General features: G+C 54.7%; 20 protein-coding genes, 3 long non-coding RNA genes and 1 other non-coding gene across 51 annotated transcripts in view; 16 read left to right on the top strand and 8 right to left on the bottom strand.

Annotated features, from left to right (window-relative positions):
• The window catches only part of ZNF710 (zinc finger protein 710), a 22,854-nt gene extending 3,256 nt beyond the window's left edge, over nucleotides 1-19,598 (bottom strand). The window contains exons 1-4 of one of the 7 annotated variants that reach the window (XM_064669381.1): nucleotides 18,027-19,303; nucleotides 17,280-17,321; nucleotides 13,415-13,539; nucleotides 1-556 (exon numbers count right to left, since the gene is read on the bottom strand). The exon at nucleotides 1-556 is cut by the window's left edge and continues 870 nt beyond it. In XM_064669381.1, the coding sequence (XP_064525451.1) occupies nucleotides 1-556; nucleotides 13,415-13,539; nucleotides 17,280-17,321; nucleotides 18,027-18,266 (963 nt within the window). In that variant the 5' untranslated portion in view covers nucleotides 18,267-19,303. The other 6 variants (XM_064669382.1, XM_064669388.1, XM_064669384.1 and 3 more) reach the window with 6 other exon arrangements.
• Nucleotides 19,599-19,733: 135 nt separating this feature from the next.
• Nucleotides 19,734-26,225, top strand: AP3S2 (adaptor related protein complex 3 subunit sigma 2). Of its 2 annotated transcripts, XM_064669391.1 has the most exons (6): nucleotides 19,734-20,206; nucleotides 20,484-20,575; nucleotides 20,662-20,773; nucleotides 21,797-21,868; nucleotides 25,052-25,159; nucleotides 25,486-26,225. In XM_064669391.1, the coding sequence occupies exons 1-6, from the start codon at nucleotides 20,138-20,140 to the stop codon at nucleotides 25,612-25,614; spliced, it is 582 nt and encodes a 193-aa protein (XP_064525461.1). In that variant the 5' UTR covers nucleotides 19,734-20,137; the 3' UTR covers nucleotides 25,615-26,225. The 2 variants fall into 2 exon arrangements, with proteins under 2 accessions (XP_064525461.1, XP_064525462.1); XM_064669392.1 differs by lacking the exons at nucleotides 20,484-20,575; nucleotides 20,662-20,773.
• A 3,677-nt stretch (nucleotides 26,226-29,902) lies between these two features.
• ANPEP (alanyl aminopeptidase, membrane) lies at nucleotides 29,903-36,036 on the top strand. Its single transcript, XM_064669377.1, has 20 exons — nucleotides 29,903-30,849; nucleotides 31,072-31,217; nucleotides 31,294-31,430; nucleotides 31,511-31,637; nucleotides 31,741-31,895; nucleotides 31,979-32,092; nucleotides 32,209-32,352; nucleotides 32,429-32,494; nucleotides 32,637-32,702; nucleotides 32,864-33,036; nucleotides 33,128-33,207; nucleotides 33,375-33,508; nucleotides 33,616-33,671; nucleotides 33,788-33,935; nucleotides 34,045-34,136; nucleotides 34,280-34,390; nucleotides 34,480-34,647; nucleotides 34,756-34,896; nucleotides 35,014-35,095; nucleotides 35,671-36,036. Exons 1-20 carry the CDS (start codon nucleotides 30,254-30,256, stop codon nucleotides 35,821-35,823), a joined length of 2,889 nt encoding a protein of 962 aa, XP_064525447.1. The 5' UTR covers nucleotides 29,903-30,253; the 3' UTR covers nucleotides 35,824-36,036.
• A 3,704-nt stretch (nucleotides 36,037-39,740) lies between these two features.
• Nucleotides 39,741-41,623, top strand: MESP2 (mesoderm posterior bHLH transcription factor 2). The gene is made up of 2 exons (XM_064668266.1): nucleotides 39,741-40,993; nucleotides 41,381-41,623. Exons 1-2 carry the CDS (start codon nucleotides 40,010-40,012, stop codon nucleotides 41,441-41,443), a joined length of 1,047 nt encoding a protein of 348 aa, XP_064524336.1. The 5' UTR covers nucleotides 39,741-40,009; the 3' UTR covers nucleotides 41,444-41,623.
• Nucleotides 41,624-42,630: 1,007 nt separating this feature from the next.
• On the top strand, nucleotides 42,631-45,199 carry LOC135421116 (gonadotropin-releasing hormone II receptor-like). Of its 3 annotated transcripts, none has more exons than XM_064669373.1 (4): nucleotides 42,631-42,868; nucleotides 43,259-43,809; nucleotides 44,216-44,420; nucleotides 44,546-45,199. In XM_064669373.1, the coding sequence occupies exons 1-4, from the start codon at nucleotides 42,826-42,828 to the stop codon at nucleotides 44,995-44,997; spliced, it is 1,251 nt and encodes a 416-aa protein (XP_064525443.1). In that variant the 5' UTR covers nucleotides 42,631-42,825; the 3' UTR covers nucleotides 44,998-45,199. The 3 variants fall into 3 exon arrangements, with proteins under 3 accessions (XP_064525443.1, XP_064525446.1, XP_064525445.1); XM_064669376.1 differs by having other exon boundaries at nucleotides 42,660-42,868; nucleotides 44,561-45,199; XM_064669375.1 differs by having other exon boundaries at nucleotides 42,661-42,868; nucleotides 43,255-43,809.
• Nucleotides 45,200-46,030: 831 nt separating this feature from the next.
• On the bottom strand, nucleotides 46,031-48,899 carry TMED3 (transmembrane p24 trafficking protein 3). The gene is made up of 3 exons (XM_064669372.1): nucleotides 48,525-48,899; nucleotides 47,623-47,871; nucleotides 46,031-47,181 (listed from the first exon to the last, which is right to left on the bottom strand). Exons 1-3 carry the CDS (start codon nucleotides 48,687-48,689, stop codon nucleotides 46,945-46,947), a joined length of 651 nt encoding a protein of 216 aa, XP_064525442.1. The 5' UTR covers nucleotides 48,690-48,899; the 3' UTR covers nucleotides 46,031-46,944.
• A 120-nt stretch (nucleotides 48,900-49,019) lies between these two features.
• On the bottom strand, nucleotides 49,020-52,827 carry ANKRD34C (ankyrin repeat domain 34C). Of its 3 annotated transcripts, XM_064669371.1 has the most exons (3): nucleotides 52,420-52,821; nucleotides 51,690-51,858; nucleotides 49,020-51,575 (listed from the first exon to the last, which is right to left on the bottom strand). In XM_064669371.1, exon 3 carries the CDS (start codon nucleotides 51,525-51,527, stop codon nucleotides 49,989-49,991), a length of 1,539 nt encoding a protein of 512 aa, XP_064525441.1. In that variant the 5' UTR covers nucleotides 51,528-51,575; nucleotides 51,690-51,858; nucleotides 52,420-52,821; the 3' UTR covers nucleotides 49,020-49,988. The 3 variants fall into 3 exon arrangements, with proteins under 3 accessions (XP_064525441.1, XP_064525439.1, XP_064525440.1); XM_064669369.1 differs by having other exon boundaries at nucleotides 49,020-51,858; nucleotides 52,420-52,827; XM_064669370.1 differs by having other exon boundaries at nucleotides 49,020-51,861; nucleotides 52,420-52,460.
• Nucleotides 52,828-87,036: 34,209 nt separating this feature from the next.
• RASGRF1 (Ras protein specific guanine nucleotide releasing factor 1) lies at nucleotides 87,037-119,504 on the top strand. 3 transcript variants are annotated; one of them, XM_064669359.1, is made up of 27 exons: nucleotides 87,037-87,636; nucleotides 96,268-96,374; nucleotides 97,232-97,379; nucleotides 101,149-101,241; nucleotides 102,320-102,573; nucleotides 102,842-102,921; nucleotides 103,299-103,492; nucleotides 103,902-104,011; nucleotides 104,209-104,327; nucleotides 104,755-104,915; nucleotides 105,747-105,810; nucleotides 106,558-106,694; nucleotides 107,718-107,800; nucleotides 108,475-108,684; nucleotides 109,185-109,555; nucleotides 109,873-109,998; nucleotides 110,123-110,293; nucleotides 110,663-110,775; nucleotides 111,385-111,497; nucleotides 112,113-112,173; nucleotides 113,948-114,051; nucleotides 114,388-114,472; nucleotides 114,744-114,941; nucleotides 115,996-116,075; nucleotides 116,713-116,830; nucleotides 117,104-117,172; nucleotides 118,482-119,504. In XM_064669359.1, exons 1-27 carry the CDS (start codon nucleotides 87,361-87,363, stop codon nucleotides 118,572-118,574), a joined length of 3,738 nt encoding a protein of 1,245 aa, XP_064525429.1. In that variant the 5' UTR covers nucleotides 87,037-87,360; the 3' UTR covers nucleotides 118,575-119,504. The 3 variants fall into 3 exon arrangements, with proteins under 3 accessions (XP_064525429.1, XP_064525427.1, XP_064525426.1); XM_064669357.1 differs by having other exon boundaries at nucleotides 108,436-108,684; nucleotides 110,669-110,775; XM_064669356.1 differs by having other exon boundaries at nucleotides 108,436-108,684.
• Nucleotides 119,505-119,574: 70 nt separating this feature from the next.
• CTSH (cathepsin H) lies at nucleotides 119,575-127,801 on the top strand. Its single transcript, XM_064669368.1, has 12 exons — nucleotides 119,575-119,772; nucleotides 119,906-119,937; nucleotides 120,027-120,132; nucleotides 120,226-120,296; nucleotides 121,277-121,381; nucleotides 121,689-121,775; nucleotides 123,103-123,158; nucleotides 124,165-124,246; nucleotides 124,332-124,400; nucleotides 124,787-124,893; nucleotides 126,138-126,263; nucleotides 127,048-127,801. Exons 1-12 carry the CDS (start codon nucleotides 119,682-119,684, stop codon nucleotides 127,121-127,123), a joined length of 1,008 nt encoding a protein of 335 aa, XP_064525438.1. The 5' UTR covers nucleotides 119,575-119,681; the 3' UTR covers nucleotides 127,124-127,801.
• Nucleotides 127,802-128,140: 339 nt separating this feature from the next.
• Nucleotides 128,141-142,648, top strand: BLM (BLM RecQ like helicase). Of its 2 annotated transcripts, none has more exons than XM_064669355.1 (21): nucleotides 128,141-128,275; nucleotides 128,351-128,913; nucleotides 129,329-129,509; nucleotides 129,933-130,051; nucleotides 130,422-130,554; nucleotides 131,490-132,208; nucleotides 132,905-133,081; nucleotides 133,462-133,580; nucleotides 134,098-134,211; nucleotides 134,948-135,046; nucleotides 135,134-135,282; nucleotides 135,566-135,672; nucleotides 136,412-136,572; nucleotides 137,053-137,248; nucleotides 137,920-138,110; nucleotides 139,066-139,210; nucleotides 139,551-139,750; nucleotides 140,485-140,677; nucleotides 140,814-140,936; nucleotides 141,287-141,494; nucleotides 142,330-142,648. In XM_064669355.1, the coding sequence occupies exons 1-21, from the start codon at nucleotides 128,169-128,171 to the stop codon at nucleotides 142,511-142,513; spliced, it is 4,188 nt and encodes a 1,395-aa protein (XP_064525425.1). In that variant the 5' UTR covers nucleotides 128,141-128,168; the 3' UTR covers nucleotides 142,514-142,648. The 2 variants fall into 2 exon arrangements, with proteins under 2 accessions (XP_064525425.1, XP_064525424.1); XM_064669354.1 differs by having other exon boundaries at nucleotides 129,930-130,051.
• A 637-nt stretch (nucleotides 142,649-143,285) lies between these two features.
• On the bottom strand, nucleotides 143,286-285,131 carry LOC135421112 (uncharacterized). Its single transcript, XR_010433866.1, has 3 exons — nucleotides 284,964-285,131; nucleotides 282,433-284,492; nucleotides 143,286-143,413 (listed from the first exon to the last, which is right to left on the bottom strand). It is a non-coding gene; the product is annotated as an uncharacterized LOC135421112 (long non-coding RNA).
• WDR76 (WD repeat domain 76) lies at nucleotides 143,511-151,416 on the top strand. Its single transcript, XM_064669360.1, has 13 exons — nucleotides 143,511-143,616; nucleotides 143,962-144,234; nucleotides 144,806-144,898; nucleotides 145,312-145,367; nucleotides 145,895-146,015; nucleotides 146,726-146,827; nucleotides 146,914-146,957; nucleotides 147,054-147,207; nucleotides 147,406-147,558; nucleotides 148,869-149,083; nucleotides 149,516-149,668; nucleotides 150,464-150,517; nucleotides 151,014-151,416. Exons 1-13 carry the CDS (start codon nucleotides 143,548-143,550, stop codon nucleotides 151,267-151,269), a joined length of 1,743 nt encoding a protein of 580 aa, XP_064525430.1. The 5' UTR covers nucleotides 143,511-143,547; the 3' UTR covers nucleotides 151,270-151,416.
• On the bottom strand, nucleotides 152,460-226,156 carry FRMD5 (FERM domain containing 5). 2 transcript variants are annotated; one of them, XM_064669362.1, is made up of 15 exons: nucleotides 225,972-226,156; nucleotides 169,665-169,769; nucleotides 168,489-168,531; nucleotides 167,879-167,957; nucleotides 165,482-165,579; nucleotides 164,926-165,049; nucleotides 164,422-164,509; nucleotides 162,140-162,228; nucleotides 161,498-161,561; nucleotides 160,766-160,857; nucleotides 159,494-159,568; nucleotides 158,725-158,793; nucleotides 158,503-158,609; nucleotides 155,017-155,357; nucleotides 152,460-154,837 (listed from the first exon to the last, which is right to left on the bottom strand). In XM_064669362.1, the coding sequence occupies exons 1-15, from the start codon at nucleotides 226,071-226,073 to the stop codon at nucleotides 154,790-154,792; spliced, it is 1,524 nt and encodes a 507-aa protein (XP_064525432.1). In that variant the 5' UTR covers nucleotides 226,074-226,156; the 3' UTR covers nucleotides 152,460-154,789. The 2 variants fall into 2 exon arrangements, with proteins under 2 accessions (XP_064525432.1, XP_064525431.1); XM_064669361.1 differs by having other exon boundaries at nucleotides 152,460-155,357; nucleotides 225,972-226,152.
• LOC135421113 (uncharacterized) lies at nucleotides 201,610-204,079 on the top strand. 2 transcript variants are annotated; one of them, XR_010433867.1, is made up of 2 exons: nucleotides 201,610-201,825; nucleotides 203,740-204,079. It is a non-coding gene; the product is annotated as an uncharacterized LOC135421113 (long non-coding RNA). The 2 variants fall into 2 exon arrangements; XR_010433868.1 differs by having other exon boundaries at nucleotides 201,610-201,882.
• LOC135421104 (uncharacterized) lies at nucleotides 237,442-239,482 on the bottom strand. Its single transcript, XR_010433865.1, has 2 exons — nucleotides 239,376-239,482; nucleotides 237,442-237,864 (listed from the first exon to the last, which is right to left on the bottom strand). It is a non-coding gene; the product is annotated as an uncharacterized LOC135421104 (long non-coding RNA).
• On the top strand, nucleotides 259,284-279,170 carry GOLM2 (golgi membrane protein 2). Of its 2 annotated transcripts, XM_064669366.1 has the most exons (10): nucleotides 259,289-259,897; nucleotides 265,481-265,535; nucleotides 266,533-266,635; nucleotides 267,701-267,791; nucleotides 268,666-268,810; nucleotides 269,036-269,116; nucleotides 269,472-269,570; nucleotides 270,658-270,831; nucleotides 273,518-273,685; nucleotides 277,939-279,170. In XM_064669366.1, the coding sequence occupies exons 1-10, from the start codon at nucleotides 259,571-259,573 to the stop codon at nucleotides 278,007-278,009; spliced, it is 1,314 nt and encodes a 437-aa protein (XP_064525436.1). In that variant the 5' UTR covers nucleotides 259,289-259,570; the 3' UTR covers nucleotides 278,010-279,170. The 2 variants fall into 2 exon arrangements, with proteins under 2 accessions (XP_064525435.1, XP_064525436.1); XM_064669365.1 differs by lacking the exon at nucleotides 273,518-273,685 and having other exon boundaries at nucleotides 259,284-259,897.
• A 110-nt stretch (nucleotides 285,132-285,241) lies between the features above and the next one.
• CTDSPL2 (CTD small phosphatase like 2) lies at nucleotides 285,242-314,367 on the top strand. 2 transcript variants are annotated; one of them, XM_064669363.1, is made up of 14 exons: nucleotides 285,242-285,349; nucleotides 301,787-301,995; nucleotides 303,187-303,325; nucleotides 303,974-304,039; nucleotides 305,285-305,434; nucleotides 305,879-306,088; nucleotides 307,034-307,112; nucleotides 307,386-307,497; nucleotides 307,791-307,877; nucleotides 309,172-309,234; nucleotides 309,329-309,408; nucleotides 311,303-311,429; nucleotides 311,747-311,842; nucleotides 312,347-314,367. In XM_064669363.1, exons 2-14 carry the CDS (start codon nucleotides 301,804-301,806, stop codon nucleotides 312,410-312,412), a joined length of 1,467 nt encoding a protein of 488 aa, XP_064525433.1. In that variant the 5' UTR covers nucleotides 285,242-285,349; nucleotides 301,787-301,803; the 3' UTR covers nucleotides 312,413-314,367. The 2 variants fall into 2 exon arrangements, with proteins under 2 accessions (XP_064525433.1, XP_064525434.1); XM_064669364.1 differs by lacking the exon at nucleotides 303,974-304,039 and having other exon boundaries at nucleotides 285,246-285,349.
• Nucleotides 314,368-317,298: 2,931 nt separating this feature from the next.
• Nucleotides 317,299-325,872, top strand: EIF3J (eukaryotic translation initiation factor 3 subunit J). The gene is made up of 8 exons (XM_064669352.1): nucleotides 317,299-317,407; nucleotides 317,490-317,590; nucleotides 321,536-321,593; nucleotides 321,833-321,924; nucleotides 322,335-322,449; nucleotides 323,254-323,412; nucleotides 324,445-324,518; nucleotides 324,874-325,872. Exons 1-8 carry the CDS (start codon nucleotides 317,380-317,382, stop codon nucleotides 325,000-325,002), a joined length of 756 nt encoding a protein of 251 aa, XP_064525422.1. The 5' UTR covers nucleotides 317,299-317,379; the 3' UTR covers nucleotides 325,003-325,872.
• A 480-nt stretch (nucleotides 325,873-326,352) lies between these two features.
• SPG11 (SPG11 vesicle trafficking associated, spatacsin) lies at nucleotides 326,353-354,585 on the bottom strand. The gene is made up of 40 exons (XM_064669353.1): nucleotides 354,323-354,585; nucleotides 353,294-353,478; nucleotides 352,298-352,525; nucleotides 351,936-352,134; nucleotides 351,227-351,364; nucleotides 350,063-350,526; nucleotides 349,690-349,835; nucleotides 349,080-349,212; nucleotides 348,827-348,982; nucleotides 348,189-348,367; nucleotides 347,873-348,049; nucleotides 347,369-347,440; nucleotides 346,822-346,949; nucleotides 346,004-346,182; nucleotides 345,069-345,276; nucleotides 344,368-344,571; nucleotides 343,575-343,681; nucleotides 342,646-342,791; nucleotides 342,193-342,354; nucleotides 341,817-341,883; nucleotides 341,209-341,374; nucleotides 340,241-340,446; nucleotides 339,561-339,669; nucleotides 339,112-339,271; nucleotides 337,775-338,005; nucleotides 337,372-337,572; nucleotides 336,969-337,076; nucleotides 335,768-335,930; nucleotides 335,434-335,648; nucleotides 334,265-335,006; nucleotides 333,421-333,563; nucleotides 332,344-332,536; nucleotides 331,717-331,854; nucleotides 330,963-331,096; nucleotides 330,048-330,155; nucleotides 329,367-329,535; nucleotides 328,598-328,686; nucleotides 327,983-328,138; nucleotides 327,206-327,357; nucleotides 326,353-326,741 (listed from the first exon to the last, which is right to left on the bottom strand). Exons 1-40 carry the CDS (start codon nucleotides 354,538-354,540, stop codon nucleotides 326,561-326,563), a joined length of 7,260 nt encoding a protein of 2,419 aa, XP_064525423.1. The 5' UTR covers nucleotides 354,541-354,585; the 3' UTR covers nucleotides 326,353-326,560.
• A 690-nt stretch (nucleotides 354,586-355,275) lies between these two features.
• CIAO2A (cytosolic iron-sulfur assembly component 2A) lies at nucleotides 355,276-360,301 on the top strand. Its single transcript, XM_064669351.1, has 5 exons — nucleotides 355,276-355,458; nucleotides 356,670-356,834; nucleotides 358,030-358,079; nucleotides 359,126-359,171; nucleotides 359,864-360,301. Exons 1-5 carry the CDS (start codon nucleotides 355,323-355,325, stop codon nucleotides 359,959-359,961), a joined length of 495 nt encoding a protein of 164 aa, XP_064525421.1. The 5' UTR covers nucleotides 355,276-355,322; the 3' UTR covers nucleotides 359,962-360,301.
• A 5,825-nt stretch (nucleotides 360,302-366,126) lies between these two features.
• Nucleotides 366,127-401,326, bottom strand: ADAMTS7 (ADAM metallopeptidase with thrombospondin type 1 motif 7). 5 transcript variants are annotated; one of them, XM_064669346.1, is made up of 25 exons: nucleotides 401,213-401,326; nucleotides 400,099-400,448; nucleotides 398,902-399,073; nucleotides 396,779-396,975; nucleotides 395,599-395,682; nucleotides 394,815-394,939; nucleotides 393,621-393,770; nucleotides 392,795-392,938; nucleotides 388,965-389,109; nucleotides 388,726-388,818; nucleotides 387,997-388,142; nucleotides 385,965-386,134; nucleotides 385,656-385,789; nucleotides 384,847-384,967; nucleotides 384,226-384,470; nucleotides 382,874-383,015; nucleotides 381,309-381,435; nucleotides 380,591-380,804; nucleotides 378,094-378,233; nucleotides 376,344-378,027; nucleotides 375,913-376,065; nucleotides 375,457-375,630; nucleotides 374,887-375,033; nucleotides 374,536-374,695; nucleotides 366,127-367,654 (listed from the first exon to the last, which is right to left on the bottom strand). In XM_064669346.1, exons 1-25 carry the CDS (start codon nucleotides 401,310-401,312, stop codon nucleotides 367,500-367,502), a joined length of 5,472 nt encoding a protein of 1,823 aa, XP_064525416.1. In that variant the 5' UTR covers nucleotides 401,313-401,326; the 3' UTR covers nucleotides 366,127-367,499. The 5 variants fall into 5 exon arrangements, with proteins under 5 accessions (XP_064525416.1, XP_064525417.1, XP_064525415.1 ...); XM_064669347.1 differs by having other exon boundaries at nucleotides 376,344-378,012; XM_064669345.1 differs by having other exon boundaries at nucleotides 376,344-378,233.
• A 619-nt stretch (nucleotides 401,327-401,945) lies between these two features.
• On the top strand, nucleotides 401,946-402,018 carry TRNAK-CUU (transfer RNA lysine (anticodon CUU)). The gene has a single exon. It is a non-coding gene; the product is annotated as a tRNA-Lys (tRNA).
• Nucleotides 402,019-402,185: 167 nt separating this feature from the next.
• On the top strand, nucleotides 402,186-418,931 carry MORF4L1 (mortality factor 4 like 1). 3 transcript variants are annotated; one of them, XM_064669343.1, is made up of 14 exons: nucleotides 402,186-402,313; nucleotides 404,539-404,585; nucleotides 406,889-406,956; nucleotides 408,680-408,706; nucleotides 409,113-409,199; nucleotides 409,353-409,433; nucleotides 411,500-411,562; nucleotides 413,706-413,731; nucleotides 414,281-414,369; nucleotides 414,472-414,573; nucleotides 415,042-415,130; nucleotides 416,229-416,401; nucleotides 416,708-416,792; nucleotides 418,281-418,931. In XM_064669343.1, the coding sequence occupies exons 1-14, from the start codon at nucleotides 402,274-402,276 to the stop codon at nucleotides 418,363-418,365; spliced, it is 1,062 nt and encodes a 353-aa protein (XP_064525413.1). In that variant the 5' UTR covers nucleotides 402,186-402,273; the 3' UTR covers nucleotides 418,366-418,931. The 3 variants fall into 3 exon arrangements, with proteins under 3 accessions (XP_064525413.1, XP_064525412.1, XP_064525414.1); XM_064669342.1 differs by having other exon boundaries at nucleotides 408,641-408,706; XM_064669344.1 differs by lacking the exon at nucleotides 408,680-408,706 and having other exon boundaries at nucleotides 402,187-402,313.
• A 2,188-nt stretch (nucleotides 418,932-421,119) lies between these two features.
• Nucleotides 421,120-463,921, top strand: UACA (uveal autoantigen with coiled-coil domains and ankyrin repeats). Of its 4 annotated transcripts, none has more exons than XM_064669340.1 (19): nucleotides 421,120-421,149; nucleotides 447,229-447,362; nucleotides 447,854-447,942; nucleotides 448,389-448,453; nucleotides 448,830-448,887; nucleotides 449,383-449,453; nucleotides 449,559-449,665; nucleotides 450,511-450,692; nucleotides 451,137-451,174; nucleotides 451,516-451,602; nucleotides 452,698-452,805; nucleotides 453,850-453,882; nucleotides 454,369-454,467; nucleotides 454,669-454,705; nucleotides 455,610-455,662; nucleotides 456,770-459,448; nucleotides 460,056-460,205; nucleotides 461,264-461,329; nucleotides 462,159-463,921. In XM_064669340.1, the coding sequence occupies exons 1-19, from the start codon at nucleotides 421,135-421,137 to the stop codon at nucleotides 462,228-462,230; spliced, it is 4,143 nt and encodes a 1,380-aa protein (XP_064525410.1). In that variant the 5' UTR covers nucleotides 421,120-421,134; the 3' UTR covers nucleotides 462,231-463,921. The 4 variants fall into 4 exon arrangements, with proteins under 4 accessions (XP_064525410.1, XP_064525407.1, XP_064525409.1 ...); XM_064669337.1 differs by lacking the exon at nucleotides 421,120-421,149 and adding an exon at nucleotides 435,599-435,719; XM_064669338.1 differs by lacking the exon at nucleotides 421,120-421,149 and adding an exon at nucleotides 443,929-444,721.
• Nucleotides 463,922-549,729: the final 85,808 nt, after the last annotated feature.

Below are 549,729 nucleotides of genomic sequence, written 5' to 3'. Positions count from 1 at the left end.
GGTGCCCTCCAGCTCCCGGTGCCGCCGCAGGTGCCGCAGGCGCCGGGGCTTCCTGCTGAAGGTGCCCAGGTCAATCATCTTCATGGCACCGCTGTGCACTGCCGGCTCCTGGCCGGGCTCTGGGGGCTGGGGCGGGTGGCCTCGCTGCCCCTCGCCTTCGTCGTCCCCAGGGACGGGCGTGTCGTATGACGTTTCTGCCTCCACCTCTGCCTTCTCACTCTTGACCTTGGGCACCAGCCTCACAGGTGGCCGCTTCCTCCTCCGGGCGTGCTTCTCCAGGGAGAACTCTGCTTCCAGGGTGTCCTCATCCTGCCCATCCCCGAGCACCTGCTCCTCGCCCTCGGGCTCCCCAGGCTCTGCCGCGGTGTTGTCCGGCAGCTCCCCGGCCAGCCCCGGGAAGAAGCCAGCAGGGGTGATGGTGGCCCCAAGCAGTTCATTATCGGACACCAGGCCCAGGACTGCAGCCTGTGCCAGGGACAGCACCACCACCGCATCCGTCTGCGTCCCGCACTCGCTGAACCGGTTCATCTCTCGCCACTGGCCTACGCCGTCATGGCTGGGGAGGGAGAGACACGGCCGTGAGCCCCAGCACCCCACACACAGACACTGTGCTGTGAGGGGCTCATTCCAGCCATCACCACTTTCCTTAGCACCATCCCCAGTGAACCCCAGACCAAAGTGGGTGATGCCAGTGCAGGTGCCCAGCACCACATGTCCTCTCTGGCCAGGCTATCAGTCACCGAGGCTGGGGTCTGGCTCCTTGCACACCCTCAAGCTCCTGGCAGTGACTCCCAGGGACAGGTGCCCACACAATTTGGGGACCAATCACAGCTGAGCGTGGCTCTGTGCTCTGGCAGAAGTGAGCAGGAGCAGCAGCAGCACAGTAAGCATGAGGGATGGAGCCCAGACCCACTGGGACCACCAGGACATGGTCAGCCCGCCCAGCAGCAGGCAAGAGGCTCGCTGGGCTCATCACTGGTGCCTGGCACACTCACCCCAGGGGTGCCAGCACCACCACAGCATGGTGGGCAGCACAGGGCCCACAGGGTCCCCCGACCCCCTCAGCAGTCAGCAAGGACAGGCAGGGTTGTGCCTGGAGAGCTGCCGCTTCCTCCCACTGAAGAGCATTCTCCTAAATACAATTATTTCTGCAGCTACAACAAAGAGAAATTCTGCGGGGGAGGTAAAACAGGGATAGAACTCTGAGCCAGATCCTGTCGCAGTCCCAGGAGGACCTGCCCGGTGTGAGGGAATCCTGGGATGAACAGCTCTGGAGTGGGGAAACCCTGCTGTGCCCGGATATCATCCCCACAGCCAGGTCAGCTGCAGGGACACCGAGTGTGGCCAGGGACATCGGCCTCTCTGCTGTCAGGCAGCTGTCTGCTCCTGCCAGTCCCTTCATGGCCCTGGGAGATGCCCACCTGAACAGCAGCCACAGCGCACAGGATGGGATGGGGATGGGATGATGACGGGGAAGGGGAAAAACCAGCGAGAGAACAGGAAGAGACAGAGAAAGGGAGCGATGCCAACGGCGGGGGTCTGCTGCCCATGGACACCAGGGTAGGGGGTCCCTCCTCAGTCCCCTCTTGTCTTCTGGGCCACCATGGCACCGGCACTGGGCACAGCGCCAGCGACTCTCGGCCCACGGTCAGACACACCCAGTGAGAGGACCCTGCCCAGGCCTGAGCTGCCAGGGGGATACTGGGGGGAGGTGGGAGGAAGGTCTCAGCCAAGCACCTCTGTCTGCCCGGGCACCCTGGAGAGGCAGCCGGGAGGGATCAGGGGCGGGGGGCAGGAATGGAGGGGAGGGGCGGCTTCGGTCTGCAGGGAGGAGATGGAGAGGAAGAGGATGGGGGGGAGGATGAGTGCGGAGGCAGCGAAACAAAGCAAGGAGCGGGGGAGGGCGGTGGCAGGAAGAAGAGGAGGGGTGGGAGGAAGAAGAGGGAGCAGCCAGGGAGAGCATGCACAGTACAGCCCTGGGGCCCCACCCCGCCAGACGGGACCCCCTTTCCCATGGGGCTCCATGGGGGACCTGCACTGCCCATTGCAGGCAGGGGAGAAGGGACACGGGAGAGGGGTCTCAGCTGCTCTCCCCATGCCCCTGGCACGGTGGAGGGACACTGGGCTCCCAGCACAGTGCCAGGTCTTTGTCCCCCAAAACGAGCACCACGAGATGAGGGAGCTGCAAGACTGACACACTCACATGTCCCACAGACCAGTACCAGGGGGTCTTACCACCCCAAGCCAGGGGCTTTAGGGGAAAGTAAATGCGGATTCTTTCCAAAGGGGATGAGCTCTGCTTCTCAGCAGGAAAACCAGAGCCTTGTGCTGCACAAACCTCATGCACTTGTCTCCATTGGACACAGGAGCCCTGGGACACGGGATAGAAGCTCTGCTGTCTGAGGCCACAGCGCTCCAGAGCTGCAGCTGCACAAACACCACACGGGGAAGCGGGAACAGGGCAGAGGCAGCTGTTTCACTTCCCGCTCTCACTTCCCTGTTCATGCCTCGGGACTTGCCGAGCCGGCTGGAAACACTGTTTCCCAATACACTGGCAAGTGAGGTGGGGTCACATACTTCAGCTCCCCCAGGAAACCCTCAAGGCTCCAGAGTGCAGAGCACTGCTGGCACCTCTGTGCTTCAAGGGAGCTACTTCCAGCCTTGCTCAAGCTGCTAAAGGAGAAGTGCTGGGTCCTCTGCTGTGACAGAGCACAGTCCTGTCCTGCCATGGCCGGTCCCCCTAGAGCAGTCGGTTCAGTGAAGCAGGACGATGCCTGGGGCTGGAGCATGCAGAGCTCCTGGACACTGCACAGACTCCTGTCCCAGTGCTGACCCCAGCAGTGACGTGAGCAACTTCTCCAACTCCTCTTCCTCCCCAGCCCAGACCTCCAGACCCTTCCTGGGGCTGGACCTGCAGGCTTTCACCCACTGAACTTGGGGTCCCTGCCCAGTGCCACCGCTGGGAACCAAACCCTCCTTCAGGCTTAATAACTTTTAGTTTCCAAGTCCAGCCCTTTGGTCCAGGCTCAGGTCCCTCCAGCTCATTTCCCAAGGCAGACCCTTGCCCATCCATCCCTTTCCCACATGGGGTCACACAGATACACTTGCCAGAGTCCCCTCCACCAGTGGTGAGTGCCGAGCTCTCAGTCCCCTCGTCCTCCTCTCCTGGCTCTCTGCTCTCTGACACCACGGGACAGATGCTCCCTGGACCAGCAGCAGTGGCTGCTGTCCCTGATCCTTTGGGGTTGTGAAATTTGGGTTTCTTTCACCATGTCTCCTCCCACTGTGAGGTTTAGTCTCAGTGCAATCTCCTCTCTCCTCCCATCTTTCCCAACACATCTGGGAAGAGCCGTGTTCTGCCCTGGCACATCTGTAGTCCCTGCCCTCCCTGACCCTGGCTGCCCCCCTCAGAGCCTCCACCAGCTCCTCACTCACCTCCTAGTCAGTTAGGGTTTTTTCATGGCTTTCACTTCCTTGTGTTAGTTTATTTTCCTCCCTTGCTGCATCATCAACCCCCCAAATATTCACCCAGGTCCCTCTGGCAGTAAAGTCTGCCCAACAGGCTCCTCACCCCCAGCACATTCCTTGCTGGATTCCAGATTCTCCAGCCACCAGACTAAGAGTTGTCTGTCCCTGGACACTTTTCCCTTCCCTTTGCTGTTTTACTTCTCTCAGTTTCACCCACCTGCCCCATCACCTGTGCCACTGTCCCATCCAGCCCCTCTGCCAGCACTACTGCTCCAGAGATGAGACCCTGATAAATCCTAAACTGAGCAGCCTAAAAACATTACATCTGATCCATGGAAGCCTCACCTGTGCACCCACGGGTTTACCTGCAACACCTGAGACCCATCAGGTCCCCAACAGGGCACCCTGAGCTAAAGGACCACCCACTCCCATGGAGCTGTTCCCTGGCCCTGGCTGCCCCCAACAGCCTCCACTGAGGCATTAGTGACTAAAGATCTCTGTTTTCTACCTGGCTCCATTCCCTGCCTCCCCCACCAGCCCAGAGGCCAGCAGCACTCACCTCCTCACCCAGCCATTCCAGCAGGGAAGGGAGTCCCAGGTACCCAAAATACAAAGGATTTGGGGAATTTACCTCTCACAGCTGTCCCAAGAAGCAGTAACCCCCACCAGTGATGCAGGAGCCCTCCCTGCTGCCACTGCTCCCTCTTATCTCAGTTCCATCAGGGTAAGCACAGGCACTGCAGCAGGTGCCAGAGCCCAGCTGGTACCAGCAGCAGCTTATCCCACCTGGCTCCCTGCATGGGCTCAAGGGCTGCCTGACAAACCCGGGGTCATGTGAGGAGGACATCTGGGGCTTGTTCCTGGCTGTCCCCTTCGCAGGACCCCCATTGTGGGACAGGTATTGCAGGACCCCTTTGCAGGAATCCTCACTACAGCACCCCCTTCGCAGGAATCCTTTGTGGGAACCCCATCGTAGGTCCCCCATGTGGGATCCTTTGCAGGACCCATTGTGGGGACCCCATTGCAGGACATCCTTTGCAGGATTCCTATTTCAGGTCCCCAGTGTGGGACCTCCATTTCAGGACCCTTTGCAGAACTCCCATTACAAGACCCTCTGCAGGACCCCTCTGTAGACCCCCTGCTGCTGGTGCCTGGGGGTCCTGAGAGGTTCCCAGGGGGCAGATGCAGCAGTGCAAGCCCCAGGTGAAGCTCCTGGGGCACTGGGGTTGAGCCCCAGCCAAACTGGGGCTCAGAGTGAGGAGGGACCCTGGGCATGGGGGGTCTCCTTGGAGGAGGGGGCGCTAAAACTTTTCAACATTTTTACCAGAAAATAGCTCATCTGATATTTGTGAGAACACCTTTGATTTTATTTTCCTTCCTTTCTCAAAAGCAGCTTTCATTTAAATTTAATAAAGGGGAAAGCAGGCTTTCATCTTGCCTGTGGATTTCACATAAAGCTGCTCAAACCCTCACAATTCCAAACAGAATAATGTTGTTTTCCTGAAAATCACAACAACTAAAATTATTCCTAAACCTGACCCAGCGTGTCTGTCCTGCACCAGCCTGAGGATTTGGGGTTCACCTTGGCTTCACTGCCCAGCCCTGGCTCTGTGCTGGTGGCATGTGCAGAGCAGCTCTGGCTGCCATGGCAGATGTGACACCAGCACTTCTTGCCCCAGAACTGACCCCCAGCACGGAGGAACTGCTGTAAAAACGAGTCAAAGCTCAGTGAAACAGGCAGGAGCTGTGCAGGGCCAGGCACTGCTGCCACAGAAAGCAAACACGTGTTTAAATTCAGTTGGTGTGTCCAGATAGATACGGTCAAACTACATTTTAAAAGGAAAACTTTCGTTTTAAGGAAAGCTTCTCTAGAAAAAAGAAACCTCTACTGACTGCCAGTGGATCAGAGAGCAGTGGACACGACATCACGTGTGTCACTGAAGGGTTCTGGGGGGAGGAAGCATCGTCTTTAGAGGCTTTGGCTTCACAAAACAAGGGACATAACCTGGGATTTGCAGCGGGATGTTGATAATGTTTCTAGTAAGAGCAGGTGGAAAACCAAGTGAGGCAAAGTGAGGACCTGGGGTCCATGGGACAGATGAAAGCTTGGGGAGGAGTGGCCCCATGTTGTCAGAGCATGTCAAACCCTCCAGAGCTGCTCCACGGGGGCTTCCTCTGAACATATTCCATGGAACTGGAGGATTCTCACCCAGACCACTCGTGTCCATCAGTCAGAAGCAAATATTTACCCCTTTGAAGCCACCTGGTTATTGGCAAACTCTGACTGAGAGGGAAAAGGGAATGGCTTTCAAATAACCAGAGGTTACCAGTGCTGCAGAACAAAGGTGTGTGGAGCATGAAGCTGCCTGTTCCCCCATCCCCAGCCAGGGATGTGGGATCCACCCATGGGAGCTGGGGTGAGAGGGTCAGGCTGGGGGCAGCAGCAGGTGCTGTGGCTGCTCACTGTAGAGGGACAGAGCTGCCATCCCAAATGCTCTTCCCAGCACAAAGACTCCTATGCTGAGCTGGGACATCCCTTTCCTGCTTCCCATTCTGCTGGGAATCCATTTTTTTCTCCTCAGACTGAGACTCCATCTCTCTGCTCCTCCAGCCAGCCAGCCTCCATCCCTCTTTTCCTCCAGCTTTCGCTCCTCCAGCCCTCCAGCCTCCAACTCTCCATCCCTCACTCCTCCATTCCTCTGTTCCTCTATTCCTCTGCTCTTTCATCCCTCCACCCCTCCCTCCTGCGAACCTCCATCCCTCTGCTCCTCAATCCCTTGTTCCCCACCCCCAGCATCCTCTGCTCCTCCATCCCTCCATTGCTCCCTCATTCTTCTCGTTTCCCTGGCAACACCCATCTCGAGCCGAGATCTGTCCCCTCTCTCCCTCTTATCTTTCTCCTCTCTCTTTCATCTCTCTCCTAATCTCCCTCTCCATTTCGAACCTCTGTCCTTTGCTTCCTTTCTCTCTCTCTCCCTTTTCATCTCCTCTGATGCCTTCTCTATCTCAGGTTTACAATTATTTGAATCTCACGTTAAATAAATGATCTATTTAATTAACCACTGGGCCCTGGCCCCGCTCCTGCCCAGCACGGGACCCCCGTCTGCACCATGAAGTGCCCCTTGGCTGAGGACAACACAGTGACTGTGCCCTGCCACCCCTCCTCCAGCTCCTGTCTGACAGCAGGGAGCAGAATTCAGGATCAGGCACCTGCACCCTCCCACCACATCCTGCCCTGGAGGGCAGGCGAGGGGTCCCTGCTTGGCGGGGTCATTGCACCCCCAGAGCTGTGGTTTTAAGACAGAGGAGCACCCCAGGCATGCCCTGCACTGCCTCCACTGCAGGACACGGCTGCTGAGCCCCAACCTCCAGCCCCCTCTTGTTCAGACCAGGCTTTTCCCAAAAGAAGTTGGGCCAGGTGATCCTTGAGGTCCCTCCAAACCTGGGATTCCAATGACTCTCTGATCCTAACACAGCCAGCACAGAAGCTGGCGGCTCCTGTGCCATAGATCAGCCTCAATGTCTATGTCCTTTCAAAACAACCAGAGGAGACTAAAATTCACAGGGAAAAGTTGTTTCCTGAAAACCAGAGTCCTGCCTGCATCTGTTTGGTCATGGGGGTGATGGAAAGATGGATGGAGGACAGCCAAAAGCGCATCAAAACTGCACCAAAGGTGCACCAAAACCACACCAAAGCCACTGAGGGTTCATGCCTGGAGCAGCACCCAGGCTGGGAACATTCTGGGAGGAGGATTCTCCTCGCCCCCACCACTGCCTTCCTGAGGAGCTCCTGTTGCTGTGCCACATGGCACAACATCTCCTCTCCATCAGACCAAACCCATCCTGCTTCAGCCCTGATTTTCCAGCCCTTTTGCCCTCACAGCCTTTCCCAGAACACCGTGCTGGGCTGCCAGGACAACTGTGACAGCAAGCTGAGCTGCTGGTAGCACCTGGAGCAGTGATGTGGGGACCAGCCCCATGCTGCTGAGCGAGGGGTTTCCTTAGACCCACTGGAATTACTGTGGCTTTATGGACATGGATGAGACCCTTCCTGCCATTCCTCTGTGGAAAGGACCAAACCTCAGCCCCTTGTGTCCCTCAGACCCGAGTGCAGGGAGTGTCCATGGGCAATGTCCACCCTGGGCACCCAGCACCGTTCTGTCCCGGCACATCCCACGTTTCCCCATGGACTCCTTGTGTGAGCCCCTTGTTCCCCTCTGGAACAAACACGGCCTGTCCATCCCCATCCATGTGCTGTGCAGGTATGTGCTGCAGTGGAGAGCTCCAGGATCTGCCTTTAGAGCTTATGGTCACGTCATCCCTAAAAATGCTGCCACCCAGGAGCCCCAGCAGCAGGAAGAGCCTTTAAATCAGGTAACTGGTGTGGGGGGAGCCGAGGGAGAGGGGCTGCTCTTGTCCAGACCCCCTCTGGCAGCAGGAGCACCCACAGCCCAGCCAAGGCAGCACCGACCTCTGACCCCCTGGTGCTCTGGGGGCTTTGTCAGCAGTTTGGGGCCAGCAGTGTGTGTGGCACAGCGAGGAGCAGGGAGGACTCCCAGCCCTGCTGCTGTCCCAGCCTGGCTTCAAAGGCTTCACACAGAACCCTCGCTCTGCCTTGGAAAACAATTTTTGCTTTTAAGTGAAATAAACAGGGAAAGAAAAGACTTTCAAGTTCCTCCTTGCTGCAACGGCTTCTCCCCAGCACAGTTCCTTTCCTCTCCGAAAATAGCCAAGCTATTCAAAAGAGATGCAAGAAAAAAGGAACTGAATAGAGGAAAAGGGAAAGAAAAAATGGAGCCCCAAGGGGGTGGAGAAAAACAGAATGAAAAGACAGCAAAAGTAAAGAAAAGGGATGAAAAATAAAGGAGGGGGAAGAGAGAGACAGACAGAGGAGCTTTGAAAAGAAAGAATGCTGACAGCCTGAATACAGGGAGCAGGAAAAAAGGGCCCTGAAAAGAAAGAGCCGGCTGGAATGACCTCTCATTCAGGGCTGTGCCAATCACCACCGCGATGGAAATCCTTTCTTCTTCCCTGCATTCTCTCTCTTTCCAGCGGGGGCAGAGGGAAGAGGAAGAAAAGGGAGTTAATTCTCAGCATAGCAGAAAATAAATCTGCTCTTTGCGAAGTCCCTGAAAGGCGCTGAGGCGCTGACAAACCTGCTCCCAGCACTCACACATGCAGATGGGGACAGAAAGGAAACGGGACTGAGCGGTGCTGGGCAGGACTGTCTTCACCACCTCCTCATCCCTCTGGAAAAACTGGGGAGGAAACACCCAGGGGAAACAAATCTGCAGGAAAAAGTGTGGGTTCATGTCAACCCCCAAACCTTGCAGGGAAAGATGAGGGATGGTTGTGGCAGATGCAAAACTGGGGGCCTGGTCCTGGGCTGAGCCCTGAAGGGAGCGCGGGGAGAAGGGTGGGTGCAGCCCCCTCACCCTGCAAATCCCAAAGCCCCCAGTGCCCACCCCTGCCCAGAGAGGGCCAACAGGGCTTGTACTGGGGTCTGCAAGCCCCAGCACCACCCCAGCTGTGGGTGGGAGCCACAGGGGCAGGGAGTGATGTCCTGAGCTCATGTGGGATCGCTCCTGCTTGGCACTGCTCGCACTCAGCACCCCTTGGAGCTGGGGTTAATCACAAACTGCCAGGACCTCGGGGCAGAGCCATAAACATGGCCAGAGGTCCCAGGAGACAACACAGAGGAGCTCAGGCACCCTGGTGTGTGTGAGGCAGCTGGCTGCAAAGGGGAAAACCAACACAGAAGAGTACAAATAGGAGATGTGTGTCACCTTGAAGGGAACAGGTGGGATGTGAAACAGCTGCTCGTATGTGAGGGCTGAGGGAAGATCCCCACAGAGGGAAGGGTCTCAAGAGTCTCACTTTCAAGAGCATTGCTGCTCTTATCCTTGTGAACAATTTTAGTCCAGTTTTGATATTGCCATGTGTGGAGCCTGTCCATGCTGCGGGACAGTGGCTCCTAGGCCCGACTGTCCCTGTCTCCCTGGGCTCCATCTTGCACTGAGCTGCGAGGATGGAGTAACAGGGACACAGTTGTTTAATTAACCACTGGCCCAGATCCAGTCATGGCACCAGGGATGTCCAACTAGAGTTAAAGGCCAGGAAGAAGGTGAACACCTCGGACTGCACGTGAGTCTGTGGACAGGTTCAATCGTCCCATGTGCCGAGCACCAGGATGCACCCCTGTGCCCCCACACCCCTGCAGATATTGCCCCTCACACCATGACCCCTGCAGACATTGCCCCTCACACCATGACCCCTGCAGACATTGCCCCTCACACCATGACCCCTGCAGACATTGCCCCTCACACCATGACCAGTGCAGACATTACCCCTCACACTATGACCAGTGCAGACATTGCCCCTCACACTATGACCCCTGCAGACATTGCCCCTCACACTATGACCGCCAGCCCTGAGGCCAACAGGGGCAGGAATCTCAGCACAGCCCAGCATGGGCACGCTCAGCTCCTCGCTGCTCTCCTACAGCTTGTCCTGAGCAGGGGCAAGGGAGTCCCAGAGCCTTGCAGGGCTGGGGGCTGCCTGCTCCCCTCAGGGATGCTGTGCCCACCCGTGGCCAGGCATTACTGAGCTCTGCCACCAGCACCGCATCTGCTGTCTCCACTGCCAGGCCAGCTAATAAGTTAATCATAATCAAGGGGTTCTAATTTGAGTGTGATAATTAATACTCAGCTGGATAATCTTCCATGTGTAAATCTTCCAGTCCTGCAGCCGCTCCCAGCAGAGTTGGCTCCAGCAGCCGGGCGGGGGCTGCATGGGGACAGGCGAGGGGACACTTCATGCTGTGTCTGCTCTCCCAACTCCAGATTTTGGGGCTGTTTTGCCTCCCAGAACGTCCCTGAGCACAGCGCCAGTGACTGCGGTTTGCCTTGGCAAAGGGAGAGGTGCCGGTGAGCCTGTGCATGGCAAAGCACAGCCGGGAGACACCGACCTCCAGCTCCACAGCTTGGGAATCACCTCCAGCACGGACCCTGCTGCGGAACTCAGCCCACACAGCCCAGTCCCAAACACAGACAGTGCCACTTCCTACAGCCCAGAGCTGAAGGAGGAGTGGTAATTGGAGCTTTCCACTGTGGGCAGGCAGAGGTACAGGCAGGAACTGGGGAGCACTGGACCCCTTTCACCTGGACCAGGCACTGGACCAGATCTCCCAGAATGTCCCACTCCCAATCTTCTGATAACAAGGCTCTTGGACATGTCACACTATTTCAGGAACTAACCAGCTGCACAGCTGCCAACACCACTTCTTACTTTCAAATCCCCAAGGTGGGAAACATTTCGGATCCCTTTCTGTGCAGCTGAGCAGGTCAGGGACGAGTGTTTGGGAGGCTGGGTCGGACAGAATGGAGCAGGAGGCACCAAACAAAGGTTCTCACTGGGGGCAGTTTATGAATTCCCAGTTCAGGACTGACCCAAGGGAGTGACTATGCTGAGCCAGATGTGGAAGACACAGTATTCCTGTATGTCCCAAAGCCAGCTGTTCTCCTCCAGTCCCCACAGCCCCAGCCTGCCTGTATGGCCAATGTCTTTGAGATCCACGGCTGAGATCCAGCAGAGTACCCTGTTGCTTTTCCCAGGGGGAAGGCAGAGGTGTCTGCTGGGGCTGCTGTGGTGGCTGCACAGCGCTGCCGGGTCACAGGGCCAGGGCAGGACACGACTCCGCTCCCAGCACACGTGTCCGTGTGTGTTACCACGCCCTGGGAGCTCCCACCACACTCCCAACTCTGGGCAGAGGGATTTTACACAGAAACACACGTATTTATCTTTTGAAATGGACTTCAAAGGACAGGGTCTGGCACCGCTGTCCGGAGTGTGTCACACCAGCTGGACTGTTGGCAAGGACACAGCCCAGCACAGCAGGAGCTGTGCCCAGGGAGTGATGCCTGGGGACCTGCAGCTCGTTGCTGCCCCTCTCCTGAAAATGGAGTCGGTGTCGGGTGAATCTGGGCCAGGGGCTGCCAGGGGCACTGGGGGATGGATCACCTGCCCAGAGAGGGCTCATCAGACGATACGGGGAGATGCAGTGGGCAAATCCTGGCTGTGAGCTGGAGGGTGGGGATATCTGCACTATTTACTCATCCTAATTAATATTTCCCAAGGTCTCAGGGAGGCTGGGCTGTCTCTGCCTTGGCTCCAGCAGCCCTGGCTAGCCCTGAGGTCTGTGCCACCCTCCGTCCCCGTTTTCATCCCAGTCTGCACAATCCCTGTACTTTGTGCCCTTTCTTATCTCAGCCAGAAAGTCCTACAAACACACACAATATTCAGCTGTTGAAATAATTTCTTTCTATGTGTCTCTTGTTGATAATCACAAAACCAAACCAAATCATTGGAGCCCCCATAAATCAGGGCTTGCTCTCCCCAGGTGATGGCCCAGTGAGGCCCTGCCGGCACATGTGGAGCAGCCAAGGTATGGACGGGAATGGATGAGGATGGATTCAGCACAGAGGAGACTCAGCACTCTGATGGAGGAGACTTGTCCAGCTCTGCCTACAGTTCTGCCGCTGAGAAAGTGTTTTCTCTCCAGAGGGCACCCCGGCCCGGGTCAGAGCTCCTCCAAATGGCAGTATTAGCCCCCAGTGAGCTGGTGTCCCCCAAGCCATGGGGACACATGAGGCAGGGCTGGAATCATGGAATCACTACGGTTGGAAAAGTCCTCTAAGACCATTGAGTCCAACTGTTCCCCAGCACTGCCAAGGCCACCACTAACCCACGTCCCCAAAGTGCCACATCCACGCAGCTTTTGAACACTTGTGGGGCTGGTGATTTTGTGCACAGTGAGCACAGAACGGTCATGGCAATGACAAACTGATGGCTCTGGAGAGGAGCCAAGGGCAGAGACAGGAGGGCAGGTCAATCTGTGCCTGGGAATGGCAACTCTCATCCAGCTCAATAAATGAACAAAGACTGGATTGGCAAGGAGCAGGAAGGTGTTTGAGTTGGGAGTTTACAGTGCCCCCATTGCAGATGGCAGAGGAGTCAGGACTTGAGAGTGGAAAATCCTCTCTGAGGAGGGAAAGCCTCACAATCCTTGTGGATTGGCTGGAAAGGGGAGCAGCTCCTAGGAAAATTCATCCTTACTGCACAACAACTCTTCCCAACAGCAGCCACCAGCCGGGTCAGTCCTGGGCATCCCTGATCTGTCTGGGTGGTCCAGGATGTCCCTGATCTGCCCAGCCATGTGCAGTATCTCCCAGGAAGGCTGGGACGAGCAGGGCCAGGCTACCCTGGGAATTCTGTGATTTCAAAGGTCCTTTCCAACCAAAACGATTCCATGGTTCCAAGGGGAGAGAGAAGTTCTCCCCTGAGAGCAGCCCAACATGGGTTGGACAAAGGGCTCATCAAGGGAAACCTCACAACCCATTCTCCAGCTTGCTCCTGGATTCCCAGTCCCGAGCCCACAGGCACTGAGACACCCCCAACCCCCAGTTTAACCCCCCACAGCCAGGGGCTGCTGTGCAGGGTTGTGGGGAGGGCCCCAGGATGGTGGGTGTGAGAACAGACTGGAGGTGAGGGAAGGGAACACCAGCCAGGGAGTATGTCAGAGTTAAACACATGAAAGCAAAAGCAGGGGAGGGACAGAGTTGGTTAACTGGGATAACACGGCGAGGGACGGGATGTCAGAAGAGAGGCAGAGGGGGGAGAATGGCCTGACACCACAGAGAATGGGTACGAGACAATGCTGCTGCCGAGAAACAGGAAAGATAAATTTAGAGGCAGTGGTGAATGCTCTTCCTCCAGCAGCTCTGCCTGTCCTTCCTCCCCCTCCTCTCCCTCACCGGGCCACCCACCAGCACGGGCAGGACACGGGCTCCAGCCTGGCATGGCTCTGCTGGCCAGAGAGGGACCACAGCCCTGCCATGGGGCCATCTGTACAGCAAAGACTCCGGAAAAAGCAGAAGCAGCCCCTCACCATCCCAGCGCTGTTCGTGGCTCCCACCTGCGATCCCCAGGAAATTCCCGTTCCCACAGCAGCTCCCACGCTGCCCAGCGCAGCGTGTCGAGGTGCACAGTGCATAGGCAGGAACACAGGTCCCCCTGGATGAGATGTGGAAGTAAAACAATGAGCACGTCCGTGTGCTGCTTCCTCCTCCCAGCCTGCTCTTCCCAAATGGATGTGGCAAGATACTGCCCAGAATGGCCTGGCTGGGTTTGCCCTCTGCCAAGACCAAGGCTGTGTCGGTGTCTGGAGAAGAGAAGGCTCCAGGGAGACCTGAGAGCCCCTTCCAGTGCCTAAAGGGGCTCCAGGAGAGCTGGAGAGAGACTTTGGACAATGGCCTGGAGGGACAGGACAAGGGGGAATATCTTCCCACTGCCAGAGGGCAGGGATAGATGGGATAGTGGGAAGGAATTCTTCCCCGTGTGGGTGGGGAGGCCTTGGCACAGGTTGCCCAGAGAAGCTGTGGCTGCCTCATTTCTGGAAGTGTTCAAGGCCAGGTTGGATGGCCAACCTGGTCTTAAAGCTCAGGGGCTGCAAGAGGTACCTTGTCCTGCCACAGCTCCCTGCTCTGCACAGCCATGGTGCTTCCCAGCACCCCCGTCATCCCTGGGCTATCCTCAGATCCAATCTGGAGAAGATTCTTGCGAACTTTCTTCAGGTTTATCTTTGCCCTGTACGACAGAACACTTGGGCACTTCTTTACTAAAAACGGTGACATTTTGCAGGGAACATTGACCACACACTCCGAGAACCAGGAGGTGACAGCACAGGGACACTGTGGAGCCACCTGCTTCACCACGAGTTTCATGCAGGTGCTGACATGTTGTTCCTGTTAATTTGTGGTAGAAACACTTGACTGTCACTGAAATGACAGAGGGACAGCTGTGATGGAAGGCCAGGAAAAGTAAAAATTATGTTTCTCTCCCTTAATTTAAAGTTTTGGAAAGAAAGTTCATGACTGCTTGTTCTCTCAGTGAGGAGAGCCCTGTTCCTCCGTCGAAGCTGGGTGAGCAGCCTCCCTGGTGTCAAAATACAGACCCCCCAAATAAAGAAATACAGACCCTCCTCCATGGCTCACCCCAGCAGGAGCACCTCCTTCCAGGCTGACATCTCACATTTCACTTGCTTTGGATAGAAACTGGGATTTAGGGAAAGCTGTGCTAGGCAGGGGCTGTGCTGGAGCCTCTCCCGCCCCACCCCACTGCGACCCACAGCTGCTTGCCAGGACAAGGGAGTGAGAGAAGGAAGGTGTTCACAGGGATGAGAAGGAAAATGTGGGACAGAGGGACAAAGGGAAAACATTTGTCACCGATCACAGTCCCTGTCCCCAAGGTCAAGCCCTGCAAGAAGAGCTTAGCAGGGACCATGAGTCATCCAGAGGGCTCTGGCCATGGGCAACACAAAGGATGGGACTGCGGCGCTGCTGGCACATCCCATCCCAGCCACCCTGCAGTGTTCTTCCAGTCCTCCCAGCCCACCCCATCCCAGCCATCCTGCAGTGTTCTTCCAGTCCTCCCAGCCCACCCCATCCCAGCCATCCCACAGTGTTCTTCCAGTCCTCCCAGCCCACCCCATCCCAGCCATCCTGCAGTGTTCTTCCAGTCCTCCCAGCCCACCCCATCCCAGCCATCCCACAGTGTTCTTCCCACCCCACCGTGCCACCTCCATGGCACGTGTGCCCTGAGCAGGTGTTTGGGCCATTCCAGATGCTGCCACCTGTGCCCAGGCAGGTGAGCTCTGCGGGTCAGGGATGTGATGGGGCTTGGGAAACTAAAGCTGGGAGTGAATGGCGGAGGGAAGAGGCAGCAGTGGCAACAAATTTGGCAGGAAGCCCCCAGCCTGTCAGGGCAGCACTTGGCTCCCCGTCATCCCCTCACTGGCCCTGGCCTGGCAGACCCCAGAGACAGGGCTCTGGGAGAGCTGGACCTGACTTCCCCAGAAGGAATAACTAAAATAAAGGAGTGCAGGCAGCCCCTCTCCCACGGGATGTGACGCTGGCATGTTCCTGGCAGACAAACCCACCACTTTGCCGATTCCTCAGCATTCTCAGATGTGGAGCAGAGCAGGACAGGGCCTGTGCTCGTCCCTCTCCACACCCTGATTTCCAAACTAGTTGATAAACTAAAACAGCCCAATAAAACTATCTGAAACAAACCCTTTCTCAGGGATTAAACCAAACCCAAAATGTCAACATGATGAGCCGTGACCCAGCACCACAGGAGATGTTCCACTCCCGCTGCTGCAGAGCCCCACGTCCAACCCTCCGAGTCACCCCCCAAGTTTGGGTGGGAATGTGTCCTGGGGTGTAGCAAAGCTTCAGCTCCCGTTTCTCATCTTGGAGAAATACAGTGCGACCCATAAGGAGGGCACTGATGGAAGGAAGGCTGCTCACAGAAGAGGAGCTGGGCCCAGCTGAGGGGGATGTGACTGGCTCCACAGCTGCTCCTGCAGTGAGGACACTGTCACCTGGGGTGGGAGCAGGGAATGGTAACAGCCCAGCCAGTGCTGCCCCAGCTGCTCTTCTCCATGGCCAGCCAGAGGCTGGGCATCCCCTGGGGCTCCAGAGGGAATGCTGAGGCCAGTTCCCCCCCGTGACTCTTCGGGGTCCCCGGGGAGAACTGTGCTTGGACTCTCTCTCCAAACCAAGCTGTGTTTGTTCAATCCTGTGGCTGGCCCTGATCACCCACATGATCCAGCTGCACCATGCAGGAGCCGCTCGGATCCACGGCTTGGCAGGGCCGGTTCAAACCTGGGGTACAGGAGCTGCCGAGGTGAGGCTGGGAACATGGTGTGGGGAGTGGAGGTGTGGGGTGCAGGATCATGGTCTGGGGTGCAGGAGCACAGCGTGGGACGTTTGAGGCTGACGGAGCTGCTGGCTTTGGACCTGGGGGGAGGCTTCAGGCTCTGGACTCAGGGAGGCTCTGTAGCTGGGGGAGGGGGGTCAGGCTCCCTGTCACAATGCGGGTCAAGCTTGGACTGCTCCCATCCCCTCCCATCACCCCCCTCCTCTGCCTACATGGCGGGTCACAAGGAAACTCCTAATGCTTGATGGATTAATTAATTATAACTAATTTATCTGCCGCACTCGGTTGATGACCAGAGGGCTTGCAGGCGGCTCCCTGCGGTCCCTCGCCAGGGCACAGCACACAAAGCCCCCCAGCCCCCACGCAGCTCCCACGGAACACTGGGGGGTCCCACACTGGGAAATCCTGGGGTGCTCCAGGGAGAGAGGCGAAGCGAGACCTGCCTGGTATGGGACTGGCCCATGGAGTCACACCCCCCCTCCCCACTGCACTTCACCCCCGCGGGGCACTTTGCCTCTGTGAACACGGGAGGCCCTACCCCGGCCCCCCACCTCTGGCTGGTCCGTGAAACTGTCCCCAAACTTCGGGCGCGGCCCGCGGGGACCACCCGGCTGCCGCCCTGACCCCCCAAACCCCAGGGTGCTGCCCGACCCCGACCCCCCGAGCATCTCTCCCACACGCGATTCTGCCGGGAGGTCCCCACCGCGCTGCTTACCCCGTCCCGCAACAGGTCAGGCCCCCCCTCCGCGCCCTCCCCGCAACTTTCCCGGAGGAGAAAGTTTGCGAGCAGCCACGGGGAAAGTTCTCGGGGGGGGGGGGGGGGGGTCCATGTGGAGGGGCGGCCCCACGCGCGGAGCGAGGAACCCCCTCGTCCTCCCCGCTCCTCCCGGTACCTCCCGCCGCCATCGCTCTCGTCTCCGTCGCGCGGGGGAGGAAGGCGGCCACATCCCGGTGTCCCCGCTGTTGTCCCCCCCGCTGTTGTCCCCCTCGTTGGGGGAGTTTAAGGGGCACGGGGTGGTCCGGTGAAGACTCACCGGCGGCTCCACGGGGCGGCGGCGGCGGCTCCGGGCCCGGCGCTGGGTGCGCAGGAAGGAAGAAGGAGGGAATGAGGCAGGGCTGACGTGAAGGGATGCAAAGCAGCTCCTCCTAACTCGCCCGCCCTTCATCTTCCTCCCCCTCCTCAACTTGCCCGACCACCGCGAACGCCCCCCCGTGCAGCAGCATCCTCCACCGGAGCCGGGGCCGCCCTCGGTACCAGTCTGGGGGGACAAAGCCGGGGGGAATGGTGGTGGGGGTGGTCGATGGGGACCCCCATGCCCTAACCCTAACCCCTCCAGCACCCCAGGGATCATTTTCTACTTCCCCCTTCTTTTCTTTTTGGGAGGTTATCACCCATAGAGTGATAGCGGGAGCGGGGAACGCCCTTCCCAAGGGACCCATATCCTGGTTGGGCATTGCTCTCCTCTGCTGTGATGGTGGGAAAGATCATGTACACCCCAAAAAGCTTGTAGGGTTGATGGTAAGGACCTCCTTCCCCCAAAAAATGGGATTAATGGAATTGGGGATGTTACAGGAATTGCAGGGTTTTGGGAGGGGTGCTGTTCACCCCCACAAGGAGGTGGAGGGAGAGGCCAGGGTCTGCAGAGGTGGGGTGACAGGAGATGACCGGTCTCCAAAGGGAGGGAAGGGGACGGGATGTGGTGCGGGAAGGGAAGCTGGTGGTCCAAGAATCGGTCGTCCTGTTGGTTCCCCCAAGAAGGTGGAGAGAGATGTTGACCTACATGCCCGTGGGGATGTGATAGCAGCGGGCAGCCGGTCCCCAAAGGGAGGGATGGGATGTGGCGTAGGAAGGAGAGTGGGTGGCAACGGCCAAGGGTGTGCGGGCTGCAGGCTCCGGCTCCTATCGGGAGGAGGAGGAGGAGGAGGAGGAAGAGAAGGAGGAAGGTCTCCTCCCCATGGAGGAAGGAGCACGCGGAGGCAGCCGGGATTCGACTGGTGCGTCGGGAGATTCTCATCTCCATGGAAGCAGGTGGCGCCGGCCAGACTAATCGCAGCAGAGTTTGTCTCCACACGCAGCCCTTTGTCTGGGCGCACTTCTGCTTTTCTGATTTTTTGTAGTCTCGGTGAAAACCGAGCTCCCCGCTCCGTCCCCGCTGCCGGTGCTCACATCCCCCGCGCCTGGCGGGGTCTGCCCAGCACCCCTTCACGTCCCTGCCGGGGCCTTTCGGAGCCCGGACCCGGAGGCGTCACCGGTCCCCAAACCGCCACTTCCCTGCCCAAGTTCCCAGCCCGGCCTCGCCCCGCGCGGCCCGAGAACGGCTCTGCCTGCGTAAATACATGCAAATACGGATGGGAAGAGACGCGGCACAGGGAGATTCGCTCCTCTGAATTCCCGCGGGGGCCTCAGCAGGGGGTGCGCCCGGACCTGGCACCTGGCGGGGCACGGAGCGGGACATGGAGCAGGATAGAGATCGGGGCATGGAGCAGGGCACAGGGCAGGACACAGGGTGGGACACGGAGCGGGCGCGGGCAGAGCCAGACGGGGAGCGGGCGGAGCGGGAGCCCGGTCGGGGCTCAGGGACCGGGGCTCAGGGCTCGGGGCTCAGACACCGGGGCTCAGAGATCAGGGCTCGGGGCTCAGACACCGGGGCTCAGAGATCAGGGCTCGGAGCTCAGGGACTGGGGCTCAGAGATCAGGGCTCGGGGCTCAGGGACTGGGGCTCAGAGATCAGGGCTCGGAGCTCAGGGACTGGGGCTCAGAGATCAGGGCTCGGGGCTCAGGGACTGGGGCTCGGGCTCGGCCGGACCGGCCCCGGCCCCGCCGGCTGTCAGGGAGCAGCTGCGCGTCCGCCCCAGCCAATCAGGAATCGGATTCAGGAGCCTCCAGCCGCCCCAGCCAATCAGAGAGCGGATTCAGAATGCTCCAGACATCTCAGCCAATCAGATTGCGGATCCAGCTGCCTCAGCTAATCAGACCGTGGAGGTTGGAGGCTGAGCGGCCCCAGCCAATCAGGACGCGCGATGCGCTGCCCCGTTCGCTCCACAGCCCTTCCCGGTCCCTCTCCCGGTTCGCCCGCGCCCACCGGGGCGCGCACTGACCTGTCTCTCCCTGCCCGCGCTGTCCCTGGCTCTCTCCCTCCCCGTGCCGGTTCCGCGAAGCCGTGTCCGTGCCCCCGCGGGTCAGGGCCCGTGGGCAGCCCCCGGTGCTGTGAGAGATTGTCCCGCCCTTTTCTCATACTCCCCAGCACAGGGGACGTTAATGCGGGCTCTGGCCGGTGCGTGCCCGCGCCGGACCCGAGCGGGACCGGGCAGGGGCCGGTGAGCTCTGCCCCGCCGGTGCCCCGGGCACGCCCCCTCCGGGCAGGCAGGGCTGCTGGTCCTTTAAGCGGGGGCGTGGCCTAACGCCTAGCCCCGCCCCCGGCGCCGCTCAGGTGGCGGCGGGACTGGTGCGCCCCCTGGCGGCGCGTCCTGGCGGTCCCGGCGGTCCCGGCTGTCCCGGTGGTCCCGGCGGTCCCGGTGGTCCCGCCGCGGGCAGCAGTGGCCGCATCCCGGCTCCAAACCTGCCCATCCTGCCCCGCCGCGGGCCGCGAGGAACCGCCCGTCCCGCCCGGCGGCAGGCCCCGGTGCAGCCGCGCCGTCCCGGGGAGCCCCCTCCCAGGAGCGGCTCTGAGCATCCCCCCGAGCCCGACCCCGCACCCCGGGCCGGTCCCGAGCCCCGGCGGCTTCGCAGGGTCCCCGCGGGGCTCAGCCCACCGGGCCGGGCCGCAGCGCCGCCGCCGCCGCCGCGCTTCCGGGGCGGGCGAGGGGCTTCCTGCGGGGCGGCCGCGGTCCCGGGACTGCTCCCGGTGCTGCTCCCGGGCCTCCTCCCGGCCCGGCCCGACTCGCCGCCGGGATGATCAACGCCATCCTGGTGTTCAACAACCACGGGAAGCCGCGGCTCGTCCGCTTCTACCAACACCTGGTGCGGGACCGGGGCCGGGATCGGTGCGGGGCTGGAGGTGTGGGGGGGCTCGGCGGGGCTCGGCGGGGCTGGGGGGGCCGGGACCGGGGCGGTCGCTGCGGGGTGGCGGAGCCCTGCCGGTGCCCTGGCCGTGTCCTTCGGGATGCCCCGGGCTGGCTCCGGGACCGGCCTGTCGCCCGGAGCCGCCGGCTCACGGTGTCCCAGGGGCAGCGGGGGTCGCGGGTCCCACGGGTGGGACGTGCCCCCACGGGTGCCCTCGGCTGTGTCCTGCCGGCAGGCGGAGGAGGCCCAGCAGCAGATCATCCGCGACACCTTCCACCTGGTGCTGAAGCGGGATGACCACATCTGCAACTTCCTCGAGTGCGGCAGGTACCGGCCGGGGAGGGGCTGTGCCGGGCTGCGCCTCGCCCAGATGGCCCCCCCAGAGCCCTTCAGCTCTCCTCGTGTCCCCACAGCCTGTTCGGCGGCTCGGACTACAAACTGATCTACCGGCACTATGCCACGCTGTACTTTGTTTTCTGCGTGGACTCCTCGGAGAGCGAGCTGGGCATCCTGGACCTCATCCAGGTGTGTCCCTGCAGGGTCCCATCCCTGGGCACAGCCCCGCCCCGACACCTTTCAGGTACATTTCATGCCCGTGGCATCCCTGTGCCAGCCCTGGGAGGCCTGAAGAGCCACTCGGGGGCCGCAGGGGGAAGGGGGGCTGCACGTGCCCTCTGAGCCCATTCGTGGCTGCTCCGCCACGGGCAGAGGGGGAGAAGCCAACCCAAATGAATGGCTTTAAAAAATAGAACCATAGAATCATTTCAGGGTGGAAAAGACCCTTAAGAGCATCAAGTCCAAAAGTTAATCCTAGAATCATAGAATCCCAGGTTGGCAGGGACTCGGGGATTGTCTGGTCCAACCTTTCAGTTCAAAGCACGGCCTAGACAAGGCCCAGCACCTTGGCCAGATGCACCTGAAGGTGTCCAGCGTCGGGGAATCCAATTACTTCCTCTGTAAGATTATTCCAATGGCTGAGTGTTTTGTTTGGGAAAAATTTTCCTTTTGTGTCTAACTGGAATCTCCCCAAGAGGAACTTGTATCCATCACCCTGTGACTTTCCATATGACTCCTTGTATGAAGGGAGTTTCCAGCATTTTAGCCACCCTTTAAACACCGGGACATGGGGAGAAGATCCCCCCTGAGCCTCCTTTTCTCCAGGCTGAGCCCCTCCAGCTCCCTCAGTTGCTCCTGCTGCTCCAGCCCCTTCCCCAGCTCTGTTCCCTTCCCTGGACAAGCTCCAGCCCCTCAATGTGTCTCTTGTCTGAGGGGCCCAGAACTGGATACAGCCCTCGAGGTCTCAGCAGTGCCAGCAAAGGGACAGGCACTGCCCTGGCCTTGCTGCCACAGCAGTGCTGGCAAAGCCCAGGGGCCATTGGCCTCCTTGCCCACCTGGGCACACTTGGGCTCATGTTCAGCTTCTGTCACCAGCAGCCCCAGGGCCTTTTCCATCTTTCCAGCTGCTCTGCCCCATGCCTGGAGCGTTCCATGGGACTGTGTGACCATCTTGCCTGGTCTCTGTGCTGACTGTCCTTTCTGCTTCCCCAGGTGTTTGTGGAGACACTGGACAAATGCTTTGAGAACGTCTGTGAGCTGGACCTCATCTTCCACATGGACAAGGTGGGTGATGGGCTCCTTGCTGCTCCAGAGCCTGCGCTCCCACAGGCAGGAGCTGGCCAGGAAAGTGTGGAGGCATCAGGGGTCACTGTGTGGCCAGGGGTTGCGATCCTGGGTGCAAAGATATTCAGCCAGGGGTCTTAGGAAGCTGCATCGTGTTCTCTTGACAAGAGATCCAAGTGCTAGGCTGCTCTGAGCCCAGGGGTGAGCTGTGCCCAGCCATGGCTCCAGGGACTGGTGCCAGGTGACCGCAGCCAAGTGACAGGGATCTGTGCTCCAGGGCTGTGCTGGTGGAACTGGGCAGGCTCTGGTGTGGTGCTGGGGCGTTCTGCCTCTGCCCCAGCTGTGACACTCCTTGGGAGTCCTTAACATTTTACTACAGCTGCAGGGGAAAAAAAGGGAAGGAACAATGGCTGCAGGAAAAAAAGTGAACAAACAATGGAGGTATTTGGAATTCAAAGTGCTGGGTAAACTTTGGTTTGAGCCACAGCCTGTAATGCTTCCTCTTGAGCTGGACTGAGTTTCTGGGCGGAAACCTGTCCCCTTTGATCATCTCCTGGGTCATGAGGCTGAAGATAGCCAGGAGTAGATAGCCAGGAATAGGCTTGGAGCAGGGAGAGGCTTGGCTGACGGTGCTGTGCTTGCGTTGCTGTTAATCAAGATTTTCTTGCTTTGCTGAAGACAAAAACATGTCAACAAAAAAGAGCAGTGGAAAAGAAAAATGTCCCCTTTCTGTTGGTGATTCCAACTTGGGAACTGGCAGGGAAGGGGAGTGAGCAGGTCTGGGGGGTCTCTGTGTTCCCAGCTGCTTATATCAAGCTTTGGTTTTACCGTTTACCCAGCTGTAACCTTTCTGAAATGCCACATGATTATGTTGTCAGCAAAAGCACTTATCAAGGGTTTATCAAAGGAGGAATGAGGGAGGAGCAGCCGTGGGAGAAGCGGTGGCAGTTGCCCAGATCACCCCTGCCCGCAGTGGGGGGAGGATGTGCTCATGGGGTCTGACCCTGTGGATGACCAGGACCTGGCAGCTTTTCACTCAGCCTTACTCTGGGTTTACACTGAGCCCTACAGCCAGCCTGCAGCCCTGGGGCAGGGCACCTCACCCCATAGCCTGTCAGCTCTGCCAGCAAGAGCGGGGTCACCCTTCCTCTGACCTCTCCTGCCTGGAAGAATGTTCAGGAGACAGGAATCAGGGGGTTCTGATAGGGGAGACCCTACAGCTCAGTCATCCCAGACCCTCCCAGCCTTGTTTACTTCGCGTCCTGTGCTCCTGCTGCTTCCAAGCTTTGACTTGAGTCTTGGCCCCTGTCAGTTGGTCCTCCCATCTCTTTCTATATTTGGCACGTGTTTATTTCTCGGATGTGCTCATGTTCCTGTGCTTCCAGGAGCTTGGTCACAGAGGGACAGTGTTTGGGGCGCTGGGAATGTGCCAGTGCGTCCTGCTGGGCTCTGGTTTGCACCCCTTGGATGCCCTGGCAGGGTTGTGAGTGTCTCCCCAGGCAGGGGCTGACAGGAGTTCAGGTGCAGATTTGGCTGCATCCTGTGATTTCTCTCTTTGCCTCAAGATTCACCTTGCACTACCTGCAGCACAGGGGTTGTGGGACCAGAACTGCTGCAGATCTGGAGCCCTGTGCCTGCCGTGGGCAGATGAAGGGGGACATTGGTTGGGCACCAGTGACACCAGTGCTTTTATCTGAGCTTTGGGTTCCCCAGCCTCAGAGCTGTGGGGCCCCCCTGTCACATGGGGAGGCTCAGGGGGGAGCTGTGCCCACCTCCTCCCGGTCGTGCTTCCCACTTTGGAGAGGAGCACGAGCTGCACTCAGCAGCTGTGGGGTCCTGCAGGGGACACGGATTGCTCAGGAAGTGCTGTGCTTCAGCTTGGAAAACAAAGCTTGCTCAGGATTTCTGCCCCGTTGGTGTTGGGCCAACTTGGGCTGAAGCCAGACCTTGAAGGAACATTTCCTGATGTTCCCAGATGCTGTCGGGCTGTGGGGGCTGCTCGCTCTGGCCGGCGCGGTGTGTGCCGGGGCTGGGCTGTGGGAGGGGGGTCCCAGGGCTCTGGGAGTCCCAGGAGCTGCCATGGTACCTGTGGCTCACCCCGTGCTGTGCTGATCCCGCACACCTCGCTGCTCCAGGCACTGTCGGAGCAGGATGGAACTCATGGGGAGCCCTGGGATGGACCACCTCACCGTTGGCACAGAGCTTGGTTTCCCCCTTGGAGCAGGTTTTCTCATTGTCTTTATTCTCCCCAGCATTGCCCTGGCAGTGTTTGCCATGTGATGTTGACAAGTGCAGCCTGGCCCTGTGAGGCCATTAAACAATCTCGTAACCTGACCATGCTCCTGCACAGCCTCTTTCGTGGAAGTAACTGGGACCCATAAATCCATTATCTGTGCTGGGAACTCAGCAGGAGCTGCTGATTGTGCAGGGAATGCCTGGCTGAGCTGGATCCTGGAGTTGAGGGTAGTTGCAGCCACCAGCACAGCCTGGCTGCCACCCTGGGGCTGGTTGGGATTTCTGAGATTGCAAACCACGAGTGGCCCTTTCCCTGCCGTGGCTGTATGATTCCACCAGCCTCCCTTGGCTGTTCATCCTTGGACCTAAGGAACCCCAGGGAAGGAAGGAGTAGACTCCCTTGGCAGTTTTGTGCTTTTTCTGTGCCTGTATCACAGTCCTGTCTTTCCTAAGAGACAGTGGAGAAGCCAGGCTCTGGCCTGGCTTTCTGGGGAGAAGGAGCTGCTCCTGGGGAGAAGTGTCCTGCCCGGTGGGGTCCCTGCTGCTCACTGGGGTCCTCTCTAGCACACATTCCTGCTGTGACCTGGTTTCTGGCCCAGGGAGGGATCAGACTTCACTGGCTGTGTCAGAAGTGGTGCAGCCAGGCTGTGCCAGCAGGATGGGTTGGATCTGGCCTCTGAGGGCTGCCCTGTGCCCGGTGGTCTGTTCGCTCTGGCTTCTGGAGTGGGTGTTTTCTAGAGCAGGGGTGGTAAATAGGACCGTGGGACTTCCCATGCCAAGGACCATGGCCATCTTCTCATTCTCTGGGCAGCTGAGGAGGGGATGGAGCTGGATTTATCTCCTTAGGGGAGATGCTGGCCCCTGACATGCTTCCATGCCAGCGCTGTGGCCGCTGCCAGGCCAGGGCTGGGCTCTCAACCTTCCCTTCCCTTCTTCCCTCCCTGTTAGGTTCACCACATCCTGCAGGAGATGGTGATCGGTGGGATGGTGCTGGAGACCAACATGAATGAGATCGTGGCACAGGTGGAGGCCCAGGGCAAGCTGGAGAAGGCGGAGGTGAGCATTGATGCTGTGGCTTTGCCCCATGGGGCTGACGGACCCTGGGCTGCGAGGGGAGCTGGCCTGTGAGGTCTGGGGTGGGCATGTGGGGGAGACATCTGGGCTATCCCCAGTTTCTGCCTGCCCGAGCCCTCGGGGTGGGGCTGGGGACATCAGCAGTTCAGGAGCACGGGGGAGCTGCCCAAGCATGGGAGTGGCTTTTCCCATCAGGATAATGACCCGAGGCAATAAAAGGTTTATTGCCCTATTTGCACTGTCACTGGTAAGATGCAGCCCGCGTGCTGTGGGGCGGGGGCCAGTGGTCACAGTCTCTCTGTCCCCAGGGAGGCCTCTCGGCCGCTCCTTCCCGCGCTGTGTCAGCCGTGAAGAACATCAACCTGCCCGAGATCCCCCGCAACATCAACATCGGGGACATCAACATCAAAGTGCCCAACCTGTCCCAGTTCATGTGAGCGGCCCATGGCAGGGGCCAAGCAGAGCTGGGGTCCCCGGCTCCTCTCAAGGACTGCCTGTGTGGTACCCAGGGGCCAGTGTTGCCAGGATGCCTGGGCTGACCGAGGGCAGGGAGCAGTGGCAGGGCTCAGAGAATGGGATGGAGGGTGTCTCACCCTGGACCTGGGCTCAGTTCTGCTCTCTGGTCCCTCAAGAAGGCGAGTGCCCTTCCTTCCCCTCCCTCCCCATGGAAGTGCAACCTCTCCTCGATGTGGGGAAGAGCCGGTTCCTGCCTCTCCCAGGATTCTTGGGATTCCCAGTGGTAAATGCATGCCTGTAGTGACAGCTTCATCAGGAGCTGCAGGTTGTCTCCTCCATCCTCCTGGCCATGGCTGTCCCCTGCCCTGGTCCTGCTCACTGGGGTGGACCCCAGCTGGGTGGGGGTCACTCCTGGGAGCTGCTGCAAACCCTGGGCACAGTGCGGGGGGGACCTGCGGGAGTGGGGACATGGCAGCGAGAGGGATGGGAGCTGAGTGAGCTGGGGGATGAGCAGGTGGCAGCTCACAGGGTCAGGCCAGGCTGGGGCTGCTTGAGTGTGTTCCTGTGTCCCAATAAACTGCCCTTGAACCCGTGTCTGTGTCTGCTGTGGGTGCCGCTGGCCAGGCCCCGGTGGGAGCACCAGGAGTGGGCCAGGGCAGCTCTCCTGGGGTGGCTGCAGCCCTGGGGGGCTTTGGGCTGGTGGAGGCCCAGGAGGTGGATAAGGGGGCCCAGGAGGAGGGTGGGGGGCTTAGGGCAGTGTTGCTGGCTGCAATCTCCACTTCTGGAGCAGGTGGAGGGAGGGTGATGGCCCAGTTCAGGCTGTGACAGTGGCATCCCCGGCTTTGAGCCTTTGGCATGTCACCCCCTGCCAGCGTTCCTGCCCTCTCCCTGCTGCAGAACATCTGGGCAGAGCAGCCATGAGCCCTGACGGCTTGGTGGGTGTGTGGGGGCTGTGGGACTGGGGTCCCCTGAGGCCAGGGGCGAGTGTGGCTGGTCCTGGGGGCCACAGTGACCTCCAGGCTCCTCCAGCCATGTGCCCCACGCCCCTGGCTCCACCGCAGCTTCATCTGGCCACCAGCCCCTGGGGCTGGCCGAGGGCCCTTCCTCTGCTCCCCAGCTGTGCTCCGGGCTCTGCATCCACTTCCCCTGGCAGGGAAACCGTGACTCTGCCTGGAAGGAATTTTCCTGTCGTTTCCCCTCCCTACAGCTTAACCCCTCCCCAGCTGGCCACTAGCCACACCAGTGCTCCTGGAGGTCAAGGAGCCAGGCAACCTGCTGAGTGCTCTTCTCTGCTGGCTCTCCTCCTCCTCCTCCTCCTGCCAGGACAGGCAGCGAAGGGTGCAGGTGAGCGATGTGTGGGCCATGTCCTGGGGCTGGGACTCGGGGTCTGGCAGCACTGGGATGGTTGGAGGGGAAAGCTCTGGCTTGCCCCAGGGCGAGGTGCTGGTATCCCATTCTGTGCCAGGCCGGGGGCTCGGTGGGCCAGGGGGTCGGCTGCCGTGGGTCATGTCTTTGGTCCCGCACCGCAGTACCCCAGTGCCGGTGGGAGATGTGTCCGGCCACACGTGCTTCCTCCACGGCTCCGGTAGCGGCTTCTTTCCCTGTCCTGCGTCTGGCCGGCGCCTCAGCCCCGAGGCTCTCCGGGAGGCTGGAGACCGGGGACCGTGCTGGGGGCAGGGGATCCCCTCTACCGCCCCCGGGTGCTCCCTCTCCTCGAGCCTGCCATGGGGTGGTTCACCAAGGATGCGCTGGGCTGAACCCCTGGCCCCCTATTTCCCCGCCCGTGGGGCTGCAGCCCCGACCTCGGTGGCGGTGGGTCGTGCGGGAGCTGTGAGAGCCCGGCGCTGGCAGCGACCTGGCGTCGTGCCCGGAGGGGCTGCGTGGGGTTACCGGACCCCTCCCACACCCCAGAGCGAGCGGGGGGCCGCAGCGTGTGCAGGGCAGGGCCTGCCCGGAGTCTCAGCGCTCCCTCTCCGAGCTGCCTGCGTGGTCCGGAGATGGGAGACGGGGCTGGATCCTGGGGATGACTCCCGCGGGTCCCGGCCCCAAGCCCACTGCCCGCCCCAGTCGGGCTGTGCTGTGACACTCAGGGGTGCCGGGCTTTGCTGAGCTCAGTCGGGGTTTGCCTGCTACAGCATGTTCCCAAATCCAGGCCTCCTCCCCAGCACCTGGGAGTGCTGCACCCCGAGCACAGCGCCGTGACTGCCCGCAGGGAGCATTGCTGAACCCCCGCTGCCAGGGCAGGGGGTGCCAGCTGTGGCTGGGGTACAGGGGGCTGGGCTGGGGAGATGAGCGGGGACACCCGAGCACGGACATCGTTCCTGGGGTGCCGGGGTGCTGCAAGGGCTGTGAGGAGGGGACACAGCCCGGCTCGGTGACTGCCGGGTGATGGTTTGTCCCCTTCTAGCCACTCCCGTGCTGACTGTCCTGGCCAGGGCTGGTGTGAGGGAGAGGACCCCCAGCAGGACCCCGGCGAGCTCCGGGCTGTAGGGGCTGGTTGGGTGGGGCTGGTTCAACGCAGCAGGGGCACGGGACGAGCACACCCGGCTAACGCCTCCGAGCTGGGGCGGTGGGGGTCCCACAGCCCCGGGAGTCCCGAGGGTGGTCCCGGGAGTCTCGCAGCCCCGGGGGTCGCTTTCTGCTCAGGGCGGAGGCACCTTCTCCCCACTCAGAGCTGCCTCCTCAGCCTGTTCCAGTGCGGGGGGAGCCCAAGCCCATGTCTGCCCCGAGCCGTGCCCCCGCCCCGCCGGCCAGCAGCCACGGGGCTAAGGGGACGGGAGCTCGGTGTTCCTGCCCTGGAGCTCTGGAGGAAACTTTCCTCCTCCCGGCGCTGAAAGCACGGAGCTGAGACGGACAGAGCCGCGTGCAGGCAGGGGGACAGGAGGGGTGCAGGCAGAGTGCAGGAAGCGGGGCAGGGTGGGCAGGACCCCGTTGCTCCTCGCTGCCCACGGCTGAGCACGGGAAGGTGAGTGGGGTTTCTGCCGCGGGAAGGGGGTGGGGACAGACCCCGAGCCGAGGGTCCGGGGGGTGGGTTGGAGCGGGCCGAGTCAGGGAGGGGGCTGTGGAGGTGCATAGGGGCCGGCGGGGGCTGTGGGGTGTGGGGTGAGCAGTGGGATTCACATATATGGAGGTTATGGAGCCTGTATTCAATGGGGAGGGTTGGGGGGTCTGCGAGGGTGCATGAAGGTGTGGGGGACTCTGGGGGGTGTCAGGCTTTGGGGCGTGTGGGGCCAAATCTCAAGGGACCCATGTGCCCGTGTGGGTGATGCCCAACATCTGTGCCACGTATGGGACATGGGACATGTGTGTGTGCTGCTGTGGACTCCATGGAGGGGGCTTCTGGGGGGGCAGGATCCTGTAGGCACTGGGGGAGTGGGTGTGGATGCCGTGGGGCAGTGCAGAAGCCTGAGGAGGGGTCTGGCTGGAGTTAACAGGGATCAGCATTGGGGTGAGCGGGGGTGGGTGCCTGAGTGCCATGCCTGAGGGGCTGTGGGGAGGGCCACTGTGCCCATCAGTGCAGGATGGAGGGTGTGCAGGGTGCCTGGCACACTCCCAGCCAGCTGTAGCCCCTGGTCCTGGGGGCCTGTCCCCAGATCTGTAGCCTTTGGCCAAAGCCAGGGCAGGGATCGGGCTGAGCAAACCAGCAGTGGCCACTGGGCCAGGGGATGGCCTGGCTGTGCCAACCAGGGGGTGCCAGGGATGATGCAGCATCTAGAGTGATTTGTGCCAGGCACAGTGATCCCCATGGATGCGGCTGGGTGCTGTCAGGGACAGGGCAGGGCTCCCTGAGGACACCCCTTGCCCTGTCCCAGTTTGCCCTTTGCCTCAGCTGTGGCTCCTGGCAGCACCTGCCCATGTCTCCCTATCGCCTGGATCTTGGGAACAAGAGTTTCTGTTCCCACTGTGTGACAGGATGTGTCACCTCCCCACCCTGCCCTGAGTGGGGACCTTGCACGTGCCCACTGGGGCTGGGCTCACCAGGATGGAATTTGACCCCAGTGCCACCAGATTCATGACCCTGGACTTTGAGAGGGCTGTGGGCAGGGTGGGCTCCTCCCGGCCTCCTTGTGTGCTGCCAGACCTCTGCGCTGACCCCCACCCCCCCACTTTCTCTGGTGGGGGGGCAGCCTGTCAGCTGTGCCCCTTGCTGGTAGGGGGTCATCTGGGACTCCCCAACAGCAGTTTGCACCCTGTCACTCGAGAGCAAACGGGGTGACACTGAGCCTGTGTCTGGGCTCGACTGATGGTGACACCCACTGTGCCCTGCATCATGGTGGGGATGTGGCCACGGGCTGTGACCACCCTCTCTGTGCTCCTATTGCAGAGCCAGGCGAGTGCTAGGGAGGCACCCTGGGGGTCCTGGCTGGCAGCTCACACCGACAGTGTGACCCCCTCCGCTGGCTCTGCCCCTGCTTGCAGCGGCGCTGGGTGTTGGTGCTCCTGCCAGGCTGGGGGGTGGGCAGGTGGAAAGATCATGCCAGGGGCTGCCGCCGCCCTGAGCTCCGTGGCCATTTAATCCTTCACCCATTAACTTGGACTAATAAACCTTGTGGGAGCAAGAGGCTAAAAGCCGCACCCGTGCCAGTGTTGCCTCCACCAGCTCTGCTCCCACTGCCCACCATGGCAGCCGGCTTCTTCATCAGCAAGAGTGTGGGCATTGTGGCCATCGTGCTGGGCCTGGGGGCCGTGGCCACCATCATCGCGCTCTCGGTGGTGTATGCCCAGGAGAAGAACAAGGGGACGTCGCATCCAGACACCACCAGCACAGCTGGCCCTGGCACCACCACCACCACCGCTGCCCCCAACAACCCCTGGAACCGGTGGAGGCTGCCAACCACGCTGCAGCCGGAGATCTACGAGGTGTCCCTGCAGCCCTTCCTGACGCCCGATGCCAACAACATGTACATCTTCAAGGGCAACAGCAGTGTGGTCTTTGTCTGTGTGGAAGCCACCAACCTCATCCTCATCCACAGCAACAAGCTGAACTACACCATGCAGGGCTCCTTCCATGCCACGCTGCAGGCGGAGGGCGGTGGCACAGCCCCATCCATCTCCCGCACCTGGTTGGAGACCCTCACCCAGTACCTGGTGGTGGAGCTCACTGCTCCCCTGCAGCAGGGCCAGAGGTACCGGCTGTCCAGCAGCTTCACTGGGGAGCTGGCCGACGACCTGGCTGGCTTCTACCGCAGCGAGTACACTGACGAGTCGGGCACCAAGTAGGTGGAGGGCAGGGGACAGCGTGAAGGGCACAGGGCTGGCCCGGGGTGGCAGTGGGAAGGGGAATGGGGGGCACAGGGTGGGGGGACACAGAGTGGGAGGGCATGGGCTGGCTTTGGGGCTCCTCTTATCCCCATGCTGCCCCAGCAGGGATGGGAGCAGGGGAACTGGGGGGTGTAGCTTCTGCAGGGCCCCCTGGGCCTGACAGGGTTGGCTTGCAGGCACGTGGTGGCCACCACACAGATGGAGGCGACCGACGCGCGCAAAGCCTTCCCCTGCTTCGACGAGCCGGCCATGAAAGCCAACTTCACAGTGACACTGATCCACCCCTCCAACTACACGGCCATTTCCAACATGCCCGTCAAGAGTGAGTGGGGTGGTGGGATCCCGCGGGGGGGCTGGGGGCCTGGCAGGGCTGCAGGGTGACCCTCTGCTCCCTGCAGGCAGCCGGCAGGAGATGATGGGCGAGCAGAGCTGGAATGTCACAGAGTTTGAAACCACTCCCAGGATGTCCACATACCTGCTGGCCTTCATTGTCAGCCAGTTCAGCTCCGTGACGACCGAATCGGGGAATGTAACGGTAGGCTGGGGTGTGGGGCACCCCCTTCCCACCTGGGCTGAGCCCGGGCTGCTGCTGAGCCCTGCATCTCTCTTCTCCAGATTAGCATCTGGGGCCGCCCCGAAGCCATTGACGAGGGCCAGGGCAGCTATGCGCTCAGCGTCACCGGCAGCATCCTCAACTTCTTTGAGGGACATTACGACACGCCGTACCCGCTCCCAAAGTCTGGTGGGTCCTGCGGGGCATCTGGGGCGCTGGGTCGAGGTGCCTGCGGCGGGGGGGCAGATGGCACCTCGTCAGCGAGGCAGTGATGGGACCCCTTTGTCCCCAGACCAGGTCGGCCTCCCCGACTTCAATGCAGGCGCAATGGAGAACTGGGGGCTGGTGACCTACCGGGAGAACTCGCTGCTCTTCGACGACAGGTACTCCTCCATCAGCAACAAGGAGCGGGTGGTGACCGTCATCGCCCACGAGCTGGCACACCAGGTACCCACTGCGACCCCTGCCCACCCCCTGCCCACCCCCAGGGCTGATGGCTGGTGGCTGATGGGGTGTTGTGCCCCCCACAGTGGTTTGGGAACCTGGTGACGCTGCGGTGGTGGAACGACCTGTGGCTGAACGAGGGCTTTGCCTCGTACGTGGAGTACCTGGGTGCTGACTGGGCCGAACGCTCCTGGAGCATTGTGAGTGCTGGGGACAGCGGGCAGGGGCGTGGGCAGGGGGAGCAGGCTCCTCGGGGGCTGCCCTGGTGCCAGGGGGTGCACGCAGGGCTGAGGCAGGTGCTGTCACTCCCCTGCAGAAAGATCTGATGGTGCTGAATGAGGTGCATGTGGTGATGGCGACAGATGCCCTGGCCACCTCCCACCCGCTCTCCTCCCGCGAGGATGAGATCAACACCCCGGCCCAGATCAGCGAGGTCTTTGACAGCATCAGCTACAGCAAGGTGGGAACGGAGGCACCCTGGGGTGGGGGGTGGGCTGCAGGGTGTCCCTGGGGTCTCTGACCTGCTGTCCCTGCAGGGAGCGGCAGTGCTGCGTATGCTCTCGGACTTCCTCACCGAGGACGTCTTCAAGGAGGGGCTGCAGGTGAGACACTGCTGGTGCCAGGGGGCAGCAAGACCAGTGCAGGGTGGGCATCCCATGGTAGGGGCCTCCCTGGGTACTCTGGGGGTGTCCCACACCCCAGACCTGCCCCTGCCCACCCATCTCTCCTGGTGCTTTCCCACAGTCCTACCTCCACACCTTCGCCTACAACAACACCGTCTACACTGACCTCTGGGTCCATCTGCAACAGGTAGGAGGGGGCTGGTGTTCCAGCTGTTCCCCCAGACCCAGCTCTGGGGGGCTGCCTGGTGGGACAGGGCCCCCTGTGCTGGGTGAGGGGTGCAGCACTGGCTTAGCCCTGTGGCCCTGTGCCCCTGGCCCCGGTGACCAGCGGTGTTGCCATCCCCTCAGGCTGTGGAGAACAACAGGGTCCCACTGCCTGACACCATCAGCAACATCATGGACCGCTGGACGCTGCAGATGGGCTTCCCTGTGGTAACTGCCAACACCCTGGACGGCACCATCAGCCAGACCCACTTCCTGCTGGACCCCAATTCCCAAGTGGACAGACCCTCTGTCTTCAAGTGAGTGGAACAGGGTCCAGCAGCAGGGGACCTGGGACTGGGGGGTCGTGGGGTATGGGCCAGTCCCATCACCTGTCTGTCCCCGGCACAGCTACACCTGGATCGTCCCCATCACCTGGATGACACGTAGTGGCACTGTGAATGACAGGTACTGGCTGACCAAAGCCACAGGTACGGTGTGTCCTGGCTGTGAATGGTGGTTTTGCTGCCAATTTCCCTGCTCTGGCACAGTTTGGGGTCCCTTGGGGGGTACCTCAACCACCTGGGTGGTGGGGGCTGAGCTTTCCCCCCCGCAGCGGGTGGGGTCAGCTCCAGCAGAGCCTGCTGTCCCCTTCCAGACACCAACAACACGTTCAAGGTTGACAGTCCCAACTGGCTCCTGCTGAACCTCAATGTCAGTGGATACTTCCGTGTCAACTACAACCAGGAGAACTGGGACCAGCTCCTCAACCAGCTCAGCACTGACCACACGGTATGCAGGGTGGTCGGGGCTGCAGTGTGGGACCCCACCCCACATCCCCCATGCACCCCACACCCCGCTCCAGGCTGCCCTGAGATGCTGCCTTTGTCCTCTTCCAGGTCTTCCCTGTGATCAACCGTGCCCAGATCATCGATGACGCCTTTAACCTGGCCAGGTGAGCTCTGCTGGGTGCTCTGAGTGCCACAAGGGCGAGGGGCCAGGTGGGGTGGGCACCCTGAGGTGGGCAGTGGTGGTGGGGCCGGGGAGCTGACGCTGCCCTCACCCCGACAGAGCCAAGTACGTCAACGTGACCTTGGCCCTGAGCACGACACGGTTCCTGAGCCAGGAGACAGAGTACATGCCCTGGGAGGCAGCGCTCAACAACCTCCAGTACTTCCAGCTGATGTTCGACCGCAGCGAGGTCTTTGGGGCCATGACGGTGAGCGGTGCCACCCCACGTGCCGGGGGTGAGGGGCCGGGGCTGCCCCTGCAGGGGAGTGGGGGCTGCTGCCAGTGCCACCAGGTGCTGACCTGCTCCTGCCCCCTAGAAATACATGCAGAAGCAGGTGACTCCTCTCTTCAACTACTACAAGACCATCACCAGCAACTGGACCACGATCCCCAGTGACCTGATGGACCAGTGAGTGCTGTGGCCCCGGGGCTGGGCTGGATCTCCAGAGTCTCCCCGACTACACTGGGGAGAGGGCACGGCCCCGCCTGCAGCTGTGCCGGCCGGTGGGTGCCCCATGCTGGACTCCAGCCTCATGGCCCCTCTGTCCCCAGGTACAACGAGATCAATGCCATCAGCACCGCCTGTACATACGGCATCACCGAGTGCCAGGAGTTGGCCACCCAATACTTGAGCCAGTGGCAGCAAAACAGCAGCAACAACCCGTGAGTGCCCAGGGAGCCCCGGCACTGTGTGTGTGGCTGGGCTGGGCACGGCAGGGGGGTCCCGGCACTGACGGCTCTTACTCCAACAGAGTTCCCCCGAACCTGCGCTCGGCCATCTACTGCAGCATGGTGGCCACGGGCGGGGAGGACGCGTGGGATTTCCTCTGGGCAAGGTTCAAGGAGGCCGTCGTGGTGTCCGAGGCTGACAAGCTCCGCACAGCCCTCGCCTGCAGCCCCCACTCCTGGATCCTCAGCCGGTGGGTGCAGGGTCCATTGGACATCATGGGGGTGCCCCCACCAGCCCCTCACCCCACATCATGCCTGCTGCCCCTGCCAGCCCCTCACCCAACGTTGTGTCCTCCCAGGTACTTGGAGTACACCGTTGACCCCACAAAGATCAGGAAGCAGGATGCCACCTCCACCATCAACAGCATTGCCAGCAACGTGGTAGGGCAGCCCCTGGCCTGGGACTTCATCCGCGGCAACTGGAGGACTCTCTTCAGCCAGTGAGAACTGCAGGGGGCTGGGGGCATCCCTGTCTGCCCACACCCACTGTTCCTTCCTTTGTCCGCTCCGCTGTGGCTCAGCGGGACCCCCAACTCAGCACCCCTCTGCTTTCCCAGGTATGGGGGTGGCTCCTTCTCCTTCTCCCGCCTGATTTTATCTGTGACCCAGCGTTTTTCCTCTGAGTTTGAGCTGCAGCAGGTGAGGCTGGACCCTGATGGGGGGACCCTGGGCATGGGGACCCCAGCTCCAGCAGAGAGGGGGATTCCTGCCCCTCATGTGCCCAGGGCTGCAGGCAGCTTCTGTCCCCACCATGGGGCTGCTGGAAGGCTGCTGGGGTGGTGCTGGGGGCTCCCAAGGGTTTTTGAAGTGCTCCTGGAGGCTGTTGGGTGCTGCCATGGGGTGCTGGGGGCTGCTGGAGTGCTCCTGGAGGCTGCTGAGGTGGTGCTGGGGGCCTCCCAAGGGCTGTCAGGATGCTACTGGGGCTCTCAGGATGATGTTGAGTAATGCTGGGGGCTCCTGGGGTGGTGCTGGGTGCTGTCAGGCTGCTCCTAGGGGCTGTTGGGGTTCTGCCAGGGAGCTGCTGAGAGCTGCTGGGGTGGCGCTGGGGTGCTCACAGGGGTTTTCAGGGGCTATTGGGGTACTCCTGGTGGGGTGGTGTTGGGGTGGTGCTGGGGGGTGCTGGGGGCTGCCGGGGTCTGCCAGGGGCTGCCGGGGGCTGCCAGGGGCTGCCAGGCCTGCCCCCACCCTGCTCCAGCCCCGTCTCTGCCTGGCAGCTGGAGCAGTTCAAGGAAGACAACCAGGACATCGGGTTCGGGTCGGGGACGCGGGCGCTGGAGCAGGCGCTGGAACGGACCCGCACCAACATCGACTGGGTGAAGGAGAACCGGGAGACGGTGCTGAACTGGTTCGAGGGCGAGATCAGATAACGGTGCCTGCCCTCCCCCTGCCACCCGGACAGACCCTCACCCACTCCAACCTCCGTTCATCATGGCCCTGAGCCCCCTGTGCCCCAGTCCCCCACTGCCAGTGGGGGGCCTGACGCCTGGTTAATGGGCAGCAGGGTCATGGGGGACTCAGGGTGGGAGGGATGTTGTGCTGGTGCAGCCATGGGAGTGTGTAAATAAAAGGCTTGTCCAGTTTCCTGGACTGGGTGCTGGGGGGCTGCGCTGCAGGGACTTCGAGGGGCTGGGCAGGAAGTGCCAGGGACCCTGCGGCAGACACGGGGCCATAAGCCCCCCGGGCCATTAGGAGCCTGGTGCTAAGTGGCTCTGGGGGCTTCACTGACGCCAGCCCCCGGGCCCCCCGTCTGACGGTTGTGTGTGAGCTCTCCTGCTGGGCCCTGCTCGGGGGGCTGCATGCCCACTCCCCCCGGGCTGGCGCCGGGACCCCTCTGCCTGTCCCCTGCTCTGGGCAGGTGCTGCGGGGTCAGGGCAGGGGGCACCGGGGTGGCTGTGACAGTCAGGAGGGACTATCCCCTGTGGGCTACCCTGGACCCCAAAGGGTCAGAGCTGTCTTTGGGCACAGGGAAGGGACAGGACCCCCGGGGAGCTGGAAGCTCAGTGGGGCTGGAGACACCCTGGGTGGTGGGTCCCTCTGCTGCTCCAGCCCTGGGAGACATTCGGACTGGGGGTGGCCTGGGAGGGGACACTGAGCCCCCAGCCCAGGGGAGCACCTGGCTGTGTGTGTGGGGTACCAGGCTGAGGGGTGCCCCCAACCCTGCCCATGCTGGGGTGCAGGCAGTGGGTCCAGCAGTAACGGGTGGGGTGCAGTGGTGCATGGCAGCTTTAATGAGGACCCTGGTGTCTGTCCTGTCCTGCACAGCTCCGTGGCATGGCTGTGCCACCAACCCATGGCCAAGCCACTGTCCCACTTCCATGCCTCCGTCCCTGTGTGGTCACTGCCCTGGGGTACAGGGTCATCTGTGCTGTGCTGGGGTGCAGTTGGGCAGGAGAAGGGCTGTAGGGGGGGCTGGGGAAACGAGCCTGTCCAGGGCTGAGGGGCTGCTGAGCTGTGTGGGAAGAGCTGTGTGAGGTGCATGGCTGTGGGATACCCCGTGCCCCCTGCCTCGCACTCCATGAGGACTGTCCCCCACCCCAACCCGGGCTGCGGTAGCAGGGGCTGGGCTGGGGAGGGGCTGTGGGTACCTCGTGGTGTGCAGGCAGCTGGGAGCCAGGTGCAGGGGTCCTGGGGTGCCCCGTGTCCATCAGTCCTGTCCTGTGAAGCTCCAAGCAGCAGGAGGAAGCCATCCTGGTCCCCATGGCTGTGGCACGTTGCTGGCGATGCTCCAGGGGGATCACTGCTCCAAGGCTGCACAGGATGACCAGGTGATGACCAGGACACTGATGTAGCTGAGTGTTCTCTGCAACTCTGGGGGGATCTCTGCAGCAGAGATGTAGGGTGACGATCCCCAGGTCTCTAACCCTGTATCTGGACCCCCAAACACCTCTGGGGGAGTCCCCGCAGCAGAGCCAAAGGGGGCGACCCCCAGGGCTCCCCCAGGCCATGCTGGGGGATGAAGCATCACGGGGGTCCGTGTCCTGGCAGCACCCCAGGCCCCGGGGACAGAGGGGTCAGTGTCGGGGGGCCGGCGCCCCCCGGCTGATTCCCAGCAGGGTGGAGAGGTGGGTGATGTAGTGGGTGGTGAGGTGCAGGGTCTCGATCTCGGTGAGGGTCTGCCCGGTGGGTGCCAGCACGGGCGGCAGGTACTGCCCGTACCCCGGGCCTTATTTGGGTCGGGGGTAGGGGCGATGCCTCTGCGCCCACAGGGAGGTGTCGAACCCCCCGCCCCCCGCGCCGGGCGGGCTGCGGCGGGAGCCTGGGAATGCCGGGCCCATTTGCAGAAGTGTCAGATCTGACTCCTTTGGTCCTTAATTGGCGCTGCCGGCGCTGGGAAGTGTGTGTGGACCCATTCACACGGCCGTGAGAGATGCTAACGTGCCGCCAGCCCCGCACTGCACCGCATCATTGCACCGCGTAACCCGCACCGCGTCACCCCGCCGGCCGCAGCGGGTACCCGGGACTTGACCTTCCAGGGCCGGGACCCCAAGCCACCAGCCCTAGCACCCAGCGGGGTCCCCACAGCTCCCTGCCCTCTGCCCAGCTCCCAGTCCCGGGTCAGGGGGTACTGCATGGGCTCTGGCTTAGACGGAGGGCCCGAAGGGGCAGAGGGTGTGAGGAGTGCAGGGTGTTTGAGCAGAGGGGCCGAGGTGCTCGCTTTTCAGAGATATCCCTGCTCTGCCATTCTGCTTCTGTCTCCCCAGTCCCACGGGATGCAGCCCCAGACGTCTCCAGAGAAGCTGAGGCACCTGGGGACCCACAGGGCTGTGCCCCCTGCTTGGAGCTGGGGGTCCCTGTGCTGCTCCGGGTCGGGGTCCCCGAGGCAGCGGGGGGCACCGCGGGGGGTACCAAGCTCTTGAGGGTGCTGGGAGCAGTGCCCACCCCCCCCATGCAGGTGGGCTGGGTGGAGGGGACTATTTGCTCGGTGCTTTGCAGCACTGCCCCCCGTGCCGGGCACGGCCCTGGGCACTGTCAGTGTCAGGTGTTTCCATCCCAGGTGGAGGGACAAGCGTGGCCACCGGGAGCCACACAAGTGTCTGACCCGGGAGGTGTTGGAGCCGGGATGGCGGGTCCCAGGTGGGCAGTGACATGTCCTGGGAGGGTCCCAGAAGGGCCGGATATCCCTCAGCAGGGCGGCTGGAGGCCCCTGGAGGTGCAGTCCAAGCTGGGCACTGGCCGAGCTCAGTCCCGGTGCCCTCGCCACGTTGCCCCAATAGCCCTGTGCGCCTCTCCATTGATACGGACTGGAGGGATGTGGAGACCCCACCTGCCCCACGGGGCAAGGGGCTGCGGAGTGTCCCTCGGGGGCTCTGACCCCGCGGCCGACGCTGCCCCCGCCCAGCCGCGCTCCAGCACTTGTCCAAACAGGGAGGTGGGAAGCGGCTGCGGCGGGTGCAGAACTCATTATCTGGGAGCTCATCAGCTAATGAGACCCAGGAGGGGGCCGGGGGGGCGCGGGGGAAAGCGAGGCCGGGTAGCGGGAAGGGGCCGTGCCAAGGCTGAGCCGTGGGGTGCAGAGCTCCTCCAGAGCCCCTTCCACGCTCCAGGGTCAGGCTGCTCCGGACCCCCGCTGCACCTCCACCCCCGGGACGGGTGTTGGATGGGGTAGGCACGGGCTGTCTCACACCGCATTGGGGCAGCGCTGGGCACTCCTCAGCCGTGTCCCCCCGGTTTGGGGAGTGGGTGTCTCCTGCCCCCACCGAACCCCCGAGCTGTGCACACCGGGTCTGGGGGTCCTGTGCCCCTAGCTGTACCGCCAGGCAGTGCACACCCGCTCTGGGGTCCCGTGCCGTGCCGGTGTTCCCTCGCCCCTGATGGATTTTCCGTCCCTCGATGGGGCCGTTTCCCGGGAAACCTTCGCACCCGCCGGCCGCGACACCTGTGGGGCCTGGGAACGCGGCGGGGGGGCCCCTCCCAGCCCCGGCCCCGGCCCTCGGCCCTCGCCGCCCGTGGGGGTTCCCCTGCCACTGCCAGGACGGGGCAGCCCCGCGGGGTCCTGGCTCATGGGGGCCGTGGAGGACCAGGACCCCCAACGCGGGTACAGGGGAGTCCCACAAAGCCACGGGGACAGCAGAGATGCCCGGCTGGGGTCATGCTGTGGGGGGACATAGGGACACCCCACTGCAGAGCCACTGCAAACCCAATTGCAGTCCCAGCAGAGCCCCACAGCAGAGCCCCAGAACACCCCACTGCACCCCCACTGCAGATCCTGCTGCCACCCCACTGCAGCTGCTCCCAGCAGACCCACTGACACCCTGCTGCAGCCCTGCTGTGGCCCTCGTGCAGAACCACACTGCAGGACCCGCGTGGGTCCCAGCCCCATCCCCAGCCCAGCACCGGGGGTGCTGGGTGCCAAGGGTGGGCAGCACCGAGCGGCCTCACACCTCTGGGGTGAAATTTGTCACCCCGCGTTCACAGCCGCGTCCCTCGGCCCCCTGGCCCCCCGGTCCCCCGGCCTTTGAAGTGCTGCAGCCACGAAGGTGCCACTTCACACCTCTGGCCCGGCATAAAGCCGGGGCAGCCGGGAGCCACCGGCACACAGCTCCCGGCCCCGCCATGGCCCACTCCGCAGCGCCCGGCCACACGCTGCCCGCTACGGCCCCACTGCAGGACTGGGGCTGCCGCGGACCCCCGGACACCCTGGGCTACAGCAGCAGCTCGCCCGCAGCATCGCCCGACTCCTGCGGCCTCGCGTCCCCCGCCGCCGGCCGGGGACCCTGCCGTGGGCACGCCGCCCCCCGCCCGCGGGGCAGGAAGGGGGCTCGGGGCGGCGGGGGGCCGGGGGCCCCGCGGCAGAGCGCCAGCGAGCGGGAGAAGCTGCGGATGCGGCGGCTGGCGCAGGCCCTGCTGCGGCTGCGGCACTACCTGCCGCCCGCGCTGGCACCCGCCGGGCAGACCCTCACCAAGATCGAGACCCTGCGCCTCGCCACCCGCTACATCGCCCACCTCTCCACCCTGCTGGGACTTGGTCGGGGGGCGCCGGCCCCCCGACACTGCCCCCTCTGCCCCCGAGGCCTGGGGTGCTGCCAGGACACGGACCCCCGTGATGCTTCATCCCCCGGCACTGTGGGCTGGGGGTCCCCTCCCATGGCGGGCCCCCCGACGGAGCCCTGGGGGTCGCCCCCATTTGGCTCTGCTGTGGGGACTCCCCCAGAGGTGTTTGGGGGTCCAGATACAGGATTAGAGACCTGGGAGTCACCCTCCTATATTCCTATGACAGGGACCCTCCCAGAGGTATTTGAGGGTCCCAGCATAGGGATGGAGACCTGGGGGTCTCCTCCCTACACCCCAGCAACAGGGACTCCCCCAGAGGTGCTCGGGGTCTCTTACATCGCGATGGATACCTGGGGGTCGCCCCCCTACATCCCTGCAGTGGAGACCTCCCTGGAGTTGCATGGGGCTGTTGCCTCCATCGAGTCCCCCTGGCTGACCCCTCCCCACCGCGCAGGGGCTGGGGCCCCCCCGGATCTACCTGGTGATCCACTCCTGGACTCAGGGCTGGTGCTGCCGGAGTTCATGGGCGCAGGGACAGTCACCCAGGTATGTGCTGGCAGGAGTTGGGGTGACTCTGGAATGGGGCTGGTATGTGGCAGAGATGGACACCCCTTGGGGTGGCCTTAGATTCTTCTTGGTGTGAGGCAGTGCAGGAGCTGGTTTTGGGGTAACAACAGCCTTGTCCGGAGTAGGGAACAGAGAGGTGACTCCTGCTCCCTGCGGTGGGTTAAGTGGGCCCCCAGCCTGCCCCATCCTTCCTGGTGCCTCCCTCCCTTACGCTTGTGGGGTCCCATCAGTCGAGACAGACCAGAGGTTGTGGTCCTACTTGTCCCTGGCAGGGAGGCCTTCCAGGGGGTGGGCTGTCCCCCCTACACCTCTAGCCCTGCCTGGACCCCTGTCCGGCCTTTCACCCTCTCCCCATCTGCTCCCCAGGACCTCTCCGCAGACCTGCTCTCGCTGCTGGAGGCTCTGCTCCCACCACAGCCCCGACACTGACCTGGACGCACCCTGAGGGTGGAGCACCTGCTGCCCCACAACGCCTGTCCAGACACTGGCAGCTTGGAGGACGTGTGATCTCTCGGACAGCTGCGGGGACGAACTGCCCGCGCTGGAGCCAGAGCTGTGCTGGACACGCTGGGCAGCCACGGCTGGATGTGAATAAATCTTTGTGCCCTACCCGTGTGTGTCCGTGTGCATGTTCCCTGGAGCTGGGCATGGGATGGGGTTTGGTGTGCCCAGGGATGCCGTGTGCCCAGGGTGCCCTGGTTGGGCTGCAGGGCTGGTGGCCGTGGGGCAGCCAGGCACCATCTGGGAGAGCAATTGGGGGGGGTATCAAGGCAGACCCACCCTGCCCTGGGGTCTGACCCCTGGCCAGGGAGGGGTGAGGGTCCCCAACACCCTCTAGATCCAGCCCTCTCACCTGGTGGTTCTTGGCCTGTGGGAGCCCTCCATCGCAGAGTAAAATGGGGAGATTTGGGGTCCAGCTTGGTGTGGGGGAATGTGGGGGGCTGCAGCAGGGCCCCTCTGTCCCCAGCCCCTTGATGGCTACCCGAGGTCTGGGGTCCCCATTAGCAGGAGGGTGGTGGGACCTGGCAGCTGGGTGCTAATGTGTCGGGGGGGGCCTCTCCTCCCACGCCGGGGTCTGGGGTGGGGGACGGGGTATTAATGAGCCCCACAGAGTGTGAAAGGACTCGATAATGAAGTTAAATGCCTCTGCCAAGGGGAGGAGGGTGCAGGGGCAAGCCTTTGAGGTGCAAAGCAGGCCCGCCACCCTCTCCCAGGCTGCATATCCCCTCCCACCTCGCTCCGGCTGGGGCTGAAGGGACTTTGGGACACGCTCCAGCCATGGAGATGGCCACAGCCGGGGGGAGCAGCTGGCAGTGGCAGGGTTGGGAGGAGGGACCTGTGGGTGTCTGGGCATCTGGGCCACCCCCAAATGCTGCACCTCAACACGAGGAGCCCTTGTGCACCCCAATGCCCGGCCCTGGCAGCAGCAGTGCCAGACCTGGGGGGCACCGGCAGCACCCCTCAGACTGGGGTGTGGAGCGGGTCCCCCCTTGGGCTGGGGGTCTCCCTCCCACAGATGTGGGGCACGTCCTCTCTGTCCCTGTGTGTGAGCACCGTGCACACTTACACGTCCGTGTACCGTGGGCGGCAGGGGAAGGACCGTGCTGTTCCGAGCTGCCGGCCTCGTCAAGGACCATTCCGAGCTGCCAAGGGCACTCACGGCACCTGCGGCAGTAGCTGCGGGCACCAGCGCTCGGCAGTACCTGCCCCAGTACCCGCTCTGGTGCCCACCCCGCTCCCCCTCGGGCCCCAGGGCAGATGTGGGAGCCTTTGGCACGGAGCCCCAGCAGCGTGTGAGCACCGTCCCTGCCATGGCCTGGCTGGGGGATGCTGGACGGGACACCCCAGATGAAGGTGAGGTGGGGGGAACGGCATGTCTGGTCCCCCAGGGGTCAGCATGGGGGGGGTCTTCATCCTGGGCAGGACTGTACTCTGGGCAGGGGATGGGGGGACAGCAGGAATGGCCCGGGGTGGGTGGTGTGTTGGGGTCAGCTGCGGCTGCCTCCCTCTGCCCTGCTTGGTGCCAGGGACCCCTGTACTCTGGAGATGTGGGGGGCCTCTGGAAGAGCAGCAGGATGCAGTGAACAGCTACGGATTGCACATGGAGCTGGGCTCAGAAATGTGGTGCTGGCACTGTGGCCCTTTGTCAGGGGCTCTGGGGGACGGGACTCCCAGTGCTGAGTGTGGCCTGTCCCTTGGAGCTCCCACCTCAGGGCTGCCACTGCCCCTTTGCTGTTGAGGCAGGAAGGGGCCACGCAGACCCAGACGCCACAGTGGGAAATGCCAGCGCAGAGCCCCCCAGCATCGTGCCCTCCGAGCGGGGCTGTGCCTGGAGCCCCCCTGACGAGAGCGGCGAGGAGCCCCTGCGCCTGCCCACCTTCTCCCCCGCCGCCCAGGTGCGCGTGGCGGTCACCTTCGCCCTCTTTGCCCTCTCTGCCGGCTGCAACCTGGCCGTGCTGCGGGTGGCGGGGGGCCGGGGGGGCAGCCGGCGCCCCCACATCCGCCTGCTGCTGCGGCACCTGGCTGCTGCCGACCTGCTGGTGACGGTGGCGGTGATGCCGCTGGACGCCATCTGGAACATCACGCTGCAGTGGCGGGCGGGCGACCTGGCCTGCCGCCTGCTCATGTACCTGCGGCTGCTGGCCATGTACGCCTCCGCCTTCGTCACCGTGGTCATCAGCCTGGACCGGCAGGCCGCCATCCTGCGCCCGCTGGCCATCGCCCGCGCCCGCGCCCGCAACCGCGCCATGCTGCGCGTCGCCTGGATCCTCAGCGCGGGGCTGGCGGTGCCACAGGTACCGACCCCGGGGTCCCCAGCCCCTGCGCTGCCTCCCGGGGGTCTGGTGACACCAGCCAGGGGCAGTGCCTCGGTTCCACTGTGTGACCTGCAGGGTGGGGATAGAGAGGGGCTGGAGAGCCTGTGGGAGGGGGATGGAGAGGGGTTGGAGAGCTCTCTGCGATGGGGATGGAGGGGTGTCGACAGAGGGGCTGTGGCAGTGACCCCTCAGGTCTGCCCACTCCCTGGGGTGCCCTCTGGACCACCAGCAGTGGGGAGCAGAGCCAGTGCAAAGGTGATGGTGGGTCCCACCCCACAGGCCGAGTCTGTCCGTCAGGTTCTGGGGTGCCAGCCTTGGCCTCTGATGCCCTTCCTTGGGGAGGTGCAGACCCCCATCATCCCCGTCCCACTTCTCTCATCTCCAGCTGTTCCTGTTCCGCACAGTCACCCTGCGCCCCCCCCACAACTTCACCCAGTGCACCACACGTGGCAGCTTCCCCCAGCCCTGGCACGAGACCCTCTACAACATGGTGGGCTTCGTCTGCCTCTTCCTGCTGCCGCTGCTCATCATGGTCTGCTGCTACATCCGCATCCTGCTGGAGATCTCCCGCCGGATGGGCTCCGGCCTTTGTGAGTTCTGGGCACCACAGGATGCGGCCCCATGCCCGAGGAAGCACTGGCTGGGGCTCTGTAGGGATACCCCCACCCTCTCCCAGGCATGGGGTCCCTGTCCCAGCCACATTTCCCCCTCACAGGCTGTGCCCCCCCAGTCTCCTCACGGGACGCGTCACTGCGGTGCTCCAGGAACAACATCCCACGGGCCCGGCTGCGGATGCTGCGGATGAGCCTGGTCATCGTCTCCTCCTTCATCCTCTGCTGGACACCCTACTACCTGCTGGGGCTCTGGCACTGGTTCTGTCCCCATGCTGTGGAGAAAAGGGTCTCGTCTGCCCTCACACACATCCTCTTCATCTTTGGCCTCTTCAATGCGTGCCTGGACCCCATCACCTACGGGCTCTTCACCATCCCCCTCCGGGGAGGCTGGGGCTGCCCCTGTGGGCGCAGCCCCCCGACCCAGCCCCCCTCTCCAGCCACCGGCTCCTTCCACTGCTCAGCCTCCTCCCTGCCACCCAAGCGGGGAGTCCCGGGGGCGCGGGGGTCCCGGGGGGCTGCCGGGGATGCCACCTGCCACAGCAGCTCCCTGTGAGACCAACACAACCCCTGGGGTGCTCAGGGCAGGGGGCCCAGCAGCAGGATGGCCAGGCCAGCACGGGTCCAGCAGGGATGGGGTCGCTGCCACTCTCTTCCTGCATCCCAAAGCATCTCTGCAGGCTCAAGGCTAGCAGGGGTGCCCCCCATCCCCTCTCCCCTCTCTGTGCTCTGCACAGCAATAAAGTGTCCCATGGCCACCTCTTGTCCTTCCTGTGTTTCTTGTCCGGGACCTGAGTTGAGGTCCCCAAAGCCTTGTCCCACTGGGGTCACAGGTGCTCCTGACCCCACCACGGGGGGCTCAAGGGTCCCCAGGAAGGGGCAGATCCAAGGGTACCCGCAGGCTGGCCTGGGGACTGCCCTCCCTGTTCACCCCTGCAGGGCTCTCGGTCCCCATGGGTGGGGGGCCTGGTCCTTGTGAGTGACACGGAGCTGGTGGCAGTCTCAGAGTGCTGCTGCCATTGGCTCTGTTCCAAACAGGAGCTCCTGGCTCCTGCCCAAGGCCACTGGGAGGCACACAGGGCTGGTGCTCCTGCCTGTGGCAGCTGCCCCAAGGCCAGCGCTGACAGTGGAGGTGGCACAGCTCCTGGGGTGGGAGGGGGCTGTGGATGCCTGGGCAGGGGTGGGAGGGGGCTGTGGGTGCCTGGGCCCCTTACTCCTTCCTGCATCCTGAGCTGAGCCCTTCCCACAGCACCAGGAGTGATGCCTGGGTGAGGGACAGACCATGAAAACTGCCCTGGCATCCCCCTGCCCTTGAGGAAGGGACCACAGTTGGGCTCTGCCTGGGGGGTCCCCACTCTGTTGCAGTGGGTCACTGGGTTCCCTCAGCCCCTCGGTCCCCACTGCCCAGTGGGATACTGATTCCAAACCACTGACAGGGTGGCCTCATGCTGGGATAGTGCTTGGGGGGCTGCTCCTGCCAAGGGATCTCTCTAGCTCCTTCTCCTATGCCAGGAGCAGGTTTGGCTGGTGCAGACAGGGGGCAGGCAGGAGGGCAGGCAGGAGTGGTGCCCAATAACAGAGGTGCCAGCCATGCTTGCAGGGATTTATTTGGAAGTGGCAAAGGCCAGTGGAGTTGCTCAAGCTCTGGGAAGGGATCTCACGCCTGCCTGAGGGCTTGAGGCCACCAGGGGTCTTGCACAGACCAGGGGTCTTGCACAGGGGGCTCACCCCAGGGCTCTCCTGGGGGTGTCCATTTTGTGGGGCTCCAGGGAATGGGGGGCTGCAGTCCCAAGCACGTGGGGTACTCAATGCTGCTGGGGCAGGGATGGGGCTTCCCTGGCACGTATCTGCAGGGGGGTGCATGGTGGGCTGACTCTCAGGCGTGGACCCATGTGAGTATGAAAATACCACCTGGTAGGGGCAAATCAAACACTGCTGGCCTGAGAAATGCTTCGAGGGGAGGGGCTAGTAGAGCCACAGGACCACCCAGCAAAAAACCTGCCCTCATGGGATGCTGCTGTGGCTCTGCTGCTGAGAGTGCCCTGGGACAATCGGGGTGCAGACAGAGACCCCCAGCCCATGGGCAGCTCTCCTCGGGCTGATGGCACTGGGTGGGCACCAGGTGGGCCAGAGCTGCCCCATCCGCTCGCTGGCCGTGCAGGGCTCCGAGGGGCAGCTCGTGGCCATTGCAGTCATGTCGGGCTCTGAGGGTCCCCCAGTGTCGATGCTGATACTGGTCCAGGGCACCCGCCCGCTTCTCAGAGGAGCCAGAGAGTGTGGACAGGGTGGCCAGGCAGGGGGACAGGGCAGCGAGGTGGGCGATGGCGAGTGGGAGGCGATGCGGGGGGATGCCTGTACTTGGGTGTCCACGTCCACCCTGTCCACCCCGCTCAGCAGCGTCACGTCACCCCCTGCTCCCGCCTCCGGCACGGGTCAGAGGGAAAGCACAACCCCAGAGCTGCCATCCCGCTCCCCGCTCTGCTCGGGCACCGACACATCGGCTCTAGGTGCTGGTCCCACTGCTGCCGGGTCTCTTCTCGGTGAAGAAGCTCTTGAGCAGCATCACCTGTCCGATGCTGACCACGAAGAGGATGAGGGTTTCCCCCACCGACCAGTATGAGACACGGCCATTGAGCTCCTCGGCTCTGCTCCGGTCCTGCGCCTCCCGCAGCCGGTAATGGGTCTGGGAGTCAATCACCGAGTTCAGCATCTCATGGATGGTGACGCAGGCGGATTCCATCTGGGGGACAAGGACAAAGGTGCCCCGTTGCTCCTGACACAGAACGACTGAGGGAGCAGGACACAGTCCCAAGAGCAGGACAGCAGTGCCTGTGGTGTCAGTTCCCCGCTGGACCCCACCCAGAGTGGTTCTGCACCAGGGCAGAGCCGAGAGCCCCGCTGGGGCACCAGGGTGCCCAGCCCAGGGGCTCACACCCAGGGATGGAATGGCTGATGCAATTCCCTCTTGCAGGATGGACACCGGGTGCTGCAGCTGGGGGAGCCCAGACTCAGCAGAGCACCCCTGTCCGGGCAGAGGATGTGGTGGGGCTGTTGGCTGGCGGTTGGCACTTCTGCATCTGGTGGAGGGGAAGGGGGATGAGCCTCCAACTGCCGTTCTGTGAGGCCCTTTGAGGGCTGCAGCAGGACCTTTCTCTGTCCCTCCCTCCCTCCCGGGACCTACCTGTGTCAGGGCAGTGACGCGGTTGTTCATGTCGGGCAGGATGGGTGGCTCGTCGCCCACCTGGAAGTCGAAGTAGACGATTTTGTGGGAGAAGGTGGAAAACTCATTGCTGAAGCAGAAGGTGTAGACACCCTTGACCTCGGTGCGGTGTGGGAAGCTGTCGTACTGCTTCTTGGTCTCCTGGTAGATGGTCTTGCCGTTGGGGTCCTCCACGTAGCAGTCTACGTCATAGTGTCCCCCACTGATCACCTGCGTGGGGAGACAGAGGTGGCACCTGCCCAGTGACGTGGCGAGGGCCCCCTGCCCCTGCCCGGCCCCACAGCTGTTTGAGAGGCCAGCGGGCACCATGCCCATGGGATGGGGCCAGGCCAGGGGAGCCCTGGGGAAGCTGTGCCCCACAGTGCCAGCAGCTCAGGTAGCGTGGCTGAATACAGGGACAGCCCCCAGGGCCAAGGTCAGGGGCTCTCATGGCTGCTGTGGGCACACCCCAGCCCTGGCTCCCAGGTGGACACTGCTGGTCACAGGGCTGGGGCTGGGAACAGCTCCTGGTGCAGCACGAGGGGAACTGAGGTACGCATGGGAGGGGGGAACTGCAGCCCTGCATGAGGCTCTGTAGGGCTCGGGGCAGGGGCATGGGCAGGGGCATAGGCAGGGGCAATAGGCACACACATGGGCAGGGGCGTGGGCAGGAGGGCACGGGCAAGGAGGCACAGGCATTGGCATCGACAAGACAAAGGCAAGGGCATTGGGATGGGGCACAAGGGGGGTGCAGGCAGGGATGTGCACGAAGGTGCTGGCAGGGGCATGGGCAGGGGCTACAGGCAGGGCGCATGCAGGGCTGCAAGCAGGTACGGGCAGGTACACGGCCAGGGGTTATCAGCAGGGCACGGTCAGGGCAGTACCTGGTAGTCGAGGGTGAACTTGATGCCGCTCTCCAGCTCCTGGTGGAAGCAGCGCCGGTCGCTGTCGGGCAGCTCCAGCGTCAGTTCCGTCCCGCCGGCCCCCAGAGCGCCCAGGAGCGCGGCCAGGCACAGTGCCCGCACCGCCACACGCACCGCGCCCGGCATCGCGACACGCACCGCGACACGCACCGCGACACGCACCGCGACACGCACCGCGACACGCACCGCGACACGCACCGCGACACGCACCGGCACCGCCACCGGGACCCGCCCCCCTGACGTGGCGCTTCCGCTGCGGGCGGGGCGGGGCGGGGCGGGGGCGGCACCTCCGGCACTGGGGCGGGCACCCACCGGTACCCCGGGAACCCCCCGGCACCCTGGGAACCACCCGGCGTCTCTGTGCCGGGCACTCCGGAATCCCGCGGGGATCCCCTCGGCACTCCCCGGACCCCCCGGGCCGGCCGGTGCCGGATCCCCGCACCACGAGTCTGTCCATCCAACGGCGAGCGCTTTATTAACGCAGCGATCGTGAAAAAGTCCCCGCAGGGACACGGCGTCACCCCGGCACCTGCCCCTGCACCACTACACACACGGACTCCTGTAAATAAATGCATTAATGGAATCTGTGGGCAGCCACGGCCCACGGCCGGCCCACGGCACACGGAGCGTGGGATGAGGCGCGGGGTGAGGAGTGCTGCCTGCGCAGGGCGGGCAGCAGAGCGGGGTCCCGGCTGTGTCGCGGTGCCTGCGACTTTCCCGGTGGATGAACCCCTTGGGTAGGCCCGTGCCATCCTCGGTTACTTGGCATCCCGGCTCCCACACCGCCGGCAGAGGCTTCCCATGCAGCCAGGCTGGGACCTGAATCCTGCCCGGGGATTCAGCGCTTAGAGCTATTCGGAGTGGTGGCGAATGAACGCCCTGAACCTCAGGCGCTTCAGGAGACGAGACAAGCCCATCCTGGTCCAGAACCGCGGTGCCGGGTGAGCTCAGCTGCCGGAGCTCCGAAGCTCTCGGGAATCTCGGAGGTGGAGGATTGTCTCCCTCTCCCGCTCCGAGAGGGCACCGACACGGTCCGTTGCCGGGGGGAGTGTTCCCGCTTCTCCAGCCCCCGCAGCACTGAGCCCCTTCCCCTCCTGGAAGGCACTTCATGAACGCTCGGCCCCAAGGATCACTGCTGGGGCTCCGGGGGGAATTCGGTATCAGAACGAGCGCGATGGATGAAAAGTGGATTGTGACTAGTGAGGAATAAGGGAACTGCAGGCAGGATCGGATCCTTGGCACGGAGCCTGGCGATCTCGGACAGTCTGGGATTGGCCTCCCAGGTGGTCGTTCCTGATTCAGCCTCTGGGCTCAGGTCTGACCCCCGCGGCCATCAGTGTGTCCCTGGAGAGGGTGACCACTCCATCTGGGACTGTCCCGTTTCTGCAGGGACAGCGTGGCTTTGGGAAGAAAATGGTGACACAGCTACTGGGCCACGACCTCCTCAAAATCAGAGAGGTGCCGCATCTGCTCGGCCTGCATGGAGTGTCTGCGGAGGAGCTTCCTGCGGGCTCTCAGGTCGCCCCGCCTGGGCGAGCCGGGTGCGAGGGGCACCAGGGGCTTCAGCCCAGCAGCCAGCGGGGAGGGAGCTTTGCTGGAGCCGATGTCAGGGATCGGGGGGTTGGGGTTCACATTCAGCGGGGGCAGATATCCCGGCCTCGTGTGGGAGATGTGGTCGAGCAGCAGGGTCCCGGATCCTCGCCTCTCCAGCAAGCCAGGTGGTCGGCGCCGGACAGTGCTGGGCGATGTGCTCGCACTGCCAGAGGGAGACTCTCGTGAGCCATCCAGCAAGGCCAGGTGGGACCCACTCAGCTTCCTCCTCTCCGATGGCCCCTTCCCCATCTCGGTGAGGTGGGAGTCTCCGTTGTGCTCCATGCCTGGCCTCCACCAGTGCAGAGTGTCCATCCCCGCGGCTGAGCCGGCGGCTGAGCCGGTGCTCTCTGGCTCCTCCGGCACTGTGCTGCTGTGGTGCAGGCACGGGTGGGCAGCCGGGCTCTTCTCCTGGGTGGCTTTCCATGCCAGCGGCCCCAGTGCCTGCTCGTCCACCATAGGAAAGAGAGCGGGGTCCCTGCCCTTGCTGCTGCTGCTCCGATTGAGGGGGGTCTTTTTGGAGAGCGAGAGGTCTCCAATGCCCATGATGACATCCTCGTCAGCACAGATGTGCGTGTCATCACGGTGTGCCGAGGCTGCCAGCACTGAGGGTGCCACCAGACCCCACGGCTCCGACCGCAGCCGCTTCAGCCGTGGCAGATGGGCTTTCCGGGCAGTACCAGCTCTCTGGCCTGGGGAGGGTGGCTCAGTGTCCCCAGTGTCTCCAGGGTGTGAAGCGTGTGGGGTGAGAATGCTGCTCTCCTTCTCTTCAGGGGAAGGTGCTGAGATGGAAGTTTTCAGGTGGGCATGGGAGGGTGCTGTGCCCACCTCGGGGGGGGCTCTCTCTTTGAACTCCAGAGCAGGGGGAACATTCAGGTACTGCTTGGTGGTCTTAGTGCCAGAGGCTGATATGTCCATGGTGATGATGATCACTTCCTTCCCCTTGGCTCTGCAGGCATCCAGGAGGTGCTGCAGCACAGCCTTGTCATCGGCATTGATGGCGTGGACCAGCGCCGAGGCTCCTGAGCGGTCCTCCAGGCTGGGGTCTGCCCCATTCTCCAGCAGCAGGGACACCACCTCCCCCCCAGCCCCACGGATGCAGGCATGCATGAGGGCAGTTTTCCCAGACTTGTCCTGGATGTTGGGGTCAGCTCTGTTGTCCAGCAAGTACTTCACCATCTTGGCCTTGTGGATGCTCTGCTGGTCGACGTGTGTGGTGATGCAGGCCACCATCAGGGCTGTCTCCCCCTTCTCGTTGCTCTCGTTGATGTAAGCCCCCCCTTCCAGCAGCAGCCGGGTCAGCCGGAGCCGGCCGAGCCACACGGCCTTCAGGAGGGAGTTGCTCCCCAGCTCTAGCTCCGTCACCTCATCCATGGCACTGGCTGCTGCTCGGTGCTGGGTGATGGCAGCAGTGGCTGGTGGCTGCAGGAGGAACCGTGGAGAGGTGAGCCCTGCTCCTTCATCCCTGCCTTCCCGGGATGCCATGCTCCGGGCACTGCTCTGCACCCCACTGCCCCTCTAGCCACATCCACCCACCTCCTGCAGGCAGCTGCCCAGATGCACTGGTTTCCTGAAGAGATCAGAGTGTTCTTGATGGTCTCCACTGGCCTGCTAGGTCTGGGGGGCCACAGCATGAAGCTCACTGGAGACAGTGTGAGCATCCCACATGGCTTCTTGGGCAGGAGCTGGGGTCTCTGCTTCCCCTCTGCTGGAGGGAAGGAGAAGCAGCCACAGTCATGCTTTCTACTGTGTTTCTACTGCCCCCGGCTTCTACTGCCCCCACTGCCCCCTGCTCCTGCTACCCCCGCCCCCTGCTCTCAGTGGCCCCCACTCCTGCTGCCCCCGACTCCTCGCTCCTGCTGCTCCCCATTCTCTGCTCCTTCCCTCTGCTCCCTGTCCCAGTCCTCAGGCCGTTCCTGGAGCCCTGGGCAGCCGGTGCCCCCAGAATCCACCCGGGGTGGGCACAAGCCGCCCAGCCCTTCCCCACGCCCCCGTGGCCTCTGTGGGTGTCCTGCAGCCCCTGGACCTGCGGTCAGTGCTCGCACCGGGGCAACGCCAGCGGTGCAGCCCCGTCCGAGAGCTCCCCACGGCCCCTTCTCGTGGGGACCCCTCGAGCCCGGGGAGACCCGGGCGTCGGTTCTTCCCCACCCCCGCCAGGCCGGTGCCTCCCGGCGCCCCTCCACCCCGGGGCCATCCCGGTCCCGCTCCCGCCGCCGCCCCCGGCTGGTGGGGATGGTGGGAGCGCCCGCCACCCCCGGCCCGCTACCTGCTGCCCGGCGCCGGTGTCGGTGCCGCTGCCCTGTGCCCCTGCCGGGGCTGGTGTCGGTGTCGGTGCCGGTGCCCGGTTGCCGGTGTCGACGCCCGGTGTCGGTGTCGCTGCCCTGTGCCCCTGCCGGGGCTGGTGTCGGTGCCGGTGCCCGGTTGCCGGTGCCGGTGCCCGGTGCCGCTGCCCGGCGCTGCGCGAGGAGGAGGGCGCGGGGGGGCGGCGCGTCCGCCCGGGGGTGGGTGCGGGGAGCGGCGGGGCGGGGGTGTCCGCGTGCCGGGGGGCTGGAGGGGTCTGTGTCCCTGCCTCCGGGTGCGGGGGAGCGTGTTCGTGTGCGGGGGTCCGTGAGCGCGGGGGTGTGCGGGTGTCCGTGTGCGGGAGTGTGAGGGGGGAGTGTCCGCGCCCCCCCGTGCGGGGGTGTCTGTGTGCGGGGGTGGGATGTGAGTGTTCCTGCCCTCGGGGATCTCCAGATGGAGATGGTGGGACCCTGCCGTGGGCAAACCGGTCTGAGCCCACAGCCGGCCCCACTTGGAGCCGGGGGAGGTTAGGAGCGCCCTGAGCCCCCTCTGGCGTTAGTAACCCTGTGGTCTGAGCGCACATCTGGGGAACCCGAGCACACAACTGGGGCACCTGAGAGCACGCCTGGGGCACTGGAATGCTCTGTGCCGTGCAGGGGAAGCCGGGGTCCCTGCATCTGCTCCTCGGGCAGAGCTCCCTGTGCCAGTGCGATGCACCAGGACTAGCACCAGCCTGCTGTCCCTCCGGACCTCCTTTGTCTCCAGATCTCGTTTGTCTCCAGATCTTCTTTGTCCCCAGATCTCTCATCCGTGCAGGAACCTGCTTCCCAGCAACCTCCTCCACTTTCCTCGGTGGCTCTTTTGGAGCAGTCCCAACAGGAAGAGGGAACTGGGGGGAAGGTGGCTCTGTACTTCCACAGGCCGTTGCAGCTGTGAGGGTGTTTGTCATTGCACCCTCTGGATCATGTTAACATTAGGGGGAATTTCTCTTGCGATTAATAAAATATAATCTAGTATTTCAGTGTTCTTTAGTCAGAGATGAGGATGACAATGAGAATCAGAGCCAGCAGAGATATTAAGTCAGTCTTATCACATTAGGGAGCATTTGGAAAACCTTATGGCAGCTTTGTCCTGACTCTGTTAATGCAGAGTTAATGCAGTACCTGCCTAAACTGGCCACAAAAGCCCCAAAAATGTGTCTGTCTGTCCATTTGCTGTGCATGAGCACACCAAGTTACTTGTAGAAAATAAACACCTTAACTTTTAAAAACACAATAATATAAAGACCTTAATAAAATAAACACCTTAAAAAAACCTCCTGAAACCCACAAGTTTAGAAGACAAGCTGTGGTGGCAGGAAGAGCACAGGCTGCCCGGGATTGGGGTTGCTACTCCAGCACCAGAGGAAGCCACCGCAGCCCCTGAGTCAAGGAGGGTCTACCCCACTCCCAAGGCACCTCAGGGTGGGTCAGGGGTGGTCCAGGAGGGCCAGAAGGAGGGAGGGGGTGGTGGAAGTTCTGGGGCCTCAGCAATTGCAAGTAGGAGATTGTTGGAAGGAAGTGTTGGGGAGCTGACATCCCCCACAAACACTCCTTCCTCCTCTGCCACCCTCGCTGCTCCCATGAGTTGTCACTCCTGTGCCAGGCTGGCTGTCCTGGCTGGAGAGCAGGAATGACCTGTCCTTGCAGATGTTCAAACGTGAGAGTTCCTTTTCCTGCTCCACCAGCCTAGACTCCCCAGCTTTAAGGTGTCTGTGGGGAGGGAGATGCCCCAGCAGGGAGGGCCGAGCATGGTGACACCAGCTCCGTTATGCCAGTCATCCCGGGCAGCTGGGACCTCCATGGAGGGGAGCAGGAACAGCCCCTGTCTGCTGCCAGGGGGCCTCAGATCTGCCCCAGCCCTGTCCCGGCTTTGCAGAGCCAATGTGTCCACCTATCTTCATCCTCCTTGTCCTCCTTGCCAGTATCCCTGCCATCCCTGAGGATGCCATGGCAACGGGGCCGCAGGGATGGCTGCTGGAGAAGCTGCAGCTCCACGCAGGACTCTGAGCCCTGGGTTTGATCTCAGCAGTGCCTGCACAGCCTCGGGGGCAGTGAGATGGGATCTGCACATGGTCAGTTTGGGACAAGACTGGGATGAGGTGGCTTTGAGGTGCCCAAGTGTCACCCCGAGGTGCTCTGCCCGCACAGAACAGCCCTGGCAGGATGTGGAGATGTGGAGGGCTGGGCAGTGACTGGAGGTGCTGCTGGTGATACCAGTACCCTGTGGCATGGGTGGTACTGGTACCCGGAATCCTCACCTGGGCAGGAGGCTCTTTCCCCCTGGCAGGGCAGAGAGAGGCAGAGGGGACACAACTGTGACACTGATGAGAACATCAGAGATGCCAAGTGCTTCGTGGGGCCACCTCAGCACCATCCCACCTGGATAAGCCAGGCAGTTCCCATCCCTTCATTAGCCTGCTGAGGTTATGATTAGAGTCTGGCCCAGCTCAAAGGAGGGGGAGCTGCTTTCTGGGACTGTAATGGGGCTCTCTGGTCTGTGGGGTGAATGTCCCCAGGGCATTCAAGGGCGCTGCAGTGATGCCTCGGGGGGCTGAGGCCATGGGAGCAGGGACAGGATGGCAAGGGGCTGTTGGCTCCCTGTGCTCTACAGCTCCAGAGGAGCTGCAGCCCCCGGCTGGGCAGAGCCGGGTCTGTCTCTCAGGGAAGGGGTTTGTCCCAAAGCCTGTGTCCCGGCACCTTTGGACCCCCAGCTCAGGCACAGGTGGGATGCCAGTGCAGCCTTGGCAAGGGCTGAGCCGGCACCGTCTCCCCGGGGACACCCGGCGCTGGCGAGTTCTATTTTGGGCTCTTTGCCGAGGGCTGTGTGAGCTATTCCTGCCAGCTCATCCCCACACGGCGCCGTTTCGCCGTTTATAGCCGTGCTCCCCGAGCCCAGCACAGGGGTAGGGGAGCTCAGCATTCTGAGGGGGACCACCGGCTCTGCTGCCAACGCTCCTATTGCCTGGGGCACAGCCCAGGTTCCCCGACCTGTGGGGCACAGTGGGGCACAGAGGGGCTGCCCTGGGCATGGGGGGTCCCAGCCCAGGCCATGCCCCTCCATGGGGTTTCATGGACAAAAGTATCCAACCGTGCCCACAGCACCTCGCTTTCCCCTCAGACCCGAGCAGGGCTGGAGCCTGGGGCAGGTTTGCCCCTGCTTTGATTGGGACCCTGATTTCTCCTGCTGGAGTACCGACTTCCCACAGTGTGCTGGAGGTTAATCAGCTAAAATCTGGGATGTCAGTGACGTTCCTGCCACTGTCACCTCCTGTGGCCATGCAGCACTGCTGTTTTTGTCCCCTCTGGTCCCTGGCTTTGGCCAGAGGCTTGAGCTGCAGCAGCACCTTGGCCAGGCTGGTGGAGCAGCAGCTCATCCCAAGCCGGCGCCCCAGGAGCGATGGATGGAACAGGCTGTGTGACCCTACGTCCCATGGCATTGCCATGGGCACGGGGATCTGGCACTCTGGGACTCTGGGACTGAAGGGTGTGTCCAGAGGGACCTGAAGTGGATGATGCAGGGGGTGATGATGGAGTGGGTGATGCAGCAGATGATGCAGTGGGTAGTACAATGGGTGATGCAGTGGGTGATGCAGCAGGTGGTGCAGTGGGTGGTGATGATGATGCAGTGAGTGATGCAGTGGGTGATGCAGTGGGTGATGAGGCAGCAGGTGATGCAGTGGGTGATGCAGTGCTTCCGGAAGAGGCTGCATCGCCCGAAAGCAGCTGCATCACCCAAAGCAGCTGCATCATCACAGCGAGAGGCTCTGATGTCTCTATAGCAACCATGGGGTAAAAATAGTGCAGCAGCTTTAGGGAGCCATCAGGGCCCGGCAGGGATTGCTGCTGGGATGGGTGCGTGGGGAGCAGGGGCTCAGAGGGGAGCAGGGGCTCAGAGGGGAGCAGGGGCTCAGAGGGGAACAGGGGCTCAGAGGGGAGCAGGGGCTCAGAGGGGAGCAGGGGCTCAGAGGGGAGCAGGGCTCCCTGTGCTGCCAGGAGCTGCTGCTCTGTCAGGATGCTCCAGGGCCTTCGGCAGCTGAGGGGAGGAGGGAATGGGGTGTGGGGCTCAGGGTGTGGGGCTCAGAACGTAGGGTTCAGGAGGTGAGCACAGCAGTGCAGAGCCTCCAGCTGCTTCTGCACCTCTCCCCTGCCTGTCCTCTCTCTCTGTCCTGGCTCTGGGCTGAGGGGATGGTGATGGGCATTTGCATACCAGGGTTTGTAGGTGCCTTGTGCCCTGATCACGCCTGCATCCTCACTGCCATGGTGGTGAACTTGGATCCAGGGCTGGATCCATGTCAGATTGGCAGCTCTGCAGCTGCACTGGCTATGACAGACCTCGCAGGTGGCTGTGCCTGCTGTCCCCTCCCTGAGCTGAGGAATTCAGTACCTATCTCCTTCTGATCCACGTCTGAGGCATGAACAGTTACAACCTTTTCTCTAAGTAGGAGGGTTTGGAGCTGGGTGGGATCAGGGTCTCTCCAGCCTCTGCTCCACAGTATGGGGTGTCAGTTTGACTTGGACTCTAATAAGTTGTGGAAAGGTCTGAAAATAGGAATGTGCTGCTCTGTGAGCCAGAGCTGCTCCCCTTTGAGACACCACAACTAGTGCAGTGTGCTGGGCCTTGGAGAATGGCAGCTTCCATCCCTTGGACCCTGAGCACCAGTCTCCAGGGAGCTGGACTGTGGGACTGGGCAGGATGCAGGTGATGGGCTCTGGGGATGCTGTGGGGCCCAAAATTATCCTCTTTCACTAGGAGCAGGATTGGGAGCTGTCCTGGTGTGCTGAGGAGTGTGGGGTATCTCACCTCCTCCTGCTCTCGCTCTCAGCTTCCCGTACCACTGTGTCCATCACCAGAGCCCTGGGTACCCCACTCCTCTGTCCTTCCCTCTCCCAGTCCTGCAGACACTGTGGTCTTGACAACACATCCATCTCCCTGCACTTCTCCATGCTTTTCCCTTCGTAATCTCCACATTCTTCCACCTTCAAGGTGGGTTTTTCACCTGGATGTGCTCCAGAGGGGAAGTGGATAACCCCTTGGATTGAAAGACAGGAAATGGCCTTGATGCCAGGCTGGAAATCACCAGATCCTGGCAGGAGGGAATATCTGCAGAATGTCTGTGGGCCACGGTGGAAGATGAGGCCGGTTGTGCTACAGTGGGTGAATCACTGAATCTCAAAATGGTTTGGGTTAAAGCTCATCTTGTTCCATCCCCCTGCCTTGGGCAGGGACACCTTCCACTAGACCATGTTGCTCCAAACTCTGTCCAACCTGGCTTTGAACACTTCCAGGGAAGGACCAGCCACATTCCTGGGCAGGCATAGGGGGAGTGGAGTGACAATACAATTCATGTCATTAATTGCCAATTAAGATGAGAGCAAGTGGTCTGGGGCAGACAGAAAAGATGCTTGGCCTCCCTGTGTTTATTGCTTGTGGCAATGGACAATAAACTCCTTGGGGTTTTGTGAGTCTTTCTGGGGATTTTCTGGTTTCTGGATGGGTGATTCCCTGCTCTGAGCTCTTGGAAGCAATGCTGCAGCTCAGATCCTGGCAGACCACAGTCACTGAGGTCTGACGTGTGCCTTGCCATGGGAAGGGGTTGCAGGCTACAGTGCCCATCCAGTGCTTTTCTGTATTTTGCTTAATATTATTAAACTAAGTTTTATAAATATTCATGACAAGGAAATCAATGTAAAAATATTCCATTCTCTCAATTTGCTTATTTAATTTTAGCAACTTGTTTTCTCTCAAGAAGCTGTTATGTTGCTCTTTGGGTTGTGTTTCACTTCTAACCCTGACAGATCCCCACAGGGAACAGTGATAGGGAAACATCAGGGCCTGGGCCTCAGGACTGGCAGAGCCTCAGGGCTCTGAATTGAATTGAAAGCCCAGGATCTGGGTAGTTGGATTCTGACTTTGTCAAAGCTGAGGGATGAAATGTCTTCAGCCTGGAGAAGAGAAGGCTCTGAGGAGACAGACCTTAGAGCCCCTTCCAGTCCCTAAAGGGGCTCCAGGAGAGCTGGAGAGGGACTTGGGACTTGGGACTTGGGACTTGGGACAAGCACCTGGAGTGACAGGACATAGGGAATGGCTTCCCACTGCCAGAGGGCAGGGTTAGGTGGGATATTGGGAAGCAATTCTTCCCAGTGCTGAGGCCCTGGCACAGGTTGCCCAGAGAAGCTGTGGCTGCCCCATCCCTGGAAGTGTCCAAGGCCAGGTCAGATGGGGCTTCGAGCAATGTGGTCTGGTGGAAGGTGTCCCTGCCCATGGCAGGGGGTGGAATGAGATGAGCTTTGAGGTCCCTGTGGTTCTACTGCCGAGCACACCTTACACCCTCTGCCACCGCTGTGCCAGGCTGCTGGCAGGTGAGGAAAGTGCTGAGCGGGGGCAGGAGATCTGAGTTTGCACTCCTCGGAGCGTGTGTCGGAAGCGAACTGATCCGTATTTAACGACAGAGCAGAACAATAACCTGCAATTACCTCCGTGCTGTGCCTGCGGGGGCGGGCGCTCCCCGGCAGCACCGGGGGTGGGCGATGTCGCGCCGCGCCCCGGGATGGGTGGGTGACCCTCCCCGTTCGTGGGGGGGACAGGCCACCCCCACCCAGCGCAGCCCCCCGTGGGACCCTGGCCTGCCGTGTGCCCTGACAGGGGCTTGGCTGCTGCCCCCTGTGTGTTTCATGCCTGTGGGGTCCCCCCGAGTCCCTCACCCTTGCATCCCTGCTGCCGCAGCGGTGCCGGTGCTGCCACAACCATTGCTGTCTCTCTCCTTCAAGGAGCTTTCCAAGGGGGTCACTGGCCTCTTGGTGATCAAAGGGACATGTTGTGTCCAGTGGGTGGGCAAAGGACCCCACAGTGAACCCCTGTGAGGCTCTGCCTCTCCCCAGAGCTCCCAACTCCACGTGCTCCATGTGGGATGGAGCATGGAGCGAACCCCTGAGTCCACAGGCACAGACATGCTGCCTCAGCAGTGCCGGGCTTTTTCCAGTCGTGTCTCCCCCTGCTCCCACAATATATGCGGATGTGCTTCCATGCCAGATAGTCCAGGCAATTGTCCCAGTTCCCCATCCCGTCTCCCTCCTGGGAGAAAGCAAGTTGTACCAGTGGGCTTTGCTGGGAAAGCATTGTGGGGGGATGAGGGCATCGGTGCCAGATTGGTTGTGTTGGGAAAAGACACTTGGCACTTTGGTCCCTGCCCTTGCTGACAGTTACCTCTGTTACCGAGGCCCAGGTGGGCAGCGAGGGTGCAGCTCACGTTACCCACAGCAGGCTCAGTGCTGTCACTCTGGCAGCGCCAGGGCTGTGCCCTCAAAGGAGGGGGCTTTGCTTTCCCACTGGGAATGCTGTAGGTGGGAGAGGTGCTCTCTTGTGGGGGCTCTGCTAGACCTGGGGTTACCTCTTGCAGAACAAGCAGCGGCTGTGGCGGGGCTGGCAGGGACAGGGCCAGGGACGGTGGGATGTGCTGGGGCCGCGGCACTCGCGTGTCCCCGCAGCCGTCTCTCTCGTGTGCCAGGCCCCGGGAGCTTGGCCCCGGCTGCCCAAGGGCTACGGCAACTTTAATATCTCTGCTGAGTGAAATTTCCTGGTGTGGCTTTCATGTCCGATGGGACACTTATGAAATATCCGGATTCTGTTTTTTTCTGAAGAAGAGGAATTTCCTCTTCATGGCTTTAATATCAGGGCTACGTGCTCAGGGCGGGAAGAGGTTGCGCGGCAGCGGCACCGGTGCTGGCTCAGCCCTGGCCCCCCCTCGGCCCCGACACCCCCGGCCGCGCTGTCCTGGCCCGGCTCCCCACGGCTGGGGCTCGGCTGGGGCCGGCGCGGGGAATTTGGCTGCCTCAGGAGTTTTCCGGTGGTGCTAAGCCGCCTTTTCATGGCTGATCACCCCACCTGCCGCGGGGGAAAGCCAAATGCACACTGACAATCCGCCGGCGGCTGTTTGCAGAGGGATCAGATGAGGTCCTGGCCCCCTGCTGAACCCCTCATGCAGAAGAGGCTGTGAGAACGCAGGCACTTGCTTTTGGGGCTCCTGGAGACTCCAGGTGCTCACCCCACACATTTTGGGGTTCCCAGATGTTCCAGCCACTCATCCCAGCTGATCTGGGGCTCCTGGCACATCCAGGTGCTCCCCAGGGAAGATCCCCCAGTGCTGCTGGCAGCTGAGCCAGGCCGAGGGATGCCATAAGCATCCCAGTTTGGTCCCTGGACCAGCTAATGACAGGATGCTAAGGAGGACCCTCCTCTTCCCTTGTTTCATTTTGTGGGTCCCCAACCACCTCCCTGGAACGAGAGCAGCCAGAGGGACTGGAAGGCCTCTGTGTAGAGCAGTGTTCTGCCTCCCTGGCTCCTGAGGAATAGATGGGCTGGGGGGACATCCTGGGATCCCCAAATGCTCTGAACCCACTGATGCCAGCCTGTTGGATTGTCTGCCCAGAGCTGTGGGATTGAGGGGTCCATCCTGTGCAAAAGCCATTGGTGAGGGGTCCCTATCTAAGGGGTCCCTGACAGAGCCTGGCCCAAATGCTGACATGTCCTTCTCTGCTCCAAGAGGATGCTCAGGTTTCATGGGGAGGGCTGCCTGTGGCAGAGCCCCAGACCCCCAGCTGTGGTGGGAGCTGCTGTTGGGCTACCTGTGGATGGGGGGAGCACCCAGGGCACGGTGCAGCTCTCCCCAAACAGCTGCAGCAGGAGCAGGCAGCCGTGCCCTGCACAAGGCAGCGTGGTCACCAGATGAGCCCGGGGGGGACAAGACCCCCACACTGGGGCCGTGCCTCGCACTCAGCGTCTGGGGACAGACCAGGGTGTCAGGATGGGGCCCAGGCTTGGGAATGGGAGGCTCTGGGATTGGGTGTGTATCCCCTCCCCAGGCCAGCCTGTGCATGCAGTGCCTGATGTGGAGCTGCTCCTCCACCTCGGTCCCTGCCCTGTCACCTGCGCCTGGAAATGGAGGTGATTTGGGGCACCCAGCCCTGGGAGGCTCTGGGATCCCCCTCTAGTCTCTGTCAAGCCAGGGGGCGGGCAGGGAACCTCTGGGTGCCCATGGGGATGGCAATGTGTTGGGGAGCCCTGTGGGGCTGCAGCGGTCGGTGGCTGTGGAGGGGCCAGGGCAGCCCTGGGGCACGGACCGTGTGGCCAACAGGTTTTGGCCAGGCCATGCTGTGTTTCCCATGGGAAAAAAACCTCCTCCCAGTGCTGGTGCTGGCTCTTTCCTCTCCATCGAGCCCCACATCCATGGGCAAGCACCCCGGAACACCAGTCTGCTGGCATAGGCCCTGCAAAACACTTCTGTGAAGACAGGGAAAATCTGACTGATGGGAATAGCTGGAAAATTGGGAAGAAGAGGTTGGACATGTGAAGGGATTCCCGGGTCTTTTAGAAGAGTGGTTTGTGATGCAGGAGCAGCCCCCATGGGACCCCTGGTGTCCCTGGGCTCAGCAGGACATGGGCAGGGTGGGAGTGGGGGGCTTTGCCAAGTGGACACTCCCTTACCTGGGGTTTGCTGTCCTAAATCCCTTGTCCCTTCGGTGTGCTAGTCATTCCCTTCATCTGGTGCGGCTGGAGACAGCTGGTGAGCGCTCACCTTGAAAATCAAGGAAACATTGGGAATAAATCACATTTGATGAAACAATTTGTTTTTTTTTTTTTTTTGATTTTTTTCAATTCCCGGCACCAGCACAGGAAAGCACAGCAGTTTTACACTCATTTCTTACTTTACTCTTTACACCAATTCCAAAGAATCCAAGCTAAGTCCGCTGAAACACAGGCAAACAATAATGTATTAAATAGCATCTCAAGACCTTTTCCAAAAAGATGCGTTTTCCTGCTGGAGACCTGCTGCAGATGCTGAAAGGGAAAATCCCGGAATGACGGGACCCACCCGCTCTTAATGAAAAAAGATGTTTCTTTATCCCTTGCATTTGCTTTGTGGTCAGTTTATCCAGAGCCAACATCTGGAGCTGCAGAGGCACGGATGCCTGGTGCAGCTGGAGCTGGGGTAGCCCAGGGGCCATCAGGGGCCGGTGTCGGAACGGTCGCTCAGTCGCTCGGTCGCTCGTGTCACTCCCATACCCTTATCAGTTCTCCGTCCAACAGTTACAGTGAAGAAGCTGGGCTGGAAAAGTGATAAGGACACGAGAGTGGCCTCAGGAGACGTTCACCCCTGGAACTGTGGGATATAAACTGTAGGAAGCCAGCCAGAGCGGTAACAGGGAACAGAGTTTGGGGTATCACCAGATGTCTCTTCTCCCGGTCGGCGCCGTCTGCGGGGATGGTGGAGGGAGGCATCGTGGGGACCTCGGGGTGCCGCAGCCCAGCCTGCCCGTGCTGCCCGCAGTGAGTGCCCCGCGCCCCTGGGCTCCCTCTGCTCCAGCCCCCCGGACACTCCCCATTCACAACTTTCATAACTCAGTCCCCTCCCTGCGGGGAGGGACCGTCCCCCTGGGCCGCGCGCCCGCGGGGCTGAGCCGGCACCCGGCCGGCGGGGCGCGGGTGGGACCTGCCCGCCGCAGGATTAAGCTGTATAAATCGCGGGGGTGCAGCCGGGCGGATTCGTCTGACGCTGCAGAAAGGCACCCACAGCCACCACCATTCCCAGCCTGCCACCGCCACAGTGCCGGGGGACTGGGGCTGGGGGTGCTCTGCTGCCGAAAGGCAGGAAAACCCCACGGCGGGTGACCGAGGAGGGGCCTGGTACCCTTGTGCCTGCTCCAGCTGCTTTGGGGCCCCTGTGCCAGTGGTGACATCCCATCCTGTGCCCCAAGGCACCTCCCCCTGTTTCACCATGTCCCTGTGCTGTCCTCCACTTTTCTCCTGAGTGATTCCTCCCATCACCTGCTGGAGGAGGGTGGGTGAGCTTGGTCTGTCCCGGTCAGTGCCACCCACTGGAGACAAGGATGGCTGGGGGACCACGGTCAGCCCCGTCTACCAGCACCTCCACCCTGGAGTGCCCCAACCCTGCTGTTTTCAGCTCCAGTGCAGTCAAGTCTGGAGCTGAGGAATCCGGATCTCCACTCCCTGCTCGGGCGTGTGCGAGCCTGTCACGACATCGGGCCGTTAGTGAGCACCGGGAATGGTCCCGCGCCGGGCGTGTGAGGGGATGCTTGGGTTGGGCCAGAGATTCTCCTAGTGTGAGTCAGTGGCAGACAAACCCTGAGACCACTCCAGGGTGATGCCAGGAGGGTTCTCTTGGCTCAACTGTCCCACGGCCATGGTCCTCCTCTCCTTCGGCCATGGACGTGCACAGGGTTTAGTGGCAGTGATGAGGAAGGTTGGAGGGAAGGCTGGAGGTGATAAAGCAGCCATTGATGCTGATGCCGTGTGTCCTCACTGATGCTCTGTGTCCATATGGATGCCCTGTGTTGACACCGGTGCTCTGTGTCCTCCCTTTGGGCCACTGTCCTCCTCCCAACCTCTCCTTCCCTCTTACCCACTGCTTCCCAGAGGCTTTACCATGCTTTCTCAAGCGTGGAAGGAACACAGGGTGACTTTTCAGGTGGAAATAGCCTTTTTTTTTTCCCAAACTAAAACATCTCTGTAGTTCCTGTTGTAGGACAGTGAGCTGCGGGAGCTTCTGCATGTGCGGGACACCAAGGTCTGTGTTCCCTGTGGCCGTGGGATCCAAGTGGCTGTGGCTGCAGCTCCTTCTGGTTTTGGTCCAGGTTTATTTGCTGCCCAAAGGACAAGAGATTGTGATGGGGCCGGCACACTTGGCATGTGGCACAGGAGGCAGCTGCAGCCCCTTGCTGCCCCTTGGTCTCTTGGCAGTTTTTGGGGGGCCGATCTGGGGCTGTCACTTTGGGGAGCAGCTGCTGTCCCGTGGCAGGGTATGACAAACCAGGGCAGTGCCAAAGGGCTGTAAGAGCATCCCACTATCACAAGGGGTCTGTGTGCAGCGACTCCCTGAGTTGCCCCTGCCCAAGGAACCCTTGTTCAAGCCAGGGCATGGCCACAGCCCTTCTCCTTTTGGTGGCGACGGGTCTCAGGCAGCTTTGGAAGAGCCTTGTGTTCCAGAGAGGAGCCCCAGTCCTGCAGCACTGCTGGCGGCTCTCAGGGTGCTCCCTCCTGCCCCAGCATCACTGAGTCCTGCCCGGTGCCACCTCCCCTGCTCGGTGGGAACCGTGGCAGTCAGACAGGGCCTGCGGGGCTGGCTGCGGCCAGAGCCAAGGCTTTGATCTCCCTGAGAGGCCACTGGACAAGCACAAAAAGACGGCATAGCCCCGGGTCCCGTGTTGGTTTTGGTGATTATGTAGCTGAGCAGCTCCCGGGATGTGAATATTCAGTTCAGAGTAAACAAGATTCGCTCCCAAAATGGGCTGCTTGGCAGAGGGTGCTGGCTCCTGTGATGGCAAAGGGGCTGCTGTCCCCAAAGGAGGGCAGAAACAGGGCTGAGGGGCAGAGCAGGTGGGGCTGCCATCAGGTCCCAGATCTGTAGGGCTGGCATTGTCCCACTGCGTTCTGGTTCTGCAGGTCTGGGGTGTCCCATCAGGTCCCAGCAAGCACCTATCACTGCTGCTCCCATCAGCAGGTTTATCTGTGCTGCCTGTCCCCCCACATACCTCTGTTATTAAAGTGTGAGTGTTCTTCCGCTGCCCCTGGAGAGCAGAGGGATGGGAAGGCTGGGGGTGGGAGTGGGGTGGGGTCGGGGAAATCCCCCGGGGTTGGGAGGAAATTGCAAATACCACCGAACACATCCCTCTCCCAGCGCTCCCTTCTCGGAGCAGCCAGATGGTTTCCCCGGGGGTGTGTGGGGGCCCGGCACGTCCCACCAGCTCCAGAGGTGGCCTCCGCCTCACGCACCGTGGGCACCTCGGGGCGATGTGCCAGGACCGGCAGCAGGCTGAGCTTCCCGGGGCTCCAATTCTCGACTGGTTGGAAGGGACCTCACATACCGTCTCGTTCCAGCCCCAGCCACCTTCCACTATCCCAGGTTGCTCCAAGCCCCGTCCAACCTGGCCTTGAACACTTCCAGGAAAGGGGCAGCCACAGCTTCTCCCTTGGTGAGGTGCTGGGGGCCGGTGGCTGCGCTGCGGGTGCCCGTGGTGGCAATGGGGCTGCACTGCTCCCCGCAGCCACTGGATGTCACCTGCAATATGGACTGTGCGCAGCCGGTGCCGCACAGCCCTGACCCCGCACAGCTCCGGTGCAGCACAGCCCTGACCCCGCACGGGTCAGGCACCGCAGAGACCCGGCACCGCACAGCTCCGGTACAGCACAGCCCTGACCCCGCACAGCTCCGGTGCAGCACAGCCCTGACCCCGCACAGCTCCGGTGCAGCACAGCCCTGACCCCGCACAGCTCCGGTGCAGCACAGCCCTGACCCCGCACAGCTCCGGTGCAGCACAGCTGGGGTCTCTCCTGCGGGGGCTCTTTTCAGGGTACAAACATCGCCTGCCCAGGGCTGACCCCGCGGGGCTGGCAAATCCCCTCCTGCCCCCGGGGCTGCCGGAGCCTCTGCCTGCACACTGAGACCCGCAGCAGTGCCCACTGACGCCGGCCCAGGACCCCCCGAGCTGCTCTGGGTGCTGGAGCTGAGCCCCCGCCTCGCCCGTGCCCTCCGGCAACACCGCGAGCTGCGGTGACCGCTGTGCGGGGGAAAAAAGAAAGAAAAGGGAAAACCCAGCACGTGACAGCTCGGGGGCTGCCCAGCCCTTCCCTGTCCCCACTGCTCCTCCCCATTGCTCTTGACACCTCCACATTCGCCTTCCCGGCTACTCCTGGCTTGGAATTCCCTCTCTGCTCCCATTGACGTGTTTCCATTTGATTTCCCATTTGGGGTTTCCCATTTGGAATTTGCCATTTGGGATTCCCACACCCTCTGCCAGCGCCGGGGCAGGTGGTTGTGGTCCCCAGGGCTCTGCCCCAGCGGCTCAGGGGGCTGTTTGCACGAGGGGTGGGTGAGAACCACAACATCTGCAATGACATCCTTGTTTTTTCCAAACTCAACTGAAATAAGCAGGAGAAAAGGTGTGCTCCTCCTGGGTTTTCAGCATCACCAGGGAAAATGCCGGGTCAGCACAGGTGGGGATTCCCTGTGGCCAGTGTGGGGCTGTGGTTTGGGACCCTGGGTGCCGGCAGTGCCGTGCACAGAGGCAGCACCAGGAACCTGCCCTGGGGGCACAGGGAGCCACTCGCCAGGCTCTTGAGAGCAGATGCTGCGTGAGGGAAGGAGGTGAAGCCAGCACCCAGTTCCTTGGGACCATGTGTGTGCGAGGGAGAGGAGCGGTGCTGGGCCGGCGCTGAGCTGCGCGGTGAGACGCAGGTGGAGCCAGAGCCAAGTGCTGCAGCAGAAAGTGCCGGGATATGGGAAAACATGTTTTTTCCATAACCTCCTACTCAGCTGTTCCAGGAGGAGGGTTAGGAGCTGCAGTGTGCCCAGCGCTCAGCCTGCCCCGGGGGAGATGCTCCTCTCCTGTGTCAGCCTGAGCATGGTGGCTGCAGAAGGATTGGCTCTGGGAACATCCAGGGAAAAAGAAACGAGAGGTTTCGTGCTCAGAGCCCTGTCCCCACGCTCGGAGTCTTGTTCATGTGCTCAGAGCCCCACTCCTACATTCAGGGCCCTGTCCCTGCACCTGGAGCTGCCTGCCCTGTGCTCGGAGCCCCCTTCCAGCACAGCCCCGTGGTGTTGCCATGGGCAGGCAGCACCATCACCATCCCAGCCTCCTCCCTGACGTGAGCGTCAGGGCATCCTCTGCATTTCTGGGCTTTCCAGAAGAATGAAATCTGAAGAGAAGATCAAAGGTCAGTGAGCAGGAGAGCAGAGTATTTGTGGAAGGCCCGGGAGCGGCGATTGCTCACAGCCCGGCGCACATAGCCAGCGCTGGCCGGGCACAGCTTGGCAGGGAGGGCACTGGTCGTGGGCCTGCCCCACAGCAGGGGTGGCAACTTGGCCTGAGTGGTGACAGTGCATGTCGGGGCAGCTCTGGGGTCACACAGGGGTCAGCGCTGGCCTCAGGTGGGCATTTGGAAAGTGAGGTGTGACTTGCTGGAGTGAGTCCAGCGAGGCCATGGAGGTGCTCCAAGGGCTGTAGCCCCTCTGCTCTGGAGACAGGCTGGGAGAGCTGGGAATGTTCACCTGGAGAAGAGAAAGAATTCTTCCTGTGAGGATGGTGAGGCCCTGGCACAGGTTGCCCAGAGAAGCTGTGGCTGCCCCATCCCTGGAAGTGTCCAAGGCCAGGTTAGCCGGGGCTTGGAGCAACCTGGGCTGGTGGAAGGTGTCCCTGCTCATGGCAGGGGTTGGAATGAGATGAGCTTTAAGGTCCCAAACCATTCTGGGATTCTGGGATATAATCAGTTGTTTTCATCTCTCCCGAGAGCTCCTCGTGTCTCTGACAGGCAGAGCCAATGTGCAGTCACACTGCAGGTCTCTCTCGAGCGGAGCTGAGTGAGCACTCCCTGCACTTTCCTGATAAGAAACTGGTTTAAAGTGGGGTCTAATATTCTGTAGAGTAAAAGAACATCTTGGCAGTGGCCCCAAATCATGAGAACCCGGTGCAATCAGACAGTCCCTCTGTAACTCCTCATGTCAGATGATGCTCCTTGGCTCATGTGTCATTTTGATTCCATTTCCCAGTCAAAGCCCCCTCGTCCCCCTGCCCAGCAGGGTAAACACAGCCAGGCCCTCCAACTGGGCATGGGGCTGGGCCCACGATGCCATCCAGGACGGAGTGACTGCCGGGCCAGTGCCCTGCCACCCCTGTCCCCCAGTCTCCGGGGACTCTGGCTCCGTGTGGGCTCAGCCCACGGGCACTTCTCCTTGGTAGCTTTGGCGGGGGACAGGCTCCTCCTCTTTCCTCATTCCCATTTATTTTTGGCTTCCAAGTTGTCATAAATGATTTGAGCTCAACAGTTTTTAAAATTTGAACTCCAAATAGCTATTTAAAGCCTTGACAGGATGCAAGAGTGTATTAAAAGCTTATTTTTAGCGCCTTTCTTAGCGTGAGAGGCTCACTTGGCAGCAGTTTGGTCCGCCTTGCTCCCCAATGACAGACTGAGACCAGCCTGGGAACCCCACCAGGCACCGTGGGGCTGTGAGGAGATGATGTCCTGGGCAGTGGGCATAGTGGGACCCTTGTTTCTCAGTGCCAAGAGGAGTCAAGTGGGTACAGAGTGCCCAGTTACCAGACTCTTGGGATTAGCCATTGCAAAGCAAAATGGATTTGAATGTGCCAGTGCTCAAAGTTCTTGTGATTAATATAGCAATTAGTTAGCACATTGCAGATTTTAAAACTTCTGTTAATTAGAGTCTGATGTTACTTTGTATTCCAGTGCATCAGGATGGAGGAATCTTCCCGAGCAACACACTCTTTCCATGCCCTGTTCCATTCTGACCTTGTGCGGGTGGATTCCCCTCCTAGTGTGCACCAGTTCTGGTGGCCTCACACACGCTATTTCCCTATTTTATTTTGTTTAATCCTGACTATTGTTCTGATCCGGGATATTTTTTTGGCCTGCACCTAATTAGTCATAATTCAGAGGTTTTCATAAGTTGCACACTGCACATGCTGAAGTGCTAATGAGGCATTTCCATGCTGAATCACCAACTAATGATTTACCACGATGATTTTGTTATTAAATCCGCAACCCCTGGCTCCAGCGAGCAGCTCTGGGAGATGCCTGTTTGCTAATACACAGAGACAGTGGAATGCAAGCAGAAAATATTATGAACTCGTCATTGGAGTGCTGACATATTGATGTGGCACCTGCACCTGCCTGCAGGGTTTTCCAAAAAACGCCAGGGAAGAAACCTGACAGATTGGTTATTCGCAGATCCAGGCTGCTTGTTTAACGCACTGCAGCCAAGCCCCTGCACACCCAGGGACCCAGGGAGCATGTGGAAAGCACACTGGCTGTGGGAGTGGGGAGGGAACTGCTGCTGCTCATCCACTGCCCAGCCTGGACCCCACGGACCCCCAGATCCCCAGTCTGACCCATGGGGAAGGAGGGTTTCACAGGGGCTGGGCTCTGCACCGCCCTCCCTTACCACAGTGTGATTTCCAAGCATGGGGGTACCTGAGCACATCCTGGTACCTGAATGCATCCTGGTGCTCAGGCACATCCTGCCCGGGCACAGGGACCAGCCCCACTGCTCCACGCTGAGGTGGTTGAGGCATGTGCCATGTGTGCCGTGGGTGCTGTGTGTGCCATGTGTGCCGTGTGTGCCATGTGTGCTGTGTGTGTTGTGTGTGCCATGTGTGCCATGTGTGCCGTGTGTGCCGTGTGTGCCGTGGGTGCTGTGTGTGTTTTGTGTGCTGTGTGTGCCATGTGTGCTGTGTGTGCCGTGTGTGCCGTGTGTGCCGTGTGTGTTTTGTGTGCCGTGTGTGCCATGTGTGCCGTGTGTGCCATGTGTGTTTTGTGTGCTGTGTGTGCCATGTGTGCCGTGCATGCCGTGGGTGCTGTAGGTGCCGTGTGTGCTGTAGGTGCTGTGGGTGCTGTAGGTGCCGTGGGTGCTGTAGGTGCCGCGTGTGCCGTGCATGCCCTCGGTGCTGTAGGTGCCGTGGGTGCTGTAGGTGCCGCGTGTGCCGTGCATGCCCTCGGTGCTGTAGGTGCCGTGGGTGCTGTAGGTGCCGCGTTTGCCGTGTGTGCCGTGTGTGCCATGCATGCCCTCGGTGCTGTAGGTGCCGTGTGTGCTGTAGGTGCCCTGGGTGCTGTAGGTGCCGTGGGTGCTGGGCTGCCTGGCCTGACCAAGGCGGTGGGAGCAAAATGCTCACACCAGGTTTTGGTCCGTGCTGCCTGGGGTACTCAGCATATCACGGTGTGATGGGGAAGGGCTGGGGGCTCAACGAGGCCGGATGGGGTGGGGTGGGGGCTCCCACCACCCTGTGGTGCTGCCCGGCCTGTGGGCTGGGAAGCTGAGCCATATTTCCCAGTGCCTTCCTGATGCTGCCGTGCAGGAGCAGCATCTCAGATGCTGGGGTTATTTCCCGCTGGCAACAGCACAGAAACGATGCCACTTGTCTCTTCATCTTTTCCTTGTCACTGTTGCTCCTTTGACAGGCTGAGGCCAAGAGCCTCTCCCAGGACGGGCGCCGGGAGCCAGAGCCATTTTGCAGGCTGCAGCACAGCTGGTGCCTGGCGCCCAGAGCCCGGCGCTCCAGCTGCCACACTCCGTGGGAAGGTGAGCAAGACGGAATTTTTAACCAATTCACTCGGTGACATTCACGTACCGCAGCCCAGCGGTTTCTGCTTGTGGAAACATCTCCACAGGGGATCAGGGAAGTGATGCATTTAGAGGGATTCTAGCAAGAAATTGCGAAAATGCCTCCCCGGGGCCGAGGTAAAGCGGCTGTTAGTGGTGGTGTTTATTCATGAGCGGAGTCGGCCAGGAAAGGATGGATTTTGGAATCGCTCCGGGAGCAGAGCGGGGAGGTGCATCCATTTGTCTCCCTGCTCTACCTGCACTGCCAGCCCCGTGTTTGAGTGAGAGCAGGTCCTGTCCTGGCGGGCTGGGGAGGCTGGAGAAATTTCCTTGGACATGAGGGCTGCGACCAGCCAGATATTTTGGTTGCTGTAAGAATTCCTGTGTGCCAGGGAAATGCAAATGGAGGCACAGGGCAGATACTGATTAAAGATCCATTTCAGAGTCAGCTGTTCTAGGTGGTGCAAGGGAGTATTTTGTGGATCAGCAGTGTTGTGGTTTGGGCAAGAGGGGAAAGAAGTGACAGATCCCTGTCATTGTCCCTGCATTGTGTATGAAGTGGCTCTCCAGGTGAATAAATTACTGAATCCCAGAATGGTTTGTGTTGGAAGGCACCTTAAAGCTCATCTCATTCCAACCCCCTGCCATGGGCAGGGTCACGTTCTGCTATTCCAGGTTGCTCCAAGCCCCATCCAACCTGGGCTTGGACACTTCCAGGGATCCAGGGGCAGCCACAGCTTCTCTGGGCAACCTGTGCCAGGGCCTCCCCACCCTCATCAGGGAGAATTTCTTCCCAATATCCCATCTGTCCCTGCCCTCTATCACTGTGAAGACATCCCCCCTTGTCCTCTTCCTCCAGGCCCTTGTTCAAAGTCCTTCTCTAGCTCTCTTGTACCTTCCCAGGTCGTGGAGGTTTGGAGACCAGCGGCTGTGCCTGATGTGCCTGTGCCCTGAGCTGCTCTGGTCCTGCCCTGGCACCTCCAGCTACACCACACATTCACCTTCTGCTTCAGGAGAACTTTGTGTCTCTTCTTGCTGCTCCTGAAAGTCTGGGACTGGGGCAGCTCCCAGACCTGGGACAGGCTGCCAAACCTGGGTGCTGGCACCATGGGTGCTGTGGTGGCTTTAGGAGGACCCTGAGCCCCGTGGTGACTTTGGTAGGACCCTGAGCATGGCAGTGGCTTTGGAGAGCCTCCCTCCCTGGAATGGATTAAACCCTTTCCCACAGCAGTGCTGGCACCCCGTGTGCTGCAGCGGCAAGGCAGGGTGTGCAGAGAGTACAGCAGGAATGCGGAATGAGATGAGATGTGACAGCCCATCTTCCTGGGAACATCGATGTAATCTGCACCAGAATGCACTCAGCCAGCTGGAATCGCCGTCAGCCAGGGCTCAGCCAGAGCTCAGAGCCCGGGTGGGACCAGCCCTCCCTGGGGCGCCCCAAAACCTGTGGGGGTGCTTGGTGCTGGCCCCACGGATGGTGCCAGTGTGCCCTCCCGTGTCCAGGGTAAGGCCAGCAATGTTCCCTGCCCTGAGCTCTCGGTGCTGGGCTCAGGTGGGCCCCGTTCTGGCTCTCTTGGCCCCCCAAAGCAGGTGGGTCTGTGCCGGGGCTGAGCTGAGGGCTCACAAACACGGGGCTCTGCATCCCCTGTCACTCTGCAGGGACCAAAGGGTCCTGGGCAAGTCCTGCCCCACACTGCAGGGGGGGTGGGTGCCCATGGATGGACCCACTGGGCTTATTTGGGACAGGGCTTCCCTTCTCCAGCCTCAGGAGCATCTCCAGTGGCTACTGGGAAGGATGGGCTGGCAGGGGGCTGGCAAGGGGCTGGAAGTGAGGCAGGCAGTGGGCAAGCAGCTCTGCCTGCAGGACTAGACTGCCAGGGAGTGCTCACTAGTGTCACAGGGCTCCTCAGCGTGTGATCCTGTCAGATCAGGGACAATCCTGGCCCAGGAGCCTGGGAACTGCCCCAGCAGAGCTGCTCAGGGCTTGGCCGCAGTCCTTGTGCAGACACAGGGTGTGAGTTTTCATCTACAACAGAGAAGCTGTGGCTGCCCCATTCCTGGAGGTGTCCAAGGCCAGGTTGGATGGGGCTTGGAGTAACCTGGGCTAGTGGAAGGTGTCCCTGCCCATGGCAGGGGGTGGAATGATATGAGCTTTAAGGTCCCTTCCCACCCAAACCAGCCTGGGATTCGACAAAACTTCCCAGGCATTGGTGCTGGAGCCTGGGGCTGGCAAGGCTGGGAGCAGCCAGAGAAGGAAAGCCATTCCTGGTCCCACCAGGCTGCTGGGGAAGGCTGTTGGGAACATGATGGGGCCTTTGTGTGTCCCGTGCCACCACTCCAGAGAGAAGGATGCACAGAGCAGCAGGGAGGTGGATGTGAGTCACCATGGCAACCAGGATGGAAACATCATCAAAATGTGTCAAACAAGGGGAATTACAAAAAATAGAAACCCAGCGTGGTGTGGGCAAACATGGCCCCTTCACAGGGCTGCTCCTGACAGCACCTCGGCTGCTCCCTGGTCACGGTGCCCCCCCCAGCCCCAAGTCACGCTGTCACTTGGGGTGTCTCGTCCCCTCAGAGCATCCCTGAGTGGAGCCCGGTGCCCCCAGTCCCTCTGGCTCCTCACCAGCACACGGACAGGAGTCCTGCATTTGCGGATCTAGTGAGGACACAGCCAGGCATGGACACGTTCAGCACATCAGCCTCTGTCACCCCTGTGCCCCCCCCGACTAATTAATTTGTAATAATAAGCCACGTGCTTGTTTCCAGCTTGTTTTCAAAAAAAAAAAGTAAATGAATTTGTAAAGCATTTGTGCTATTTTATCTGTCACTTAAGCTCCTGGGATTTGCAATTTTAACGCATGACATCAGTTAATCACAATTCTCTTCCAATAACAGTTTTAATTAAACCCACTTTCACTTCTTTTTTGGCTAATTCAGTGCTGTCACTGAGGGCTGCAAATGAGATCACAAGCTGGTGGTTGTTGTTGCTGTTGTTTTGTGTTCACCACTGACATTAGGAAGTGGGGAGGATCGGGGCTGGAGCAGGAGCCTGCTGGGGCTGCCTGTTCAGTACTGTGGGGCCCAGCAATGGCACCGGGGCTGGGGGGTCCCTGTGAGGTGCCCACGTGTTCCAGAGAGGGGATTGGCCGGTGGAGAGCACAGTTTTTGGTACATATTTTCCTGTTATAAGCGGTTGCAGAGGGTCATAGTGATGCTTTTATGGCCAGGTGGAGGGGCAGAGGGCAGAGTCCCAGCCCTGTGTCTGAAGGCTGTTTGCCCTTGGGATGTGGGAAGCAGCTGGTGGCCTCCCACCAGCCTTGGGGCCACGATGGGTTTGGGGTTTTCTCCAGTTTGGGGCCCTTATTCCAAGGAGTGGGAGCAGCCTGTGAGTCAGCTGTGGAGGGGATCCGTGTCAGCAGCACTGAGGGCTCTGGGCAGTGCCAAGCCATGTGCAGTTTGCAGCCCACTGTGAGTGACCAGGATGGGCTCCCAGTGCATCCAGAGCCACCTGGACAGGGCTCATCCTTTCTTTACCGTCAGCACACCCCCCGCCCTCCTCCCTGGCTCCCTGCTGCCCACGTGCCAGTCGCAGCAGGGCCCTGGAAAATGTTACAGCACTGAATCATGCCAGGCTGACTCGGGTCCAAGTCCCACGATGGCTGTGCTGCTCCTCAGGAACAGGGGAGTTGGGGCTGCTTCTATCCCAGGGGCTGGATCAGTTCCAGGGGTTGGTGGGTCTAAGGTGGGGTGTCAGGACTGCAGGGGATGAGGTTGGGTATGGAGAGGTCCTGCCCTGCCACTGGGTCTCACCTGCACCTGTGTCCACAGCAAGTCAGAGCAAATCTCAGAAGAGCAGCTGGGATGCTCCTGGGAGTTGCGTTTGCCTGGGGAACACTGGTCCCCATGGTCCTGCTGTCACTGACCCATGGTCACACAGCCCTGTCCTGTCCCAGTGTCTGTGCTGGGCACTTTGGATTCTGCCTCCCATGGAAGAGGCATTTCCCTTCATCCCCTCCGGACTCCCCTGTCCCAGCCCTGCTCTCCAGGTGAGGGGCTGTCCTCATCGCCCCAGCCCCTCTCCCATTGCTGATGGATGCTGCCATCACATCCCTCCATCCCCTCTGTCCCCTCCTGTGTCCTCTCTCCTCCTGGGAAGTTCCCGAGGCTCTGACAGCCTTTTCCCCATTCCAGCTCTGTGCTGGGATCTCTGGCTGCCACAGCCCATCCTGGGATTGCTGCACAGGGGAAACCTGGAGCAATACCCATGCAGCGAGGTGTGTGGCAGAGCTTTGCTCACTGTGTGTGGGGGACTGAGCCCCCTGACCCACCCACAGGCCCCCCCAGCTGGGGGCTTGGCCAGCACTGCCATCCCCAGCCCGCGCCCTGTGTGGGTGGGAAGAGCCTTTGCCCCCAGCCCAGTTTTCCAGTTGTTTCCTAACTGAGCCTGGAGCAATCCGCTGCTCCGCAGTGACCCTGCCCTTGCTGAAGGAATCCTGTGCAAGGGCTGGAGCAGGAGCAGTTTGTCAAATCATGAGCTGTAATTGCCTGCACCTCACGGCCAGCTGACATCACATGCTGCTCATTACAGACACGGCTCCTGAATGCCCAAATCCATCCCCAAAACAAACAGCTCTGACACCTGATCTGGTATTCAGATTCACCAGCGCTCCCTGCTCTGACAGGTTGCTAACGAGCTTCCCCCAGCAGCCAAGAGCCGGGATTAGCACTGACAGCCACTGCTGAATCTGCAGCGGTGCCGGGATCCAAACCCGGCTCCAGCCCCAGATCTGAATCCGGATCCACGGCAGCCTTGTGGTGACAGAGACAAGCTAAATATGTGGTTGCCTCGGCAAGCGGCTGGGGGGGTGCATCAGCTTTGGTGCTCTCCAGCCCACCACGGGCTGGATCCCATCCATCTGCATCCTGGCACGTTCCCGCTGCTCCGGGGGTCCCAGACCACAGCTCCTCCACTCAGCCTTCCAAATCCCTGCTCCTGGGTGGGCTGAGCCTGGAGCAGATCCACCAGCAGATCTGACGGTGTTCTGTCCCCAGTGTGGTGGGCTGTCCCCTCCTCCCCACCCCTGCAGGCTTGGGAAGGGGGTCTCACCCTCCTCAACGCTCGCATCCTGTCCGGGCCATCCTCCCTTCCACGTGGCTGTTGAGGGGCAGGTGGGATTTGGCTCCCCGCGGGCAGCTCCTGCCCTCCAGCAGCTCTTTGGAGCCCCTCACAGAGCCCGAGGTCTCTCCCTGTGTGTTTGGGACCACAGAGGAACTCGCTGCCCTGTAGTGCCCGGGGGTGCCGGGTGGTCCCTGTGTCTGCGCCTCCACCGCATCCCGGGAAATCAGCAGCCGGGGAGACGGATGTCCCTGGAAGCATCCTCCTCCCACCGGAGCTGGGATGGGCTCCACCCATCACGGGCACCTTCGGGACATTTTAGTGTTCTGTCACCCGTGCTGTTGGCACTGTGACCACCCATCCGGCCGCCCTTGTCCCAGATCCTCTTTCCCGGTGGACATTTAATTTGTTCCACTCTTGGCTGAATAATTTGTTGGGTTTTTTTTTTTAATCTTCCTTGTTTTTTCTAAACTGCATTTTAATTAGCCAAGGTGCAGCGATGCCGAGGTCAGATTTACACCTCCCCCAGTCCTGCTCCCGGCCTGGTGCTCCTGCTAATTGTGTGCACATACAGGGATGGGTCCAACGGGTGGCATTTGGCATTCAGAACATTTTTAACTTGGAAAATGGGGAAAAAAATCAACTGATGACAAGCATATTTATTTGTGCAGTCGATGCTGCCAACGGCTGGGGTTTGAGGCGTATTTTTGCCATTTGCTGAAGTCAGTTGGAACAGAGAGACCGAATCCAACGCAGTGACACCTCCGACGGCTTGGAAGGGCTCCTTCAGCTGCAGCAAAGCTCAGCAGGTCTGACATTTGAAACTCCCTCATTCTGCTGCCAGGCAAAACCTCGGGCCTTTTCAATGTATTTTTCCTGCTGTTCCTCAGCGCAGGAATTCCTCCTTTTTTAGGTTTCACACCATTATGAACAGTCCAGCTCAGAAAAAAAAACCCCCAAACCTCTACTGTAATGATAAAATTGGCTTTGGAATAGCAGAAATCTGGCTTGTTCATGTGGTGCCAGGCTCCAGGGAGCTCTTGGATACTGGCACTGCAGTTATTGTGTCGTTGTTCTGAACACCGAAACCACACAGAAAGTGAGATTTTAAAGGATCGTTTGATGTTTGGCTTTTCAGGATTAATTCCTGAACTAAATAACGATCCCTGAGGTGCTGCCACAGATGGGGGGAAGCTCTCCTCAGTATGTGCTCCCACGTTCCTGTGTTGCTGCTCCCCAGAACCTGCTGCTGGAGAGGACAGAGTTTGTCCCCCCTAACCCCAAATCCAGCAGCCGGGGGCACTTGATCCTCTGAGTCCCTTCCTGCTGCCACAGAAGTTGCCCCTTGTGGGTTCAGCCCAGGACAGGGGAAGGGATGTAGGAGGAGGATCCACTGGGAAGGATGCAGGAGGGATGCAGTGGAAGGGATGCAGGAGGAGAAATGCAGTGTGCACCCTGCAGCCCCTCTCCAGCATCCTGACCTTCCAGGGGCTCCACTCTCCAGCCATTTCCTGGGTTCTCCTCCTGGGACTGAGAGGCCCTGCCAGCGTCCACAGGAGTCTGTGGACTTCAGTGCCAGTGGAAAATCCTGGGATGGGGGATGAGTGGGTAGAGCAGCTAGAGCTGGGAAGTCACAGAGTGACTGGAGGCTCATTAGCCCCTTTTAGCCCTCATTAGCCCTCATTAGCCTTCATTGACAATGGGTTCCCAGGTACATGAGGGGTACTAAACAAAGTGCAGGCAGTGTTGCTGTGGGTGTTTCTGGGCCATTTTCAGGCACAAAAGGGGCAAACTCCACTTAGAGTGTGCAGTGGGTCTGTGGGTCTGGAGCTATGACTGAGGGGCTGCAGAGGGACCACTGAGGCCAAGAGCTGGGGATTCCCAGGGTCTCTCTCTCTGCAGCTGCAGTTCCACCTGCGCATGAAGATGATGAGGAACACCAGTGGTTACTCCTCGAGGTGATCTCCAGTGCAGCCTGTGCAGGGCCAGGTGAGCTCTGCACTGCATGTGCTGCAGAGGATGCTCATGCTGGGCACAGCCGATGTGCTGGGGCAGCTGGAATGTGCTGCCAGGTAATGCCAGTGCTCTGAGCCAGTGCCCTGCTGGCACCTACTGCTGCTCTGTCTTTTTTGGGGGGGATAAATAATTTAGAGGGAAGCAGGGTATTGCTGCTGAGGCTCCTGGGTTACATAAATGCTGGTGGGGTGACCCAGGTTTTGCAAGAGCCTGGCTTGTCTGAGCATGTGTTGTGGTTTGGAGGAATTGTGAAGGCAGGGACCTGGAAACAGGTCAGTTTAGGTTAGATATGAGAAAGAAATTATTCCCTGTGAGGGTGGGGAGGCCCTGGCACAGGTTGCCCAGAGAAGCTGTGGCTGCCCCATCCCTGGAAGTGTTCCAGGCCAGGCTGGACAGGGCTTGGAGCAACCTGGGCTAGTGGGAGGTGTCCCTGCCCATGGCAGGGGGTGGAACGAGATGAGCTTCAAGACCTCATCCAAGGCAAACCATTCTGATTCTATGAAACAAAGCTGCCTAGTAGCAGGGTGCACTGGGAAACATCCCTTAGTGGGGAATGGCAAACCTGGAGTCTCTCTGGATGCTGCATCTGTCAGGAGCTAATGCAGCCCTGTGTGTGTGAGGACTGTGCCCAGAACTGGGGGAGGATCTGGCCTGCTGGTGGAAAGCAGGTCTGGCTTCGTGTGTCTCTGTCTTGGAAGGGATCCCTGACAACAGGAAGGGGCTCGGGACAGACCCACGGAATCCTCCTGCCACAGGCAGGCAGCACAGATGAAGGTGAACCGGGACTCCTGCAGGGGCTCCTGTGGGTCCCCGGGAGAGCGGCAGGGAGGGAGGGATGGCTCTGGGGCTGCTGGATTTGAGCAGGCTCTGCTCTCCCAGAGCCGCATCTCGCTGCTGCTGGTTCTAACTAGGTCAGGCAGGACGAGCTGTACCTGTCCCTGCGGCAGGGCTCGGCACTGCCACCGGCACAGCATTGCCACCGGCACAGCATTGCCACCGGCACAGCATTGCCACCGGCACAGCACTGTCACCGGCACGGCACTGCCACCAGCACTCTGCCAAGGCACGGCACTGCCACCGGCACAGCATTGCCACCGGCACAGCACTGCCACTGGCACAGCATTGCCACCAGCACGGCACTGCCACTGCCACCGGCACAGCATTGCCACCGGCACAGCATTGCCACTGGCACAGCTGCCACCGGCACAGCACTGCCACCGGCACGGCACTGCCACCAGCACAGCTGCCAGCGGCACATCACTGCCACCGGCACGGCACTGCCACCGGCACAGCATTGCCACCGGCACGGCACTGCCACCGGCACAGCACTGCCACCGGCACAGCTGCCAGCGGCACTCTGCCAAGGCACGGCACTGGTGACTCCTGCGAGCTGGAGCATCCCTGAGGGTGACAACGGAGGGTGGGGGGCAGCTGCCTGTGCTGGGGGCGATGTTCTGTGTGAGCCATGCAGCAGAGCCATGGGGTGTGTGGTCATGCAGCACTGCAGACCCTCGGGGACTCTTGCAAAGCCTTCGGTGCCCCCGCCGTGCCTGCCCGTGCGCGGTGACGCGGTGAGCAGGTCCCCTTCAGCCTCCTCCTTCTCTTCGGGCTGAGCAATATTCTTGCTAAAAGGAGGAATTCAGCTATTTTAAATACCAGCTTGTGGGATGATTCAGTGTCTGCTCAGGCAGACATGAGACAACGAGGATGTCAGTCTTCAGGCCTTATTTGAGGGGGAAACCTCTTCCCTGTGTGCTGGCTGCCCTCAGCGATGCCATGAGCCAGCAAACACTGGGACAGGGGCTGGGGAAGGGCAAAGGCTGGTGGCTCCCCTGAGTTGGGACCCCAAAGCACAGCATTCTGGGGAGGGGAGAAGGTGCTGAGCCCTGCAATGGGGTGACCTCTCCAAACCCTCTTGGCCAGCGGTCTGCAAAGCCTCCAGCGTCCCTGCAGCTCCAACAGTTTCCTGTACCTTTGGAGCTGGATCTTCCCTGCTGAGTTTTCATCCTCTTGCTGTTTGTCCTTTCCCTGTGTTTCCTGCATGTGCTCCTCCAGCTAGGAAAGGGAATGTGCTGGGGTGCCCCAGCCCTGGTCCCTGACCCCTTGCTCTCTGTCCTCGGGTAAAATCCTCCCCCCAGATGCTGCCAGAGCTCCTGCATGGATAATGCCACTGGGAGCAGTAGGATTTAGTAGAAAATTCCCTCTTTCAGATGTGATTGATTTGGGTTCCCCCCAGTCCTGGTTTCCAGGCACCAGCGGCTGCTGGAAATGCTCCCCTGGTGACAGAAAATCCATGGGAAAGCAGGCAGCCTGATGAAGTATTCATGAGGATTTTTATCACTGGTTTTCACCCACTGCAGAAAAGTCAGCTTTATTTTTAGTGAGCGATGGATCCAGCAGTAACATGGGAAAAACACTCCATCTCCCTTCGAGCTGCATGGGAGGCGTTGGAGAGGGCCTATCCCTGGGAATGGGAATTAAACAAACCAACTCCTAAGTGCTTCCTGACTAATTCTGGGATCATTAGAACACCTGAATGAGCCTGTGACTGATCCTCTGCTGCCCTGAGTGCTGCAGCCTGTGGCTTCCACCGGACCCAGGCGGCTGCGGCAGCGCCGGTTCACGCGGCCGCAGTGTTCCAGTCGCCTCCCTAATCCCCAACCTGCCTCTGTCCCAGGGAGAGCACAAGAATGAATCACAGCTGATTAATTTGACTTATCCAGAAGAATCTCCCTGAATTAGCAAATATTTTGTTTTATTTGTTTCTGTAGTGGACAGGAAAACATCCCTCGGTGCCGGGCAGCTGCACCCGTGGCAGCGCCAGCCCGGGCAGCCTGTGGGGCTGGGAGTCCCAGTGTCACTGAGCCCTGACAGGACACTGACATTTGGCTTCAAGTGATCTTAAAACATATCTCTGAGCCAGCCAAGCTTGGGCGCTGCCTTCCCGCAGTTTTCCTGCTGCCTTTCCCCCATGGGCACCGCTCACTGCCCGGCCAGTCCGAGATGTGCTCTGTCAGCAGCAGATGCTTAATCTGTTTAAAAATAAATCCATCACTTTCCTGTGACTGATGGGAATCTGTTACAGCAAATCCCACTGTAATGCAGAACCCAGCTGTGGCTGCCAAACTTCAGCACTTTCTCCCTGTTGGGCTCCAGGGAAGGGTTTTGGTCCCTTTTGCCATGGATCTGGGGCAGCTCTGGGGTCATCATTCCCTGCCTGTGTTCATGCCCATCTACTGACACAGCCATAGGTAACACCCAGCAGGGATGAGGAGACCTGAGGCCTCTCCTTGCTCTGAGAGGGATGTGTGACCTCGGACAAGTCTGTGTGCCCTCACTGTGAGGGTCAGGAGCTGCATCTGTCTAAAGCTCCCTGTGGAAAACATGGTGAATGAGAAGGGTCCCCTGTGTCCGTGAGTAACCAGCTCTGTCCAGCAACCAAAAAAACCCCAAAAAACTCTCTGAGGCACTATTACAGTGTGCAAAATTTCCCTGCTGGAAACAAGGGCAGTGCCAGGGGCTGTGGGTTAGGAAGGGAGTTCAGTGGGTACAGGGCAGTGGGGACAGCACTTTCATCCTGGGAAGGTGAACTGGGGTGCAGAGAGGGTCTCTGCCTCCCATCTAATTAAACTAGCTAATGAGTGATGGAGATGTGTCTGGGGTTGTCTCTGTTCCAGCAAATGGGAGCAGTGGAAGGGCTTGGTTCAGGGAGACACCTCCATCCCTGCTGCAACACCTTGGAGGGTGCCACTGCGAAGGTCCTGCCTGTGGGAGCTGGGGCTCTCTCCCTCCTGAGAGGTGAGGTGAGTCACGCTGGTGCAGCTACATTGGGAATCTGGTGGGTTCTCAAAACAGGCCCAAATTCCTCTTCTCAGCACAGTATGAGCCCTTGTACCCCCATGGGTCCTTTTCCCCCTACAGTGCCACGGGTGCCAGGGCTGGCAGCTACTGTGGCATCGAGCCCATCCCTGTATGGATCCTGGGAGGGGAGGAGCAGACACAGCACGTGCTGATGCATTGCACAGGCAGCTACAGGAGCAGCCACGTGCTGTCTGGGGCAAGGGCCAGTGTGGGCCAGCATGGGATGATCCCCCACGGGATGATGAGGGTGCAGGGGGCACATGGGCACCATCACTGTCCTGTCTGTGGCCGCTGCACTGTGTGCTGGGGGTGGTGCTGTGGGCAGAAACCTGCCTGGGGTCTGTGTCCCCCAGCCCCTGCGGCCAAGGGGCTCCCAGCTGGGCAGGCTGATGGCTCCAGATGGGGAAGCTGAATTACCCCAATTTACTCCCTCCCAAGGAGGGAGCAGGACCTCCTGAAGCCTGCTGGGCTTCCCACTCCCTGTGGGTGATGCTGCCTGACCCTGGGATTCTTCCCTGGCTGTCAGAACACTCCTTGGCAGGGGATTGGAACTGGATGGTCCTTAAGGTCATCCAACCCAAACCATTCAGTGATTCTGTGATCTTGGGCTTGCCTGGCTCCTTCCCTGAGTGCAGCCAGATGCTGCCACAGAGCCCCGTGGTGTAAATGACCCTGTTTGACTGCTCCTGGGGCAGCTGCTGGGCAAACAGCTGGCAAACCAGCTCCAGGGGGATGTGGTTCCCATCTGGGAGCCCTGGCTGCAGCACAGTGTCCAGGGATGCAGGAGGACCCTGCTGTGGCTGTGGGTGTCCCCACCATGCCCTTGAGGAGGATAATCCCAGCACCTGTGTAAGTGGCTCATGCTGGGAGTGACTGCAGAACCTTTGCCATGGGGTAATAACTGGTCTAGTGAGTGACACTCTGTCCTGCCCAGGGCCTCCTGTGTCACCTGGTGTGTTGGTAGTGTCATCTGTGACTGGGGGAATTTTGTCGTCTTCCAAATCAGCTGGTAGAGAGACAGGGAGAAAGGATTTCCCCACAAAAATAAGGAATGAATCGCTTCCAGAGATTTGGTTATTAAATCTTTAATTAGTGATGGACTTTGGTGTGTAAGGACACATGACAGAACCTGGCTGGGCTGTTCTCTCAGGAGTGCTGGTGCTGACTTTGCTCCCCAGGGCTAATCCCAGTGTCCCTGGGGATTACCTGCTCGGACATGGCACATCCAGCCCCAGGACGGATTGTCCAAGGTGATCCAGCCATGCCACCAGCAGCTTCTGCACAGGCATGCATGCCCAGCTTGGAGCCAGGTGATACAGTCAGACACAGGGAGCAGGGAAGGTTGTGCCTGATGGTACTTTGTACCTGTAGGGACAGGAAATGACTTTAAAATCCTGCAGCTGCAGTGTCCGGGGGGATTCAGTGCTGTTCTGTCCATCAGATGGCAAATCCTGTGTGTAACAGCAGGGACCCCAGCCCATGGAGTGCAGCATCACACAGATATAGAACATCCCTCTCGGCTGTAACGCATTTCAAGGGCTTGTAAAACACAGCAATGCCTAAAAATAACGTGGGTTGCCAAATCCCTGCTGTGGGTGTGCTCGGCGAGGCGCCTGCAGCAGCTCGGGCAGCCCAGCACGGGGCTGCTCTGGACACAGGGCCTGCAGTGGCAGAGCCTCCATCCCCACCCTGGCTCCCCGGTGACCCCAGTGCCCGTCCTGTCCCTGCTCGGTGCCCAGCAGCAGAGCCATGGCTGTGTGCAGGGCAGCCCTGCTCCCTGTGCGGGACACAGCCCTGTGTGCTCCCCGGGAGCTCTCCATGGAGACGGGAATGATTCGTGTCAGGCCATGGCAAACCTGAGGGTGGGGCAGGCACGAGCCTTGGGTGTCCTTCTGCAGCCCTGGGGACAGTGCTTGGGGTGTTGCAAGGGCTCAGGGTGACACAGGTGCTCGGTACCTCTCCCCTCTGCCTCACCCCGACTGTTCTCTGTGCCCGGGTGCTGTTGCTGGGCTGGGCAGATGCTGTGCCACTGTCCCGGGGGACCAAGGTGGCACAGGGACAGCTGTGGCCAGCTGGGATGCACAGACCCACTGGAGCCCTACAGCACTGGTGGCCCCAGGAAGTGACTGTCCCCACGGGAAGAGAAGCTGCCCATCGTGGCCAGGGCTGCTTGGGGATACTGTGCCAGCCTTGAAGCAGGCAGGGATCACCCGATGCCATGGAAGGCAGGTCTGACACCTGGAATGCTGCTGTGCCTCATGCTGCCCCTCACCCCTGCCAGGGGGGAAGGGCTCCAGCAAGCCTTGGCTTGATGTAATGTGGGGACACAATTCTTCCCCTCCACCTCTCAGGTGAGGAAGCCAGCACCCCAGCCAGGAGCCAGGAGCGGGGCCAGAGCCCTCTCCATGGGCTCAGGAACAAGCGAGAGCTGCTGGCATAAATTACCACGCTGTCATCCCTGGCGCTGAGATTCCCAGGGAACAGCTTAGCGGTTCAAAGGGCTGCTGAAACAATTTCACATCGCATGATCACAGTCCTGGAGCTCTCCAGCTAAAAAATGTCAACAAAGAGGCCATTTCCACAGCACGGCTGCCCATGGCCCCAGGGGCTGGGCACAGCCAGCCCCTCCCTGGCCCCTGCCGGTGGCTTTGGTGCTAAGTGACAAACTGGCCTAACGAGCTCGTGGGCTCCTCGTGCTGGTGAGGAGACCCCAGTTATCCATCCCTGTGCCCCTCCAGCACAGCACACAAATGGGGTCAAGTGTGCTCAGCTCCGGTGGGACTCAAGGGATGGAAAGGGACATCCATGGTGATGGTGGGGCTGGTGGCACAGAGAGAATACAGCCACCACCCTTAGTGGGTGCTCCCCACTCTGCCCCAGCTGCACCACCAGATTTTGTTTTAGCCCCAAAGGTGGGAGAGTGCTTTGGGTGAGAGCACTGAGAGACCTGTCCTGTGCCACACCAGTGGGTCAGACACCCCCTGAGCCCCTAACACACCACGGGTGCCACGCCTCCCACTCCTTTTCTGTCTCCCTGCTGGCTCAGCATGTGCTCTGCCCTGGTCCCCCAGACCCTGTCACTGCATGTTCAGAGCTCTCTGCTGGTGACTGTCCCCGTCCTGGAGCCCCCCCGCCGATGTGCCCCCTGCAGTCCCCCACTGTGCTGAGCAGAGTCCTGTGCCAGCAGCCCTGTGCCCTCAGGTGCTGTGCAGTCCCTGGTCCTGCTGCCTGTGGATCTGCTCAGGCTGTGTGCAGGACAGGAATGTGATGCCCACAGGAACCACTTAAACACTTAAATGAAGAGCAAAGAAACCACAGCAACTAAAGCACTCGGAAATGCTGGAAATCTTTACTCTGGACAAACTCCCTGTCCCATGGCCAGCGTCCCAAGGCTGGCTCTCCTGGCTCTTGGGGCATGAGGATCGCTTCCCTCTGCTGCTGGAGCAGGAAGGTCACCCTGCAAACACCTCCCCATCGACTGATGCAATGCTACCCACAGGAAACAAACCTCTCTTTGTTCCAGGAATCAAACTTTCCATGTTTGTTTGAGCCTTGAAAGCTGTCAGTGATATTTCCATCACCCTCATCATCTTCCACAGGGAGTCTGAGGTGAACAAACACTATTGGAAAGCAAAGTCCGGCTGCCGTGTCTGGCATCAACCCCACCACAACCTGTCCCTGGTGCCATGGGTGCTGCTGTCCTCAGGACAGTGGGACCCCCTGGGCAGTGGGCACACTGGGAATGTCCCTGGGCACACAGCATCCCCTGGTACACCACGTCCCCTGGCACACTGCATCTCCAGGCACAGCCCCATGGCCGGCCAGAGGGCTTGGCAGCTCCCAGGGCACCAGGCAGCTTCCATCCAGTACAGGAATTATTGGCAGTGCCAGCTTCCCAGCTATTATTTCATCCAGAATTTTGCAGACTTCTTCAAAGTGCCACTGCACTGTTTCATACGAGACAGGTTGGGCACAGAGAGCACCTTCTGCTCCATGCTGGGACCCATCCTTCACCCCAGCTGGAGGCTGCAGCAGTGGAACAGGATGTGGGATCTCACAGATGAGGCTGGACAAATGGAAAAAGGGAGAGCCCTGGCCACAGAGGGAAGTTGGCTGTGCTGGTGGGAAACCCACCTGCATCTGGACACAGTGGGCACACAGCTGGGGAAAGGAGTGGGAGGGTAGGGGCCACGGGGGGCCAGGGCAGCGGGTGGCCCTGTTCCTGCTCTGCCCCTCTCTGGCACTGACCTGGCACCCAGCAGGCCTTGGGCTGTGTCCCTCGAGGTGGCGATGGGCACGTGTCCCAGCAGTACCCAGGCCAAGTGGCTCCATCCTGGCAATGCCAGCACCCTTCCCAACTCCAGCCCGTTCCCTCCCGTTCCCATGGCAACCCATGACCTCACTAGGTTCCTTGGAGCTCTGCCAGCGTTTTCAGCAGAAATAAAGCAAATGACCAGGTTGTTCTGCTGCCCTCCCTGTCTGTGGGGGCTCTGTCACACTTGGGGCTCGGGTCAGGGCCAGCTCCTCTGCCGCAGGGCTCACGTGCCACCTCGCAGCCACCACAGGTCTCACACGTGCCCATCACGCGGCCTCTGGCTGACCCAGTGCTCCTGGATGCAGGAGCCTGCCCGGGATACGGGGAGCACCAGGGCACTCCCTTCCCTGCACAGGCTTCAGGTGCAGCCAGTGCCCATTTTTCCCAGTTTTACCCTGCTTGGCAGAGCACACAAGCCAGGATAGAGGAGAGGGATCAAGAATGAGACAAATGGAAATAAATGGAGAAACTGGTTCGTCTGCCCTGTTTGGTGGTGCCACTCGTCCCAAGGTCCTTTCTGGCCAAAGGGTCTCTTTTGGCCTGGACCCCATGTTCCCAGGGCTCCCCATGCTCTGGGGTCCCTCCTGGCCTGGGGCTATGGCTGTTCCTGGGGGGTCCCATGTGCCCAGGGGCCCCTCTTGTCCTGGGGGTCCTGCGTGTCTGGGGGTCCCTCTTAGCTCAGGGCTCTAAGTCTGGGGTTCCCTCTTAGCCTGGGGCTCTGGCTGTGCCCGGGGGTCTCATCTGATCTGGGGGTTCCTCTTGGCCCAGGACTCTGGCTGTGCCTGGGGGCTCTCCCTTGGCCCGGGGCTCCGGTTGTGGATAGGATTCCATGCTGGCCCGGGGTCCCACGTGTCTGGGCGTCCCTCTCGGTCTGGGGATCCTGCGTGCCCGGGGTCCTGCGAGCCCGGGGGTCTCTCTCGGTCCGGGGTTCCCTTGCGGTGAGAGCGGAGCGGTGGCGGTGCTGACGGTGCTGACGGTGCTGGCGGTGCTGACGGTGCTGGCGGCGGCCCCGGCATCCCGCGGCCCGGGGGCGGCCCCGGCGAGCGCAACGCGGCGCGACCACCCCCGCAGCCGGCGGCAGCGCGGGAGGCAGGGAAGGAGGCAGGGAAGGAGGCAGGGAAGGAGGCAGGGAAGGAGGGCCGCGGCTCCGCTCGGCTCGGCGCGGCTCCGCTCGGCGCTGACGGTCCCCGGTGCCGCCGCCGTCACTCGCCCCGCCCGTCCGCGGCTCCGCGCGGCGGGTGCGGGACGCGGCGCTCGCCGGCACAGCCGGGGGAGCTCAGCGGGGCCGGGCCGCGGGATGAGCGCCCGGCAGCTCCCCGGGGGCAGCGGGGGCCGCTGATGCTGCGGGGGCCGCGGGGTCTGCGGGGACCGCGGGGTCTGCGGGGGCGGCGGGGGCGGCTCGGCGCGGCCCCGCCCGCGGCGGGGGCCATGTGAGCGCGGTGCCGGCAGGATGCAGAAGGGGATGCGGCTCAATGACGGGCACGTCGCCCACCTGGGGCTGCTGGCGAAGAAGGACGGGGCCCGGCGCGGGTACCTGAGCAAGCGGAGCGCCGACAACACGAAATGGCACACCAAGTGGTTCGCGCTGCTCCAGAACATGCTCTTCTACTTCGAGACCGACTCCAGCTCCCGGCCCTCGGGGCTCTACCTGCTCGAAGGCTGCGTCTGCGACCGCGCGCCCTCTCCCAAGCCCCCCCTCTCGGCCAAGGACTCCCTGGAGAAGCAGGTGGGCGATACGGGGGGCCCCGCGGAGGGGAAGGGGGGGATGCCCCGCGGTGGTCCAGGCCTCGCATCCCGGGGCTTCTGTCGCCCGGGACCTGCCCCACGCGTGACCGGGGCGGGGGTGAGGATGAGGCCGGGCTGTGCTGGGGAGGGGGAATGCTCCCGGGGGCTGCAGTGCCAGGGCAGCGGGTGGGTCCGTTGTGGGGGTGTCGGGCTCTGTCGGGAGCACCCCCACACCCCTTCCCATCCACCTCCAGCTCTCGGCTAATTAACTGCCGGTAATTAGCGCGGGGCTGCGGCGCAGGGCGCCCCCCGGCGGCCGCTCTTGGCGCTGCAGAGCCCCCGCGAGTCCGCGGCGTGACCCCCCCGGCCCGGCGGGGTTCGGGGCAGCGGCCCGGGCGGGCGGGGGGACCCTGGGGCTCCCGGGGGGCGGCTCCAGCCACGTCGCGGTTCGGCCACGCAGCTTCACTGTTTCCTGCTCCTCGTGTGTCCCCCGTGGTTTGCCGGGGGCTGAGGGACAGCTCCCCCCCGGCCCCGCGGGGTGGGCAGCCTGGCGAAGGGTGTGCGGTGCTCAGCGCGGGGGGGCGCAGGGCCTTGGTTTTAGACAGATTTCCCCCTGTTCCTACTCCCCACGTGAGCAGTTTGTGCCTCTATCCCTTCCCTGGGCAAGGGGAGAAGTGGAGTGGGGTCCCCCAAGCCCCCCATGCCCCCGTGCTGGCGCTGCTCTGCAGTGCCCTTTGCCAGTGCTGATGTCTGCGGGTGATCAGCGCGGAAACACCAAAGCCTTCGCGAGGCCCTGGGAGGATCTGGATCCCTCCCCCGACCCCAAGGCTACTGGGGACTCAGCCGTGGAGACCACAGCCCCAAACGGGCCCCGGGGTGGGTTCCCCCCCCCCCCCAGCTGCACCTTTCTCAGGTGGGCAAAGTGTCCTGGAGCAGTGTGTTGTGGATGCTGGCAGCCCCCAGCGTGTTTGTCTGGGGGTGTTTGCTGGAGCTGGGATGCGCTGGAGCGGCTAGGAGGGATGGGATGGAGCCAGACAGGGGGGAGAACGGCTGGCTTCCAGCCTGGGGGGCAAATCCCCGGCCATTGCTTCCAAAAACACCTCCAGTCTCATTAGCGTGGACAGGAGCCAGCTGGATTCATCTCCTGACCGTGGTGTGTGGAGCGTGGCCACGCGCCCCGTGGGTGCCCATGGCACGGTGGCACTGGGAGCCTTTCTCTGGCAGCAGCCAGAGGGTCACGGCACTGCCAGCCCGGGCTGGGCACGTGCGGGAGGCACCGTGTGTTTTGGGGCCAGCTCTGCAGGTCTTGCATAATTCCTGCCTAAGCAGGCTCCGGAGAGGCAGTGGGAGCACTGCTGGCAGACTGCAGGAGGGGACCCACGGGCACCCACCGGGCACCCTGGGGCACGGGTCAGCCTGTGAGGAAATCAGCCCCTTAATTCTGGCTCTTCCTGGCACTTGGAAAGCCCTGCCGTGAGAGCCAGGCACCACTGCTCCCTGGCACGTTCCCTCCCTCCCTCCTGGCTGGGAGCACGGGAATGTTTCCCTGTGCTTTGCCCAGCTGAGGCTCCTCACAGCCCAGCACGTGCACTGGAGCAGCCCTGGTGTGTGGCACCTCCGGGGCTGCGGCTGCCAGGGGGTCACACTGCTGTGGCTGTCACTGCTGTCCCTTCAGTAACAGATGTTGTGGGTTCCTGGTTTGGCGTCCATCAAGTTTGCCAGCCAGGTTGCAGTCGAGCTTCCTGGCCAGGTTGAAATCAAGCTCGGAATCAAGGCTTTGACTCCTCGTGTTTGTGCAGGAGGAATTTTCCACAATGCGAACACTATGGGGAGGATATCACATCCCCTTTCCAGTTCAAAATGCACTTGCAGGGTTGATCCTTGCTCTAAATGAGGGGCTGCTGTCAGAGGGAGCTCCTGCCACGCCAAATATTTCCCCGGCCGCTGCTCCACGTGAATTTGCTGTGGTTTGGCTCCTGGCTCGTAATTCTGTGTAATTCCTTCGGCCAAATGTAACTGGAAGCGCGGGAGCGCTGGATGCCCACTGCTCTGCAAGCTAATTAATGGCCCAGGGATGAGATAAGCAGTGAATATTGATGGTGCAGATCTGCAGCCTGGCCAGGCGGGAGGAGCGGGTGGTACGCGGGGCCGGCTGCGCTCCAGGAAGGGTCCGTGTTCCTCTCTCCAGGGAAAGCCCTGCCTTCCACCTCACCTGGTACCCAGCTGTGCCCAGCATCCCCTGAAGGGAAGGTGCTGAGGAAATTTCTAGCATTGCCTGTGATCCCCATTAATTGTGTTTTGAGGGTATGTATCTACCCGGGCAGTTCCAGCTGGAGCTCTGAGGACGGTGTTCCCTGCAGCAGAGGAGCTCCAGGTTTGGATTCCTTCCTTGCTGGAGTAGAGCCTGAAAGGTTCCAAATTCACTGCAAAGGAGAAATTTTAAGGGGTGGGGCTTTCAAACCCTCGCTTTTAAGCACACATAATGTGCTTTGGGGGGATTTTTTCCATGGAACATGGTGACTTTTAGCATGGGTACATGTGAGAATAGGGCAGCAAAGACATTTGGAAAACTGGAACAACAAAGAGGGATTTGCTGCCTCTGGAAACTTAGTTTACTGCTTTTGCTACAGTTCATTTTTCCAGAACTGAATTTTCCTTCCAACCAGTTGGACGTGGAAGATATGTTATTGCTGGGTGAGGCCAGGCTGTGGCCAGGGAAGGGTCTGTGGGATGGGCCAGCGTGGCCCCTTGGCGCGGGCGTCTGGGATCCGGCTGCTTGGGGTGGTGATGCCAGTGGTGCTGGGCTGAGCGGGAGGGTGACCCCCCTTTTACCCTGCTGTGGTGTCTGGGCCGTGCCACCCCAGCCCTGCTGTCCCGGCCCCCGAGGGTGACGATGCCGGGGTGAGCTTTCACGTGGCCACGTCCACGTGCTGGGGGTGGGCAGGATGAGGGTGTCCCGGGAGGGAGGGGGCACAGCCAAGGTGAGATCCTGGAGGAAGAGCTGAGCAGGTGTGAGGTCCAGAGTTAATCTGACCCCAACCTCGAGGACCGGGAAGGCCCCAGCATCGGGTGAGGACTCTCCATCGTGTGTCAGTTGGGCAGCTGGAATCACAGCTGGGTTTGCTCCGTGGATCCAGCCTGGAACTGGATTTAGAGTCACAGAATCACTAAGGTTGGAAAAGCCCTCTGAGATTATTGAGTCCAACTGTTCCCCAAGCACCGCCAAGGCCACCACTAACCAGGTCCCCAAGTGCCACATCTCCACGGCTTTTGAAGACTTCCTGGGATGAGAACTCCACCACTGTCCTGGGCAGCTGTGCCAGTATCCAGACCTGTATCCCAGTGCTGTTCATTGTTCCTAACCAGGAGCCCTCAGCCAGTGTGGTGCTGAGTCAGACAGTGGCCCCCTTGGCTCGAGGCTCTGTGCTCTGGGGTGCTGAGCTGTGTTCCCCCAGGCCAGGGCTGCTCCCGAGCACACAGGGCCCATGGATGGCCATTTCCTGCCCCTCTCCAGAGTGCTGTCCAGGGAAGGGGCCATGGTTATGTCTGCTGTCAGGGTAGGCAGGACTCAGGAGGTGTTTTGCATCACAATGCAAAGCTGAGGTGAGCGTGCAAGGGGTGGGTGGTGTGGCTGTGGTTCCCACGGGATGGCAAAAGGCTTGTGGACACAATTCCCACTGACACATCCTGGAAAGAGTTGTCTCCCATCTCCTGGCAGTGTGTCCAAACCCAGTCCTACTCATTTTCCTGTAGAGCCAAGGAGGGCATGGGAAAGCCATGGCTCTTCCCAGCCCCAGCAGCACACAGAGCATCGAGGGCACCCTGTCCCATGGCCCCCATCCCCAAGAACTGGGAGTGCTGGAGGGGAGTGGAGACAGGGAAATTTGGGTGCCTTGGGGATCTGCAGTATCCCCTGCCAGCCCAGCAGCTCCAGCTCTCCCAGAGCCCAGCCCCAGGCCCTGCTGATGGAGCCGTTCCTGGCAGTGGGAATGCTCAGACAGCTCTCCAGGGCATCCAGCCAGGCCCAGCCCTGAGTGGGGGTTCACCTGGCTACCCCCAAAAAGGAGCATCAGCCACCTGGGGCAGGGGGAATTTTTCTACCTGAACGTAATGCCATGCAATCTGATTTTTTTGGGACTATAAATCATAATTTGTGGAACTAAACCTGAACTATTCAGCAGCTTTGGGGGAACGTTGTTTTTTTAATTAATTACTGTAGCGAGCAATGCCATGTGGGGATTTTTGAGTGTGGGGGGGTGTGCTCATGGTGTTGGTTCTGTGTGTTTCCTGTGTGCCTGCCTGCCAGATCACTGGTTAAAATCAGGGAAAAATTGATTTATTTGAATTTTTCTACAAATATTTCTGCCCGTGACTCCAGAGCCTGCTCCACATAGGTGATGCTTGCCTCTAGCACCCATTTACGAGCATCCTGACAGCCCATCCCGAAGCAAAGGAGGGAAATTGCAGCCTCTGGGATATTTTTTCTTACTGTCAGCACGGAAATGAGCTGCTGGAGCATCCGACTCCAAAGTCCTGTTTTCCCAAAGCACATGGTATGTAGGTCAGGGATGTTAAGAGCTGCCATAGCTGGCTGTGGATTTTTAGACTCATCCATCCAGAGCAGGAAAATTCTCCTCCTTTTGCCCTTTGTGTCAGCTGGAATAACCATCAGCTTCACAAACAGGATCTACCCACTCCGGGAGGATGGAGGGTGGGCGGTTCCAGAGGGATGATGGGGGGCATTCCTGTGGGATGGAAAGAATCCTGTGATGGCACAATAAAACAAGTAAAAGGTGACAGTGGTGTTGCTGGGGGGGTTCCCTTGTGGTCCCCCCACTATCACATGTGCAGTCACCAATGTGGGGATGCAAGGAGAGCAACTCCTGGGAATAACATCCTGGGGGGCCTGGCAAGTCGTTCAGGCAGAAGAATGCCCCGCTCCAAATTTAAAAGAATTCTGGGAATAGGTTGGTTTTCTGTTTTGGAAATAATGCATCATTTTAAAGATTATTAGGATTTATTTCTGAGTCTTTCTGCACATCAGGGGCCTTGGTAATAACCCCCCCCGGAGCAGGGAGGGCCCAGGGCTGGGGGTGGCCCGGGGGAGCTGGTGATGGTTGCCTGGGGGGGTCCTGGGGCTGTGAGTGCCCCTGGAGTGCTTTAACATTTCTTTTGGTGACCTGGAATGTTTCTGTATCATTATTTTGGGCAGAATTGCCGGGTCTCCTGGGGCTTCTTGAAGGAAATCCTTGGGGTTTGGGTATCTGGGCATCCTGCAGTGCTGTGCATCCCACAGCTCCCGGGTCCAGAGCAATGTGCCTCCCACAGTGGGGGCTCAGAATGCACCACGGAAACAGGGGAGGCTGGAAAACACCCTGTAATGAGGGATTTCCTCAAGGAATCACATCTGCTTATTTTAGCAGGAGCAGAGGGAGAGGGCTGGGGTGAGGGGGGTTCGTCCCCAGGGCTGTGAGTTGGTGAGGTCTGAAATGAGCAAAAAGTGGGTGTGAGGAGAAGCAAAGGGATGCTGTGGGTAACTCATGCCCTGCCCTGAGCAGCACAAACTGCCCCAGGGACACTGTGCTGGGGCCATGCTGAAGCCACGGGCTCATCCTGATGCTCCCAGAGCTCTGCGTGCTGCTGTGAGTGGCTGGTCCTGTGCTGGTCCCATATGTGGGTCTGGTCCTGTCCGTGGGGCTGGTCCTGTGCTGGTCCTGTCTGCAGAGCTGGTCCTGTGCTGGTCCTGCCCGTGGGGCTGGTCCTGGTCCTCAGTGTGTGCCCCCGAGCGCGGCAGGAAGCGCTCCCGGGCTGTCGGGCGTGATGTGTCACTGTGATGGCAGAGAGGGATCGTCGTTTGGGCGTAGATAAAAGGTGGTGGGAGTTTTATTATTCAAATATAAAATAACTTCCTCCTTCCCACCACGCTGCACTTCCTGGTAATTGTGTGGGGATAAACGGGAGCAGCACGAGGAGTGTGTGCTGGAGGGAGCCAGCTTTGGATCTCTGGCGGAGCAGAGGTGGGGACTGAGGGGTCCTGGCTGCAGCCCCGTGGGGGTGGGAGGCCTTTACCCCTCATCATCCAGCTCTGCTGCCAACAGCACTGAAACTGCCATTGGAAAAACCTTCCTGAGTTTTCGGGTTTAAATTGGATGAACCAGGAACTATCTGACCAAACCTTTGGGTGCTGGTGTGGGCAAAGAGGGCAGTGGGGCAGGGTGGGCACCTGTGCAGGGTCCCTCTCCACATCCCTGCTCCTCTCCCTGTCCTGATCCCTGCCCTGGGCTCTGCACCCCTTCTTTTAACCTCTGACAAGCCCCCAGTCTGATGCTCTCCCAGGCCCTGGGGAAGGTTGGGCTGCTCTAACCTGGCGAGCAGGTGAGTCCTGCTTGTGGGTGCAGGGCTCTGAGTGGGTGCACTCGCCCACGGGAGCACAAACAGGTGCTGTGTCATCCCCACGGGACCCCAGGAGCTCACATGGATGCTGCATCATCCACATGCAGCACCTGGGAAGGGCAGCCCAGGGCTTGCCATCCCATCCCCTCTAGCCAGGCAGAGACGTTTTGGGGACTCCCTGTGTTGCTGGTCCTGTGGGGACCTGGCTGAGCACCAGCTGTTGGTGTTGGTGGATCAGGTGTGGGGAATGTGCACACTGTGGTGTTGGGGTGGTTTGTCCCTGCAGCACCAGGAGCTGCCAGGGGCATTGGGGTGGAGAAAGGGCTCGCCCACACCTTGTTGTTTAAGTGGGGCATTTCCAGCCTTGCCAACCTGATGAGCTCTTCTCGATGTAGTTACAAGTGCAGGGATGTGAGATGGGTGTAAAGGCAGGCATGGAATCACACTGTGCAGAGACTGCAGATTCTGGTTAATTTTCCAGCAGTTGTCAGTAAAAGTCTTTAGGGGTGGGAGGGAGAGGAAAAGGGGTGAAAAGCAAAGGGCTGGGGAGCTGCTGCAGCTCTGGGGGTGTCCCACAGGCAGACACAGAGCTCTGGGCAGCCTGGGCACAGTGGGTTGGGGAAGGAGTGGGTGATGGATGATGGTGTTTTACCATGGGAATGGCTCCATAAGGAGAAAGCTTGCCCACAGAATCAGCAATAAGAGATCTTGCACCTAAAGGATCCTGGGCAGAAGTGAAGGAGCCGCATCTTCAATGGGTCCCTGCAACAACCAGTTGCCCCCCAGAGGCGAAAGCTGTGTCTGAAGGAGGGCTCTGCTGTGCCCCTGGGCAGCACAGGGTCCCAGCTGCCCTCTCCTCCTCTGCAGGACCCAGGGGGCTGGGTGAGCTCCGAGGGTGCTTCTCAGGCTGTTATCCTGAGACATGAGCCCTGGGTGGGCGCAGTGCTGGGGGTGCTGGGTCTGTCTGTGCTGCCCGTGCTGGCACTGCCCGGGAGCAGTGCCTGGCTGTGCCCCGGCTCTCCCCAGCATCCCAGGCTCACCCAGAGCCTCCTGTGCCCATCTGGAGGCCCTTCTGCCCAGCACTGCTCAGGGATGGGGAGGGAAGAGCGTTGTGGCACACCTCAGTGTCTTCATGGCGCATGAGGGTCTGCGGCTGCCCACGCCCTGGGGGCAGGGGGGATGCCAGGCTGCTGCACCTTGGGCTGGGTGGTTTTTTCCAAGATAGCTGTGAATTCAGGTCCTTCATTAAACCCAACAGAGGAGCAGATGATGTCAGGATGAGCTCGTTCCAGAGGGTTTGGTTTAGCCCAGTTATTCCGGGCAGTATCCGGCACTGCAGCGTGGTACCTGTTTCCTTGGAGACTGCAGGGAAGCAGAGGAGCAGCACAAACCCGGCGGCGGCACCGCACACAATTAGCACAAACACTGCAAATGTCAAGGGAGGCTAAAAATAGCCCCGTGCCGTGGCCACTCCCCCCCTGAGCCCCCGGGCCGGGCGTGACACGAGGGACCCGGGCTCTGCTCCCAGCAGCTCCCGGGCAGGGACGCAGGCAGGGATCATGGGATCAAGGAATCATTAAGGTTGGAAAAGACCTCCAAGAACACTGAACCATCAACCTATAAATGCAGGCAGGGATGCAGGCAAGCGTTATAGAATCATGGAATCATTAAGAAAAAGGTTGGAAAAGGCCTCTAAGGCTGTCAAGTCCAACCGTTAACATATGGATGCAGGCAGGAATCATGGAATGATCAGGGCTGGAAGAGGCCTCTAAGATCATAAAGTCCAACCATTGACCTATGGATGCAGGCAGGGATCATAGGATTATAGAATCACTAAGGTTGGAAAAGCCCTCTAAGATCATTGAGTCCAAGGGTTAATCTGTGGATGCAGGCAGGGATGCAGGTCCAGCTCAGCATCCTTGCTGCTCTGCCCCATTCCCCAGGTGAGTGTCCCCAGGGTGGCTGCTGCAGGCTCCGGACTGCAGCCCCCTGCACTTGGGTGGGTTGGGTGGGTTTAGGTTTCCGTGAAGCTGGATCTTTGCCCCGTGGGATTTGCCCTTGGAGCGTTTCCCAGCCCTTTCCTCAGTGGGGACATGGCTGTGCTGGGGGCAGCAGGTCTTGGCTGTGCTCCTGGTGTTTCCAAATGTGTTTTTTAAATGGACCAACCTGTGGCAGGTCAGGAAGCGCTTTCTGCTGGCCCTGTGTGTGGTGTAACTGTACCCTGTGCCTGCCCCCCCAGCACTACTTCACTGTTAACTTCAACCACGAGAACCAGAAGACCCTGGAGCTGAGGACCGAGGATGCCAAGGACTGTGACGAGTGGGTGGCAGCCATAGCTCACGCCAGGTATGTCCCTGTGCCCGCCCGGGGGGACGGGGGACTGGGGGGAGCTGTGCCCAGGGGGCTGTGGGCAGGATGCCACTGAGCTGGGCACTGCTGGTGGGCACAGCAGAACACTTTTGTCCCCCAGCCCTGTGTCGAGGACCCTCATGTAGAGCAGGGGGCTGTGTTCAGCTGTCCCCCCACCCCAGTCCCATGCCACTGGTGCTCCCTGTCCCAGCCTGGTTCCAGGCCCATCTGTGAGGGATTCACCCAGAATAGCAAACTGGCCGGGAGGGGGTTTGTTCAGGCTCCTGTCTGTGTGCTGTGGGAGCACTGGCCCAGCCCACCTGTCCTGGAGAGGGGTCAGGAGCCAGCACAGTGCTGGTGCCTCTCCAGGGAAGGAGGGTGCTGGGCTGGCAGCGAGCTGTGGGATCAGGTGGGAGCTGTGAGCATGGAATGGGAGAAACACCATCCTTTGCAGCCCCTGATGAGACCAGGACTCTGTAGGAGCTTGTGCCACACGTGTCCTTCTCTCTTGGGATGTGGTGGGTGACAGAGGCTCGGCCATGGGTGTTTGGGGTTTCTCTTGTCTCGTACAATTTCACTGAGCTCTGTGTTGACCTGCCTGTTTGCCCCTCGTGGGGAACCGTGTGCTCCCCAGACCGGTCCTTTCTGAGCAGCAGCATTCCCAGCTGCAGGAACCGCCTCCTAGTTTCTTCCCTTTGCGGTTCCCTGATCCAAAGGGGCCAGAGCAGCCCGTGGGCAGCTGGGAAGGAGGACCCCTTGCCAAAGTGCAGCCCCCGATGTCGGGGTCCCGTCCCGGGGCCGTGGGTGGCTGTGGGTCCGCGGGGCCAAGGCGCTCACGGCCGTGTCTGCTGCAGCTACAGGAACCTGGCGACGGAGCACGAGGCGCTGATGCAGAAGTACCTCCATCTCCTGCAGATCGTGGAGACAGAGAAGACCGTTGCCAAGCAACTCCGGCAGCAGATCGAGGACGGGGAGATCGAGATCGAGCGCCTCAAGGCCGAGGTGAAGCACCCGGGGTGGCCCCGTGGATGCGCCGACGCTCCCGGCGTGGCCCGAGGGCGGGCGGGCGATGTCCCTGCGTGGGCAGGCACTGGGGTGTCGTGGCTGGTGTGGTTCTGCTTGTTTGGTGACCCTTCACTGCAAAGAGGAGCAAGGGCATTGTCTCCCTTGGGGGGTTTCCTTGCAGCAGTGGTGCAGCAAGTGGCTGTGGTGTGCTGTGCCAGCACGGTGTGAATGGGGGGCTCGGGGGGCTCCCTGGAGCCAGGACAGCTGCTGTGGAAGGGAAGGATTCACTCCAGCAAGGAGCACTGGGGAGTGGGCTGGGGAGCTGCTCCTTGACTCCTGTGAGAGGGGAAAACAGCCACTATATCATAGAATCACAGAATGGTTTGGGCTGGAAGGGACCTTAAACCTCATCTTGTTCCACCCCCTGCCATGGGCAGGGACACCTCCCACTAGCCCAGGTTGCTCCAAGCCCCTTCCAGCCTGGCCTTGGACACTTCCAGGGATCCAGGGGCAGCCACAGCTTCTCTGGGCAACCTGTGCCAGGGCCTCACCACCCTCACAGCCAAAAATTCCTTCCCAATATCCATCTATCCCTGCCCTCTGGCAGTGGGAAGCCATTCCCTTGTCCTGTCTCTCCATCCGTTGTCCCAAGTCCCTCTCCAGCTCTCCTGGAGCCCCTTTAGGCCCTGGAAGGAGCTGTCAGGTCTCCCTGGAGCCTTCTCTTCTCCAGGTGAACCCCCCCAGCTCTCCCAGCCTGGCTCCAGAGCAGAGGGGCTCCAGCCCTTGGAGCATCTCCGTGGCCTCCTCTGGACTCTCTCCAGCAGCTCCAAATCCTTCTGCTGTTGGACTCCAGAGCTGGAGACAGCTCTGCAGGTGGGGTCTCACCTGAGGGGGCAGAGGGGGGGACTCGTTCTCCCCAGTACCCCGGGGTTGCTGTGCACGGTGCTCTGAACACACAGACACTGCTCTGAGCAATCCCATGGGATCAGCCCCTGGAGCCACTGCCCTCAGCATGTCCCGGGAGCTCCAGCAGCAGTTCCTTCATGGTGTCGGGGTGGGAAGGGTGACACGAGGCCAGGTACAGCAGACAGCAACAAGGTGCACAGATGACTCAGCAGAGGGTGCCGAGGGACTCTGTGTCTCTGAGGCACGGGGGAGGAGGAGGCTCTGTGGGGGGAGATGCCTGGCAGTGGGGGGGACATTCAGCATGGAGGGGGATGCTGAGTGCCATGGGGGATGCTCCGTGCCATGGGGGATGCTCTGTGGTGTGGGGGATGCCTGGTGCTGTGGGTGATGCTCGGTGGCAGAGGGATGCTCAGTGCTGGGGGTATCCCCCTGCTCCCTGGCCATCCCTTCTGGATCCCTTTCCCCCCATGGCGTGGGGCGGCCCAGTTCTAGTTCCATTTCCATCTGAGGAACCATTTCCGACGGCTTGAAGGATGGGGAAAGGGAACTCCAGCACCAGGGGTTTCTTCAGGCCCTGAGCCTGGAGGGGAGAGGTGCTCTCCCCTCTCTCCACCCCCGTGGTCCCATGGCAGGCACAGAGACAGCACACAGGGCAGAGAGGAGGCAGGAGAGAGTTTATTGCTGGGGGGTTACATTTATAGGGTTGGGAGGAATCACAGAGTAACCAATCACAGGGTGCAGGAAGGGTTAACAACCACTAGGAAGGGGTTAAAGGGGCCAATGAGAACACCTCGGGATGTCTCCTCAGGACATTCCTGCAGGGATAACACTTGGCCTGGGGGGTGTTGGGAAGAAGAAGCATGTGTTTGCAAAGAGACCACCAAAAGCCATTTTAAGACATGTTTAAACAAGTTTCTCATCAGATTTACTGCTACAATCCCTGTGCTGCCTGCCCCCCCAGAACCCTCTCCCTTGGCTGTGGGGGGGTGCTGGTGCCCGTGGAGCAGGGGTGGGTGGGCAGTGGGGCACCCCGGAGCCAGCCTTGCCACCAGCCCCCTCCCCGTGCCTGGCAGGGGGGTGGGCAGTGGTGTCGGGGTGGAGGCAGCTGTAAGTGGGTCAACACGACTGAGACCTCAACCCCAAATCAGTCAGAACCTCAGAATTGCCCCAGAGGAGGAATCTGGAGAGGCAGTGAGGGCAGAGGGGGGGTTGTCCTGTCCTTGTGATGGGCTTTTCCTTACATTTGGATATTTTGGGTTAAAAAGTGAGGGTCAGTAGCAATCCATGACCCTGTGTTGGGGTGCACTGAAGGTTCTTTTAGTCTTGTGGGGCTGGGGAGCTACAAGCCTTTCCCAGGAGTGCTGAATTTGTGCTCTCCGGGACTCTCTTGGTGGGGTTTCTCCTGGGACCCCAGTCCTGTGCTGGCCAGGAGCTCCCCAGGTCTGCTCCAGCCTCCCACTTGGGGTGACCCTGCTCCCCTGAGGGGCAGAGGCAGCGGAATGAGCATCCCCACGAGCCTGGGCCCGGGGAGGTGGGAAATGTGAACCCTGGAATTAGCTGAGGGTCGGCCCAGAGCTGCTGGCAGAGCTGCAGTGTCCTGTCCCTGGGCTCACATTGGTTTCACCTTGCTTGGTTTGGGCATTTTCACTCTTTCCCACGCTTTGAAGCAGGGATCAAATCATCAGCTTCTACTTTAATGTGCAAATTTTGCTCACTCAATTAAAAAAAACCCAACAAACAAACCAAAATAAAACTGGCACTGGCAAACCCCTTCCGTGGGTCCTTCTATCCCATGGGAATGGCTTTGGTGCCCACAAACCCTTCAGTGCAGGGGGTGTACAGGGGGTCTTGGGGACTCAGGGTTCCTTGGGAGAGCACACAGAGAGGAAAAAGCTCTAAAATCTCCTCTAAAATCTGATCCCATATAATGAAATGGGGTGAAATGGATGGAGGTGTGTAGGAGCTGGATCAGTGACCGTGAGCCCACGGCCACCACCTCCAGCATGTTCCTGCTTTTTCCAAGCAGTCCAGACAGCAAAACCCACCTTTGTTCCTCCTTTCTCTCCAAAATGGGACTTTTTCTCCCCAGGAAAGTCATCTTTCCAAGTTGTTTTCTTACTTCTTTTCTATAAAATCAAAATTCAGATCACACTTTCCCAATTTCCCACGTTCTGGATGGCACATGTGCTGCTTTCCTGCCTCTCCCTGTCACTTTCCAAGCGGTTTTGGCCGTGGGGGCCGGGACACGCGACGAGCAGAGGAGGGAGAGAAAGCACAGGGAGAAGCAGTGAAAGCAAAGCTGGGAGCTGGTGGCTCCGATCCCACGAGTGCGGGAGCGCGGCCGGGGGGCTGCTCCGCCTGCACGGCTTGGGGTGCAAATGCTGGGGGCTCTTCTGCCGTTTTCAGGAAACAGGGATGGGGTTTGGGTTGGGCAGCGGGCAGGACTTCCAGGTCCCAGTCCCAGTGGTGTGTTTGGGGTGCTGGGGGTGCTGAGGAGTCAGTGGTGCCCTGAGAGCTCTGCCAGGTTTCTTCATCTGCTTCATCCACTTCAATCGAGTCCCCATCCCTGGAGGGATTTAAAAACTGTGTGGATGTGGCACTTGGGGACGTGGGTTAGTGGTGGCCTTGGCAGTGCTGGGGAAGGGTTGGACTCTATGGTCTCAGAGGGCTTTTCCATCCTAAAGGATTCTGTGATTCCGTGATCCTGTGAGTTTGGGATTCCCATTAAGGCAGAACCAGCACGATGGGTCCCTGTGTCTGTCACCAAGGCAGAGGCTCGTGCTGCCCCCAGCACGGTGGCAGCCCGGGCTGCCCTGGGCCCGCGGGCCGTGCCGGGCGGGCGCTCACCCTGTGCCCACAGATCGCCTCCCTGCTCAAGGACCACGAGCGCATCCAGGCCAGCCAGAGCAGCGCGCCCAGCGACGATGACAGTGACATCAAGAAGATCAAGAAGGTGGGTGGTGGTGAGGGCTGCGCTCGGAGGGTCCCAGCAGGCACAGCAAACGTGCTCCATGGGGGGCTGGCAGAGGTGTCTGAGCAGGTGCCTCTGCCAGCAGGGTTTTTTGGAGGAAAATGTTCTTCCCAGCTGGGAGCCCATCTGTTGGTGGGGCACTCCCGGTGTTCTCTGGATGCATGAGGCGTTTCCTCTTGTGCTGGCTCCTGCACTGCCTCTGACATCTCCCCCTCCCGTGGCCGTGGTCACAGCTTTTATTTTGGCAAAGGCAAAGCCACCACCCCAGCAGCATTCCCACAGGGAGCGATGGACTGACCCAGGCACCTGCTGTCCCATGCAGGGGATGAGGGGTCAAACCCCGTGCGAGGGCCAGAGGCAGTTGCTGCACATGGGGCCTGGGGTACTGGGCACAGGGCAGGACATACTGTGGGTGCCCAGTTACATGAGAAAGGGTCAGAAAGTTTTCTGGGTGCATCTCTGCATGTTTGGGTGCCCAGACACGTGCTGGCTCTGGGGGGGTTTGGTGCCCCAGTTCACCGGGCAACTGGGGGTTCTGGGTAGGGCTGAGCTCCTGGCAGGACAGGAGCTGGCATTGTGGCTGTGTCTGGGAGGTCAGGAATTAAATGGGATCTTTGCTTCTTGTAGGAGTCCTGCATCCATTCCTGGAGAGGGGAAAAGGGAAAAGGGGACATTTGTCTGCAATAAGAAAGTGCATTTTTAATTGTGGAATCACGGAGTGGTTTGAGTGGGAAGGGACCTTAAAGATAATCTCCTTCCAAACCCCTGCCATGGGCAGGGACACCTTCCATTAGCCCAGGTTGCTCCAAGCCCTGTCCAACCTGGCCTTGGACACTTCCAGGGATGGGGCAGCCACAGCTTCTCTGGGTAACCTGTGCCAGAGATTTAAATGAGTTATAGTTGGATTCCCAGCCTGGAGGGTTCAGAGCAGCACCAGGAGGAGGCACAAGAACACTGACTTTAACGTGGAGCCAGGGAACCTCCTGGCTGCCCCATGCCGAGTGGGGGTCCCTGCCTGGCCCCCAGCCCTGTCCATAACTCCCAGCCACTGCTCCCTCAGGTGCAGAGCTTCCTGCGGGGCTGGCTGTGCCGGAGGAAGTGGAAAACCATCATCCAGGACTACATCAGGTCCCCACACGCCGACAGCATGCGCAAGAGGAACCAGGTGGTGTTCAGCATGCTGGAGGCCGAGGCCGAGTACGTCCAGCAGCTCCACATCCTCGTCAACAACTTCCTGCGGCCCCTGCGGATGGCTGCCAGCTCCAAGAAGCCGCCCATCACGCACGACGACGTCAGCAGCATTTTCCTCAACAGGTGAGCTCCATCCTGGGCTCCAGGAGCTCTGCGGCATCTCAGGAGCTCCAGGCACCCGCTGCCCTCCTTGGGCACTGGGGCACTCGTGCTGGGTGGTCCCCAGGAGCCTGCAGGGACCCTCTGCACCCTGTTGTGCAGCCCCTCGCAGCCGGCCTGAGGGCTGCCCTGCTCCCCTGGGCTGGGGCTTTTGTCTAAATCCTCGTTATTTGCTGCTTGTTCATCTGTCTGTTCTTGTTTTGGCTCAGTCCTGTCTCGGTTCCTCTTTCAGCGAAACGATCATGTTTTTGCACCAAATCTTTTACCAAGGCCTGAAGGCGCGGATCTCCAGCTGGCCCACGCTGGTGCTGGGTGAGTGCCACTGCCTCCTCCTCCTCTTCCTCCTCCTGCAACACAACAGGCATTTGCCAATCAGCAGGAAAACACATTGCACAGCATGTTGTTGCTTGGTCATGTCGGTCACAGAGTAAAAAATCCCAGAGCACCCCAATTCCTGCATTCCTGGTTCTGCCAGGTGGTGGGATGAAGGGCTGGATGCCTCACAGGGAGGCTGGTGCTGGAGAGCATCTCTGTGTCCCATTAGACCCTCTTTAAACCCAAACTGGGCTGAGCTGGGTGTGATGCAAGGAGCGGGAGACCCGGGGGGTGCTCTGGGGGTGCTCTGGGGGGCTGGGGGGCTGTGCTGAGGCCTGGAGCATCCCACCCACCTCCCCCTGCTCTGCTCTCAGCTGACCTGTTCGACATCCTGCTGCCCATGCTGAACATCTACCAGGAGTTCGTGCGGAACCACCAGTACAGCCTGCAGATCCTGGCCCACTGCAAGCAGAACCGCGACTTCGACAAGCTGCTCAAGCACTACGAGGCCAAGCCTGACTGTGAGGAGAGGACCCTGGAGACCTTCCTCACCTACCCCATGTTCCAGGTGACTGCTGGCGCTGGGTTCCCCCCCAGGGATGCCCAGGGGAATAGGATGAACAGTGCAAACCCCATCCCCACAGCTGGTATTGCATGGTGGGGAGGCAAAGCCTGGATGAAAATGCCCTGGGCATGGACCCTGATGGTCCCAATTTCTCCTGGGCTATCACTGGTGCTGTGGAAGGATGCTGTGCGAAGCTGCTCCCGGGTTGCCCCACACCTTTGGGACAGGGACAGGGGAGAGCAGGGTCCTGGGCACAGCCCCATGCCATTCCCTTCTTTATTCAGCTTTGGCACAAGGAGCTTTGAAGCTTTAACCTCCTAGCCCAGTGTCCCCAGCCATGGTGTCCTCAGTGGCACTGGGAGCAGTCCAGGGCAGGCCCCTCTGACCCCCCACTCTGCCCCCTGTGCTGCAGATCCCCCGGTACATCCTGACCCTGCACGAGCTGCTGGCTCACACCCCCCACGAGCACGTGGAGAGGAACAGCCTGGATTATGCCAAATCCAAGCTGGAAGAGCTGTCCAGGTGAGAGCTGCCGCTGCCGTGCCCTGCCCTCCTGCCCTGGCTGGGTGGATACTCCCGTAATTCCCTCGGTATATCTTTTGTTTTGGTCTTACCTGGTGCAGTCCCACCACGTGACACTTACTTGAGTCCAAAGGGATCCACTGGAAAACTCGTGCAGATCCTATCCCAGCTCCAATTTTCTCCTCTCCCTCCTTCAGGATAATGCACGATGAAGTGAGCGAGACTGAAAATATTCGGAAAAACCTGGCGATAGAGAGGATGATCATCGAGGGGTGCGAGATCCTTCTGGACACCAGCCAGACCTTCGTCAGACAAGGTCTGTGTCAGCACCAGTGTCCCTCCCCTCTGCAGTAACAGGAGCCCCACGTCCCTGTCCCTGTCCCTCTGTGTGCTGTGGTGGGCTATGAAATTTAAAAACATAGCTCAATTCTGAGTTTTCTCTGCCCTGAAGTGCCTCACGTTCAGGCAGTTTTGGCACTCTCAGGCAGTTCTGGTGCTGCATTTTTCTGCATCAAGGCTTAGAAGGTGCGTTTTGGCTGTTACTGATTCCCCTGCCAGGGAAGCTGCTCGGTCCTGGCAGAGCACCCTGTGGTGTGGGTGCAGGGGTGGGCTGGGGGCCGTGCTGGTGCCCACCCCCATGCTGGGCCCCATGACCGGGGGCCGGTCCCAGCCCGTGCTCGGGGGTGTCCCGCTCCTGCCCCCGGGCCGTGCCCGCAGCGCTGACGGGAGCGGCCCCTCCACAGGGTCCCTCATCCAGGTGCCCATGTCGGAGAAGGGGAAGATCACGCGGGGCCGGCTGGGCTCCCTGTCCCTGCGCAAGGAGGGCGAGCGCCAGTGCTTCCTCTTCTCCAAGCACCTCATCATCTGCACCCGCGGCTCCGGGGGAAAGCTGCACCTCACCAAGGTGAGGGGGCTGCGGGAACCCCGGGAAGGGGCTGGTGCTGCTGCTGCTCCCTGGGCATGGGGAGGGGGCAGAGGGTGCCTGGCTGATGTCTGAGCTGGCCGGGCTCTTGGTGACACTGGGGTCCAGGGACTGCCTTGCCCTTCCCTGGGGCAGCCCTGGGGGTGCCAGGCTGGGAGTGGGGGGCACCCAGACTTACTTCACATGGTCCTTGTTAGAGCTGAGTCACAGGAGAGATGAGAAACTACAGGATCCTGATAAAAGAATTTACCCTGATCTGCAGCAGAAACCTTGAGAATCTATTCTGGGAGAAACTGGAGTTAGAGCCTGGGCTGTCCATATTGCTCCCGGCTCCTCTGGCTGCTCCCAGGGCTCCTGTGTTTATTTGGGGAAGTTTGGCAGTTAATTGAGCAAGAATCTTACAGAAATTGCTCATTACTGGCATTAAATTATCAGTTTGAAGAATTACAGTCCGTGGCAAAGAGCTGATAATTACAACAACAGACTTTGGGAAAATTAAATTTAAAGCTTCTATTAAATAATTTATAAACAAATTAGTTGATCAGTTCAAGGGAAAACCAGCTTTTTCCCCAATGAAAGCAGGCACTGTGCTGGGCACGGGCTGTGTGTGCCCACCTCCACCCCAGGCTGTGTGTGCCCTCCCAGGGGCATCTACCTGTCCCCATCCCTGGGGTGGGGAATGAGGATGGGGGAACCCCCACCCCCCTGAACCTCGACTCCTGCCCCTGGGTGGGGGCTGCGATGGGGTTCTGGGTCTGGGGGTTCCCCCAGTGCTGCAGGGGGTCCCCCTGCTGACCCCCCTCCCGCCCCCAGAACGGTGTGATCTCGCTCATCGACTGCACGCTGGTGGAGGAGCCCGAGAGCACCGACGAGGACGGTAGGTCACCCTGAGGTCACCCTGGAGGTCACCCTGAGGTCACCCTGAGGTCACCCTGGAGGTCACCCTGAGGTCACCCTGAGGTCACCCTGGAGGTCACCCTGGAAGTCACTCTGGGGATGTGCCCGGGGCCCTGCTCACCCCACTGGTGGGCGTGGGGAGGGAGTTTGGGCTTGTGCATCTCCCAGGGGGGGCTGAGCAGACAGACATCCCCACAGGCGAGGTCACAACTGCCCCAGGACCCCCTTTGCTGAGGTCACTGGCACAGCTGGTGCCACCAGCACAGCAGTGTCTCTTGCCACCCCCTGTCAGTGATTTTGGGTTTGGCAGTGTGGTCACCCCATGGGGGGGGCTGGGGAGGTGACAGGGGTGCTTCCCCAGCTGGAGACAGGTGCCAGGGGTTGTGACTGGGGATGGTGGCAGCGTGGGCAGCACTGCCGGTGTCCCATCAGGGGTCTGGGGTCCTCCTGCATGTTCCCACCATCTGTCCACCTGACATAAACCAGAGCTGGAGCAAACTCAGATGCCAGTAGACTCAGTGAAGACATGACTGAGGTTTAATTAGGTTAATTATTTACTGTGAACCAAGCAGACACCCACTGACACAGATCCAACTGTCCTGGGGTAGCCAACAACCTGCAAAACCCCAAATAAACTCTCCTTAAAACCTGACTAAAGCCCATGTGGGAGGAGAGGGGGTGGGAAAGCCTTTCCCAATCACTGTATGTGAATTTTTCTGTTCCAAAGCCAAAACATCAGGACAAGACATCGACCACCTTGACTTCAAAATCGTGGTGGAGCCAAAAGATTCCTCATCTTTCACAGTCATCCTTGTGGCCTCATCCAGGCAGGAGAAGGCTGCATGGACCAGTGACATCAGCCAGGTAGGGGCCAGCAGGGAGGGTTGTTGGGGTGTGGAGTCCTCAGGGTGAGGAGCTGCCATGGGATCCCTGCTTGGCTGATCCCTGCTGAGCTGATCCCTGAGCCCTGCTTGGCTGATCCCTGCTGTGCTGCAGTGTCACTTTGGGCACACAGATTAATGCCTGAGCTTTGCTGGGTGGCCATGCCCTGGGGCCAGGTTTGCACCCCAGGAGCTTTCCTGACACTGTTGGGGTGTTGGGACCTGCCACGAGCTGGGGTCTTGCTCAGGTGAAGGACTGAGCCCTGGGCACCCACCCAGGGAGAGCAGAGGGGCTCCTGAGGGCTGACTGGGCACCCAGAGCCTGGCCATTACCCTTGTGGTGTCTGGTGGCTGGAGGAGGAGGAAGAAGGGGTGGGAGGAGGAAGGTGACACAGCCACAGCAGGGTCTGTCCCATCAGAGCTCTCCTGCAAATCTCAATCTGAGCTGTGTGTTCCTCCTCTGACTCCAACACATGGTACAATTTCCACCTGCTTTATGCAAATGACCCTGAAGATATTTCTTCCAGGTGGGAGAAAAAGCAGAGTTCCTGGTTCAGTAGGGAACCAGGGCCCCTCACAGGGAGGTGGTGGCTCCCAGCCCAGTCCTGCTCGCACAGGGGTCCCTGCAGGGACCTGCCTCTCTCTGGGTCTGCCCCTGAGAGCGTCCGGTCATGCAGGCTGTGGGGAGCTTCATTCCAGCTTCATTCCTGGGAGCAGGACCTGGCAGCCCTGGCAATGGCTTTGTGACTGCTGGCACACCTGGAGCCAGGCTGGGTCCATCTGGGAGAGCTGAAGGACAGCTCTGGGTGACGCTCCCCCTGAACAGGGAGGCAGGACCGTGGCCACGCAGCCCTGTCCTCAGGAAGAAGCTCCTGCCCTTCCCAGCAGTGCAGCCCCAGCCCCACTCTCCTGTTGGACATGGGAGATGCAGTGAGCAGGGACATGTCTGGTCTGGATAAGGCCAACCTCCAGCTTTTCCCACACCACCCACCTCTGTCTCTTCCAGTGCGTGGACAACATCCGCTGCAACGGCCTGATGATGAACGCCTTCGAGGAGAACTCCAAGGTCACCGTGCCCCAGATGATCAAGTGAGTGCACACAGGGCCAGGACACAGCTCCAGTGGCAGCTGGAGTGGTCAGGAGCCCTGGGACCCCTGCAGCCTCCCCGTGTGCTCCACGGGCTGTCTCCAATGTGGTGATCAGGAACGTTAAATAGCTGTGGAGGGGTTTGTGTGGGATGTGCTCGGGGAGGTGAGAATGTCAAAGGGGAGAGCTTAGGGAAAAATAATAGTAGTAAAGAAGGGTGAAAGCACCAGAAGAGAGGGGTGTGGGGGCTGCTGTCCCTGTGGGTGCTGGGGTGCAGGGGCTGCCCTGGTCTGTGATGGGATGTGTTGGCATGAGTTGGGCTGGTTCTTGCCGGTGGGATGGGGCAGTGCGGGGTGTCTTCCTGCCACGTCAGCCACCCTCGCTGCTGCCAGGCCTGGGAAGGGGCTTGGTTTGTGTGTGTCTTGGAACAGTCCATCCACATCCCTGTGCCTGCTGAGCACTCTGCAGCATTTCCACCCTTTCTGGTGTGTGGGTTTCCAGATTGTCCCCTGGGAGCATTCCTGCCCGTGTTTTCTATGGGGACACCCTGTATGAACAAGGCTCCTTCCTGTGCCCATTTCTGTGGTCTCTTGGTTTCGTTCCGGGCTGGAACCACAGATATCTTGTTTCTCTGCAGGTCTGATGCCAGCTTGTATTGTGATGATGTTGACATTAGGTTCAGTAAAACGATGAATTCCTGCAAGGTCCTGCAGATCCGCTATGCCAGCGTGGAGCGGCTGCTGGAGAGGCTGACGGACCTGCGCTTCCTGAGCATCGACTTCCTCAACACCTTCCTGCATTCCTACCGCGTCTTCACCACCGCCCTCGTCGTCCTTGACAAGCTCATCACCATCTACAAGAAGCCCATCAGTGCCATCCCGGCTCGGTGAGGCCGTGGGGCATCGCTGCGGAGCTGCCCTGGCACCCGGCCCGTGCCCGCAGGGGTGTGGGGTCTGTGCAGGGGCTGCCCCCGCTCCGCGTCCCCTCTCTGTCCCCGGTCAGTCTCTGCACACCCCAGCCCTGGCCCTGGTGCTGCCCCAGGATCTGTCCTGTCCCTGAAGGAGCAGTGGGGTCTGGGGGGACTGTGGCATTGCTCCATCCCCTGTCTGCATTCTCTGTGCCCCAGACCTGCCCAGCCCTGGTGCCACCCTGGGGCTGTGTCACCTGCTCCGTGAGCTGTGATGCCCCCACACTGGGGAAGGAGATGAACCCAAGCTCTGTGGGTGTCCCCCGTCCCAGGAGGGCCATGTGGGGTGGCGAGGGGCTCATGCCAGCTCTGCTGTACCTGGGGGGATGCCCCCGGGCCCCAGTGCCACAGCGGGGGATCCCCACGGGCTCCTGGGCAGGGGAGGTGCCAGCTCAGCCTCTCCCTGTCTCTCCTCCAAGGTCCCTGGAGCTCCTGTTTGCAAACAGCCAGAACAACAAGCTGCTGTACGGGGAGCCCCCCAAGTCCCCCAGAGCCAACCGCAAGTTCTCGTCGCCGCCCCCGCTGTCCATCACCAAGACCTCGTCCCCCAGCCGCCGCAGGAAGCTGTCCCTCAACATCCCCATCATCACGGGGGGGAAGGCGCTGGACCTGGCGGCGCTGAGCTGCTCCTCCAACGGCTATGCCAGCATGTACTCCTCCGTGGCCCCCTTCAGCAAGACCACCCTGGACATCAACAAACTCTACGTGTCCAGTAGCTATCCCAATAAAATCCCGGATGAAGGAGAAGTGGCCTCGGAAAAGCAAGAGGAGTCACTGCCGGGCAAGCAAAGTGAGTCCCTGTGGGTGTGAGGGTGGGGGGCTCCTGCCCAGGGTGGCCAGTTTGGGTGCATGCACAGAGAGCTCCTGCCTCCTGAAAACTCACTAATTTGTAATAACAAAACAAAAAACCCACCCCAAACCCCCTAACTTCAAAGAAAAAACCCATCCCAAAAAATCCCAGAGTAACCGCGGGACTCTGTACCTTTCTCATATGTGTTGGCTGCATCCCCAGCTGGAATGGGTCAGACTTCAGGAAAACCTGGAAGAGCTAAAATGTGGCTGCATTTGTGTCCAGCGGGTGGTAAAGGGGTTCCCTGTTCCTCCCAGGCTCAGAGGTGTCTGTCAGGGAAGAGTCAGACACAGATCCCAATCACAGTGATGAAGCCGAAGCTGAAACTTCCCCAACGAAATCTCCGACAACTCCCAAGTCCATCAAGTGCAAAAATTCATCAGGTAACAGGGGAGCCAAGGCCTGTTCTGACCCGAGGGGTGCCCGTGCGTCGGGGGGCTGGTGCGTGGGGGAGCCTCTCTGGGCAGCAGCGGTGCCCGCAGTGCTGTTGGATTTCTCCTCCCCCAGAGTTCTCGCTGTTTTCCTACAACAACGGCGTGGTCATGACATCCTGCCGGGACCTGGACAGCACCCGCAGCGCCCTGTCTGCCACCTCCGCCTTCGCCATCGCCACGGCGGGGGCCAACGAGGGGACCCCCACCAAGGAGAAGTACCGCAGGATGTCCCTGGCCAGTGCAGGTACCTGCCCCCCGAGGCAGCAGGAACACATTTTTGGGATACTCATTTCCAGGCTCTCAGTTGGGTTTCCCACCAGGAGCTCCCTGGCCAGGAGCAGCCCCGTTGGGGGAGCCCAGAGCCCCCCCAGCCCAGTGCCCGCCCGCTCCGGGCCGTGTCCCAGGTGCCTGGGCACGGAGCTGCCCAAGGGACGTGCAGGGTACGGGCACCTCAACCATCACACCCGTGGGCAGGCGGCCCCAGCTGTCCTGCTGCTCCCTGACACGGAGCAGCTCGGGGTGCTCGGGAAGGGAGGATGCTCCTCCTGGCAGCCCTCCAGCAGCCCTGAGTCATTCCCGAGGGCCCTGCGCTGTGCTGAGGGGCTGCTGGCAGTTTCAGGCTTCCCCACGGACCAGCGGAACGGGGACAAGGAGTTTGTGATCCGGAGAGCGGCCACCAACCGTGTCCTCAACGTGCTGCGGCACTGGGTCTCCAAACACTCGCAGGTGGGCAGCAGGGCCTCCCTCTCTCCCTCCTTCCCTCCCTCTCTCCCTCCTCACCTCCCTCTCTCCCTCCTTCCCACAAGTGGAAATTCGGCTGCATGCCGGGTGGCTCAGCCAGGCTCCAGCTGGGAAGGCAACTGGCATTTCTGTTTTCATGGAGCAAAGGAGTGGCCGTGGGCAGGAGTGGGGAGCTGGGAGCCTCAGCGGGGGGCCGGGCATTGGGTCCCAGTCTGCACAGTCAGGGTGCAGAGCAGGGGAGCTGGATCTGCCATTGCCCCCAGCTGGGCCGGGGAGAAGGGGAGTCTCTGGGTTTGGTGCCTGTTGGGGGGCTAAGGCTGGGGTCAGGGTTCAGGCACTGGGTGCTTTCCCTGCTGTCACTGTCCCTCCCTGCACTGGTGACTGGGGGCACTGGCAGTGGTGCTGTACTGGTTCTCACTGGGAAGCCCCCTGACTCTCCCAGGCTGGGTGATGCTGATGCAATGGTACAAAGCGAGCCCAGTGCCTTCCTGGCCAGTTCCCATTTGCTGGGATTTTGCCAGGAAGAGGCAGCCCCTGCCCACAGCCAGTGTCACTCCCAGCACATTAACACTGTGGCTGTGCTGGCCTTGGCAGGACTTCGAGACCAACGAGGAGCTGAAGTTCCGGGTGATTGGCTTCCTGGAGGAGGTCATCCATGACCCTGAGCTCCTGACCCAGGAGAGGAAAGCAGCTGCCAACATCATAAGGTGAAGGGCTGTGGGCGGGAGGTGGCTCTTCCTGGACCCTGTGCCAGGTTCTTGTTATTCCTGCTCTCACCTGGGATCACAGCAGGCACGAGGGCGCTAGGAGGGGCTGTGTCAGGGGCTTGGGACGTGCCAGGGAGGAGGAGGAGGAGGAGGATGGGTGGTGCTGGCTGCATCCAGCCATTGGGAGGTGTGACCGCCTGTCGTGTGTGGCTGAGGTGTGATGCTGAACCCCGTGAGCACATGGCCCTTCCTGCTGTCGGGTCCTGGGATGGCACCGTGGCTCCCATGGCCAGGGACCCTGGGCTCCTGCCATGAGCAGGGCAGTTCTGACCACCCAGTGCTAGAGCCAGGGCACCATGTCCTGCTGCAGGGCTGACACACACCATGATCCTTGTGGGTCCCTTCCAGCTCGGAATGTTCTGTGACTCTGTGACAGAAGGGGCCATGTGGCCTCGGTTAAGGAGTCTTTTCTTTTTTAAAATGGGACTCAGACGGTTCTTACAAAGCACATGCCGAGTGTTTTGTCCCTGCAAACCCCCAGAGCTGTGCTGCACCACTGGAGCTGTGCATCTGGTGCTTTCCCAGCCAGAGTAACACTGTCTGTTCCTGCCATAGGACCTTGACACAGGAGGATCCAGGAGACAACCAGATAACCCTGGAGGAGGTTGTGCATATGGTAAATACCCTCCCTTTCCTTCCTCCCTCCCTGTGCTCATGGTGGTGGAAGGGGAACAGATAAAAGATCCTGGTGCTCCAGGACACCCAAGGAGAGATGGAGTCTCCAAGCCCAATGTCTGGGGCTGCAGCTGCAAAGTAGGGAAAGATTTTCTGGGGAGGGGCCAGCTGTGAGCACAGCTGGATCTGTTACAGGCAGAGGCAACACTAACCAGCTCACTGGCATGTTAGTCCTCCTGCAGTCAGCAGGATGGCTGGAAAGGGCACAGAGACACCTGCCTGCTGCGGGCAGTGCCTGCCCAAGGGACACAGGAAAGCCCCAGGGTTCCCACTGTGTCCTCTGCATCCCCAAACCTGCTCCAGACCCAAGGGACAGGCACTGGCTCAGTCGGCATCAGCATTGCTCCCCTAGGAGCAGAGCCCTGGGAATGTGCATGGATTGAAAACCTTCTTGGTGGCTGCAGAGCACTCACTGCCTTCCTGCATTGCAAAGAAAACAAAGTCTGTTCCCAGAAAAACCCAAGAGCCACTTGAAACCTGCCTGGTGCAGCTGAAACACCCGAGATTCTGACCCTTGGCTCTGCCAATGGCTCTGGGGGGGATTAGTCCCTCCTGGGGTTTGCTTGAGCTGTTGCCTGTAACTGCAGATGCTGGAAACTTCCTTTGAAGAGAAGACAAACCTGGAGGGTTTTGCTCTGCCCCTCAGGCTGAGCAGCAGCGACTTGCGGTCAAAGGCACAGTGGGGACACGGGGGCACCCTGGGTTTTGGGGTGCACACTGGGGTGAGGGGGCTGCAGGTTCCCTGGCCCCTCCTCGTGAGCCTGGGGTGTGCATCATGCTGACCCTTGGCTGGTGCCCCCCGAGGTGCCCAGAGCCCCCCTGCACTGCACAGGGTGCTGCCGAATGCCACCAGTGCCACCTGCCCACGCTGGGCTCTGCTGGGGTGTGCCTGCAGCCTGCCCCCCCAGCCTTCCCCCCCAGCCTTCCCCCCCAGCCTGCCCCCAGCCTTCCCCCCCAGCCTGCCCCCAGCCTGCCCCCAGCCTGCCCCCAGCCTGCCCCCCAGCCTTCCCCCCGGCCTGCCCCCAGCCTGCCCCCCAGCCTGCCCCCCAGCCTGCCCCCCCAGCCTGCCCCCAGCCTGCCCCCCCAGCCTGCCCCCCAGCCTGCCCCCCAGCCTGCCCCCCAGCCTGCCCCCCCAGTCTGCCCCCACTCTGCCCCCCAGCCTGCCCCCAGCCTTCCCCCCAGCCTGCCCCCCAGCCTTCCCCCCCAGCCTTCCCCCCCAGCCTTCCCCCCCAGCCTTCCCCCCCAGCCTGCCCCCCAGCCTGCCCCCCTGCAGCCTCTCCAGAGGGGCTCAGCTGGTGTTTGCTCCCCGGAGCTTTCGCAACCCCCTTCCCACAGTCGGGAGGGATTGTGCAATGGGCTGTTGAGGAGGGGTGAGTGTTGATCTTGGGGGCTTGTTTTGTGTTGTCAGGGCTGTTTGGAGTTTATTTGGCCAGGAGGTTGGTGGGGTTGGTTTGTTCCGGCTCTTTAGTGGCTGATCCTTTTCCAGAAGCCGGAGGGAGATGGAAATGTTATGGGGAATGTTGCTGGCCTTGTTCCAGCTGTTTGTGGAGTGACTGTGGAGTTTGTTGGGTGCTGGACTGAGCCATGTGTCCAGGACCAGCTCTAAATGATATCTTTTGATTGGTGCAGGTCTGGGCTGCAGGCTCCCGCTGTCACCCTGGGTGGCTCATGGGGGGGGTCTTGCCCGTGACCCTCATTGTTCCTCTGTCCCGCAGGCCGAGGGGGTCAAAGCAGAACCATTTGAAAACCACTCGGCCCTGGAAATTGCGGAACAGCTGACACTGCTGGATCACCTGATCTTCAAGAAGATCCCTTACGAGTGAGTGATCCCTGTGGGTCAGGAAGAGCTGCTCTGGTCACCCAGGGTCCCACAGCCAGTCTGGCTGGCTAACCCCAGAGGGTGCAAAGCCTTCCCAGGTTTTGCCAGTTGAGTCCTGATCCTGTGGCTTCTCTGCCAGTGTCCCCAAGGTGACCAGCTCAGGGAGACCTTCCCATGTCCATCAAACTTTCAGCTGTATCCATGTGGTCCCTCCCAGCAGCGTGGGGGGCAAAGGTCCTAGGATCTCCATCCTGTGAGGGTGCAGTGGAGCTTGCAGGGCTTGGGCATCCCATAAAAATGGGAAATAGAATTTGATCTAAACACTGTCATTTGCAGAGAGTTCTTCGGGCAAGGCTGGATGAAGCTGGAGAAGAATGAGAGGACTCCGTACATCATGAAGAACACAAAACACTTCAATGATGTAAGGGCAGCTGCAGTGGGGTGGAGGGATGGCCGGTGGGGAGGCAGCATAGCCCACCTGCCCCAGGGCCTGGGGTGTGCGAGGTTTACCTGCCCCCACAGACGTTACCTTTCTCAGGGCTCCACTGCAGGTGGTGCGTCTCCCGGCGCAGTTGCTCCTTCTGGGACTGCTGCTGTCAGGGAAATCTTTTAAAAAGTGCTGCGAGGCTGGAGGGCACAGAGCTGTGTCCAGGGTCATCCTAATGCTCGGGCCGGCCCCGTGTCTCCCCAAGGTCAGTAACCTGATCGCGTCGGAGATCATCCGGAACGAGGAGATCAACGCGCGGGTGAGCGCCATCGAGAAGTGGGTGGCGGTGGCCGACATCTGCCGCTGCCTGCACAACTACAACGCCGTGCTGGAGATCACCTCCTCCCTCAACCGCAGTGCCATCTTCCGCCTCAAGAAAACCTGGCTCAAGGTCTCCAAGCAGGTGGGCACGGGGTGACCCCTCCTGGGGAGGTGGGGGGTTTGGTGGGGTGGGTGGGATGGTGTTGGGGTGGCACAAGTCATGGGCATCGAAAAAGAGTTAGAAAAGGAAGGAAGGTTTTTTAGGTCTTTTCCAGGAGGGACATGCTGTGCAAGCAGCTCAGACCCTGCCTTGCTATTGGGTTTATCCATGGAGTCACAGAATTGTTTGGGTTGGAAAAGCCCTCTGAGGTCATCAAGTCCAACCATTCCCCCAGCACTGCCAAGGCCACCACTAACCCATGTCCCCAGGTGCCACATCCAGGTGTCTGTTAAATCCCCCCAGGGATAGTGACTCCACCAGTGCCCTGGGCAGTCTGTGCCAGGGCTGGACAACCCTTTCTGTGAAGAAATTTTCCCAATTTCCAACCTGAACCTCCCCTGGCACAACTTCTTTGCTCTTGTCCCATCGCTTGTTACCTATGAGATGAGATCAGCCCCACCCTGCAGGTCGGATGTGCAGTTAAACCTTTCCCAGAGAGCCCCTGTGCCTGTACACACGCACAAACATCCTTTAACTGGTTGTCTGGGCTCCTCAGACCAGTTCTGGATGAACAGGATGAATTCCTGTTTGAGGTACCTGGTACAGGAATAGCTGGTACCTGCCCAGGGGCTGGACAGAGCCCAGGGCTGCCCAGTCAGCATTGCTGTGGGTTCCTCTCAGCCAGGAACAGTCACTTTGCCTATAAAATAATAAACCTATGAATGAAACAGGCGCTGGCAAGGGCAGAGGTGGGAGCAAGGGGAGGAAGTGAGTGCACAGCCTGACTTCAATATTACTGGAGGAGCTTTGCTTTCAGGTGCTCACTTGGCTCCTCTGGGTATCACCAGGAGCCAGGTGTGACAGCCAGGGCACAGTTGTACCTGTGAGGGAGTAGGAACAGCTGGATGGGGGACGTGCCATGGGCAGGGCAGGCTGGGAGTGATCCTGTGGCTCCACAGGCTTTACCCCCTCCCTGGCTGCAGGGATGGGGGGATATTCCAGGGCCTCTCCGAGCGGCACTTTGGGTTTCTTGCAGACGAAGGCTCTGATCGATAAGCTGCAGAAGCTGGTGTCGTCAGAGGGCAGGTTCAAGAACCTGAGGGAGGCCCTGAAAAAGTGAGTGAATAGTGATTCTCCTCCTGCCAGCCCAGGGTCCATGGTGTGGGGGGACCTGCATCCCACCTGCCCCCCCCGTAGCTGGGGCTCTGCTCACAGGAGCATTGCAGAGCCTGCACTAAAGCATGTCCTGTTGAGCCGGCACAGTGGCTGGCAAAGTGGTTCCCAGGAGTGAGCTGCTCCTTTGAGCAGCAGTGTGGAAAAATGGGAGTAAAAGGGACTGCAAAGGGCAAATCACTGCCAGCCACCAGGGAACATTTTTCCCCATCACTATCATAGAATCATGGAATTATGGAATGGTTTGGGTTGGGAGGGACCTTAAAATTGCAGCTCCCTGACATGGGCAGGGACACCTTCCACTAGGACAGGTTGCCCGGGGAAGCTTCCAAAAGTCTTCCCAACCCCCTGTCGAAGCTGCTCACAGCTCACCTTCTGCATCCCATGGCTTTGTGAGGGGCATGGCTGCAGGTCCTGCTTGTCCTGCTCAGCCAGCAGGGGTGAGGCCCAGGAGACCAGCAGCCTTCCTGGAGAGAGCCTTCCCGTATTAGAGAGACTCTGCTGACTCTGAGTCCTTCCCCTCCAAAGCCCCTGGGTAAGGCAGTTTTCTCCCTCATTTCTTTCTGGTCTGCCCCCGAAGTTGTGACCCTCCGTGTGTCCCTTACCTGGGCATGTACCTGACCGACCTGGCGTTCATCGAGGAGGGGACCCCGAACTACACCGAGGACGGCCTGGTGAACTTCTCCAAAATGAGGATGGTGAGTCCCCAGCCCTGCTGGCGTGGGTGTGCAGGGCCAGCCAGGGGTGATGTGGCTGTGGCCAGGTCTGTGTCCCCTCAGCTGTCACCTGCACAGCACCAGGCAGCCACATGTGTCCCCTGCGCACACCTTGGGTTGTTCCTGGTGTCTGGAAGAGAAAAAAAGGCCCTTTGCATCGTGCTGTTCTGTGTGCTCTTGCCCTCCTGGGTGCTGGGACGGTGCCAAGGGTGATGGCTTAGCCAGGAACGCCTTCTGTGTTTCATCCCCACACAGATCTCACACATCATAAGGGAGATCCGCCAGTTCCAGCAAACCTCCTACAAGATCGAGCACCAGCCCAAGGTATGGCCCTGTCCCTGGAGCCATGTGCTCCCTCTGCTCCTCGTCTCCTTCTCCCATCACAGTGTCTAAGCCTGCAGTTCCTGGCAGCTCCATGCTGGAGCGATGGCTGTGCCCGGCTGGAGGCTGTCGGCAGCGGGGCAGGGGATGGAGGGTGACTCTGGGTGCTCCATCAGGCTCCCCTGTGCCCCCCTGGCTGCTGCCAGGAGGAGTTGCCAAGGCACTGACAGCGTGACCGATGGCCAGAGTGCTACAGGGCTGCACCCTGCACATGCTGAGAAACAGCTGTTTAGGAGCAGCACCCCTCCCTACAGAGCAGAGTGTGTTCCACCGCCCCCACAGCCAGGGCCAGGTGGCCTCTGCCTCATGGTGGCCCCCAGTATGTGATGAGCTGAAAGGTCTCGGCCGCCCTCACACTTCCTCTGCCGCAGCACCGCGGAGCCGCCCCGGAAGCGGGCTGGGTGCTGGGGGTTTCCACTTTCTCCAAAACCAGCAAATCCTCCTGAAACCCTCCCAGGTGGTCAGGCTGGGCCAAACCACCCTCCAGTGACACTGGTGTCCATGTGCGGTGGCAGGAGCAGCTCGAGTCCCTCTGGATCACAGCCCCTGGCTGGGCTGGGGAGCCACGGGCTCTGATTTGAGCCCCTGGCAGCATCAGCTCTGCCCTCTGCACAGTTGGTACCTGCCCAGGGCTGGGCTCACGCTGCAGCCTTTCCCAACTAGGCACCCCAGGTATTCCCTGCCTCCTCCCAGCCTCTCCTCCTCAGGAGGAAGACCAGTGTCTGTGAAAGCAGCCTGTTGCCCCAAAATCCTGTCTGAAAGCAGCCAAGCTGAGCACAGCAGGGAGGGGCAGTGCTGGTGGTGCCGTGCATGGCCACACATCACCCTGTCTCCCTGTGGAGGTGGGATTCAGCTGTATGGAAGCTCCTAGATGCTTTTGTGGGTGTTGGGATGAAGCCCCATCTCTGCTGCTGACGCTTCTCAAGGAAAGACTCTGCTGCTGGCTGCTCCTCACACTGGACAGCTCTGAACCCACACACAGCACCTTGCCTCCATTTGGGCTGTGCCTCTCTTCACTATCAGCTACTAACAGGGCCAAAAAGCAATTTGGGAAAATGCTGCCAGGAAATGGGAGCAGATGGAGCAGAGGTCCTGCCACGTCAGCAGCATTCCTGCAGCAGGAACGTGGCTCCCCACTTACACGGGCTGTCAGTTACCAGGGTGTGGGTGCCCCACTTATCAGGGGTGTGGCTGCCTCAGTTACCAGGGTTTGTGGTCTCCCAGCCCGTTAATGGCCCCACTCCTTTCCCAGGTGACGCAGTACCTGCTGGACCAGTCGTTTGTGATGGACGAGGAAACCCTTTATGAAGCTTCTCTGCGAATAGAGCCCAAACTGCCTTCCTGAGCGCGGGGGCCGCTCGTGTACACTCGCTATACCATACTGTACATACCCGTTGTTCCGTTGGACGCCCTGGAGTGACTCCCAAATCTGTGCTTCTCCGAGCAATCCGCCCCCATCCCAGGCCGCACTAGACCTCGCGTAGGATTTCCCGCACTGGTTAAGGTTTCACGCATTGACACTTCGCTGGAGTCCCGGGTTCTTTTCAATGATGTTATTTTTGTCATTTGTTCCTCCTGAGGGGGCTGGCGGTTGGGCAGGTGAGCCCTGTGTCCCTGTGGGGCAGGTGAGTCCCTGTGTTCCCACAGGGCTCTGGGGCAGCACGGACCACCTCTCGCTTGGATGGCGCCAGCAGTGACATCCCACAGCAAACTCTGTAAGGCGGGAGAAGGGAACACATTAAAGGTTGTCCCTCGGTGTGAGCTGCCCTCTCTGTGTGTGCCACCCCCACGCTGGCCGGGCATGGGGGGCCCTGGCTGCTGTCCCGGTCCCTCCGAAGTCAGGAAGATGGAAGCGTCCCCTTGCCTCTCCTCGCTGCATCCAGCTCCTGTTGATATGCTGTAGATCCGTACCCTTGTGCCCACTCTGAGTACCATGACGTAGAGTTAGAGATGACGAGTGTTTTTATTACATCTACTGTAATCCTGGCTAACCACCCGCTAGCAGGATATAGTAATGTAGTGCTTATTCTGTGAATAGTACCTGGGTTTTTTACATTGTACAGTCCCTGACACGGTTCCCCGGCAGTGGCAGGCATGCTCCACTCACACAACACTTGCTGTAAGCAATACCTCGTGGTATGGGAATTCTCTTTCAAGCCCTAAAACTATTTCAACTTACAGCTTGTTTGGGAAAAAAAATATTTCCATTTTTTTTGTAAAAATATATGTTTCCTGATTACCTCTTGCTAATAAATCTATTCTATCTCAGGGTGAACCCGGGTTTGTGATGGTTTTACGGGCGGGATAACGCCGGACCCGCCGCGCGGGCCCCGCCCCGTCCCCTCCCCGCCCGCCCCTGTCCCGCCCGTCCGGCAGCGGCTGCGCCCGGCTCGGCTCCGCTCGGCTCGGCGCGGCTCGGCTCCGCTCGGCTCCATCCCTTCCCGGCCCGGCCATGCTCTGGCCCGTGCTGCTGATGGCGGCGGCGCTCATGGCGCCCTCGGCCGTGCTCGCGGCTCCCGCCGCCGGGGCGCCCACGGCCGAAGGTACCGGGGCGGCGGGAGGGGCGGCGGGGGCTGGGGCTCGGGCTCGGGCTCGGGCTGGGGCTCGGGCTCGGGCTCGGCCCCGCGGGGGCCGTGCCGGGCGGTGCCGCCGCTGACGCCGCGTTCTCTCCGGCAGAGGAGCAGCTCTTCAAGGCCTGGATGCAGCAGGTGAGGCCCCGCGGCCGCTGCGGGAGGGCCGGGCCGGGCCGGGCCGGGCCGGGCGGGCCGCGGGGCTCTGACGCGCGGTGCCCCCGCAGTTCGGCCGCCGGTACAGCCCGGACGAGTACCCGCGCAGGCTGCGCATCTTCGTGGACAACAAGCGGCTCATCGACGAGCACAACGCCGGCAACCACAGCTACCAAAGTACGAGCCCCGGCCCCCGCCCCGCCCGGCCCGCTCCGAGCGCGGGGCCCCGCTGAGCGAAGCGTCCCCTTCTCCCCTTTCTCCCCTTTCCAGTGGGCCTGAACCAGTTCTCGGATATGACCAACGAAGAGTTTCAAAAGATGTACCTGTGGAGGGAGCCCCAGGTAACTGGCGGGAGCGCGGGTGGGCAGTGAAGGAAGGGGTGCAGCTGGACCCCGTGAGTGGGTGTTTTGCACCGAGCGACACCCACTCGTGGGCCAGCGCCTATCCCCGTACTGCCCCTGCTCAGCCACTAGCACCCATCCCCCTGCAATCCACTTTGCTGTGCCACTGATGCCTTAAAATCACTACGTTTTAGTACAGCTTGTTAGTACTTTTAGCCTGCTAGTACCTTTGTGCAAGATTTCTAAAAATGCTGTTTAACGCTCTTTGTTAAGAATTTCAACAGACAAGGGATTTTAATGAGGCGAAGAGCCCTTATCTGTAAAAATGTACTGAGAAAGAGACATAACATCTGATATAAGTAGTCAAAGCTACTCAAGAGCCTTGGAACCATTCCAAAAGGGTCAGAGGAGATGAGGACGAAGAAGATGAAGAGAAGAAATGGTCTTTTTGGGACCACCCACTCAAATTCGGGAGGCGTGTCAGGAGTGTGGTGAGGGTGGTGTTATGGGAGGGACAGTTTTGGAAGTGAATATAACAGATGAGGTAATGTCCAAATATTGTAATTAGAATGATAGCATAAAGTTGTAAAAGCCTGTGCAATCAGGGTGTGCAAAATATTTTTTTGTGCACCATCCATCCCACAATAAAGAAGTGCTTTTTGCCTTTTAATACTCAAAAATAGTCCAGAGAATTATTTCTCCAATTTTAGGCATCACCACCGGGGTAAGAGTGAGGTGGCTCCCTGCAGTCCCCACCCTCAAGAATTTCAGCTGCCTCAGCCCGGGCTCCAGCCGAGCTGTTGTCACTTCTGTTGCCAGCTCCCTGAGCAGCCGGGGCACTGCAGGCAGTGGTGTGGGCTGGCCCAGGGCTCCTGGCTGCAGTGGCTGCCCACCAGCCCCCCACCCTGGGGAGAGCAGCTGTCCTGGGCCACTGTCCCCCAGCCCGCTGGCTCAGCACAGCCCTCCCGCCTCCCTTGCAGAACTGCTCAGCCACCAAGGGGAGCTTCGTGCGCAGCTCGGGGCCGCGTCCCGACTCCATCGACTGGAGGAAGAAGGGAAATTTTGTGACGCCCGTGAAGAACCAGGTGAAGAGCGTGTGTCGTGGGTGCCGTGCCCGGAGGGGGGCTGTGGGCGGCGGGCAGGGCTCGGTGCCGGGGGAGCGGTGCTGGGCTGCATGTGCCGCAGGGGAGCTCCCCCAGAGCCCTCCGTGCCCGGGGCAGGGGAGGCCGTGGGGCCCTGGGCAGGAGCTGAGCAGAAGGCCAAGCCCAGCTGCCGGGAGGGGTGGAAGCTCTGCGCTGCTGCCGTGCCCCTGTGCCCTGGCCCTGGTGTTTCAGGGAGGCTGGTGACCCTGTGGCACATGCTGGAGCAGTTCCTGTCCCGTTCCAAACACAGGGGCCCTGCGGGAGCTGCTGGACCTTTTCCACCACGGGCTGTTTGGAGTCTGCTATTGCCATTGCCACTGGAAAGCTGCTGTCTCTGGTAAGAGGTTTTCCTTTCCTGCGCACTGACCAAGCCCTGCCCTTGGTTACCTGCTGGGGCTGTGCATGGGGCCAGGCTGGGACAGCCGTCAGCTGCCTGTTCCCAGTCCGGCTGTGCATGGCTGTGGCTGTGACAGCCCCCCTGCCCACAGACCCCTCACAGACCCCTTGCAGCCCCCCCAGCCTGCAGACCCCTTGCAGCTCTGTGTGAGCCCAGCAGCACTGCTGGGGAGATGTAGGGCAGTGTGGCTGGGAGCTCTGTGTGCCCGAGGATGTGCCTGTCATTGTCCCCTCTCTGAGTGTCCCACTGCCCCAGGCTTTGGCAGAGCCCTTTTTCGAGTAGGACAAAGCTGGAGGGGCTGGAGGCTGCTGGGAGCCATGGGGAAAGGAGCTCTGCCTGGCCCTGCCAGGCAGCTGGAGCTTCTCACTGCAAGCAGCATGTTGAGAAACTGTTGATTTTCAACTCCCAGAGGATTTATATTCCTGAAAAACAAGAAGGGCGGTAGCCACTTACATGACTTATCAGAATAGCTGAGGGTTGGGTGTGTTAAAAACAAACATGACCTTTGAAAGAAATCTTAGCCAGTGCCTCTGAGTGGGGGATGGATTCCCAGCAGGCACAATGACAAATTCATCTGGCAGCCTGACCATCCTGGGCTGCCAGCTCCAGGTATCCCTCGTCCCCCTCCCTGGGACTTGGAGCCATTTCCAGGTGGTTCCTTGTGGGTGAACAGCCAGATGCATGAGTAAACCAGTGCTGTGGTTGGGGCACAGCTGGGTGCATGGATGAACCAGTGCTGTGGTTGGGGCACAGCTGGGTGCATGGATGAACCAGTGCTGTGGTTGGGGCACAGCTGGGTGCATGGATGAACCAGTGCTGTGGTTGGGGCACAGCTGGGTGCATGGATGAACCAGTGCTGTGGTTGGGGCACAGCTGGGTGCATGGATGAACCAGTGCTGTGGTTGGGGCACAGCTGGGTGCATGGATGAACCAGTGCTGTGGTTGGGGCACAGCTGGGTGCATGGATGAACCAGTGCTGTGGTTGGGGCACAGCTGGGTGCATGGATGAACCAGTGCTGTGGTTGGGGCACAGCTGGGTGCATGGATGAACCAGTGCTGTGGTTGGGGCACAGCTGGGTGCATGGATGAACCAGTGCTGTGGTTGGGGCACAGCTGGGTGCATGGATGAACCAGTGCTGTGGTTGGGGCACAGCTGGGTGCATGGATGAACCAGTGCTCGTCAGTTCCTGCTGTGCAGTTGCATTTTGTGTCACATGTTCCGAGCGCAGGCGTTGGACAGTCACTGACCCAAAACTCTTCTCCACAGGCGGAGCAGCAGTTGGTTGATTGTGCCCAGGCCTTTAACAACCATGGCTGCAGTGGGTAAGTCAGAGAAGGTCATAAAGAACAGAAATTACAGTTCTGTGATTGACAGCCTTCCTCAAGATCTTCCTTCCAGATCTTGGGATGGTTTTTGTCTTCCCTTGGCTGTGACATGTTGGGGAAACAGTTTTGGGTTTGGTTGCCTATTTTAATTTAGCCCTCCCTAGAGGTTCGGAGGTTCCCTAAAACTCCAGCATTTCCCAACCTCTGTTGTTCCTTTTTTGTTAGTTTTCTTCTGAGACATGTTTTTCTCAAGTCTCCTGAGGCAGCAGCCACGGACAGGGCTCTGGGAGAGCAAGGGGACTTTTGGCTGTTCTGCCCCGGGTCACACGCGTCTCACGTGCTGTGAGGAATCTGCAGAAACCTCAGCTTCCCCTTTGGGAAGTTCCTCCTGGTGTTGCTAGAGAAATCAGAGAATAGAGCTTTCTGACAACTTCTGTTTTCTGTGAAATAAGTGGTCCCAGAGGACTGAGCAAAGCCACTCGGTGCTTTTTATTTTTATCATGCTCTCTTTTCTTCCCTCCTGAGATGTGCTCCTGGAAGGTGGCCAGGGAAGGGAGCAGCTGCTTGTTGGGAATGTGTGTCCCTCATCCTCCCCCAGCCAGGCTGGGCAGAGGGCACTGAAAACCACCTTTCAGCATGTGAGGCTGGTGCTGTGTGGTCCAGGTTAGCCTTACGTCATCAAGGCTCCTGATTTCTCCCCTAGGGATCTGGCACCCAGAGAAGGAGGTCTGACCATGCCAGACAGTGTGGTGGGCTAGGCCTGGAATCTCAGGCAGGGAGATGCTGCAGGAATAGACAGGAGTTTGTGCCTTTAGAGGCTCTGGGATAGACGCTGTCCTTGCCTCTCCCTTGGCTGGTGGGAATGGTCTGCAGGACTGCAGGCTTTGCTCTGCAGAAGCCACAGCACTACCATCTTAATTAATTGTTACCATCCTAGTTCATCGTTACCATCCTAATTAGCTGTTACCATCCTAACTGACTGTCTGGCTGTGTTGTCTTGCAGGGGCCTGCCAAGCCAAGCCTTCGAGTACATCCTGTACAACAAAGGGCTCATGGGGGAGGACAGTTATCCGTACCGGGCCAAGGTATTCCCAGCACAGCCCAGGCTGTTGTGGCAGCAGCAGAGCAGGGCCTGGCCCAGGCTCCAACAGCTCCTCTCTGTCCCCACAGAACGGCACCTGCAAGTTCCAGCCAGAGAAGGCCATTGCCTTTGTCAAGGACGTTATCAATATCACGCAGGTGAGGCCCCAGGGGCCACGTTTCCAAACTTCCAGGGCTGTGCCAAGATGCTGGGAGGCCTCAGGGTGTGCCAGGCTTCCCAGTGAGCTGCAGCCTGGGTGCTCTTGGGAAAGAGTGAGCTGGCCTGCACTGCTGTTTGAAGGTGGCACCGGGGAAGTGCTGGAGCCGAAATACAGGCAGGGGGTCCCTGCTTGCCTCCTGCAGCAGGGGCAGCTCCAGGCTGTGGGAAGGTCCTGTTCTTGTCTTGCAATGCAGCACTTGATTCCTTGTCTGCACACAGGAAGCCAGGGTTATCCATCCCCCCGTGCCTTGGCTGCTGGGCCCAGATCCAGACTGGCCCCAGCACAGCCAGGAGCTGATGGATGCCCCTGGATCCTCTCCTGCAGTACGATGAGGATGGCATGGTGGAAGCTGTGGGGAAGCACAACCCGGTGAGCTTTGCCTTCGAGGTGACAAGTAACTTCATGCACTACCGGAAAGGAGTGTATTCCAAGTGAGTGTGTGAACCTGGCAGGTGGGGGTGAGGGGAGGGTGCAAGGCTGGAATCATGCACATCCCCGTTTCTCCTCATGGATGCAGGAACACTGCACTGCATTCTCACACTTCCTCTTAAACAGAAAATACAAAAAGTGGGTAAATGGAGCCTTGATATGCTGATTTCCCAGGGGAATGGGAGCAGGGAACAGGCTGCTTGCTAGGAACCAGTCCAGCCTGGAGACCAGAGTATGCTGGAATGAAGGTCAGCGAGTCAGGGAGCTCAGGAGACCCTCAGGGAGCTCAGCACAGGGCTGATGGGACCTGTAAGAGGGCTAATCTTGTGTCTGAGCTGGGATGGTGGCAGGGTCAGCCCAGCTGTGGCAGCAGAACACGTCTGGTTTCCTAGGGTAAGGCCAAACCAAAGTGGGTTTTCCATGGGATTGGGGTGACTCCTCTTGTGCCAGAGCTCAGAGGGGCCAAGCTGGGAAGCGTGGCTGCCTTCAGGCTGCCCTACACCTGAGGTGAGTGGTGTGGTGCCCTCACACTGCCCTACAGCTGAGCTGGCACCTCTGCAGGTTGTTTTTAGGCAGGGTCCTGCGTCGCTGCTCTGCAGGGCAGGTCCCACAGCACTTCACCCCAATCCTGTCAGCTGTAAATCTGAGTTGGGGATTATTGATCTTTTCCTGTGCTGCAGTTTAAAAATGTTTAAAAATAGGTGCTCTAGAGGTGGGAGTGTGTACCCTGTGCTGTCCTACTTCATACCACAGGCAGCAGCTTTCAGCAAGTGCAGTTTAAAAGCTGGAAATTCAGGGGAAACATGAGGAAGTCTGTGTGTTTAGACTGTGGAGCTTGCTGTTCCTGTGCAAAACATGGAACAGTGCCCCCGAAGTTCAGGGCAGCACAAACCACTACTGGGAGGCACTAAGAGCTGCTGGTTTCCACTGGAAAAATTCCTTTGCTTAATGTTTTCACTGTAGCTCATCCTAGTGATATGTTAGAGTTGATGTTAATTGTGAGCAAGAGCCAGGAGCTCAGATCAAAGGTCCGTGGATTCCCTGACTCCAGATGTAGGCAGTAATAATTTCAGAGTGGGAAAACAGAGCAGTGTCTCCTTTCCTTGGCTTCTCTCCCTACTCTCCACAGCTGGAATTTCAGAGTACCCCACAGTTCTGTTTGCAGAGTGCAGTCAAGACTGCTGGCTAATCCCTGATGAGTTGCAGGCTGGATTTCCTGTAACACATCTGTGTTGTTTGCTTGCAGCCCACGCTGTGAGCACACCCCTGACAAGGTGAACCACGCCGTGCTCGCCGTGGGCTATGGGGAGGAGAACGGGACTCCCTACTGGATCGTGAAGAACTCCTGGGGCCGGCTGTGGGGCATGGAGGGGTAAGGGGCTCCCAGTGCCACCAGGCCCACCATGGCCTCCCTGTACCTGGAGAAAGGACAGTGCTGGGATTCCACCCGCCCTCAGCCCCAGGTTGCTCTTACGCTCTCCAGCTGAAATTTGGCAGCTGGGAAGACACGGGGGGAATTATCACAGCCTGGGCAGTGACACAGCTCACAAACCCAGTCCTGGGGCGACTGCTCAGAGCAGATCCTTGGCCCAGTGGAGCTGCCATGGTCCCTGGGGGCTTGGCAGTGCCTGCAGAACCACTGGTTCACCTGGGTCTTCTCTTGTGGTCACACGGCCAGGGAGGAACAGGTTGAGCCAGGAGGGAGTTCTCACTGCAGCTCCACAAATATTTCCAGCTGCAGGTGAAATTCTTGAGAGTCAGGTGCTAAGTGCTAGTTCGTGGTGTAAGGGAACAGGGAATGGCAGTGCCTGGAGAGCTGCCATTCCAGCAGTTCCAGCCCTGTCACACGGATCTGCTCCTTGGGTTGGCATGAGGAAGGGGCTGGCACACAGAGAGAGCAGTCTTCACAGAATCCCAAACTGGTCTGGGGGGGAGGGACCCTGAAGTTCCATGCGTGCCTCCATCGGCAGGGACACCTCCCACCAGCCCAGGTTGCTCCAAGCCCCATCCAACCTGGCCTTGGACACTTCCAGGGATCCAGGGGCAGCCACAGCTTCTCTGGGCAGCCTGTGCCAGGGCCTCCCCACCCTCACCTGCTGTGCTGGCTCTGCCAGAGGAGGGAACACTCACTCACACCCATTTCTTTCTCTTTTTAGGTATTTCCTTATCGAACGAGGCAAGAACATGTGTGGTCTCGCAGCTTGTGCCTCTTACCCCGTTCCTCAGGTGTAGGAGGGAGCACAGGCTGGGGACGGGGGGAGCAGGACAGGAGTGGCTGATCACGTTCCAATTTCTGAGTGCTGAAGTGACAAAAGGGAGAACAAGGTGCAACACCTGTCAGCTGAAAGGCGTTCCCTGCAGGCAGGTTCCTCGGCTTGCACACACCCTGTGCAGCAGGAAAACTGTGCCTCCTCAGCCAGAGACACGTGAGCTCCTGTGCCCTGCTAGATTCCCTCCTCCTGCTCCCGGCCCAGGTGTGCCCGGCTGTGCTTCCATCTACCTGGGGGGTCAGAAGGGGGATGCTGGGGAACCACGGAGTTACCTGACTTCAGACAAAGCTCCCCCCCTCCTTCAGGCAGCTTTTTCACAATCACCAAGCGTAAATTTTAGGGATTTTTAATTTTTCTTTGAAGGCAATTTCTCCCCTAAAGAAGCATGAGTGCTGTGATTTGTACATTTTTATCTATTTTCACGGGACGTCTTTAGTATTTTTTTGTATTAAAAAGTAGGGTATTTTAATGCAAATAGAGAAGAAACGGGTGATATTGTATTACGAATAAACGAAGCAAGAAGCTCGGTGCTAATTAGAAACAGGCCCTGGGGAGCGAAGCCGATGTCCGCAGGGGCACGTCTGTGTTATTTCACGCTGAAATCTGTCGCTGACAATAATAAAGCTGCCTCGTCCCGGGAGCGCTGTGCTGTGAGCTGCGTGCGGGCTCCGTGGTGCAGGGAGAGGGTCTGAAGGGCTCCGTCCTTCCGGCATGGCTCCTGCGCGCCCCCAGCGCCTGGGGAGGGCTAAAGCCTGGCCGGGGCTCCAGACCGGACTTTACGGCGGTTGAGGCGGTGCCGGGGCCGCTCCGCCCGGGCCCGCCCTCAGGCGGTGCCGCCATTTTGCGGGGCGGTGCCCGCCCTCACCATGGCGACGGACGCTGCAACGTCACTTCCGCTCCGCCGGCCCACCCAATGGGGGCCCGGGCCATGTTTTGGCGCCGAATGTGAAGGACGCGGGACGCGGTCCCGCGCGCAGAGCGCCCCCTGGCGGCGGGGCGGCCCCGCGATGGCGGCGCTGCCGCAGAACAACCTGCGGGAGCAGCTGCGGCTCCACTCGGCCCGCGGGGCCCTCACGGCCCTCCGCACCCCGGGGCCGCCGCGGGACCGCCCGCCGTGAGTGCCGGGGCGGGGGGAGCGGGCGGGCCGGCGGGAGCGGCCGGGCGGTGACGGGGGCTCGTCTCGTTGCAGGGGCTTCACGTTCAAGAAGGCGCGCGGGGGCCTCGCGGCCGCCTCGGCGCTGAGGGACAAGGACGTGAACACCTCCCTGGCCGCGCCCGCCGCAACCCCGGCCAGGAAAGCGCCCGCCTGGGGCCGTGAGCCCCTCCCCAGCCCCGGCCGCCCGCCGGCCCGCGCCCCCCCGGCCGCGGCTCCCGAGCCGCCCGCGGGCCCCGCGGCGAGGGCGGGCAGCGGGGCTCCCGCCGGCAAGGCCGGTCCCGGCACCGCCGCTCTCCCTGCCGTCACCATCGGCGATGAGTGGGATGACATCGACGACTTCGACCTGTCCGGGATCGAGAGGTTCTGCCGGCCGCCCCTCCTATCCCCCAAGGGGCCGCGGGCCCCCGACAAGGCCCGCCCGGAGCCGCCCGGCCGTGCCGGCCCCGCGGGGCGCGGGGAGGCACAGCCCGAGGAGGCACAGCCCGAGGCTGAGCCCGAGACGGAGCCGCGCCCCTGCTCACAGCAGTCCGTGATCTGCCTCGAGGACTCACCTGCCGACCTGGTTCTGGAGGAGGACAGGGCAGAGCCTCGCCCAGGTAACGGGTTATTTGAAGGTACCGGAGAGCTGGAAAAAATTCTGTTTGTGTTTGCGCTCAGAGGGATGGGTTTGCCAGGAATCAGAGGGAGCTGAGTGCTTGTGTCTGATAAGCAGCCATGGATTCCCTTTGGGTACCTGGATTCCCTTTGGGTGCTCCCAGCCTGGGAAGGTGCATGGCTGGAAGCAGGTGACTGTAGGGTTAGTTATATCACTTTTCCAATTTAAAGAGGGTTTGTGAAACTTCGTCTATCTTTAATGGGGGAAAAAAAGGAAGCAGTAAATATTGTCTTTAACACTCAGAAACTGTATCAAACAACTCTTTTGAAATCTGGCTGGTAATTTTTCCCTTCTTTTGTTTGCATTAGGCTGAGTTTACAGTGTTGTCCAACAGTATTAATTCAATTCTCTTGTAGCTGCTGGTGCTAAAGGAGGTGGGGACCAGGAGCCACAGGGGGCTGGGAACAGCCCCCCAGAATTGGAGGAGGCTTTCGGGCCATTGGCAGGTGATGAGCTCGAGGAGGATGAGCTGGACATCATCCCTCCCTCCCCCGAGGAGGAGCTGCCTCCCTTCTCCCCTTCTGTACAAAGTGTCAGGTAAACCAGAGTTCACTGGTAAAACCATCTGTCCGTAGGGTGGTTTGAACAGTACTGAAAAAGACCTGTAACTCCTGCTTGTTAAAAAGGTGCAGATAGAGTTTGTGTCTCTTTGCAGTCTGGCAGGTTAATGGTTGGCAGCTGCAATTAATGCTTTATCAAATACTTATTTTGCGTCTGATGTGTTAGGTGGCTTTTCCTTCAGGAAAAGCAGAGTTACTTTTTCTTTTGTAGTGGGAGGGGAAAAATTTACCAGAGCAAGATTCTCTGTGTTGGCATACAGGATCGGTGACAGACTGCTCAGCTCTTGGGTTCTCCCTGGGCTTTCAGGAATTTATCTTTTGCACACATCTTAAGTCCTGTTGTTCTGTGGAAACGCCTCAGCATCTGTGTTTTAGTGGCTTTTTCTTTTGCAATTAGCAGTGTTTTCAAGGACTCTCCCACTGGTGGCAGGTGCTCAGGTGGCAGCTCCGAGGCCGGGCCACGGGAGGTTCCCCCGACAGGACCTGGAGCTGGAGGTGATCCCAGTGCAGGGGATGCAGGTACGTGAAATGTTTGGAATGTTATGCCTCAGATTTGGGGGGGTGGTCTGCAATTCATTATTCTCCTGTGTACCCCGTGTAATCCAAGAGCTTTAACTAACAGATAGAGAATTAACATCAATAGGTGGAGAATTGACATAGGCAGATGGATAATTAACATGTATAGATGGATAATAAAAGACAAGGGCAAAAATATGTAGATTCTGTGAGTTCCTGCTCACAGAAACAGTTTCTTTATTCAACTGGAACAAAAATATATTGAAAGTAAATTATTTAGACTTGCTGCAACGTGCTGTCCTCGTGGGCAGTGGTATCACCTTGTTAGCTATTCTAATAGCAATTGCTCTGCTGAACTTGCTCCCTGTGACAGGTGAAGGTGTGCCTGTGGCCCGGCAGCTGCTCGGGGTCATGGAGGCCATCTGTGAGCTGGTGGATGCCATCCCGCTGCAGGAGCTGCAGGCCCTGTCCTGTGCCAGAGCCCTGCTCCAGCACAGGGACCTCAGGTAGGCTGGGACAGCTCTGTGTGGAGCAGGGACCTGCTCCACCTGCAGCCTGCAGGTGTCCCCAGCACACTGGAGAATGAGGTGGAGGGGGGTTAAAAAGCTTAAAGGTACTGGCTGAAGGGAGATAAAAACTACCCCAAAGTGCTGCGTGCATTAGCGGCCCCAGTGCTCTGGCAGGTGGAAGGATCCAGTTCCACACCCAGTCTGAGGAAGGTGCCTGGCACCAGGTGCTTCTGGAGGAGCAGGAGCCGTGCAGTGACCTGCCCAGTGTCACCCTCAGTTCCTGTAACCGCAGGCACCCAGTTGGTGTTCCCTCCCTGAGCCTCACTCGCTGACTGCAGGGATGGTGGTTCCTCCTAATAGCCCTGAGCTTGTCATCTTGCAGTGTGATCATTGCCTGGTGCTTTACCTCTTGCATCAGCTGATGGCACAGTACATAGACAAAGGATTGGGATTTGGGATTTTGATTTAGTTTTTTCCTGGACTGGGATTATGGGCTTTTCTGAATATTCTCAGTACAACTAATTTATTTTCTTATTGCTGTAGTCAGACATTGGAAGTTGGAAAGTACCTAAAACCATAATTTGGTAAAAGCATATTTTTACTTATTTTTAACTTGTGGCTCTAAGGATTTACTTTTTATGCTCTATCTTGCCTGGATCTGTTCCCTGATTTTAGGAATTCTTTTATTTTATGTCTGTAGAGAATATGTTGTAATTTTGTCCTTAGTTTGTTCTTGTGGTTTTTATTTTTCCCTAAATTTGTTTGAAATATTTTTCAAACACAGTGACTCAGAGCATGATGGAACCACCATAATGTTAGTGTTTAATAGCAGAGGGACAAAACTCTTTTAATGGATGTTGTAGAACTTGGTAGGTCATTGCTTGTGACTAAATATATTTATTTTTCCTTTTTCCATCCTTTGTCTCTCCCAGGAGAAAACTGCTGGCTAATTCTGTCAGCTTGAACCAAAATGGCATAAACACCACTTTTCCAAGAAGCTGGAAGGCTCCCATGGAGCAGGGCCCTGGTACCTGTCCTGGTGCTCCTCCAGGTTCTGGCCTGAGCTGCAGCTTCACTTCCGACAGAAACTCCCCCAAATCCACAAACCTCCCGTCGGTGCTTTCTGTTCATTCCAGCAGCTTTTCTGCCAAAACAAATCAAACCTTGGATACCTCTTGTGCTTCAAAGCAAAGTGTTGAGGAGATCACCTGCCCAGGAACCGCAGCGCTGCCTTTTCCCAAGGGAAGTGGCAGGGAGGGAGGTTCCCTCAGGCCCAGCCTCCAGTCCGAGCCATCCTGCGACAGCAGCTGGGGCGAAAGCCCGGGAATGAGGAATGGGAACCAGCCCCTGACCAACACAGCCCCGAAAGCTCAGAGCACGGCTCCCACGGCCAGTCCTGCAGGGAACAGTTTGGGTACAAACCATCCTGACTTTGACCTGGATCACTTGGACATCGATGACTTCGATGAGGACTGGGAGGAGCCGGTGGCTGTTCCGGCAGCACCGACACCCCTGTACCAGCCCGTCAGGGAAGGGCCACCCACCAAATCCCTCTTGTCTAAGATCATGTCCAGAGCCAAAGGGTCTGCTCTGGGATCCGGTCCTGCTGCTCCAAAGTCAGGCTTCCTGATGGCGACAAAGAACCGTCCAGGTAAATATACTCGTGAGGGTTATTGTCTTCCCCTTTTTAAATCCTTACTTACTTCTTTTCAAACCTAAGGCCAAGTAACTGCTGCAGATCACATCATTGCCTTTTGATTACGTGGAAGTTTCTTTTGGTTTCCTTTTGCAAAGTCATCTTGTTGGTTTTTTTTCCTCCAAGTGATGCCAAACCTGACTATTCCCTTCCCGTGCAGGGTTCAGGCTGCTGAAAGATGAAGCTGCTAAAACTGGAAATAAGAATGTTTCTGTGTTTTAATTAAATAATGATTCTGCAGTTGTTAATTCAAAGCTGTACAATGGTTTTTGCTGTTTATGCAAAATGTTCCAAAATGGGCACTTGTGGAAGAAAACCCAATCCCTCTGGGGCACAGGTGGGTCAGTGTCATTTAGGGTTACTGTAGGAACAGGTTTGGCAAAGGGGAGGTGAAAATCAGAGTCACAGAAGGGGTTAGAGTAGAAGAGACCTTAAAAACCATCCAGTGCCACCCCCTGCCATGGGCAGGGACACCTTCCCCTATTCCAGGTTGCTCCAAGCCCCGTCCAACCTGGTCTTGGACACTTCCAGGGATGGGGCAGCCACAGCTTCTCTGGGCAACCTGTGCCAGGGCCTCCCCACCCTCACCAGGAAGAATTCCTTCCTAAACTCGATACTGTAACTTACTGTAGCACATTTTTTGTCTCCCAGATCCAGGGGTTCATAACCCTGCACTGGAACGCTTCAGGGGTATGAAATTTTCCCATTCCGAAGAAATGAGGAATATATTTCACAAGAAGTTTGGATTGCACTCTTTCCGGACAAACCAGCTGGAGGCCATCAACGCTGCTCTGCTGGGGGAGGATTGTTTCATCCTCATGCCCACAGGTACGTGCCCCACAGCACCCTGCTGCAACCTGGGGGGTCTGGCACGGGGTACACACCTGCTGCTCCTTCTGCAAGGCCTGGGACAAGCTTTTCTCTTCCCCTGTGCCTTTGTGAAGGTGCTGCTGGGATTCTGTGGCTGCAGGATTTCTGGAGTGTTGTTGCACTGGGGTATTTCGAGTGAGGGGGGTTGAGTTTCTGCATTCCATAGCAATTCGTGTGGTAACTTTTCCTTATCCTACAGGCATCACTTTGGGGCAGTCATTTTGTAAGTTAATTGTTTTTGAAAGTGCTGTGAAATGGGGAGTCAGAAATAGGTTTCCAGACTGTCTCCCTTTCCTCTTGATATCCACCACTTGGGGTGTTCTGTCCAATCCTTACAGGAGGTGGGAAAAGCCTGTGCTACCAGTTACCAGCCTGTGTCTCTGCCGGGGTCACGATCGTTATCTCTCCGCTGAGGTCGCTGATCATCGATCAAGTGCAGAAGCTGAAGACCTTAGATGTAAGTTCCAGCAGCTCTATTGAGTGAAGCTGCAGGTAACTAGATTAGAAATCTGAAATTTTACAGCAAATCTTGTGTCTCTTGAATATAAACTGCATAAATTGATTAGATGGACACTGTGAAAGGCACAGAAAGTTGTCTGGGAAGAACTAAATTGGATGAACTTGAATATCTTGACTGTGTAACTGCTGGATTTATTGCTTCTCCTGAGTGTTGGGTATTGGAGTTGGGTTTTCCAGAGCAGATGCTGATTCTGAGAATCCTGAGAGTTGTATTGGCACACCTGAACAGGAGCACCCTAGCTCTGCAGCAGGAATAAGCACTAGCAATTCCTGAGTTAGGGGGTTCTGAGGTGCTAGACACCTCTGGGAAAGTGATACATAGAGGGAAGAAATGCAGGTGCAGGAGATCACAAGCTGACTGCTTAGGAACAGGTTTGTGACTACAGGTAGGACTACATTTGATGCTTCTTCTGTTTTGCATGTATTAAAACTCAGTATATATATTTATAATACAGATTGCTGCAACATACCTGACTGGTGACAGGACAGATGCTGATGCCTCAAAAATATACATGCAGTTGTCCAAGAAGGACCCTGTCATAAAGCTGCTGTATGTCACCCCCGAGAAGGTTTGTACTTCACCTGAGTCCTAAAACCGTGGGGGCAGTGAGAGGGGGTTTGCTGGGAAACACTGCTCTTGGAGTAGGCTTCTGGGGAAAAACCCTGTTAAACAGTTTTTGGATAATGTTCAGGTAATTTTCAGTAAGACTGTATAAGCTGTAACTAATTTCAATCAGTAATTAGCCAAGAATGAGAACTATGTCTGTACAATCTAAACTTAAACCCCCATGCCCATCCATTTCAATATATCTTGCTACATATTAGTGTTAATCACTGTCCAGCAGCTACTAAATCCAAGCTGCTCTGTATAGGGTAATACAGGAAGAATATGGCACTGTCAGGGTAACAGGAGATTGTCAGAGCTTGCCTTGGGGTTTATTATTTGCTGCCTTAAAAGTATGTTATTTCACAAGAGCTTTGTAAGAGGGGACTGGTCAGTGTGCTGGTTATGTTTCTTTCTTCAGCATTGTCTTTCCCTGTCTTTCTCGACATAGATAATTTAAATTTATTGACATTTCCTCAGAATGAGGGACCTTGGGATAGGTGACCCCAGAACCTCATGGGAATCTCACACCAGCTGCTTCTTAAAAGGCAGCTGATTGGCATCATCTTTCTGCCTTGGAGCTCTACCCGCGCAGTCAGGGTTACCTTGGCAGCACAGAACAGTTGTTGCAGTGTTCAGCCAGGCCAGGTGACGCTGTGCTCTGTTGCTCTGCTCTCCCATGCCGTGGGTGTGTGTCCCAGGTGTGTGCCAGCAGCCGGCTGATGTCAGCCCTGGAGAACCTCTACGACAGGAAGCTCTTGGCACGTTTTGTTATCGATGAGGCCCACTGTGTCAGCCAGGTAAAACCTCCTTTTGTTTTTTGAAATGCCAGAAGGCTCAGTTGGAGCATTTTACTCTGTTATACTTACATTTTGTTTCCCAACCAGTGGGGCCACGACTTCCGACAGGACTACAAACGCCTCAACATGCTCCGCAGGAAGTTCCACTCGGTCCCCATGATGGCTCTCACTGCCACTGCCAACCCCCGGGTGCAGAAGGACATCCAGAATCAGCTGGAGATGCTGAAACCACAAGTGTGAGTTGCCCAGCAGTTGCCTGAAACCGACTGTTTGTGCTGCAGAAATTTTGAGTGGAAAACTTAGTTCAGTGAAAAAAGTATCACAGGCCCATCTGAAATCCTTGTGTAGCTCTATCTGATTAAATGAAATGTATGCATGGATTCAATGAGCTATATGCAAAATATTAAAGTAAGAAATAAAAAACTTGCCAAACCCTTCCTTGCATGCTGAAGGGAGCTGTTTAGCAGAATGTAACTGCACCCATAAAGCTGATGAGCCCCATGAACTGTTGTGTTTTAGGTTTACAATGAGCTTCAACAGGCATAACTTGAAATATGATGTGTTGCCCAAGAAGCCAAAGAAAGTGGCGATGGATTGCTTGGAATGGATTAAAAAATATCACCCCCGTGAGTACTGAGTGGCACAGAGCCTGCAGGCCTTTCCATGAACCCCTTCTTAAGGCAGGAAAAGCTTTTTTAATCCCTTAATAATGATATATTTACAGGAAAAGGAAGTTGGAGGCAAAGTGATATTATTGATAATCAGATTTATATGTATCCTAAAGTTAAGGGTTCGAGTTAAGATGGAAAAGTTAAATTATTGTGATGTCCCTGAGTAATCTTTCTGGAGCCTGCCAGAGCTCTTAGCATGGTGTCTTCAGAGTAATAGAGATCATACTGGTTTAATTGTGTTTGGTTTGCTTATCTGTAGTTCCCCTCAAAGCTATCTTCAGGGATTCCCATCTTTCTGGGCTCACTTTGGAGTCCTGCAGCTCCTGCTGCTGGAACTGGACAACACCAAGCTTCCCTCAGAGCTTCTCCAGTGCTGTACTCTTGGAGAGCATCAACTAAACTGCTCTAGATCTTGATTTATGTAGTTTTTATTCATGCATTTTAAATCCCGAGATTGCCCAATGCTAAGGAAAATGTTTCTTGATTCCACCTCACAAAAAAAAAACCAAAAAATTGGATAGGAAAAACTAACAAAACCATCTGATGTTAATAAAATAAGTTCTAGAAATAAGCAGTTACATTATTACCTTTATTACAATAGGTCAGTATCTGCTTGGCAGGTTTGTCTGTTGAGCAAGTGAAAAGGGATAAAACTGTATTGTAACTCAGATTTCTGGTTTTCACCTGTTTGCAGGTGACTCTGGGATAATCTACTGCCTTTCCCGGCACGAGTGTGACACCACAGCAGCCATCCTGCAGAAGGAGGGGCTGGCTGCCCTGGCCTACCACGCCGGCCTCACCGACTCCAACAGGGACCTCGTGCAGCAGAAGTGGGTCAATCAGGAGGGATGCCAGGTACAGGAAAACTGAGGGGGAAAGGGAAGAGATTTGGGGCGCTTTTATCCCTCTTGGGATAGTGGAAGGGAAGTTGTGCAGCGTTATCACCTGGTGGGCTGCAGTATTGAGTAACTGATCCCAGCAGACCTGCTGGGGCACAGCAACACCTTTTTACTGGGAATTCTAAGAACAGAAGGCTGTAGTGCTGCACCGTGGTCTGCTGCTCCAGGAGGGAGGACCTGAGCAGTGCAGGGCTCCTGGCACAGCTGCTGGCACACTGCTGGACTGTACAGAGACTGGAATTTGGGGTTTTCCCTGTGTCTGGAGTAGCTCTTCTGATGGGAGAGGAGATGTTGCTGTTTTGTACTCGTCCTGCAGGGTTACAATTGGCATTCTGGGTTCCAGGTTTCCTAATCCTGGTCCCCTGTCTGGTCTCGGTGCAGAGCTGCAGGAATAGCTTCCATAATGCACCTGTGTAACATTATGATCTCCTTCCAGGTGATTTGTGCAACAATTGCCTTCGGAATGGGCATTGACAAACCCGACGTGCGCTACGTCATCCACGCCTCCCTTCCCAAATCCATAGAGGGTTACTACCAGGAGTCTGGCAGGGCTGGGCGGGATGGGGAGATGTCTCACTGCCTGCTCTTCTACAGCTACAACGACGTGACGAGACTGAGAAGGCTCATCCTGAGTGAGTTCTCCTCTTGGAACTTGGAGGTGATACTAAAGCAGTCACTTAGTTGCTGGTCTCTTTTTCATTCGGCCCCTGTTATTTCTCTTTTACAAGTGCCATGGGTAGTTAAGTGTTGCAAAGAGGGGAGAACTGGGCACTTTTCCCTGGATGGTCTTCCGTCAGGATTTTTGTCACTTGTACTTAATTTTAGTCAAAACCATTTCGCTTTATAGAGTCATGGAATTGTTAAGGTTGGAAAAGACATTTAAAATCATCAAGTCCAACCGTCAGCCCGGCCCCACCCCCATGTTCACCACTGAACCGTGTCTTCAAGTGCCACACCCACATGTTTTTCAAACACTTCCAGGGATGGGGACTCCACCACTGCCCCAGATAGCCTGTGCCAAGGCTGGACATGAAGAAATTGTTCCTGATATCTAATCTAAACCTCCCCTGGTGCAAGAGGCCATTTCCTCTCATCCCATCATACATATTCTTCTCTTGACTCTTGTCGTTCCAGGCTCATTTCCCTTCTCCATTTTCTAAAACTTTAGAGATAAAATCTGGTCAGTTTTGTACTAACCCACTCATCTTTTTTTAAGCAAAACCAAGGTTGTGTTTTGTCTGACAGTGTATAAAAACGCAGAGGTGCGGATCTAACGAACACAAGTGAACTGTTTGTGTTTCAGTGGAGAAGGATGGGAACAGCCACACGAGGCAGACCCACTTCAACAACCTGTACAGCATGGTGCACTACTGCGAGAACGTCGTCGAGTGCCGCCGCATCCAGCTGCTCGCCTACTTCGGGGAGACCAACTTCAACCCCAACTTCTGCAAAGACCACCCAGAAGTGATCTGTGATAACTGCAGCAGAAAGAAGGTAAAACACACGGATTTTATTTAAAGTGCTGTCAAACTGATTTTGCGTTTAGCTGCATGGTTACACGGCCCTTGGGAAGGCAAGTGGGAAAAGGAGTAAATGTCCTGTCGTTTTGTGATGCTTCCAGTTATTTCCAGGGTTTAACCTAGAGCAGAGTTACAGACTGTCCATGAACATGTGATGCTCCTGTTCCTGTCAGAGGTGCAAGGATGTTCCTTAATGTCAATTGTCTTGGCTACAGTGCTTGTGGGAAGCAGGAGCTAATATCAGATCCACTGGAGTGGCTGCAGAGAAATCTCTTCACTGCCTGTTCTGCTGTTTTCAGGACAGCTTTGTGCTGCTGGAGCAGCATGAGTGCCACATGAGGTGTGCACTGCTGGAGGTGGCCCAGAGACTGGGGGTTGTGCATCAAGGATTGAAGCAAACTTAGTGGCAGGAGCAGAAGGGAAGGCAGCTGCGGAAGCAGGCAGGGAAGGGTTCCTGATCAGTTTTGTACCTGTGGATGTGTTTGAAGCATTCCTTTACATAGCTGTGATTGGAACCAAATTTGACCAGAATAATGCATATTCAGTCCAGTTTTCTCATTTTAATGCATATTGGAAGTGTAAATTCTAAGTCATGATAGCAGGATTATTACAGGAATGCTTTCCAAATGATTTACCTCAATTCCCAGAGTTCATCCAGCAACCTTGCCTTTCACTGTATACCAAAAACACAATGGGGATTATATATAGTCAGTTGGACTGTTATTGCATTTTCCAGAGTGTTATGAAATCCAGAGTCCCTGTGACTGTATCACTGTAGGTTACTAACTAGAAAATCACTGTTTCTCTGTTTGGAACAAACTGAATTCACGGCTGGGAAAAACTCAATCATGAAAACAGGTTGTCAGTAACAACTTGCATTAGAGGAGAAACACACAATGGCATTTCCTAATCAAGTGTTGATTTAATAGGATTACAAATCAAGGAATGTGACAGAGGACGTGAAGAACATCGTTGGGTTCGTCCGAGATCACTGTGGGCAGGGGGGACGGAACGGGCTGAGGAGCCCCGGCTCGGGCAGGTACACCCTGAACATGATGGTGGATATTTTCAGAGGTGAGTCTGTTCTTCCAGAAACACCCGAGTAACCGGGGGCACAAATCCCTGGCCAGGAATCAGGAGGGCTGTGCAATGCCAGCAGGGCTTTAAAAGAACACGTGTTTTAAAAAATTAAACCTTCCCAGGAATCTCTTGGTGGTAAATGATTCAAAATAAATGGAACGGAAGGTTTAATCCATTTCAGGTTGCTATAGTGATAATATTAGTTTTCTGATGCTTAAAGGCTTTTTAATGTGAACAGACTATGGAATTCCCTTGGGAATCTCCCACAGGTCTGTAAATGCACATTACGTGGGCTTTCTGATCACAGGCTTATCCTGTGGTTTCTGTTGCACAGGTACAACGAGTGCCAAGATTCAGTCTGGAATATTTGGGAAGGGAGCTGCCTATTCCAGGCATAATGCTGAAAGGCTGTTTAGAAAACTGGTCCTGGACAAAATCCTGGATGAGGATTTGTACATCACAGCCAATGACCAAGCAGTGGCATATGTCATTCTGGGAGAGAAAGCTCAGGCTGTGCTGGATGGGTCACTGCAGGTGTGTAACTGTTTATTTAGTGTCTTGAGGGTATTGTTTTAAGGAATGTGCTGCAGTTTTCCTCTGGCATATCCCCCTGGGTAGCTAAAACAACAGTTTGCCTCCAGCTGAAGGGCAGGAACAAAATCCAACATGTGTGATTCCTAGTCTAGTATTCCAATAACAACGTTGTGGGGCAAAAGGTGAGTTTGAGAGGCTTGGAGAGGTTTAAATCTTTCTCTTCTCCCTTATCCATCTGATTCCAGCTGGACAATGAAGGAAAGTTCTGACCCCCACAAAAAGCTGGCTAAAAAGGAAAGAAGGACCAGCACTCCCTTCTTTCTCCTGGATTTTTCTGCTCTATTTTTCCCAGTCATTGGTGAGCTCTGATGGAAGATGCACTTCAAGAAGGCCATGGAACAGTCCCAGATTGCTTGAGGCAATGCTTCTTCATTAGTGCTGTGTTTGGAGCAGAGCAGAGCCCTCAGCATTACCCCAGTAACCTCTGTTTGAAGCCAGCTGAGAACTGGGCTCTCAAGAGGTTTTCCCTCTGTATAAACTCTGCCAGTTCTTTGTAGGAGAAACTTGAGGGTGAATGAGTAGCCTGTAAAAAATCACTTTAAAAGCATATACTGGATAAATAGCTTTTTTTGGTCCACTGAAGGATACTTTCTTTCCTTTGCTGTGTTCCTCTGTTATCAGTCAAGCTCTGCAGGAACTCCCTGACAGGTGTTACTGATGGCTCCTTTTAACAGGTGGAGTTCCACGAGACAGAGAATGCCAGTGCTATCAGAAGGCAAAGGGCTTCCATGGCAAAGATGTCCCAGCGGGAAGAGGTGGTTAAACAGTGCCTCAGTGAACTCACAGACACGTGCAAAATGCTGGGCAAAGTCTTTGATGTGCATTACTTCAATATTTTCAGTACCTCCACCCTAAAGAAAATAGCAGGTAAGGCTGGGTTACTAAGAAGTCCTTCAGGGCTTCTGCATAGGGGGGAGTATGGAAAGGAATTAATTTCCTCCAGCATTTCTTTATAAAGAGTTACTTGTTGGACATGTGTAAGGGGTCCTTTGTTCCGTTGCAGAAACCTTGTCCTCAGACGCGGAGGTTTTGCTGCAGATCGATGGTGTCACAGAGGACAAGCTGGAGAAATACGGTGCAGAAATAATCAAAGTGATGGAGAAGTACTCGGAACGCTCCATCCCAGGTGCAGTGTGCTTTGGACCTCAGCGTGTGCTCTCCTGTGCAGTGCCCTTCTCTCCTCCTCTGCCAGATGCTTGATTCAAAAGTTACCTTGTTTTAATCACAAATAACTAATTCTTACAGGCTAATAATTACAGAAGGGAGCAATCCCACACTTTTAGAACATACCAAGGTCTTTGCTACCTTCCTGCTAAATTCGGTGTATCTCTGAAAGACTCGGGATGAGGGCAGTGCAGAGGAGGTGTGGAACAGCCAGGACTGGTGTTTTGATACCATCAGTGTGTTCTGGGGACAGTCTGACTGGCCCGGGTGACACCTCGGTTGAATCAGTTTTACCTCTCTGTCTGTCTGTAGAAGATGCTGCTGGCTCAGGTGCCAACACAGCCACAGGGAGCACCAGCACTCCTGGGAGCGATGGAGAAGGAGAAGATGCAGGTACAACCTCCAGCTATTTTGGCAATAACACAAACCAGAGGAGGAAAAGGAAAAGGCCGGCAAACTCCAGGGACTCCAAGAGGAAAAAGACGAGTGCTGCTGGCAGCCAGCAGTTTCAGCCCAGAGGGTATGTGTCTGTGGGCTCTTGTCACTTCTCTTTGCCCAGATCAGCACGGTGATGATCCCAGAACTGCAGTTATCCCACTGCAGTTACTTAAGTATGGACTTAAGCAATGGTGTTAAAATTATCCAGGTGCCTGGTAACAGCTGCTCCACTTGCTCTTCTGCATTTTGGTTTAAAAAGCTGGTGAGGAAGGATATTTAACAGTTATCCTCACACTTGAGTGCCACAAGCTAAGCAGAGACACCAAATTTTAATGTGCTGCCATAACCAGCATTAGTAGGCTGACTGGATTTCTTCCTTGGAATCATAAAGAGGTCTTAAAACTTTGAAGATTTGATGGAATATTTGAATTAATTCAAATTCTCGCTCTGATTGTGCCAAACAAGGCAATACCTGCATCTGGTGTTCCTTGGTCTTAAACTTCTAGGGCAGATCCACCACTTCCAAGGATTTCCCTTTCCCTGCCCTGTTTTCCCTCATTCTGCCTCTTGTTTATGATAGCAGATGGCCACTCCCAGCTCAGCAGGTCTTGCTCTACCCTTGGCTCCTTCCCTTCTACTGAAATATTTGTCATTAACTGCTGCTGACCCCAAAGTGTCACTGGCTGTTGATGCTCTAGTTGGGTTAATTGGAGTCGTGTTGGGCACGTCCCAGAGCAACAGCTGCACTCAGTTTCCATTTCAGAGGTAGTTTTGCAGCCGTGTGTGTTAAAAATAAATATTATAAAATGATCACATAGTCTTCTGGAAAAGGGTGGTGCCCATGTGGGTACAGCCTGGTGCAGGGGACGGGGCAGGTGATGCACTGTGTCACACACACCTTCTCTCTGATTTTGCAGTGGCTACAGCAGGTACAGAAGGACCAAGAAGCCACAGAGCTCGAAGGCTCCGGCTTCCTCCAGCCCCAGCTTCACCTCCCGCAGTGTTGGTGCCACACAGGGAGCTGCTGGGAGGCTGGGCATGATGGCACTGCCCAAGCCCAAATCCAGGAACTTCCTCCAGCCTTCGTATTCCATATTGTAACTGGATGAAAGCAAGTCCCCAGGATGGAATCACTGTTTATTAAATTTTTGTTTCTTTTGCTGCTGAACCTTGCACGGACTTGTGTATTTGTCGGGTACAAAAGCTCACGTTAAATAAATATTTTTTAACTGATAAGTTTATTTGGGCCTTTCTTTCCACAATAAAAGAGTTCTGGCTGGTTCTAGAAACCCTCATCTTTTGGTGACACTGTGATCCTGTTTTACAGCCACTTCAGGGACATGCTCGGGGCCATAAATCCCTGGAGCTGTGAGTCCCTGAGCTGTGGCTGTCTCTGTCCTTCTCCCTTGCTCCTGCCTCAGTGCTCCAGAGCTGGAGAGCTGGGCTACTCCTCTGGAAACAGCAGGTTGGGAAAGAAAAGGTAATGAATGCTTTTAAGTTTCCTGTTTGATTCCCCAGATCCTGGAGCTGGGAGGGTCCAGCCCTGCTATACTTTTTTTAATTATTATTTAAAAAGAACCCAACCTGTGATCTTGTCACGGTCGGGCCCAGGGGCACTGGAGCTGCCCTCGGCTCCTGCCTGGCACAGGACACCCGGGTGCGTCAGGCCAGGGATGTTGGAGGCAGCTGTTTGTGTGTTCCCTGAGCACCCAGCAGGGCTGGGCTGGGCTGCGCCATTCCCTTGCTTGGCTGGAGCTGAGGATTTCATCCGCTATTTCTGAGCAACGAGTCAGAACGGTTTTGCTCTTAGAATCACAGAATCCCAGACTGATTTGTGTTATGGGACCTTAGAGCCCATCCGGTCCCACCCCTGCCATGGGCAGGGACACCTTCCACCAGCCCAGGTTGCTCCAAGCCCCGTCCAACCTGGCCTTGGACACTTCCAGGGATCCAGGGGCAGCCACAGCTTCTCTGGGCAGCCTGTGCCAGGGCCTGCCCACCCTCCCAGGGAGGAATTCCTCCCCAGTCCCCCCCAGCCGTGCCGGGCCTGCCCTGCCCCGGGCGGTGCTGAGGGCGGGACCCGCCCGGGCCGCCCCTGTGCGGGCGGGAAGCGGCCGCTCCGCCCCGTGCCCGCCATGGCGCTGCCCCAGCCCGCGCCGCGGGAGCCCGAGGAGCGGGCACCGGACACCCGCCAGCGCCTGCAGGTCCGGGCGGCGGGGGCTGCGAGGGGAGGGCCCGGCGGTGTGAGGACAGGGGCCGGGAGCCACCGGGGCTGCGAGGGAAAGGGACCCGAGGGGACCGGGGACCGCAGGAGGGGCCGGGGTGTGAGAACTGAGGAGCCGGGAGCACCGCGGTTGTGAGGGGAGGTGACCCGGCGGGACCGGGGTGGGGACGGGGAGCGTGAGGAGAGGGGACCGGGGGCCACCCGGGTCTGGCAGGAGAGGGGAGCCGGGGGCACTCGGGCTGTCAGGAGAGGGCCCGGGCGGTCGGGGCTCGGTGCCCGGCCGTGCCGCGGTCCCCGCCCAGCCCCGTCCCTCCCGCCCTCTCAGGAGTCCCCCCCGGCGGGCCCGGCCGAGCCCCCGCCGAGCGCGGCCCCGGTGCTGCAGCTGCGGGTGCTGCTGACGCCGCTGCCCCCCGCCCGCCTGCCCAGCGCCCCGGCCGCCAAGAGGCTGCGCCTGGAGCCCGCGGGACCCCCGGCCCCGCCCGGATCCCCGCCCGGGTCCCCGCCCGGGTCCCCACCCGGGCCCAGCCCGGCGGCCCGCGGCCACGGCGGGCTGTGGGATGCGGACAGCGACGGCAGCGACGGCGGAGACGCGGCCCCGGTGAGTGCCTCGCCCCCGGTTCTTATCTTTATAGAAGTAAAATTCGTAAGTGTTTTTTCTCTGTATGTAATTTTTCCCCCGTTTTTAGCCTCTGGCTGGCAGTGTACCCGTTCATTTTACCCTTTCACAATGTCTGAGGGACGCACAAAATGCTCAGAGTATATAGTTTTGGGCACTGCTGTATAAAAAAGACATTAAGCTTACTATTTCAACTCGTTGAGTCCACCTTCCCTATGAGAGACAAAAATGATCTAAGACTGAATTCCATTTATTCTCAGTGTTTGCTGTAAGACTGAAGTTTTAAGTTCTTTATTGAGTCTCTTCATTATTGTTTTCATTCTAGCAAAATTTTGATGAACTGTTTTAATGCCAGAATAAGTCTTGTAAAGCAAGCTGTACCTGTGTGGACAGGTTTTGGTGTCAATATGCAATCACCTCAGTTTGTATGGTTTTATGTTTGTTACAAATATATCAAACTACTTTAATTATCAGTTCAGAGACTCAGAGCCTAGGACCTCTCTTGCAACCACATAACTGTACAATGGAGGGTAACTGGCTTTTCTTTCTGTAGGATGGACACTCTCACCTATCAGCTTATGAAAGGAAAAGACTAAAGAACATTACAGAAAATGCTAAATTCTTTGCTGCTCTAAAGCTGCATGAGGTTTGTATAGAGTCTAAATAGCACCAAAGTGCACTTTCTAAATGTTCATAATTACACTGTCATCCCTCCTGGTGTGAAACCCTTCCCTCACGGGGGTAGGTGTGTGAGCAAACCCATGAAAATCACAGAATCCTGGAATGGTTTGGTTGGAAGGGACCTTAAAGCCCATCTCATCCCACCCCCTGCCATGGGCAGGAACACCTTCCACTAGCCCAGGTTGCTCCAAGCCCCGTCCAGCCTGGCCTTGGACACCTCCAGGAATGGGACAGCCACAGTTTCTCTCTTTCTTCTTATTATAAATAATTGCAATAGGGTTCATTGCAGCCTTGAAATAATTCTGTTTTATGCAGGTTAATCCTTTATGATTGTTATATATATATATATATATATAAATCTTTTTTTTTCTCTTTAAGTCAGCTGCAAGACTTAACCAAATTGCAACCAAAAGACAACCACATGGCACCAAAAGGTAAAATAATAGTAGATGAATTTATATCCCTGATCCCTTTTTGTGGGATGAAAACCAATGTTGGAAAAAGGTGTGGGGAAAAAAAAAGAGAGGGGAAGAACAAGGTATAAGGGAGAGGGTAACCAGTTAGTGCAGAAGAAAAGACATTTGGCAGTGCCAAACCAATGCCAGGCCAAGCAGAAAATGAGCTGAAGCCCAAATAAAGAATAATCTGTATGATGGGAGAAGGTGGGAAAGGATGGCTCAGTGGGTGGGTGACAGGATGGATAATAAATGAGGAGGGCTGGAAGGGAAGTGACAGTGGGGGGATGTGTTAGAAAATAAAGGGATGTGTAGGAAAATAGAGGTGCAGGACGTGTGTGCATTGCAAGGTGCTTGTGGTGGTGTTCCTCACTGCCACTGAGGGGAAAAGGAACCACATCCCTCCTGCAGGGGCTGGGTGTCAGTCTGTGTCCCAGCTGTACCCTTGAGCCTGTCCCTAAATGCAGGGACTCATGTTGTGTATCTGAGTGTTTTCATTGTTCCAGACCCAAGCCCAAAAAGGTGGAGGATGACACAGCCCGGCGACGCTCCATGCGCCTGCTGAGGGTGGAGCCGTCGGCAGTTCCTGCAGCAGAGACACCTGCCCAGCCAGGAGCAGAGGAATATGTGAGATGGGAAGGGCTGGAGGATGTGTGTGTGTGCACAGCAGCTCTATGAAACCAGTGCTGCTGACGCTGGCTGGTGGCACTGGGCTTGGCTGGGCTTGTAAGCCCTGAGGCGTCTGGGAGGTGTGACACGGGGACAGCAGTGAAGGGTCAGTTCTGTCACACTCCAGGGCCTCTCCACAATTGCCACAAGCCAGGCAATGCCCTGGGCCTCAGGCAGGTGACACAGTGCAGTTTGGGATGCACAGAAGGGTCCTGAGGTAAAACATTCCACATCGACAGCCCATGGAGTTGAACAGCCTTAAACTCTAAGGTTTATTGCTCTGGTTTTTATTTCGTTGTAGCTTTTGATCTGGTTTATTTTCCTTTGAAATGTTTACGCCTTTTGAAGCAGTGACAGAGCAACAAGTAAAATTTATGTTGCTCTGAGAGATGGGAATTTAAGTCTTCCATGGAGCTGTAGAATAGAGTTGAATCTGTAATACAGGTCTTGATGGAGTACCAGGAAAGCAAAAAACCCAGGGAGGCAGTTTTTCTGTGCTCAGTGACATTCTCTTTATCTTTTTAATAAGGTTTTTCTTTTTACTGTTTATTTCCTGTTTGGTTTTTTTTAGATATGTTCTTAGAATGTCTGGTGGGGGGAAAGTACCTATTCATCCTGTTTGTGGTTTTAGTTTGTTTGAGTTACAAAAATTGCCAATGTCACCTCAGCCGCAGGTTCCAGAGGGACCTGTGCCCATGATTCCAGAGGATCAGGCAGAGGACAGTAAATGGACAGAGGCTTTACTGAACACATGGCTGAGGATAAGTGAGGTATTATTAGTTATAATGAGTTACTTTTGGATAAAATCATTTAGCTTGGGCTCTGATTCTAATCAGTATCTCCTTTGTGTCTGTAGCTGAAAGCGGGTGATGCCGACAGACGCACACCTGACATAGAGAGGTAACGTGGGAGCAGCACCTAAAACCTGGCCTTGTCCACTTCCCCTTCCTTCTCTAATTAGCATTTTGGTGATCTTTGGTGACTGTGGTGTTCCAGGTACCAGGAGAGCCTGAGCAGCATGGTGCTGAGCGAGGAGAACGTCAGGAAGGTGGTGAAATCCCGAGTGTGTTCCATGGCCATCCACCCTTCCGAAAGCACCATCCTCGTGGCAGCTGGAGACAAGTGGGGGCACCTTGGCCTCTGGAATGTGGTGAGTGGTTGGTGTGCTCCTCACCTGCACAGGTGTGTGGTACAGGTTGGGTGCAGGTGGGGCACAGCCTGGTGTGGCACATCCAGCACCCTCTGCCTCCTCCCAAAAACATCCAAAACCCAGAGACTTTACTTTCAAAGCTCAGTAACTAATGGAAATAACGACACCCGGTTCTGTGGAACGTCTGTTGTTTTGCAGAGCTGCGGGTCTGAGGAAGGAGCCCACATCTTCACCCCCCACAATCTCCAGATCAGCTGCATGCACTTCTCTCCCTGCAACCCTGCTCACTTGCTGTCCCTCAGCACTGACAGTCTGCGCTGTGGCGATGTCACCAGGGCTGTCTTTGACGAGGTGAGTGAGTGCTGCCTCCTCGGAGATCTCTCCAGGGCACTGCTGTGAAGGTTTAGTCTGCTTGTAACAAGTTATTTGGTCTTTTTATTAGCAAGAAAGCTCAAAGTTCTGTTTCCACAAGGACACGTGAATTAACCTTTAATTAACATCACAAAAATAGGGAGATGTTTCCTACTCACCAAAACCCAGTAACAGCCCAGGTTCTCCCAACTTCCTTCCTGCAGAGGGCTGCAATTATTGAGTTTAATTTCCTCTTCCCATACTTAGCAATGTGTGTCTCAAGGCATTGCCTTTAAACAGTGACAGAGTGATTGGGAGAACTGAGTCCTACAAACAAACGACCCACAAGAGCTTTGTAAAACAACATAAACCACGAGCTGCCTTTGCTTTTCTCAGCCTTCAGGAGACAGAATGCTGTGTCTGTCTCCACAGCTTCCCTGGAGCAGAGTGTGCTGGGTTCTGACAGGCACAGCTGCATTGATCAGCTCCAGTGCTGGGAAGGGAACAACCTACTACAGCTTAAAGCTTTTTTTTGCCCCAGCCCTTCCAGGCACCGTGATTTCAGCAGGGCTGCAGGCAGGCAGGTGCTTGGGCAGGAAGGTCCAGGGGGTCGTTATTGGAGGGAAATGCTTGCAAGATGATATCTTGAGAGGTCGGGGAAGAAAAACCTGCTCAGTTTACCTTATGCCAGGTTACCTGGCCTTGTGATACCTGTGGGAGCATCAGTGCTGGTGGAACGAGCACAGCTGTACACCCAGAGAGCTGAGCCACGGAGTGTTCCTGCAGCACCACTGTGCTTGTTCTGATTGCTGCTCTGAGAGCAGGGGGATATCCCCAGGGGATAGCATGGGGTGGCATCCTGATGCTGATTTCCCTAATTATAGGGAGCCAAGTTCACATTTCTGCACCTGATTAAAGCTTTCTGCAGCACTGGAGAAGGGAAGAGTATCCTTAATCCTCTCTCAGTGTGTGCTCAAAGCCAACAGCCCTTTGATTGCTGGAACACAGAGGTGACAGTGCCTTGTAGGAGCTCTAACAGCAGATTTGGAGTGTGCTGTTGCCAGCCTGCTTTGCATGGTTAATTAGCTCCTAATTATTTCCCCTTGGAACGCATCCCTGTTTCATGGAAGGGTTACCTGCGTGGCTGGGTGAGGCTGGAGCTGTCACATTACACAGGCTTCAGCAGCATTTTTAGTGAATGTAAGAGGGCAAGGATGAAACCCAAAGCCCAGGGAGAGTTTGGGTGTTAGGGACAACTCAGTGTGTTTTGTTGTACAGTTCTGGTACCATTTGACCTTCCCTGTGCTCAGATCTGCAGGAGTGAGGAAAAATTCTCTTCCTTCGACTTCCTGGAAGACAGTGCCTCCACTGCCATCGTGGGACACTGGGATGGGGCCGTGGCTGTGGTGGACAGACGGACGCCGGGGACGTCGGCGGAGCTCTCTGCAGACATTGGCTTCAAGAAGACACGGACAGTCCACGTGCACCCCGTGAACAAACAGTATTTCCTGGCTGCTGGCTTAGTGTACGTAGCTCAAGTTGGTTATTCTGTTTCCAGTGGTCTGTCTGCCTGGGCTCCGGGGTGGGCTCTGGAGGGTGCAGGAGGGCAGGAGAGCTGGGGATGAGCAGTTTGTCAGACTCAGTGTATCCTCAAAGCTGTCTCGATCTTTTTAGAAAACAAGTTTTCAGTCCTTAGCAGGATTTAAAATGGGATTTGCTTTGACTTTCCTTCACCTTTTGGAAATGGGGACAGATGGGCCTTGGTGGGCTTTGGCAGACAGAGGGACTTTAATGAGGGGCTGGTTGGGCTGGTTTTGGTGCTCCCCAAATCCCTTGGAGCCACTGTTTGAGTGAATATGGAAACTCTGAACCAGCTCCTACCCAGGCTGCTGTGGCTCTGGAGCTGTTTTGGTGGGTGGAGGCTGTGAAGTGTTCCCTTGTGTGGCACCTGTTGCAGGGACGTTTGTGTTTTCGACGTGCGGTACCTGAAGCCCAGGGGGAACCAGCCCGTGAGCTCCCTCACAGGGCACACCAAGAGTGTGGCCTCGGCCTATTTCTCACCTCTCACTGGGAGCAGGGTGGTGACGGTGTGTGCTGATGACAAGCTGAGGTAAGGCTCTGCAGGGAAGAACCTTCATGGGAAATACCAGCTTCATCACCATTATTATTATTACCTCTCTGTGTTACCTGTCACTGAGAACTTTCTGTCAAAGGTTTATTTGCATTAACATTTTTAATGTACTTTTTAATTATTTTTTTTGTTTGGTTGGGTTTTTTTTCCTAATTCTCATTTTTCTGAAGGATGTTTAACAGGGAGAAGTGAAATACACAGGTACTGTTAATCTTTAAAAAATAACCAAAAAACCCCCAAACCAAAACCATGAAACCAACCAAGCAAAAGCCAGCCAAAACTTGCCTTATGAACATGAACACAAAGTGCTCAGAAGTTTATTTTTAGCTGCTGGCACTTGAAATGATGATAATATCAGCTCTTTTGTAAGTAGCCTACCGTTTAATAATTTAAGCTGCTGTGAGTTGCTTGTATTGGAGTTTTTTGTTTCTCATTTGTGGTTTTGTGGCCATAATTTAGATAACTGCCTGATTTGGTTTGACCTCGGCAGCGTTTTTGCCCTGGGGGGTGGGATCCCAAGTTCATGGAGGTGAAGGAGTGGGTGGGATGCTGGGTTTGGCCTATCCAGCCTCTCCTCCAGCAGCTCTCAGAAAGGGTAGGGCTGCAGTTCCAGCTGAAAGCAAATCCAATTCACAAAGCACATCCAGTAATTCCAGTTGGGATGTTGGTGCCCGTGTCCCAGCTGGGTGTCTGTGCTGCTCCCAGGTGGTCTGGCTGGAGCTGCTCCTGTCTTTTTGGCATATGTACATTGTATTAAGTGCTGTTGTGTTCCAGGGTCTACGACACCACATCCTTGTCATCGACCATCACAGCCCTGAGCTCCATCAGGTGAGCAGAGCACACCTGGGCCGAGGTGTGGCCACTCCCTGCGGGCCTGGAGGGACAGGACACAGGGAATGGCTTCCCACTGCCAGAGGGCAGGGTTAGGTGGGGTATTGGGAAGAAATCCTTCACTGTGAGGGTGGGGAGGCCCTGGCACAGGTTGCCCAGAGAAGCTGTGGCTGCCCCTGGATCCCTGGAAGTGTCCAAGGCCAGGGTGGATGGAGCTTGGAGCAACCTGGGCTAGGGGAAGGTGTCCCTGCCCATGGCAGGGGGTGAAGTGAGATGAACTTCATGGTCACTTCCAACCCAGCCCTTCCTGGGATTCTTGTCCCATCCTACCCATCCCAGGACAGGGATCCACTGCAGGGATCTGAGCAGGATGATCTGTCCAGTGCAAGTGCTGAGGGTTTAGAAGATGCAGGAGCAGATAGGACATAAAGGACGATTCAGAATCGTGGGTTCACTGGGAGGAACGTTTCTCTCCCTTTTCCTTCCCCTGCAGACACAACTGTAACACGGGGCGCTGGCTGACCCGCTTCAGGGCCATCTGGGACCCCAAGCAGGAGCACTGCTTCCTGGTGGGCACCATGGCACAGCCCAGGCGGATCAGTGTCTTCCAGGACACCGGCAAGTTGCTGCACTCCTTCTGCAGCGCAGAGTGGCTCACCTCCGTGTGCTCCATCAACGTCGTGCACCCCAGCCAGAACGTCCTGGTGGGGGGGAACTCCAGCGGCCGCCTCCACGTTTTCAAAGAATAGAAGTGGGGCCTCAGATGCACAGTTTTTCCCTTTTTGCATTAACTTGGTCTATTCAAGCAGTTCCAAAGCTGACTGTTATTTCTCAGGACAGAATTGTGTTTTAAAAGCCTTTAAATAAATAAATAAATAAATAAATCCTTTAAACTACCTTTGGGCATTCGTGTCTTCTGTGGAAATAAATCCTGCTGGGACATTTGTACCAAAACTGATCTTTTTCCCCAGTGACAAAGTAGTTTAAAAAGAAAAAAAGAAAAAGCATGGGATCAGCACTTGCAGCATGGGTGAGAAACTTCTTAATGATTTCCATGAGGGAAGCTGGAGCGCTGGTGTGCTCTGTCCATCAGCTCTGAAGGGTTCAGTGTCCACGTGTGTTCAGCAGCATTTGTGCCTTGAGCTGTCTGGGGTGTAATCAAATCCTTGCTGGGGCTGGAGGGAGCTCTCGGTGTGAGCTGCTGCCACAGGGCACTGGAGCCAGGGCAGCTCTGTGGGATGGAGCCTCTGCACCCACGGGCCCCTTACAGGCTGTGCTGTATCCAACCAAAATAGCTCTGGCATCATCCAGTGAGTCCCCCAGCACTGCCAAGGCCACACTAACCCACGTCCCCAAGGGCTACATCCATGTGTCTGTTAAATCCACCCAGGGATGGGGATTCCACCACTGCCCTGGGCAGCTGTGCCAGGGCTGCACAACCCTTTCCAGGAAGGAATTTTCCCAGTACCAAACCTAAAGCTTCTTGGCACAGCTGGAGGCCGTTCCCTCTCCTCCTGTCCCTTGTTCCCTGGGAGCAGAGCCCGATCCCCCCCCCCACGGCTCCCCCCTCCTGTCAGGGGGTTGCAGAGCCAGAAGGTCCCCCCTGAGCCTCCTTTTCTCCAGGCTGAGCCCTCCCAGCTCCCTCCTGCTGCTCCTGCTGCTCCAGCCCCTTCCCCAGCTCTGTTTCCTTCTCAGGGCATGTTCCATGTCTTTCTTGTCATGAGGGGCCCAAAATTCCAGGTGCATTTGTAAAAATTGTGTCCAAACAGTGCAGGGATGTGTGAGGGACTCACCTGCAGCAACACTTGCTCCCTGTGGCCTGAGCCTGCTCCTCACTGCTAAAAGACCAAATTCATCACATTTTAAGCTGAGTTTTCATTCAAAGAAAAAAATCAGTACCAGCACCAGAAATACTGAACAAAGCTCACCCCGACTCTACTTTTCATGATATTTAAATATTTATTTAAATTTAAAAATACTTTTCATGGCACCAATGATTTTATGCTAACTAAGGTATTGGATATGTAGAAAAAGGTACATTTCAAAGGAAAAAAGGATGTAACTTACAGTATTTGGCACATGAAAGGTTAATCTCTAGATTTTCTTCTTTATGAAAACTAAGAAATTCACATTTTCAGGTATTTTACTGTCTACTGCTGAAAGATGCAGTATGCTAGGACAAGATTGATGGGTTTCTGATCTCAGAACCTACAGAAACAACATTTTGATAGAAAGACGGGTAAAACTAACAGGGCCTGAAACACGTGATGGAATCTGGGATGGACAGGAAAACGTACAACAGAAAATCACCAGTTCTCGTGGTTTTGAAGTAAAACGCTGGGTGACAACGGCAGAGGTGACCTGGGGCTGGGACGGAGCATTATCCAAGGAAAGCCAGGTGGAAGGTCCCAGGAGGGGACTCGGAGGATGTGTCCGAAGAGGATGGAGCATGGGATGGAGCTGTGCTGTCACACATCACACAGAACATCGCAGTGAGGAGGACGAGGAGAAGGAGGAGGAGGAGGAGGAGGAGGAGGAAGGACGACACTGCAGCGCTAACCCAGGGTGAAAAATGTCAGCATCGGGAGGAGCACAACTGCATAGAAACACCAGCGCTATGGGCTGAGGTAGGAACACTACACTAAGAGTTAATTTTGCTATGTTGCATAAAACAGGAATATCATGTAAAAAAAAATCACTCCTCCGCCTCCTGGAGCCTTCCCGGAGGGCTCCTGGAGCCTTCCTGGAGGGCTCCTGCCTGCTCCGGAGCCGGGGCTGGGCCCAGGCCCTCCTCGGGTCTCGTGCTGTGAGCGGGCGGCCGTGGCCGTGGCCTGGGTGGGGTCTGTGCCCCCGACAGACGTCGATAAACGGGACCTCTCCCCTTATTGCAGTGACAACGATCCCGGTCTGGCCCAACGCCACCGTCCCGCTCAGCGGTGGGTGGTGGATGCTCACAGACAACACGGACATCAGGCTTTGTAAAACTGCAGTTATGGCCCCAGCTTATGGAAAATCTCTCCCTGAGATGAAATTAAACTTGCTCAACGGTTTTCACCTTCTCTTTTTTTGCTAATATGTTCAGCTTCTCACCCAAACCTTACCAGAACTGGCTGTTATTGCTCCCCATGGATGGGCTGCTGCTCCCGGTGATCACTGGTCCTGGGGGTTGTCACCAGCACGATGAGTCGGGTTTATTGACTTTTGCTTAAGAACAGTTGGGGCTAATGGTGTCGTCCGTTGGCTTCTCCAGTGTCACCTGCGTGCCTGAACTTCTGTCCTCTTCAGGAGAGTCCAAAACCCAGAGCTCCTTCTCTGTCCCAAACCCAGCAGGGCTCGGCTGGTGTTGGGCTCCTGTCCTATGGAAGCGTTTGCTCCTCAACCATTTGCTCACTGGGAACAACTCGGTACCGGCACCCACGGTCACCCCATCCATAAAGTAAAAAAAGACTGGATTAGATTCCATAACAAAATAGCATTTCCTTGTTAAAATAGACCTTGAAACGTCTCTTTTTCTTTTTTTTGTTCTTTTTTCTTGGTTTTTTTACAAAACAGGTACAACTGGCGGAGGGTAAAGGTCTTCCCAATAAATCTGACAGTCACTACAGCTCCGTGCCAGGCTTGGCTGCGCGTGCCCGGCGTTCCCTGGCTGCCTGTGCTCCCCTGCCCTCGGGAGCACCGACGCTTCAAGGCTTAAAAAAGTGGCAAAGGGCCGAGTCCGCAGCAGGGCAAGGGCTCCGATCGCTGCGCCGTGGGGAGAGGGGGAGCCGGGGCGTCCCCGAGAGCATCGCGGCATCGTGTGTCACCTCGGAGGGGGCTCCGGCCAGCAGGGAGGGCTCTGCCAAGCGGTTCGTGGAGGGCGGTGGCGGTGGGCACAGTGCGGATCGAATACCGTGACAGTACACGAGTGTTAAGTTAAACCTCAGTAGCACCATTGCTAAAGCTCCTGCGGAACGGCACCGCCAGCCCCGGTTCTGCGGGGGGGTGGCAGAGCAATGAATTCCTCTCTGCTCGGTGCTTCCCAAGTCATGCGCGTGAGATCGGGACGGGAGGTGTTGTGCGGGCTCCGGGGGTGGGAGCGGGCGGCTGGACATGGGGAGGAGGAGGCTCCGGGGGCTGCGCCCACCCTCATCTTCCTCCCGGAAAGCCGCCTCCCGGGCCGCGCCGGGCTCTGGGTCGGGAAGGGAGGGTTAGTGTGTGCCCGGCGGGTCCCACGCGGGGACGGCGGCAGGTCTCTCCCCAGGCCCCCCTGGTGCCTCCTGCCTTCAGGTGTCAATGAGCAGGCTTACCACGGCGCGGAGCTTGCAGGCAAACCATCGCCTGAGGGGACAAAAGTATTGGTAATGGAACTGCTCGAACTCGGGGGTCTGGCGGATATCACGGAAAAAGGCAGTGTCAAGGTCGGACTCAGTAAGGACGATCAGGAGGAGGAGCAAAACAAAGAGGAGTCCAACTGTCACAAGGAGCAAACGGAGGACACTTAAAACAAACTTATTCACCTGTTGGGCCTGTGCCGGCCCCAGGCCGCCGGCGCCCGGGCACAGCGCCCGCAGCTCGCCCACCTCCGCCTCCGCCGCCGGCGTGCCCGCCTCCGACTCCTTCTCCTCCTCGATGCTGCACGGGGCCCCGTTGGCCTGGCGCGAGAGCAGCATCAGCTCCAGGCTGTGCTCGGCCACGGGCGTGGGCAGCACGCTGTCGGCCGGGCTGTAGCTCTCGTCGGCGATCACGGCCACCCGCTCGCTGCTCTCGGCGCGGCCCCGCCCGGGGCCCGCGAAGGCGTCGCCGTGGGAGGCCGAGCGCACCGGGGTCGAGTGGGCGCTGTCACGCAGGGACTCCAGGCCTGGGGGGACAGGGAAGGGGGAAGAGGGGGGTGCTCAGTGGGTTGGAGGGGGGGCCCTCCCCGCTGCCGGGAGCCCCCCCCACCGCCCCCAGCCCGCTGTCCCCGGGATGCTGGTGGTGCTCCCTGTGTCTGTCGGTCCCTCGGGCCCCGCAGCCCCTTGGCCACAGCTCGTGACCGCGGCGCTGACGCTCCGACACCCACGTAGCTCGTCACCGCCAGCGCTGGCCCTGAGCCTGGACCGAGGGCAGGGCCCCCCCTTGTCAGCAGCTCATCACAAACCACCCGCGGGCTGGAGCTGCCCCGAGGTGACGGTGACAGCCCCCCTGGCAGCTGCTGCAGCACCTTTGGGGCCCCTCTGCCACTGGCACCACCAGCCCCTGGCACCATGGGCACCGTGGGCAGCTGCTGACAGTACCCAGACATGGGCAGGGATGAGCTGGGGGAGCATGGTCAGCACAGCAGGGGCTGCAGGGAGGGTGGGGGGCACAAACACAGCCCGGGGGCCACACTGGGGCAGCTGGTGGGTCCCTGCCAGCCCTGAGCTGGGCTCTCCCTGAGGCATCACTGTACACAGCCAAGCCTGTTGCAGCCCATGGGGCCAAACTTGGGGATTTATCCATACGGATTTACCCTTACAGATCTACCCCCTAGCTGGCACAGCCCTCCCCCACCAAACCCCTGCACCTCAGAGAGGCACAGAGGGGTCACACTGAGCCAGAGTCGCCATGGTCAGCAGAGCTGAGCAGTTGTGGGAGCCCTGGAACAGACCCTGCCCCCCTCAGAGCAGAAACTGGGAGACCCCAGTATGGGAGGTGTGTAAAGAGAGAGCTGTGCTGGTCTGGCACAGGGGGATGTCCCCCATCACGTGCAGGAGACCCCCACAGCACAGGCTGCTCTAATGATGCACCACAAACCAAATGTTTTACATCCACACACAGGAGCAGGAGCCATGGGAAGAACTGTGTGCCAGCCCCTTGTGCACCCTGAGTCCTGTACTGGGCTGAGTTACAGCCCTTTGTGCCGAGGAACTCCCGCCCCCGCAAATTCCAAGTCCTCTCCAAATTCCAAGAATCCCCACAAATGTGAGACTTGTTTCTGGCAGTTCTGGCAGGCAGGGTAGGAGCTCTGCCATCGCAGCATCCCCAGCACCAGGGAGGGTTTCTGAAGATCGTGGTGGGGACCAGTGGGTCCCCAGGGTCGCCCTGCTGGCAGCTGGAGGGGGACGGGGCTGGACCTGTCCCCACGGGGAGGACAGTGCACCAAAGCACCCTGGAGTGTTGTCACCCTATGTCCTGGCCCTGCAGAGGGTGAAGCACCCGGAGCCACCCGGCCACATTCCCGGGGCTTTGCAGCCTCTCCTCTGTAAACACTGCCCGGCTGCCCCGGCTCAGCCTGGCTTAGCACCACTGCCACCCGGGCACGGGGGCAGCCCGGGTGGCGAGGAGCGAACACGTTCTCACCCCGACAGGTATGTGCTCTCATGTCTCATGTGAACATCCCCCATGGCACCTGCTGCGTCCCTGGCAAGGGGGACACCCACCGAGAGGGTTCCCTGGCAAGGGGGACACCCACCGAGAGGGTTCCCTGGCAAGGGGGACACCCACCGAGGGGGTTCCCTGGCAAGGGGGACACCCACCGAGGGGGTTCCCTGGCAAGGGGGACACCCACCGAGGGGGTTCCCTGGCAAGGGGGACACCCACCGAGGGGGGTTCCCTGCTCGTCACTGCAATGAGAGCAGTGCTGACCCCCCAGACACAAACCCTCCTGCCATCTGCTTCCATGGCCCTGACAGCAGAATCCCGGGAAATGCGGGTCCAGCCCCACCCCCAGAGCTGCTTTGTGGTAATAACAACCCAGGGTCCATCGAGCACCAGAGACCCCAGCCCACTTCCCCGCAAACATATCCCACATCCGACATTCCTGCATCCCACCTGCCCCTGGGGCTGTGGTCACCGGGAGACCCTGGGGACCACAGCCCTGGAGACACTCCAGAAGAGCCCAGCCCTGGCAGCGCAGCATTACCTGGCACAGGGGCGTCCCCGGGGCCGTTTGGAGCATGGGGGCCGAGGCTGGGCACAGCGGGCAGCAGCGGCAGGATCCCCAGGGCCCGGGACAGCAGGCGCGGCCCCAGGGCCAGCACCCGCACCCGCACCCCCCGGCAGCAGTGGTTGATGAGCCACAGGTGGACGCTGACCCTGGTTTTAATCTTCACCAGGCACTTCACCATGGTGGCACAGGGACAGGAGGAGCGCGGGGACGGCCGCTCGCCCTCCAGCACGGCTGCTAGGAGTGGCACTGGCGCTGCTGGCCCGGGGGGCAGGGCTATTTTGGGCTCCGAGCAGAAGTGAGAGTGAGGAAAAGCAAAGGGGTGGTACCAGCTCAGGGTGATTTATGGTGGGAGACGATTTCATGCTCTGGCTGCTTCGCAACTGCACGTCGGGGAGGGTGTCACATGTAACTGGGTGGCAGAGGTGACCCTGCCTGCTTCCACCCCCAAAACCGGCACAGACGCCAGCCCTGGGATTCCTCAGTGGAATTAAATCCTGTCCCTTGGGACAGGCAGTCCCTGTCCCTGTGCACAGCCCGGGAGCAGGATTGGTGTGGCTGTGCCAGGACAGGGCTGGCTCCACAGCCCATCCAGGCGCAGGGCACCCCTCCCTTCCCCCCTGCTCCTGGGCCATCCCAGGTCCCTCATCAGCATCTCTGTTTTCCAAATCTCTTTGCATCTTCACAAACTTCTGTGCACCTTCCCTCAGCCACAACACGCCCCCCAACACCCACCCCACACTGTGTCACCCCAGTGTCACCAGGAGCCAGACACTGCTGTCACCAGTGACACTGCCACAGCCCCCAGAGATGCTCCCAGCCCTGTGGGGCAGCTCCAGGGCTGCTCCCAGTGTTTTGCCCTCTGCCAGCCCTTCTTCCAGTGCATCCCACCCCGATTCAGTCCCAGGATGGGGAGAAGACTCCCTGCCCCAGCCTGGTGACACACCAGCCTTTCTGAGGACAAGGCACCGGGGCTGCAGACCCAGCTGGACATGTGTGTGCACGCGTGTATGTGTGTGCACATGTGTGTGTGTGTGCACAGGTCTGTGTGCCCCCGCTCCCAAGCCCCGGTGGTGGCCAGGCCCCCCTCGTGCCCTACCTTCCATGATGGAGATGTGGACGGCTCTCCGCCGGGTGCGGGGCACGCTGCTCAGCCGGGGGCCGTGCGTGATGGACGGGCAGCTCCGGCTCGGCACCAGCCCGGCCCTGGGGACGACAGCGGGGTCGGGGTCAGAGCCGGGACGGTGTCAGCACGTGGCAGTGCTCCTGCTGGGATCCCACCCTGGGTACCGACCCCTGGGAGCTGCTGCCGGGCTCTTACCGGTGAATCTCAGGGGGCTCCCTCTTGATCTTGGCGCTGGACTCCATCACCTCCTTGGCGACGCGGCCGCTGCAGAGGGTCAAGAACAGCAGAGGTGAGGACAAGAGCACGGTACCAGTGAGCCAACACATCCCCCCATGGCACCCAGTGTCCCAGCACCACCTGGGCCCTCCCCACACACACAACTCCCTGGAGGGGGTCTCCCCACAGCTCCAGGGGAAAGCAGAAATATCTGCCGGGAATAGGGGGATGGAAGAGCCTGGAAAGGCTGAGCTGACACCTCTGCCACCATGTTTTGTTGCTTGGCCTGGCATCGGATACCAGACACCATGGGATCACTTCCCCTCAGCTGGGGGACACACCACAGGCATCCAGGCCCTCCCATGCCAGTGAGGAAGGCTCTGGCATCGTGCACCTCACAGCTGGGGTTGTGCTGGGGTCTCTTGTGCTGCAGAGGTACGAGGTCCCAGGCCCAGGCTCTCACTCCAGCAACTTCCCCCAGAAATTTAGGGACCATAGTGATTCATTTCACTTCTTGTTGTTCTCAAACCCCAAATCCACTGTCCTCTCCCCTCCTCTACTCCTGTCCCTCCAAACTGCAACTCTAGGGGTGGGGAGGGGGATGGTGGCTGTGACACAGAGACAGCAGTGGTGGTGGTCTGGCTGGGGTCAGCACTACAATGGGGGGATCTCTGCAGGACCCCGAGATGGCCCTTGACTGCTGCAGCCCCAAAGCACCTCCAGGAACTGCCCCTGCTGTCTTATTTACCTGTATCGGAACCGGCTTCCCTTGAAGAACAGGTTGCTGCTGGACACCGTCCGCACCTGGCTTGACTTCTCCAACCTGCAACAGCACCAGGAGCGTGTGAGCATCCCACACCGCCAGCCAGGAGCTGGGAATGGCCCTGGCACTGCACCCTGGCGAAGCTCTGCCCAGTTCTGCTCCCAACACATCCCACTGGTGACCAGGACAGGGGACTCTGTGGGTGCTGGGACAGCATCACCCCTGTTGGACTGACCCCACACCCATCCCAGGGGGGAGCCGTGCATTGCCAGCTGATGGCAGCGAGGCCAAGTGACAGGAGCAGAGCCTGGAGATGTGGAATACCAGCAGGAATGAACCCAGACGTGGCCAAGTGACAGGAGCAGAGCCTGGAGATGTGGAATACCAGCAGGAATGAACCTAGACGTGGCCAAGTGACAGGAGCAGAGCCTGGAGATGTGGAATACCACCAGGAATGACCCCAGGTGCGGGCAGCAGTGGGTGGCACTGGCTGGAGGGACATGAACACTCTGTCAGCACAGCTTGTCCTTGCTGGCAGCGGGAGCATGGCTGGGATGGACCCACTGCCAAGGAGTCTCCAGCAGCTGGAAGGGCCTTGGGCCACAGCTCCCACTGGGTCCCACAGGCCATCAGTGACACCCACGTGCAGTGGCTGAAGTTCTCCAGGGGGCTGAAACCCCACCATGGCCTGGGCATCGCAGGGGGACGGACATGCCTGTCCTGGGCAGGTGGGCACTTGCCGGGGTGGGTGAAGCTGCCATGAGGGACCATCCCATCTCCCTCCCATCCCATGGGACCTGATCCCTCAACCCCAGGAGTGCCCAGCAGCACCTCAGCTGAGCCCACGGTCCACTCTGCTGGGTGCACAACCCAGCGGTAATTCACTGACACGACTAATCACAGGGAGATTTGTAAAGCAATATTGCAATTTCATTTCATGTTCATGTAATGAGGAGCGAAACCTGCTGATTGCAGCTGCTGATTGCAGAATTCCCAGTGGGAATGCATTGCACGCTCTGTCTCGCAGCTTGCTGATTAAAATAAAACTCATTACCAAGCACAAAGTGGGCTGGGTTACGTATGGCGTAAGCAGGATGGTGAATCCAAGCAGCTCCACTGGCACCTCCTCAGTACTGTGGCTCTGCCAGGGCCACTGGGACAAAGTGCCCCATGGGCAGTGACTGATCCCAGTGCCTGGATGGAGCCCAGAGGTGGGCACCGACCCACAGAGGCCGCAGGACACAAACCAGCACTTACTTGTAGAAAGCCTGGTTCTCAATCCCACACTTCCAGAGGTGTTTGCAGGCTTCTGGTGTCGGGGCAAAATAGGTGAGGACAATTTTCTTCTCCTAAAGGAGAAAGACAGGGAGTTGAGCAGGGAACAGGGAGTGGTGCCCATTGGACAGACAGAGACTGGAGCAGACAGGGTTGGAGAGTGGCACTGGCTTGGACAGATCTTGCCTTGGAGCCTTTTGGGACACAGGGGTGCTGGAGCACTGGCAAACAGCCCGGTGTGGAGCCAGGCATGAGGGATGGGCAGATATGTGCCAGTTTTCTGCCACCCACCCCTCTGCTCCCAGCCTTTGGGAACAGCCAGAAATACAACTTTCATAAAACACTCCTGCTGATGGCTCCTGTGGGAGCCAACTCCACCCAGAGGTGTTCCAGCTGACTTTGTGGGACACAGCAATGAGTAACCACCATAATCCCAAAGGCAGCACCAGTGGGAAGGCATGGCCAGGAACTGGTGGGCAGAGCCTCTGCCACAGCCCAGCCCAAGGGGGCTGAGGGATCTAATGCCAGAGCAGGGCATCAGTGGGAGCAGGGAAGTGACCCCAGCACTGCCATGGAGCTGCAGTCGCTGTCACCATCCCTGTTCCCTTGCCCTGCCAGGCCAGGGTGATGCTGCCAGGCCAAGTTCCTGAAGAACCCCCTGAAGACATGACCACGCTGTGCCCAGGAATTCCCACAGGAAGGGCGAACACTCACCTCCTTCTGACTCACATACAAGTAGAAAGTCTTCCCTTCGAATTTCATCTTGGTCACCTCATTCCTGGGAAGACAAGGACAGGCAGGTAGGAGCTGTGCAGAGCCCACCACAGCCCAGAGCCCACCCAGCCCAGCCCCTGGCACCACTCTGGTGTTTGGGATGGCAGCAGGGCAGCTTCCAGACCCTGCTTTCCATCCTGGGAGGTGCGATGGGCTGGTGAGACCAGCCCTGGCTCAGAAACCAGGAGCTGGAATATGGGACACCCCAGAGTGAAGCTGGGGGTCAGTGGTGAGTCCTGGGGAGCTCATCCCATGGGCAGTGGCTGGTGGCAGTGCCAGGGACACACTGGCCAAATCTGGAGATGCTACAGTGACCTGGGAACATCACAGCCAGGCTCAGAGGGGCTGGGGGCATTTGGGACGTGGCCAACATGGGGACAGTGAAGTTTAATGGAGACAGACGTAGAAAATAATAAGTCAGGGGCAGCAAAGCTCTGGGTGCACTGAGCACTGCCCTGTCTGGGCACGGTCCCCCAACCCTGGTGCCGTGGGGGGGTCACCCACGTACCCAAACATCCCTCAGAGCCCCCGGGGTGACACAGGACACCCCCGGAGTGACTGGAGTCTGGGGTGGGAACTCACCACTTGATGAAGTGAACCCTCTTGTTTCCCTGCAGGACGACGAAGCCGAAGGGTGTGAAGGCCAGAAACGCCGCGTTCCCCGACACGTCCTGCAAGGCAACCGTGGCTGATGTCAGTGCTGCTGGCAGCAAAGCGGGCACAGCACCAGCCACCCTCGGCCAGGGGCTGGGGCACCGCCTGTGTGCCAGCTCTGCCAGCACCCTGCTGCAGTTACATGTTATCACTTATATATCACATTGACACACAGAATATATGCTGTTATCATAACAGTATGTTATCATTGTTGCAATTAATGTATCTATTTATTATATATATTGTAACCATACTGTTATATGTCACTATATATAGTTATTATATAGATATACAGTATTTATTTAGTATATATAATAAGTACTATAATGTACATAGTTCGATATAGTTATATATTGTATTATCATAGAATCATAGAACATCCTGAGTTGGAAGGGACTCACAAGGATCATCGAAGCCCAGGTCCTAAACACTGTATTATATTACTAATACATGCAGTAATTAACCCGGGACATGATAACCCCTGGCTGCACTTCTCTCCCCCAGAGCCCTGCCCAGCCAGTGCCCTGGGCAGTATCAGCCCAGTTCAAAGCCACCAGTTCTGTCTGGTTCAGGTAGCACTTCAACCCCATCCCAAGGGCAGCTCCAGGGAAGTGATCAGTGACTGCACTGGGTGCAGGGAAAACCAGAGACACTCAGTTGTGAAAATGTTGTGAAATAGTTGTGGCTGATCAGCAATCGCTGGATTCACCCTGGTTTTGGTTGTGGCCAGCAGGCATCCAGAGGGCTCTTGAGGGATGCTCAGAACAAAAGTCCATCCTCAGCCTGTCAAGGCTGAAAGGCAGAGAGAGTTGATCCCCAACCAACACCTGCACAGGGCAGGGTGTGAACCCCAAATTCAGAAACCTGCCACAGTTCAAGCCCTGGGCTGCCCAAAGTGCTCTGGCTCTTTCCCAAATCTGGGAAAGCCTTCAGGAAAGGAAGCAGGGTCTCAGCAGAGTGATGTACCCTCCTGGGGGTGCAGAGGCTTGGTAGGGGCTGGGGGGGGGGGCTAAAGGGGGCATAGGACCCTGCACAGGTTCAAAAACCCTGTGGATGTGGCCCCTGGGACATGGGTTAGTGGAGGGCTGGCAGTGCTGGGGGAGTGGTTGGGCTCAATGGTCTCAAAGGGCTTTTCCAAACCAAACAATTCCATGATTCTCTTTGCTTAGGCCAGAAGTTCTGTCCATCATGTGATACAGAGAAATGAGGGAACCCCTGTTATTCACACACACACATTCATGCAGGGATTGGTGTCTAGAACAGTTACCAAGGACGGCATCAGCAGCTCCAGTGAGCCCTGCTTAAGAAGGGAATATCTTTTCCTGTGTTTGCATTTTTTGGGGAAAACTACTGTAAGACCACGAAAACTTCAGACAAACAGGACCAAGTCAAAGGGCATGAACCAAGAATGCCTGGTGGGAGGAAACAGCCCCTCATCCCAACTCTGCCACAGTCCATTGGAGAAGAGGGAACAGAATCAGCTCCATTTCACTTTGGATCCTTTAAGCTCATTAACAGCAGCTCTTGATGAATTAGGTTGAATTCTGCTAATAGACCTAAAAGTGTGTATATTTGTCCTTAGCTGTTGTAAGAACATGAATCAGTGTCACTCAAATATATTTAAAAATGTTCTTGGGGTAAAAGAAAGGCAACTACAGCAAAGGTCAGAAATGGGTGGTTCCTGGTAAGAGCACTGGTTTAGAGGGAATTCAGAGCAAAGCAACCCCCGGGGCACTCACAAACAGCCCATAAACAGGGAACTCCCCCAGTTTACTGCAATTGTGTGTTAATGTGGCACAATTCAGGGAAAAGCCCTGAGGGACCCCAGCACAGGCACGGCCTGAGGGGAGAATTCTGTCTGCTTTGCATCCCACATCCATCTGCATGTGATGGGATTATCAGGGAGCAGAGAGCCACAGGCAGTGACATCCACAGTCAATAAAGAGCATTTCCAAAAGCAAACTGGATTATGGGCTGGGCAGAGCAGAGGATGGACTGTCCCTGGCAGGTTAATGCCTGGTTGTTCCTCAGCCACTGACCCTGTTACTGCCTCCCAATGACCTCCTTCAGCAGCAGATGATTGACCCCTCTCTTACAGCTGTCTGCATGTGAAAATGCTTCCCTACAGCTTCTCTGGACACCCTCTGGGAGGGTTTTGGGGAATCCAACCGGAGCAATAGCTTTAGGAACTGCTTTAGGAACTGTTTTACCTTGCATGGGTGTGGGTCAACCCCGTAGGTCTCCAGAGTCTGGGCTTTCCTGAGAAAATTCAGCTCTGAAGTAGCTGGTGTCTGCCCACTGAAGGAGAAAAAAAACAGGGGAAAAAGGAATATTCCATGGAAGAGAGGAAAGGCAGCTACTGGGATTCTGTTAACAATGAGGCATCAGCTATGGCTCATTCCTGTTAGATTTGTTATGGGATCAACAGGAGCACAGCACTGGAGCCCAGCCCATCCTCTCCTGCCAGTTCCTTCCACAGGAGCCACACTGAACTGGCAACACTGGGAAGGGCCAAAAAGGAGCATCTGCCAAATTTAGAGATGAATTCCCTACTTGCAGCAGAGACATTTCATCCACAGGGAGGAAAGGGGAGTTTGGGGGCAGAGGGCAGCAACCTCTGCATATAAGGACACAGCTTACACACTTTAAGGACTGAAAATCCCAAACAGGGATAACAGTGCTCCGAGCACCAGCAAACCCCACAGCTCTGGTACCTCAGCTCCGACTTGTGGATCTCTGCAATCTTCCTCTCCAGCTTCTCTGAGTGTTTGGGGAAGAACTGGAACTTGGAGCTGTAGCCTTCTGGGTGCTTCCCTGGGTCGTAGTCCCCAATCTCAGCTGGTGGGAGACAGATCCAGTTGGGAAGAGCAACAACCAAAGCACACTCCCCATCCCGGCAGCACCCAGTCAGGGCTCAGTGTCCCCTGGGAATGCTGCTCCAACCCCACTGTGCTTCCCACTGGGAGGGGTCGTTTGTCAGGCATTAACTGCATCCACTTAATTCCATTGCTTATGTGGGAATCACTCAGCAGCAGATGGTCACAAATTTATTAATTGCTCGAGGTGCAGGAGCAGGCAGGCAAACAGGCAGAAGGGCAGAGGCTGGATGAGCCAACAGGATGCTGCCGGAATGCAGGGGAGACCCAGCCCCCATCCTTGTCCTCCCCCAGCCCAGCCCAGCACTGGGGGTAATATCAGTATTCCAGGTGCAGTGACCTGCTGTCAGAGCAACAATGGAAGCAGTGCAGAGCAGGAAGCCCCAGCCATTACCCTGCAGGATGTAGGCAGCCAGCAGCGCCGCGTCCGACGTCTTGCACAGCAGCCGCCCGTGGTACAGATCCCTTTTGATCTGCAGGAAGACTAAGTACCTGGGGACAGGAGGGAGAGTCCATTCATTAAGCAAAGTTTAAATTACCCAAACAGGCAATTTAGATGTGGAGTATCTGCCACCAGACACTTGCTCTGACATCTCTCTCCCAGCAGTTCGTTTACCAGACCTGACACTCGCTGGGAGTGAACCAGGGCTGATTCTGGCCAGGACTGGGGCTCAAATCCACACATCCTAGCCCTGTTCCAGCCCACAGGGACATGATGCCTACTCTGGGGCCAGCACCCAGCCCAAGGGCTGGTGGAGATCTCCATCAGCCTGGATACCCTCTGAGTTTCTTCACGGCACCAGAACACAACTACAATCCCCCCAGCCCATCCGAGGTGCCCAAGGATGATGCTCTGAAGGGGATCTCATGGTCCACAGCCCACCAGCAACTGCTGCACTTCCCAGTCCTGCATCCTCCCCTGTCTGCTCAGCTTCCCCATAACATGATTTTTCTCCTTCCCAAACTTTCTGTGTCCTTTCAGGTCTCAGCACACACTCCCATCCCTCCTCTGTCCTTGCCAGAGATTGGCACAGTATCACCCAGGGGGAATTGCCTCCTGTGCTCACCCATCCCTATCTCCATGCCCAGTGAAAAGACAAACTATGTTGGAAAATTACATATTTAAATAAATTTAAACCTAAGTAACAGTTTGGGCTGAGTCCTGTGGTGTTTGGGAGAACCTTTAGATGATAAAATGTGAGTCACAGAGGGAAGGAGCAAAATGGAGCGCTCAGAAATGCATTTAAATAACCAGGCTCACACTCTGCAGTCTCTTGGTCATGCCTCATTGCTCAAATCCATGTTTACGATGAGATAAACCACTAATTTGCACAGATAAAATATATTAAAGAGAAATCAAGATATTGAAGTGGACTCTGTCCAGGGGAAAGTGAATTTTAAGCCCAGGCTCCAGCTGCAGCTGCAGGCACACCTCAAATGGCAGCAAGGAGGGACAACTCACCTGCATGGGACTCAACCTGGACCCGTGGAGGTGACAGAGGGCACAGTTAGATGAGGTTTTGGGAGGACATTCTTCACCGTGTTCCACCCTCTGCCATGGGCAGGGACACCTTCCCCTATCTCAGCTTGCTCCAAGCCTGGTCCAACACGTCCAGGGATGGGGCAGCCACAGCTTTTCTGGGCAATCTGTGCCAGGGCCTCCTCACCTCACAGGGAAGGATTTCCTCTTATCTAACCCTTTACTCTTATCAGTGTGAAGCCATTCCCCCTTGTCCTGTCCCTCCAGGCCCTTGTCCCAAGTCGCTCTCCAGCTCTCTTGGAGCCCTTTTAGGTGCTCCAAGGGGCTCTCAGGTCTCCCTTTACAGAAGGTGCCAGCTCAGAGCCCTCCAGCAGAGGCTCCAGCCCAGTTGCCCCAGGCAGAGCTGACCCTCCCCACCCCATCAGTCAGGGGCTGGGGTTGATGTGCTCCAGAGACCCACAGCCATGGCTTGTTTTCCAGAGCTGCTGAGGTTGCTCCATGAGTTCTCCTCATGTCCTTCCTCCTGGCAGGAAGAGCAGCCTGAAGAGCCCCTAAAGACAGAACTGGGAGAAGGGCTGTCAGGTTCTCACGCAGTTATCGCCCGGCGCTCCCAGAGCGGCCGAGCTCCTGGCGTCAGAGGGATGGAGCTCCTGGCGTCAGAGGGATGGAGCTCCTGGCGTCAGAGGGATGGAGCTCCTGGCGTCAGAGGGACGCGGCTCATTGCTCCCAGGGACTGCTCCCAGGGAATGGCAGGGGAACTGCAGGCACTCCAGCCCTTCACCACAGACTGAGCACCATAAGGACACCCTGAGCTGAGGACAGTGGCAGGAGTGTGAGCAGCAGCAATGGGCATTCCAGGGACAGTGCCATGTTTGGAGTGCTCTGCCCTGGAATGTGGTTTGGAACCACTTGCAGTCAAAGACCAAGCCAGGGGGTTTAATCACAGAACCCTGGAATGGTTCGGGCTGGAAGGGACCTTACATTCCACCCCCCTGCCACAGGCAGGGACACCTTCCACTAGACCAGGTTGTTCTAAGCCCCATCCAACCTGGCCTGGAACAATTCCAGGGATGGGGCAGCCACAGCCTGTGCCAGGGCCTCACCACCCTCAGCCTCTGCTTCCCACCAGGTATGGCAGCTCCGTGTGCTGACTCAGCACAGACGGGGATTTCCAAGCTTTTCTCCCACAGCTGGGACAATCCTGAAGTGTCCAGGTTGGTTTGGAAATCCCAACAGCTGTTGCTCTCCCCTGACTACAAAACAAAGCCCTGTGCTCCTGCCCTGGCCCAGCTAGTCCTGCCCTGCCCGTACCTGGTGATCTCCTCCTTCAGCGCCGCCGGGTCCGTGGGGTAAAACTTGACACGGAAGCACATGGTGAAGGGAGGCTGGGCTGCAGGAGAACAGAGACACTGTGTCACCAAGGGCAAGGCTTTCCCCTTCATCCTGAACCACCCTGCTTGAGCAGATGGTCAGATATGCTGGGGGTTTCACCCACCTGCCCCACTCCCCCCAAACACACCCACTGCCCGTGGTAAGGAGGGAGCAGACAGGCAAGAAGACATTCCTCACTGCAGTGGCCATGAAGTGTAGATGTCCCTGATAAAGCTGTGGGGAAGCACCAGCAGCACTATCTGCTGGCCACTCAAACCTCTCCCCACTCCCAAATCTCATTTCTCCATCCCCTGCTGTCCTGGTCTCCACAGACGCTGGTGCCCCGTGCTAGGGGGTCATGACCAGCTGTGCTGCAGTGGGGCTGGTGGTGAGTGATCCTGCTCTCAACCCACCAGAACAACTTTTGGGGGAGCCTTTTTCTGGGAGACGGGCTGCGAATTGACCCCACAAGGGACAGGCTGGAGAAAATGGAATATATCTAAGATGGAAGGAGCACACACTGTCTGTCTGGGACACCTACAACACTCACCCCGCATCTGCTTCACAACTGACTTGGTAAACTCCAGCCAATGCTGAAAGGAAAAAGAAGGTGATTAAAGCCTGATGGCTGTGACTTCACAAGGTGGGAAGGATAAGGAAGAGGAGGGTACTGCTCCAGGTGAGAAAAGCCACCTGAATGTCAGTGAGTGTCCCTGGAAAGGAAAAGGAGGAAGTGGGGGTTCAGACTGGCCCTGTCTCACAGTGAGGGAGAAGCTTCTGTGCTCAGCTCCTGGCCCATCATTGGCTGCTCCCTGTTACAGCCGTGGCAGAAGGTGCCTTGGGAGTAGGAATTAGTTGTTATATTGATCAGTGGGAAGCACAACACAAGGCTGTTATCAACAGCTGTGTCTGGAGTGTGTTCGAACTGGTTCTCATTCACAGTGAGGGGTGGAACAGCTCACTCTGCACACATTCTAACTCTGAGGAAGTGGCAGGACTCACTCACACAGCCTTGGGGTGGGAATGCAGCTCATTGGGCCCGTGGGTCTGTGTGCCCCTCTGCCAGACCTGCTGCAGCTTCCCGGGGCTCAGCAGGACACGGATCCGTGCCAGGAGCCGGGTCAGACCAGGTCCTGCCGAGCCCTCAGCTCCTGCACTCCCACGTCTCGTCTCACTCTCCATCGCCCGAGGCAACACTCAAGCGTTTGGATCCCCGGCACAGAGCTGTCAAATGGCCTAATCTCGGTGTTAACACGTGAATCAGTGCTAGAAATGGTCCTGCAGACCCGCTACCAGGGGATCTCCCTCCTCACTTTGCAACAGCATCACATCTCTCACTCTGCAACTCCCGATGCCTCCAGCCCTCACACGAGGATCCGAGGGCCGGGTGAGTCCCTCCGGCTCACACATCCCAGCCATTGCCGGGGACTCGGGGAGCCGGGACACTGGGGCTGCTGCCAGAGCCTGGGTGCATCCCAGACCCTTCCCCCGCAGGGCAGGGGGTGTCCCCAGGGTGCTCAGAGGGCCTGTCTCATGGGCAAAGGAATGACCCTGTCGGGGCACCCACAGACCCCTGTCCCAGCAGCAGGGCAGGGCAGGGCAGAGCTGCGGGGGAAGAGCCCCTCATCACCACCTAAACCTGATTTTATCTCTGACCTTTGCTTTCAGCGGCGAGGACAAGCCTGACACCCCTCCCCCGGTCCGGGCAGGAGGGGCTCTCTCTCACCCTTTGCTTGTCGGGGTCCACAAACCGGATGCCGAAGTAATCCTTCTCCAGCAGGTTCAGGTGGTGGCAGAGAAGGTCGAACAGGTACTGGCCCTTGGCATCTCTCTGCAGGACAAAGAGACTCAGTGACCGAGCAGGGGGAAGGGATGGGGGGGTGGGTAGAGAGCTCGGGGAGTGGGGTCCGAAAATTGTGAAGTGACACCAAGGACAGTGCAAACCCCACACACATCCCTGTGTGATATTTTCAACTCAGAAACCATCTCCCATCCCATCCGAGGGGCAGCAGCCACGAGCAGGACCCCACAGCAGCACCAGACAGAGCATTAACGGGGAATTTAAAAGTATCGGAGATACAAAATCTGCTACATCTCAGAATTTTTTAACATTTCATTTCCAACGCTGCAGACTGAAGCACACACTGGGAGCTGCTCCACAGCGGTGCTGGCCCTGGACACCGCGGTCCTTCCAGCACATTGGCATGACAAAAAAAAACATTATCCCACCTCGCACGATCTGCTTCTTATCGGCCTCTTCCTTTATCTGGCTCAAATTGCAGCTTGCCGCTAAACAAAGGGGGGTTTGTCGCGGTCCCCCTCGGGCGATGGGTGCTCACCTCCCTGCCCTGGGCTGTTGTTATGCAGTTCAGAGGTTTTGCCAGCACACACCCAAAAACTCTCCTCCTCCCCTGGGCTGGGGGGCGCAAACGCGGCCCCCGCAAAGCACCCGCTGTTTTGGCTAATGGTCGATCGTTGGAGTCGTTAACCTTTATCGTTTCAGTGTCTCCCACCCAGAATTCCCACCTCACCCGTACCGGTGCCCGAAGGCGGACAGGCCCCCGAGAGCCCCGGGCGGGCCCCGCCGGAGCTGCTGCTCCTCGCAGCCAGCGGCTCCTGCTCTCCGCGCATCAAAGGCTGCTCCTGACACCCACGCTGCCTCCCTGCTTCCCACAAATACAGCGAATACATTGTTTCCTGACAAATACAGGGAACGCACGCGTTATCTGATCAAACGAGTGCGTTATCTGATCAAACAGCGCTCGGCAGACACAGGCTGCGATGGGGGACCCCCACGGGACGGCATTAACCCATTCCTGGGGTGCCGCACGTGAAATGTGTTTGTGCGGGTTTGAGCAGCTGCTGACACCGTGCCCTGGGGGCCGGGCCTGGCAGCACCGGGGGGATGCGGCGGTGACCCCGGCAGTGCTGCCGCCGAAGCAGGGGCTGCCCGGGCCCGGGGTGCAAACCCTGCCCGGGGACAGCCCGTCCTGCCTGCCCGGCTCTGCAGCACCGGCCTCGGGAGTGGAGCACAGAGGAGTCAGAGGTGCCCTGGTGCTCTCCCGACCCGGCACCTGTCCACACCGAAATAAATCACAGAATCACGGAGTGTGGAAAACTCCTCCAAGACCATCGAGTCCAGCTGTCCCCCAGCGCTGCCAAGGCCACCACTAACCCATGTCCCCATGTGCCACATCCACACGACTTTTAAATCTGCCCAGGGATGGGGAATCCACCTGGGCACCCTGTGCCAGGGGTGGACAGGCCTTTCCAGGAAGGAATTTTCCCAATATCCAACCTAAAGCTTCCTGGCACAGCTTGAGGCCGTTTCCTCTCCTCCTGTCCCTTGTTCCCTGGGAGCAGAGCCCGACCTCCCCCCCGGCTCCCCCCTCCTGTCAGGGGGTTGCAGAGCCAGAAGGTCCCCCCTGAGCCTCCTTTTCTCCAGGCTGAGCCCCCCAGCTGCTCCTGGTTCTCCAGCCCCTTCCCCAGCTCCATTCCCTTCTCTGGACACACTCTAGCCCCTCCATGCTTTTCTTGGAGTGAGCACTGGGATTTTGGAGCTGCTGCTAAAGCCCAGTGGAGCAGCCCCGCAGAGCCTGCGGCAGGGCCGGCCGGGCTCTGCAGTGCATGCACCGAGCTCGGCTGAGCGCGCTCTTTCCCCACCTATTAGCGAGTTTTTATCCACTCTCGCAGACTGGCTGCAGCTGTTCGGGCAGAGGGGAGGGCGTCGGGAGCGCTGCCGGGAGCGCTGGCAGCTGAGGCGCTCTGCAGCCGCAGCACGGCGGGCAGACGGGCAGGAGCTGTGCAGGCAGCATTCCTGCCAAGCCTTGGGAGAGCCGGGACCGTCAACAAACATCGCTCCCCGCAGGCGGCGGGTCCTGCCAGCCGGGAACGGCGCTCCGGCAGCGCAGAGCTCACCTCGGGCATCGCCTCTGCCAGCTCTGCCCCCCTGCATCCCCCTCCCTCCCGGGCAGGCAGCAGGGCCCACCACTTACCCCTGCTGGGATGTCCACGTGTACCGTGGCTTTGGAAAAAACGAAAGATTCCCATTTCCATACTCAGGAACCCCGTATTTCAGCTGCCTCAGGTGCAGCCCCTGGCCGGGCTGGGAGGAGGTGCTGGGTGACATCCCCAGCTGTGCATTCCTGGTGCTGCAGCACCCTCAGCCGGGGGCCAGCAGAGACCACCCCGCAGAGGAACGAGATGCCAGCCCACGGCTGGGAGAAAAGACACATGGGGAGCAGGAGGGACCCCAGGGCCACCCACAGCAGCCATGCCCCTGTCCCTTGTGCACGGCTCAAGGAGCAGACACTGGCACTGGAGGCAGCTGATCAGCTCCAGCAGAGGCAGTGCCCCCCAGCACCCCAGGGCCACCTGCCCTGCAGCCCTCCCTTGGCAGAGACATCCCTTTGGGAGGCTGGGAAGGAAGGGTCCCCATGGGCTGCTACTTCACTGGGAACATGGCTGTGGGTGGCCCTGGGCTCGATCCAGGGCTGCAGTGCCCATCCATTCTCCCAAAACACAAAGGAACTCCCTCCCAGGGACCACAGGTCCCTTCAGCCTGTGCCCCTCACCCACTGCCCTGCTGCCACTTGTGCCTGGGGACAGGGAGCAAATGCCTCTGGCCAAGCTGGAGCTGCTGGCCAGGATGGTCAGCCTGTGCTGGGCACTGGCACTGCCAGCTGCTGCTTGGGAAACAAGGCTGCTCCACCCTGAGCCGGGATATGGATTTAGGTGCTGAACTCGGAAAACCATGGCCTGGATCGTGCTTTATTAATGGGCAGACCAAGCTCTGTGTGCACCATCCATCACTGTCCCCAGCACTGCCCAGCCCAGGCACAGGGGCACAGACAGGGAGGAGGAACAACACCTGAATTCACATCCCTTCTCCTGAGCCAGAGCAAATTACTTTTTGTTCATTAAATAGGATTCAGTTTTTCAATGAGGACTGAAGCAGCTTGAGAGGAGACAAACGGTGGCAGCACCTTGGGAACAGTGGGACAAAGCCTGGGCCCTGCTCACCTCTCAGGCATGGGATCACCTTCCCAGCTCAGCTGTTACCTGCTTTGGGGAGGCTGGACCTCCTCCCTCATCATCCAGAAAACAGTAATAAATGTTGGGCTTATTCTCTTCCCCTAAAGAAGGTCAGTCTGCAGGCTGAGCTAAAGGAACGTCTGGCACAGACACAGAGGTTAAAACAACTAATAACAGAAAATGCATAAACAAAGACACACTCCTAAATCATTCCCAGACAGACCCAAAGGGCTCTCAGGCCCAGAGCCACTGCTGCAGGAGTGCAGGGCTGATTCCACATCCCCCCCAGCATCCCAGCCCTCTGCACCTCCCAGAGCAAATGTCACAGGGATTTGCCCCAGGCTCCTCTCCCTTTTCCTGCCCCAAAGCAGGATGGAATGCTTTCCTCTGCAGTTTTCATGGAGGAATTGCAAGGACGGACAAACCAGACATCCCCCAGTGCCTGGAATGTGGTGAAAGTGTGAAACCACGATGGCATTACAGGGGGAATGTTCCCTCTTTGATCTCTCTAACTTGAATTAAACATATTCTAAATTAATCATTAGCAAAATGTCTTTCAGGAAATTATCTGAACTGCCTTTACAAATCATGACTTAAAAGAGCTCTCATTGCATAACACCGGCTTAAATATTCTGTGTTTGGATCTTTATGTGTTCTTATAAAATGAGACTCCTGTCTGTCTGAAGGTTTTTGAGGTCAGCCCTTCGGGGTGCCCGGGCTGATGGGGAGAGCACGGCCAGGCGCTGGCACACACCGGGATGCCAGGCTGGGACACACCACACCGAGGGTTTGCTGTGGATGCCAACACCTGCCAAGGACTTCCAGTGTCTGAGGGAGCCTATAAGGAAGCTGGAGAAGGACTCCTCATCAGGAACTGTGATTGGACAATTCTCACTGCCAGAGGGCAGGGTTAGGGAGGATACTGGGAAGGAATCCTTCCCTGGGAGGGTGGGGAGGCCCTGGCACAGGTTGCCCAGAGAAGCTGTGGCTGCCCCTGGATCCCTGGAAGTGTCCAAGGCCAGGCTGGACGGGGCTTGGAGCAACCTGGGCTAGTGGGAGGTGTCCCTGCCCATGGCAGGGGGTGGAATGAGGTGGGCTGTAAGGACCCTTCCAGCCCAAAGCAGTCTGGGATTCTGGGATTCCATGACTCAGAACTTACAAACCCTGGAGGAAGTGCAGCCGAGCAGAGCCCCGTGCCCAGACACCTCTGGGGGCCGTAGGGGCTGTGTCCCTGTTATCAACCACAGGGCATTGGGATAGGAGTGTTCCAGGGGAGGCTGGGCTGGGCAGCCAGCACGGCCCTGCTGCTGCTGCTGCAGAGGACAGCTGGGATCACCATCACGCTGCTGTTCTGGGTCATAACACCCCTGACTGCCCTGCTCTGGTGTGAGCTGAGCCCAGGCTGCAGGAGCTGCATCGTGGCACAGGCAGCTGAGAACCTGCAGAGTTGTGTTTTCTGTCCCTCAGCCCCATCACCCTGATGCACTGTCAGGCAGCCTGGGGTCTGACCCCTCAGCTCAGATCCCACATTCTCCCTCATACCTACCTTTGGCCAAGGGTGTCACTGGGACTGGATCTCATGGCATTCTTCATTTCTGTGGGATCTCTGGAGCCCTAAGCACATCCCAGTGCCCCAGTTCATCTCTGCAGACTGGCTGAGCTCAGGGCAGTGAGTGGGATTGGGGGACAGACTGTGGGACCACACTGATTTGGGGTGGGAGGGCTGGGAGGGGAGCACAGCCTCGAGGGACAGCCACCTGCACTCATGGCAGCAGCCACAGCACCCAGTGCCCACCCTGGCTGAGGGACTAACCCTGCCCAGGGGACACTGCCAGGGAGGGGGGCAGTGCTGCTCCCAGGCTCCATCACTCCCTGTGCTGCTCCTTGACGAAGCCCCTCGGAGCCATCCAGCCCCACAGCACCTTCCCGAGGTCCCTGAGGAGCAGGAACCTGTCAGCAACAGCTTCATCCTGAGATTTATTGTGCTCTGCCAGTGGAGCTCCTCGGTGGCCCTGGGAACAAGCTCTTCCAGGGAGTTTTGTGATCACTTTTTATGAGGGAGACAGGGCAGTGCTGTGCTGGTGGCAGGGAGATCCTGCTGGGATTTTCCAGTGGGAAATGCACCCGTGTGATGTGGGTGATGGGAGTCTCCCCGTGCCAAGGATGCAGCATCTCAGCATCCTCAGCCTCTCAACAGAGCTCAGCAAACTCCATTTGGGACCCACCTGGCCCTCAACCTGCATCCCAGCCACTGCCAGCCCAGCATCCCAGTCCCTCCCAGTGTGGAGGGGCCCAAAGCTCTCACCAGCCTCTGTGGAAGTCCATAAGATGCACAGTGCAGGATGCAGAATTCAGCACCATTGAGTGCAAGAATCTTGCTCAATGTGCTGCAAAACAGAACCCAGGCTCTGCAGGGAGATGGGCACCTGCAGCACTGGCAAACACAGAACCCCAGGGGAGTTTTAAACTTTAAGAAGATTAAAGTAACCTTGCATTCTTTGCTTTTCTAAGCTCCTCAGCCAAAATTAGGGTCATCCACAGATAAAAAAGTAAAAGAAAAAAAAAGAGAGGTTTAAAAATAGCAGCTCATCTGAAAATGAGTGAAGGGCTCACTTCAGGCAGGAGTGTCCCCAGCCTGTCCTGGGGCTGTGACCTCACTGTGCCCAGGGACAGCTCTGTGCTGCAGGCTGGGACCCCAGTGCCTGGTGGCACTCCAGGTTTGGGGGATGAGGGAGCCCAAATGGCCACAAGGGACTGGGAGAACACAGCTCACATGGAGCAACACCAGCCTCCCCCAGCTCTGCTGTGCTGGACTCCCAGCCCCAGCCCAGCCCCACGGTCCTGGACCCCCAGCCTGACCCTGTCAGACCCCCAGCCTGACCTCCAGCCTGACTCTGATCCCCAGCCCCACTGCAGTGCTGAACCACCAGCCAGACCCTGACAGCCCCCGGTCCCGGCCCCCAGACTGACCCCCAGCCCCCCCAGCGTTTGCACGTTGGGCTCCAGCACCACGTTCCCCCAGCACCACGTTCCCCCAGCACCACGTTCCCCCACGGCCCCTCTGCGGATTAAGCCCAGGATTTACAGAAGCAGCAGCAGCAGCTGAAAGCAGCTCCTTCCTGTGTTATTTGGGCTGGAAATCTCCTTGTGGGCTGCCCACTCGTCCCTGCTTCCTGAGCTTAGGAGGAGATTATTTTTTTAAAGGAAACTGTCAAAAAAGTCTATTTTACAAAGTGAAGTTTAAGCTTAAGTCTCTTTGGCAGCAACATCTGAGCTGGGAGAGATCAAAGGCCCTCCAGCTCCATTGCCAACATGAAGAGATCTTCACCAGCAATTTGACTGCAATATTGAGCTTTAAATGCTTCATTTTCCAAGTTGGGCATTGTGCTGTACGAGCCCAGGATTTATCATCCCTCGGACAAAGTTAATGTTGGCTCTGCAGGCAGGGCCAGGTCCTCCTGACTGACAGCTCTCAGCCCTCTCAGGGAGCCAGAGCCTCAGCTGAGCTGTGGAAATGGGAGGAAATGGGCAAAAAGAGGCCTGAGAATATTAATTTCCAGGCAGGGAATAAGCAGCCCAGAAATGTGTGAGGATGCCTGGAGCAGAGCACTCCAGCCTCTAACAGGGAATGTTACCTGTGCTGAGCCCTCTCTCCCTAAGGGCCCCCAGGGAGGGGCTCTGGGGGGCAGGAGGGCTGGAGGATCCCCCCCAGCGTCGGGCAGGTGTCCCCAAGGACAGGACATGTCCCTGCCAGGGCAGGGCTCCGGCAGCTCCCGCAGTGCCCACGGCTCCTGGGCAGGTGCCGAGACCTCTGGGGGATGTGGGGCAGGAGAAAGGTGCCCTGAGATCACAGACTGAATAAAGCAGAGTCCCAGACTGGTTTGGGATGGAAGGCACCTTAGAGCCCATCCAGTGCCACCCCTGCCATGGGCAGGGACACCTCCCACTAGCCCAGGTTGCTCCAAGCCCCGTCCAGCCTGGCCTTGGACACTTCCAAGGATCCAGGGGCAGCCACAGCTTCTCTGGGCAACCTGGGCCAGGGCCTGCCCACCCTCACAGGGAAGAATTTCTTCCCAATACCCCCCCTAACCCTGTCAGTTTGAAACCATTCCTCCACATCCTAGGGGGAGATGCTCTGGGAGCCATCAGTGAATCCAGGACTCCAGGAGAGAGCCCACCTGCTCCACCAGAGCCCACCAGAGCCCACAGCACCTGCCCACCCAAGGAGACTCCAAGTAAGGAAAAGGGGTTTTACATAACTCCAGTGTAATCCAGTTATATTTATAGCATATGCATTTCAGTATTAATTCCCTGTTATCTCTAATCCTTCCTCCTTGCTGACACGGTAATTTCTGTCTTCAAGACTTATCCAGGCAGTTTGATCCAGAAGTTTATAAAGCTCTTGAGAAGGAAAGTTCCTAATGAAGGGACTCTCGGAGCCTTAAACTCCAGATTATCGATTCCCGTCTTAATCCCCCGCAGGTTTTTCAAACCTTCCACATGCTGGCATGTGCAGAAGGTTCACCACGGCTCTCCATCACAGAATTTCAGCTGCTGATGTCCCATTTAGGAAAGAGTCCACAGTGGGACATCAGTTGAGCACAGTTTTAAATCCATTAATAATCAGGGAGTTGTGGCAGGAGCACGTGCCAGGCTCCCAGCGAGCAAGGTGGTGGGGCTGTGACCCTGTCTGCTGCTCCTGCTGCATGTGGGGAGGTTTTGTCTCCTTGTTTGATGAGTTTCCCTGACAGCTTCACGTTCCCAAGGCCTTTGGAAAGCTCACTCTGTGCTTTCCCCTGAGCTTACCCAGCCCAGCACTGCAGCTCTCCAGGCACAATCCCACAGCCCTGGCATCTTCCTGGCAAGGAGTGGGAACCTTGCTGGAAACAGAGCAGAGCAGAGCCATGCTGTCCTCCCCCAGCCCACGTCCCCAGATGGGCAGTTTGTCCCTCCCTGCTCCTTTGTCACCACAGTGGCAGTGCCAGGTGGGACCGATCCTGCTCAGCTGTTCCCTGTGCTCCCCAGCGCCCATCCCGGGGGGCTGGAAGAGACCCTGGCTGGGCAAAAGGCACCTCTGCTGAGCCCCATCTCTCCCAGGGTGCAGGTCCCTCATCCCTGCCTGCTCTGGCTCCCTGAACGGTGCCAGTGGCATGGACGGTGGCACGGGAGCTGGGGATGGCACTGGAGCCGAGGGTTGGCAGTGCCAGCGCTCACCAGACCCCGAGCAGCAGGGACAGGGCTGACCACCAGGCACTGCCTCTTCCACAGACCAGCTCCATCAGGAATGTCTCCCGCCCAGGCTCCATCCCCATGCTGCAGCGTCAGGGCCATCTGTCTGCAGCAAAATCCTGCTCGTGAGTCCCAGCCAGGCACAGCCAGCACAGCTCCTGCCAGAGCGGCAGCTTAACACCCTGCAAATATTTACCGTGGATTAAATACAGGGATTTTTAAAAATTAATTAAAGGAAAGATATGTTTGAGGTTTGTAAACCATCCTGCTCCAGGCTGGCAGGCGGGTGTGCTGCCTCCAGCCAGCTGGGCAGGGCAGGGCAGGGCTGCAGGGACAGGACCAGCAGGGTGGGGAGGAGAGCTGACCCTCCCAGGGGGACCCCACATTGCCTCTGGCAATGGAATGGAGTAAAGAATCTACTACTCTGACTCATGGAAGGCAAGAAATAGTTTTTGTCCATGTTTCCCCTGAACACCCACAGGGGTACCTGGAGCCCCAGCATTCCTTGGAATTAGTGATTCCCTTCATCACTGGCACAGGTTGCCCAGAGAAGCTGTGGCTGCCCCTGGATCCCTGGAAGTGTCCAAGGCCAGGCTGGATGGGGCTTGGAGCAACCTGGGATAGGGGAAGATGTCCCTGCCCATGGCAGGGGGTGGGATGAGATGAGCTTTAAGGTCCCTTCCAACCCAAACCATCCTGGGATTCTATGGACTATCATTTCCTCCATCCATCCCAACATCAGCCAGCACAAGGCAGGACATCCCCACCTCCTAATCACGACCCATCTGCTAATCACAACCTGGGCTGAGGAGCTCCGGGCTTGCATCAACCTGGATCCTGCCACAGACACTTCCAGAGAATGCACGGAGCATCCCCCAGCCCTGACAGCTCTCCAGCAATCCATACCTTCCCTCCCAGTGACTGATGACATGTCACCTTACATTCTGCTACCATGTAGCTTTTATGAATTAAATTTAGAATTTATAAGTCTATAATTGAGAGGCACTGAAAATCTCCCTCCATAAAACCAAATTGGTTTTTCCAATAACTCAAGTCCCTTTTTTCATTCATGCAGGCTGGAGTGGCTCCATGTGGCTCTTGTTGAAATTGGCTCTCCCCTGCCATTAGCATGCAAAGGGCTCTCGGTGCAACCAGCTCTGGTATATATTATTTAGAGGTTAATAAACATGTTCATAGGGATCAGCCAGTGATGAATATTGCCTTGTCAGGAAGTCAGCCCTCCCTGCTGCAAACAAGAAGGGTACTGCTAATGCAGGTCAGACTGTCTGGAGCACGTAGGAACCAGAAATGCTTTGGCAACAGAGCTAGGAAGGGTTTGGAGCACCAGGAGGGAGCTGGGGGGGCTCAGCCTGGAGCAAAGGAGGCTCAGGGGGGACCTTCTCACTCTCTGCAACTCCCTGACAGGAGGGGGGAGCCGGGGGGGGGATCAGGCTCTGCTCCCAGGGAACAAGGGACAGGAGGAGAGGGAACGGCCTCCAGCTGTGCCACGTTGGAAATTAGAAAAATTTCTTCATCAAATGGATTGTCCAGCCCTGGCACAGCTGCCCAGGGCAGGGGTGGAGTCCCCATCCCTGGGGGGATTTTAAAGCTGTGTGGATGTGGCACTTGGGGACATGGGTTAGTGCTGGGGAAGGGTGGGACACGACGATCTCAGATGTGTTTTCCAGCCTCAGTGACTCTGTGCCACAGGGTTGGTGTCAAGTGCTGCTGTCCCTGAGCTTTTGGATTTGTACCTGGGGGTCCCACTGGCTGTCGACTCCTCCAGTACCTGTGCAAGGTGGCAACCATTCCATGGACCTGAGTTCCAGCTGCCAGCCTGGTCCAGCATCTCCCAGCTCCAGCAAAGCTGGGTCAGAGCGTGTGGAACCCTCAGCTGTTTGCAGAAGACAGGACAGCCCTGGTGAGCTGTGAGAGGCAGGACAGGCTCAGCACCCTCCTCCTTCCACCCCTGTAGCTGCAGAGGTGTCAGGGGGACCCCTCAGGACAGGGGTTTGTGAGGTCCCGTGAGGAACTGCCCTTTGGAAGCAGCATCCTCTTCCCTAACCCGCGGGAACGAGCCCTGCTCTCTGTGCTCAGCTCTGCTGCACTCACAGCCGAGGAAGCAAAATAAACCAAACCCAAACATAAATCCGTGTGTGCCACGGGCACCCAGAGCAGCAGCACCCCCGGCTCTCTTGGCAGCGCTCCTGCCGAGCCGTTCCCTCCCTCCAGCAGCCGACTGCAGCACAGGGCTCAGGGGAGGGAAGAAAGGAAACTATAAATGGTTCATGAAAAATTTACCTTTCATGAAAGCGAAGTGCGGCGCTGGAAGAAGCACAGGGGTGAGGGATGCAATGATGCCCAGCAAAGCCACAGTCCAGCTCTTCCTTCGCCCTCTCTGGCCCTGGCAGTGGGGGGAACACAGCAGCTCCCACGGACACAATCCCCAAACCAGCCCCGGGTGTCCCTGTGGCCGTGCTGGACCAACTGCCCCAGTGCTGCATCCCGGGGTGGGGCTGGAGGGGGTGCTGAGCATCCAGCACACCCAGGAGAGTGGGCTGAGCCCTGTCATTTGCTTGGACTCCACCAGTGCCAAGTGTCCCCAAACCCTTGTTTTTTGTGTTGCAAAAACGGCTGCGATAATTCGGTGTGAGCTGTGAGACCCCTGAGCACAGAGCTAAAACCCCATGAGAGTGGTCCCCTGCACACCAGGCCTCCACCAGGACCAGTGCCAAGGATTACAGCTTCCCCAGAATTATTTCCCACAAAAGACATGGATTCCTGCAGGCTCCCAAATGCATAGGGGGAGGTGGGGCTCAGCTCATGCTCCAACAGATTTAAAAACAGAGCTGAAACAAAACAACAAAAGTAAGGGAAAATCCTGATTCCAAACACAAGGCAGGTGTTCAAAACTAAGAGCAGGTTCAAAAACAATTAAACAATTAATATTTCCATCTCCTGGAATTGCACATCGAGAATAAAGACCATCAGGCACCAAGAGAGGAGCTCGAGCCCCGTGATTGAGGCAAACCAGCTTTTATTTGTGCTACAAGAATGACCATATGTGGAATCCTTCTGGGAGACTGCAATCAGTCAGATTAACATGATAATGAACTCTGATTTACCCAGCCACGGGAAGATATTTGTCCTGGGAGATGTGGCATTGCTCCCTGAATATTAACAAGGAGGACTTGGATTTTATAGCCACAGACAGCACCGGGCTGCAAGAGGGCTCATCATCCCAGGGGGTGATTTCCAGGGGAGGCAGAGAGCCCTTTCAAGGTGTAAAATGATCCCCACTAATAGAGGGGCAGGGAGCAGAAACTTCCCAATAAATGTGACAGTGCCTTCAGCAGCAGCAGAGACACAGACCCCAGCGCTGCAGGGGGAAATCTGCACCAAAACAATGTTATTTTATCAATAACACGGGGGGACAAACCTCAGAGAACACCCTGGGCACCACACAGGGAGCACAGGAGAGAGAGAGAGAGGAGAGTCCAGCCTTGTGGAGAGCAACCTCACAGGCTGGAAAAGCTTAAACTGGAGAAAATGCTGCTGTGAGCCCTCTTTCCAAACGGGGGCTGGGGAAGGCTGTGCCAGCACCAGGGTGCTCTGGGCCAACCCTTGTTGAGTGGGGATGCTGTGGGCAACAGGGATGCTGCCCAGCTGGGCTCCCACAGCAGTAGCTGTGCTGCTCCCCCCTCCCCTTCCCCCAGACAGGACCTTTGCCCATGGAACTCAATTCAGGGGGATTGGGAGGGGCAGCAGCAAACCTGCCCAACCCTTCTGCCACCAAGGCAGCCTGGCAGCTCCTGCAGGCACTGACAGACAGCACTGGAACATGGAAAGTGGAGAGACCTTTAGAAGGGGACCCTGCCCCCAGCACCCCCTCCAAGGTTCTGAGGCCACATTCCTGCAGGGATGCAGCAGCACAGCCCATCCCATGGCAAACAAGAGCTCTCCAAGGAAAGGGCACCAGCCCCAGTCCCTTTTCCCCTGAAGCCTTGGCCAAGAGGGGCAGGCAGGGGCTCCAGCACAGCATTCCCTCTGCCCACCTGGGAGCTGAGCATTGCCAGCTGCCAGCCTGGGCCAGGAGTGTGTGAGCAGGGCTGCAGCAGGTCTGATCACAGCCCAGCTCTCCACTGAACACTCTACAACCTTGTTGAGCAGCTGGGGGTCGACTTCAGAGAGCCTGTGTTTTATTCATCACAGGGCTGAGACAGAAGCACGCTCAGACGAGAACCTGGAACGATGGCAGAACCTTTAACTGGTGTTTTATGGTGCCTGTCCCTCCAAAATCCTGGCCTGTGCCTCCCTGTGCCCAGCCCTGTGCTGTGCCGCCTCAGTGGGCAGGGGCTGGAGCTCCTGCTGGGAGCAACGCCACAAAAGTGACAGGTCATGGATCACCTCTCATCTCCCTGGTCACCCAAACCACCCCCTGACACCAGCCCAGTGCCCACAGGCAGCCAAAAGCACCGACTTGGTGCCGGAGGTGCCAGCTCAGGCTCCTGCCACCTGCAGCCCGTGGCATCACAGACCCAGGGCTGCCACTGCTGCAGTCCAGCCCTGGGGATGCCCATCCCGTGCTGGTGCCACTCACTCCATCAAGGGGTCCAGGGAGTCCTGGACAGGGCTTTGGGAGGCACCAAGGACTAAAACCACCCCTCAAAACCCAAACCAAAAAATCCCCACTTTGCTTCCTGGGTCATCCAGAGCCAACTTGTTTGTTCCCCTCTCTCTAAGCACATTTTTCTCTCTTTTCTAGGGTTTTAGGTTGAAAGAGAAGCTGACCTGGAACTGCAGAATGGATTGTTCTCCTGGGCATCACACACAGACCCTACAAATCCACCAGTTCTTTTCTCATTTAAGGTTTCAGCTGCTCAGGTCCACACTGAGTATTTACAGTGGGATGTGGTTTGTGGAAAAGGAAAGGAAGAAAAACTGCTTTGGCTGCTGTGGTTTTACTTCCAAAGGCTGCTGGATTGATATTGGGAACAGGCTCTGGAGCGATGTGTTTGTCATCTCAGCAAGGCCTTTGTTTTGCCTCTGGGTTTAAAATCTCAAAATACATATTCAATTAAATGCAAATGCCTGCTTTCACCTGGGACCCAACAAAAGCCTTGTGAAGTGAACACTGACCTTTCACGTTCCCTCTCCATGGCTCCCTGCCTTCTCCTGTGTGTCAAAGCCTTTCAGGAAGACCAGGACTGGTGACCTGGCTGGGAAGAAAGCAGCACCCTCCTGGGTGAGCTGTGGCCAGTAATTGCTGACCCACGGAATCCTGGAACGGTCTGGGTTGGAAAGGACCTTAAAGTTCATCTAGTCCACCCACCCTGCCATGGGCAGGGACACCTCCCACTAGCCCAGGTTGCTCCAAGCCCTGTCCAAGCTGGTCTTGGACACTTCCAGGGGTGGAGCAGCCACAGCTTCTCTGGGCAACCTGTGCCAGGGCCTGCCCACCCTCACAGCCAGGAATTCCTTCTCAATATCCCATCTAACCCTGCCCTCTGGCAGTGAGAAGCCACTGCCCCCTGTCCTGTCCCTCCATCCCTTGTCCCCAGTCCCTCTCCAGCTCTCCTGGAGCCCCTTCAGGCCCTGCAAGGGGCTCTCAGGTCCCCCCAGAGCCTTCTCTTCTCCAGGGGAACTCCCCCAGCTCTCCCAGCACAGGGACACCCAGTCAGTCCCAGGGCATCACTGGGGCCACCCTGCAGCTGTGGATGAGCCCTGGGGGACTGCAGGGACAGCACAGCCCCTGCCACCCCCATGTGCTCCCCAGGGAGGGCTGCTGGCTCTGCTCTGCTCCAATCTATGGGAACAGGGCTCTGCAAGGTGCCCTCCTGCTGAACACCCGTGTTCCCTGCAGCCCCCAGGAGCCATGGACAGCCCTGGCCCTGCTCCAGCCACACACACAGTGCCAGGGGAAGGAGCCACGGGCTGGCTCAGCACAGAGCTCTCGTGGTGCCAGCACAGGGGATGGGGCTTTGCTCAGCTGTTCTATTTTTAAAGAGCCCCCAAAAGGCCTCTGTCCTTCCAGTCACATGCCAGTGTCACACATGACCTTTTCAGATTAACCCAAGAGGGCACAAAGCATTCTCTGGGGCCGGTGATTTGGGGGATGGTGATGTGGGCTGACATCTCCCTGCAAACACAGCGCTGGGATGGTGCAGTGAACACCTCAGGGAACTTCAGGCCCTTTTGAGCTCAGAGCGGGCGATGCTGCCCCCAGTGCCACCCCCAGGGTGTCCCCACCTGCCCTCCACAGCCGGGTCCCCTGGGGGAGGTGCCCAGGCAGCACAAGGCCAAGGCTGAGCCCAGTTCAGCCCCCAGGTGGGAACCATCCCTTTGCACCAGCCTGGAGCACAGAGGAGGGGCTTGGTATTTAAAGCTCCAGGTTTGGACAGGATCTGCAGTAACATCTGCAGGGAGGATGTGCCATCCTCCATGGCAAACTTTTGGAGAAGTGGAAGGAAAACTGTCATTCCATCCATTTCCCAAGCTGTCCAGCAGGATCCAACCACCCACAGCAAGCCAGAAGCAGGATTACTTGTTTTGTTGGTTTTTTCCAAACAGAAACAAGTGACCTTATTTCTGTGTTCTCTCCTGAGCACTGGCACAACTCCCCTTGGCTCTGTCACAGCCCCTGGCAGGGGACACTGGAGGGCTGGGGATTGTCCCCCTCTGCCAGGCACCTGTGTTCCTGTAGGAAAATGTTGATTTAAGCCTGGATGGCTGTGTAACCTCTACCACAGCCCAGATCAAGGGATGGGAACTGTGGCTCATCCCCCAGCCCACTGAGCTCCGCAGGGGGTGCAGGGCCAAGTCCATCCTCAGGTCACCCAGGGCTTCACCCTTCCACCCATCACTGCACCGGGATGGAAAGCCTGGTAAGGAAACGAGACCCTCTTTGCACCCCCCACCCCTCGATGGTGGGTGATTGGGGAGAGCAGCCCACAAAACCAGCCCGGATTTCTAACAGCAAATGCTTTTCCCACATTATATTCCACAAATCAGTGATCTAATCCCGCTAGCAGCAGCGCAGGCAGCGCACAGCTTTCATCGCTCCGGAGCAATCCCCGTCCCCGGGCACGGCACCCCCGGAACGCCCAACCCCGCCCGGCTTCAGAGCAGCCGCCAAGTCCCAAATGCCGCCGGAGCGCTGCCTTGATGTTAACGTGTTTACTTTCCATATCAAACCCGACAGAACAAAGGATTCTCAGCTCCACTCAACACAAAGATGTTTGACAAAGCATCACGGCTGGGGATGAGCCCTTGGAGGGGTGGCTGCGGCTCCACAGACACGTCCTGCTGCACTGGCACCTCAGAGAGGAACCAGGAGTGTCCCCCAGGGAGGGAACCCACCGGGCCCCCCATAACCACCTGCCAAACCCACCCACTGCCACAGCCACCAGAGCCATGGAGGGACCACGGGCAGTGCCACACTCTGATGGATGAATGTCCAGTGGGAACACAAGCCCATGGCAGGAAGAGGACAAAGCCACCAGTTCCAGGTGCTCTGGAGCCCCACAAAGCCCATTCCCACCCCTCTCTGCAGAGCCCCTCTGTGCAGTACAGGTGGTGAGTGAGAGGGGGGACCAGCAGCTCCTGGGGCAGTCTGGGCTAGGAAGGGTTCAGCTTCCCAAAATCTGGGGAAGCATCAGCTTTCTGTGACAGCAGGAAAGGAGTGACCAGGCCTCCAAGCCCAGGGCTGCTCACGTGTGGAGGGGTCTGGCCAAGCTGCTCTGCAGGGCTGGGGCTCCCCTGGGCCCCCCGGGCTCTCAGCCCTGAACTGAGGTTGGATCCAGATCTGCCATCTCTCCCCAAAACCCTGGCACCCAGACCCGGTGGGTTTGGGCACCTGCAGCACACAGTGACTTTGCCAAGGTCAGGAGCTGGCACAGCCTCTGGAATGCCAGGTCTCCAATCCTGGAGAGGCACAGGGGCACCCAGGACCTGCCAGCTGGGGCTCTGACATGTCTGCACAGTCTTCAGCTACTAAATTACAAAGCACTTATCATTTAATTCCCTGTTTTATATTGTACCTGTGAGCAATGTGCAAAGCCCTGTCTCAGAAGCCACAGAGCCCCATCCCACCGTGCCAGCACACCAAAGGCTGAGCTTCCCAGGGTGCAGCTCTCTGTCTGTGACCAAAGGGGATTCCAGCACAGGTTCCCCTGCCCACTGCCTGGACTGGGAGGCTCCAGCAGTGACTGGTCCCCAACCAGCACAGTTGGCTGCCCATCAATTTGTATTCAAATTCTGCACCACCAAAGCAGCTGGGCACATCCTGGCACTTTCAGGGTCACTACTCCTGAGCACATCCAAATTGAGCTGCTGCCAGGTGTGGCTCACTCCCGAAAACCTGTCCTTGCTGCAGGCAGGGGGGCCATGGGAGAGCCAGGGAGGTGCTGCCAGCGGGCACAGCACAGGGCACACTGAAGGGTTCTAACCATCACTGACACTTCCATTTTAAACTGAGATCCAAAGCCATTCCCATTCCCCAAATCCTCAGTGAATGCCAGGGCAATCCCTGGGAGTGCTCCAGGGAGGTCCAAAAGGCAGCCCCTCTGGAACAGTCGGGGTATTTTTGCTCATGGAAAGAACGTGGGAATCGCAGACGGACAGAGGCAACCATCCCCTTCAGGCCTGGCCAGCTCATTACAGGCTCCAAGTCCAAATTCCTTTATCACTATTAAAAATCAACTCCTGGCAATGCTAAAAATCAGAGACATGAAAAGAAACTGTCTGAATTCCATGTCTGTGTTCCAGACAGCCACCACAGCCAGGGCACTGACACTGCTCAGAGAATTTCATATTTAGAGATAAAAATAATCCACAGAAACATGGCCCAGGGCTCTCCCAGGGGCTCAGAGACAGCTGAGTTTGTTCACAACCTGAATTTCAGGACAGATCTCCACTGACAGCAGCCGTTTGCTGACCCTGCTGCACCTCCCTGGGACAGGGGCCCACACTGAGCCCCCATCCCACAGGGACACCCCCTGCACCTGTGACAGGGGCCCACACTGAGCCCCCATCCCACAGGGACACCCCCCTGCACCTGGGACAGGGGGCCACACTGAGCCCCCATCCCACAGGGACACCCCCCTGCACCCCTGACCCCAGAGCAGGACACACAGAGGGCTCTGACCACAGCCCTCAGCAGCCCCTTGTACCACGGCTCTGCCCTTCCTGCAGGAGCACTTTGGGAACACAAACACTCCCCAGCCCGGTGCATTTCCCGAGAAAACCCGGATTACACGAGGGGATTACTCGTGTTGGTGGGGAAAGTCATTGTTCTGAGCCCAGATGGCCACTAAGCCCCACCACAGCCCGGATCAGCCGATGGGAACTGCTCAGCTTAATGGAAGGGGACTGCTGGAGCACGTGATGGGAGCTGCTGCAGGCTGAGCATCCGCACGGGGAACGCTGCAGTGCTCACACTGCCACAGCTCAACACTAAATACAGAGGCTTTCCTGTTCTGCTCCCCCCAGAGCCACTGGCCCCCGGTATCCACAGGGCTCACGTTTCCAGGAGCCAGCTGGGATGTCTGTGGAGCAAACAGCCCCCTCAGAAAGCCTTTGGAATGAGGTGGGAGCCCAGCAAGGGCTGGGGAGGCTCAATGGACAAACAGAGGAGAACTGGGATGGGCAGCTGGAGAGGGCTGGAGATGGACTGGAAGCAGGAGCCTGCCAGTAGGTTTTACCTTGTCAAGAGAAACCAGAATTGGCTTACAAGCCTGAAGTGTCCTATCTATGAGCACTGTCCATCCTCCCAACATCGTGGTGGGTCCCAGCTTCTGTGGGAACATTTCCCATCCTTAAAGCCCAAGTTTAAAATCCTTGGTGTCACTTGTGTGGCAATGTCTGAGCCCACCCAGTAACCTGGAGAGGGGAAAAAGTGAGCAAAGCTGGGTGAACCTGGCATTGAGGGACAACTGAACATGTGGCCCTTTAAGTAAAATGAGATAAAGGAGATGAAGATCATAGAATCATGGAAGCATTTAGGTTGGAAAAGCCCTCCTAGAGCACCCAGTCCAACCCTTCCCCCAGTACTGAGATAGGACTCGGTGCTCTGGCTCCTGAGTTTATTTTAAAACAGAGGCCTGCAGAGGCAATAAAAATAATTACAGTAATGAAGTCATTGTGCCCGCACTATCACATCGGATTATCTCAGGGCTGGCAGAAATGAGCCCCCCAGGAAAAGTCTCCTTTTACTCAGAGTCAGGAGTGCTGCCAGGGCAGCCTGGGTACCACTGGGGTTGGCACAGCTCCCTGTCATGGCCAGGACAGCCCGGGCACAGGCAGGGTCAGCACAGCTCCCTACCACCATGGAAGTTCCCTTTTTTCCCTCCCTAGTGACACAGCCATCCCTGCAGGCAGAGGCTCCTCTCCCTGTACCACCCCAAGGGACACTCACCTTCTCCCACCGCAGGGCTCCTGCCCCACGTGCTGCAGAAATGTCCTTTTTCCAGCCTCCCAGCTGCTGGCTGCTCCTTTGTCCCCGCTGTCACCACGTGCAGAGCCTCTGGCTCGGCTCCAAAAGGCCCTTTGTTGCCTGCCCGGGGCTCCCTCAGCCCCAGGTTTGCTGTGCCAGCACCGGTGCAGCACCTCTGCCCAAACCAGCTGCATTCCCCACTCCGTCTGCTCTGCCAGGGATAAGGAAAAGCAGGAGCACACCCAGCACTGCTGTCAGAGGGGAAAAATCCTCCTCTCTCAGGCTTCACCCACTGCAGTGTGCTCAGTGAGGCAGGACTCACGGGAGAGGTTGGGGCTGTCCTGAGTTTCTCTGGAGCGAGGGGGGAAAGGAGAGAAGTGACTGAACAGTGACTCAGCTCTGGCCAGGCAGCTCTGCAGCCACTGTGTCAGGGGTGGGAGGGAAAGCAGGAACACTCCTTTGTTAGGAGCCCTAACAAAGGGAAAACACCAAAGAAACCCTTCTCCAAAGAGACAGGATCTCAGAAGGTTCCCGGCACGGCTCCATCCTGGATGTCTCCACAAATGGCACATCTGAGCTGTCCCCAGAGGATGTTTTCCTGAATTAAATTCTCTCCTGGTTGGGATCTGCAGAGCCCAAAACAACAGCTGTGCCAGCAGTTGAGAATGAATTTTCACCCAGACACCTCCCTCACTGCTGATTTTAAACCATCACCAGACCCTGGGTGCAGAGACCCCTTTTCCTGCCAAGTTGCCCCATTCTGAGGTGGGAAGAGGCAGCGATAACACCCAGGAGCTCCTTCCCCCTCCCACAGCATCTCGTGAGTGCATTTCCAATTACTCATGTTAAAAAGGCCCCTCAGCCCCCCTTGGCCATATTTACCTCCCTTAATTAAAGATGGCAGCAATAAACATGAAATATGGACAAAAGGAGATTTTAATAAATGCTGCCTCGGGGAGCTCAGGGCCAGGCTGGAAACACTTAATATCTGCTGCTGCATTGTTATGGAATTAAAACAATAGATCACCACATAAAAGCGATATTAAAAATAATTACCATAAATTAGGCTCAGGTAGGCTGGAACCCCCCAGCTGGGGGAGGGGGAAGTGCCTTCCCATAGTTTTTCCAGGAAAAGCCACATGCCTGACTCAGATCTGCTCCATCTGCTAGAGAACCAAACAGTGGCATCTCCTTCCAGGGGCTGTGGCCACAAACACTTTTCCCCCTCCCATTCCCACCCTCAGTCATGGATTTCAAGGTGACTGAACCTGAAATAATTAGTCAGTGCCTAATTAGCTTTCCCCTGCCTGCAGAGCAAGGACCCAGCTCCTGGTCAGCATCCAATGGTAGGATTCAAATAGTTGCATTCAGGAAGAGGAAACTCCTGGCAGAGTCCAGATTTAAGCATTTCAATTGGAATTTCTTTGGGCCAGGGACTTTGGGTGCTTCAGGGTGATGCAAAAACTCATCTCATTTTATACCTCAACATGAGAAAGCTTCAAAAGTCTGAGGGAAAACAGGATTCTCCCAATAAATGAGAAGGATGAGTGTCAGCACGGGCAAACACCATCTGATCAAGGATCTGCTGGTACCAGAGAGCAGACCCCAAACCTGGAGAAAAATGAACCCTGTCAAATCCATTTGAGCCTCTGATGATTTAAAAAATTGGTTAATAAAGGCAACGGTGCTGATTTAATAGATTTAGACTCTGGCAGACACTTAACCTGGTATGGCATAACATTTTGATTAAAAAGGAGACTGATACAAGAGCAACATGACACGCACTAACAGGATTAAAAACTGCCTGCAACGCAATTAGGATGCTTCAACTGCTGGGTGGTTGAACAGGGATCCTTGGGAAAACAGGTCCAGTTCCCAAGATTTTAATGTAAAAGCTGCAAGAAGACAAAGCATTGCTGTGTAGCTGGCAGAGAACATGGAGCAGGGAACAAGGAGGCACTGGGACACCGGGACAGAGCGGCTGGAATTGCTCTGTAAACTAAATACAGGTGAAAAATCAGCATCCAAACTGTGGCTGCCCCATCCCTGGAAGGGATGAAGGCCAAGCTGGACAGGGCCTGGAGCTACCTGGGCTGGTGGAAGGTGTCCCTGCCCATGGCAGGGGGTGGAACGAGATGAGCTTTAAGGTCCCTTCCAACCCAGACCATTCCAGGATTCTGTGATTCTCTCCCTGCCAAGCCAAGTGCTCACACCAGGGAACAGGAAGAACGTACATCCATCCTCTTGCTTCCACAAATAAAGCAAATCTTCCCCTAGATTAAAAGTCCCAACTGGATTCAGAAGAAGGACACTTTCCAGAGGGTGGGAATTCAAGGCAAGGTGTCTCTCCAGCACATCTCCAGGGAGGTGAGATGTCCCAGCTCCTCACCTGTGAGAACAAGGGAGGCAGCAGCAGGAGGGGTGATGACAGCAGGGTGGTGACAGCACAGGCTGTAGGGCCAGCAGGGTGACAGGAGGGGGGATGCTGGGAGGGGACACGTCCCTGCTGGGCACAGGCTGAGCTGACCTCAGAGAGGGAAGGAAAAGCTTTGTCTGCCTTTACAGACTGAATTTCCCAAGTACATCCCCATCAACATCAGGGCTTAAATGTTTGTAAATCCACATCACAGTTCTGACACTCTCTGGGGAGTTGCCAACAGCTTTGGACTTGCAGGATATTTACATCTATGATAAAATTAAACAACAAAACTGAAACGTCTCAGTCTCAGTTTGTCTCGACTCAAAGGGAATTACTACAGCTTCACTACAGCTTCTGGGCCCCAGCCTGGTACAAATGACTCCTCTGGTTGGAGTTAGAGCAGGGATTGCAAGACCAGCAGAGGAAAGCACAGCTGAAGAAGCCCCAGGATGAGGAGACCCTTCCCCAGCTCCTGCAAGGAAATCCTGCACCTGCCTGTGCCTGCAAGAGTAATAAAATCTCTTGGGTGGGAAGAGGCATCCATCTTCCTCACCCAAGGGAGCTCAGAGTGGACGGGAGGGGAACCCTGAGCACAGGGATGGGGATGGGCCCCACTTAAAGCCCACAGGGAAACAACACAACCAGCATCAGGTGTGAGAGCTGTTTGTAGCCTCCTCTCCACCCAGGGCCACTGCTCTGCTTTTAACTGGAGTGAAGGCAAACCCTCCTCTGAGGAGCAAGGTGGGAATGTGGCAGCATTTGCAGCACCTGCCTTTTCCTGGCTCTGCATTTTTCCCTGGATAAGGTCCACAACACGTACCAGCCTATGATTCTATGATTTGGTGCCTCTTCCCCAGTCCCTGGCTCACAGTTTTGTCCACTGCAACCCCTGCCTTGGACTTCACAGAATCATGGAATCCCAGAGCCCTGTAGGCTGGAAAGGCCCTCTAAGACCCTCGAGTCCAATGTTTCCCAGCACTGCCGAGGCCACCACCGACCCACGTCCCCAGGTGCCACATCCACACATCTGTTAAATCCCTCCAGCTCACATCCCACCTGCAGGTTTGCAGGAACAGCCATGGACATGTTCTGCTCCTCATCTCCACTTCTGTGAGAATAGGGAGGTTTCCTATGGAAATGTTGTCCTGGCTGCCCCTTTGAGCTGCTCTGTGCTGCACAAACAGCCCTGACCTGACTGCCCTGAGCTGATTAATTCCAGCCTGGCTTTCTGCAGACAATCACAGACGACTCCAATTCCACCCAGACTCAGCTATCCTGAAGTCGCCAGATAACTCTGACTTTCTAATTTTATCTTTTGAATAAAATAAGCCCCAAAAAAACCCCTGAAAATGACAGGCGTGCATCACTAACAGGGTATGATAAACCAGGCCTGTGGCTTTTGGGGGACTTGAATTAGACAAAGAGAGCCAAAATCTCCACCATTTCCCTTAGTAAATTCTTCCCACAGCTTTAACACTTTCTGTTAAAGTAACACTCAATCCTGCCAATGTTACACCAACGTCACCCCCTGTGACTTGATCTGGTGGTATTTTGGGGACTAACTAGGATTAAAACCACATTAAATACCTGGTTTCTCCCCCAAACCCTTCTCCCTCCTTCCACCTCAACTGAACTTGCAAAATCACAGTTTCCAGTCTTCCATTTTTTATTTGTTGGTATTTTGTGCAGCAATCACTCCAGGCTGGATAAACAGGCTGGCTCCAGCAGCCGTCCCAGATCCCACCAGGTGCCTCAAAACACGAGTGCAAATTGCACATTTAGGTAGGAAAAAAGGCCACAGTTTTGCCCGTTTTAGCATCAGAGCCCCACACCCTCCTCACCCCCTGACCTCACCCACTCCCCTAAATGTGCACAGTGCCCTCCCTGAGCCGTGTGCCTGGAGCACCAACCAGGAGTGCCAGGGCACAGCTCCTGACGCTCGTCACGCCGATGCTTTCTGACTAATTACTGCTATAAAAAGCAAAAAGCTGTCAAAGAGAATTATTCAGCTTCTGCAAGAGTGAAACAGAGACGTGTGAGAGGAAATGGTGCCCGTTCAGACTCCGGTGGTGCCTGCAAGGATTAACTCAACCTTGTAGCACCTGCTAATGACATTTTTTACCACACCCATCCCAAAATGTTCCAGCTGCAGGGAAAAAGAGGCAGAAGCAGCTTGGGGTACAGGAGAGGCTTGGGGAGCAGGAATCCAGCTGGAGGGGTTTGACTCCAAGCCTTCTGCTCTTAGAATCACAGAATCCCAGATTGTGTTGAAGGGACCTTAAAGCCCCTCCAGTGCCACCCCCTGCCATGGGCAGGGACACCTCCCAGCAGCCCAGGTCACTCCAAGCCCCGTCCAACCTGGCCTGGGACACTTCCAGGGATCCAGGGGCAGCCACAGCTTCTCTGGGCAACCTGTTTCCCTTGCTACTGTAATCCAAAAATCACCCCTTACAGCAGCAAAACACCAAAGGGCTCAAACCATGGCTCCATGGAACAGTAAATCCCATTTCCCTCACTGGGCTGTGCTGGGATGAGCTCGGCAGTGGCACCAGCTCCTGACTCAGGGGGGCCTGGGGGCTGCCCCATGGTAGGGATCCAGCTGTGGTGTTTGAAGGGAAGCAGTTGTGCTTTCCCAGGGTTCATTTTCCTTGCTGTGCAAACACGGCGAGTCAGGGGCTCTCCTGGGGAGGCAGCTGCTGTCCTGGGCAGGACCTTGGGAATGGAGCAGTTCTCCAGGAGAGCATCTCCAAACATCCAGCCACCACGGCCAGGCTACCATGGATGTTGGGTTGGCTACGGGGGGGGGGGGGGGGGCAGCACACATGATGAGTAAGGTGAGAAAAAAGAGAAATTCGGGCATTTGGGAATGAGTCCAAACTTACAGGAGCATCTGATCCAAACAAAGGTGGGCTTTGGAGTCCCTCCCCATGTGGATGCTGCAGTGCCCTGAAGCCAAACTGCTGCTCCTTCCCTCCATGAGAGAGGACAGGGATGGCAGGGCAGAGCCATGCCTCTAACCACCACCTTTAGCCCTAAAATGTCATTTATCAGCAGTCAAGTCATCTGGAAACAGCAGCAGCAGCTTTATTCCCCACGTTTTCCCTGGAAGTCAGAAAAAAGTCCCAAAAAAGCCTGTCCTCCAGCAGCAAGTGTATTTAAAATATTTCCCTGTAACTCTGAACATGCCATCTGCTCCTTCTGCCAGCCCCAGTGCTGCTGTGCAAGTCAGCCCTGTCTCCATCCTTTCTGCCAAGCAAGAACTGTAAACTCCCCTCCTCTTCCTCGCTCCACCATCCACCGCCCTGCCTGAGCCCAGCTGCCAGCCCACAGCCCTTCCAGCCCCCTTCTCACCTGCCTCCTCTCCCTCCTCCTCCTCTTCCCTCCCACCAGGGCAGTCCTGTCCTGCCTCATGAATCAGTAACTTGCCTTGGCACAAGGTGTCCCCACACAGCCACGCTGCCAGAGTGACCCTGTGGCAGCCCCGTGTCCGGGTGAGCCTTCAGGATCACTCCAGTGCCTGACTCTGAAGTGCTGATGTCCTTTGTCACGTAAGGTGACCTTGCAGAGGATTCATAAAGACTGGCTCTAGAGTGTTTTAAATAAATCAGCCTGTATGTACACAGCCCCAGCCCCAGGCAGGCACAGGCAGCCTGGTCCCACCCGGGGGGCACAGCAGGAGGGGCAGGGAGATGGGGGTGCCAAGGGAGAGCTCTCAGACGAGATTTTAGAGAATGAGCAGAGATGCCTCTCCCAAACCCTGGTCTGAGGCACCGTGGCTGTCCTGGGACATGCAGCCACAGCACAGCTCTGCTTCCCTGCACAGCATGGGGGATGCACATGGCACTGCACTCACAGAGCCATGGAATCCCAGAATGGTTTGGTGGGAAGAGACCTCAAACACCAACTCATTTTCTGCCATGGGCAGGAACACCTTCCACAAGCCCCGTCCAACCTGGCCTTGGACACTTCCAGGGATGGAGCAGCCACAGTTCTCTGGGCAACCTGTGCCAGGGCCTCACCACTCCCACAAGGAAGAATTTCTCCACAGTATCCCATCTAACCCTGCCCTCTGGCAGTGGAAAGCCATTCCCTCTTGTCCTGTCACTCCAGGCCCTTGTCCAAAGTCCCTCTCAGGCTCAATACTCTTGTTCCCCAAATCATTGGACATTGTCCTGTCCATTGTGGCCCGTCTGGGGGCTGAGCCTGCCCGTGAGTGACCAACAACAGTCCGACCTTGCAGTGCTGGAGCCTCTCCTGGCTCCTGCCCTCCTGGGGCCGCGGGCTCGGGAGGAAGAATGTTATGAACTGCACGTGACAAAATGGAAATTCAGCGCTGAGGGCGCCGCGCCTGCCCCAGATTTGGCACTGGATCAGATCAGGGTGGACAGCCACGAGTGCTGCTGCAGGGCTGGGACAGCCACGAGTGCTGCTGCAGGGCTGGGATGTCACACACAGCAGTGTCACATCGCTTCATGTCACACCGTGTCCGGGACGGACCCACACCCGTGCAGGGCACAGCAATGTGCTCCTGCACATCCTGGGACCACAAACAGCCCCACAGAGCCCTTGGGGACAGGGGGGCAGGGTTTGTCCAACATCTCTGCCCCCTCCCTTTCCTGCTGGATCCCTGGTGTTTGGGGAGCAGCTGCAAAACCCTCTGAGTGCTGCTCCCCGAGAGCTGCGCGCCGGGTCTGCCCCCTCTGCTCCCTCCATCCTCCTCCTGCTCCTCCGAGTGGCACCACCCCTAGACCTGCCCTGGCAGCCCCTCATTAAATTCAAAACCTCAAAACCAGAATCAGAGGGAGCAACACAGGCAGAGTAACCCAGAAATGCCTCAAAACTACAGGAATTAACCGCCCGTTAATTGTCTTGGGGGAAAAAACCACAACGGGCTCATTTTTGGCTGAGCTGTTTCTAAATCTTGTGTATGTCACGGCCTCTTTTCCTTCTTCCACTGAGTTTGGTTTCCAATTTGTTTACTCCAAAGCCTCTCTTTGTGTTTGCATTTAAATTTTCGCCTTCGCTGATTTCCTGAGCAAAAAAACCATGGGATGAGCGAGGAGCTGAGAAATCCTGCAGAGGATGTGACCACTGTGCCAGCACTGGGTTCAGCTGCTGCAGCCAAAGTGCTGCTCCCGGCTCTGAAATCAGATTCCCAACTGCAGGAGCACCCCAGCACCCAGGGCATCTCCTTCCCTGCGCCAGGGAAGGGTTCAAGGCCAGGCTGGATGAGGCTTGGAACAACCTGATCTAGTGGAAGGTGTCCCTGCCCATGGCAAGGGATGGAGTGAGATGGGCTTTGAGGTCCCTTCTGCCTTGAAAACACCCACAGCAACAATGATGCTTCTGCCCTTTGCTCTTTTCACTTCTCATCTCTTCAATTTACCCCATTTTTTCTTCATGGTTTGAAAGTCAATCCTCCCTGTGCTGTGCTGAGGGAGCCGGTTCTGTGAGCTCCTCTCAGTTCTCCAGTACAGAAAACATATTGCCACAAGATTTGGCTTTACTCTGAGCTCTGTCATTCAGGTACTAAAGTGAATTGATTCCAAGGCTCAAGGCAGGCTCCCTCAGGCACTGAACTACAGGATTCAGCCAGGAATTCCTACAAACAGGCATTAATGCAAACGGCAGCGAAGTCATAGGAAGATGCTGTCAAAATTGATAACTTGAAAAAAGCACCCCCCAGAAGCAACCCCCAATCAAAGCCCTGCACATGGGATGTGCAGAGACATCCTTCTGGCCTCTGGCTGCCTTTGGAGGGAGAGCTCTTTTACCAAAACACAGCAGAATGTTATGATTTATCCATTCTCAGGGCACTGCTGTCTGCCTCAGCCCACAAGACCCTCTAAGGATGGTAAGTGTCCCCCTGGCAGGGCCAACCTGCCCCATGGCAGGGCCAACTGGCACCTCATGGCACTGCCAGCCAGACTAGAAGAGCTGGCACATGGCACAGAGTGATGCCACCAGCACAGTCTCAGCAAGTCTAACCAGAGGTCCCCAGTTCCTCCCCTCCCTCTGAATTCCTTCCCAATATCCCATCTATCCCTGCTCTCTGGTACTGGGAAGCCATTCCCTGTGTCCTGTCCCTCCATCCCTTGTCCCCAGTCCCTCTCCAGCTCTCCTGGAGCCCCTTTAGGCCCTGGAAGGGGCTCTCAGCTCTCCCTGGATCCTTCTCTTCTCCAGGTGAACCCCCCAGCTCTCCCAGCCTGGCTCCAGAGCAGAGGGGCTCCAGCCCTGGCAGCAGCTCCGTGGCCTCCTCTGGACTCTCTCCAGCAGCTCCACGTCCTCGTGCTGTTGTTCCCCATATCTGGAGGCAGCTCTGCAGGGGGGTCTCACCTGAGGGGGCAGAGGGGCAGAATCCCCCCCTGCCCTGCTGCCCACGCTGGGGGATGAGTTCAGGATACAGGGTTGGCTCTGGGGAGAGGCTCCTACCCCTGCACATCCCTCCTGGAGGAATGCTGGAAAATCCTAGGGATGTTGTAAAAAGAGACAGGAATGGTCTGGAAGCAGCTGCCTGGCAGGGGAGTGCCGAGGAGCTCAGCCTCTCATACATCAGAGGAAGAGCAAGAGGTGACACAATGATCATCCATAAATGCCTTCACAGAGAGAAAATATCAGCTACTAAAGGGCTCTTCAATCAAGTGAAGAGAAGCAGCACAGACCCAGCCTCTGGGGGCTGGAACAGACGCACTTGGGTTAGAAACAAGATGCAGTCTTTAAAAATAAGAGTGATTAAGGAGCGGCATAAACTGCCCCTGGGGGTGGTGGATCCCACAGCTCATGGTGCCTCCGAGTCAAGATGAGCTCTGAGACGAGCCCCTGAGTTGAGATGAGCTCTGAGATGAGCCCCTGAGTCGAGATGAGCTCTGAGATGAGCCCCTGAGTCGAGATGAGCTCTGTTCCAGCACAGGCTCCAGACACGTCCCCAGATGCCTCCTCACTGCTGCCAGCACCCACAGCCCCTGCAGAGGTGGCACAGTGCAGGCCATGGGATGGGCCCCTGACATGGCACATGTCCAGGGTCGGTGTCTCCCTGCAGCTCATCCCTGGGGTTAAATATTCTGATTTGCACTGTGCCTCTGAATGAGCTTCCAGCGTGAGCCATTGCCCCATCCCTCGGAGTGCCCAAGGCCAGGTTGGAGGAGGCTTGGAGCAACCTGGGCTAGTGGAAGGTATCCTTGCCCATAGCAGGGGGGGGTGGAATGAGATGGGCTTTCAGGTCCCTTCCCACCCAAACCATTCCATGGTACTATGAGCACCACGGAGCACACACGGCTTCTGTGCAAAGAGGTGAAGAGGTGAGAAGGTGGGGAGGGGAGGAGGATGACAGGTGAAGAGGAGAAGAGGTGGCCTCCAGTACCCAGCCCTCTCTCCATCACCAATTTCCCCAGACACAGACTTCTAAACAAAGCCAAATGATCCAATTTGCTGTAAATTTTCCCTCTGGAGTCAGCTCTCCGTGCCCAGGGGGGGGATGGCACGTGCCAGCAGGAGCTTGCCTTGACGGAACTCCCGTTATTCACAGTGTGTGGGAAAGGAGGCAGGAATAAATGGGGATACTTTGTGAAATGGATGGAATATGGCAGTTGGGGAAGGCACTGCTGTTGGTTTCAGATGCAAACACCCCGGCCCAGAGGATCTGAGGAGCGGGAACGTGCGGGAGCAGCTGGGAGCAGCGCTGGAGGATGCCGTCGCCATGGCAACGGGATGAACACGCTACCACTCGGATCAAGGACACAATTTTATTGTCCAAGTGCCGAGGATTTTTTAGCCCAGTTTCCAGGGACCGCGTGTTAATAACAGTTGCATCCTATTTATCCTGGGCCTTTATTGTCTCCGTAATGAGCTCTCCAGGAAAACCTGGAGAGCGTTTCCTCGGAGGCTCCGCGCCAGAAACGCGACTCCGAGTTAAGTGGTTTGCTTTGCTGGCAATTCCCTCCCTTGCCCACACGCTTTGAAATACAGAGCAGGCTGATTAACTATTAATAACAGGGCACTGACAAACCACACACTGTGCCCCGGGTTGTGCCAGTTGTTCCAGAGGCACCCGGAGCTCTCGCTGTGGCAGCGGGGACACTCCTCACCCCGCCACGGGTGGGACACACCATGGTTACCCCCCTGCTGTGCCCTGCCTGGTGCCCCAGAGCTGCACATTCCAGCAGTTTGGGAGAGGATCAGCTCAGGTGGATGATGATGATGATGATGAATGACAGGACATGGCTGTGCACACAAAGCTTCCCAGTGCCCTCCAAGGATAACGCCAGAGCCACGCGATCAAAGTCTGGAATTCCTTTCCTACTTACAGACGGTTGGACTCAATGATCCTGGAGGTCTTTTGCCACAAAACATGATTCCATGATTCTGTTAAATACATTGATATTATTACTGTGCTGTTAACTTATTTCCTGTATAGAAGGAAATCTTGGCTGGCCCCAGTGAGGTCTGACTCCAATGAATCCAGTCCCCTGTCCCTTCAGCATTCCAGCAGTGATTACCCTCACAGAAACCAGGGACCTCCGACGTGACCATCTCCTGGGAGCCCAGAACAGTCCCAAGCAGGGTGAGGGCATGGATTCACCACTGCTTTTGGACTGTGCTGCTGCTGAGCTGGGGGTGCTTTTCTCTCATTTCACCCCCTCCCACCCAATCCCTGTGCCAAGCTGGAGCTGTGGTCACTCCGTGCTGTCAGTTTAAATCCCAGTGGCTGCTGCAGCCCTGAGGATGAGGGATCAGCAAACCAAGCCCGCAGGCAGCAGGCGCTGCCAAGCCCAGCTCTGCAGCCACTTTCCATCACTGCAGCCCAGCTGCTCCCAAATCCTGGGATTTACCACCTCTGCCAGGGCAGAGCCACCCTCTCCGACCCCGTGCCAGCACCCCTGAGCATGGCAAAGGCCACCACACCCCAACAGACACTGGGGCTGCAGCTGTGGGCAGGTGCCAATGCCTTGTCCTGCAGCCTCGGACAACTGAGGCATCCCAGAAGTGCCCAGTGCCCCCTGCCTGGTGCTCCCCAGCCTGCAGCCAGCTTGGAGCAGAGCTGGCAGAGCCTTGGCACCACATGCCATTGCCAGGAGCAATGCAGAGCAGAGCTGCAGGATCCCAAGGCTCAGCCCAGAGGGCAGGCGCAGCTCAGATTCGCTCAGCTCTGGGTCTGGCAGGAGGGCACTGATGTGGAGACTGAAATCATCACTCTTGGGAGGGCTCCGGAGAAATAACACCTAAAAATGCCTTTAAGACATATTTCATAGAAACACAGAATCATTAGGGTTGGAAAAGACCTCCAAGACCATCGAGTCCAACCTGTGCCCGATGCCCACCTTGTCACCCAGCCCAGGGCACTGAAGGCCATGTCCAGTCCTTCCTTGGACACCTCCAGGGATGGGGACTCCACTCCCTGGGCAGCCCCTGCCAGTGCCTGACCACTCTTTCCATGATGGAATTCCTCCTGATGTCCAACCTGACGCTGCCCTGGTGTAGGTGAGGCTGTGTCCTCTTGTCCTGTCAGATTCCATTGTGTTCCAAGCAGTCTCCACAGCAACCACCACATTCCAGCACGACACTCCAGGCACAGGAACTGGGCAGCAGCTCCAGTTTCCATTCAGCATCTGCCATGAGTGTTATCCCTCCATGGCATTCCCAGCTTCCCACTCCCTGTGCAGCCCACGCCGGCCATGACAAACAACCCAGCCCTTCAAACACACGGAGAAGTTTCCTTTTCTTCTTTAACCAACAAACACAGTCACCAAAACCCCATTCTGCTTAATGCAGCTCTGCATCAAAACACCTCTGAGGCAATTCATTTATACCGGGAGAACTTCTGAGGCTGGAATTTTCCCTGATGGCACTGCTGGAAGGCTACAACAGCCCAGCAGGTCAGCGAGTTGAAAGCAGTATTTCATCTGGCAATTTATTCAAATAAATCTTTCAAAACATGAAATAAGCTATAAAGATGGAGCCTGTCAAAGCCTGCAGTAGCCGAGCTCCTGAGCAGAATGACCAAGCAGGAGCAGCAGCAGCTCTGGCCCGTCGGGCATGGGATGCCAGCCCAGCTCCCCGTGCCAGGGGCAGGATGATCCAGCCCCTGGATCATCCCAGGGTGCAGAGCACTCAGTGGGATAACAGTGACAGGCTTAAAGATGGAGAGGTGTTTTCATTAATTGCTGTTGTTATGGTCATCACAGCTCTGGTGCTGTTCCTGCCACCCCCCAAAGCCATGGGCAGGAAAGGGGAAGCTGTGTCTCGCTGCACTGGGGAGGGTTTGCAGCAGCTCTCCTGCTGCCACTGCTGTGTCTCCAATTCCCAGCTGGTTCCATGGACCTGTCACTGTCGTGCCACACCTTCCTACCCTCTGCTCTGTGTAGTGACACTATTGAGTACATGGGTCCTGTGGGGCCTGGAGCATGGGATTCTGGAACCCCCAGGGGTTTTGGGGGCAGGATGGAGCCCCACTGCCACCTCCAGGCACAGGAGGTGCTGCCCACAGCACACAAAACAAGACAAACCCATGGGGTTCCATCTGATGTTGGCACAGGACAGGAAGGGCAGGAGCTGACTGTGACACACGGGCAGCGTGTCCTGGGCTCAGCCCGGGGGTCTCCAGGAGCAATGTGGGGGCTACAGGGGGATGTGCAGGATGAGGACTCGCTCTGCCCCTTCATGCCACGGGCAATGGCATGACCTGGGTACCCCAGAGATGTGTGGAAAGTCACCCAATGCCACCAGCTGCTCCTTGGCACCAGATGAGGGTTTTAAAGAAGGCTTTGAAATCCCCAGGTCTGAGCTCAGCAGAGGCTGTGAGAGCAACTGAGGGGAATTCCAGCACAAAGAAAGGTTTTCCTGGCATTGTTTGGGGGGAAGGAGGGGCTGGGGCAAGTGGGCACTCATGCTCTGGGGGAAGAAGAGCCCCTTTGTGGCGGGCACACCGTGGGCATTGTCTGCTGGCCGCCTGCCCTGCCAGCCGGGCTCCGAGGTCAGCAGAGCCACGTCAGTGGCACTGAGAGCTGCCCCCACTGTGCATTTACTTCTCTTTTTAACATTTTACAATCAGGCTGAGCTCCCTCACTGACTCCTCTGTCCTCTTCACTAATTGCATCGAGAAAGGGAAGAAATGATGACACTTAGTAATCACAGAATCATAAAATCTTGGAATGGCTTGGGTTGGAAGGGACCTTAAAGCTCCTCCAGTCCCACCCCCTGCCACCTCCCACCATCTTCCACTAGCCCAGGTTGCTCCAAGCCCTGTCCAACCTGGCCTTGGACACTTCCAGGGATCCAGGGGCAGCCACAGCTTCTCTGGGCAACCTGTGCCAGGGCCTGCCCACCCTCACAGGGAAGAATTCCTTGCCAAGATCGCATCTAAACCCACACTCTGTCAGGGAACACATCAAATCATTGGTACTTATGTTGGATCACTGTGCAATTCCAAAAGTTTCAGCCTCATCCAAATCCGGCCGAGGGAAACAGCTTTGTTAAAACCAGCAAAGGTTGACCTGGATTGGGCTCCTGCTTCGTGAGAAGTGCTGAGTTTTGGAGGAACAGAGAGCAGGTAGTTGTATTTGTGCTTGCACTGCATCTCTGCCTGCTGCCGGGAAGTGAACAGGCTGCTCAGGGAAAACCAGGAAACAAAGGTTAATCCAGTAGCTGAGGCTGTTGTGAAGATTACAGATCTGGCAGGATCTGTGGGCTTTGATCTTCTTTCATGGATCCCCCAAAATTAAAAGCTGCTTTGAAAATCCTAGAATTACTGTGCCTTAACCCTGATCTCCCTGTGGGGATCTGATGGCTCCGACCTGTTTCTGCAGTATCTGGTGCCGCCCCACTCTCCACGAGATTTGGGACCTGCATCCCAGGGAAGCTGTCCTCCTCCTTCATCCTCCCTCCCAGAGGGGGATCAGCCCCTGCCTGCCCATGGCAGCTTCCCTGCAGTGCTATCCCTGCTCCTGCTCCTCTGGCTGCTCCCACAGCACAAATTCCCCATGCCAGGTGCAGTTTCCCTGTGCCGGGCACAGCTTCCCTATTCTGGGCACAGCTTCCCTGTGCTGGGCAGGCTGTTCCAGTGATGCCCATTAGTTCTAATGGGAAGCTACAGGGCCATTCCTTCCCATCAGGACTAATGGGCAGTGCAGGGATAACGTGGTTACCTCGGCTGAGCCGCAGCGACTTCCCGGCAGCTCAAGAGCCAGCGGGGTCACGAGCCAGGGCTTCATTGCCCGGGAGACAGGAGCCAAATTGGTCTGTCCATGGACTGGGAGAGCAGTTCATTAGAGCAGGACGATGCATTGGCCTCGTCCCACAGCCTGCAGTGCCCTGGAGCACAGAGAGCAGGAGGAGCCCTGGGACAAACCCTCACCCCTGGCACCGGCACAGCCTCAGCCAGCAGCGTTCGCCAGCTCAGGAAGCATAAAACACAGGGATCTGGAGAATCCTCTGGTTAGCTGGAAGGAGGGATGCAGGGAAGAGAGACATGTAGGGAGCACTCTTCCCACTCCAGCATCTCACTCCACTCTGCTGGAGCCGTTCCTTCCTGGTGTCCGGGCAGCAGAACGGAGACTCCTTGTTCACTTATTCCACACATGATGCATATTCACTCTCAGTTAATTCCCTGTGCCTGCTGGCTCAGGAAAGGATTTCCACGTTGCTCTCCCCTCACATACACATTATAAACCACAACTTTTTGTCATGCTGCAGGGGAAGGAGCAGCTGTCCATCCTTGGGATCCAGCCCAACCTGCTCTCTGGAGCCCTTTCCAAGGCCAGACTCCTGATCCTCCTCGAACATCTTGGATTATGAACAGAAACTTGGTTGTTTCTGGGTCTGCTTTGATGTCCGGGTTCCCTAACGAAGCCCTTTGCAGCATGAGAATGAGGATTGTGTAACGATTCTCCCAGAGATAACGGCTCTGCAGGAGCTGCCAGCCGGGAGCGCTGGCACCGATGGAATTGGCAACGGAGGAGCCCAGCCTTGGGATTTTTTTTTTTCCAAGTTTTAGTATTTAATAATAAAGATTTTGATTTCTAATCCCAGAAAAATAAAGCAGCTGAAGAGGTCTCCTGGTCTGATTCAGGCTTGCAACAGCCTGGCCTGGAGGCTGGCACTGCTGCTTGGCAGGCCAAGCCGGAGTCTGCCCACATCCAGCATCCCGGGGGCACTGGGAAGGGATCCAGAATGCAAACCCAGGGAATGCTTCACTTCTTCCCTCCACACACTTACTACCTTCATCCACAGGAATGGGAGCCTGCACTCCCAGCTCTTTTCTTCCCCCCTTCTCTTTACAGAAGCAAACCCAGGCCTCCAGTTTCCCTTTCCCATATTATTTCCCTCTGCTGCGCTGGATCGCAAAGCCCATTTTGATTCTCTTTCTTGAGTTCTGCAGAATCTCCCCTTCCCACTGTGCCCTGAATGCCAGTCTGTGCTGCCTCCCAGGGGTCCTGCCATGCCCTGAGCCCCGTGGTGGGATGCATTCCAGTTTGGAGTGGGGCTCATCAGCTGTGTGCTCACTGCAGCTGGACTTGAGCAGAGAGCAGCTCCTCGCTCCAGCATTCCCTGCTCCAGGCCATCTGCAACTTTCTGGCCTGTGGTCGCTGTTTTTGTCCTGTTTTTGGGATCAGCTGCCAGCCCAGCTGTGGCCACAGCTCCCACAACAAACCCCGGCCCCGCCCGCGCCGGAGTGGTGCCTGTGCCCAGGGGTGGGCTCAGCTCCTGCCTGGGGAGCAGCACCAGGGATCCTCACTCCTGCAGCAGGAAGGATGATCCTGACACAGCCACCCCCGAGGGGCTGCAAGGCACAGGAGGCTCGGCGGTGGAGCCAGACTCGAGGCCACGTTCCCAGAGGAACAGCCTGGCTCCTGCGGGCAAGCTCTGCCCGGGACTCCGGGCTGGGGGAGTGCTGGGAATGCACGGAGATGTGCCCCCCCAGGGGACACCCACTGCCTCCAGCCTCTTTTTGCTGGAGCAGAAGGACCTCTGCATCCCTGTGCCACGGTGCCAGCAGAGCAGCCTCTCCGGTGCAGGCACCCACAGCGACGTGTGATTAAATATTGAAGCATCTCGTTAAACATTGAAGTCGCGGGTGACCCGGTGGCATCGCCGGCGTCTGTCGGGGAGGAGAACAACGACGTCAGCAGCGGCTCTCCAGCTGCACCGCCCGCCTGCAGACCGGCCTTGGTCTGGGCGCCAGGGGATCCGAGGTTCCCGAGTGCCTGAGCAGGCTGCAGGATGGAGCTCCACAGCCGGAGCCCTCCGAGCCTTCCTGGAGCCCGGGGCACCCCGGCTCAGAGCGCTCTGTGCCAGCACGGCTGCCCTGGCACGAGCTGGCTGGTGCCTGATCCTGGTGAGGAGCCCACGGGGACAAATGGCACCAGATTCCCCTCGTGCATTTGCCCGCCGTCCCCCACGCCCCGTTGCCCCTCCGTGGTGGGCAGCCCTCGCCGTGGGTGCAGCAGGGCAGGCGGGCACGGGCGCTGTGGCGGCGATTCCTCGAAGGGCTCTCGCCCGCCGCAGGGCCCGGGGCCAAGGGCAGGGCTGGGGCAGTGCCGGCTCCCCACGCAGCCTGGGACTGTGCTCCTGGCTGCTCTGCCAGCAGCTCCAGACCGCTCTCCCTGCCAGCCCTTCCTTCCTGCTCCTCCTGAGCTGCCTCCAGGCCCTGCTCCCCACCATCTCCCCATCTCATCCCACTCCCACTGTGCACAGCTCCAAAACCTCCCAGGAGCCAGAGCATCTTGGGTTTTAACCTGTCCAGAGCTTTGGCCATACCTCTCCCTATATCCCAGTATGGATCCTTCCCTGTGGGGGTGCTGAGGCCCTGGCACAGGTTGCCCAGAGAAGCTGTGGCTGCTCCATCCCTGGAAGGGTTCCAGGCCAGGCTGGATAGTGCTTGGAGCAACCTGGGCTAGTGGAAGGTGTCCCTGCCCATGGCAGGGGGTGGCACTGGATGGGCTTTAAGGTCCCTTCCAACCCAGACCATTCCAGGATTCTGTGATTTTAGGATTCTGTAAACACCACCCAGTTGTAACAAGGAGTAGGACCACTGTGCAAATACCAAGTGCTGTTTGTACACCCAAGTCCTTCTCAAACACAGTTAAATCTCTGATGCCCTCTGGGACTTTTTTGTCTACATTTTAAAACAGCCCCTGGTTACTCCTGTACTGGAAGAAAACCACCCCCATCCCCATCAGGCCATGGCCAGAGGAATCCCCCCTCCTCCTGTAACCCCACTAACAGCTGCAGCATCCTCCTGGCACCCGGCTCTCCTCAGCCAGGGGACACGGGAGTGAGAGCTGTGACACACCGGGCTGCAAATGCCTCCAGGCCTGTCCATTTAAATTGAATTTTTAATGTTTATGTTTCACCCCAGCTCCCTGTGTAGTCACTGCACTGAATCACCTCAGTTTGATTAATTCCTGGCTCGTTTGAAGGAGTCCACGCGCTCTAAAGACACATTCTGGAAAGCTGGAAAGCCCCTGTGGGTGAGGGTCATGGATCTGCCATCTGTTTGCACAGAAAAATGCCTCATTTTTAATTTGGACACACAGAACAACTAACTGAATTTTTATCCCCAAACCACCACCACAGAGCTGGGGGTTCACCCCGCCCCTGGCCCCCACCTTTGGCCTCTGGGAGCAGTTGTCACAGGAGCCTGTCACCACAATAAACTGGGTAATTTCTTCCAGGAACTTAGATCAGAAACAAAATATTTATCTCTGTCTTTAGACCCAGCTTGGTGCTGAGACAGACCAGCACCTCATGACCCAGAGGCATCCCAAAGCCAAGCAGGGAGTCTCCTCTGTTCCCTGTCCCAATGACTGGTGTGATAGCAGAGAAACTAGTCCAGCTCCACCACGGCACAAAAAAATCTCTTGTGAATCCTGGATCCAATTAAAATTATTTCAGGCTTAATGATTCGAGCTGCTGGTGGTGGTGGAGAGTTCCAAAGCTTACTGCTGTGTTAACTCCTCATTTTACACTGTCCCTCAGAAGGAAACCAGAAAGGGAGCATTCCCTGCTCCAAGGTGAGAGCTGGGCTCTCCCTTCCCTCTCCAGCAGATCCTCCTCCTCGCTGGCAGGCAGCGCCGAGGCCGTGCTGCTGCCGTTATCCCGGGAGCGTGTAACGCCGGGATATCATGTCTGGGATAACACTCGCTGTGTGCACAAGGCTCTGCGCCTCGAGTTTAATGGAGAAAAGGTTCTGCCTGTCTGTTCCACTTACTCACATCAGAGTGGGTTTCACGTGGGATTAGCGTGGCCCTGCTACAGGGAAGGGACGATTCGGGAAGAGAAATGGAAATACACCTGTGGGACGCTCACGGGCTTACAGAAGGAAATGCAAATTGCACTAATTTGTTGCACTAATTTGTGGCTGCCCCATCTCTGGAATGTCCAACACCAGGCTGGACAAGGCTTGGAGCAACCTGGGCTACTGGAAGGTGTCCCTGCCCATGGCAGGGGGTGGGACTGGAGGAGCTTCAGGGTCCCTCCCAACACAAACCATTCCATGACTCTATGATTAATTTAACCCAAAATAAGCATTCTGATTACATTTTCTATTTCTGACGTATTATTTGTGCTACAAGAACTGTGAAGGGGCTCAGACCAGTGTGATTTACACGCGCACACAGAGGGGATGGGGAAATAAAGGTAAGAAGGTTCCTCATCCCTGACCTCAGAGACAGCTGATGGATCTGCTCACACACCACGGGCCATCCCAGTCCTGTGGCAGCGCTTGGAAAACAGCCTTTGGTCCCACCAGCTCCTGGCTCCTCCTCAGTGCCCACCCTTTCTGAGCTCTCCATATCCATCCCTTCAGGAGCCCTTGGTGTCCATCCCTTTAGGAGCCTGCCACTGCCACAGAGCAGCTCATCCCATGTGCAGTCTGATCCACCTGGAGATGCTGCTGTGGGTGGCACCTTCCCTCCTTTGGCCTTGGACCTGAACCCAAGGGCAGTGCCAGGGACACCCCCCAGCTCTGCAGCCCCAGCACACACCACACAGACGGACTGGGTCGGGGGTTTTTTAAACTCCAATATTAGAAAATTCCCGGGAGCTGTAGTTCTTCACAAGGAGATGTTACTGCTGACAAAGCGGGAAAAAACTGCAACCACGGGCTGCTCTGTGTGATCCTCTGAAGGAGATGCACTGCAGCACGGATGCTCTTCCCACCCAAGGCAACTCTGCAGGATTTGGGCTTTAATAGCCCAAAAAGCCCTTCCTTTTAGGCCCTGCAAGGGGCTCTCAGCTCTCCTTGGAGCCTTCTCTTCTCCAGGTGAACACCCCCAGCTCCCTCAGCCTGGCTCGAGAGCAGAGGGGCTCCAGCCCTGGGAGCAGCTCCATGGCCTCCTCTGGACTTGCTCCAGAAGCTCCATGTCCTTCTGATGTTGGGGCCCCTTGGGGCTGGAGGCAGCTCTATAGATGGGGTCTCACCAGACATTTTTTTTAGATTTTCATATCTAAATCTGGGCAATTTCTACCCCTGCAGTGATGATCCCTCATGGTGATGCTGCTCTGGGGGGGGCAGACAGGCACCGTCTGTTCCCATCCCTGCTGTCCCCTCTATTCCACTTGTCCTGTCACTACATGCCCTTGTAAAAAGTAGATTCTCCCCCTCAGTTACACCTTGAAGACACGGATGCATTCCCAGCTGTTGCTTTTCCTGGAGAAGCAGGAAGGGCAGAGCAGAGACCAAGCTGAGCTGGCACAGGCTCAGCCCGCGTGACTCACGCGGGGCTGGTTACGTATCACACATCCCTGCCCTCTAAAACCCCCAAGGACTTCCCAAATTGTGTCAGGCCCCGATTAGCCAACGCAATCACATTTCACTTGGCTACACAGGGGGGTGCTGGGTGGAGATTTCATTCTCCAGCACAAGAACTGAGGTGGCACAGCACCAGCTAAACCAAGTTACAGAAGGAATCACTCCTCTGGGTTCAGTGCTTCAGCCAAAGTGGGTTCCTGATGGTTTGCCAAGGTCTGGGTTCCCTCATACCTGGAGAGAAGTGCTGGTTTGCTCAGCAGCTCCCAGGGGCTGAGAGGCCACATGAGCTCCAGGACACCAGTGCTGAGCCAGGATCCCAGCAAGGAACTGCTCTGATGCAGTGAGCTCCTGGGTCTGAGCCCCTTCCTGAGGGGAACAGGGATGTTTGCACCAGGGTGGAATCCTGGGCATGGTCTGAATATGCCATGGGCTGATGCAGCAACCCCTGGGTCCAAAACAGAATTTCTCCAGGATCCTGTCAAAGAATCACAGAATGGGTTGGGTTGGAAGGGACCTTTAAAGGTCGTCTAGTCTATTCTGCCACGGGCAGGGACACCTTCCACTAGCCCAGGTTGCTCCAAGCTCTGTCCAACCTGGCCTTGGACACTTCCAGGGATGAGGCAGCCACAGCTTCTCTGGGCAACCTGTGCCAGGGCCTCAACACACTCATAGTTACATTTGACACTCCTTTAGTTTAAAACCACCACCCCTCATCCTGTCACAACAGGCCCCTGTCCCCACGGTACAAACCAGTGTGCAGCAACCCCAGTGTGCAGCACTGGGCATCAGAGGTCCCTGGCAGTGCTGGGGCCATCCATCCCTCCATCCATCCATCCCTCCATCCATCCATCCCTCCATCCATCCCTCCTTCCATCCATCCCTCCATCCATCCCTCCCTCCATCCATCCGTCCCTCCATCCAGCCCCCGGTGCCTGCAGAGGCTGGAATGCAGAGCTTTCCCAGGCACAGCGCTGGGCTGTGGCCCTGCAGCGCCGCCAGCCCAGGCCTTACTCGCTCCATTAGGTCCCTCCAGCACACAAATAGATGGATAAATGGCAGAGGAGTGCAGTCCTGTCATTCTGAGCCACTCAGAAATTAAGGTGGCTGCAGGGTCAGTGTGGATCGCGTGTCTGGAATATGCAGAGGGAATGGAGAGGGAAAAACAAGCTCTGCCTGGCAGTTGGAACTGGGATCTCCCCTGGCAGTCCAGGCAGCACCTTTCTCTGTCAGCAGGGTGCTGTATCAGACCTGACACAGAAACAATCCCAAACCGCTCCCTATCTCCAGGATCCACTCTTCCCTGTCTACCACTCAGAGCTGCTGCAGTTCAGCCCAGGAAATAGAGGCTCTGGGCTGTTGGAGGTTGAATTCAAGCCTCTGACAATGCACATACCTCAGCCACCTTCAGAAACACCCCCAGATTTTAGCTGGGTACCAAAGCAGACCTTTCACTGTGCCCAGGGGCACCACTGCTCAGTCACGGACAAACCACATCCTTGGCAGCATCCCTTGGTGCCCACAGAGACTGCAAATGCCAACCAAAGGGAGCATCACCCTGAGGACCACAGCATCACCCCAAGGAGCAGGGCATCACTCTGAGGCCCACACAGAGGGGGCTGGTGCAGACCCCGAGGCACTGGTGAGCCTGGGGCACAGGGGAGCTCGAGGATCTGCCTTCCTGGGGAGCACCAGCAGCACAGCAGGGTTCAGGCACCAGCCCAGCTTTGGGGCAGAGCACCCACAGCTCCTGGACCTCCCTGGTCCCAGCAGTGCTCAGCACACCAAATCTTGGAGCAAAATGCCTGGGGCTCCGTGTCAGGCAACCCAGCAGAAAGGCACTTGAGATAAGGTGGGAAGGAAAAGAGGAATCACCTCTGGAGCAGCTCCTGGTTGTCATTTCCTGCTCTGGGCAGTGCAAGGCTCTGGGGCAGTGCCAACAGCCTGAGTGAGCTCTGGGGTGACGGGTGGTGGGCTCTGCTCTGCCCCACTGACAGCAGAGACACTCCTCCAGGGAGGCAGGAGGCCATTCCCCAACAGTTCCCCCAAATTCAGCCCCACACAGGGACACTGGGCCCTGTGGTATCACCATCACCCCTGGCCCAGAGCCCTTCCACACCTCAGCTACGGGCAGGTTGTGTTTTTGGGGTCTGGTCTAAACCAAAATGGTAATTAAGGAAGAAAACAGAACTGTCTGAACAGCTTTCCAGGGCCCTCTCCAACAGATATGTTCATTAGTATTAATTACAGGGAAATCCCACACCAGCCAAGCTGATGGAATACGGCATCAACCAATTAAAAGATAAAAATTTGATGTCCTGGCCTGTGACCCCACACTCAAAACATGCACAGCCACTGCCACATCCCCTGAACAGTGAGGACCACGAGCATCCCCCACTTACAGCTCTCTCATGCTGCTCCCCTGCTGCAGTTGTTATCTGCCAGCACCAGACCCCTCTGCTTTTATTACAGTGATGATATTTATATTGCACAGGAGAGGCTTTAATTGCATGAAGGCACTGTTTTGCTCACAACCAGAGACTCACACCCTGCTCAGTGGCTGCAGCAGCTTCAGGACAGCACCTCGAGCTCCCACTGCAGGTCTGGGTCCTGCCCTGCCAGCCCCAGGGCAGCAGAGCCCCCAGGCTGGGGTCAGGCTGGGTGACACCCACAGATGGAGACGGGCAAAGGCACCCCACCCTGTCCCAGGCTCCGGCCACAGGATTGCATTAAACCCTGCCTGTCACCACAGCCCTGCTCCTCAGTGTGTCTGTCTGTCCATCCCACAGCTCCCACCAGTGATGCTCTGCTCCTCAGTGTGTCTGTCTGTCCATCCCACAGCTCCCACCACCACAGCTCTGCTCCTCAGTGTGTCTGTCCGTCCATCCCACAGCTCCCACCACCATGGCTCTGCTCCTCAGTGTGTCTGTCCGTCCATCCCACAGCTCCCACCACTCTGCTGACCACAGCAGACCCACTGCAGAGGTGGGCTGGGCAGGGCTGGCTCCTGCCCCTCTGCAGGGATCACATAAGCCCAGCTTTGTCCTCAGAGCTGCACCACTGGCACCAGACAACCCACGCTCCATCCTCCTGCCCGACTCCATCCTCCCTGACAACCCCTTCCCAGGGAACACTGACTGCAGTGGGGCTGTTCACCCCGACCCCTGATACGGAATTTTATGTTAAGGAAGGTTCTGCAAAATCCTCCCCGAGGCCGATATCCCGGGATGGGCAATGCCACCGCTGGCACGAGCCCGGAGGTGAGCAGTGCAGGAGGTGCCCGTGGGACAGGGGAAATCCCCCTCCTGTTTAGATTCTCTGATGAATAACAGAGATCTGAACCCACAGCCACCCATGGGAGCAGGGGTGGTGTGGGTTAATACGAGCACCTCACTGGCTAAAGCCACGCTTGGAAAAAGCCGGAATGCTGCGGGAATGCTGCGGGAATGCTGCCCCCATAGAGCAGGAGTGATGGCTGGACAAGCTGCTCCCCTTGTCACACTGTGCACACCCAGGGGGGCTGCAGGACCCCAGGCTGGGGAGGCCACATCCCAGCGTGTGGGAAGGGAGCTGCAGGTACCTCAGTCTGGCTGTAATTGTGGAGATACATCGGAGATGGGGATAAAGGAAAGCCCCAGGATTGCACAGGCTGGGGAAAGGCATTGCAGGGAGAGATCAGCCCCTCTGCCACACAAAGGCAAATTGAGCCAGACAAAAATGCTCTCAGTGGTTTATATTCTTAAGATGGTATCGAATTCGTTACGAGGATGGAACAGCAGGAGATGTAATTTACCTATTTCATGCAAGCACTGGATACTCTGCAACACGGTAAATTGATTTACAGAGCTGGGAGGCAACGCAGGGCTCCAAGAGATTATTTATTGACCCGGGGAGAGCAAAGCCTCAGCAGGAAAAGCTGGGTCCGATCCCTACCTGCCCACCCTGGCAGCCCCCTGGCACCAGGAGCTGGCAGGGACAGAGGATGCCCAGGGCAGTGGTGGCTTTCAGGACAACCTCTGGGGGGGCAAAGCTTGACAGGGGGTGGCACGTTGCACTTTCTCAGTCTAGATCATAATTCCTGTTAAGATAACCCCCAGCTATGGAGCAGCACTTTAAAATATGGCTTTGAAGAAATTAAATAGATTAAAATATTCTTTTATTACAAATTGTTCCCTGTGAGGGTGGGGAGGCCCTGGCACAGGTTGCCCAGAGAAGCTGTGGACACTTCCCGGGATCCAGGGGCAGCCACAGCTTCTCTGGGCAACCTGTGCCAGGGCCTCCTCACCCTCACAGGGAAGAATTTCTTCCCACTATCCCATCTAACCCTGCCCTCTGGCAGTGGGAAGCCATTCTCTCTTGCCCTGTCCCTCCAGGCCCTGGTCCCAATCCCCTCTCCATCTCTCCTGTGGCCCCCTCACTCCCCTGCTGTGGGATGCTGCCCTTTAACAGGAGCACAGACCCGTTTCTTGCAAACCCTCCCTGTGCCAGCTGCACACACCCTGTCTCCAGCTCTTTCCCACCAAAGGTAATTACCTTAAGAGCTCATTACGACCACAGGATGTGTGACTGCTGCCTGGAAATCGGGCTCTATTTTTAGCACATCACAGTAAAAAGTGGCAGATTGACAAGAATTATCCCTCCAGCAGGAAGGCAACGGCCTTGTTCAAACTGACTCTTTTTTTTGGCTAGAAAAGAAGTTCCTGTCCCTTCCGAGCAGGTGGGGCTGGTGCCAGGTCCACCACTGCCAGTGGTCCTCCCGTGCATCCTGCCCCAGTTCCAGCTGGTGGACTGCCTGGACTGGGGGTCTCGGGGATCTACAGCTCTGCCTCTGGCTCCTCTGCCTTGTCTTCATGCGTGGAGAGGTCACAGTGACCCCGCCACGGTCCCAAAACCCTCCCTGCCCAGCCAGCACGCATAGGTATCCTGCATCCCAATATCCTGCATCCCAATATCCTGCATCACAATCCACCGGCTGCACGAGCCATCAGCCACCTCTGAGTGCTGTGCAAAGCCCCTCCTCACACTAAAGGGCTCTCTAGGAACAGAATTGATGGATCCTTCCTAAATCTCAGCTCCAAAACACCCCCAGGACCCACGGCCACCTGCAGCCACCCCAGAGCCGGGCAGACGCTCTCCAGTCTCTCCATAAGCACGAGCAGCGTAGGAGGATGTCAAATGTGCTTAAAATGTGTATGGATTGCAAGGCCATAAATATTTGAAGGGCTTGAGTGAATCTGCTCTAACGTTGTACCAAGCTCCACTGCCCCTCAGCCCTTCCCTGAGCCGGGGATGCCAAAGGCCAGAGCAGCATATCCCGTGCTCACTGACACTCCAAACAAAGACCAGGATAATTGCAGCACTTACACAACAATCGAGTGCATTCAGAAGAGTCCCTTCTGGCTTCTGTAGTTTATCAGAGGATGTTCCTTCCCCAGCACACCTATAAGAAACGTTCCAGAGCACTGCCCCTCCCCGTGCCCTGTGTGAGGGCTGTTTCATGCCAGGCTGCTCACTTGGAAGAGTGTGGCAGCCAAACAGCCCCGTATTTCCTTTGCCTGGACACTGAGAAAACAGCAGGAATGGGAATGCTCCTTCAGCAACACCGACACACCAGCACCACCAGCACGGTCTGGACCAGCCCCAGTCTGCCCAGGAAGCTGCTACAGATCATGGAATCATGGAATGGTTTGGGTTGGGAGGAACCTGAAATCTCATCCCATCCCACCCCTGCCATGGGCAGGGACACCTCCCACTGTCCCAGGGTGCTCCAAGCCCCGTCCAACCTGACCTTGGACACTTCCAGGGATGGGGCAGCCACAGCTTCTCTGGGATCCTGTGCCAGGGCCTCCCTACCCTTCCTTCCTACTATCCCATCTAACCCTGCCCTCTGGCAGTGGGAAGTCATTTCCCCTTGTCCTGTCAGTCCAGACTCTTGTCCAAAGTCCCTCTTAAGCTCTCTTGGAGCCCCTTTAAGCACTGGCAGGGGCTCTGAGGTCTCTCCCAGCCTGTCTCCGTTGCAGAGGAGCTCCAGCCTCCTTTAGACACATGGAGAAGGATCCAGCTTGTGTTACAATAACAAACGAAACAGGCAAAAGCAAACCTGACAGTACATAAATAAATAACCCCCTTGGTGCTTACTTTTGGAATAAATAAACACACAGCTCTAAACTGCCTCGGTGGCACTGACCTGGAGAGCCCTTGGAGGAGTCCCCAGAGCCCCATGGTTGGGACAAAGCTGGACCTGGACTGACACCAGAGGGTTATGGCTCCTTGTTATCACTTCCAGGGGCTGGATGTGAAGCTCCATCTGATGTCTCTGATGCAGCAGCAGGGCAGTGGGCACAAGGGCATCTGCTGGGTGGTGGCAGTGTCCCTTCCTGCCATCAGCCCTGTTCCTCTGTTCCCATGGCAATCCCAGCCCTTCCAGCTGCACCCACCATTGACTTTTCCTCTCTCTCCATAGAAATCCGTGGAACAAAGCGAGCTGAGCCAGGCAGGCAGTGTGCAGGGGTCAGCACACAGTCACTCCTTCCAGGATGATTTATGGCCCCAAGTCCCGAGCAGAAGCCAACGCTGGAGCCATCCCGGGTGGCTTTTTACTCTTATCCACATCTTGTGGAGACTGCACGGGGTGGAAAACAACACCCAGCTCAGCCCACCCTCCGTGTGTCCTGCAGGCACCACGACCCCGAGCCACTGCCCAGCCCCGGGTGTGCCTGCTGGAGGTGGCACTTCCCCACAGGGGTGAGGAACACGCAGGCAAACAAAGACAGGGAATGGGAAGTCTCGTGTTAAGAGGACTGGTTCAAAGAACAGCCCATCATTCCAGCTCAGGATCAGCTCCTCTGTGCCCGGGGAAGCTGCCCCTCTGTGGTGTCCCCCCAGCAGCCCCAGGACACGGGCAGGAGTGACAGGGCCCATCAGCACCAGCCCATGGGCACGGGGATTAACCGTGTCCCAAAACCACGGGATTAACCGTGTCCCAAAACCACGTGTCTCGGGAGGGGCAGGGCTGGGAATTACACACCGCCCACGGAACCTCCGAACCCAGTCAGCCGAAAACGCCTCAGCCATCGCTCCCCATTACACTCAGAGACATCCTGGAACAACATTCCCCGTGCTGATTACAAAGCCCTCTGGAAACAGGATCGCTCTCGCTCGCTGGCACTGGGAAAGCCTCAGCCCCATCGCTCTCCTCCCAGCCCGTTACTTGTGGATTTATTTAGTTCCAGAGGACTTTGCCCAGGGGCCCATGTGTTACTGCTGGCAGTGGGAAGCATCCCACAGGGCAGGGAAGAATCCCTGTCAGCATTATTTATGGCTCACTACATTGGATTAATTTGGTATTAGCACCTTATTCATGCCCAGAACAAGCCCTGGGTGTCAGGGTGAGGGACACAGTGCCCAGCGAGGACCAGAGCACCACGCAGGGGATGTGCAAGCTCCTGCTCCTGCCTGGAAGCACAGCAGGGCAGAGGCAGCTGCCAGCTCCCCTAACCCCCCAAATGGCTTTGTCCCAAAACTCAGATGAAGAAATCTGTCACCAAGCAGAAGTCACAGGCAGTTACAGCCCCATCAGTGGGCTCAAGGAGTCGCTCCCAAAAAGTGGTGACAGGCTGGGGAATCATTCCCTGCAGGTTTGGGGATTTATTTCAGCCTGCAAATGGGAATGATGCCAATCTGTGAACACTCAGGGAATAAATGCTGTGAGGGAGAAAGGAAGGACAGCACTGACAAGGGTCAGAAGGGGGCCAAGTCCAGGATGAGAAGATTCAGGATGAGAAGAAGAACCTTAATATTGAGGAAGAGCCCAGGAATGCTGAAATTTTGGTGGGACCTCCTCAGTCCAGGAGAGTTATCTTGGATGAGCTGAGGCTTGATTCAGATGCAGTCCCTGTGGCACAGGGGTCACAGAATCCCTGTACAGCTGGAGGATGGACTGGCACAGTGAGGGACACTCCCAATACCCATCACACCTCCACTGCCCTGTCCCTGCCCCACTGTCACTCCAACCCCAGCCCTCCCCTCTGCTCCTGTGTTTCTGTTGCCCTCACATCTCTTCTTTTCCAATGGCCCCAGGAGCTCCAGGTTTTCAGGTCCCAAAAACACTCTGTTCTCATTCCATATTTCCTTTGGAGAACCGTTCTTACTTGCAAGCCAGAAATATTAGTCAGCAAACTATATAGTGCAAGCCTAATGAGAACTAAATTGATTCATGAAAAATACCTGCTCAGCACGTTTATTATCTGTTTTTCAAACATAACTCTATTGGATTCCAGCTTTTTTCCTTGGTCCCAATATACTGTCCATTCCATGAGCTAAATGTATAAGGGGTTGTTGCAGTTCCTACAAACTGCCTGATCTATATATTCCTAAAGCCTCTCTCCAGCTCCAGAATGGCTGACTCAATTTTTGTCTTCTTTTATTAAAGAAGAAAACCCAGCTGGATGGCAGCTGGATGGACATTTCCCTCGGGATCCCATCCTGTGTGCCAGGGTAAAAGCCAACACGATCTGAAAAAGCCACTACAAACCCTCTGAAAAATAGAAGCCCCTCATCAATATGACAGATATGCCACTATAATTAAAGTCTTCAGTAACAGACATTATGCAGCCAAAATATTCTATTTCTGGCTGCAGCACTGATCACATCCTGACGTCCCATATTAATGAGCTGAGGCCTCACTGGCCATGGAAGCTGCTGTTAATTGTCATTCAAAAAAGCACCTTGTCTGTCTGGTGAGAGGCAGGTACCTGGCAGGGACTGAGCCCCTTGATTCACTCCTGCAGCATCCCGAGCCATCCACAGGCTTTATCCCTGCTCAGCAGTCCAGGGCTGGTGTTCTTTACTGCCAGATTGGAAAGATTAAAATACATGTGAACCTTGAATTTCCAATGAGCTGCTCAGTGCAGAGAACTGGCTCTCCCAGGGAAGGAAGATGGGACTCAGCGTTCACTCGGCTCCCGCAGGACCGCAACTGTCCGGAGGCTCCCGGCCCAAACAGCCACAGAAAGTCTGTTCATATTGTTGGGAAAAATCAGAGCCAGCCCATGGCTCCGAGCCCTGCAGTGCCCATGCCTCTCCAGGAGGGAATTCCCAGCCTTTCCATTTCCCCAGCACAAAGTACATCCTACAGAACCAGGCAGGTTTTCAGTCTGTTCCCTCATCCACAGAGGAGCAGTTTCCGCTTGCATCAACCTTCCCGGCCAGAGACTGGACAATTTGGGAAAATAAACACCCCCTGGTTTCCATAAAGAGAACTGGGATCATCACTAGTGGAAGCACAAAGTTGATCCTGTGGCCTGAAGCACAGCTCTGCCCTCCCCAGTGGTTACATAAAGGCAGCCCCGCCGTGGTGGGAGCGCGGCTCTGACGGGATCTGCAGCGACAGCCGCTGACTTCGCTGAGGAAAATCAGATTTTCCTGGATTTTACCCCCGTGGCCCTCACACTTAACAAGCCAGAGGAAACACGACAGCATCTTGCATTCTGTGTGTGCAGAATTAACTGAATTCCTCACGAAACTTCAGCTGCCAAGTCACTCCCACAGACGGAGACAACGGCACCGGTGAAGGGGATGTGCTCGGACAGGAATGGCCAAAGTGTAATCAAGGGCAGAGCAGGGCCTGCAGCTTTAAAACAATAACACAGGAGGAACAAAGCACCCAGCTGCTCCCTGGGATCCCACTGGATCACCCTCTGCAGTTAGAGAAATCCTGGTTTTGCTTAGAAAAAAGAAGAGCTTTTCTCTGCCAGCACCTGAAGCACATTGACACACCTGCCCCCTGCCCTGGCCCTTCCTGGAAAAACCTCAGACTCTCAGAAGCAGGCATTTTTTGAAAATAGAATTATCGAATCTCAGCATGGTTTGGGTTGGAAGGGATCTTAAAGCACATCCAGTCCAATCCCCTGCCATGGGCAGGGGCACCTTCCACTAGCCCAGGCTGCTCCAAGCCCCGTCCAACCTGGCCTTGGGCACTCACAGGGATGGGGCAGCCACAGCTTCACTGGGCAACCTGTGGCCTCACCACCCTCACAGCCAAGGATTTCTTCCCAATATCCCATCTAACCCTGCCCTCTGGAAGGAAACACACTTCCAAAGGCTTTCTTTTCTGGAGAGGAAGGAGCTGATCTCCAAAGAGCCAGTGCGTCTCCTGCCAGTGCCCCTCACTGTGCTTTTGCACCAGCACCTCTGGCACCCCGACACAAACCACACAGGCAAACACCCTGCTGGGGCCACACGTTTTATGGCATTTCATTTCATTCTAGTTTTTTATTTTTATTCTCTAGAAGCATCAGTGTTTCATACGCTGCCAGGAGCACAGCTCAGAGAGCTGGCGGTGACACGCAGCACTGGGGACCTTCTCTCTGCCATTCCAACCGCTCATCCCAGCACAACAACAAAAAGCTTTCATGTCTGTGAGTCCCACTGAACATGTTCCCACACGGAGCCAGCTCGCGTGCCCTGCCCTGCTGCCCTTCACGCTCCTCTTCCTCACCAAGCAAAAAAGCTCTGGCAGCCACGGGGCTCCTGCTGCTCCATCCTCCCAGCAGCTCCCCAGGCACAGAACCTGTCCTGGTTAAGGTGGAGTTGTGCTTATGTGGCAGCTCCAAAAATGTTTCAAGTGTGGATTCCTTCCTGTGGGGACAGAGGACGGAGGGTTTGCCTTTCTCCTGGGCTCAGACAGCAGCTGGCAGAGCTCTGCTGGCATTGGCTGGGGCACGAGGAAAACATCTCTTGGCATGGTGAGGGTGCCACAAAAAATTTGAGTAGATTTTAGAGAGTAATGAAGTCACACAGTGACTTTAATGCCGGGAGAGATACAAGGGGAAAATCCAAAATTTGGATATAGTTTCCTGAGTTCTGAACCTTCTAATAGGTTGGGAGGAACAACCAAAAACAAGCAAATGCAAATCCTGCCAGAGGAGGGGATTTAGCCCCATCCTTTGAGCAACCTGGTCAACTAGAAGGTGTCCCTGCCCATGGCAGGGGGTGGAACAAGATGAGCTTTAAGGTCCTTCCAACCCAAACCATTCCATGATTCTATGATTTAATGATCCTTTCCAATCACCCCCCTAGCCCTGGCATGACATACTCCAGCCCATGTTCACACACACGTTACCCACAGTGTCACTGCACCCATCAGAACCTGCTCCCATCCCCTTTGTGCCTTGAGAGCCACAGTCTGTGCAGACACTCGCTATGGACACGTCGGCCTCGCAGCAATTCCAGATAATCAATAGGAAATTGTTCCCTCACCGCTGGGATAATTTACCCTGGAAACATTTCAAAGAAAGGAATTTTACCTGAAACCTTCTTATTTGCAGAAGCAACTCCAAAGCTTGCTGTAAGCAAACAATAATTGGGTTTTCTGACCACAAACAAGTGGCCGATGGCAAAGGCAGCGTTCAGAGCTCTGCCACAGCCCAGGGCCTGACCCCTGTTCTCAACGGGCCAAATAACCACAGCACTTCTCCCGTGGCAAACCCTGCTTGTTCCCAGCCTTCCCCAGCAACACATGTCCTTTCTCACAGGTGACAGCAGTGCCACTCTGTCCCAACCCACGCTCAGGAACCCTTGGCACACAGTAGGGAGATGTTGTGGCAGGACAAGGGGAAAAGGTTTGAAACTGGAGGAAGGTCAGTTTAGATCAGATATAAGGAAGTTTTTTACTATAAGGTGGTAAAACACTGGCACAGGTTACCCTGAAGACCTACAGCTGCCCCTGGATCCCTGGAAGTGTCCAAGGCCAGGTTGGATGGGGCTTGGAGCAACCTGGCAGAGCAGGAGGTGTCCCTGCCCAGGGCAGGGGGTGGGACTGGATGTGCTTTGAGGTCCCTTCCAACCCAAACCATTCCATGATTCTACGATGCCACACAGCCCAGAGAGGACACCCACTCCTGCCCAAGCTGTGTAGGAGCTTCCACAGGCTGAGGGCATCTCCAGCAGGACCCTGCCCACCACCACTGATGGCACCTCAGGGAGGGTCTTGCTCCCCACACAGCCCTTGCCCACTTCATACACGGCTCCCAGGAGAAGCCAGCTGTGAGGTTTCAGTGACAAAACTGATGTGCCAGGTCAGAGAGGGATCACGGGGGCTTTTGGTGCCCCTGGTCCTGTATGGGGCAAACTGAAGCATCCTGTGAGTCCTGGCATTGCCAGCACGTGCCCACTGATGTCATCCCCATGCCCATGATCCCTCGGGGCTCCCAGAGAGTGACTCAAAAATTAAAAATAAGTGGGCTGCTCACGGCACTTTCAGTATTCCCCAGACACCTCTAAAAAAGCCTCATGCTGTGCATTACCTAATTCTTACATGACAGAAGCAGCAAATTCCTTCTTTCATGGTGCTGTTGTACATGTCTGTCTACAACGGCATCACTGTGTGTGTGTGCACTGCCGTGTGGATATCTCTGTCTGTATCTGTCTCTATAGTTGTATCTATATTTGTCTTCAGCATCTTCCACAGGAAACTGATAAGCAAAGTAGTTCTGTCAGGAAATTGGCTCCTGAGGGGGGAATAGCCGGCGGGTTCACAGCAGGTAATGCTGTAAAACAGGTATGAAAAGTGAACAGAAAACAGACATTTTGGCTGGTGAAGAAAGAGCAGCACTAGAAGTATTTTCCACAGGTTTCCAAAACAACTTAGGGTTTTGCCTCCCATTGAAATGTGACTGATTATAGCCCCAGTTTTCAGTGGATGTTTTCCTTAGCTGCCTTCTCTATCCTTTGCATTTAAAATTATATACGTAGACATAAATTTAGGAGGAAAAGAAGATTAAGTGCTCTGCTTTGGCTGCTATTTTGCCTTCAAACTTATTGTGCATTTCAGGCAGTTTCTGTCCAAGCCCACCAACCGCGCATACGGAAATGCTGGAGCCGGGAGCACAGGAGCTGCCCTGCCAGCACAGCTCACGGAGACACAGCTGAGCCAGAGCGATGGCTTTCTGCTGCAAAGACATGTCCAAAGCTATAAATAAACCCACAACTTTCAATAGTGGACAGCAAAGCTGCGGTAACGCCATCAGCACCCCTGGGACCCGCGGGCTGGGAGGGGGTGACCCTGCACCCACTGCAGCCCCAGAGCCTCGTGAGGGGGTGACCCTGCACCCACTGCAGCCCCAGAGCCTCATGAGGGGGTGACCCTGCACCCACTGCAGCCCCAGAGCCTCATGAGGGGCTCTCCCCACTGCCAGGGTGTGCTGGTGCTGCCCTGCTCTGCCAGACTCTCCCAGTGCCAGCCCACAAGAGCAGGGGATGGTCAGAGCGCCCAGTCCTCAGGCAGACCCACAGCTGGGACCCACAGCCCAACACCCCATTTCTGACAACAGGTCTGGCCCCGGTCCCTGTCCCCGCAGCCGGGCTCCGGCCCTGGAGAGAAGGGGAGGCTCTGGGACAGACAGCCAGCACAGACAGACAGCACAGCTCAGCACGGAGCCGCTGGTTTGTGGCGCTGTGGGGAGCAGGGAGCTCACAGCACACATCACCTGTGTTGGGCTGCAGAGCCCTGCAGAAGCAGCGGTCTCCTAACCTACTTCCCGGGAAAAGCAATTGCAAACTCTCAGAAGATAAAAAGATAATGAACAAATAACCTTCACCGGAGCCAGTGCCGCAAACCCCCAGGTTCCCCTTCGTGCTGCTGCCTGATATTAATGATCCTGTCAGGGCTCCTGAAGAACTTTGTGCTCCATGTGGGAAACAGGGGGTTTGTCTCAGAGCGCAGCCAGGAGCTCGTTTTCATTTCTTCTCAATCTCACACAAGAAAGTTCTTACATTCTGCATCTAAGAAACCGTACCTTTATTTTCTCACATCTCCAGGTTCCTGTAGCACTACTGGGGTTTGAAACAAAACGCCACTGTCTTTTCAGGAAAATGTTTGATGCGTCGAGCAGTGGCAAATCATTAATTATTTTGAGCCTCTTATGCCACCACTGACACCACAGTGAAGAATTTAAAACATTTCCTCAGACAAGCAGCTCACTCACAGCAAACCACAGCACAAGGGCATGGCTTGGGGTTTCAGAGCCTGTTTTGTCTGACGGTGCTGTGAGGAGCCTCTCCAGCGAACTGCTCCACGTTCCTCTTGGACACACAGAGCATGAGGGGGGAAACATAAATTAAATATACAGCCAGGCCAGCCCCTCACCATGGAGATGTGCAAAACCCCTTCAGGAATGGCTGCCCCTCTTCAGCCCCACTGCTCCCTGGGGACACGTCTCGGGGCAGTGCCACCCACCAGTGGGGTCCCCAGCAGTCGGCACAGCACCAAGGGACAGAGCAGAAGTGGGCACTGCTGCTTCTCTCACCTGATGGACCCCACACTGCAAACCACCACCTTTACTGCCTTAAAAGGTGCCTCCATGGCCTGTAATACTGTTAAACATCAGCTTTTCCCAGTCAAGTAAGCCCAACATCTTCATGTTCAGGCAGCTGCTGCAAGTCCCCGAGTCCCAGCAAGTGGCTGCGACCCACAGCCCTGCTCACTCGCAGGCATGGACTGACCCCAGGATCCAGTGGGCACAGATACTGGAACAGCATCATCCCCAAACCAGCAAACTGCTGGAATGCACAAGAAAACCCCAACAACAAAACCGTTCATGGAGCAGCCGACTCAGCTGCCCTGACCCACTGCACCTCATCCCTCTGCCCAGCAGATCCATCCCCCAAACAGCATCTGGGGGAAGCCAGGGATGGGCCCTCCAGCCTCCTCCACCTGCTTGGATGGGCTGTTTGGGAGTGAAAATTAGGGAAAAAAGAGGAAGGATTCATCCCAGCTCAGACAACGAACTGCTGGTTCAACATGGGAATATTAGCTAAGTAAACCCTGGCTAATCAAATGAAAAAGGCTTTACATAGAAGCAGAATGCTCAGGTATTAACCAGCAGCACCAAACCCCTACTCACACACCTTCAGCAAGCGCAGCCAGAGGTTAATGTTGTGACAGGTTTAACCAGTGCCATTATCCAAAATGTAAATAAACCCTCTCAAAATCAGCTCTGCCTCTGAGTGCTGCTTCCTTCTGCCCAGCCTTGAAGCCAAACGACACGTCAGAAGGGCCACGCTTCAGGGAGGGTACAAAGCCCATCCACATGCCCCCGCTGCCAGGGCGAGTGGCACGAACACCCGGGCACAGCAGCAAAACCCCACGGCCCAAAGTTCCCGGCGGCAGCTCCGCTCCCAGCCGTGCGCCGGCAGCCACAGCACTGCGTGTGGACACCACGGCTCGTGCCTCGGCCGGTTCCTCCAGATTTCAGCAAAAATAGAAAGACATAAATTAGATGCGAGAGGCGCAGAACCAGCCCGGGTGAGGAGACACCGTGGATCTCGGCAAGACGCGAAATCTCTGCGCTCGTGAAGGAATGACCTTCAAAACTCATTCAGCGCTCGCAGCCTGCGCGGTGACGGCTCCCTCACTTGTGAGACATTACACATTCCTGCTATGTTCTCCCTAATTTCGCATGGACTATAAATACTTGGCTTATAAGGCAGCGTGAAAGCAAGAGAGAACAAATACTTAAGCGGGGTAACCTTGCTTGTGAGGGTAGCGGGAGCAAATTCTGCATCCCTCAGGTCATGCATGCTAAATACCAGGATTCCCTGTTTACTATGCTACCCATAAAATATCAACTGGAATATGGGATCAAGTAGTATTTTCTCTTTTAAAAAAAAACAAACATGCCAAATGACGACACCTTGTTAAATTATCTTAAGGGCAGAAAATCCAGATTTTTCTGAACTGTTCTGCCCACACTTTCTCTCCCAAACTAGTTTTCCATTTAATTTGTATTAAAAACAGCCTCTGAGAGACGAATTAATTTGGCTTATGCAAAACAAACTGGGCTGCCGTTAGAGCTGTTTACTGGGTCACACTTTACAACCCTGGTGGGGGAGGTGAGGGGGGACCGGCAGCATTTCCACCGTTCTTCAGTGGTATTTGCACAAACCATCCTATTTATCGATTTTAGACTCTTTAAGCCAAAATGACGGTGCCTTCCATAGCCTGCAGCACCCTCGGCAACCGTTCTTTGGCATTATCACCTAAAGCACGCTAAATGGAAGGATGTTCCCCCCTCCCTGGCATCACAAGACAGGAGGAGCTGGGGGCCCCCCAAGCTGGGCGGTGGGAGCTGTTGCTACTGACGTGTTGAGTCACCTTTACTCAAAACTCTGCCCCGAATTTTCCATCGCCCCCGGGCTGGGCTGAGGCCAGCCGCCTCCAGCGCAACCCCTGCGCGTGCGGCTCCGCACAGCTCGTCGTGAGCTCCCTTGCAGGGATGATGCTGATCGTAGGAATGGAGCACAGGAGCAGCCAGAACCAGGGATGCTCGTCTCAAGCCCCGGTCACGCGGTCTCGGTACCGGACTAGTTCCAGCGGAGCCGGGGAGCGCCTTTCCCTAGTTTTCAGCAATACGACATCCCACGACATCTGCGCGCTGAGCGATGCCCCGCGCAGCCCCGGCAGCGAGGGGACACCGGGAGGGGAGCGACGGCCCCGACCCCGCGTCCTGGTCCTGCTCGCGGTCCCTCCCGGCACGGGGGCGCGGCGGATGCCCCGTGCCCGCCGCTCCGGACGATTACAAAACCCGAGCGCACGTCAGGGCAGAGCCGGCCGCTCACGAGGGAGGCACAGCAGGCACCGGGCTGCGGCGGGGCCGGGAGGGTCGGTGCCTGCCCCGCAGCATGCCCTGTCCATCCCCGCCCCGCAGCATCCCCCGTACTTCACTTCGCACCCACGTCCTCCCCGCGCTGCGCGCAGCCCCCGCGCCCGCCGCGGAGGGTTCGCACCGGCGGCTCCGCGGGGCACGGCCGCGGCTCCCCCGGCCCCGGGACGGCCGTGCCGGCTGCTCCCGCCCCGCTCCGGCTCCGGGAGCCGCGGGCAGCACCGCGCCGGGGGCAGGCGGGCGGCTCTCCGCGCCATCCCCGCACCCCCCGCGCCGGGGGCTCCGCGGGCGGGGGGCTCAGCCCCGGGGCTCCCCGCCGCCGGCAGCCGCGGCTCCGGTCGCCTCCCGAGAGCCGGGGGGCGGCGGGAGCGGGGGGGCCGCCTTTGTTGGCGGCGCGGGGCAGCACCGGGCCGCCCCCGCCGCTCCGCTCCGCTCCTTTTGTCTGCCGGGGCCGGGCGGCAGCGCGGCGGCTGCGGGGGCAGCGCGGGCGCGGTGCCGGTGCCGCGGAGCCTGACCTGGATGGTGCAGGTGTACTCGCTGTCGTCCAGCAGCCGCACGGTGCAGTTGTACTCGCGGTCCAGGTTCCTGCTGCTGCCACTCATCCACCTGCTCAGCATCTTCCCGGGGCGCGGCGGGCGCGGGCGGCGGGCGCTGCCGGCGGAGCCTCCGCTCACATCCCGCTGCCGGGGCGGTGCGGGGCGGCGCGGGGCGGTGCGGGAGGTGCGGCGGGCGCGCCCCCCGCCCGGCTCGGCCCGGCCCTGCCCCCGCTGCGGGCGGGGCGGAGCGGAGCGCGGTGCCCGTGCCCGGTGCCCGGTGCCCGGTGCCCGGGCCGCGGCGCTCGGCGGGCGGGGAGGAGGCAGGGCCCGGGGGGCGCCCGGCGCCGGCTGCGGGGGCCAATCTCGGCGCGGCGGCGGTGACGGGCTCCGCCGCAAACCAATGCGGCACGGGCGGCGCGGCCCCGCCGCCTCCGCCGGGATCCCCGCGCGGGAGGGGTCCGGGGGCTCCGCGGGCGCGGAGGGCGGCGGGGGGGGGGGCCGCGGGCGAGGCCATGCACGGTCGGGGAGGCGGCGGGGCGGGGGGCACCGGGGCACCCGGCGCTGCGGGGCTCCGCTGAGATCTCCGCACCTCCCGCCCGCTCCCCACAGCCCGGCGACCACCGAGGGACTCCCCCACATCGGGGGGCAGCGGGGCAGGGCGGGGGGCAGCCCCCGGGTCGTGGGAGCACCCCCCAGCTTATGCACCGTGGTGACACTGAGCCTTGTGAGCGATGTCGAGCAGGTCGGACACGTGGCCGGGGGTATTGGCGCCCCAGACCCCCAGATCAGAGAGGTGAGGGGCTGCACCGGGGACTCTGTGACTCCAAGGACAGCAGGTGACCAGGCACAACCCATCAGGCCCGCAGGTCACTGCCAAAGCACCCAGCTGTGCCCAGCTCTCTTGCTGGAGCCCAACCCCATCACTAGGCTGGTACTGCCATGGAGGGGCAGCAGCTGCTGTGGCCCTGAGAGCAGAGCTGAGCACCAGCCCAAGTGCCAAGGCAGCCTCCAGGGCATGAGCTTCTCCCTTCACGTTCATTTGCTATGGAAGGAAACTTTTAAATCCCTGGTTCTCGGACAAAATGGACTCTAAGAGCCATCAGATACAGCTGGTGCTGCTCTGGGGAAGTGAAATAACTGGTGGCAGCATCAACTGTGCCCAGGGGGGATGGGAATCTGGCCAGCTCTGCTGCAGGTCTCTGCCTCTGGCCCTGCCCATTCCCTGCTTGGGTGTCACACTGTCCACAGTCACCCCCCCCCCCCCCCCCCGAGGCCCCACTGAGGAGTTCAGCGCTGCTCCCATCACCACCCCGGCTCCACACACTCTGGCAAATACCCAAATCAAGCAGGCCACAGGAAGGCCCCATGTTAAGCTGCCCCCAGTCCATCCCACCGCAGCACAGGCCCTGTTCCCACTGCAGCAGATCACCTGGCTCAGCTCCTCTTTGCCCGGACACTCACCCTCATCCCCTCCAGCTGCATTTCCAGGCTGCAGTGCTGCTCCCGTCCTCCCCCCAGGAGCACCAGGCTCCATGGAATCCAGCTGTCCAACTGCTCCCTGTACTCTCTCTGCTCCAGCCTTCCTCATTCCCTGCCTTCCCAGCCAGAAAGGTGGTTCACAAAGCTGTCTTCCTTGCCTTTCCCAAAGTGGCACAGGCTCTCTTCCCACCAGCCCTTCCAGGCCTCTCCTGGCGGCAGGGCAGCATCTTTCTCTGCACCTCTTTCCAGCTCCCCTGGGAAGAACTGCTCCAAGGCCAGTGCTCTCCAGGCTCTCATATCCCTGACCCACAGTCCCTGATGTGGGGAGCCCACACCCCGGTGTGTGGGGCTGGGATCCTTTGGGATCCTGCAGCTCAGGGGTTGTCCCATGATGGGTGATAAGAGCTGCGTGTCTCCCAGCCTGTCCCCCCCCCCCAGCCAGGCTGTCTGTCAGGCTGGACGTGTCCTGTGGAGGGACCACCAAGGAAGGCTGGCCTTGGTTATCTCAGTGTCCAAGTCCAATTAATCCAAATGTCCAAATCATGTGGGAGCACGGCCTTTCAGGCAGTGGTGCTGCAGCAGTGGGACAGGGACAGTGGGTAATACCCTGGAGGGGACATTATCCTGCAGGAAAAAACGTCAGCAAAGCCAGGGACTTGGCCTGTGTGGGATGTCTGTCTGGAGGCTGAAGCCTGCAGCTCCCGGGAGCAGGGGCTGTGCCCAGCACGTTGTCAGGGGGTGTGATGTGAGCCCGGAACAACAACGGCGCTTTTCACAGCCACGGCCCCGCTCCTGAACCATCTGGGCACTTGTACAAAGATGCTTGTATTCACCAAAGGAGCTGCTACTTTGTCATGGATCCCACTCTGCATAAATTGTTCATCTGCCTCCGAGCTCTCCTTCTGAACCAGCTGAGCTGTTACTGAAGAATGGGCTCTCGGCCTTGGCAGGTGCTGCTTTCAGTCGGAGCAGCGGCGGCAGCGCCAGCTGAGGGCTCAGGGAGGGCTCAGGGAGGGCTCTGTGAGGGCTCAGGGGGGGCTCAGGGAGGGCTCAGGGAGGGCTCATGGAGGGCTCTGTGAGGGCTCAGGGAGGGCTCAGGGAGGGCTCTGTGAGGGCTCAGGGGGGGCTCTGTGAGGGCTCGGGGGGGCTCAGGGAGGGCTCTGTGAGGGCTCAGGGAGGGCTCTGTGAGGGCTCAGGGGGGGCTCAGCGAGCAGCACGTTCAGAGCCGGCTGTGCTGGAGCCTCTCACCCGGCCCATGGCGCCGCTGCAACTTTGCTCCTCCACCGAGGGAAGGGTTTTGTTCAGGTTCTAGCTTTCTGGTTTGTTTTTTTTTTTTCCAAAGCCCCTCGCTGAGGCAGCACAGGAGCCCCTTGGCTGAGTTCATCCCCCTCCCTGCCTTCGTCCTCGGAACAGGGAACGTCGTCAAAGCCAGACAGCTCCACACTCCACACTCCAAATACCTGACAAGGTTTCCACTGAGCGTATCAAAGGCTGGCAGATGACTGTATAAAAGTACTCTCTGTTTCCCAGCTTTGATCGACAAGAATGTGCTTTTCATGAGCAATGTCTTTTTCTATCCTTTTTAATAATTAATACAGTAAATCCTACAAATTCTCCCTATTTGGATTCTCTGTCACTTGCAGTTTTGAGTTAAAAAATTCAAAATGCAGCTTTCCAAATGCAAAGTGAGTTCTTCCCTGTGTGTGTTTTCCAGCAGGTTAAATTTCACTAAGAGTGTTGCACAGGTTGCCCAGAGAAGCTGTGGCTGCCCCTGGATCCCTGAAAGTGTTCCAGGCCAGGTTGGAGCTTGGGCTTGGAGCACACTGGGCTAGTGGAAGGTGTCCCTGCCCATGGCAGGGGATGGAACAAGATGAGCTTTAAGGTCCCTTCCAACCCAAACCATCCAAGTGTTCTGGGATTCTATTATTTCAATAGAAAATGCCATGCATTGTCTGTTATCTACATAACCTATTTATTTATCATCCATCAAAATTCATCACCCACAGCTGGCTGAAGCTTTGAGAGCAGATGCAGGTGCATGGGAGGTGTGGAGAACAACACCTGGCTGTTGCCCAGGTAAAGCTGGAGCAGAGCCTGGGGGTGCAAGTGCCTGGCTCAGAGGGTCCAGCTGGACACCTCTGTTCAGCCACAGTGGGAAAGCATGGCTGTTCATCTTTAAACTGTGTTAATGCCTGTAAGCAAGAACTACTTATTGTGCCCAAATGACCAAAATCCAGCCCTCTGCTCTCCCTGGTTGCAGTGCAGCCTCCTGTGTTTGGATCCATCCGGCGTTTCCCTGGCTGTCAGCTCTGCTCTGCCTTTCCCAGGTACCTGCAGCTGGGATTCCACAAACCCCAGCTCTGCCCATCTGAGCTCTGACACAGCCCAGCACCGGCCGAGATGTCACAGTGGGGCCCGTAATTCGAGTGGTCAAGAGAGCTCTGGGCATTCCCATCCCAGATCCTCTGGATTCCTCCCTGAGCAGCTCTCCCGGCTGCCTGCGCGTGATTCACCACCTCACATCTGCTCCCAGCTCCCTGTACACTGAGAGCTGACAGGAACAAAGCCCAGATTCTCTGTTATTCCTTAATTACTTTTTAATGAAAAGGTGTGGAAAAGAGGAAAGAGGCTCACCTGGCCATTGCAACCAGCCACTGTGGGGCTGAGCCACCAGTTCGTGTTCGGGGAGCGTGGGAGCCCTTTAGCGAGTGTTTGTGCATCTTCCACCCTCAGCTGAGCACTGATGGCCATGGGAACGTTTGGACCAGCAGCCGAGTTGTCTCATGCAGCAAAATGAGGTCAATAAGTTGTAGTTGTTGGGGCTCAGACACTTCCCCCAGACACAGCTCAGCAGCAGTGGTGGGACAGCCCAGGAAAGGGACTTGCTGTGCCAACGAGAACCCCACGAGTCTCATTTCTCCCGTGATTTCTCCCAGCTCGAGGGGAAGGAGGATGTTGTGCTCCATAGGTATTTCTATGTGTGCCTTTGGCCCCTTTATTATTTCTATATATCCCAGTATTATTTCTAGCAGCAACAGCTGATGGGAAGGGGCTGCTGTGCCAGAGGTGGCTTCATGTGCCACAAGGGATGATCATCTTCCACCACAGTCCTGGAGGGTTTGTCATGCCAAGCTGAAGAGAAAAGAAGGAGGCAAAGGTGAAGAAAGTAGGAGACAGAGAGAGAAAGAGAAGAAAAGGGAGGAGAAGAGGGTGGTGAGGATGAAAGTTAACTGTAAGAGGACCAGGAGTGAAAGGAGGGGCTGGAATGATGTCAGCAACCCCCCCACGTGTACCCACAGGGGAACAGGCTGGAGCATCCCGCTCCCTGACTCCCAGGCATGTGGAATTTTAACCATAATTTGCAATTATAACCAGAGGATAAAATTTCAGCTTATTAAGAGGAGGTGGGAACCTGCAGGGCGATGCACATTAATTACTGCTGACATCCAGGGACAGGCTCATTAGACAGAGGTCTCCTCCAGTTCCAGCACACAGCTCCTGGCTCGAGGCAGATATTTCAGAGAGTAATTATAGAGCCTGTGCTGCTGGGCAGGTCAGAGGAGCTGGGCCACATCCACCTCATCACCCCTCCTTCGGCTGCAGGGCTGAGAGAGGCTCTTGGGATGGGCAAGGGCTGGGAAGAGCCCAGCAAGGAGCAGGGGCAAAGCTCAGGCCTGGAGGGCCAGGACACAGGGAGTGGCTTCCCACTGCCAGAGGACAGGGTTAGATGGGGTATTGGGAAGAGATCCTTCCTCTTAAGGATGGTGAGGCCCTGGCACAGGTTGCCCAGAGAAGCTGTGGCTGCCCCTGGATCCCTGGAAGTGTCCAAGGCCAGGTTGGATGGGGCTGGGAGCAACCTGGGATAGGGGAAGGTGTCCCTGCCCATGGCAGGGAGTGGAACTGGATAGGCTTTGAGGTTCCTTCCAACCCAAACCATTCCAGTATTTTATGATTCCTTTATTGCACCAAATAACTTTAAAGTAACTGACTGTTTTTACTTTGAAATGCTGCAGAGACACTTAACTCTGCCTGGGCAACTGTTGAAGTCAGTGATTCCCAGCAAACCCTCGCTCCAAGCCCTCTCCCTGCTCGCAGAGCTGATCAGAAGTGTGTCAGGAAAAGCTTTGCTCTGTGTGCTTGCACAGAGATTCCAGGCTGGAAGCTCAGCCTGTGCCTGGCTGGCTGGGACATGCAGGGTCTCCTCCTCTCCCCGAGTCACTTGTTTGGCAGAGGAACATCCCCAGTCCCTGAAAGTGCAAATACAGCTCCCAGCCTCCTTGCAGAGGTAACACTGGAAAACACTCTTGGCAGTTTTGTGCCAGCAAGATGCACTCTGGTTTATATTTAGGGAATGCAAACACGGAATAGTTCTGAATCCAGCCCAGAAATCCATTTAAAACATTCCTATACCTCTATTTACAGACTGTTTCTGTAAATGTTGTAACGGGCAGACAGGAGGGGATCTCTGTGCATCTCTGTCTCTACTTCTGGGAACTCTGCTGTGAACTGAGGGAGTCATACAAACACATTACTGGGGTCGTGTGTCCCCCCAACAGAGCCAGTGAAGCTTTGCCATGACCCACCACTGTGCACCACAACCAGCACTTGTGTTTCTGTTACCATTCTTGTGATATTTAGTGGTATTTTCCTGAAAGTCCCATTTCTTCTCCATCACTGAGAAGTAATCACAGACTCAGTCAAAAAAAATAATCCATCCCTCCTGATTGCCACAGAAGGCTGGGAAATGTGAGAGGCAGATGGCCCAGAGGGAGCTCAGTGGGGGTCACAGATACAACAGCAGGAGAAGCAGTCCTGGGGGTTTCACTCTCCATCCCAGGGTTTGCACCCCTGGCTCCTGATTTTCAGGCATGAGAGCTTGGATTTGTTGATGCTGCCCCTAATGTGTGTGCAAGAATCTCACTGTAAGCAAATACCTAATTTTCAAGGATGCCTGAGGGAGTTGGGCACATAATCCTACAAGACTTGGGGTCCCCAGTTCTGCTTGGCTCTGCTGAAGCCCCACCCTTTTAGTGCCCCTGGGAGCCCTCACGTGTGTAGAGTTCCCATCCTGCTGCCTCCCTGGGACTGGGCTCCCTGGGCATCAGCAGGCACTGGGGGCAGCAGAAAAGCCCTCCCAGCTAAAGCCAGAGCAAAACAAGTGGGAGGGTGATGGGAGCCCCCAGGCTCTGCAGGAGGACGGGTGGCATGTCAGGCAGGAGGAGGTGGCAGGCAGCAAGTGACAGTGGCTGCCAGGGGGAGTATGTGGGGACTGTCCTACTGCAGGGCTGGAGTCCAGGGGAGCAGGAGAGGCTGAGCACACATTCCAGGTCCTGCTGGACAGGATGTGATGGTGGGATGTCAGCCAGTGAGGATGGCACTGGGAGATGGGATGGGGGTCAGGTGTGACCCTTCTCTAGTGACAGGACCAGAGGACATGGCTTCAAGCTGTGCCACCGCACGGTCCTGACAGGTGCTGTGCCAAGGACAGCTCCATCCCACCAACCTGCAGGAGAATCACACACTCAATCCGTATTTTGCCAAAGGAAAGACTCACACTGCACAAATCCAAGGGATGCTAAAGCAGCCTTTGCCCAGGAAAGAGGAGGGGAAGCCCATCACCCTCAGACATCTCCTGAACCTCCAGTGTTCAGGCAGTGTGCAAGGAAAATGCATTTGCCTGGTGAGGGTTTCAGGCAATGGGCATTGCTGTCCTTAACTTGCTTTAATTTTTCTCTTAAATATGTTTAAAATTACTTCCTTCAAAATGCTTCTAGTAGAATCCTCTTGTCTGGAGAAAATGGACTCCTGGGGTGCTGCTACAGCTGCAGCTTCAAGTGCCTGGGTTGGATATTTACTGCTGTATTATCCTCATTCTGTATCCAGGCTTTTGGGCAATTGCAGCCATGAGAGACCAGCAAAGACAATAATTTGGGCATTTGCAGACACGTCATGAGGCTGCCAGCAGGGAGTGGATAATCCCTGGCATTTGGGAGGGATGAGCAGTCACTGCACATTTTGGGTGGGAAGAGGCAAGTGATGTGTGAGAGCTGTGCAAGGAACACCTGGAAGGGCAGTGGAGGCCCTGGGACACTCCTGTGCCCTTGGATGTCATCCCCTGGATGACTCAGACCCATCTGAGCATTTCAAGGCCGGGATAACAAACCCGGGGCTTGGCACGTTGGGAGCACAGGCTGAGGGTGGGGTGATGAGCCCACCCAGCCCTGCCAGCACCTGGATCCTTGTCACTCTGCCCTTTTGGGCAGTTCAGTGACATTCATAGAATCATGGAATCACAGAGTCCTGGAATGGGCTGGGAGGAACCTCAAAGCCCATCCATTCCCACCCCCTGCCATGGGCAGGGACACCTTCCCCTATCCCAGGTTGCTCCAAGCCCCATCCAACCTGGCCTTGGACACTTCCAGGGATCCAGGGGCAGCCACAGCTTCTCTGGGCAACCTGTGCCAGGGCCTCCCCACCCTCCCAGGGAAGGATTGCTTCCCAGTATCCCTTCTAACCCTCCCTCTGGCACTCTGTTGTGCAGATGTGCCCTACCATGGGGCTGTGAGGACGAGGTCCCCTCAAGGTCCCAGTGAGGTGGCACTGGCAGCTGGCAGGGCTGTGCCGTGCTCCTGGCACAGCCTCACCAGGCACAGCAGCACCAGGCACAGCCTGGCCTGGGCAGGGGCTCACCAGGGACTGGGGATAAGTTTTTTCTAATCAGCAAATTGTCAGCAAATGCAAGATCACTGCTGATAAAACATATGGATGATTAAGAGCCTGGCAGGAGAGTCACTAACAAGGAAGAGCAGCTGAGGCAAACAGTGCTCCAAAATGCTCCACTCATCCACACAGAGGGTGTTGGAATATGGCTGGGAATAAAACTGGAAATGTGAGGGCAAGACCCTGGCTGTGCCCAGGCACTGGGCCATGGTGAGGATGCTGGAGATTGCTCCTGGAAAGCCCTGGGAGTGCATGGGGGAAAAAAATGTACCAGGAGCATCCAGGATGCTTCCTGGCAGACAAAGCCACCAGCCAGAGGAGCAGGGCAGTGAATTTGTCCATGGAAAATTCAATTACCCAGTGTTTAGACCAACACTGGAGATCTACATTCAGGTTTGGTGTTTGAGTGCTTAACAGAGATGTGCAGAGAGCACAGAGAGAACGAGTGAAATCCCTGAGAGGCTGCAAAAACACCCCGTGAGCTCCATCTGCTTAACTTACATGGGATCCAGAGAACTGCCTTTATTACAGTGTAAAAATATCTTTATTGTAAGGCAAGTACCTGATGGTTTAAGGTGCTTTTATTGCACACAGAAAGGCAGAGCTGGTGCTGATGGCTGGGAGTCAAAGCAGAGAAGCTGAGAGGAGAGAGGAAGCACTCAGGGCTCTCAAGGCCAGGCCACTCCTGGGAGCTGGGCTTGGTGACACTCCTACCCCCCCAAGCCCCATTCCTGCAAAATCTGTCTCACTGGAGCTCAGATTCCTGCCCACAGAGGAGCCTCCTCTGCTAATTCTCCCTGGCCCTGAACCCGCAGCTGCTTTGGGCCCTGGAAACAGATTTCTGAACGTGGTTCTTCAAAAAGCAGAGAGGGAAGATGAAAGGGAGAGGACTTAAAAACGAGATAAAGGCTTGGAAAGCAAACATCAATTAACCTCCCTGCTCTGAAAGCCTGTTCTGCCAGAGCTCAGCACATCACTCAGGGAGGGAGCAGCACCTGCCCCACTGGGCACAGCCCTGCTGGGATGGGCTGGATGGGCACAGGGATGGCACAGCCCTGCTGGGATGGGCTGGATGGGCACAGGGATGGCACAGCCCTGCTGGGATGGGCTGGATGGGCACAGGGATGGCACAGCCCTGCTGGGATGGGCTGGATGGACACAGGGATGGCACAGCCCTGTTGGGATGGGCTGGATGGGCACAGGGATGGCACAGCCCTGCTGGGATGGGCTGGATGGGCACAGGGATGGCACAGCCCTGCTGGGATGGGCTGGATGGGCACAGGGATGGCACAGCCCTGTTGGGATGGGCTGGATGGACACAGGGATGGCACAGCCCTGCTGGGATGGGCTGGATGGACACAGGGATGGCACAGCCCTGCTGGCTCTGCTGCCACCATGGGCACTGCCACGTGCATCCTGGGGAGGGATGTCCCCCCCATACCCACAGTGCCACTGGGAACAGGACAGAGTGGTCCATGTCCCAGCTCCATGGAGCTGAGGAGGAGGAGGAGGAGGGGGGAGCCTTTTCACCAGTGCCTGCTTGGCACAAGCACCTGAATGGACCTAGGTAAAGCACAGGGAGCTGAGAGCTCAGGTGAGACAGACAGCAGGAGGTAAAGGTTCCCTGCACAAGCAGTGAGCAAGGGCAGCTGGCAGGGTGTGGGCACAGGGTCTGGGCACAGGGTCTGGGCACAGGCTGGGGCACGAAGGCAGCTGGAACAGTGGGATATGAGGGCATTTCTGGTGGGACCCCGAGCCCAGGGTCACTTCCCAGGCTGTCCTCAGCCTGTCCCAGCTCCCACCATCCCTGACCTGACTCCAGGCACAGACAGACCTGTGGCCAGATTCCCTGTGCACCCTCCCAGCCCAAGACATTAGCAATACATGGAAGAGCTGTCAGCATCCTTCAGGAGTGGGAATACTCATAAATATGGAGTGGAACTGAGCTCAGTCAATAGCAGAGAGCAGCTCCTGGCAGAGCCATTGCCATGGTACCTGTCAGCAGCTCCACATTGTTTCACATGTCCCACTGCTCTGAAAGGAGCTTTTTTAAGCAGCAGCACTTGAAAACTGAGCAGTGAAGGAAAGCGCCGTGGCACCCGTAAAGCAGCGAGCTGGGTGTGTTTGGTGACCTACATTAACTCCAGGGGTTCAGAACACCCCGGCAGCACTGACCCCTGAGCCACACAGAGCCTGTTGCTGATGTTCTATCCCATCACCAGTTATTTCAGTAGCAAACAGATCCCCCCTAACTTGGAGATTTGTGGCAAAATCACTCTAAGAGTGTGAGTTTCACCATCAGAAGGGGATTTCACCACAGTGCTTACGTAGCCACCATGCTCCCTCTGTACTGGGAGATCCCATACTCTCCCATGAGGTCACTGGGTACTTTGAAGAATCACAGAATTATTAAGTTTCTGAGGTCTGACAACCCTTTCTGTGAAGAAATTCTTCCTGATGTCCAACCTGAACCTGCCCTGGCACAGCCTGAGGTCACTTCCCCTTGTCCTGTCACCTGTTGCCTGGGAGAAGAGCCCGACCCCCACCTTGCTTTCAGAGAATTAGAATAACCAGAATAACTGTAGTAAGAGATTGCAGTCAGGCCCACCGGACTTTTCCATCAGCTTCTGGCCCCCTCTCCCAGTCACACCGTGGCTGCAGCTGCCCCTGGGAGCCCAGAGCCCCTGGGATCAGCCCCACCCGGGGCACTCAGAGGGGCAGGAGCCAGGAAAGGACTGGGGTGTCCCATCCATCCCTCCCTGCTGGGCAGGAGCCAGGAATGGCTGGCACACACTGCCAGAGCGACCACAGCCCCTCCAGTCCCAGCAGCTTTCAGTGCAATGGCGTGCCAAGGGAAAAGGCAGCGTTCCCATGGGAACAGAAAGTGCTGACATTTCCAAACCAAAAAAAGAAAGAAGCAGCAAAGTACGTGCTCAGCAGGACGCCGTGGCCGTGGGGGATCTGTATTGCCTTTCCCCTCTCCGGGGCTCAAAGGTAAGATGCTTCTAAACCTCCTCACATCAGAGCCCTGGCTCAGCTCAGAGCCACGAGGCAAAGTTCTCTTTACCTGCTCTGGGTGTTCTAATTCAGGCCAATTGCCTGCAAGATGAATTCTTATGCAGGGATGTATTGTGCAGCTTTACCTGAAACCACATGAAAGGAGACGGAGCATCCACGTGAAATCCTGCTGGGGCATTTATCTCCCTCATGCAAAATGATTGAGATAAATAAGGCAAATTAAACTGCCATATCGTTGTAGCTAAATTACTTGTAATGGCAACATGAGATGTGCTGGCTGTGTGGTAATTACGTGTCCTGGAGTTCAGAAGGAAAGGTCTTTAGCTCAGAGAGATGTTTCTCCCTCTGTCAGATCGAAGTGACGTTAGCGCTGGATGGACTCGGTGACGTTGGACACCCATTTCTCCAGCACACAGACACAGAGCTGCCCCAGCTGCAGCTGGTCCCTGACAGGCTGGAAGAGCTGCTGCATCCCAGCCCTTCTCCACAGCACAGCTTTGCCATTTAAAAACTGGTTTTTGCAGAACCAAGAGGAGACGCTGATGGAGATATTGGTTGTTCACTTACTCCAGTCCATCCCACAGCACGGAGTTTGGGAGGGCAGGGAGGATGCTTCTAGCCCAGGAGAGGGGGTTGTGAGTGCCTGGAAAGCAGCCTGAGGAAGGGAAGAGAAACAAAAAGGCTTTAGCAAATGTTTCTGACAGAGTGAACAAAACCAGCAAATGATTAATGTCATCATTTAAGAATATCAGAAAGTGCCAATTTTTGTGATCAGGGAGTGATTTGGGAGGGAAGGTTGTGCTACCAGCTGGAAGGGAGACCTGCAGGACCCAAAGGATCCACAATGAACTGCCACTTTTCCCATTTGAAAATCTGAATATTGTAAAAAGCCACATCTAATTCCCCAGGGACCAGAAGGGGATCTCCCAGGAAAAGGCAAAGAAAATTTGACTGAAGTGTCCAATTTTTTTGAAGATAGAAAGTCAAGAGCATCCTGGAGCTCATATGGATAAAAGAATGGATGAAATTATGCATTTTCTGGAAAATAAAGCCCCACACTCTACAAGGAAGCTGCAGCTGCTGCCCCCAGAGCACAAGGGCTGGTGCATTGGAACAGATGCAGTGTGGTCCAGGTCCCCTGTGCCCAACCCAGTAAGCCTGGGGACATCTCCTGCAGGGTGGTCCCCAGGCCAGATCAGTCCTGTGGGCACCCACGGGCTCTCCATCTCCTCCTGACCCCCAGAGCCAAGTGCTGGAGCCGAGGGGATCATCCTTCCATCCCCTGCAGCCCCTCCAGGACAGGATCCAGCTGCTGGGAAGGAGGGATTCTGGTGCTCAGCAAAGCTTTCCTGGAGCACAGGTGTCCAGAGTCCCACCCCCCATCCCAAACACCAAACCCTGGGACAAGCTCCTTCCCAGTGTTTCCAGCTCTCCTGTGGCTGTCAGGGAGCAGCTTCCAAGGGAAGCCCTGATGAATCACACACAGACCATTTCCCCGAGCCCACTGAGACAGGCACTTACTCCTCCTAAACTTTTATTAAGAGGAAATCATGAATTTTTAAAGGAAGCCTGGATTTCTCTCCTGGTGGAACAGGTTTCTGTAATGACAGGGAGAGTGCCACAGGCTGTCCAGCTCTGCTCCAGCAGGAGAGAGCCCTGCTGGGAAGTCTGATGTGGAAATGCAAGTCCCTCATCCCACTGCCAGAGGAGATGCTCCGGTGGGATGCAGGAGGGAGGGGGCAGCTCTCCTCACCCCTCTCCCTTGCACACAGAGTGGAGCCAGGGACCCCTCTGTGTCCCCCACCTTTTCACATTTTCCCAGCCCATGGCATCCTCCCTCTAACCTGGCCCTGGAGCCGCCTGTTCTCACAAATCCACCGGTTAAAATCTCCCAGGTATAAATGTGCCTGGAGGAGGATCTATGTGGGAGCAGAGGGAGGGTGAGGAGCAGAGCCTGGCTCAGCCCTCCCAGTGCTCCTCCTGGTCCCCAGCAAAACCCTGGTCCTGGGAGGCCAGTGAAAGTTCACCACTTATTTCTGTGGGGTCAGAATTTCATCTCCAGAGCCCAACAGACTCCAGCTGGAGCACACACACACACACACACACACACAATTACAAGTCTGTTTCTCTGATGCTGCACATAAAAACATAAATATTTTTACGTACTTGTTCTCACAAGACATTCATGAATATTGGCAGCCTTTCCCTGTGCTCTTTCTTGCACCTGTGCTGGGTTTGAGGCTGCCCCATCACCACAACGCCTTTTTGGAAGGCAGAACCACTGTAGTGAATAAGCGGATGTGGAGGGAGTGGTTTCCCAAGCAACAGTATCCAGGTGAGAGCGGGGCCCTTCCTCCTCCTCCTCCTCCTCGTGGAGGGGCTCTGGGCAGCCAGGACCCTCTCCAGCACCGGCTCTGAAGTGGGAGATGATGGGGGGGACAACTTACTCATCCACGGTGTACTGGAAAAGGCTCAGCAGCCTCTGGGTGGCACCTGGGCCGTGCTGCTGCCGGGCAGGAGAGCGCAGCTCTGACCCGAGCAGGGCCAGTGGGATCCCCGAGCACTGCCGGGCTCAGGGGGGCCGCGCAGCTCCGGCTGCTGCAGAGCTGGTTGCTAAAGCAGCTCGTGCCTTGCTCCCACCCGCGCTGCCTTCCCGGCTCCGTCTGACTTCGTGACTGCTGAATGACAGCCGCAGGTTTAGCGATGCCGTGCAAAGCTGCTCCTAAAAAAAGCACTGGAGGAGGGCGGGAGCACAGCCTGCCCCCCGTGTCCCCGCGGGCTCAGGGCCCTCGGTGGGTGCTCCCGAGAGCAGCCGGCCGGGGGGCTGCAGACCCCCAGACAGACCCCCAGACAGACCCACACAGCCACCCTAAAGAGCACCTGCAGCGTGGCAGCCTCTCCCCCCGCAGGGCCCCGCAGGAGCACCCACAGGACACCTGGATCATTGCAGCGTTTGCGTGGATGCAGTTCCCAGCGAGGCACGGTGAGTCATGGAATGGGCAGCGTCCCTGCCTGGAGGCACTGACTCATCCCGGGGCACCAGCACCCCTGGCCTCCTCGGAGAGAGCTGACCCGTGTCTCACGGGGAGGGAGCAAACAGGACAGCAAATGCTGCACTTGTGGTACTTCAGGGAGTTCAGCAGCAGAAGGAGTGGTGGTAAAGCCCCTCGTGCCCATTTTGAGTCCATTGCTGGCAGCACTCTGATGGAACACAGGGTAAGGAGCTCCAGAACTGCTCTGTTCATTTTGGGATAACACAGCCATGCAGGGGGCTCCTGCAGAACCACCAGTGGCACAGGCTGGCACAGGCTGCACCCAGCAGTGCCCTCCCTCCTCCACCCTCACCACTGACCACCCCCTGCAGCACAGCAGCTTGTGGCTGCCCTCGGGAAGAACTAGTGACAGTCCTGACACCCAGACACTTGCAGGTGAGGGAGTTCCCATCCCACCCCTCCGTGTTTCAGAGACAGGAGGACGTGGAACCTCCTGCAGGTCCTGCCAGGGTGCTGCTCAGGGCTCGCTGTGGGGCAGGCAGGTGCCTGGAGCACCCCATCTCCAGCGTGGCCAAGGGAAGTGGTTGCCATGCTTTTGCTGGCTGTGTTGATTGTGCTGGAGGAGACTGGATGAGTTCTTTTGTCTTCATCGTTTGGACTCCACTATAGGCTGAACAGGGGCTCCTGCCCTGCAGACTGTTCCTGGAGGGAGAGTCTCTTGGCTGCTTCCCCACCACTCTTGTTAAACTACAAGTCTTATTTGGTCTTATCGGTCTTATTTGGTCTTATTTGTCTGACTGGCTTAGGCTATAACCCTCTTTTATTTTCAGAAGAACAGAGGGAGCTGTTTTCTGCCATTGCTTTCGTGGCTCAGGGGCACAGTTTCCAATCTGGAGCTGGAGAAGCAAATCCACTCCTCTCTCCTTCAGGCAGCTGAGGACAATCTGTTGAAGACAAATTGTTGAAGACAATCTGTTCTTTCCAAGGATGGCTTCCCAAAGACAGGGCTCTGAAGATGTGCTGACAGACTCTGCTTGTCACTGGTGGTGTTTGCTCCACCATTGCCTGTGTATTGGAAAAAAGAGGAATAGAGACAGGGCATGGACACTTGTCAGTCACAGGAGCAGACTACAAGTGCTGACTTCAGTCCCCTTAACTACAGTGTGAATATTTTATAACAAGGCCAAAAAACCCCCATGCAAACCTGTATCAAACTATTTCAAATTCCTCCACACAAAATGGGCCATGAAGGGGGTTACAAAGGCAATTCCCCCTTAACTCCAAACATTTTGCTCCTCATAGTTTAATGAACTGTGCTATTTTAATGCACTTTTGGAGCACATCATCCATACTCTAACCACTGACCTTTTCCTAATGCCCTTCAGACATCCAACAAATAGGTTACATCTGTTCCTTCCAAAGCAAGGCAAGACGTGGAGACCAACATCTCCTGGGGTCTGGAGCGACCCAGCCTCACCCCTGTTCTCTGCCAAAGCTGGGAGGCAGGAACACGAGCACCCAGCCCCCGGGACAGAGCCCACCGTGCCAGGGACCCGCTCTGCTCCTGCCACGCCCAACAAAGGTGACCCTGGCTGGTGGCAGAGCTCAGGGTGTGGTGTCCCCACCAGCTCTGGCCTTTGCCTCTCACTGTGCACGCTGGGATGAGCTCTGGTGAGCTGGAAACCCGTCTGGTGACCCGTGAGAGGGCTCCAGGGATCCCCACTGGAAACCGCTTCCCAAGGCTCTGCAAGCTGGGTTATTCACTCCCACGAGGAGAAAAACCTTTCCTAACTCAGTTTTATGATTAAACCCCCCTCAGAGGCTGCTCCTGTGCCAGGGGATGGAGCAGAGCTGTGATGTGTCACTGCTCATCACTCCCCATGTGAGCCGGTGCTGGGAATGTGCACGGCCAGGAGGAACCCGAGATGCCCTTTTTCTTCTGGGGCTTTTCTCTCTTTTTGAAAAAAGAAAGTGCTTTGCAAAGGCTTAGGATTATTTTCCCCACTTTTAGAGGGTTGGCAGGTTTGACATCCAGGAGAGCAATGAACTCCCTGGATGTCTTGTCATGGCCAAAACCCCGCTGCAGAGGAAGCTGGTTGTCACTGCTGAGCCTGATCCTGCCCAACGGGGCTGGCACCAGGCAGGGACACAGGGGACACATCCTGCCATGGCTCAGGACAACTCTGAGAGAGCCTGTGCACCAAACCAGTAACTCCAATCCAACAGAAACAGGCAATGAGAGATGTTTGGTGCCCATCAGCTGAAGGAATGAAGGCATTTACCAGACCTGCTCTCATTCATGCTTGGATTTTTGTAACACCATCTACCAGCATTAGAAGGCCATGAAAAAACGTCAGATAGTTGCAAAGGGGGAAGTAATTTTGTTCTCATTTTTCCCTTGAGATTGGAAATCCCAGGTAAACAGCAGAGCAGACTGATGTGCTTCTGCAGTAGTGCTGTGTGTGGACAGGGAACTGCCCAGTGGATGTTTGAGCCCTGCCAGAGCCCCACACGAGTGGGTCTCTGTGGTGACAGAAGTTGGGCTGAGCAGAGCTGACCCTCCCTGGGGGTGGGGATGGTGCAGCACACGGGAGCTCTGTGCCCACCCAGCACTGGAGGTGATGCTGCTGCACCACCAGGTTCTCTGACGGATATTGCTGATGCCCAGCTGGAATTCTGTATTTCTGTGGACTTCCAAGTGGCTGGCTGAGGAGATGCTGGCTGCTAAACACCCTTCTCCATGTGTTTGGGGGGCTTCAAATGCCTTGACTCTGTTTCCATGCCCTGTCTGTGCCAGCAGAGGAGAACTCGGGCCCTGACTGTGTCTCATCCCCAAACCATGCAGGGACACGGAGCCCACGAGGCCAGGACAGAGCAGGGCTGCAGGTCAGAGAGGAGGCTGGGGCACAGATCTACCCTGCACACAAACCCCACACACCCTGCAATCCTGCCAAATATCCTAAATGTGCTGTGACACAATGGTTACATCTGGGAGCTATTTCTGTAAAAGCATGGAGCTGATGTGACCCTGTCTGCTCCAGAAACACGCCGGGCTGCTGCACACAGCACCCACAGGCCAGCCCAAAACACTGCCTTCAACAAACAACTGAGACCTCCAGCCCAGCGGTAACAGAGCTGCAGGTTCTCTCCTGAGGCACCAGAGGGGCTGCGGGCTCTGCTTCCAGAGGGGCAGGGGATGCTCTGGTTTGTCCTGACTGGGACGGGCAGTGAGCTAAGCCTGGCCCAGCCCTGTGAGCTAAGCCTGGCCCAAGCCCTGTGTATCACTTCCCTTGCCTCTCTCCAACACTAAAGCAAGCCCTCATAACAAGGGCAGACGTGATGGTAGGCTGGGAAAGCAAAATGAATATATGAATATTTATTAATACATTATATGTTCAATATCTCATATAAACCAATATATTAATTTTATATTATTAATGTTGTATATTATTTTATATTTACTGTATTTTATATGATTATAAATGAATATATTCTCTTGCAAAGGAAGTCAGTGGGAATGAAGTCAGCTCAGTTTCTCACAGGGTCAGGCCCATGAACAACAACTTTATGCTATTTCCAGGAAATCACAATGTTTAGACAGGAAAGGTGTTCAGCTGTGAAAAACACAAATTTTCTCACAAAACTCAAGCTCTGAAAAGTCCAGTTTGTCAATACTGGCAGTGGCCAGGTAAGAGAGGCAGAGCCAGGATTGCAGGGGTGCAGGGAGCTCACCCAGGCAGGACTTGTTCCCAGGGCCTGTTCCTTTGGTGTCCCCTGAGTGCTGTGCAGGGCAGGGCTGTTCCTGCCAGGCACAGCCAACCCTGCCCCAGTTCAGCCAAGCACTAAACGAGGTGCTCATTGCTGAGCACTCTGCTCAGCACTCCTGGAGATCACAGGTGAAGAGCTCAGCGCTGGAAGGACAGACCTGTGAGAACCCAGCCCCTCACAAACACGACACAATAAGATGCTGGAGGCACAGACAGGGTGATAGGAGGGCAGGTGACAGGCAGTGTCCCACGGGAGCCCTGCAGTGCCCCGGGCACAGCCCCAGCCTGAATCCAGCGCTCAGAGCTGCCTCTGCTCTGCCCTCCCAGAAGGCCTGGGTGTCCTCAGTGGGACACAGTAATTAAGCTGACATGGAAGAACACAACCCTTCTTCAAAGGGCTGGCAGATTGTTTGGGGATTTCTCCTGTAGCTGCACGGCTGCACTCAGGGGCAATATGAATACTGGAAAGGAAAAAAGGGAAAGGAAGCAAGCAGAGAGGGGAATGACAGAAAGCGAGGAAGCACAGAGGAGGAGGGTAGGGACGGTGTGCGGGAGAGATAAAAGCAAGACAAAGAAAATCTGTTCCCTTTGCACAAAGTGATGCAGAGAAAGGACTGACTGAGCACACCCGACCTGCCCTGGCCAGCACAGTTCAGAGCACACAGCTGGCACGAGATGGGGCTGTGCTGGACTCTGAAGTCTCCCCAGACGCTGTGTCGAGGGCTGGAGTTTGCAGATCCCAAGCTGTCCTCCCTCCAGCCTGGCTGGCAGAAGGCACAAGTGCATCAGGCAGGAGCAGCTCCTGCTCTGGCTCTCGCAGTGGGAAGGCTCTGGTCGGAGCAGATCCCTCCAGCCAGGTGAACCAACAAACACCGAGGGGAGAGTCACCCAAACCACTGCACTGCTTGAAAGCAGGTTGGAAAGGGATGAGAGAGTAAGATACAGTGCTAAAAGCAGCTTGGTTCCTTGGGGTGAGCAACCACATCTCAGAAAAACACAAAGAAGGAAAAATCCTCTGAGGTAAGGAGCAATAGAGAGATAAGTCTGATTAGGAAGACAACTATTAATAGCAATTATGCTTTAATTACTGTGCCTAATCTTTTTGAACCAGCAGTTTCTAGCATGTCCTCTACCAGGCAAAGAACTTAACTCTTCTGATTCTGTTTTCCAGAGCTGCAGAAGGAAAATGAGTGGATCTACTTCCAGTAGATTCACCAGCAGCTAGACACAAAAGCTTTCAGGATATTTACATGAACTCTGCATGAGACAGATGCCATTAAGAAAAGCAGGAGCTGTCCTGTGTGGGTCCAACGTTGCATGAGAGCATAAACAACCTCAGCACTTCTCTTGTCTTGATGGCTGTTTCTCCAGGGCAAGGGAATTGTGCTCCCAGGCTGCTGTCATAAAACTCCCAGCATAAAAAAGGCACTGAAAAGGACATGAGATAGTCTAGACAGAGGGAAGCACTGCAGTCCTGCTGGGAGGGCCCAGGCCGTGGCTGGGAGCGGTGGCTCAGCCAGCACTGCTGTTCCTGCTGCCCGAGTGTGAGCCAAGGGATGCTCAGCTGCTCTGCACACTGACCCTCCTGGGGAACGGGGGGGAGGGACAGAGCCCTCTGCAAGTGCCTTCACCTTACTCTGAACCGGGACAAAACAGGGAAGAAGACAAATAAACCCAAATCCACCTATCCCTGCATGTCAGGGTCACGTGTGGAATGAACCTGGAATGGTTTGGGTTGGAAGGGGCCTCAAAGATCATCTAATTTCAGTCCTCACCAATGCTTGCAGCCAGTAATTATTAAGCTTTACCCATCCCATGGGTAGGAACTGAAGGTGAGGATTCACTTGTGAGATGAACACAACTGCACTGTGACTGTAACTCAGTGGATGGAAAGGTCCCCACTGAGAAATCACAACCTTTTTCTGCCTAATCTCATAGGCTTGATACCACTTTGGGGGGATCTCAGGAGTCTATTCCCATTCTGTCCTATTCCCCCACTGTCTTTGGAGTCAATGTTTTTAAAAGCAAACTTCAGTAGTATTAATTTTTTAAAAATATGGAAATATATCAAACCCAATTTGTTAACACCCTCCCCCCACAATACTACATTTCAAAGCATTTTCCAGTCTTGTAGATGTTGGATTTTCTGTTAATGTAAGGGGTGGGGTGGGGAATTGTCTTATTTTTTCTCCATAGAAAACTGATAAACAAGAAGTTGATTGTTTAGTGTTAAAAACGAATCTTTTTGTACATCTGAATAAAGAGTCCTTCCAAGCACTGTGGAACAACTGACTTTTGCTTTGAAATCACACACAAATCTAAATTGGTTGGTGTAACTCAGAACTTCTACTATCTGGCCCAAATTAAAGAGAGGCCTCAAGAACAAACTTGGCACGAAGACACTGAAAGGACAATGTGCAATGGGCAGAATAAAAGCCTTGCAGGGAAGAGCAATAAATCTGTCAGCAGTGTTTCACCCAGCTGAGAACCAGCTCCTCTGAGCCCGGGGTGCTGTGACACCTCAGGAGCTCATTTTCAGCAAACATGGCAAGGTCAGAGCCACCTGACCCTGCACCCGAGGGCTCCCTGCAATTCAATCCAGCCCTGGAGAGAAAGGAATTAAAAACCCTGCTTGGGAGGAGAAAGGGATTCACAGTGCCCTTCACCTGAGGTGAGGGTACAGCTGAGGGGGCACGAGGGGGCTGTGGGCTGTGTGGGGTGGCTCATGGGGCACAGGGCACAGCCAGGGCTGAGCTGGATCTCCAGCAGGGGAAGTGCCCATGGCCTGACCCGGGCTCAGAGCACAGCAGGTCCCAGCACAGGGGGTTGTGGGAAGCTGAGAGGCAGGATTCAGGCTCAGAAAGGCTGAAATCCCTGCATTACAGGGACAGTCCTACCTACCTGCAAAAATATCTCTAAATAAACAGCTGAGAGTGTCTCTCTGGGGAGGGAGAACAACAATTCAGTGAACAGCAGAAGCAAAGACACCTGATTTCCAAAGTGATGTGTCCTGCCCCTGCACACACCTTCTGATGGGTCCCCAGTCCTCCCTCACCCTTCAGCTTGATGAGACAATTACCCTGTGCCTGTGTCACAACCATCACCCCTTTCTGGGGATTGGGATCCAGGTTTTCCAGCCCTGCACACTCCAGGAGGCACAAAGGCCCTGGGAGGGAGCTGTACAGACATCCCCATGGTGTGACTGAAACACTTCATCCTGGGAAAAACTGGGCTAAAAATGTAGATCACTGTAACAGAGACAGTCTTGAGGCACAGGCTTGAGAGGCTGCACTAAAACCATCTGAGGATGACCTTTGTGAAAAGGTCCCCAGGAATAATTACTCCTCCCTGGGTGCCTGCTGTTTGCTCCTCCATTTATCCAGGCGGGATCATGCCCTTGGTGGCTGGTTTTTGGCTGAAGCCACCTGCAGCACCCCAGAGGGCCCTGTACAGCATCACACAGAGCCCTGCCTGCACAGAGCCCTGCCTGCACAGAGCCCTGCCTGCACAGAGCCCTGCCTGCACAGCTTCACACCCCCCGAGCACTGGGCTGCTATCCACTGAAGGGTTTGTTATTAAATCCCACTCACTCTGGAGTAACTGAATTACCCAGGTTTTAGTTGAACCAATTAACTGATATAATACATGGCTCTCGCTCTCTCAGATGAGGAGAAGCATCCTGCTTTCTGCTCATGTCTCACTGTGAAAGTGATTTTTTTAAACACTTTAATCTAATTAACTTGTTGAGTCTGAGAATCTGTTGAAGGCACTCAGGTGATGAGAATGAGATGTTGCTGTGTGTGGTGCTGAGCAAGGAGAGAACTCCCTGTGAGGGTGAGGGGGCTTGGAAAAACGGTGCTCTGAGGACACAGCAGTTCAGAGGCCGGGAGGGCTCCCTGGCTGACCTGCTCTTCTGCTAAAATGCAGCTGGGAAGGGAGAGCAATCAGCAAGAAGCACTTTCAGACTGCACTGGCCATGGGCTCCTCCAGAGAGAAAAGCTAAATAAGGGGGTGCATGTGATTGGGGTCTCAGAAATCCAGCTAAAAAGGGAAGCCAAGGACACACAGACATGTGCCCAGGCTGACCCCATCCCAAATGCTTCCCCATGGAAACACAGTGTTCCCTCAAAGCTCTCCCTGTATTGCTGTGATGAAGCACAAGAGGAGTGTCCTGACCATGGGCTGTTTTGCTCACATGGGTGTTCCAGACTGAAGCTGGAACGTGCCTAACGTGCAGCCTGGTGCTGCAGAGCTCTGCAGGAGCAGGGAGCAGTGTCCTGGGAGCCCAGCCTGAATCATCCCCACAGCAATGACCTTGCACACGTTTGTTATGGGAAATTACAGGAGTACAGACCTTGAGGAGCTCCCTGAGAACCCAACAGCCCTTGGATCTTCCCGTAGGTGGCCCTGGAGGCAGCACTTACATACCAAAGGGAAGTAATTGTGCTGGCCCATCAGGCAAGCTGATAAGGAACAGGGGTCCAAAGTATTTAATGTAAATTATCTCCCAGGGTTTCTATCTGAAAATGAATCAGAGGGAAGCATCATGGATTAATTCTGACTGGCCCTTGCAATGTGACGATCAATGTTGCTATAAAATAAAGGATGAGGTATTGTGAATGATACTCTAAATGAAATAAATAAAACAGGGATGCAGATGAAGTTACACATTTGTTACTAATGTTTACAAACATGAACTGAATCTCACAACCTACACACTTTGGTTGATTTTAAATTAGGACAAAGTAGAGGTTTTGTTCTTTTCCTTATTGTGGCATGTGACCTCCTGTGGCTGCCCCTGGGGTCACACAGAGTTGCTGGTCAGAGCAGACTCCTGAAGCAGCCTGGTTGACACTGTCCCTGCTGGCGAGGACAACGAGCCACCCACGGAGCCCAGAGCAGGGCTTGGAGGACACACATGTACCCATGGAGCACAGAGCAGGGCTTGGAGGACACACATGTGTGTGACTCCCTTGGCCACCTGGGGCAGAAGTCCAGACAACCTGCAGTGACACTGAGGCTCTAAGGCCACAGGCTTCCACCCCAGATCACAGAACCCCAGAATCCCAGACTGGTTTGGGTTGGAAGGGACTTTAAAGCTCAGGGACAACTTCCATTAGAAGTGTCCTCAGATGGGACTTCACTGGCCCTCCATCCTGTCCCAGCCAATGCCCTGCAGAGGAGAAGAGGAAAGGAGAGGCATGAGGGGTGGTCACACCCCAAACACGGACGGAATTTGCACTCCCCTGGGATCTGGAGACTCTCTCTGGACGCAGGGATGAGATGAGGGCATTGAGGGCACCTCAGTCACTCTGTGCTGCATAAGCAGATTAAGTTTACGTGCGGCTGATCCGTGGAGAAATGGATCATCAGGACTCCCTGACAAAGACAGATGTCTCCCGACTCACATTCTGCTTGCTCACAGCAAACACTCCTTGATGTTATTTACGTGACCTCTCTTCCCCGACTTGCATCACTTCACTACTCAACCTCCAGCCTGGGCTGCAGCCATCTCATTAAACTGGGCCCATTGCTGAAGCAGCCCTGACAATCGCTCCTCTTCCTGATCTCTCTGTCCCCCCTGGAATGCTCCTCATGCCAACTGCTGTCCAGTGGAAAAAGCATTTAGAAGGCAGAAAAGGAAACCAAGGTCCAACACTATTCCTCCTCAGAGGAACGAGAACTGAACTTCTAACACACCCTGCAAGAAGGAGGAGTGTGGTTAGAGGCACCAGCCCCACTCTACTTCTAGGGAGAGAGAAGCTGAGTTTGGAAGAAATTCCTCGTGTCTCTCCCAGTCAGCAGCTGCTGTGATGGAATGTTCTGGGTGTGCAACAGGTACCGCCAGGGCAGGCGGGAGGGCACGGGGAAGGTTGGTGGGTATTTGGCACAGAGCATTCGGTCACAGGAGGAGCAGCTGAGGGAGCTGGGGGGGCTCAGCCTGGAGCAAAGGAGGCTCAGGGGGGACCTTCTGGCTCTGCAACCCCCTGACAGGAGGGGGGAGCTGGGGGGGGGTCGGGCTCTGCTCCCAGGGAACAAGGGACAGGAGGAGAGGGAACGGCCTCCAGCTGTGCCAGGGGAGGGACATGAGGAGGAATTTCTCCCTGGAAAAGGTGGGCAGGCCTTGGCAGGGGCTGCCCAGGGAGGGAGTGGAGTCCCCATCCCTGGAGGTGTCCCAGGAAGGCCTGGCCGTGGCACTCAGTGCTCTGGGCTGGGGGACAGGGTGGGGATGGGGCACAGGGGGGATCCATGGGCTGGGAGGGCTTTTCCAGTCTCAGTGATTCTGTGATTCTGTGACTCTGTGATCTCCCAGAGAGGGAAAGCAGCTGTGACCACTCAGGATGCTCCCCTGTGCCCACCCACCCTCCTTTTCCCTCTCCTGGAGCCCCCCCAGCAGTGCTCCCCAGGACACCCCGGCACTGGGGCCTGGCTGCAGCCCAGGTATTCCTTTGCTCGTTCCCATACCGTGGAACAGCTCCCGGAGAGAAGCTCCCCGTGGTAATGGATTGTCTCCAGAGCCCTCGGGATGCTCTGGGAGGTTTGGGCAGCCCCCCCGAGCAGCTCTGTGAGGCTCATGGAAATTTACTGCAGTGCATTCCATGGAGTTACTCCGGGCTCACACCATGGAAGTGGGAGCACAATTGACCCCCTTGTTCTGCGTGTCTTGGCTCCGAGGCCTTAATTAGACTGAACATTAAAAAAAATCCACTGACTGGAGGGAACAATTTGGCACTTAGAGAGCAACACAAATTCTGTAGTGGGAGCATGGCAAGAGGACAAGGAGCAAAGGCAAGAACAGGGAGAACCACACTCAGAGGGGTAAAGAACATGAATTTTCTCTGGAAATTTTATTTAAATTATTTGTAACCTAATTTAGCACATCAAGGACTGTTCAGTTTCTGTGTGTTCTGGATGGACACAGTACTTCAGGCCAGCTCTGATTCCCAAGGACACAAGCACTTCCCTGGACTTAATGGAATCATTTCCTCTTGAAAATGTATCCCATTACTGCCCTATGTCAGCTTTTCCTAATCCTGGCTCAATATTCCTTTTGCCTTTGGGGGAACATCTACACAATGTCTGCTTTCACTCCCTTTAAGATCAGAGCCCAGGATGTCACTGCAGTGATTTGTGGTCAAAGACCTGGAAGAGACTTGGGAATTCACCTAGTCCACCATAAAGTCCACATTAAAGCCCACATTAACCCTTCACACTGTCCCACTGAGGAAGGACCCAGCATGTCCAGGTTTTCTGGCTTTCCCCCTGATCCAGGTGTGCCAGTGAGCTGGGAGACTGCCCAGGGTGTCCTTTTGTCCCTCCTCTTCCCTGCACAGGCTGTCTGAGCTCTCAGCACTCTCTGGAACGTTCCCAAAGAAGTCCCAGGGAAGATGATTCCTGTATATGTGAGGAGCATAATGGGAGTGGGGAGAGGCCCTAAATATCCCCCTGTTCAAGGGCTGCTGCTTCACTGACACCTACAGCAATTTAGAAATGCACACTTCATGTGTAACTGAAACTGTGCTAATGCACAATGCACATGGACAGCTCTCCTAGGCCTCAGCTCCATCAGCTGCTGCTTTTCTTGCTCTGAAATGCCAATTCCTCTTAGAGCAATAAAGGAAATCTGCCCAAATTCTGACCAGGAGTTTATCATTCAAATCCTGGGGTTCTACTGTGAAGGAAGAAACAAATGCAGGAGATTCCCAAGTTTGATAAAAGGTGCTTTTCAATCCAAGTGTTGCAGTAATAACTAATTTTTTTTGTTTGTTTGTTTAGGACAAAGGAAAGAGTTCTTGAAATACACTTGGGAATACAAAAGCATGTTTCCAGCTCAGGTCAGGGTTTAACACACACCAACAGTCTCTGATGTTCAATTTGCAGCTTTCTCAGTCCACAGGAAAAAATCCAAGCCCACCCAAACTAGGAGAATCATAGCTGTGGGCTAACCAGGGAGCACGGAGTGCACGAGGAGATGGGCTGCTGAGACAAGGGTGTTCCTGCACTCAGGTACAGGAACCAGCATCTCCTGCTCACAGCAAATTACTCTCATGTGAGAGCTGTTCCCTCGTGAGAGCTGTTCCCTGGGAATTCCCAGCTGTCCCCCGGAGCGGGAAATGGCAGCAGCCATTTGTGTAACTGGGGAAGCAGAGGAATGTTTGTGTAACTGGGGAAGCAGAGGAACGTTTGTGTAACTGGGGAAGCAGAGGAACATTTGAGTAACTGGGGAAGCAGAGGAACGTTTGTGTAACTGGGGAAGCAGAGGAACGTTTGTGTAACTGGGGAAGCAGAGGAACCAGCCAGGCTCACTCTGCTGCTCACAGCCCACTGAGCTCTCCGTGCATCTCCCAGTCCTTAATAAGCATTTGGCCTTAATTGCTGATTTTATTGCAGCCCAGTACTTTTGCCAGAATTGATGAGCATTGTTTGCAGTGCAGTTTTATGGCTCTTCCTCGCTCCAGTGCCTGTGGAATTGGATCTCCCTTCCTCACACGTGGCGTGGCGGTGCCTGGCACCATCTAGTGCTGGGATGCCAGGCTGGGGCACAGAGCTGGGCACCCAGACCTCGGATCATGGGATCACAGAACATCCTGTGGTGAAAGGGACCCACAGGGATCATCGAACCCAGCTCCTAAATCGTCTCTGTGGGAAGCAGCTGGTGCTGGTCAGACCAGAGCTCAGGAGCTGGAGTGAAAAATCCTCTCAAAACTCCTGGTCAAACTGCCCTGGCACAGCCCAGAGCCCCTGGGAGACAGGGATCTGGGGAGGGGGCCAGGAAAACTTCAACTTGAGCTTGACAACAAGAGGTTTAGGGTGTAAAATCCAGAATATTCTCGACTCCTGCAGGTTTCCTGAGGACTCAGCCATGGAGCAGCTCTGCTCTGAGGAAAGGCTGACTGGGTGCAGTGGCATTTCCCAACCAGCTCACAGGTCTGAGCTCTGACCCCCAAAACATCCCCCTCTCCCTTGTGGAAACCTTTCACCCCCGAGGAGTAGAGTCCCCCAGCAGCCGAGGAGCTTCCACTTGTTACTCTAATGTGAGTTTGGGGATATTTAACTTTAAAGCAGAAACATCAGTTCCCAGCTGTGAGTCCAGAGCATAACCAGGACAGGGTGAGAGTTCATTCTGTGAACCTTTACATGAACCTTTACATTTTATGGCAAAACTGTTGATTTTTGTATAGAGCAGTAGATTCCCTGATGAAGCTGGGGATACTTAAATGCCTTAAAATGTTGGCCTCAAGCTGTTATCAAATTCAGTGCAGGCAACAACAAACAGAAAGCTGCCACCATCCCAACCACTTCAGAAATCAATTATTTTAGCAGCACTCCTATTGTCAAATTAAGCTTTTAAAAAAGATGCTCCATGAAGCCAACACCCATTTATCAGAAAGTGCCTCAGTACAACACAAAGCAATGGACAGAAGATTTTTTTAATAGGACATGTTTATTGCAGAATTGTCTACTACCCGTTTGACCCATGAAACACAGTTAAATTAAATCTACTGTAACTGGCATCATTTGGCAGCTGGAGTCTTTATTACAAGGCAATTCCAGCAACCAGAGCTAAGGAAGGGCTTCATTATCCTGGGGAAAGTGAAAACACAGAGTGCCTGCTTTTGGAATATCTAAATGTATGTACTGTGACCATAACCATCTGGGGAAAGAGAGGCCAGGAATACCTTTTTATGCATTTTCATACATTTTCTTTAAATTTTAAGGGCATGATCTTTAACTTGTGTCATCCTGGACTCTCTCTAATTCCCATAAATAAATCCAGTAACAATCAGCACCACACAGATATATTTGGTGTGACTTCCAGAGCAATCCCATACACTCCTGGAGGCAGTGGCTGTATTTGTGTTGCCTAAAAAAATGTTATAAAAATGCTTCCAACTAAGCTGCTCTAAGAATGTTACTGGCTGTAGTAGAGCCTCTGAAATCTGGCACAGCAACACCCCCTCAAGCTACAGAAGTCTTTTCTTTGTCCCAGGAAATCTCATGTATATTTAGCAGAGTTAAATTTAAATTATTATTTTCCTCCTCTGCTTGTGCTCCCCAGCAACAAAGAAACAGTAATTGAGGGTGAATGTTTTGTGAAACCACAACGTGAGACAACAGAACTGCAACCCACTGTGTTAAAATACTTGTCTGCACTCCAGCTGAGCTTCTTCCCAGCACACAGAACCTTTCCCTCCAGGAGCAGGGAATGCCCACAGGCTTCCTGCACCCGCTCCGGGGCCACGCTACCCTATCTCCAAGGATATTCTTCTTTTTGCCTCACATTTTCTCCCCAGGCTGCCTCCTTCATCAGCTGCTCCAGCGACCTGGCTGCAGCTCTGCTCCTCGGGAGCTCATCCCTTTCCAGGGAAATCCACAGCAGTGCTTTCCCTGTGGCAGTAAGCCTGCATTATATGGGAAAACTGTTGTTTAAACATGTCTTAAAATGGCTTTTGGTGGTCTCTTTGCAAACACATGCTGCTTCTTCCCAACACCCCCCAGGCCAAGTGTTATCCCTGCAGGAATGTCCTGAGGAGATATCCCGAGGTGTTCTCATTGGCCCCTTTAACCCCTTCCTAGTGGTTGTTAACCCTTCCTGCACCCTGTGATTGGTTACTCTGTGATTCCTCCTAACCCTATAAATGTAACCCCCCAGCAATAAACTCTCTCCTGCCTCCTCTCCACTCCGCTGTGCTGTCTCTGTGCCGGCCATGGGACCACGGGGGTGGAGAGAGGGGAGAGCACCTCTCCCCTCCAGGCTCAGGGCCTGAAGAAACCCCTGATGCTGGAGTTCCCTTTCCCTATCCCTCAAGCCGTCGGAATGGTTCCTCAGATGGAAATGGAACTAGAACTGGGCCGCCCCACGCTATGGGGGGAAAGGGATCCAGATTTCCCCTTCCTGCAACCAGTCCTGCTCGAGGGAAAAGGGGCATTTGGATCCCCCCACCTCTGCTCTGGGCATGCCCAGCCTGATTTGCATCCCCAGGAGCTCCGGGAGCTCTGCACCGTCAGCTCCTCTGGAAGCTCAGCACAAAGCCATTCCCAGCACACCACTCGCTCTGCATTCCCACACGGACAGTTCCCTGCAAACAGCAGTGCCGATCAATGCTCTGCCTTTTCAGTGATTATCCACAATAACCTACGGGAGCTCCTGCCAACAGCTGTGCTTTTATCCCTGCTGGAAATGTCATTTGCTGTTTCAGGAATCCCACCAGCCCCTTGGAGCTGCTATTAAAAGAGAAAACAAACTTTCTTCTGTGAAATGCTATCGAGAGAAAGCACCTTTTTCCAAAATGCCAAACTCTGCACTGCGCCTCCCCAGCTGCTTCCCAGGAACAGATGTGCTCCCTGCTCCCGGCCTGGGATGCAGCTTCAAGCCAATCCCAGTTCCCTGGATACAGGTCTGCTCTTTGGGCTGGCATTTGGTGAGTCGATCCCAGATGTTCCCTGGTCTGTTTTCATAAAGCAACATGTTCTAAGAGATTGATTCTGATACCTCACTCCAAAGCACTTATTCTCAGAAAGATTTCCAAACCTCAGGTGGCCATAAATAAACATAACCCCATTTCAGCTCTAAAACCCAGAACTGATTCCATTCATCTCCTCCTCCAGCTGCTCCAGTGCCACCCTCACCCTTCAGAGATACAGCAAACATTTGCCTTGGAAGTCAACAGGCCTCAGCTGGCTTCTGCAGCCAAAGTTACAATTTATTAGAAATGGGAAAGAGATGCTTCTGAACCAGCCCAGAGCACTGAGTGCCACGGCCAGGCCTTCCTGGGACACCTCCAGGGCTGGGCACTCCCAACCTCCCTGGGCAGCCCCTGCCAAGGCCTGACCACCCTTTCTGTGCAGAAATTCCTCCTGATGTCCAACCTGAGCCTCCCCTGGCGCAGCGTGAGGCTGTTTCCTATTGTCCTACCCCTTGTTCCCTGGGAAATGACCACCCCTGGGCACTCATGGAATGTGCTGCAAGGGAAATGAACTATTTTTACTGCCCCAAAATGTGAACAGACACTGCTCTGAAGTGAGGATGTGGTGGCCACTCTGCAAGACAATCTCCAGCTGCAACGATCATATTGAAATAAAACACCCCAGCATTCCCCTGCTAGAGCTGTTTTCCTGCTTTAACTGTAGTTTTATAAATCTCCATGGAAATGTTGCTCATTTGGACAGTTGCTCAGCGCACCAACAGATGGGGTATGTTAATCAGTTTTTAAGGATATGCTAAAAGTCTGGGATAATTTGAGTTCTGTGTTCAGAATGTTTGCAAAAAACACAAACTTGTAATACATAAAAAAAAAAAAGGTTCATTCTGATGCAGTGGAAGGAAACAGGATCTTAGAATATTTAATTAGAGGCTTTTAAAATCACCAATTTTCTGTATTGCTGAATAGATTATTAAATCAGACTGTCTTCTTATATTTGAGTTAAATTAGGCATGAAAAATAAACATAGTTAAATTTATCTTTCATTTAGAAACCTGCTTCAGATTCTGAAGGGATCAAAATACTTGACTAGAACAACAACTCAGATGTTTTATTGCTTTAACTGATAAAAGTGCCAGGGCAGCAACAATACAACACTGGTTCTAAAAATACCACATGTGGGGCTCCTAAACTTTCCATCTTCACAGCAGGTAAAAAAAAGAAAGTAAATAATCAGCAATTTCTTTGCAAAGTGCAAGATCTGAAGGGAAGAAGAAAATCAAATATGTATTATGGATTTCACCAGCAAACCAAGCAAGGGGGCTGCCCCGTCCTGGGCTGTGACAGCACCAGGGTTGAACCAGCAGGTTCTCAGTTTTTGAGGCAGTTTTGCATGTTTTTGCATGTTTTCTCCCTTGACAAGGGCTCTCATGCTGCTGCTTGCACTCCTCTGCAGTTACCACCACTTCTAACCATTCTTCCTTGGGTAATGTTAACACCTTCCAGAACCACCATAACTTTATATTGTCAAACCTCTGCACATTTTTATGACAACCTCGTAATGGTAACAGAAAATTAATTCCATTAAATCAGTTTTTCTTCTCTGTGATGTACAAAAAAAATCCATAAATGCTGACTGCATTATTTCTTCTTGATTACCTTAATGAATATAAGAGTTTGCTATTTTATTACTATTCCTCTGTCAAATAGCCATTGACTATATTATCAGCAGCAGACAAATGGAAAAGATACATAGGAAAATCTGCCAGATTTTGATACAATCCCAAATACACGTTCTTCTTTGCGTTCTTCACTTTCTCCATGATAGGTCCAAGGATTAAAACTCAATTCTCCTGTTTGCACTGTGTTTCAGGATGAAGCACTGAGTGCTGCAGGGAGAGGATCTCCCCATTCCCACTGTAATGTGGGGAGGTCACAAGCCAGAGAAAGCAAGGACCAGCCAAGATCCTGGTCAGAGGTTGAGCTGGAGATGCCATGGGATATGTTATTCCAACACACAGTGCAAGATTACAGCCAGGAAGAGGGAACAGCAATATCTTTCCAACCAGGAAAAGAACAGACTAGGACAGGATCATGGGGCCTGGAACACAGCCGAAATTAAATGGCAAATTAATTGCCAAAAGAAAACTCCCTGGTATTCCCTCAGCTCCCAGAGGTGCAAAGGAAACCACAACAAATGTGCAGGGACCAGTTCTGACCCTGAACTTCGAGGAGCTGGGAAATTACATAAATTCCAAGAGAAATGGCTGAAATGGGAGAGTGGGAAACATCACTGAGCACTACATGAGAACAGGAGATTTCTGAGCAGGTGCACAGGTCGGTACGAAACCAAAGCATGTGAAACCCAGGTATAAGTCACATAAAATAAACCCAGGTATCCTTCTGAGCTCAAATCTGTCACGTTTATATTTTATTTCCGTTAATTAGCAAACATTTCCTGGCTCGGAGTGTTCAGGATGGCACAGGGTAAGTGCAGCCAGAGAGAACAAAGTGAACAAGGTGGACTCAAACCCTGGAACTGTCCAGCTTCACAAGGAGGTGATATTTGCGACGCTGGATTTGGAATGTGAATCTGCACTGCCATCTGCAGAGAGCAGGTTGGCAAATTAATGGGCCATCAGTGTAGCAGCACTTAGAGTGCCAAAGTGCAAATAGGGGGATGTAAGGTTGGAATCAGGGGGGAAAGAGGAAGGGATGTACATGCTGTGACATGCATGGTGCGTCTCAGGAATGGATTTTATACTCTATTTCTTAAATGCTGTTTTTTGGTTCTTTTAGGAGGAAAACTGATGCCCTTCTGTTCCTCCCACGTCCTCCCCAGACCATTTGCAGCTGGAGGCAGCAGGATTGTGCTATGCACGTGCTGTGCCCAGGAGCTCCCTGAAAACCTCTGCTGTGTGAAGGGCTTGGCCACAGCAGTGCAGCAGAACTGCTACTAAATACCATCACGGGGAATAAAACCAACAGATCCAAGGTGTCTGTGTCAGTGACCACTCGGAGGCCTGACTTTGCTGTGATTTATCTCCCCTCACACTGAGGGAGCGGCTGCAGCACGTCCCGAGGCTTGGAGCTGGTTCTGGTTTCAGCCCAGCTCTGTGTCCCTTTTCCCCTGTGAGACCCTGTGCCACAGCACCAGCAACAGTGTGTGAGGCAACATGATCAGCAATAAACGATGTATCTGAGTGTTTCTCACAAAACAAAAGACTCACCCCCTCACTTCATTCCCAGGACATGCTTTGTTCCCTCAGGAAACACCTTCCAGGTGAGGAGTTAACAGCCCACCCGGTTCCTGCCCATGTCCCAGCACATGGACGTGGAGCTGCTGGAGTGAGTTCCGAGAGGCCATGGACATGCTCCCAGGGCTGGAGCCCCTCTGCTCTGGAGGGGCTGGGAATGTTCACCTGGAGAAGGATCCAGGGAGACCCGAGAGCCTCTTCCAGGGCCTAAAGGGGCTCCAGGAGAGCGACCCGGGACAAGGGATAAAGGGACAGGACACAGGGAATGGCTTCCCACTGCCAGAGGGCAGGGTTGGATGGGATATTGGGAAGGAATTCCTGGCTGGGAGGGTGGGGAGGTGCTGGCACAGGTTGCCCAGAGAAGCTGTGGTTCCCCCTGGATCCCTGGAAGTGCCCAAGGCCAGGTTGGACGGGGCGTCCCTGCCCATGGCAGGGGTTTGGGCTGGATGAGCTTTAACGTCCTTTACCGTCCCTCACTGTCCCCGCGTCCCCTCCCGCCCGCCCCGCGCTGTGACGCCCCCACAGCCCGACCCGCCCTCAGGGCACGGCGAGGCCGCGCTCTCGCGAGAGCTGCGCGGGCTCCTCTCGCGAGAGCGGCGGGCGGGGCGCCGCGGTGGCGGCTGAGCCGGGCGGGCCCAGCTCGGTCCGTGCCCAGCTCGGTCCGTGCCCGGAGCCTGCGCTCGGTCCCTCCCGGCCCGGCCCGGCCGGCACTGCCACCGGCACCGGCACCGGCACCGGCACCGGCTCCGGCACCGCCCGCTCCGCGCCCCTCGGGCACAGCGCCGGCCTCGCCGGCTCCCCTTCCCCGCCGCCTTCAGCGCCCCCCCGGGGGTCCCCCCTTTCCCCCTCGCCCCCGGTCCCCTCAGGGCCCCCGCGCGGCCCCCCCGGTGCCCGGACGCCGCCGCCCCCTCGGCCTCCCCCATGGTGGGGTTCGGGGCGAACCGCCGGGGCGGCCGCCTGCCCTCGCTGGTGCTGGTGGCGCTGCTGGCCGTGATCGCCGTGCTCGCCTTCCACTGCTGGAACGCGGCGTCCCGCCAGGCCCTGCTGCGGGAGGAGCTGGCCGAGCTGCAGAGCCAGGCCCAGCGCACGGAGGTGGCGCGGGGCCGCCTGGAGCGCCGCAACTCCGACCTGCTGGGCAAGGTGGACTCGCACAGGAAGCAGCTGGAGCAGAAGGAGGCGGACTACAGCCACCTGAGCAGCCAGCTGCAGGCCAGGGACGGCCAGGTGAAGCGCTGCGAGGACGGCAAGGTAAGGGGGGGTCCCCGCTGCCCTGGGGCGGCTCTGTCAGTCCTCCCCCGCCCAAGGTGTCCCCGCAGCCTCTGCTCCTCAAGGGTGAAACAGGGCCCCGAGGCGCTGGGCTGGTGCTGTGGGACAACTGCAGTGCGCTCCGGTTTCTGAAAACACCCCTAAAGCCGGCTGGAAACGTCCGGTGTGTGCGAACAGTGAACACCCCCCGAGCTCGCCCTTTTCCATAAGGCTGTTTTAAATTTGTTTGTTGCTTTTTGAGCTTTCTGTCTCTGCTGAGGTTATTTGATCTTTTGTGATCAGGCAAGAAAACCCAGACAGAGCCGTAAAGCTGCAGTTTCAAGGGAAATGAAACCCGTGTGCTCTTCGGTGGCACCCTGAGCTTGCCTCTCGGAATGCCTGGCACAGTACACTCTGATTTTTATGCTGCCAGCGTGTGCTTGGGGAAAAAAAATCCTGCTGCTGACATAACGTGTCATTTTGCTTGGCTTAGAGCAGCCAAGCTCATACAAAACTCAGCTGGTCCTTTCAGTGGGGGTGGCCTGGGGATCTCTTTGTTGTGGAGGATGAGTGAGTGCCTCGACTTTCACTGTTCCTCTTTCATAACCATCTCGAGAGCTTCCCAGGGCTCAGCACACAAGTTCTCCTGCTGAGGGTGAGTGCGGGGAGTATTTGCATGCAGGTCATCACTCCGTTCCTTGAACACTGTTCTCACAGTGGGATCTGTGGAAATGCCACACTCTCAGGGTTATTGCTGGCTGGGTTTGGTTTTTTGGCCCTTTATATCACACAGAGGATGAGCCGCATAAAAAAATGCATTTAATTGTCAGAAAAAGCTGAATCCTTGCATGCCCCATTCCAGAGTTAGACTCCCTCAAAATGATTAAGTTTGTATTAAAGTTTCCTACAGAACCATTAAAATTAAGCCCTTTGTGTGTTCAGCAAATTTATTTGTTTTTCCCCCGAGATTGGACTAAAAAGCCCAATTAGGTATGGAAGGGACTCCATGATCTTAAAGGTGTTTTCCAACCTCAGTGATTCAGTGATTCTAAAGCAGTTGGGTTTTAGCCAAGACACTTCCCTTCTGTCTGCAGAGGGTCAATCAGCTTGTTTGGTGTGTTAGTGTAACTGCCTGCAGGCGTAGAACTGCCCTGCTGGGGTTCAGGTAAGCTATCAGGAAGAATTCAGGAAGTGTTTCTTCCTGGAAAGGGTGGTGAGGCCTTGGCAGGGGCTGCCCAGGGAGGTTTGGAGTGCCCAGCCCTGGAGGTGTCCCAGGAAGGCCTGGCCGTGGCACTCAGTGCTCTGGGCTGGGGGACAGGGTGGGGATGGGGCACAGGGGGGATCCATGGGCTGGGAGGGCTTTTCCAGCCTCAGGGATTCTGTGCTCCAGTTTCTGGGCTCTGACAAGGGGTACAAGATGTGTGTTTTTGTGGAACTCTGTGATGTGTTACTGTAGGACACTGGGACAGGAGGTGCAGGTGCTGTTGGGGGTGTAGGATGGTCTCCTGGGAGCCAGGGCCCCTGGATGCACAGGAGACAAACAGGGTCTGTTGGGCTGCTCCTGCCTGCTGAGCACTGGGTGTTCCCCATAAATCTGCCTGGGGTTTGGGTGCTCTGGGAGTGGGACATTGCACAGGGAGGGCAACAGGAGGAATGTGCCAGGGGGACCCCAGAGGTTAAATTCACTGTTCATTGCCTGCAGCGTGTGCCCTCTGTCTTCCTTCTTTGTTCCAGAGGCTGCCAGTTAAGGCCCTGTGAGCTCATGGACTTTGACCATCCACTCTCTTGTGTTTAAAATGTTTGTTGTACCCTAAAAGGCCAGAATAGCAGGATTTTATCAAAAAGCAGTCACTGGCCTTTTTCCTCCCATGTGAGCCACTGTCTTTTCTCAGAGGCAACAATTCTAACCTTTCTCTAAAAAAAACCCCTTTTAAGTGACTGTGTTTAAGTGACTGTACTTCTCTGAGAGAATAAAGCTTTGTTTTAGAGAATAAAGATCTGTCACCAAAAATGGGAGCAGATATAAAGTGTCCAGCCAAAAAAGACTTGAATAATTTTTTTTGTCTCGAAACAGAACTTGGCAAGTCTATTTGACTAAACTAGTTTTTACCAGTGATCATAGTCCATTTATGAAATGCAGGAGCTCAAATAAAACCCCAGCACTGGTAATTCCCAGAGTATCAAGTGATCACAACAAATCCAGGCTTATTTCATGGAAAACGGGTTTGAAAGGTGTTGCTCTGGTGGTTCTCAGTGTCAGTTCTGCTTTGTGCTCCTTTGTCCTTAGCTGAGGTTCTTTGCCTTGTGGTCACATAAATCAAGTGCCTTTCCCAGTGCTGAGGCAACTCCAGTTTCTGCAGCAGCTTCCCCTTGGCTCAGGGATCTCTGGAGTCCCCTGGCTCAAGGATCTCTGGAGTCAAGCCCAAACTTTTGGCTCTCCCCTCTCTCCCCGGGGTGTGGAATGAGCTGGGATATGTTTGCTCTTAGGAGCAAATGTGGGACCATGACCTTGGTGTCTTGTGTTTAAAAAGAAAGAGAAAAAACTTGAGTTCCTGGGAGTTCTGCTCTGTCACCCTGTGATGAGCTCCTTGGTGATCTCTTGTGCCTTGGAACAAACCAGGAGTTCTCTCTTGGAGCTCCCTGTGAGAGGCAAACAGGGGTAGTGCCTGCCTGGAGTTTGGGGAGGTGCTGCATGCACAGGTAGCACCAGCTTCCTGAGTGTTCCATGGTTTTTTGTAGCATACCATTAGGGTGTGGTTTTTTTCCATAGCTTCCCACATCCGTTTGCAAGAGGGTCAGTAAAAGGCGTGGCTGGCAGGAGTTGGTGTGGAGAGATTGCAGGTGGCAGGGTCCTGGCTGCAGGGACCAGGCCAGGGGAGGAACACAGCCTGGCCCTTCCCTGCTGCCCAGCAATGCTTGGGTCAGACCCCCCTGGGAGCAGCTGGGGCTGTTGTTTGTTGCCAAAACTCCCTGATAACTCCCCAGACCACAAAGCTGCAGCTTCACAGCAGCGAAGTGGAGTTGTTGTATGACAAGACTGACAACCCAGACAGCGCTGGAGGGTTGCCATGTGTCCATGCACAGGATTTCTGGTGGGGTTTGCTGTGCAGGGCTCATTGGGCTGCAGAGGGTTTATGTTCTCTGTCCCAAGTGCTTGGACAGGCCCTGAGGAGCCCCTGAGAGCCCTGAGCACTACGAACAGGTCTAGACTGAAGGAGGATGTGGCTCAGGAAGAACTGGACCTGCACCGTGGCTTGTGGGATTTGCATGTGTAGGTGGAACAGATCCCATGAATCATAAAAAAGCTTCTTCCCTTTCTGTCCTTCAGATGAGGGACATTTGCTGTCAGCTGAGCTGGATGTAAATTCTGTCACTTCTCTCTGAAACTCAGAATCACCAAAATGAAAGACTGTGTGATCAAACTGCTGCTCCTCTCACAGGCCAGGCCATGTGGTTATGGGATGAGCAGGAGCCAGTGGGAAGGGTCGCTTGCGAGGAATTCTGAGAGATGAGGGTTTGAAAACAGACCCCACTACTTCCCAGGGTCTCCTTCGTTTGTAGATTTACTGGGTTCTGAGAAACAGCTGCATTAGAGTGGAAAACAGAAAATTGTGGTGATTATTGTCAGTGGTTTTGCAAAATAGGGAAAGATACTTTTTCATTAGCGCTCAACAAATCCCTGTGTGCACCTTCCCCCTGTCCTGGGTCTGTGGGAGGGGGAGCTGGCATGGTGGGCACCTGGGGCATGGAAAGGCTTGGTGATGACTTGTGTCTCCTCTTTCCCTGTGAAATCCCCACCACAGGGCTACCTGTGCTTTTGAAGTGAAGCTCTGCAAGTCCAAGCCAGGCTGTCCCTGGATGGGGTGTTGCTTTGGGCATCCTGTAAGTAGAGGGCCTTGAATGCCTCGGTGGGCAGAGCATGTGGCAAACATGGCTCTGACATGCCAGGAGGCTCCTTGAGGGTCCTTTGGGGCGGGGTATTTTCTCCCTGTTCCAGAGCAGTGTGATCAGGGGGCTCAGGTTACCCAAAGATCACATTCCTAGTGGAATTAATAAATGCTGACAGATTAACTGTGGAGCTGGACTTTTCAGTTACGTTCTGGGGTTTGAAGGAAATATGTTCGAGGCCATTCTGTTTATTTTACTGTTCTTTCTGCTCTGTCCCTAATTTTTCAATTCCACTTGCTTTTGTTTTTTGGGAAAAGCCTTGTGAAGCAGCTCTGTGTCCCCTCATAGGTGGGAGCTGTGGTTGTGTCCCTCCACACTCCAGAACTCTTGGCTTTCGTTCTGGGCATGGGACAGGGCCCGCAGCCCCCCATGTGTCCTGCTGCCAGGGATGAGCCAGGATCCTGCAGGCTGGCCCAGAGGCTCTGGTTGGAGCCCTGTGCATCCCCAGGAAGCTGTGCTGCATCCCAAGGAAGCTGTGCTGTGTGCCGGGAGCTGCCGGATGGTGTTCCGTGTACACTGGGAGCTGCACAAAGCGCCACCGCAGCAGTTCCTGCAGTCCCGGGGCAGGAGAGCCTGATCACACCACAGGGGACAAAGGGATCAGCCCAGTCTGGGGGCCTCTGTGACAACAAAACACAACGGGAAAGAGCTTGAAATGAATGAATGATTTGCCAAAGGGAAGGCGGAGGTGGGGGCAGGAAGCCCCCCAGGGCAGGTGTGTTTGGGGTTTGTTTTGGCAGGAAGTGGAGATGACTGACTCAGACACTGGGGGGAACTGAAACAGCCCCTGTGTGGGGGGGTGTGTGTGGGTGTGCCAGCCCAGTGGCTGTGCTGGCACTGCTGTCCCCAGAGGTGATGCTGACCTTGTCCCCCACGAGTGACAGCCCCACTCAGCACCTTCCTAGAGTTACCCTTTCTATCATCACAGAACTGCAAGAGGAATAACCTCTGGGGTGCTTCACAGCAGGTGGGGATTTTCCACCCTTTCTCAGCATAGTCAGTTCATGCATCTTCCTCTTCATTCCTGCTGAGTTTTGTCTTTGTGTAACAACAGGAAAAAGCATCTTTACTTCAAGACTTTGTGTACATGCATTTCTTACTTACTGTAACTGGTATTCTTTTCCTTACTGAAAATACCAAATTAAAAGCTGTTGTGGAATTTTACTGGTGTCAGATTCCCTCTTAAAATAAAATTTGTGTTAGGAATATTAAGTAACAACACATAAGAGATTTATTTAAATATAACAATTCTATTATTTGATATACCTTAGGTAACAATTGGTTTTGCTGTTGATGCTGCAGGTTTAGTTTTACCCACCTGTGCTTTGACATTGGCCATTCGCTGTCCCTCCTGCAGTATCAGGATGCAGCGTGTTTATTTTAGTCCTGACAATCTACTTTTTTGATAGAAATGTGTTCTGGAATTAAATTTAAGCCCTTGTTAGCAAAGCCTGAACACAGTGTTAGTTTGGTGATGTCACTAAATACACAGGACTTGGATTTCCCAGAACTTTTTCATTCCCGTAATCCTCTCCATAACTGGCTTTACAAAGCAAACAGACACACCTGAGTGTTTGCAGCCCAAACCCTCACCAACCCCCTGTTACCTGTATTTATCCAGCCTTTTCTTCCTTCCAGGTGAAGCTGCAGAACAACATCTCGTATCAGATGGCGGACATACATCGGCTAAAGGGTGAGGGATTCGTGGCCAAACTCACTTGGCAGGCTGGAGCTGTGCACTGTAACTGCCCAGGTGCTGCAGAATGCAGTTTAAAGGAAGGATCAGGTTGTGCTGGAACATCCCATAATGTGCAATCCCATTGTGTTTGTTGGTTACCTGGTGTGGGTAAGTGCAGGGTTGGCTCTTGTGGACGTGGCTGTCTGCAGAAGGAAGGTGTGCTCTGGCACTGCTGACCTCCAAGGCTGGAGAATCGTTTTCATGGCCAAATACACAGTTTAGTATAGTTTGATCAGAAACACTGTGATGGTTATGCTGGGTTAGAAAAGCTCCAGAAAACATCTCTTAAGGCTGTTCTGTACAGACATGATTATAATGCCTGTGATCTTACTGTGTCTGGAGTATTGCAGAGGGAGCTGGAGCAGCGAGTGCCCAGATGTGAACATGCCTGCACACAGCAACACACGTGGTTTCTGCCTGTATCTGTGCAGCTGCAACTTAAAACAGCAGAAAGCTTAATTACTTGTAGCCTGAGGAGCAGGGAGAACTTCCAGAGCAGTTGTGGAGACAGGAAATGCGTGTTGATTTTATGGATAGCGGGAAGGTGCCTCCTTTCGTACAGTCACTACAGACAGTGTTTGAGCATCGTGCCTGAAGTAACCTGGTAGTGCTTTTGTGTTACTCAGAGTCACAGAATCTTTCAGGAAATTGCATTTCCTGACAGATGGGGAAATTGCTTTCAGAAGCCTTACACAATGCTAAGGTAAATAAAAATTTAGGGGGTTTGCCATAGCATCAGAAGAACCTCTCTAATTTGTGCTGCCATCTGGCACTTGTCTTTACATGACTGAAGTGGTATCTTCTTCAAATTAGTGTAAGAATCTTTATATCTAGATGAACTAACATAAAACTCAAGCAGTGTTTTACTTATTTGGCAATACTGAAAGTTGTGTCTGCCCCAGGGCATTTCCCTGTATGTCTCAGTTCACGTTGGTGTTTCCTCCTGGCCTAGAACAACTGGCGGAGTTACGGCAGGAGTTCATCCGCCAGGAGGATCAGCTGCACGAGTACAAGAAGAACAACACCTACCTTACAAGGAGGCTGGAGTATGACAGGTGTGTCCTCAGGAGTGCTGGGAACTGCAAGTTTGTGCCTGTGATGGGGGTCTGTATTTACTAAAAAGTGCTAATTAATCCTGTGTCTGCTAATCCTCCAGCCTGAGCGTGCTCACTTGGCAATGCACAGTAGTAGCTGTTTGACTTTCAAGTTCTGTTTCTTGGTGGTGTCCTACTCCTCCCTCAAAGTGAGATAGGAGTTAAGGGGAATCTTGACTTACTCTGGAATTATTCATCATTTTTAAGTCAATGCATTTTTTATGACATGGAGATTTAGTTAACAAACACGTGGCAGAATTTAATGGACACTGTGTCCATTAAACTGTGTCACTAGTGTTGTTAATTGCTGCCTTTCTAACAGTGTAATTTCATTTGTTTTAACTGAAGCTGAAAGCAGCCTTGCTTAAAATTTTAAACTTAAAATTATAAGTTGACCTCAGTCTTTTAAATTGGTGATGGAGAAAGAGGAAGAATATACTCCTGCAGCTTTGAGGAGTGAGGGAGGTTTAACACTTGAGAAAGTGTTGGAAGCTTTCACAAACACAAAATGCTCTTTCTGTGCTGTTGAGGGTTTGTGGGAGATGGGAATTCTGCTGCTCAGGCTGATGTCTGTGGCTTGTTAGGGAAGTTGGGACACGTGGCTGTGTATTCAGATTGTGTTATTTGAGTTGGGAGCAGTAACTGATAGTGGTAGTTGTGTACCTTCTCTGTTGACAGCCATGAAAGACACATTGCTGACAGATTAACTAATATTTGCTGACAGATTAACTGTGGAGCTTGACTTTTTGGTTGCATTCCAGCTTTTGGAGGAAATATATTCAAGGCCATTCTGTTTGTTTTACTGTTTTTTTCTGCTCTGTCCCTATTTTTTCCAGTTCTGCTTTCTTTCTGTATTCAGTCCATTCCCACTCCATACACATGCCAGGACCAGGCTTTTTGGACAGACTATTCTAGTTATATCTCAGGTTTGGCTTTTTGTGCCACTTCATATTTTCCCCCTTATTTGATTTGTGGGAGAGCAGATACAACAAATGAAATATATCTAACGGTGTGTTTCTCCTCAAGCCTGCAGTGTGGGCAGCAGATCAAGGAAATGAGGCTGCAGCATGAAGAGAACATCAAGAAATTAATGGACCAGGTTGCACGGGAACAAAAGGTAATGCCAGGGAATTTTGTGTTGAGTGAGAAGAGCCCAAAGTCTGCTGTTGGCCTCAGGAATGTGGAGGCCTGGGACAGTTCTCTCCTAAGGCTGTGTTAAACATCCCCCTGAGCAGCCCTAAATGGGTGTTAATGAAGGAAATCTGCCTGTTTGCTCAGCCAGTGGACTGAGCTGGAAGATGAGAACAGATTCTTTGCTTTGCTCCAGCCTTCCTCCATCCAGCATTGCTGAGGGTTTCAGTTCTTCCTGGAACGTGGATGTTGCTGCTCAGCTCTCCAGGGTGGGATCTGTGTTCCCACAGCCTTGCCCAGGTTATTGCAGAGGGAACCTGAGCTCTGCTGAGGCCTCGAGGTGCTAATGTGATGGAAATAACAGGGTTGGAATGGTGTCAAGGCTGGGATTACATGAAGCTGCCAGTAGAATTTGGGCCTCTTTCCTGCAAACTGATGAAATAACCCACTTTGCTTAAAATTTTGTTTTCTTCCTTTGTCTGTCTATAAACATCTCAAATAATAAGGCAGACTGAGAGCAGATTTCCAACAGATCTTTTCTTACAGTCTAGAATTCCTTCAGGGATCTGACCTGAGGCTTGAGGCCAACCATGCCTTAAGCTGTTTGTGTTGTCCTTAGCAGCTGATCTGGCAGTAGAAGTGTCCTGCAGCTGTGCTGTCCTGTGCATTGTCTGTTCAGTTGTGTGTCCATACCCCAGGAGCCAGGTTTGTACAGAGAGGACTCTGCTCTTTGCTTTGCCTGTCAGTGAGGTCATAAATGCAATTTTGCTTACCCAAAGTAATCTTAAATTCGGGGGCATTTGTTTTGTAATTTCCAGGCACGTGCTTAATATTGGCTCCTTATGAATTTGTTCTAACAGGCCACACAAAAAATTCAGTCCAGCAAAGACACTGAAGTCAGTCCCAGCAATGATGGCCAGGCAGTACCTGAGACTGTTGCAGAGGGGGAAGGTAAAGACACAGAGAAGAATGAGGAGCCTTCAGAGCATGTTGTAAATGACAAAGGTATTTCCTTTTCTGGCATTTCTGGTGGAGAATGGCCCAGTTGTGTTGCATCCTTTGCCATCCTCCAGAACTATGCATTTCTCTGAAGTAGAATAAGGAATTGTTTGGCTCAGATAACTTGATTAGCTGCAGTGATTTTACTAAGTTAGAGCCTCCCACAAGGGGGAAATTCACTGTTCAGACTGAAAGGTTAGTAAGGCAGAATATCCTGTTCTTGTCTTGCAGAGAAAATCAAAGCAGGAGGAGATGCAGGCATGCCTGAAATAGAAGATAATGACCCAGCAAAAGCTGAAGATACTCCCACTGGTGAGGAGAAATACTCTAATTCTTTCATGTTTGGGGTCTTGGTGACGTATATATTGTGTGTGAACACCATGTGGTTCACAGTGAATGCAGGGCTTTGAAATCTCTGTGGTAATAAAATTCAAGTGCAATGTAAAATCAGATCATTTCTGCTGTGCTTTAGAGGTTGGAATGCTCAAAACTGAATGTTTCAGATAATCCCCCTCCTGAAATATTATTGTATTTTATATTTTCATCTGTGGTTTAAAACCAAGAAAACAAGGAAACCAAAGACTTTACGGGGTTGTTAGAGTTAGACCAGGTAAATAGTGTCTTGTTTGTTTGCTGTTAATGCTTTTGTCCCTGTGTTTTGTTTTAGCTTTAAAGAAGACACTTATTTCAGCTCCTAAAGGTGAAGGTCATCCACCTGTTGTGAATCTTCCAACTGAGCAGCCCCATGCTCCAAACCTGGCACCAGGTACAATTCCTGTTAGCAGGTGACAAGGCAATATTTTGGTTACCAGAGGAAAACCAAAGATAAATTCCTGCAGGATCCAAAGTTGTGTTCTTGCCTGGCTGCTTGGTGTATGATTTCCACACCCGGAATTCCTGGGCCTTTGGGCCAATTTCAGCCAAACCTGAGTTAGAAGTTTCAAAGATAAGTGCTTGGAGAGTCCTCCAGTGGACAGAGTAATTGAAATTAGTGTTCCTCCCTAGGGTACTAATTAGGGCTGCACCCTCAGGGGTTGGTTGTTGATCTCTTGGTGGCCACAGTCAGAGATAAACCAATGTTCCTGTCTCTTGCTCAGAGTCCTCCTGCCCCTGGGAACAGCTCACTTGAGAATGATGTGAGGGAGGTTTAGGACATGAGAACTGGAACTCCTGCAGCGATATAACTTTAATATTAATAAATTAAATATAAAGTTGTCAAGATGACAAAACAGCTCCAAGTTTTTGTTCTGCCCATTATTGGTTCTTTTGGAAAAAGACAACAGAAGTTTTTCTTTATTTCTTTCCTTTTGCAATGGATGTGTGAGCAGAATTCCAAAACGAGGGAGCTCAAAGGCTGCCTACACAGTTAAAGATTGTTGTTTCCAAATGCCAAATCTTTTAAACAGCTTGTTTCCTTTAAAGGTGGTCCTTCATTTTCACTTTTATTGATGAGAAAACATAAGATGCAGCAAGTGAAAAGCTTGCTTTGTTGAACTTGGAGTTTATGGACAGGAGTTTGATGGGAATTTCAGGGAAATCAGGGTTTTCTTGGCTCCTTGGCTGTGGAGTCCTGTGATTCTGGTTATTGTTTTTAGCATAACTTCTGTGCCCTGCCACACCCTTGTCCTCAGATCAGACCTCTAAGCAATAAATGATGCTTGGTAGACTTGAAAAGCAGAATCAGCAGGAGGATAAAGGAAATACATGAATGTGTTGTTCTGAGCTTCCTCGGGAGCTGAAGCACGTGCAGAGAGTCAGCTGGGGAGGTGATGAGGTGGGATTGATTAGGAATTAAGATGTGCCTTCTGTGGAGCCGTGTAAGAGCTGCAGGCACTGACACCTCCTCACTGCAGGTTTGCCCAGCGACAGCGATGGAAACGCCGACCTCGCGAAGCAGATCCCTCCAAATTCCCTCCAGCACCTGCATGTGGAAGAAAAGGTGGAAACCCAGAAAGAGCACAAAATTGAGGCAGACCAGATAAAACTCCCAAAGAGCCGAGTTAGCGACTTGCAGAAGATTAAGCAAAGTAAGTTGGCCAATATCACACACTTCAGTGAATGAAACACATCCCTTCGTTTTCTGTCTGTGGTAGTGCCTGTCTGGGAAACAGGGACCATTGCAGAGGGTGGCTTTGGAGAGGAAGCCTGGGAAGGATTGTAATGTGTTCCTAGGTAAAAGATATGCTTTAATGTGTTATTTTTCACATGTATATTCAGTTATTTTAAAAAATTATTTCCTTATTGGAGTTTAGAATGCTTTTGGAAATGACTGCACAATTAAATAGATTAAGGCAGGACTTTGATACACACAGGGTATTGAGTTACTCACTGTATTACTTGACTTAAATACTGTGTTTTGGACAATATTGTAAGAATTCAGCCCTTACACCAGGGATCTTTGTTGTGGGGGCAATGTGTGTTGGACAGAACGTGTTTCCAGAACTTTCCCTTCCATATCTGCTCAAGGCAGGAGCCTCCAGGCAGGTGTACACAGGTGTGAGTGTTGTGGGTGATGCTATTTCTGGAGACCCAGTTCTGACTGTTTAGTGCTTGGGTGGGGAAGGGGTGTTTGGGAGGGAAAACTTACTGCTGAAACATCTCCTCTTGGGTTTTTTTTTATCCAAATAAGATTTTTGTGAAGAAACAGATCTTTTGGGAAGACTGTGGTTGTTCTAACATGACTCGTGGGTCTCTGTGATGCAGCAGGGATAGGTGTATTAGGTTGGCACAGAACCTGGGCAGTCTTGGCTTCCCCTCTGCACCCTGAGGTCTTCAAGGCTGCTTAGTTTATCAAGGGAGCTTCCCGAAGAAGCTTCAGGAATGAGAGACCTTCCTATTGAAGTTGTTGGGTTTTTAATGGATTATGTGTTTTCCCTGGCCATGTTTTAAATGATGGGGGGGTCTAGTTGTGTAGAAAGGAGCTGTGCAGGAAATGTCTCCATTGTAGGCTGGGAGGGGGTACCTGGGAGCCAGGACTTGTCACTGGTTTGTCTGTTCTCTTTGCTCCTTCATATTTGGGTTAGATGGGATTTGGGGAAGGAATTCTTCCCTGTGAGGGTGGGCAGGCACTGGCAGATTGCCCAGAGAAGCTGTGGCTGCCCCTGGATCCCTGGAAGTGTCCAAGGCCAGGTCAGGCTAGTGGAAGGTGTCCCTGGCCATGGCAGGGGTGGGATGGGGTGGGTTGGGCTTATGGGGGGTCCTGCACACCAGGGGCTCACTGAGCTCAGCTCACAGCCTGTGTGGACCTGCTGCATTTCCTGGGATCTCCTCATCATTTTGATTTTTCCTTCTGTCAGCTTCAGTTCGTTCAGTGCTTGTGTGTCACTACCTCTGGCACATCCACAGGCTGGTTTTGCTGGAAGTTGGATACATTCCCTTGTGTTTCATGGCTCAGTTTAGGTTTGACATGTGCAAATCCTCCTGTCCTGCCTGGGTTTTGCATATAATGCAGTGTCAAAAATACCAACAGTAATAGCCAGGATCACTCAATTAGACATGAACAGGGAATGAATAATGTATGGAACTTGGGATTTCTAAACAGATGATGGTTTCTTCTTGCTTGTTCTGTGAAAATACCTGAAACTGCTGTTTCTGTCCATATGAGCTGCACTGGGTGTGATTCTGCTGCTTTTCTCCCCATCCAGAGAAGAACCATAGCACTGCTTCTGTCTTGATCTTTATATACTGCCACACAGAAAAGTTTTCATTGTTTTGGGAAATAATTTCATTTTCATATCTGTCCCCTTTTAATCCTGGGGTTGAAATCCTCCTCCCGTTTACTTCCCTGTTGATTACTCCCCCTGCAGATCTCTCACCACCTGCCCAGCAGCCTTGGTGCCCAGTCTGTGAGGATTGTATCACACTTAAAGCATTGTTTTCATTTATACCCAATCCTCCAGGCCTGTGGCCTCTGCAGACTCAGAGCTGCTCCCTTCAAGCAGACTGCACTGTGCTGGGCTGGAACAGCTCTCCCTGCATCCCATTAAACACCAGCTCTGACCTGGACATCCCACCAGTGGTCTCTCTGGATGCCTGGCTGACTGTCTGCTCATTCCATGGTTCCGGCTAATTCCCGTTTTTCTTGTGCGTTGTTTCAGGATCTGGAACTATTCCTGATTTTTTGTTGGGAGGTAAAAATACTGGGTTTGGGACATTTTGAACCCCGTTAAAGCTCAGCAGGAGAGCAGAGTGTAAAGCCAAATGAATGAGGTGGTTACAAGCCGAGGTCAGCCTGCAGGGCAGGGCTCTGCTGGGTTCCCTGTGCCAGCTGGGCACACCCTGCAGGCATTGCCAGGCACCACATCAGCAGTGGATCCCTGCAGCCTGTGGAAAATGCCAGGCCTCAGGAAAAATGGATACTAAACCTTCCACGGAGCGATGCTCTTCAGAGTTTTGAGAAAACCTGTCAGTGCCCATAGGCAATGCAAGGTGGTTGTCTGGGGGCTCACTGCAGCCCTTCTCCATGGAGAGAGGAGCTTGGGACAGTCAGATTCCAGGAGGTCCAAGTGCTGGGTGACAGAGCGTGTCCTTTCCACACGGGGGTGCTCCATAAGCCTTGTTCTCCCCCTGTCCAAACCCTCTCCCTTCTCCCTCCTCTCTCTCCAGCTGGAACTACCCCAGACCCCAACTGCCTCCACCCGTGACCTGCTCTCGTGTAGAATCTCCCTGTTTCTTTCCTCTCTGCTGCTGACTCACTCCTTTCCTACTCCACAGGCCGGTTCTTTGATGAGAATGAATCCCCTGTGGACCCGCAGCAGGGTTCTAAACTGGCAGATTATAATGGGGATGATGGGAACGTGGGTGAGTATGAGGCAGACAAACAGGCTGAGCTGGCTTACAATGAGGAAGAGGATGGTGATGGTGGAGAAGAAGACGTCCAAGGTGAGCTTGGGCCTTATCTCCATCCCATTGTGATAAATCCACGCTGAGTTACTTGTTGAATTTGTGTAAAGCCTCGCTGGTTTAGCTGATCATAAATTGCTCAGACAGAGCACCAGTCTTCAGGGAGAGGGTGTTGACACCTCACTGCAGTTGGGTATAGTTCCTGCTAGGAAAAGCAAGGCACTAAATTCCAGCCATGGTTTTACCCAAACCCCCAGCTCTGGCCCCTGGCTGGGTGGCCCATGGGCATTGACATTCCCAAATTGTCCAACAGAGGAATGTGGTGTTTTGGGTGCTGCTCTGGTCACACCTGCCTGGAGCTGTTGTGCAGTGGGGCCTCAGGCAGCAATTCCAGGTGTCACTCCTGTGCATTATACACAGATTCAACAGGCTTGTGGTGTTCTTGCTAACCAGCCTCCGAGCTCCTGAGCCAGTGCTGCCTAATGCCCCTGTGTGTGCATGGCCACCCCTCCTGCATGTGGCTCCTGCATCCCCTCCCTCGCTTGCCTGTCCCTGCCTGTCCCTGCTGCTGTCTGCCGTGTGCCTGCCTTGTCTGCCATTCTCCATCCAGCTGTGGGGACATCTGGGACAGGCCTGCATGTCTGTAGGGGGAGAATGTTTGTGTACATAGAGAGTATTTCCAGTTAAATGAAAGTGTAAAATAAAGAGGGGGGAAAAACAGGAGATGGTAAATCAGCCCCCTGATTTTGACCCTCATAATGTAAGTTTTTAGCTGGAGGTTTTTCAGACACGTATTTAATTGGTATCTAAGCATAATTAATGGGCAAAGCTGTTAAAAAGCAGCTGATTGTGTGGGCATGTACTAAGTGCAGTGTCAGCAGGCTGGGCTGGGCTGGGCTGGGAGTGTGAAACTCATGAACAAGGGAAAGAAAAGGATGGATCAGAACCCTGAGCGATTAATTAACTGACTGATGAACTGCAACCCTCTGCTCCAGCTGAGGCCTTTTCTGTGACCCTTGTGCTCAGAATTCACAGTGGGTTTGTGTGCTCACCCCTGTCCCTCCAGAGGGGGATCCTTGGGCTGTCATCTGCTCATCCCAGCTGGCAGCTGCAGGAAGGCACAGCAGGATTTAGGTTGGATGGGCTTGGAGCAACCTGGTCTAGTGGAAGGTGTCCCTGCCCATAGCAGAGGGTGGAATGAGGTGGGCCTTAAGGTCCCTTCCCACCCAAACCAGGCCGTGGTTCTGTGATTCCCGGTGTTCCTGTCGGTGCTGGGGCAGTGGGAGCTGTGTTCCTCACGGTTCTGCTGTGTCCTGAGCTGGGAGTGGGGGTGTCCCGGGTGTCCCTGTGCCCTGCACACCCCACCAGTGCCCGGGGGGTTCCTGCTTTAGTCCCTTGCCCTCAGTCAGCAGTGGGCCATGGCCAGCTCCTCACTGCAGTGCTTCCTTTCCTGGGCGTCAGGGTGCAGCTCTGGCAGTTCTGACCAAGGCCATGGAAGTGCTGCAGAGGCTGTGCTGGGCTGTGCCCTCTGCCCACAGCCCGGCTGTGCTGCCCACCGGGAGGGGGGGGGTGGTCGTGGAACCACGGAGTCACTGAGGTTGGAAAAGCCCTCTAAGGCCATTGAGTCCAAGCTCCCCCAGCACTGCCAAGGCCACCACTAACCTGTGTTCCCAAGTGTCACATCCGCACATCTGTTAAATCCCTCCAGGGATGGAGACTCCACGCCTGCCCTGGGCATCTGTGCCAGGACTGGACAGCCCTTTCCGTGAAGGAATTGTTCCCAGTATCCCACCTGAACCTCCCCTGGCACCACTTGAGGCCGTTTCCCCATTTGTCCCTTGTTCCCTGGAATCAGAGCCCGACCCCCTCGTGGCTCCCCCCTCCTGGCAGGTGGCTGGAGGTGGCTGCCCTTGTGGGGATGCAGTGCCCTGGCCCTCGGAGCTCCTGCTGCTCCATCAGCACCAGTACCTGGCTGGGGGGCCTTCCCAGGGAGTGTGGCTTCAGGAGTCAGTGCCAGGTGTGCTGTGAGCAGTTCCCAGTGGCATGGACAGCATTCCCATGTGCCACTTAGGAAAGGGTGGGTGTGAGGCAGTGACAAGTGGTGCCAGGTTGTTAAAAACCAGATTGTGCTTGTGTGGCTTGCAGTGTCAGGGGTGTTTGAAAAAGCAGTGCTCTGACTGACAGTGACCCCATAAAACCATCTCCCATCTGCGTGGGGTCCCTGCTCTGGTGGCTTGGAATTTGGACTTGAGGAAAATCCTTTTCCTGGTGAACCCCTCTGTGTCTCTGTATAGACAGACTGGGTTGATGAGGGTCAGTGAAGGTTAAAGGGTGACTTCTGGGAGCCTTTTACTGAGGGATGGTGTGAGCAGAGTGTGTTACTACCTCCAACTGCAGTTCCCAAGCCCTTTGTTCTGTTGTTCCCTAATAACTTGTTGAGTTGGCTTGAGCTGTGATTTGAATGTGGCCAGTGGTGCTTCCAGGGGCAGCATTCCAGGAAGAGTGTCTGCTTCAGGCATTACACTGATTTCTCTGCAGGGCAGGAGAGGGGAGAACTGGTGGCATTGGAGGGAGGGTAGTTACAGTTGTTTAGGGATGGGAAAAAATAAGAATTTCTGTCTAAAAACTGTCAGGAAAACATCACCCAGGATTGCATCAGGCTGAACAAAGCCTGCAGCACGTGCCACAAAGCCACTGGATTCCACATGGTTTCTGTTGCCACTAGGAATGTGTGGGCTTAGATTGAAATTATCCAGGGAAAATCCTGCCCTGTGGGAGATGTGCTGGGGAGGGGCAGCCCCAGCCTGGTGTCCCTGCCCTCTGAAGGCCAGGGTGTGTTTGAAGGCAGCGGCTTCTGCTGCAGGAAGGGGGTTTGTGGTGCCCGGGTGGTGGAGGGGGAGGAACTCCAGGAGGTCCAGGTGCTGTGTGGCAGTTCCTCATGTGCCATGCAGGGAAACTCCAGCCCTTTGCTGCTGGAGCAGGTGCCCAGCAGGTCCCTGCCTGGCCCAGGGGCGAGGGGTTGTGGGTGTGTGGAGAGCTCCAGGCAGCTGGTGAGAGGTGGGTGAGCTCACACTGTGGTTTCCATTCCTGTGAACAACCATCTCCTGAATATGAGGGAACAGCTTTGAGGTGCAGGAGAAGCTCATTAATTGGAACAAATGGAAGTTTTGTGGGGTTTTCACTCTTTGAGGGAAGGAGGCCAGGGAGCCACATGGGACAGCTGGATTGTGGCAGGTAGAATGTGGAATATTTTAAAATATCACATAAAATAATACTGAATGTGCATTTTCTCTGTGGGTTTTCTGCATGTGCTGCAGTCAGTGGTTACATTGAGGGGGCACAACTCTGGGGGGGTTATTTTACCATTTCTCAGGAGGCTCAAAGGCCAAACCCCAAGCAGCAAAGTCAGGAAGCAGGACAGAGGAGAGATGTAGAGACAGACAGACAGTGTCTGGGGCTGGAAGGGAAGGTGAAACATCCACGTCTGCCCATCAGGACAGAGCTGGGACTCCCTTGGGAAGAGGAACCAAAGGCAGCTGGGGGCTGAGAGAGCCCCTGCCCGCCGAGCCTGTGTTCCCTGGCCCAGTGTGCTGAGAGAGAGCAGGGATTTCTGTGGATAAAAGGCTGGGAAAGGTTTTCCAAAGCCTCTCCAAATTTACCCAGGAGTCTGAGATACAAGACAGCAGTTTGGAAAAACACTGACAGCAAAGTCAATTCCAGCATCAGGAAACATCCCATCAGGGAAAAATGTGTCATGCCACGTCTGTGTGGAAGGTGCCAGCTGGGAAGTAGGTGGGAAAACTATTCCCTTGGTCTAGAAGGGGTGCTAGTCCCAGAGGTTCTGTGAAGCCTTACTGAGTGAACTCTGGAATGGGTGAAACCTGGGAATGGGACTTTCCACAGGAGTTGGGTTTCAGTGGGAGAGTTTGCCGTGTTGATAGCAGGAGTCTCAAAGCCAGCAGCGTAAGTGGTGCAGGCCCTGGGGGCAGCCAGCCTGTGGGGCGGGTGGCACTGCAGCCAGAGCTGGTGGCACTGCAGCCAGAGCTGGTGGCACTGCAGCCAGAGCTGGTGGGTGGCACTGCAGCCAGAGCTGGTGGCACTGCAGCCAGAGCTGGTGGCACTGCAGCCAGAGCTGCCACCCCAAGCGCTGGCACCACGTGCTGCTCCTCCGGGCCGGTCCCTGCTGGGCCCATGGGCCATGTCCTGGGGAACTGCACCGGGGTGCTCGGTCAGTGTTCACATCAGCTCTGATCCAGTGCCTGGGCTGGAACTGAACTGTGATTTTCTTGCAGATGATGAGGAGCGAGACCTGCAGAACGACCTGGGGGACTACAAGTCCCGCTTCAGCGACGGGGTCCTGTAGGCCCGGGGCACAGAGAGCCCAACCCAAGGACTTGAGGTGCTGCAAAACTGAACCAGTTCTACTCCAGTGTATCCTACTTCCAAGGAAGCTGAGAATAAAGTGCCGAGTGTGCTCAGCCAGCAGGTGAAGAGGAGCCACTGTACATATGTACATACTTGTACTGCTGCAGGTTGTATTAAACCAGCATTGTCACATGGAGCCAGTTACTCAGCCTGGTCCTTATCTGAAATAATCTTTACACTTAAGCCCAGTCTATAAACACAGGCTGAACTGTTTCTGCCATGTACAACACTTTGGAACCTGGAGGACTTGTACAGTTTGTACCTGATGTAACAAAGCTGCTGTGGAAGCCATGTACAGCCAAGGACTCCTTTTCTACAGTCCCACCTGTGTGGGCAGAACTGCTTCTCCCGAGTGCTGGGTTTGTCCAGCAGGTGAGCCCCGAGCTGGGAATGAGAACTGAACGGTTCAATAGCTGCTCCCTCCTCACTGTGACCCAGGCTGGGGCAGCCCTCGGCACCACTGAGCTCCTGTACAGTGACCACATCTCATAGCTAGAGCTGCAAATCTGTAGTAGGACTTCAATAATTTGGTTCATCCCCAAAAAGTTGTGCAACTAATAGCTTGATTTAAAAGATATAAATTGATATAAATTGGTATAAATAATTATAAATAATTCACAGCTTGTAGGAAATCTTTGTGTTAAAGACAGCAAGGGTGTGAGTGAGACACGTCTGTCTGCCCTCGACAGAAGGACCAGCCCTTCCTGGGTTTGCTGCTGGTGTGCTGTCCCAGGCTGTCCAGCCCAGGTCCAGCCACTGCAGCCCATTTCCAGTTTGATCCTTGCTACACAGCTCTGAACACCTGCCATGTCCCACGGTCTGGTTTTCTCCATCAGATCTGTAAGTCAGACCCTCCTCTGTGTTCTGTGTTTAAGTACCGTCGGAATTTATGGAGATGATTCCATGGCTCTGCAGTGTGGGAATAAAGGGGATTGTCCTGCCTGCTCCTCCCAGGGCTCCTGGGGACACAGGCTGTAGGCCCTGATGAGGGTGACTGAACTCATCCCTGTACTCAGGTGCTGGGCTGAAGTAACGGGTCAGGTTTGCTCATTGCCAGCTCAGTGAACCTCTTAAATAAAGTTCAACGCTCATACAGTTATTGGCGGGGTTTTAAGACAATTTATTACTGCTTCAGGTGTCAATGGCAAAAAAAGCTGCTGCATTCAAAAAGTGAAGGTCCAGCTCAGTGCTGTGTTCTGGTTCAGCACCAGCCAGTGTTCTCTGTAGTGCAGCATCACGTGGCACAGCTTGGGAAGACCAATAAATTAAAGAGCTACTTAAATGTAGAGGTGAAGCCATTCTGCACTCACAGCTTTAGCTGCTTTTCCCTGCCCTGCTGTCCTCGCTCAGTACCACGGCTAGGGCACATCCCAAGTGGGTGTGACACTGCCCAGCTGCTCTGACAGATCCATGAAAACAGCTCAGAATCCTTCCCTGGGAGGGTGGGCAGGCCCTGGCACAGGTTGCCCAGAGAAGCTGTGGCTGCCCCTGGATCCCTGGAAGTGTCCAAGGCCAGGCTGGACGGGGCCTGGAGCAACCTGGGCTGGTGGGAGGTGTCCCTGCCCAGGGCAGGGGGTGGCACTGGATAAGCTTTAAAGTCCCTTCCAACCCAAGTCATTCCAGGATTCTCTGAACTTCATGTGTGATTTGTTCTTTGTACAATACCCTGGGAAGCACCAAGTCCCACCAGTGTAATCCTGTTTCCTGCTGTAGCAATGCTGACCTGGGGAGCTGCTCTGGCTCTCAGACACTGTTCCCAAAGCCAGTGTCCCCCAGGGCAAACAAAGGAGCCCCAAAATGGATCTCCCTTCATTTTCATGAGTAAAAAATATAAAGTGGCTCATGATACAAACTCACAAATTTTCAGTTGTGTGTTTCATGAGCCTTTTTAAGAACAGGACACTTTGCCAACTGGCTGACACCCGGAGTTCTCATCCAGGATCCCTTCCTCTTCTTTGGAGGAAGGTGGGCAAAGGGAGGAGAACTCTGGGATGGCCTCAGGTGTCTGGAAGAGCATGTGATGATGCACTGAATACAATAAATGCACTTTGCTAATCAAACACCAGCTCACTTTTCCAAACATGAATTGAAAACATGAGTCCCTGTGGATTCACAGGCCCACCCCTGCCCTGGGCTGTGTGGCACCACTCGGGCTCTGAGGACCAGAAATGACAAACCAGCTCGGGTTTGTTTGGAAAAAGCAGTTCTGACATCCCTGTGCGGGTTGTGCGGAGCCAGTTCCTGTTTCCATGGCAATGGCAGCACACACAACGCTGACAGATCGAGCAGCTGCTTCCCTCAGCCCCAGCCAGCCTGGAATCAACCCTGCTCCCCCATTCTGGGGCTCACAGGAGGATCCAACACAGCCCTTCCCACCTCAGCCCAGCCCAGATCTTCACCCAACACCCCCAGGTAGCTCCACAGTGCGTCCAGTCCTGGGGCTGAGGCTCCACTGAGAAAACCCTTTGGATCCACGTGGATTTCTAACAATGAGCAGAGAGCTGAGATCCAGCTGCCAAGGCTGAGGGGCGAGTTCAGCCACTGTGAGAAACACAGGCACCTGCACCCAACAGCCAGAGAAACAACTCCAGTTATTCCAGCCAGTCCCAGCTGCCCAGTTTTGGAGGTTTGTGGCAAACAGACTCTGCCAAAGCTTTCCCAAAGTCACATGACCCCCACAAAAGCCAAGACTCATCAATGAACCCATTTTAGATTAAACATGAGGAAAACCAAACTGATGGGTGGGATGTCACCAAAGGGGAAACCCCAGTTCTGGATGAAACAAACTCCACATTTTTCAGCGTTTTAATGGCTGCAAAGAGCCAGTTCAAAGTGACAAGACACAAACAGACATGAGATAAATGGTTTGTGCATTTTATTAAATGTTCTTCTACATTTTCATGTAGGCAAACCCAGCAACAGTGGGAAACCCAGAGCCTGCAGGACAGAAGAGCTTGAGAGTGAGTGTTTTGCAAAAGAACCTACAGAAAAGACAAAAGGTTTTCTTCTCTGTAAATCTGTTTACTCCCCCTGTTTACAGTTTGCACCCTGGGGAAGAGCTGCATTGATCAGTACTAGTTCACTTAAAACAAGGGCATTGATATCCCAAATTTTCATCAGGACCCATTTCACTGTTCACACAAGTCTCTAAAATTCTCTATCTGACACCTTTCTCCTTTATCCCTATTAAAGGGCAGTTTCAGCCTGCCATAAATCTGTCTGCTGCAATCCCTATTCCAAGGAGCTTTCAGTAACATGGGACCCAAGTATGGAACTTCCAGTTAAAGTAACCTGAGACCCTTCCTTGAGGAGACTGACCAAAATATTTAATAGGATCAAAAATCTTGCTGTGATGAACTAGAAAATGAGAGATTGGGCACTTTATATGGAGAAGGAGCACAGTGTCCTGCTGTTCCAGCTGGCTCCAGGACTGAGGAGACCAGATTCCTGTCGTTTAAATAAAAGAGGAAAACAAACCCACAAAACCAACTGGGGGCATCTCTCCCTATTTATGAGAGTGCAGTGGAATTTTCAGGCCTGCCAGAAACACAGTAATCATATTTATGCCTGAACTTCTTCATGCCAACATGGAAACCATAATACTCCAATTCCTCAACCTATAGCAAACCCCAAGTAGCCACACTGGGATTACTGGTATGGATAATCTACAGTTTAACTTCCCAAAACAGGGCTTGGCCACTCGTGGCCGTGCAGTTCCACCCCTGGAGGAAGGTCTCGTGCCCCTCTCAGTGCTGACTGTGCCAGATCAGACACAAGGTTCATTCCTGTGTGTTTCTTGTGGGGATCTGGGAGCAGACGAATCCCTGCTGCTGTCAGCTGGAGTGTCAGCAGTGAGAGCAGTGAGTCTGGAGCTGCTCCTGGACAGCCAGATTGGCTCCCAGACGTCGGGGATGGAGGAGCAGCACAGCCTGGGAGCTGCTTTTCATTTAACTCACATGCATGGATGGCTTTGGTCACCCATCCAGGAATTGATTCCCTTCAGATAAGCAAAAGAAACAACACTGGAAATGGGCAATAGTAAAATATAAACCCAAACAAGAATTGGTTTGTTTCTACAGTCCTGTCACAGTTGCTTTCACTTTGGCAAAATAAACTTCACTGAGCTCCTGTGCTCGGGGTTCACGGTGTTACCTGCAAGAAAGGAGCTGGAATACCAGTGAGAATCATGGAATAGTTTGGGTGGGAAGGGACCTCAAAGCTTATCCAGTCCAACCCCCTGCCATGGGCAGGGACATCTTCCACTAGCCCAGGTTGCTCCAAGCCCTGTCCAACCTGGCCTTGGACACTTCCAGGGATCCAGGGGCAGCCACAGCTTCTCTGGGCAGCCTGTGCCAGGTAACCTCCCAGGGAACAATTTCTTCCCAATATTCCATCCACCCCTGCCCTCTGGCAGTGGAAAGCCATTCCCCGTTGTCCTGTCCCTCCAGGCCCTTGTCCAAAGTGTCTGTTCAGCCTTCCTGCAGGCTCCCTTTAGGCACTGGGAAGGGCTCTAAGGTCTCTTTAAGGAACTTAAGGGAAGAACCCCTCCTCCCCAAATTATCCAGGGAATTAAACCCTTTCCCCCTGCAAAAGTAAGACTTGGGATTTTAGCTTATGAAACAGAATTCTGAGGGATGCCCTGATCCCATGTGGGTCCTGACACACGGGAGAGCAACTCTAGCAGTGCACAACTCCTGAATTTCCTGGGAAGCGCCAGATGCTGAAGTTAAACTGGAATAAACTCCAGCCCTGAGCTGCAGACCCTGCAAACAGCTCCCCAGGACACCGGGGAACCCCCAGCTCTTCAGCTCTGCACGAGCAGGGAACTCACTCCTGAGCATGTGGGTTTACAGGAGTGTATGGACACAGAGCTAAGGGCTCTGCAAGGCTCAGGGAGTGGGAAGGAAATCCTAAACTAGGACGAACGGCCTTTGAAGGAGCAGTGAGGATCCCACTGCAGGAGCAGGCAGTGGCACGTTTCCCTCAGTGTCTCTGAAGTGAGGCAAACTCGGTGTGACAGGGAGCCCAACAGCCCTGGCAGGGGAGAACCCACTGCTGCCAACATGGGCCTTTTCCTTGGCCCAGACCCACATTCCAGGCTCCCAGTGCTCCGGGTGTGCGGCACACATGGCACCAGCTGCGGTTCTTGCACTGCACACACACAGCTGAGGCTCTGCTCAGGTACCTGCACATGCCCCCCTGGGGAGCAGGGGACAGCAGGAGACCTCTGAACTGCTGCCTGCACAGCAACACAGCCAGCGAGAGCATTTTACATATTCCCTTTCCTGCCAGTCCAACCCCCTCCCTAACTCAGCACCAGGGCACTCGGGGAGAGCACAAGACACTGTGAAAAACATATTTTGATATCCTGTAACACAGAAAAGTACAGTTCTCATTGCCAAAAAGATCAGTTTGAACCCTGAGTCACACATTTAATGTCTTCCCAGTGTGTTTTTGGCCGTGCTGGTGCTCTCACAAATACCTGCTTGCTTTGACTCTTGCTGGATGATTTCCTCTGGCAGCTCATTTCATTTTAATTACATGGCTTGAGAGAGTATTTCCACCCACCACTTCCCAAAACTCCCACTTTCTAAGTATCAGTGAATGTCCTTTTGGGCTCACAGCCTGAGACATCACACAGTTATCCTGCCATACTAGTTCCTCCTAAGGAACTGCCAAATGGTGTTAATTAAGCTTTAACATGTCCAAACGGACCTTTTTCACAGCTGATCATTCACTGATCATTCCTAAACATTGGTGTGCTGTTGTTAAGTGTTTAGAAATAATTGAATGCTCTAAAGGAATAACTATTACCTGTTCTGAAGGAGGGCTACACTGTTTCCAGTGCCTTTCTATGACCTCTGTTTTTGAGAAACGATGGTAAAATTAGCTTTACAGTGTTTTCTGCTAAAGACAGACCACCAGAGTTGTGTGACAGAATTGTATAACAGATCTCGGCTTCACAGCAGCAGATGTAGTTCTTTTTAACAAACCAGTAAATATTTTCGGTGACTAGAGAGCTGAGACTTTTATAATCTGACCCAGGTTCAAAAGGTAAGCAGGTAGTCAACAGGTACCAGGAAAGGAAACACCACCTGTGTGGGTTTCTCTACTGCTAAATTAGAGAATGTGGATGCCAGCTACTCTTATAAAAACATTCTGTTCTGAGCAATACTGTGAGAACTTATCCTGTCATAACACAGGTTAACCTGAGAACTGAAGATTTCTGTTTGAAAGAGACTGGTGAGTAAAAGTGATTATCAAGGGCAAAGTCAAGATATCCAAGATCAGTAGCATAGAAACGATAAATGTAACCGCACTACATCCTCCTATACTGCATGAGATGGTCTCGCTGCTTCATCAAGCCATTCACGTATTAGCACATGCAGCGTCCTCAGCATTTCGCACCCAAAGAGGCCGCCTAGAAAAAAAGAAAAGAGAAAGTGGAAATAAAACTTCGCACCAGGCGACTTAAAACAGCAACCGAAACCACAAGCCAGCAGTGCCCTGCGCCCCGGGGACGGGTCAGGCCGGGCGAGCCGAGCGGCCCCGGGCAAAGGGCCGGCACGGCCGGGGCGGGACCGGCGGGGCCCGCGGGGAGCACGGGCAGGGGCGGCCGGGCCGGGCCGAGGCTCCGCCGCGCCATGGGCCCCGGGCAGCGCCGCTGGGCCCCGGGCAGCGCCGCTGGGCCCCGGGCAGCGCCGCTGGGCCCCGGGCAGCGCCGCTGAGCCCCGGGCAGCGCCGGCGATCCCGGGCAGCGCTGCTGGTCCGCCCGCGGCTTCCCCCTCTCGCCGCCCCCTGCCCTGCCCTGCCCTGCCCTCACTCCCCCCCCCCGCTCGCGCCCCCCCCGCCCGTCCCGCGCTCCCCCTCAGCGCTCCCGCTCCCCCCTCACCTCAGGGCGCGGCGCCTCAGCCCAGCCCGGCCCGGAGCCAAGACCGCGCAGCAGCGGCCGCCACCGCCTCCTCCTCACGAGCCCCCTAGGCCGCGGCGCCCGAGGCGGCTCCCGGTGCCGGTGCCGGCCGCGCTCCCCCTCCCGGCCCCGCGCCGCTCGTTCCCGGCCTGCCCCGGCCCGCCCCCCCGGCGGGTGCGCGTGCGCGGCGCTGGCGCTGCCATCCGGGTCCCTCGGTGCGGTGCAGCGGGTCGGTAGGCGGGAAATGGCGACTGAGCGCTGAGCGCCGAGCGCCCCGAGCGCGGACCCGCCGCCCGCGCCCCCCGCCCGCCCGCGCCCGGCCCCGCCCGCGGGCCCCGCCGCGCCGCTCCCCGGCCCCGCTCCCGCAGGTGAGTGACGCGCCGGAGCCCCCCGCGGGTCCCGGCGCGGGATCAGGTGGGGGGCGCGGGGTGGCCGCCCCGAGTGACCGGCGGGATGTCCCCTCGGGGCCCGCCCGCGCCGGGCCCCGCCGCCCGCGGACACCCCCGCGGCCGCCGCCCGGCGCCGCGGCCCCGCGGGGCGCGGGCAGCCCCGGCCGCAGCCCCCGGCGGGCCGGCCCTGGCGCGGGGAGCGGCGGAGCGGTGTCACCCCGCCTGACACCCCCCGCCCGCCCCGCCAGGCCGAGGCCTGCGGCGGGTCCCGGGGCCGGGCCGGGGCCGCGGCGCTGCGGGCGCAGCGCGGGCCGAGCCCGCGGGTCCCGCGCAGGACGCGCCTGTTGCTGGTGTTGTTGTGGCCGCCGGACGCGCCTGTCACCGGCCCCGGGGAAGGGGCGGGTGCGCGTCCCGCTCCCCCCGCCTGCCCGCTCGGGCTGCCCGGGCACGGCCCCGCGGGCGGCTCGGCGCTGTCAGCGCCGGGCGCGGGGGACGCCAAGTTTGTGGCTGTCACCGGCGGCGGGGGCGGCGGCACCGAGCGGGACCCCCGCGCCCGGAGCCGCTCTGGGCATTGCCGGCCCCTGCTGGGACGGCGGCGGGAGGAATTAGCGTGCTGCATACCACATCGATTATCTGCCCGCGCCGTGTTACTGGAGAGCACCGTGCGAGCCTGTTGCTCAATTTTATGGTACTTGAGAGCACTCGAGAGGACAGGTCTGGCTGTTTCTGTGTGGCTGTGCTGGTGAGCTCTAGCCTAGGTCTGCCTGGGGTATTTCTTTCTCTGCGGTGACAGTTGTGGTGTTTTTTATGATCCCAAGCCTATTGTTTCTGGGAGGGATTTTTCATCATCTTCCAGTTGCGTATGGTGCGCTTCTAAAAGTAATTTCGAGTTTGTCATTGTTGTCTTTGCGTTTCTTGATCCGTTTCCACTGTTAGACTAGTCCGTGAAGAGGATCTCTAAGTATAACTATTACCCTGTTGCCTTGGGCAAGTGACAACCTCTTTTGCCGTTTCTCCAGGAGTAAAATGGGGATAATAATACCTTGGAGAGTTGTTACAAGAAGTAGTTAATGTTTGTAGAGGACTTAAAAGACCTAAGTGTTATTAATTAAGCCCCATGACACATTAAGGTAAGAGTTAGCGAGCCAGGTTTACACATGGATGAACTGAGGCAGGAAGAGATTATGATTTAGCCAGAGTAACGTCCTGGATCTGTGACAATAGCAGAAAACAAGTTGTAACTACTTCATGCTGTAGGCACAAGCAAACGGTTCCGGATAACAGATAGGATTCCAAGATTACTTGCCCCTCCCTCACCCCCCTCCCAATTTCAGGCTTTTCTGCTTTAGGAGGTTCTGCCTGTGTGACTTCCAGTTGACTGGAGAGCTCCAAGGACACTTGTGGCTTGCCCACTTAAAAGTGTTTCAGCAGTTTTCATAACAAGATATATGTTCTAGGATGCAAGCCAAATCCCGACTTAAATTCCATGAAGCATTCTCCACTTTTCCCCTGAAAACATCGTGTGGAACTTAGTTAAGACTTGATCTTGTTCCAGTCAGTGCAGCATGAACTAAAGCTGACATTCCTGTTCCATCAAAGTTCTTTATTAAAGAAAAAATTCCCCTGTCAGTCCGTCCCAGAGATTGAATGGGACAGTTGGATCATTTTTCTAGGAATGTAAACATTCCACATATGCTGGGGCTGTACATGCATTTCATAATTTAAAGGTGATTTTCCATCCTCAGCCTCACTCCACAAGTGTTGGTAACTCCCTTCCATGGTGGTGATTCCCCAGGACAGGGATGTGACACTGGCAGAGGCTCGGGAGCATTAAACAGTTAAAAACCAGAAAAAGTGATCTGTATTCAAAAGGAAACTGAGTCTTCCCTGTCCCAAGATTTTCCACGTTGCTCTGGCTTTTCTTTTCTTTGATCTCTTGTGATGCTGTGAGGTTGACACCAACAGAAATAGTGTTTGCAGAAGACTTGAGGAGTCACATGTGCTCTTCTGATACATTTCTGTGCACATATTTCGTTCCGATGGAAAAAACTTTTTTGCAGGTGTAAGTGGTGGAATAACCTGGAACACTTGCACATTTTTGTAAAAACCGTTCTGAAAGTCAAACTGAAGTATTTTGGCAAGAACTTGCAAGAAAAGCTTGAGCAAGGGGGTTGGACAAGAGGAACTCCAGAGTTCCCTTCCAACCTCAACCATTCTGGGAGTCTGTAAAAGCAGAATGCATCAAATAGGACTGGAATTTGACAGGAATTTTAAATTACTGTGTGTTTCTAGACATGTGTGTGCTCTGGCAGAAGCTTGAGACTTCTTGCCCTTTTGGGAGAGTAACTTGGGGTTCCAGAGCATCACTGTGGTCATTTTGGGGTCGTGGCTGAAGCCGGTGTAGTTGTATAACCCTAAAACTGCCTTTTCCAGCTTATGGGTTTGCAGCTGTTCCCTGTCCAAACCCTGTCCAAGTTCTTCCTCATCCACGTGTTTTCAGCCTGGTTTCCCTAGGGAAGCCAGTTCCTGTGTATGATGGGGTTTGGGCTTTGCTGTCAGCTTAGGACCACTAAGATCATCCCAGATTTACAGGCAGCCCCCTCCCGCACACACTCCCCCTGTGACTGCATCCTTATTCCATCCTTATTCCATCCTTATTCCATCCTTATTCCAGCCTTTCTCGGGATCATTCCTTTCCACAAGTGCCTTTCTCATTCGTTAGTGTGAGTAGATCAGACATGATGATTCTTACTCCTCTCAGCCCAGAAAGTCAAGGACCAAATGTGAATGAAATCCCGTCACTTGCTGGCAGCTCACCTCGGCACTGCAGCCTTGGCACCACGTCCTGTACATTTGAAAAGAAAATTGTTTTCCATGTGTTGTGTATGAAGAGTTCCTGCAGTGCTGCCCCCAGCTCTGGGGTCCCCAGCACAGGGAGGAGAGAGTCCAGGGAGGCACCAAGGTGATCAGAGGGATGGAGCACCTGTGCTGTGAGGAAAGGCTGAGAGAATTGGGATTGTTCACCTGGAGAAGAGAAGGCCAGTTGTGGCCTTCCAGTGCCAGAAGGAGCTGACAGGAAAGATGGAGAGAGACTATTGACAAGGGCTTGGGGTGCCAGGACAAGGGGGAATGGCTTCCCACTGCCAGAGGCCAGGGTTGGAAGGAATATTGGGAAGAAATGTTCCCTGTGAGGGTGGGGAGGCCCTGGCCCAGGTTTCCCAGAGCAGCTGTGGCTGCCCCTGGATCCCTGGAAGTGTCCAAGGCCAGGCTGGACAGGGCTTGGAGCAACCTGGGCTAGTGGGAGGTGTCCCTGCCCATGGCAGGGGGTGGGACTGGATGGGCTTTAAGGTCCCTCCCAACCCAGGCCATTCTGTGATTCGGGTTTGATGTTTGTCCATCCCAGTGAAATGTTGAGAAAATGCAGGTACACCCCACGAGGGCAGAGCTGATTAATCAAATCCCGGTGGATTGCGATTGTTAGGGGCAGACTCTTTAAGTGGGATCATTGCTGTGATGCTGGGAGGGAAGAGCAAGCTCTCAGCAGCTGGTTAAGAGGAGCTCTCCCCAGCAGGATGTGACAGTGCCAGCCCAGAGAGCTCTGTCCCGCGGGAATTCCTGGAGTGCCCTTAGCTCAGCTCAGTGCAGCTCTCCCGATTGCTCCGCAGAAACTCCCATGCACCAGGTACTTGAAAGCCCATCTAACATGTTGTTTACGTGTTGAGATGCCTGGATGGCCATTATTTGGTGTTTTAGAAAAATAAATATTTGACATTCACAGATGAAGACATTTTCAATGGCACTTGAAAAATTAAGTGGGAAATCATCCACATCTAACGCAATCAGCTCAGGGCTCGGGTCGGAGCTTCCCCCTTGGCACTCCTAACTTTTTCTAAATAGATTACTTCCCAATCAGATCAGTTGCAGTAATTACTTTGATTAAGGTACTCTTAACTTCTGAGATGAGAAGTTCTTTCGTCGCATCCTGTGATCCAAGGAAAACCCTTGTCAGGACAAGCTGCTGTTGGGAAACGGAGTTGAGCATGATCCCAGTGTCCTTCCACCTCTGCCAGCACTGTCCCCTGTGGGAGCTGAGGAGATCTGGCCTTTCTTGCCTCAGTTTCCCTATCTGATGGGTCAGTGCTCATGGTAATCCTGGCATCTGTGGCCAAGCCCAGGGGAAGGAGCCGCAGGTGGACAGGATTCCCTCAGCAGCACATACAGCTCACCATGAGGAGAGTTTTTGGAAAGTCCAGCCCCATCAGTGAGATTTCTGTGCATGCTGCTGAACATAACCCTAAAGCCAACATTTAGGAATTGCCCATCTGCTGCATTAGGTCAGTGAGGATCCACTGCCCGCCGAGTGATGTGGCTGCTGGAATGACAGAGAAGGAGGTGGCAGAAATCAAAGTGATCCCTGACAGTCCTGCCTCCTGTCTGACTTCACAATTCCTTTTTGGTGGGTGAGGAATCTAATCAGGAGTCACAAAACATCTCTAGTTCTCCGTTCATAGTATTTATTGTAGCGGTGTAGCTTTCGTTATAACACTGTCATGAAAATAAGTTTAACTAAAAGGAACTGTTAACTCCACAGCATCTGGAAAATAAGCTGTGGATACTTAACATGGCACAATGCTAAAAAATATATCCTACTAGTCATTGCCAGTATTCCAAGTGTAAGTAGGAGAAGGGAATCTAAGACTCTAAAGCATTTGGATTAGAATTTACCTGTAAATAAATTACTTTAATAAACACACACAACACAGCAGGAGTGTCATTAGCAACAGAACAGGGTGATGCTGTAGGGCACATTAGCATCCTCCAAGCCTCAGAGGGAAGAGAAGGAACTTGTCCTTATTTAGGCTGTGTTTAGGAATAGCTAATTGAAGTTAATAAATGAACGGGAACTCGGATCAAATCAGAGCAGTTGTTTGGAGCAATTCCGCTTTACTGCACCGACTTCAGTCTAAAGCATAGCTCAGTTTACTCCAGGCCATTCCAACCCGTGATTGCTTTGATTCACCCTGTATTTTAGGAGGTGCTAATTAGAGGAAGGGAGGTAATTCGATCCGAGGATGAGGCTGTACCACAAGGGCTTCCCCGGCACAGCAGCCCCAGCCTGGTTAGTGGTGAACCCCAGGCGGGGGTTCCTTGGCCAGCACGGCTGCACGAGGCCTCTCTGGAGCCTCCTTACCCTGCCTGGGGCTTCCCTTTACCTTCCCAACAGCACTGCACTGGGAAAGCTGCTGTTTAGGCACAGCCCAGCACAGGTTTCTTGGTCCAGACAGAGCTCCAGGGGCACTGGGTGTCTGTGCTCAGCACGGAGGGGCTGCAGTGCTGGAGCAGAGACCAGCACAGGTACGTGTATTTCTTACCCCTGAGCTGGGTTTTGCCTCATCCAGTGTAGTTTTCTCCAGGCTCCAGATGTAAACTCTTCTGTAGGTTCCATCCCACAGCTGGTGTGTTTGCAGTATTCTCTGTTCAGGCAGGAGAGGGCTGGCTCCAAGTGCCAGCTCCCTTCTCCAATACCCTTTCTGTAGGGGATAACACCACCTTAGATGCTTCTGTTTCCTCCCTTTCTCAGAAACTTCTCTCTTATTCCTGTCCTGGGGGAGCTCATTTAGGTGCAGCAGCCTTCCTTTTCTATGGAGTAATCCTTTGGGCTGGTCGCCTGATTGTGATCCATCCCCTGGGAGGGAGGGAAATCCTGAGGGTGAGGGCTGAGCCCCTTGTCCTGCCCTGCCAGGGTGTCCAGGTGGGATGTGCTGCAGCCCTGGGTGTGGCTGGGAAACGATGGAGAGGGTCTGTCAGGAGTTAAGAAAGACAATAAGAGAAAGCTCCTTATTAGCTCTGTGAGAACAGTTCTGTGTCTGTGCTTGTCAAAGGAAAGCATAGTGTGAACTCAAGCTTTAGGGTTTGTTTTCAGAGGGGGAAAACAGTATACAAAAGGTACAGAAAGTATTTAAAGATAGCAGAAATATCCACCAGAACGTTTAAGGCATTGTGTACACAGGATTTAACTACAATGTATTTGATTGAGTTACCTACCTCAGTTTATCTAACACCTTAAACTCTTGTCAAGGCCAAGCAGTTGTAATTAAATCAATTTAAAGGTGCTTGGAAAAGCTTGTTTATTTTGCTTATTAAGCCAGAACTGGTGAATATTATAGAAGAAAACTAAGTTAGTGTAATCTCGATACTTTTATGTTCTTAAAAATAGAGATTTGGAAGAAACTTTTGAAGACTTCAGTGTAGCTAACGTGATATTCCTAAAACACTGTAATAACTGGGTTTAGAGCCCTTTATTTTTGTGTTGCTTAGGGACACGAAAGCTCCCTGGCACTCCTAAGAGAAAAATCTGCGAGAGCTCAGTTGGAAAAATGGGCTGCAGAGATCCAGGTCCAGGTGAAGAGGTGTCAGGCTTAATTGTTAGGTGTAATTACCCTGTTGGACTTATTTGAAGATAATTCTCTTTTGATAGTAAATTGGTTTATTATATACCTGGAAAAGGTTTGATAATGTTCAATCTCAAAGATAATAGTTAATATAAAAATATCCTGAGTCAGTTAACATAACAGGGTTCCAAACCATAAAATAGTTTAAGATTAGAAAATAAACATTTGTCATCGATGGCCTGTGCTTTGAAAATGATGGAGTCATTTCAGGAGGATTGCTCTCTGCTCCTTCTGCACTGGGTGTATTTTCTGTTCCCTGGAGCTCTGGGGCTGTGAGGTTCCAGGAGGGTGTGTGGCTGCCCCTGTGCCATTTGCTGGGATTGGGGAGGCTCTGTGCCTGCAGGTGGCTGATGTGTGTCAGAGTTGCTGGGACAGAGGGGAAGGCTCCTTTGATGGTTTGGTTTTGGTTTTAAACCAGAGGAACTGCTGATAAATGCCCACTATTCTGTCCCTTCCCCGGGGTGCTGGCAGAGGTCAGGGGGCTGTGAGGTGCCGTGGGGCAGTGGGGGCTCAGCTGTGGGGTGAGGCTGTTGGTGTTCTCTGCATTTCAGGGCTTTGAGCTCAGGCTGGCCCTGCAGTGCTGCAGTCCCCAGAGCCCCTCAGTGTGCTGTTAAACCAGAGCAGGTTTGTTCCAGCACTCCCAGCAGAGCCAGACTCGTGGCTGGGCAGTGTCTGCCCAGGAGGAGGCCCAGGAGGCCTGGACACCTGGGATGTGTTTGTGTTGGAGCCCTTGGGAAAGGAGCACACGGCAGCTGATGGAAGGGATGGATCGGGGTGATGGGCTGTAGCAGAGGGTTAAAAGCCTCCAGTGAGCATCCACAGGTTAGAGGGGAGTCACTGACAGTCTGTGCAGAGCTCTCTGCCTGTCGGGATGAGGCTTGGACACCTGTTGCTGCAGCTCCAGAGCTCAGCTCTGCTCCTGCCCTGTGGCTGGACAGACACTCCCCACCTGCACACAGGTTTGCAGTAGATGGTTGTTTAACTACTCTGGTGGGCTGTGGTCATCGAGTTCAAAGAGAGTTTAAAAAGCTAATTTCTGTTTTGTAACATACATGATATCAAAAGGATGAGGAGAGGGAATTTTTTCCTGCTTTATTGTGCAGGTTTTTAAATATTTCAGAGGTAGCCTAGGCAAGGAGACAAGCTGGAGGGTGTCTGTGTGTAGCCAGGTTGGGCGAGGGATAACAACAGGCATGTGGCCATTTTTGCCTATTTGGGATGCCAGAGGGTCTCTGTTACCTACACAGATTTGGATTTTCAGAGACCTTGTAAGAACTGAGTACATTTGGAATTTCTGTCTCTCTCTGAGGTTGAGTTGATGCTGGCCTGTGGGTTCTGCATTTACCAGGGGGACTGAGAGACACACAGACAGTTATGGACAGTGCAACTCTGTATAAGGCTTATTTTCTCTAGAAAAAGCTGATCAGTGTTTCTCTGCTAAAGGACAGAGCCCATCAGAGAGTGCAATGAGCAAATGAACCCCATGACAGAAAATACTGTTGCTTTAAAAATTCGTGACCGGATGTTCTTTGTTAAAATAACGTGCCAGAAAATGAAAAGCAAATTTTAAACCTGATCACATCAACACAACCCCAGGCTTGTGGTTGTGCTGGAGCTGGGGCTCCACAGCAGCGTGGAACAGTCTCCTGGCTGCTCCAGGGAATGGGCCAGGACGTGTCCCTTGGCCTTGGGAGCCAGTGGTGTGACACAGGTTGCATCCCCCAGCCGAGCTGGGTTCCTCCAAAACGGGGTGAGCTCCTCAGTGCTGCCTGCAGGGAACACTCTCCCCCGGACTGCTTGGAGCCGTTCCCGAGCCCCATCCAGGAGCAGGCTGATCCCACCGTGCCCGTGCCAGGGAGCTGCAGTTCTGCACGGCTGGTCATGGCACGGAGCTCCAACCCCGGGCACTGGCCCTGCTGCTTCACTACTACAGCTGGCCTTTCCCCTGCCAGGAGTTGTATGTTTTTATTCCACCCCCCGTTCCCGTGTTGAATCATTCCAGCCTGAAAACAGGGCTGGCTGGGAGGTTAACGGAGCTCCAGCGCTGCCTCGGGAGCTGCAGGGCTGTGACGGGCAGGGAAGGAGGAGGGGTGGGAATCAGAGCGTTCCTTTCACCTCCAGAACACATTGCTGCTCTTCCACGACTTTGCTAAGTTGTTTCTTCAGCACTTGAAGCGAAGGTGGTGTGTGCTGTCCTGTGTTACGGGGCACAAAGGTGACAGCAACTCCTTTGAGTATTGTTTGCTCTCTAGGTTAACTTGCATTAAATTTGTTACTTAGGTTAACTCAAGTTTCCTCAGTATCTGGAAAATTTTTCCCAGATTCTGGCGTGACTGCTTTGTGATGTGATAAATTGACCACTGCCAAGGAGACTTGCATTGCTTTGGAATGTGGCTGGGTGCTTTCTTCACCTGTGGGATTCCCGATGGAGAGGGCAGCTCCACTCCTAGGCTGGGGAATGACTGGCAGCAAATCCAGCCCCTGTGTGAGCTCACAGGTGGGATCAGCACTTCTTGTTCTTGCAGATTTCTCTGATTTAGGGTATCTAGGTACAAATTTATGAGTGGTGTGTGGAGATCTGGGACTTCCCCATGCAGATTTCCTGCTGTAGCACGTGAATCCGTGCCCTGGGATACAGGTGCACAACCTCCCTTTTCTCCAGCCCAGAAAGTCCCTCAGACATAAACTTCCCAAAGTAAGGCAGGAGCCAAACACCACCTTCTCACTGGAGAGCAATTCCCTGGCTGTTTGCAGGGCCATATCTGCCACTTCACAGCCATAAAGGTGTTACTTCATTACATCTCACACATTTTAGAGTGGCAGAGATACATTGGACCGACGTGGGGGTTACCTTGTGAAATAAATAGGTGACATCAGGGTGGAATCAAGATGGGAACATTACAGTGTGGATGCAGAGCAGTTTTACCTTACAAAGCTTCTGTTCTCGTTTGTAAATTGTGCTTTTATTTTGTATTACAGGAATATTGACCAGAATCTTCCTGTAACTTTCCACTGAGTAGGCAATGAGGTTTGGGTTTTATTCTTGTAGATTTTTCACCCCAAATAAAGAAGAGGGAGAAAAAGGGAAGAAAATAAAATGTGTAAAATAACATCATTGTGATGGAATCAGACAGGTCCCTGAAACTCATTTCAGGCAAGTATTTGAGACTGGATGAGATTCAAGTTCATCATGTCTCAATATTATGGTTTAAGGTTATATGTAAAAACATAATGTCACTCACAATTTAGTAAAGCTGTTAAACCTTTAGCACTTCCTTTCATGTCAGTTTTAACTTAGGTACATGCACAAATTAATCTCAGACAGTACAATTTTATAAGAATGAAGTTTTCCATGCAAGAAAGAAACCAGGATGAGCCGTGAAAGAGTCAGGTTTAAATAGTGTACCAAGGAAAAAGTGTTTTCCAGGGCAACAAGAATCATATTGTCATTTAAAGAGTTTTTATCCTGCAGTAAAAATAGTTTGCTATTTTTAAGACCAAAGGAGCAGCCAAACCCCTTATCTAGCCCTTTAAAAGATAGGAACCTGTCCTAGTCCTGTGGGATATGAGACTGTGGTTGTGATCCCACAGGAAGATTAAGGTGAAGTGGAGCAAGACTAGGTTTTCTGGTGGAGTTAAGCAAAAGGCAGCTCTGTTGCTGTGTAGATTTTGCAAAAATTCCTGTATTCTCCTAACAATCCCAGGAGTTACTCCATGGCTTCCAGAGTCCAACACAGACTTCCTTGGGCTTAACATTCTTGATTTTTTTTTAATGAAAAAGATAACTAATATGGATGAGCTGAACAATTAGGAAAAGTAACTCCTGGGGATTTTCTGTGGTCAGACAACATCCTGGAAGGTCTGTGGAGGAAGTGTTTGCAACCTGTCCGTGCCACGGGTTGTAACGAGAGGGAGATGACTTCCATAAATAGGCTCCCTGTGTGCCTGGCAGCTTGGATTAAATGTCCAGAGAGCCTAAGGACAGCTGGGCCCTCCCTGAATCCCAGCAGGAGCAGTGCTGGTTCTGTGGAATTTGTTCCTGCTGTTTAAAACTTGGGCACTGCAGCCCTTCCTTTCCCCAGCGCTCGGAGCCCGGCGGGATCCAGAGTGACTCGGGAAATCTCACCTCGGCAGCAGCAGGACTGGGGCCAGTGCCTGCCTTGGGCAGCGGGTTTGGGGCTCTGCTCTGGGATTTACCCTCCCACAGCTAACCCAGCTCTCTGTGTCCATTCCTTGGTTAGTGTGGAAAGCCTGAATTAATTTCCAGTGTGTGCCCTCGGCTGCAAAGAGAAAAATAACTTGGCCAGGAGGGAATAAACTTTCAGTTCCAAATGCATTTGGTATAATCAAAACAAATCCTCACTAGCAGAGCAATGGCAAAACAGAAATATGATGGCTAGAGCAGAAAAATGAGGGAAGAGGAGATCTCTTTTCTGTTGAGGCCAATTCCAAAAAGCCGCCGTCGTTCCTTGGCAGAGTCTTTGTAAGGACGTGTTTGGTTTGGGGGAGAGGCCCAAACTTTGGGAGAGTAGAACTGAATGTGTGAGCACGAGGTAATGTCCTGAGGAATCAGGGTTCAAACAAGGGGACTGAAGACCAGGGATTTCAAGCAGGATTTTCCTTCAAATGGAATTGATTTAGTGCCCTGGAAGATGGGGAGGAGCAGAAAAGGGAAACAGAGAATTTAGAGGTGGTGTTTGCATTGCACCTTTGATAGTTAAAATTCCTAACTATTGTTTTGGTGGAACTTGTGGGTGGTTTCTTTATACATTTATCCAGATTTCATAACCCAGTACCAACATTTGAATAGTACGTATTGTGTGATTTGCTGTTTTAATAAATCAGTGTCTTTTAATTTTGCTTTTACCTACACTAGACTAGCACCACTTCCAGACTCCTTTGAGTCAGGGTTTCCTGGATAACTGCTCTCAGTTCTGCAGTTGCAGACAAACACACCTAAAGATTTGAGAAGCCTGACAAGTAATATACAAAACACATCCACCAGAGTAACACGAAATTGCTGTAATTTTCTAGGGAAGGGGAATAAATCAGTTAAAGAAAGGCCAAGAGTCTTTGGGGGGAAAAGCCTCAATATCTTTGAACTAATAAAAAGCATTTCCTTGAAGTTTGTGAAGTGCTTTGGGGTCTGTGTGGATGAAAGGCTTCATCTGTCTGTCGTTTCTGTGGCTGTGCTCGAGTCCAGACCCAGGGGGTCCTTACACGTCACCCTTCAGCTCCCCACCCAGGGACCAACTCGTCCCTTCTCTGTGCAGCAGGTCTGTGTTTCCTTGAAGCATCCCGAGCCCCGTGTGAATGGATCTCAGCCAGCCCAGGTTGCTCATCCCCTCCTTGGGATGTTTCCTCGTGTTGAAATCTGGGTCACATCCCAGCGATGAAATGTGCTGACGAAATACCTCTGGTATTACTTGTTTAAAAGCAAACTGAAGAAAATATTTGTTCTTGGTTCCTCTGTCCGTGGATCTGCACAGAGATCCAGGAGTGTGTGAAAGAGCCACCCACAGCTCAGCAGGGAGGTCTGGGGGAGCTGGGCTGGGACCCTGAACCTGCTGCCCCTCAAACCCAAACCCCTCCGTTGTCACAGCACTTCAATCTGGGGACAGACCCCAGCTGTGTGTTGGTCATGTATCCATCTGTATCCACGCCATGCACTGATGCTCTTGCTCAAAATCTAGAAGTTAAAATAATTTACTGCCTTCTTGGCTTTGTCTACAAAACATTTCAAGACAAAACCCAGATAAATAACTTTTTGCCTCCTGTGTTCCTGTCACTGGACTTACACTCCTGACATGTGTGAGTTGTCTGAATCCTCCAGGGCTCCTCTGGTATGGAGGCTTGGGGTGGATGGATTTCCACAGTGGTAGTTCTGTGTTATTTCTGAGTGCCAAAATGAATGGGGAGAAATCCTTCAGCACTATATTTAATTTTTCCTGTCACTTATCTCTTCCTATTGTTCGTCACTATTGTTCTTTTACCATCTTCAACTTCTTCCTGTATCAGAAAGCCCTAAACCCTGTAATTAGATGTGCCTCACCTAATTCCTCTTTTAATAGTCTAGGGAAAAATAGAGAAACAGCAGTGTCATATGTGGTGGGAAAAAGCCATCCCTAGCTGCAGATTCCAGGTGTGTTCTTAGTTTGAAATATGAGTCATTCACAGGAATTTCTTTCCTGTAGGTACAGTGTACCTGTGCCACAGAATAACAACAGTGTTCACAGGTAGGGAGCCTGACACTTGGGCTGTGTGGATCAGGATAATGGAATTCATTGCAGCCATAGCTCCTTCAGCTGCTGTGTTTTAAGAGCTCCTTCATTTTATTTTCCTGTCCCACGAATTGTTGTTTGAGAACTCCACTTAGTCCCTCTTTGCCAGGTATTTCTCTTTTGAAGAATGGGTTTTTCCTCCCCCCCCACTTTCTTTAGTTTATTCTAACTGCAGCAGGAGTTCATCCCACATCCCCCTGCCCAGGCTGGGTTCCCCTCACACACCTCCCTGCAGAGCCCTGGCTCGGTCCCTGGTCACCCGGCCAGGGATGGCACTCAGGGGAAATCCAAATCCTGCAGCTTTGAGGAGACAAATTCTCCTACATGCTTGGACTTGATTGGTTTCACTCTGTTAAGTTTTGTAGCCTGGTTTGTGCTTGGTTCAGGGAAGAACCACGGCAATAATTCAATAAAAACTCCCCTGCCAAAGGGATCAAGCACTGGGAGAGCAAACTCGTGTCTCTGAGAGGATTGTAGGTACCTGTTGCTAAGTCCATTAGTGATATTTATAACCCCAGGCATGATACCCCGGGTGTGCAGTGAGCCACAGGACTGTGGCAGGGGTGTGCAGAGGAGTTCAGCTCATTGAACAGTAGCAATATGTACTTGCCACTGACAGATATTCCATTGGTTCATTTTTTGTCTGCCCAATATTTGTTTCAGTTCTAGAAAAGTCAGGCGACTTGTGCCATAGCAAATTTTATGTAACATTTTCATTCTCAAATTGGAATTTGTCTGGTGTGAGTCTTCCTTCAATGTTTTATAGTTTTCTCTAATTCCTTTTTACAGGTATTTGTTTAGTGTGGCCAATACACCAGTGTGGGCACAGGCCCAGGGCAGTGCCCGTCCCTGTGCTGGCACTGCTGGGGCACCTCCAGTCCTGGGGGCCCTTCTGGGCCCTCCTGGCAAGAGAGACACGGAGGGGCTGGAGCGTGTGCAGGGAAGGGAACGGAGCTGGGAAGGGGCTGGAGCAGCAGGAGGGGCTGGGGGAGCTGGGGGAGCTCAGCCTGGAGCAAAGGAGGCTCAGGGGGGACCTTCTGGCTCTGCAACCCCCTGACAGGAGGGGGGAGCCGGGGGGGGTTGGGCTCTGCTCCCAGGGAACAAGGGGCAGGAGGAGAGGACAAGAGGCCTCAAGCTGTGCCAGGGGAGGGTCAGGTTGGATATTGGGGAAATTTCTTTGTGGAAAGGGTTGTCCAGCCCTGGCACAGCTGCCCAGGGCAGTGGTGGAGTCCCCATCCCTGGAGGGATTTAAAGGACATGTGGATGTGGCACTTGGGGCCGTGGGTTAGTGTGGCCTTGGCAGTGCTGGGGGACAGTTGGATTCCATGGACTCAATAACCTTAGAGGGCTTTTCCCACCTCAGGGGCTCTGTGACATCACTGGCAGATCACAGAGGTCACAGAACCTTGGCCTGCAGTTGGACCTGCCTGGGGCTGGGCCTCACCCACTCTGCCCACCTTTGCTGCAGGATGTGGGGGTTGCTGTGAGCCCAGTGCTCTGCCTGGTGAGTGCTCTGGGAACGGAGCCTCCCGGCACTCCCAGCTTCCCTCCTGCCATCCTTGCACCTCTGCCCTCCAGCTCCGGAATCCACCAGCTCTGTGGGCTCTGTGGTGTCCAGGTGTAGCTGCAACACCTTTGTGTGAGATTGAGATATACCTTTGAACAAACACAGCTGTGTACAGGCTTTGGACTGGTTCTGAAAAACACAATCAGCATTTGTCTGTCTGTGACTCATCCCAGCGCCACCGCTGCCTTTCCCTAAACCTGTTGTGACATTACTTACATGCTAAATGTTACAGACTGTTTATTCTGTCTGTGCAGCGATCACATCCACACTAAATGGACTGCAGAAAGGCAACTTACATGTTAAATGTTACATTTATTCTGTCTGTGCAACAGTCAGATCCACACTGAATGGACTCCCGAAAGGCAGACACTGATTCCTGTCGTGATAAGCATACAATTTCTTTTAAAACCTGCTTTTTGTCATGACTTCAGCTAGGAAAGGCAAAGTACTTTCTTACCAGTGTTTCTGTGCATTGCACCTCAGATGGATTTCTTGCTACTTCGTTTTTCTGCTCCTGATCCATCAGATGAATGATTTTAGGCACATGAGGAGTCCCCTTCAAACCAGCCCAGCTCTGAGCTCCAGGCAGCTGCAGAAGGCATGACCCCAGCCCAGAGAACAGTGACACTGAGGCACAGGAGTGACAATACCAGCAGTCCACTGGAAGGCTGGAGATAAATGGGATGCAATCCCTGGAATGGCCTTTAACTCTGCTTTAATAAATATCGCCCTTGCACCAGTCTTCCTGAGGTCTAATGTGCTTCCCAAACTTGGCTCTAGTGAAGCTCAGTTTGGGTTCCTTTGCAGAGCTCTCTGTCCTCACCCACACTGAGTGCACAGGCTCATGATTCCTTCTGTGAACACTTCACACAAATTTAGATTTATGCCTCATCTCAAGTGTAATGTGGAGACTAAATGAAGTGTAGTGAGGAACACGGGGTGGAAAGGCCTTGTCACAGTGTCCAGTCGTTTGGGGCTGGAGCCACCACGCCATCAGTCCTTTCACCGAGGCAGTGCCACCATCCCAGCTGACCAGGTGGGATCAGTCCCAGGCTGCACTCGGGGATCTCAGAGGTCTTTTCCAGCCTGGACGATGCTGTTGTTCCGAGCAGGTCGATTTTTCCTTCCTGCCACTGGGGTTGGAGGGTTGTGCCAGAGCTCGTAGATGTGCTGGTTGGCTGTGTCCGTGCCTGGGTGAGACCCATGTGCTCCCGTGCCAGTGTTGTGCTTTCCCCCGAGCAGCTCCTGTGCCGTGGGCGAGGCCGTGTGTCGGGATGGCAGAGCTTGGGATGGCAGTGTTTGGGATGGCAGACCTCGGGATGGGAGAGCTCGGGATGGCAGTGTTTGGGATGGCAGAGCTCGGGATGGCAATGTTTGGGATGGCACTGCTCAGGATGGCAATGTTTGGGATGGCACTGCTCAGGATGGCAGAGTTTGGGATGGCAGTGTTTGGGATGGCAGAGCTCAGGATGGCAGTGTTTGGGATGGCAGAGCTCAGGATGGCAGAGTTTGGGATGGCAGAGTTTGGGATGGCAGAGCTTGGGATGGCAGTGTTTGGGATGGCAGCGTTTGGGATGGCAGAGTTTGGGATGGCAGAGTTTGGGATGGCAGAGTTTGGGATGGCAGTGTTTGGGATGGCAGTGTTTGGGATGGCAGAGTTTGGGATGGCAGAGCTCAGGATGGCAGAGTTTGGGATGGCAGAGTTTGGGATGGCAGAGCTCAGGATGGCAGTGTTTGGGATGGCAGAGTTTGGGATGGCAGTGTTTGGGATGGCAGAGTTTGGGATGGCAGAGTTTGGGATGGCAGAGCTCAGGATGGCAGTGTTTGGGATGGCAGAGCTCAGGATGGCACTGCTCAGGATGGCAGAGCTTGGGATGGCAGAGTTTGGGATGGCAGAGTTTGGGATGGCAGAGCTCAGGATGGCAGAGCTCAGGATGGCAGAGTTTGGGATGGCAGAGCTCAGGATGGCACTGCTCAGGATGGCACTGCTCAGGATGGCAGAGTTTGGGATGGCAGAGCTCGGCACGGCTCCGCCATTATGTAACTGTGCAGTTGAGCAGCCGAAGCCTCACGCCTTTCCTCAATGACTGAGTATTCCTGGTGGTGCCTTTTATAGCTTTCCATGTGGTGCCCATGAAGATGAGGCTGAGAACGCGGAAGGCTTCTCAGCAATCCAACCAGATCCACCCGCAGCGGGCGCTCCGGGCCAAGCGGAAACACTCGGAGGTGGAGGAGACCTTACCTGGGGGCGGGGGGAAACCACAGAAAAATGACACCGGCCTCTTGTCTTCGATCAAAAAGTTCATTAAAGGAAGCACACCCAAGGTAAGCCAGCTGTGGGGCCCTGCTTGGATTTAGTTGGGTCATAGTCAGTTCAGTGTGTTCTAAACCCGTTTCTACTGAGAATAAATAATGTGGAAGCAAAACGTAAAGAGATGGAAGGCAACAAGTGCCTGTGAGAGTTGTGTCAGGAAAAGCAGACTTGGAAATCCTTCAGGAGTCAGTCACAGGTGTATTTAACAGTCTAATAAATCACAGGATTTATTACCTGGTATTTCTTTGTGAAAGTGTTGGCTGATGAATCCAGTAGATTTTTAATTGCTGTTTTAAAGAGTCCTTGAATCCAAATTCGAGGAATTACCAATATTGGCAACTAAGGCAAGCCAGTCTGTAAGCATAAATTTACTGAGTGTTTTTAGCATTTTTATTCAAAACTGGTTAGGAGTCAGTCAGTCAATAAAGGTCAAACCTCACAAATCCACGTGTCAGGGAATTGCTGCAACTGTGTGATTCCTGCAGTGGGCACTGCCCTGCTTAGGGCATCAAATCCAGGTATTGCCAGGGAAAACCACGAAATCTTATCTTGGTCCAGGCAGAAATCTGAGCTTTACTGATCTTCACATGTGAACACCTGTCACATACACATTGAGGGTGAATTATATATATAGGTGCATACATATATATATATATATAAACTTTGATAGGCTGAATGTAACCTTGCTTCAAAAACCTGTGGGTTTTTCTCTAAATGAAGGCCAGTCTAAAAAATCCATCTTCATTCAGTCCCAGCAGTTCAGATACTGACATTATGTAACTGTGAATTTTAAAGAGGAGTAGCTGAGAAGTGGTAACTAATTTACAGTGTATCCCAGATCAGCTACATGATAAATAAAAATCTGATATAAATTCAGAAGTATTTTCTGGGGTTTGAACTAAAGTGTTAAAACAATAACTTTGTAACAAGCTGAAGTTCAGATAGTTTTAAAGTAACAATATATCCTTGAATTGTGAAAAATGTAGTGAAATAGAATATTTCATGACATGTTAAACCACGTCAACCTGTCCTGGAAACAGAGAGGTACCAACCAAGAAACATTTCAGCAACAGTTAAATCTGCTTCCAGTTTGCTTTTCATTAAACTGTGACAGTTGATCTATTTTACAGACCTGGTCTATTCCATGGAAAAAAGAAGGCACTGTTCAGTATGTTTCTTTTTTGCCTCCTTTCTCCTTTAAGGAAGAAAGAGAAAACCCCACCAAAAGGAGTCGGATTGAGCGGGACATCGACAACAACCTGATCACATCCACCCCTCAGACGGGGGACAAGCCCAACAAACAGCTGTCCCGGGTGCGGAGGAAAAGTCAGCTCAATGGAGGTGGGTACAGCCAGCTGGCAATCCAGGGGGTACAGCCCAGCTGGGCAGCCAGGGCAGGGAATCCAGGGGGTACAGCCCAGCTGGGCAGCCAGGGCAGGGAATCCAGGGGGTACAGCCCAGCTGGGCAGCCAGGGCAGGGAATCCGGGGGTACAGCCCAGCTGGGCAGCCAGGGCATGGAATCCAGGGAATCCCAGCTCGACCTGAGCTGGACATTCCTGCAGCAGGGAGGTTACAGGGTTTGATTGACTTCAGTGAGGGCAAGGCTGAGCTAATCACAGCAAAACAAGAGTTCCAGGGCTGCAAGCAACACTTACATCACTCCTCAGACACGGTCATTGTATCTCTGTAAGAACTATTTGGATCATCAGCAGCTCTTTTGGAACTATTTTAACTTTTCTTTTTTTAATTGTCATTCTGAAAAGCCAATAATAGTTATTTGATTTAGCTCTTCTCACATTTTCTCACAAATAAAAGTGAATTATGACTCCCAGCTCATGACCTTTGTGGAAGTAACCAGGTGTCCTTAATACTGAAAACACTTGTCAAACACACAGACAGGTTTCTGTCATAGAATTGTGGGAGACTTTGGATCAGAAAGGAACTCTTAAAGGTCATCTGAACCAATTCCCCTGTTCCCCTCCCAGCAGTGATGATCCAGCTCAGAGTGAGATGTGCCTCTGGAGTTAGATCAGGCTACTCAGAGCCTTGTCCAGGCAAGTTTTCTATCTCTCTAAGGATGGAGATTCCCTGTTCCCTCTGAAAACTGTCTGTTCTTGAATATCTCTAATAATGACATGATACAATTGTCAGTGATATTTAGAACATCGTCCATGGTTCCAACTTTAAAATACCATTCTTTAAACTTCCTTTCTAAGGAAACTGTGAGGGTGGGCAGGCCCTGGCACAGGTTGCCCAGAGAAGCTGTGGCTGCCCCTGGGTCCCTGGAAGTGTCCAAGGCCAGGTTGGACGGGGCTTGGAGCAACCTGGGACAGTGGGAGGTGTCCCTGCCCAGGGCAGGGGTGGGATGGTCCATAAAGTCCCTCCCAACCCAAACCATCCTGTGACTCCGTGCTGTTCCAGGGCATGTGGAGCACCCTCGGCCTGTGTTACTGTTACAGGGATACAAGTTCTTAACTCAAGTATTCCCCATTGGTGGGGGCTTGGAGCTGCAGCTGGGACACCCCACGTTCCATGCAGGAACAGAGCAGTGTGGAGTCCCTGTGCAGCTCCATCAGGCTCAGCTGAAGGGACATTCTCAGCTCACGTGCATGAAGTCCATTCCCTCACTTCCATATGGACAGACATCTCAGAGCCTGGGGGCTGGGAAGAAAAGAATTCTTCATCTCAGTCTCAGAACTGCCATGAGATGGGAATTGGAGTTCTGGGATATACATAACTGTACCTGCACAGTTTGGGAAAACCTTCATTGTTACATGTGATATTGTAATGGGTAGATTTATTTAATTCTGCCCTTTGTTATCTGTGATAACAACTAAAAATTATTTCACTTTGGAATTGTATTCATGCACATATGTGTGTGTATGTGGAGAGGAACAAATTCTGGACTCGAGGCAGTGCAGTTTGGAGGCTCAGCCTTGGGAGTTCACTGGCACTTTCTCTTGGTTCCATCTAGTGGAGTCCCCCTGACACTGACACCAATGTGCTCTGCAAGGGGCACAGCAGCTCCAAGTCTGTCTCCCACCAAGTCCATTGAAAGGATTTAATCTTCTATTATTGATGTAAACAAGGAGTGTTTCCTAATCTGGAGTGTTAAATTTACGATGGTGTTGAAAATTGACTTTTTGTTTTGATGCTGATAGTAAATGTCTGGCTCCTGTGGACAGAGCTGAACCATGAACAGGAGGGATCAGTCCTGGAGAGCAAATGCTGACAGCAGAGGACAGGATGTGACTGAAAACAGCAGTGTGGTGTTACAGGTCATAACTTTTCTCTTGCAGAAGCTGGAAGTTATGAGATGACAAACCAACACGTAAAGCAAAATGGAAAATTGGAAGATAACCCCACCACTGGCAGCCCCCCACGGACAACGTTACTGGGAACCATATTTTCTCCTGTTTTCAATTTTTTTTCACCAGCAAATAAAAATGGTGAGTCTTAGGTAAAAAGCCAGTGGTGTTAAACTGGCTTTTACGAAGTTTTTTACGAAGTTGCTGTTCTGAGCAGCAGTACACTTTGCATTCTGATTTACAGACCAAGAGTTACTGCTGCCAGATAAAGGGCTCTGCAATTCTTAGATGGGTTGATCGTTAAGGAAGGAAGGAAGGAATAAGTTTATAACCATTAGAATATCTTTGTGCACCTTTCAGTTAAAAAAAAAAAAAAAAAAAGAAAGAAAAAAAAAGGATTAAGTTACTTGTCCCAAATGTATCTTAAAGCCATTTGTCAGGGCCATCATTTTGGTTCTGGTTTCTGTAACGTGACCCAGCGCAGGTCCCTTCAGTTGTCCTGCAGCTTTGCTGGGTGTGGTTAAGGGGGGCTGTGAGTGCTGGGGGGGAACTCAGAGGTAACGAATGTCCCAAAATCCCCCCCAGGAACATCGGGGTCGGACTCTCCGGGCCAGGCTGTGGAAGCTGAGGAGATCGTGAAGCAGCTGGACATGGAGCAGGTGGACGAGATCACCACGAGCACGGCGACGTCCACCAACGGCGCGGCCTTCCCGGGGCAGGCCGTGCCCCTGCGGGGCCCCCCCGGGCTGGGGGACACCGAGGAGCCGGGGGACCGGGACCTGCCCCCGCTCACGGGTACGCACGGGGACCTGCTGCCTGCCCTGCTGCCTGCCCTGCTGCCTGCCCCGCTGCCTGCCCTGCTGCCTGCCCCTGCTGCCTGCCCAGCCCTGCTGCCTGCCCTGCTGCCTGCCCTGCTGCCTCCCCCTGCTGCCTGCCCCTGCTGCCTGCCCAGCCCTGCTGCCTGCCCAGCCCTGCTGCCTGCCCTGCTGCCTGCCCTGCCCTGCTGCCTGTCCTGCTGCCTGCCCTGCTGCCTGCCCAGCCCTGCTGGGAGCTGCTGCCTCGCCTCAGCCTGGGCCACACAAACACTGCTCGTGCTGGTTTTTGTGGTTAATGCACTAATCTGGCTCGTGCACCAAAGGCACAGTTTGGGCAAGACTTGTCTGTTCCTGGTGCAGCTCGGGTGGTCTCACAGCAGTTCCTCACATGGAAACAAAGGTTCCAGAGGAAAAGTGTTTCTGTGAGCATTGAGTACCCCCTGCTGAACATGCACACTCTGGGCTTGCTGATCTCCAAAGAGAAATGGGCTACATTTTGGTATCTTATATTAGAACCACGTGGTGAATGAGAACCACACAGACCCTACACACAAATCCTGATACACTGTCCATATTTCCTTCAAAAGACTCATCATACATCTTTTTTTTTTGACAAAAGTTGTAGCCATAAAATGCAGTTTCTCTGTGGATGGGCAGCATCAAATCCTTAACAGTTCCCTAAACCCTGCCCAGACCCTCAAAGCTTTGGGGATGGATAGTTTCTGAAGGCTCCTGCCAAGGAGGTAAATGTGACTTCTGAGCAGCCCCTGGGGTGGGAGGTGGGGCTGGGGACAGAGTATTTCACTGTTGCTTCTTCCCTCGTGTCTCAAGTGCACATTGTGGCTTTGAAGAACTGCACTAATAAGACCAGCTCTTGTGGTTTTTTGTTTTATTTTTTGTTTTGGTCATTTTCGTTGAATTTTAGCACCAGTATCTCCAGACAGTGGCTACTCATCAGCTCATGCAGAAGCCACCTATGAAGAGGACTGGGAAGTCTTTGATCCGTAAGTGCCAGTGTTTGTACTGAAAACAGTCAATTGATCATTTTGGGTATTGGATTACGATATTTTAATTTATATTTATTATTATATTAATTGCATCATTTTAATATTGTGATAATGAGCTCCAAAAGCCCTTAACTTAAAAAAATAATTGTAATATTGTTGTGGGGTTTATTTCAATTTAAAATACTTATTTCCTGTGCATCCTTAAATATTTCAAATATTTAGTTGACCTAAAACATTACAGTTTTACAGCAAAATCTGTGTTCTTTTCAGATATTATTTCATCAAACATGTGCCCCCACTAACAGAAGAACAGCTGAACAGGAAGCCAGCTCTCCCACTCAAAACCAGAAGCACACCAGAGTTTTCATTAGTTCTAGACTTGGTAAATATCTTTATAAACACAAACCAAAGCAGGGGGATGGGGCATTTCCCTTATTTTGCTTGTGGAAATCAGTCATGTTTGCTTTAAACAAAAAGACTGTTGAATGTCACATAAATTTTAGTATTTTTAGTCAAAAATACTAGTTAAAGTAGTTAAAAGTATTTTAAAAAGAATTAATAGTGGCAGGAATAGAATGCTTGTTGTATTTGTCAAATACTTGCATCCTTCTTTTTAAAAAAATTACAGTTTTTATAATTTCACAATCTTTTCTTTCTTTTATATTTTTTTAATAGGATGAAACATTAGTGCACTGTAGTCTAAACGAATTAGAAGATGCTGCACTCACTTTTCCAGTTCTTTTCCAAGATGTCATTTACCAGGTAAAAAGAAAAACAGAAACCCATTTACTTTGTTTAAGGTGGGAATCCTTGGGGTTTGTATTTGTTCTCATCTTGTGTGAAGAGAGGGAAGCCTGGTGATCGAGTTACACCATCCTGGTGATGAGCTGCGGGTGGCACATTTGGCAAGAAACTTTGTATTCACTTCAACTGTTCCCCTTGTCTTGCCCTCTGGTCCCTTGGTTGTGTCCACATAGAAATGTGGTATAATTCAGTTCATGCACTACAACTCCTTGTGGACATTTACTGTGATGGGAATGGAAATTTAAGCCTATTCCTAAGTGACTGTTAAAAAACCTGATAAAGCTGAAATCACCCTGAAATGAGGCAGTTCAGCATCCTCCCTTCTCTCCCTGGATATTTCAGTACCTTTCCTCAAAGCTGTAGTTCTGTGTGGGCAATCTCTGAACCAGAAATAACTGTGGGCAGAGCCTGGGGCTGCTGGTTTTCCCCTTTGTGTTGTGACTGTGGGCTCAGGTCACGGCCAGGTCTGTCCAACACACACCAGATATCACCTGAGGGTTGGCCCCAGGTACAGAACAGAGCCTGGCACGTGCCCTCACTGCCACCAGGTGCTCCAGGGGCCTGGGGCTGCAGATTTACAGAGGTGCCTCCCTGGGAGCCCAAATCCTGTATTTGGAGTTCAGTCAGAGGCAGAAATCTCCTGACTCGGTGTCTCTTTTGTGAGTCCACAATGTCTTACAGGGAATGATTTCTCTGTGTGTGCAGTTCTGTGCTGGTGGTATCCAAGCTTATGGAAATTTGGAAGTAGCTGAAGCCTTTTCCAATCCCTTCTGCCACCCCAGGCTGAGGTGTAACTGTGTTCAGGTGTGATTGTGTTCAGGTGTAACTGTGTTCAGGTGTGATTGTGTTCAGGTGTAGTTGTTAGTGGTGGTTAAGATGATGAGTTAGTTCAGGTGCTGGCTCACAGTGTCCAGTGCTGGAACTGGTGCTGCCCCTCTGCTGAGAGCCGAGTCAGGATGTTCAGTCAAAGCAACCAGTTCCATTTTTAATTTAGAGACTGTTCAACTTTTATATTTTATTGAAATTATTTCTAATTCCATCCAATTTCCCAATAGATCAATGTTATCATCTCACACCTTCACTCAGAGCTGCTCAGCCAAAGGAATATTGGTGTAATTAGGTTATAGTGGAAGTTACTATTTGCTGTTTATTTCTAATGCCCATTTTGGCCTCCTCTGTAGCAGGTGGCCCAGTGTGGGGTGGGGGAGGCTGGAGGAGTCTCAGTGTTCACTAAAGCCCATCTCTGCTCCAGGTCTATGTCCGGCTAAGGCCGTTCTTCCGAGAGTTCCTGGAACGTATGTCTCAGATTTATGAGGTAAAACAACTGGACACTACTTTTGAATTTCATTTTTAAGTTATATCCACACACTTGCATGTCAAGTAACGACTTTTTCCCCTTCAATCCCCAGATCATTCTGTTTACTGCTTCTAAGAAGGTGTATGCAGACAAGTTATTGAACATCCTGGACCCCAAAAAGCAACTGGTCAGGTAAAAACAGAACATTGTGAACATGCCCTCAAGGACCAGCACCTGTGCCTGCTCATCCTCTGTTAGGCTGGCTCATGGCAAATGTCCTCTTGAGGATCAGAAATGTGCTTTGGAACACACACTGCAAATAAAGGAAATTAACTGAATTAACAGATTACCTTTAAAATACTCAAAATCGATTTATTAACTATAAATTATGACTTTATAACTTTTACAATCAGCATGCTGTTTGTTCATATTCAATCACAAAATCATTTGTCTGTTGGTTTTGTGTTAGAGCTGGTTTGGTTTATCATTTCTCAGTACTGAGCTTTGTTGGGAAGTGATTGGCTTTTCCAGTTCCTTAAGGCAGAAAGAAATTCTAGGGGGTGAGATTCTGTTATGCTCCCCTGGAAGGAGGACTGTACCTTAGGAAGTTGGAACCAAAGAGATTCTGCTCAGGGGTTCCCCCTCCTGGGGTGCCCCAGGTCAGGGAAGCAAACACCTGCCTGTTGGTGGTCAGAGCTGTGTGACCTGTGCCCAGCATCTCTGCACAGCCCTGCTCTGCATCCTGGTATTGTATATTCTGAGGGAAACTGGATTTTCCTCACACACACAAGAAAAGACAGTGGTTTTCTCCACTGCTTTCACTTGGTGGCGTGGGCACATCCCAACTCACTTTTGAAGTGCAGGAAGTTAAGATGTCACTCATTTTATCCAGGAACAGTTGTATTGTGTCTTGGTTTATGTGACATCCACCACAGAATCTCAGTCTGGGCCTGGTAACCTCCTTGCCACGGGAATCCTTTCAGTCCTTGGAATACCTGAGCCTGGCTGTGTCAGCAGGTGGGACAGTGGGTAGGAGGCACTGGCACCTCCAGAGCATGAGCCTGGCTGTGCACCCGAGGTGTTAAACCCCTGCAGGCCAGGACTGGGATCATTGCTGTGTTAGGGCAGGGGAAGGCCAGGGTTTGGGGCTGTGCAGAGCTGTCCCCAAGCTGCCCCAGCGGGGCTGTGGCTCCCGTGCCTGCAGCACCCGTGGTGCCCGGGCTGTGCCCCAGCCCGAGGTGCTGCCAGGCCTCCTGTGACTCACCCTCTATATATAAATGCTGAGGCAGCAGCTCCTTCCCTCCATGGCAACGTTGGGAGCTCAGCTCCTGTATGGAATTAAGCACACTATGTACAGCTTCTGAAAACTCCATTTAAAAATATAAGCAGCCCGGAAGGGACTGCACTGTCATAGGGCTGGGCAACCCCAAACCTACCCAGTTTACAGTTTATAATTCTGTTGATGTGCCATGAAATGTGAGTTTTATTCCTGCTGTTTTTTTAATCTGACTCCTTCTAGTCAATCCATCCATTTCTTCTGTCATGACTTACACAGGAGCAGATTAATTGGAAAGGAAGGAATTGATGGGATGTTTTGGCCTCGAGGCTTTTTTTCGATCTACAATAACTGAAATAGGTTAATTGCCAACAGAGGTGTAATAGGAAAGGAAACATTTCTTGTGATACTTTGTGCTCTGGCACTCGATGGCACGGGAAGGCCTCATTCTATGGGAGCTGGGACAGAGTAAAGGGATAATAACCCCCAATAAATTGGCTCCTGTGCAGCACCTGGGGCATGGCACATCACTGGGGTGTTTTGGGTCCCTTTGTCAGTCTGAAAGGGATCAGAAAGCAAGAGCTGTTTAAATACACACACCCACAGAACTGGGTTAGTGCAAAATTACCTGAACTGGGCATTTTACCAGTAGAAAGCTCTAAAGTGAATGGGAAAGGAGCACAGTTCTTTAAAAGGGGCAAGGAGATTGGAAGAGAAGAGGTTGGGTAAGGCCTGGCAGAGTCACCTGTTCCTGACGCAGCGGGGATGCTGTCATTGACCTCATTCATTAGTGTCTTCCTTTAATGACAGGCATCGACTTTTCCGTGAGCATTGTGTGTGTGTACAAGGGAATTACATCAAGGACTTAAACATCCTGGGCAGAGACCTCTCCAAAACCATCATCATCGACAATTCACCGCAAGCCTTTGCTTACCAGGTGAGGGGCTGTGGGCAGCAAACCCCCCAGGGAGGGCAGAGCTCCCTGGGGCAGCACACTGCAGCCCTGCAGCTGGAGTTCCCTTCTGACTGAAGTCTGGGGCCAGGGAAACCCTGCACTTGGATCTCTCTGCTTGTTTAAGTTTGGGGCTCACATTTGTTTTGAAGTTTACAGACCAAAACCGTGGGGAAAATACACATTAATGAACTCTGACTTGGAAACATATTTCCTCCAGATGCTATTTCACAAGTCATATTTGTAAATAAATTAAGTATAAATCATGTCTTGATGATTTTTTTTCCCTTTTTTAACTTTAGCTTTCCAATGGAATTCCTATAGAAAGCTGGTTCATGGATAAAAATGACAACGAGCTCCTAAAATTGATTCCATTTCTGGAGAAACTCGTAGAGCTGGTGAGTGTTTCCTTTCTGTGGCTCTTGCCAAAAACGTCAGTAAGCTCTTTTAAGTATTTTCACATATTTTAAGGGTTTTGAGTCACTGAGATTTAGGCTGATGAGGGTCCTGTGTGTCCCTGTGTGACTGGGCTGCTGTGGGCTGGATTTTAGAGTGGGCACAGGGACGTGTTCACACAGCAAAGGGGGGACTGCTGGCATTGCTGGCTGTGCTGGAAACCAAGGGCAGTGGGGTGGGAACATCAGTGATAAGGAAATTGGGGGTCTGGGGACATTGGCATGACACAGTGCCCGTTGCTGGGAGTGCTGTGTGCCTTTGTTCTTGAAACAAATAAATCACCCCAAATCCTCGTGGGTGTTACGTAGTTATTTCTGTAAACCTCTTGAATGACATCATTCATTGCTTATGTTTTGTTATATTAAAATAGGGGTGTTAGACAGTGAACCCTGTGAAAATGACTCCTGGCTGTGTTCATTGCCCTAAACCTGCACTTCTCCCCCCAGAACGAAGACGTCCGACCTCACATCAGAGACAGATTTCGCTTGCATGACTTGCTACCCCCCGATTAAAGCCTTTGCTCTCGCTGCCGAGGGGAGGAAATGCAGGACCCTGTTGGACTAATACAAAACATTGCCATTACTGTTGAAATTTTGCATTTTTGTACCCCGTCTTGCTTTTCTTATCTTTGGTGCCCAACACTGATCAAGGGTTACAGAAAGAGACTTTCTACACCTGAGGTTGCCGCCATCAGTACAATCCAGTACCCGCAGTAGGGAGGCTAGAACAGAAAAGGCTTTAGAACTAGTGCAACTCCAAGGAAATTTTTTATGTACAGGACATCTGCAGTTTATAAAGAAAATTCTGTTTCTGCCACCAGCAGTTTGACCTGTAGAAACACAGGATTTTATGATACAACAGAGATTGAAAATGGACTCGGATTTTCTCTCTGTTCGGTGCTCTAAGTGGGTTTGTAGCCACTTTTCTGTTACTTTTAAGATTCTCATTTCAACAGGAATGGCCAGTAAAAGTTGTTTTATTTTTCCTGTTAAGGTTTATAACCTTTTTACATTTTTGACCTGTATTAGATTAGAATTTCATTATGCATTCCTTTTAGTTGAGGCGCTTCATAGTTTTTCTGAAACTAGCCAAATTTTGTTAGTTTTTTATTAAACAGTTGGCTGGCCGTTTCCCTGCTTTGTCTGCCTGCATCCTGTATATTTGTTTAAAAATATTCTCTAGTTTTAGCCCACGTAAGTTTCATTTAGAAAGAAAAAAAAAACCCCTGCATTTATATTTTCTTTCTGTAATATTCTACTGTAGTCGAAACCTTTTCAAAAATCAAGAGACTGGCTAGATAAGAAGATAAGAATTACTAATATTCCGAATCTTTTAAACCATTGTGATGGCACGTTCTCCGGACAGAGCACACCTGGCAGCGGCCCCACGGACGGACAAGGAATACCTCACACTGTGCTGTGCATGGACCCGGCCAGGAGGAGGAGCGTGGTCAGCTGGCAGGTTTGCTGGGATCCCATTCCTGCTGCCTCGTTTGCTCCGGGACTGCCTGCTCCGCTCAGTATTCGGGGAGTCGGGCCTGGGCTGGGCACCCCTGTGACACTCCCGGTTCCAATCAGCCTCTCCCGGGGAGCAGCCCTGGCAGGGCTCCACCTGCCATCCCAGTGGTTTCCCGAGGGATAGGCCCCAGCCGTGGCTCCTAATGCAGCGCCCCGGAGGTGATATTTTTGTAACGGTGGGAAATCTGCTTTTCCGGAGGCTTTTTATGGAAGGTAGAATTTGTACAAGGTAGGAAGCTTTGCCTCTCGACTGCATTACCACGCCACAGGCTCGGACTGGTTTTGTGTAAAAGATGTCACAGAACGGCACTTTTTCTAAAGAGAAGTTTGCTATTTTGTATGCTTGATAAGAAAGTACAGTATTGGAAATTAAAGGTGGACAGCTGATAATTGAGAAGTATGTCAATTAATTTTTTATGTATATTACCTGTTTACTTGTACAATTTTATTGTACAAATTACATGCAGCTTCATTTTCAAATGAGTCCTTAAAATAAGGAAAATCTTTTTAGCAAAACATTTAATTTTTGTATTTTTGATTTTAAAAGGCATGAGTTATGTCAACTTTTTCCAGTGTATTAATGAAGATTTTAACTTTTCATCAGGTTGAGTGTTTTCTTACTATATTATCTGTTGTGTATGTAGCTAGCACATGGTGTCACTGAACTGTTAAACTTAGCATGTAGAGCAAGCCTGTTTTGTGGAAAATCCTTATTCATTAAAAACAAAATCATCATGGCAGATTTTCTGCAAAAAAGTGAAAACATTTGCAATTCAGAATACTGATTTTTTTTGTATTTAAAGAAAGGTATTTTGCTTGCAGGAAAGAAATACTACAGATTCATTTTAATGAGAATCTTTTAAATGTATTTATCTTTAGGGCATCTGGGCATCTTTACGCTGTTTGTCTTATGTCTTTATTGAAATAAAATGTACAGAACATTACCTTTACATCTGCTTCGTGCAGCCGTGTCGCCCTGGGCAGCCCTTCCTCGGGGGCTGTGCCCATGGCTCTGGAAGGATTGCTGGATTTCGGAAGTGGGCAGCTTGTGTTGGAGCTGCTCCTTGGTTTGCCAGCCCGTTGTCAGTTGTTCTTTGTGATGTAAATCTGAATTTGAGGGGTTTCATTAGTTTAGGGGCAGAGCTTTGTGTAACGGGGGGTTTGTCCAGATCTCTCACGTCACAGAGCTGCTGTGAATCCCCTGACCCACCAGAGTGAGCCCAGTTTGGTTCAGTTCGTGGCCCTTCTCTTGTTGTAAAGGGTGTTCAGCTGTTCAAACAGTGTCCTTGTCTCCAGGTCCTCTCAGTGGCTCCCCCGGTTCCAAAGGTGCTGCTGGGCTGAGGAGAGCAGAGCCAGGTTAGAGCTGTGTCTGTGCTGTGCCCACCAGAGCCCGGAGGGTTGGGAATTAGGGAAAACTTTTTCATGGAGAGGATTGTGCAGCCCTGGCACAGCTGCCCAGGGCAGTGGTGGAGTCCCCATCTCTGGAGGATTTAAAAGCTGTGTGGATGTGGGTCAGTGGTGGCCTGGGCAGTGCAGGGGATGGTTGGACTCGGTGGTCTCTGACAAGGCTGTTCCAGCAGGAGCCAAGAGGAACCGATCCCTTCTGCTACAGGAACGTCCTCCACTGTAAGTAGCACGTGCATTCCATGGCCTCTATTCTTCCAGAGCAAGGACTTTCGTGGATCCACGTGGCAAAGCCCACAGGTGTGCCCTGTAGCCGTGACAGTTCCATGCTGGTGCCATTCAGCTCCTTTAAACCCAATATCAAGGACGGATCCAAGAAGAATCAAAGCAATCCCAGTCTGGGCTGTGCTGTGGGTGTCAGCAGTGTGGGGAGACCAGCCCCTCATTCCAGAAGTGATTCCAATCCTTCACGTGTTTCATCTGCAGGCAAAAACACTGCTTTGAGGATTTGAGCTAAAAGGGACATCAAAATCCATCCTGGGAATTGTGTAAAGCTGGAATGTGAAGACTGAGGGAGTTCCGCAGCGTCTGGGCCGGTGAGTGTGGAGAGTTTCCCTCCTGCTGCTCCTTCCTTCCCTGGGTCACTGTTGCTGCTTCCTTGGGCCAGGCACGGGCTGAGCCTGAGCTGGGAGCAGATCCAGCCAAAAACTGACCCCCAGAGGAGAAGGGGAGATGGAGGAGCTGCCCAGGCTGCCGGGAGTGGGAGGGGCGTGAGGGGTCACGGGAAGACAGTTTTTCTGGAAAAATAATTGTGGCATTGAGCTGGTTCAGCTGGAGAACAGTGTCACAGAGTCCCATGAGGACACTCAAGGACACTCAAAGAGTTGGTCACAGCAAGGCCACAACATTTCAGCTTTGCCTTGGAGGTTCCTGGTGTGGAGATCCTGGAGTGGAGGAATGGGAAGGAGCACAGGGGCAGCGGGTGCTCAGTGAGGGGTCAGACTGCTGGAAAAAAATACCCCCAAACCCCCTTTGTTTGGAAGCAAACAAGGATGTTCTGCTAAGGAAGGATGTGGACACACCTTGTGGAGCACATCCCAAGTTTGCTTGTCCATGCAATGTAACTGTTTTGCTTTATTTTTTTGATACTTGCAAGAATGTTGTCGTACCGATGGGCCAAATCTTGTAAAGTGTGATGGGAGGAGAGGTCCTGGGCTATGGATTTGTGTTTCCTCTGCAGTCATTTCTAATCTATAGAATCAGAAAGATTTATATTGAGTATTTATGCTCTGGCTACTGTTTTTATGATTTTTAGCTGATATCATCCTTCACTGAGACTCTGTTTTCTGCAAATCGAGACATTGCTCCTGTCGGTTTTCAGCTTTGAAGGGAAGGATCTGTGTCTATGTTTTACAAGCTAAAGATACTGGAGGCCAACAATGAAAAATTTCAATGTTCTGTGTAAATCCAAATCACTGCACAATTCCTGGCAGTTTTGTGATTATCCCCACAGCAGCCTGTGAAACCATGTGTGGACTTGGTGAGGGTATAACTTGGGACATTGTTTGATCCATAGTTACATCTCTGTTGTTATTTATATGGCCTGGTAAACGGGGGCCAAGGAAGAAAGGATGATAAATTTGGAAGTCCTGTTTTTTCCATCTCATGTTTATCACAGTGTCAGAGACCATTCAATTGTTACCTGAAAGACATAAATTTATTGTCTTCAGACAAAATCTGGGAGCTGGCAGTCAAATGAACGGGATGAAGGGAACGTTCCCAGCTTTTCTCTCTTCGGTGTTATGTGGCAGAGATGAAAGGAGGAAAACCACACCCCGAAGAGGTGGACAGGCCGTGCCGGGGCGTTCCGGTGCGGAGCAGGAGCACGGGGCGAGTGTGGTGGCCGCGCTCCCGTCAGAACTGCGGCCGTGGCACGGTCCATGCCCGTTTTCAGAGGGCACAGCGCTGGCGGGGGCAGTGCCCGTGTGCCGGTCCCGCTCCCAGCCCGGGTTATCGGTGCCCAGGGCCGGGGCGGCTCCCGCGGCTGCGGCCCCGCGATAGCGCCGGGACGGGAGGGCGGGGAAGGAGCTTCCCCCGGGAGAGCCCCGGCCTGCGGGCCCGGGGAGCGGCGGGCAGGGGCGGGATCCCGGTCCTATCCCCATCCCGTCCCTATCCCCATCCCGATCTCGGTCCAGACCCGGTTCCCATCCCGATCCGGTCCCGACACCGATTCCATCCCTGTCCCTGTCTCGGTCCCGATCCCGGTCCCATCCCTATCCTATCCCCATCCCGTTCCCATTGCCGATCCCATCCCCATCCCTATCCCATCCCATCTCCATTCCCATCCCATCCCATCCCTATCCCATCCCTATCCCTATCCCATCCCTATCCCATCCCTATCCTATCCCATCTCCATTCCCATCCCGTCCCTCTCCCCGCCGTTCCCGCCATGCCGGCGGTGGCCCCGCCCCAGTGGGCGCGGCCGCGCGGTGGGCGTGGCCGCGCCGCCGCCGTCCCGTGGTGCCCCGCGCGCTGCCCCGCGGCCGGGCCGGGGCAAGATGGCGGCGGAGGCGGCGGACTCGTGGGGTGGGTGCGGCGGGGCCGGGGGCGCCGGGGGGGCCGGGGGCGCCGGGAGACCCCCGCCCCTCACCCGCTCCTCTCCCCACAGACGCCGACAGCTTCGAGGTGGTGGAGCCGGTGACGAAGCGGCTGGTGCCGGGGGTGGCCGGGGACCGCTGGGCCGGCGAGGATGAGGAGGACGATGTGAAGGTGCGGCGGGCGGGCCCTGCCGGGCCCCGCGGGGCGGGCGGGCTCTGCCGGGCGGCGGCGGGGCCGGGGCGGAGGGGCCGGGCCGCCTTCCGGAGCGCCCCCGGGACGCGGCGGGGCCGGGCCGGGCCCCCACGGGCCGCGGGGGCTCCTCGGGGCGGGTCCCGCCGCTCCGCCCGGGCGGCAGCGACCCCGGGCCGGCCACGGCGGCGGGTCCGACATCGGGAGAGCCCGGGCCGGGCCCTGCCCGGTGCCCCCCGGCCCCCGCTGCCATGGGCGTGCAGGGGAGGAAAGGACAGACAGAGGCTCTGGAAGCCGAAGTGGCGCCTCCTGCTCCCTGCGGGACCCACCTGCTGCTTCCCCGCTCCTGGGCGCTTTCCCGGCCCTTCCCGCCCCTCTCGGCCCGTGGCTGTCCCCGGGTGACACGGCAGGACCGGGTTTGATGACGGCAGTGCTGTGCTGGTGCTTCTCTGCTGACCAGAAACTTCTGGGTTGCCCCAGCACGTCTTTGCCACCTGTTCTTACCTCTTCACAGCCCATGGGAAGGGTCGTTGCTCTGTTTCAGGGTGGTGTCTGTTTGGGATTGGGGTTGAAACATGTGGATGACCATTCCTGGCGTCTCTGAAGGCAGAGGTTCCCCAGGGGCCGTTTGCTCCTGCTTGCTTCTAGCTGCCCCTTGGCAGGGTGGTGGTGCCACAGAAACCTCCTTTGCTCCCTGTTCACATGGATGATGCAAAGGGGTGCCAGGGAACACACAGGGAATGTGCCAGATGGATTTCAAGGCCAGGTTGGACAGGGCTTGGAGCAGCCTGGGCTAGTGGAAGGTGTCCCTGCCCATGGCAGGGGATGGGACCGGATGGGCTTTAAGGTCCCTTCCAACCCAAACCACTCCTGGATTCCATGAGTAGAATTAGTTAATCAAAAAAGACCTTTTTGTTTCCAGTGCAGGCCTGGGACACTGTAACAGACCCTGGAGATGGGATGGGTCACTGTAACAGGGGGGAAGGTTCCTGCAGTTCCTGCCCTGGAGTGTTGCTGGTGCTGGGTGAGGACTGGGTTTGGTGGCCTGGACACTGTTACCAGAATCTCTGGAAAACACCAGCAGTTGTTCTCAGGGCCCGGGGTGGGGTTCTGTCCATAAACACTACAAAAAGTAGTTCATCTTCTCTTCCAGAAAGCCAAAAGTTACCAAATGTCTGTGAGTTACATTTGTCCACTTTCCTTCTTAAATTCAGTGACTGCCAGGCCCGGGGTGTCCCAGGTGACAGCTGGGAGCAGCAGGACAAGGACAGGAGTGGGAACAGCAGCTCCAGGCCTGGGAACAGTGTGGGGCTGCAGCTGGGTGGGAGTTAGGCAGGTGTCTGTGGGATTTGTACACCTGGGGTTTGTCCAGGTGCAGCTCTGACTCCTCTCTGTGACATTTCCTGTTCCTCCTTCCTTGGGAAGCTTTCCTGCTGGGATGGAGCGTGTCCAGGAGAGCTGGACTGGGCTGGTTCTCCTGAGCACACCTGGGGGTTCTGTGTCTAACAGAGGAACAAAGTTTCCTCACATGGAATCCCTGAATCCCAGACTGGTTTGGGCTGGAAGGGACATTAAAGCTCATCCAGTCCCACCCCCTGCCATGAGCAGGGACACCTTCCACTAGCCCTGGTTGTTCCAACCTGGCCTTGGACACTTCCAGGGATCCAGGGGCAGCCACAGCTTCTCTGGGCAACCTGTGCCAGGGCCTCCCCACCCTCCCAGGGAAGGGTTATTCCCAATATCCCATCTATCCCTGTCCTCTGGCAGTGGGAAGCCATTTTACATCTTACATTTTATATCTTACATGTAATAAGAATGCAGCTACTTAACTATTTCCAGGGGATTATGGATTTAGAACTGGAGCTCCATCTAGAGAGGATCCAGCAAAGGCAGGTGGTTTGTTTTGGTTTATTTTCCTTTGATTTGCTCTTCCTGCCAAGTCCCAAAGCCCCCAGAGCTGGGCTGGGGGTGGTGTCAGGCTCTGGATTCCTCAGTGCAAGGGCCCCCTGTGGGGAAATTCCCACAGGAGGGAAGTGACGTGGCCCAAAGCAGCAGCACAAAGTGTTTTGTGAGCAGGATTGTCCGAGGGTATGTCACGCTCTGGAATGTGCTTTGTGTCTTCAGATCTGGAGTTTATTTTGGATGATTCTTTAGCAATGAACTCGCATTAACTGTTAGTTGGGAAATGTCGACTTCCCCGGGTTTAAAATTAGCCCCTTTGGTAACAGAACTCCTCAGTGCTCCCCAGCACACGCGCTCCCAGCAGCTGGGCCCCTGCCAGGGAATTTTGATGTATTGACTCAGTGCTGGCAGAGCCAGAGCTGGGCAGTGCCTGTTCCCACCACGTGCCCTGGACCTGTCACTTCGCAGTCCTGTCTCCTTGGAAGTTGTTTCAGGAGCCCTGATGGGATTGGGATGCAGAAACAGTGTTGAAATGCTTGGAATAAAGGTGTTCTCTTGGAATTACTGTAGCAGTGCAAAGACACAGCACCGAGGCAGTTTGCTCTTCCTCCAGGAGAGCTCCCTGGAGTTTATAGGCACAGCTGGCAGGACATGGAATTCCCTGGAGTTCCTAGGCCAGCAGGGCTGGCAGGAGGGCTCTGCTGGGGGTCAGAGCATGTCCCATCAGGTGCAGCCCCTGCCCATGTGCCCTCTGGGAGGTCTCCCACAGTGCCATGGAGTGTTTTCCCTCCATCCCTCCTGGCCAGGCCCTTCCCCTGGAGGTTGGCCCTGGTTCCCAGCCCTGGTTCCCAGCCCTGGCCATGGAGGATGGGGCAGAGGCAGCTCCTGCAGTGCTGAGTGCAGCTATTTAAGAGGTGGGTGTAACAAACTCTTAATTAGATGGGAGCTAAAATAATGCTGCTCCAGATTCAAGTCAGCTCCTTGGAATGTGGCAGGGAAGCCGAGTCCCTTGGAAGTGCCAATTACCCGGGGTGAGCTGGTGGATGGACTCCTTGCTGTCTCCTTGCTGGGATCAGCACATCCCAGTGGGACCCTCTGGGGGGAGCCTGCCAGGAAATCCCTGCCTGCTTTGCCTGGCCCCTCACGTGGCTGTTGGGAAGTGGGAACAGGGAATGATCTGTGGGTGGGAAGAGTCCTCTGGTGGCTCCTTTGCCTATAAAAAAGCAGCTGTCCTTGGTCAGAACATTGGCCAGGGGAGGTTCAGGTGGGATATCAGGAAGAATTTTTGCATGGAAAGGGTTGTGCAGCCCTGGCACAGCTGCCCAGGGCAGTCCCCATCCCTGGAAGTGTTCACAAAACACGAGGACATGGCACTTGGGGACTTGGGTTAGTGGTGAACATGGGGCTTGATGATTTTAGAGGTCCCTTCCCACCTGAATGTTTCCCTGAAAACCTGTTCAAACCCGTGGTCTTGTGTCTGTTGGAATTCCTGCCTAACTCTGAGCTCCCTGTGTCCTCCTCTGCTTCCTGCCTCTTCCCCTGCTCCCACAGCATGGCTTTGTGTGCTGCTGGTGTGTTGGCAGCAGCTCCAGGGAGGTTTTCACCTGGGCTCTGCAGTTCCATGGGCACCACGGGAATGCTTTCCCAGCACAGGGAGCGGGGCCCTGGGGGTGGTGTTGAACCAGAACAGCCTGTGCTGGTTTCAGGTGGTTCCAGCAGAGCCACAACCACCTTCAGTGCTGTTCCAGGGTCTCATGATACAAGAAATGAGAATAAAATCCTGGTTTTTCGGGGGGGGGGGTTGGCTGTTTGTGACCTGGCTGTTGCAGTTATTGACATGAACTGATTATTTAACCAAAAACTGCCTTATTCTTGGTAAGAACTTGTCCAAAACAGCATGGACAGCCCCCAGAAACTTGTGCTGCAGCTCCCACAGCTCCCTCACTCTGACACGTGAGATTAACGGGTTTGTGGGCATTTAAAGAGATTCAGGGTATCTCTAAAAGAATCTTTATTGCTTTGCAGGATAACTGGGATGATGAGGAGGAAGAGGAGGAGGTGAAGGAGACAGAGGTAAAACAAGGTAAGACTTCAAGGTAACACTTGGCTCTGTACCAGCATCAGAACAGACCCTGGTTTTGTCTGGGGGTGTGTGAGGATCCAAACCTGGGCTGGGCTTGAGTTTAACAAAAGGGTGTCTTTGCCTCTGTGTTCAGGCCCCAGTAGCTGAGCTGGGTAGCTTTGAGTGTTTATGATTGTGGGGGAAAAAAACCTCATCCTCAGAACTCCTGAGAGCTGCATTTATTGTCCCATGTCTTACAGAACCGAAAGTTTCAGAAAAAAAGAAAATAGCAGAAAAAATCAAAGAAAAAGAAAAGCTACAGAAGAAAAAGCAAGAGGAGCTTAAAAAAAGGGTAATTCCTGATTTCTTCTGGGTTGTATAAATTGCAGAGGGCAGGTTTGATGGGCTGTTTTGAACAAGACCTGCAAAGGTCTTGACCTGTCTGACAGACCAACCTTAGGTGTTGTAGGGAATCCCACCCAGGGTTTTAGTTCCTGTGTGATTGAACCAGTGATGGGAGCAGTGTTATCCCAGTTCCTTTGGGTGCACCACGTGCTGGCAGAGGCAGGTGTGGGAGCTCAGTGTGGTTGGTGTTCCTCCCCATGGCTTGTGAGATGCCCATTCCTTGGCCCAGGGCACTGCTCCAGGGGGGTTCCCAGCTCTGTCCAGGCTGACCCGGGGCAGGAGGGGGCAGTTCAGTGGCCCTGCAGGAGCCCCCACGTCCCAAAGGTGCCATTTTCTCCTGTGTGCATTTCCCCCCAGTTAGAGGCACCAGAGGAGCAGAAGGAGCTCACACCAGAAGAACAGTTGGCAGACAAACTACGGCTAAAGAAGCTACAAGAGGAGTCAGACCTGGAGTTAGCAAAGGAAACATTTGGTGAGTGTCAAATCTGTCAACCTGCAGGAGCCTGCAAAGGCTGAGCAAGGCTTGGCTCTCAGCACGAGCTGTGGCACTGAGAACAGAGAACTGGCAGAGATGCTGATGCACAGCAGCATTCCTCAAAGAGGGAAGTGTCTTCCCTTGATTACAGTGGGTGATTCAGCTCATTGCTCAGGGGAAGTGGTGCTGTGAGCTGTCAGAGTGCAGTGCTTGGGGCTGCACTGGATACACCTGCAAAGAACCAACCTGAGTTTTGCACTCAGGAGCCTGAGACAGGAATGGTTTATCTGAGGGGAAAGGGGCCTTGTGCAGTGCAGGTTGTCCAGAGAACAGGAATAGCTGGGTCAAACTCCTGAGCTTGAAGGAGGGTTAGAGGCAGACTTTGGAAAAGGGGGAATGGCTTCCCACTGCCAGAGGGCAGGGTTAGATGGCATACTGGGAATGATTCTCCCCTAGGAGGATGGGGAGGCCCTGGCACAGGCTGCCCAGAGAAGCTGTGGCTGCCCCTGGATCCCTGGAAGTGTCCAAGGCCAGGTTGGACGGGGCTTAGAGCAACCTGGGCTAGTGGAAGGTGTCCCTGCCCATGGCAGGGGTGGCACTGGATGGGCTTTAAGGTCCCTTCCAACCCAAACCATTCCAGGATTCTTTGAAATCACAGAGTTTTGCAGCAAAATCCCCTCCTGTGAGGCCAAGGAGTCAGGGCTGGCTCTGTGAGGAGCTCAGTGGGGTGGGAGCAGCCAGGCCGGCTCTGGGGTCACCTTTTAGGGTCCCAGCTCATGTAACCTCTGTCTTTCCACGCAGGTGTAAATAACACTTGTGGAATAGATGCCATGAATCCCTCTACAAAAGACGACTTCACGGAATTTGGCAAACTCCTAAAGGAGAAGATCACACAGTACGAGAAGTCGTTACATTACGCCGGGTTTTTGGAAGCGTTAGTTCGGGACGTCTGTATCTCCTGTAAGTTCAGACAGCCCACAGTGCTGCCACACTGGGATGGAGCTGGAGTGGAAAACATGCTGTGATAGGGAATGCTCAGTGGAGGTGGCTCTGTGGAGTTGGCACTAAATGAAGCACTGACCTGATTCCATTCCCACAAAGTCCGTTAAGGATTGTCTCGTGCCAGAGCTGCTCTTTCTGCACATCAGTGAGAGACAGTCATTGAAAAAGTGTGAATTTTTATACTTATCTAAATCCTGCATGTTTTCCTTGAAGCCTTTTATAATAATAATAATAATGATGATAATGATAATGATAATAATAATAATAATAATAATATAAATTATTCTCTAAGGCATATATATATAATAATATAAATTATTCTCTAACTTGAGTTTCCCTCATCTGGGGGGAAACTATTCTAAAATTGAGTTTGTGTAATTCTGGGACTGCAGAATAATTGTTCTGGAATTCAGTGTGTAACTACACAGAGAGAAACTACTTCAAACTCCTTTTCCCACTGCCCTGGTGGCTGAAGCACTTGGAGAACTCAGTGGGATCTGTCCTGTCCTGTCCCCAGTTGTCCTTCAGGGAGCAGTAACTGGATCCCAGTGAGGGTAAATCCAACCATCCTGGCTGGCAGCTGGGACCTTCCATCTCAGACAGATTCCAGAGCCCCTCAGGGGAGGGACTGCCCATGTCTCACCATTTAGTGACAATAATTGATTGTTAATCCACTGCTCCTTTTGATACATTTTACTGTGTCCGTATTTTCCTCTTCAGATGCCTCATTAGGACTCTTGTGTTCAGTAACTTAATTTGCAAGTTTTACCTTGTACAACACTCCGAGGTACCAGCTGGAATCCTTGTTAGGATTGTAAGGACCAGAACCTTTCACCCTCATTTGGTGATTTAAAGGAAGATCCTGCCCATAGTTACACTAATGCTTGGTTCCAGTTTTAGAGGCTGTTGATGTTATTTAACATTTGACTGCATTGTAAGAACGTTGATAAGGAATCTTTTTTCTTTTATCCTTTTCCCCCCCCAATGCAGTGGAAGTGGATGATTTGAAAAAGATCACAAACACTCTGACAGTACTATGCAGTGAAAAACAAAAACAAGAGAAGGTAAGATTGCTCAGGGCTCACGGCACCTGCAGGGGCTCCCCTGGGAGGTGGTGACAGGGTAACTCTGACTTACCTAATGGGTTTGGGGGGAGTAGGAGGAGGGGAAATGGGCCCCTTGGATGCTGCTGTTGTGTTAAATCCTCTTTGCTTGTGAGGTGAGCAGGAGTTGATTGACTGTCGAGATTCCAGGCAAAACATGGATTGATTCCCATCCAGGGAGTGGGTGGGGTGGGAACATCAGCACTGGTACATTGAGCACAGGGTATGTGAGTGCTCCTACCCCGTGGGGTCACTGACTGGGGCAGTGACAGAGCCCTGGGCCTGTCCAATAAACCTCCTCCTCCCCCTCCTGCAGAATAAAGCCAGAAAGAAGAAAAAAGGGGTTGTTCCTGGAGGGGGGCTGAAGGCGACGATGAAAGACGACCTGGCCGACTACGGGGGCTACGACGGCGAGTACGTACAAGACTTTGAAGACTTCATGTGACATTTATCTTCCTTCTGTTGTCTTTCTGTTGCCCATAATCCCTTAAACATGTAGCACAACTTTTCTTCCTTTAAATTCTGCCAAATGCTACAATCAGAATTGCAGTATCTGTGTGCTGGGGGTTGGATGTGCCCAGCCCCGGGCGGAAGCTCCGGGCGGGGGTAGAAGGGAAAAGGTCTGAAAATTGCAGTTAAAAACCCAAAATTCTGATAATGGGCACTGCTGCTATTTAATTTGATAGCAACAGCCACTAAATTGGGAAGGCATTGGAAAGGGGTGAAGGATTACAACCAGCACAGCTCCATGGCATGGCCTCACCTGCCCCTGTCCAGGGCCAGGGCCATGAGCACGAGCAGTTTGCAGCAAGGGCAGGGTGTGCACGTAGAGTTCCAGTCGCTTTGTCTTGAGTTAGAGCTTGAGGTTCTCAGTATTTTGGGAAGGGCACTGCTACCTTCAGTGTGGGATACTGCACCTGGGAGCCTGTCCCCTGGGCCAGCCCCTGCTCCACAGCCTGACACCTGAGCAGCAGCTGCTGGGGCAGAGCAAGGCAAACCCACTTGTGTCTCCAGGATGAACTTTAGTTCCATTCACCTAAATTTCTACTAATGCAGCTCTTGGGGTGGGTGTTCTTTAACAGTTAATTAATGGGTTTAAGTGTAAAACAAAAACCAAACCACAAGACTTCCTTGGGGCTCTCCTGGGTTGTGGTGGGTCTTTCATGACTCGGCCCTTTTCTTCCATTAAAAACCAAACTTGCTTTGCAAACTGCAGCAGTTCCTCCGGTTGGGCAAATTGTTATGTTAACAATTACAACATCTGCAATGTTTTATAAAGCAACTAATTTAATAAAAATCACTATTGAGGACTTCACCAGGCTGGCCTTGGAGCAGTTCTTTTGGGACTGACAAGAAATACCTGAAGAGGGAGCTCTGCAAAGCTAAGCTGTGCTGGGCCTGTGCCGGCTGCCTGAGCCTGGAAAGGAGGTTAATATTTATAGAAATATTTATATTTAATATCTAGATTAATATTTAATAACAGTAAGAATTCATTTGCACTCAATTACTTCTTTTACTTCAGGACAGCAGAATTAGGAATGTGCTGTTTGGAGCTATACAAGACCTTAGAAAACAAGCCCAGTCTAATCAGACTGGACTCAGAGAATGGATTATCCTTGTGTGTACCTGAAACCTTTGCTAATTCTGCTTATTCCACCCCCTTGTACTGGATATTCTGCACAGCTGTTTGGATACAACTCCTGAGGTGCTCCCTCCCCCCCACCCCAAAATTTAAAGGGCTGCTGGATCTCTGGTCCATCCCCACCTGTGCCACTCTATCTGCTGGTGACTCCAGTCATTTATAAACAATAAGATTTATTATTATACAAATACAATTTTAGGTTAACACAGTCTCAGCATTTAAAATATTTACAACCACCACCAGATTTCTGGAGTGACTTTCTCTCAGCAGCAGAGCCCTGGGAGCAGGTCACTGATAACATCTGTGATAGCACTGACCCTGCAGGAAGTGTTGCAGCCGGGCTGTGCTCCAGGGCTGGCATTCAGTTGGATAAGAGGTCATTGAGGCAGCAGCCTGTCTGAGGGTCCTTCAGCAGGGAATTCACCACATCATAGAACTTGTGGTCATAGGCCAGCCTGTAGTAGGTGTAAATGTCCTCACAGTGGGCAAGGAACCGCTTCAGGTTCTTCAGAGCAGCATCAGCAGGGGGGTGTTGTTGGACCCTGAAAACAATTGCACTGTCACTGAAACAGAAAAGCTTCCCAGGCACAAAGAGACTCCTGGTCTGGGGCTGTAACAAGAGCTCCCTGTTTGTCCAGCTCAGGAACAAGGATGGAGCAGTGCTCCTTCCACACTGTGCTCAGGAAACTAAAGCTGCAAAGAAATTGTCCCTGCTGGGGGGGGAGGCCCTGGCACAGGTTGCCCAGAGAAGCTGTGGCTGCCCCTGGATCCCTGGAAGTGTCCAAGGCCAGGTTGGATGGGGCTTGGAGCAACCTGGGATAGTGGGAGGTGTCCCTGAGTTGGAACAGGATGGGCATTAGGGTCCCTCCCAACCCAAACCATTCCAGGATTCCAGGATTCCAGCCCCTGCATATCACAAGAAAGGTTTGACACTTCCCCGCTGTCAAAGCTGCTCCTCCCGAGGTCCCTGTGGAGAACAAAGCTGCACCTGGAGCACAGAACTCACTTCTTGGCCACCTCCTCGAACAGGCTGGGCCTCAGTGGCCTCTGCTGCTTGAACTCCTCCAGGTAGGTGAAGTCCCCCTTGGTGATCACCTGCTGGTGCAGAACCTCAGCCCAGTCTGGGAGGAACTCGTAGGCCTCGGCCACGATGGCTGCCTGCAGGGAGAGCAGGAAAGGGCTGATGGCACAGAAAACACTGGAACAGTCCAGGGCTTCTGCTTGGCCCAGCTCTTGATGCAGAGGAACAAAGGTAACAAAGTACAGCACATAATCCTCCTTATCCCCTAAACAAGATGTCAGAGGGGGGTTGTCTGCTGTCTTTTAGATAAACCTTTTTGTTTCTTATTTCCAAATTTACAAACTGATGGATGTCAATGTAAATTAGATTTAAAGCCCATCCAGTGCCACCCCCTGCCATGGGCAGGGACACCTCCCACCAGCCCAGGTTGCTCCAAGCCCCGTCCAACCTGGCCTTGGGACACTTCCAGGGATGGGGCAGCCACGGCTTCTCTGGGCACTCTGTGCCAGGGCCTCCCCACCCTCACAGGGAAGAACTTTTTCCCAATATCCCATCTAAGGCTGCCCTCTGGCAGTGGGAAGCCATTCCCTGTGTCCTGTCCCTCCAGGCCATTGAATATCCCGGGATATATATTTGGGACAGCAGCCCCAGGCCGTGGTGCCCCCGGGGAAGGGCTGGGCAGTGCCCTCAGGACACAGTGCCCGGGTTCTGCCCTGTGAAACAGCCACTGCCAACAGAGTGACCCGAGGGAGCCCAGCTCACCTGGTAGAACCTGGGCAGGGCCAGGATGGTGTCCATCAGGTCCTGCCTGCCCAGGCTGATGATCCTGGTGCTCTGCCCCGAGCCCAGGAAGTGCAGCTGCAGCGTGATGAGCCTGGTGAGGCGGCGGCAGCGCAGGGACTGCCGCACACACGAGTCCTGCAACAGAGTCAGAGCAGCCCTGAGAGCAGCCAAGGGCTCAGAGCTGGGCAGGGATGGAGCACTGCAGGCTTAGCACTGACCATATTCCAGTAGTTCTAAACACAGCTCCACTCCCCACATCCATCAGAATAGTTCCACCATAATCACACCCTGGTTTAAACACTTTGTTCTACTCTTACTCTTTAAGCTCCTGGTCCCTGCTCTGAAACTGGGGAACTGATGTAACCCCAGGGGTTAAAGCCTGAGCAGGGGCCAGCACAGCACCTTGGGGCACAGCTGTTACTGGGGCTACTGGAGCCACTGGGCTGGCACAGACAGAGATTCCCTGGCTCCTTTTCCAAAGGCCAGGATGCTGCAAACCTTCCCCAGAGCACCTCTGGGTGTTCTCCCAGCTCAGCCCACTCCTGACGTGCTCCCAAATCTATACACAAGTCGTTCCACTCCACCTCACTTTACCTTGGAGTAGCTTTCTGCTGCATCAATGAAGAGAGTCAGAGCTTTCAGCAGCAGCTTCTTTAAATTTGCAACATCCTGGAGAGACTCCTCTGAAACAGGAAAAAAAAAAAAAGAATAACCAATTATTTATAAAGGTAAGTTACAAAAATCCCTCCCAGTGCCAGGTCTGTCCCTGGTGGTGCCTCAGAAAGCAACAGACTAAATCAGAATTTTTGTTTTAAAAAAGCAGGAAAAAACACCCTTGCTGCCTGTTCAGTTGTTAATGGACCACAGGTACTGCTGGGGCCTGGCCAAGTGATTGCAGAAGTGGAAAGGAACCCCAGGCACACATTTGTGGTAGATGCCAGCAGTGACTATTACCAGATCAATTCAGAAATCATTGGCACAGCTCCAGCACTGGCTGCTGGCTCTGCAGAGCCCCCTGTGCCCCCAGCCCCTCCCAGCTGTGCAGGGCTCACACGGGGCACCTTGAACTCTTCCCCTGCACAGACATAAACCCAACACTTCACATACACACTCTGTACAAAACCACTGTGTCCCATCCTGTTCAAGGGAGGAAAACACGGCTTGTCCCATGTGAGGTACCACAGGAATGGTACATCCAGTAAGAGCCAAAAATGCCCCTCTTTGGTTCTCACCCAGGCAGCCAGGAACTGTCAGGGACAAGAACCGCCCGGGCCGGGCAGGCAGGAGCAGTTTAAGGGGCGTTCCCAGACCAGCAGAGGGGCGTTCCCTCCCCCTGCCCCTGCCCCGGGCTGTCGGCACTGACCCCAGGGCCGGGACTCGATGAGTTTGAGCTGGGTGCGGGCGGCGGCCTCGTGGTTCTCCCCGATCTCCCTGCACATGCTGAAGCACAGCGCGATCATGTTGTGCTTCTCGCTGTCCCCGGGCCGGCAGCGCTTGATGTACTCGAGCAGCGCCGTCTTCAGCGTCCCACTCTGGGGAGGGAGGGCACTCTGAGCCTGCGGGCTTGGCTTTCACCCACACTCTGGTACCCGCAAGCACCTCTGGTACAACGTTCCAAAAAGTGATCACTACACTCTCCATACTTGGGAGTCATCCCTGGGCTCAACTACATCTTGCTGGGCAAGAAAATCCAGCACCTGGGCATTTCTCTACTTACAAATGTCAAAAGTGACTTGTTTTAAACAAAGCTATGAATATTATGGTTTTTAAAACCCCCATGAAACTTTAACTGGAAAAGCAAAGCAGGACATGAAAACTCTGACAATGCCAAGTCTGAAGTTTCAATGCAGCCCTAAACTAATTAGAAAAAACTGGTTCAACTAAACCCAGAATAACCCCAGAATTCATTTATTTCTATGAAACAAGACTCACAGTTCCTGCACTCCAATAAGTAAAATCCCCAGGTAACCCCACGTTGTGTAAACACCGGTTTCTGACGCAGCCACCCCAGTCCCTGAGTGTTCCCCCCCTCCCCTCCACATACCGGGTCCAGTTTCTTCCTCATGAGCACCTCGAAGTGCTGCCTGTGGTGCAGCAGCTCGAAGATGTAGCTCATCTCCGTGTACCGCCCGATGCCCGTCAGCAGCCGCACCTGCGGGACCGGGACCGGGACCTCAACCTGAACCTGGGCCAGGGCGGGCACAGGGGCCACCCCAGCCTGGCACAGGGGCCACCCCAGCCTGGCACAGGGGCCACCCCAGCCTGGCACAGGGGCCACCCCAGCCTGGCACACGTTCCCCTGCAGCCACAGGGGGTTAGTTTTAAACCAACCTACTGCACCCTTTTTACAGTGAGGCGAAGGGACACCGTTTTAGCAAATAAAAATAGGCGGGGAACATTTCAGCACGGACACCATTCCATGGGCATGTCCCAGGAATCCTCCCAAGACAGGAATGAAAAATGCCCAACAGCCCAGTAACACACATCAGCACGTTTCACCAGTGACTCAATTACTTTCCCATTCCAGTTACTACACTGTTGCCACCTCACTATTCCACTACCTCCACCTCTTTTTCCAGAGAAGTCATTTAAGAGCATCTGTGACATAAAAATCATCACCTGCACACAGCAGACCAAACACTCAAGACCAGTCACTCAGAGGTGAATGACTGAACTCCATCCCTGGAAGTGTCCAAGGCCAGGTTGGACAGGGCTTGGAGCAACCTGGGCTAGTGGAAGGTGTCCCTGCCCATGGCAGGGGTGGAACTGGTCCTCTCCAACCCAAGGCAGTCTGGGATTCTGGGATTCCATCACACACCTACTCCCCACACTGCTCACAGTGTACTGCTACTGCTACAGTGTACAGGGACCCCTTCCCACAGCCCCTGGACAGGCACACCCAGCCCCTGGACAGGCACACCCAGCCCCTGGACAGGCACTGAGCCCCCCAGACACGTACCACCAGTCCATACTCCTCCTTAGGAGCCAGGTGCTGGTCGGTGAGGAGCCGTGCTGCCTGCAGGACTCGGGTGATCCCTTCCATGTGACAAGTCAGACTGAAGCATTTGTGGGCCAGGATCAGCAATTCTGTAACTGAAGAACAAAGGAACTCCAGGTGACTCTCCAGAAGTGATGCTATCCCTGCAGAGGATGCACAACCTCTCCAGGGACAAACAGCAGAACTGCAGGAGAACGTTGAGCTATGATGGTTCCCCTGTGCAATCCTAAGGAGTAACAGTTTCCCTAAGAGTGTTCATTCAGTCTGGGGGAAAGTCTGGGGGTTTTGGATCATTTTCTGAAACATTATTTTATTTCACACACACAAAACTTCCAAGCTCCTCCACCAAAAGCTGACTAGCAGATAAATACATCAGCACCCCACCACCTGCCAGCTCTGCACTGGGAAAAGGAAGGCCACAAGTTTTGCATCTGGGTTTGAAAAACCATTCCATTTCTAACTCTGATTAATATGAAGAAAGTCACAACATCCTCCTTCAAAATTTCAGGTCACTTAATGTGATCTGACACTTAAATGACACTGATCTACTGTGCACATACTCACCTCGATTACTTTAATATCAAATTAAATTTAATATCAGATTTGAGATGAGTAATGAAGATCTCCCTCAGCATTGCTTCTCCTCTTTGTGCTGTGATTTTAAAGCACACAATGCCACCCTGGTTACACCAAGTATGATTTGCTATTTACTCACTGCATGACAGTTCCCCACGTGGGACAGAGGCAATTTTATCCAGTAACTTCATGCCAACCAAGGTGTGATCCTGGCACAGCTTGGCAAGCTCCAGGAATGCCTGGCTCTCCACTGCAGGGTTCAGAACCTGCTTCTGTCCTGTGGCCAGAGAGAATCACGTCACTGCTGCTGACTGTTCAGGATAGAACAATTCTTATTTTTTATTATTAACAGAAAAATCCCAAACAAACCAATCTGACTCCATCCAGGCTGACTGAAGACTTGGGACTACAATCCTAAAGACATTTTTGATGTTATTTCTTTGCCAGTTCAACTGAATTAAATCCTACTGAACAACCACATTGCTGTATTTCTCATTTCACAAAGTAAAAAAAAAAGAAAGGTAAAAACCCTCTGGCCTTTTTTTAAAAAATATTAAATTCACATTCACGAAAAATAAAACCTTAACTACTGCAACACCACAGCGTACACAAAACAACAATAAATTAACATTTGTATAAAACCTTCCCCAAGGGCTGCCCAAACTGACTGTAATTAGCACTCTGGTATCTCGAGAGCAAGGGCTGTTTTTCACACACAAACACCACACTCAGAGACAAACCCACTACAGTCCGAGGCCGTTCCCACCTTTGCTCTCTGCCAGCAGCTCCTGGGTGATCTGCTCTGCCAGCAGCTGTGCCACAGCCGCGGGCTGCAGCCCCTGGCAGGCGATGAAGGCCTGTGCCCTGCGGCCCCGCTCGGGCCCGCGCCCCGCCAGGACGGCCCGCAGCACCTGCTCGGGGGCCTGCGCCGACAGCGCGCCGAAGGAGCAGCTCAGTTCCTGGAGACACACGGGCACTCAGCAAATCCCAGCCCAGAACACCCCTGACCTGCAGGACATCGTCCTGACCACCTTCCCCAGGCAGGACGTGCAGTCCCGCACCCCCCGAGCTGTCGCCAGGGACAGAGGGGATTTCTTGAACCAAACATAAACCTTAACACCTTAACAATATTTCCTCCCAAACAAGGAATTGTGTTCTACTTATGAGTCTCCTCTTCCTCTCCTCTGCATACCACAAACTCCCAGTGAAAGAGAGAAACTAGATTTCACATTTGGAAGGGCAGGGGGTGAGGCTCTGGGTGAGGCTCTGCTGTAACATCATAGCTTCACCAAATTACAAATTAATCAAAAAATGTATCTCAGAAACACGTTGATTGACCCTTAATTCAAAAGTGTGGACATCCAGGTACAGGCCAGAAGGATATGGAAGGGATAACAGGGAGCAAGGCAGCCACATGACTAATTCTTCTTAGCAGCTCAAACCTGAAGCGCTCACTCTGAATATTCAAGGCATGAAAAATTCTGCAGGAAAATCTAAGAACCTCTGTGACAAGGATGATGCCAATATTTTCCCTGCCTGGTCAGAGCACGTGGGACTGCTGAGCCACTGCAGGCCCTGGGGAAAGGCTGCCCCTGCACTGCACTCTGTGCTGAACCCCAAGGGAGCTGCTGCCCTGTGTGCTCCAGTCTGAGGGATTCGGGGGGACAGCTCCCAGCAAGGGCCTCAGGCAAAGTGCTGGGGCAGCAGCATGTGCTGGGAAGGTCATCAAAAGGGCACAGCAGAGAGCCCCAGGCTGAACTGGGGCTCAGTGGGGTCAGGGCAGGGCCTGGGGAGCTGGGACCAGAGCCCCTTTCACACACAGCCCGTGTGCCCAGGGTGGTACCTTGGAGAGCTCGTACAGGCACAGGACCTGCCTGCAGTAGTTCCTGCCGTGCACACACTCCTCTGTGAGAGCCTTCAGACTGGCCACCACCTCATCTGCTGGACAGGCAGCCACCAAGTGTGTCCAGTCTTCTAAGCTGGAGGCTGGAAACAAAAAAAAAAGGAACCATAAGGTTTTAGGGTACAAACAATATGACAGAAGAGAAATAAGCCAAAATATGCACACTAATATTTCAGATGTAAAATTCCTAGGCATAAGATTATATAAGGGTTCAGCAGACTTTCTGATGGCTTAGGATTCACTGACTCCATGTCTGTTCAGCTTTGCACATGTCAGTGTTAGTTCCAGCTGACAGTTTCTCCCTCAGGCTTCATAAACATGCAGAGAACTTTATAGATAAACACTCTCAGCCTTAGCCTTGCTATTAATAAATCCTAAACCCTTTATAATGCACAAAGAAGTCAGAGAAATCTATTACTTGAAGGATATCCCTGTTTTCAGCTCCAGAAAAAGAAATATTTCCTAGATGTGTATTCCAAAAGCAGGAACAGAGATGAAGTTTCAGTGCTGCTTTACCATTACTGGGAACTGAAATGAAAGGTTCAGGGACCATGGAAGCTGCACACAGAAACACCCTGCCTGAAGTACACAGAGGCAATGAGCACTGCAAGGCTTCAAATTCCTTCCACGAGAGGATTTACCAGCCAAGAAGAGAAACCACTGCCACAAACACCTATTTCCTGCAGAAATCTGGGGGAAATGAGCAGTGTGCCGAGGGAGGAAGCAGCCAGTGGCAGATGAGCAGGGGATGAGCAGTGCAGGGCTGAGGGAAGGAGGTACTCACAGCCTGGGGCTCTGCCCTCCCGGGGTGCCTCGGCCGCGCTCGGGCTGTGTCCGTGCTCCGCCAGCAGAGCCTGAATGTCGGGGTGCAGCTCGTCCAGCCCAGCCTGCCCCGAGGCCAGGGCCCTGCAGTGCAGCACCAGGGCCAGGTCCCTGTGGCAGCACTGGAAGTACCTGCAGACCCTGCTGGCCTCATGCACGCTGCCCTCGTCCAGCAGGGCCCCCACCAGCCCCCACAGCGCCGCCTCCTCCGCGCCAGCCGGGGCCTGCCGGGGCTCCAGAGCCACCGCCCCCAGCTCCAGGGACTGGGGAGAGTTCAGAGCGGGCAGCCTGGAGAAGGAGAACTCCCTGGCCAGGCTGTCAAAGGACAGGTCCCTGCTGGCCACGGGAGGGGAGGGACATGGGGACTGCTCCGAGCCCTCGGCCCGGGACATTTCCCGTGCGATCCGACAGATCCACATCTGCTTCTCCACTTCTTCCAGCTGCTGCAGGGACACCGAGGCATCCTTGGCCAGCCAGTGGCCAGCCAGGGTGAGCAGCAGGTGTCTCTCCATAATGCTGGTTACCCCCTCCTCCCCTGAGGATTCCAACACCGAGTTTGCCTGATCGAGGAAAAAACTGGCTGCGGCTTGGCTGGAGATGGAATGTTTCAGGAAGGTGTCGTTGCACTTCTTCCAGAACTCAGCTCTGGTCTGGGTTTGATGCCACTGTCCAACCTCTCTTAAACGATGCAGATCCCTCAGAACCTGTAAAATTTACAGAGGTTTTAAACAATCCCGTTTCCAAGGAAGAAAACTCACATTGAAACACAGAATTTGGGCAAGTGTCTCAATATGCAACAAGTCACAGAATTCCAGAACGGTTTGAGGTGGAAGGGACCTTAAATATCATCTTATTCCACCCTCTGTCGTGGGCAGGGATGGGCAAATCCATCTATTTTTCTCCCAAAAATAACACTGATTGCACAGCAAGTAAATAATGGTGAAGAGGAAGGACAGCTGTACTGCCCTTTGCAGCCCAGCACTTACAGCCAACAAGTTTTGTGCTCCTGCACTTAAAATAAAAAGTGATTTAAAGGAATGTCTGTGTTTCAGGAGGGATGAGAGGTTGCATCCTCGCCCCTGGCAGCCCCAGGAGGATGAAGGTGCCCATCCCCACTGGACTGCACTGTACCTCCTGTGTGACCACGCTGTCCACCGGCAGCTCGGCCAGCGCCGCGACCTCCCGGGCCAGGCAGAACATCCCCTTGTCCTGCAGCTGCTCCAGGATGGCCCTGCACTCCCTCTGGAATGTCTCCAGGCTGCAGCTCGTCAGGATGGAGCGGTTCATGGATATGGAGGAATCCTTCAGGCTCTCACTCAGGGCACAGAGTTTCTTCACGTAAGGGCCTGGTTGGAGAGGATAAACAACAAAGGCAGCTGGTTTCAAACCTGAGGGAACTCTGCTGCTGCCCTCAGTGTCCAGCCCTGCCAGAGGGCAAAGGATTCACAGGGGAACATGTATTTACCATCCAGGAGGAGATTTTCTGCTGCAGCAAAGAGCTGTAGGAGCTTTGCCAGCTCATAGTCCGTCCTGCACTGCTGCATCATCAGCTCCAGAAGGAACAGTGCCTGTGACTCCAGCCATGGCACAGGGAACTGGGGGGCTGCTGGTTCTTCTTCTGCTTTGAGCTGTGCAGGTAAAGATTTTTAAGTGCTGGGGTTTATTACAAATATATTCTGCATTTTGGTGGGAATGGCACTGGGAATGGAAGGTGTACCAGATCTGCCTCCTTAGGGAACAATGACCTGCCATTCCCAAGGGAGCACTGATCCATTACTGATCTGAAAATAGTGACTTTTACAGCAGGGTGACCACCAGGGACTCCTGATGCTCAAGGAAGAGAGAAAAGAAGGATCAGAAATGGACAGATTAAATAAATTGCTGGGTAAATAACCCCTATCACTGCTGGATCCTTTACAGCACATCTGCTTATGAAGGGAAAGGGTTGGGGTCAGAGCTCAGAGTTGGCCTGGGCCTGAATTCCAGGAGGGAAAACCACAAATGACATGGAATGTTTGTCACCAACATATTCAGGAAACTAGAAAATTGTGCAGGAAAGGGAAGAACTGATTTGTGAAAACATCTGTCTGTGACAGACAAGGAACAGGGGGTGAAACCTCTGGTCCTCCTAAACCAACTGCTCCACCAGGGTTTGGTCAAGTGTGAAATTCAGATCCCTGAGTCACCTTCCAATACCAGAACTGCAGCAATACCACAGACTTGTCTGAACCTTTCAAGAGATATTGCCTGTAAGTCACTGGTTTATCAGTTCAGTATTGACTTGCCCTGGTCAACAGAGAATAGAGAATATCCCACAAATAATTCAATTATTTGAATAATTCCTTACTCACTACAAGTAATTCAATTTACCAGCAGTAGTCAGTGCCAACCCTCGAGCAGTGAACTGCTCACACCAGGAGGGTGACATTGTACTTCACTCTGCCCACAGCAATTTAAATCAAAATCATTCAGGAAAATGAATTGTGAGTTTTGTCAAAAACATTTTTTCAACTGTCAGCAATGAAAAGAATGTGGTGAAACCTGCTGCTTTCCAATCACTCCATGCACACCCCTTTCCACTACTCTCACATGTGACACTGGATGCCCCTCACTTCCAATAAAGGCAGACCCAGGCAGTGACATTCAGAGAAAATTAATTTCCTTACCTTTGAGAGACTTTCCTGAAACTTGTCCAGTTTGGTTTTAGCTTCATTGTACTTTTTCCAGTTCATACACAGTTCATACATCTCCAGGATGTGCAGTAAAGGGGAATCCTTTAAGACACAAAACCAGGTTATAATTATTTTCTAAAAGTACCTCAATAAATGTAGAATTTGTCTTCCTTAGTACCAAAATAGTAAAGCTCTAATGTATTAAAATTGCAGGCAAAATTGATGTATGATCTGCAAATCTGTGGTACTTGGAAGAATTTCCATTCCAAGATTTTCTTCCTTGACTGGGATTCCAGTGGATAACCCAGGTTATCCCAGAGGGGGATTTACAGGCCACCTCCTCCCCCAGATGGTTTGAGAAACACCCAAATACACCCCCAGAAACACACTCCCTCACCTTCAGAAACAGCTGGAAGCCGTTTAGAAGTGTTTTACTTTTCTGCTTCCTTAAGAAGACTTTCCAGATAACTGAGAGGTCCTGCAGGTCCCACTGGTGGTTTTCTGCTGAGCTCTGGATGTGCTTTGTTGCCTCAGCTCTGGTGGCAACATCCACAGAGGTGATGATCCAAACACAGAGGCAGGGAATGATGTCTGCATCCTGGGAATGCCAAAAGTGGTGGGTTTATACATCACCTCATTAGAAATCACTTGGTGAAACGTGTCATACTATTCACAATCACTACAAAACCAGAAAAAAGCAGCTTTTAATGCAACTGCACGTCTACCACTGCCCAGAACTGTGCCCAGCCCCCAGTTCTCAGTGCTCATTTCTGCAGGACAGTGACTCCACGGGTACTCACAGGGACACAGGCAGCCAGCACACTGAGCACAGGGGCCTGTGCCCTCAGCCCTGCAGCCAGGAGGTGCTGGCAGGGGCTGGGGCTCCCCTGGCACTGCAGCAGCACCTGGAACAGGCTCTCTGCAGCTCTGCCCTGGGCCACAGCTCTGCCCTCAGGACACAGGAACCTCCCCAGGGCCAGCACCAGGTGATCTTGTAAGGGGGGAGGGAAATCCTGAAGGATGGAAATGACCTGGGAAAACACAACCAAACCCACCTCTGCAATGAGATCCACAGAGAGGGAGGGGAAGGAAGACTGAAGCATTAAATACACAAAGACAAACAAAACATTCTTCAAATCCAGCTTTTTAAAACATTTTACAAATTCAGCTTTTTAGAACAATTTCAGAGACGTAGAGAGGAAAAAGGGTTCTGTTGCTGTGAATGATTCTAATAAAATATTGAAGTCCATCCTGTTCTGTGAAACTAAAATGCCTCCTAGAGACACTCAGTTCTGCCATGTCTCTTGTACTGCCCACAACAGAGCATGAAAAGCCTCTAGTGAGGTGCTTTTGCATGATTATCTATTTTTCTTTTCCAGACAACAACAAAGAGATCCAAGTTAAAACCCCAGACCTCCTAAGTATCGTCTTACCTGGAATTTTACAGTTAGCTTCTGCACATTTCCCAAATTGCTTTTATGCATTGTTAATATTTCATTAAATTTTTAAATCATGTTCAACACCGAAAATGGAAGATTTGGATTTGCAAAAGTTAAAGTATCTTAACACAAAAATCCATTTGAGTTTTGAAAGACGAGTGGCTTTATTAAAGCTTCCACTGAACATCTCGCAATTCTCCAATAAAAACAAAGCACTAACTAAATGATTTTAAATTAAATTTACAATCAGTATGAGCATGTAATAACTCTAACTAAATTAAAAATGAAAATTAAATCCCTTCTTGACAAATGTCCAATTCATGTCAAAGAGACACTCAAATAACTCCTCTCTGAAAATTGTCTCCATGCTGATTAATACAATCACAAATGATTTTTCCAACAAGGGGGCTTTTTCTAATTTTTTTTCTTTCATAGCTCACTTCCATGCTCTCAGACCCATGTTACTGGATCTGCTGGACAGGCAGTTCCCTCTGCAGCAAATTCCCTTTCCTTGTGTCAGCTTTTCACACACCAAGAGGAGAGAAGAGCAGCCAAGCCGGGAAGTGTGGCTGCAGGGGAAGGGCTGTCACAGCCAGGGGGATTGACATCCAAGAGCTAAATCCCTGCAGCTGCTGAGTGTCTGCACACTGCTGCTGTCCTGTGCAGAGCTGTGTGACCCTCCCCTGGGCCCAGCTCACCTGCCCAGGCTGGTGGCCGTGCAGGTGGCTCTGCAGCAGGAACTGCAGCCAGTCGCCGGCCCGGGCGCACTCCCGCAGGAAGGACGTGCTCAGCCCCAGGCTGTGCAGTCTGCAGAACTGCATCACCAGGGCCCACTGCCTCCTGGAGTCACTGCATGTCCTGCATGGAATTCAGAGAGCTTCAGCTGTAATAAACTGGAGTATTTATCCCAGCTGTTCCTGTACAAACTGACCCTGTGAGACCCACTGCCTGCCAAGGGCAGCACCAGCACTCCCAGGGACTTCCCTACAGACTGGGTCACACTCCCCTGGGGAGCTTCCACACTGCACCCTGAGGACATTCCCACCCACCCAGGCAGGGACACTGCCCTATCCTGTGTCTTTAATATTATCAAATGGCAAAATTCAGTGCTCACCCAGCACAACCCTCCAAATCACACTGTTCTCACCTCTTTATTCCCTGCTGCTCAACTGCATCCCAGAAGGCTTCTTCCAAGGAGGGAAGAACTGCTGCTGCTGCTGCTTTTTCACCATCAGCCAATTTTGTTAACTTTTCAACTGTTTAAAAGAACATATTACTACTGCTGAGATGCTATTTGGGATCTGAGTAAGGGCGGTATTTTCAAAAGCACCAGTGATTTCCTAGTTGGAACAACGACACCTGTGGACCTGGAGTGAGGAATTCAACTAAAATTATCCCCAGGATAAATTAAATTTCCCTACAGCTTTGGACACCCAATTTCACTGCTGTAATACAGTTTTCAAACATAAAAGAGAAAAGAGATTTGGTTACAGACTTTGTTTAACTCTCTATTATATTATTACAACATTAGGCTGAACCTCACTAAACATTACAGATCCTCAGGCAGCTGTGGCACTGTCTATTAGATCCTAATGCAGTTCTGAATCCATGATTTATTATATGTTATATAAGTCTTCCTGCCTTGACATGACAGGTTCAAAATGCACCTTCAAAATTAGTAAAAAACAGGAATAAAAGAAGAACAAAATCCTTAGATGCTTTTCCTGCATTCCTGAGCCATCAGTCACCATCTTCCCATCCCTCTCTGCTGCTCTTCCCAAAAAACCCACAGCACTCTATTTCAAACCAGACAAAAGACAGCCTTACCCAAAGAGTCTCTGATCTGACTGTGATGAGATTCCTCATTTCTAGTTCTGTAGCTGAAAATCATGTTTGCAGCTTTAAGGTCCACCCTGAGCTTGAGGCTGTCGAGGCCCAGCAGTTCCAGAAAACACACACAGGCTGCTCCGACTGCAGGGGCTCCAAAGGAGGACAGGGCTAAAACATGGGCCTCCTTCCCTGCCTGCTGGATCCTGGGACAAAAGGAACACACAGCATTGGTTTGTACATTGGTTTGGAACCAATCTCCAACAGGAATATTCCCCAAGCAAACCAGCATCTACAAAGTTTATGTGAAAGGTAATTACAAAGCAAAAATTTCATATTTATAAGAAATGTAGGTATGACAACAAATCCTCACAAAAGAGAAACTCATCTGGTCAGAAATGATGAAGAGGAACAAACAGTGACTAACACACCAACCAGACATTCCAGAAAAAGTGATTTGTTCTGATGTAACTCCTACCAATTTTGAATTTACTTAATAGTAAATTTAATACATGGAAGATGTGTAATCTGACTGTGTCCTTTTGAACACCTGATTTTGAAGCTTCAGCCAGAAAATTTAATTCCATCAACCTCCAGTACATTTTTGCCTTATTAATTTAACTAAAGAAGTGTCACCCTTTGGAAATGCCAAAGAAAAGGGGCATCTTTTCCCTACAAAGTGGTCCAGGGGCTCAGGTTCCTAAAAGAAGAGCCCACCGGTGTTTGATAAAAGTGGAACATTTCCCATTCCTTGCTTTCCTTGTGCAGATTTTATTTAGGTAATTCAGAACAAAGCTCACCCCCACCCAGGTGATACTTCTACCCTACTCAGTGCTGGGCTGAACAGACTCCAGGACACCCAAAATTTCACTGCTCACCACTCGTTTGCTGCTGGGGAGGATCAACCTTCCCCCACGTGCTCGACTCTAACTTCTAAAGAACTCTCTGTCAGCCTGGAGGAGACTTACAGCTGTTTGGGGGCTTTGCTCTTCACCAGCTGCTGCCCCAGGAAGGTCCCGAAGGCGAAGGAGGGCCGGCCGTGGTGCAGGTACCAGAGGAAGTGCAGGCTCTCCAGCACGGCGTGCCTGTGCACCAGCGCGGGGGCAGAGAAGTGGGGCAGCTCACTGGGGGCATCTGGGGAGAGCAGCAGCAGCAGGATGAGCTGACTAACAGTTGAATTAAACACCAAAAAATGGCTTTTAGCTACAAGACATGACATGACAATCAAATCCCTTTCCTCTGCTCCTAGTTCAGACCTCGGCATATCCAAATCCCACTGAAATTCCACCTCTCAGTGGAAAATCAGAACTCTGGATCCCTTCTGACACCCTCAGCTTGCTTTTAAAAGGAGACATTGCTTTTCTATCTTATATTTAGAAAAAAATCTGCCTGTGAAGATCTTAATGTAAAAAGGTAACTTATCTGGGATTTCAGTTTAGAACACAAATCTAGTAAATGACACTATTTTTGTGGCGAAAAAAACGGCCTTTTGAGTCACTTTACCAGCCAAATCATTCCACTGGAAGGTATTTTTTTCTAGGCCAGGAAAGCATTTAAACCTTGACAAGGAGCATACCTGATGCAGCAAGAGTGTTTGTTGACTGCCAGCCAAATAATTTCGAGGGATCAAAGGGAACTAATGACTGAAAAATTAAAAACAAAATACATTGAGGTAGCTTAAGAATTTCCCATCCTTTAACTCTCAGTTCTATTTCTCTTATACTGTTGAAAACATTTTAAATATTTTCATTTCTGCAATATTAAACAACTTTCTTACTGAACACTGCAGACTCACAGCATTTACACACCACTTTAAAATTACACTGTTCAGAATGAAGCCATAAACTTAAGCTCCAAACTAAGGATTCCAAGGAAACATGGCCCCCACCCTCCAGGCTTTAGCTGAAACAAGCTTCTCTTTACTTTTCTCCTGCCAAAAGGCACTTTGGTACCTGAAGAAGGTGGTAGAGAGAGATGTCAGGTGGCAAAATTCCATGAGCAGTACAGGAGGGAAAGAGAGCAGCCTTGAGTTTGGGGTAAGGGGTCAAGGCCATTTTTAAGAGCTGTGGATCAACTTTCTTTAGGGGTTTTTCTGTATCTTCATTCTGAAGAACCTATATTGCAAGGAAGCAAAGTTAATTAATTAAGAAGAAACTGCACTAAGATAACACCAGAACAATTTTTGAATGTGCCAAACTCCCTCAGGGGAATTTGACATGCAGTGACAACAGAGAAGTATAATTTTTTTTCCTGTAAAATGCTTTTAAGTTGTATCAGACACATCTGCAACAGCACCTGATGTTTCAGGTGACTGTGCTGTGTATCAAAACACCCTCTGTGTCAGTATTAAAAGCAGAACTCCTGTTGCAGAGGAGCTGCTGAGGGATGTGGTGCCCCCCCAGTACCTGGTCGATGCCCCCAGGGCAGTACATGGTGGTGGCCAGGGCCAGCAGGGTCCTGCCCTCCAGCAGGATGCTGCTCACACTGGCCTGGTTGCTGGGAATCAGGATCTGAGCGTTTGCCAGACTCGCCTGGAAAATCATCCTTGGATCTTAACAGGAAAAAAAGTGAGATTTAGTTTCAAGCAAATCCAATGTTAAATCATTAATCACACATTACAACTGTTCTCCAACTACGAAAAATCCTGAATTTTCTACCTTTTGTTGTTAATACTGATTTTTCTCAATTTACTTACAAGTACAGACAGGCTGATCTGAATTTTACCAAGTTTCCCCCAGTTTCAAACAACAGTTTTGCCTACATGGATTGACTGGGATTGAGCCTCACAGTTAAACACTGAGTTGGTTCAATTCTTTATCCTACACTGATCACACTTTCTTAAAAAAGCTTCACTTGGGCTTATTTCTATCTTTTGTTAATCTGTGACTCTGCAAAAGATGAAATGTTTAAAATGTGCAATGAGTTAAGGGCACAAATTCTACTGAAATATAATCCAAGGGCAGAGAAGTCAAATGCACCAGAAGGACTAGAGAAAGGTTTCATTTTAGTGAGATGTGCATTTTCTTATGAATCCTCCTTCTGATCAACCTGTTGGGAACATAATAAAATTGGGGGTAATGATGATCACACACAAAATAATGCTCACATATCTACAGCCTCCAAATCCTTCTGCACAGTTTCAGGAGGAAAATCAAATCCTGCACAGTTTCAGGAGGAATTATAACCCAAACTTTAGAGATGGGGAAGTGATGAACACAGAAATGATTTGCCAAGGTCAACAGGTGGTTTCCAGCAGAGCAGAGGATTTAATCCAGCTGTGCCCAGCCCTCAGCTGGAGCAGAACCAGGAGCCCCCTCTGGAGGGAGATTCCTACCTCGGGGATTACTGGCAACCCCTCGGCACTGCACCAGGAACTCAAACCAGGGATGTGCCTCGTGCAGCTCCTTGTTATCCAAAATAGGGCAATTTGAAGGGGTTAAGCTGGAAATAAATGAACAGCACAGTGAAAACACAGTATTTGTAAACACCCTCTGCCCCAATGTAAGACAGCATTAAAGACTGGGAGTTATGCAAACTAAAATTGATTAGACAGGTAACAAAAAATGACTTGTTGGCTTTTTTCTGGTCCACTTTTACCTTCCTGATAATTCCAGTGTTAGACTGGAGTTACAGAAATTTTAATTGAAAGTATTCATTGATTCCAAAGTATTCACACAATTCCAATGCCTAACATTGCTTCCTCCTTCAAATCCCAACTTATGCTAATTTGGATGGAAACCAGCAATCTGTGAATGTATCAAGAATGAACTCACGCTTGTGTTCAAGTGACAGTTTCTGAATTCTCTAAATTCTGAGTTTATGAAGAGCAAGTTGTCTTGGCTCATTTTACATTGTATTGCTCGTAGCATTATACTAATTACAACTGTAATTGTTTCCTTTGATGACTGACACACAAATTAATATTAAGACAACCTGAATAAAACTTCAAAATACAGTTTAAAACCTCCCACACTGCCCCACAGATTTTGCTAAGTGACACTGCTGTGATCCAGGAGGTCCTTGTCAATAGACAGGAAGGGCTGAGGAACACTCTTACCAACAACTGTTAAAATTGTGTTTCATTCTTTAAACCCACATGGGATTTGAGGGATGGAAAGCATTCTTACCTGTAATAGTCCAGGTAGGTGTATAACAGGTACTGCAAATTGTGCTGTAAGCAGTGGAGGACAAACTGAGCATGGAAGTCCAAGCCACTAGCAGAGCTGTATTCTGGGACAGGGTGAGGATTTTGCAGGACTCCCCCAAGGTAGGACAGTCTTTGGAGCAGGAGCTCAAAATCCTCCAGCTCAGAACGGACAAAAATCCCATTTCTGTCAGCAAGCAGAGAAAGCACAGACTGATCAGACAGTTTGCTTCTCAACACGTTCTGAAGGGTGTTTTCAGCTCAAAATTAAAGCAGACCTTTCCTTCTCAGAGATTAACTCACTGCTGAGGAAAACACAATGTGCCAAAATATGTCTGATGGTGCTCAAACAACACTGTGGTTACTGCAGGTCACTGCAGACAACAAGGTGTGGGGAGGGAAACCCTGTGTGCTCAGAATTCCCACTTGCATTGCAGTGGGCATCAGGAACATAATTACTGGGGAAGATCCAAGGGCTGAGGGAAGATTTCTCCCGTTTTCAGTTAACTGAAAGTGCAAGACTAAAATTAAATTTTAATGGATTTGTGCTGTTTCCAAAAAGAGCTCTAAATACAATATAGAAATTAATATGTATCAAAGATTTTATTACCTTCTCTACCCATCTGATTATCCTGATTATTCATACAGGGTAGAGAGTTAGTGCAGAGCACCAAGGGCACATACCTGGCCAGTTTGTTGAGGATCTCATGTCTCATGTAGCTGCTGCACAGAGTGTTCTGGTCAACCATGTCTGCAGTCAGAGGGGGCCAGGCAGCTGCTCCACACGGAGCCTGGCCAGGCTCTGACTCCTCAATCCAGGAACAAACACTCAGCCAATCGTGCTGGGCTGTCAAGTGCATCCAGAGAACCTCAGGACTGCATGTCTTGAGCTCTGTGTTTCAAAAAGGCAAACGGATGAAATCAGCACAAACACTGCTGAGGGAAATACTGATATTCCTTTACCTACGGAATCATGGAATGGTTTGGGCTGGAAGGGATCTTAAAGCTCATCTAGTCCCATGGGCAGGGACACCTTCCACCAGCCCAGGTTGCTCCAAGCCCCATCCAACCTGGCCTTAGACACTTCCAGGGATCCAGGGGCAGCCACAGCTTCTCTGGGCAACCTGGGCCAGGGCCTCACCACCCTCACAGGGAAGGATTTCTTACCAGTATCCCACCTAAGCCTGCCCTCTGGCAGTGGGAAGCCATTCCCTGTGTCCTGTCCCTCCATGCACTGATTTTTAATGAACAGTTGCAAACATGATGCTGAGATGAAGGATATTGTTACAGCTCGTCAGAGCTTTATGTTGGCAAAGCTGGAAGTAACACCACAGTGCAATGAGCTTGGGAGAACCCGGCAGAGCAGGACCCACTTACAAGTGGTCATGCCTTAGGCAAGTCCCTTTCAGCTAGTTCCAAACTTTTCTCTGCAGGAAAAACACAGAGCCAGGACACAGCAGGATAAAAACCCACTGTTACCCATTTCACTGCTAAAAAGTGCCCCACTGTGGCACCTCCCACTCTGGTTCCAGCAGTGCCAGTCCTACCCCACTGCAGTGTACCACGTCAAAGACAGCTTTCTAGTTCCCAGTTCAAGTCCTCATTCCCAGAACACTTGCCTTGGCGTGGTTTCCTGGGGAGAAGAATCATTTCCTGCATGGGCTCATCCCACCACTGAGCCCAGTCCAACATGACCCGGAGTCTCCTGCTGGGGGCCCGGTGTCTGTCCCAGCCCAGCACCGAGTCCAGCACTGCTGTGTGTCTGCACAGGTCCTGGTCCTTCCTCCAGTCACTGAACCTGCAAGGGAGGATGGAATTGGGGTGTTCTTTATTGCTCTTTTAATAAGCAGTCACCAATCTAACAAACAGAAGGTGATGAAAAAGTCAACGAGTTTTGCCACTCCATTTTGAAGAGCTCTGGAAGTGCCAGAGGGACTGACTTGAACTAAAGGTTTGAGAACCAAAGAATTACCTCATTTTCCCAAAACTGACATAGCAAATGGTAAGTATTGCAACATTTTTACAATTATTTAACTGTAAATGGTTTTTCTAGGTTAGTTTAGCTTGCTATATTATGGGTATATATCAAAATCAGCAAACATTCCATCTGAATGTTTAATTTGATTAATAACTCTAATAATATCACTTGCTATCAAAACTGTTTCATTTATGGTGATGACATGAGCAGAAGGGCTCTGTTACCCCAACAAGACTAAGCCATGACTTGGTCTGGAGAGAACATGACAGCAACTGTTACGTTAATGAGGAAATTACTTTGTCCCCCCACTGACCCTGATTTCTGCAAAGACCAGTGTGAAAGTAATGACATTGAGACTGTATTTGTTAGTGCAGTAAATCACACAGAATGTAGAGGCCAGCACATTTTAAATCCTATTAACATTATTAATTAATAATTAAAACTGTTAACCCACGTTACCTGGCAAGAGACTGAATCTCTTTATTTTCCTGGAAGGATTCCGAGTAAAAGCTTTCAACCTGATGCACAAAGTCTATCATTTTCTTCTCTTTTTCAGAAAAATAATTTTCTTCCCGTAAAACTTTCACCTTTAATTCAAATTAAAGTATTACCTCCAATTGTCATTTTGATCTACTTTTAATATATTCAAGTTGTAAATGACCCTGCAAGTGCAAACAGTTACCAACTGCAGGAAAAAATGCTGGAAGCAGAGGGCAACACACTTAAAGGACAAGAGGACTTGCAGACATTCTGTGTGCAAGGACACGAGAACTAGAGCACAGCCACAACAAGGAAATGACATTTTAACCGATTTTTACTTGAACCACAAATATAAAGGAACATGGGCATGGCACTGGCACGTCTCAGTAACTGCACTGCCAGGATGCAGGGACAAAACCTGCCTGTCTGTTCTGAAAGTGAGTCCAGTACCCTGGTTTCCCTCAGCACAAACACACACGAGGTTCAGACCCGAGAGCTGGACAAGAAGAGCCTTTGCTGCACTTACCAGCAGATCTCTGATGTGTTTGTCCTCTGTGTAGAAACAGATCTTGTGCAATTCCTGCTTCACATCGAAGCCCTGGCAGGAAAGGAGACACCCATTGCATGCAAACTGTAAAATGCAGCTGCAGAGGGATGGAATAAATGCACTTGCTTCCCTTCCAAAGCAAGCTCGTGATGTGATGTTCCCTTCAGCTCCTAAAGGTGTCACAGTAACCCAGGGATGTGCCTGATGTCTCCAGCACATCTGGGTACAAACCCTGTGCCCTTTAACACCTCACCTGCCAGAACCACCTCCACACTTGGATCATGATATCACCCCCCACAAACAGGCTCCCTCAGCCTTCTGAGGGTACCACTGCTCAAAGCAGCTCTTTCAAACAAGTTAATTTTCACTGCAATACCTGAATCTGGTGGAATCACATCCACAGGACCCCTGAGCTCCCCACACTCCCAGCATTCATTGACTTCATCAGCCACAAAGTGTGAAGAACCAGAGAACACCTCTCACCATATTTCTGAGCAGCTCTGAGGCCTCTCTGGTGTTGTCCTTCAGCAGACGGTCATAGACCAGATTCAAACCTGCCTGAAGAAATTCCTGCAGGTTCTCAGCAGGATGTTGATGCATTCGGAAGAAGATCTGGGCCTCTGGCATTTTGTTGCTTAAGATGGCCTCAGCAATGACTTCCTAAAGCAGAGAAGCAAAGGAACAAACTCATCTATCATCACTGATGCTGATCTTTTCTCCAGTACTTTAGGAAATTTCCACATCAGTGATCTCAGACACACTTGATAAGAACAGTAAAAACTGGATGACTCATTTTTACCTCTGGTGTCAGTTTTTCCCACACATGGCTTTCTTCTATCTCAGGCAGGTCTTCATCCAGATCACCTCCTGTGTGCACTGGATTGATTTGTGGGCGAGGATATTTTCTCAGGAATTTCCTCAGTTGAATAATGTAATCAGTTAGAATATCTGCAGCCTTCTGCAGGAACTCATCGGGTTCTGCCAAGAGCATCCAAGACATCAGTCAAACAGGAAGGGACAAGACAGGATTTTTGGTGTTTGGAAATGCTGAATGTTCTCCTGATTGATCAACAGAAACTTCACCAGCTCTCTCACCTGCACAGGTACTGCCAGTGCCCAGCACTCTCTGCATCCTGTCAGGACACAGTCACAGCCCCAACAGTGCTCCCTGCCCTCACTGAGGTGTTTTACCCCTCAGGGACCAGTAAATAATAACTGAAATTTTTTATTAATCCAACCAATTATTATTTTATTAATCCAACCAATCAGGTAAGTCCCATTTAAAATGCAGGGATGAAAATCTTTCATTCCCTCATCTCTGGCATTTCCTTGTGTTAATTCTGGGCCAATGTAAATTTTTAATTAAAAAAAGTTGCTGTTCCCACTTCACTAAACAATAACACATTGCTAGATATGACTCAAAAGAAGTAACCTTACCCTCTGTGTGCACAAAGATTTCTTCCAGTTGCCTGGTAAGGAAAGTCAGGGTGAGGTTCAGGAGCTGCTCAGAGAAGTGTTTGCTGTGAGGCTCCATATCATTCTCTTGGATTGCTGAGCAAAGCAAGTTTAAAGCTGGCCTGAGCTCTTCCAAATCTGCAATGGTGACAGACAAAGATAAAACACCTGCAACTGTGCCAGAGAGAAAGGCAGTTCAGCTGAAACCTCTGTGCAGCTGCAGGGACTGACTTACTTCTCAGGTAGGTCTGGGATGCACCATCACTGCACTGCCCAGGCCCAGAGCAGGGAGCAGAGAGACTGAAAACACTTTCTTTGCTTTTTAAAAATAAGTCCACTGTGTCCAGCTGGCGATTTTCCAAACCTGCCTAGACAAACACGCAGAAGAACAATCATGCATGGATTCTAAATTCTACACGTGTTGTACACTTACTGCTGGTTCTCCTCTGGCTTTATAAGAATGGCACAGCAAACCCAAAGCCTAGTTCCAAGGATTTCTTTTAATATTTGACATTTTGCAAGAGGACAAAAGCTGCTGCAGAAATGCAAATTGTCAAAAATGCTTTAGGGTCCAATCAAGAGGGATTTTTGAGCACTGCTTACTTTAAAATTCTGGTTTATTTTATTAATGGGCATTCACTTCGTTGTGTATTTCTACCTTTGGGTTACTAACCTGCCCTACTTGGGGCTTTATTGTTTATTTAATAACTAAACCACTTCTTTTTGCCCCAGGTTTAAACTACTTTTAATTGTGTCTAAAACCACCATTAGCATTGCATAAGCTGTGTTCATTACTTGCAAGAAGTACTTTTGTTATTTGTAAGATCTGAAGCAGCTTTCCTTACCTCCAGGGCATGGATGGGAATGGAACATCGCTCCCATCCATTGAGGTGACAAACGGAATCCACGACTCCAGCACTGCCAAACATCATCAGCCTGTTCAAAAACTCCTCCTGGGTCACACCAAACAGAACTAAGGACAGACCACGCTCTAAAGAAAAGAATCAAACCATAATTGAAGATATTAATTATTAAAGCATTCCCATCCACTGCCTCTCTTCCCAAAGGATGACGCAAAGCTGCAGCGGCTCCGTCTGGCTTTGACCCGAGCAATGCAAGAGCCATGAACCAACAGCAGCCAGGCAGAAAGGAAAGAACACCACCAGAACCCCCTCCAAAAGCTGTCTGAGAACAACCCACGAATCCACGACCCCTCACCTGTGAGCAGCAGGCACAGTGGCACCTCTGCACTGCACTCCACGTAAACACTGTTTGTGCCGAAGTGGGAACACGTCACGTCTTGGGACTCAAAATCCCACAGAGCAAGAGACAACCCCATGTCCTTTGTCACCACCACAAACACAGCTGTAGCTCCAGTGACCAGCTTACACTCCAGTTTCACCACTTCTTGTGGTGCTGCCCCAGGGATCTGTGTCCACTGCTGTCCCACAGCCCTGAGGTCTGTGCCGTGGCTCTGCAGGGCTCTGGAAGCTGCCCAGGTAACAGCCCGGGGAACAAAGGCCACCATCTTCTCTGGATCCTCATAAATGTCAGGATCATGATCTTCAAGATGGGTAAAAAACTGATACCAAGGTAAATTCAAGTCATTCCCCAGATCTGGAGAACCTGGTCTTCTTCTTCTTACTCTGTCCCACAGTGAGGACAAGTGTGCCTTCCAGGACCTGGGGAGAAGAGACCAGGTATTACTCCAAGAACAACACAGATAAAGTTTCCTCAGTTAAATAAAATGCATTTTAAGCTTAGAAAATCCATCTAGCACCTTTTAACCTTAACATGGCCTGTTTGTTTCTATTTAAATGCTCTCTGCAGCCAAGCTGAGTGATCCCAGCTCCATTAGATGACAACATTCATGTTACCCTTTTTCGTAGAAAATTTTCTTTTCCTCACAGAAAATGCCCCCTCAGTTAAAAAAATTTAGAACCAAATTAATTCTGGACTTGAGTATTTTATTACACTTACATCAAGTTATAATTAACATGTTTTTTCAGTATTAATACCCCTAAGGTTCACAACCAGTTAAAATGTTTTACATGAAAACAGAGTATTTTGAAGGCCACATACACTCATTTGTGCTAAACAAGCAAGGAGATGTAAAGTCCTTGGGATACAAAAAATCTGTCTATGGTGTTTAAATGAAACACTTATTTCCTTATCAGCAATTACTGTTTGGTAGCTGTTTAATGACACATGTAAAGTTCTCTCAGCCCATTTGCAAACAGCATCCTCAATTCAAAATATTTAGAGCAGAATGAGCTGATTTTATTTATCACAATTACAACTGAAAAAACCCCCAGGATTTATTATGACTGATGTAAAGGAAGCAAAGCCCAGCCTGCCCCAGGCAGGGTTTTCCCTCAGTACCTGTCTGTGCAGAAGGGTGAGGGCAGGAGCTCCATGCTGTGCTCAGAACTGGCAAGGTCATCCTCATCCACTCCTTCAGGAGGCTCCATGCAAAGACTTTCAGGATCTCTCTTACAGAGCAAATGCTCAGGGAACTGCCTGTAAAGAAATAAATATTAATTTTTCACCTCCCTCTTGAGATTTTTTTGCTGTTTAACCCCTCCAGGAGCCCTCAGCAAAGCAGCTTCCTCTCAGGTCAGCAGCACTCCCAGGGAGGTGTCCAGGTGAGCCATCAAACCCTGGTGCTCCTTCCTCTCAGCTACAACCTGGCCCTAATTTACCAAGCCAAATCAGCACAGGTGTATCAGGAGTTTAATAATCCCAGACCTCCCAGCATCTCTAAAAGTGCCACCCACCCTTGGCACTGAGAACACCTATCCTAATCTTCCTAGGAAAAACAGAGAGTCCAGTACAAAGGTTTTCTATTTGTTAACATACTTAATAGATAAAACAAATAGATGTTAATAGATAAATTTTCCTTGGTTAAAGTGACAGAGTGCAAACTGGAAAGAATAATAAAGGACAATGTTTAAATAAATGGGAAATTTCTGCTCTACCACAGGGACAGAACTCAAAATAAAAAGGTGACAGCACCTCAACCATTGCAGGACCAAGGCCAGGCACCTAAGGTCAGCTGAACCCAAACTCTTCCTTCAGGAACCCCCCATACCTGAAGTAGCTGTTGAGCTCCACAGAGAGGGCACAGTGGGCAGCACTGAGCACCACGGCCACGCTGAGATCCTGGGACACCCTCAGGGCACTGAGTGGGGATGGCAGGGCTGGGCTCCTGCCCCCTGCCTGCCCCTCTCCCTGGCACAGGGCTACACTGATCCTGCCCAGGCTGGCACCATCAAAAGAGTCAAATATGTCTTTAGACAGCGTCAAGGAAAACCCCAGGGCTCACAGCTCCAACAAAGGAGTAACACAGAAGGGTCTTTAAAGAAATTTCTGCTCAACCCTGCCAGAAAAGAAAAACAACTTTGTTCTTCCCGATCATTTCCCCTGAGAGCTCCTCTCTCCTGCAAAGGATACAAATCCAGCCAGCACTATCCAACAGGAACAGGATCCCTCTGCAGAAGCAGGAATCTGTTATTCTCCCCAAAACCTCTGGAGGCAAATCCAAGGTGAAGCAGTCACAGGTCTCTGAGGGTGAGTCTTCCCCAGGAAAGGTCAGATGCACAAGGATGAACTGGTTGAGCAGAAGTTTGCACTTGTTGTTTCCGAAAGACAGAATCTTCACAGAGAAAACTGAAGGTAGACCTGTAAATTTAAACATGTTTTAGGATTACAGCCAGCTGGGAATTTCGATTTGCAAAGGAACCCCAAGAAAATGACAGCTCAAATTCATTCTCTCTGCTACCATCTTAAAAAAATTGGGATTGGGGAGGGGGGCTTGTTTTGCTTTAAATCTCACTCTCTATGTCACTGATTTTAGAACAGTTTCCTAAAACTTTTAATGTTGTTTTTTAAGTGGACAATACTGTGAAGAACACAAAAAATCATCCCAAAATAATATTTCAGTCAGCACTGAAAATAAAAGCTACAAACTTTGGAAATAAAAATATTTTAGGAAGGGAGACTGTTTAAGAACATGTATAACACCAAAGGTCCTGCAAAGTGTAACTGTACACTATGTTTGCTAGTCATAATACATAAGGTTAAACACTTAATCATTCTCTGCTGGGTTAGTGAGGAGTCCTGTCTCTGTTTTCTTACCATCAGTTCCAGTATTAAAGGGGAAATTTGAGAGGGCAGGGTTGCTTGAACAGGCTTTATTAAAATTTATTTTTAATTTCATATCACCCAAACTCGTGACCCTACAACAGTTTAATTCCCTCTACCAATGTCACCTTTGAACATAGAAATGTCCCTTTTAATTTTCCAGTCCATTAATCCTGCTGATCACTCTAAATCAGAGTGGAAGTACCTGACACTTCCCTAGTGCTCAATCCCACTGCCTGCATTTGTCCCAGCACAGAACCAGACCAGCAACAATTTCACAAAAGGAACACACTGGAATTTACTCACTAATGTTTTTAACTTCAAGGAGCTTTTTAAGTGTCTCTTCCTTACAACTGTGCAGGGAGGTTAGGCTGGACTTTCCATCTTCTACAGAGAGTTCATAGACAAACAGTCCATGACTTTGTCCAAGAGCCAGGAGTTTTGACTTGTTTTCTTGCAAACCATCATCTTCTGTGTTCTCCCACATGAAGCTGGAGATACAACATCCAGGAGGGTTATTGGCTTTATTTATTCCCTTCCCACATTTCCCACACTGACGGTTCTGGCCGCGCACTGATGAAGGGCAGCACCATTTAACCTTCAGATGAAGACTCTGCTGCTGTCCCCCTGTCCCTGCCAACACCACAACACCAGATCTGTCCCGCTGCTCGGGCTGAGAAACTCCCCCGGTGCGCCTCAGACCTGCCCTGGGGGGGTGGGAGGAGGCACAGAGGAACCAGCCCAGGGTGTGCAGAGCAAGCACAGAGCAGAGCCCTGCAACGGCACTGAAACATTCCCACCCTGGAATGCTCCAAGCCAGGCTGCACGGGGCTCGGAGCAGCCCGGGACAATGGAAGGTGTCCCTGCCCGTGGCAGGGGTGCCACTGGATGGGCTTTAAGGTCCCTCCCAACCCAAACCATCCCGTGACTCTGTGGAGCTCCGAACAGTGCTGGTGTTGCTCAACACTGCAGATGTTCAGAACTCAAACGCGACTGCGGTTTTGACTCAGCACTAAAAGCCACTAAAGAGGTCACAAACACCACGTGAGTGACTGTCACCCACGGGGGCAGGACTGCAGGTCAGGGCACTGCGGGGTCCGAAGAGACGACCCAACAGACAAATTCCCTTTTCGTTTGCTTTGGCTTTTTGATCACCCGTAGTGAACTCTCCCACAGCTACACAAGTCAGGAGATGTAAAACAACGTCCTCTGCAGCACCGGGGCGTTACGGAGCCTGTCCCGCTTCAGCCCCCGCACCCTCGACTGTTCGCCCCCCCCGGGTCCCCCAGCGCCGCACCCGGGGGTCCCTCCGGCCGCCCGTGCCCCGGCACTTACTCAGCCCAGTCCCCCGGCAGGGCCGTGCCCCGGGCCCGCCCGGCGCCGCCCGCCGCCAGCGGCTCCACGGAGATGCCGCCGGTGGCCAGGAGCGTGCCCAGAGCGTCCTGGGCCCTGCTCAGCCGCACCCGGGCCGCGTCCCGCGGGGCTCCCCGCGGCTCCAGGGAGCGGGGCACCAGGAGCACACGGAGCTCCTGCGGGGCCATCGCCTCCTCCATCCTCCTCCTCCTCCTCCGTCACCCTCCGCCCGCCGCCATCTTGGCGGGGCACCACCTTCTTCCGCCCAGCTGACCGGGCCGCCCAGTGCGGAGCCGGGACTACAACTCCCAGCACACACCGCGGCGCGGGGCCAGTGGGCAGGGCAGCAATGCACGCTGGGAGATGTAGTTCTGTGAGCCCCGCGGGCGAGGGCAGTGCCACTCGTGTCTGTGAGCGGGATTCGCTGAGTATGTAAACAGAATTCTCTGCATATTTAATTCCCTATCTTTGAGCAAAATTTCCCGTGTCTTAAGCAGAATTCTCTGTTTCTGCCTCTTCCTTTGATCTCTGTTGCGGACGGAACTGTGGGTTGGACGGGCGGGTTTATGCGAACTTCAGTGTATAAATCTTCCCGCTTTTTACTCCCTCGCGCGCTCGGTTTGTGGGAACATCCACCCTGCCCCGTGCGTACGACAAACAGCGCCTCCTTTCTAACCCTGACTCTGTGCTTAGAGAGCTGCTCAAATCCCACAGCACCGCCGACCTGGGGCCCTCCCGGGGTCCCTCTGTCTGTCCCGGGGTCTTTCTGTCTGTCCCTGGGGTCTCTCTGTCCCCACCCAGGACAGCGGGAGGGGGCGGGCCCACCCTCAGGCCCCGCCCCTTGGGTGGGACCAGCACAGCACCCTCCCCGTCCATTGGTCAATCCCCTCCCTCGGCGCGGCCCCGCCTCCGGCCCCGCCTCCGGCCCTCCCCCTTGGCCCCGCCCCCGGTGGCGCGGGCCGGGCGATGGCGGAGCGCGGCCATGGCGCTGCTGCGGGCGCTGCTCTCGCAGGCGCTGGGCCGGCTCTGGGGCTGCCCCGGCCATAGTCCCGGCTATAGCCCCGGCCATGCGACCCCGAGCCGCGCCATGGAGCACGACAGGGCCATCGAGGTCTACGGTGACCGCCGGGGGGGCTGGGCGGGCAGGGGGCCAGGGCCGCGAGGGGCTGTGGGGCGGGGGGCTGTGAGGGGGCTGGGGGTGATTTTAGGGGCGTTCCTGCTGTGCCCTTGGGGGGCTGAAGTGAGGGAGCCGTGGCCGGTCCTGCCCTGCCTGCCCAGCCGCGTGGTGAGAGCCGTGCCCGGGAACTTGGAGTGTCGGAGCACCCACAGGGGTCCCGGGGGCCGGAGGGGGCTGTGCTCGGTGTGGGGCAGGAGGAAAGTTTATTTGGCTCGTTCGAGGGTTGGAATCGGGTGGGAAGGGGTTCCCTTGGGGTGCCGGAGGGTGCAGGCAGCGCTGGGGGCAGGGGCAGAGTCTGACACAGGGGGATTTTTGTCCTTGGGGTGCTCACGGTGAGGGGGGACCCCCGGGAGTGCGGGAGAAGTGTCCCCGAGCCCCTCTGGATGGAGGCTGCTCCCACAGGGGCTGGGAAAGGCTGGATCGCTGCCCAGCTCAACCCCTGCCTCAGGGGCACCAACGGATGTTTCCTCACCTGAGACACAGGAGCAGCTGGACACACCTGGAAGGGCCAGGAATTCCAGGGTGGTCACCAGTGGATCCAGGGAAATGCAGATTGCTGTTACTGAGTGACCGTTTTGTAAAATGGGGAGAGATTTCACTGCTGGAAGTTCTGCTTGGGGAGGATTCCAAACACCTTGTCAAGCCTCAGGGCACTGTTAGTTCGGAGAACTGAGGACACAATGTCAAACAAACTCAGTTTTAAAACTTGACTGGTTTAAATAGAGCCACTCTAAAACACCAGTGGCCCTAAGTAAAAGTTATTACTCATAACCCAGGTTGTGAACCTGAGCAGGGAGGCAAATCTTGAGGATTTTGGTTCATCCACAGGGTCAGGCTTGTCCATGACCTCTGCAGAATAAAGCTCCTGTCCCTGTATAATTAGATTTGAAAGAGCAGAGGAATCCCTGAAGTGCTGCTGAACTAAATCAGAACTAATGGAACATGAAAAACAAACCCACAGCGAGCAACAAATGCCTCAAATTGTCCCATCCAGAAGAATTTTGTGAGATAAAGTGCTCCTGGTATTTACAGCCCTGCCCCTTCCAGAGGGGGGCAAAACAAACAGTGCTGGGAAGGTGGTTGATAATGAAAATAGCTTTTATTAAATCCTGGAAAGCTGCTTTACTGTTGCTCCCTTGCCTTCTGCTTCAGACATTATCCGGACCATCCGGGACCCGGAGAAGCCCAACACTCTGGAAGAACTGGAAGTGGTGACAGAAGGTGGTGTGGAGGTGCAGGAGATAGCAGAGGAGGAGTATCTGGTCACCATCAGGTTTACACCAACAGTACCTCATTGCTCCTTGGCCACTCTCATCGGTGAGCTCTGGGTCCCTGAGCTGGGGACCGTGAGCAGGGGCTCGCTGGGGGTTCTCTCAGTAACACCAGGGGTAGGAAAAGTTCAGCCTTGTGCTGCTGGGTTGGTGTGACCTGGAACTGCATCTTGAGAGCCCAGCTGGCAGTGCAAACAGACCAAAATCCCAAAGCAACCCCAAATCCAGAGAAATGTGGGGAAATCCATCAGTTTGTATCCAGCCAGGGGAACTCCTCAGAAGGAACCTCTCAGAAACCTCCTGGGAAGTGGCACAGAATTCCTTCTGTGTATTGGCCACCTTATTTCAGTAACCTTAAATTAAAAACTTGTCAGCTCTTAAATTTGAAACCCCTTAAACTTAATGCTTGTCTCCCTTCCCTCTCCCTTCCCTATGGGCTGTTCTCCATTCCCACACACCAAAAATCCCCCCCATGCAATCCAGGAATCCCAAAAAAAGCCCCGAACCATCAGGAGTTGGAAGGGAATGATGCTGAATGAGAATTTACACTGGCCTGTCTTGTCTTTTTATTTTTCCCTTATGGTTTGTGGTGAGATTTCATCTGAAAAATCCCATCTGAGAGCTCTGATGTGATTTGTTTGAATGTGCCAAGGTTAGAAAGTCTCACCACTAAATATCAGAACTAAGGTTTCTCGGTGTATTCTAAAGATTTAAGGGAAATCAAGTCTTCAGTTTAATGAGGAAACTGATGTACTTATGCCCAAATAATTTATATTATTTTTTTTAACCAACTATTAAAAACAAACCAAGCATTCCCCTCAGTACAGGTGCAGCCTCAGGGATAGCTGGGAAGCTATATATAAATATATATAGCTAAATATATTATATTATTTATATATATTACATTATATTATTTATATAAATATATATAAATACCGAATATAAATACCAATATAAATAAATATATATAAATACCAAAGCAAGTTGGAAAGGGAGGAATTTGTCTCTGTTTAGTGTTTCTAGGAGGTGATTAGAGACCAGAAAGCTTGTAAGGCAGGTGTGAACTTACCTGAAAAGCTGCATCCAAGGGGTCAAACCACAAATTCTTTAGTCCCTTTGTGGCTTGTGCTGCTCAGAACACAAAAGGAGGTTGTCAGTTATACTGGTTGTTACATATGGATTCTCTGAAAATGCACCTCAGCCTGGAATTTTACAAGGAAATCTCTGTTTTGTTTTAACAGGCCTTTGTTTAAGAATAAAACTTCAGAGATGTTTGCCTTTTAGACACAAGGTAAAGTACCTGCTTTGAAACCTGTTTTGGGCTACAGGAATGAGAGACAAGCTCTGAAACAGAGCCTGCAAGGCAGGGAATGCCCTGCTCTGTTGTCAGGCAGGAGCTGGTGGAGCAGGGCTGGGCATCAGTGTGGCAGTGAAACCTTGGGAACAGGCTTGGAAGAGCACAGGAAAACTGCAGGATTAAAACACTGGAACTGCTCTGAGGGAATCTTTACCATCCATGTCTTGGGAGCTGATGTGTGGATGGCACATGGCCTGATCCTGGCCATGTGCTGTCCCTGACCCCTAAAACTGTCCCTGACAGGGGCCAGCCCTGGCTGGGGAGTGTGAGGGACTGTAATATATCCCTGGAGAAATCTGTTTGGGTCTGAGCAGGAGCAGAGCAGACCTTTACTGACAAACATAGTGATTTACAGCCCTTTAGAGACTTGCCCAAAATAACTGACAGTATAAATTAATTACCTGAGGGTTTCTGCTGGTGATTTCTGGTGGTTGTTTGGTTTTTATAGTTGCTGCCTTCGTCTTTCCAGTTGAGCAGTGTAGAGTGAGACTTGTAGAAGATGAGGTAGATGATGTTTTTTGTGGTGGCAACCAGGCTCAGCTTCAGAGAGAGCAGTTAAAGGCCCAGGGCTTGTTTCCTTGGTTCCTTTGGGTACATCCCTTTCAGGAGATCTCCCTGCCCTCCAGCCTCTGTCAGGGGGTTTTGGTTTTTGTCCCAGGCCTGGTAAATGTTGGAGGTGGTTTAGGTCTGTTTAGATTCCAGTCCCATAATCTGTTCCATGCAGGAACAGACTGTTACACAGCCAAGTTCAAACAGAGTCTCTGGGGTTGTCATCACTGAGCAAAGCTTGTCAGGAGTGTCTCCCAGGGAGGCTGTGTTGTGGTTGTGTTGCAGTGAAGTCCAGGATCAGCTCTTTCCATAGATCCCCTGTTTCTCAGTAGGAATAACATGCATTGTTTCTGCACTGGACGATGTTTTTCTTCCAGCACTGAATATATTCAGGTGTTTAACTCTTCTAACGTTGCTGATCTCTCCTGCAGCTGGAAATCTATATATCTGAGGGCACACATTCCACCGAAGAGGACAGTGAGTAGAGCTTGGGAATGAGCTGCTGCAGCCTGTTTGTGCTGGTTGAGTCCTTCCCTCCCCTGCCTTCCTGTCCTTCCCAGGAATTAATACCCTGTGAAAGCTTTAAAATCAAACCTGCCCTTGAGGCTCTTTCCAAAGCTGTGGTGGCTCTGTGACCACGTGCTTGCTGCTGGTGTGGTTGAAGTTGCTGCTGAATAATTAACAGGAAGAACGCACTGGTTGATCTTGCTGTCCTGAAATATCCGTAACAAAAATATGTGTTTCTCAGTGCTTACAGTGAAACTGGAGGGCAGGGGCATTGTCAGAGCCAGAGCCAGGCCCTGCCCTGAGCAGCTGCTGGAGCCCCTGCCAGGAGTGTCCCAGCCTTGAGCACTGGGTGTCTTTGGCAAAAATGGGTTATTTTGGTGAAATAACTTAGCAATTGAACCTGGAGAACTCCAACTCCTGATTAGTCACGAGTTTCACACTTAATTTTAAGACATGTCGTTGGGGCATCTTAAATTCTGTTCCTAAACCAGAGAAGCATCAGAAAGGACCGATTTCTGATGGTGGGTCACGACTGAGCTTTCGTTTGCCTCCTTCCCCTTTCCCTGTTAACCCTCTGCCTTTGGCTGCCCCTGGAGCCCCCTCATCCCCCCGTCCCCTGCCCCTGGAGCCTCCTGAGTTGCCCTTTGTGGGCTGTTTTGCAGTCAACAAGCAGATCAACGACAAGGAGCGCGTGGCGGCGGCGATGGAGAACCCGACGCTGCGGGAGATCGTGGAGCAGTGTGTCACTGAGCCCGAGTAGGAGCCTGGGCAGCTCCTCACAGCAGCTCTGCCTACAGAAAAAAGGATAATAATCAAGGCCTTGAGTTCAATACTTGAGTTCTTTATACCTTCCACGTGTTTTTTAAAAACAAGTTGTTTATAAGATAGATTTAAATCACGAGGAATTGGTCTCTAAATGAAGGGTATAGTGCCGAGAGCTTGGAATTTCTGGTGTCCAGAGGAATATTTTGTGATTAAAAGCAACATGTCCACATTGCCTTCTGAGAGACATTGTGATATAAATACAGTTTTGCAAGTTAAATTTCTACGTTGTTTCAGTCACTGCACTGTAAAAAATAAAACAGATTCTTGTAATGAAATGCTGCTTTCTGGGTTCTGAATTGTTGTTTTTTTTCTTTAAGCTTAAGTTTAGATTTCTGTTAGAGAGAAGGAAAGATTCCCTTCTTCATTTTATTCAGCTTCATTTCGACAAACACATTAAAGCTGAAATTAATTCAGAAAATAATTTTCAGCCAAGAGACTGGACTAGAACAGGGAGATTTTCACTGGGACACTATTGCTGCTAAATATTTGTGCTTTTTTTCCCCTGTTAAGTACATTTTTAATTCTGGAGGCTTTGCTTTATAACCACCCCGAGGGTAAAATTTCCCTGTGGCCAACATCTTGTCAGTCTGATCCTGCTTTTTCTGATGGCTTACCTGCAGTGTGGAAGGTGAGACACTCCCACAGCCCTTCATTCCTCTGCTTCCCACTGCCCTGTTCCTTGGTGCTGCTCCCTCACTAATCTTACCTGGAGCATCCATAACGTTTCCAGCTGCCACATGTTCCCCCCGGAGAAGTTCCTCAGGATTTGTTTCCACTGCAGCTGTGGATCTGCCATGGATTTACCTTTCCCTGGGGAATGAGGCAGACATTCCCCTCCCAGCTGCCCTTCTCCAGGGGCACTGATGTCCAGGATGTGCTGCAGTGGCTCACGAGGGATTTTGGGAGCTGCTCCTCCCAGGAACTGAGTCCTCCAGTGCTTTGTGTTGGGTTCAACGGTGAGAAGTCCTTGGAGCTCAGAGCAAACATCTGGTTTGATTTCAGGGATTTGTAACCATTTTAATAATCCCCATAAAGCTTTCCTGGAGGCATGGAATGATGGAATGGACTCCAGCATTATGAACAGGGGCATGCTTCCCTTTGTAAAGCAGTGAACTGCCCCATGGCACAGCTGTGCCAGCAAGGGCTCCTCCCCTGCCCCATCCCAGGGCCAAATTACCCTGAAAAAGAAAATTAAAAAGGGGGCAAAGGGTGGGGGACAGAACAATGCCCCTTTTCCACAGGTTTCTGCCCAGTTGCAGAACCCTCAGTTCCAGCACATGTGGAAAATTGCTTTTCTAACTTCAATTACTCAGCTTCAATTAAATTTTAGCTAAATTTCAAACCCCTTTGTGCCCTCGTTGCTGAATTGAGCTCCTTGAGAAGCCCAGGTCTGGTTTAAATTACTAAACCAACTAAAACGGGGTTTTCCGGGTTGTTTTGATGATCAAAAGATGCAATTTTCTGGAAACACTGAACAGCTGAGGTCCAACCAGGCCAGCACATGTGGCAAACCCTCATGTCAGGGATATGATGCCATTTTTGGGACCAGCTTTGCTGTGTGCCCACGGGATTTCACTGGATCCGTGTTCCCGAGGGCACAAATGTCCCAGGCACCTGCCTGGGGGGCCCAGGAACAGCCTGGTCCCAGCAAGAGCTCCTGGGGCTGGCAGAGGGTAAAGCAAAGAGTTATTCCAGCCCAGGCTTTAGGGAACATTTTCAGTAATTAATTTGGACCAGGAGTGAAAACCCCAAAGAGCAGGAGCGGATTTAGGCAGGAATTGTCCCTGTCACACCTGTGACACTGCCAGGGAAGGGCTTTGTCAGACCAAGACCCATCACCCTGGGGGGAAACAAAGCAACCCAGGAAAAGCAAACCTGTTTTTTAATTTAGTAGATCTAAGGCAGCTCCTTCCACTTTTCTCTCCCAAAGAATCCCTGCACAGGGAATTTTCCTGCCCAGGGATATCTGGACAGGGAATTTCCCTGCCCTGGCAGCTTGTCCAGCTTTGTGAGTGCAGAGGGGAGGGACAGATGTGCATCCCTGTGCCAGGACAGAGGGGACACGTGTCCTGCACCCACCCCCCTGCCGGGGAGGGCTCCAGGCAGGTCAGCTCCTGCAGGGAGGTCGAGGCTCTGGGGAGCAGGAGCTGCGTTATCTGTTGGCTGCTTTCCTGGAATTTGCTTTCTTCTCTCCTGTCCAGCACAGGGGTTGATCTTTTCTCCTCAGAAATGCTGGTATCTGGGCAGCAAGGAGGGCCTGTGGGTCCTGTGACCACGAGATATGCAGCTCCTCTTCTTGCATGAGGTGCCTGGTGCCTGTGCACAGCTCTCCCTGCACCACCAAAATGGCATTCCCAGCTCAGGCAAAGGCTTGGGGGACTGGGAATAGGATGTTCTGATGACCTTTTCCTTGATTCTGCAGTGCCTTGGGATCGTTAGTTCCAAGGGCTTTGTGCTGGAGCACAGAAGTCAAACGTCCTTCAGAGCCTGGGAATTCCAGCAATTTGGGAAAATGGATCTGACCCCAAAAGCAGGTGTCTAAACCCAGGAATATTCCCAGTTCCTCAGGGAATGGGTCACTGCTGGGGGGTGACTCCCCAGGAGCTGCTGCACTTCCCAGCATTTCCATTAAAACTGGGGTTGGGATCTTTCTCCGTCCCCGTTGCTGCCCCACAGACAGGGGTGGGCAGAAGCTTTGCTGCCCCAGGGGTTTGGGGACACCGGGGGGGGGACACCATGACGCGGGTGACAGAGAAACATCCAGGAGCAGGACGCCCTGAGCCGGGAACGGCTCCAGGAGGGGCCCGTCGGGCGGGATTTGAGGGGTCTGAGGAGCTCGGGGTGTCCCTCCAAACCCGGGAAGACACACACGTGTCCCCCATCCTCACTCGTGTCACCAACAACACGATGGTCCCTTCAAACTGCTCGTTTTGCATTTCCAGCGGGGAGGAACAACTGCAGAGGGCACCAGTGAACCGCAGCAGAGCTGGAGAGGAGCAGCACGGCCCTGCCCGGGCTCCCGGAATCCCAAATGTCCTGGGTTGGAAGGACTCGGCTCTCTCCACTCACGCCCATCACAGGGGGATGAGGTACCACAGCAGGAGTGTGGGCACCTGGGGGTTCAGCTCTCCAGAGGGAACCCGGGAAGTGCCTGCAGGGATGTGGGAGGAAGCAGAGACCCAGGAAAGCCCCCAGCCCGTGGAGCTGTGAGGATTCAGCCAGGGCAGACACTGGTGGGCACCTCCATCCCCACCACAGCACCCTGAAAAGGGGGGAGCGTCCCAGGCTTAGCTCCTGCCTTGCCTCAAACCTCAGCACAACCACGAAGACAGACCATTCCCCCCTCCAATCCTCCCAGGAAGAGCAGCATCGTCCTTTGTCCCTTCACTGGGCTCCCCTACCGTGCAAAGGGATTCACAGCAGCCTCTGGAATAGGTTTAAAATCCTGTTTCCAACCCCAGATCCCCAGACTGAGTCCCTGCAAAGGAGGAGCACACCGAGAGGTGGAGGGGCTGAATCCTACACCTGGGGGTCTCACCCACAGCAGGGCTGTGTGAGGGGTTCCTGGGGCTCCTCTGCAAACACTTTACACGGGGGAGTAACTGTTACTCACCAGAGATGGCAATGGAGCTGTTGCATGTAGACACAGAGCTATTTTTAGCCCATAGATACTTCTAAATATTTACATCAGCCTGCTGGGCCTTCCCTCAAGTGCAGATGCAGGGCTGGGGGAGTGGGGGCTGTGGGTCCTCCCTCCCCTCTGAGGGTCCCTCCCCTCGTTCAGCACATGTGAAACAGTTTTATTTCCCTTCCCAACAGAAACAGTTGCTCCGGGTGAGCAAACAGGCCGTGCCTTGGTACCAGCTGAGGAACGAGGCAGCTCATTTCCCTCCCCTTCCTTCCCTCCTCCGGTTTTCTGCTGCTTTACTTCCCACTGGGAATGTCCCTCTGCAATGGGCAGTCCTGAGGTGGCTATGACCTGCTGGAGCACTGGCTGGGATCAGCACCCCAAAGGGGTTGGATGGAGGCTGTTCCCACCCAGAGCAGCTGCTGATTAAAAGCCAAAAACCAGATAAACCAGCAAAATTCTTCAGCTCCTCTCCTTGCCGTCCCGGCTTTGCTGCCCCTCGGGGCTGTGCCTGTGAAGCCTTTGTGTGTAGCACAAGGAGGTTTTAAGACCAGGAGAACACAAACCCATCTCTTATTCCTACCTATTCCCTGTTACAGAGCACAGATGGGAGCTGGGGGCTGTTCCTGGTCCCACTGGCCTCGCTGCCTCCCCACGTGCTCAGGTCACAGGCAGGACCAGGGTCCCTCCCTCGTCCTTGCAGCTGATGAAGGACTGATGACCCCTCTGGCTCTCTGGGAATTCAAATCCTCCAGCTGAGACCATCTGGGCCAGACAGAAGCACTTGGTGAGGTCTGAGAGCTGCAAACCACAGGTGCTCTGCAGGGAGACCCGACTGCCCCCAGAGCCGCGGAAGCGCTTTGAGTGTTCCCGTGAATCCCAGACACAAACAAGCTCCTCCATAAGTGCCTCCTGCTTCCCAAGTAGTGAGCTCCCTTCCTTCCTGTCTCCAGGATGGAAATGTCTGGAGGTGACCAAGGCAGGCACAAAGGTCTGATTTCTGATCTGAAGCCAAAAGCCTCTGACTCCTCTCAGAGAGGCTTTCAGGAGATCATGGAATCATGGAACAGTTTGGGAGGGAATGGAGTGACAGGACAAGGGGGAATGTCTTCCCACTGCCAGAGGGCAGGGTTAGATGGGATATTGGGAAGGAATTCCTGGCTGTGAGAGTGGGGAGGCCCTGGCACAGGTTGCCCAGAGGAGCTGTGACTGCCCCTGGATCCCTGGAAGTGTCCAAGGCCAGGCTGGAAGGGGCTTGGAGCAACCTGGGATAGTGGGAGGTGTCCCTGCCCATGGCAGGGGGTGGAACAAGATCATCCTTAAGGTCCCTCCAACCCAAACCATTCCATGACCCTATTTCAAACATCTTTTGATCCATAAGCCCTTTCCTCCTTCCTTTCCCCCCACTGCAGCAGCTGTGTCTGAATAACATCCTGCTTGTGTTGAAACAATGAAAGCATCTTTAAAAGAAGAAAAAAGGCATTTCTATACCCCATCTAACCCTTCCCTCTGTCAGTGGGAAGCATTCCCCCTTGTCCTGTCACTCCAGGCCCTTGTAAAGAGTCTCTCTCCAGAGAGACTCCCTGTAAGTGTCTCATTGAAAGAAAATGAAGCAAGATGTGTGTTATCCTCACTGATAATGCAGTTTCTGTGCTGGTGGGAGGCCTGGCTTGTTATGTGGCTACAAACCAGAAAAAATGTCCTTCCAACAGACTCCCACACTATGATCCAACCTCCTCCAGCCTCAGTGCCCACCTGACACCTCCACATGTTGGCCACTGTCGGGTTCAGGATGCTGTGCATTAAATCCAATCCTGCTGCTCCTGCTCCAAGTGCTTGGGAAAGGGCTCAGCCCTTCCCAGAGGGACACCCGGCCCAGGGCTGTGTTGTGACAGCTGGAGGTCACAGCAGGGCTGGGGTCACCACTCTGCAAACCCCAGGGCTCCCAGCCCGGCGGGGTTGGCCCTTCTGGAGACACACAGGATTTGGGGTTGAAACGGAAAGGATTTGGGGTTGAAAAGGAAAGGTTTCTGGTTGAAAGGAATAGGTTCCCCCTGGCTGCTGCAGTTCCCTGTGCCAAAGAGACACAGCCTTGCCAGGAGCACAGGGACACGAGGTGCTGGTGGGCACTGGGCTCTGCCATGGACTGGGGCAGTGGCTTGGCTGAGTCTCCCACAGGAGGGATTATCCCGTGCCCTCATCCCAGCTGTGGATGGGACCCTGCACAGGGACAGGCACTGCAGGAGGGGCTCACCTGGCTGGGTACCCCTGAAATGAACTGATTTGCAGAACTCATTCACCCCATCGACCCAGCTCACATTTTAATCAACAAATCCCAGTTGCAGAGGGCCGCAGGAAGTGATTTTCAGATGCAAACCAATCCCCCTTCCTGCTGCCAGGGCCTCAACCACCACCAATCAACTGAAAACCCCCTCAAAATTCCCTGAGGGAAAGAGAAACTGTGAAACCCACTTGTTTCCTTCAGTAACTGTTTAATTTACCACACTGGTGAGCTGTGGCCATGAGACCCCAGCACAGGGGGTGTCCCTCAGCAAAGCTGGGAGGGGATGGAGGGAGCCAGGGAGAAGGAAACCAGGACTGAACACAGGCTCTTGGAACATAAAAAATTTACACCACGTTGGAAAGGAATAAAACACAGATGGTGAAGTCATGGGTGTGTTTTACATACGGATCACACACAGGAATTTCCATTTAGGGACCGAGTGTTGCTCCAGACAGGTGATTAAACACACCTGGAGCTGTGACCCGGGATGGGCTCTGGCCTGGCCCTGCTCAGTGCCAGGAGGTTACCCTCCTGATCCCCCAGTTTTTGGGCATCCTCCACAGCCTGAAGAGTAATAGGGAAAGGAATTCCTACCTGAATGCTCCTGCCCTTCTCCAGGGACCGACCTACCAGCAAACCCTTCCCAAGACAGGGAGGGATTCCCACACGCTGCTCCGGGAAAGGAGCTGTGCCTCATACAATACTGGATATTCTAGTTAAAAGTCAGCTAACCTTAACAGAGGGGACTCTAGATAAGCAGGAAAAAAGGGGGTTAGCTTGTAAGAACACAGAAAAACACCTTAAACAACCATTACGCTGCTACACATACAACAATCCAGGGTTAGCACTTGGCTGCCCACGAGGCAGGGGATGTGCTGCTCACCACCATGGCCAGAGCAGCTTCCCTCTCCTTCCCAAAGACATGCAAGGGGATGTGCTGCTGGACTCCAAACCTTGGTGTCCCTGATGATCCCCTCTGCTCCAGAGTGACCCAGGCAGTGGCTCTGGCAGAGAAAGCCAGCGGTGGGGACACAGGGTGTGGAGCCCAGCACAGCCCTGACTGAAGCCAAAACTCGACTCCTCTGCCCTGTTTCCATTTCTTACATTAAATGTATTTAGCTTCAGTAAACATTTTAATGAAAATTACAGGAATGGGTTGCCAGCTTCAAGTCCCTTAAGGAAGAAAAGAGTCCCTACCCCAGAGGGTCGGCGGAGCTGGTGGAGTGCTGGATGCTCACTTCAGAGATACAAAAACAGTAAAAAAAGTCAAGGTTTGTGCTGGCCAGCCAACACCTTCAAGAGGCTGAAAAGGTCAAATGATAGCACCATAAGCATTTCTGGGAGGTGTCCCCCGAATTACTGCTGCGTTGGTTCCCTTCCCCAAAATGCTCCCCCGCTGGGCACCCAGGGCAGTGACCCGGCCCCAGCCCAGCCCAGCCCAGCCCAGCCGATGGTTTGAGCACCGTCACAGAGTGGCACGACTGAAGACACCGGGGCTGTCCCGGGACGAGGCAGAGCCGCTGGTCCCGGCTGTGCCCGGGAGCCCCTGGCACGGCTCCTGTCACCTCCTGGACAGCCGCTCGTCCCCGCGGTCCCGGCCGGGCCGGCGGCAGCTCCGGCAGCACTGCAGGCGCACCGTGGGCAGGGGGCACCGGCCCAGCAGCCGCAGGGTCTGGCAGAAGCCGAAGGTCAGGCGGTCGCGCTCGCAGGGGACACCTGGAGGGGAGGGAGGGGACAAGGGCAGTGTCAGTGCCGGTGTCACATCGCTGCTGACGTGAAAAATCTCCCAGCACGTGGCAAGAGTCGGAACGAGATGGTCTTTAAGGTCCCTTCCAACCCAACCCACTGGAGGATTCTGTGGGAGCTGGCACAGACAGAGCTCCCCAAACGCAGAGCCCACCTGCACCTCGGTATTCCTCATTCCCAGCACCAACAACACCTGGGCTGCTCCCTGCAGCTCCATGGCATCCCCCCAGGGCAGCATCATTGCCAGGGAGTGGGGCTGAGGTGCAGGGGGACAAACTGACTCCTCTTCCCCAGACCCCCCCAGTGCCGGCAGAGCAGCAGAAAGGCCAGAATTCCTTTTTTCTGGGCATTGTTTGGGTTATTTCGAGAACCTGCATCATCTGGTTCGCTTCCTGCAGGTGTCCTGCAGACCCCAAAACAACTCTGGTGCTGCTCCAAGGACGGGCTTTGTTTTGGGAACCACTGCTGGGGGGCAGTGCCCGGGCAGCTGCAGCAGCAGCCGTGGTGGCCACAGCCCCCGAGTCACCCACGGCCACAGCCCAGCCACCTCACTGAGTCACCCACGGGCTGAGCAAACTTTGCAGGAGCTGTTTCCTCTCTGCAAACAGTCTGGAAATCACAGATCCCAGTCCAGGAGCAGGAGTGCCAGGTCAGGGGGGTTGGGTTCACAGTGAGGGAGACTCAAGTGCTGCCCCAAAGAGACCTTGTCCTTGGGGTGTGAGAGGGTGGAACATCCCAGCACCCCGAAACACCCTCACACCTGCCTCCATGTGCACCCCATGGGACAGCACGGGGCATACATCCCATGGGATGGTGTGGGAATGTGGCAAACAGGGGACAGCCCTCTCCTGCACCATCAGCAGCTCCCAGCTCCACCACCAGGCTCAGCCAGGCTGCACCTCAACTGAGCCACAGCAGCAGAGACCCATCACCAAACACAAATTGTTCCTATGGGTATACAGCTGGTTTCATTTTTAATTTCCTCCTTTTCTGCTGTATATCCACACAAGCAGCATCTCACCCAGTTGGGCAAGACTCGCTTGAATTACATCAGCTCTGTCTGATTTTGCCTCCTGTACAAATAAAGTAAATAAATGACAGCTTTTCTCTGGAAAAGGGCAGAGCTGATGCTCCCCTGGGCTGGCACCCCCTGGTCCCCTCACACTGCCCCTCCCCGGGCACCCTCCACCAGGACCACACTGAGCAGGGGCAGAAGTGGGGCAGGAAATGGGTTTTTCTCTTTCTCAGGACACTTCTCTGCTCAGGCAACACCAGGACTGAGCCAGGGGAGCTCTCACTGACCACTGCCCCTCTCCATGTCCCCTCTGGGAACAAAGGCTGTGCCGAGGGAAAGGCTGCTGCCCCGATTCCCACGGGATGAGCCGACCCCAGCAGATGCAGAGCAGAGACTTCTCCCCCCATTTGGGATTTCAGCCACAGCCCCCTCCCCCAGCCCAGCAGTGAGGAGGTCACTCTAAAATTAATTTTCTATTTCAGCTGAGTTATTTCCTCTCCTCCTCCCGAGCTGCAGCTCTCTGTGCCCCCAAAGCCATGGATCCCCCACGCCGCTGGATCCAGCGGCTGCCAACGGAGAAGGACCGAGTGGATCCCGGCTTCACATCCCCCCCCGGCCTGGGGGCTCGCTCCAACCCCCGGGGGCTGGGACAATGTGGATTTTTCCTGCTGGTTGAGCAGAGTGGATAAGAAATCTCTGTACAGCCCAGCAAGGGCCAGGCCAGGAGCACATCCCAAACCTGCCATGAGAGCACCAGAGCCAGAGGGAAAAGGGAAGCATTTGCTCATGCGATGCTCCCTCAGGGTCTCAGGGATAATATTCCCTGGGAGCAACCTTATGGCTCCACCTGGCATTCCCTGAACCCCCAGGGCCCTTTTGCACTGGGACATGGGAGCACAGCAATACATGTATCCCCATGTGCACACACTGCTGGTGTGCTCGGGTGTAGCTGCAGCAAAGCCCCAGGGTGAGGAGGACTCAGCTAAAAACACCCCACAGATGGGTGGGGATGTCCCCATCCCTGCTCGGGGGGTGCCAGGCCAGGCAGACCCCCAGGAGCCCCTCGGTATTTTTAGCCCTCTCTCCTGCTCACTCCACTTATCGCAGCTTCCTAGGAAGTTATTTATGGATCCCAACCAAGCTGCCTCCTGCCTTCCCTTGAAAGAGCCCTGCAGGCTGCTGGGGCTCGTGCTGGGAGGTCGCTTTCCAGGACTGGAGTGAGGGTTCAGCCCTGTCCTGATCCCTGTCTGGCAGGGCAGCACCCCGGGCACGGGCAGGAAATTCCGGTCCCTGCGCTCCCGGGCAGAAGGAGCCCATCCTGCCTGCAGTCACTGCTCTGTGTGCACCACCTTATCAGCACAGGAATGAGGTTACTGTGGAAACAGCCGGGATGGGCTTGGAGAGGGTGGGGAAGAGCCACCTCCCTTGGCTGGAGGCTCTGCTGACCTCACAGGAGACCCCCGCGGGACTCTGGGTCCGAAGCAAAACGAACTCATGGAATCACAAAACACCTGAATGGGAAGGGACCCACAGGGATCATCGAGTGCAACTCCTGGCCCTGCCCAGGAGACCCCAGCAATCCCACCCTGTGCTGAGAGCGTTGTCCAAACGCTCCCCGAGCTCAGTGAGGCCAGTGGGAGTCTCTGAGTTGAGTCCTCATCGCTCTCCCAGCCCGTGCTCGGGGCCGAGGCAGCGTCTCAGGGTGGATGTGTGTGGGGTCAAGCTCAGGTCTGACAGTCTTGGCTGGGCTCGTGATTCCTCCCTGGAATTTGGTCTTGGGCAAGGGAAGCTGTACTAAGCACTTGATTTGTCAGCTCTTCAGAGAGGGCCTGATTTCCATTTCCATTTAATCCTTTTACTGTTATTTTTTTCTATTAACGATTTTTTTATATAATCCTCACACTTCATTTGGACACACGTACCATAAGTCTATGCCAAATTTTAGGCTAAAGAAATAGCTTAAAGAGGGGCTTTAAAAATCCAGGCTAAGTCAGCACATTAGAGAGTGAAAACCCCCACTTTTTTGGGGGTTGTTTTTTTAAGGTCAGCTTGGAAGTCGCTTTAAATTTCATTTAAGCTTCTGCCACCCAGACCTAAGCCTTTACTTCTATTCTCGGGAAAAATAAACTTCCTGGAACAGGTTTTGTAAAAACAAGGAAAGGTTGAGCTTCGAGCTGAGCTGGCAAATCCAGGGATTAGGCTGCTGACCTCTGGCCTTCGGGATGCTCTCAAAGCCAGGGCCGAATTTAACAAACAGTATCCCAAGGTCCTGCTCCAGGGCCATGGTGCCCTCCCCTGTGGTCCCTGGTCAGTGTGATGGGATGCATGGGATGCACCCCCAGTGCCAGCTCTGCCTGCACAGCCTGGCACTGACACGGCCAAACTGGAGAAACCAGTTCTCAGGTGTCAGCCCTGCTGTGGGCAGCATCTTTCTCCCACATTTCATCAAAACAGGGAGTCCTTTCTCAAGCATCCCTTTCCCACTGACTCCAGTTGTTAATTAGCAGTTAATTAATTGCCCTCAATGCCTCACTCAGCAGCACCTCCCTGCCTTGCCCCTGGGATAGGGACTTCCACGCTCAAACGACAGAGAAAATTGGAATTTGCTGCAATTATTTCCCTTATGGATCCCTTGTGGACAAACTCAGCGACATGCAGAACCATGAACAATTCCATTTCCTTACTCAGAGCAAGCAGGAACACAACGTTTAATTGCCAATTAATCTTGAGGCAACCAGAAGCACAGCCAGCCCTGGGTCAGGGGCCCGGTGTCCCCTCACCCCACACGATCCTGTGCTGGCTGTCCAGGGACACAGGGCTGAGCTCCACCCACTGCTCTGTCCCCTTCCCAGAGCAACTGCACCAGTTCACACACACTTGTCCTTGAGCCAGCTGAAGGCTTTACCTCATCCCTTTGGTATTCCAAGCTGAGACACCTGTGGGACAGTGCTGGCTTGGCTGGAGCCAAGACCTGGCCCCATCATCACCTGCTTGGAGAGAATTTGGGGAGCTCACAGACTGCCCCCAGTACTGGATCCAGGGAATGGGCACAAGGGAAATGATGAATTTTATGGCATGACCCCAATGAACCCCCCAGGGGCTGCCTGTGCTCTGTGCCAAGCAGGGCTGTGCCACCATCACCAGGGTCTGCCCAAAAGCCACTGTCCTGGCACGGCCACCACCACCACACCAGCAGAGTGACCAGCTCCGTCCACCCCTTGGCTTCCTCTCCCACAGACAGCAATTCCTGCTTTTCTGGGTTAAAACTATTTGATCTGCTGCATAAACTGGTGTTGGTTTCTCCAGCTGAGCCTGGGGCTCAGCTCCTTTCCAAGATGCTGTAAACAATTCCCCGATAAACCTCCACAGCCTCTGGGACATCCCACGGAGGCATCGGGGTGCCCACGGGCTCTGATGCTCCCCAGGAGCCATCTGAGGACACACTCACAGCTGGCTGCAGCTGGAAGACAACAGGCACATTCAAAAATAACCTTGGTGTAATCTTCAATTAATTTATAACCTGGCAGAAGCACAGGACTCTGGTTCTAATTAATCCCGACCTCCTTTAATTGAGGAGCCGATTGCTGTGAGATGTTTGTTTGTGCTTCATTTGTTCCATCTCGGCTCAAAATCCATCTGATAATGGTCTGAACATTCAAACCCTGCTGGGGCTATTGGCATTTCTGTGTCCAGTGAGGACACAACCGCTCACAGACCCAGCCATGGCTCTGTGGTACTGGAGCACCTCGTGCCAGAGGAGGGAGAGGCTCCTTGTGCTCCTAAGGAAAACATGGATCACTCCAGCCTGCATCCATCTTGTGCAGTAAAGATCCCTTAAAACACAGGAAAGGGCTGCAGTTACGTTCATGCCTTTCTGGGAGCCTGTGGATTTACACATCTGGGATTTCCTGCCATGTGAAAGTTTTGTTCCCCTTCATGCTCTGGCTGGAAAGGTTTGTATTTCCAAGAGGCGTTTCCTGCCCTGGGCTGCAGCCAGAGCGTTTATGTCATTTTTGATCCAGGATTTTAACATTTATTTGTGTGCTTCCTACACATCTCAGTGGTTATTCTGGTCCAGCCTTGGCTCCATGGCTCTCATCACCAAGCCCGGCACGGAAATTTTCCCTTTATAAAAATAGCCGGAACCGCACATCATTTCTTGAGCGAGGCTGACTAATCATTTCCTAAAGGCTGGAGAGCCCCACGGCCCTGCAAAGGCTCCAAAAAGGAGCTGCTTAATGGCTAAAAACATCCCGATGGCCAGCGGTGCCAGTCCCCAAATCCCTCTGAACCAAAGCCAACGCTCCTGCCCTCTCTGCAAGAGGAGTCAGGAGGAACGTGCTGGACACAGGATAAACACAGTTGGAAGGGTGGGAATGGGTGTCCCAGGCTGCAGAGGGGACCTGCCCCGAAGTGTGGAGCAGCCATGGATCCAGCTCCTGCACCCTGGGCATCGGGCACTGCTGCCCTCCTGCCCACCTGCTCCATCCCTCAGCCCTCTCTTTGTCCAGCAGACCTCCTGAGGGGCTAACATTACTTTCTGGGCAGACAAAGAGCTTTTTTTTTGCACAGACACATTAAAAAGATAAAGCTGATAAATGATTGACATGCTCATACCAATGACATCCAATCCCTCCTCATAAAGCTTTTCCTTTCAGTGCCATTAACCCTTGCAGCCCCCGGTTTCTGGCTCACAGGGAACTGCCTGGTGCCATGGGATGCACCTCTGGGAGTGAAGGGGTGTACTGTGGCTGCAGCCAGGGCAGGGAAATGAAAGGTGGGCTGAAATGGGGCTGTCACCCTGAGGCACCTGCCCAGACACACCTGAAGAGGCTGGAGAACTGGCCTTTTATCTGGTTTGATAATGCTGGCCCAGCTTGTTCCCTAAGTTCTGTGTTCTGGGACTTTACCACCAGGCAGCTTTCTGAGAGCTCCATCACTGGCCATTTCCTTCTGCCTTCCTTTGCCTGAATGCCACGTTACCCCTGAACCAGGTCCCTTCACCCCACAGCCCCACCAGGGTCCCTGGGGCGGGTGCTGGTTGTCCCAGTGCTCGGGGACACTTCTGCATCCAACAAGCACATCCCAGCCCCCATCTGAGCCAGTGAGATCCCTGCTCGGCCCCGGAGAGACGGATGCTCCAGACATGTAGAGATGCTTATAACATTCCCACTTAATTATTGATTAGTCAAGCCAGCCTTACACAATCCATGTATGAAACACCCCTCCCATCTTCCCATTGAGTTCCCACACTGCTTCTCAGACTGGTTTTCCATCCTCTCTGATCACTCCTTGCTGCAGCAGCCCCAGTTCTCTGGCAGCACCATGAGCACCCTGTGCCCGTCACCCTTCCCTGTGCCCGGACCCTGGATCCTCCCAGCACTCAGCCCATCCCACCCTGCACCAGCACTGGTTGCACAGCACTTCCTGGAGTCCCTTCCTGGGGTCCCTTCCCAGGAGCAAGACAGCACAGGCCATGACCTGCCCTGGAAAAGTGAATGGAGTGGAGCTGGTCTGTCCCCACTTCTGGTGTCCAACCATGAACCATCCTGGGGGGATGGGAAGTGAGAAGTGGGGAGAAACATAAAGAATGAGGCTAAACTTGGCTAGAAAAACCATCCCTGGTTACAGGACCCAGGACGGGTCATGCTCCTACAGTTCTTAAGAGTCCTGAACTGGGAGCCTGGGTGGTTCCCACACCAATCCCCAAGATCACCACCATGCCCTCAAAACTCAGCATTTGTCCCAAAAGCTCCACAAGCTCCTGGGGAGCACAGCCTATGGACACAGTACTCAGTGGCAGCACAGGCAGGAGGCCCTGGCATCGCTCACTTACCCGGCTCCGAGCTGTCACAGTCCTGGGGGTTGCACTTCTGGGTGCTCTCGGGCCAGGGCTCGTGGTCACACAGGCTGCTGTCCTCCTCGGCCACCCCTGTCTTGGTGTTGATGCACTTGACCTGGCGCCTCTGGATGCCCCCTCCGCAGGGAGCCGAGCACTGCGGGAGCAGGGACCCCGTCAAGCCTGGGGGACCCCTCCCTGTGCCCCTCAGGGCCACCCCAGGGCCACTCCAGAGCCCGGGAGGTGGTTGTGGCAGCAGCCCCACATTGGTTTGGAGGGTTGGGTTTCCCCCATCCTGTTCCTCGTGTTTCCTGCAGATCCCATGGAGGGGAGCCCGTGCCCACTCACCTCCCCCCAGGAGCCCACCACCCAGGTGGTGCAGGGCTGTGTGTTGCAGGGCCGGGTCGTGTTGGGCCGCGAGGTCTCCTCGCAGCGCCCGAGCTCCGGACACGTCACCAGCCGCTCCTGCTCCCCTCCACCGCACGACTCCGAGCACTGCCGGGACACAAACCACGGAATGCACCGTCAGGATCCCAGGGCTGGAGCCCCTCTGCTCTGGAGCCAGGCTGGGGGTTCACCTGGAGAAGAGAAGGCTCCAGGGAGACCTGAGAGCCCCTTGCAGGGCCTAAAGGGGCTCCAGGAGAGCTGGAGAGGGACTGGGGACAAGGGATGAAGGGACAGGACAAGGGGGAATGGCTTCTAGGGTTAGATGGGATAGTGGGAAGGAATTTTTCTCTGTGAGGGTGCTGAGGCTCTGGCACAGGTTGCCCAGAGAAGCTGTGGCTGCCCCATCCCTGAAAGTCCTCAGGAAGTGTTTCAGGCCAGGTTGGACGGGGCTTGGAGCAACCTGGGCCAGTGGAAGGTGTCCCTGCCCATGGCAGGGGGTGGGATTTGCTCAGCCCCCTCCCCAGCCCCTACCTCTCTCCAGGAGGACGTGTACCAGTCCAGGCAGGGCGGGCTGTGGCAGGGCAGCTGTGCTGGGGGTTTGTGCAGCACGGCCTGGCAGTGGAAGGGCCGCAGCAGCCGCTGGTCCCTGGTGTCGACACAGTGAACATCCCGAACCTTCGTCCCCTCACCACAGTTCTTGGAGCACTGGGAAAGGACACGAGCATCACGCTGGGGAAGGGCCAGGCTGTCCAGGAGCCCACCCAACCTGACCTTTCAAGCCACTTTTATTTAGCTTTTGCAAATTCCTGGCCCAAGAGCAGGAAAAATGGAAATATTGTGGGATGAAGACGTTTAAACTCTGTGGCAAGTGCAAACCCTCACCCTCTGCCTTTGTGAGCCATGGGGCAAGAGCCCACCCCCAGAGCAGGGGTGACCCCACACCTGCCTCGCCCCGAGGGGTGTTTGGGACCCTCCCTCCCCGTGTACCTTGCTCCAGTTGCCCACACGCCAGGAGGAGCAGGGTCTGAGGGAGCACCTCCGGGCAGGGACGGGTCTGTCGGCCGAGGCACAGCCGTCGTCGCTGCCGCTGCTGCAGCGCACGCTCCTCCAGATCGCACCCACGCCGCACGTGGCCGAGCACTGCAACACAGGGCAACCTGCTCCTCTGCCACCCCACACCCACCCCCCGGGGCCGCCTCTGGCCGAGGCTGGAGCAGGGTGGCCCGGCAGAAAGGTCCCTGTGGACTCAGCTCCTCCACGGGCAGTGGGAGCGGTGCTGGTTAAACTGGGCTGGGGGATGATGTGGGAAGAGGAGCTTTCCTGAAGGCTGCTCCTCTCTGAGCAGTCCCACGCCAGGCAGCCCTCAGGGAAAACCCTCCCCCATACCCCATTCCATGTTAGTGGGACTCAACACGTACCTCACTCCAGTTCCCGACTTCCCAGCTGGCCACGGCAGTGGCTGCCGCAGTGGTCGATGGTGGAAGCAAAGCCTCCTCCTCCTCCTCCATCCTCTTCTCCCAGAGCGGTGGGGGAGCAGGGGAGGGCTGGGACCACTTGTGCCCCCTGTCACTGAAGGCAAATGTCCCTGGGGGTGCTCTGGGTTCCCCTGGCACGGTGATGCTGAGTGGGGTCCCGTGGGAGGTCTGTTCAGCACGGGGAGATGCCGGCTCCGGGGGGTGGGACATCCCTAGGGTCCACCATTCCCAGGGGGCCTGGGAGGGGGATGCTCCCACTGGGTGTGCAGCTGGGCTGTGAGCTGGGGCCGTGGGCATGGCTGGTGCCAGGGCATCCTGCTGGGTGAGGCTGCTGGAGCTGAGCTGGGTGGCTGGTCCGGGCACAGTGGAGGACAAGAACACTGCTGTGGGAAGGGCTGTAGTGGCCACCCAGGGGGCTGAGCTCAGGGATGTGGGGGTGTGGAGCTCTGGCTGGTGCCCTGCCTGCCCCATGGGACCCCCGACAGCACCCACGGGAGAGGGATTCACAGCAGGATGGGTGCTGCCAGCACTCCATCCCATCTCCCACCCTGGTCCCTGCAGGGTGGGGAAGGAAAGATCTGCTCTCTCTGTCCCACGGGGATGCTCATCATTACCATCTGCTGGCACTGCCTCTGTGCCCACCACCCATCCTGGCACTTCTGCCCCCCTGTCCTGCTCCGTGGTGTCACCGGTAGTGTCACCAGGGAGGACAAGACCCGTTTCCCTGGAGTCCTCGAGGCCTGTCCCCGCAGACCCGGCCCCGTCGTGCCCCTCCCTGCCGGGGTGACCCGGCCCCAAACTGCCTGCAGGGCCCTCACGGCTCCCGGGCACTCCGGGAATGTCGGATACCTCCCCCCCGGCACTGCCCCGGGCTGTGGGCAGTGGAGTGGGGGGATCAGCCGGGTGGGGACCCCAGGGACTGAGGCCATGGGCTGGAGCATCCTGCCCAGGACCTGTCCTTGTCAGCACAGCTCCGTGGGGCTCATCCAGGGCCGGGTGGCTGTGGCTGTTGGCAGAGCTGTGACTCGTGGTGTGCTGGGGGGGTGGGTGGTCCTCGGAACGGGGCACTGGCACTGGGCCCTCCTCCTCACCCAGGAACCCAGGGATGGTGTATTTGGGAGTGGCTGATCCTGCATCCTCCAGGACCATGCTCAGGAAGTCGTTCCTGGCTAAATCCCCAGGCTCCATCTCCCCCTCATCCACAGGAGCAGAGGCTTTGGTGCCCAGATGGTGCTCTCTCTCTCCTCCCAGCTCGGTGGTGAGCAGGACATCAGTGGGCATCTCCCAGGGCCCCTCCACGTCGTTGTTGCTCAGCTCTGGCTTTGCCTCCTCACCTTTCGTCTCCTTCTCCGTGAAGGGATAGTAAGACAGATCCTCGTGGAAGTTGATAAAATTATAATCATAGTAAAAATCATCGACAAAGACGTTTCCCTTCCCGGCTGGGAAGTCCTCCTCGGGGATGACATTGACGTCGTTGGACTCGGGAATGTTTGGGATGAGGGGGTTAAATTTCACGATGTGGTTGCTGGGGACGTGATGGATCTCATTGAATATCTCCCTGCTGGAGGAGCCGCTGCCAGACCAGTCTGCGTTGGCAGTGTCCGTGTTGGCAGTGTCCGTGTTGGCAGTGCCCGTGTCCGGCTGGCACGGGGGCCGGGAGCAGGGAGTGTCCGGCTGGCACGGGGGCGGGGAGCAGGGAGTGTCCGGCTGGCACGGGGGCCGGGAGCAGGGAGCCTCCGGGCGGGGTCTCTGCGCGGGGTCACAGGCGGCCCCCGAGCTGTTGCTGCAGTGGACAGGGCGCCGCTGGGTCCCATTGCCACAGGTCACCGAGCACTGGGGAGGGAAGAGGGAGGGAAACGTCAGGGATGGGGGCAGGGGGGCTGCGGGGCGGCAGGAGGAGCAGGGATGGGGAGGGGGTTGGCAGCAGAGCCCGTGCCCCTCACCAGAGCCCCCCTCTGAGAGGCCAAAGGGGGTGCTTGGTTGTCCCATGTGCCACGATGCTTTGGGCACAGGGGCTCCACGTTGCTCTGCCACACTCCCACCACCCACCCGGGTCCCCAGGCACCTCCTGTGCCATTCCCACTGGTGGCAGGAGTCAGGAGCAGGGAGGACTGGTGCCACTGCTGCCCAAATTGAATTCTGGGGCTGTGTCCTGTTAGAGACCGTCCCTAGCAGGGCTGGTGTTGAGGGGTACTTTGCTCAGGGTGATCCTTGACCTGCACTCCAGCCAGAAACAGTTTTCCCGGGAGATGGGCACTGGGAGGGGCACTGGATAAGATGATCTAATAGGCCTTTCTTATGACCTATCGCCATGAATTGCATCTCTTCTTCTGGAAAAGCATTTTTTGAAGCAGGGAATAACAACGTGGGTGTTGTCTGAGTAGGGAAAAGGCAAAGGTCAGGAAGGAGCTTTGTGGGGGACACCCCGGCCCCACCATAATGGGCTCTTTCAGACGGGTCAGTAAAAAGAAACCAAGAGGCTGGAAAGATCAGCAGCATTTTCTGCTGCATTTGGGCCTTGTGAAAAGTGTCCCTGCTTATGGCAGGGGGTTGGCATGAGATGAGCTTTAAGGTCCCTTCCCACCCAAACCATTCCAGGATTCTCTGATAACACCACGTGGCCACCACAGGCATTTCCACCAGCTGGAATAAAACATTACCCCACACCAACATCTGTGAGAGGGCTGCAAGGAGGCTGCTTCCCCCCCTGGGATGGCACTGCCAACCCAGGGAAAACAGATCAACTCCCACAAAGCTAAAATTTCCCAGCAAAGGCCTCCAGCTCCATCCAGGAGATAAACTCCAGGTATGGCAGTGCTTGCAGGGGGGAAGCAGGGGGGCTATTTGCCAAGGCTGGGTTATCACGGAAGCCTCTGGGACACAGATAAGGAATGAGGGCTGGTAGGAGCCTCGTGGAGGAACACACAGAGCTCACAGGAGGGCTCAGCCTTGAGCAGGAGCCACCACAGCCAGCTGGGTCATGCTCCTGCCAGGAGAGAGACGCTCCCCTTGGGAACTAATGGACAACAAATCATCCTTCTGACTGCACCAGCTTCCTTGGAAAGTCCATAAAGCTGGATGTGCATTGCTTTAGGGTCCTTCTGAAGGCACTAAGTCCTGGTTTAAGCAGTTTGCTGGGCTACCCAAACCCCAGAGAAGCCCTTTGGTGTCGGGTGCTCTGGTGCCGCTCCCGGGGTCTGCACGGACAGAACCAGCCCCAACCCCTGCTAGGAACTGCTGCCAGAAGGACCACGTTTCTGGGAAACTTCAAAGCCTCTCTCATTCCCCTACTTACAGTGGTGGTGGAAACAGAGAAAAAAGATAGCTCTTGCTTTAAATTAAAGGACAGGAAAATGACAGAATCCCAAAATCCTGAGCACTTTTCTCCTGAGCTCACAGATCTGTCCATGCCAACACCACAGAGGACAACTGTGAGGGCTGGGGCTGGCCCTGCCCAGCACTGACCCACCACCAAGCCATGGTTTTCCCGTTAAACCATTGCATCCATCTCTCTCAGCCCTTAATTTTGGCTTTTGTGGGCCCCTAGAAAAATATTTCTAACTCCCTCTCTCATTTAGCCTTCAAATTCTCTGTTCACATTCGATCCTGGTTGTTCCTTAGCAACAAGCCCCGTTCCCAGGTTCTCTCCTTTCTCTCCTGATATTTGCCTTCATGCTGAACACTTTTTGGAATGGCTGCTTAAATTAGGAGTTATCATTTTCTGGTTGAAACCCTCAACCTGTGGTTAAGCTGACCCACAGAAATACGAAAATAAATCAAGGGTATACAGAGTGTGACCGTAAATCACATCATGAAATGGTTTCTGCTGGAAGGGACCTTAAAGATCATCCAGTTCCATCCCCTGCCATGGGCAGGGATGCCTCCCACCAGAGCAGTGCTCCAAGCCCCATCCAGCTGAAAACCTCTTGTTTCTGCCCTCCCTGCCCAGGGAGCATGGCTGTCACCCTGAGGGAGCAGCAAGGCTCAGAGGTGGGCACAGTTAAACAGCCCAGTGCTCCTTCCTCACTCTGAGACCTCCCCACGGGAGCTGGTGAGCCCACACAGAGACATCCACAGGTTTTCCCTGTGAGCAGGAGGCACACCCATCGCTGAGGGTGTCTGGGGGCACCTTGTCCCCAGCTCCCACCAGCTCTGCCAGACACTGGGACCTCCCCGGCGCTCCTCCTCACCTCGGACCAGTTCCCCACGGCCCACTGGGAGGGACAGGGCACGTCCCGGTGACAGGGCGCGGTGGCATCGGGCCTGGGGAGGTGCTGGCAGGCTGCAGGCTGCAGGGCCCTCTGCTCGTCCAGCCCCACGCTCTGGATGCACAGCACTGTCCTCTTCATCAGCCCCGAGCTGCCACACGAGGCCGAGCACTGCTGCCACTCCCCGACCCACCACCTGCACAGGGACAGACAGGGAGGGGAAAGGAAAGGGGAGAGGGAAAGGTCTCAGCCAGAGCCAGCACCAATGTGCCAGGTTCCATCCTGTGGCCCATCCCGTGGGGCCGTGGGGGAATGAGGGTCCCAACTGCAGCCTGTGCGTCAGCCCAAGGTCAGGGAGCCCGGATGGAGGGTCAGGGATGGGTCAGTCCCCGAGTTGTGCCAGGGATGGTTCTGTGCACAGAGAGGAGCGTCCTGCCAGGATGGGACCTGCAATGCAGCTCGTAGCCTGAGGACAAGCAACACCCTGCAGCTGTCAGGCAACCCCAGGGATGCTCTCATGGGCCAGCACAGGGTCTGGGATCCATCCCTGTGGATGAGGGAGAGGAGAGGTGTGAAGAGCTGCACACATCCTGGGGCAATCTGGCACGGCAGTGACCGAGGTCCCCCCACTCTGGTCATCCCCCAGGGCTGTTGGACACTAAGGATGAGCTGAGGAGGGGTGGGAAGGGGAGGGTTGGACCTGGCTGGGCAGGGCTCCTCGCTGCAGGGGCGCTGCTGGTCGTCGGGGCGGGTGAGTGCGTCGCAGAACCGCTCCTCCACGATGCCAGCCAGCTTCTCCACACAGTGCACCACCTGCCGCTGCACCCCTGTGGGCATGGACACGGGCACGGGCTCTGCAGGGGCTTGGGAAACCAAACCACCCACACAGGCACCGGCTCGGCTTTGGAAACCACACCAAACCACCCAGCACCCTCTGCCAGCAGGTGACAAGAGGCCCTTGGTAAGTCTGAGCCACCAAAACAGGGGAAAGGAAAGGAAACCACCACTTGAAGCTGCAGACCCAAATGTGCCGAGGTTCCAGTGCCCTTGCAGAGCCCCGAGGCACCAGTGCAGCTGGGGCAGGAGGGGTGACTGTGGAGGTGCTGCACCGGCCTGGCAGCACTGCCCAGAGCCCCATCCAGCCACAGGAGCCTGTGTGCACGGGGGATTTTGGGGGCTGTGTTTGAAGGGAGCCAGCAGGCAGCACTCAGCTCTGCTGGCAGCCCTGCCCCACCACAGCTCTGGGACAAATCTCTGGCTGAAGCCCTGTGTCCTCGAAGCACTCGGGGGTGATGTTTTCAGGGGTGACCTCACCACGCTGCCTCAATCCGGCTTTTGGCCCCGTTTTTGTAACACATACTTGACCTGTGCCTTGGAGAGCTGTCACCGACCCACTGCCACCAGCTGAGGCTGACAGAGCCCTGCTGAGGCTGCTGAGCTGGGCTCTGGCTCAAGCACTTGGGAGTTTACAGGCCCCTGGGGCTGACCAGAGGCTCACCCTGAGCTCTCCCAAATCCACGTCTCAGCTCACTCCATCATCCAGCCCAGGGAGAGAGGCTCAGCCCTCCTCCAGCTGCTTACCCTCACCCGACTCCTGCCAGATTCACTCCTGTATTTCCCTTCTGTTCTGGAAGGCAAGTACTCAAATCGTGCAAAGCAAAGCTGGTTTTAAATAAAAGCCATCTCCTGGCACTCTGTGCTACCTAGAAAGCACGAGTGTCCTTGAATTCCCCTTTCTTCCAGTGCCAGCCGCTCTCAAGGAAGTGCTTGCTCCCCCTGGCAGTGTGCCAAGAACATCCCATTCCATCAGCTGCCCCAAAAGCCGCCCCGGGGACCCCGGTGGTGCAGCGGGGCAGGATGGAGGGAAGCGAGTGTCTGACACATGGAGCCACAGCAGGCACCTTCCGTGTGCTCTCTGTACAACCCTGGACGTGCTCCCCCACGCAGAGGCCCAGCCAGGCGGGACACCAGCCCTTCCACACTCCCGGATTTCTCTGAAGGTCTTTTGTCTCCCTCCCGACGCCGAGGAAGGCCGGGCGGTAACAGGACACCGCGCCGGGAGCAAAGCGCTGATAAAGCGCCGGGTCCCGTGAGCGCCGCGGGGGCAGCGGAGCCGTGACCTCGGCAGATGGCCCTTTTATTTCCCCCCTAAGACCCCCTGAAACCGAAGACCCGGGAATTCCTGAGGCGTCCCTGGGGATGCTCCACCTGCTCCAGCTGCCGCTCCGCGGGGCGGGGCCGGGCGTGCCGCGGGTCCGCACTCACCGGTGCCACACGTGGCCGTGCAGGTGGTCCAGGAGCCGAAGCGCCACAGGAACTCGGGCTGCTCGATCTCGTTCTCGCTGTCGGCCGGGCGCTGGATCGTGTACTGGTACCGCACCCCGGGGTTGGTCTCCTGGAACAGCAGCTGGGGGGACAGGGGCCGGTCAGGGCAGGGGGCGGGGGGTGGCATCACACACACCCCGGGGGCTCCCCGGGGAGAACGACCTGCCCAGCACGGCCAGAAGTGTTCAAGGCCAGGTTGGACAGGGCTTGGAGCAACCTGGTCTAAAGGAAGGTGTCCCTGCCTGGAGGAATTCCCTAAATTGCTGGGAACAGGCTCCCGCTGCTCCTGCGGTTGACACAAGTCCTGACAAAGCACCTCCTGCACCCACGCTGGAGAGGGCCAGCAGTTTATCCCTGTTTTTCTTAGCCTAAGCACTCCCATTATCGCCAAAGCTTTGTTGTTCTTGGAGCTTTGGCGGAAGCCAGGGCGTCTTTCCAAAACCTCTCCATGAATATTGAAACACTCTTGTCCAAAGGCTTTAATTAGGCTACAAATCCCAGAAAGTGATTCGCGGGCGCCGAGCGCCAGCGTTCCCATTAACAGCAGCTCTTGGAGGCAGCGAGCCCAGGATCCTGCTGCTCAGCCACTGAGGAAGGGAAGGGTTAGGGAAGGAGAAGATTTTGGCTGCTCAGGGAGGCCGAGCTCCAGGAGAGCCTGTGCAAAGGGGCTGGTGCTCCGGAGAGTGTGTCGGGATGAGCCATGACCGCCGGGCAGGGGAGGGTCCTGGGGGTCCATGGGATGCAGCTCCGTGGCCATCGCTGCCCCTGCACCACACCTGGCACCACGAGGGGTTTCAGCCTGGAGCTGGCTGTGCCATCCTCTGTGGGATGATTCCCACTGGCTTCTCCAGAGCAAAGCCTGGCCCCACGGGCACAAGGATATTGACTCCCAACAGCTTTGTGTTAACTGGCAGATCCCTCACCCCTGACCAGCCCAGCCAGAAGCACCAAGGGCTCTTCCCCTGCTCTTGATAAGATATGGGAAGGGCCTCAGGAAACGGCTCTTTCTCCTCACGCTCCCTCTCCCGTGTAAATATTTTGAGGAAGGCGGGAAGGGGACGAGGCTCAGCTGGAAGTGCTGTGGGCTGGAAGCGCTCGCCGGGCCGGTGGCGTGTGCTTGGCTGCTCCAGTGTTGGCTCCCAGAGAAACACACTCAGCCAGGAGATGCAGAGCCCCACCCCCTGGATGCAGGGAAGTGCTGTGATGGACCGTGGCAGCTCAGCCCTGCCCAGGAAGGCAGAAGATCCGGGGGCTCTGTCCCCCCATCCTCCCTGCTGTGTATCCCATCCTACCTGGATCCACACGGGCTCCACGGTGGGCCCTGGAGAGGTGAGATTCTCCCAGTTCCCCGTCCTCTTGTAGGTGAAGGTGGTCCCTGCCACCCTGTAGTCCCCGTTCCACTGGATGGTCCAGCCACCATTCAGGAAATACTTCTCCGGGTCCTCGCTCCGCAGCGCCAGGAAATTCCCGGCTTCTGCGACTTCTTCAATCCGGATCTCCCGGGCTCCCACAGGGATAATCCCAATATCAACATAGCCTGGGAATGGAACCGAGTGTTGGTCTTGGGGGAGACGTGGCAGAGACAATTTGTGCCCTTGGGTGGATGAGTGTCCCCTGGGTGGGTGTTGTGTCCCCTCTGTGGGTGCTACTGTCTCCTGGGTGGGGGCAGTGTCCACTGAGTGCCAGCATCATGCCAATCCTTACATCTCTGTAAGGCACCCATGGGCACCAGACCCCACCTTGCACTGAGCCCAGCTGCATTCCCCGCTGTCTTAACCCAAAAAACCTGACAAGCTGGGATTAAAAGCTTCCCTGGGAGTGAGCAGCAGCAGCAGCAGCAGCAGCAGTGGCAGCAAGCCTGGCTCTGCATGGAGCAGGCACTCAGTGTTTTGGGGACAGTGCTGTGCCCTTACCCAGCCCCTCGCTGTCCTCGAAGGTCTTGTGGACGGTGTGGCAGGTGGAGCCGTCCCCGTGGCAGACCCCACACCGATCCTCCACCGCGTGCGAGTCGATCTCGTAGTCACAGCCCACGTTCTGCAAGGGACCCCCATCAGCCCCAGGGCTGGGGACACCCCCGGCTCCCCTCCCACCCCTGCGAGTCCCAGGGGCACGTGGCCGTGAGCTCTAATGCCTCCCACGTGGGACCCTGCAGACCACAGACCACCACCCACTCCCTCATTTAACAGAAATCCAACGTCTTCACGTGTGCTTATTCCATCCCAAACTTTGGGACAGTTTCCCTAGGCAAACAGATAAAGGGATCGGTTCACTGCCACTAAAGGCAGCTGGAGGACCCAGGGCACAGCTTGGCAAAGCCTCCCCAGCCACACCAGGATCTCCCAGACCATTTGCAGCATCAACTGCACCATCTCCAACGGATTCACAGAATCCTGGAGTGGTTTGGGTTGCAAGAGACATTAAAGACAATCCAGTTCCAACCCCCCTGCCATGGGCAGGGACACCTTCCACTAGACCAGGTTGCTCCAAGCCCTGTCCCACCTGGCCTGGGCTGTGCTCTATATCCTTGGGGCAGCACAGAGGCTGGAACACGTGTGTACGACACCCCCCAAGGAAATCAGGAATGCTTTCCAAGTGGGGAACGGCAATGGGAACCACCTCAGCACGGGAGGGGGGGGACGCTGGTTCCCCAAGGGATGGGTCACGTGTTTTCCCAGGCAGGGCCGTCCCTGGGCTGGCTCCCGGAGGAGCAGACAGGACCCACCTTGCAGATGCCGTTGATGCACATGTCCCGGCTGGCGTCCCGCTCGTAGCACGGCGTCCCGTCCACCACCGCGTCCCGCAGCTTCTCCGCAAAGTACTCGTGCTCCGGCCGGCAGTGCAGCTCGCAGGGGTTAACTGGGGAACCCAACAGGCACACACTGAACCCCGGCAGCGGGGGCAACACACCTCAGCCCTGCGAGCCCAGCGGTGTCAAACGCTGCAGGCGAGTCTCGGGCACAAACAGCGCTCGGACCCTCTGCGGGACCGCGTTTGAGGGTTTCTGTGTCTGAGGTCTCTGCCCTCCACTCACTGTTGTTGGGCACTGGTGTCCACTTGTAGAGCTTCCCTTTGTAGAGCATGGGGTTGAACTGGCTGCACTGGACCTGGCGGAAGGAGGGCTTGTCCGGGGGGCACAGCCTGACGTTGCAAATCCGGAACCGCTTCCGCTCCCCCAGGCAGTACCGGCCCCCGTACTTCGGCCTGTCCAGGGCAGGGAAAGGCAGATCAGGGAGGGGTTGGATGAAAGAGACTTCAGGGTCATGGAATCCTAGGAGGGTTTGGGTTGGAAGGGACCTTAAAGCCCATCTCGTTCCACCCCCGTGCCATGGGCAGGGACACCTTTCACTATCCCAGGTTGCTCCAAGCTCCATCCAGCCTGGTGCCCGTCCTGCAGCTGCTCTGGAGGAGCTGCTCTCCATCACACCCAGGATACCCCTCCAGCTCTGCTCCTCTACTGCCCAAGGGAACAGCAAAGCTGCCACTGGTCTTTTTAAACTAAGAGGGACTTGAAAAGCCACAATAATTTCCTCTCAGGTTCCTGCCATGCTGCCTTTCCCTTTGGCCACACCACTCTCCATGGTCCATGTCCCCACGACCTGATGGAAATTCCTTCTCCAGGACACACTTTGCTGAAGAGAATGAAGTTAATGATTATTTTGGGGCTGTGTTTACATGCCCTGCCCCGAGGGAATGTCTGTGGGAGGAGGGGTGCCCAGCACACACGTTTGCTCACTCCATCCCAAAGGCAAAGCTGGAGATTTACCTCCGGTGGCCAAAGCAAACAACTGCCCGGGAAATTCCGCTGCTTTCCCAGTGTTTGCTCTCCCGCCTGTCCACAGCTGTGTTTGGAACACTCCATAAACTACCACAGCACTTCTGCCACGGAGCTCATGTCAAACCAGACCTGGCTCTTGACCTGGGTCTGAGACAACACAGCACTTCCCTCAACAGCCCCACAGCACGTGCCAAACGTGCCCCAGGGAGAGGATGGGCAGAACACACGTCTGGGCACATCAGGAGCCCATTCCTGGGGCTGCCAGGGCTCCTCATGCCATGGAAAAGCGATTCCCCCGGATCATCACTCACAAAGCCCTTTTCCTCTCCATCCCAGGGCACTCCAACTCCTGGGAAAGCCAGGGCATTGGGCTGAATCCTGTGCAACAGCGATTTGGTGACCAAGGGGACATCTGGGGAGCAGATGGATCAGCCCAGAAATCATGGGATGGAGAAGGCAGCTCCTCTGGCACTGCCCGGATGCTTCCAGGCGGGAGCCAGCCCTGGCTCATGGAATGCAGCAGGCTGACAAACTGCAGCAGGATTTTCCAAAACAACTCTGAATCAGGCTCCAAGAATGCCTGGTTTGCTGTTCTGTCACTAAAGGACACTGGGATGTGTTTTACATCTCTGAGTCTTTGCCCTTTGTTTGAGTCACTGCAACCGCTCCCTGCCTGCACAGACCAGGAATGACCCTGGGAGGGAGCCAGAGCAAACCCGGCCTCTCCAGAGGCTCCCGGGGGTCACCCCAGCAAATAAATGCCCTGAGTGTCCGAAAGCCCATCGTTCAGCCCAATAACTGCACGATGGCACAGCCTGGCTGTGTGACACAGCCGGGGTAGGACTGCACTGGACATATGATGGTTCCTGGCTTTACAGGGAATAAGGAGGAGTTGGGTTCCTCTGCTCTGGAGCCAGGCTGGGAGAGCTGGGGGGGTTCCCCTGGAGGAGGCTCCAGGAAGACCTGAGAGCCCCTTCCAGGGCCTAAAGGGGCTCCAGGAGAGCTGGAGAGGGACTTGGGAGAAGGGATGGAGGGACAGGACACAGGGAATGGCTTCCCAGTGCCAGAGGGCAGGGTTAGATGGGATATTGGGAAGGAATTCTTGGCTGTGAGGGTGGGGAGGCCCTGGCCCAGGTTGCCCAGAGAAGCTGTGGCTGCCCCATCCCTGGGAGTGTCCAAGGCCAGGTTGGACGGGGCTTGGAGCAACCTGGGCTGGTGGAAGGTGTCCCTGCCCATGGCAGGGGTGGGATGGGATGGGATGGGATGGGCTGGGCTGGGCTGCACTCACGTGGGGGTGCTGCAGTGCCTCTCAGCACTCTGCACTCCGGCCCCGCAGCTCCGGGAACAGGCAGCCCAGGAGCTCCAGGAGCTCCAACCACCGTCGATGGGCTCGGGCCGGTGACCCACAGGAACACACTCCCCGTTGAAGCACCACTGCAGAGGGACAGCAGAGAGAACAAGGCTAAGGATGCAGGAACTGCTGCCGAGTCTGAGAGCCCGGTGCAGGGTGCAGGGACACCCAGCACACACACTGTCCCACGGAAATCCATATTTTGCTTGCACAGGGGTGCCTGGGGTCAGCTGGGCTCTGCCAGAGCCTGGAGCACCTCAAACAATGGGAAATACAGAGATGCTGGGCTGTTTGGGACTTGTCTGAGGTAACAAACCCAAATCTCCACTGAGACCCCTCATTAAAGGAATTCCCAACCCAATCTCAGCCCAGAGGGAAGAGCCAGTGAGGCTCAGAGGTGGGGAAGATCCCAGGGATGAGCATGCACCACCACAGCAGACAGAGAGCAGAACGAGCCTGGTGCTCTCCTGCCATGGTCATTAACTGTTGGCTTCACCTTCCCAAGGATTTCTAAGCTTCCCTGCAGGCAGCCCCTCCTGGGAGCAGGGGGTGTTTGGACAGAGCATGGGCAGCAGGATGAGCCTGTCCCTGTGCTGGAGCCTGTGAAGCTCCTCTGTGTGCAGGACAGGGGGTCCCTGAGGCCATAGAGGGTCTGCTCCCCGTTACCTTGTTGTCCCCACAGGCTGTGCCATCCACAGCCGCATCCAGCTTGGAATGACACGTGTTCCCCACCGTGCACCACAGCGTGTTGCAGACGCTCTGCAGGAAACAGGTTGTGCAGGACACGGTTATTGCCCCGCCAGCCCTCCAGCACAGATTTAACCCACAAGGAGAGGGGGGCCCCAGCAAAGCCCCCACCCCAGAGATCCCGGGAGCCCCTGCTCCGCGGGGGGATCCCAGCTTACATCCATGTCGTCGCAGAAGGTGGAGTAGGGGCCGTACTGCAGCCGGCACTGGTGGCCCACGTCGTACAGGACCCCCGGGGGCACCAGGGGGAAGTCCAGCACCTCCCGGGCTGGGGGGTCATCCAGGCACAGCCCCCAGCCCCGGCTGAAAGAGAGAGGGCAGGGCAGTGTCACCGGGGCAGGGAGGAGCAACAGCTCATTAACGTCCCGCCGTGAGGAGCAATTAGCAATTAGCAATTCTCCCTGACAGGACTCCTGCTCTGCAACCAGCCCTGGAGCCGCTCCAGCACCGACGGGCACGTGCGGGTACCTGATTTTGGGGGTGGGAGCCCCCCAGAGTGATCCCCCCGCGTCCCCCGGGTTTGGCAGGACAGTGGAAGGAGAAGGGACAAAGGCAGCGGCTTCTCCCTGCAGCCCCTGGGCTGGTGCCTCCCTCCGCTCCTGCTACGATACTTCCCAAACATGCACGGAGTTGTCACCAGTTCAGCCTTCAGTGTTGATTTAAACAAACCCGTTTCCAGCAAGGCAAAGCCTCTGGCGAGGCCGGGGCAGATTAGATTACTCGGGTTTGTTGTGATTGGGAACGGCTCTGAATTAACTGGAAACGAGATTCCTTTTTAACCCAAACCAGCAACACGGAAACAAGGGCTGGAAGCACGGGAGAGCTCCTGCTCTGGGGTGCTGGCAGAGCCATGGGGCGATGCCAGGCAGAACCACCACCCCCTCCTCCCTTTCCCATCCCACCCAGTGAGTTCCACGCTGGACACCTGCAAACAGCTCACACGGCTGGAGGCAGCCCCCTAAAGTCCCATGTATATCCTTACTGCAAAATACTTGTATGTCCCTATTGGAAAATTCAGGAAACAGGTTGATTTCAGCAGCCCAGAGGCTTGAGAGCCCCATTTCCAGATTCCCAACAGCAGGAGCATCCTGCCTCTCCCAGCCCAGTGGGAAGGATGGCACTGGGCAATGCAGGACTGAGCCCAGATGGATTGGGCATGGATTGGGCAGCTGGACACAGAGTCAGGGTGCAGCCTGTTCCAGGCACACAGGGGGTCACTGCATGGCACCCCCAGAGCTATTTCCATTGAATCCCAGAATCCCAAAATGGTCTGGGTGGGAAGGGACCTTAAAGCTCATCCATTCCACCCCCTGCCATGGGCAGGGACACCTCCCACTAGCCCAGGTGGCTCCAAGCCCCGTCCAACCTGGCCTTGGACACTTCCAGAGATCCAGGGGCAGCCACAACTTCTCTGGGCAACCTGTGCCAGGGCCTCCCCACCCTCACAGGGAAGAATTCCTTCCCAATATCCCATCTAACCCTGCCCTCTGGCACTGGGAAGCCATTCCCCCTTGTCCTGTCTTCTTTTCCCTTGCCCTGTTTTCTTTATCTGCTGGTGGAAAACACTTGGAGTATTTTCTTTAAAAATGGAAGGAATGGTGTCTGCACTGGGAGAAGTCCAGGCTTAAGCATTTCATCCTGGTTGAGCCACATGTGTGACACTGGTGCTGCTGTGCCTGTTTGGGTCCCACACGGGGCCCCACGTCCCCCCCAGACTGCCCCAACCCTCCTGCCCCCTGAGCTGCTCAGGGCATTCCCTGTGCTCCCTGTCCAACCTGGGGGTGACTGAGACCTGCACCAGCTTTCCAGTGCTCTGGTCAGAACCTACTTCTCCATGAAATGCTTTACAATTGTTCTACTGGTCTCTTCAATTGGCCAAAACACATCTGTAAGCCAGGAAAAGTTGGCCTGAGTTTCCCTCTGGCTTTGCAGGGATCTGCAGTAAATCCACTCCGCAGGGAAACACGCAGGGGTCTGAGCTGCCTCTGCCTGTTCCAGCCCTTCCCTAACGAGCTGGATGATGGAGTGGATGGAAGGATGATTAAATCCCCATCTGTGAGCAGGCTGGGAGGATCTGCAGATACATTTGAGAGCAGGATTAAAATTCCAAAAGCTCTGAGAGAACTGGAGGAAGGGTCTAGAAAGAGCCAGGACAGAATTCAATAAAAACAAAGGCAAGGATTGGAGCGACTGGAGCTTGGGCAGAATCAGCTGCACAACCAGGAGCTGGTGGAGGTGGCAGGAGCAGCCAGCCCCAGGCCCTGGGAAGAGGAGGATGATGGAAGAAGAGCTCCAGCACTGTGGAAAGAGGCTGAAAAACTGGTTGTTTGATGTAGAGCAAAGACTGAAGGGAGAAGGGACAGACTGCAGCTGTGCCAGGGCTGCAGAAATGAAGGGAGGCTGCTCCATCCATCCCGGGATCAGGGTGCAGGGAAGGCATCCATGAGACACCAGATCCTGTTTGACAAGGATGTTCCACCAGCTGGGCTGGGAAAGAGCTTGTGCCATGGTGAGTGGGGGGAACAAAGACCCTTACAGCATCCTGCAGTGGGGAGAGGGGAAAATCCCACAACTGCTGCCTGTGCTGGCATCCCACATCAGCCTGAGCCAGGGAGGGTCCTTCCCTGGGGACACCACTGCCACAGCAGGGAAGGGACCTCTTCCAGTGCCCCTGGCTGTCTGAGCAGACCCTGACCCAGGAGGGTCTCCAGCCCTGGCTGCCCTGCAGTGCCAGGGCTGTGCCACTGCCAGGAATCACTTGGAGATCCTTAAACACTCAGCAGTGCTTGTAAAATAATAATCTTCTGTACAAGAATAATAATCATCATCTGAGAGTGGCTTTTCTCCAAACGTGAGGCCTGTTCCAAGCACAGCCAGCAACCCCAGGTCAGCAGGGTCCCATTTGCTGGCTCACTCCTTCCTGTCCTCCTGCCAACACCACATCATAACAACTCATGTCTGTGCTGGCCCCTGGCCTCTCCCTGGCCTCGGGGATGTCACAGCCAGGGACAGATGCCTGCTGGCTTCCTTCTGAAGGAAGAGCTGCCCCTTCTGGGGGGGTAAAGAGACCAAAACCCAACCAGAGGAGCACCCAGCTGCTTTGTCTCTCCCCCATCCCAGCTCAGAGCAACCCAAGGTCATCACAAGCAGGAAATTCTAAATGCAAAAGTGAAGGTTAAAAGCAGAGGGCCAAGAGCACTCCAGATACAGAAAGGCTCCATTCCTCTGAAAGCCATAAATCAACAATAATTCCCCCTGCACGGGGCCAAGCCCACATGTCCCAGGCTGGGGTTTAGGAGCAGGAGTTCAGCCCTGGCAGCCTCCCCACCATGGAGCACCAGCCCCTCATCCAGCTCTCCCACTGCTGCTCCTCATTGTTTTCAAACCTTCCCGTAGCAAGGAAGGAAAATGTTCCTCCAGTGCAAGTTACTGACAGACGTAAATCTCTGGGCTGTGTTCCTTGGAACTTCATAACAACAGCCTGAAAAATCAGTCCTGGGTGCTAAAAATAAACAAACCCGGGGAGGAATCTGGCTGGGTCTCGTTTCCTCACGTGATGCCTCCTCAGGGTGACAATATCCAGCCCGTGCAGGGACTGCCGAGAGCATCGAGGAAACCACTCTGGCTTTGCTTGTGCAACCACAGCCCCTGTACCACCCAAACACTCCTGAGCCCTCTCCACAGCATGGGGGAGGCAGCCCAGGGAGGTCATGGAATCATAGAATGGTTTGGGTTGGAAGGGACCTTAAAGCCCATCCAGTGCCACCCCCTGCCATGGCAGGGACACCTTCCACCAGCCCAGGTTGCTCCAAGCCCTGTCCAACCTGGCCTTGGGCACTCACGGGGATGGGGCAGCCACAGCTTCTCTGGGTAAAAGACCCCCAGATGCTCTCAGACAGAAGCTCTTAGAGGTAAAAGCATCCCCCTGTGCCCTGGCCCCGAGCCCCCCCAGCACGCCCAGCGAGGAAGAAGAGGAGGAAGGACTTACTCGAGGAACCGTGTGATGTACTCGCGGCTGCAGCGGGACCAGGTGAGTGGGGACGTGTCATACAGGAGCTGTGGAGACATGATGAAAGGTCTTTTCCCAACTGGCTCACAGTCATTGCTGCTTCCATCATGCTGAATCCCAAAACTGTGTAAGAGCACAGTCCCACAGAGGGGAGATGAGCCACGGCCACCACAACCACGCAGCCGCCGCCTCCCGGCACCGCGACACCGGACACGGCCCCGGCACAGCCCTGGGGACACGGGCAGGGACAGGGCATCCAGCACCAGGGACAGGGCAGGGACAGGGCATCCAGCACCAGGGACAGGGCAGGGACAGGGCATCCAGCACCAGGGACATGGCAGGGACAGGGCATCCAGCACCAGGGACATGGCAGGGACAGGGCATCCAGCACCAGGGACTGGGCAGGGACAGGGCATCCAGCACCAGGGACATGGCAGGGACAGGGCATCCAGCACCAGGGACATGGCAGGGACAGGGCATCCAGCACCAGGGACTGGGCAGGGACAGGGCATCCAGCACCAGGGACAGGGCAGGGACAGGGCCGGGGGCCTGGCCCTGGGGGATGTTTTACTGATACCAAGGACACTGCCCCCAACTTTGTCCTGTGCTTTTATTTCCCACTGAATACTCAGGAATATTAAACATGGGGCAACCAAAAACTAAACTCTGGAATGAAATCCCCAGGGGAGAAAGGAGGGGTTGCAGCAGTGAGGAACCACTGGGAACCTCCCAACTTCCCCCTGTGCCTTGTCCAGCCCTGACTGAGCAGCGCAGAGGAAGAGGAGGAGGAGGAAGCTGGTGGTACCTGTGTCCGAGCTCGTGGGCCACGGTGAAGGCCAGGGGCAGCCCCGTGTCCTCGTTGATGTTGCAGCTCCGGTGGGGTTGGCACATCCCCGCCACGTGGGACAGCCCCAGCGTCTCACAGGGCCTGTTCATGGCAGCACAGATGTCCTTCCTTGGGCAACAGGGACAGACAGACAGACACAGAGCAGAGAGGGCGTTGGAAGGCGGCAGGACAGAGTGTGGGACATGGCCCAGACACACGGACAGCGGCCAGACAGAAGTGAGAATGGAGCCATCCAACGGCCTCCACAGTGGAAACACTGACGACCTTTCCTTTCCCCTTTCCTCTCCCCTATCCCCAGCTCATTATTCCCCAGCTCATTATTGAGCCTGATTAATGGGAACTGCTGCCTGCGTTTATTCCGTTGTATAAATAAAACCGATGCTGGAATAATAAAGCAATTCCTGTGGGGAAGCACAGCCCAGGGGTGCTGTGGTCCAGGGCAGCTCCAGCCACCCAGGAGGAACAACTCCATTAAGTACAAGGCCTGAAGCGCCTCATTTCTGCTACAAAGCAACTTCCCAGAGAAGATAAAGCTGTTGTGGGTTGTGAATCATCACCCAAACCACCACAACGCTGCCAAAAGCCAAGGCACAGCAGCCTGAAACCCTCAGAGCAGGGCTTGTCTGTAAGGTATATAAACTTGGCCAGAGCCATGAATTCCTGTTGGCTCCATGGGAGGTCAGGGGCTTCCCAGAGGCTACTCTGCCAAGCCCAGCCTCCAGGAAAAAAAGGAGTTAATCCCTGTGTACAGCTCCTGGGAGGATCCAGCCGCTCTGGGGCTTGGCAAGAGGGCCACGGGGAAAACCTGGTTTGGAAACTTCAACTGGAAACCTGAGATTCGAGACCAGTTCATAGAATCAATGAGCCCTGGAATGGTTTGGGTTGGAAGGCACCTTAAAGCTCATCTCATTCCAGCCCCCTGCCATGGGCAGGGACACCTTCCAGCACAGTTCCAGCCATCAGGAGCCAGATATCTCCCAATTTCATGTTCCATATCTTAGGTGCAGGTGTCCAGGCAGGGCTCAGGCGTGGACAGTGAGGTTTCACCAGCTCCCCCCGGGATGTTCCTCTGCCTGCCCCTCTACCTGCAGCCAGGGCAGGTTCTTCCTGACAGAGCAGCACCTACAGCAGCACATCAGAAGGACACGATACCTGGTGAGCAGGACGGCGACGTCGTGGTGCAGGGGATGGGAATCTCCTTTCACATTGATGCTCTTCTGCCACTTGCAAAAGCTTTTCAAGGTGTTGTCTGCATGGTGGGAGATCTTCAGGTCCTCCTGAAAGAGAAGAAGCCTGCTGTCCTATCACTGCTGGAGCTGTTTGGGTTTTGGGGTGGAGAGGGGAGAGGTCTGATCTCAGACACATGGGAGTGGAATCGGCAGTGACTGCCATCCAGATGGAACTGCTCCATGTTTATAGGTTGTAGGCCGGGTGGAAAGAAAGTCCTTTTCCTGCTTTCTTTTCATCTGTGATTCAACCAAAACATGAAATCATCCAGTAATGGGGGTTAAGAAACACTGCAGGGAAATATCCTGTCCTGGCTGGGGGCGAAGGACACAGCTGGGAGCCCGTCTGAGTGGCCTCAGAGCCACCACTGCAGCTGGGACACGGCCACCCAGGGACCCACAGCCCTCTGCTCCCACACCCATGCTGACTTAGCACAAACCATCCTAAAAATCAGACTCAGCAGCTCCTCTGGCCACGCTGTCCCTGACTCCTCTGGCCAAGACGAGGGCGCAAATGCTGGATTTCTCTTACACAAACTCCTCCAGGCCACGCAGACGGCACGGGAGGGAGCCTGGCTTTCCAGGCCAGCTCCCAGTGCATCCCAGCCTGGCTTTCCAGGCCAGCTCCCAGTGCATCCCAGCCTGGCTTTCCAGGCCAGCTCCCAGTGCATCCCAGCCAGGATGGGCTGAGTCACGCTGTTTGCTCTCACCTCCTCGTGCTCCAGCAGGATGAGCCGCACTATGGCGATGTTGATGGGGTTCCCGATGCTGGCGTGGTGGAACAGCCCCGCCACCTGTGACACGGGAATGCCAAGGAAACACGGCTCAGGACAGAGCCCAGCCCCGGGACACGGCTGCTGGCACGTCCCTCTGCAGGAACAGGAGCTCCAGGGGAAGCTGCTGGAGGCTGTTGACGACATCTCGGGGAATTCCCCAAATCAAGGCAAGAACAGACACGGGCCTGGACCGAGGCCTGTGATGATTTCCATTTGCACTGGATATGATCTGTGCAGAGGCTGGAACTCATCCCGAAACGCCCGGGGAACCCCTCTGCTCTCACCAAGAGATGTGTTTAACATCTCAAAGGAATTCGGTGCTCTCTGGGTGCCTCCATCACCCCCCAGAAATCCAGGGATGTTACCTGAGGTCCTCTGCCCAATCCCACCCTTTCCTGGCATCAGCCAAAGCTCTCTTCTGGAATGCAAAGAGGTCCTGCCCCGGCAGCAGAAGAGGGAACAGACTGAACCAACTCACCCTGACTTATCTGCTTCTTCTGTGGCACCAGCAGACTCCCCCACATTCCCACCACAGTCTGGTGCTCCTTCCCAGAAAAGCTGTTCCCATCTCTCCTGCTAACCCAGACAGTGCCAGCTCTGGCACCAACCATCTCCCTTCCCTGGAGCATGTCTCCCTTTGGGGGACCTCCCTGGGAGGCCACTTCACCCAGCCCATGGAGGGAAGCAGAAGGGAGCAGCCCTTGAGCCCCACAGGAAGGTGAAATGGTGTTGGCTGAGCTGCTCTCACCTGCACAGAGGTTTTGCCCTCAGGTTTGCTGCCACCCACCCGTCCTCCCATGGGGTCAGAGCACTGAGCAGGGCAGCAAAGCCAAGGGGGGTGGGAAGAGCCTGAGTGGTGAGAGCTTTGCTGAGGTGCCACCAGGGATGAGTCCTGGCAAGCCCTGGGGTCTTCTACCCAGAGAAGCTGTGGCTGCCCCATCCCTGGAAGTGTCCAAGGCCAGGTTGGATGGGGCTTGGAGCAACCTGGTCTGGTGGAAGGTGTCCTGCCCACAGGGGGGTAGAACTGGATGAGCTCTGAGATCCCTTCCAAGCCCAACCATTCCCTGATTCCATGTGTCACACAGTGGCTCTGCCCTGCCCGGCCAGGACTCACCATGTTCATCACGGTCAGCACGTACTTCTCGATGTTCTCACTGCCATGGAACTCCACCATCTTGGTGTCTGCCACCACCAGCGTTTCCACCCACTTCTCCCTGCTGATGGAGCGCTGCCTAATTCTTCTCCTCCTGTGCTGCTTCTGCTCCCACCGTTCCCTGCGCCTCTCAGACCGCTCCAGGCTTTCCTGAGATCCTGAGGGATTAGACGGGGAAAAAAGGTCTTTTTTTCTTGATGAAATGTCTGCAATTTTGATAAAATATTTTTTTTTTTTTTTTTAGTTCAAAGGAATAACCTTTGGTGTGGAGAAGACTCCACACTTAGACCCATAACTTATGTGCATTTTGCTGTGCTCTGTGCTCCAGAAGACTCTGAGCTCAGTCTGCTGCACATGAGCATGATAGAAAAACAAACAAAGCATTTGAAGTAATTTCTTTGACTGGAACAGGGCTTGCAATATTCCACAAGGAACACGGAGCTTGCCAGAGCAGAGTTTTAGGGTTTTTACTGACACGGGAATTTACAGGCAACCCTGCAGAGATGCTTGAGAAACAACCTGAGAAACCCTGAGAAACAACCCTGGTGGCTCAACATTTTGGATTATCATCCCAGATCTATATTTTTCAGGGAGGCACAGTTCCCAACAGGATAAGTTCTGTGCCCCCAAAGCTGGACTGAAGTCTTGAGCCAAATCCCACAGCCATCAGTGCCCTGGGCGAGCCGAGACCTGGCAGGACAGCACAGAGATTTCCTCAGGCACATGGAGACTGAACTCTGCTCCTTCCCAAGGAGAAACAACAGGAATGTTCAGTGGGCTGAGCAGGGCCGGAGGCGGAGGAGAGCTCCTCACGCACACCAGCAACTGGGAATTCTCCAGTGGAGCCTTTCCCTGTGACGCTGCTCCAAGATCAAGGTCAGGGTCAGCCCCAAGCTGGGTGAAGGCTTTACAAACCTCATCCCACACAGTGGGAATCGCTTTCACGACCAGTTTGGGAGGCTCAGCCTCTCTTCCCTAACAATGGACTTTTACATTTTATGGACTGTAGTGTACGTTAGCTGTGAAAGGGCGTTTGATCCCCCAGCCTGAAAAATCCCAACTATCTGGATAATTTGATGAATTGCTAATACCACTGTGACAGTTTAATCGCAGTGGCTTCCTTGGAGCTCGTTTCCATTGTGTCCTTGGCTGCTGAGCTTCCAGCCAGGACGTGAGGGTACTGCAGAGCAGAGGGTGCCCAGGGGTCCCGGGGGGCTCGTGGGGCATTTTCCTGTGGGATGATCCCTCTCAAACACTTGCCCAGCTGTACAGACAGGCTGCACCACGTACTGACAGAAGCTAAACAACACCCAGCAGCCCGGCACCATCTGGCTGTTGTGGTGCTTTGCAAAGCAAACCAGGAATACATCAGGGCAGGATGGAAGGGTGGCAGTCACTAAAATCCTACAGACTTTGGGATTCCTTTCCAGGGCATGCCCAGCACATCCACCCTGCTAGCCCTGACTGCAAGGGAGATCCACAGGGGCCATAGTACACCCCGAGAAATGAATTTTCAAGGATACACTTCAAAGTCAAGAATAGACTTGAGTCAAGAAAAGAATTCAAAGACTTGAAGAAGCCGTTAAGATTATTACCACAGATTAAATAATTAATTTAGATTATCAGAAGAATGCCTGAAAATAATCTGATCATAGCAAAAACCCCCCAGTTTCTGAAAGCAGAGAGCTCCAGGAAATAGCAAACCAAGGTGTGCTGCCTGGAAGGTGCAGCTTCACCGAGGAGTACAGTGCCCTTGAGCTGCTGGGGATGGACTGAGCCTCAGTACTTGAAATCCTGCATTTGGGAGTTTATCCAGCCCATGTGCTCTGGACAGAGAAGGAGCCACACACTCTCTGCCTGCAGCAGGAACTCCCTGGGCAGTGACGGGGTTTCACTCCCGAAGTCCAACGCCCCAGCAGGTCTAAACTGAAGTTTTCAAGGGAATGAAAGCAAAGGCTCAGCCTCCCCATCATCTCCCTGCTTGCAGCAGGGCTGGCAGGAGAGGAGAGCGAGAGGCACATGCTAGGGTTCAGCACACACTGAGTCACTGGTGGCACCAACGTTGCCAGAGGAAGGGGCAGTACCTGGCACGCCGCAGGTTTCCCGGGGGGCTGGGGGGCTCCAGCCCTGCTCTGCCCCGTCCTTGGGGGCCTGGCGCTTGTATATCCTGTGGGGCTGAGCTGCCCCGTCCTCCCGGGGGCTGCTGGCCACCGGCTCGATGAAATAGTCCTCGTTGAGGAGCCGGAACACACCTTTCTGGCAGGAGAGACAAGGGGGCACTGTGAAGGCACCTGCATTGAGCACAGGGTTACACTGAAGGGCCTGGGAGTGACCATTAGAATCACAGAATCCTGGAATGGCTTGGGATGGAAGGGACCTCAAAGCTCACCCCATCCCACCCCCTGCCATGGGCAGGGACACCTCCCACTAGCCCAGGTTGCTCCACGCCCCGTCCAACCTGGCCTTGGACACTCCCAGGGATGGGGCAGCCACAGCTTCTCTGGGCAACTCGTGTCAGGGCCTCCCTACCCTCCCAGGGAAGGATTCCTTCCCAATATCCCATCTAACTCTGCCCTCTGGCAGTGGAAAGCCATTTATTCAAACAGAAAACTCAAAAAGCAAACACAGCCCCCACCTGAGAGCAGCAGCAGACCAAGGATCCCATGGAGTTGTCATCCCTCCAAACTGGGAGACACCAGCACAGGCACTGCTGGTGATCCCTCCCTCTGTCCCGTGCCCATGCTGGGGACACAGAGGGGTTCCCAACCCCAATGCCCCTATCATCCCATAGCCCCCTCGGGAATGGGGATCTGCACATCCCCAGTTACGTGGCACCACTTCCGTGAACCCACAGGAGGTTTTACACCCTTCCCCCAAAACTGTTACTCTTCCACACTATCACCTTTGGAACAAGGCAGGGGAGGGTTCAGGAAACAGGGAGTAGTTTCAGTACCCACGAGCTGTGTTGTCATTAACACCTCCAGCTCCGAGCCCCTCACTGTGCTCCTCACAACCACACAGTTATGTACTAGAAGGCAGAGAATTGCTGTCTTTGGGAATTTGGACACAAACAAGGAAACACAGCCCCGGAGAGTTCCCAAACCACTGGAATCCATGGGAAATTTACAGTCAGCTCATCCACGGCCACATCAGACCTACGTGCTGGGATCCTGACCCTGCTGCCGCCGGGAGTTTTGCCGTCGCTTTCAGCAGAAAGGGGGACTTAGCTCCTCCTGTTTCCTTGTGGATTAAGGATCGTTATGGGTCAGGGCTGTACTTACCAGGCCATCGCAGGTGCTGAGGGCAGCCAGCCCTCCCTCCGCCCGGCTCCGAACCTCCCCGATCATGTGGCAGGGGTTGGAGGTGTGCGGCTGGATCTTGGCGCCGGCGATGCCCCCGAACCGCCTCTCGCTGACAAAGCCCGGGGCCAGGAGGTTCCTGTTGAGGCTCAGGTTGAATTTCAGGGGTTGTCCTTTGTAATGCAGCTCGTAGAAGGCAGGGAACTTGCTCCTGGAGGCAGGAGACCTCCGGTGAAGGGCTCGGTGGGTCAGGTCGTAGGACAAGAAGGATCCGCTCTCGTCAACCTTGATGGGATGAACGATGTCGCTGCCCGGGGGCGGCGGGGGCGGCTCTGGGGAGAGGGGGTGCAGGGGTTACCTGCAGGGCTCCTCACCTGTCCTCGCCCACCCCTTCCTTCCGCTGGGTGAACTCCCGCGGCAGGGACCCAAACACCACTTGGATCAGGTCACTGGTGTCCACTGGGACGGCACGGAGCAGCGAAGAGCAGGGACCAGCCCCTCGTGCCCCTGGGGGGTCAGGGTTTGCCATGGGACAGGGTTAAGGTCAGGGTCAGGGATCGGGTGGGGAGGGACGGGGGGATCGGGCAGCTCCAGAGCTCCGCTCTGCCGGGGCTGGTCCCGGTTTCCATGCACACACTCCCGCTGCTAAACTCCAGCTGCCAGTAAAAAAAAACACCAACCAAACAACGAAAAAACCCGCAAAAAATCAAATCCCAGCTTGGAAACGGTGTTCGCACGCCGTCTCCGGGGGCAAAGCAACCCCTGGGCACTGAGCGCCCCGGAGCCTCCCTGGCTGGGGCGCAGCGCAGGAGAACCGGGAGAAGCCGGGGGGCACCGGGGAGTGCCGGGGGGAGCCGGGGGGCACCGGGGAGTGCCGGGGGGAGCCGGGTCCGACCCTGCCCATCCCGCCGGGGAAGGGCTGCAGCGGCGGGGGGCACCATGGTGCCCGGCTACGGCCCCGCGGAGCACGCCGCGCATCCCCGCGGACATCCCCACGGCGCACGGGCATCCCGCGGGGATCCGCGCAGACATCCCCGCGTCCCGCGGACATCCCGCATCCCACCCCGCGCGCCCCTCCCGCGGTCCCCGCGCGGACCTGTCCCCGCGGTCCCTGCGGCCGTGCCCGCGGCCAGCGCCAGGCCGGGCAGGAGGGGCAGGAGGGGCAGCAGGGGCAGGAGCCCGGCCGGGGCCGCCATGGCTGCGGCGCTGGGGGAGCCCGCCGGCAGGGGCGGCGGGGGCGGGGCTATGAGCATCGGGGGCGGGGCTATGCGCATCGAGGGGCGGAGCTATGAGCATCGGGGGCGGGGCTACGCGCATCGGGGGCGGGGCTACGCGCATCGGGGGCGGGGCTCCGGGCGGGCAGCGCGCTCTGCCGGCGCTCGGGCGCCCCCTGGCGGCGCTCCCGTTGCGTTCCGTGCTCCGCCGCGGGGATTGCGGTGGAAAAGGAAACATTTCGGCGAATTTTCGTTGAAAATGGGAAAGAGTGCTTGGCTGACGCTGCCGTGTCCCCCCCCAGCCGGTGCTACCCCTCGCTGCCTCTCTTTATTTCCTCTCAGGTTAAAACGAATAGGGAGCGCAAACCTGCGGTAACTTGGCGCCATTAAACACCCCTCCTGGTGCCGCTCGTGGCCCCCACACCCTGCAGCTTTCCCCGGAGGGCCGCGTCTCCCTCTTCTCCGCCCCTGCCGGCCTTGAGAGGGAGATGTATATTTAGATAAGCGATGACGTAATATGCAAACGAGCGGGGACCGCGCGCGCCCCCTGGCGGCCGCAGCGCCGGGCGCGCGGAGCTGTGCCGAGTGGCGAGGGCGGCGCACGAGTACTACAGCGCCCGGCTAGCTCAGTCGGTAGAGCATGGGACTCTTAATCCCAGGGTCGTGGGTTCGAGCCCCACGTTGGGCGCATTAAGTTTTCCTCTTCCTTCCTTTTTTTTTCCATTATTTTTCCCCCTTTCTCGCTGCTCGCGGCCCCGGCGGCCGCCACTGCACAGCCGGCGCTGTGCTGTGCCCCCGCACGGCGTGCGCCGGGGGCGGGGATGGCCCGGACTCCATGTCCCGCCATGCCCGGGGCGCGGCTGCGCGGCGGGGCCGGGCCGGGATGCGGCGCGGGCGCTGAGGCCCCGCGGGGAGCGGGCGGAGCAGGGACCGGCCCTTATAAATGGCGCCCAAGCAGGATCCCAAGCCCAAATTCCAGGAGGGTGAGTGCGAGGGGAGCGGGTGGGGTGCCCTGCGAGGGGCCCGGGGGGGCGGCGGCCGCCGGTCGCTGCCCGCTGCGGCGATTTGCACCCAGTGCTCGTGCCTGGAGGGTGATCTCGCTCTAATCCCTCGCTGCTCAGCCCCGAGGATTTGGGAATTCGTGGGAAAGCCGAATTCCCGCAGTCTTTGTCTCTTCCCGTGCCTGCTCTTTCCTCCCAGTGACGCGCGGGCCCTTCCCAGCCCCTGTTATTCTGAAGGCCCTTCGGTTCCTCGCCCTTTGAAGGGCCCGGACCTTCCTGGGCGTTAAAGCTGTTGCGACCCCCGGGGCTGTCAGGGGGTCGTTCCTCGCGTGTGGAAGGTTTGTTTTTCCCCGAGAGGGAGCTCAGACCAGGGGGATCCGTGCAGGCAGCGCCGGGGTCGCGGCTGTGCCGGAATCCATGTTTGCCACAAAGCACCGGGGGCTGAGGGAACGAGGGTGAATCGGGCTCCTGGCCAGGCTTTTTCCGCATATGTTTCGATTTTTAGCTTACGATTGTGGTTGGTAGTGATATAAATAAGAGAAATAATATAGGAAGGTGGCTGCCCCATCCCTGGAAGTGCCCAGGGCCAGGTTGGACAGGGCTTGGAGCAGCCTGGGACAGTGGGAGGTGTCCCTGGCCAGGGCAGGGGTGGGATGGGATGGGGTGGCCTTTGGGATCAGGGACAGGTGTGGCTGTGTCACTGGGATGGGGTGGCCTTTGGGATCAGGGGTAGGTGTGGCTGTGTCGCTGGGATGGGGTGGCCTTTGGGATCAGGGACAGGTGTGGCTGTGTCGCTGGGATGGGGTGGCCTTTGGGATCAGGGACAGGTGTGGCTGTGTCACTGGGATGGGGTGGCCTTTGGGATCAGGGGTAGGTGTGGCTGTGTCGCTGGGATGGGGTGGCCTTTGGGATCAGGGGTAGGTGTGGCTGTGTCGCTGGGATGGGGTGGCCTTTGGGATCAGGGGTAGGTGTGGCTGTGTCACTGGGATGGGGTGGCCTTTGGGATCAGGGACAGGTGTGGCTGTGTCGCTGGGATGGGGTGGCCTTTGGGATCAGGGACAGGTGTGGCTGTGTCGCTGGGATGGGGTGGCCTTTGGGATCAGGGACAGGTGTGGCTGTGTCGCTGCAGTGTGGGGGATTCACGGGAGAGGCTGCAGCGAGGGAGCGAGAGCCTGCCAGGTTATCACAGAAACAAAGGACGCCAAACGGCTGTGTGATTTTTAAAAATAAGTATTTCGCAGGAGCTGCGGACATCTCACCTAGAAAACACTGAACAACAATGGAAATAGAGAGGTGTTTCCACCAGCACTTGTAAGCATGGTGACACAGGAGGGGAATAATGTCACCTCTGATTGTCAGCCTTAATTATACTGACATTTGCTTTCTTTAAATAAAAGTACTGACCATGTCATGTATCAAAATGGGCACTTCTGTGAGAACCTTTCTAAATCTTTTGCTTTCTTGATGCACAGAAGCATTTTCTAGTTCTGCAGCTCATCTCCCCAAAAAATGTGAGGCACTGCAGCTTCCAGAAGGAAACATCTGGGCTCAGGTATCCTGTGAAGTACATTGAAATTCCCACAGTGTAACCACACAGTAAGGCCTTGCCATTGAGGAGAAAAAAAAACAGGGTGAAGAACAGTCTCATCCTATATAAAACCCTCAAAGTGAACAGTTGTTGTTGCTCTTCCACAGACCCAGCACTGTTCCATCCCACACATCAGATGGGGAAGTGTGGGGGGTGTCTCTTCCTGACTGCACTGGGAATACCAGGTGCTGTTCTTCCTGCAGGGAAAGGTGCACAGGTGACAGTGGCCTTCATGTGTCAGAAGCTTGAGGTGCAGAGGTGGGATCTCTCAGGAGAGTTAATGTCCTGGTGGAGACCAAAGTGTAGTGTCAGAGGACTGAAGGATCCCTCAGAGCCAGGCAGTTTTCCCTGTGTGCTGTGTGAGCATTTGGAGTGTGCAGTATGGAGCCAGTGTGTTTTGGGGTCTGCAGCCAGAACTGGAGGCTTTGAGGGAGTCGTGTGTGCCAGCCTTGCAGTGGGGTGTGGGAGTGCCTGATGTGGGGGCAGGGATGTGAGTTTTGGTGGCAGTTCCCTGCCAGAGTCCCAGCTGTTGTGCCCCACTGTGGGCAGGCCTGGCTGACACGGGGTATGGAGATGGCACTGGGGTGTTCTAAGATGTTTATCTGGACCTTTCTTCCAGGTGAGCGAGTGCTTTGTTTCCATGGACCTCTCCTTTATGAAGCAAAGGTAAGTGTGGCAGCTTGTTGCTGCTGGTGGTTCTCACTGCCCCCCAGGAAAATAAGGAATTGCTTTAGTTTCCCTGCTGTGCCTCACTAGGTGGGATCAAGGGCTGAAATGAAAATTAATGCAAACTTGATGATGTGTGAAATTTTAAATCCTGGAGCTTTATAATATTGGAAAAAATCAGGAAGCCCAGTGGTGCTGCAGTTATTCTGGTAAACTCCCAAAGGCTGGATGGTTTCACATGTTGGAATATCCAATAGAGCCGTGTTCCCAGAACACTGGGAAGCATTTGCACCTGCAGGACTTGGAGCTGCTGGGTTACAGTCCTAAAGGAAGTGGCATTCCCAGTTCTGCTTCCCAGTTCTGGCTTTTTAACCACATGAACCTGCATTGCAGATTTGTAATGTGGAGGGTAACCCTGCTGCCTCAGGTTTGCTGGAGGTGCAGCTCTGGATTTGCCTGCTGAAATGGAAAAAAGGGCTGCTGTAGCTCTCTGGGTTAGAGGACTTGCAGAAATTCCTGGGGCACCTCAAACAGGGATTTAAATCCATTAGGATTTAGTGTCAGTGAATGTTAACTGATGGGGCAGCTTCAGAGGGCTGGTGGCAGGGAAGCACTTGGTCTTCTCCATGCTGTGTCCCTCTCCTTTATCCAGAGTGGGATTTAAGCAGGGTCTGGCTCTGCCAGCCTGGTGCTGGAAGGGATTTCCCAGTGGGCAAGAAGCTTTTGGCTGGCTGTTTGTATAAGAGTGGATCCTTCTGAGTTCCTGTCCTGGCAGAATAAACTTGAATTTTAATTGCAAAATGTTTTCTTTATTTACTTAGAAGCATTTAATATTAAAAGGTGCTTTGTAAGTTGTAATTAATAATAACCTTTGCTTTCTTCCTGTTCCTTTGATCTGTTTTTCTTCAGTGACTCTCAATTCATGGTTTGTTTTGTTCCTGACCACATCTGGGGTGTCCCACAGCAGGATGGTCAGGGAAGCACTTGTGTGTGGTAGAGGAGTGTGAAGAGTTGTGGCAAAGGGGAACTGTTCGTACATCTCTACAGTGCAGAGTTAAATGAGAGTCACTTAAAACACTTCTAACCTCCAGCAAAAAAAGTATTTTGGTACAGAAATATACTTGAGTCATCTTTTGCTTTGTGCTCAGCCCTTTTGTTCTTCAAGACAAGTAGAGACGGGCACAGTCTGTGTTTGGCTGGGTTTGACTTCAGGCTGCCAGAATGAGCCCCTGGTGCAGGACTGGCTCCAGCAGGAGCAGCATAACCTTGCTCCTGGGTGCAAGTCTAGTGTGCCTGAGTTTAAGTTCCATATGTGGCATTTTGGAGATGGTTACTGGAATATGATGTTCCTCTCTGTTGGCAGGTTTTTTTTAATTAGAAGGGTACATCACACTGCGTTCTTGAGTTGTATAGCAGAACACTATATAACACTTAGGGGTGATTCAGCATGGCAATGAAACAGCAATTATAACTTCTCTGAGTAGTTCTTACTTCAATGGGGAAAAAATCCTTAAAAAGCAACTAAAAGCTGGAGCTACAAGAGGGTCATTGTTCCTGTTTTACAGCACCCTTGTTCTGTCACTGCCAAGTGGCACCTGTGTCTCAGCATCTCCAGAACACCACTGTGACTCTGGGGGTGAAGTGCTGAACTTGGTGGATTTAATTTGTATAGCCAAGAAGTTCAGGGACTGACCTAGCTGGGGTTATGTACTTTCTGTTCTGGGCTGTTTTTTCAGGAAGAGGCCTGCCCCTGGCTGGGTTTTTAATGTGGCTGTGGTTGCTTGAGCTGTATCCCTAGGCCAGTCTTCTGATGGAAAGAACTGTGCTTATTTACCTCCTGTTTAGATTCTTAACCCCAAACCAGCCCTTACTGCAGCTCTCTCTGAACACAAGGCTCTCTCTGTGCCTGGGGACACCCCTGTTATTTATTTTACCTTGGGTGTTCCTGTGTTCCAGCAGCTGACCTGTCTGTGAGGGGGGGCTGGATGGGAATGAGCTCCAGGGAATGGCTTTGGCTCACCTGGAGCAGGGAAGCAGCTGCTTGGCTACTCCTGGGGCATCCTCAGGGGTTCTGGTCCTGCTCCTGAAGGAAGGAATCCCTCTGGAGAGCTTTGCTTTGCCCTTCCCAGTCCCTCAGCAGGCAGTACTGTGGGTTAGAGGGCAGTGTCTGCTGTGGGATAGCTGCCAGGATTCCAGGTGCTTGCACGGAAATCTCTTTGTTTAAACTGAAAGCTAAAAAACCAAAACTCATTCCAGTCTCCTTGTTCTCTTTGGGGCTGACTGACCTTTCCTCTCTCTTCCAGTGTGTAAAGGTTGCCATAAAGGACAAGCAAGTGAAATACTTTATCCATTACAGTGGTTGGAATAAAAAGTAAGTATTGCACAAAATGAAAGCACAGTTCCTTTGTCCTTTAGAGGAGGATGCTTTGTTTGAGTGTGAGCTGGGTGGACCAGCACTGCCAATGTCCCTGGTGTGGGGAGGTTCTCTGGGACCAACCTAAATGATTTTATACCTGAGCTGATGATTTATAGTAACACAAAGAAAACATTGCCAAACTAACCATCTCCTGCAGAGCCTGGGGTGTCAGGAGAGTGATGGGAATGCTCTGTAGCATTCTGTTTGTTCAGAGGGGCAAATACTTACTGTAATTCCTCCCTGGCAGAAATGTCTGCTGTGAAAACTTCCTTGTTATGCGTTGGTAGAAGAGGCAACTCCTACTGAGGTGGAGCAAAACTGCACTCACATACCCTGTGCTTGACTTTTACACCACGTTTGGCAGCAAATTTTGGGGAAGCACAGCCTGCTGAGGGCTGTGTTCAGCAGGGGAGGGCTGGCTGGGTTAGCCCTTCACGGGGCAGGTGTAGCCTGTGCTTCGGTTCCAGCCTCCCTTGATAAAGCAAACTTGGAGATCCTTTTCCCTCCTGCAGAAATAACAGGATTCTGGCTGAGGGGTTGCTGAAAAGGAAAGGTGACTCTGTGAAATAAATGATGAGGCCATTAAAGGTGAAAACTTCAGGAGGCTGTTGTATTGGTGCCCTTTTTTCCCTGTTTTTGAATTATGTTCTGCCACTCAGTTCGAACTCAGGAAAAGTGGAGTTTTTCCTCAGTGATTAAAAGCTTCAGCTCCTCAGCCTTGGAAGTCTCAGGGAGCAGTTTCCTGTTTGCTTTGGTTTTGTTTCATCTCAGTGCTGAAGACTCTCAGTCACAGCTCTGCTGATCTCACTGATGTGACTCAAAGCAGAACTTGGTGTTTTCTGTGTAACTTTTAATTGCAGCTGCTCACCCTCCTGCCAGAGGACAGGACTGGCTCAGTGTGCATGGCTCCAGGAGCACAATCAGCTCCAGTGCTGGCTGTTAATGAGGCAGCAAACATTTGGTCCTTCCTCCCCTGGTTTATCCCGAGGGAGGGGCCAGAACTGGTGTCCCGATCCCGCTTTTCTTGCTTGTGCTGAGTTCCTTTGCCTTCAAGCTTCCAATTACCAGCATTAAAAGTGGCGTTGCTGCAAGAGCCAGGGAGCTCTGGGGCACTGTGAGCCCTTCACTTGGGCTTCTCTGGCTGTGGGCCTTTGCTAATTGCTTGACTTCCTAAGCTTTTTGCCAGTGTCAGCAGTCAGGACACAAAAAGGTTTCTTGCCCATGCAGTGCAACGTGTCCCCTGGTTACACAGCACCTTGGGAACGTCTCCTGCAGCTCCACAGGCAGGAGGGAGGGAGTTAAAGAGCTACCAAAGCACTGCCTAAAAACATAAGCTTTGGGTACAGCTGGAGTGGTTTTTCTGTAATTTTTGGATGCTGAGCTTGCCTTGTGTTCACCCTCCGAAGCCCTGGTACTCCTGTAGCAGTGTTGGTTTGGCCACTCCACCCTCCAGCACTGGCAGCTCTTGGAAAATGACACAGAACTCCCTAGAAAGAGCTTTAACTTTAGAATATCTTGGCCACTTTTAATGTGTTTTATTTGAAATAACCTGGTTGCTCAGATGACCCACTCTTTGCCAGAGTGGAATTGCTGCTCGTAATGGCAATTTCCCCAACACCTCTTCTCTTAAATCGTTCAGATTCTTCAAATATTCATTCCATCTTGGTTTCCTTCACAGACAGAAATCAGAGCTCTTCTCCTTACAGTAAGATCTTATTGCTGAATTTGTTAACCTATAAAATGTTGGAATAGATAAAGGAAACTTGCTTCTTAATATATTATGGCTGCAGGTGTCCCGTAATTTAGTAAGCATGGAATATTATTTTTTTTTCCTGTGATGCTTCTTTTGAGTTAAAGTCAGTCCTCTCCCTCCTGAATTGCCCATCTTCAAGTTTGGGAAATTCTTTGGAAATGCCTGAGGGTTACACTTCCCTAGAAAAACCATTCCAGCTTCAGTCAGTGGGGAACACCTTGAGTTGTGCCAGTCCATGACTTGACACAAAAGCAGTTTAGTCCCAAATTCTGTGAAGTTTTGAATTGACTGTTGTGTGTAGAATGCAATTGTTCTTGAAGTTTTTGAGTGATCATCTGGTATTTTGGCTTTTTTGCAGCTGGGATGAATGGGTTCCAGAAAGCAGAGTGCTCAAATACGTGGACACCAACCTGCAGAAACAAAAAGAACTTCAAAAGGCCAATCAGTGAGTAATTTTGGTAGAAAATCCTTCTCAGTAAATATTTTTAAGAGCTTCAATCCAACAGCTACGTATCAAGGGAAGTTAATGAGTTTAAAAAAAAATAAAGCAAGCTTCTTTTCCATTAAAGTCTCATTTATGAATTTCCTCTTTCTAAAGGGAACAATATGCAGAGGGGAAGATGAGAGGAGCTGCTCCAGGCAAGAAAACTTCTGGTCTGCAGCAGAAGAATGTTGAAGTGTAAGAAGGTTTTTATTTAAAAAAAAACACACAAAACAACCCCCAACCCCCCACCCCAAGCAGCTCTTAAACCTTTGCTTGTCTGTTTTACTGTTGATCTGTAGGATTTTTTTTAGAATGGACCTGCAGGTTAAACTCCATTTCCTGTGACACAGCCCATGCAAAAGCTGTGTTACATGATGTCAAAAAGGCCTTTGTTGAAGTATTTTATTAAACTGCCTTTAGATGGTGAAGAGTTCAGGACTGAATGGGGGTACTGAGTAAACACATCCTACATTTTTGCACTCTGTTCCTCTTGAGTTGGTGACCTGACACTCAAAAAGTGGTGATTCCTCATAAGTCTCTTGTATCTCAGTGAAATCAGTTTTCATATAGAATTTCCCACTTGTTCCAGGCTCTGCAAGCACTTGGGAATAAAATCCTTACAATGCCTTCTCACTGCAGAATTATCAAAACTGCATTATAAGAGTCTGTTTGGCTGGTTTTGACAAAACTAAACCCATACTCTATTAAAAATGGGTTTACATCTTAAGAGACCAGAAGCAAGCTCAGACATTTATTGGAAAAAATCAATTTGAGGCTGTAACTGTAAGACTTGTCACTCCATCCTTTTGGTTTTCAGAAGAGGTGGTGTGGTAGATTCTCACACAGTCAGTGCAGCTCTGCTGCTTTGCTCAGTTGTCACCAAACTCCTCTGTTTGGGGCAGTGTTTCGCTTAATTATGAAGATGGTCATTGCTAATGGGATGTTTTGAATTCCTGACTCCCTTTATGATTCTGGTGTTCATGAGGAAGCTGCTGAAATGGCATCAGTTCTTCAGAAGTGGATTTGGCAGCAGCCTGAGATTTCATGTGTCATCTGTGGCAGCTTTGTTATGAACTGTGAATCACTGGTTTGAGAAGGCAGCAGTACTGGGGTCAGTTAGTTGGTGTTTGCTCTGCATCCTGAAGCAGTTTCACTTTGGGATTAGCAAAGCCCAGCCCAGGCTGTAATTGGCTCCTGGTCTCTGGGATGGGGAGCCAGTGGATCTGGCTGATCCCCAGTGCTGGGGGTGCTCCCCTGTGCTCTGCTGGGGGCTCCCAGGGGCTCCAGCACCAGCTCAGCTTGTGCTCTGTCAGCTCAGCACCAACCTCTGACAGGGACCAGGCGCTGCTTGTCTTCTCCTGGGGGTGACAAAAGCCCACCCCACCTCTCTGTGTAGATAGTTGATAATGATTGTCATTAAAGTCTAATTAAACCAGGTCTAAATTATGACCATTACTAATTTGGCTGCTTAAGGGGCTGTCACACCAGAGCCGTCTCACACGTGAGTCAGTGGGAGGAGGGTTAATGCCAGGTGTAAGTCTGGCAGAGGCAGGGATGCCTCAGTTGTAAGTGTGTAGTTTGCACTACAGAGAGCATGGCAAGAGTAACTGCAGAGTAGGTTCCAGCTTGAGTCACCCAGGCAGCTCAGGCTGGGAGCAGGGGGGAGTTGTTTCTGGCTGAGTAAACACTAAGTGTTAACCTGGGCTTAAAGTCAGATGTGGGCTAATCCTCTCACCCACACCTGATGTTGTGTCCAAGGGAGACCCAACAGCAAAAATGACTTTGGTTTAAGCCCCTGTGAAACTGTAAAGCTTTACAGACATTACCAGGCCTGACTTCATTCCTGGTTGAAACAAGTTTTGGAAAGGGCCTGGCTTGGCTTTCTGCTGCCACCACTATCCTGAGCTCTTGTGGCTGTCTCTAGCAGAGCAAGGCAGACATAAGGTAGTTCTCTGAAACTTCTGTTTCACTGATTGGAAAAACTAATTCTTTGGTGATGGATTTTGAGTTGTGAAGGGGGAGAGGGAGGCTGTTGTTGGAGCAGCAGCCTGGCCTGGGGGAGGTGGGTCAGAACAGGTCCCATGTTGTTACACTGAGCTTGCTGCTCATCTCTGGCCAAAACCACATCCAGTGCTTCCCTCAGTGCTGCTTCCAGCAAAGCCTCCCTATTTGTCTCCCCTTCTTGGAGGCTGAGGGAGAGGAAGTGCTTAGACCCAGCTGAAGGCTGAGCACCAGGTCTGACACTGTGTCCTCACCCGCAGGTTCTTCCGCCGGGATGGAGCCCACACTGTTTGCTGTCTGGAGACCCCTGCCATCTCCACACGGTGAGTCAGGGCTGTGCTGTCACACCAGGGGGCCTGTCCTGCAATCCAAACCTCTTTGCTTCCCTACACTTGTTGTACAGACTCTCAGAGTCCTCAGCTGGGTCATGTAGGTTTGGCAGCAGTGGATTGGTTTGGTGGTGGGTTTATTTAAAACCAGCATTAGCTGTTTTTTCTGCTAATACAAATCTTGTTGACCTGAACGTGCCAAGGTGTGTTGTCTGCCTGGCTTGGGGCATTCCCTGCTCCCTTGGGCACAGCTGGTGGCTCTCCCAGGCACTCCAGGCCCTCCAAATGCCAAACACCATCCAAACCCTGCCAGTTGTGCAGGGCTGGGGCAGCTCTGGGACTGGCTCAGGCTGGAGGTTCCTTTCCCTCCTCCTCTCTGGCCACCAGTAACGTGTGCCCAGAGGGATTCCCAGAGGGAACCAGTGAGTCAGGGCCAGAGATGCTCTCCCCAAACACCTCTGTGCTTCCAGCCCTCTGTGACTGAGGGGCCTCAGAGCTGGAGGCTGTGTCCATGTGATGGTTTAATGTCCCTGTGTGGGACTGTCTTATATTTATCCAGTAACTTCTGAACCCTTTGGACTTCTGGCCTCCCCATCATCTTGTGGCAGCCTGTTCTCTTTTTGAAGAGGTGAGGAAGGAGGAGGATGACTCCTGTCATTTTAATGTCTGCTGCTTTGGGGCTTTTTGGTGTTTTTCATCTGTCTTGGGGAAAGATTGCTCAGTTCTTCAGGCTTCACCTTTCACTGTTGTGACCCCCCCACCACATTCCTCCTCTGAGTTTGAGCTGTGAGATCTTCAGCACCTCCCACCTCTGTTCAGGCTTTTAATTAAAATTCTTTCCACAGAAGCTTCTTTGAGGCTTCCATGGTGCTTTTCAGTTTTGTTGTCCAGTTCAGTGAAAAGTGGCAGTGAAGGGAGAAAGAGGGGAATGCACAGCTGGGCTGTGGAAAGAGAAGGCAGTGCAAGTTTGGGGCTTCTGTTCCCATGTGGTTGTGAAGTGGCACAAAAGGATGTGTTTAACCCATCCTAAGTAAGTTCAATCTCTTGTGTCCCTTCAGGACTTGCATTCCACTTGTCCTTGCAGGAGAGGATTATCTGCAGCATGAGGCACCTGCTTGGTGCTGTTCAGCTTTATATTTGATAAGGACTTTACATTATTTATATTATATTGCCCCTCTGTTCCAGTGGTTAAAACTCTGCTTCAATTCTGATGCTTAACATAATTTTTATCTTGTGATTTTAATTCTGGGAAGAACTCCCTGTTCCTCCCTGTTTACTTTAGGTTTGGAAGAAAAGCCTTTCTCTTCAATACACCAGTCCACTATCAGTGGCTTCACTTGGCCATTGCTCCTTCTTTCTGGAGAGATGAGCTTTATTCTGCCCCCAGTTTCAGCCTAGTGCTTGTTTGACTTGAAGTTTTAAAAAAAAACCAAACCAAACAACCCTTACTCTTCCTATCTTCAGCCCTTCCTGGGGACTCTGCCTTTTTCCTGGCCCAGATAAACCCAGCTCAGAGCCTGAAAACGAGTCACTTGAGGTGGTAGTGAATTTGCAAGGAAATAATCTCTTACTGGTAATGAGTTCTGTCCACACAAACTGCTTTTGGAGCAGCTGAACTGGCCTGCTGTTAGCAGGGAGAAAACTGAGACGTGACTGGTCGTACTCCAGTTAAAACTTTATGAAAATGGGTAGCAAACAAACAAAGTGCTACTGAAACTTCCCTCTGCTGCTGTAGTGGTAAAACTGGGGGGATTTTTAATATTTTACTGGAAATTGATTCAGTTGACTGAGATTTCTCTGGTAATTCCCAGCACTTCTGTTTCCTTGTCCCACGTTCTGTTTGAAATACAGAATTAGAACACCTACAGATCTAGTGTAGTTCTCCAGGAGCACTTGGGAAGGACAAAACATCCAAAGAAAAGGTGAATTCTAACCTGTTACATGAAAAATCTTGTAGTATTGTAACTGTGAAGTCATAGCTGATATTTCTTTCCTGTGTTTTTATCTAAACACTCCCCAGGCCCCTGAGTATCTGCTCCTTGCACTGAACTTAGTAGACAATTGTTCTGGCTTTCTGCTTTGGCTTCCTGAAGTACCACTCTCTTCATATTTGCAATAATTTGTGTTCTCTTTGCAGGAAAACAAAAAAGAACAAGCAGAAAAGTAAGTATATATTTTGTATATAAGTGGATCCCCTTAGTGAAGGATTCTTAGCTGGAAAGACCTTAAATCTGTAATTACTGTTCCCTTGTGCTGTCCCTCCTGCACTCCTCAGTCCCTCCCTGCCCAGGAGGGGTGCACACTCTTCTGCTTTGCACAAGATCTACTTGTTTCAGTCTGTCAGGATTTTTTGACCTCTTGCAGATTAAAAGCCAAGTGAGATCTCCCTGGATCTGTGGAAATAACTTCCTGAGTCTGACTTATGTTTTCTTACTGAGCTGGAGGTGGGACACAGCTGCAAAGCTGAGCTACTGGGCCCAAAAACTGTGCTAGAGAATATTACAGACAGTGACACATTGGTTTGGTTTTAGTGCAGAAACCTCCACCTTCAGGCACGTGTTGGTGCAGTTTGAAGTGCCCCAAATGTGGGACTGCCAGCACACGAGTAACATGTCACCCAGAAACCAACCAAACCAAAAGGTGATCTGTCTTAAATCCTTCTGGTAAATCTTCCCTGGTGTTTCTCACTGATGAAGCCTGTGTTGTGCACAGCTCCAGGCATTGGAGAGGGGAGCAGCACCAGTGAGACTCCCCAGCCCCCGAGGAAGAAAAGGGCTCGAGTAGATCCCACGGTGGAAAGTGTGAGTGTTGCCATCCCCTCCCAGGATCTGGGTGGAAAACAGGAAGGGGGCTGTGCTCACCATTAACACCTGGAGTGATGAGTGTGGCTTTGCTTTTCTCAGGAGGAAACATTTATGAACAGAGTTGAAGTGAAGGTGAAGATCCCAGAAGAGCTGAAGCCATGGCTGGTAGATGACTGGGACTTGATCACCAGGCAGAAGCAGGTGACTGGGCAGGAGAACAGTTTGGGCCATCCCAGAGGTGTGAAACTCATGGTCCAGTCTGGGGGGGCACGTGTGTGCCTTGCTGTGTACCTGTGACTCTTGGCATGACTTTATTTAACTCTAATTCAGGAGTTCATCATCAGGTTGCTGTTGAGCAGCACAGGAGTTAAATGGAAACATGGATATAGTCCTGGAATCCTGGGATGGTTTGGGTGGGAAGGGACATGAAAGCCAGTCTCATTCCACTCCCTGCCATGGGCAGGGACACCTTCCATGGCCCAGGGTGCTCAGGTTGGTTGGGGTTTTGTATGTCCATTAAAACAGTTGGGGTGTTCCTTTAATAACACATAACCTGCTGTTTTCAGTCTAGAAAATGCCCTTGTGTGCATTGGTTTCAATTCAGCTTCCAGGTATAAATGTCTGCAAAAATTAGGCAACTTGTATTTGTTCTGTTTTACTTCTTTGCAGCTCTTCTACCTTCCTGCCAAGAAGAATGTTGACTCCATTTTAGAGGATTATGCAAACTACAAAAAATCCCGAGGAAATACTGATAACAAGTGAGTTGTGGCCATTTCCAGCCTTAAACACTTCTTTTGCTGTTGTTGTTGGACTTGGAAAAGTCAAGTAAACTTGTGAACCAAGGCCCAGCCCAGTGTCCAGCATCCTGTTCCAAGACCAAGGTGATGGAGGAGTTCAGAAATCTTGAGGGGGTAATTCCAGGCTGCAGTTCTGCTTTCTGGGTATTATTTCTGCTTCTCCCCCTTTTCCCAAGCCTTCTCCTGAGGGAAGATGATACAAAGAGCCCAGAAGAGCTGCCTGGTAGGTGAGCTCAGAGCTGCTGGGCTCCCTCCCAGGCACAGGGACAGGGAGGTGCATGAGGACTGGTAAAACATTCAGATGAGCAGAGCTAATTACTCATTTGTAATTACCCCAGCAGTCAGCCCTGACCAAAACAAGGTGTGTTTATTCTGAAGGAGCCTTTCCTGTTTGAAAGGGAGAGAGAACAGAAAGGGGAAGTTATTTTCTGCCATTCAGGAGGAGGCAGATTGTTGACTTGTCAGGGTGTTTTAACCTCCTCTGTAATTGTCCTGATGTCTGCTCTGGATGTGTTGGCAGGGTGGAGTGAGGGCTGGGCTGCTCAGTGTCACCAATTCCTGTCCAGGCAGGGTGCACTTGGAGGCCTGCAGGAATATGGCAGGAGAGGTCTGGGAAGAAGGGATCAGGTGCCTGAAATACTGGGGGCTGTCCCTCTCTTTAAGCAGGAGTTCAGTCCAGTTACTTCAATATTGTACTTTTAAAGTGTTGTGAGTTGGGATGAGCTTTGATGAAAAGAGAAGAGCTGGTGAGTGTCCCTAAAATCCTGCCTGTTCCTTTGGAAGGGCTGCTCCAAGAGTTCATCTCTCTGAGTGGGTGACTAAAAACAAGGCTGCTCTTGGTTTGCCTGAATCCTGAGTTCAGAACAGCCCATTTTCAAGGGAGGTCTGGAAATGCACCACTCCCCGTGGCTGTACATTGTAAGGTCTCCAGACAAACTTCCTTGGAAGATCTGAAGGCCTGCCCAAGATCCTCAGGATTTTGCTGGTCTCACCAAGCCAGGGCTCCCCCTGTGTCCATCCCATCCTTGGAGCAAGGCTGGCAGTGTGCTCTGTCCCCAGGGAATACGCTGTCAACGAGGTGGTGGCTGGAATTAAGGAGTATTTCAACGTCATGCTGGGAACTCAGCTGCTCTACAAGTTCGAGAGGCCCCAATACGCCGAAATCCTGGCGGATCACCCGGATGCTCCCATGTCTCAGGTCTATGGTGCCCCACACCTCCTGAGGCTGTTTGGTGAGTACCACCTCGGCAGGGTGAGGAAGAGCAGTTGGAAGGATTCAGATACTTGTTTTCCCCTCTTGAGTCCGTGACAGGCAGCTCTGGATCGTGGGTTCACTCTTTCCTCGCTCCACGTATCCAAAATGCTCAGAGTCATTGGGGGCTTTGGGGTGGAAATGGGCTTTTAACAGTCCCGTTGAGCTTGTGCATATTGGAGTAGGTTGCTGGGCTGCTTTTCTGTGCTACTGTGAAGTTGTGGGCTGTGCTGCAGTCCTTGTGAAGGTGTTCTGTGAGTAACCAGTGCTCCTTCCTTCGGAGCAGTGCGGATCGGAGCCATGCTCGCCTACACGCCCCTGGACGAGAAGAGTCTGGCCTTGCTGTTAAACTATTTGCATGACTTCTTAAAGTAAGTACTGGGAAGGTCTTGCAGCAAGAAAGGCAAAGTTCAGGAAGCACAGGCTGTTGTGTTGCTGCCTGTTTTCAGTGAATAGTTGTATGATTTGGGGCCTGTGTGTGGGATCTTCGCAGTTGGATCCCAGTGAAGCTCTGACTGCTGTACAGGAGCACAGTAAGACTGGTTTTAATTCTCTCCTGTTACACTGAGGTTATTGCTAGTGCCAGCACAAGGGGGAATGGCTTCCCACTGCCAGAGGGCAGGGTTGGATGGGATATTGGGAAGGAATTCCTGGCTATGAGGGTGGGCAGGCCCTGGCACAGGTTGCCCAGAGAAGCTGTGGCTGCCCCTGGATCCCTGGAAGTGTCCAAGGCCAGGTTGGATGAACTTGGAGCCACCTGGGCTAGTGGAAGGTGTCCCTGCCCATGGCAGGGGTGGGATGGCATGAGCTTTAAAGTCCCTTCCAATGCAAACCATTCCTGGATTCTGCTAATCTGCACTTCTAAACTGCCTAAATCTGCTACTTGTTTCAAAATAAATGCTTCAACTTTTATTTCTAGTTGCTATAAAAAGCAGATGATGATAATTCCAGCAAGCTGTTGAATTACACAACAGTTACTCAACAGCAATTGAGCAAATATTTAAAAACTGATGAACTTTATGGATGTTTTTTCTGGGACAGACAGTCACTGGAGCTTTAGTGTGCTTGTGCTGCAGCCCTGTGGCTGTGGGATATCTGGGAGGAAAACACCATCCTGAATGATAATAAAAGGCTTTAATGTGAAATGAGATGAGCTTTAAGGTCCCTTCCAACCCAAACCATTCCAGGATTATGTGATTGGATAAGCAATTGGAAGTTGAAAGAAAACCTTCAGTAAATCCAGGATGGCTCTGCAGCAGGGCTTGGAATGGATCAGCCTGAAAGCCAGGGGAAAGCTGCCTTGGAATAGCCTGAGAGCCTCGAGTAGATCCTGGTCTTTTGGGTCAGTCTGAGGTGAATGCAGGTCTGAAGAGCTTGGGCTGTAAAGGCAGAAATGTGAAGCCAGTGACCAGAAATCCCTGAATCCATTTGATGAGATTTGAGGGGCACATAACGTTTATCTTTGGCCATCCCTTGTTTTGCCATCATTCATTCAGCCCCTGAGGTTCCCTGTTTGTGCAGACAGAACTCCCTGGGGTCCTGTTCCCTCTCCCTTTGAGTAGGTCATAGTGGATGTACTGCAGCTGCCTGAACCTCAAATGTCAGCTGTTTCATCTTATTAATCTTGACCTCACCTGGAGCCAGAGCAGTTTGACAGCTTGCTTGGAATTGATTTTGGTTTTTAATTGATTTTTTGGCCTGAGCTGTCAAATGTGGAGTTAACCTGACACAGCTGGTGTGAGATTTGTGCTGCTCAAATCCCATCGTGTGCTCTGGGCTGACACCTGAGGACTCACACGGTTCTGAACGGTGGAGAATTTGGGCAGGAAGGTAATTTAATCTATTTATTACTTCTGTAGGTATTTAGCAAAGAATTCCTCTGCATTGTTCAGTGCCAGTGACTATGAAGTGGCCCCTCCGGAGTACCACCGGAAAGCGGTGTAATCCCACTCTGGATCCCTGCAACTGTCCACTTCTGCATCCTGTCCTTCACCTCCCCACTGCACAGCTCTTGCACAGGCCCTGTAAACATAAGGTGAACAAAGTTGTGTGTGTGAAATGGAGCTGGCATGTAAAGTCCTGAAGATTTCCTGTCCCAGGTGGACGCCCGGAGCTCCCTGGAGCTCTGTGCTGTTCCTGGCTCGCTGTTTGTGTCGGTGGGGTGTGAAGGAACATGTTTGGTGTGTCTCTGTATGAACTCCGTGCTCGTAGGGCTGCTCTGAACGAGGCTTGGCCTCTCTAACCTGCTTTATTCCATAGTCTGACAGACCCCCGGGGCTGTGTCACCTGTGCTGGTGCTATTGACTGTCTGACTCGACCCAGTGACTCGGTGGTGGTGCAAGTGCCATGTTTGGTCTGTAAATGTTCGCTTCTCTTGGGGTAGTTGAAGGACTGTGACTTTTTTTTATATTCTAACAGTAGGAAAACGTGTTCTCATCTCGTAGTGTTTGGAAATGTTGGTCTTTCATGGAGCTGTTTTACAGAGCTGCAAATAAACTTTTTTAATTTCAGATGTTGTTTCTGATGTTTGTGTTCCTGTCAAGTCCCTGCCCCGTGAGTGTCCTGGCCAGGACGAGCCAAGGGAATGAGGGGTTTGGGGACATGTATTAATGGTGTTGCAGGACTTGGCTCTGGCCTGAGTAGCTGCTATTTCCAGGCAAAACACCAGGTTTTAATCACAGATGTTACTTCAGGAAATCACAGTATCTGGGGATCCAAGGGCTGTTCTGGTGTGGGTGGGGTGGAATTGTGCCCTTCCTGTGGGGACTGAGAAACGGGAGGGTCCTGCACCCACATGTCCCCAGACATGGGCTGCACCTTCCCAGGAGCTGCCTGTGTGTGAGGATGGGCTGAGGGAAGGTGTGAGCAGATTCCCTGGACAGGAATCCAGCAGGGTCGTGTCCCACCCTGCCCCTGTGCCCTCCTGTACCGGAGCACAGAGACCCACCCAGCGGGTGCTGAGCTGTGCAGGGCGGGGCCGGGCCAGGGATGGTCCGGCAGGATAACGAGCTGTTCAAAAGAGCAGCAGGATCTGCTGTTGAATGGAAAAAGAACAATATTGAGCAATGATGTGAGGGGAAGTTGCCATGGAAACTGAGGCAGGGCTGGGAGCTGCCGCAGCGCTTCCGAGGTGGGTTCCTGCCAGCAATCCTGCCCAGGGCAGGCAGAGTAGGGATGGGGGCTGGGAGGGAGCAGCCCTGGAGCCCTGGGAAGGTGGGTGCTTCTCTGGCTCCTGGGGCTGTTCCAGTCACTGTCTGCTCTTTCACAGATTCATTAGGTTAATTAGCTACTGCTCGTTATTTATCACCGTGTTAACCAGAGCCAGGACCGTGTTCTGGGCTGAACAATGGATTTATCCTTTGCCAGCTGCCCCAAGAGGGAAAACAACCTTTCGCTGTCAGTGCTTGTGTTCAGAGAACGGTGTTTGTACCGAGACCTGGATGGATCTTCTGGGGATCCTGTTGTTATGTGGGAAGCTCCCTGGTGTCCTGCTGGAAAATCAAGAGCAGGACAGCCAGGGTGAGGGTGGGAGCAGGAGCTGGAGGTGCTGCCAGCCCACAGCCCTGGGCAAGGCCTGTATCCTGGGGGGGTCACAGCCACATTCCCCTCACATGGAGGGACCTGCTGGGCCTCCTTCCCTGCTCTGCTGCTCCTCTGCTGAGCTCAGGAGGCACCACCTGCTCTGTTTTCCAGGCTGTCCACAGGCAGGGAAGGGAGGTGAGGCAGGGAGTGGGAGGCTCAGTCCTGTCTCTGCCTCCCCAGCCAAGGGGTGTTCTGGATGCAGGAGGGCTTTGCTCCTGCCATGCTCGGCCTCCCCAGGGAGGGGATGTGCCTGGTGCTGTGTGGCCTCTCCAAGCTGGGAAGCCTCTGCTCCTTCCAGCTCCTGGGAAGGGTGAAGTGTCCCCTGATGGCCTGAGGCATCAATCATCAGCTTCCAGGCAGCAATTTCCCAGAGTCCTTTAGGTTGGAAAAGGCCTCTCCAATCATCCTGCCGTGCCAAGCTCAGGGGTGAAGCCCTGCTGAGGCTGTGTCTCTGCAAGGTGAGGGGCTACAACACCTGCCTGGTACCCAAGCACATGAAAGCTCCTTCTGCTCCCAGTGCTGTGGGACGAGTGTGGCCTGTCCCTCACAGCTCCAGGGCTGGATCGTGCTGGGGACTCATCCCCTCCTCAGCCAAGTCTCCTGAGCTGGGTGTGGGATGGAGTGCCTGCAGCTGTGCCAGTGTCTGCGGGGCTGGTTCGTGTATCCCTGCAGAGGTGGATGGTGAACTTGGGGTCTGTGGGTGCCCTGGGCTGGCCAAGCTCCTCCTGCAGAAGGTGTATTTATAGGTGAGAAACAGTTTTGTTTGGAGGTGGTGGCCGGGCAGAGGTTGGGCTGTGCCCCCGGGGTGGTCCCGGCTGGAGGGCGGTGCTGGGCAGTGTCAGCAGCCCGGCTGTGCCTCCTGCCCCCCTCGCTGGGTCGCCTTTTTCCTTCCTCTGTTCCCGTCTGAGGGTGATTTCCTGTGCCGGGGGTGCGGAGGGCTGGGTCCATCCTCGCCCTGTTCTGCTGCCATTCAGAGCCTGCCGGGCACAGCAGTGTTTGTGCCAGAGGAGATCCCAACGCTCCTCCATCCCTGGGCCGGTCCCTCGCCCTGAGCTCGGCTGCCTCGGCCCTGCTCCAATCCCGGCATGGACAGGGCAGAGGCAGCAGAGTGATCCCTGCCCAGGCTGGGCCATGGCATCCGTGCAGGTGAGTGCTCCCCCAGAAACCCTTCCCTGCTGTCCCCTCTGGCCGTGTCCTGCCCGTGCCGTGGTGCTCTGGGACGTGCCGGGAGCAGCCCGTGCCCTCCTGGGCTCTGCTGTGGTGGAGCAGGAACATCACACGGTGGCCCTGGGGCTGTGCCAGCGCGGGGGGCTCGGCCCTGCCGTGGGCAGGGGAAGGAGCCGGGGCTGCCTGAGCTGCCAGGGGTTCTGGAGCTCCCTGCAGAGATAAGGAGCTTACCCCAGGGAATGAGGAGCTCATGGGTCCTGCCGCGGGGCTGGAGCCAAAGCCCATTAGGTCTCCATGTGACTCCCTGTTACCTGCAATAGGCTTTGCAGTGCAGGTGCTCTGGGCTTTCCACGCTCTATTGCCACACTGGGATTATGCCAAGGTCATGCCTACTCATTGCTGTTCATTAGTGCCTGGAATAGTGAGATGACTGGGGCAGAGATGCAGGAGCAGCAGAGGATGCTCCCCCAGCCCATCTCCTGAAGGACCCACTGATGCCCCTGGAGTGAACACAGCTCTGAAGCCTCCAGCCCCGCTGTGGCTCTGCTGCCTGCGTGGCCTTCCTGGGTGTCAGGGAACTGTAATCGGCTTCTCTCGGGGTAAATCAGCTTCCTGCAGCTGCTCTGGGCCGGGAGGGGCTGCCAGGAGCTGTGTCTCCTCAAGGACCCAGCGGCTGCTGCTGGGTGGCACTGATAGGTTTTGATTTCCATGGTATTCCCATGGCCTCACATCACCCCCGAGCCCCACCAGCTGCTCAGTGGGTCTGGGAGTCCTTGGCCGGGCAGCCCCCACTGGCAACATGAGCGAGTGGAGGGTGGGAGTCCCACAGGAGCCACACAGCTCCCAGCCTTGGCAGGAGCTCGAGGAGCAGCCGGGGCGGTGAGGCCAAGGAGCGGCTCTGGCTCAGACACCGCTGCCACCTTTAATTTGCACCGAGGGGCTGCTCACTGCAGCAGCAAAGGCTGCTGCCTAATTAGTTTATTCTTTAAAAGAGCCTTTCAGGAGCGACTCAGTCATCTGGGAAAGGCTTCCCTCTGCCAGGGCTGCACAGGGATGTCATTACTGCATCGGGTCAGGCAGTGGAGCTGGAAACACAAAGCTGTGCACGCTCCCTCCAGCCGCACCAAGGGATGAGGCTCCAAGAGCACCAGAGGCGCTTGGCTCTTGGGACCTTCCCAAGTGGGAATCCCGGTAGAGCTGGACCAGCAGACAAGCCGAGATGTTTTCCCTCTGTGCAGCCTTGGGGAGGTAAAAGCTCGTCCCTGTTTCACTCCAGCTCCCAGGAGCTCTGGGCTGCACCTGGGGCTGGGCAGCAGCTCCTGAGGGTGTTGAGCTGCCAAAAGCTCTGGGTGCCCCGACCTGCCCACATTCCTCTCCTTCCTCTGCTTGCCTTGTGACTCTGCCTCAAACCTTTCCGTGGGCAGGAGATGCTGTGCCAGGCACGTGGCTGTCTGGGCCTCTCCTGGCAGCTGCTCTTTGTGCTCTGACACGGCCCATTTTCCACCTGGATTTTGGGTGCTGGATTCAGCTGCCATTCCCAGGAAGGAGGGAGCTGATGTGGTGGCAGAGGTGGGAGAGCCGAGCTCCTTCCTGGGGTGGTGGAACTGGGGAGCAGGGTAGGGTTCACCCACATCCCCAGGGGCTTGGGGATGCTTCCCTGTAGGAAGGCAGAGTGTGGGGAAGGGGCTGTGCTGGAGGTTTTAGAGCTATAGTTGGTGAACGTGGATCCAGCTGAGGAAGTCCTGGCTCCCTCAATAGCAAAATGAAATTTAAAAGACAGAAAAGCCCCCAAGCTGCTGCTGTGCCCTCAAACAGCCTTGGTTTCTCATTGTGCCATTTTGGTGTGGACCTGGTTCATCCCCTCACCCAGGTGGACTCAGCCAGGGATGATTGCACAGTGTGCCCACCCTGCCTGCTCCCAGCCCTCTGTGGTGCCACCAGCCAGGAGAGGGGGAGAAGCGGCTCAGGTGTGTCCCCGTGGGGCTGTGTCCATGCTGAGGAGGGCTGGGAAAGGTTGCTGGCCAGGGGACTCCATAACCATGCAGTGTCCCTGCCCAGGCTCCGTGCAGGCCAGTCCTCCTCCCAGCCAGGGCAGGGTGTGCTGGGAGCGATGCCTTGGGCAACCTCAGCTTTGGGTCCCTGCCCTCTCCACCCTGCTCTGCTCCTGCCTGGAAACACGTCTGGGAGGACTGGGGGCAGCAGACAGGGAAGAGGCAGGTGCCTTCTGGGCCACCCTGGGGCTGGCAGAGACACTGCCATAAAGCCATGGGCTGGTGTCACCTGAGACTGGAGCTGCCTGTCCCCCACGGTGGAGCCCTCAGTGCACCGGGGACGTTCAGGTGAGGCTGGGGGGCTCTTGGGAAGGCTGCCTGTGGCTCAGTGTCTCTCCATGCTGTCCCAGGTGGTTTGTGCCAGCATTTGAATGCCCAGATGGGCATCAGCTGGGATGGGGCAGAGGCTGGTGGTGGCCCGGGAGGGGCAGCTGGTGGCCAAGGCCCCCTGGCAGAGGGGCACAGGGGGATGGATGTGCTGTCAGTGTGTGCTCTGGGAGCAAACACACCGGCTGGTCCCTGACTGGGGCCAGGTCCTGGCAAAGCTGCTGTTTTGAGGATATTTTGCATTTGTTGCTGCTGGGTGCTGTTACTGTTGCTGTCGAGCCTGAGGCCCTCAGGCTGCGGCACAATCAGACTTGTGCTCATCAGGAGCCCTGAGCTGGAGTCTGGGATGGAACACGGCCCCTTTCCTGCCTGCCTTCCTCTTGCTGTGCTTTCCCTGTGCATTGGCCCCAGTGTGGCTTTCCCAGCTCCTGGCACAGCACGTCTGGGTCCATGGCATGGGCACAGCTGAACCCAGGAAACCCTTCCTGGGAGATGGTGCAGTGCTCCTGCCTTGGCTCCTGCCTTGGCTCCTGGCCCTGGGACAGCCCTCTAGAGCACCCGAGGTAAGAGGAACTTCCCTGTGTCCCAGAGATCCCGGGGCTCCAGGGCCGGGACAGGCTCCCTGTGGAGCTGCAGCTGCAGTCACAGCCTTTGTTTTGGAATTGGGTGGGGAGTGGAAACCCGGCGTCCCCTTTCCGTACAAACAAGAGGGATTCCTTATCCAGGCCCCCAGAGCTCTGAATCTCACTAATGAAGCTCCCACCCCTCTCTCCATCTCTTCTCATCTCCATTGAGCTCTCCATGGAAACGGGATGAGCATTGTCCTGTGAGCCCACAGCCATGCTGGGGTTGTCGGGGGTGGGACAGACCTCGGGGCTCTGAGTTGGCACCAAAACAGCTGTTCCCTCCCTGGACTGAGAGGATGTTCCGATCCCTGTCCCTTCCCTGCTCTGATCCCTATATCCCCTTCCCGGACTGGGGGTATGTTCCCACCCCTGTCCTCTCCCTGGATTTAGAGGATGCTCTGTCCTTAAGGGCCAGGTTGTCCCTTCACCTGTGGTGCTGTAAAGCAGCAGGGTGGGTTCCCAATGCCCTCCCTGCCCAGCCACTGCTGCTCCAGTGCCCGCTGACATCCGAGGGACACCAGGACAGAGCAGGAGAGCTGCAGGGCAGGGACTGCACTGTGCTGATTCCCACTTCTCCCTGCTCGCTCCCTGGATTGCTCAGTACATGAGTGATGGCGTGGGATCCCTGGGGACCCTGGGAGTGAGGAATCCAGGGCTGGCTGAGCTCCTCCTGCTGCTGGCAGCCCCCACCAGCCCAGGGCACGTACTGGCAGTGCCCAGCCCTGTGCTGGAGCCCTGACCGAGCACCTCCGGAGCCCCCGCTGGAACCCGCTGTGGGCGAGGTGAGGATCCTGCTCCAGGAGGGATAATCACTGACCTGGGCCATCCTCGCGTGCTCCTTGGTCCAGTGCACTCAGCAATTAGCCCTTGGGAGCGGCTGGGGAGGAGCTCCTCGTGCTCCTTTCTCACGGGAGTTTCCCAGCAGAAGCTGTGAAAGACACCCCGTGATGTGCTCGGAAGTGTCTCCTGCCCCAGCTGAGCCTGGCCAGCCTCACCTGCTGCAGGTTGAGGGGAATAAAGTGCTGCTCCCTCTGTAAAGTCAACATCACAGTGGGCTCTAATTTTACTTCGCAAACAGATGCAGTCACACACGTTAGTGATATTTTTTTTCACCCTGGGAGAATTAATGATACGGAAAAATTAATTTTGATTAAGAACTGGTGTGTCACAAAGTGGGATTTTGTTTTTAAACAACAGAAAACCCAGTTAGCCTAGAATGATCCCAAGCTGGTGCTTGAGCTAGTCCTTGGAGGAGATGGAATCAGCACTGCAGGAGCAGGGGAAATGGAGGTAGGAGGAGGTGGAGGAGAACATGCAGTAGGACTGAGCTCATGAGCTGGGGAGCTGCCAGCGGTCAGTTTGGGGACCTTCTCGTCCCTGCTCAGCCAAGCTCGGCTCCTGCACCCCCCCCCCAAGGCTCCTGCACCCCCCCCCCAAGGCTCCTGCACCCCCACCCCGGGGCTCCTGCACCCCCACCCCGGGGCTCCTGCACCCCCACCCCGGGGCTCCTGCATCCCCACCCCGGGGCTCCTGCATCCCCCCCCCCCCCCCAAGGCTCCTGCACCCCCACCCCGGGGCTCCTGCACCCCCACCCCGGGGCTCCTGCATCCCCACCCCGGGGCTCCTGCATCCCCATCCCAGGGCTCCTGCATCCCCATCCCAGGGCTCCTGCCTCCCCACCCCGGGGCTCCTGCCTCCCCACCCCGGGGCTCCTGCCTCCCCACCCCGGGGCTCCTGCCTCCCCATCCCAGGGCTCCTGCCTCCCTCCCCGCGGTGCCGGATGCCGGGAGCAGGCGGAGCTGGGGCGGGAGCGCAGCAGGTTGGCCCGGCAGAGCCGGTGTTTGACACAGGGGACTGGAAGTTTCGGTGGTTGACCTTCAGAGCCTGGGCACCTTCCTGTGCCACGCAACACCCCCTGCCCTCGCGAGAGGCAGCCGGGGCTGCCCCGGGGCTGCCCGAGCGCTGTAACCGAACTCGGGAGGTGCCCGAGCGGTGCCTGGAATGTTCCCGCCGCCCCGAGTGGAAACAGGCTGGAGTGCTGGGATCAGAGTGCTGCATCCATTGGCATGTTTCTACTTTTAACATGTTAAAGATCATGTCTGTAACCTGCTCTAATTTTAGGCGTCGGTCTATCCGTGCTGGATTCCCTGCAGGGAGGAATGAGTGCAGGTGTAAAATTAGCCCGATTATTTATGGGCTGGCGGTTACCAGTGCTCCATCCCCAAAATGTCCTGCTCGTGTCCTCACTCCTGCCTCCCAATCACCCACTGCCCCGTTCCCACCCCAGGATTAGCCTGCAATCAAAATCTTGTTATCCAGGCAGAGGTTGAGAGGGAAAGGACGCTATTCCTGAGTTTAGGAATTGATCCATGTTAGGAGCAGTTAAACACAGCAGCCTTTCATTCCCAGTGGTTTGTCTGGGAAGAGCTTGGGAAGCAGAGACTGAACAAGGATAAATGATGTGTTTCTAGCCTGTGCCATAGCTGGAGAAAAGATTATGTGAAATAACTAACATGGAAATGTTAATCAGCATTAGCCATACTCCAAATTCCATTAGCAGGAATGCTAAACACAGAGGAGGAAAGGGCTGGGATTAGGGTGGCTTGGCAACAGGCTCTCCTCCCTGATGTTTGGGTCTCGTGCTCCAGGATTTAAGCTGTAATTCAAAATCCAAGTAATTTTCTTTCCTCGTCAGTGCAAACACCAGAAACGTCAGAGCCCAGAGCAGCTGTAACTCAGCACACGGGGTATGCAGGAGCCTGGAACGCCCTGCCGAGGACACAGGGATGTGCAGGAGCCTGGAATGTTCTGCTCAGGACACAGGAAAGCAGCAGCTCATTAGTGAGAGCACAAACATCCCTGCCAAGCTCTGCTCCCGGGGCTCCCTGAGCCAGGGACTGGTGTCAGGGAGGGGCTGCAGGGAAGCCTGGGGGGCGGGTGGGGCTCCAGAAGGACCTTTTGTGGATTTTTGGCTTTTCATGCCTGAATGGGCTCTCCTGGGTTTTTGGGTTTAACACAATATTACCTTGTATCAGACCATTCCGTTCCTGGTTTCAGTGCTTTTCCCGCTTGCTTAATCCTGACCCTTGTTTACGAAGTTTTTACAGACAATATTTCTGAAGTAACTCAAGCTTCTCCTGTTTTCCTCTGGAGCCAGGCTGGGACAGCTGGGGGTGTTTGCCTGGAGAAGAGAAGGCTCCAGGGAGACTTGAGAGTCCCTTCCAGGGCCTAAAGGTGCTCCAAGAGAGCTGGAGAAAGACTTGGGATGAGGGATGGAGGGACAGGACACAGGGAATGGCTTCCCACTGCCAGAGGACAGGGAGAGATGGGATATGCTGTGGAGTGTGACATGGGGGAAATCCCTACGGCAGAGTTCACCCCACTCCAGCAGAATTGGAACTGGTTTGGATTTAGCTGTGCTTCTTTCCCCACTTCCACACTCCTGGACGGGTGCCTGGGCCCTGCAGGGGCTGGGGAGGGAGCAGAGTGTGCAATCACACACACGCTGGGATCGCTGCTCTACAGCTGATTGTTCAAGAGGCTCTTGCAGCACAGACCACTCTGGAATGCCTCCCAGATTGGATGCAAGGAGGAATTTGAGCGTGGAAGCTGCCCTGTAGCAGGACAGAGAGTATTTTGTGGATGGAGTTGCCACGCAGATTGGTCACTGCACTTGAGCAAACAAGTGTGTTCAAATAACAGAGCGATGGAGACAGACACTGCTCAGCAGGGCTGGAGCCTCACCAGCTAAAACAAGCCCTGGATTTAGGACAGGAGCTGCCCATGCAGCCAGGGAAGCCAGCTCCCAGAGATCCCAGGTGGGATGCCCGGGGGCACACGTCCTCTCCAGGGGCAGATGTGCCATCCTGGGACAGTGTCTGGTGTCTGCTCCCAGTGCCGCACCCGGGCACTCCAAAAGGGCAGAGCAAAGGACTCTCCTGGAGTAGTTCCCAGGCTTTGGATGCTTTGACCCACGGGTATTTTTTCCCCTCTCTCTTGAAATGACAAGACTTTGAGAAAACCTGTCCTTGGATAGCCCTGGCAGTGCAGATCCACAGGGAGCCGGCTCGCGTTTCCCAGCTGCCGACCCCTCTGCAGGTGATCCTGGAGCCTGGCTGCCTGGGTCCAGCACTCTGCAGGGGCAGTAGGACACAGCCTGCCCCTTCTTCTGGGACTGCTCCAAGGGCTGAGGCCTCTGCTCCACAGCTCCATCAGCTCCCAGATCTGGGCACAGATTGCTGCCCAGCATGAGCCAAGGCTGCTCTCCAGAACCCAATCCCATTCACAGGAAATTCAGACCCCGCTTGCCATGGGCCAGCATCCAAGAGGGAGCAGGGGAGGCAGGCACAGGATTTGTTTTGCAGGAGTACCACGAACTCAGGGGTGCAGTAACTGGTGTGAGCTGACAGTCATGTATCAGCCTCGGGTGACCCCAGGAACCCTGTTCCCCCTGCGCTTCCCTGGGGGTTGTTCATCTCCCAGCCTCCTCCTCCTCCTCTGCTGCAGCTCATTCTGGCTCCTCCTGTGAGCCCCGGGCTGGTTTGGCTGCTGCAGGTCCAGCTGCTCCCTCAGCAGCAGGCAGGGCTTCAAACCCCACTGGTTTCCCACTGCTCAGAGCAGATGGAGAGCAGGGAAAGCACGGCCAAGATAACAAAGTTAATTTGTGAGGCCTGGAGAGCTGTGTGGTGTTTCTGTGGCTGCAGGAGACTCTGCTGGTTGGGGTTACTGTGGGAGATGCTGGGGTTGCTAATATTGCAAATCCTGCATGCCTGGATGGTTGCTAACCTGGGACCCTGCTTGCTTTGCCCCTCATCAACCTAAAAATGAATGCAGCGTCTCCCCGGTGCCGACAGGAGTGCCCAAGAAGAGACAGAGGGTGAGGGAGCTACTGAAGGTCAAGGGGCTCTGGTTTCACTGTTGATCCATTTGAGCTTAAACAAGGCTCCAAGCTGTTGATGGTCCAACTCCAGACATCACACACAAGGATAAGAAGCTTAAGAAGAGCTTTGCCTTTGCTATTGACTCTAAAGCTTTGGAAAGTGCGGCCGGGGTTGCCTGGGAGCTCTGGTTTCCAGTGCAGCCAGCCAGCCCATCCATGAGGATGGACAGGGACGTGCTGATGGCAGCAGCTATTTGAGATGTTTTCTGGGCTGGCTCCCCACAGGCAAAGCATGGTCTCTCTGAAGACCTGTCTGCAGCTCTGCCACTGTTCTGATGGATTTGCACACTGTTCCCACAGAGACTCATTTCTCTCTCTTGCTGCAAATGAAACAGTTAAACTGGAGCATGGTCACTCCCTGGCTGGTCTGCTCTGTGCAGGAAGGCATTCAGCTCTGGTTAAGCTCCTTTTGATCCTCACATTCCTTTAGGCTCCTTATCACTTCTCCTTATCCCTTCTGTTTGTCTGTCCTCCCATTGACCATATTCATGGTAAGGCTTTATCTCTGTGACCAAGTCAGTCCATGGGAGATGAGGGTTTCTCCTGCCATTGCTCTGTCACTTGGTGCAGCCCCAGAAGCCCTGTCCCAAGGTTCCCTTTGCCTCTGCTCCCACGTTCCAGGAGCTGCATGATCTGATTGAAACTCCTTCCTGCTCCTGCTGGGAAACAAAGGCAGCAGCAAACCCCCCTTTTTTTTTTGTGGTGTGGGGAACCAGAATTTAATGGCAACGATTTCCTGATGGGAATGTGAGAAGTTTTTGGTATGTTCCTTGCACCCACTTCTGTTTCTAATTCTCCTTCCCAGCCTCGGGTACGACCACAGCACGTGTTACAGAGTTCAGGCTCCGCAGTCTGTGTGGGACACGCTGCCTTTGGTTCACTTGGAAGTTCAGCTCCCTTGTACTTGTTGGAATGTGCTGCTTAATTAATATCATTTATCACACAGATGCTGTGACCACAGTGCTACAGCACAGGTTTTCTGGCTGGCTCTCACTGCTGTTGCCTCAGCACAACAACTTCACTCCTCTGAAAGCGCATTTGCTGCCTCTCAGCAGCCGAGGTGCTGGGCGAGGCTCGGGGCCCCAGGATAGGATGCCTTCACTGTACATCTTCCCTAGTGGCATTCCAGAACTTTCCCCTCTCATCTGCACCAGAGTCCACTGAAAATTAAATTCACCATTTCCCTGAAAACACGTGCGAGTGGGGAAAAACTGAGCAGCTGTTTTCAGCCTTCATCCACAACCTGAGTTTTCCCCTCTCTTGCTGCCAAACCAGATTCCCTTCCTTTGGGGTGTTTTCTTCCTTTGGGGTGTGATTTAATCCGTGATACACAGGACAGCCTGTTCTGTGGGCTGTCTTGGCAGCAGGCACCAGCCCTACTTTCTACACCCACTTGTGACCTGACATACGGCTTTGGGAAGTCGTGTCCCACCTGTTCCCGCTCCCATCGCTGCCCCGCTGGCCGCACACTGGCCGCTCCCGTGAGCCCATGCCAGGCCTGGGCTGGGCACTGTGCTCCGGGCGCAGGGCTGGGCGCTCCCTGTGCCTGCCGGGCACTGCTCCGGAGCGGCCACGAGGAGCCGGGGAGAGCAGCCAAGTTGGCAGCGCAGCCCTGGCTGAGTTCAGCTCCCAGGAGACTGGCACACGCTTTGTTTGTGCCCGGCTCGGCGCCAGGCCGGGCAGGCCCAGGAGCACAGTGTGCAAACACTGCCTGCACCAACACTGCGCCTCAGCGTGCTTCCTGCCCTCACCCTTTCTGGGAACGCAGAATAAAACTGGGGTGAAAGGCATCGAGTGAAAGGAGGTTGGAGTGAGGTGGGGGGTCAGGCCCCTCTCCCCAGGAACAGGCGACAGGACAAGAGGAAATGGCCTCAAGTTGTGCCAAGGGAGGTTTAGGTTGGACATTATGAAAAAGTGTTATTCCTGGCACAGGCTGCTCAGGGCAGTGCTGCAGTCACCGTCCCTGGAAGTGCTCAAAAAACGTGTGGATGTGGCGCCTGAGGCCAAGCTTTGGTGTGAACGTGGCGGTGGTGCTGGGTTGACTGTTGGACTCGATGATCTCAGAGGTCTTTTCCAATCTCAGCAGTTCTATAATTCCATTATTCTGTACAGCTTGGACAGCGGATTGCTTTGGCTATGAGCTGTTAAAGCCTTCCCCCCACCTGTTTGTAGGTCCCTGCATCCCTGTCCCTCCCTGTCCCAGCACAGGGGCAGGAGATGAGTGGGCAGGTTTGTGCACTCCTGGCTGGTGCTCCTGGGGATGGGGAGGAGCTGCCCTAGGAAGGAGGGAGCCAGCCAGGGGCTGGGAGTGGGACAGTGGCTGTGTGTGTGCTCCATGTGGCCATCACTGCTCCCGGGAGTGCCTGGTGTGATCCTGGGAGCTGGGTCAGGGAGGCACTGGACAGAGATGTGTCCCTGCCAGGGGCACTGCCCCCAGTGGGACCTCGGGCACAGGTGGGGGTCAGACACCCCAAGAGAACAAGGCCTTACTATATCCTTGCAGTGAAGACTGTGACTCTTCATGGGTCCAAGAGCAAAGGGAGATAAAATTATATCTTCCTCTGTGTGTGTGCCTGGCATGGGGATTAATTTATCCAGATGATTAAGGCAGCCAGTGATGCAGGAGGTGGCTGGGTAGTTTAATGACCCCGGTGGAAATAGAAAGCGAAGAGCGTGTTTCCCTTTCAGTCGTGTTGGGGTTTGATGTTTATGGCCCATTATGAACTGATTGATAAGTGGAACCCCTTGAAAAGTGGAATATATTCACGCTGATCTGCTTCTCTGTTGTATAAAACTGCTGAGAACCAAAGCTTGTTAAGACTTATTGGAGACAGATGTTGCCACGGGGTGATTTGTCTGGAGGTTGCTTCCCAGCCAGCTCCTGTGTGGCTGCAGGATGTTTGTGACTCTGACTCAAATATTTCTTGAGCTCTGACTGGGGTAGGAGAATGGCACAAATGGTTCTCTTCCAATGGAGCAGAAACTCGGGCTGCAGCACTGTGACTGTGAAAACCCCCACCGTGCTGCAGCGAGTCCTCCCTCCTGTCTCGCTGTACAGTTTGGCTCCAATTAGTTGGTCTCGACTGCTACATGTGCAGGCCAACACTGCTTCTATTTCAGGGGGACTTGCCAGAGATTAATTAGATCCCAGGCCTGCAGAGGACCAGCCAGCAAATTTCGTGTGCCATTAACTCGGCACTTATCACGCAAACACTGCATGATAAGCAGCCCTTTTGTTGTGCTGCTGCAAGCGAAGGTTGTCACAAAAATGAACCCTGTGAGCAGACAGAGAGTGATAGTTTGGGAGCTGCAGAAGCTGCTTGCTGAGATAGATCCCAGCCCTGGTGGCTGGGATGGCACTAAGTGTGTGTTAGTGCAGGCAGCCGTGCCCAGAGCTCCCACCATCCCCGCAGACACGGCTGCTGGGATCATGGAATCGCCGAGGCACGAGCGGCCACCGCGCCCTGAGTCGGTGCACCAGGAGATGTGCAGTGGCAGCCACTGCTCCAAGGACACTCGTGGGTTGAAGGAGAAAATCCAGAGAAGGAAATCATAGAACTGGCGTGATGGGGGTGCAAATCTCCAGCAGGAGCTCCAGGTTTCTGTTTGGGAAGTGTGAAGTGACCTTATCTCACCACCCTCAGGTTGTGCTCCGGTCTTTGTGCCCACGCACAGCAAACGCGAGCCACAGCACGTTGGCTTGTATTGGCTCGTCTCACTTCCAGGAGAGCTGGGAGAACGTCTGGGCAGACAATGAGGGGACAGGAGCCAAGAACCAGGGATGGAGTGATGGCGAGAGCACGCTGCAGAACAAACACCGGGACCAGGCTGGATGGGGCCTGGAGCAACCTGGGATAGTGGAAGGTGTCCCTGCCCATGGCAGCAGGGGGGACTGGATGAGCTTGAAGGTCCCTTCCAAGCCAAACCAGTTTGTGATTCCATGGTTCTATATTTCTAGCTAATAGGCGAGAGAGGGGTGATGTAGTGGGAACTACATGCCAACAGTCTGAGCAGCAGCAGCCTGAATTAATTTGGAGAGCAAAGTGAGAAGTGTGGATAAAGGGCCCGTAGGAGATGTGTCCAGGATGAGGGAATAGTTCTGGCACCGTGGTCAGGGAAGGGCCAGACAGGGACATCTGTCCAGACTGCACTGGTCTGGCCTGGGCTGGAATGGAGATTTGGAGGTGGAGCTCCAGGAGGGTTATCTGTGCTCCCTGAGGCTGCAGGGCCAGAGTGCCACTCACACAGACCAGGCAGGCTCCAGGAATTTAACGTGAAATACCTTGTTCTTGTGCTGACAGGTAGGGCTGGAGAATGGTGTTCAGATAGGGAACTTCAGCTTTGACAGCAGGGAAAACATGGGAATGCTCTGCTCCAGCTGAGCTGGCTGGTGGCTCTACCCTGCCTGGAGCTGGCCAGTGAGAACTGTGGTGTGACAGGGACACGCTTCCCTCAGGATTGACTCTGTTGGGAGGGAGCTGGATCACAAGGCAGATGCCACCCTCTTACTGCACAGAGACCCAGCTGGGGCAAACACATGGATGTGTGTGATTATCTGGGGACAGGGATAATGGAATTGGCTCTGGAGTTGGCCGAGCACTTGGAATTGCTGTGTGCAGTTCTTGGCATTGACTTGAGAGCAAGGAGTTATTTTTAAGATTCTGCTTTCCCAGTAGAGGGGTGACTCAGAAGGAGCTTCCTTTAAACAGCACAAATTTGGTGGGAAGAGGAGAAAGCCACTGCTGTGAGCTTGGGCCTGAGAGTCAGACAACATGTTGTTAAGCTGAAACTTTTGTAATAAAAGCTTATTTTTAATGAACTAACTATTTCTGTGACAACTCGGCAGACAGTGGTTCTGATCCAAACAACTCAAAGCAGTTCATCTGCCCCAGGTTGGGCTGGTGCTGGGGCTGGGCTTTTCCCATGGATTCCTGAGTGGATGTGAACATTGCTGCCTCATGTTTGTGCACATCCCTGGGCAAACACCCCTGTGACGTGCTGTGCCTCGGGTGCGCTCGAGGAATCCGCTTGTCCAATACTTTTGGAAATAGGAAGGAAAGAAGAAAGGAAACCACTTGTGTTGTCAGGGTAGAAAACAACCAGGGAATCCTGATCTCCACTGCTGCTGCAGTGGCTTTGCTTTGTGCCAGGCAGCTCAGATTGTCTGTGCCAGGGTGGCAGTGCCAGGCTGGAGCAGTGGGAATTGGGGTTCCCAGGGGACTGACAGCCAGGAGAGCCGTGTGGGACTGCCTGGCTGAGGGACAGGGGTGTCTGGAGCTGCCGGAGCTGCTCCAAGGAGGTGCTGGAGGTCCTGTCGGTGCCTGGGAAGCACAGAGGGATCCCTGGGGGAATGGAACGGAGGTGGCTCCTGAAGGGACAGAGGCTGCCTGAAACACAGCTCTTTAGGGAGAAAAACACCAAAAGCTTTAAATGGCATTCAGGGCATGAACGTGCCTCCCAAGAGCCCGGATCTGGGATTAATCCCTTTAGATGAGTTTAGGCCGGGGTCAGATCCTCTGAGAAGGGTTTAATTTCAGAGCACGCTGGTGCTCCCCAGCCACCCTGATGTGCACAAAATGAGAGTTTGTGTTCAAAGACACCACTCTCTTTCCCTCTAAACAAGCCACCTGTAGAGGAACTGAAGTGTTTGAACATGGTTTGATTAAAAAGCAGTGACATTTATCTCCAGACCGACTTATATTGGAGATACACCGGTGGAACAGCCCCGTTCCAGCTGTAATAAGCAAGGTTTTAAACACAACCCCTGGGCTGGAACTAAGTGAGTCTCAAGTAAGTCTAAAAACCTTGAGTGGCCAGTGTTGCGTGACAGGGGTGCGAGTAAAATAGGGTGAGAAAGTGATGGTAAATGAGACTCGGGATGAACAAAAGTGAATGGAAACTTCCACTTTGGACACACCGAGGCTGGCAGTGAATGGTGATATTTAATATGCTGCCTCTGCTCAGCTCTGGTGCGATCCCTTTATTCTCTTGCACATCAGTGCCATTAAGGGGGATGTCTGCACTGCGGCCGTGGGTTTGTACTGCCCGCTGAGGCGGACAGTGAGGGTTCCGAGCCCCTCCCGCAGACACAGGGAGCTCTGTCCTCGCACGGACGGAGGCGGGGTCTTCCCGGGGCCAGGTCCACCGGGCTCGGACCGCTCCGGGTCGTTATCCCGGTGGTTATCCCGCTGGTTATCCCGGTCCTTGTCCCACTCCCTCAGGACCCCCCGCCCGCCGTCTCTGTGGTGTCCTGAGGGGCCGCCCCGGCCCAGAGCGCCGCCCCTCCCTCCGCGCGCCCTGCCCCGCCCGCAGCGCGCCCCCTGCCGGCCGGGCGGCTCCGTGCCGGGCCACGCCCCCACCGCTCCCCTTTCAAGCGAGGAAGTCCCTCCCCCCCGCCCCGCTCGCTGATTGGTCTCGGGGCCCGCGCGGGCGGGCGGCGATTGGCCGCGCCCGGCGGGGGGCGGGGCGGCGCGGGGGTGGGCGGGGCCGCGGTCCGGCCGTGGCGGCGGCGGGAGCGGGAGCGGAGCCGAGCGGGGCCCCCGGCCCGACATGAAGAGCCTCAAGTCCCGCCTCAAGAAGCACGAAGCCGTCATTGGGGGCAGCGCGGTGGGTGCAGGGAGGGGGCGGCGGGACACCCGCGGGGCTGCGGAGGGGTCCCGGGTCGGGGTGAGCAGAGCACGGGGCTCCCGGTTCTTGGAGGGGCAGAGCTTGGGGGGGTCCCGGTTCTTGGAGGGGCAGAGCTCGGGGGGGTCCCGGTTGGTGGAGGGACAGAGCACGGGGGGGTCCCGGTTGATGGAGAGGCAGAGCTCGGGGGGGTCCCGGTTGGTGGAGGGGCAGAGCTCGGGGGGTCCCGGTTGGTGGAGGGGCAGAGCTCGGGGGTCCCGGTTCTTGGAGGGGCACAACACGGGGGTTGTGTCTCCCCGGGAGGGTCCCGGCTCCTCGGGGAGGGGGTGCTGGTGTCCTGGCTCCTGGAGGGGCAAAGCACGAAGGTCCCGGTTCATGGAAAGGCACAGCCGGGGGGTCCCGGCTCCCCGGCATCGGGGGCTCCGCTATGCGCAGGGAGCGACTTTGGTGGGCTGGGATCGGTGGAGGATCCCAGGGGCCCCGGGGGTTCGGGGCAGGGCCCCGCGGTGGGCTGTGCCGGGGCAGGGGGCACAGCAGCCGGGGGATGACATTCCCTGCCCCCGGCTCTCATTCCGGCCGCCCGGCGTGACCCCCTGCTCGGAACACGGGCGTGCGAGCGCATTTAGCGCTGCCTTGGGCTCTGCTGCCCGGCCCCGGCAGGAGTTAACACCTCTCTTTTCCATCGGAGCCCCTGGAGCCGGTGCAGGGGGGCTGGCAGCCAGCCCGGGGGCTCCCGTGTGTGCACGGCACGGGCAGCAGCTCCGCCGGAGTGACTCGTGTGGCGAAACCGGAGCGTTTGGGAAGAAGGATTTGCTTAGAAAGTGGGCAAAAAGCTCTCAGGGCAGCTGGTCACTGCACAGCTGTGATTCCTGATCATCCGGGCTGGAATGCTGGGCCTGGGCGAGGCAGAACCTCTGGAAATGCACCTTTGCGGTGGTGCAGTTGTCTGTGCCTCGTTCTCTCTGTCTTCCCAAATGCGGGCTGCTGTTAACTGGCATTTTTTGTTGGGCTTTATTTTTACTTCGGTCGCCCCTGCTGATGACTTTTGGTGGGGGAGGTCTTTGTAACCGGAGAAAGCCGTGCTCGGGAATCGCTTTGTGTGGTAAATCACCTTTGATTGTGCCCGTTCCGTGGCCGCCTCCCCGGGCATCCGCCGTGGCAGCTGCGCTCCCGAGCTCATCCCTGCCTTCCTTTGCCCAACTTGCCGCTGGCACCGCGGGATAGCGGGAAAAGGGCAGGAGAACGTGGGACGCTGCCTTTTATCGGCTGTCCTCTGAGATATCGGCCGTCTTTAAAATCTGCCTCGGATCCGAAGCTGTTACCTGCAAATAACAACTCGTTGGACAGAGGCGTGAATCCCGAGGTTTGGGAAGCGCCGAGTGCGGTCCCTGCCAGGGAGGGCTGCGGAGCGTTCCCGGAGCACGGCGGTGATTCACGGGGCAGTTATGATGGTTTGTCATGTGTAGGCTGGCGCTGGCTTGTGCTCATCAGTTGTCCTGTACTTCAGAGCTGTTTGTCATTCTCAAATTAGCCCACGATAATTAAGTCTCAACAAAGACCGACAGCACCCGTATTTGTTTTGAGTAGGCATGGAGATTTTTCACTTCCATAGGTGAGGGCTCAACAAACCTTGTCTTCAAAGGAGGTTTGAGTAGTTTTGATACTTTTAAGAGCTGGAGTTACTCTAAAACATGTGAAGGGAAATAGCTTTCAGCGAGATCCTTTAAAAACGGGGGTTTGTATCCATGATAAACTCATTTCCCCTGTTTATTCCATAGTTTGGTTACACGATCACTGCACCAGCTCATCAAATACCAACTTATAACCTTCTACGTGGGGGGAAAGAATCCATCCCCGCGGGTGGGGGTGTTAACAGTGAGGCTGAAGGGGGGTGAAGGGATGAAGCCGGGTCTCTGTTCTGCTGCTGGGGAAGGAGGGAAGTGGGTGGGAATCCTGCCAGCGGGAGCTTTACAGGTCCTGCTCAAAGGGGAGTAAAAGAGTTGCCTGTTTGAGAAACTTCATCCCTCTCTCCTCTCCCCACCCAGTGCTATTTCCTGGGGGGTGGAGAGAAACCTAATCCGTGCTGCTTTTGGAAATTTTCCTCCAGGTTAAGGGAGTAATTACGTGCCTTCTGATGAAGATCTGTTGGAAATGGCTTTATTACTGGGCTCCTGATGGAGGGAAACCACAAAAAGCAGCAAAAAGCAAAAGCAATAGTTATTACCAATTCCACAGTTATCCAGAACGTTGTGCCTGAAATGGAATCACCTGGTTTTGCCAACTCCAGCTGGCTGATGGTGCTTGGAAAATCATCTGAGCAGCCTGTTCAGTGCTCTGAATAGTGAGACAAATGCTTGTCGTTAGCAGGAGTGTAGGCTGGAAGCTTTAGTGTGAGACTCTGTGGAGCACAAAGCCATGAGGTCAGAGGTGATGCCTCTTTCACCAGCAGTTACAGAAAAGACTTTAATTAATGTAGTCAGTCCCACTGGGTGCCCACAGCAGCACACACTGCCCGTGCTTCTGAGGTTCCAAAATACATCCTGCTGCTATAAATGTGAGCTTGTGACCTGGTTTGTGTTTAGGAAATGTGCTCTTCCAGCAGAGTCAGAAGTTGTGTGTGCAGCTGTCTGTACAAATGAAGTGCTCACTGGTGGGCTCCTCTTGAGAAGATGGTTGGGGACAGTTTGGTTTGTTGTTCTACAACGTTATTTTTGGTTCAGACCTTTGCAAATGGACTTTCAGTGGTGAGGTTCTGACTGTGGCTCTGCAGGGGAAGAGGTGCTTCCTTGGGAACACTTGGGAAGTAGCTGTGGGGGTGTTCTGTTAAATCTGAGCTGTGTTATCTCATTAGTGTGGGGTTTTAACCTTTCTGCCCTTTGTGATGGGGCCTGGAATTTAGGGAAGGGGGCTCCTGGAGTTCCTGGGAAACATGGGATTCCTGGCAGTGCTTTGAGCAGAGCTGCCACTGAGCAGCAGCAGGTCTTTTTTCCTCTGGAATTGTTGCATCCCAAGGTGTGAGGTGGAGCTGGTGTGAGACCCACAGGTGGTTCAGAAAGCAGCAGTGCTGCAAGAGATGGGAATCACCTGCAAGAGATGGGAATCACCTGCAAGAGATGGGAATCACCTGCACGTGGTGGCAGTGAGCAGATATGAAACCCTGTGAAAGCTTCTACCAATCCTTTCTCCTCTGGGAAAAGTGATGCTGGGTTTTGTTTAATTAAGAGAACCCGAACCTTGTCTATAATTAGTGGGAACCATTGTGCAAGGAACAAAGGTGGACACCTGAACACTTGCCCTGCTATGATGATCTGTGATTATTAAATGAATATCTACACAGGCTCTGTAGTTAGTGACAGCTGAACTTGTTCAGGGTTGTGTCAACAGTTTTTTCCCCCACGGAGGCTGCCCAGCTCTGTTAAATGGATGAGTTTTCCTCTAGGGAAGGAGGGGAGCTTTGTGGGGTGACCCAGTACACAATTACACATCCACTCCTGCCCTGTCAGCACCAGAGAGGGCAGGTACCACCTCTTGTTCTGGTCTGACCCATTTTATTAGGGGAATGAAGAATACTGTTTGAATTTGCTAATTCATCAGCAGCACCATCTCTTTGTACGTGCGGCAGAAATGTGTTAAAAATGCTTTGTGGCCCCAGTGTGCTGCCAAACACACTGGTAACTGAAGGAATGAAATAAAAAATAGAAGTGTGATAATTTTAAGCCTTTAAAGATTGAAGATCACTTCTGAAAGCACAGGCAAGCCTCGTGCTGCTGGTGGCACAGGGTGGTTTGTACAGGAGTGAGGTTTTGGGGGGTTTGTCATGACTGCCCCGTGCAAAGGCAGAGCAGTTTGGGAGCCACTGCTCACAGTGCTGGGAGGCAGCAGGAGGGTTTTTCCAGCCTTGCTGCTCTTGGCCAGAGCAGTCCCTGTGCCTCCCTCGGGTAGCCTGGGGTGACTCTGTGGTGGCATCTTGGAGAACCCACAGCACTGCAATATTCCAGTGGCATTCCTGGCCGGGCTGGGGTTGTTCTTCACAGCACCTTTGGTTCCAGGAAGCTTTGTTGAGGCTCCTGCTGACGTGTGTGCTCCTTGGAAAAACCCCTTTGTGATTCGTCTGCATTTAGTTAACTGGAATTGGGTGTTTGTTCCAGTGATGTTTGGGGTTGATGCTGAAGGAACACAACAGGCAATTTGTGGTCCAGCAAAAGCTTGGTGGTGCAGCCTGTTTACAGGTGCATTGTAATTTTCAGGCTCCGTAGAAGAGAGTTTTAATGCTTTATCACTTTGGAATGTAGCAATTAAAAATATTTAAAAGAGTGGGGGTTTAGTGAGTGCCTGTGAGTTCAATACCCTGAGCTGATTTGCAGACATAATGACACAGATAAGCTCCATGGTTTATCTGGTTTGAGTTCATCTGACCTTTGGTGTAGAAGCAACTTATGGAGTACTTTGTCAGTATTTAAATATTAATATGAGCAAGCAAATGCTTGAACATCTGAGGCTGATACTGTCTCCGTGTTCTCATCACTTAGTGGTGACAGAACAGGGCTGAGGCTGCAGCGTGTTATCCCTTCCCTGAGCACATGTGCTTGGGGCTGATCCCTGTGTATCAGTGTAATAATCACGTTGTGTTTCATCAGCCCCTGATATTTCCTGATGCCTTGTGAATAAATGGAAGCACACAAATCAATGGGGCCTTGCTGAGAGCTCATAATTCCAGCTAATGCTGTGCCTGGAGTCCTGGGAAGGCAGGTGATGTGCTGCCCTTCCTGGCAGTGCAGGCAGCTGGACTCTGACCTTGCTCCTGCTTTCTCCCTGCTTAAAGGGAAATATTTTCCCCTGGGCAGCTGTGGGGTGAAGCTGGGATGGAGCAGCAGGACCTGGGCTCCTGTTCCTGTGAGGTGGGAGCTGTGGTGCTCTCCTTTACTGTAGAGGGTGTGATGTGCTTTGCTGTGTGTGAATCTGGCCTCAGTCACCATAAAATGGACTTGACAGAGTTTTAAAAGGAGCTGCAGAGCCACTGCTTTGTTTGCAGAGTGCATAAGCAGCTCTGATCACTTTTATTGGTGTCCAAGTCAGTCTGTGTCTCAAGGCTGGGAATTCGAGGCTGTTTTATCAGTAAAGTGCACTGTGGTTGTATGTTGGTCATGAGACACGAGGAAGCCGTTTCAAAACAAAATTGAGACTATTTTTAATTCTTTTATCAGGGTTTGCCTCCTTCGGGGGTTATAGGCAGAGTCCTTTGACACTTCCACTGTACCTTGTGAGCTCTTGTGGCTGGTGCTGATGGATTTTCTCCTGTCCCAGCCATGAGGAAAAGGGAGGCTGGCAATGCTGGGAGGGACCTGTTGCTCCTTGTAGCTGGTATGTGCAGGATTTTTCTAGGCAAATGCAGGTAAGGCAAAATCTGCAGAATAGATGGGTGATGGTGAAGTGCCTCTGCAGTGCAGGGGAAACTGCACCTGCTGAACATCTTTTGAAAAAAAAAACAGTTTCACTAGTCTAACTTACCCTTTCATTCTGTCAGTCTGTGCAGTTTCCAAATAAATCAAACTACTTCAAAAGCATTTGTCACTTAGTGCTGTATGAAATGCAGGGTGTGTCTGCCAGACCTTAGTTTTGATTACAAATGTACTCTGACCTCTGGAGAAGGAGCAGGAAATCAGAGTGTGCGGCCTGACAGATGTGTGAGCCTGCCCCTGGCATCTGAGACACAGCAGGGTTGGCCATGAGGAAGAAATCCTGCCCTGGGAGGGTGGGGAGGCCCTGGCACAGGTTGCCCAGAGAAGCTGTGGCTGCCCCTGGATCCCTGGAAGTGTCCAAGGCCAGGTTGGACAGGGCTTGGAGCAACCTGGGATAGGGGAAGGTGTCCCTGCCCATGGCAGGGGGTGGCACTGGATGGGCTTTGATCCCTTCCAGCCCAAACCAGTCTGGGATTCTATAAAGGCCTGTTGATAGGTTTGTGGGCTCCTGCTGTGGTGGTGCTGGCAGGGTGTCCCCAGAGCTGTGCTCTGTGCTGTGCTTATGTCACCCACTAATGGCATTAGCGGGGCCGTGTCCCGTTTGGGGTTTGCTGGTAATGGGATCAGCTGCTGGGCCCAGCTGTGACAGGACTGGGCTCACTTTCACAGCTTTAGCCCAGCTTGCAGGCTGAAGGGCTTAAGAGCTGCTTTGAATTACAGCTGGTATTTCTGAACTGGGTTGGGTGACCTTAAAGCCGACCCAGTGCCACCCCCTGCCATGGACAGGGACACCTCCCACCAGCCCAGGTTGCTCCAAGCCCCATCCAACCTGGCCTTGGACACTTCCAGGGATCCAGGGGCAGCCCCAGCTTCTCTGGGCAACCTGTGCCAGGGCCTCCCCACCCTCACAGGGAAGGATTTCTTCCTAATACTTAATCTAAATCTCCTCTCTTTCAGTGTGAAGCCGTTCCCTTTGTCCTGTCACTGCATGTTGTTGTGTAGTTAAGTTGTACAGTTCCTTACCCAGGGCTGTCGAGGATGCTCAAAGCTCACCTGGACTTGAGGAAAAACTGGAGAAGTCAATACAGTGATTGGTTCAGGATCATTGGCATGTAGGTAGAATCCCTCTAGCCTGGAAGTTTCAGTCTTTCCCTGAGAGCCAGGAGGGCACTTGGAGCAGTATCCTGTTCCTGCTCAGTTCATGTTCTCTCTCTGAGCAGGGTGGTGTGAACCCCCTGTGATGTCTCTCCATCCCTCCCAAGGGTGTTGGATGCCAGATGGATGCACAGAGTGTGCAGACACCCAGTGTGTCTGCTTCAGATAAATCCCTCAAACCGAGGGCACACCAGACGCAAACTGCTGGGAAGGAGACTGCTGCTGATCCTGACAGATGGAGGAGGTGGGATACTCCTTATCTTTGGAGACCTGGAGTTGGGAAGGATTCCTGGCAGGCTGAGCTTAAAAAAACAGGTGCTCTGTGTTAATAAAACCCAGGTAATATTGGCCTTGGCCAGGCACCTCCAGGGATCTGCACTGCTCGTGTCTGATGATGGTTCTGGTCTTTGTTCTGATAAACAACTCTGAACAGGGCTCTAAACTTTGGTTACACTGGAAGAACACAACATGAGCACGTTTAAGTTGTTTCTGCCCTTCAAGCTCCCTGGTTTCAGTGCCTTGGAGAACAGTTCAGTCAGTGGGAGTTGGTAGCTGGGCTGTTTCCTGGTGCTGCTCGGTGCTGATGGAGCCGTGGAAGCTGCTCTGTGCCTGACTGGAGCTGGGCAGGGCTGGGGAATGTGGTTTAGCAATCCTAAATCCAGTGGTCAGGACCGTCTCAGGAGGATCTCCAGCACAAAGGGGCTGCAGCTCACAGGAATGCCTGCAGGCAGATAACGTGGAGACAAGTGAAACCTTTGGGATAAATACTTTGGAGGAGACTGTACACCTGGAAGCCACAGTCTTACCTACACTTCTCACCAAACTGATTTTGGTTAAATGGGCCTTTTCTGTTGCTGTCACTTGTGAAGTGTATTTATTTTTTTCCCTCCCCCCCCAAAAAAAAGCCATTTTTAGTTTGAGGAGACAGACTTGGTTCTGGTCAGAAGACGATACAGTCACTGCCCTGTTTTGGAGTGGCTTTGTCACATGGGTACTAACTGCAGAGAGAGGGCTTGGAGCTTTCTTTGGGAAACACAATGATGCTGCAAGGCAAAGGCTGCTGCTCACAGCAGGGGATGTGGGATAGTTCAGGAATTACTGGGAAGGAGTGAATTAGGCCCAATATGAACAATTGGTTTTAAACCTCTTTGCTGAGAAGATCCATTTATTAGGCTATTTGCAATCTCTCCTGTGTGTCCTCCAGGGTGTGTGTGTGTGGATTTTCTGGCCCTGGACCAGGTTTTCCTCCTGCAGACAAAACAGTGCATTGCTTGCCTTGTTGACCTACTCCTCTAAATATGGCACTTGGGAGATCTCCATTTAAATTTAAAACTTGTGAAAGGGGACTCTCCTTCTCCCCTCCTGTTAATCACTGCGCTGTCACTGAATGTTTTCACAGCCTCTGTGACTCCTCTCGTTTCTCATGTTGGGAGACAGACTGGCAGCAGCAGTAAGCTGAAACCAGGTTCTATTCAGAAAGGGTTTCAGTGCTGTAAAAGGAGAATTTTTTTAAAGCAGAGGCATGTGTGTTTTCTAATTTGAAATGGGTTACATTTCTGTCAAAATAGGCTCATGCATTCCATCTGCTCCGCAGTTGTAACTGTCTGAAGTCTGAGCCTGAGTCTGGTTTCAGCTCTGTGGCCTGGTGGAATGGGGAAAAAGTGACTCCTGGGAGTATTTCAGTCCTCGTGTGTTATTAGTGGTGATAAGCGTGACCTTCCCCCCATGTCAGTGCACAGTTAATTTGACTAACGTGTTTGTTATTTTAGAGCGAGTGTTTGCCTGTCTGCAGAGCACAACAACACGGCAGCAGGGTTTCCTGCGTGCCTGTCTCCTCAGTTAACACCGAACCTGCCCCGCATTACTCAGGGCAGGGGCACGCCGGGAATGCACTAATAGCCCTCGCTTCTAGCCTGCCTGGCAAGGACTGGGCTATCAGAAAATAGATCAGCCTCAGGAGACTGTCTACGTATTGTTTACAAGATCTGCGGGTCTGGGCAGTATTTCCCTGGGAGCCCCAGTGGCTCTGGCAGTTTGTCCCACCCGACCCACGGCTCTGGAAGGGTTCTGGGGAGCCCCGAGCGCGGCCGGACCCGCACACGGCTCCTCTGGCCCAGAGGTTTCCAAGAGTTATGAAGTCTGAAGATGATCCTGAAGATGGGGAGAATATCCTCGGGGATCCGAGCTAAGTGAGGGATGGAGCAGGATGAATCCAGGGCGGTGGAGAGGAGCCGTTTCTGGAAGCAGGCTGTGTGAGCTCGGGGCGCTGTGAGCGGCGGGAGCTGATGTGAGATAAACTGATCCCTCCTGGCAGCACCAGGCTCAGAGTTCAGGATGATCTGTTGGTTTTCTTGTGCAGCTAAAGACACTGTAGGTATCTGAGCTTTCATATCCCTGGCAGTCATTTACAACTGCAAAAATGGGAAAGCTTGAATTGTGTAAATGTTTTATAGTGGGTACTGTTTAATTAATGTGTGTTGTATCTCTTAAACAACTTTTCCTGTGAGGAATTTTCCTTAAATGTGAGATGCATTTGTTAAATGGGTAATGATTTAATCATGGAATGGTTTGGGTTGGAAGGGACTTTAAACTCATCCCGTCCCACCCCCTGCCATGGGCAGGGACACCTTCCACCAGCCCAGGTTGCTCCAAGCCCCGTCCAGCCTGGCCTTGGACACTTCCAGGGATCCAGGGGCAGCCACAGCTTCTCTGGGCAACCTGTGCCAGTGCCTCTCCACCCTCCCAGGGAAGAATTTCTTCCCACTATCCCATCCAACCCTGCCCTCTGGCAGTGGGAAGCCATTCTGTCTTGTCCTGGCACTCCAGGCCCTGTAAATGTAGAACATCCCAGGCCATGGATACAATTTACTGAAGTGTTGTAACCAAAGGGAAAAAATCCGAAGGTGATGGATTTGTTTGGGTTTCTTTTTTAAGTAATGCATTTGTTAGTCAGAAGTTTTATTAAATGGGAGCAGGGAGGGGCTGGGGAGGATTTTCTGTAGATTTGGGTGAGTTTGTGGTGGCAGGTGTGAGCTGCAAAGATGCAGCTGGGCAATCCTGAACCAGTGAGAGCCACTCAGGGTGGGATTCCTTTCCTGGGAGGATGGGAATGTGCCATGTGCAGAAGAATTTAGAGGGCACAGAGCTTGATGCTGTGTGTGCCCAGTCTCTGAGGTGTCTGAAATTAAAGCCTAAACCTGAGGAGGTGGCTTTGCAGAGGAACAGTGTCCCAGCTGGGAAGGGACACCGGCATTCCCGGGCAGTGCAGGCAGAGTTTGCTGGGACTGGTGGTGTCACCAACACTGTGACTTCATTAGGCCAGGCTGGCTTGGCTTTCAGGCTAATGGATGTTTTAATTGATTGACAAATCAGTTCTGCACTTCAGCTGGGCAACACTGGTGGTAATGTCATTAGTGGTCTATTTTTATTACCTCATGTCGCTTTTAGCAAGTGTTGTACTGAGTAAGCTGTTGCTAAGCCTTCATGATTACTGTAATCTTGTTTGTTGTGAGAAAGGGGAGTAAAGATAATCACAGAGAATCGTTAGGGCTGGAAGGGCCCTCTGGAGATCATCCAGTCCAACCCCCTGCCAAGGCAGGGTCACCCAGAGCAGGTGACACGGGAATTCATCCAGGTGGGTTTGGAATTCCTCCAGAGAGGGAGATCCCATGCCCTCCCTGGGCAGCTGTTCCAGTGCCCTGCCACCCTTAAGGAAGGAAGTTCTTCCTCATGTTGAGGTGGAACTTCTTCTGGTTTAGTTTATGGCCATTGCTGCTTGTCCTGTCAGTGGGCACCACTGAAGAGTCTGGCACCATCCTCTGGCACCCTTGGAGATGTTTGTGTGGACTGATGAGATCCCCTCTCAGCCTTCTCTGGTCATGAGTGCAGTTCCAGTGTACAAATCACTACAGCTGCAGGTGGTGGCAGTGGGTTTTTGGTTCTCTTCTTTTTTGTGTACCCTCTTTTTCCCTGGCACACCCTGAGTTGGGGTTACCTGTTTTAATGTTCTTTATTTGGTGAGGTGTGGAAATTCTGATCCACAGTGATAAGTAACTTTGTGCACCTACAGGCTGCTTGTGTCTCACTGTTATCAACAAATTCTTTTGCTGTGCAGAGTTAGATTTGAATATAATACTCCTTTTTAGTCTTGTTCTTCAGTGTCCAGCTTGGCCGGGAGGTTTCTGTCACAGAACAGAAATTCCTGGAAAGCCCAAAGCCAGTCAGGAGGGGTGGTTTGGCAGCGAAGAGAACAAACTCTGTATTTTGGGGTGGGAGGCTTGGCCCGTGGCCTGAAATTCTAAATGTGAAGTAAACAAGGGAAAAGTGGGGGATGACGACTGTCTGGGGCTGAATGTGTGCTGGTCTATTTATAACTGCCTTGGACTTCCTTTGCCCTCTCCATTGCTTTGGGAATTGCAGGCTTTGAACTTGGAATTTCTTTCTTCTACAGCTCACTTCTCTTGACCATCACACTCTGGGGTAATTTTTGCCCCACTGCACAGTGTGACACAGCCAGGAAAAGCTGTGTCCTGGTGCACGTTTTTTAGAGCATCCATTTATTGTTGAAATGTGAAAACTGAGCAAAGAATGAAGCAGGATGAGGAAAACCAAAGGAAGTTTGATCCTGAAGGTCTCCTTTAGGACAAAAGTGGCTTAACCAGGCTGCCTCTGAGCACTGTTCTAAGAGCTGACTGAAATGTGCCAGTGATGTTGTGCACAAATAGCTGTGAACAGTTTGATGGGTGTGACTCCCTCTGCAGACCCAGCAATGCTTTGTTGTCTCCCCCATTTGTGTTAAGGTTCAGCCTCTTATGGAGGTGCCCTCAGTGGATTGAAGGTGCCCCACAAACTCACGTTTCTGCTTCTCTCCTGCACAGCTGAACCCAGACTGGAACAAATACGATGACAGGTTGATGAAAGCAGCTGAAAGGGGAGATGTGGAGAAGGTTTCATCCATCCTGGCCAAGAAAGGAGTCAGTCCCACGAAGCTGGATGTGGAGGGGAGATCCGCGTAAGTGACTGCAGTGCTCCAGGAGGTGCTGGAAGCTACTGAAAATTCCTCAATTCCCAGTCTTCTGCTTCTCTGAAAGCTTTTTTGAATCCCTAAATCTGTGTAATACCACATGTTCAATTCCAACATCCTAAACTGGAACACCAGCTGGCTCGGATGGGAAATCCTCAAGCTGCCTTCGCTTCCAAGTGAAGATCAGTGTTCAAATACTTGCTCTTGCCAGGTCTGAATATTAAAGAGAAATTGAAGCCACGTTGATCTTTCACCTGGTTCACTGATTAGATAAATAATGGTTGTTTCTCAAGAAAGTTGTCTTGTTCCTTAAAGTAATATCTGCACAACTCTCACCTGGATTGGGACACTGTCCAAAGCTGGGTTTGTGCTGTGTAATGCCTTCAGTGTGCAGCTGCTGGCTTTGGCTTTCCTGGCTAATATTGCCATTTTTATGTACAAAACAGCTGTGCTTAAGCAAGGTGTTTTCTCCTTTATAGATTCCATGTTGTAGCATCAAAGGGAAACCTGGACTGCTTGAACACCATCCTTGTCCATGGAGTTGATATCACGGCCACTGATGCTGCAGGTGGGCTCCCTCAGGGCTCCAGGGGCTGCTGGAAAATGTTCTCACCTGGGGTTTAATTTGGAATAGAGTTAAGCTGAACCACAGGATAGATCTTTCTCCTTTCTACAGTTGGCAAAAAGTTGATTTTCTGTGTGACTTGAAAACAGGAGAATTACAGAACTAACCTGGCCTCCTCCTTTCATGTGACAGTTTATTTTTGAAATGCTTTTGTGGAGCCAGTTGCAGTATTTTGAGGTTAAGCTCACTAATGAACTTGAATCCTTGGTTGCAGCTTCTCTAAAATAAGCAAAGACTGTGACAAATAGTGAGGTGTGTACAAAAGGGATGACTTGATTATAGGCACTGGGGGGGACTGACACAGAGGGACTGTTGTATCTCAAATGATGTGAATACTCATTGAAAGTCCATTCAAAACAAATCCTGGATTGCTGTTGATCTGTTTTCAGGGAGAAATGCGTTGCATTTAGCTGCAAAATATGGACATGCCTTGTGTTTGCAGAAGCTCTTGCAGGTACTGAAAAATCCAGCTTGTCTTTTATTAATTAGAGGGGAAAGGAGATTTTAAATATACTGATTCAGAATTGGGATATGCCTTTCTTCTGTGATTTCTTTTTTAACCAATTAGAGTCTTTTAAAAAAATAAGACAGTCATGGGGAAAAGAGCTTTAATCTTTCATTAATGAAACAATATTGAGTGTTGTCTTAGGTTTGTGTGATATTTATTTTTACTTCATTTATTCCTGGTCAGTTAATGCTCATTTGATTTTTATTTTTTTTTTAAATTTTTAATGGGTTCTTTTAAGCTTCTGTTTATTTGTTCTTTTAAACTTCTGTTTATCTGCATGTCTCCATGCAGATATAAGTGGCACGTTTTCTTATTTTAACAGTACAATTGTCCAACGGAGAATGTGGATCTCCAGGGAAGAACTGCTCTTCATGATGCAGGTGAGGGTTTTGCTTTTCTGGTAGCTGTATATGAAACTGAGATTTAATTAATGGGTTAACTTTCAGATGGGCAGAATTCTTTTAGTTTTGGTGACTGTAGTAGGAGAGGGTGATTTATATTCTCGTGACGTTTGTCCTCAGTGATGAAGTTAACAGTCTTGGAGGCTGGAGGGGTGAGAGTCTCTTCTGATGCCTGTGAGTTTTCTAGTGTGATGTTCAGCAGGAATCACGAGCAGAGTTTCAGAGCAGAGCTGTCAGGAGGATAAGATCCCTTCCCTCTGGGTTTTCTGCCCCCTCCTGGTGCTGCACAGTGTCAGGGGCAGGAGGGTTTGGTTTCCTTCGGGCTCTTTGGGGGCGGGAGAACAAAGTTACAGAGCCTTGCAGTGCTTTAACTGAGCTGTGTGAGGTTTTGTGAGCCCAATCCACCCAGGGAGGTGTCTGGGGTTCCCAGGGCTGTTCTCAGCAGTGTGACTCTCTCTCTGTCTCTCTCCAAAGCCATGTCAGACTGCTCCTCCAGCATCCAGCTCCTGTGCGACCACGGCGCCGTGGTGAACTCCAAGGACGGAGTGAGTCCTGCTCTCACCCTTCTCCTGCACAAACCCTGGGGCAGTTCTTGTGCTTCCTCTGCTTCCTCTCCCTTTCCTCATGTCTTTCCCCCTCCCTGTCTCCAGGATGGGAGGACACCCCTGGTGCTGGCCACTCAGATGTGTCGTCCCACAGTCTGTCAGCTGCTGATAGACAGAGGAGCAGATGTCAATGCCAGGGACAAACAGAACAGGTAAGGCACATGGAGGGTTGCTGGAATAACTGCTGGTGTTTGAAGGGTGGAAAGCTGCCCCTTAGCTCTCAGGCTGCAGAATACATGTGCTAAATTTGGGGAGAAAGAACCCTTATTTTATTGCTTCTCGTTGCATCTAAAACACACCCAGGCTTGTTCCTGCCAGCAGAGAACCTGTGGTTGGTTGTTTTGAGAGTTTGTGTCCAAAGCTGCATCTTGCACCCTTTGGGATCAATGTGCAAAATGGGTCATGACAAAAGGGGGGCTTTGTCAAGAACTCCTGAGTCCATTGGAGCTCTGAAGGGACCTCAGGGCCTTGAGGGGTTTATTTCTGGGCCAGGGGAGGGGGTTTCTCTTTGTAGCTGCTGCTTCTGCCAGTTATTTCTTGGAGGATTCCTGCCTGGTGGCCGAGGGACGTGAGGCTGCCATGGGACAAAGCCTGGCTACTCCCATGGCACCTCCTGCAGTTGGGAAGTGTTTGGGAAGCGTTGCCAGGGCTCCCAGGTGCTCCCCTCTCCAGACTTTGTCTAAACTCCTCAGCTCATGTTTGTTGTGTCTGTTGAGATTTGTATCTAATAGAGGAAGCCAAAGTTTTCAAAACACTGGGAGACTCTCAGAGGCAGCACATTTGTGCTGCTTTCATGAAAATACTGTTATTGTAGTGGGTTTGTTTGCTTTTTAACAAATATTCAAACGTTGGCTAAATGACTTTTTAAAGCTGTTTCCTCTCCGGATAGAGGGAAGGTGTCTTGGCTGTGATTAGCCACGAAAGCACAAGGGATTGTCTGTGTAGGAGCTGCTCCCTGCAGCGAGGGCTCCCCAAGCTCACCCCTCTCTCCCCCCAGGACTGCCCTCATGCTGGGCTGTGAGTACGGCTGCAGGGATGCCGTGGAGGTTTTGCTCAGGAATGGTGCGGATGTGAGTTTGACTGATGGCCTTGGGCATGACTGTGCTTACTATGCCAGGATTGGGGACAATATTGACATTTTGGCTTTAATAAAAGCTGCCCTTGAGGACTCCGGCAAAGGTAGGAGGAACCTGGTTGTGCCACTTTGCTCTTTGGGTTGAACTGTGTGTCCCCACTGCTGTGTCTGCAGGGACTGCTTCTGCTCTGGTCCTTTGGCCACAAAGCTGATAAACTGCCTCTTTGGGTGGGGAAAGAAAGGTTTTGGGCTTGTGTTTGGTTGTAGTAAAGCTTTTAAGGTAAATGCGGGCTCTGATGCCTCGAGGGGTTAACGTTGCTGAGCCTGGCATTGCAGGATTGATCACTGGAGTTTTCAGCCTTATTTATAGAAAAACTTTGCTTTTGTGCATGTTTCCAAGTTTGATTAACTGGGGGGTGGTGAACTGTTTTTTTTGAAATGTCCTCCCATCATGGAAAGTGGATAGAATTAGCTGAATGTGTTGCATTGTTGCCTGAATCTGAATGAAATGTGTTTTGTAACTTCCTGTTTTTGTGGTGCTTTTTTAGGAAGGGACAGCATGAAGAAAGGGCAGGCTGAGCAAAAGGTAAGTATCTGATTAGGATTGTGCTGTGATACTAAACTATTCAGTATTTTATGATTCTAAACTTTATCTGTAGCTGGGATCAGATGGTGTGGCTGGTTCTGTGTGAAAAATATTCCATGATGTGCATATTCAGGATTAGAGTTTTGACAAGCCTCCCATTTGTGTGGGGATGAGATCATGGGTGACCTCTTGTTGTGAAGCAAGCTGTCAAAATGGGAATGTTGTAGGATTGCTCCCCGTGGAAGCTGAAAGGGGTGTGGGAGCAGCCTGTTATCCCCAGAAAAGGGTGTCTGCAGGACACAACAGGAGCACAAATTCATATTTCACTGCTGTATTTACAGATTAGCAACATGTCACAGAAGTGGAGTCGGGGGTTTGTGCAGGAGGAGGTGAATGTCAAACTGTATCAGAAGGAACACAGTGCTCAGGTAAGAGGAGGATTCCTGTGACTTGGGTGTTCTCACGTGGATAATGAACCAGATGAACTAAAGAAAGATGAGCTTGCAGAGGAAGCACTAATGATTCCATTAAGAAAGGTCATATATTGCTGTTTACTTAAAACTTAATTGCCTGACTGTGGAATGTGGCAATTATGCAGATAAGCTGTAAACTTCTTTCAGGAAGAATACTTTTTGTGTAATAAATAATTGCAAGTCTCCATAACCTTTCCTACCTCTGTCTCTGCAGTACATCAGAGTCACAAACCAGCAAGATTTATTTTTTCAGCACTCTCAAGAGATGTATGTTTGTGTCATACTCAAAGTAACCTGTGTCACAGTTCTACCAACCAGCATTAATTTCCCATCCCCTTCCTATGTCATTACAGTTTTCAAAAAGGTAAACAGCGTTTTAAGCCAAGGGGAACAAAGCCCTGAAAAACTGAGGCCTTCACTCTGAAATGCTTTGTAATGGGAGGATAAAGATCTCTGTTCTCTGGGGGGGCTGAAGCAGCTCCACAGTTAAGGCAGCGATTTCAGGCAAGAGTTAAAGGTGCTTTGTGTTGGCATGTGAGCACTGGCTGACTGAGGCACAAAGACCCATCACTGGCTTGGATTTGGATGTCACTGGGGTGGTTCTGGTGGCTGCTGGAACAGTTTCACACTGAAAGGCTGCTCTGCTGCACAGGCTTTTCCAGGGCACCTCTGGCTGCAGAGGTTGGTGTCAGGAGCTGGTCTAACAGGAGCTGTTTGTACGTGTTAACAGACACAGATAAGCAGCTCTTGAGGGCTGTCAGCACCCAGGGTGACCCCACTCTGCTCCTCCTTCCACAGCCTGTGTGTGCACTGACAGGAATGAGCTGTCTGGAGCTCAGGGGCCTGAAGGCTCAGGAGTTTGTGCTTGTGTAAACCTTGAGAACACTCCTGACCTGGAGAGAGGCCACAGAACCATCAGGGGACTCCTTAGGCAAGGCTTGGAGCCTTTAGTGGCTGTTAAAACTGCTGGTTCAGGTTCTTTACCTTTCCCAAGGTGTGTGCAGTGTGGTGGTCTTTATGTATTTATTAACCTCACGTTTTACTTTTAAGGACTTGGAGCTGGAAAACCAAGATTTGAAAGATCGGATGAGAGAAGTGCAGGAGGAGCAAAGGATGTTGCTGGACAGAATCAGTGGGCTACAAATGCAGCTGAATGAGGTAAACCAGGGCTTGGAATAACCTGACTCGAAAGCTGGAATAAGCCCCTGATGCTGACAGTAGGAGTAGAAAGAAAAGTACATGAAATTAGGACGAAGTCTTCATTCCTTTTCTGGGAATTACTGCTCTGTGTCACTCATTTTCTGCTGCTGCAAAAGCCTTTGGTCTGGTAGTAATATTCAGGACTTGTAGTAATATCCAAATTGTGAGCAGACCTGTTGCAGTATCACTCACTGATACCCACAAATTCGAGCAATAACATTCCTGGCTCTGCCTCACAGTGCAGGAGGAGCCTCGGGGTGTCCTGCCAGGCTGTAATTTGGAGACTGAACCTCATCTGCCCAATTAAATGTAGGTGGTGTGTGGCAGTACTTTACCATCTGCTGATTTTCCAGCTGTTATTGTAAGTGGAAGCAGAGAGGAAAAAATCTTCAATTGGCAAGAAAACAACCCCAAAGTTCTCAATGGGAATTTCTCACGCAATTTTTTTTTGTTTTAAAAACCTTGTTTTTTTTTAAAAAAAATAAAAAATCCCTCTCCTTAGAGCTGAGCATGACCAGCAGAAAGAAAATAAAACCAGGATTATTTTTTTTTTGCTGGTTTTTTATTTGTGGAGGCTCATGTTTGTTTCTTTACTGAATTTTGTAGAGGTACATTTGTGCAGCTCTTCCTGAATGCAGCACATGGATAGAAAGAATTTCTTCTTGGAATCACTGCCTTGTCTGAGCTTCTCTCTTCAGCATTGCCTTTATAAAATAAACTTCTTAATAGTCACTTTCCAAAATCAGCAAACTGCTTCTGAAGTTGTACTTTTCTGCCTCAGCAGTGTCTGATTCAGATAATTGAGGAATGTTCCAGTTTATGGGACATGGCTCTGTCAGACATCCCTAACTCCTGTTTAACCTCTGGCAGGGGAGATAAAGCTGGATGGGGAGCATTAGGAACTGGGGTGGATTTCTCAGCTGTTGAACTGTGTACAAGCCCCTTAAACATCATTGACAAAATGATTTTGGGGGGGGATTTTTTTTTTTGTTATTTTCACAGGAGCAAATGTTTGCAGATGATCTTGAGAATGAGGTACGATATGTCACCTGCACTGGGAAATAGGGGAAGCAACTCTCTCATTTCAGTAATGTATTTAAAAGTATAGAGGAAATAAAAACTGCCTAAAAATGCTAAATGAAGTATCTGCTGCTCTGTGTCAGTTTGTACAGCTGCACAGCATTTCTAGTACTACAGATAATATATGTCATTCCTGTGGCACCTTTAAAGCAAACTTAATGTTTATAATTATCTCTAGTGACTTTCAGTAATGCAAAACTAATAAGTGTGAATAAATTAAGCAACAGCAGATTATGTTGGTGCACATTCTTGACTCATTCTTCAAGACTCCTCGTGTAGAGAAGCAGTCTTGTGGAAGAACTTCAACATAGAATTTTAGGGGTTCTCTCAGTGCTGATCTTGGTTGAAGTTCTCCCTAAACTCTTTTTAAAAGTTGCTCGAGATCTTACAAATCTGTCCCTTCTTGTGGCTTTGGCTATTTGGCACTTCTTTCTCTTTCAGAAGGATGAGCTGAAGAAAATCCTCACTGCCAAGGAGAAGCAGCAGGAGGAAAGCTTGAGGACTATTGAGGCTCTCAAAGCCAAGCTCAAATATTATGAAGTACGTTCATTGATTTGAAATGTGATAGAGCAGTTGATATGTGCAGCAGTAAATACTTTAAACACTTCAAACTGTTGAAAGTCCTAAGTGGTTATTGCCTTGTAAGACCCTTCCCTGCCCTTTAATCCCTAGTTTAACATATACCAAAAGTTTAAAGCAAATTCTCAGCTTCATTTTGCGTTTCTTGCTGTTTGATTTTAGGGGGACTCTGCGGGGTCTGGAAGTAACTTTGGAACTAGTAAGTACAGTAAATTATTAAAGCTTTCCATGCCTGGGGCAGTGTTAGAATACACAGACAAAGGGGGGGGGGGGTTGTCATCTCTTCATAATGTTGGCCTTAAATCAGCCAAGCATGGTGTCCCCCCCGAGCCCTGGAGCAGAGTGAGCTGGGCACGGGTGTGTTGGTGGGTGGGTGCCAGGGCACTGCCATCAGCCTCACAGTGACTGGCCTTGTGAAATGTGAACTGTGACTCTGCTGCATCTCCTAATAACGTGAAAAACAAGCTGAGCAAGATCCCTGCTCCCCGTGGAGCTCCCCTTTCCATCCCTCATCCCTCAGACAATGCTCCTGTCTGGCTTAGCACCAGCAAACTGGTCAGTGGCAAGGCTTGAGTGGAGCAGGTTTGGCTTCAGATCACAAGCCCTCAGTTTACACTCCTGTCAGAAATAATTCCATTTCCACAAACTGGAGTCTTTTGCATCCAGCTTGGTCACAGACCTGCCTTGCACTTGTGTAACTAAACAGCTCATGACAGATTAAATAACATTTTGAGAGCTGTTTGGCTGCCTGTCAGGAGGAATCATTTCTTTGGAGTGCAAGGAGATGCTTTTCCCTGGTGTGCTCATGTGCAGACCTGCAGCTGGGGGGAGGTGGCTTCCAGGACACTTCTGCAGAACAATTTACCCAGCCTGGCACAGCAGTAGTTTTTCCAAGGTTTTCTTTTCCTTAGGAGGGCTTTGTCCAGACTTTTTATGTGACTCAATTAAGGAGGAATTGTTTTAATACCAAGTACTTAAACACCAGCCTTCAGCCTTGCATGGCCCCATTGGACAGACTGAAATTAGGAAGGAAAATCGTAGTTTTTGTGATTGTGTTACTGTTTTTAACCAGAACCTAAATGCCATTTGCTCTGAAAATCTAGGAAAGGAAGATGCAGTAGTTAAACAAGGCCAAGCATTTACCATGGAATCACAGGTAAGAAATATTTTACCACTGGAGATAATTCTGAGATAGTAATGCTGGGAAAGCTGAATCTCCTCATAGATGTATGTTTGAGCATTGCTTCTGAACACAAAATTTTGAGGCATCCTTGCTCTTCCATGTTAATTTTTAACTGCTGGTGCCCTCTAGAGTCCTGTCTGTGACAGGGCTTTAAATACTAGGGAATTTGGGTGCTGAATGGTCTGTAATGAGCTTTCTCAAACCCGGATCAACTGTCACAGGGTAAAGTGCAATTGGGTTTCCATCTCCATGATTTTTCCCTGCTTTAAATTTGGGTAATATTCAGAAGATTTCTTTTTCCTGCCAGCTATGTGATCACTTCCTGACAATTCTGTTTGGTAGGTGTCAACTTTTTAAAGCAACAATTCCAGTGCAAACAAGGCCCGTCAGACCCTTGGGGGTGGAACGAGATGGTCTTTAAGGTCCTTCCCAACCCAAGCTCCTCTAGAATTCCAAGTGACTGTATTCCTCAGTCTTTTCAGCAAGAGGGTTCTGTTAACCATGGCATACTCTGCTCTGATTCCTTATTTTCACGTGCTTGAGGGATGGGGGAAATCTCTTAATAAATTAAATTTGTTCAGGCAGATGAGTGATTAAATATGAATAGCATAACAAGGGGAATGGAATGAATATACTACACCTGCACTTGAATGTCAGTGGGGTCTGATGAGTTTGGATTTAGGTTCAGATGAGATATTGGCCTCCCCACCCTGTGAGTATCCAAAGCCAGGTTGGACGGGGCTTGGAGCAACCTGGGACAGTGGTGGGATGAGATGGGCTTTAATGTCCCTTCCAACCCAAACTTTCCTGGGGTTGGGAAACAATAATGTAGAGCTATATTCAAGATTTTTACTGTTAGAAGCTGAAATGCCTGTTCTGTAATATGGGCAAGAATAACTTAGTGCAATTTTAAGGGAGAAGGAAATCTCTTGTACAAGTTATGCTCAGATGAACAGGGATTTAAGACAGTTCTGTATGTGACAATTCACATATTAAAATGTGATAATAATAAACAATAAACACATGAAAATGACTTTTCAAACTTGTAAACACGTGGTTTTTGTGCCAATTTCCCTCCAGTCCAGGTCTATGCTGAGGCCCCTGGAGCTGTCCCTGCCAGTCCAATCACCCAGTTCAGAGAAGGAAACCTTAAAGAAAGAACTTGACAACCTGAGGAGCTGCTTTGGGGCAGCCAAGGAAGAAATCAGCAAACTGCAGAGGGAACTGTCCCTCAAGGCATCAGAGTGTAAAGCTTTGGCATCAGAGTGTGAGAGAACCAAGGTGGAATCTGACGGGCAGATAAAGCAGCTGGAAGATGCTTTGAAAGACGTTCAGAAAAGGATGTTTGACTCTGAAGGCAAAGTGAAGCAAATGCAGAGCCACTTCCTGGCTCTGAAGGACCACCTGACCAACGAGGTGGCCTCGGGGAGCACCAGGGTGGCAGAGGAGCTCAGGGAGCAGCTGAAGGAGATGAAAACCAAGTACGAGGGGGCCTCTGCTGAAGTGGGAAAACTGAGGAACCAGATTAAGCAGAACGAACTGCTGGTGGAAGAATTCAAGAGGGACGAAGGGAGGCTGGTGGAGGAGAACAAGAGGTTGCAGAAGGAAGTTGTCAAGTTGGAGATGGAGCGAGATAAAAGGGGGAGGAACGTCGCGGAGCTGGAAGGGCAGCTCAGAGAAACGGCGGCCAAGCTGGCCCAGGCTGTGACTGCAGAGAGGTTTGAGAACATGAAGAGTTTGCTGTCAAACGAGGTGAATGAGAAAGCCAGGAGGTTATCAGAGCTGGAAGGAGAGCGGGAGAAGCTGCAGGCAGAGACTGTGCTTTTGAAGAGGGAATGTGAGAGCCAGAAAGCCGCCCTGGCTCAGCACGTCAGGCTGGAGGAGCACGAGCACGTGAGGAGTGGGCTGGAGCAAAGGAACCAGGAGCTTGGGAAGGTGGTTTCTGAGGTGTCACAGAAGAACGAGACTCTGCAGAAGGAACTCGAAAGGTTGCAGGCTGATAACAAGATGCTGAAGCAGCAAGTCCAAGTGCTAAAAACTGAAATTAAAAGCCAGAATGTGCCTTTAAAAATTCATGAAGAATTGAAGAAAACAAACGATCAGGCTGTGGGGGACCTGACCAAAAAGCTGTTTGAGTTAACAAAGAAGTACAATGAAAGCAAAGCGGAAGCTGAAAAGCTGCTGGCAGAGAAGAACAGCTTAAGTGAGAATATTGGCCACTTCCAAGCTGTGTATGTGTCTCCAGAGCAGCACAAAAAAGAAGTGGAAGCTTTGAAATCTAATGGGATCGAGCTCGAAAAGCAGCTCGTTGAGCTTCAGAAAAAATATGATGATGAACAGGCAAAAGTGTGCAAACTGGTGTCTGAGAACACAGTCATAAGGGAGACCCTGAGGGATCAGTATGTGCTGGCTACGACACACGAGGAGGTGAAATCAGTCCTGAACAACACCCTGGAAAAGACCAACGGGGAGCTGTCAGACCTGAAGGGGAAAATTGGGGAGATAAAGCATGAATTCCTGAAGGTAAATGAGGAAAATGGAGCTTTGAAAAGCAAGGTGAAACTCTTACAGGATCAGTTAAAAACGGAGTATATAAGTTTAAAAGATCACGAAAGTACAGTAAGTGCTTTAAATAAAAATGTGCACGAGCTGCAGGAGAGCAATGCTGCGGTCAGGGCTGAGTGTCACAGGGGGCAGGAGGAGATTTCACAGTTGCATGCGGAAATTGAGGCCCAAAAGAAGGAGCTGGACACGATTCAAGAGTGCATAAAGTCAAAATACGCCCCGGTTGCCTCCTTTGAGGACAGAGAGCAGAGCTTTGAAGCCACAGTGAAGGAATTGAGGGCACAGTTGCAGGAACAGGAGCAGAAGTGCAGGGAAAGTGAGGAGGAGACCAAGAAGTTCAAAGAGGAGAACGAAAAGCTCAAAAGTGGCTTTTTGTCCATCCAGAATGACTTGCAGCAGAATTACATCCTGGCTGAGAAATCCCACGAGATGGAGAAGGTGTTTGCGAGCAGGATGGAGGAGCTGAACGAGCAGCTGAGAGGGTTGGTACGGAAATACACGGGGCAGGAGGAGCAGGGAGGGGACCTGCAGGAGCCCAGGGCTCTGCAGCCTCAGCACCTCTCAGGAGAACACATGGAGGCCTTGAAGGAGGCTCTGGGTCACACCGTGGAGGAGCTGAAGGAAGCCCTCAGGAGTAAGAAGGAATGTTACGAGCAGGAAACGCTAAAAGTAAGAGAGCTGCAGCAGGAACTGTCAGCTCTGAAGAAGTCTTCAATACCTCTGGTGGAACATACACAGATGAAGGAAATGCTGGAACGAGAAATGGCAGCAGTCAAAGCCAGCTTGAAAGAAAAGGAGGGAGAAAACCAAGTGAAGAGCGAGGAAATGTTGAAGCTGCAGGCTGAGCTCCAGCTGAGCCAACAGGCCCTGGCGGAGCTGGGGAGCAGGGAAGTGATTGGCATGGCAGAGTACACCTCCATGAAGAGCTCTCTGGAGGCCCAGATCAGCAGCATCGCTGAAAATCTGTCCAGCATGAGTAAGAAGTACGAGGAGGCGTGTGAGGAGGCTCTGCAGGCGAGGAGGAGCGAGCTGTCCCTGAAGGATGAGAAGGAGCTGCTCCAGCTGCGGAGCTGCAGCATCGAGCAGGAAATCAAAGACCAGAAGGAAAGGTGTGATAAATCACTGACAACCATTATTGACCTGCAGAAGAGAATCCAGGAGTCTGCAAAGCAGGTGGAAGCCAAGGATAACAAGGTGGGATGTGGCAGTTAATGCTCCTGATGTTCTCAGTTCAGCAGGGAGGGATCAGGCTGCAAGTGCAGCTCCCGAGGTGTTCCAGCACGACCTTGTGCTGAGCATCAGGTCCCCAGGACAGGCCCAAATCAGATGAAGTCCTGGTTTTGCGTTATACTAAGTTGTTTTGTGGGTTTTTTTTAATCCCTCATATATTTTGGACATCACGTGTAGTATTTAAATTCTATTAAAGCTTCAGACTTTTGGGTTATCAGGTCACTCTTCCATTGGAGCCATGTTTGTTGAGCATCTCTGGCTTGCCTTCTGATGGGTCACTGTTCTCTTTAGAAGTTAGGCCTAGAATATCTTTAGCTACTCACTTTTTTTGTCGCTTCTGTTGCTGGCTGACCTCCAGGGCCCACACCTGACACATCTCAGTGCCAGGAAGCACAGTGTGACCCAGCATGTCGTGAAAATAAAGTCCTTTGTCTCAGTGAAGTCTCTTAGCAAGCTGGGACAAAGACCCTTCAACGCCTGCTGGTCTTCATCAGACTACCAGGAACATTGAAGAACATCAGTTCTTGGTGAGACACCCTTAAATGAGGTGTTTTTTGTGCTCTCTTTAAAGATCACAGAGCTGCTCAACGACGTGGAGCGGTTAAAACAGGCTCTCAACGGGCTGTCTCAGCTCACGTACACCGGGATCCCCTCCAAGAGGCAGAACCAGCAGGTGGAAGTGCTCCAGAACCAAGTGAAAGCACTCCAGCAGCAGCTGGCTGTAAGTACTCACCCAAGGTGTTGTCTGACGTGCAGTAGCAGTGCTCAGTTCCTTGGATAAACAGGGAGATGTGGCTGTGGCTGCTGGAGCAGGGGGGGGCTGCAGGCTGAGGCTTTGCAACTGCACCAGTCATCATCATTTTGTTCTTTTCTTTTTTTAATTCCCCTGAGTTCTTGCTTCTCTCTAATCTTTTTTTTTTTTTTTGCTTTCTTCTGCATTTTGAGTCGCAACATTTGGGAGCTTTTCCAGGTGAAAAGGACACAAACAATTTAGAGAGAATTTGTGCTTAGAGAGAGAATTTGTGCCTACAAGATGCTCTGCTCTAGTTCACACCAGGACCATTTCTGAATGCAAGCTCAGTTTTAACACTTCCTTGCAGAAACCCAGCCATGTATTTTTTCTCACTTTTAACGAGTGAGATGGTCCTTTCGTAATGGATTTCACTTGTGTTCCCTTGGCTGCAAACCCTGAAGTGTTGCTTATCATGAAGTGCTGCCAGTGAGGGGGAGCACATCCTGCTCAGTGCTGGGATTTGGTGCACACGCAGGTTTTTGGCCCCTGTGACTTCAGTAGAGCTCATAATTAAAGCTCTGAGTGTGAGCAAAGTTAGTTATCCTCCTTCTGTACAGATTTACAAACACATCTTTAATACTATTTGCAGGGTTGACCCTTGTAAGGCAAAGAGTTCCTAAATTTGGTGGTTTTAAACAAACAGCTGATGCTGGTGATGAAACAAGTGTGCAGGGCCAGGAGTTGGACTTTGATGGTCCCAGTAGGCCCCTTCCAACCTGGGATATTCTGTGATTCCGTGATCTCAGCCCCCAGGCTGGCTCTGGCAGCCTCTCAGCAAAATTAGTTTGCTGCAAGTGAGAAATAACAAAAAAAAAAAAAAAAAAAAGCAAAGACTTTTTTTTTCTTGGTCAATGGAGGGGATATAACTTTAACTTTGAAATTCAGCTTTGGCTGGTCTGTCAGGGCACAAAACCACGTGCCCAGAGTTGGCAGTGGGCAAGAGCAGATGTTGAATGCCTGATTCCCCCTCTCCCTGTCTGTCCCAGGACGCCAAGAGGCAGCACCAGGAGGTGGTTTCGGTGTATCGGACGCACCTTCTCAGTGCCGTGCAGGTACGACTGTCCCTGCCAGTGCCCTGCTCTGTCACCTCGCTGTGGGACAGCCCTGGGGTGTTTCTGACTGCAGCACCCCTTGGGGGGCTGAGGGCACTGGGTTTGTTCAGCTGGAGGGGGCTGAGGGGGACTCACTGGGGCTGCAGCTCCATCTCTGCTCTGGGAGCAGGGACAGCACCCAGGGAATGGCTGGAGCTGTGCCAGGGAGGGTCAGGGTGGATCTCAGGACAAGGTTCTTCCCCCAGAGGCTGGTTGGGCACTGACCAGGCTCCCCAGGGCAGTGGGCACAGCCCCAAGGCTGCCAGAGCTCCAGGAGGGTTTGGACAATGCTCTCAGGGACAGGGTGGGATTGTTGGGGTGTCTGGGCAGGGCCAGGGCTTGGACTGGATGGTCCTTTTGGGTCCTTCCAACTCAGAATATTTCATGATTCTGTGACCTCAAACTTGAAACTGGCATCAAGTGCCTGCTTTCACATGGAGAGTTTTAATTTAGAGTGGACTGATCCAACAAAAGCCCAAACCCATGTCATTTGTGAGTCTTACTGATGTGTTCTTAATTCTGCTCCAGCCCAGGGAATCCTGGAATGGTTTGAGACAGTAATTTTTTTCCCACATGATATTTTCATAAAGGAAACTGCTGTGTCAGAGAGGTCCATGAGGGGAAAAAACACAGGATCCCCAAAGTATTTCAGAATTTCCCAGCATGTGGTAAAAACACAGAAATAAGTCAAGACTTTGGGGTGATTTTGAAGAGTCTCCTAATGCTGGTGATGGATGGTTGGTGTTTGATGAGATTTTAAATATTTCTGACTAAATGTTTGCCTCTCCAGGGCCACATGGATGAGGATGTCCAGGCTGCTCTGCTCCAGATCATCCGGATGAGACAGGGACTGGTTTGCTGACCTGCTGTGGCTGTGGGAGGGAGAACCTCCATGGCTTTTATATAATGGTGATGATGTAGCTGCAATTAGAACCTCCCAGTATGAAACAACTTACAAAGCTGAAGCATTTTCTTCTTGTCAAACACTAAAACAGGGCTCCATTTCAGGCCTGACTCCTTTTGCATTAATGAATAAAAGATGTAGAACATCTTTTAAAACTGGTGTCAAACTGACTGTCAAAATGATGACATAGTAGCTAAATTATTTTAATGTCTGATTGACCCTTGCTAAAGCAAGGCCTACACCCAGAGCCTCCACTTTACCCTCTGACTTGAACTCTCGTGGTGTGGTTAAAAATAAACCGTTCACAGGAGCGTGGCTGAGCATTGGGGCTGTATCTCCTTTAATGATTAAGAGAAGGTGGCTAATTGGTCACATTAGCTGGCCAGGGTGTGCTGTGACACAAAGTCAGCTGCAGAGGTAGATAGAAGGTGTTTAGGTGTCTGTTGTAACTTGGCTGGCCAAGTTACAGCCTTTATTTAATATATAAGCTTAAGATTTAGTGCCTTTGCTTTTTACAAGACTTAAAAATCAGGTGTTTCCATCAGAACACTAACACTCCCCTTCCCTCTCCCCCAAAATCTTTCCTGAGTGCTTTAATGCTGACTCCTGCAGGCTGGAAGAGTGGAACTGGGGTGTCCTGGTTTGTGGAACAGCGTTTTGATTCCAGTGCCACAGTCCTGCTGCTGGATGATTTCATCCTTCTCTAGGCCTGGGGGGTGTAGGCTGAGCAGCTCATTAAGCTGCACAACAGTTCAGGTATTGGATTTTCAAATGCCAGCTCCTGGAATTGTAAGGTGTAAATTATGTACTGTAATCTTATTTATGGGGGAAGGTGCCAATAGTGAGGATTAATGCAAGGAGAAATTTTAATTGCTTGGAATCTACCCATTAAACAAGGCTGCATTTTTAAGTGAAGGATGGTGCTTCCACGAGGAAGTTTAATGAAAGAAAACATGAAATTCGGGACTGTTTGAAGGAAGTAATTGAAAAATGAGCCTGGTAATGAATGGGGCTGTTTTAAACTGAGCAAGGCCTGTGCTGACCTCAGCCTACTTGGCTAAAGCTTGTGCTGACAACCACCAGGTGGGAATCTGGCATCCTGAGGCAGAGGAGACTCTTCCTCTCCCATAGTTCTCAAAAATAAAGACTGAAGTCAGAGTGCAGAGTTCCCTGCTTGGTTTTAACTGGGCTCCCCAGCCAGCTGCACCTCCCAGGCCTCCCTTTTTTATAGTAGTATTATGTTTCTTTCCTTTTTTTATCCCTTTTTGGGCAGAGTCTTGTAGAATTGAAGAGGCAACTGCCACGTGGAGGCTCCAGACAGTGAGGGATGTGCAGGGCAGTTTTTATTCTAGAAATACACTTAATATATTTACTAAATATGTGTCTGTAGTTGAACAGATCTGCTGCTGCTTTCCTTTGATTTCTTAGAGGACTATTACAGAAAACATCTCAGTGTATAGATGTTCCTTTTTAGCCAAACTCTTTTATGATTGCATCACTTGAAACTTTTTGGAGAGGATTTGTTTTGTTATACTAACTCTGGCATATTTTGATATTGTATCAAAATGTTCCTTAGCCAGGGGGTTCTCTGGAAGTTTTTCTAAATCTCTCCCATTTTACATCATCAATAAATTGTTTTTTTCTTTTTATTTTCGTATTGTAGTGGTCAATTCTCTTAAAGGTAAAGAAACAGAAGTAGTTTGGCAAAGTAGTTTGGGTGTGAAGGGTGTTGAAGTGGCCTGGATGATCCCAAATACCAGGTAACACCTTTGGGGTTTAAATTCTGTTGGGGTTATTGTGCTTGTCTGTCTGTTTTCAGAGTGAGTTTTGGTAAAATTTTGGTGACATTGGTGAAGACCCAGAACTTCTACAAGTTAATTCTTCAGGGTAAATCCACTCTGGCCACTTCTACACCAAACAGGGCAAGTTGTCTGTCAGTTGTTGGATCTGGGGGTGAGCCAGAGAAGTTTTGTTACTGCTTTTAATGAAAGAATATTCACTGAACTTACCCTGCTGCTGGTTCTGTGCTGAGCCATGTCTGCAAATAATTTCTGGGCACCTCCAGAGTCCCTTCACTTGGTGGGGCCTGAAAGGGAAGGGCTGTAACTTCACCATCAGAGGAATTCAGTTTTGGGATATTGGGATTATCTCATCCATTATCTCTTCCCAACTGAGAAGAAAGTCCTACTTTAGAAATCAGTGCAAGCTGAGGTGTCACAGAAATGAGAAACCAAAGGTGAATTTCCTTGGGAATGCTGTAGTTCACTATTCCAGGTGACACCTGGTGGCTCAGACTCTTCTGTTCCCTCGATGTGGGTGATCCTGGAAAATCAGCACGGAGAGAGCAAACCTTTGGGCTTTAAGAGGTGTGGGTTGTCTAAATCCTGTACAATCCTGAGTCTCCAGGCTCAGAGAGGAACAAGTCCCTTGGCAATGCTGAATAAAAATGTGGGGGTGAATGGACTCATGGAGGTGAAGGTAGAACCTGGGCTGTGTCAGTGACATTCCTGTGGCAGGGATGGTCCCGTGGCAGGGATGATCCCTGTGGCTGGAAGAATCACCCAGGAGCTGTCCCCTCCCCATGGACAACAGTGCTGAGGAGTGAAAGGAAGAAAGGGGAGGGCCCCCAAATGTCAAATATAAATGAAATGCACCTGAGAGGCCTCCCAGGGCGTTTGGGATCCGTCCTTGGGATCTGTCCCTGGAACAGCAGAGCAGCATTACCAAGGTAATGGGGCCTGGAGCTGATTGCTGGCACAGTGTTCTGTTGTGTAACAGCACTTTTCAAAGGGAATTTTGACTTCTCTCTTTGTTTTGAGTAGCTGACTTGGAAGTGTCTCTGAGTGTGGAAAGTTGGAGTTTGCTGCTTTTGTCATCTCGTGCTTGTGTTGCTCTGCCAACGCAGAAAATTACCTTGGAATAGAAAAACCACACATGTAATTGTCCCAGCCATTAGATCAGATGGGTTTTACATGAAGTGAAAAAGATGTTGAGCATTTAAGGGCCATTAAACTGTGCAGGTTTTTATTGGTGGGCTCACAGCCTTCAAAGCAGCACGACGCTGAGAGGAATATTTATTTTTACATTTGCAGAGTAGGGGGGAGGGAATACATTGTAAAGGAAAATAGGAGAGGAAAATGTGCTGCTTTTCCACTTGGTGAACAGCGAGTTTTATTTCATAATAATTAGTTTTACACTTCATTAAATGTTGGGGATTTTGCTTATATACTTTTAGAGTACAGTGGAAAAGACTTCAAAAATTCTCAGCAGGGCATCAAGTTGGAGTTTTATAATCTAAGGGGGGATTTCAGAGTAAGGTGGGAGCTTTCTGAGGAGGATCAGGAGAGGGATAAGAATTATTTGGGGTACAGAGACACTTCTATTTGGTCTTGTCTCCTCACACAACTTGCTGGAGTTTAGGTCCTGTGAGGTTTTGATTTCTGTAGCAATGGCCAAACTCACAAATGGTGAGTAGAAAGGGAGTAAAGTTGTAGTGGGGTCTGGTCATGACAGGCTTGGACAAGGGACTTCTTGTCTTCAGGAAGCCCTGGGAGTTGAGAAATAGGAATGTTTGTGCCTTGGGTTTAAAAATAAAAGTCCATAAATGTTCCAGCTCTGAAAAAAGGGAGGAATTTGCAAGTCCAACCTGCAGATTCCTCTGAAGGAATCCGAAAAGGAACCTCTGAGGGGAGCAGGGATGGGAGAGGTGAAGTAGATGACTTTTTGTCAATGAGAAATTCACCAAGAAAAAGCAAGAATTTATAAACTGTAGCTGATGCTGCAAGGCCTTTAAATGCTGGTTTTCCAAGGGCCAGGAATTGCAGCATGGACTGCAGCAGGGCCTGGATTTCCCAGTGGTGACATCCAGGTTGTCTTTGCCTGGAAGGGGTGACCTTGTCTCCTCTGGGGAGCCCTGGGCTGTTGGCAGCTTGTTGTGAGCTGGAGCTCCACAGAGCTGTCAAACCCCCATAAATGCAGATAAAAGACAGCTCTGTGTGTGCTCAGCTCTCCAGGCTGACACTCTCAAGCTGTTGGAGGTTTTTTTGGAGGTGCTGTGCTGAAATCTTCCACACAGACACAGAGTGGGTGTGAGGCACTCGGAAAACACGGGACCTTTGGTGTTCCTGCCTATTTTTGACAAGAAATCGGGCAGGAATAGGATAACCCTGTTCCTGGTGTCTCCTGCAGCCCCAGGCAGTGAAGTCTCTCACATCCTACTCTTGCTAAAAGGTGAAAAAAACCATAAAAAAATCAGTGGGCATTTAAGTAATGCCACACTGGGATAAGAGGGAGTTCTTTGGCAAAAAGCAAAAACCTTGCAGGAGGTTAAGGAGAGGGAGAGCAGGGCCTGGGAAAAGGGGGACAGGATTCTCCTGGGTTTTCAGCGTTTCTTGGGGAGAGAGGTCCAAAAATACATTAATTTGGGCAGCTTTGAATTCTGACAGTCTGCTATTTTTCTCCTCTGCAGAATGAGGATATAAAAAGATCTGGGGAGGGTGGTGCAGCTCCCCCCTGCACGGAGAGGGCTCTGGAGATTGCCTGGGGTGTATCCACAGGGAAAGGGCTGCTGGTCCTTATAAAGGGGGGAATAATTTGCTACACTCTGTGGTGTCCAAAGATTGCCCAGAGAAGCTGTGGCTGCCCCATCCCTGGAAGTGTCCAAGGCCAGATTGGATGGGGCTTGGAGCAACCCAGGCTAGTGGAAGCTGTCCCTTCCACTGGGACTGGATGGGCTTTAAGATGTCCTCTTCCAACCCAAACCATTCCAGGGTGCCATGTAGAGCTCCACCAGCTCCAGATCACACAGGTCTGCCTTGTTCCACTTCCCAGGTGCTCCCTCAGCCTCCCAGCCAGGGCTGGCTGCAGCAGTCACTGTGCTCCCAGCTGGAACGGGGGCTTTCCAAGGTCACAGTGGGATTATTTAAACCCACCAGCCCAGCCCCTGCCCCTCATCCCCCCAGCCTGGCTGATGCTTTGTGGCCTCTGATGGAGCTCGTGATTTAAAAACTTCCCCGGTCACCTTTGCAGTATCTCAGATGCAATGGATGGGGAATCCAGGGACACATTTGGAAGGAAATTACGTGGAACAAATAAACCAATCTGTTTCTGAAGTGCTCCTGTGCCTTTGAAAACACCGACACCGACTGTCTGCTGGGGTGTTTAAGGGTATTTTTATTCATTCTAATTGAGTTGTTGCCTTTTTTTCTTTTTAAGGTCAGCTGAGCAAAACCCACTCCCGTGCTGTGGGGTCTGATGAGAGAGCCTGTTCTTGGTCCCTCATGGCTGGAGTGGCAAGCAAGGAGAAGTCTCCTAAGAGCCACTTGGGCACTTGCCCTGTTCTGCCCCCTGCCTGCCCTAATTGCCCTGCTCTACCTGCCCTAATTGCCCTGCTCTACCTGCCCTAATTGCCCTGTTCTACCTGCCCTAATTGCCCTGTTCGCTCCAATCGAGTCCTGAACTGCACAAGTGCAGGGGGAGGGAACTGGCCCCAGCTCTGCCTCCTGCAGAGCACTCCCAGGAATGTGCTTCCCTGGGTGTTCCCAGCTCAGGGGGAGGCTCCTGGCTCTGCTGGAACAGGGATGCCCGGGAGAGGTTAAAGCACTGCAGGTGGATTTTCCCTGGGCTGCAGGAAGGTGTGAGGTGACCTGTGTCAGCCAGGAGCCTTCTCAGGGCAAAGGATGGAGCACTTAGTGCTCCACAGGGAACGGCTTCCCATTGAAAGGGCAGGGTTAGACGGGATCTGGGGAGGGAATTGTTCCTGGGGAGGGTGGTGGGGTCCTGGCACAGGTTGCCCAGAGAAGCTGTGGCTGCCCTTGGATCCCTGGAAGTGTCCAAGGCCAGGTTGGAGGGGGCTTGGAGCAACCTGGTGGATCTGTCTAATGCCCTCTCTCCATCTTCCCCATACCCAAACTAAACCTCCTCTCCTTCAGCTTAAGGCTATTCCACCTTCTCCTGTCATTCCAGGCACTTGTGGACAGGTTGTGCATAAAGGTCGCACAAAAGGCATAAAAGTGATTTTATTTAAAACCCCTTTTCTTTAATCATCAGAACACCTGGATCCTGGAACCTGCCTGGGAATCTGAGGAGCAGCAGCAGCTTGTTCCCTGCTCTCTGCCAGCTCCCCCCCCTCCACCCCCAGCAGTAACTATGTCAAGTTGTTCAACAAGCCACAGAAAATAATATTTTAACCCAGCCTTGCTCCCCCGTCCCCCTCCCGCCCCCGTGGTTTGTTGGTTCCCTCAGTAGCTTCCCATGCCATGTTCAGCCCTGATTGGAAACACCAGCCACGGCTTCATTACGAGCTCCGTGGCTTCCCCTGCACTTAACATACCGTACAAATTGTTTGCTCAACTCTGGCATCTTGCCTCCGAGGAATTCGTGTCATTCGAAGGTTTCAGTGAGCTGTTTGAGCCCTCACAACTGTAAATAAGAGGCTGTTAGCTTCGGAGAGAGCTGCTGGCTGGCATTTCAAACCTCTCCGAGGGCTCACCACGCCGTGTTGGAATCCCTGTCACGCTCCTGGCACCGAGCGCCGCTGAAGAAACCCCAAAACTCCGCCCTGGGAAAACTCGTTTATAGGAACAGGCGAAATGAGCCGACGTTCTCAGGCACATGTTCCTCGTTTGGGCTTTATTGCTTTAACATGTCTCCCCTGGCCCGCGTTCCCCGGGAGGCTCCCGGTGCCAGCTGCACACCTGGCTGGGGATGGGGAGAGCCAGGGCCTGGCCTTTCATCTCCCTGCGCTCTGCCGGGAGTGCAACCACGGCTTGGCCCCACATCAGACACAGGGGGAGTGAAAACCATCCTCGGAGCTGGGTCCTGGAGGAAGCCTTGTAGGGTTGTGTGTGTAGGGGGGGAATGGGGGCAGGGATTTTTTTTTTTTTCCTTTTGGAGCTGTTGTATCAAGTTTTTATGTCCTGGCAGAGGCAGGAAACCATCGTGCACAATATGGCAACCAGAGCTCGCCGGCAGCCCGGCCAAGGGCTGTAAATTATGGCTTTAATTTCTTGCTTTATGGGTTCTTGTTGACTGCAGATCAATAGGAAAAAGGTGCACGGAGCCACCTCTTTTAATTAAAAGGCTGCTGTGATTAGGCTGCAGTGAGGGATGGGGAGGAGTGTGAAAGGGATGTGCCTGGAAGCAGCGGCTGGTTCCCAGTGTGGGGTGTTGGGTTCCTCTTCCCTGGGTTTGCTGCTCTTGTTTTCCAGAGGCCAAGTTCCTCGAGGAGAATCTGACCTCATAGAATCATAGAATATCCTGAGCTGGGAGGGACCCACAAGGACCATCCAGTCCAACCACTGGCCCTGCACAGGCACCCCAACAATCCCCCCCCATCCCTGAGGGCGTTGTCCAAACCCTCCTGGAGCTCTGGCAGCCTTGGGGCTGTGCCCACTGCCCTGGGGAGCCTGGGCAGTGCCAACCACCCTCTGGCAGTGCAGACAGAGCTGCCTGAACCTCCTCCTGCCTGCTCTGTGTTTGCATCCTCACATCCTGAGCCAGCAGACCTTGTTTTCCGTAGAACCGAAAAAAAAAAAAAAAAAAAGAGCCAGTGTATTTCAGTGGAATCTTATTTTAAAATAACTCGAATTCCATTTCACCCCAAACTCGGGACACTTCCCCAGCTCAGGACTTTGCCTCTAACAGGTGCAGCAATATTTTTCTTTCTGAAGAATTTCCAGAGCAAATCTCACATCTGCACCAAAGCTCATCTTTTCCTGCTCATCGCCCTCCGACACGGCCGTAATTAAATGCAGATCCCAAACCCCAAGCCCAGTTCATGTCCCATAATTCTTGGGAGAACGACCCATCGCGTGACGCTTGTTTGAAGTCTTAGTTAACCTTTAATCATTTGATGCCGAGTCTGGCTTTGATTTTGCTGCAGGGGGAAAAAAAAAAAAAAAAATAAAAAAGGATATTTTGCAAAATCTTCAGGAAGGAAATGTGCCAATCCTGCAGCATCTCTCATCCTGCTGGGAATGCTGCCTTTGGAATCTCTTCGCCGGTGAAGTCTGTGGAATGAAGGCTTTCTTCATTCCCATGCTTGGGTTCTTTCTCTTCTAAGACTGGTAACCAGCATCTGTGCTGCTACAGCTAATTAACGGATTAATTAATGCATGGTGGAGGACCTGGATGAGTGGGATGGCTCGACGTGGATCTCAGGTATGGCATTTCCTCAGTGCTGAGCTGTGCTGAGTAGATACCTGAGGAACCACTTCCAGGTGTTCAGAAGAGCAGAACTAGAACTGTTAAACCTTCAGCACATTCCAGGATAAAAGCGGAGCCAGGAGCTCTCCAGTGTTTGTGTTTCCCGGTGGGAGGTGCTGGCTGGCTCACACGGGGCTCTCAGATAAGCCAGGCAGGGAAGAATTCCCCTCTCCCACCCGGAGCGTGGAATGGGAGCCGGGCCTGGCGCCCGCTCAAGCGCCTGGGAAGGCTCTGCCTCGCACCGTGGGCTTGGATCGGTGCCGCTGCCGGGCTTCCCATGCCAGGGCAGGCAGCCAGGTGCCCTGGATCACACCAGACCTGAGCAAACCAGGCCTTCCAGCACTTCCGACCTCCTGAACTCTCCAGCCCCGTGCCGGCGGTTGCCTTTCACCACAGTTCCTTCCCCAGAGCTCTCACAGCTGTTTCCTTCTCCAAAGAATGAGAAATAAACTCTCCGGGCTCGGGCCAAAACCTGATCTCTGCAGTAAGTGGCTTGTCAGCAGGGGCTGCGACAGCCGAGGGTGTGAGTGAAGGGAAGGTGCTTCCCACGTGCTCCCATGTGCCTCCAGCTGGCGCTGGAAAGCTCATCCCTGCTCCATGGAAGAGGCTGAGCCTGCATCTGCCTCGGAGCAGGTGAACCTGCCAGGCTGGGGGACCATGGAGTGGGCTTGGGGACCCCTGGACGTGCTCAGATCCAAGTGTTGCCCGTGGGCTTGGCCACGGGATGTGCAGCTGGAGGAAAGGCCCAAGGGAGGGCTATATGGGCTTGTTCTCCCCAAAATGTTCTCTTCCCTCCTTTCCTCTACTTGGCCTTTCACTTGCAGCTTGGATGTGAGAACAGAGAGCGTTACTGGGAGGGGGGAAAAACCCCTCCTGGGCTTGATTTGGGACTCGAGGCTCTGTCAGTGGGTACATTCCTCCTCCTGGCACTGACTGAACCTCATGGGACATCTTTCAGCCCTGACTTACAAACCCTGTCGTGGGCAGGTTTTGGCCCGTGGACGCTCCTGCTGAGCCCTGGTGAGAGCTGGGCGTGTGCCCAGGAGGGGGTGTGGGAGCCCCACGAGTCACCTCAAGCCTTAGAAACGTTTATTTACCCCGTGCTGAGAGATCTGCAGAGGCCACCCTGGGTCTCTGTCCCAGAGGATGCTGTGGGGGGAGCTGGGAGGGAGGGTTTGGGGCTGGCTGAGGCAGGGTCTGGTTTGTGCCCAGGTCTCTCCTGGCTCTGTCTCTGCCCGGGTGCTGACGATGGAAGTGCTCCCGCGGCTCCGGGGGCAGGAGGAGGAACACGCTGGAGATCTTTGGAGAGCTGGATGTGATGGGATTGGGGCTGGCCGAGGCTCAGGGAGAGCTCTCTGCTGACAGCCCCAAGCTGCCCTTTCCAGAGATGCTCTTGCTGGTTCCCTTTGCCTCCCTGAACGAGCCCGGGGGGGACTCGCACGGGAACAGGATAGAGCATTCCTCAGGGATTGCTGGGCTGGGGGGATCAGCCCGCTGCTCTTCTGGGGTTAAACACACGGTCTGAAGGTCCTTCTGCTTCCCATGCGTCCTTCAGCTCTTCCTTCGGGAGGGAATTGTGCTGCCGATGGCGCTGCCACCTCCAGATGGTGCCAGAGACAGGGACAAGAGCGCGGGATGTGCTGCGGAGCTGCTGCCCCAGCCCGGCTTTGGGGGAGCACAGGGAGAATCCAGAGGTAACGCTGGGAAATGAACGGAAATTGAGAAGAAATCTGCACTGAGAGTGTTCCAAAGTTCAGGGGAAAAAAAAAACTGCTTTAGGTGGCTGAGGATATTACCTGGAGCAGGAGGAGCACTGAAAGCAGCACTAAGATGTGGAAAAGGTCCCCCACTGTATATGAAAATTCTTTCTATCTTCATCACTGTGCATTGTGTCTGTTCCAGCACTGGGGAGGTCTGATCCTGGACCTCGTCCATGGGGAGGGGGATGATGGATGCAATGGAAGCACCAAGGTTTGCTCTGCAGTGCCCTGTGAAGAAGAATATCTCAAGGAGCTGCACCTCTGCCATCCATCTCAGGTGCCAGAGGTTTCATGTCAGATCCCTTATCCATCCTGTCTCTATTTAGGCTGGACCAGCTGACCCCTCTGGTCATCTCTTCCACCCTTAATCATTCTGTGTTTCTGTGTTTTGGCTGCTCCATGAGCATCTCCCCTGGTTCTGAATATCCTTGGAGACACTGCTATTAATCTCTCAATCTCAGTGTTCCACACAGTTTAAAAATCCATAAGGACAGTCAGGCAGGCTGTTGAATTATTCTTTCATGGAGAAAACAAGGCTGTCTGGAGAGCAGCAGAGATCTGCCATGGTTCACAGCTATCACAGGGCTGGAACACTTGATCTCTTCATTTCCAGAGATGTCACACTGACTGTTTGTTTTCCTGTTACAAGCACTTGTAGCTGGTGAGAATTGGGGGTCAGCTACAGGTTCTGATAAAAGAAATCCCTGGTCCCTCCTGCTGCTTCCAGCACAAGCCTGGAGTAAGGGCTCTGTTCATACTGGAACCAGTGGACCTGCTCAGCTGAGCACAGTTAGGGAAGTGTTAATTGGAATTTTTAATTGTAATTGTGGGGGTATATTTTTCTCTTCTGAAAGAGGTGAAGCCTCCTGCTGTGTCCCCCAAGACCAGGACCTCTTCCTGCTGATGAGCAGGAGCAGCATCTTTGGAGGAAGCCGGGACCCAGTGGCTGCTGCTCGTGGCACTGGTGAACTGGCAGAACCCAACCAGCCTTTGTGGCCGTGCATTCCTTTGAGAAAACACCTTCCTGCCCCATAACACGTGTCCACCACGCTGGTGGCTGGTCCTGCCACGTGTGAGAGGGATGGCAGAGACAGGGACCGACTCCCCTCTGCCTTTGCAGCAGCCACTGGATGGGATTCATTTCCCGTGGCCCATCCAGCTGGTTCCCCAACGGGGCAGCTCGCGGGGGTGGCGCTTCCCTTCTCCACTTTGGGTTCTGCTCCTGCAGAGGTGACAACTTTACAGAGGAGACTAATGACCACGTGTTGCTGGGACACTGCTGGGAGCCCATCTGGAGCTGCCCTGCCTCCCTGGGAGCAGCTGGTGAGCAAAGGCAGCAGAGGGAGCTGCCCCAGCAGAAGTGGAGGAGGTTGACCCCGTTCCTCCCTGACAGGGCTGTTAGCTTTTTAGGATCAAAGCTTTTCACATTTGGTCCCTGCACTTGAAGAAGCTCAAGTGTTTCCAGTGCAGACATTAGTGATTCTGGCTCTGCTCCCTGCCACCAGCCCCGGCTCTGCTTTGCGAGCCTTCTCCTTGAAACTGGAGTTTACAAAAATAAAACCTAGATTAAAGCCAGTGCAGCTGCCCTGAGGTTTAAATCGATGCTGGTATGATGTGTTGCCAAAGAGAGAATTACTCAGGAGTGTGGATTAGAGCTGTTTGTCTCCAGGAAGACCTGGTCTTCAAAGCCAGGGAATTTTCCCAGCTCTAGCTGGTGCATCTCCAGACACGAGGCTCTGGTGCCCTGCTCTGTGGGCACCAGCCCGTCAGCTATCTCGTTTTTATCTCAGCTTCTTCATCTCCTTTCTTCTTCTTCATCTCTTTTCTTCCTGTCTGGTTTGGTATTCTCCCATGCTCCTACTTTGGCTGGAATTTGCTGGCCAGGGCTGCCCTCCAGCCTTCCCTGTGCTGTCTCTCACCAGCTGTAAAAACTTCAAGGCTTTAAAAAATATTTTTCTTCCTGTTGGGAGAAAGGTTCCATTTTTTTGTTGTGTTTGCTTGTTCTAAACAACCCACGCTCCTGCAGCACTGCTGAGGGTCCACATGCTCGGGGAAGGTTTAGAAACTCCAGTTTTCGGCCTCTGCTGGGTCTGAGCTCTTGCAGGACTGTCTGTGCCATGTGGCAGTGCCCCAGAGCAGCAGGACTGGGCTCCTGTGCCGGGCTGCTCGTGGGGATGGAGGAGGGATGGGGAGGGCAAAGGGCTCAGGGTAAGGCTGGTGTTCAGCAAAGCACCTGAGGGAAGTTCTCCTTCCCCCCAAAGCCCCAACAGTGCACTTGTAAAGAGCCCTGGCCTCAGTCCTCTGTCCCATGGAGAAGGCAGGGGGATGCTGGTCTCCCAGAGATCCCTGGGTTCCTGGGCTGCATGGAGCCTGCTGTCCTGCTCTCCTTGTGCCAGACACTGGGGGCTCTGAGCTCACCTGGGGGACTTCAGCTTCGACCAGACATGTGCCTGGTGAGGTCATGAGGAAGGGGAGGAGGATGAACCTGGGAGCTCTGGGTAGTGCATTCCATGGTACCATTCCATGGTTCCATCCACAGGGCACGTGGATCTGGAGCCACTGGAAAGGAGCTGAAATGTGTGTGATGGGAAGGAGCTGGTCCCAGCTGGCTGCAGGGAATGGTGGAGAGGAAGGTGCTGGGGAACGCTCCGGGGTGTTTCCAGAGCAGGAATGATTGAGGCAGCAGTGGCTGTTTTGATGGGTTCAGGCTTTGGTTATTAATGTTCCATTTCTGGCTGGTTTGTCCATCTCCTTAACAAGGTCATGGCTGTAAAACAAAAATAGCGTCCACGAGGGATCTCAACCTCCCCTGTGAAACCTCCTTAAAAAAACGCAGTCTGGGTCTTTAAAAATACAAATTCAGCCTGGCAGAGGGGAAGGGTGAGCCACCAGATTCCCCCCTGAGTAGCAAATTTCTCCCAACAAACGAGGACCTGCTTCTTTATGTGTCGAGACCCCAGGATGGTTTAATTTCTGTGTCAGTGCTAATTGATTGGAAGCAACAATTTTGCCAGACAAAGCTGTAAATTAGTTTCAAATGGGGGAACCGGGCCACCCACTGCCCAACTATCGTATTGCAGTAACAACATTAAACATGGAGCAAACCATAACCCAGGGAAGGAAAACCCAAGTGAAACCAGATTTCCACTCATTCCCTTTCCCCAGGAAAGTGGAACCAGATGGTTTGTGGCTTTGATAATAAGTGAGGCTGATTCTTTCAGATACAGCTTAGGCTAAGTATCACACAAAGGGATGGGCTGAGAAGCAAAACCTCACAGGCCTGAGCTGCGCCTCCGGAGACCATCGGCATGTAAAACCCTCCCAAGGAAAACATTACAGAAGATTGTCTGCCTAATTGCAGCCGAGCCTCTCTCGCTGGGACGGCCCCTCTCATCGCCTCCTGCGAAATCCCAGCGCCACTCCCATCGCTTCCAGCCGCGGATGCAAATCCCTCCCTGTGTGCGGGGCAGCGCTGCCCGCCCTGCCCTGGAGCTGGGCAGAGGGGAGTGATGGTCCCCAGAGCCAGCTGAGGGATACCCGGACCCTGCACCCACCTCTGCAGCCAGACTTCGGGACTGTCACAGGATCACGGGATCGTTTGGGTTGGAAAAGCCCTCCCAGCCCATGGATCCCCCCTGTGCCCCATCCCCACCCTGTCCCCCAGCCCAGAGCACTGAGTGCCACAGCCAGGCCTTCCTGGGACACCTCCAGGGCTGGGCACTCCAAACCTCCCTGGGCAGCCCCTGCCAGTGCCTGACCACCCTTTCCAGGGAGAAATTCCTCCTGATGTCCCACCTGAGCCTCCCCTGGCACAGCTGGAGGCCGTTTCCTCTCCTCCTGTCCCTTGTTCCCTGGGAGCAGAGCCCGACCCCCCCCATCTCCCCCCTCCTGTCAGGGGGTTGCAGAGCCAGAAGGTCTGTTGGGGTGAGGAGTTCTGAGCAGCTCTGAGGTTGGCCCACAGCTCTGTGGTGGAGCTCGAGCTGACTCATATCTCCACTAACTGGGAGCTCTGCTGCCTTAGAGCCATTTCCTGCATCACTTGCTGGCTCTGGGTCTGTGTCAACAGCCCCGTGCACGTGATGGGCTCTGGGGTTTCAACCCTGAGCTCTGAGCTCCAGTCAGAACTCAGGAGTTCCATGTTTGTTTGTTAAATGGTGAGCTTTGTCCATCTTCTGCTCATGCTGGCTGGCTGGAAACAACCAGCAGGTCCTTCTGAAGGACAGGTGGAGTTGAGCATCAGCCCAACAAAACCTTTATTTGATCCAGGTCTTGATATTCGGGAGGTAAAACTTCTTCCAGGTAAAGATCTCTTTTGGCTTTTTGTCCCTCATGGAGTAGAATAAAGAAATCCATCGTGAGGAGCCTCTGTCCTGCCAAAGACAGCCCTGCCCGTGCTGTGCTGCTGGCTTGGTCCATGTTTATGGTTGGACTTGATGACCTTAGAGGTATTTCCCAACCTTGGCCATTCTGTGACTCTATTTCCTGCCCTAACAGGGACACTCCAGCAGCAGCAAATGCTGCAGAACACAAGGAAAGTCCCCAGAGGGACATGAACGTGTGAGACTTGGTTGCAAGTTCAATTATCCACATATTCCCATAGCATCTAATGCCCTGTTCCTGGGGCAGCACACTGGTGTGCTGGAGACGGATGAACTCTAGCCTCTGCCCTGGAAAGGCTGATGGAAATTCCTTCTGCCTTCCATGGAGTTCAGTTCTGGGCACAGAAAACTTCATCTGGGCTGGGAAATCCCCTCTTCTCCAGGCTGGTGTCTCCTCACAGCCACAGCGGCCCTGGAATGTGGAAGGGGGGGGGCTGAGGGAAAAGTTTTCTGACTTTTCCCTTATTTTTTTTGGTTTTGAAATGTTACTTTTTTCCGAGCCAAGTCTTCCCACAGCCGCCCTGGGAATTGGCTTGGCAGGGGGGGTTTCCTCGTGCTGGAGAGGAGCAGGTACGTGCTGGAGCAGCAACAAGGAGCTCCTGTGGCAGCTTCTGGGAAGCGACGGGTTCAGGGGAGCTGCCTGTGCGTGGGGCTTGGATGAGGGCTTTAAAAAACCATCAGCAAGTAATTGCAACTTCCTCTTGGCCTTGTGGTGAGGCAGCTCCGAGCTGTGAAACCGCTGGTGTTTGCCGTGAGGATACACAAAACAGACACCCCCAGCTCGCCCCAGCGAGCGCTGTGCAATCCCTCCGAGCTCTCTGTGGGCTGCTTGAGCCACAGATGCAGAGTCTGACATCCCAACACACAACAGAAGGTGGGTAGGAAGTGCTACACAGCCCTACATATGTGTGTGTGCTGCTCGTGGAGAGGGTTTCTTTCTCCTCTTCTCCCAGTCACGGAGCAGCAGAGCTGTAATCCCGGTATTCCTGCAGGGATCTGCTGTAATCCCGGTATTCCTGCAGGGATCTGCTGGGCTTTTGGGCATGCTGAGGGACGGATGGGGCTGGGTGGAGGTTGGGTAGCCAGGCCTCGAGGAGATGGAGTTAGTGCTGCTTGGTGTCTGCCCTCAGCTGTGCTTGTGCTACTCCCCAGCCTTTGCTTTGGTCACACGTGGGGACAAAGGCAGGACAGGGCTGTGGTCACTGAGTGCCCTGCAAGCCCTGAGGGTGGTCTGGCAGGTTGGATCCCTGGGCTGGTGCTGGTCTCAGCCCCCGTGTGACTGAGGCACTCCATCTCTGTGTGCTCCTCACAAGGAGGACATGGAGGGGCTGGAGCGTGTGCAGGGAAGGGAACGGAGCTGGGAAGGGGCTGGAGCAGCAGGAGCAGCTGAGGGAGCTGGGGGGGCTCAGCCTGGAGAAAAGGAGGCTCAGGGGGGACCTTCTGGCTCTGCAAGTCCCTGACAGGAGGGGGGAACCAGGGGGCGTGTCGGGGTCTGCTCCCAGGGAACAAGGGACAGGAGGAGAGGGAACGGCCTCCAGCTGTGCCAGGGGAGGGTCAGGTTGGATATTGGGAAAATTCCTTCCTGGAATAGAAGGACCAGTGGAACAGGCTGCCCGGGGCAGTGGTGGAGTCCCCATCCCCTCAGGGTTTTAAAAGCCATGTGGATGTGGCCCTTGGGGATATGGGTTAGTGTGGCCTTGGCCATGCTGGGAGAACAGCTGGACTTGATGACTTCAGAGGGCTTTTCCAACCGAAATGATTCCCTGGAATGGGGCAGGGCTTCCACTGCCGGCCACACCTGTCCAGGTGCAGCGTTCTGGCCTCTCCCAGAGCTCTCTCTCCCTCCACACACGTGGACACTTCAGCTGTCGCCAGTCTGCAGGCCGGGGGATGCCCTGGCTCTTGTACCTCCTGCACCTCACCCTCTGCATCACTCCTGGGTCACGTCCTGGGAAAACCCAGGAACAAGTGCCCTTGTCCTCGGGGCGGCCGAGCCGGGCTGTGCCTGAGCGGCAAAGCTGTTCCTCTGTTCCTTTGGCTTAGGGCTTGTGAAACACAGGATGACACAGCCTCGGAGACGCGTAGGAAATTCCCATCACAACCGGAGAACACCCCGTGGTCCTTGAACTTGTGAGGACTCGCAGCTATCATTATGCATGCGGCATCTTCCCCCCTGGGTGCCGGTGGAATTACAATGCCGGGTTCTCCCAGGCTAATCGCTGTTTTGAACAACAAGATTGATTGCTTTCTCCTTTAATTATTTGCAGATCACTGAGACTTTGCAGAATGCTCTAGGTGACATAAACCGCAGTTTAGTGTGTTGGCATTTGCCCATCTTGGGGATTTTTCCAGCTTAGCCACCAGCCGGGCTGTGGGAAAGGAGGAGTGCAAACATCCCTGTCCTCTAATGACCCGACTCGCATACATGCATTAATTCTGCCTTAATGGGGTGCTTTGGGGAGCAGACTGGGTGTCTCGTCCCTGTCCCCATCCCTTTCTGATTGCCGTGCTTGAATTCAAGCACTTAACAGCTTTTGGCTGCTAATTTGCAGCTCAAAACCGTCGGTAGCAAATCAGACGGTGCCCGTTTGTGTGACACTCACGACCCGGATCGGGGCTGTTCCAGCGGCTGCTTCCCGGCGGCAGCGCCTCCAGCTCCCCGTGCCCGAGGCCGGGGGGCTCCGGCCCGGCCGCCCTCGCCCTGCTCGCTCCTGGGGGGTCACTGTGCTGCTGCAGCTCTGCTGACCTGGAAACCGGCCTGTACGAGCTGTCTGGCAGCGGCTGTGCCTGGGAGTCGTCGTGGCGTGCTATTTAAACCTCACAGATCTCTGCCTTCTTAAAAGGTCACAATATCTGCATCGACTTTTACAGCTCAGGCTGCTGGAGGGCTGGGGAAGATCTTGTGCTTGTCGAGTCGCATTCGGGGAGAGCAGCTATTCCCGGCGTCACACCGAAATAGCTGTTCCCGTTCTGGGAAGGGCGTTTGGCTCTCGGGCTGCCGAGAAAGAAGAAATGTGGGGCTCGTTGAGGCTTCACAGCCACGGCAGCACAACGTCCTGCAGAGCTCCCGCTCGGCACCTCGGTGCCAGCCCTACCTGTCCAGCTGACCGAGTCCCTTCCAGCACCTCACATCCACCTTCCAGCTCCTGGGGGGCACGGGAAGGAGTCTGGGGATTCAGAGGGCCCTGGGGTGCCCCAGCTCCAAGCAGGAGCAGGAGGACACATCCCAGGCCAGGCAGGAGGATGCCGAGAGCCACCTTGTCCACTAGAGTGAGGAGTTTTTGTGCTGAAGAAACAAACGAGCTGTAGAGAAATGCACGGCTGCCATATAATTCCAATTAAAGCACAGCTTGGTGCTGATTAGATCTAGAAGTTACATCAAGAAAAGGAAAAAATGTAAATAAGCAGTATTATTTTTCCCCCCTCGTCCTTTCGACAGATGGAGCCGCGCTGATTAACTTATCTGATCTCTGGTGAAAGAACAAATTGTTGATGGGAAGCTCGTTGTGGGTTCTCGCTCTGGATGACGCCGTGTTTGTTCCCCGCACATGGAGCCGCTTCCTCCGGCCCTGCAGGCGGCCAGAGCAGCCTGGCCTTGTCCTCACACTGTCCCCACACTGTCCCCACACCATCCCCATCCCAGCAGCCACCGTCCCTTCCTGCTGGTGACGGGCTGGCTCCGTCTGCTTTCGGGAATAAGGTTTTTCTTAAATGAAATCACTTCCTTGGAGTAATTACATCAGCTAATTAGGGACCTAATTGGCTAATAAGAGCGAAGTGGCAGTTTCTTCCCTGCACGGAGAAGGAACAGGGTGTAATGGCAGGAAATCTGCAGAGCTCCAGGCTGCCAGGGCCCGCGGTGGTGGGGACAAGTGGTGAGGAGGTGCTGGTGAGGCATCAGCCCGTGCTGTCCTTCGGCTGCTCATCAGCCTCGTCTGCAGGGACACGAGCTCCAGGCTCCAGGAGCTGCTGGCACAGTCCTGGGGACGTGGGAATGGGGGCTGTGGGTGTTGGATCAGTGCAGAAGGTCTCCTGGGGAAGCAGGAGACTGGTTGGGCCCCATCAGCCTCCAAAGGCTGAGCCCACAGAGTCAGGGAATGCTTTGGGTGGGAAGGGACCTTGAAGCCCTTCTCATTCCACCCCCTGCCATGGGCAGGGCACCCCTCACTAGCCCAGGTTGCTCCAAGCCCCATCTGACCTGGCCTTGGACACTCCCAGGGATGGTGAGTCCACAACCTCATCCTCCCTTCCCCTGGGCTCGGCTGCGCTGGTGTTTCTCCTTGGGAGAAAGGTTTGGGAAGGACCAGAGGGAAAGGATGGGTTTTACTTTCACCATCTCTTTGTTTCAGACGAAGGGAGCCACGAGCACTGCCCGGGTCTGTGGTTTGGCTTGGCTGCCTCCTCGGGAAGCCCTTGGATGTGGTTTCCTTGCTGAGGGCCCGGGGTGTGAGCTGGAGGCCTGGATGCTGTTCCCCACTCTGGCACTGGCTTGGTGTGGCCTTGAGCAAATTTCTCCACAACTCTGGGCTGCTTTTTCTACTCTTTGCCAGCCTTGCCTTATAAGTGACCTCCTTGGAGCAGAACCATGTCTGTGTGGACCCACAGCAGACTCTGGTCTTGTCTGGAGCCACGTCGACTCCATCCCAAAATGACTTGGGCATCTAAATACAGCCTGACTATTCCTGGGAGCATCCAGCTGGGAAATTTAAGTCCTTATTCATGTGTGATTGAATAGCTGCTGTCTTGGGATTCACAGACTGGCTGTTCCTCAGTTGTCATCTCCAGATCCACGAGGGCCAGAGTAGCCCCTGGGGCAGCTTTGGGAGAGCAGAAGGTGGAAGGTACCTTCTTACCAAATGCAGGTTGCAACATCCACCTGGAGCAGCTGGAGACTGGATGTACCAGAGAATCATGGAATATCCTGAGCTGGAATGGGCCATCAAGGATCATCAAGTTCAACCTGAGGTGCCTTCAGCCTCCTGCTTAGAAAGGTCACACTTTGCAACATATGTGGCTCCACACTGCTGGTTTCCAAGGCGTGTGGCACAACCCCATGTTCTTTCATCCTGAAGCTCTAGATAAGCCAAAATCAAGGCCCAGCAAGAGCCAGAGGTGTTCCCAAAGTCCATCCTTCTGTCCCTCTCATTCCCTAGATTCATCCCGAGCTCCATGTTGGTGCCAGGTCTGGCTGAGCCAAGGAGGGGTGGTGGGATCAGGCTCTCAGCTGTGGGTCTGCCTCTCTCCATACGCCCAAAGCCCCAACCAGCCGTGGTTGCAGTGGCTGCATTTCATGGGAAAGCCCTGCACAGTGGAATTTCTCACCATCTTCACCCCACAGTAAAACCAGCTGGCTGAGTTCGCTCCCCAGTCAGCCCCTGTGCAGATTTAACCTGAGCTGGGAGTCCGGGCCGAGCCAAAACCAAGGGAATTTTGTGCGGTTTGGAGTTTACTGTGAACATTTCAGCAGGTTCTAACACAGAGTTACTCCTCTGGTAACGTAACTGCTTGTTGGGTGTTTAAATTACAGCCCAGGATACTCCCTGGGACGCTGTCACACACCCCACAGCCTTCCCAGCCCTTTGCAGATGTGCCACGAGGTGCCACGGGGCGAGGCCACGGCCCTCCGGCGGGACAGCCCAACCTGCTCCGGGATGTTTTTGCAGCTGGGAGAAAAAGGCCTCGTAACACTTAAGGACAAGTCGGTTTCAAAGTATTTTTGTAGCACATAAAAGAATATTTTATATATAGAGAGAAGAAAACAGGCAGGGGAAGGATGTTAAACTCCTCCAGTAAATTGCTCGGGGAATTTTTGCTCCACTCTGGTTCTACCCGAGGGAAGATCTTGCCGTGATGATGGTGTTGAGCACCAGGCAAATGTCTCAAGCCAAGAAGAGCCCAGGCTGCCCGTGGTCCCCGGGGGCTCGAGGGTGACAAGTGACACAGCCAGGGCAGGGGACTGTGGAGCACAGGTGATGCCTTGATCCCTGCAGAGCCCTTGGGGACATGGGGACAATCCCAGCCCCCTTGGATGGCCTGCTGAGCTTTCCTTCATGAGATGAATTAGCTCAGGAACCAGCATCTTCCTGGCAGGATTTTTTTTTAAAGAAAAAAAAAAACCCTTAAAACTGATTGTTCACAGAATTTGGGTTCCCGGGGGTGTTTGCTCAGCAAATCAAGGAGAAACCAGTGCTCCCGAACAAGCCTTTCTTGTCTCTCTTACTTGAAATAGAATTTTGGTTTCTGAAGTAAAACAACAAAAAAAATCAGTTTCAAATCGACGTTTTGACTTGAAATGTCATTTTGTTTTTAATTGAAGAACCAGACTGAAATGACATTTTGAGTCAAAATGTTAACGTTTTGTTTAGACATCTCCCATGGGAAAATTTAAATGTTTCAGCAGGGCTGACATTTCCCTGTGAAAAAATCCCCAAAAATGGGGGTTCTCTCCAAACAGGGGTGAGGAGGGTTCCAGGGCGGGTGTTTGCACAGGCTCTCAGGGGAGGGTGGGGTTCAGAGGGGCAGGAGGGTGTCCCTGGGGGTGTCAGTGCCCAGACCTCTGTGCCTGCTCCTCGTGGCAGCGAGGGATGGGCTGAGGGCTCTGGCAGTGGAGCTGAGCCGGTCACCAGGCTAATGCTGGGCTGTTAAGCTGCTGCATCTCCACCAAATCCTCTGGCACTTGAAATAATGAGCTCTGCTAATTCTGTGTGTTTTATGTGCCCTCGCTGGGATGGGGAGATCCTGCCTCTCCTCCGCTCATGGGGCTGAGCGCTCCGGCCCCAAACCCGGGGATGTCACTAATTCCATCCAAGGAAACGCTCCTGTGTGGAGCAGAGGGGAGCTTTGCTGGAGGCCCCCACCCACAGCAGCCCCTGTGCAGCAACAGAGCTCCCTCCTGAGGGCTCCAGCCAGGCGTGGGGGCAACTCCGGGGAGCAGAGAGCGGGAACTCCGAGGTGGGGAAGAGGATTGCTCGCCCCGTGCCAGCGGGGAGGTTCCCCAGTCCCACCGCACTCCCGGGGCACGGTTTGCTCTTGCTCCAGGGACACAGTTTGCTCTTGCTCCAGGGACACAGTTTGCTCTTGCTCCAGGGGCACAGTTTGCTCTTGCTCCAGGGACACATCCACGCTGAGCACGGAGTGGCTGTGACGTGCAGGAGCAGGTCCCGGGAAGGACGAGGGAACGGGATGAGATGGGGAGTGACACCTCCTGGCACAGCTGCCAGAGCCCAGCGCGGGGCAGGAGTGAGTCCTGACTGCTGGGGGTCCCACGAGGATGGGGAGGGGAAGCTCCCTGGACAGCTCTGTGCAGGGATCAGAGGAGGAGCAGAAGCAGAGTGTCCCCGAACGCTGCCTGGTGTGGGGAGAGCGTGGTGGTCTGTGCCCAGCTCTTGGGATCCCTGCTGGGAGGGGTCCCACTGAGTCCTGACCACAGCTCCACCTCCTCTTCCCCCCTCTTGGGTAGCTGGAGCAGAAATGGCAGGGCAGGAGCATTACCCAGGAGGGCTAAAAGAGGTTTTGACAAAGTAGATAATCTCTGTGTTAGGATCAACGATCTGGAAGTGTCCAAGGGCAGGAGAGGGGAGAAATGCTCTTGGGGAAGGGTGTCTCCTGTGGGATCTAGAGCCATGTGTGCCTCTGGGGGGCTGCTCTGGGTATGGCTTGGAGCAGGGAAGGATGAGACATTAGCAGTGCCAACATCCAGCATCTTGAGCTGGACCCTCACTGTGCTCCCAGCTCCTGGTCCCTTGTGCTGGACACCTTTGTGCAGGTGATGGGCTCCTGCCGTGCTGCCAGGGGCTGCTCCCCCAGGTGAGCCCACAAACTGCCCCCCAGCGATAGCAGGGAGCCAAATAAGCCAAAATGCCACCCCAGAACAGAGCAAAAGAGGCCCTTTCCCTGCTTTTCTTTCTGGCTAAATCAGGGAAAATGCCACGAGTCTCTGAGGACACCGAGGGATGGCTCCAGCAGGAGCAGAATCAGGTGACAGGTTTGTCTGAGTCTCCCTAAACCACCTGATTTGGGTAGTTTTGGCTTCTCTGCACTCAGGGACACGTGAGGAGGCGGCTGCTGGCTCCCAGGAACCAGGGGTGGTGCTGAGCCTCTCGGGAGGAGATTAAAACCACATGGATTCTCCTCCTCAGACAGCCTGCCCGGGGGTTAACACAGTGTCTGTTTGCTTCCCCCTTAACCAGAAGGAAAATAACTTTCAGAAAGCTCTGGTGGTTGCTGTGTCTTGGCAGCCTCTGTGCCGTGGGATTGTGCTGGAGGGCTGGGATGGGCTCAGGCAGGAGCTCCACGGCTCCCTCTGGCCTCAGCCTGGCACAGGGAGCGCAGACACACGAGGGACTGGGGCTTGAGCATTGCCCCAGGCTGTTCAGGGCCCACCCTCTGCACAGACCCACGTGCAGCCTCTAAAGGAGAGTCCAGTTTGGAGCAGGCAGATGTTTCCAGCACAGCCCCCGTGAGCTCTCCAGCCTTGGCACGGCTGCACTCAGCCTGGGCTCGGGTGCTTGGTTGCTTCCCAGCACAGTGGGAGCGCTGTGGCTCTGGGTTCTTCCCAAGACACAGGTTTTCCATTTCTTTCCCCCGGTTTTGTTTTGTGACAATAAAAGCCCTGCGGCGACGCAGAGCTCTGCAAGCAATCCCTGCTGGTAAAACACAGCAGCCCGCGGAGCATCCGCCCGCCGGGGAGACGGGGCTGCGCCGGGGCCTCCGTGTTTGCTCTCGAGGTGTTTGCAAACACTCAAATTATCTTTAATTGTTGCTGAAAACCAACCAAACAACATCTCCCGTGTCAGACACCGCTGTGTCCCGGCGGCGTTCCGGTGTGCGCCGGGAGCTCCCTCGCTGCCAGCAGGACCTGAACCCCGCAGGGGAGATCGGGAGGAGGCTTTGGCTCCTGGGGGAGCCGGGCTGTGCTCTGCCTGTGTGTGTTCTCCGGGGTTTTCCCTGCCTCCCCTGTCCCCTCTCGGAGCGGGAGGACGGCGGGATGTGCTGAGCAGAGGCAGGAGCAGGGCAGCGGCTCCTTTTGGCCATAGCAGACAACCCTTAATGTCAGCTGAAGGTCCCTGGGAGCCCTGGCCGGCTCTGCTGCCAGCACGGACCGTCAGCTCGTGTTAAGGACCCAGCAGGGCCAGCCCGGGCTCCTCTGCAGGAGCAGCCCCCCAGCCCAGCTCCTGCCCCTCCTACACATCCTGCCCCTCACGGGCCGCGGGGCCGGGGGCACATTCCCAGCTCCAGCCGGACATCTCGAGGTTCCCATTACCCAGGGAAACCACAGACCCGTCTGTGCTTGGGTTTAATTGCTGCTTCTCTGAAGCACTTCAAAGAATGTTTCTAACCGCAGTATGTGGCACATATTATTAGATTTGTTTTTGGAATATAATGATAAACTGTTGCCATTATGGAGGTAGACGTAATTATCTGAAATCTATTTTAATCTATTCTGCCTTTTAAATATTCTATGTTCTCTTTTAATAAGAGGTAGCATCCACCCTTTGATGTTATAGCGGAGGTGTAGAAAGCTCTCCTCTCCTTGCTGCAAATGTTAATTGAATAGCCTCCCTTTCTCTTCATTAGCCGCATTAGCTTGCATTAACACCTTTTAATATCTCTTTAAAATCTTGTTCAATTTACTTTCTTTAATCTTTTCCTTTCCCAGAGTGTTGCATCACTTTGATCCTCATCTTCTTCTTTTCTTTGATGACAACTCGGAGTTTAATTTGTATTTGAATTGAAATGGAAATTTCCTAATTCCCCAGAATTCAGCAGGCATTTTACAGGGGTTTGGCATCTGCATTAGCATTTGGGGCTGCCCGTGCAGGGAGGGGGCCTGGGGAAGGGACCCTGCAGCCCCCCAGATTGCTGCCCTCCCCTCCCCTCCCCTGCAGCTCCGTGCTGCTCTGCTGGCAGATGCCTCGGGGATCACAGACAAGGTTAATAAAGGGCTTCTGCAGCACCTTGTGCTGGGCCTGGCTCCCAGATTCCGGGTGTTCCTGGTTGTGCTGTGCTGTGCTGAGCCATGTCAGTGCTCAGTGCCATGGAGGATGTGCCACGAGGGGCAGGAAGATCCCCCATCCCTCCACATCAGTCAGGCAGCAGCACTCAGGAACAGCTGCTGAGCTTGTCAGAGATGCCGGGAATCCTGGAATCCTGGAATGGTTTGGATTGGAAGGGACCTTTAATGGTCATCCAGTCCCATCCCCTGCCAAAGGCAGGAACATCCCAGGTTGCTCCAAGCCCTGTCCAACCTGGCCCTGGACACTTCCAGGGATGGGGCAGCCATCTGCCTTCTCTGGGAACAGCTTCTCTGGGAAACCCAAGGCCCTCTCCAGCTCTCCTGGAGCCCCTTTAGGCCCTGGAAGGGCCTCTCAGCTCTCCCTGGAGCCTTCTCTTCTCCGGGTGAATCCCTCCAGCTGTCCTAGCCTGGCTCCAGAGCAGAGGGGCTCCAGTCCTTGGAGCATCTCCGTGGCCTCATCTGAGCTGTCTGATTATATTTTTTTTTAGGATTAAAATGTAATGAATCAGCTCTCTTTAGAAAGAAATACTAATTTTTTCAAAGACTTTATTCCTGATGCTCTTCATCAGGGCACTTGATATTTGCTAAAAAACACCTTGGTGTGGATTTTAACAATAACATCAGAGATGAGTCACTGTTTTCTGAGCACTTTAAGTGGTACTTGGTGAATCCAAAAGGAGAGATTGTTGATTGGTACATTATTCTCAGGGTTTAATCCTTGATTTCTACAAATCCTTTCCTTCTCCCTGTGCATTTGCCCAGCCTTTCAGAGGGGAGACTGTTACCCTGGGCTGGGTCCATGGCTGGGTCTTGCTTTGCACCGGGTGGCTCAGCAGGAAAATTGAGGGGCAGAGAGGACCCTGTGATCCCCCCTCTTCCAACCCTCAGCACCAGGAACACGGGGATAGTTTGTGCCAGCATCCAGGTGACTTGTCCCTGTGTTACCCCCCCCGTGACTGCCCCTGACACAGCGAGGGCCCGGAGCACCCAAGGGCCTGGGTGTTGTGTGGTGTGTGTTGTCCCTCCCACACAGTCACAGGTATGATGTGACCTCGAGCTCGGCTGCATGCTGGATGTGCTCCAGCCCATCCCACTGGCCCATCCTCGTCCCTCCAGCCTCCCAGCCCTTCCTCACAGCCAGTCCCTCTGGACCCCTGTTGTGCCCCTCACCTCCCTCTCTGTGCAGGCAGGGCTGAGCTGAGGACCTGGGAGCGCTTTCGGCAGCCCCGGAGGGATCCTTCCTTTCTGGCTGGAGCTGATGTTGTCCCTCCTAAAGCTCACAAAGAGTCACTGTCTCCAGTGTGGAAAGGCATTGATCTCAGATCTCCAGGGGGAAGGTGTTCTGGAGGGGGAGGACTGTGCTGTGCCGTGCTGCCCTTGTCAGATGACTGCACGTTCTCAGCTCCACAGCTCTGCCTCGCAGAGATGGGAATTCATGGAGTGTTTTGCATCTTTTCCCTTTTAAATCCCTGTAAAGGAAGCTCTGATTTCTGAAGCGTTGCTCTTTTCCTTCTCTTCCTTTTCGGGGAAGAGGAGCTTTGCTTGGAGGCTCGTGCTTTGCAGATGCTCCTGGGGAAACGGGAGATTTGTCACTTCCCAATCGCTGCATTTCCACCCGCGCCGTGTGATCCTCCATTTAAACCAGAGGCAGCAGCTCAAAGCACCTCCCAGGCTGGCAGGGAAGAGCTGTGTAAGATGGAAGGATACAGGGAAGTGTCTTTAAGGGATCACAGCTTATCAGGGAGAATAATAAATTCCCTGGCTGGGGAGGTACCTTGATGCCGGTCACGGAGCACGACCTTCCCCCAGGCTCCTGTCCCTGAGATGGCACAGCACGAGCACGTGGTGGATGCGACAGGGAAGGAATGAGACAAACTGTGCCAGAGAGCCAGAACTCACAGTGTTCTCTGTCCTTCCTCAGCTCCTCCTCCTCAGCATAGCTGGGGTATGTGTTCTCCTGGGCACACGTGTGGCCTCCTGGATGAAACAGTGTGAGACTGTCCCCGTGTCAGGTGAGGTCTTCTCACTATTTTTGGACTGAAAGGAGCCCGGGGATGTTACCTACCCAGGTGTCTTCAAAGGGCTCTATTTGGGACAGTCAGCAGGGATGTGCTGTCACAGCTGAACCTTGGACCTTGCCATGCCCCCTCCCAGCCCGGTCTGGGGGGCTGAGGACCCGCACCCAGTGCCACCTCCAGCAGATCGGGCTCTCCCCGCTCTGCCTGGCTCAAGGGTGCAGGGTGAGGAGGTGGAGGTGGTATGTGGACAAGGCAAACTGCTGTTTCCATCCCAATTTTCCATGCACCTGGTGTGTGCAGTGCTCTTTCGGCTGGCTCAGGTCCTCTCCACTGCTCCAGATCCCTGGGAGAGAAAAACAGCCTGAAGCACTGTTGGTTTTCCTCCCCTTTTACGTCCTGGGAGAGATTTGTCTGTACACTGCGCTTGATTGAAGTGGACCTTTATCTTCCTGCTTATTTTTCCTGTCTCCAACCCCCTCAGCAAACCTCCTGTGCTGGTGAAAACCTCCGGCCGTGAAACCCGAAAGGAACCCCCGCCCCGGAGCCTGGGTGGCACGGAGGGGCACAGGGGTGGGCAGGGGCCGATGCAGCCTGGCAGCCCCTCTGTGGGTGTTTGGGCACCTCGGGCTGCCCTTCCCACAGCCCCACAGCGGGGGATGAGTTATGGCCCCTCTGGAAAAAACCACACGCCCGGTGGTGTCGCTTGCGCAACGTCCCGTAACAAATTGCAGCAGATCCAAGCCCGGCCCGGGAGTCTCCCGTTCCAAACACATGTTGCTGCCTGACCCTGCCCGCCGGGCCCGGCGCTGTGCCCGGCTCTCGTGGGAGCTCGGCATTAACGAGGCCCTGTAATTCCAGGCCATTTCATTAGGAGCATTAGGGAAAGGACTGACGACTCCATGTCGTGAGAAGCTTCCCGTGCGACGTTTGCGCCGCTGCTGAGGCTCCGTGTTGTGCTTTTACACTCGCTGGTATTTCCCTCATGGTTTCCAGTACAAAAAAAAGAAAAGACAGAGAACGTGAAAACCAGCCTCGGTCGGGTTTAATTAGTTTATAGATTGGGAGAACAAAGAGCTCTGTGGTGCTGAGGACCACAGCAAATTAAAGCCTCGCTCGCTGTGGCAGGGCCGGTGGGGAGGTGGGGAATGGGGTGTGCCAGGGATGCTCTTTGCCTGCCCCGCTGCAGCTGCTGCAAGGTGCCCTTATACCCCTCATTTCTGGGGTTTGACTGAAAACCAGAGCAGGATCCTTCTGTGTCCACGAGCTGCCCAGTGGGATTTGGGATGCTGGTGGACCCAAGGACCACGCTGTGCCGGGAGGCTTTTGGGGGAGACAGGCTTGGGGATCTCTTGGAAAAAGGCTGCAACAACGCAGCTCCTCAGTAATTTTTGAGACTACAAGGAGATTTAAATAGTGCCGGGAGGTTGTGCCCACATGAAGGGAAATAAACCCGTTTTTCCATGTGCTTTGGTCCAAAGAGCAGCAAGCATCCAGCACAGACTGCGCTTTGCTGGAGAAGGATGTCTTCTACCAGGGTGGTTTGACTTCAGAGGCGTACGCACAAGAATGATGAATATTTCCCATTATTAAATCCAGTTTTATTTGCTTATAACTTTGCAGTTCGCTCGGGGGAAAAGCTTTCTGTGGGCAACGTCTGCTTTAGGTTGAAACTTTGTATTTGGGAAGTTTTGGCGAAAACAATCCGACCACATCTGAGAGCGCCGGGAGGGCAGCAGTCTGCTTTGACATGTTCCAAAAGCCAAACACAACGCAGGCAGGAGCCCCACTGACATGCTGGGCTGCACGGCCAGGGCGGCCCAGCAGGAGCCCAGCTCCGAGCTGGGAACTGGGAGGACGGGGGAGCCCAGCTCTGAGCTGGGAACTGGGAGGATGGGGGAGCCCAGCTCTGAGCTGGGAACTGGGAGGATGGGGGAGGCCAGCTCTGAGCTGGGAACTGGGAGGATGGGGGAGGCCAGCTCTGAGCTGGGAACTGGGAGGATGGGGGAGGCCAGCTCTGAGCTGGGAACTGGGAGGATGGGGGAGCCCAGCTCTGAGCTGGGAACTGGGAGGATGGGGGAGCCCAGCTCCGAGCTGGGAACTGGAAGGATGGGGGAGCCCAGCTCTCCAACCCACGGGGCTCTGCCCCCTTGTTTGCTGCTCCTGGGGACTGGACATGTCCCAGTGCAGGGCACGGGCTGAGCTGGGCATTCCCTGCTGCTGGGGCAGGAGGGGCAGCCATGGCATCACCCCCTCATGGTCATGAGAGGCTTCCTGGAAGAGGGGAAGAGAAGACAAGTGGAAGGCAGAGGGCTGCAGAGGGGCAGGATGTGGTCCTGGATGCTCCAGGAGCAGCACTGGGAGAGCCCAGCTCCTCCTCCACTCTTCCCACGAGGCTCCCAGAGGAAAGTACAATATTCTTGCATTGCTCAGGCATGCAACCAGGAAGGAAAGGTGCTCCCAAATCTGTGTTACCATGAGACAGCAGCAAGTCCTGCAGATATGCAGTCCTTTGGTTGTTTGGGGTAATCTGGGCCCGATCTGCCCCATTTCATGCAGGGTTCGGGTCAGCTCCTCTCCCAGTTCACCCCCCTGGCAGCTGACAGAATTGCTGCTCCTTGCACTGGGCAGGTCAAATGGGCTTTGGTGGCTTCGTCCCATCCTTTGCCCCAGGGGGAGTTTGGGGGCTCTGCCACAGCCTCTTTGAGCTGGGAGCATCTCAGGGCCAGCTTTGCTGTTCTGTTCTACCTCTGTTGCCCACACCCCAGATCCTGTCCCTGGGAGTGAAACCCTGATGGTGCTGCTGGCCAAGGAACCCAGGGATCTGCAGTGGTAGCACTTCCCAGCTGCAATTACCTGATAGGGAGTTGAGGGTGGATGCTTGGGATGCATCTAAACAGGAGCACATCACTGTCACTGACTTTATTTTATCAGTCCTCAAATCCTCCTCGTCCCCCAGCAGCAGGAGAAAAGCCCTTTCCCATTACAGCTGGGCTGGGTTCTCCTGGGCTGTCTCTGAGCTGTGGCACTGGTGTCCATCTGAAGGGCTCAGGGAATGAGGACCCATTTCTGTGCAGATATTTCAGTGGAAATCTGGCAGGGTTATTAAGCAGAGAGCAGTGAATTTATTCTGGTTACTTATTATTGATAGGTAACATGACACGATTTTAATAATGTTCTCTGATCCTACTGCAGCACAGCGGGGTGGGGATGGAGCAACCCCAGGGGAAAACAAATCTCCTTCCCATGTTGCTGCAACGTGCTGGTTCATCTGAGAGCGTGGCTGATCCTCGGTGCTGATCCTTCCAGCTGCCCAGGTTGGTCTGGATCATGGGGCGAGCAGGGGGCTCTCTGGCAAAGAGGATGCTGGACACAGAGAATCCTGGAATAGCTTGGGTTAGGAGGGACCTTAAAGCTCATCTTGTTCCACCCCTTGCCAGGGATGCCTTCCACCAGGCCAGGTTGATCCAAGTGGCATCCAACCCCGTCAGTTGGAGAGGAAGTTATCCCCAACGCATTGCAGGCACCTCCTGGGTCGCTCATGCCCTGCTGTGTTCTCTCCTCATGCAATCCCCCATGAGGAGCGGGGCTTGTGAACGTGCCCCTTTCTCTCTCGCCGAGGGGTGGGAGGCTGCGGGCACCGGCTGTGACCCCGGGGCTCTGTGGGGGCTTCCTGCCCCCAGCCCCTGCCTGCAGACAGCCTTGGCACGGCCACAGCCGGGGTTTGTCCGGGCAGATAATCCTGCCGTGGGGTCGGGCTGCCGGTCTCGCATGGGCGAGGGACTGTGTTGGTCCCCGGGGCACAGGAAGCAGGAGGAGCCCGGGCTGTTCCCTCACAAAGCCCCTGCAGCTGCAGGAGCCCCCAGCCCTGCACTAATCAACTTGTTAATCCTCATTAAAATAACCAAACCCTGCATCTCCGAAACGGCCCCCTGGTCCTTGCAGGACTCGGGCCGGGCTTGGCTGGTCCCTGCGGGCACCGAGCCCCGGCTCCAGCAGTTCCTGCGGGCAGCCTGGGGAGGGAGAAGGCTTTGGCAAGGCCCCAGCGAGGCCTCATTTGTCCCATGGATTTGCCTCTCCTCCCACTTTGTGGCTGCTTTGCCATTGTCCCTATGAATGAGCCATGGCCCTTGAAGAGCATCTGCTGCTCAGTCGTTTTCCTGGGGCTTCCTGGAGAAGCGGGACCCCGCTGCTCTCGAAGGATCCATCGGGGATCCTGTTTTCTGTCGGATCCATGTGGCAACCGACCCTGCCGGGGTGCAGGTGGTCCTGTTGGGATGCAGGTGGTCTGGTTGGGATGCTGCAGGCACGGAGAGCACCAGCACCCATAGAACTTCACCCCAGCCTTTGCCCCATCCCCCCTGCCAGAGCCCGCTTAGGGCTTGCTGAGCACTGAGCAGCTCCCATCCGGCTGCCAGCCTGGCCAGGTGCCCTGCAGGTGTGTGCTTTGGGGGCAAACTCCTTTCAGGATGAGCAGTGATACCCCCAGGACTCTCCAAGCTGTTTATTCCAACCCTGGAGCCGCAGCTTTGCCGAGCAGCTCCGCACGGAGTTTGCTCTGGGTTATGATGTACAGAGGTCTGGAAATGAAAGGGAATATTTTGCCTTTGAAAAGGAGAGGAATCGTGTCTGCTGTGTTAAATTCAGAGACCTGGATGTGGAAGAAGCCACGTGTGTGGGTGTGATGAAAAGCTTCCCAGGAGTTCATCCCACATAATTGGGCTGGGAGCTCTCACCTTGTGCGGAATCACGATGTTGGGCACGGAGGGGACACGCGAGTGGGGGGACATGGAGTGACACAGCCTGGGCTGGTGTTTGAACACTGTCTGCAAATCCCAGAATGGGCCATTAGGAATTAAAGAGATGCTGTTAATCTGAGTTGGAAATAAAACAGGACACACACGAGCTCGTCTGGTTGGTCTGGGCTGCTGCTGGTGTCAGCTTCAATTGGAATAAACAAGTGTTGCTCGACTGTTCCGAGCTCCTGGAAGGCAGAGCACTGCTGGGAGCGGGAGGCTGTGCCGCTCCCAGATGAGAACCACTTGCCCAATTCCTGCTCATTTTTAAACACAGGCAGTTGTGAAACCGAGAGGGTACTCAGGGGTGCTCATTACCACTTCTGCCTTGCAAGAGTTTTCCTCCAGCGCCCATAAAAACACTCCTCGCTCTCACGAGAGACTCCACATCAAATATTCAAGGCAGATTACACCGAGAGCCACACAGGAGAAGGGGGGAGGAAAAAAACCTCTAAACTGTTCAGTTGCTTTCATAAAAGAGCCAAAAAGGTTAAGAAAGAGAAAGGGAGGTGGGAGGGAGGGGAGAGGCTCCTTGTTCCTCCTGGGGCAGCGCTGCTGGCAGCGAATGCCAGCGCAGCCCGGGTTTGAAGTGGGTGCTGCTGCTGCTGAGCCAACTCGGGGCACAGGTTATATCACCTGCAGCCAGGAGCAAAATCCTCGGCGGGCAGAACGTGCACGTGGCTGTTCCAGAAACTCCGTGCAGTGCTGCTTTAATAAAAAAGGAATGACTGGCTGGTGAGTATTCCTGCCCCGGAGCAGTTGGTGGCCTGTTGGAAATGGGTTGGTTTGTTCTTGGTCTACACAGAGGGAGCTCAGCTATTGCTCCTGCTGCTGTGTGGAGGTTTTCGGTGGAAAAAGGCTGAATGTGAGTGTCTGGATGGGCTGTCAGTGTCCAGCTGGGCTGTAAACACCCACCCAGGCTGTGTGTGTCCAGCCCGGCTCTGTGTGTCCAGCCTGGCTCTGTGTGTGTGTCCAGCCTGGCTCTGTGTGTCCAGCCCAGCTCTGTGTGTCCAGCCTGGCTCTGTCTGTGAGTCCAGCCCGGCTCTGTGTGTCCAGCCTGGCTCTGTCTGTGAGTCCAGCCTGGCTCTGTGTGTCCAGCCTGGCTCTGTCTGTGAGTCCAGCCCAACTCTGTGTGTCCAGCCTGGCTCTGTCTGTGAGTCCAGCCTGGCTCTGTCTGTGAGTCCAGCCCAACTCTGTGTGTCCAGCCTGGCTCTGTCTGTGAGTCCAGCCTGGCTCTGTGTGTCCAGCCTGGCTCTGTCTGTGAGTCCAGCCCAGCTCTGTGAGTCCAGCCCAACTCTGTGTGTCCAGCCTGGCTGTCTGTGAGTCCAGCCCAGCTCTGTGTGTTCAGCCTGGCTCTGTGTGTCCAGCTGGGAATGGAGCAGAGCCAGTCTCTCTGGTGGCAGGGATGTGGCTCTGCCTGGCAGTCCGGGTGTTCTCCTGGTGCTGTAGTGCCACAGTAAAACATTCCAAACCTGTCAAAGCTCCTGAGAGCACGATTTTGCTCCACAGATAACATCTCCCCCCAAAACATGCTTTGCTGTTTCTCTCTCATGTTTTTCTACCGTGTAATTACTTTTCTCCTCCTAATTGTGCTGCCGAGTGTAACCCCAGCTCAGGGGGAGGAGGTGCTGCGTGTGTGACCCTGGTGCCTGGGTCTGGGGAGGTTGTGCCATCCTGGCTGATACAGTGAGTGGGTGTGTGCCCGGGGCTGTGCGGGGGCACTTGGCTCCTGTCACTGAGCAGCACCCGGGGGTTGTTTTCCCTCCTTGCACAGCCTGGAGGAGGGTGTGTGGTGCCTGTGTGGTCTCTGAGCCTTTCCCACAACTACCATGTGTTATTAGGGGATGGTTTGTTGTACCAGTGCACTAACCCAGGGTGTCTATAGTGCCCAGAGCCACCCAAACCCTCTCCAGTGCCACCCTGCTCCTTCTCACTGCAGGGAGGTCTCCTGGGGGCAAAGCCCCAGACCCTCCCGAGGTGATGTGGTTTGTCGTGGCAGTGAAGTGGTTGTGCTCCCCCTCGAACAGCCCCAGGGAGTCATTTTGCAGTGCCCTGGGAGCCCCTGCTCTGCTGGCCCCTCATGACATCAGGGTGGGCGCGGGATGCCAGGGCTGTTCGCTGTGGGTGTGTGCTGTCACACCAGTGCTGCACAGGGGACCCCAGGGGGACCCCAATGCCCTTCCCAGGGCACTCGGCCTCTCCCCGGGGTCCCGGCCAGCCCACGGGTGCAGCCTTTGACTGCTCGGGCTCCTCTTCCCCTTCCCCAGGGCCCTGTTCCCACTCCCTCCCCGCAGCCCCCGGAGTGCTCTGCAGAGGAGCCCGTGAGTCACGAGCCACCCACGTTGAGTGTTTATGAACCCACAGGGGAGAAGCACCCGCATTTCAAAGCTGCATTCCAGGAGCCTCCCCCCACCCAGCCCCACACCAGGGGTGCGGGGCCCAGCCCTGCCCGTGAGGGGGTTTGGGGGTGTGGGCTGGCACCTGGGACGGGGCAGATCCCTGTGCCACTGCCGGGCACGGCCGAGGAGCCACAGGCTCCGTGTGCTGTGTGGGGATGGAACAGGGAGCCCAGCCTGCAGATGGAGGTGCCGTGGGGTAGGTGACCTGGGAAGGGTCCTGGATCTAGATGACCTTTAAAGTCACTTCCAACCCAAACCATTCTGTGTTTCTATGATTTTCCAGACCCTCTTTCCCCTCCCATCTTGCCCACAGCAGTGCCCTGTCCCTGCAGGGTTCAGTCCCCTCACACGTGGGGTCCCAGCCCAGGGGGGCAGTGGGATCAGCTCCCAGGGGTCCCTGCAGGATGTCCCACAGGACACAGAGCCCTCCCGTGGTGGGCACAGCAGTGGGCAGGCGGTGGCACACGTGGTCCTGAGCAGCGCCGTGGGCTGCTGTGGTTTCCTGCTCAGAAGCGAATGGATTTGTGGCTTCAGTGGATTGACTCAGAGCTGAAGTGTCACTTGGCAAGTGCAGCAGAGCTCCCGCCCCCAGTGCTGCTCCCCAAGTGTCCTCGTCACAAGTGACACCTCCCAGCACAGTTCAGGCAGGATGTGGCCGTGGTTTCTTCTTCTTTTCTTTTTTCTTTTTTCTTTTTTTTTTTTAATTTTTCTTTTTGGGGGTATTCTTTCCCCTTCAAGCTGAGATCCTCTCTAAAGAAAACAAACCCCTGTGGCTGGGCAGCTGTCCCAGTGACACACTGGCTGCAGGTGGGACGTGAGTGCTCCGTGACTCCGGAGCAGCAGGTCCCACTTCTCCTCCCTGCTGCCACCCCCAGTGCTGGGCTGTGGGAATGGGGCCATGGGAATGGGGACAGGGTGCTCTGCTCCCTGGCCCTGCAGCAGGGCAGTGCCCTGGGCTGTGGCTGCTCCGGGGTTTCTGCTGAGTGGTTTGAGGAACCCGTGGGCGCTGAGGCAGCTCCGTGTCCCGGCCGGTCCCGGCGCCCCGGCCCTGCCCCTGGTGTCTGACGGGAGCTGGGGCCATGGCAGTGCTGGGGGGAGGGTTGGACTCCATGATCTTCACAGCTGGGATTTGGGCTTTGTCTCTGCTGGCTGGGAAGGCTTTGTGGGTGAGGAGTGGGGCAGGCATGGGGCAGGGAGGAAGAGGAAGAGGAAGAAGGGAGCAGCAGTAGAGGGGCAGCCGTTCACTGAACCAGAGCTGACAGGCACAGCGAGGAGCTGCTCTCCCATCCACAGAGTTCTGGTGAAACACCAGTTTTGAGTGCAAGTGCTGTGTCAGGGCAGCCATGACTTGAGCTCCTCTGCTGGTGCCAATCCTTGGGCTCATCCACATGTCCTGCACCTAAAATCAGACACCTGCAGTGGCTCAGCTGTTCCTGAGCTCATCCCAGCTGGATCTGCAGGGCCGTAAAAGCCTGTTTCCCCAAAAAGCAACTGTGGCTGGGAGAGCTGGGGTGTTCAGCCTGGAGAAGGCTCCAGGGAGATCTGAGAGCCCCTTTCAGGGCCTAAAGGGGCTCCAGGAGAGCTGGAGAGGGACCAGGGCCTGGAGAGGGACCAGGGCCTCCAGGTCGCTGAACCCCTCAACTCTTCCTCAAAAGGTGAGTGATGCAGGCGTTTCTTGGGATAGATTTTTATTCTTGTGGTCTCGCTTCTGGTGGAAATCACTCAGCTTTCCAGAGCACAAACCTCAAGCCACATTTCTGAGCTGGCTCCTCGCTGCCACCGTTCCACAAACCACTTCCTTCCAGGTTCCTGGCAGCCAGTCCCAGTGGGCAACTGAAGGGCAGGAGCAGGGCTGGGAAGAGGAGCTGGGCATCCCCAGCCCGGGCTCTGCTCCAGCAGCAGCCCAGCCAAGGGGGGATGGCAAGATGGGGGCTCAGATGGGGAGCACGGGGCAAGGTGTGAGAGAGGAGACAGCACAGGGGGGTGAGAGGGTCTGACTCCAGTGGGCACTGTGGGCAGGCAAGGAAAAGCCCCAACCCAGACCCACAAGACTCACCTGCCTGGGAGCTTGGTCAGATCAGCCCCAGTACAGCACTGGGATACCCACAGATCCCATTCCTGCTCAGGCACACAGTCCCACATGGAATCATAGAATCCCAGAATGGTTTGAGCTGAAGGGTCCTTACAGACCATCTAATTCCACCCCCTGCCATGGGCAGGGACACCTCCCACTAGCCCAGGTTGCTCCAAGCCCTGTCCAACCTGGCCTTGGACATTTCCAGGGATCCAGGGGCAGCCACAGCTTCTCTGGGCAACCCGTGCCAGGGCCTGCCCACCCTCGTGATGCAGCTTTACCATGAGCAGAGCTTTTAAAACAAGGCAGATACTTGATGGGATGTTGTTTTTCCTGGAGGTACCGCAGAGAAGGGGGATGTATAAAGGAGCTCCATAAAGCCCCCACTTACACCTTCCCAAACCACAGCCCCCACAACAGATTTGTCCCTGCTAATTTCTTTCCTTGGTGCAATTTTGTTCCTTGGGTGGCAGGATGCAATTTGTGTTGGAGTTTGGCTTTCTAGTGAAACTCTTGGCTTGTCACTCTCAAGGCACAACACGCTCCCTAAATAGCAGGCTAAATTTCTCCACCTAGCCTTAAAAAATAAAAGAGTCCTCTGCCAAATGAAAGGACATATTCCAGTATTCTTTGTTGTTGCAACAAATTGGGTGGATACTGTCAGACTTCTGTATTCTGGGAATACTTCCAGAGCCTCTTTTTGTGTGCAAGTCGGTTACCATGTAATTGTCAACTTAAATTGCAGTGTTGGATAACTGAGCTGGGGCTGTGAGATAATCTGCCTGTCTGAGCCTCAGCCCCGCAGCCTGAGGGCTGGGCTGGGCTCTGCTCCCCCTGCCCGTGAGGAGAGGGGGCTGCAGGGCCCCGGGGGGATGTTCGGGGGGGGCTTGGGGAGCATTTGTGGTGGTATCTTTGCTAAAGACGTCCCTGCCAGTACCAGAGGATGGTCACAGAATCCCAAGATCACTGAGACTGGAAAAGCCCTCCCAGCCCATGGATCCCCCTGTGCCCCATCCCCACCCTGTCCCCCAGCCCAGAGCACTGAGTGCCACGGCCAGGCCTTCCTGGGACACCTCCAGGGCTGGGCACTCCACCACCTTCCATGGTCCTGCCCCTGTGGGTTGTGGTGAGGGCAGGGGCACGGGGTGTTCCCTCCCTGATATCTGCCAGGGCTTGGGGGGCATTTCTGGTGGCACCTTCGTTAAAGACATGCCTGAGGGAGGACGGACCTGCCCACAGGGACTGCGGCAAGGGCAGGGGGACGGGATGTTCCCTGCCGGCCCTGCCGGCTGCGGGAGATGAGAGGCTGCTGCTTTCGCTGCGATGGGAATCGTCTTCACCCTCTTCCTTCCCCTTTCAAATTGGCAGCTCGTTTTGTTGTGTTTGTTTTAGCCCGAATCCCAATGACAATTAGCGCTGGAAGGCTAGATTAAGCTGTTTTTGCTTGTTTTCTTTTTCACTTTGATTTCCACCTCCTCCAAATTCTTAATCCTACTGAATATTTCATCTCTTGTAAGCCCATCAATTGAAAGTCTCCCAGCGGGACGTACAGGACCAGCACTGTTACAGCTGCTTTGCTTCAGCTGCTGCTCTCAGCCCCGGGTTCCTCGTGTTTCAGACACAAACCCGCGGCATCTGCCCGGCGAGAGCCGCTCCAGCGACCTGGGAACCGGGCTGGGCACCCAGGGAGAGCTGCGGTGGTTGGTGAGAAAGCAGAGCTCCCCTCCTTCCCACCTCACGCCTTCTCCCACCACGGGCAGCTCCTGCAGGTGGGAAACCTCCCGTGTGGCCACAGGTGGGAGATCCCACCGTCAGTTTGGGAAGTGTTCTGTGTGAAGGGGTCTGTGTGGTGGTCACCGGGCTCCTGTCTGGGGGAGCCAGCCCAGCAGTGGGTTACAGCACGTGAGAGGGTTTGCTGGGCTGCAGAGAGGTGCTGGTGGATGATCCTAGAGAATAACAGAATATCCTGAGCTGGAAGGGACTCCCAAGGATCATCCAGCCCAACTCCTGGCCCTGCACAGGACATCCCAGCAAGCCCACCCTGTTCCTCCAAACAGTTTTCCAAATGCTCCCTGAGCTCTGGCGGCCTTGGGGCCGGGCCCACTGCCCTGGGGAGCCTGGTCAGTGCCCATCCACCCTCTGGAGGAAGAATTTTGTCCTAATATCCCATATCCTAATATCCCTAGCCTCCCCTGACACAGCTCCACCCATTCCCTCGGGTCCTGTCCATCTCTTTGTGGTTCCCCATCAAAAATTGCAGTTTTGTCTTTTTTCCTGTGGCTGCTTCCTGGGATGCTCTGGGACTCGGCGTGTCCCTGCACTTACACTGTTGACAGAAAAAGCTTTCAGATAGGGAACTGATTTTTTCTCCCTGTCAAAATGTCATTTTCCAGCTTGAACCTCTCCAGGCCAGCTCTGTGCAGGTCTGTCCGTCGGGATGGACACACTCCCACTTCTGCTGCTTCCTCCTGCCTGGAAAGGAAATCTGGGGAGAGGGTGCTGGCTCTCAGGATTCCAGCCTGTGCTGGGGGCTTTGTGCCTGCGTCTGTGGGGATTATATCACAGCGGGGTGGCTGCTGTCTGTAAGGATGCCTTTTAACACCCAAATCCCCCCTTGCTCCACAGTATCCCTGTCGCTTTGCAGGGGTGTGTCTCCAAGAGGAATCCGGCTGCTCGCACGGGCGGCTGCCTCTGACACGAAGCAGGACTGCAGCAGCTCTGCCAGCAGCTCCTTTGATGCCTGCAAAGCTTCAGTGCTCTTCACCTGGTCTGCGTGCTCCTTCTCAAGAGCCCCGAACTGTCTGCAGCCTGGATGGGAAGAGCATTCCCTGCCAGGAGCCGGCTCCAGGAGCCTCTGCCAAGGGAGCTGCGGTGGCATATGTTCGCTCTCAGAGCAAGGTTACACTCTCGACTCATTAGAAGTTCCTTTCCTCATTTTGGGGCATATGCAGAAGATCCCGGTGCCAAGCTGGCAGGGAGGGCTCGGAGAGGCTCCGGAGGAAGTTTGCTCTTGCACTTCTGTCCTCAATTATTGTGTTTTGGAAGCGGCACAAGCCCAGCCCTGAGCGAGCACTGGCATCCAGCTCCCCACGGGGCTTCCCTCCATCCCCAGACCTCTCCCGGTTCTCCCTGCAGACAAGGAGCAGGCGCTGGCTCAGGAAGTCCTGGGAGGGGTGGGATGGGGTGGATGAAGAACCCAGCAGCCCCAGGACCCGGGTGCAGGTACTGCTGTGGCCGGTGCCAGCCCAGCCCCGATCCTGATCGCTGCTGAGCTGCGCCAGCCCCAGGGAATTCAGCACATTCCTAAATAATGGGTCTGGTGGTTTTGCAGGATCTGTAGCCCATACTAATGGCTCATTGCTGAACCATAAGTGGTTGTGTTATACTTTGGATTTATTGGAGGCCAAGGGATTAATTTCCTGAAATATATGGTCATGATGTTGAGGTTAAATTAAGATCTCATTCAAAAGGATTCTTTTTATTATATTTAATTTGTAACCCCTATTCTATAGCCATTTTACAGCTATTCCTCCCCCTCCCTTCAATGTTCAGTGTCATGTTTCCAGGAAGAATCTTATTTCATGCAGACTAAGAGCATTTTTCAGTATAACCTTTTACAGTTCCTCACCGTTTGAGTTCCTCCAGTCTCGGTTGTTTATCCACAACAAGGTCTTAAATCCTCTCTTAGAAAATAAAGATGTTGATGCAAAAGCAACAAGAGCTTCTGGCAGAGCTCAAATCCATCCGTTCTCTCCTCCTTCCCCACATGCCACCCCCTTCAATCTGCTGGAACTAAAAGCCCTTTTACTTCAGCGCTTGAGCACTTTGATAAAATGCATGTTGAGTAAATCTTACATGACATTTTTACTCTGGGTGAGATGTATATAAAGTCGAGCTGGCTCGGTGCTGGCCTCGCTTCGCCCTTCTCCATGATGCCATTATTAAACTGATAAATTAACTGTGGAAATCGGTGCTGTGAGATGCTGGAGGTGAGTCGGGAAGGGGACGAGGCAGCTGAGAATGACAAAGGTCCTGATGTTCAGCCTGGAGAAGAGAAGGCCCTGGGGAGACCTCGGAGCTCCTTCAGGACCCTGAGGGGGCTCCAAGAGAGCTGGAGAGGGACTCTGGGCAAGGGCCTCGGGTGTCAGGAGAAGGACCAACATCCCCACTGTGGGACCCCCACACTGCCCCGGGCCCGTGCAGCACCGGCCTCCCCCTCTCCCCCCTCAGCACAGAATCCCCCCCCCAGCCGTGCTCGGCAGCTCCTCACCCCCAGTTGGCAGCTCTGTCTTCTGCCGGGATTTTCTCTTTTTTTTTTCCCCCCCTCTTCCCCTCCCAGAAGTGCTGATGGACAAGTTGAGTAACCGTATCTGCTTGTTACAGGACATCTTGAGGCTGATTGCGGAGGTCAGGACTCAACTGGAAAGACCGCAGCGGGTTGCTGACTGGCATCCACGGTCCAGATAAGATAAAAACAACTGATGACAGCAGGGAAGTGAAACAGTCATCTCAGCACTTGGATTAGTGCCCGGCAAAGAGGAAGGGAAAAAAACCGAGGAGGGCCGGTGGGGAGGGGAAGGGGGTGGAATATGGATTAGAATAGAAACTCTGGAAAAAGCTATCAGGAGGCAGCAGATTTGGGTGTTAAATATTTATGAATTAGCGGCACTTGTCGGGTTCTCTGCGAGCCGAGAGTTTCCAGGCTGGGAGGGTGTGTGGATGCAATCCCTCCGTGCCCTGGCAAATAGCGGTGTGGTGGGAAAAGCAAAGGGATGGAGCGGCGGGAGCGGGGCCCGGGGAGCGGCTCCGGCGGGTCTGGCGGTGCCGAGGCTCGCGGCAGCGCGGGATAAATCCAGACGGAGAGGAGAGAGGATAAATGAGGTGCCATAAAAGTGACTATTATTATTCAGAAATTTTCTGCTGAAGAGCACTGGAGTAATTAAATCATAATTGCTTATTACTCAGCTGAAGTGACATTGTAAGTGGCTGAAGGTCTGTGACGAGGGGAGGAAGGGGGGGCTCGGCTGCTCTGCCCTGCTCCGGGTTCACTGTGGATCCGTGGATCCCACGGCAGCCCAGCAGGGACCCCGGGCCTCGGGGAAGGTCCAAAGGCCCCCCTGAACCTGGAAAGCTCGTTTCCAGTGTGGCACCGGGACAGAGCACCCGTGGGTGCTGCAGGATGGGGGGCCGGGAGCAGCTTCACCTGCCGGTGTGAGGTGCCCGAGCCGGCCCAGGTTGGCCGGGTATCCCTGGAGTATGGCCAGGTATTCCTGGGGGTGAGGATTCCTCTGGGTGACCTGCTAAACCCTGAGAGCTTTAATGGAGCTGTTTCCCACCACGAAACCAAGAGCCTGCAAATCCTGTAAGCACTTAATTACAGAGCCGTGTTTGTGGAACATTGTAAAGGGCTCAGGTAAGTTGGCAGCAGAGATGTGGAGTCAGGGATGGGAAGTGGGAGCGTTCTGGGGCCACACCAGGGTGGGCATTCCCTTCCCCAGGGAGGCTGGGGGGATAAACTGCATTTTCAGCTTTAGGTAACATATCCTGAATGTTTGTTTTTGTCTCCTCATGTTTGTTTCAGTCGCTGTGTGTTTCACATCCTGAAATACTCTGAAACGAGTCCACCCGGCACTTAAATACATCTGAGCGGCCCTTATTGATTTATTTCTCACCCCTTTTTGCTTCCCCCCTCCCCACCTTGCCCTCCTTTGTGCTGCCCATGGGTAGGGAGAGCTGCTGTGCCCTGCCATCCACCCCCTCCCACAGGAACATGCCAGCTGGGAGCAGGACCAAACCTTGGCCACATCCCACCCCATGCTGTGACACTCGTGGCTCCACTCACATCCCAGGGGAACTTTCCTGATGGGAAAGGAGAAGAGGAGAAGGGCCCATTGCTGTTTCTGCTTGGCTTTATTCATCTCCAGTTCCAGCTGGCAGAACAAGGTTTAGCACTGAGAATTGGGCAGATCTGGTGGGAAGGATGGAGAAGAGCATCCCCTCTGTGACACTCTCGAGGACAACCCCATGCTTCCAGGAAGTGTTGGCCTGCAGTACTCTGTGGGGCAGAGGAGCTACTGACGTTTCCACCAGGAGTATTTATTTTGATTTTGGAAATAGCTGTAAAATGAGTCACCTGGCAGAGCAGCAGAGCCCACCTCGAGGAGAGCAGGGAGCTGCCAGGGAGCTGCTGCCAGCAAAGCACTCGTGCTTCAGACAGCTCTTGTTTTGGGGCCCTCTGGAGCCAGCTGGGAAGGGATACTGCTGCTTGTGCCAGCTCTGACCCCTCCTCTGGTGCCAGCACTGACCCCTCCATCAGGACACGCTGCCAGCCCCACTCTCCTCTGATTCCACAGGGCTGATGCAGAGCACAAAAGCCCATGGCTACCCTGGGCACACTCTGGGGACAGCCCAGGTGGGAAACACCGAGGAACTCATGCTCCTACAAAGAGAAATACAAATTATTTTCCATTTCCAGCAGTGTCATCCCTGAGTGAGAATCATCGCTGGGGTCTTTGCATCTGGTGTGCATCCCAAAGCTTCCTCCCATTCCCTTGCCCCTGGGAGCGTGCATTTCCTGCAGGGAACAGAGGCGAGGGGCATGACTGGGGCACTGCACCCCTGGAGGGGTGACAAGGTGACTGGATGCCCTCTGGTCTGTGTGAGTGTCCCTCTGTCCGACTGGGTGTCCCTCTGTCCATCTGAGTGCCCTGTCTGGCTGTGTGCTCTCTGTCCCTCTGGGTGCCCCCTCTGTCCCTCTGGGTGCCCCCTGAGTCCATCTGGGTGCCCCTGTGTCCATCTGGGTGCCCTGTGTCCATCTGGATGCCCCTGTGCCCACCTGGGTGCCCCCGTGTCCCTCTGGGTGCCCCTGTGTCCCTCTGGGTGCCCCTGTGTCCATCTGGGTGCCCCGTGTCCAGACCAACCTTCTCCTGGGCTCCCACAGCCCTGGCAGGGGTTAAGGAGCCGAGGGAGAGGGAGCAGGGCTCTGGTGATGCAGACAATCCAACTTCCCCTGAAGTTTGGGAGCCCCTGGCACAGGCCCATCCATGTACTTAAGCAGAAAACCACCAGAAAAGTGCTATAATCTGACAGATTTTTCACAGGCTTAAATATTCATGAATTAGAAGAATTGGCAGAATTTTCTACATTATTAGCTTTCATCATGGCTACAGGAGCAGTTGGTGCACTGGCTGCTCTTCAAAAACTATTAATCTAGTCTGTCATCACAGCAGCCATTTTTTAATTAGCTACTTTACTGAACGATCTGGTGCAGGAGGGAGACTGGAACATTTAAATGGTATTAAAGTTTTAAAGGTGCCCCTTTCCATTTTTAATCTGGGTTCTGGAACGCCGCAATGGGGAACCAAAGGGCTTCACTGCAATGGTTAACTCCTCGGGTTAGCCTGGAAAAAAGCGAGTCTTGGAAAACTGAGCTGCAGGAGAAGAAATTGCGAGGAATAAATTGTTCCTGAGCCTGTTTGCAGCATTCCTGCCCGATGAAATCAAGGGAGATGTTTGTAGCTGAAGCACTGAGCGTGTGTTGGAGAGGCAGTGACAGAATGTGGCCTCGGTGCCTCTTGCTGGGGTGGGTTTTTGGTCCCAGGGTAGGGCAGCACACTCCTGGAAATCCTCCTCCTGCCACATCCGACCCATCCCCACATCCCTGTGTGGCTCCACAACCTGCTGGGAGCATCCTCTGCACGGGGAGCCCCAGTGTCCCATCAGCTCCTACCACAACACTGATTCCAGCCTTTTCTGGGGCTGGAGCTGTGGAACATTTTGCAGGATGTGACCCAGAACTTGGACAGGCTGGAAGTAGCTCCTTCCTAAAAAACAAGGGGCCTGTGATGAGCATGTATGGGCTGATCCAGCATCCATACAGACTGCTTCCACATCCATACAGACTGCTTCCACATCCACACAGACTGCTTCCACATCCATACAGACTGCTCCACATCCATACAGACTGCTCTAGCATCCATACAGACTGCTTCCACATCCATACAGACTGCTCTAGCATCCATACAGACTGCTTCCACATCCATACAGACTGCTCCACATCCATACAGACTGCTCCACATCCATACAGACTGCTTCCACATCCATACAGACTGCCCCAGCATCCATACAGACTGCTCCAGCATCCATACAGACTGCTCCACATCCATACAGACTGCTTCCACATCCATACAGACTGCTTCCACATCCATACAAACTGCTCCACATCCATACAGACTGCTTCCACATCCATACAGACTGCCCCAGCATCCATACAGACTGCTTCCACATCCACATGGGCTGGTCCCACATCCATACAGGCTGCTCCTGCATCCCCCCAGACTGCTCCTGCATCCCTGTGGATCCATGTGTGCTGCTCCCACACCCCTGTGTGCTGTTCCCTGTCCCTGCAGGCTGCCATGGCAGCTCAGCTCCTGCCCCAGCTGTGTGCTCCGTGAGCTCCAGGCTCCTTTCCCAGGAACTGGGGCTGTCCTGCACTGTCCGTGTCCAGTCTCCCTGTGCCCCGTGGGCTCCCTGCCCTTGGCAGGTGCCTGAGCTGCATTTACAACCAGCCTTTTATTCTTCATTCACCGGCCTCTGAATCCCTGCACGGGCCAGTTTTGGCAAACAGGCTCCAGAGGCGAGACGCCTTCTGAATGTCCAGCTGGAAACATCTCCTGACCACGAGGTGTCCAGCTCTGGGATTCAGCAAGAGGCCTGGAGGATGGGACAGCCCCCTGCTCCCAGCCCTGGGTGCTCAGGGGACTGGGGAGCAGGGAGCCGAGGTGCTCCCTGCCCTGGAGGTGGACGTGGATCCGGGGTTGGATCCATCGGAGCTCGATGCCGTCCATGCTGTCCAGGCTTTCCCCTAAACTTTATCAACCCTTCCCTTGGCTTTGAGCCCGTTCTGCTCCCCGTGCCAGAGATGCTGCTCTCCTGCCTTATCATTTGCATGTGAAACACAGCAAAATTATGGCTTTATGGTGGTTTCAAATGTGCCTTTTTTGGCATCGGTGTCTCTGTCTCCGATGTCGCTGCTCCCGACTGCCAGCACTTTGATTTGTGTATTGTAGTGCCAGTGTCCTGCTGACCCGGAGGGGAATTGCTGGCTGGGGAAGATTTTCCCCCAGTTGTCATGTAAAACATGTAAAGTAAAGAAACTGGCAGCCAGAATAGCTAAAATGCCAATGCTGCAGCAATAACCCTTCAAGAAGTTGTTCTTTGTAATTCAGTCTGGGAAGCAGAGGGTTGGGGCTTGGGGTTTCTTTGATCATGTGGAATAGGGAAAGTCTGAGCTTTGGGAGTCAGGTGGATTTTAATCCCTTTTTGGAAACGATTTTTTTATTAAAATATAAATGTTTACATGAGTGAGGTGTTTTGGTAGTAAATGTGATCCCCTGTGCAGCTCCAGCTCTGCCCAGAGGTCCTGATCCTCAGGAAAAGGGTGAAAAAATCCGACTGTGCTGCACAGCTTCAAGGGAGGAAGGATGGGGAAACATTCCCAAAAACTTTTATTTACAGTGAGTGACTTTTCTTGGAGTTTTCTTGCTTCGTTTGGCTTTGTGGGACTGTTTCTTCCATCGAGAATGGACAGGGCTTGGAGCACCCTGGTCTGGAGGAAGGTGTGTCCCTGCTCGTGGCAGGGGGTGGAACGAGCTGAGCTTTCAGGTCTCCTCCCCGCCCAACCCCTTCCATGATTCCACGATAATGTGTGGATTTGAAACATCAACAGAAACTTCCTCACTGCTCAACAGCCTCTCAGTCCAGCCTGGGAGCAGGGAGGGAGGTGGGGAAGGGCAGGAGTCGCTGTGTCACAGCCGCTCGCTCTCGCTCTGGTTAAAAATTATGTGGTTTTGTTGTGTTTTTTTTAATTCTGCTTCATAATTTTTAATGTTTAGTCACTTAACCGAGGCACACACCCTTCTTGGCAATTATCTGTAGTTGTTCCCTCTGAGTTCTTGAACAAAACACTCTTTATTTAGGACTCAAAAGCATTCAAAGGCTTTGCAGAACTGATGGGATACTGCACCACATGCTAGCCCTTAATTACATTCCCCAGATAGGATAATTTATTAGAAGAACATACTCAGTAAGTTCTTTAAAATGTGGGGTTGGCCTGTGGTTTCTGGAGCGTAACACATGGCCCTGCTTTGCTGTTTACATTTGGGGGTAAAGATGAGGTTTTACATTGAAATTCAAATGAAATCTGAGCGAAATGAGGGGGTTTGTGGCAGAGCACCCCACTGAAATCTGTTCATCCTGCCGTGCGTGGGGTTTCACGTGGCTGGAAGTAGCTGGGAAGGAGGAAAACGCTGCTGGAGTGTGTGAAAGTGCTGGGGAATGGCGGGAGCGTGGGCTGGGATCGGGCTGGGGCTGGGAGGCAGCTCTGCAGCCAGGCTGTGATTTACACAGCACAGTCCCTGTGCTCCAGAGCCCCTTGGAATGTGGTACTGCGTGACACCAGAGGGCTGAAAGGAAACTTGCACATCTATTAAAAAAAGCACAAAAATCAGCTTTATTTTTCCATGTTTGAACAATGCAGCCATATGTGTTTCTTCTCATTAAACCCCTTTTTTCTGTGAGGAACTCCACCGCAGATCCGAGCGTGGAAGCCGACATAATTAAAGGCTTCTTTTTCCCCAGCCGTGGTGCTCCGGTCTTTGAAGAGCTCGGGGATCCCTGAGGAATGCTCTGAACTCGGCAATATTTTGATAGCTGCAATAACATAATCAAAAGATGCTTTCATGAAGGGAGCACCTTGTGTGGATTGCGGCCGCCCCTCTCCCCCCGATCCCGCTTTAATGGGGTCCAGAGCTCGTGTGCAGATGGGGAGCTTGATTTTCTGCCTGGCCTTCTCCAGGGATGCTGCCTGAAGAGCTTTTGGGAGCGTTTTCCTGCGCCCCGTGGCCCTGGCCCTTCTGCCCGAGCCCCGCGGGGCTCAGCGGGTGCCCCAGCCCGGGGCGGGGGGTGACACGGAGGGCGGGGGCTGCAGCCCACCCGCCCCAGCCCGGGCTCTGCCGCCTCCAAATCACCGCACACAGCAATTCTCTGCTGCTTGAGAGCCCGCCAGGTTGTTATTCATCCTGAAATCCTCATTAAAACCCTTTAATGTCTCCCTTTCGTTCGCTAACCGGCTCAGCTGTGGCCATGAATCCTCCCGTCTGTGCCCGAGCCATTGAAAGCCCGTTTTGTTCCGTGTTGTCTCCCAGGCTGAGCCCCATGCGTGTCCGCTCCACCTGAGCTTTGGCAGGCAGGGCTGTTTGGAACGAGGAAATTGGGGCATTTCTTTAATCATTAAGCTGGAATCATTAAGCTTTAATCAGGCCAAATTAGGGTTTTGAATCCCGCTGCCTCGCATCAGCCTCTGATTGTAGGAGCTCAACCACTCCTGAGGCAGAGCTGTCCCGGGGCTCTGTCCTGCCTGGGCAGGGAGCAGTGGGAACGGTGCCACCGGTGTCCCCAACAGCAGGGCCCTGTGGCCCTGGTGACAGAGATGTTTGGAGCCTTCTTGCTGCTGCAAGGACCCCCCTGTGCTGGGGGTTCCTGGGGCTGCTCCGTGGGGATCCAGAGAATCCCGTGGCCCTGTAGCTCCATCCAAACACCCCTGTTACCCTTCCTCCCACCCTGAGGGGGCCGAGAGGTTGGGTCTGTCCCTGCAGAAGCTGATCCTGCTCTTTCCCTTCCCCTCACTCCATCTCTGCTCATCCTCAGCCCTGGCACGGGGCAGAGGGGGCGGTGATGCATGGTGGCATCTCTGCCAGTCATCTCCGCTCCAACTGGTTCATCACCTCTTGTCTCCCATAAAAGCAGCTATTCACCATATAATGTGAATGAATTCTCATTAAATCCTGCTAAATTACTCCGAGACAAAGCGAGGCGCCAGCGCAGGGGCTGCTTTGCCAATCCTTCACGGCATGTTTAATTTACCACAGAGCCCTTCCAGGCCTTCCACGCTCAGGAGGGAGCTGCTCAGCCCTGGCAGGCACAGGGAGGGGAATGGCAGCACCTTCCTGCCCACAGCACCCCAGAGCTGCACCCTGGGGGCTCAGCTGGGAGGGAGCTGGGAGCGGGGATCCCAAACTTTGGGAACATTCAGTCTGTGCTGCACCAGCCGGTGTCACACCATCCAGGCTATGAGGGAGCCACGTGGGCCTGCTGCAATCAAAGAGCAGAATTCACGTTGCTGATAAAATCTCCCAGAATTCACCCTTATTTCTATCGCCCGTGTTCCCCCACGCGTTCTGAGCTTCCCAGAGCTCAGCTGGCTGTGCTCACTCTCCTCCCACTCCCACCTTTACACCAGGACAACACGAGGCACAGGAGGACGGGTTGGTTTTGCCCCGACAACGGTTCCCCAGAGCAGCTGATACAGCTGGGGAAGAACATGTGGGGGGTTTGTAACTGGTAGGTGCTTCCCCCAAACCATCTGAATCTCAGTTTATCTGAAAGCTGGGGTTCCTCTGCAGCCAGTCTCCCAGAGGGGAAGCTTTGGGGACAACACCTGCAGCTCAGTCCTGAACTCGTGATGGCCAAAGGCTTCTGGTGGTGGTGCAGGTGATGAATCCCAGGATGGTTCAGGCTGGAAGGGACCTTAAAGCTCATCCAGTCCCACCCCCTTCCACAGGCTGGGACACCTTCCACTAGCCCAGGTTGCTCCAAGCCCTGTCCAACCTGGGCACAGCTTCTCTGGGCAACCTGTGCCAGGGCCTCACCACCCTCATAGCCAAGAATTCCTTCCCAACATCCCATCTCTCCCTGCCCTCTGGCACTGGGAAGCCATTCCCTGTGTCCTGTCCCTCCATCCCTTGTCCCCAGTCCCTCTCCAGCTCTCCTGGAGCCCCTTTAGGCCCTGGAAGGGTCTCTCAAGCCTCTTCTCTTCTCCACTTGAACCCCCCCAGCTCTCCCAGCCTGGCTCCAGAGAAGAGGGGCTCCAGCTCTCGGAGCATCTTTGGGGCCTACTCTGGACCTGCTCCAGCAGCTCCACGTCCTCCTGGTATTTGGGCTCCCAGATCTGGTTGCAGCCCTGTGGGTCCCATCTTTGTGTGAGGATTTTCCCCCCCCCGAGGCTTGGGATTGGTACCCACGGGAATGCCCAGCCAGCAGTGCTGCATCCCCAGCCTAAATCCCCAGGGAGAATCCACATGGCCAAAGGTGCCCACACTGAGCACAGGGAACAACCACAACCCCTTTTGTCCCCATCCCGACTCACCCACCTGGGTCTGGTGGATTCTCAGGGGTCCCTTGGCATCAGCCCATGGCACAGCCCCACCGGGTTTGTGTTCCAGCCTCTGCCTCCAAACCCTCGACGCTTCTGGGGTTGTTTCTCCCGTTACCGTTTTTCCCACAATGCGCTCGCATGATCCTCTCTCAGCCTTAACCACATGGCAACCACATCACATAATGCAACTTCTGTTCTGAGATTATTCATATTTTTCCCCCCCCCCTTCCCTATTGTTGCTCTGCCAAGTTTTTCTTCTGATTCCGAGGAGCCGAGTGAAAAGAGCAGCGTCTCCGGTGCAAGGACACGCTTCGGAGGCAGCGCGAGCAAATCAACTCGACAAGTGTGTTCACAGGAGTCAAACGGGGGGGGGGGGGGGAGCTGTGAAAAAGCAAAACAAAAGCCCCTCCAAATGTCTCTTTTTGTTGTATTCCGTTTTCCTGGAATGTCTCCTCGCATGAGATGACAATGCGTCCCCAGGAGCCGCAGACGGGCTCCGGTGAAAGGGCCGAGGGAAGGGTCGCTTTGGGAGAAGGGTTCTGGGTGTGATCTGTCTGTTGTTCAGCCCATTCCCAGAACAGGATAAACAACACAGAAAGGGCTGTTCCCTGAGGGGTCTGGGAAGGGAGCAGGGTCGTTCTGCCCGTGTGCCCTGTGGACACAGGGATGCTGTGTGGAAACAGTGCCACTCCAGCTCCAACGTCCTGGCCTTGTATCCTCCCTGGAGTTGCCACCATGGCCCTTGTTGGCCCTCAGTGATGGTGGTGGAGAGGGACCATCATCCCTGAAACACCTTTAGACCCTTTTTATTCCCGTTTCTTTTGCTTTACAGCTGCTGGAATATCATTTTGTTTTGGACCAAGAATTTCCACTTTGCATCTTTTTCCTTCCAAGCCCACCCCACCTTCATTTTCCCTTCATTTCTGCATCTTTTAATTCTCGACTCGTCAGCCACACCGGCCAGTTTAGCATAAGAAATGAAATTAATTCTCATGCTCAGGCTCCAAATGTAAATTCCTTTATTAATAATTTAAATGGATTTATTTATGCAGTTTGATATTTTTCAGGTTCAGGGAAGCAATTCAAGCTTTCTCGCGTTGATGATCAACAGACACCGTCATTAAGCTCTTTTTCCCCCCCTCCTCATCCTCTCCTCCATCTTATCCTGCTAAACAGATAAAAGATCGGAGCCCGCTGGTCTCGGCGGGTTCCCAGGGAAGATTTCCATGAGCTAATGCAAGTAAATAATTAATTTGACTTTATCTTCCATCTACTTTGGACATTTTCTCCCCAGAAAAGGGATGGATTTTCCTTCCAGATGTTTCCAGCAGCTGACACACCAAGAGCTTCTGCCAGACACCTCGAGCCTCCAAGGAGAGCAGCAGCATCCATGGATCCCCCCGGAGAGGCTGCAGGGCCGTGTGGTGAACACTGATGTGTTCGTGGCAGCCAGAGCACTCCTCTCCAGATCAGGATAAATAGGGATGTGGGGGGACATCTTTAGCAAGAATCACGTGTATTTACTCAGAATTAGACATCTCCAAACCCAGCCCCCTCCAGCTGGACCCCCCCACCCTCAGGACAGCTTTTGGCACCTGGATTTCATGTGCCTAATGGGTCCACCCAGCCCTCGGGGTGGGAATACCACAAAACCCTGGGAATGTTGGAAATTTCAATCCCTTTCCTTGAGGTTTGGACCCCTCAGAGATGAACTGAACTTTCGGTCAGTCTGGGTTTGCTTTTCTCCCCCCGTGGGATGAAGCCCCTCTGCCGAGCCACAGATCAGAAACAACAGTCTTGTGCCCCAAACCACTGAGCCAACCCCATGGCATCGACACACGGCCTCAGAGGCAGGAGGAACTCTTGCATTTTGCTCGCTGAAGCACGGGGGATGTGCTGGAGGTTTCCCTTTCATCCCGTGCTTGTCAGAGCCATAAAGATCCGAGCTCTGCTGTACCACGGCACCGGCAAAGCGCCGGCTCGGCCGCTTCCCACCCCCCTCCTGCTCGCTTTGGAGAAGCTTTAACATTTCTCTTTTATCTCACTCCTGTGAGCTTCAAAGAGGCCGTGGAGCCAAGTCCTACCTTCCTGCAGATGGGGATTAACCAGCCCGTGCTTCCCGCGCCCGTCCTGCAGAACTGGAATTGATTTGTCTGGGGTTCAGCAGCCACTGCACAGCAGCTCCCACATGGGTGCAAAACCAGGAGTCTCTGAGGCTTTTTGGCATCCTTGGCTCAAAGGCTGACACCACTGTCTTTGGCTCTGGAATGCAGAAGGTTATGCAAATCCAAGCCCTCTTCCCTGTTTGCCTGCTCGGCCTGTTCCTGCAGGAGGGAAGTTCTGTTGGAAAACTCCTGAAAATCTCCCCACACCAGCCTGTTTCTTGGATCACAAGCCTGACCTGTCAATTAACAGCATCAGCTCCCAACACCATCCCCAGAACAGCAGCAAAGTGCTAGAGCATCTGTTAAATTTATTTTAAACCCGGCAGATCAGGGCATGTGGGGGCTGTTGGGGCTCCAGTGCTTCAGGATGCACGGCTTGGCTTCCCCAGGTGATTCTGGGCTCTGGGTGCCTTTTGAAGCCAGTGCCTAAAGAGGATCCAGGAGAGCTGAAGAGGGACCTTGGACGAGGGCCTGGAGGGGCAGGACAAGGGGGAATGGCTTCCCACTGCCAGAGGACAGGATTAGATGGGATACTGGGAGGGAATTCTTCCCTGTGACAGGGGAGGCCCTGGTCCAGGTTGCCCAGAGAAGCTGTGGCTGCCCCTGGATCCCTGGAAGTGTCCAAGGCCGGGTTGGACGGGGCTTGGAGCAACCTGGGCTGGTAGAAGGTGTCCCTGCCCGTGGCAGGATGGTTGGAACGGGATGAGCTTTAAGGTCCTTTCCAACCCAAACCATTCTGGAATTCTGTGAAGAAGATTTGAGGGGTTTCTGCCTCCCTGGAAAAGCAGGATGTTGCTCTGATGCCTCTGCAGGTGGCTGGGAGGGGTCCTTGTAGGAAGGAGCCAGCACGTCCTGTCCCAGGTGGAAGGTCCTTTGGGTGCATCCCAGCCCGTGTCACCCCCATTCCCTGTCACCAAACCTCCCTGTCACCAAACCTCCCTGTCACCAAACCTCCCTGTCACCAAACCTCCCTGAGCATCTCTGCAGGACCAGTTTGTTCTTTGCATAATTCCAATTATGTTTGATGATTAATTGCCCAACTGCAGGATCTCACACAATGGACCGAATTGATTGAAAACATGGTAATTCACGGGGGAAATGCTTTTAAATGTGATTTTTGCAGCAGATAAAGCTCCCTGTAAAGGATTACATGTGCTACTGGGATGGAAACCGCCCTGGGTATGCAGATTGTGTTCCCAGCCAGGCTCTGGGCTGTGATTCAGACACTTCCATGCTTACCTGCTCCATTTGGCTCTTGCTGGGATCCTTTCCTGAGGCACCGTGGCCTTTGCAGGTTGATTTTCACTTTTTCCAGGGGAAAAAAATTTTTTTTGATGGTTTTAAAGCAAATTATTCTCATGGAAAGTTGATTCTCACAGGTATTTCTCTGGTTTGTTCCGTTTCTGTGGAAAAGGATGGACACTGCTGTGCTGGTCTGAGCCATCCCAACTGGACTTATCCCAAAAAAAGCTGCCACTGGGATATTTTTATGAGAGAAAACAAAAAGTTGGCTTTCATGGAATCACAGAATGGTTTGGGTTGGGGGGGGGACCTTAAAGACTATCTCATTCCATCCCCTGCCACGGGCAGGGATTTTTTAAAAGGATCTGAGTGGTTTCTGGGGTTGGAACAGCAAAGGCTGATAAAGCTTTCAGCAATATTTCTTATTTTAAGTGGGGTTTTTGGAGGAAATCAAGGCAGGAACCCCCGGAGCAGAGGGCTGAGGGGAGCCCCAGTGTGCTGGCAGTGGGGCCATGGGGTGCCGGGGACCCCCTTCCATCGGGCTCCCCCCTCTGCACAGGATTTTAGGAAGCCCCTTCCCTAATTTATTGGTTTTTCTCCCCGGCAGGTGCAGGGTGGAGGGCAGCGCCTGCAGCCAGGCTTCCCAGGAAGGCAGAGAAGGACATTGATTTATGATCAAAAGGGAAAAAAGCGAAGCAGAATAAAAAGAATACTTAAGACTTAAAAACAGGGAAATCTCGTTTCTTCCCGTGTAGGTGTTACCTGGGAATCTTTCATGTTAAACTTAAATGGAATTAGGAATGAGGGGGAAATCACGCTGGGAGTTGCGTGATCCTTGTAGCCCTCTATTAAAATTAATCCTGGCATTGATCTGTACAATTTATTAATGGCCTGGCACGGGGAGAGGAGCCGCTGCCATAAACATCCCGGCCCTCCCGGAGCATCCCGGCCCGGCGCCGTCCTCAGCTCCGCAGCCGGCATCCCAGAATTGATCGGAGCCCTGCCGGCCACTCCCCCCGAACCAATTAACCACCGTCCTCCCTGACCTGCCGGGGACGGGGACCGCCACTAAAGGCTCGAGACGAGAAAACCAAGAGCAAAGACCTAAATCTTTTTGGCTGCCTGATTAATAATCCTGTCAGGCCTATCACAGGCACTAAACAGTAATGCTGGTTGCAGCTGAATTTTTTATACTTTCTATTAATCTTTAATGATAGCTTGGTCACCTAGTCTCTTTTATCTTGTCAGATAAATGTATGGTTAACAGGATAATGAGATTTCTAAGGCTCTGTTCTAGCTTACAGCCATGCAGCACATGGGGTGACCCCTGCCCCTGCCGGGGAGCGCGTGGAGGTGATGGTAATTGCTGGATGTGCTGGGAATGTATTGGGAGCTGATGGATGGTTTAAACTTTGATTTGAGGTCAGGAGGTCCCTCGGCTCTGGAAGGCAACTGTGGTTTTATTACTTGCAGGATCTGATGGGGATGTAATTAGATTTAGCTATTGCTTTATTAATAAGTAATTGTTCCTACTATTGCTTTGGGTTAGCAAATATATTCCGCTGATAATTTAGGGCATTGATACGGCTTTATTTATTAATAAATGGGAATGTATATTTTTGCCTGTGGCAAAGACTAGCACAGAACTCGGGCTGGCCACTTCTCCTGGAGTGAAGGCTTCGCTCTTTATTAATTCAATAATTAACCTGGTTCTGGGAGCTGGGCTCTGCCTGAGCGTGCTGGCTGTGACAGCAGCAGCTCCCATGCAGGACAGCCCCCAGGGGCCTCGAGGGAGCCCGACATGCCCGTGGGTGCTCAGCCCCTGGCCTCCAGCCCACGGAGCAAAAGCAGGGCCATCAGAGCCCTCTGGACCCCCTCCCTGCTGAGGGTGCTCTCCCCCCACCCCCAAACCCCTCCTCGTCACCCCTGAGGTGCAGAGACACCACCCTGTCCCCCTGCCCCACCCCGGGCACCCGCAGTGCCCCCAGTCCTGGGGGATGCTGGGTCCTGCTGGGTCCCTCTGCCTTCCCCTTTGATCTGCTCTTTTATTTCCCAGAGGGATAACGAGGTGTCTGTGGCAGAGCAGGGTGCTGAGCTCCTTGCCCAGCTGGTTCCCAAGGGGTGCTGGGTGCTGGGGGGGGCTGCTCCTCTCCCCACGTGCAGCCAGCACAGGGCACCCGTGTTTTGGTGGCTTTTTGTCGCTTTGCTGCTCCGAGGAAGCTCCTTGCATTAATTATGTTGCCATGTAGAAAGCTCTGGCCTGTCATATACTTTTTTTTCTTTTTCTTTTTTTTTTTTTAAGCTCTGTTTTTCATAAAGTGGTCCTAAAATGACACGGAAAGCAGCTGCTTAAGCAATTGTGCCAATTAATGGGTCTCTGAAATTAAAACGCCTACACAGTCTAGATGAGATTTCTCCAGGAGGGAATTCAGCAATTGTCTTCATGATAATCAGGCTTGACTTGTCTTAGCACACATTAATAAAAAAGCAAATGCATTCAAAGAGATGCCCTTTAGTGGAGAATATCCACAATATAGTAATGAGTCTCCAAAAAAAAAGGAGGGGGGGGAGAGAGGAGGGATGCTGAGCTGGCTCCAGCCTTTCCTTGAGGAAGGGAGACTTGGAATTCATGTCATGGACTCGCTGGATTCTCCTGCTGCAGCTGCTGGATGTAAATCTGCACTTTGCTGAAGCAGAGGCGAGGCAATGGCTCCACGGGAGGGTCCAGGCGGGGTTTGGGCAGAAGGTGGGAGCACAGGGGGCTTTGGGCTCCTGGGCAAGGCTCCTGTCAGCACCCTGAACACAGCCTGGCAGGCCCTGGATCTCAGTGCAGCCACCTGTGCCAGCACCTTCTGGAGCAGGGCCCTGCAGAGGGTCCATCTCCAGAAGCACGAGTGGCCTTGGGTTGCACCGAGGGAGGTTCAGGTTGAATATCAGGGAATATTTCTTCATGGAAAGGGTTGTCCAGCCCTGGCACAGCTGCCCAGGGCAGTGGGGGAGTCCCCATCCCTGGAGGGATTTAACATCCGTGTGGATGTGGCACTTGGGGACGTGGGTTAGGGGTGGCCTTGGCAGTGCTGGGGGAGCTTGGACTCCATCTCAGAGGGCTTTTCCAACCCAAACAATTCCATGATCCTGTGATTCCCTGACCTCAGCAGAAGGGATGCTCACCTCCATCTCATGAGGCCAAAGGGGTGGGAGGTGAAGCTGTTTATGCCCTTAACTGCAGGTGTGGCCCAGAGGGAGGGATGTGATCTGGCCCTGTAACACCAGGAATTCCCTGCATCCCTCCCCATTATCCTATTTTTGGAAACAGAGACCTCCACTAGTGGCCACTCCACGTCCCCCAACATTTACAAGGTTTAGGAGCATCAGTTAAACCCCTTGGCTCTATCCCACGGTGCTGACTGGGGTTGTTTTGTCCAAGAGCATCATCCCACTGCCAAGGAACACACGGACAGTCTGGACACCCGCACGGGGACACCCCGTTCCAGCAGGGACAGCCTCTGGGTGACCCCACGGGCGCTGTGGCCGAGTGTGCACAGGACATCCGTGTTCACACCTGCAGGCACACGTGTGCTGCAGCCCCAGGAACACGCAGCTCTCCCTGCGTTTGGCACCTCGTTTCCTTCCCCTCCTAATTAACCGCTCCGGCGGCGCAGCTCTGTTTGTGTTTGTTGGCGGCTGCAGCCTCCCTGACAGTTTGTCTGGAAAAGTCTTTTCTCTTTTCTCCCCCCTTGTTATTTTCATTTCAAAAAATTTAGGAGGCTTTAAAAACAAAAGTATTTAGAGCAAACACGATCTTTCTGTATGCAAAATTGATGAAAGAAAAAGACTTACAGCTCCAAACCCACCGCTGCTGCTCAGAGGGGAGCGCAGAGCCTTGGGTTCACGGAATCACAGGGTGGCTGGGGTGGGGAGGGACCTTAAAGAACATCTATTTCCCATCAAATTAATTAAAGAGGGACCAGCACAAGTGGCTGTTGGGCCGGAACGTGCTCCAGGGTCCCTTTGGCCGTGCTCCAGCTGTCCCATCCCTCACCATCCTCAGGGATCATCCCGAGCTGCTCCAGCCCTCGGCCCAACTCTCCTGGGGTCCCCCAGCCCCCTCGGGCACCCAGGGTGGGCAGGAGCTGCCTGCTCAGCCCAGGGCGACGAGGAATCCTGCAAAACATTCCTTATTTTTTCTATAATCCTCGCTGGTGTTTTGGATTTTCAGATCCACCCCGGTTTGAGCAAATATTTTGATTGCAACTAAGTGCGAACATAACAAACGCTGTTTAGACAAAAGCAACACATCCACTATTAGTTTTAGACAATTTGTCCTAATATTGTTTTGGATCACGCATTTATTCCCCCATAAAGATTTGATTGCTTTGCTTGTTTCATTAATCTTTATTTGTTTAATCATCTGCTAAATCTGTTTAATCATTGGTTTAAGTGGAAAGATTACATGAAGATATTTAATGCTCAGTGCCAGAGCTGCCCTGACATCTAATCCAGCGCTGTTACACTGCTTGCATTGCCCTGGGTCCTTGTTTTGTGCAGCAACCAACCAGGCTCCCACCCCCTGGGATTTTCCCGAGTTGTCCATCATTTCCCACCCCTCCACCAGTGATAGGTGGAAAAAATAAGGAGGAAAACGCTCACAGCCTGACTTTATTGCACTGCAAATATTTACAGGGTACCAGGGGTGGTGTGATGGATGTGGCTCACCCAGGAGCAGGGAAGGGGGGTCCCCAGCCTGGAGCATCCCTGTTCCTCCCACTGGATTTTGGGCCTGAAGTCAATTCCCTGGAAGGCAGCAGTGAGAGGTGCCAGCACCTTTTTTACGGATAATCAGAGGAATTTGGGGACCTTAAACTTTGGGGGCAGCCCCTGGTGGTTGTGGCTGCAGTGGGACCTGCAGGTTAAAGCCACATTTAAGCTGGAAAAGAGGGATACAACTCCAGCAGTTCAGCAAGGCTCAGTGCAGCAGTTTAATGATGGATTTTCCTTTCTCCCTGGCTTCTCCCTGCTCCCAGCCCTGCTCAGCCACCCCAGTCCTGCTTCTCCCCAGCCCTGGCCAAGGGAAGGGATTAATATTTGATGCCCTGGCCGTGTTTCCCTCTCCGAGGCTGGGCAGGGAACATGCAATATTCCACCAGCCCCGTGTTTGGCTGCCCCTGCAATCAGCGCCTCAATCACAGGGACGGGATTTTATGAATTAATAAAAAAAAGATCATGGAGGGTCCGGCGGGACGGGGGGAGGAAGGAGCCCGGCAGAATGCTAATGAGCACGGGGGGGAATTCCACCTCCGCTCCCCCCTGACAACTCGGCTGGGGGTGGGGGTGGTTTTTTTGTCCTTTCTCCCTCTTTTTTTTTGGCTCCAGCATCCCGGGGGTGCCGGTCCAGCCTCCCCGGGCAGGGGGTGCCGGCCACCCACCCGCGCCGGCACTAATTGCACCGACCATCCGGCAATTTGTGGCGTTCACCGGGCGGGCGCTGGCGGATCTTTTATGGCAGATCTTGTACTCATTACTGAATAATTCATCGCTGCATTAATGTCTTCAGATCCCATCGCGCTCCCGCTCTCTCCTCTTCTCGCTGCCTCGCTCTGCCCACTTGGGAAAACTTTATTATGCCTCGCTCTGACGACAGAGTATACAGATAAAAGATAATTGCTTGGCTTGACTCCCCCATTGATATGAAAATAAGATTTAAATTATTCACTTCAGTTTAAAGGTTAGTTGAAGGTTATTACAGGGGATAAAAAAATCACTCTTCATAACATTTCTGTTGGAGATGAGACAGGTTTGAAAGGCCTAATTTGCACGGCAGGCCGAGGCGGCTTGTTGTGAATAAACCCAGAGCCCCTCAAGAGATTTTAATCGCCAAGAAGTCAATTATTTATAAGCAAATTACGCTTTGCTGCTCGGGTATAGACAACCCAGCTAGGCATGAATAGGGACAAGATGGAACCCATATAACTTAATATACCTCCCATTGAACAACAGCGAAATCTTTTCCCGGCGCTTTCCTGCCTCTAATCCCGGCTGGAATTTAATGAGCGGCTGAATTTCAGAGGGGGGGCCTGATTCTGGCTCCCTTGGACTCCTGTTTATTTTATTCCTCCCCTTCAGTCTCTCGGCTTCCAGCCTCCGTCTCCAGCTCCCTTTTGTGTTGCCGCCTTGTAAATGGAATTAAAGGATTGTAAATTTGCCTGCCGAGCAATAGGTCTTGAAAGCGGGACGTCACTTTGCCGAGCGATCGGCTTTATCCGGGCTTTCACTTAATGCTCTTTTATGTAGGAAACTATTCCAGCGTCTGGTGCTGCGAGAGTGGCAAATCTCCTGTACAGAGTTAATAATTAATGCTGCGGCTCTTGGCAGCGGGGCCGTATTTCAGCGCGGGCTCGCCCTGACCGCAGCGCTCTCTATTAATCACCTGCGCTCGCTGCTATGCAAATAAATAGCTATGGAAAACCAAAATCCTTGCCCACTGTGCAACGGGATCCCAAACCTCTGCATCTGTGATCTGGAGGCATAAATCAGCGTTTCTGTGTGGCTGTGTGTGAGCAGAGTGTGATGGGGAGGTTCTGTGCTCGGCCTTAAAAGGCAGGTGCATTAAAAAGACATCGACATCTTCCGCTTGGATGCCTGAATTAATACAGGGAAATGCAAATGGGCTTCTCCACCCCAGGGTGAGCATTGCTCCGGAGGGGAGCCCTGGGCTGGCAGCTCCTTCCCCCGTGCTCACTGTGCTCCATAGCCTGCTTTGCTGGAGCTCGCAGGAGGAGACCAAAATCACTGCTCCATCCCTTGTGTGGCAACTTCCTCCTGATACCTGGTAGCCCAAGGGCTGGGGATCCCAAGGGCTCCTGGTTGGCCTGAGCTGGGCAGTGCAGTTCACCCCTGGACCCTGTTAGTGAAGCACCAAAGTGGGATGATGCTGATTTAGAATCACAGAATCCACGGAGATGCTCCAGGGCTGGAGCCCCTCTGCTCTGGAGCCAGGCTGGGAGAGCTGGGGGGTTCAAATGGAGAAGAGAAGGATCCAGGGAGACCTGAGAGACCCTTCCAGTGCCTAAAGGGGCTCCAGGAGAGCTGGAGAGGGACTGGGGACAAGGCATGGAGGGACAGGACACAGGGAATGGCTTCCCACTGCCAGAGAGCAGGGTTAGATGGGATATTGAGAAGGAATTGTTCCCTGTGAGGGTGGGCAGGCCCTGGCCCAGGTTGCCCAGAGAAGCTGTGGCTGCCCCTGGATCCCTGGAAGTGTCCAAGGCCAGGTTGGATGGGGCTTGGAGCAACCTGGGATGGCGGGAGGTGTCCGTGCCCATGGCAGGGGGGGGGATGTGGTGGGGGGGGGGTGCTTTACTGTCCCTTCCAACCCAACCCAAGCCTTCTCTTCTCTCCCATTTGAGGTGGAAGAAGCATTGGAACGTGCAATCCCCCTCCCCAGAACTCCTCACTGCTCACCCTCCTTTGGCACAGGGGGCCAAGCCTGGTGCCCAGTGGGTGGGCAGGGGGGCTCTGGGGAGGGGGGATGGATCCCAGCCCCAGGGAGCCCCGTCCCTGCCCGGGCTGTGTCCCCCCTGCAGCCCCTGGGGCTGTGGTTGCAGCAGTTGCTGCTCCTCTGCCAGCAGAGCTGTCAGCCAGCGTTATTTGTGCCTCTGTATTTTGTTTGAAATGAGATGTAAGCAAAGCCCATGTGTGCCTCCAATCTCCTTTGTAGCAGAAGAAAGGGAAGAGCGGAGAATATGTTTGCCATCATGTCTGGCCCTTGATTTGTGGCTGTGCTCGGTGTCGAGCCGGGGTCTGGCGCGTACCTGGAGCGGTGGGAGCACGGAGCCGAGTTATCCCTGTGTGCTCAGAGGCCTCGTGCTCCAGTTAAACCCTTTTACCTCGTGTTTAAAATTCACAGAGGCTTGACAGGTGATCTCAGGAGCTGGATCATTACGGCAGCCAAAGCCAACCCGTGGAAAGGACGCCGTGAAAATCCCTGGGTGAAGCCCCGGGCTTTGCTCTGCCTCCCTTTGCCTCCCACAGTCAGTGCTCTGCACCCCGGGGTGGCACCTCTGCTCTGGGGCAGGAGGGGGATGGGGCCCTGCAAAAGCACAGGGAGGTGCCAGTGCCTTGGTGGGGAGAGGGGGGCTCTGGTGGTCCTGGGTGCCAGATGTGGGGTCTGGGCCCTCTCCCCCAGACACAACCTTTGGTGGCAGGATGGGGTGGGCGATGCTCTGGCAGCCCCACTCACCTACTGGGCAGGTATTGGGGGATTTGGGGGGTTCCCCCTCCCCAGGTCGTGCCCTGCATGGAGATTCAGTCCCCACATTCTGCGTGGAGACCGTGGAAAAACTGGAATTGTTCACTGGGATGCCCTGGATGGGTAGAGCTGTCGGTGCACCATCAAACCTTATGGATGTATTGTGAGAGAGAGAATGCAAGACCCTGGGTAAGGCCTGAATTCATACAAAAATGCCCAGAGTGCCACTGGCCACAGCAGGCCTCAGCTAGTTTCGGATGGAATCCTGATGGGGTGAATAAACGGGCTGCAGGTGATCTTTACAGATGCCCAGGATAATTATGATAATAACAATAATAATTTATAATAGCAATAACAACAACAGAAATAATAGCAATAGCAACGACAATACTAATGATGCTAATAATGCTGATGATGCCTGTGGCTTCCCTGCAGCCCCAGCCCTGCCTCTGCTCTGGTCTGTGTTTCACGAGGCCACTGCCTGGGCGGGGAGAGATTAGTGAACTAATTGGGTGGAATTGGTGGCGCTGGAATGCATATTGATGGGGCTGTCAGGACGCTGCTGCTGCTCAGGGCAGGCACAGCTGGGGAGGGAGCGCTTTGATCTCCCAGAACCGCCGTGCTGGCTCCTGCTCTCCTTCCCAGGGGCCTTGGGAGCATCCCTAAAGCCCCTCGGAATGTCCCCCGCCAGGACCCGAGAAGGGTGCTGTGGGGTGGAACGGTGTGGGAACCAAAAGCAGCATCCTTGGACCCTGCTCTGGCAGAAAAGGGTGAGACTGGGCATCCCTGCTGCTGCCAGGCATGTCCTGTTATCCCCAGGGAGTTGCTCTGCCCGTTACCTGGGGAAACTCCAGCAGTGACCTCTCAGGCAGAGCGTGGTTTCCTTGTGGCACCACAACCTCTGGCACTGGGTGTCCTCTTTCCTGGTGCTAAGTGCCCGTGAAAGGAAACCCTCACGGGGGAAAATTGCTTGGGAGAGTTAAAATGGAGTGTCCCAACCGAGGCAGCATCCCGGGGAATTTCTGTGGGAGGAGGAGGAGGAGGTGCCAGCAGTGATTTTCCCACCCCAAATCCCGCTGCCTCGGGGGAGCCTGGAGCAGAAAACACTGCCCATCTTTTTAGCACCGAGTCTGAGGCTGGGCCCCTCCTGTACTCCCACGTTTGCCTTCCCTCCATGTTCAGAGGTATAAAAATCCCTCTTAAATCATTCAGTGGTTCTCTAATGTATTCACAATGTGGACTATGGAACAAGATCTGAAACACTCTTTTTTCCAGTAAGACTATTAAATGGTGACACTTTGACACCAGCAAGAAGTATATGAGATTAAAAAGTAAAAACCGCATAGAAATCTAAGTGCCTTCACATAGTGTTAGAATAAAAATTGCTGTTAGGAGCATTAAAATAGAGTACTTGTCAGGAGCGATGGATTCCGGAGACGTGCCTGCTGCCTTCTGTGCTTCCCTCTTAGGGAAATTAGGGAGCATTTAGAGGAGGCAGAGGATGCACTCCCGGGTTAAGGCAGAGGATGAAGGCTCAGAGGGAGTGATGGGCAGGGCTTTGGCCTCTGCTCCCGGGTGATTCTGCCGGGGAGGGACTCGTGGGGTCCTGGGGAGCCCGTTTCATCTGCCCGTGACATTTGAAGTCCCCCGGAGGCAGCTGGTGGATGAAAGCAGGAGATGAAGGAGCCGGCTTTTCTTGGCACCATTAATCATTTATTAGCTAATCAAGAACGCTCGCAGGAGATGAGGAGAGAGAGAGAGGAGCTCGTTTCTAATAGGAATTAGTTAGCTTACGGTTATTTTTTTCCCCTTGCTCTGATTTCCCAAGGAAATGAGGCTTGCAGAGGACTGCAGTAACCCCTCCCTGCTTCCCAGGACCCCTTTGCAGCCCAGTCAGGCTGACCCAGAAAACCTTCCAGTGCCTGAAATCCGCAGCAAGGAGCCACACCGAGGGCTGCTGGCCTGCTCCAGGGGAAATTCCTGCCTTGGCTAACCCGGAATCCTGCCCTGGGCAGCACCAGGGAACTGCAGGAAACCCCGGGGACCTCTGTGTCACCCCACAGATGAGCAGAGTGTATGGACAGCGACCTGAAAGGCTGCTGGCCGTGGCAAAGCTGTGGTGCCACCGCTGCCAGCAGCTGGGCCAGGCAGGATTGACTCCTGCGTGGTTCCGATCCCACTGTGCCCAGCAGGGATCCCAGGAGTGGCAGCTGGAGAGGCAGGAGCTGCGGCTCGGGGGCAGTGATGGCACTGCCAGGGCTGTCAGGGAGAGCACAGCTATGAGCCAAGGCAGAGCTGCAGCTGCTGTGCCCGGGATCTGTGCTGGCCCAGCCTGGAGCTGCTCCCAGGGCAGGGATCCTCGCTGTGCCTCACCTCGGGCCTCTCTCGGGGCCCCGCGGGGCTCTCTGGGTGATGTACACAACAAAAAGAGTCTGGGAGTGCGTCAGAGAATCAACCACAGAATCGTTCAGGTTGGAAAAGCCCTCGGAGATTGTGAGTCCAACCATTCCCTCAGCACTGCTCCTGCCACTCCCTGGCAGCAGGGTGGAGCCAGCTGGGGATCGGCCTCTTCTCCCAGGGAACGAGTGACAGGACAAGAGGACACAGATTTAAGCTGCACCAGGGGAGGTTTAGGTTGGACATCAGGAAGAATTTCTTCACAGAAGGGGTGATTAGATATAAGAACCGGAGGTGATGGGCTCCCCATCCCTGGAGGTGCCCAAGGAATGACTGGATGTGGCACTCGGTGCTCTGGGCTGGGTGACAAGGCTGGGATCAGGCACAGGGTGGACTCGATGGTCTGGGAGGGCTTTTCCAAACTCAGTGATCCTGTGATCCTGTCAGTCATGTCCCCAGGTGCCACACCTATAATGTGGATGTGGAGATTGTCCTGGTCACCCACCTTTGTAATCTCTGGGAATCCACATCTCATCTCGGAGTGGTGCTGACACAGGAAGACTCAGCATTCTGCACTTCCCTCAAGGTCGAGGCCAGGGCTCCAGCAGCTGGATCCATGGGCACACTCCCACTGGGGGCTCTTTGCCACTGTGTCAGCATCATTCCTTTGTGCCCTACAGACAAACATGTCACAGCTGGGAAGAGACGGGGAGAAATGGGAGAGGTTTGTGGACAGAAGCCGAGGAGACAGGCAGGGGCAGGAGAACTGATTGTCTGCAGGAGCTGGAGAACCAGGAAAAGTCAAGGAGGGAGAGGGGACTTCAGGGCTGGACCACAGCCCATGGAATGACTTCCTGGGATGAGATGCTGCTGGCAGGCAGGGGCAGGATCTGTGCCTGCTCCAGAGTGTGGGGCTGCCCTGAGCCTGCACCAGCCCCCGGTGCTGGGACAGACTTCCCGAGTTGTGGTTCTCTGTAAACACCCCTGGAAGCACCTGGAAAAGCAATGTGGGCATCCAGCTGGGAGCCACACACAAGGCTCTGCAGTGTGGCAGGGCATCAGCCTCCACTGGGCTTTCCTGTGGGTTCAGGGGTTGCCTCCAGCCCCCACAGCCCGGCCCCTCACACAGGAGCAGCCAAATCTTCAGCGGATTTTGTTGAACTTGTTGGAGGAAAATCAACACTTACTTAGGAGAGAGTCAGATTTCAACCCCCCCAGCTTAAAAATGTGAACTCTACTCTCTCAAACTAAATAAAAATAAAACCAAATATATGACATTTTAAAACCTTGTGACATTTTGGTGCGTGACTCGTGATTTTTGAAGGTTTGGAGCCGGTAACACCACAATCAGTTTGGCTGCTTCCTTGGGTGATTGCTTCCAGGGAGGTTTTAATTCTCCTATAAATACTTCAGCTTTACAACAGCAGTCCCAGTCAGATATGCAATAATACCCAGTTCTGCATTTCAGGTAAGGCTTTAAACTAAATTAAATCTCCTCAGTATAGCTAATCAGAGATTAGCTTTGATCACAGTTTGTTAGCCCAGGCCAATCCCATTGAAATCCTCTGGCAGACCCAATATCAGGAGTGCTTTGTCCTGCTCTTAGAACACGGAGCTCCCTCCCCAGGGCAAGGCACAGGAGGTTTTTTCTCTCCTGTTTTTAGGTATTTCTTTACATGCAGTGAAAGGTGCAGTTGTTGTCTCCTGGAAGGTCTCTCTGGTGCAGCTGATGTCTCCTGCTGCCCTGGGATGGTGGGTGGTGGGTATCCTGTGCATGTGGCTGGTGGGCACTGGCATTAGATCCACCCTCTGCCAGCTCCCAGCCTTTCCTCTGAGCCTTCATCCCTTTTTGTGTGTCCAATGACAGGGTGAAAATCCATACTGGAAATAGGAAGAAGTAACAGAGACTGATAGTGGGGTGTTGGCTAGAGCTTGGCTATAAAGCACCAAGAATAATGGTGCCAGGGTGCTTGAGTTCAGCTTTAGTAGCTGTTATTTATAGAATTACAGAATGGTCTGGGTTCAAAGGGACCTTAAAGACCATCTCGTTCCACCCCCTGCCATGGACAGGGACACCTCCCACTGGACCAGGTTGCTCCAAGGCCCGTCCAACCCAGCCTGGAACACTCCTGGAATGGGGCATCACAGCGTGGCACTTGTAAGGAGCTGAACCAAGCCCTTCTCCTGGTCAGGAATGTCCTCCATGGTTGCTCCTCCGGATTATTTATAGCCCAGTGTGTGTGAGAGCACGGGCACTGACACGGAGCTGCCTCAGCACCCAGCTGGATTCTTGCTGGAAACATCAATTTGCCTGTTGCTATTGATTTTGGGGGCTGAGCAGTGGGGAAGAGCCCTCTGAGCCGAGCAGGAGGATTAAGCAATCATTCCTCCAGCAGGTGACATAACTCCCCCGGCATCAGTTTGCCCTAATGGGCCTGCTATTACTCAAGTGCTAATTGATTGGGCATGGAGAGGAGAGCAGAGAAATGCACTTGCGAGGTGATTTTTATGGCCGGGCTCATAACAGAGGTAATTTGCTGAAAAACGTTCGGTCCCTCTCCGGTTACGAAGCATCATCTGTGCTCCTGCACTCCCTCCCTGCCTGCACTCCCTCCCTGCCTGCACTCCCTCCCTGCCCTGCACTCCCTCCCTGCCTGCACTCCCTCCCTGCCCTGCACTCCCTCCCTGCCGAGCTCCAATCAGCCAAGCCCGCCCTGCTGGGCCGGCTGGGGTGACGTCCCCGAGGAGCCACAGGGATGGGGCAATTCTTCCTTCCCTGTGCTGTGCTAAGGAATGCACGGGGGTCGGGAATGGCACGGAGGGACCCGCTGCTGGGTCTGCCCGGGGAGCCCCAAAGATGCAGGACCTTGTGCTCTGCTTCCCACCCCGGGGAAGGCTTGGGAATACCTCTGGTTGCCATAGAATCACAGAACCACAGCATGGGTTGGGTGGGAAGGGACCTTAAAGACCATCTAATTCCACCCCCTGCCATGGGCAGGGACACCTCCCACTATCCCAGGTTGCTCCAAGCCCCGTCCAACCTGGCCTTGGACACTTCCAGGGATCCAGGGGCAGCCACAGCTTCTCTGGGCAACCTGTGCCAGGGCCTGCCCACCCTCCCAGGGAAGAATTCCCTCCCAGTATCCCATCTAACCCTGCCCTCTGGCAGTTTTTGGGCAAAATGTTAATTTCTGCAGCAGTCAGAGGGAGTTTCATCCCTGAATCATTTGAGCCTGTATCTGCTGTGCACAAATCCACAGGGATGGGGAAATCAAAGCAAACCCCCCTCCACTTCTTTTAAGCCACCTGGAAGTTTAACAGCCCTGGGAAGGTGGTTAAAGCTCTGACTTGCCCTCTCATCCCAAATGCAGCCTCTGGAAAACCCTGCACCTCTCCCTTGTCTCTGCCCAGATGATCCTGAGCTCTGCTGGGCTGGGGCAGTGGGTGCCACCCCTCACGAGGCAGATGCTCCCAGGCAGTCGGGGAGCTTTTCTAACAGATGAGGGCTGGTGCCTTTGAAGTTGTCAGCTGCCTGCCTGAAAAATCAAAACCGGAGCTTAGAGCAGCTTGGAATATCACCAGATCTTGGGAGAGATGGCAGAGCCTGGGCCTCCTTATCTCTCCGGAGCCTGATGGGTTTCTGAAGCCGCCAAGGTGAGCCCGTGTGTGCTCAGTGGCACAGAACATCCAGCTGCCCTGGAACTGGGGATGTTTTCCCAGGGCTGGAAGAAAGCCAGCCAGTCCTGCAGGAAAAAAAAAATACCCAAAGGCCTGTTCTGGGCTCTGCTGAGCCACATCAGACACGCTGTAAAATGCTGGGCAGTTCTTTTGTGGAGACTGGGGGGAAAATGCTGAGGTGTCTCCATCCATCCATTGGCAGGACAGGAGGAAACGGCCTCGAGTTGTGCCAGGGGAGGTTTAGGTTGGATATTAGGGAAAATTCATCACAAAAAGGGTTGTCCAGCCCTGGCACAGACTGCCCAGGGCAGGGGTGGAGTCCCCATCCCTGGGGGGATTTAAAAGCCCTGTGGATGTGGCACTTGGGGACGTGAGTTAGTGGTGGCCTTGGCAGTGCTGGGGGACAGTTGGACTCGATGGTCTCAGGGGCTTTTCCAACACCACGAGTGGTCCTGTCCCATGGAGCAGGCGGGTTTGGAACAGGCAGTGTGGAGACACTGAGAGAAGGAGCTGCTGGTTCAGGACGTGGCTGGAACCTGCAGGGTGTCCCGTGGGAACACCTCCCACCCACCTCAGCCCTGTGGGAGCCGGGCTGGGGCGTTGTGCCGTGGGATGGACGAGGACTCCTGGGGGAGAACAGCCCCGTGTCCCCCATGGCTCCGCTCTCAGTGCAGGGGGCGGGGGGTGCGTGTCCCCCGCGGCCCCCCGGCCGATCCCGGGGGCAGGAGGGTGCACGGCCGGGCACAGCCACACGGTGGTAGGAGAGTCCCTCGGCGGAGGGACAGCGGAGGGACCGGGGTGACCGAGCCAGGAACCCCCCCGAGCCCCTCGGCCCCACAGGGCGGTCCCCCGGCAGCATCCCCCGCTCCTGCCGTTCTCCTGCATCCCCTGATCCGGGGAATAACTCCGGCCATCCCTCCTCCTCCTCCTCCGGGGGCTGGGTGAGAATGCAGGGCAGGGAAACAGCTGGAGAGGTCAGACTCCAGGATCCTGAAGGTCTTTTCCAGCCTAAATCATAGAAACCTAGGATGGTTTGTGTGGGAAGGGACCTTAAAGACCATCTAGTTCCAAATTCCCTGCCATGGGCAGGGACACCTTCCACTAGCCCAGGTGGCTCCAAGCCCTGTCCAACCTGGCCTTGGACACTTCCAGGGATCCAGGGGCAGCCACAGCTTCTCTGGGCAACCTGTGCCAGGGCCTCCCCACCCTCACAGACAGCAATTCCTTCCCAATATCCCACCTATCCCTGCCCTCTGGCAGTGGGAAGCCATTCCCTGTGTCCTGTCCCTCCCTCCCTTGTCCCCAGTCCCTCTCCAGCTCTCCTGGAGCCCCTTTAGGCCCTGCAAGGGGCTCTCAGGTCTCCCTGGAGCCTTCTCTTCTCCATTTGAACCCCCCCAGCTCTCCCAGCCTGGCTCCAGAGCAGAGGGGCTCCAGCCCTGGGAACATCTCCGTGGCCTCCTCTGGACTCTCTCCAGCAGCTCCACGTCCTTGTGCTGTTGTTCCCCATATCTGGAGGCAGCTCTGCAGGGGGGTCTCACCCGAGAGGGGCAGAATCCCCTCCCTGCCCTGCTGGTGTTGATTCCAGGATTCTCTGCTGTCCCGGAGGGAGCTGAGTCACCAGGTGTTTATTTGTCCAGTCGGGATATTTGCATCCCGTTCTGGCTGCTCTGGGAGTATCTCCAGTCCTCGGGGAGCTGTTTGCTTTGCTGTGACCTTTGTATCTGTGGAAGAGGCTGGGGCCAAGGTCAGCGTTAACAGCAGCGCTGCCTTCCCCGATCGATCGGGGCGCTCGCCCTGCCGGCACATCGCGGTCCCTCTGTGGGGCCGTGTCACCGCCGGGGTGACGCCAGGGACACACACGCTCCAAACGCTCGGCTCAGGGGGTGGAAGTTTCGTTGCTGCCAGCAGAGGAATTTTCCTCACCTGTTGGTTTGTTCCAAAGTAATCCTTTCCTCAAACTGGGCAAACAGTTTGGCTTGGCTGCCCTCCCGTGACTCATCAGTGAAGTATTTCAGGGATCGATATCCCGGCGGTGAAGCCTCCACAGGGCTGTCGATGAGGCTGCAGCTGACGGACCATCCAGATGGGCTGTGGAGTGTGGGGTGAACTGGGTGATTCTGGCACCCTCCTGCACTGCTCACAACAGGTCGATTGGAGACTTCAGAGTGTATCAAATCTACTTTTCTCAGGGAGATTTCCAACTACAGGAGAAAAAAAGTGGAAAGAACCTGGTCTAGTGGGAGGTGTCCCTGCCCGTGGCAGGGGGTGGAACCAGATGGGCTTTAAGGTCCTTCCAACCCAAACCACAGTTGCAGCTCTACCAAAAATCCACTCAGCACCAGACCTGTGTCCCACTGGCACGGTGGGAACGTGGGTCTCTGCAGAGGTTCACCCCTCACCCGGCCAGAGGCACCCACTCTGTCCTGGCCGTGGGTCTTGCCCCCACCTTGGGCAGGATCCACCTTTCCCTGGCATCTGCAAACGTCCCAGATCATTTTCCTGCATCTGCTCCCCCTGGCCCTGAGCCTCCCCTTGGCCAGGCTGCCGGTGTTGCTTCTGCTGTTGGATCCTGGAGGAGAAAAAAAGAAAAAAAAAATCAAAATGTATTGATTTCTGAGCTTGTTTTAACTTGAAAACAAAAGCCATGAGCAGCGTGGTTCCAAAATATCAGTTTCCATTTCCAGGAGCAAGCGCTGGAGCTTTACAACAACCGCATGGACCCGAGAAGACAAGGAGGGAACGGCTTGTAAATAGCTTTTTAGCACAAACTGTGTTTCAGTTTTATGGGTGATGGCTGGAGATCCCTTTGGAGCCCTGTGCTAAGAGGTTATTCTGGATCCAGCTCAGAGGCTGCAGCAGTTTGGCCCATTACAAAGTACATTTTTCATGTCGGGAAACAATCCCTCGCAGATGGAGGGCTCAGCTGTGGCAGAGGGGACGCGGCCGCTCGGGGAGGGGCTCGGGGGGGCCCTGGGGTGGGGCTGGGTCCCTTCCCAACATCCCAGCCACGGATCAGCCGGGGAGGGGCTCGGGGGGGCCCTGGGGTGGGGCTGGGTCCCTTCCCAACATCCCAGCCACGGATCAGCCGGGGAGGGGCTCGGGGGGGCCCTGGGGTGGGGCTGGGTCCCTTCCCAACATCCCAGCCACGGATCAGCCGGCTCGGGCTGCCCCTGGCCGCCGTCCCTCCCTCCGGCCCCGCTGGCAGCCGCCGCTCCCGGCCCACCACAAGTGCAAAGCATTAGTGGTTTTCCAGCCTGGAGCACATCATGGGCTCGCTCTCCCACCAGCAATTTGGCTGGATGGATCCCGCTGCTGCCTTCGGCACCAGATGTTTGTGGAAGGGCCCAGGGACAGATGTGACTCCAGCCTCGGCTGAAACCAAAGAAAGTGCCGTTTCCCTCCATAAATCCCAGCTTTCCTTGGATTGATTGGATCCCAGGCAACTCCTTGCCGGTGGTTTGTTGGTTTTGCTTGATTTTTCCTGCTGTTCAAACACAGATAACGGCAGCGGGAGTGGGATGTGCAGCATCCCCACATCACCTGTATCACAGAGATACAGCAGGAGCAGCCAACGCTGTTTGCTTTGAGTTCCCCTTAACTGAAATTACACATTTAAATAAAAAAAAAAATCCTGGAATTGGTTTTTACGGCCGTGGCTGCTGCAGGTTTGATTCTGGTTGACACCAGAAAAGAGTCGTGGCCATCATAACCCAAAGCAAAACTCAACCCCCGAAACTGGGCCCTGAGAAAGTGCTGATGACTTTGTATTTTTAAAATTAAAATTACAGATTTTTTTTTTTTCCCAAAAGCAAAACTTTTCCTTTTGGAAAACTCTCGTGAGAGAGCTGGAGAGGGACTTCGGGCAAGGGCCTGGAGTGACAGGGTTAGACGCACACTGGGAAGGAATTCTTGGCTGTGAGGGTGATGAGGCCCACCTGCAGAGGTGGGAGAGTGTTTTGGTGTCCATGTGTTGCTCACAGCACCCAGGACTGGGCAGGGAGCAGGCAGGGATTGGGCAGGAATCCAGGGATGCCCATGGCCATGTCCCTCCCCTGCCCACAGCCACTGGAGCTGCATGAAAGTGCCTCATCTCGCCCTTAATCTTCATCTTTTGTTTCAAGCTTTTAATTGTGAAATATTCTGTGTGCGTTTTGCACGCATAATTATGGGGCAGAAGATGGTGATAAAATAGTTTAAATTAATAAGATTATTAAGTAACCTCTGCTGCTGGTAATTCCTCACTCGAGCAGGCGTGCAGTTCACTGTAATTAGTTTTCTGCTTCGCTGGAGCATGTTTAAAGGAGCTGGGAGGGATTTTGGGGGGAGAGAAAGCTGTAAAGCCAAGCTCACAGCAGAGCAGAGGTTTGTCCATGGAAGGTGACAGTCGGGGAAATGCCCTTCCCAGCCCCAGGGCACAGCAGGGTTGGAGGTTCAGCCTGTGTGGTGGCACAGGGAGAGGGGACGGCTCTGGGGCATTGACACAGGGCATTTTTTGGTGCCTGTGTCCCCATGGGCTCTGCCCAGGGCAGGATCCTCTGGAGAGGCTGCTCAGGGCCTCTGCCCACAGCTCCCATGGTCCATCAGCCCATCAGGAACTGCCCCATTCTGACACAGGGTTATTTTTTGGTGGGTGACTGGTGGTGAAGGGTGCTGCCACAGGGAGGGGAATACTTAAAATTTGCTCCCTGAGTAAATAACAAATAACAAGTCAATACCACCAGCCTGGGATGGTGGAGATAATCAATGGCTTTGCAGTCAAATCATCTTGTTTGGGCCACCAAACAACGTCCTCCTGCAAGGAAAGCGGGCGAATACACATCTCTGTCCTCCTTCCCACGGTCAGTGACGGGCAGGCAGGGCACTCCTTGGGTTTCCACATGAATTTTTATTAGTTCATCCTCGTGGAGTGCTGGATGGAGCGCGGCCCCGGCCCCAGGGCAGGCTGAGAGCGGTGCCACGGGGGCACAGCCCCCTGGGCGGGCACAGCCCCGCGCTGGCTGCACGGAAACCCCGCTGGGGACCCTGCAGTGCCAGTCCCCGGCGCTGGGCTCGGGGAGCTGAAGGCAAACAGCTGTGGCTCTGCTGCAGAAAAACCTCCCCATTACCTCTGTCAACAATTTTATTTTTAAAACTCCGCCAAATGAGAGGTGCATCCTTTATCTGCTGCACGGCGGCCGCATATGTAACACCAGCACATAATTAACAGTCAAGATCATTTACATTGTCGCTTAGCTAATTTTCATAATGTTTTCTTTATTATCAGAGGAAGAAATTAACCCAAGAATTTATTTACATACTAGTCTCAAACAGTAACAGCTTGCTAATTGCCTGTTAGGTGATTAATAAGCTTACAGCAGATGCTAATGAATCGAGAGCTCACTGTTTCAAAGGTGCTCTTGCAGCATGCTTGTGTTTTGGCAGCTTAATTAGTGCAATAATTATGTACTTGTTGCTCCTTCTTTCAAGCAAATACTGTCAAATGCTTAAAAGATTAAAGAGAATTATATCGCAGAGAACTCGCTGTGCTCGAGTGTTCTTCCCGGCTCCAAGGCAGGGAGGGACCAGTGCAGGGGTGCTGTGGGTTGGGGGGGTTGGCTGGAGGTGGAAGGAGGGAGCAGAGCCCTCACTGCTCCTCACCCAGCCCCTGCTCCCCCCGGGGAGGAGTTCCATGGGCAGTTTGATGGGGATGGGACTCGGACACCGGCACCTGGGGACGTGGTTCCGTGGTGGCCTTGGCAGCAGTGGTGGAACAGTTGGACTCAGTGGTCTCAGAGGGCTTTTCCAACCTAAACACTCCTAAACACTCCTGTGATCCAGTGAAAACCTCCCGGGCCAAGGCTGTGGAGCCTCTGCAAGCCTTTCCCCAAGGCAGCTTTTCAAACCACCTTTTGCAGAGGAGGAAGGGGAGGTTTCTTGTGCCACCAGGGAGGTCCTGGGTGAAGGTCCTTGTCCCATGAAATGCAGGAGCTGGACAAGGGGGCCCTGTTCACCCTCCTGATGCTGAAGCCACTGCAGGACCTGTAAGAGTTGGTGTGTGGGTGACCTTGCTGGTCCTTCTCCAGGAAGTGGCCATCAGGGGAGGGGGGGATTGTGCCCCTGGGCCCTGCTCAGGAGAGACCCCCCTCTGCAGCAGGACATGAATCTGCTGGGGAGAGCCCAGAGGAGGCCATGAAAATGATCCAACTAGATAACTTCTGAGATCCCTTCCAACCCAAACCATGGAGTCCAGGCTCTGTGGAGGAGAACAGTGGCTGTGCTGCACCAGCCACGGGGGTGTTTCCACCTTCAGGGAGAAGAACTCTAGTTAAATCTTTCAGGATGGTGTGGAGAGATGTCCCTGTTTGCCTTCATGGTTAATTGCCTCTGCCATCTCCATGCATCCAGACCTTTGGAGACCTCTTCACAACTTCCCTCTCATCTCCTCTCCAGGCTGGAAGTCCTGCTCCATTCTGTTGACTCTTTCAACCATCCCCTTGGGTTTGCCATTGCTTCCTGCAATGCCGGGGAAGCTGCCACGCCCTGCTGTCCCCTCTCCCTGCACCTTTTCCAATTCCCTGTGAGGTGGGAGGGACCGGAGCAGACACGGAGCTGAGGTGTGGACAACCCCCCGCCTGCACCGCGGCACCGACGCGTCCCCCTGCCCCTCCCCAGCGTCGCTGGGCAGAAGTCCCTGCACAGAAGTCCCCACAATGGCCCTTGGAGCTCCTTCAGTGGTGAGAGCTCCTCCAAACCCACGGCTGTGTGTGCAAAGCCAGAGGTGAAGTGCCGGGGCTCCGCAGCAGCGGGCTCGCAGCGAGGAGGTGGGAAATGCTGCCACGGAGCCTCTGGCGAGTGTCCTCCCGTGGGCGCCGGGGATGGAGTGGTGTCCCTGTCTCAAGGAGCAGCAGCGGAGGCCGGTGGAGAGCCACTCGACTGCTAAAACACCCGTCCCTGGAGGGAAGAGGCAGCTGGGCTGGAGATCGCTGCAGCACTCTCCGGTTTCCTTGGTGACAGCCGGCATCTCTGCGCGCACAAGAGCCGGGGCTCGGCGGGTGGAGACGAGCCTGTTTGCTGGCTATTACCCCGTATTTCTCGGTGTAGGGTTTCAAAGGTCCTCATTGTCTGCAGTCCGAGGGGCCGGGTGACGGCAGAGCCCCCCCAGCCCCATCCACCCGGGGGTGACGGCATCGCTCGCCGCCTCGGGCTCCCGCCCGCAGCTCCTTCCCCGGTAGCTGTTGCCATCTTGTTTAATTCCCGCCTTATCTGATTGTCACAGTGTGTTTCTCTCTATTAGGCAGCGAGCCAATTTGTTACTTAACCTGTAATTGCACTTTAATATAAGCTATCTCAAAAATGTGTTTTCAGAGCGAGCTTTATAAACACACGATCGGCTCCCAGCATCCAGCGGCCGGATTCTTTGGGAGCAGGCTCCTGGGAGGATTTGGCACCGGGGCTGTTAGTTTTAGTGGCTGATGCTTTATCACGGGCTGACACGCTGTGTGTCGTTAGAGGGCACAGCCCTCAGGAGCTCACTGTATTTAAAACACTACTTCTTCCCAGGAATTCACTCTCAATGTGATTTGTTGCCGATTTGTTGACTTGAACCCTGCGAAAACCCACGAATCATCTGACTTCAGCTGAAATCACATTATTGTGGGAAATGTGGTGCTTTTTGGTTTGTGGAATGCAGGAATAATAGCAAGAATAATGCTCTGGCAGTGGCTGCTGGCAGATTCACTTTTTAATAACTCCAATTTCACAAATTAAATGCTGATAACACGTCTCACTCTCATCCCATGTTCGTTCCCTGCTGCAGTTGTAGGGGAGGGAAGGTATTCAATCTCCATCTCAACTCATTAATTTTAAAACGTTGGCCAGTATTTGCAAAGTGTTAAACATATAAAAATTAATGTTGACAAATCTTTGAGGAATAGAATGAAACAAAAGAAATCAATTAAGGAAACAGCCTGCGGTTATATTTTATAATCTAAATTGTGCTCAGCCTTGCAATAGAAGTTACCTGCAAACCCTGGTGCCGGATGGAAAACTTAGGAGGGGAAGTCTGGGCTCAGGATGGAAGCAATATTTGCTGAAACCACCTAAAATTGTGATGAGTGTCGGTGTGTGGCTCCTCCAGGTCTGGTCACCAGCTTGGGCAATGTCTCAAGGGGGAGTGAGGCCATGGAGAGCAACAGGAAAAGCCTTAATGGGCTTTTTGGGCTTTGCAGGAAGTCTGCTACAAGAGGGAATGGCTTCCCACTGCCAGAGGGCAGGGTTAGATGGGATATTGGGAGGGAATCCTTCCCTGTGAGGGTGGGGAGGCCCTGGCACAGGTTGCCCAGAGAAGCTGTGGCTGCCCCTGGATCCCTGGAAGTGTCCAAGGCCAGGTTGGACGGGGCTTGGAGCAACCTGGGCTAGTGGGAGGTGTCCCTGCCCATGGCAGGGGGTGGCACTGGATGAGTTTAAAGTCCCTTGTTTCTACCTGGGCTGGTTTTGCCCCAGCCCAGCAGAGCCCACAGGGTGACTGAACCATCCAAGCAGTGAGGACAGGCTGGAGGGCTCGAGGTGAGGACCACAACCACCCTGACCTCCAGCCTTGATTCCTCCTGAGCCCGGCACAGGCAGGGCAGGACCTTGGCACGTGCCTCCATCACTTCCCTTCACTGTTGCTGGCCCGAGACAGTGCCTGGGGCTCTGGGAGCAGGGGACAGAGAGGGGACAGCGAGCACCAGCTCATCCTCTGCCGTGACCCGTCGGCACGGGATCCCTCAGCAGGCCCGAGAGCACCGCAGGGACCGTGTTCCCGTGCTATCAATGAGTCACTTCTGCTTAGGACAGAAGTATAAATGAATTTGGATGTCTGTGTGATCCTATCAGTGTTATCTCAGGCTTTGTATTTTAAGGCTTCTGTGGCCTTCAGAGTAAATAAGTGTTTTCTGCGGCTGACGGGCGAACCCAGAGGAGAAGGGTAAGTTGTCTTGCCTGGCTCTGGCACAGTGGGAGAAACCCCGTGGGGTTTTCACCACCAGTTGTCTGAGTGGACTAATGTTTATTAGAGGCAGGAAAGCGATGAAGGAAGGCCCCCAAAGCATCACCCCACGGGGGGGATCCTGCCTGTCCTTCCCCCCAGCAGCATTCCCAGCCAGCGGAACTGCCCGTGACCTTGCATGAGCTCCAGCAAGGTGATGTGCTCACTCAGAGCCCACTCTCCTCCTTTTCCAAAGAAAAAATATTGTATTGTATTCTTAATACATATTTTGTTTCCATGAAGATTCAGACAGACCCAAAAAGAATTTCAGAGGTCTGTATAGGAAATACAGCTGAGGAAGGAAGATCTCCAACCCGGGGAAGGGTAAAGGAAAGATCCATCAAAGGATTATCTCCAGCATTCACTTAATTTTATTACTTCAAGTGACTTTATTACCTTCATTTTGCTTTCTGTTGCATTCCAGCACTTATTTAATAAACCCCTCTCCGGTTTTAAATAGCAGTTAAGTTTTTATGGTAATGCTAAACTTAATCAGATGCTCAAATTAGCTTGAAATTAATTATATTGACAGCAATAACCCTCGGTTCCCTCTCTGCGTCCTGTGTACAGATCTCCTTCAAGGCTGCATTAAATGCCATTTAGACATGGAAATTAGTGGCAGCCCAGTTCCCTGCCAGCAAGGGCAGGGCTGGTGGGGCATGGAGGGGGGACAAACCAGAATTTGCCATAAGAACACCTTTTCCTTTTCCTGACAAGACCTGAGCTTCCCTGCTATCCCCTCTCGGGGTTTCTGGGCAGCCTGAAGGCACCACCTTGCTATGGAGGAAAGCAAAGCATGGAGGAGCAGATGGAGGTCATGGAATCCTGGAATGGTTTGGGTTGGAAGGGACCCTCGAGCTCATCCAGTCCCACCCCCTGCCATGGGCAGGGACACCTTCCACCAGCCCACGTTGCTCCAAGCCCCGTCCAACCTGGCCTTGGACACTTCCAGGGATCCAGGGGCAGCCACAGCTTCTCTGGGCCACTTGTGCCAGGGCCTCCCCACCCTCACAGGGAGGAATTTCTTCCCAATATCCCATCTAACCCTGCCCTCTGCCAATGTAAAGCTATTGCCCCTTTTCCTGTCACTCCAGGCCCGTGTGAAAGGCCAAAGCTGCCTCTCCTTTGCTCTCCGGGGTTTCTCTCGGAGCTGCCAGTCCCTATTGCCTCGTGCTCTCCCATCAGAGCGAGATCCTGGCTGCATCCAGACCTTCCAGCGGGGCTGGGATTGATAATTGCTGTGTGTTGGTGGGAAGCCATTTGTTATTGATGCCAGTTTAGAGCTCTGATTAGCTTAGCACGGCTCAGTGCCCTAAACCTGGCCCTTCCCCACGTTTACCCGTGCCAGGCCGGGGTCGGGCACATGGGCCCCCTGTCCCAGGGGCTGTGACCTTTCCCGAGGCTGTCCTGCATGTCCCAGAGCACACAAGGTGTTCACGTGCATTAATGAGACTGATGTGATCAATCCTGCCAGCAGAGCCAGCCCTCCCCGCGGCCGGGGGGGAGTTTGCCTTTAAACAGCCGGGGCAGTTTGGAATATTAAGCCACGGTTCACTGCCAGCGGAATTCCGGCTTGGTGCAACTGCTGCAGTGGGGAGCGAGGACAGCCTGACTCGGAGAGGATTCCTGCTAAATCTGCCCTGGCTTCCCAGGGACCTGGAAAACGCATTATAGTGAAAACCAGCGTGACCTTCTGCCTGGATCGGCACCGCAGCGCCGGAGCAGCTCTTGGAACGGCACAGCTCTGCCCCATCGTTTGCATTCTGGCCGGACGAGGGAGAAGTAATCAAACTAGAGCTAAAAAACGCCCCAGATGACCCAAATGGAGCAAGACCCGCAGCATTTCCTGCCCCTGGCTGTGCTGTCACGCGTGGCCCGTGCCATTGCCGTGGTAAAGCTGGGTTTGCTTTTGATTGGCTCCCAGGCACGATAGGATGGGGGCTGCAGTGTGAGTTGTTTTCCCTTTTGGAATGAATAACTCTTGTGGTGAAGCTGACACGAAGCATAAATTTGTTAAATTACATAAACATTATTGCGACCCATAAAATTCAATGAATCCTCGTCGCCTGTTTACTCATGGCTGGCTTTACTGTTTGCACAATGTAATTTAACGTGTCAATTTGCTCTCAAATAAAAAACATCTGGCCTTTTGACATGCCAAAAACACTGCAGAGATGATCTGAGAACAGAGCTAAAAGCCCAGGCTTTACATAGCAGCTAGCAAGGGGCTCTTAAAAGGAAGCCAATATCATCCAGATCAATTGATGGCCTCTTGGCAAACCTACTTCTGCAAACCCTGCAAGATTAGTAAATTTTATCCTAATTAAAATTAAGAAAAGCCACGGAAGGCTGGCACGTGCTTTGCAATTACATCTCCTGCCAATATTGACATCCAGTCTATTGGATTTTTAAACAATCTTATTATTTTGTAATCACGAATAACAAGAAGAAAATTATACTTTTATAAGAGGTTTTTTTTATTCTGGACGAGCTTCGGAGCCCCAGTAAATTAATTCCCCTCCCTAAGCCCCTTAGCTCGAGATTCTCCTCAAAATCTCAGACTTTGGGAGTCGGGCTCGGACGAACATCCCCGTCCCCACAGCCCCACGCTAAGAAAGGCCGTTAAATCCCGGCTTAATCCCTAATAAGCGGTAATACCTATCGCTCCCCCAGACAGCACACGGGAGATGCTGACCTAAATAAGGGGAGTTTAGAAACCACATGTGGCAGCAATCCCCCGGCGAGCTCCGCGTGCCACCGCCGGCTGCTCCCGCTGATTGATGGAGACGTTTGTGATTTGCATGGGAGACGGTTCGTGTAATTACGGATTACGGAATGAAGCCAATCGGTTGCAAAGATTAGAGAGGCCACGTCCCGCAGGAGCCGCCGGGGAGCTGCGCGGCCTCCCTCGCTCCTGCTCGCCTCTCCGGGGCTGGGAAGGGCAGAGCCCCCAGCCCTCGCTCCCGGGACAGCGCTGGAAGAGGAGCAGCCCAGCGCCGGGCCAGACGTCGGCTTGTGGGGTAATTATAAACCCTCTGGAACAACCGGAGCAGATCCCCGCGATGAAATCAGGGGGTTACGGCGAGTTCAGGCGTTGTTTTAATTAAGGGAGAGACATCTCTTCCTTTGGGGAGCGCTGAACTCACGTTCCAGCCGATAGGAAAGATTTCCCATATTGTCAGCGAGGGTTTAGACACATTTGTGCGTAAATAAATTGGGATTTCTCCTCCCCCGCCAGGATAACACGCAGTGTTTTCTTTGAAAGTCTGTGGGACTGGCGGTGGTTTTACTCTAATCAAGTTCTTGGCATTTGGTACGGGCTTATAATGGGACTCAAGTAGTTGCACATTTTCTGTAATTGGACTCGAGTAATTGCACATTTCTCCAAATGATTAATGAACGGAATTAAAAAGTTTGAAAAAAGTCGCCTGCGACACTGGGGAAAGGGGAACATCAGCGGGGCTGGGGGAGAGAGGCTGTTACACAAATATTTATGGGCTGGAGGGGGTGACGTGAGAGAGGAGAGATCCCAGGGGGATGGAGGGGCTGTTCCACAGGCGGGTCCCGCCGGGTGCGGAGCTCGGTGGGGATTATCAGATCCAGATATTGGAGAGATAGCACGTGGCAAAGGTGACTCCTGCCAAGTTCCATCTGATCCTTTCTTGCGGGAGATAAAAAGAAACAAATAAGTTCCAGGACATGGGTTTCTGTGGGGTTTTCACCGAGTTGTTCCCACATGATGATTCCTGGGTTTTTTTTCCCACCCTGTGAGTGGTGACTCCTCTCCTCTGCACTTCCACTAAAGGATGGTGTTTGATAGGAGCGTTGGGAACACGTGGTGTGGATCACTTGCTTTGGAAGCCATCAGAGGAGGAAGGGAAAAAAGACCTGTGGGCACCCATCTGTAAAACCTGACTGCAAACACGGCAAGGGAGGCTGGGCCTGCCCACTCCAGCTTCCAGACTGGGAGCACCTACACCTCCCACAGCATGGTCTGTGCTGCAGGGAAAGATCCCGGGATCCCAGGCATCACCAGATGTGGGTGGAGCAGGATGGGATGGGGCACGGAGGGATTCACAAGGGGATAAGTGCATCCATCTGCATCCAGAGCTTGGATCCTGCACTCCCTGCTCTCATCTGAATCCAGCTCTTGGATCCTGCACCCACCTGTGTCCAGCTCTTGGATCCTGAACCCATCTGCACCCACACTTGGCTCCTACACCCATCTGAGCTCCTGCACCCTCAGCCAGGCTTGGGGTGTCCCCATCCCGAGCTGTGGCTCTGTGACCAGCCATGGCTGTGATTTTGGGAAAAATCCTCACCCCAGCACAGACTCTGGTGTGGAAAAGCTGGTTCTACCCAGCCCCAGGAGCATCCAGGCTGTCAGGGGACCAGCAGAGCACAGGGATGTGCTGCCTGAAGCAACCAAGAAAGCAAAGAAAATTATTTTTCATCCCTAATTTCAACATAATTTCAATTTGAATTCATTTTAGTGCTTCAGTTTGCAAATGAGGATGGAAAACAATTTCCCAGCCGATATTCCATGCTTTTCCCTGTGGGTGCAAACCCTGCAGGGATGATGCACACCCTGCACTATGCCTGGAGCAGGACTCAATCAAGAAACCTTTCTGCTCCTGGGATACAGGCATTGTTGAAAAAAAACCCAAGACAAAAGATGATGGCTTAAATTAGGGAAGAAAGGTTTTGAGGGAAAAAACTGGAGTGCTAAAGGCTTGGCTTGGCACCTGCCATGGCCAAGGGGCTCCAGGCCAGGCTGCCTGGCTGGAGACCAGTTTGATGTGCACAGGGAGGAGCAGGAGGCAGGTGGGACCTTGTGTGCCTTGGACACGAGGATGTGAGTCTGAGGTCTGAAGCCTCATCCTTGGCTCTCCCACCTGGGGCAGCCGGAGCTGGGACTGATCCTGCAGGAATGGGATCGTGAGGGATGCAGGGTGGGCTGAGGGAGTGAGGGCTGGGTGTCCTGGTTGGAAATGAAGCTGAGCTGTTTCAGGTTGAGTCCTTCCCTTCAGCAATAACCTGCAGGACAAGGAATGGTTTAAACAGCTGATAACGCCGGACTGTCCCTGCCCTGCACGTGGAGAGCAGGAGCTGCCCGTGGCCAGCCCTGGCTGAGGGCTCCTAATTAAACCCGGGGCCTCACAGTTCCCCTCTCACTCCAAACACTGCTCCTTGATGGATGGCCTCTTGCTCCAGCCCGGGGATGCCAAATCCAGGGAGATTAGAGGAGGTGCTCGGGGAGCGGGAGCCGAGCGCCAGGGCTGGCGCTGAGCTGATAATGAGCCCTGAGCCCAGACTAAACATGGCAGGGGGCTGCCAGCCCCTTCCCCAGAGGGGCCCTGCAGGGTGTGCTGGCTGCTCTTCCGCAGGGATTGGTGCTGTGCCCGGCACTGCTGGCTCTGCCCGGGCATTCCGGAACGTTGGCACGTGCTGGAGGAGGAGATGGGGCACGGCCAGGCGGGGCTCGGTGGGGGATCTGCCTGGCCAGTACAGACCATCCCAAGCAGCATCCCAGGGCATCCCAAGCATCCCAAACTCCTCTCACAGGGTGATGGTCCCGCCTTGTCCCTGCCCAGTGCTGCCATCCTGTTGGGAATGACATCATTCCCACACTGGCTTTGGCACTGGCCGCTTGGCCACGGCTGCTGGCCCAGGGACAGAGAGAGGATGGTCTGGGCATGCAGGGATGGCCAGATGGGATCACAGGGTGGGAGGGAAGGTGCAGCTTTCAAGCCCTTTTTGTTCCCCTTCTCTGATATAGCTCAGCATCCCGCCAGATCCTCCTGTGCTGGAGTGGCTCAGGGATGCCAATGCCCATGTTGGCAGAGCCCAAAGTCTCCAAGCTTTGCATCAAGCCCTGGGAGGTCTTGGCATGATGTAAGTCATCACAGTCACAGAATCCCAGAATGGTTTGGGTTGGAAGGGGCCTTAAAGCCCATCCCATTCCATCCCCTGCCATGGGCAGGGACACTTTCCACTAGCCCAGGTTGCTCCAAGCCCCGTCCAACCTGGCCGGGCTCCTTGGACCCTCTTCATCCTTCTGTGGGAGGGGTGGGAGAAGCCCTCAATCCCAAACCTGCTCTCCTGCACCCAGAAGATGGGTGTTCTCCAGCATTCCAGGCCAGGAGAAGACACTCTGAGGCCGACAAGAGCTGTGCCCTCTGCTCCCACCACATCCCACAGCCTCCCACCCTGGGCAGCAGGAGCCACTGGTGCAGAGAGGAGCATCGGGGAGGGAAAACTGGGCTGAAATATCTCTCCTGGTCTGAGCCAGCAAAACCAAATAACAGCGAAGCAGCAGCAAAATAGGATTTATAATACCCTCAGCTTTACTCTCCAATTTCAGCTTTGAAGATGAATGTTTGCTGCGCTGTTATTCATTTATACATTATTTTTCCTATCTCCTGAGGGACACTGTGCTTCCCAACACACACACACACACACACACACACACATTGCATTTACTTCTCTTTTTAAAAATCATACCAGTTCTGCTCAGCATTCCTGTGTCCTTGTGTAATGACCCATCCTGAAGTGTTGGCAACAGGGCAGGGAGGGGATTCTGCCCCTCTGCCCCCTCAGGTGAGACCCCCCTGCAGAGCTGCCTCCAGCCCTGGGAACAACAGCACAAGGACGTGGAGCTGCTGGAGAGAGTCCAGAGGAGGTCACGGAGATGCTCCCAGGGCTGGAGCCCCTCTGCTCTGGAGCCAGGCTGGGAGAGCTGGGGGGGTTCAAATGGAGAAGAGAAGGCTCCAAGGAGACCTGAGAGCCCCTTGCAGGGCCTAAAGGGGCTCCAGGAGAGCTGGAGAGGGACTGGGGACAAGGGATGGAGGGACAGGACACAGGGAATGGCTTCCCACTGCCAGAGGGCAGGGTTAGATGGGATATTGGAAAGGAATTCTTCCCTGGGAGGGTGAGGAGACCCTGGCCCAGGTTACCCAGAGAAGCTGTTGCTGCCCCATCCCTGGAATTGTCCAAGATTGGACCAGGTTGGACGAGGTTTGGAGCAACCTGGGCTGGTGGGAGGTGTCCCTGCCCGTGGCAGAGGGTTGGAAGGAGATGAGCTTTAAGGTTCTTTCCAACACAGACCATTCCATGATCCCATGATTCATTCTCTGATCTCTGGAGACGCAATCCCTGCAGTGCAGGTCCCTGCCAGGTGAGGAATTGCTCCGGAGTCCACAAAGCCACAGAGTTATTGTGAAATTTTCCAAGGTGCTTGTGCTCAGGTGGTTGTGGCTCCCCAGGCAAAGGGCTGCCAGGCCCCTGGGCGTGGGGCTGAGGACATGCTCCCCTGGGAACACCCCCTCCCCACGGCACGGGCACTTCTCCCGCGAGGTGCCGTGTGAGCCGACCGTGTCAGATCCGGGGGCGATAAAACGGGTGTAATGTTGTGTTGCAGAAGGAACAATGAATGTAAATGAGTTGGAGAGGGTTTTATTATTAAAGGGAAGATGGATGGTTCAGCTATCTGGTGTGGGAAAAGCCGGTGTCCTTATTAAATGTAATTATCTGCAGCGCTAATAAAAGCCTGCAGATCTCCCCGGGTCAGGCCGCTCTCCGCTCCCCCCGCGCTCCCAAACGCTAATAAGGAGCAGCTGGAAGAGCCTGAAGAGGAGTTCAGAGGAGATGCCCATCACACCAAGCACTTGCTAATTGCTGCTCGAGGAGAACACGGAGCCCATCAGGGCGGCTGCTCAACTGGCCGTGCAGGATGAGGAGCTCCGAGCCGTGGCGAGGGGCTGGAACAGCGGCAGAGGTGGAGGAGGGAGGTGCTTTTCCCACAGCGCGTATGGGAATCGTCACCCCCCTGCCCTTGTGTCCGGTTCCTGCAGCTGCAGGGAGACGCTCGGCTGCTCCTCCTGCTCCTGCTCCTCCTGCCTTGCCCCGGGATGCTGCTGGTGCAATAACAGCGCCGCTGACCTCAAAGGGATGAGAACAAAAGCCGGGATGCGGAGGGGAGGAGGCATCATCCCAAATGAGATGCTTCGGAGTGCTTTGATCTGCTATTGTTTTAATTAATGCCTCTAATAAGAATGGGAGATTCTGGATAAAGGATCCCTGGATCATCAATTTAATGAGCTTTCCCTTTGGAGGAGCTGTGAGCAAGGCTGCTGGTCCGGCTTGGAAACTTCCCAGCAGCGTCAGCGCGGGCTCGGCCGTCCTGGGAAAGCTGCGGGAGTGGAGAGCAAGCAGGGACAAGGGCTGGGAAAATAAACACCCTTTTCCAGCTTTCCCTAAGGAAGAACAGACCAATGCAGTCTCCATCGATTTTAAGGGATGCTTCCAACCTGGTCTCCTGGAGCTTCCAAAGGCTGGAGAAAAACCTCCAGGAAACCCAAATGATGCTTTTTGGAGAGCAGCACCAAAAGAGGGGCTGGAACAGGGACAGGCAGAGCTCTGCAAAAGCTGAGAAGGCCCCACGTGCTCAGCCTCCAGTTCATGATTCCCTGGGACTCCTCCCTGCTAAAAAGGGGGATGTCTGGGAGGATGCCCAGTCACCCCAGCCAGGTGCTGGGGAGAGGGGAGCAGGGACCACCTGGCTGCTTGACAGGAACCAGGAGCCACACTCCTGACTCTCATTATTGCTCCAGTGGAATAATTGCTGTTAAAAGTCTTCTGGTTGCAGGGGTTGCGGCCCTGGGATGGGCAGAGGGACAACCAGCCCCCACATCACCCCCATCCCCTCCACGCTCAGCCCCAACGCTCCAGTGAGTGCCAGGGGGGTGGCACACACGTGCCCAGGATGCAGCTGACCTGGCAGACCCCCACATTCCCGGGCAGTGTTTTCCAATCCGAGCCTGGCTGTTTCCCTGGGTGGTAAATAACAGAGCACGGCTGCTGTGCCACTGATCCCGTGGGAAGGGTGGGCATTTCAGCTGGAGAAGGCTTGCTTTCAGTTTTGCCTGACCAAGGAGTAAATAGAGGGAATTTTCCCCCCCACGTGTCTATCTGTAATTTCAGGGTGGGAAGTTGTCATTTTTCTGCTGGCAGCGTTTGCTGTCAATTCTCAGGGATGTCATCAGAGCCACAGGACTCGGGCCAGCTCCCATCAAAGCCCATGGAAATGACTTTCTGCTTCCCACAGCCTCACCAGGGATGGATTTGGTTGTTGTGCAGCTGTTCCAGAACACGGGGTGAATTCAGGGTGCTCCATAAATAATTACCATTAACAGCAAGGCCTGGCACACACCTCCTCAGGTCCTCACTGGCTGCCAGAGCCCTTAACCTGCCTTGGCTCTCCAGCAGGATGGCACCCAAAGCACCTGGTGAGTGATCTGAGAGGTGACCACGGGTCTCACAGTGCTGGTGCTGCCCAGGTCGGGATGTCCTCACAAAAGCAGGAACCTTTCTCCCTCAGAAACGTAGATTCTCGTCCCACAGTTCCTGGGGTCTCTTCCAAAACATCTCTTCCCAGAGACACCCCAATCCCCAACAGCCTCACCTGGCACAAGAAACCCCTTTGGCCACTGAACCTGCTGTCTTGTGGTGGCACAAACCTCTTTCTGACAGTGGCAAAGGTCCAATTTTAGACCCAGGTGGCTTTTTTGGGCTGGTCCCTTTTACACCCAGCTGGGCTTTTTGGGCTGGCAGGGACAGCAGGAGCCACGAGGTGAAAGGTGGGGGGCTGTGAGTTCCCTCTGTGCTCTGCTGGGGTGCTCTGGTGGCTGGAGGGGCTGCAGGTGACGGGAGGAGAGGATGCTGAGCCTCCTTCATCCCCGGCCCCACGGCAGGTCCTGTCGTTGGAAGGGAGTGCTGGGTTGAGCTAATGGTTATAAAAAATTCCTTCTGGCACCTTCCCCCTCTGCAGATGAGGAAGGAAAGCTGATTTTTTTTGCAGTTTCATTTACTAGAGGCTGAAAGATTCCTGTACAGGGCTGGCTCCCTGTCCTCCAGCTAGTTAGAGCGCAATCCTGCCTAAATTGTCTTTTTGATAACTGTTCTGGCTGCAAGAACAGAGGTTCCTGTGGGGAATTCACACAGGGCTGCCTCCCGCTCCCCCATCCTTCATATTGCAATATTGCTCTTTACCCAGCAGAAGATATTCCTAATCGGCTCCACGGAAAGCAATAAAGCCTCTTCAACACTTCATTGGCTCTGACATTTAAGGCGGGCGGTGGGAGCACAGGTGGAGGAAGGGGCTCCCCGACCCCTGTGGGGTGTGGGATGGGGGTGCTGTGGGGATGAGGGTGCTGTGGGACGGGGGTGCTGTGGGCAGGTGGGTGCTGGGGGGAGGTGGGTGCTGGGGGGAAATGGGTGCTGGTATCCTGTGGGGCATTGCTGCAGCCTCTGGGGCGTCACTCTGGCTTATGGGGTATCGTTCTGTCTGTCTTATGGGGCAGAATTCCAGTGTGGGGCAGAATTCCATCTAATGGGGCATCACTCTGCCCGTCTTAAAGGGCACTGCTCCATCGTAAGGGGCATCACTCCATCCATCCATCCATCTTATGGGCATCACTCCATCTTAGGAGCATTATTTGTCTTATGGGGCATCACTCCAACTTATGGGGCACAATTTCAACTTATAGGGCACCACTCCATCCATCACTTCCTTCCTCTTATGGGGCATCACTCCCTCTTTTGGGCCATCACCCCCTGTGGGACACATCTTCAGGATGTCTCTGCAGCCTCCCACAGCACCCCAGCACTGCAGGCAGCCCCACCCCACCCAGGCCCCGCGTGTTTCCCGTGTGGCTGCAGCTCCCCGGGTCCCTCCCCTTCCCCCCTCCCCAGCTCCCCGTTGGAGGGCTGCAGGCTCTGCCCCGGCTGGAATGGCTCAGTTTTACGAGGCAGTGACTGCAGCCGGAACCGTTGCCTCGGAGCCCTGGGAGGATTGGAGCTGGAGCAGGAGCAGCGTGCTGAGCATCCTGGCACGATGCCTCTGCTCCTATAAAGCGTCATGTTTCCAAATGGGTAATTACTGCTCTGGGATTTATGCAGTACTTCCTCTAAGTGGTTGTGTGGGCTGCCATTCCTCGATGAATTAAAAAAGAAGAAAAAAAAATAGAAGAGAAAAAGCAGGATAAAAAATAAAAGGAGCCTGATGCAGCAGTGGTGAGGCGAGGGCAGAAATGAGCTCAGTGTGCTCTGCCCTTACCTGGCAATAATGGGAAAGTGCTCTTTCAATTGAGCTGTTCCATTCTTTTGCCCTGAGCTATGAGAAGTAGATTGGATGAAAATTATCAGGCTCCCTGTCTAGAATAAATATTCTTGAAATGGAGCAAGTCATAAATAAGCGAGCAGCAATATCCTGGGTTATGAAGATATAATTTCTATCTTTAATAGCTGAGTAGGCCCCAGGGACTGTCTGGAAGTGGCCTGCCTGGCCCCAGTATTGATGAGGGGAAAAATACAAACAAGCAAAAAGGAGCTTTTGTTTCTTTAACCCTGAAATTATTGATACTTGGAGGGAAATAACGAGGTGCTGTGGCCGGAACGTGTGTCTCCATCGCCGCGGAGGGCGGTGAGCCGCTCCGGTGGGATTAGCTGGGCTCAGCCCCTGCTTTATCCCTTGGGAAGGCGACCCCAGGCTCCCACCAGAGCCCTGCAGCCACTGGTGGTGCCATGGCAGCATCCCTGGCATCGGGATGGCACTGCTGGCAGATCTCTGTGCTGGGGACAGGAGGGGACGGGGAGCTGGCAGAGCAACGGGGATGTTCCCCACCTTTGAGCAAGGGATGGGGGAGAGCACCCTGCACCAGAGAGAGTTTAATAGAATATAAGTATTTATTCATTATTTATTCACAAAGGGAATTCCATAAAATACAGGTGTTTATTTCCAGAGCTGCCGCCGGCCCTGCCTTCGGAACCCGCAAGGTGGGACGATAATTAATAAGAGTTGACGG

The sequence above is a fragment of the Pseudopipra pipra genome, chromosome 12 (assembly GCF_036250125.1).
Source record: "Pseudopipra pipra isolate bDixPip1 chromosome 12, bDixPip1.hap1, whole genome shotgun sequence".
Classification (NCBI taxonomy): domain Eukaryota; kingdom Metazoa; phylum Chordata; class Aves; order Passeriformes; family Pipridae; genus Pseudopipra; species Pseudopipra pipra.
The sequence above is the reverse complement of the archived record's forward strand: the minus strand, read 5'-3'. Positions and strand labels throughout refer to the sequence as shown.

Bases quoted from the DNA above. Each gene is read 5' to 3' on its own strand.
- AP3S2 (XM_064669391.1), top strand. From the start codon at position 20,138: ATGATCAACGCCATCCTGGTGTTCAACAACCACGGGAAGCCGCGGCTC. The intron at 20,207-20,483 runs GTGCGGGACCGG...TCCTGCCGGCAG, and splicing joins TCCGCTTCTACCAACACCTG to GCGGAGGAGGCCCAGCAGCA. The intron at 21,869-25,051 runs GTGGGTGATGGG...CCTCCCTGTTAG, and splicing joins TCATCTTCCACATGGACAAG to GTTCACCACATCCTGCAGGA.
- ANPEP (XM_064669377.1), top strand. From the start codon at position 30,254: ATGGCAGCCGGCTTCTTCATCAGCAAGAGTGTGGGCATTGTGGCCATC. The intron at 32,703-32,863 runs GTAGGAGGGGGC...CCATCCCCTCAG, and splicing joins TCTGGGTCCATCTGCAACAG to GCTGTGGAGAACAACAGGGT. The intron at 33,509-33,615 runs GTATGCAGGGTG...GTCCTCTTCCAG, and splicing joins AGCTCAGCACTGACCACACG to GTCTTCCCTGTGATCAACCG.
- MESP2 (XM_064668266.1), top strand. From the start codon at position 40,010: ATGGCCCACTCCGCAGCGCCCGGCCACACGCTGCCCGCTACGGCCCCA. The intron at 40,994-41,380 runs GTATGTGCTGGC...TCTGCTCCCCAG, and splicing joins GCGCAGGGACAGTCACCCAG to GACCTCTCCGCAGACCTGCT.
- LOC135421116 (XM_064669373.1), top strand. From the start codon at position 42,826: ATGGCCTGGCTGGGGGATGCTGGACGGGACACCCCAGATGAAG. The intron at 42,869-43,258 runs GTGAGGTGGGGG...CTGTTGAGGCAG, and splicing joins ACGGGACACCCCAGATGAAG to GAAGGGGCCACGCAGACCCA. The intron at 44,421-44,545 runs GTGAGTTCTGGG...TCCCCCTCACAG, and splicing joins CCGGATGGGCTCCGGCCTTT to GCTGTGCCCCCCCAGTCTCC.
- TMED3 (XM_064669372.1), bottom strand. From the start codon at position 48,689: ATGCCGGGCGCGGTGCGTGTGGCGGTGCGGGCACTGTGCCTGGCCGCG. The intron at 47,872-48,524 runs GTACTGCCCTGA...CTCCCCACGCAG, and splicing joins AGTTCACCCTCGACTACCAG to GTGATCAGTGGGGGACACTA. The intron at 47,182-47,622 runs GTAGGTCCCGGG...CTTGTCCCCCAG, and splicing joins GCGTCACTGCCCTGACACAG to ATGGAATCCGCCTGCGTCAC.
- ANKRD34C (XM_064669369.1), bottom strand. From the start codon at position 51,638: ATGGCATCCCGGGAAGGCAGGGATGAAGGAGCAGGGCTCACCTCTCCA.
- RASGRF1 (XM_064669356.1), top strand. From the start codon at position 87,361: ATGCAGAAGGGGATGCGGCTCAATGACGGGCACGTCGCCCACCTGGGG. The intron at 96,375-97,231 runs GTATGTCCCTGT...TGTCTGCTGCAG, and splicing joins GCAGCCATAGCTCACGCCAG to CTACAGGAACCTGGCGACGG. The intron at 117,173-118,481 runs GTATGGCCCTGT...CTCCTTTCCCAG, and splicing joins AGATCGAGCACCAGCCCAAG to GTGACGCAGTACCTGCTGGA.
- CTSH (XM_064669368.1), top strand. From the start codon at position 119,682: ATGCTCTGGCCCGTGCTGCTGATGGCGGCGGCGCTCATGGCGCCCTCG. The intron at 123,159-124,164 runs GTAAGTCAGAGA...GTTGTCTTGCAG, and splicing joins AACAACCATGGCTGCAGTGG to GGGCCTGCCAAGCCAAGCCT. The intron at 126,264-127,047 runs GTAAGGGGCTCC...TTCTCTTTTTAG, and splicing joins CGGCTGTGGGGCATGGAGGG to GTATTTCCTTATCGAACGAG.
- BLM (XM_064669354.1), top strand. From the start codon at position 128,169: ATGGCGGCGCTGCCGCAGAACAACCTGCGGGAGCAGCTGCGGCTCCAC. The intron at 130,052-130,421 runs GTACGTGAAATG...TCCCTGTGACAG, and splicing joins TCCCAGTGCAGGGGATGCAG to GTGAAGGTGTGCCTGTGGCC. The intron at 138,111-139,065 runs GTAAAACACACG...TTGATTTAATAG, and splicing joins ATAACTGCAGCAGAAAGAAG to GATTACAAATCAAGGAATGT.
- WDR76 (XM_064669360.1), top strand. From the start codon at position 143,548: ATGGCGCTGCCCCAGCCCGCGCCGCGGGAGCCCGAGGAGCGGGCACCG. The intron at 146,958-147,053 runs GTAACGTGGGAG...GTGGTGTTCCAG, and splicing joins CGCACACCTGACATAGAGAG to GTACCAGGAGAGCCTGAGCA. The intron at 149,669-150,463 runs GTAAGGCTCTGC...GTTGTGTTCCAG, and splicing joins TGTGCTGATGACAAGCTGAG to GGTCTACGACACCACATCCT.
- FRMD5 (XM_064669361.1), bottom strand. From the start codon at position 226,073: ATGCTGAGCAGGTGGATGAGTGGCAGCAGCAGGAACCTGGACCGCGAG. The intron at 162,229-164,421 runs GTAAAACAGTTC...GTTGCCTTGCAG, and splicing joins TTGACCCACACCCATGCAAG to GACGTGTCGGGGAACGCGGC. The intron at 159,569-160,765 runs GTAAGTGCTGGT...GTGCTGTTGCAG, and splicing joins GAGAACCAGGCTTTCTACAA to GTTGGAGAAGTCAAGCCAGG.
- GOLM2 (XM_064669366.1), top strand. From the start codon at position 259,571: ATGGTGGGGTTCGGGGCGAACCGCCGGGGCGGCCGCCTGCCCTCGCTG. The intron at 266,636-267,700 runs GTGTGTCCTCAG...TTTCTCCTCAAG, and splicing joins AGGAGGCTGGAGTATGACAG to CCTGCAGTGTGGGCAGCAGA. The intron at 268,811-269,035 runs GTATTTCCTTTT...CTTGTCTTGCAG, and splicing joins GCATGTTGTAAATGACAAAG to AGAAAATCAAAGCAGGAGGA.
- CTDSPL2 (XM_064669363.1), top strand. From the start codon at position 301,804: ATGAAGATGAGGCTGAGAACGCGGAAGGCTTCTCAGCAATCCAACCAG. The intron at 309,409-311,302 runs GTAAAAACAGAA...CTTTAATGACAG, and splicing joins CCCAAAAAGCAACTGGTCAG to GCATCGACTTTTCCGTGAGC. The intron at 311,430-311,746 runs GTGAGGGGCTGT...TTTTAACTTTAG, and splicing joins CGCAAGCCTTTGCTTACCAG to CTTTCCAATGGAATTCCTAT.
- EIF3J (XM_064669352.1), top strand. From the start codon at position 317,380: ATGGCGGCGGAGGCGGCGGACTCGTGGG. The intron at 317,591-321,535 runs GTGCGGCGGGCG...ATTGCTTTGCAG, and splicing joins ATGAGGAGGACGATGTGAAG to GATAACTGGGATGATGAGGA. The intron at 322,450-323,253 runs GTGAGTGTCAAA...CTTTCCACGCAG, and splicing joins GTTAGCAAAGGAAACATTTG to GTGTAAATAACACTTGTGGA.
- SPG11 (XM_064669353.1), bottom strand. From the start codon at position 354,540: ATGGAGGAGGCGATGGCCCCGCAGGAGCTCCGTGTGCTCCTGGTGCCC. The intron at 346,950-347,368 runs GTAAGTGCAGCA...TTTGAATTAAAG, and splicing joins AACACATCAGAGATCTGCTG to GTGAAAGTTTTACGGGAAGA. The intron at 337,573-337,774 runs GTGAGTACCCGT...TGGCATTCCCAG, and splicing joins TGCTGGCTGCCTGTGTCCCT to GATGCAGACATCATTCCCTG.
- CIAO2A (XM_064669351.1), top strand. From the start codon at position 355,323: ATGGCGCTGCTGCGGGCGCTGCTCTCGCAGGCGCTGGGCCGGCTCTGG. The intron at 355,459-356,669 runs GTGACCGCCGGG...CTTCTGCTTCAG, and splicing joins CAGGGCCATCGAGGTCTACG to ACATTATCCGGACCATCCGG. The intron at 359,172-359,863 runs GTGAGTAGAGCT...GCTGTTTTGCAG, and splicing joins ACATTCCACCGAAGAGGACA to TCAACAAGCAGATCAACGAC.
- ADAMTS7 (XM_064669345.1), bottom strand. From the start codon at position 401,312: ATGGCGGCCCCGGCCGGGCTCCTGCCCCTGCTGCCCCTCCTGCCCCTC. The intron at 383,016-384,225 runs GTAGGATGGGAT...CTGTCCCCCCAG, and splicing joins TGGAGCCCGTGTGGATCCAG to CTGCTGTTCCAGGAGACCAA. The intron at 375,034-375,456 runs GTAGGGGCTGGG...GTGTCCCGGCAG, and splicing joins ACACGTCCTCCTGGAGAGAG to TGCTCGGAGTCGTGCGGTGG.
- MORF4L1 (XM_064669342.1), top strand. From the start codon at position 402,274: ATGGCGCCCAAGCAGGATCCCAAGCCCAAATTCCAGGAGG. The intron at 409,200-409,352 runs GTGAGTAATTTT...CTCTTTCTAAAG, and splicing joins GAACTTCAAAAGGCCAATCA to GGAACAATATGCAGAGGGGA. The intron at 413,732-414,280 runs GTAAGTATATAT...TGTTGTGCACAG, and splicing joins AAAAAAGAACAAGCAGAAAA to CTCCAGGCATTGGAGAGGGG.
- UACA (XM_064669337.1), top strand. From the start codon at position 435,663: ATGAAGAGCCTCAAGTCCCGCCTCAAGAAGCACGAAGCCGTCATTGGG. The intron at 447,943-448,388 runs GTGGGCTCCCTC...ATCTGTTTTCAG, and splicing joins CACGGCCACTGATGCTGCAG to GGAGAAATGCGTTGCATTTA. The intron at 451,603-452,697 runs GTAAGAGGAGGA...TTTACTTTTAAG, and splicing joins AGAAGGAACACAGTGCTCAG to GACTTGGAGCTGGAAAACCA.